Genomic DNA, 576,716 nt, shown 5'->3' with positions numbered 1-576,716 from the left:
CATCTTCTACCATATGCATGAATCACCAACCTGCCCATGGTCATACCAATAATAAATACTTCAAAAAAAATCTAAAATTTTTGAACATTTCCATTCTAGAAATGCCAAGTAAACAACAATACATTTTTAGGTATTACAAGGTTTAAAATGGTTTTTGTACTAAAATCTGAAGAGAAGTAAGTGACAAAATTTCAAAACACTGAGTAGAAGATATGTTCTAGGAAACACAAAATGTAACACTAGAAATGCATTAGAAGGCTGAAAATCCTTGTCTACTCATGAGAAAAGAAGAATTATGCCAAAAGCCTGTATTCATTAAAAGTGTCAGATGATCTGATTTAAGTAAAACTTTTATTATTTTGACCTTACCACTTTCCTTGCATAGTTTTTTTCCCCTTAATGACAAGTTAAATGTGATTTAATAGATTAATTCACTAACATAGTTTTAAAGTATTGTATATTTTATTTGCTTCAAATATTGAAATATCCAATACATCAAAAATTAAACCTATATTTTCTGAAAGGAAACAATGTTAAATTTCTTATTTTATACTTGAGAGTAAAAATTAACTCAAGTTGTTGTCTTCCATTTCATTTAGTCCGCATTTCATTTTGTCAATAACCTGGTCCTACAGCATTTACTTGCATGTACAGTCCCATTGTCCCCCATGGAACAACTCAAGACCAGGCTGTTTGCACGAGAAAGATATTGCAGTATCTATCTGATTTAGGCTTGATTTTGACACACATACTGATGCTGACCAATACCTTATACCACAGGCAGTCTCTCAGATATCAGTGGTACTACTTGTGGGGTATAAGGATAACACAAACTGGACTTTGTGAGTAATCTCCCTGTATTGGAATGAGCTAGAGATGACTGGATCCCAGCATGATACCTTTATTTGCCTAGCTATGACAAATGAAAGCCTTCATTAGTATTCCCTTTCAAGTTTCCCCACTAGAAGAACTGGAATGTTCCACTGTCCCTCTAGCACAAGCAGATCCCTGCTATTGCAGTTTACTGACACAAAAAATGTCACTGCTTAAGAGATGTGAATTTGCTATTTATTTATTTGGATGTGGTGTTTCTACTGCAAGTTTTATTGTCTATAAATAGGTGAGCAGGTAAAAAAATTAAACAAACTCAGAATTGTTTCTTTCTCACAGATGTTTTATAACTCACTTGCACTGTGTCTGCCTTTCCTTCTTTTTCCTGCTCTATTCCCCCACCTCCCATGCCCAGACAGAGAATCGTAGAGGACATATCTGGAGGAGAGAAAGCAAGCCATGCATTTCTAACTCATTTAAGCTCCAGCACTTGCAAACACTCTGAGCAGAACCATGACTTAATTTCTCTTTTGTGATTTCTCGCTTTTCAGTACAATACCTTTATGCCTGAAGTGATATTTGTTCAAGACTAGTAGCTTGTTCAAGACTAGTAGTCTTCACTGTAACAAAGAAACTGTTTTTTATTTTTTATTTTTTTGCAAAATACTAAACAGTTTCCTGTTTTTTTATTATTTTACAAAAAATTTAAAAAGTCTGACTTCCCACTTGAAAAGTTCTATCTTCCCCCATATGAAAGATATCCCTGAGTGCCATGGTGCTCCTCTTAGTCCCACAACAGGAAAGACCAACAACTTTCCAAACATACCATAAGTCTCATGTTTGAAATGTGCTCCAGTGCTAATACATAGTAATGATACCTTGCACTTCTATAGGTCTGAAAGCCGAGTAGAGCCCTGCTCATGGGAGGGCTATCTACATCCAACCCTGCTAAGACACCATGGGATTCATGGTTAGGGCGAGGAGTCTGAGTTTAGGTATCCCTCCTCTGCCACACCTCCCCACAACAGCCTTAGGACTTTAGTGAGTAACTCAGCACTAATTTCAGTCAGGATACTCATGTGAAAAGGAATCAGATACTGTAGTGATGGGGGCCAAATAGATAGGTAGACCCCAAAAAAGAACTGGTCCTTAGTAATCCACACCTCAACATTCTGTAATAGTAATTATAATTTGTATATTTGCTAAAGGTATCATTATATATAATGCATTATTCTTCTGGTAAATCATCATCACTGTGCAGTCATGCATACCTGAGTATTTTACAGACATAAAACATTTCCCTTTAACATACTTAAAAATATTGTTGAGAGATTTCTTGGCCAAAACTAACTTTTAGAAGTTTTTTTTGGCAGTAGCTATTTTTTTTAAAAAGTGAAATTGGGGATTTTATTCTTTACATTTCAGAATAGTTTGGCTGAAGGCACAGTGCTCTTGTACTAATGATTTATGTCCCACCAAGTATCAAGTACATGATGCTGCTCAATCCACAGCCAGAGACAAGTAAAATGAATGTGTGGGCATTTCAGAGAGAAACTAAGGGAAAAAAAAGTTGCTTTCACCATGAGAGTCACCATTTTTGATACACAAGGTGGCTTCTAATGAGATGTGAAGACTTTCTACTTCACTGTCCAGTGTTAGAAATAATACAGCATGACAACTTGAAATGATTCTGAAATCTAGTATATGTAATAGCCTTTGGGGAATAAGAAATCTGGAACTACACCCCTCTGTGATGTATGCAAATTCAGGCTGACTTTCAACCAGGTGGTGTGGAGGGTTGGGGGTGGGAAGGGAGAGAGGAGAGCATGCCTGCCATGATTATGCTAGGCTTGTGGGAACGTAAAGATATCATTTGATAGGAAATAATGAGAAGCCAGAATCAATTTAACCAAGTGCTGTGCTGAATAATGAGAAAGAAATGCTATTAAATCTATCTCTATGAGGTATTATCCCCAACTAGCCTACTCTATTCAGTAAGGTGATTTTTGAGAAGCCCTTTTCTAGTTGTAACAATCCCCTCTTGTTCCTCTCTAGGTTCTAGTTGGAGAAGACAAGATTGAATGACTAATACATTGCACAGAATAAATGTGACATGCACTGAAATGTGAACTTTTCAGGCCTGGTATCTGAGGCCCAATCTTTAATTTCACCCTTTCAATTTTACCCAGATACATAATTGTGGAGGTAATCTCCCCATTATCCTCAGTTATTTTAGGCATGTATAATGACCCCTAGACACCTAACTACTGAATGATATGCATGTGACATCTAGTTAGATGTCTGTGTCAGTTGTACCTACAAATAACAGGTGTGAAACTGCGCTCTCTGTTCTTTACAGCCACAATCTTTTCTCCTCATCTATTCAAAGATATGAAAGCAATACTTGAAATCCTGTAGAATTACTAATTAGAGATCAGAGAGTACTGCCCAGTTATTCATTTGCCCCAAGAACTCATGTGAAATTCCACTGGGTGCCATTTTGTTGTCCCTGTTGAGTCTTGTTCAACATGTATTAGGAGGATTTGGCCTGATCCAACTTTCATTGAAGCCATTGGAAAGACCCCTCCATTGATTTCAGTGGACATTGGACTGGGATGTTAGTGAAAAGGGACTAGCGGCTGTATCTACAATGTGCATATAGCCCTCAGCAATTGAGCAGGTTACACAGTTCCTACCAGACCTGGCATTTGGATGAGTACTATCTTTCTGAGGCTCAGGCCCGGAGCCTCTTGGCAGATCTGGCTACTGAAGGGACCTGCTCAGGTAAACAGGGCTGGCTCCAGGTTTTCTGCCGCCCCAAGTGGCAAAAAAACAAAACAAAAACAAAACAAAAAAAACCATCGGCAGCACTTAAGCGGCAGCTCATTCTTCGGCAGCAATTCGACGGCAGCTCAATCGTGCCACTCGATTTTTCGGCAGCAGTTCAGCGGCAGCTCAAAGTGGAAGAGAGGGACGGAGGGACCTGCTGCCGAATTCCTGCCCAAGACCCGCACAGGCCACCCCAATAGCAGACGGAGTGCCACCCCTTTGTATTGGCTGCCCCAAGCACCTGCTTCCTTAGCTGGTGCCTGGAGCCGGCCCTGCAGGTAAAGGAATCTTTTAGAGGCACAGAGAAGTTGTTTCAGCTTCTGTGGCACCTGCCCTTCTGGACAACAGCTGCAACAGCCATAGGCAGCTAATGGGATTTAAACATTGCTCCAATTGATATTAGGGATGCAGTCCAGCCACTGCATGGTTTCAGGATTCAGAGAGCAAAAGTGGCTAGACTAATAGATTGGTACATCTTTAAAATATCAAGGTAAATAAGACACACATAATACCATCGATAGGCATGGTACTTTAGAAGCCAATGAAAAAACAGGGCCAGCTTTAAAAGGGTATTTAGGTGCCTAACTATCATTGATGTCAATGGGAGTTAGACACCTAAATATATTTAAAAACTGGCCAAAAGTCCCTTTTCTTTAGAGCTTGCAATGTAAATGCTATGATGAATATACACATAAAATATTCAAACATAGCCTAAGATGAGTTATATTGGCAAGAGTTGGGGAAAAGACATCAGTAAACACAAGAGGCAGAAAAGTTAGGAGAGTAAAATTTGTATTTTTCATTTAGAATTCTGCCTTTGGCAGATTAAAGATCAGACTCTCAACTGAATGTGTGTATTTTACAAAATGATTTGAAAGGGAAAAAAATGGGTAGTTGACGGGCAGAAACAAGATGAGACAGGAGATTGTTCCAAGTCCAACGGACTCAATGGAAGAAGACACAAAGGTGAGAAATAAAGAAGGATTCAGAAAGAGTGGAACAGAGGAAGTGCCGGGATTATGGGTGAAAGAAAACACAGGGGAAGAGATATAAAACAGGAGTGGAACTATGCAGAGCCTCAAAAAGAAGACGACAAAAAAAGTATATTAGATGTAAAAGGAAAGCAGAATTCTGACAGTAAACTAATTCAAGTAGGCATACAAATGGTGGAAAAGGAAAAGCTGTGGACCAGAGTCAGAGCTGATGTGGAAAATGGTGTAAATCAGACTCCCTTTCACACCGGTAAAACTCTTAGATCTACTTAGGACTTATTTATTTATTTAACAAGTTCTACAGTTGTAGCTTTTTTGAAGTGGATAACAGAAGAGTCCAATATAAAACGGTTAAGCTAAGCTGAATACATGTTAAGTCATAGGGTCAATTTCTGCCCTCAGCTGTACATGAACATTTGACTTACATTCACCTCCTTTGACCTTCAATAAACAACTATCAAAATGTATAAAGAAATTGAAGTCTCATCCCATGCTTTTTTATTTTGCATAGATCAAATGGAATTCTTAGTAAAGTAAGCCAACATGTTTGTGGCAAGAGTGCTGATAGATAGTGAGAAAAGAAGAAAGTTATGCCTGTCTCAGCCTCACCAGTGGTTGAAATGTATCCAGCCATTTCAGAAGGGAGCTCAGGTTTAAGATGTCACCTTCAAAAAGGGCAATTTTGGACAGTGCTGCACTTATCTCTGGAGCCTTGCATAGCAGCAGTGTGAGTTTTATTTGTGTAATAACATGTCTACAGTGTGAAAGGCTGCATGTGCAAGTTTGGACTTTAGCACTATTTATGTAACAATAAAGTTTGTCTTTAATGTTCTATAGTGTATTGTGCTGTGCAACCAATGTGTCTAAGAAAATACTAGGGTTTCCTGTTGGTGGGTGTGAAAAGGCAATACCTTGAAAAATATTCCTTCTCTTTTCAACTCTCTCTGCTCCATCTTCTGTCCATTACATCTCTTGTATCCTGGCCACAGAAGGCAGAGCCATAATAAAACCCTTCCCTCGTCACATATCAAGATTCCCATTAGAAAGGTTCCTGGGCTGGCCTATTGGACTGCTGTTCAGTCAGGATTCTAGAAAACTGATTGGAATTTAAAAAACCCAACAACGTCAGTCTTTGGTGAGTAGCAAGAGTGAACAGCAGAAGCAGCCAGGGTCTTTTTAATGGGAATAATATGAGTATGCAAAAACTGAGGTTGACAGTCAGGAGGGCTAACCCATCATCCTGGAGCATTATGCTGCACTCATAGAGTAAGCATGAATAAGGACAAGGGTTAATGGAGAGGTTTGAAACATTTCAAAAAAGGGTTTGTTCCTTAATGTTTATGCTTGTTTTGAAGTATAGAGCCAAAACCTGCATGTGAATGAATTTCACAAAGTGGTTTCTATTAGCTGCATTGCGTGGTCACTGTTATGGTAGAGCTGGGAATTTTCCAATTAAGTGGTTTCCACCTTTCCCCACCCGCCACCAGAAAGTGACAATTTGTTGAAACTGAAAGGAAAACATAGCATTTTCGATTAAATTTTCATTGGGAAAGATCTCTCAAAACCAGGATGGAATTTCAGATGTGGGAACACATACATGGGATAGCCAATAGACCGCTGGTTAGGAAACATCTGGGGAAATGGGAGTTTAAGTTCCTGGTATATATATCTGGCAGAGTAGAGACTCAAACCTGGGTCTCCTACATTCCAAGTGACTGCCTGACCATGTGGCTATTCTGGAATGGCGGGGGCTGGGGGAGTTGTCCTATTTTTTTGTGTGTGCTGGGGGGAATCTTTGGATGGTCTCAGTTTTGTTCAAATGTGGAATAGGGACTTTTGAAATCTCAAAAAGTTTCATAGGGTGGGCAAACCATTCCCCACCTACTTCCAACTAACTGCCACATTTTTGGCTTTCTTGGGGGAAAAAAGCCACTAGTGAAAATATACTTTTCCAAAACCCACAGAGAATGTATGTGTTTATTTTCAGATCCTTAGGTGATGAAAAGGAATGTTTTCATGAGTTTTTCAAACAGGCTAAAAATGTACCCTTAAGAGAGAGGTGACTGAGTTATTATTAAACATTTGTACTGCAGTAACATCTAGGAACCACAGTCATGGATTAGGATGCCACTCTGCTAGGTGCAGTACAAATAGTACAATACAACAGTCCCTACCCTGAAGAGTTTACAGTCCAAGGAAATTCATGTATGTTATATTTTCCCCATCAGTCTTACCATTACCTTCAGGGAGGATGGTCATCTAAATTGCGGACTTAGGCCTGGTCTACACTGGGGCGGGGGGGTGTCGAACTAGGTACACAAGTTCAGCTACGCGAATAGCGTAGCTGAACTCGAACTACCTTAGTTCGAACTACTCACCCGTCCAGACGCCGCGGGATCGAAGTTCGCGGCTCCCCCATCGACTCCGCCACCGCCGTTCGCGATGGTGGAGTTCCGGAGTTGACGGGAGCGCGTTCGGAGTTCAAACTATCGCGTCTAGATTAGACGCGATAGTTCGAACTCCGAGAAGTCGAACTCTACGCGTCAACCCGGCAGGTAAGTATAGACCTACCCTTAGTGACATACTTTAGGGTGTAAGCCCTTTGGGGAGTAATTGTCTCTCTCTATAGCCTATACAGCACCAAGCTTATTTTGCTAATACACATGAGTTCAAATCTGCTGTGCCGGAATTTTTCTCTGCACTGAACAGGCTTCCGGTCTTGTAACTATGCTGCTTGTCACTCACATGTTGGTATTTGCAAAGCTGATGCTACATCAATATTCCCAATACATAGCTCCATATAATATGTGGTAACAAAAGGGTCATCCACCAGTCAGCAGTGCCTACTAGTTACCTTTATGGAAGAGTTCTAGGTAATTTAATGGGGAATTAAACCAACTGTGTTCTGTAGAAGTTAAATAGGATATACTGATATTATTCCACAAATCTAATAAGTAGTAACAGCCATTCTATATTAGGTTTAAACCAGCCTGTATCACTGATATGGAATTATACAGAATTTAACAATGGGTCTAGAGAGAAAGAAGCCAGCCAGCCTAGCATGGTAAACAACCACTGAGTGGGGAAAATCCACCACTAGGACTACTTCAGGTAAATATGGGATCCCTAATAAATGGATTGGTCCCCTAGCTACAAGGTCCAATGTTCAGTGTTGGACTTCCCCCCGGCACCTATCACTGTTTTCCAACAGCTGTCCCTCAATTAGATGCTGAGAGAAAGAATGGGCTAGTCTCTCTTGGAGTAGGAGCAAAAAGGCACAACCTTTAGGAGCTGATTCTCTCTCCCTGATTTTCTGCACAGGGATGGGGTTGGCCCAATTTAAATCTCCTGCCAGTGAGGACCCTACACCAATAGAGGAACGCTTTAGCAGATTGCTCCACCCCTACCCTCCATGTAGTGGGCAAGGCAGAGGCATAGAGACCTTCTGCAGCAAAGATGCAATAGTAGGGAATTAGACAATGCCAAGGAAATTTCCTGCTGAGCATTTGCTGCCAAACTACAGCTCTTTTGTGGTACCTAAGTGAACTCAGTAATCTGCCAGAACATCTGGCCCGATATGTCCAGATCTACCATGCACGTTTGTGGAGAGAATGTAATAAACAGGGCTGCCCAGAGGATTCCGGGGGCCTGGGGTCTTCGGCAGCAGGGGGCCCTTCCATTCTGGGACCCGCTGCCAAAGTACCCCAAAGACCCGCAGCGGGTGCCCCCCCCGCCGCCGAATTACTGCCGAAGTGGGACCCACTGACGAAGTGCAGCCCGGTCTTTGGCGGTAATTCAGCGGCGGGCACCCCTGCCGCGGGTCTTTGGGCACTTCGGCGGCGGATCCTGGAACGGAAGGGCCCCCCCGCCACCGAATTACCGCCGAAGACCGAGCTGAACTTCGGCGGCGGGTCCCGCTTTGCCGGTAATTCGCCAGTGGAGGGTCCTTCCGCCCTGGAGCGGAAGGACCCCCCGCCGGCGAAGACCGGGAGTGGAAGAAACTCCTGGGCCCGGCCCCGCAAGAGTTTTCCAGGCCCTCTGGAGCGAGTGAAGGACCCCGCTCCAGGGGTCCCGAAAAACTCTCGTGGGGGCCCTGGCGGGACCTGGGACCTGGGCCAAATTGCTCCTCTTGGCCCCGCCCCAGGCGGCCCTGATAATAAATGGAGGTTTCCAGGTAAGTAGGATGGGGAGACATCCTGATTCCACAGGGGATTAGAGTTATTACTGCTGAGCTCTCAGGCAGCATGAAGCAACTCTTAATCCTCTTCTCAAGATGCTGGAGTGGAAGTGTGCTTTACACTAGAATTTTCCCTTGCTTGTGTGGAGAGCGCCCCCTTGCAGCAGCATTTTCTCAATAGGTCCCATTTACCAGCCCCAGCTATAGTTCTACATAGGGTGAAGGAAGGTAATCTGAGAGTAGGGGAAGGGAGTAAGCAAAGAGAAGCAGGTCTGTGTCTCTTACGTGAAAGGGTAAGTCACACATTGTAAATTGCGGTGATGTTAATTTTGGCTACATTGGTATTTTGAGTTCAACAGGGACTGTGCTGATGAACAACCCAATGAAAGCTGTGCAGCTCTAGAAGACTAAAGCTCTGGTGTGGGAAAACACCCATAAACAGACTCTATCAGGTGGGTCTGGGCAAGAAAGATTTGCTTGTTCAGAACCTTATTAATTTTCTGTAGAACCCTATTGGATTTATCCCTATTATATTTTATAGATTTTTTTCTAAAGGAATAAAGTGTTTGAGAATGATATAGGGATCAAATATTTCAATATTTTTACCTTTGGCAAAACAAACTTAGTTTATATTGGTCTATAAAAAAACCTATTGATATAAACACTCATTCATACCAATTTACAATTTTAAAATACTAAATAGTCAAGGTGGAGCCTATTGGAATGCTATGAAAAATCCATATAATCAAAGATCCAGCCACCTCTTTGAAGACAGTGGAAGTTTGGTCTATTAAACTTCCATATATATAAGTCATTTATTAAGAGTTTTGTAGTTGTATGAAGCCATTTTGTACATAAATAGCAGAAAGCACCAGACAAGATTAATACCGAAGTGCCTGTCAAATTTCTTGTTTAATTAAAAATGCCTTTTTCATACAAAATGGAGGGGAGGTAACCAAAAGTACTGAAGAGCTAGTCTCATGACACCCAAAAAACAAACAATCAAAAATAAACCACAAAAAACAAAAAGCCAACACACACCATCATCAGACTTGACTAATTTGAAATAATAATAATAGAGTTTCATTGTGGTAGGTCTGAACAAGTAGCTTTAATTTTTTTAAATAAAGTCACTCTTAATCCACTTTATACTCCTATCTCTACCTCCATAGAATCATAGGAGAAGAAGGGACTTGGCAGGACTAGGTATTATCTAGACCATTCCTGACAGGTGTTTGTCTAACCTCCACTTAATCTCCAACGATGCAGATTCTACAATTCCCTAGGCAATTTATTCCCTGGGCAATTTATTCCCTAGGCAATTTATTCCAGTGCAGATTCCCTAGGCAATTTATTCCAGTGCTTAACCACCCTCACATTTAGGATGTTTTTTCCAAAAGTCCAACCTAAACCACCCTTGCTGCAATTTAAGCCCATTGCTTCTTGCCCTATCCTCAGAGGTTAAAAAGAACAATTTTTCTCCCTCCTCCTTATAACGACCTTTTACATACTTGAAAACTGTTATGTCCCCTCTCAGTCTTCTCCTTTCCAGACTAAACAAACCCAATATTTTCAATCTTCTCTCATAGGTCATGTTTTCTAGACATTTAATTATTTTTGTTGTTCTTCTCTGGACTTTCTCCAATTTCTCCACATCTTTCCTGAAATGTGGCACCCAGAACTGGACACAATACTCCAGTTGAGGCCTAATCAGCACAGAGTACAGAGGAAGAATTACTTCTTGTGTCTTGCTTATAACACTCCTGCTAATACATCCCAGAATGATGTTCACTTTTTTTGCAACCGTGTTACACTGTTAACTCATATTTAACTTGTGGTCCACTATGACCCCCAGATTCCTTTCTGCAGTGCTCCTTCCTAGGCAGTCATTTCCCATTTTGTATGTGTGCAACTAATTGTTCCTTCCTAAATGGAGAACTTTGCATTTGTCCTTATTGAATTTCATCCTATTTACTTTAGACTATTTCTCCAGTTTGTCCAGATAATTTTGAATTTTAATCCCATCCTGCAAAGCACTTGCAAACCCTCCCGGCTTGGCATTATCTGCAAACTTCATAAGTGTATTCTCTATGCCATTTTCTGTATCACTGATGAAGATATTGAACAGAACCAGACCTAGAACTGATCCCTGCAGGACCCCACTCATTATGCCCTTCCAGCATGACTCTGAACCACACTCTGGAAATGGTTTTCCAACCAGTTCTGCACCTAATTTATAGTAGCTCCATCTATGTTGCATTTCCCTAGTTTGTTCATGAGAAGGTCATGTGAGACAATATCAAAAGCTTTACTAAAGTTAAGATATACCACTTCCCCCCCTATCCACAAGGTTTGTTACTCTGTCAAAGAAAGCTATCAGGTTGGTTTGGCACTATTTGTTCTTGACAAATCCATGCTGACTGTTACCTATCACTATTGTCTTCTAGATGTTTGTAAACTGATTGCTTAATTATTTGCTCCATTATCTTTCTGGTTACAGAAGTTAAGCTGACTAGTCTGTAATTCCTCAGGTAATCCTTATTTCTCTTTTTATAGATGGGCACTATATTTGCCCTTTTCCAGTCTTCTGGAATCTCTCCTGTCTTTCATGACTTTTCAAAATATTGCTAATGGCTCACATATCTCCTCAGTCAGCTCCTTGAGTATTCTAGGATACATTTAATCAGGTCTGTTGACATCTAACTTGTCTAAGTAATTTTTAAACTTGTTCTTTTCCTATTTTAGCCTCTGAGACTACCTCATTATCACTGATATTCACTATGTTAGACGTCCAATCACCACCAAACTTCTTGGTGAAAACCGAAACAAAAAAGTCATTAAGCATAAATCCACTGTCTTTATTTTGCTGTTCTCCCACCTACCATTCCGTAGAATAATGAACTCTATCATTTCATGATCACTTTCATCCAACTGCTTTGCACTTTTAAATTCTCAACCAATTCCTGCACCTTCTGAAATAAAAAATTGTCTCCAATACATTCCAAGAACTTGTTGGATAATCTGTGCCATGCTGTGTTATTTTCCCAACATATATCTGAGTAGTTGAAGTCTCCCATCACCACCAAGTCTTGTGCTTTGGATGATTTTGTTATTAAAAAAAAACGTATTCACTTCTTCTTCCTTCCTCCCTACCATGACATCACCCTTGGTTTTTTTACCCCTTTTATTCTTACTCCGAGACTTTCAACAAGTCTCCTATTTCCATCTCAACCTCAGTCCAAGTGTATACATTTTTAATATATAAGGCAACACTTCCTCTCTTTTTTCCCTGCTTGTCCTTCCTCAGTAAGGTACCCTTCTATACCAATATTCCAGTCATGCGTATTATCCCACCAAGTGTCTGTGATGCCAACTATGTCATAGTTGTGTTTATTTACCAGCATTTCAAGTTCTTCCTGCTTATTCCCCATACTTCTTGCATTAGTATACAGACATCTAAGATACTGATTTGATTGCCCCCACCCCCGTTATGCCTTTCCTTTTCTTTATCCCTGCTATAACAGCCCATGCTCCTCCAAATTCTGACCCTTCTCCCAAGTCTCCATGTTTTTAACTTACCAGTCACCTGCCCCCTTTGAACCTAGTTTAAAGCCCTCCTCACTAGATTAGCCAGTCTGTATCCAAATATGCTCTTCCCCTTCCTAAACAGGTGGACTTTATCTGTGCTGAGCAGTCCTTTTTCCTGGAACAGCATCCCTAAAACCATTTTATTTTTCATTGGCCTAAAACTTGAACACTGGTTTCACACATCTAAAAAAAATTTAAGTTGCATTACAATAACACCTGCAGGGTCTAGCCAAGATCAGGGTCTCAATTTGCTTGAGGCTATACCAACAAAGCAAGACACAGTCCCTGACCTAAAGGTTTTACAATCTAAATAGATAAGACAGATAGAAGGTGTGTGGAAGTAGCATTATCCCCATTTTACAGACAAGGAACAGAGGCACAAACAGGTGGACTCTCAGTCAGATTTGAAGCCATAGACACTGAGTCCCAGTGCAGTGTATTAGCCACCTCCCCAGAGGTTCTGAAACAACATTAAATATATCATAGCATCCTATCTCATGATGGAAAGTGATTCCAAATTTTGGACAACAGAAGGAGTTTTCAGAAGGATTCACCTCCTCAGCCTCAGGAAAAGACTGCCTCTCTTCTTCCTTCCCATCTAACAAAGGGGCTAGAATGTTGGACATAGAAAGGAGAGGAACCGTTTGACGTGGTTTAAGATATGCAAGGCTCTGTTCATGAAACAACCTCTCATTTCTTCCCTGCTCAACTCTTATGCGAGTCTCCAGGGGTTTGAAGGGCTTTGAGCCAGCCCTCAAGACCATGGCTCACTTTCTCTCCCATAGTGGGAATCACTATTTTATCTCAGAAGTTGTTTAAATTTGTTATTATTGAAAATGCCTATAAATGTGCCAAAGGGGGGGGGGAACACATAAGAGGAGCATAAACCACCCACAATGGGTAACAAACTGCCCCCTTTTAACTATGAAGCATATATTCTTATCTGGAAATAGGTGTTTTATACAACTATCATCCTGTGCACCAAAGTGAGAAGATAGCCTATCAACAAAAGGGTACTGTTTATTCCAGTGCAGTGCTTATCACAATGGGACTGACTCTAATACAAATAAGAATGATCCTGAGTATTCTCCTGCCCTCCTGGTGCAGATAGATGTTGAGACACCATTGCAGTAATCCATTTCTCATAGCAACCATATCTCAAATTAGCAAGAGGACTGAGTATGTAATACTGCAGAACTATAACTCTTTCCCACCCTCCTTGTTCCCTCAAATATGCTTTCCAATTTGTATACAGTTCCTCAGTCTTTATTATATGTAAGTGAAACAGTAAAAATAAATTTTACATCTGCTTACCTTTAGGAGAAATACTAATGCTGAATGCCTGATTAGTAAATAGAATCCTGGAACCAGCAGTCAGTTGCTGTAAGCTACTGTTCACTTGGGCCGCTTTGGGACATAAACAAAGTTCAGCGTGATGTTTTCTCCTGTTGGATGGCACATATTAATTTGGGCAGCACAATTCTTTCCTGGCATCCTCTACTATCATTCCCTGTACTTATATTTGTTTTAGTTAGCTGGCATTATTCAAAAAGTCTAAAATAATATATTTCAAAAGGATGTTCCTTCATTTAGAGTGGTTTCATGTCTCTGCTGTTCCAGTGATTTTATTTATATACCAGAACACACTCTCATCCATTATTGATTAAGAGCAACAGACTGTTCCTAGAGAAGACAATTCTAACTGACTATTGCATAAACCAACCACTCTTATTTACCCTTTCCCATAGCGGCAGAAGAGTGGGAGATATTGAAATTAGAAGGCTGTGTCTACAGAGGGACCAGACAATTAATCTTGCATTGCATAGAAGAGTTATATAATTAGCAAGTGTCAATAAAGGATTGTTGTATTAATTTAGATATAGATTATATGGACTTTTGACAAAAAGAGTCAAAGTTGTTAACTTTGTTACTATCCAACATTAAACAGTTTTAGAAAAGGTTTGGTATACAGAGACCTCAGCCAGCTTAGTATCATGACTAACATACCAATAAAAAAATCTTTTAAAGATACAGAAAAAGGGAAAAGACAGTTAAAACATTTGAAATGTAAAATATTAAATACAGATTTAACATCCATTGTTCCCTTTGGCTGTAGAAAGCTTTTAGAAAGACTCTAACCCCTCCTCCATCATCTGACAACCTTAGATGTTATTAAAGATGGAACTGTTCTTTTTGGAAAAAGGAGAGAAAGTTAGTTTAGATGCTACTGTTAGAGTCCAACCCTGTTTTCTAGAAAATAAAAAACAAAACAAACACACGTGGGGGTGGGGTGGGGGAACCACAGGCATGGCAGGCATGTCAGCCACACCAAGAACTGACAAACTTGTACTAATGTTGGGCTGTTAGGGCATTACACTTATCTGCCTCTCTGTCACAGACTGACAATAGAGTTGCAAAATATTCAATCTGGGCTGGCTAAGACAAATGTCGATTAAACAGACTAAAAAAAGGAAAGGGATAGGAAAGAGATGAAATAACATGGGGGAGGAAGAGGACATGGTGGGATGGGGGAGAGATGGGTGACAGACCAACATCACAGGTGATATTTGGGATTTAGCTGGAATCGGTGGAGGTGATGCTGTCATCTGGTTCCCTCTCTCTGGCCTGGATATTTCCCAGGATTAGGATGAAGAAAATCTGGGGTCCCAGGAGGTGATAGGGATGGCAAACATGATGGTGAAGCTTGCTCTTCCTTTCCTCTCATCTTTCGGTCAGCCAGCATTAGAGTAGCCTCTGCCTCATTTCCCCCCCAAAAGTCTTCTCTTTTTGAGGAACACCCCCCACCAAAAAGAGTGATGGGCAAAATAGTCCATTCCCTCATTATTTTCTCCACCAGTTAGGTCTAACTTCCAACACATCCATTTTGATTACCGGGTAATTAGTTTCTGATTCTACTCTTATATTGTTTACCAAACCCTAACACAGCCCTATCAAACAGATATTTTGTTCAGAATAGTTCTCACTGGCTCCCTTTAGCACCTCAACATTTATCATTATAGGTAAATCTGAAGGTCCAATGATCATAATCTGATAAAAACGTTTGTATTCCTAAAAAAGGACTGCTTGTCATTATACTAACTAGGATAAGAATTTTAAGGGCTATCAAACCTCCTGTATTAAGGAATAACATGATCACCTGGGCCAGATTGTGAATCTGTTACTTAGACTGATGGGATATTAGTTATTTACTTAAATTGTCCCATTGAGTCAGTGTAATCCTCCCCAGTGGGATTACATGGCTCACAATCTGGCTTCATGTGAATTAAGGGAGATATCTGCTTCCATATTCAATACTGCATAGTTAGGGACTTCATAAGGGCTTCATGTTTTCCCCTAAACCATTGATATTGGTCACTGCAGGAGATAAAAATATTAGGCTATCTGGAAAAAAAATTCTAATTGTGTGTTTAAAATTGTCTACCTACCTGCAGTTGTGTAGAGCTGTTATGCTATTCTAATTAGTAATACCTGACAATGAAAACTGGCAAGGGCAATCAGTCTATTAATTGCGGTAGTATAGATTGGATATAACTTGAACCAGTCAAGCAAAATATGGGATGTCAACTTTTCTATTGTTCTTTGCTCATTCCAAGTTCCTCTCAAACATATCAGCTAGAAAATGTGGACTGTTAAGCTATTTCACTGAATTTGCAATATTTATATTTTTTGTGGGGGGAGATACACCATCTAGGCTCAGAAGGATAATGACACAGAAAATATCTGTATTTGCATCACTAACAATCCTCTGGTTTGTATGCAGAAGAGATAAAGTAACAGTAAACTATGAGGTTATTAATCAAATCCTCATGAAGCATGACTGGCTAATCCAGGAACAATTTCCTTTCTTCCTATTCTGAAAGGCCATCTACAATGTTAAAGTTAGCATATCCAAGTTCAAGCGATCAACTCTCATAAAATACTGGCCTAACTGCCTCCCCATGCTCAAGGAAAGCCACTTTATGGCATGGTGGGACAGAATCCAACAGCCTTTGCTCAATCCAATTCAGATAGAGACTTCTGCTGAAGTAAAAATACATTGAAGTCCTTTTTCTGAACAAGGATTGCTCCACAATCCTAATTTCTACAAAAGCTCCCATTGTAGGTCGGGGGAAACAGTTAATGGCTCACACAGGGGACAAGAAGATGTGGTAAATACAAGAAACCACTGGAAATTTAGATCTAGCCAAATGCAGGCCTGGGGTGGTGTCAAAGGGCAGCTTCCAAGTACATCCTGACAAATCTCTTTTAAGAAAGATTACTGTCCAAACACAAGCAAGTAAAACAAATAGAAACAGTTTATTACTTCACCCTTTGCCTTTGGGTTTCATGGCCACTCCTGACAGGAATTTCTGGTGATCCTGTTCCTTACAGTTTCCCACTTCTAGCCAGCTCTGCTCCCTTTTTGGAGCACCTGGCTCCTTACTCCAGGGACCCACCACAGGCATTAAATCTATTGCTCGGTGGCTTTTCTCCCCTAGGCAAAGGAATGCAAATTCATGCTTCTTCTGATATTCTGACAGGTCTTTATAGACCCAGGTATAACTCTGCCCCCTTTAATTGGCTCAATTGAGCCCAGCTGCTCTGGCACAAGTGTGCTGGGCCAGGTCTACTCACAGGATCCAGTTTTCTGCTGACAGGTGTGGGCAGGTCAAAGGTACCTTTATGCTACCTTTGTAGAGCAGCCAATTTGGAGAAGCCTTAGCTGTGCTAATAGCCCCAAGGAATCCATTCTAGTGGCTAGGGATTGCTAGAACACCCTGATGCTCTGGATACAAAATCTTCCCTTTGGAATATAGGGCTGGCTGTGCACAACTGAATGATTCCTCCATGAAGGGACCCTCCAGTAGTAAGCCTGATGTAAGACTGCTTTATGCCACTGCAACAGTGTAAAGCAGGCTTAGAGGGGCCAAGGATCAGGGATAACAGATGCAAGTATTATGGAGCTAATACTAGAACTTTAATCTTCCACTCCAAAAACAGAGGCCTCCAGCACTTGAGTAAAGTAGTAGTCGCTTAAAGCTGACAGTAGTCACTGAATCATTGCCATCTTGGTGGACCAGCCCCTAGAGGGGCCCATCACCCAATCATGTTCACAAAACTCAATATATTACCCCAGACCACGGATATGCAGCTTCAGTCTCTACATGAGCCCTCCCCTCCAAGCCACCGCTCCTCATGGTCTTCCTCCCTCACAACTGTACATTAGATACCTGAAGCGCTAGGAGGTTGCAACTTCTCCCACCATCTATCTAGGCAGTTATAACATTGTCATGGTTACAGATGAGCTACACTTTAGACACCTTTTTGTCCCTCAAGTGTACCCCTCATGTGACAGACCTGGATTTTTTCACCTCTCTCAAGGATAGAACCACACAGATTAGATTAGATTAGAGCTCAGCATTACAGCCCAAGGTGAATTTGAGAGGCCCAAATGGGTTTGGCACCTATAAGCCCTTTTTCTCCAGGAGCGTATGAGTAACAAGCTGATTTGAAGTTGCATTTGCTCCATAGCAGAAATGGAGGGAAGGCAGGAAGAAAAAACAATGTCCCCCCGCCCCCACCCACACACACAGAGATCCCAACTATATTTCTGCCCTGCTAGATTTACACATGGAAATCTATGAGATGGCTGCAAGTTATGACACCACAGGGAAGATAGCCTCTCTGTAGCTTTCACCCCTTTCTGCTCCCTGAACTCCATACAGCTCCACCAACATACATCTCCAGCAGAGGGGACTCTGCGCAGGGCAATGAAAGATTGGGGACAGAGCAGTGGAGGTAGCCCTCCCTCTTTCTATATGGAAATATGACAATTTGCTGCACAGAGGCTCCTCCATATGTAAACCGACATGAGACAATTTGGCTTGATATATGACGGGGCTGGCATTTTTCCACATAATACATGCAAATAGAAAGTTGTGGGTTGCTTATACCTCATCTTCTGCTGCTGGCATAAACTCTAAGCATGCCTTCTCAGGAACCAAACCCAACTGTTTTGAGCCCACAAACTAGTGATTTCCTCACATTTCCATGACTAATAAAATCTCTAATTCCTGTCTACTGTCATCTTTTTTTATCATTACTCATGTATGTGGTATATTTTAAGCATTTATATACATTATTAATGATAAGTGGATAAATGGTTTTTAATTACTGATAAAAGCTGAACAAGCTTCCAATGCATGTTTGCTCATTCATACATCTAATAATGAATCAGCACCACTACTGGGCATGTTAATATGTGCAACAAGCAAGATGTAAGAAAATGCACAAAGTATTAGATGATATTTCAGAATAATGCAACCTACGTGCATTTGTTAGTGATGACTTCAGTGAGGTTCTGCCAACTTTCAATTCAGAGGCTCGCCCCTCCCCAATGCCCAGATCCTCCTGAGTCTGTGCTAAGCTCCATTTGACAGGGCTATTTGTGTACCCAGGGTTGAGATGGAAAAGAATAGGGAAATCTAACACTTTGAATTCCTATTTAAATAATATAAAGAACAAAACCTCCCAAACACTCCCTTTCTATATAAATAGTTTTGTACTCTGCAGGAGTTACTATGACAGACTCTTACAATGCTAATACTGCAGATGCTATATTTTGGATACTTGCTGTAGGTTTGTTTGTTTTTTAATAGAAGGTTATGATTAAGTAGGGAAGTACCATCACTTGCTAAGCAAACTTAAATAAGTGTACATATTAACACATCTACACAAATTTAGATTTTGCCTTAAAATTTTGGAAGTACAGCAGGGGTGGGGAAATGGGCTAGGAGAACCTGGGAAACAGACCCAGAAGTATTTTCAGCTGGGCTTCTTCTTAAAAATAATATCTGACCCTTGGTGCAATCTGTTACATTCCAATGCAAACACTGTAGCCTTCAAAGGTATTTTATGTGTCAGACCTAAATATCAACCGAGGCAGGAATGATTTAGCAGTATCAAGGGATGGGGTGAACTCCATCAGAAACATAGAGGTCACCTCAAGTCTCTCTCCAGTTTGATGTTGAGTTTTAAAAATGGGTTTCCATGAGCACATCACTGTATGATTTATTGTGAATAATATACAAGTAAGGGCTAAGCTTTTCCCTAGGTTAAAATATACAAGAACTATATTAGTGCTATATGATTAATAGAGATGGGCTGATATTAGAACACTAGGTTATGTAGAAAAATAAGTGCTTGCTTTAAATTTCACATGAAATGTATATTTTCTTCTCTAATAAATATTCCTCCAAACCGTAAAAGTGTCAAAAAGTGCAAATGTGAACTTGAAGTACGGCTGGAGAATTATCTTGACTGCTCTGTTAAAGTTCTCAATAGCCATACTGAAGAAATCCAGAGTTCTGAAAAGCCCCTGATTAGAAGGACTGAAGACAATGTTTGTCATGGAACATCACAGCTAATACCACTAGATATTGGTCCCATGTAGAACAACCGCAAGCAGTTCCTTCCCTCTACACCCTCACCCCCTCCTGCATATGAAAATTTCCTGTATCAGAAAAAGCTATTTCTGGTTGCTTCAAAAATTTGTTTGCAGTCAGGTACAGATTCCCCTTCCTCACAGCCATCAAAGTGATGGACCAGTACTCATGGCCCATCCAACACTGTCCAGCTTCTCTTAGGGTATGTCTACACTACCAGAGTAGTTCGATTTAACTTAACTCGAATTTGTGGAATCAACCTTACAAAGTCATCATAGAATCATAGAATCCAAGATCAGAAGGGACCATTATGATCATCTAGTCTGACCTCCTGCAAGATGCAGGCCACATAAGCCGATCCACCCACTCCTTAGCAAGCGACCCCTGCCCCATGCTTCGGAGGAAGGCGAAAAACCTCCAGGGCCATTGCCAATCTTCCCTGGAGGAAAACGTGTGTCGAACGTGTGTATCCACACTAAGGACAGTAATTCGACTTTGTGAGTCCACACTAACGGGGCAAGCGTCGACATTGGAAGCGGTGCACTGTGGGCAACTATCCCACAGTTCCCGCAGTCCCCGCTGCCCATTGGAATTCTGGGGCGAGCCCCCAATGCCTGCTGGGGGAAAAATGTGTAGAGGGTGGTTTTGGGTAACTGTTGTCATTCAACCGTCACTCCCGCCCTCCCTCCCTGAAAGCGCTGGCGGGAAATCTGTTCGCGCACTTTTCTGGTCAGTGACAGCGTGGACGCCACAGCACTGCGAGCATGGAGCCCGCTGCGATCATCACTGCACTTATGGCCGTTGTCAACTCCTCGCACCTTATCGTCCACCTCTTCCACAGTCAGATGCTGAGAAATTGGGTGAGGAGACTCCAGCAGCGTGGTGAGGACATGAAGTGTGAGAGTGGCACAGACCTCTCACAAAGCACGGGACCCCGCGCCGTGGACATCATGGTAGCAATGGGTCATGTTCATGCTGTGGGACGGCGATTCTGGGCCCGGGAAACAAGCACGGACTGGTGGGACCGCATAGTGCTGCAGGTCTGGGATGAATCACAGTGGCTGCGAAACTTTCGCATGTGTAAGGGCACTTTCCTTGAACTGTGTGACTTGCTGTCCCCTGCCCTGAAGCGCAAGGACACCTGGATGCGAGCAGCCCTGACTGTGCAGAAGCGAGTGGCCATAGCCCTCTGGAAACTTGCAATGCCAGACAGCTACCGGTCAGTAGCGAACCACTTTGGTGTGGGCAAATCTACCGTGGGGGTTGCTGTGATGCAAGTAGCCCACGCAATCGTTGAGCTACTGCTCTCAAAGGTAGTGACCCTGGGAAATGTCCAGGTCATCATAGATGGCTTCGCCGCGATGGGATTCCCAAACTGCGGTGGGGCTATAGATGGAACTCACATCCCTATCCTGGGACCGGACCAGCAGGCCAACCAGTACATTAACAGAAAGGGCTACTTTTCAATGGTGCTGCAAGCACTGGTGGACCATAGGGGACCCTTTACCAACATCAACGTTGGGTGGCCAGGCAAGGTTCATGACGCACGTGTTTTCAGGAACTCTGGTCTGTTTAGACGCCTGCAGGAAAGTAGTTTCTTCCTGGACCACAAAATAACTGTTGGGGATGTGCAGATGCCTATAATGATCCTCGGGGACCCAGCCTATCCGCTAATGCCCTGGCTCATGAAGCCCTATACAGGCGCCTTGGACAGTGACAAGGAACTCTTCAACTACCGGCTGAGCAAGTGCAGAATGGTGGTGGAGTGTGCTTTCGGGCGTCTCAAGGGGAGATGGAGGAGCTTACTGACTCGCTCGGATCTCAGCGAAACCAATATCCCCATTGTTATTGCAGCTTGCTGTGTGCTCCACAATCTCTGTGAGAGCAAGGGGGAGACCTTTATGGCGGGATGGGAGGTTGAGGCAAATCGCCTGGCTGCTGATTACACTCAGCCAGACAGCTGTGCAATTAGAAGAGCCCAGCGGGAAGCGCTGTGCATCTGGGAGGCTTTGAAAGCTAGGTTCCTCAGCGAGCAGCGTGACCTGTGACTGTTCAGTTTCTTTTCAGAGAAGCTGAACCTGCCCGTTTCTTTACCCAGTTACTGTTGACTATCCTCTGCAGTTACATCCCCCGTTCACCCCGTTTCCCCCCTTCCAACACACGTTTAAAAATAAAATACATGGAACATTGTTAATTAACAACATTTTCTCTATTAATGACTTTGCGTTAAAGGGTTGAAACTGGGGCGCAGACTGTGGTGGGTAGGGTGTGTAGTGATGTAAAGACCGCTTCTAAACTCGAGGAATGACAGGCTCCTGCTCCTAGAGCGGTCTGCAGTGCCGGACTGGTTGTTTCAACGGAGCCTGCCATCCCTCCTTTTCGGGACTCTGTGTGCGGGGGCTATGTGACCTTTTGGCGGGGGAGGATGGTTACAGATTCCCCTGCTGCGTGGCTCTGTGGTCTGGGACAAGGACCGCTGCATAAGATCTTTAACCGCCCTCCCCCGCCACAAAGTCACGTACCCCCCACCCACACAGAACATGAAAACCACCTCCCAGACTGACCAGGGTGCCTACTGACTGCACTGTGTGTGTGACCTGCTGCTGATCCTGCCCCCGTGTCTGTACCTGGTAAAGGTGACTGTCCTATGCAATTACCAACCCCCTTCCCCCCCCCCCTTCAAACACAGTCTTCTATACAAGAACATGACAGAAACAGTAATTAACAGCAAAGTATTTTTAATAATCAACTTTGGGTGAGGGGGGTATGGGACTTTGTGGCGGGGGAGGGCGGTTGCAGATACACTGCAGGGGGGCTCTGTCCTCCTGCCTGCGGTCCTGCAGAACATCCACAAGGTGCTGGAACGTGTCCGTTTTCTCCCTCATTAGTCCAAGCAGCGTTTGAGTCGCCTGCTGGTCCTCTTGACGCCACCTGTCCTCCCGTTCGCTGTGTGAGCGCTGGTACTGAGAGAGGTTCTCCCTCCACTGGCTCTGCTGGGCCGCCTCGGCTCGGGAGCAGCCCATAAGTTCAGCGAACATCTCGTCCCGTGTCCTTTTCTTTCGCCGCCTAATCTGCACCAGCCTCTGTGAGGGGGATGCTGGGGCAGGTCGGGAGACAGTCGCAGCTGTGTGATGGGAAAAAGGGAGTGAATTCCTTACAAAGATACATTTTTGCAAACAATGAACATAGTCTAGTCTGTCTTTGCGAACAAGACCATTCACAGCACCTATCTCGTGCGCACTCAGGACAAGTTCAAATTTTCGGCCTTCGCATTCATTGCCTGGGGTCTTGCCCTGGAGATCAGACAAGCGGGGCAGGACAGCAGAATCCGTGGAGCAGGCAGGCATGGTAAGCCGTAGACTTTTGGCTGCTTAAAACTTAATGTATAGCAGTGCCCTCCTGCTGCAGGCAATCCGGAAAGCATGAACTCTGCCCCTGTTCCACCCCCTCGCTGCTGTCCCCGGGAAAGATCCCTGTATGCTGCCCCTCTGCAGCCTCCACCACGTGGCTGTAAACTGACGCTTATCGTTATGCAAAGGAACAGTGAAGCATTCCCAATACTAACATTACCCTAATTCCCCTAATTCAATGCAGGAGTTGCCGAGCGAGATCACCCTGAGGAGGATCACTGACAGAGATAGAGAGCGCATGCTGTGTGAAAGCCAGCACAAACCAGGGGCCTATGCTGCCATGCTCGTGGAGGCAATGCTCCCAGAGTACCTGATGATAGCCTGGCGCGTAAAAGTGTCCTACCACGGAGCACCCAATAAGGCAGCTCTCCCCAGGAACCTCATGCATAGGCTTTTCGATTACCTCCAGGAGAGCTTCGTGGAGATCTCCCAAGAGGATTTCTGTTCTATCCCCATATATATTGACTTTCTTTTCACATAGTTCAGATTCCTGTTCCATTAAAAATAAATGTTTACATGTTTAAAGCACTTACCGACTGATCCTTCCCCTGATTCAGGGTCCGGGTTAACGGCCGGGGAGGGTTGGTAGGGGATCTCCGTGAGGGTGATGAAGAGATCCTGGCTGTTGGGGAAATCAGCGTTGTAAGCGCTGTTGACTGCCTCGTCCTCCTCATCTCCTTCCTCATCTTCCCCGTCCGCGAACATCGCCGAGGAACCGGCCGTCGACACTATCCCATCGTCAGAGTCCACACACACTGGTGGGGCAGTGGTGGCAGACCCACCGAGAATGGCATGCAGTGCCTCGTAGAAGCGGCATGTCTGGGGCTGGGATCCGGAGCATCCGTTTGCCACTTTGATTTTTTGGTAGCCTTGTCTCAGGTCCTTGATTTTCACGCGGCACTGCGTTGTATCCCGGCTGTATCCTCTCTCTGTCATGGCTTTGGAGACCTTCTCGTAGGTCTTTGCATTCTGTTTTTTGGAGCGCAGCTCCGAAAGCACAGACTCGTCACCCCACACAGCGATCAGATCCAAGACTTCCTGGTCAGTCCATGCTGGGGCCCTCTTTCTATTCTGAGATTGCATGGACTCCTCTGCTGGAGAGCTCTGCATCGCTGCCAGTGCTGCTGAGCTCGCCACGATGTCCAAACAGGAAATGAGATTCAAACTGGCCAGACAGGAAAAGGAATTCAAATTTTCCCAGGGCTTTTCCTGTGTGGCTGGTCAGAGCATCCAAGCTCGGACTGCTGTCCAGAGCGTCGACAGAGTGGTGCACTCCCGGAGCTATTAGCGTCGAATTCCATCCACACCTAGCCTAATTCGACATGGCCATGTCGAATTTAGCGCTACTCCCCTCGTCGGGGAGGAGTACAGAAATTGAACTAAAGAGACCTCTATGTCGAATTAAATAGCTTCGTTGTGTGGACGGGTGCAGAGTTAATTCGAATTAACGCTGCTAATTTCGACATAAACTCCTAGTGTAGACTAGGCCTTAGGCCCCAAATTTAATAGTCAATCTTTACTCACCTTAGTACTTAATTATCATGTGCCTAAATTCCACTGAAGTTCATGACATTAGGCACATGCTTAGATCATCTACTGAACTGTGGTTTTGTCTCTGCAGTACCTCCCTTTCCCTTCCTCTGGTAGCTCACCCTTTGCCCTACTCCCTCCCACAGTCTTACCACCTTTTGATAATTATCGGCCCATTTTGGCCACTGTCCCTCTTTCAGATTGGCTGATTTTATGCACTGGGATCTAACAGGATGAAATTAAACAATGGAAAGTGTAGGGTGAATCTATTAGGGAAGACTTCCTAAAAAGATCTTTAAACTATAGAATAGTCTGTTCTGTATTGGATATGATGCAGTATATTAATCTTTCAGAAATTTGAATTAACCTTTTAAACAAAAGTTTTCAGGACAGAAAAAGAAAGGGGACATAGTCTATTTAATCCAAATGGCATCCTGGATGTAGTTATACTTTTCACAACTAGATAACAGCTTCTATTGAAATAAAAGGAAAAGTGAGAGAGATATTTAATTCCAATGACACCTTAAGTGAAGTAATGTTCTCAGGATTGTCCTACCTAACAGAGATAGATAATGTTATTTTTCCTTTTAATGGAAAAGTGCAGAAAGAAAAGGGAACAGGCAAAAAAGCCCTCTCTTTGCAGGAGGTGATAAATTTAACTTTATTTAAAATACAGGTAATTCTCTTAGTAACTCCTTAAAAGGAATGGACATATTTTCTGCTGTATTGATAGGAAAGGTAATCCTAGGAGATTATATTTTAGCAAATCATTAATCACATAGAGCAATAGCTTAAACCATATGGTAAACACAGAAGATGAGCTAAATCTGTCATTGCTTCACTGCCTTTGAAAGCCAAGGTGTTTTTTCCATGAGAGAGCAATGTTTTTCAGATGTTTATGGTGAAGCTGTGACTACTGAGATTCATAACAAGTGTATAAATTTAGGGGTATCAATAGATTTTCCCCATGTGCATTTCCACCCTCTTCTCCCACCCCGCCCCCCATCCCCGAGGCTGAATCTGCATCAGATATCCTTTTGACAAGAAGTGTGGTACATCAGACAGATAAAAAGGAGTGGGGACATATACACACATATATAGAGTCCATATACACAGTCTCAGTTTTGACAACCTCAAGTGTTTAGAGAGAGGGAGGGAGAGAGAGAAGACAGACAAGTCAGGCCTCAAAGTCATGAGAGCTTTAAAATCCTCTATGTTTTAAGCCAAATAAGTTTGGGATTTACTTTTATTTTCTAGTGGTTGAGAGTCTTTAGAGGTGATGTTTTCAAGCTTCTCTATGAAACAGATGACAGCTAGAACTTACTTTAAAAAAAACTGAACCTCTCACCTGATCCCCTGACTGCCCGACCTGGGACTTTCAGGGAAAAAATAAAGACAAAAATTTAAAAAAAAGTACACCCACACAAACCATATATTGCAAGTCTGGCAACAGGCATTCCTTTCACAGGCAAAATAGACTCCCAATGAAATCAGAGGGAGTCAAGGGACATTTTGGTCTCTCCTCCACTTGCCCTCTTTCAGGAGTGTAGCAGCTATTTCGTTTATTAGCCAGTAGCTAGAGAAGAAGCTGGTTCCTGTGACAAATGGATTAACAAACAAGTACCTCTCACCTAATGTGGAATAAGAGAGAGAAACAGCAGCTCCGGAAGGAGCATGTTCTTTACTTCATCCTAGTCATGTGACATAGATCAGGGTTACAAAAAGTTACATTGCAGGGTTAGGATCAATTAACTCCAGTGGCTTCTAATACAGCTTGGTCTGTCATTTTCAGACATTTATCAGCAAATTGGCCTTCGTCCTCCCTGCGCATTGGGAAAATGTATACTGAGGCTTAGTGGGGGAGCAATGAATCTTCCCTACAGGTTGCAGAGCTACCCTGCAAAGGCAGTTTCAGCCAGTTGCCTCATATTTGTCCACCCTGAAGCTGCAGATCCCAAGGACCTCTGTAGAAGTGACTCTTCAGACTCATAGTAACTTTCCCATGCCAACTCCCACTTATCCATTAAATGGTCTCCTAAATCCTACCTGCTGTTCTAGAGCAGAAACAATACTGCAGACAGGGAAACTGCCAGAACTTTTGCTGAAAGCAAACATATTGTAGTCTTATACATTTGAAGAACAAAAGAGTTTAAACATGCAAGTTCATCTACTGTTAAAAAGAACTCATACACAACATAGAATAGGTATATGAAGAGTCACTAAAAAAAAAGGAGCCACAGAAATCTACCACCACATACTTTCAAAGATGAAATACAAACATACCAAAAGAACTTAGTCTTTTGGTATTACAGCTCCAATGACAAACATCAGACTTTTCAATGGGATACGATGGGCCAGATCCTTAGCTAGTGCAAGTCAATTAGAGCTATGCTGATTTATGGAGGCTGAAAATCTGGCTCATAAGTACTTGGAAAACTTAAATAACTGAGCTATTTTGAAACTTCTCAAAGCACTGAAAGTCAGCAGTTTACACAGAATATGAACTGCCTAGAAAATTCAGTGTTTAAAATTAAGCAACTAAATATGAAGAACTAAAAATAAATGATGTTTTCAAGGTATGTATAATTTATTGTAACAGCAGTGGAAAACAGCTGCAATGAAGTTGTGTGATTAGGAAAACAGTAAGATATGGAGAGAACTGCACAGCTATTTATGGGTTTGCTAAAAAAAAAGACATGGCATGTTCTTGGATGGTTCAGTCTAGGTACAATTTTTCAAGAGAAAAGGGAAAAAAACACATTCCATGAGTAAAAGGAGATGGTAAAAACCTCAAAAGGGCGCTGAGTTTGCTTTAACTTTGCATTTTGGCACTTCTAAATTTTGTTTCCACTGTACCCCTGAAGTCCAGAGGTGCATGTAAATGAAAAATCAGGAAATTATTTCAGTTTTTTGGAACCTCAAATATAGGTTTGGTTCTGTTTCCTTGTATTGAGTGAGAATTTAAGGTAAGGGGACTTAGGAGGGTAACTCCTCTTAAAAGTCAATGAGAATTAGGCATCTAACTTGCTTATGCACTTCTGGAAATCTTTAGGCACCTTTGAAAATCTGGCCCTATGGGTTAAAAGCAAAATAACTGGAGTAAGTTTTGATAAAATCCTTTTCACCTGCCAGAAATAATAAGGGACCAGATTTTTCAGAGAAAATGTTATACAAACTCTCTTGGGAAACTCATTCAAATATGCCTAACTCTAAAGATGACTGTGTGTGATGTGTGGTAAAAGCAGTTGGACTATTTAGTCCAGTTCTTTGTAGTCAGGCACTCATTTCACAGGACTGCCACCACTGAGCACTCACTTCTATCGTGTGGAGCAGCTGCTACTTTTTGGAAGGGCCGAAGAGGGTGGTAGGGTGGGATTTAGGATTGCAACATGCTGCAGTCAACACCAGGTTCTCTTTAATGTTGTGAAAGCTCAGAGACAGTGCCAGCACACAGAGGGGACTGAACTGACAGACCAGCACAGGGAGCAGTTGGCCCAGCGTGCTGCATCTTCGCCCCTCCACCAGCTTTGCACACCAACCTGCATCGTCAGTCACTGGATACACCCCCTACCCCCACTCACTGCTGGTGGGTGGGCGGCTGGCGAGCAGGCATCCAGCCGGCAGCAGGACCTGCCAGTACTTATGGTGGGGAGGGGAGACAGAAAATATGGGACAATTTGCCCATTTTTAAGACAAAGTCAGGACACCTGCAGGAGGGCTTAAATATGGGACTGTCCCTTTAAAAACAGGACATCTGGTCACCCTAAGCATATAGGAGTGGATTCTCTAGTATCTGGCACCTTTGAGTTACTCAGGAGGTAGCAAAGGACTGGAAACTATCCTCAATTAGCGAGCAGAGAATCCCCCTTTTAGGAGAGCAGAGATATCCTAGCCAAAGCCCTGTGCTTTTAAACACACATGATACATATCCCTGAGGTGCAGTAATGATCAAGGAGTGGAGTGGTTGCCACTTGTCCCGGCTTCTGTTTGTCACCATTCCAAGTTTCTCTTACTTGCCATTACATTTTGGCTTAGTTCCTTCACTTTTCTATTTCAGGATGAATTATGCTGGCAATATTATGTAAGTTAACAAAATAATGTATACGGGAATTAGAAGTAAACCATATGCCAAACTCCGGCTATAATTCTTCAGTACTGTGTGTTGGCTTATATGCAGTACCTTTTCCAGCCATTTTATACGGTACAGTACTTGATCTACTTTTGCTCAGTGGGTTTGGGATACAACAGAGGAAGAAGCATTTAACTGAAAATAAAATTATTCCATGTGTTTTTTATAGATATGAAATATTGTTTGATCTCTAACCCTTATGCCATGTGCACTAGAAACATGATGCATTTCAATTTTTGTTCAAACTATTCTTGGTGTATTTCCATGCATAATAACTTTTATTCAAGATGGAATTTGTTAAAGAAACATAAGACAAGAGAGCTGGATAGGGGTTCAAGTCATAAAAAAACAGGTTATTTTAAAACCAGTTATTCTCTGTATAGAAACAGTAGCTAAACTTCAGTGTTGACTCCAACTTCCAGTCTCAACAAAACCAAAACATTTATGTTCACCTAGACCAGGGGTTCTCAAACTGGGGGTTGGGACCTCTCAGGGGGTTGTGAGGTTATTACATGGGGGATCACGAGCTGTCAGCCTCCACCCCAAACCCCACTTTGCAACCAGCATTTATAATGTTGTTAAATATATTAAAAAGTGTTTTTAATGTATGGGGGTGGGGGGTCATACTCAGAGGCTTGCTATGTGAAGGGGGTCACCAGTACAAAAGTTTGAGAACCACTGACTTACACCCTACTGCACTCAGCCAGATGAGTCTAACTTTTACCTTTTTAGACAGGTTTCCCATAATCAGTCTGACAGCTGATAAGCTCAACTCTTGGGAAGATGCAAGAACATAAGACTGAAAGGGACCTCTTGGGCAATAGAGTCCAGTCCCCTGAAACTACAGGCAATCAAGTTGTAATTCCTTTAATAAATTATCAAAAGGGAGCTCCTTTCCTGCCAGCATACACATTCCCTTACTTATCCCATCTTAGTATTTTTCTGCCTCAGGAAATTCTTAAGAATAAAGATGAAGGTTCAAGATTTTTCACGGTGTATTATTTATATCGTGCATAGCACCATGAAGCCAGCAGCTCAGGGTCCCTTTGTGCTAGGCACTGAACAAACATTGAAAATAATATTCCCTGTGCTGAAGGGCTCACAGTCTAAACCACAAGACATAACAGATGGATGAGACAATGAATAAAGTGTAATTCACAATTCCCAGCAGCTATCAGCAACCTGATCAAATAGTTTAACACTCAGACTTCTCACACAGACACTCATATATAAAGTTTAAGATCATCCCCATTTGGAACACTATCCAGTCCAGACCCTACTGAACTTCTGTAAAGTTCAGAATAAGATTTATGCCTATACGTCTCCTGAACTAGAATGAAATAATTATTCAGCCAGCTTTGGCTGCAGTCCTGCAATGATCTCTGCATAGGTGAACACATGCAACTGCATGGAGCTGGACTGATTTACTTCGGGCATCACCAAAGAGCAAGGATCGGCCTTTCTGAGTGACATTTTCCAAAGTGCCTACGTGACTTAAGAACAAAAGTCCCACTGAAAGTCTTTTCTAAAATGTTCAAAAGCACCCAAAGTCACTTAGGAGACAAAAAAAATTCACCCAAGAAGCCTGTGGCAAGTGTGGAGCCCACATCAGGAATTAAATAATACAAATTTTATGAAAGCTAATGAATCTAGTTTTCCCCTGCCAGTTTTACTTGCATTGTCTTCTGAGATATTCAGTGGGAGCAGTCTGAGCTCTTCTATCTTTAGAAAGACTTATTACTTGTCAATATCCCTTTAAATAACTGATAACGGTCATTTATTCTGAAATTCTTTTCAACTTTTTTCCCCGTTTGCTTTGATGATCAAGATATTCTCATGATCGAGGATAAAGTAAAGCTATGTTCTAGCTCCTGCATAACAGTTAAAATAGACAATACTGAATGAGAATACCCCTATGCTGTTAGTATTTTTATTAGCTCTAACTGCATTAAGAAAAGGATGTGAAATTGAAACAGATTAATTCAATTCACTTACTGAACCACGCGCACACACATAAAAGATGTCACAGTGAAGACTACAGTCCTATAGCTCTGATAGTGCATTTCCCATATGTTAAATTGACAGATGCTGAAGGAGTATGGTGAAGAAACTTGTTATCAGGCCAGTCAAGTTCCCGCTCACTTAGCATAATGCAATTGCAGTTACCTTTTCTTATTCTTCTGGTATATGACTGACAAAAGACTTTGATAGCGTGGTGCTATCAAACAAACCTTCCTTGGTATATCACTTCTGACAAATCTGCAATCAATCTATACTTCAAGAATTAATGTTAGCTCTAACAAGAGAGTAAATGAAAATGTGGACAGCTTCCAGCGAAGCTATTTCCTGTTTCCATATATTGGAGGAGATTATTTACAGCTATGACACATTGTACATAGTTATGGTAGTAAATCTGGTTATTCAGAGACTAATGGGAGCTGTGTAAATAGAAATACTTAAGGGTAAGTATTATATGAATGTTGCTTTTGTTCAGGACACTAAGGTGAAATATTAACAAGCATTTATTTCTAATATGCTATGTTGTTGAAAAATTCCCACATCATGAAATGCTAAATCTGGATAAAAAGTTGGTAGTACTTTGAATTCTTGTGTGTCCATGTGAAGAGAATAGTTGAAATATTCTATTTTTAAAATCAGTAATAGCAGCTGCTACTTAGTACTTATCATTCTAGAAAATAAGAGGGTGTGCCTCTTGTTTGCTCTGTAAACAAAACAGACATTTGATCAAGAAAAGATGATAAACACTCAGTGCTCTAATTAATGCAGCACCTATTTTTAACATCCTAGAAAGATGATTCCAGGCTAACACAAGGATATTTTAAACAGGTGCTTCTCTAATAGATATGCTGAGTGAGTGTTTATCCTCTTTTCTTGGCCAAAATGTCCGACTTTTCAGTTAACAGAAGCTGGTGCCCTAGAAACAAGTAGGACATCCTATAAGATTTCCCCAACCTTTCCAGGCAGATGGAACCTTGGTCCACAGTTTGCAGCACTATGTCCTGCACAGTCTGTCTAATATCTGTTGTAATCAGTGGGCAATCCTGTTTAGTGTCCAGACTTTCCACACTTCCAGCACACCAAACCCTCTGTGGCATTCACTAATTCACTCCAGACCCCCATGGGTCCCTAATCAGGGCATTGCCTTGACCAAAAACCTGCATGTCTCAATCTCAACACATAAGAGCCACTTTTGTTGATGTGGAGTTGCCTGCTGTTTGTCCATCTGGGAGCGGTCTGACTTCTCTAGTGTGTATTTCCAACACTTCCTGAAGACTTGATTGTATAATTGACCCCTTCACCCTTACTGCTGAGATCCTGATCTATGTAGCCCTGGATCCTTGGTGCTGCTCCCCCATGCTTTCCTGGCTCATGGATATGCGCCAATTCACTTGCTAGCATGATGGCTTTAATTAAGAGTCTTCAGTTTTGCCTTTCAAAGTTGTATTCATGCATTCCCTTGGCCTGCATTAGCAGTGAAGTGATCTTGCACTTGGCTATCCTGTACTGCTGTGTTCCATCCTGAGTAGATTGCTGTTGCTAGACAGAGTGTTTTCAATCTTCAATGCCAGTATTCATGTGAGGGAAGCTCAGACTGCTGCTCCAGTGCCTCTTTCAGGGGAAGCAAGAGCAGGCATGTGCAAACCTGCCATGCCCAGCCTTTCAATAGCAACAGCAACACAAGCCTACTTTCTTTCCCTCAGACAACTGAGTCACCCTGCAGCCTGTTTAAGGTGTCAGAGAAAAGACATAATAGGTGGGATGAGACAAACAAGTGCCATGACAAATGGAGGACAGGATAACAACAAAAAAAAAGGGTATGCTTTTGTGCAGACCAGCAGTGTGCATAGGGCTTAAATAATTAGTGTCAGTAAGCCAAATTCACCACCTACACACATGTCTTCCTTCATTTGCTATTGTTGCTAGTGATTTTAAAGAAAAATACTGGTATGGTTTTATTGCAGTTCTAGCTATAAGATATTTATCGTCAATCTAGCAAATTAGGCACTTTACAGTCTTAAACATGGGCTATTTTGTTGTAGTCCATTACAATTTCTATAGCACCAGTGGAATGCATGGTGCCTTGCAGATGAGAAACAAGAGAGCGGGCATATATTCTGATCTGTTATACTGGTGTATATCCAGAGTTACTCCACTGACTTCAGTGGAGTCACTTTGGAATTACACTGGAGACAAATACTGATCTCTGTTATCCAAGACCCCTATCCTAACAGTTCCAGGATCTCCCACTGAAGACAATAGGAATTGTGAACACTCTACCCCTCTCAGAATCAAGTCTTTAATTAAATAAATAAGATGAGTGATTATTCTAGCGATACCAGTGTTCCTAACTCAGGTCTAGACTTCTGAATCAACAAACCAATGGGACATTTAGTCTTGGATCATGTTCTACTCCATTTACTATATAGGAAGAAAAATTGCTCCTAGTCTATCTAGTCATTGTATGCTTTGAGCACATGAATTGCTATCCCATGTAATTTTACTCTTTTAGCCAGTGTAACTGTGGATGATATTCTTATTCATGTACATCAAGTTCTTTCTGAAGTCTTGCTAAATTAAGTATCCCGTGGAAGAGAGTTCTACACATCAGATATATATTGCATTAGTAGCATTTCCTTTTATGCTTTTTATATTAGTAGACTTTGAATTTCACTTAATGTCCTCTTTCTTGCATTATGAGACAGAGTAATTAAGACTGGCAAACTGCCTATTAACGCACATTATTTTATATAATGGATCTCTGCCTACCACCAAGCTTTTTTTAAGGGAGAGGTACTTGAAATACAGGTAAAGATATGCCACGGAAGTGTTAGAAATTGCTTCAAGACTTGGGGAGAGGGGTGGAAATCGGTGATTTCACTGAAAACTTGAGGAAAAAGAAAAGGCAAGTGCAGCAGACAATGTGTACCTGTCTTCTAGAGTATACTACAAAGCAATTTGTCCAGTTACAGGAGAAAAACAGAACATTCTAGATTGCCAACTGATGAGAAACTTATTAGAAAACATTAAACTTTGTTTTCAATTCCATTAAATAAACCAATAACAAACTATGCTTTATGTACTATAATGTCAATATCCTTGAACTTTCTCTCCATCCCAATGATGGCAGTGAAGATTGCAAAAAGCTGTTTCTAAATGCATCTATCCACAGCCAACATCCTAGAATCTTCCCAATCAGGTTTCGGGCCAAGTCATGGAACACAAAAAGCTCAGGTGGTGTTGATGGATTATTATTTCTTGTCATCTGTGACTAAAGGACACATCATTTGTCAATCTTGGACATCTGTAGCATTCAGCACAATCGATCAGAACATACTACTGTATGCACCCCAGAGAGAAGACTCAGATCAAGGGAATGACTTTAAAATGGTTTGAATTCTTCCTCAGTGACCACACCCAGAGAGGAACGAGAGTCAACAGCACCTCTGCCACTCTGAATTTGTATACATGCACTAATGACAAAGCCCAATTTTCTCCTGTTCGGTATTTACATGCAGCCACAGAGAGAGAGAGGACTTGATGGGCTCCTATGCCAACAATATACAGATAACACACACCTCTGTCATTCACTGCCTGTGCTCCCACCACTCATAGCCAGCCACCCCAGTGGTTGGTAGAGGCCAGCATGTGGACAGAGAGGAGCTGGCTAAAATTAAATCCTTTTAATACTTTAAAAAGCTTGTTATCTTAGGTGATATCTGTAATAGTCAGATGTATATGCACAAGCTGTCAAGACAGTCTTCAGTCTGGGGCCCCTTCTAGGGCAGTGGTTTTCAAACTGCGGGTTGCGATCCAGTACTGGGTCAAGGAATGTAAGGCACTGGGTCATAGCAGCTCTCGTCAGCACTGCCGACTGGGTCATTAATAGTCCCGTCAGCGGTGCTGCCCAGCTAAGGCAGGCTAGTCCCTACCTGTTCTGACACCGCACTGTGCCCCGGAAGCGGCCAGCAGCAGCTCTGGCTCCTGGGGGGCAGGTGCACAGGGCTCCGCATGCTGCCCTCGCCCAGAGCACTGGCTCCGCATTCCCATTGGCCGGAAACCAGCCAATGGCAGCTGGGGGAGGCAGTGTCTGCAGGTGAGAGCTGCGCGGAGCCACTTGCACACCTTTGCCTAGGAGCCGGACCTGCTGTTGGCCACTTCTGGGGCGCAGCACGTTCTGCAGAGCCAGGACAGGCAGGAAGCCTGCATTAGCACTGCCGCTGTGCCACTGACCAGGAGCCCTGCAGGTAAGCCCGCTCCCCACCCCTGTTCCCTAATACCCTACCCCAGCCCTGAGCTCTCCACAAACCTGGAGCCCCCTTCTGCACCCCCAAGCCCCTCATCCCTGGCCCCACTCCAGAGCCTGCACCCTAGCCAGGGCCGGGTTTAGGCCTATTCCATCAATTCCTCCGAATCGGGCCCCCACCTGAGAGGGCCCTACGCCCAGTGAGAATCCCTTCCCTGGCTAGAGGCACCTTTTTAATTTTTATTCATCTGGCGGCGCTTCGGGTCTTCAGTGGCACTTTGGCGGCAGGTTCTTCAGTGCTGCTGAAGACCTGGAGTGAGTGAAGGACCCACCGCCGAAGTGCTGCCGAAGACTCAGAGCACCGCCCGGTGAGTACAAGCCCCACGTGTTTTTTTACGTGTGGGGTTTTTTTTCTTTTTTTTTGTTTTTTAAGTCATCCCTGCCGGGGCCCTGTCTAAACTGTTCAAACTGGGCCCCACACTTCCTAAAGCCAGCCCTGACTCTAGCCCAGAGCCTTGACCCCCTCCCACATCCCAACCCCCTGCCCCAGCCCGAAGCCCCCTCCCACTCCCTGAACCCCTCATTCCTGGCCCTACCCCACAGCCTCACCCACACCCCAACCCTCTGCCCCAGCCCTGAGCCCTTTCCACACCCCAAACCCCTTCTCCCCAGATCCATTGGGTAGTGGGCATCAACAATTTTCTTCAACTGGGTCACCAGAAAAAAAAATTGAAAAACAATTTTCTAGACTACTTGCTGACACTAGGTTCTCACATCAATAGTGTCAGCAAGAAAGTTATTCTACAGCTCCAGCCAAGTAGGAAACATCCTGTCTGTGTCAAGGATGACTTGGCCTTTGTCATAGCCCCCTGCACTACCTGCGAGTGGATTAAGGGAAATGTCATTTAGGTGAAATTATTATAAGGTTGGTTGCAAGACCATACTCAATGAGTAGCTGTCAATGATTTGCTGTCAAACTGGGAAGACCTATCTAGTGGGATCCTGTAGGAATCTGTCCTGGGTCTGGTACTATTCAACCTTTTCATTACATTATATAACATAAAACTTGCTATTTGCGCCCTGTGTACAAATTCAACACAATTTTACACATATATTTACATACCAAATGTAAGAACCAGATAGGCAGACTAGTTGCCACCAAAACCTACAACACAAACAACCAAATTTAGAGCCAAAATAGTAAAAGGTGCTTGTATACCTCTTTGGACTTTTCCCCATGTGGGCCATAGCTGGTCTGGCTGAATTCACAGAGTAGATTTGTCTGTTCCACATGCTCCTATTGATTTGAATGCTCCATAGACTCCAGGACATGATAGCATCAAAAGAGCTGAAGGTGTCAGCAGAGCCTTCAGTCTTGTAGCCATGAGCATAAGTTATTGATCAAATAGCTCCTTCCGTGCTCTCCTGGTTACGCTCCATGAATCTGTCTGCAAATCTCTCCTTGTGCTGTGCAGCCTCTCTTTCCCTCTTTCCACTCTTGCATCCGTATCCTTCTGGTACTCAGTCTGGGGTTTCTGGAACTGTATCTGCTGATTCATTTTATCTAGAATATCTCCCAACAACTCATTGCTGACACTTTCTCCTAGTGCCATCTATTTGCCCTGCAGATGTGGAAGGGCCTTGAACAGAAAGTGAAAGAACACATTGTCTAACTATGAAGGGAAAAAATATATTTTTCACTTTATGAAAGGGGCTGTTCTAATTCAAGGTCAAAACACGATATTGTATTAGCAATGGTCTTTCTTTTATTCTCTCTCACACTCACACAAACACAAACACATCAACCACTCAAACATTCTTTGGAGCAGCCTTGAAAGCCTTCAAACACTGTGGTAAGAGGCATATAAAAAACTGATTGAAATGATTTCTACATACCCTGGATTGTATCGTGGGGGAAGAGAAGGGGAGAGGTTTGCTGTACTAAAAGGGAATGAGAAGTGAGATTGTAATTTGTGGAACCTCAACATATACTTGTAACAATAACCAATTAACTAGTAAAAGTTTCATAACTACTTGTTTAACTTTCTTCCTTATTTCATGGTGTCCATTTTGAATTGAAAGTAGTGTCAGAGGTTGTGGGGAGGCAGCAGGGGGGATGGTTGTGGGGTTCACTAGAGGAATGGCTTGGGTTCTGCCCTGAATGAAAGCACACCAAAATACAAGTTGTGTACTTGTATTAAATCACTTAATGGATTCATAAGCCAGAAATTCCTCTCATCCATACAACTAGACAGCAGAAACTTATCAAGTGTCAGGACTTGTTCTGATGTTGATTCTGCAGAAGGCTGCTCCCCAGAGCCATCCCCAAACAGCTTCTCTGACTACAGGATTAGGGTGTGCTGTAGCTTCTCTGGAGGGATAGCTTCTCCCATTAGCAACCTCCGCACCAGGATCACTTCTTGCCCTCCATTTGGTGGCTGGCTCTGCTCTGGTGGTGCTTGTGGCTGGGGGATATAAGGGTGCTATCCCTGCTCAGCAGATTGTCATGAATTACTGAGGGTGCAGTGCTCACTACAGTTCCCAACACCCAATCGAATTCCTCATGAGAGGCAAGAAGATAGTACATTCCTAGAAGTACGATTAGAATCTTTGACTTTGAGATACTCAGTCTTTAGCTGCTTGATTTGCTTTCTGCATTGTTTTGCTGTCAGTTGATCCCCAACACCGCAAGACATGGTTTTGTAGATCTGCTCATTTCTTGTGCTTTTGTGAAGTCAGAGATCTTGCTCACCTCACACCACAGGTTAACCAGAATCTGGCTGTGTTCCTCTGGTAAGCTAGCAGAGCTCTTGATACAGGGACTTCTTCTTAGTACTCACTATGAACATAACAGCCATAGTGGGACAGACCAGTGATCCATCTAGCCCAATATTCTGTCTTCTGACAGCAACCAGTGCCAGCTGCTTCAGAGCAAATGAAAAGAACAATTTCCAGAAGTCCAGTCCCTGTTGTCCAGTCTTAGCTTCTAGCATTTGGAGGTTTAGTGAGACCTAGAGCACGGGTTGTGTCCCTGATCATCTTTGCTAATAGTCATTGATCTATCCTCCATGAATGTATCATTTTAAAAAAAAAAAGGTATATTTTTGGCCTTCACAATTTCTCAGGACAAGTTCCACAGGTTGACCATTGCTGTCTCAGTGCTGGACCATACCCCTTCCCGCTGTAGCAGAAGAATTTCACCAACACCTGTTCTCTCACTACTCTGTATATTCTTTGAAAACTAAGTATTTTTCACAGCAAACCTATCTGTCTTGTAATAGATTTCTGTATTGCTATATTAGATCCTTTGAAGAGTGAGTGTGTGATTGCAGATGGTCATTTCCACCACCAGCCCACAACCAGTAAGGACTCAGCAACATTTGCATGAGTCTGTTAGTTGTTGACCCAATTTTTCATTTTCAAAGTGATTGACTGCTGATGGCCCACAATAGTTTCCTATTACATTATACAAAGCATTATATTCAGCCAAATGCAGGCCCAAAGATGTCCAAGTGGGTGTCATTCCTTGGACATATTTCGGCCAAATTAAGTTGTGACATAAATGTTGGCCCAAGTTACATGTTAGGTCTAAATGAGTCAGAGAATGAGTGTAATTATATTTAAGTGGCATAAAGCAGGGTAACTTGTAGCAATTTGACATTCCCTTTGGATGTGAAATTGGTACAACTTACATCTTAAGGAGTTAGGAATAAGTAAGAGCATTTAGGTTTCCTATTCCATCCTCAAAGACGATTTGTATTCTGGTATAAAACTTGCATTGACTTCATTGTGGGTTGGGTCTGCTTTTACTGGGACTGAATTTAGTACCCAGAGAATAAGTCAGGATAAATTATCTATGACTTGATTTAAAACAAAAACAAAGTCTGGGCCAATTTGTTGAATGACTGTAGCTTTTCCATTTATCACCACACACACACACTCCTCTGAGAACAACTCCCATGCTTTGCTACACGTCTCTCCCCTCATCCTCAGAAGGGTAACAGCTTCTGTGTTTTTGTGGAGAATGTCCACAAGTCTCAGGATTTTACTTAGAACTGTTTGCAGGTAACAGATATTCCTCAGTTTCAGTAAGAATTGCCATGGACATAAATGCATTGGATGCCAGTTATTGGCCAACAACTTGAAGCATAAAAATGATTTATGTCCCCCCCACCTCCCCAAGTTTAAACTTTTGAAGAACAAGGAAAACAGTTGTGGAATAAACAACAACTGTTCAGGGCTCAAGCTATTTATTTCCACAATTATCCACTATTCAACAGAGCGATTCTTAAAGTGATTCTGTGGCAATCATGCAATTTTCCAATAGCTTCATCAAATAACCTCCAAGGTGATTTCAGCAACAGCACCTTGTCACTAAAAATGTTTTCCAGGTAATTGATGTTGCAGTTGCTGATGTAAGCCTTTTAGAATGGGAGGCATACTGTTATCCCACACATAGTGGTACACTATAACCCCTGAAGCTCAGTAGAAGTGCACAACCTCCCCCATTATTATTAACCTAATTTTGTACAGTTTTCCCCCCAAAAATAATTATATGTTAGTATAACTAAAGCTGAAAAAAGATCCCCTACAAAAAAAGGAGCTTATCAATAAGGTTGTCGGTTAGTTACACAATGTATTTTTCAGGTGTTTAATTATTCAGTGGCATAACATTTCAAAAACCAATATAGAAAATGAATTGATAGACAGTTATAAGAATAATGGATAAAACACACTAACACATAAATCCCTAGGAGCTATTTTCTACAATGAACACTTTCTGTATCAAAGAGTAAATAGCAAGACCCTGCTAAACATCAAGAAACAAAATCTGGCAGACTTATTTGCATAATTTTCTTAACTGCTTAAAGGTGTTGATTTCATTGTATAGCTCCAAGCCCATGAAACTTTCCCAAATTTTAATAAAACTTTGACTTCTGATATATAGGTTGCAATGTTCAAAACTGGAACATTTTGCAAACACTAGCAAGTGTTTTCATTATAAATTTACATCCTTCTGCTCCCTTCTAAATTGTACTCTGTTTCCAAACTGATATTTAAATGACTGCAGAGATATCATTAATTTTATTCATATGCTAACAAGTCTGTCAATGTGGATTAAAAGTGGTTGCTTTACTGGTCTGAAATGGACAGAAAAACAAAAACACAATATAGGATGTTTAATCTTTTCTATCATTAGTTCCCTACCAGGGCATCAGATTGACTCCTGTAACCTGATCTCATGATATTGATTTGGATCACAGTTAGAGAAGGTGAATCTGTTTCTTATCATTTTGGCTGCCAGTTTGGTCCTTACTGGAATCAACTTTAAATACAAGCACTGACTTGCACTTTCACATACAATCAGGTGTTTTCATGAATGGAAATATTTAATTATAGATAGTTGCAAAAAAACAAAAACAAAACAAAACAAAAAAACCCAATTGTGAATGTTTTGCAACATCAGCAAACTGCATTTCCTGTAAGGAATCTAATTAGAGTGCGCATATAAGTAACTAGCTTCTGAGGAAAAAAAAAAGGCTGTCTATAAAGCAAGATCACACGTGTGATATTATTATTCTCTTTTGTCACCTAATCATACAGAGAGCAGAAAAATAAAGGGTTATATTGTACTAAGTTGCCTTTCAATTCATGTTAATGAAGTGACGCTTAGATTTATCTGCAGTATGCAAAGCCATTGCTTAGATCCTGAACAGAAAAGTAGAAAACTTTTTTTAACCTAGTACCAGTGATGAGCTGCCAAAATCTTAACAACCGGTTCCCTATAAAAAGTTCTGATTTAAGGTCGGGAGTGGGGGAGGGGCCAGGGCGGGGGGAGACATACCCGTTGGGCCGGGGGCCCCTGCAGGGCCTGGGGCAAATTGCCCCACTTGCCCCCTTGGCAACCCTAGAGCTTGCAGCCCCCTCCCCCCTTCCCTTGCCGGCAGCTCAAAGCAGCAGGATGACTCAGGAGCTCAGCTGAGCTGCCCAGCTGCTGGCCATGCTGTGGCTCTTCGGGGTGGGGGAAGCGGATGAAGGCCCGGGGGAGACATCCTTGTGGGCCCAGGGGCCCCTGCAGGGCTCAGGCCAATTTACCCACTTGCCCCCTCCCTTCCAGCCAGTCCTGGAGCTTGCAGCAGGACCCCCGCACAGACACACCTTGCCGGGCCGCTCAAAAAGCAGCAGCAGGACGACTCCTAAGCTCAGCTGAGCTGCCCAGCTGGTGCCAGCGGCTGGCCATGCTGCAGCTGGGGGGAAGCAGGGGAAGGGCCCGAGGAGCCTCAGCCTCCCCAGCTGGGACTCCTGGGAGCAACAGGATGGTCCGGCCCGCAGACCAGATTTCTTTGCCCACCCCCTGGCCCTTTAACAACCGGTTCTCCACGGAGGTCTAATTTTAGCAACTGGTTCTTGGGAACCTGTGGGAACCTGCTCCAGCTCACCAGTGCCTAGTACTCTATACATACTCTAGTCTAGATAGAGACTACATTTAGAACTCTGCTTTCTAACCATTTTATTTATCACAGGTAACATAACTTGGTACATATTTCAGGGAATATCACCCAGCTCTGCTTCAGGGAAAATACAAGGAAGTCAAGATGTCCCAAGGGGGCTGATTGTAATAGATCTACCTGCTCTCAGACAACATAGTTACATCCTGCACTAATACTAAGAGCTTTACACCATCGAGATGAGGAAGAAGTGTAACTTACCAGCTGGGTCACCCCCTTGGGTTGGGTGCAGCACTACAGGACCTCAGATGCTGCCTTCTGAGAACTGTTCAAACTCAGTAGCAGTCTGATTCTTCTAGTGACTCAGCTCCCCTGCCAGGTCAGAAAGAGTCCTACCTCTTTCAATATATGAATGTCCCAGATAAACAGCAACCACCACAATACTAGTCATCCATACATTATTTTCCTCCCCTCCTGGGCGCCCCTTCAAACCCACTCTTCTTTCAGAATGGCAAGTTCCTCCCAGCATTTCTCAGCAGAACCCAAATAAAACCAAACAAAAGACTTAAGCCACTTCTGCCTGCCCCAAGCTTCAGCTTTTAGCCCACCTAGTTTCTCCTCGGCTCCCTGGTCCTCTTCCAGAACACTGATCCCACATAGCTACCTCTCTAGACCCTTACCCCTGTTTCAAGGCCCATCCCAAGACTAGATCTACTCCTGTGTAGTTCTCTTCCCAGAGAGAAGGCATTCCAAATCCCTTCTTTCCAGGTCTCTTTCCTCTGAGCACCTTCCTTTGTAAAGTAATGAAGCTCCTCCCCACAGCTGGGTCTCATAAACTGAGTTTGACATACCCTCCTCCACGTATAAGCAACTCAGCCCTCAGGTTCCCATTAGCCCGTCAGCTACTGGTGTGGGGTTTGTATACCATTTTCCAATGGCAAATATTGGAATATAAATACTGAACCGTTTCATTCTTAGAGCCATGTATTACACTGAATGAGAGATTTGCTGTGAAAGTAGAACCATGATACAATTAGGCCCCAGTTCTGCATTTCTCCTTCGCCTAAAATTCCCACTGAGATCAACGTGAATTTTTGGTAGAGGAGTAATGCAGGTACAAGTCCTTGGTTAGTTTTACTGTAGCACATGATTTCAATAGATGCCCCGTGAAGCATGCATCTATATTTATTCAAATAATGACAGTCTCTGTTCTATTTCCATTAATTTTCCAAAAGGTATACCATTTACTGGATATTAAAGATTTTAAAATCTCTAGTATTCTATAATATAGTATAGTAATTACTACAGTATTCAGAGTACATGTAGACATCAATTACTGTTTCCTATTAAAGTAGGAGTTATGGACTATGAAGCAATGTCTCAAATGAGTTGAGGCTATTACTGAAAAAAATTGAAAACATTCTAATTCAATGTACTCATGAACTCTCATTGCAAAAGCCTTAATAGTCAGTATTTCAAAATGATATAGCATTACTAATCAATACAGAAGTAGGAATGACCACTAGATTTTATCAGGCCACTGTGTAATGAAAACTAATGAAGTTTATGGGGAAGTGACACATGTTCACATGCTTGCATATAGGATAAAATACATTAATTTGATTCACAATATGTAATTAGCTAGTAAACCCCAGACTACATCAGACCTTGACTGCACTGCTCAGCTGCTACTGTAGAATGTGTTTCATGTAGGTCTCTAGTGTTTTTTAACATTGGACAGGGCTTCCAGAAAAATCATAGAAGTTAGAGATGGAGGTGGTCAATTAGCCAATTTTCAATCTACATGACAGTTCCTATGCCATCTAATTTGAAATCATTTTTCAGTTAAGATTTTGAGAGCCATAGTATTAAATGTATTACTGAAAAACAAATGTATTACACATACAGCATTCCCTGCCTTCCATTATTATTTTTTTAAAATAAGGTTTCTCTGTATAAACTTATGCCAATTCTTGCTCAGGGTTTTGTTAACACTGACTGCTAAAGTTATTAATTTAGGGTCCTATCCAAATCATATTGTCTTCAGTGGAGCCAGCTCAGACCCTTAATTCTTGTTTAAATTTCAGTCTTGCCTAAAGAATAATATTAGTCAGATCTCAAGAGGTGTCAAAACAAAACAAAACAATACACTTGTATTACTACAACCCCCTGTCTTTATTACACAATGTATAATGCAGCTTAGTACATAGAATATTTGTAAAAGCTAAAATATGCCAATATAGCAGAACAAAGCACACTACAGTCAGACTTTTAGATGGTAAAAACCAAGTATACTATTCAAATGATTTACTGGGTCTCTGGGAAAAAGGTTGGCTAGCTACACAAGCCACTGACATCTCTTTCCCATTGATCCATGGAGTGGTGTCCAAACTAGTGTTGTGGGAAGCACCTCATCCTCAATCCCAACAGGTACTATAAAGCTAATGTGGTTTTAGTGTGTGAATGAGAGAAAGGAATATATGGTCAGTAGTAAGGAGGAAGAGACCCTTTGAACATGTAAACTGAAATAATTTTAGTAAAAGATAAAGTAAGAGGTAGCTTTGGAGATCCCTACATTAAGATGTTTTTGAGAGATTTGGCATAGCATATTTAAGTTCTACAGTCCAAATTCTCAGTTCAGAGGAGTTCTGTTGTAGCTTGCAGTAGCCACAGCCCTATCTCTACTCCTGTATAGGGTGAATGTGGGGGAGTATTCAGTGATTATACGTCATCATAGATCAGCCAGTGCCTATCATCTCTCAGACCTTTTCCACTCTCTTCCCCCTAACGTTTTTCCATGCTAGGACACTGAAAAGTGTCCCCTACCTCACAGCTGTGCAGTGTCCAAGAGTTCCACACAGGCACCCTGAATCTTGTCAATCCTGAATTAGGGGATCATACCAGTCCCACTATATTAAGGGTACTCTACACCCATGGCTAAGGGAGAAGGGTAGACATGCCCTTTATGTTGGAATTTGCAAAAAGACAAAGTTAGGTACCCCACTCATTGACATTCAATGAGAGGTGGTACCATCCTCTCTCAAAGGTCTACCCCAGAGGTTCTGAAACTGGGAGTCAGGACCTCTCAGGGGGTAATGAAGTTATTACATGGGGAGGTCTCAAGCTGTCAGCCTCCACCCCAAACCCAGCTTTGCTTCCAGCATTTATAATGGTGGTAAATATATTTAAAAAGTGTTTTTCATTTATAAAGGGGGTCATACTCAGAGGCTTGCTATGTGAAAGGGGTCACCAGTACAAAAGTTTGAGAACCACTGGTCTACCCCAAGTGATAGTTCTAAGATTCTTTATAAAGAATCAGCCAAGCTTTTAGTAGATTCCTCCCCACCTTGCTGCAAATCCTACACACTCTCTGTCTCTCTGTTACTTTTACTATCAGTCACTTTATGACTTCATCTTTGTCCCCTTCCTTTGAAGATTGTACCAGAACTTTTGTAAAGCAGCAGGCCCTTGGTTTTTGATTTATTTCATTATGAACATCAGATAATAGCACAATAGCCTTGGGACCCTATTAATAAATAAGAAGTAGCTACTGTGAAAAAGCAATTTCATGTGTTAATAAGGGAAATGTTTTTAGAATTTGCTTCACCAGAGAAGAAATGGCAGCATGTCAGTTATGTGAACAGTATGGGGTGACTCAAGTAGAAAAAAAGAGTTGCTTAGATCATTTTTTAAAAAAGATGGGAAACTAGTGCATGAATTAAACACCAGGAAAACTATGTTTTATCCTTTATTTTTATAGTCATGGCTAATTTTCAGTTGCCTTTCATTTGTTTGTAATAATCAAATATTCAGTATAATTATTTTTCACTTTGGCGTACAGTGGAAAACGTGCTTTCCAGTAGTTAAACTATGGTACAGCCAACAGTAATAAGCTTGCAATTACATAGTGGTTTTCATGCCAAAGGATCCCAAAGTGCTTTAGACATGTTAAGGAAATTATATACTGACTTTATAGATGAACCATATTCCCCCTTGCTGAAATACCAGTTATGGTGCAACACTTTCTGGCCGTTAAAGAGCCAGATTCTGCTTTTGGTTTCACCAGTGTAAATCTGAAGTATTTCCACTGACTTGTGACACTGGTGAGAGTAGATTTTGGCCCAAAGAATTAAGTTTCCTATTATGTTTCAGTTGAACATAACATAAGCCAGATATAATTTCCCAAATGGAATTTTAGCCAGGATATGAGTATTAGCATCTCTGCCCTTGTTTAAACAAAATATATTCCGTGAATCATGATTATGGGTGAGATCTTCAGCTAGTGTGAATCAGCATAATAGTGACAATACATAGTTCTTATATAACACTTTCCTAGGGACAGGTGAGTCCCTGTCTAGCAACCTATCCATTTGGCCACACTGCATAACTCCACTGAAGTCAATCTCTGTTTTATGTCTCATCCAAAATGCAATGGCACATCTAGCAATACAGTGTCCTTCCTGCTGGGGTCAGTTTTCCTTCCTTCTGGCTATACCTGCTGCTAAGTGCTACAAGTTTCCAAGAATGATGTTAGTTCAAGAGCTTTGAATTCAAAGTCAATGGCCAGGACAAATTGTAATATTTCTAATGAGATTCAATTATTTTCTCGAAGATCGTTTGGCAGGATAGGAACCTTAGTGGCCTGAAGAAAGTCTTATGTTCCATTCTGGCCTGCCTATACACAGGTAGGGATATTTAAGGGTCCTTTTCCCACAAATCAACTTTCCAGTTGAGGAGTCAAATTCAGACAGTGTTGACCTTCCAAGATGATGCAAAATAAACCTTTGCATATCTAGGCATCCAGAACCTGCTTCAGCCAACTCTTTATTTAGGACTTGCCATAATGGGTCAGCTCAATGGTCCATCTAGTTGTGTAGCTGATCTCTGAGGGTGACTGCTATCAGCTTCTTCAGAAGAAGAAACCCTGCAGCAGGCAGTTAGGAGATAACTGTCTCTGAGAAGCAGATTATCTCCTAACCTCCACTACTTAGAGGTTAGTTTATTCCTGGAAGTATGAGAGTTTGTAACACTTGTTATAAAAGATTATATTCTTAAACCCTTTTAGGTATGTTAGTCATATACATCTATATTACTTAAAGCTACTACCAATGTTAGAGGACAGCTCATTGCCCCTGCTACTGCTCCCCTTCCTGTGACACAAAACTGGCTTAACTGACATTCTGTTTGGCTTCTACATGGCTGCCAGCACAGCTGTATAAACTCTGCTCCTAATCTTCCCTCCTAAATCAGACCCCCCAACTCTCTAATGATTTTGTTGCTCTCCTCTGAACTTCCTTCAGTTTCTCAATACATTTCTGGGGATGCGGTGTCCTGTGCAATGTTTTGTCCCTGCACGTTTTGCTACTTGTATGGGTTCAACCTATAAACAAGGTCCCTTGCACTGCACATCAAACTTGAACTACATTCTGTACCAAGAGCACTGTGTTCTGCAGCACTCCAGTGCAACAGACAAAATATTTTGTGGCAGCTTCTGATCACCTGAAAACATGCAGTTTTGATTGGATTACACTTGAAAATGGATAATGCAACTCACTACTAGGGCCTTTCAATTCTATTCTAATTCAATTCAATTCTAATTTTTAAAATTATTATGCTGCTGAATTTTTCTTTGAAAATGCACTGCTATTAAGGATATCATGATAAAGCGTAAGGTTTGACAATTGACTAGGAAAGGGAGTTTTTGTTTTTGGCAGGAGTGAGAGGCAGTTTGAGGGATAAGTGCTTTGGCTAGAAGTTAAAATAAACCACTGTGAAATAACTTGTGATATTGAAATTGCATGATAATGTTTCACAATTAACACAGCTCATTGAGTAAAAGGGACAGTTCATACCTCAGAGTTGTTTCAGGCTGTCTGCCAATTCAGGAAAACACCACTGCATCAGTCTATGCTTCTTCAGATAGAAGTGTTATTTAAATAGTTTTGGGTTCTGGAGCATCTGCCAGAAGTGGATTCTACGGTGAGTTCTGTATCCAGGGCTTTGCTTGCAGGCAAAAACTCCACACTATGGTAAGTCGAGGTAGAGAGAGAGTGCTACATTGAGATACTGCAAACTGGACTAGCAATTTGCTTTGGTCAGAGAACAGCATCATAGTTGTCAAGCATTTCTTCCACATTAACTACTTATAGGGTATGTCTACACTACGGGATTATTCCGATTTTACAGAAACCAGTTTTTAAAAACAGATTGTATAAAGTCGAGTGCACGCTGCCACACTAAGCACATTAATTCGGCGGTGTGCGTCCATGTACTGAGGCTAGTGTCGATTTCCGGAGTGTTGCACTGTGGGTAGCTATCCCGTAGCTATCCCATAGTTCCCACAGTCTCCCCCGCCCACTGGAATTCTGGGTTGAGATCCCAATGCATGATGGGGCAAAAACAGTGTCACGGGTGATTCTGGGTAAATGTTGTCACTCAATCCTTCCTCCGTGAAAGCAATGGCAGACAATCATTTCATGCCCTTTTTCCCTGGATTGCCCTGGCAGACGCTATAGCATGGCAACTATGGAGACTGTTTTGCCTTTTGTCACTGTTACCGTATGTGTACTGGATGCTGCTGACAGATGCGAATGCTGCTGTGTAGCACTGCAGTACCACACAGCAGCATTCATTTGCCTTTGCAAGGTAGCAGAGACGTTTACCATCCCTATTGCACCGTCTGCCATTGTAAATTGGAGATGAGATGATGGTTATCAGTCATTTTGCACCATTTGCATTTGGAAATTGGCAATGACGGTTATCAATCCTTTTGTACCATCTGCTGCTGTCATGGGTGCTCCTGGCTGGCCTCGCTGAGGTTGGCCAGGGGGCGCATGGACAAAAATGGGAATGCATCCCCGGGTCATTCGCTTCTTTATGTTTTGTCTAAAAATAAAGTCAGTCCTGCCTAGAATATCGGGCAAGTGTACTAGAGAACCAGAGAGCACAGCTGCTCCGGGTCAGAGCCCCAGAGATCCTGCAGAAATGATGAGCTGCATGCCATTCTAGGGGGTGCCCCTGCAACAACCCCACCCATTGCTTCCCTCCTCCCCCAACCCTCCTGAGCTACCGTGGCAGTGTCCCCCCATTTGTGTGATGAAGTAATAAAGAATGCAGGAATAAGAAACACTGAGTTTTTAGTGAGATAAAATGAGCAGGAGGCAGCAGGGGGGGCTGATGGAGCTCAGCCTCCAGCTGCTATGATGAGGACGGTTACCAAGCCTTCTGTACTGTCTGCCGGGAATGACCGGGAGTCAGTCCCATTTTTACCCAGGTGCCCCCGGCCGACCTCACCGAGGCCAGCCAGGAGCACTCACGGGCTGATGATGACGATGGATACCAGTCATTTTGCACCATCTGCCACCAGGAAGGGGATGCTGGTGTTCAGCGCTGCAGCACCCTGTCTACCAGCAGCATGCAGTAGACATAGGGTGACATTGAAAAAAGGCGAAATACGATTTTTTTCCCTTTTCTTTCGGGGCAGGGGGGAGAAAAGGGTGTAAATTGACGACATACACCCTGAAACACCCGGGAAAATGTTTTTGACCCTTCAGGCATTGGGAGCTCAGCCAAGAATGCAAATGCTTTTCAGAGACTGCGGGGACTGTGGGATAGCTGGAGTCCTCAGTACCCCCTCCCTCCCTCCCTCCATGAGCGTTCATTTGATTCTTTGGCTTTCCATTATGCTTGTCACGCAGCACTGTGCTGAGTCTCTGCTGTGGACTCTGTCTATCGTAGCCTGGAGATTTTTTCAAATACTTTGTCATTTCGTCTTCTGTAATGGAGCTCATATAGAACAGATTTGTCTCCCCATACAGCGATCAGATCCAGTATCTCCCGTATGGTCCATGCTGGAGCTCTTTTTGGATTTGGGACTGCATCGCCACCCGTGCTGATCAGAGCTCCACGCTGGGCAAACAGGAAATGAAATTCAAAAGTTTGTGGGGCTTTTCCGGTCTACCTGGCCAGCGCATCCGAGTTCAGATTGCTTTCCAGAGCAGTCACAATGGTGCATTGTGGGATACCGCCCGGAGGCCAATACCGTCGAATTGCGGCCACACTAACCCTAATCCGACATGGCGATACCGATTTCAGCGCTACTCCCCTCATCGGGGAGGAGTACAGAAATCAGTTTAAAGAGCCCTTTATATCGATATAAAGGGCTTCGTTGTGTGGATGGGTGCAGGGTTAATTCGGTTTAACACTGCTAAATTCGGTTTAAACCCGTAGTGTAGACCAGGCCTATAGATTCAAGTGAGTAGAATTTAAACAACCAGATCATCAGCAGGTGCTTACTGGTGTAATTCTATTGACTTTAGTTTATATTAGCTAAGGATCTCTTTTACAAATGCCATTTGGTTATTTGCAATAATTATTACATGCTGAAGAGAATGTAACATTCCAGGTGTGGTTGTACCAGAGCTGAACTGGCATTACTATTATTGGCCTGTGATAGAATTTTTACATATACAATTCAAAATTATATTGGCATTTTTCCCCTGTCATACTGCATTACCAACTCATAGGCAATAAATTACATATCAGTTCTAAGTTTCTTTCAGCATTAATACTTTTCACATCTCTACCTACCCTCTCCAGCACTGAAAATTTGAGTTTCAAATTATTTTCCCTCAGGTCTATTAGCTTGACATTGTGAAAGTTCATTCTCAATGTGTAACTCCCTTCTCTGGTTTCTAATCTCTTTCTCTAGGTTCCTCCACATTATTGCTCTGCCCCATTGTAGTCTGGCGAGTCGGGGCTCAACCCTCCTGCAGACCGGAGGGGAGCCACACCGACTCGCTCTTCCTGTCCCCCCCCTGGGTGGGGCGCGACAGGAGTCGGGTTAGCTCAACCCTCTCCCCTCTGCCCCTCTGGGCAGGGGGGCCGGGCGTCAATCAGTCACAGGGGGTCAGAGGGGGCAGGCACCAGGCAGGGGCACAGACACACAGCACACAGTCAAGTATCGGTCAGGGCCCAGCAGGTCAGGGGCGGCAGGCCCAGACCCTCCGGCAGGGCCCAGGCCCTAGCAGGGGCTGGGCAGCAGCAGCAGAGCTCAATATAGGCCCAGGCAGAGCAGGGCAGGGCAGCAGGCAGCAGCAAGCCAGCAGGCCTCTCAGGGCTGGGCAAGGGCAGAGCAGCAGGCAGAGCAATGTGAGCTGGCTGGGCTGGGGGGGGGGGCAGGAGCAGTCAATGTGAGCCAGTGAGCCCAGAGCTCTGGGCAGGGGCTGGGCACAACAACAGCAGTCAATGTGAGCCCAGGCCTCTGGGAGGGGGGGGGCAAGCAGAGCAGGTCAAGAGCCCGCAGAGCAGGGAGGGGGCAGGGCTGGAGCAGGAGCAGGGGAGCCCAGGCCAGGGAGCAGGGCAGCAGGGGCAGCAAGCAAGCAAACAGGCCTCCTGGGCAGGCCTGGCTGGGCAGCAACAAGGGTGAGCAGCAGGCAGAGGTGCAGGGGGGGGCCAGGGGGGCAGGCAGCAGCAAAGAGGCTCAGAACAGCAGGCAGGGACCCCTGGCAGGTCAGGCGGGGCCTGGAGGGTGGGGGTGGGAGACTGGCCTGGGGCAGGGGGTGCCAGTGGGGGCCACCGTGAGCCCCACCCTGGTGTGGGTCCTGACCCACTGTGTGCGGGCCCGTCACCTCACCTGGACCTCTGACCGCTCGTCCACACCCGCATCCACACCACAATGTCCGCTCACCTCACAGCGCTACACTATCCTCACCTCCACCCCCCCCCCTCGGCCCCTCTCTGCACACTTGTATCGGTTCAGGCCCAGCAAAGGTCCTCGGCTCCTCCGGGTCTGGGGCGGGGGAAGGTCCGGAAGTGGGAGGGGAAGGCCCGGCCTCCGGGCCGGGGGGCGGGGGGCGGGGGCAGGGGTTCCCGGGCAGGGCGGCGGGGGCGCAGCGGCGAGGGCACGGGAAGGTGAGGCCAGGGGGTCGGAGGCCAGTCTGCGGGCTCTGGCTCTCCTCGAGCTCAGCTCCTGGGAGCCTCGCCGCAGCAGCGGCTGCCCGGCCCTGAGCTGGTCTGGGCGAGCTCTGGCTTCTCCTGGTCTCCGCCTGTCTGCTCCTTGGCTGCCAGGGCTCCTGACTGTCCTCTACTTCATCTCTTCTTTATACTTCCTGGCACCCCTCTGCTTGGGGGGGAGGGGGGGAAGGGGGGGCGGGCTCCAGCCCACTCCTGGGCTGGGCCGGAGCCACCCATCATTTGTGATTTGTACCTATATGTAGGTAGTGATATAAGGACTCAAATTTTCAATAATTGATGTTGAAGGTGCAATTTTTACAGGCACAAGTTTTACCTCCATAGAGGAGGACTGGGCCTCAGTTGTACTGAAAATGTATCTCCTGGAATTAATTGTGAATTTACTGATGCTAATGATATTAAGTACTGTTGCCTTTTAAAACCAGGTTACTCTGATTACTGAGTGAAAATTTCATATGATACCTAGCGGTTTTCCTCTACAATTCACATGATATACTGTTCACCCTCCTGAGTGTTTGGCACATTCCACAACAGTGCATTTTCTCATTGAAAAATAAGTTCTTGTGCTTATAGGCACTTATCCTACAAGCTGGTCCAGGCAGAGGAACTCCTCCCTCCAGTCTAACAGAACCCCTAGTCAGATTGAAACTAAAGAGAATGTCTTTAGATTTCACCATCCCATAGATACTGGAAATAGATGCAGAGGAAAAGTGAATTAAAATAAGATATATTTGTTTAAGTTCTGCCAAGCCAACTGTGTTCTGAAGCCTGTGACAACAGTGACAAAAATACTAAAAGAAAAAAAAAACATCTTGGGTGAGTGACTGCCTATTATTGCAGAGTATGTAGGTGAATTTAACCTGCCAATGAAAAATGAAGCATTTGGTAGTTGCATTTTTAGCAGTGACTCCAGAGAGGTAAGGGATGGAATAGCAGCAGGTGGAGGAATGGACATAAATAAAACAGACCCAGTAGCAAAGGAGAGGTTCAGCAGCTGTAGTTGCATACTTGACACTATCTTCTATGAGATTGCCACTTGCCTGTGGCAAAATTCATTCCACAAGCATCTTATTAAAATCAGTGTAGCTGGTTGGGTTTTCCTATACATTTGTCTAGCAATTTGTTTTCAGTAACAGAAACATATATGTTGTTTAGCATAATGGTATATAGAATTCACTGAAGAGTTTATTATAGGTCTTACAAAACTACCATCAGATGCTCAAGAAGAGCAACATCTTTAAGATAAATTGGATGGGTTGTAGAAAATTAGCCATCTGAGATTATTTTGTCTTCATCTTCTTCCTGTGTTTTCCCTTCTCTCTCATTCCTAGTTTCCTCATGGAAGACTGAAAAACTCTTGCAGATTAGAATCAAAAGCATACTGAGTAATAGGAATAAATATTCTATGTTACTGCTCAAAAGCTACAAGCCTTTGGAGGGCATGTGATGTGATAGACAAAGCTGATCATATTATAAGAGACAGCCTTTCAGTGTTATCAGAGCAATATCTCTTATGTGATGTTTCTGGGCATGAATGTTCTTTAAAGAAATCACTGAGGTTGTTTGTATATTAATAGCAAAGACCATTCTTCTAAGAAAGAGTAAAGCAAACATGAGCCTCTAAAGTACAGGAATAGCTCACAACATTATCAGAAATTGCCTTATACGTCAAAAATACAGTAATTCACAGTATGCAGTATAGTTGTAGCAGTGTCCATCCCAGAATATTAGATATTACCTCACTCACCTTGTCTCTCAAAATAATTCACAGACTGCTGGATGATGGCTGCAAGTTTCAAAGCATCTGGGATGGAGAGGCACATTGTCACAATTTGGCTGTATGTATCCATTTAACCAGTGGCCAAGTGAAGACAAGATAGATCTTTGCCCCCTCAGGGGGAACTCAGAAGGATTGTGCTTCAGTGAGCTCCTTTAAGAGATAATATTCAAGCTTGTACTTTGATATAAAGTCCAGTTCCTTCCTGTGGTAGTTTGGGTCTAAGAGAGGTGTTTCATACTACTGGAGAGTGACTTTCCAAGTTTCCATTCAGGACACCCAGCACATGCTTCTAGTGGTGGGAGGCCTCACCTAGAATTAGTCAAAACTCAGCATTTCCATTTAATGGGAACTTGACATTTAGAATTTGTTCCACTAAGAATGAAAAAAAAAATCAAAATTTCCTGTGTGTGATAGAGTGCCCCACCTACCACTAGGAAGGTGCCTTCTCTTGGTGATTCTGGGGAATAGCATATGAAGTCAACACCCCTTCCCACAGTTTCACACCATCTGTCAAGGTCTGCAGCCCCTCTCTTGCTCCAGGAACCACTGCTGCCTCTTTGTGACTTGCCCCTCTGCCCAGGTCACCAAATGGTTCCTCTTCTAGTGTTGGAAAGTCTTTCCTCACCAGCCATCCTAGGCAGTCTTCCCATTCACTGCCCCATGGGTGACACTTCCCCAATAGCTGGCTAGGGAATCTAGGCCAGCCCTCTACTCCAGGTTCCAGTTCAGGGCCCCTCTAGTCAGCAATCAAAGGTTTGGTTCTACCTTGGACCTTGCTGCATTTTCCCAAGCCCTTTCCTAACCTTTGGGTTCTCCCATCCTTCTCTGAGTCTGCCAGCTTCACCACTCCATCCTCCTAGGGAGCAACTGCAGGCTACCTGTCCTCCCTTCTCACAGGGAGTGATTGCAGTTTTTCCCAGTTATCCCCTTCTGCTACCCATTTCTGCCTCTGTAAATCCAGCCCGGCTCATTCCACCTCAGCTGGGCTCCCTCACTCAGCCAGGGGATTAGGTGGCCATCTAATTTACTTGGGATTCTTTTCTCTCTTTAAATGAAAGAGCACACAGGGTTTAGCAAATATAGACAAGGTAATGCTTAATGAAGTTAAATGGCAACTAATTATTTAATGCCTCTTTTTAAAAACTGTTCCTTTTGTAGGAGTTCAGTTGGAAAACTGCTATAGATCTTCTTGGGCTCCCCTAGATTTGTTCCAGTTGTTTCCTAAGGTCAGCGCATGCATACACAGATGTTTGCACATGCACACAAAATCCAAGCAAATTTTTATTTGATATGACTTTCCAATGTATAACTTAAATACTAGATTCTTGCACCTGACACATTGATTACAGAAAAATAGCAGAGTAATGCTTTACTCACAATAGGTAACATCTGGCAGAATCTAGTCTGAAAGCAGATGGCCATTTCCAGTTTTCAATACATAAGAAGTTGAATATGACTTGACGCTTCTAAATTTTTAAATACAATTTCAGAGTTAATAAGTTACTAGTATTACTTATCAGAGGGGTAGCCGTGTTAGTCTGGTTCTGTAGAAGCAGCAAAGAGTCCTGTGGCACCTTATAGACTAACAGACGTTTTGCAGCATGAGCTTTCGTGGGTGAATACCCACTTCTTCTGCTTGCATCCGAAGAAGTGGGTATTCACCCACGAAAGCTCATGCTGCAAAACGTCTGTTAGTCTATAAGGTGCCACAGGACTCTTTGCTGCTAGTATTACTTACAAGCTTTATTACTCCCATTTATATTGGGTGCTCATCATCAACTCTACAAGTGCCTCATCAAAAAAAAAATCCACAAGCCACTCCCCCCCCCACACACACACTACACTAGGGTGAAATTTACAACAATTTTAAAATTGAAAGGCCTTCTGAAGGCTTGTGCAAAATCTGTGCCAATGTAAGAAGCGTACAGAAAGATAAGATCTACTGCTTTGTTAGAGGATGCTGTTAGATATACTACCATATATTCCCTGTGCATACACAAAAATATTGGTTCATAAATATATGCCACTTGAAGTCTCAGTTAAAAAGCCAACACCATTTCCACTCACATTAGTGGTTGTTGTAGAATGTTATGAAGTACATGAGGGGATTGTAATAGATAATATTTTCAATGTCCTAGTCTGCCTTCATTTACTTCAGTGCTTTGTCATACTTGTTATACTACAAAGATGTTGCAGAGATATTTCTGAAAGCTATTCATGGAGAAAGCAATAAGCACATAGATAGATGGCCTGGCCAATACTTGTGCTTTACCTCTGAAATATTGGAAGTTATTGAAAGTTTTAATATTCGTGTATTAAACTATCAATTTTAATAGGGGCACAAACCTTCCACTAAAATTCTACAATGTCAGGTAAAGTTGCTTATTATATAATAATGCATAATCTTTATTTAGTTCATAATATCAGCCTACAGAGATAGCTCCTGTTATATGGAAATTATTTTACAGAACAGTTTTGCTTGGCAAGAGAAGTGTAAGGTAACTCAGGTCCATTGAGAATCATCTCGGGGTACAAAATATATCGGAAGGACAGAACAGGCCGTGCAGGGGGAGGAGTGGCACTATATGTTAAAGAAAGTGTAGATTCAAATGAAGTAAAAATCTTAAGCGAATCCACAGGTTCCATAGAGTCTCTATGGATAGAAATTTCATGCTCTAGTAAAAATATAACAGTAGGGATCTATTATCGACCACCTGACCAGGACAGTAATAGTGATGATGAAATGCTAAGGGAAATTAGAGAGGCTATCAAAATTAAGAACCCAATAATAGTGGGGGATTTCAATTATCCCCATATTGACTGGGAACATTTCACTTCAGGACAAAATGCAGAGATAAAATTTCTTGATACTTTAAATGACTGCTTCATGGAGCAGCTGGTACGGGAACCCATAAGGGGAGAGGCGACTCTAGATTTAATCCTGAGTGGAGCGCAGGAGCTGGTCCAAGAGGTAACTATAGCAGGACCTCTTGGAAATAGTGACCATAATACAATAGCATTCAACATCCCTGTGGTGGGAAGAACATCTCAACTGCCTAACACTGTGGCCTTTAATTTCAAAAGGGGGAACTATACAAAAATGAGGGGGTTAGTTAGACAAAAGTTAAAAGGTACAGTGACTAAAGTGAAATCCCTGCAAGTTGCGTGGGCCCTTTTTAAAGACACCATAATAGAGGCCCAACTTAATATACCCCAAATTAAGAAAAACAGTAAAAGAACTAAAAAAGAGCCACCGTGGCTTAACAACCATGTAAAAGAAGCAGTGAGAGATAAAAAGACTTCCTTTAAAAAGTGGAAGTCAAATCCTAGTGAGGCAAATAGAAAGGAGCACAAACACTGCCAACTTAAGTGCAAGAGTGTAATAAGAAAAGCCAAAGAGGAGTTTGAAGAACAGCTAGCCAAAAACTCCAAAGGTAATAACAAAATGTTTTTTAAGTACATCAGAAGCAGGAAGCCTGCTAAACAACCAGTGGGGCCCCTTGACTATGAAAATACCAAAGGAGCGCTTAAAGATGATAAAGTCATTGCGGAGAAACTAAATGGATTCTTTGCTTCAGTCTTCACGGCTGAGGATGTTAGGGAGATTCCCAAACCTGAGCTGGCTTTTGTAGGTGACAAATCTGAGGAACTGTCACAGATTGAAGTATCACTAGAGGAGGTTTTGGAATTAATTGATAAACTCAACATTAACAAGTCACTGGACCAGGTGGCAATAACCCAAGAGTTCTGAAAGAACTCAAATGTGAAGTTGCGGAACTATTAACTAAGGTTTGTAACCTGTCCTTTAAATCGGCTTCGGTACCCAATGACTGGAAGTTAGCTAATGTAACGCCAATATTTAAAAAGGGCTCTAGGGGTGATCCCGGCAATTACAGATCGGTAAGTCTAACGTCGGTACCGGGCAAATTAGTTGAAACAATAGTAAAGAATAAAATTGTCAGACACATAGAAAAACATAAACTGTTGAGCAATAGTCAACATGGTTTCTGTAAAGGGAAATCGTGTCTTACTAATCTATTAGAGTTCTTTGAAGGGGTCAACAAACATGTGGACAAGGGGGACCCGGTGGACATAGTGTACTTAGATTTCCAGAAAGCCTTTGACAAGGTCCCTCACCAAAGGCTCTTACGTAAATTAAGCTGTCATGGGATAAAAGGAAAGGTCCTTTCATGGATTGAGAACTGGTTAAAGGACAGGGAACAAAGGGTAGGAATTAATGGTAAATTCTCAGAATGGAGAGGGGTAACTAGTGGTGTTCCCCAAGGGTCAGTCCTAGGACCAATCCTATTCAATTTATTCATAAATGATCTGGAGAAAAAGGTAAACAGTGAGGTGGCAAAGTTTGCAGATGATACTAAACTACTCAAGATAGTTAAGACCAAAGCAGATTGTGAAGAACTTCAAAAAGATCTCACAAAACTAAGTGATTGGGCAACAAAATGGCAAATGAAATTTAATGTGGATAAATGTAAAATAATGCACATTGGAAAAAATAACCCCAACTATACATACAACATGATGGGGGCTAATTTAGCTACAACGAGTCAGGAAAAAGATCTTGGAGTTATCGTGGATAGTTCTCTGAAGATGTCCACGCAGTGTGCAGAGGCGGTCAAAAAAGCAAACAGGATGTTAGGAATCATTAAAAAGGGGATAGAGAATAAGACTGAGAATATATTATTGCCCTTATATAAATCCATGGTACGCCCACATCTCGAATACTGTGTACAGATGTGGTCTCCTCACCTCAAAAAAGATATTCTAGCACTAGAAAAGGTTCAGAAAAGAGCAACTAAAATGATTAGGGGTTTAGAGAGGGTCCCATATGAGGAAAGATTAAAGAGGCTAGGACTCTTCAGTTTGGAAAAGAGAAGACTAAGGGGGGACATGACAGAGGTATATAAAATCATGAGTGATGTTGAGAAAGTGGATAAGGAAAAGTTATTTACTTATTCCCATAATACAAGAACTAGGGATCACCAAATGAAATTAATAGGCAGCAGGTTTAAAACAAATAAAAGGAAGTTCTTCTTCATGCAGCGCACAGTCAACTTGTGGAACTCCTTACCTGAGGAGGTTGTGAAGGCTAGGACTATAACAATGTTGAAAAGGGGACTGGATAAATTCATGGTGGCTAAGTCCATAAATGGCTGTTAGCCAGGATGGGTAAGAATGGTGTCCCTAGCCTCTGTTCGTCAGAGGATGGAGATGGATGGCAGGAGAGAGATCACTTGATCATTGCCTGTTAGGTTCACTCCCTCAGGGGCACCTGGCATTGGCCACTGTCGGTAGACAGATACTGGGCTAGATGGACCTTTGGTCTGACCCGGTACGGCCTTTCTTATGTTCTTATCTTTTCTTCTCCCCCTCCCATTGTGTTAATTTAAAACACAACAGTAAAATTTCCTTGCTTCCTTTCACAACTTCTAGAGATTTATTCTTAAGAATCAATGCAGTCTGCATCAACTGATCTCAACCCCTTATGTAAGAAAATCTCAGCTTTATTTGCAACATTCAGCTACATACAGTGTACCGAGATAATTTCCCTCCAGGGAGAAACCCACAGGAGGAGGGAGAGAAGAGACAAATTTCACAAGGGTAAAACCTGGACTACCTGTGGTTCTAAGTGGGGTGGGGAGAGGCAGCAGGGGCTCCTTCCACCACAAACTATTCTGCTGGAGCTGTGCTGCCAAGGGTAGGGCAGCCAGCAGGAGCCACAGTTTCACTAGTGGCTAAGTCCCACTAGACTGCGATAGCAGCTGTGGAGGTGTCCCCAAGCATTAGTGTTCCTTTTCCCATGGGGGGGTGGAAGAGGCAGAAGCAAGAAAAAACCTGATTCCCAACTTCCCCATCCCATCCACAATTCCCTGATTCATGCCTGTACACACCCTGTTCCCAGCAGCCTCCAATTTTGGAGCTGGAGGAGGGGGCAACAACACAGTGGACCTCCTCTCTCTCTCACCCTCTCACCAAATTATCCACTGGATCTCAACCTTTCTGCTCACAGAAAGGGAAAGAAGATTTGGTCATCATTAATTGTGTGACCTGCACAAGAGCCTGACCTAACCCACATTGAATTTAATGTGGGGGGAGGGGAGTCTCCTGTAGACTTCATTGTGGGTATGTCTATTCTATCAACTGTAGAAGTGTCCACACACAGGCTTGCACTATAATCCTCCTATGGCCCATGTGTATACCCCCCTGAAGCACATGTCTCAAGGAAAGTGGAGGGACAGCAAGTTAGCATGCCTGAGGAGTGTGGGTAAGTACACACATAATCAGGAGCATGGCCAGTTTATAGGGTGCACCGGGTCTCGAGTTTCCACCCTTCCACCCTCATTCCCACAAAGCACAGCACTTTCCTTCCTGACCTTTACGCAATCTATAAAGGTCCTCATGCACCTGTTTTCACCGGTAGTAGCACGTTGCCCTGACAATATCAAAACAGCCTTCCACTGCACTCTTCTCAGATCATTACAGGTGTGAATAATAGACACGGCTCTGAAAGCAGTCACTTGGACCATGGACTATAGCTGGGTGCTGATCAGTATGTGGGTGGAGTACACCATTCTCCATGATTTTGGTTGGAGCAGCAGGAACATTTACTTGTAGTGGGACATTTCACAGAGGCTGCAGCGAGCAGACATCAGACTCCAGCCCAGTACCAGAAATGGATTAAACACTTGAGGCAGTTTTCACAGTACAAGGCTGGGACTAAGAATTTGCAGGTGTCGGCATACATACAGTTCCTAAAGTGTCTGGGAGAGCATTCACGTAACCTTGCTGGCAGAGACTCTACATACTAATGTCTCTGTGTGAGCAGAGCCTGCTTTTCATAACTAGCTAAGCAGTGAAAGAGGCACTCTGGGTGGAAGTATTAAGGGGACACAGCAGTTCAGTGGTTCAGGATGTACCCTGGGGAATGTCACAGTCTCTTTCTTCCTGAGTATGATGAACTGAACCCTAAAAAACACCTTCAGAAATGGGCCCCAACCTTCCTACCTCATGTAATAGAATGGTATGTACAATTTTTGTGCCACGGCAGTGGAAATGTTTGAGGCTTGCCCCAGTTACAAATATTTGAAGTCCTAGGAGAAGTTTTCTGTGCTGTAAACCACCCATCCTCCCCCTGACTAATTTTCAACTAAACAGATGTCTTACACTTAGGCAGTAAAGGGAGAATCAATTTGTTTCTTAATGACATTAGTGAATGTGCTAAAATTTGAAAACCTAAATAAATTTAAAAAAAAAAAGAAAAACACAGCAGTAAACATCCAGCATCTGCTGGTACCCTATACAAACTCCTCCTTGCCCCCCATCCCAAAAAGCCCACAAACCTGTAAGTACTTTGAAGCAAACCAGGGATTAGTGATTTCTACTAGCTGTAAATTGCACTTGGCACTGTTGACAATTCTAAATCACTACGTTAGCAAAGTGGTTTACCTTCCTCCCTCCCCCGGTAATCCCTCAAACATGTTAAAATATTTAAATACTCAATAAGGGGTATTTCAAAAGAGGTGTGAATTGTATCACATAGTTGAGGCATGGAAAAGTTATGGAGGCATGCTAATGATAGCATTTGTTTCCATAATGGAGAAAACCCACACCTTAAATAAATCTCTAAAGGCTAAAATTAAGAGTTTAATGCAATTCATTGCTGAATATTTCAGTTAAGTCAGTAGTGTGCAAATTTTTGAATAATTCCTCCCCTTCCAATTAATGGAAACTGACCACACCCTCTTCCATTATTGCACAGCCAAGGCTCCTCAGCAGGGCTTGGGGTGAAGGCAGAGCTGGTCTGGAAGCATAGTGCTCCCTCCCTGCCCCCCATGAGGGTTGTCTTAGGCCCCATTGTGTGCCACCCCAACTGTTCCTCCATGCTCCCCTGGGGAGCATGCACCCCAGTTTGGGGCTACTAAATTAAATACTTTGCATGCCAGTGTAGACATAGCCTTAGTTTTGAATTGAATGCAAGGTTTTCCTCACCCATCTAGCAGATAACAAGGTGGAAACCTCCTGACAAAATAATATGCAAGAATCTATTGCATTGGAAGCTAGAGACCTTCAGCATGGCTAGGTCTCTAAAAACATTTGAGGGAAGGTGTCTCCCTCATGAGTTTTGTGAAATTATCTGATGAGCTTACCCTTTTTCTTTGTAATGCAGCCTTTGCCAATCTTAAAGTTAGAGAATAAGCTGTTAACAGTTTCTATATCAAAGTTTCACCGGAACACCTAACTTACCACCACAATGTAAACCACCCTCCCACCTCCATTCCATTTGAGAGAGAGTGTGTGAGCACCTTACAGTGATATCTTCCAGATGTCAGTCTTTAAGAACAGGTAGTAACCTTAAACAGATTAGTCCACAGTCGTCATTACTGGTTGCAGTGAAATAACTTCAGGAATGAATTTGGCCTGCATTTACTTCCAATTACCTTTGTCTAATACAATGGGGGACCCAATACCTCTTTGGGGTCTAAAAGTACTACCACACTACCACCATTTAGGTAAGCTATTGGGTTGACTCATTATGACTATGTCTACACCATGAGCTAGGGCTTTAATTCCCAGATCAGACACACATATGCAAGTTCAATGAGAGCTAGCGCAAGTGAGGTACAAATAGCAGTGTAGCCAGGGTAACATGGGTAGTGGCACAGCTGAGCCATACCCAGTACATATCCATTAGTTTCTGGTGGGTTTGTAATCAGCATGACTCAGCTGTGCCTCTGCTGCTGCTACCCTGCACACACTGCTAATTATACTCATATTTATACTAGTTCAGCCTTTGTCAAGTATGTGTACATGAGCTGTGGGAATAAAATCATACTCTTAGTTGGTAGCATAGATATAACTTGGTAAGTCTAAGGCCTTGGCTACACCTGAAAGTTGGAGCGCATTAAATCAGCCCTGGGCACCCTAACTCCTGAGGTGTCCACACTGGCAAGGCACGTAGAGCACCCAGAATCCGCAGCTGGAGTGCCCCTGGTAATCCACCTCCATGAGAAGCATAAAGCTTGCTGTGCCCCAGCTAGAGCACCACGGTGCCAGTGTGGATGCCCTGGTCTATTAATGTGCTCTGATCGTCCTCCATGAAGTCTCTCACAATGCCCATCAGGGCCGGTGCAACCCATTAGGTGACCGAGGTGGTCACCTAGGGCGCTAGCATTTGTGGGGTGGTATTTCGGGTCCTTCAGTGGCAACCGCGTCGGCGGCGGCTTTTAGGCGGGGGGGGCTCAGGGAGGGCAGGGGGGCCTCAGGGAGGGCCTCCTGCAGCAAGTAAGGGAGTGTGTGGCACTCAGGGGAACCGCTCCCTGCCCCAATTCACCTCTGCTCCGCCTCCTCCCCTGAGAATGCTGCCCTGCTCTGCTTCTCTCCCTCCCAGGCTTGCGGCGCCAAACAGCTGATTGGCACCGCAAGCCTGGGAGGTGGGAGAAGTGGAATGGTGACGGCGTGCTTGGGGAGGAGGTGGAGCAGAGGTGAGCTGGGGCGGGGAGCTGCTGCATGGCTCCCCGGGCCAGGGGGAGCACCTCAGGGTGGGGGTTGCCACAGAGGGTGCCTTGGGCGGGGGGAGCTGCTGTGGGAGGGTGCCTCAGGGCAGAGTAGGGGGTGAGGAGCTGCCCTGGGGGGGGCGCCTTAGGGCAGAGCTGCCACAGGGCTCGGGGTGGGGGGGCACAAGGTGGAAGTTTCGCCTAGGGCGCGAAACATCCTTGCACCCGCCTTGATGCCTGTTCATCACTTTGAAATCTACTGCCCTGCCCTCAGGTGACCAACCATAAGACCCGCTCTTTAAATTCTCTGGGAATTTAGAAATTCCCCTTTTTGTTTGCTCAGCAAGGCGTGTAGTGCTCTCAGTGCATCTTTCCAGGTGACCATGCCTCCATGCGCCAGGTGATCCCCAGTATGGAGCAATGGCAAGGTGCTGGACCTCATCAGTGTTTGGGGGAAGGAAACTGTCCAGTCCCAGCTGTAATCCAGCCATAGGAATTATGATACCTATGGGCAGATATCAGGGGCCATGATAGAAAGGGGCCATGACTGGGACGCAGTGCAGTGAAGGGTTAAAGTGAAGGAGCTGTGGAATGCCTACCACAAAGCATGAGAGGCAAATTGCCACTCCGGTGCAGCACCCACAACCTATAGGTTCTACAAAGAGCTGGATGAGATACTTGGCAGTGACCCCACCTCCACTGCGAAGAGCACCATGAACAATTCAAAGACCATGGCAGCCCAGAGTGGAACAAGGCAGGAGGAGGAAAGTGGGAGCGAGGGTGCTGAGGAGGTGGGGGGCCCAGAGCCAGAGCACAGCCCAGCATCCATAGATGCATGCAGCCAGGAGCTGTTTTCAAGCCAGGATGAAGGTAGCCAGTCACAGCGGACAGTGCTTGTGGAAGAACAAACAGCAGAGAAGGTGCCCCCCCCATGCAGCCCATGTGCCAAAACTTTTTCCCTTGTGCCCCCATGTCACCTCCAACCCACTTTCCCCAACATCTGGTTTCTTATCGCCACCAGCTGCCTCCAACACCTGTAGCTTCACCACCCAACCCTGCAAACTATGACCCTTACCCACTGCACTCAACCCCCATCACCATGAATTTTAGGCAGCCTAAAGTGCAGCACTCATTGCATGGCACTCCAGACAGGAAGTGCTGAATATGATAACAGGACACACACAAATCTGTGACTGTCCCATTCCCCACCCCACCCCCTTCCCTCCTCCCACACAGCATAGATGTGTTATCCCAGCAGTTCTGTTTCTTTTCAATAAATGATTTTTTTGGCTTTGCAAACATTCTTTATTGTATTAAGTAAAAGATAGCATAGCCCAGGAAAGCAACAGGCACTGCAATCAGCACATCATATGTAGCAAACACAGATGCCTACTAGCATTGGAACCACTGCACTTCACTCCCATGCAGGGCACCAAACATTACTGGTGGCTTTCGTCATCAAATTGCTCCCTCAAGGTGTCCCTAATCCTTACAGCCCCACGCTGGGCCCCTGTAATAGCCCTGGTATCTGGCTATTCAAATTCAGCCTCCAGGTGTTGAACCTCCATGCCTGAGTGAAGCTTTCACCCTTCCCTTCAAAAATGTCATGGAGGGTACAGCACACAGATATAACTGTGGGGATATTATCATCGGCCAGGTCCAGCTTCCCATAGAGACAGCACCAGCAGCCCTTTAAATGGCCAAAAGCACACTCCACAGTCATTCTGCACTGACTCAGCCTGTTGTTGAACTGCCCCTTGCTGCTGTGGCATTAAAGAGTAGGTGGGGTCTCCAAGTATCACAATGGGCATTTTGACTTCTCCTATGGTGATCTTCTGGTCTGGGAAAAAAGTCCCAACTTGCAGTTTCCTGAACTGGCCTGTGTTCCAAAAGATGTGTGCGTCATGCACCTTTCCGGACCAGCCTGCATTAATGTCCATGAAATGCACATGGTGATCCACAAGCGCTTGGAGAACCATTGAGAAATACCCCTTCTGATTTATGTATTTGGTGGCTAGGTGGTCTGGTGCCAGAATTGGAATATGTGTGCCATCTATCACCCCTCTGCAGTTAGGGAAACCCATTTGTGCAAAGCCAGCCACAATGTCACACACATTTCCCAGAGTCATGGTTCTTCTGGCCAGGATGCGATTAATGGCCCTGCACACGTGCATTAACACAATTCCAACGGTCGACTTTCCCACTCCTAACTTGTTAGCGACTGATCGCTTTCTGGAGTTCCCAGCTTCCAGATTGCAATAGCCATGTGCTTCTTCACTGGCAGGGCAACTCTCAATCTTGTGTCCTTGTGCCGCAGGGTGGGGGCAAGCTCAGCACACAGTCCCATGAAAGTGTCTTTCCTCATCCGAAAGTTCTGCAGCCACTGCTCGTCATCCCAGACTTGCATGATGATGTGATCCCACCACTGAGTGCTTGTTTCCCAAGCCCAAAAGTGGCATTCCACTGTGGTGAGCATGTCCATGAATGCCAAAGCAATCTCTTGTCGTGTGCGTTATGCATGTTGACGTCATCGTCGGACTCCCCACTGTCACTTTGTAGCTTAAAGAGTAAGTCAACTGCAATTCGTGATGTGCTGGCGAGACTTGGATCCATTCCCATAGACCGAAAGGGAAGACAGAACGTGCAGTACAGAAAGATTTGGCGCAGTTGAAAGATGGCGCCAAATGTGGACAGAAGCACTGGGATGCGAAGCTATGCATCACGTGGCATTGAGACAGGACCCAGGATGCCCCATGCCCCGCCTCCCGCTTCCCACAAGCCATAGCAACATAATGGGAAGAGGTGTTCTGTAGGATAGCTGCCCAAAATGCACTGCTCCCAATGCCACTGCAAGTGCCACAAGTGTGGTCGTGCCACTGCGCTTGCAGCTGACAGTATGAACACATGGCAGCGCTTTCCCTGCTGCGGTCTCCGAGGGCTGGTTTAACTCCCGGCGCTCCACATCTGCAAGTGTAGCCATACCCTATATTGCAAAAAACCCATGGCAGCAAGTCTCGGAGCCCAGGTCTACATGCTTGAGTTCCTGCTATGTCACTAAAAATAGCAGTGTAGACGTTCCTGTTTGGGCTCTGAAATGTTACGAGGGGGTTGAGTCTCAGATCCTAAGCAGCAATGTAGATGTTCCTATTTCTAGCACTGTGTGTGAGCCCAAAGTCTTTATTCCTAGGCTCTGGGACTTGCTGCTGCCTGTGTGGTTTTGCAGTATCCTAAGAGACCCAACCCTGCAATTCCTTTCTTGAATAAATAAGACCAAGTCGCATACTAACAACTGCTCAATTTAACAAAACAAGTGTTCAAAGATCTTTTGCCAGTTTTAAATGAGTAAGTGGGGTAGTAGATTCCCCACCCCCCACACACACACTTTGAAAAAAAGTTTTCCCTATGGACAGGTTTATGTCCCAACTTTCTGGTCAGCTCTACTTGCAGTGTAGTCTGAAGAATAGAATCAGGGGACTGTTGTGGAAGCCAATTTTATGGACATCCTCTATAGAGCGCCCACTGCCTTCCATTTCTGTTAGAGCCAACTTCCAGCCTGCTGAATAGGAAATATGGAGCATACAGATGGGGGGGGGGGGGGAGGCAAGGGGGAAGAGACACTGCACAATGACATTTGAATATTGAGAAGTGGCCTCTACCGCTTAGATAGGTCAAGGTTATTTAAGGCTTCTCTCTTTGTAACTTGGAGTTCAGACTCCTATAGATGTTGAAAATTTTTTTACAGGAAAGCAGCATTCTTTTCCCAGCATTTTCATCCACAATAATATTTTCATTTCTTTGCAGCATCTTGACTCCATTATGACTTGATCCTGTACCAGTGGGATTCAGTGGGAGCTGCGCCCTGAGAAGAAAATGAAAGACTCCTGTAGGAACAGCCCATTAACAACAGACGGCATTACCTTTCTTTTGACCAATTAGAAAGGACACCTATGGAAGTATGACCCGTTTTAAAGTGGGAAAGATTATGGCCCTTCTAGGGCAACTTTGCTATATTGGTTCTTGTAACCAGTACCTAGGCACCCTGGTGATTAGCATACTTGCAATATGCCAATTGATAGCTAAATAAGATCTTATTTAAACTACTTTAAGTTTCCTTTATGACTTTGGGGCTCTGCATTCCAATTGTTACATATGGTATTTTTTTCCTTCTAATTATTAATGTTGATCAGTCATTTTCTATTAGAAAATGTAACAATCCATAATCATATAACTAACACCACATGAAAGCAGCATGAATTCCTACATCCTGCTTATACGTGTATAGTCCCTGGAGTCAGATTCCAGTGAGACACTGCAGTTAGATACCTGGTTTTACATTTATATTTCTCAGAGGGTGTAATCATAGGGTATCATTTAAACACCTCAGCTTCTCCTTCTGACTCCCCCACAGATATTAATAGCAAATGTGTAATCACCATGCCTTTGCTATGCTAGGATAATGAAGTTCACCAGGAGTGCTGTTCCTTCTGTGGCTATATTTGCAAAACATAAAATGTTCATCACATAGTTCCAGTATAGAGCCTACTGCTTCCCTTTTTAAGTTCAGATGGGAGCAGGAATAAACTCTAAGCATGACTTCATATGAATTTCTGTGTTCTCAGTGCCTTTTCCACAATGCCTTATCTTCCTTTGTAGAGTATCTTGCAGTTATATGCATGCAAGTAATGAGTTTATGGAAGGCAGAGTGCCAATCTGATGAACAATATGGTACACAGTCACAATACACCACTTTTCATAAAGAGATACATAGCGTGGCAAAGTACCTGCTTCTCCTCAGCTGGCTCAGTCCCTTTTTGCCTCGGAGACACAGGCTTGGGCAAAGCAAAGTCCTTCCAAGTCGCGCAGGGTCTGACTGATCCTTTTCTCAGTCAGTCCCTTGCTCTGTTTTTCTCCCCTTCTGGGGACAGAGTGCAGTCTTCCTTGCTGGAAGAGTTCAGAGTCTTGCTGCACCTACTCGCTGGCAGCCTCTCTGCTTCTCCCACTCGCCCCCTGCTTCCCTGCCAGGGAGGGTTTGAAAAGGTCTCCAGCAATTGGGGCCAGCTGACCCTAATTAGTTCCCTCATAACCCCTGTTCCAGCTGAACCTTATTTCTCCATGAATTCTCTCCTCGATGGATAGGGAGAGGCCTTTTAACCCCTCTAGGACTAATTACTACCCTCCCTTGGTAGCTATTTGTCCTGGGTTTGCCACATATCCCCTCCCCCCCCAACACTATGGAGTTGGGCTACTTGGGTCGGAAAGCAGTGCACCCTCGACAGGACATCCGCATTGCCATGTTGGGTTCCAGACCTATGTCGTACTGTGAAGTGGAAGGGTTGAAGCGACAGAAACCATCTTGTTACTCTCGCATTTTTGTCCTTGTTTTGGTGCATCCACTGCAAAGGGGCATGGTCTGTGACCAGGGTAAACCTCCATCCAAGTAGATAGTAGCGGAGGCTTTCTATGCCCCATTTTACTGCCAGGCATTCCTTCTCCACTATGGCGTATTTCCGTTCCCTAGGTAGGAGCTTCCTACTGAGGAAGAGGACGGGGTGTTCGTCATCTCCGACCATTTATGAAAGCACCGCCCCCAGTCCTACTTCAGAAGCGTTCGTTTGTAGGATAAACTCCTTCCCCCAGTCTGGGGCTACTAGTACGGGGTCCGTGCAGAGGGCCGTCCTCAGATCTGCAAAAGCGGCTTTGGCTACAGCAGACCATTTTACTATGTCTGGGCCCCGAGCTTTGGTTAGGTCTGTTAATGGGCATGCCCTGGTAACAAAGTGGAGAATGAACCGTCTATAGTACCCCTCTAGTACCAGGAATGCTCTGACCTGTTTTTTCCGGAGTGGTCGGGGCCACTTGTGTATAGCTTCTAACGTGTTGAGCTGGGGCTTCACCATGCCCTCCCCACTATATACCCAAGGTACTTGGCCTCAGCTAACCCGATCGAACATTTGGAGGGATTTGCAATCAGTCCTGCCTTCCTCAGGGTGTCTAGGACTGCTTCAACCTTCTCCATGTGTGTGTCCCAGTCAGGGCTATATATGATGACGTCATCGAGATAGGCAGCTGCGTACTTTCCATGGGGTCGTAACAGCTTGTCCATTAGCCATTGGAAAGTAGCGGGGGCTCCATGCAACCCAAAGGGGAGAACAGTGTACTGATATAGCCCTTCTGGAGTTGCAAAGGCCGTCTTCTCCTTGTCGGCCTTAGCCAGGGAAGCCTGAGGAACTTCCCATACGGCAAACAGTACATAAGGCAGCAGGGCATCCCAGTCTTTCCCATCACGACTAATCACCTTCTGTAACATATTTTTCAATGTCCTATTAAAACGTTCGACGAGGCCATTGGTCTGGGGATGGTAGACCGATGTTCTAAGGGTCCGTATGTGGAGCATGGTACATAAGTCCTTCATCGGTTTAGACACAAAGGGGGTCCCTTGGTCCGTCAGGATCTCCTTAGGTATTCCTACTCTGGAAAAAATCTGGACTAATTCTTTGGCTATGGTCTTGGACATGGTATTCAGTAGGGGAATGGCTTTGGGGTATCGGGTGGCATAATCTAGTACTACCAGGATGTACTGATAGCCCCGGGCTGACTTCTCCAATGGCCCTACTATGTCCATAGCTATTCGTTCAAATGGAACCTCAATAATTGGCAGAGGTACCAGAGGGGCCCTTAAGTATGGTCGGGGCCCATGTATTTGGCATTCCGGACAGGAGGTACAATATCGCCGGACGGCCACATAAATCCCAGGCCAAAAAAACCTCTGTAGAATCCAATCCAGGGTCTTATCTACCCCTAGATGGGCCCCGAACAGATGACTGTGGGCCAGATCCATTACCGCTCTCTGATGCTTCCGGGGGACCAAGAGTTGTTCTATGACTTGCTCTTGGACACGGACTTCTCTATATAGCAGATCCTTCTTAATCACATAATATGGCTCTGGGCCCTTAACTCTCCCCTCCACTGGGACCCCATTTACCTCGACTACTTCCTTATGAATATTGTGGTATATGGGATCATTGGCCTGATCCTGACCAAAATTCCCACATGCAGTCCCTATTTGTCCAAATTCGGGGGGGATCTACCTCTGTCTCCCCCTCGGGGAAAGCCCCTGGGGAACCAGGTCCAACGATAGGGTTGTTGGTGGCCGACCCAGTCCCGCTGTCAGCTGAGCCCCTTCTTTCCCCTGCCAGCATAGACTTCAGGTACTGGGTCAGGATCCTCGTCCCCCTCCTTTTATCCACCCTCCGTTCCCTCCGAGTCTTCCTGGACTTCCCCAGCAGGGAGAACAAATTCTGGCTAAACTCATGGAAGGCGGGGGAAGGGTCACCTGTCTGGGCCACACCTTGGGTCCCAGGGTCATTATTTTCGTCTACCTCGTCCCCGGAGAGTAGGCCATCAAACTCCGGGAAGTCTCGTCCAATAAGGACAGGGTATGGGATTTTCGGAACTACTCCCACCATCAACTTAGTGAGGTTTCCAAGAACTTCTATGCTTACGGAGATGGTCGGATAATAGTTGACATCCCCATGCACACAGGATATTCCCGAGCATTTGACCTGGGATAGTTGGCCCGGCCTGACCAGCTTCCCTGAGACTAATGTGATTGCACTTCCCGAGTCTATTAATGCCATGGTCTCTATACCGTTCATCTTAACGGGCTTAGTGTATCTATGAGGGGCCATCGCAACCCCGACTAGACTTATTAGATCGCATGGTCCCCCTATATTTCCCAGTTCACATTGCATAGGATCTCCTAGATTTGGGCATTGGGCAGCAATATGCCCCAGTTTGCCATAGGCATAACATCGGTACCCCGCTTGGGGCAGCCCCCTATTTTTCGGGCTGCTGGGATTTATCCCCTGAGTTTTTCTCCCCCAGTCCTCTAGTGTCTCCGGGACTGCCGGCTGCTCTTCCGCCTCCTTCCTCCCCTCCTTTGTCCGGCCTGGTGCTAGGGCAAACTGGGGCCTTGGTGCAGAGACTGGTCTCCAATTCTGGCGCCTTCCTTCCCCGATGGTCCAAGAAAGTTCTTGGACTGCTAAGTGTCTCTCTATGAGAGCAACTAGTTCATCATAAGAGGAGGGATCATTTTGGTGGACCCACACTCGTATGTCCGGCGGCAACCCCCTCATGTACCTGTCCAATACCAGGATTTCCACTACCTTCTCTGGCCCATGGGTCTCGGGGCGGAGCCACTTCCGAGCGAGGTGTATCAAGTCGAATAGCTGGGACCTTGGTGCTTTGTCATCCCAGTACTTCCACTCGTGGAAGCACTGGGCCCTTATGGCCGGCATCATGCCTGTCCTCGCCAGGATTTCCGCCTTCAGCTGGGGGTAATCCATAGCTGCTTCTGTGGTCATGTCAAAGTAGGCTTTCTGGGCCTCCCCACACAGGAATGGAGCCAGCAGGCCTGCCCATTGGTCTTGGGGCCAGGCCTCCCGCAGTGCCGTCCTCTCGAATGCAAGGAGATATGCCTCTATATCGTCGTCTGTTGTCATTTTCTGTAAATAGTTGCTTGCCCATAGCAGCCGGGTCCCCTGGGTCCCGTGCGTCAGCATGGTCAGGGCTTTCAACTGGTTCACTACTTCATTCAGGGTGGCTCAATCTTGGGCCACCTGGCTCATCAGCAGCTGGTTTGTCTCCTGTTGGACACGTACTGACTCTTGCTGGGCCGCTACCTGTACTCTGGTAGCCTCTTGTTGAGCCGCAATGGCCTGGATCAACGCCTTCACTACGTCCTCCATTTTTTTTGTGTGTGTGTGATTTTACCTTGCCCTGAGATGGCTTGCCACAGAGCCTCACTCACTATGACATCTCACCTCTGACACCACGTGTGGCAAAGTACCTGCTTCTCCTCAGATGGCTCAGTCCCTTTTTGCCTCGGACACACAGGCTTGGGCAAAGCAAAGTCCTTCCAGGTCCGCAGGGTCTGGCTGATCCTTTTCTCAGTCAGTCCCTTGCTCTGTTTTTCTCCCCTTCTGGGGACAGAGTGCAGTCTTCCTTGCTGGAAGAGTTCAGAGTCTTGCTGCACCTACTCGCTGGCAGCCTCTCTGCTTCTCTCTCTTCCCCACTGCTTTCCTGCCAGGGAGGGTTTAAAAAGGACTCCAGCAATTGGGGCCAGCTGACCCTAATTAGTTCCCTCATAACCCCTGTTCCAGCTGAACCTTATTTCTCCATGGCTCTCTCTCCTCAATGGATAGGGAGAGGCCATTTAACCCCTCTGGGACTAATTACTACCCCTCCCTTGGTAGCTATTTGTCCTGGGTTTGCCACAATAGATATAAGTTTCTTTCACTGACCTGAAGGAGGTTTGCCTGAGCATTTTCAAGAGTCAGCCTCCACTATAACTTGTATTTGCAAACTGGTCCTGCCACAAGAGGTGGGGAGCTACAACCTCACAAAAGCTATGCCACAGAGATTACCTCTCCATCTTTGGTTGCACAACCATGTCTATTTCCCTGTTGAAGACAGGTCTCTCTCCAACAGGTTGGTAGCTCAACCCTCCAGCTTTTCCATGATATTAAATGAAAATATTAGGGCTGTCAAGCGATTAAAAAAAATTAATTGTGATTAATCGCACTGTTAAACAATAAGAAAATGCCATTTCTTTAAATATTTTGGATGTTTTCTACATTTTCAAATATATTGATTTCAATTACAACAAAGAATACAAAGTGTACAATGCTCATTTTATATTTATTTTGACTACAAGTGTCTGCACTGTAAAAAACAAAAGAATGGTATTTTTCAATTCACCTAATACAAGTACTGTAGTGCAATCTCTTTATCATGAAAGTTGAACGTACAAATGTAGAATTATGTTAAAAGACGGGGAACAAAGGGTAGGAATTAATGGTAAATTCTCAGAATGGAGAGGGGTAACAAGTGGTGTCCCCCAAGGGTCAGTCCTAGGACCAATCCTATTCAACTTATTCATAAATGATCTGGAGAAAGGGGTAAAAAGTGAGGTGGCAAAGTTTGCAGATGATACTAAACTGCTCAAGATAGCTAAGGCCAAAGCAGACTGTGAAGAGCTTCAAAAAGATCTCACAAAGCTAAGTGATTGGGCAACAAAATGGCAAATGAAATTTAATGTGGATAAATGTAAAGCAATGCACATTGGAAGAAATAACCCCAACTATACATACAATATGATGGGGGCTAATTTAGCTACAATGAATCGGGAAAAAGATCTTGGAGTCATCGTGGATAGTTCTCTGAAGATGTCCACGCAGTGTGCAGTGGCAGTCAAAAAAGCAAACAAGATGTTAGGAATCACTAAAAGGGGGATAGAAAATAAGACAGATAGTATCTTATTGCCCTTATATAAATCCATGGTATGCCCACATCTTGAATACTGTATACAGATGTGGTCTCCTCATCTCAAAAAAGATATACTGGCATTAGAACAGGTTCAGAGAAGGGCAACTAAAATGATTAGGGGTTTGGAACAGGTCCCATATGAGGAGAGATTAAAGAGGCTAGGACTTTTCAGCTTGGAAAAGAGGAGACTAAGGGGGGGGATATGATAGAGGTATATAAAATCATGAGTGATGTAGAGAAAGTAAATAAGGAAAAGTTATTTCCTTGTTCCCATAATACAAGAACTAGAGGCCACCAAATGAAATTAATGGACAGCAGTTTAAAAACAAATGAAAGGAAGTTCTTCTTCACACAGCACACAGTCAACTTGTGGAACTCCTTGTCTATGGAGGTTGTGAAAGCTAGGACTATAACAAAGTTTAAAAGAGAACTGGATAAATTAATGGAGGTTAAGTCTGTTAATGGCTATTAGCCAGGATGGGTAAGGAATAGTGTCCCTAGTCTGTTTGTCAGAGGGTGGAGATGGATGACAGGAGAGAGAGAGATCTCTTGATCATTGCCTGTTGGGTTCACTCCCTTTGGGGCACCTGGCATTGGCCACTGTCAGTAAACAGGGTACTGGGCTAGATGGACCTTTGGTCTGACCCAGTACAGCCATTCTTATGTTCTAAATAGAGTAAAAGTCTTAAATAAACCAAACTGTACAATAGAATCTCTATGGACATAAATTCCATGCTTGAACAAGAAGAATACAGCAATAGCAATATACTACTGACCATGGTGGTGATTGTGAAATGCTGAGGGAGATTAGAGAAGCTATGAGAATAGAAAACTCAATAGGGGATTTCAACTATCCCCCTATTGACTGGGTAAATGTCAACTCAAGATGGAATGCAGAGATACAATTTCTAGATACCATTAACAACTGCTTCTTGGATCAGCTAGTCCTGGAACACACAAAAGAGAGAGGCAACTCTTGATTTAGTCCTAAACTGAGCACAGGATCTAGTCCAAGAGGTGAATATAGCTGCACTACTCAGTAATAGTGGCCATAATGTAATTAAATTTAACATCCTAGTGGGAAAGAAAATACCAAAGAAGCCCACCACAGTAACATTTAACTTCAGAAAGGGGAATGACACTGAAAGTGAGGAAGCAAGTTAGACAAATTAAAAAGAACAGTCACAAGAGTGAAATGCCTGCAAGCTGCATGGAAACTTTTTTAAAAAAACACCATAATAGAGGCTCAAATTAAATGTATAAGAGAATCAAAACAAGTGTCATCATGGATAAACAGAGTAAAAGAATTGGTTAGAGAAAAAAATGCATCCTTTAAAAACTGGAAGGCAAATCCTACTGAGGAAAATAGAAAGGAGCATAACCTCTGGCAATTCCAGTATAAAGGTACAATCAGGCAGGCCAAAAAAGAATTTGAAGAGCAAATGGAAAAAGACAAAAACTAATAGGAAAAAAGGTAAGTGTATCAGGAGGATAATACCTGCCAAACAATCAGTGAGGCCATTGGACCATAAAGGTGCGTAAGGAGCTCTCAAGACAGACAAGGCCGCTGCAGAGAAGCTAAATGAAGTCTTTGCTTTAGTCTTCACTGCAGAGGATGTGAAGGAGATTCTCACACCTGAGCCATTCTTGCTAAGTGACATATCTGCAGAACTGTCCCAGACTGATGTGTCAATAGGGGAGATTTTGGAACAAATTGAACAATTTAACAGTAATCAGCCACCAGGACCAGATGGTATTCACCCAAGAGTTCTGAAAGAACTGAGATATGAAATTGCAGAACTGTCATCTGTGGTATGTGACCTATCACATAAATCAGTTTCTGTACCAGATGAATGGAGGTTAGCTAAAGTGATGCAATTTTTTTTAAAAAAAGAGAAGTTCAAGAGGTGATCCTGGCAATTACAAGCCAGTAAGCCTAATTTCAGTACCAGGCAAGTTGGTTGAAATTATAGTAAAGAACAGAATTATCAGACACATAAACAAACACTATTTGCTGGAGGAATCAACATGGCTTTTGTAAAGGGAAATCAGGCCTCACCTATCTATCAGAATTGTTTGAGGGAGTCAACCAACATGTGAACAAGGGAGATCCAGTGGATATAGTGTACTTGACTTCCAGAAAGTCTTTACTTAAGAGCCTTTGTTGAGGGATCTTGTCAAACTAAGGAGTCATGGGATAAGATGGAAGGTCCTCTCACGGGTCATTACCTGGTTAAAAACCAGGAAACAAAAAAGCTAACAATGTTAGGAACCATAGTAAAGGGATAGATAAGACGACAAAATATCTCAATGCCACTCTAAATCCATGGTACACCTACAACTTGAATACTGTGTGCTGTTCTGATTACCCCATCTCAACAAAATTTAGAATTGGAAAAGGTACAGAGAAAGGCAACAAAAAGGATTAGGGGTATCAAACAGCTTCCATCTGAAGATGGATTACAAAGACTGGGACTCTTCAGCTTTGGAAAGAGGTGATGGGGGGAGGAGGGGTATATGATAGAGGTCTATAAAATCATGAATGGTATGGAGAAAGCGAATAAAGTGTTCTTTACCCCATCAGATAACACAAGAACCAGGGATCACCCAACAAAATTAATAGGCAGCAGGTTTAAAACAAACAAACAAAAGGAAGTACTACTTCACACAATGCTAAGTCTACCTGTGGAACTCATTGCCAAGCGACGTTGAAAGCCAAAAGTATAACTGGGTTCAAAAAAAGAATTAGATAAGTTCATGGAGGATAGGTCCATAATGGCTATTGGCCAAGATTAGAGATGAAACCCCTGTGTTCCAGGTGTCTCTAAACCTCCAACTGCCAGAAGCTGGAAGTGGACGACAGGGGATAGATCATTCAAAAATTGCCCTCTTCTGTTCATTACTTCTAAAGCATCTGGAACTGGCCACTCTCGAAAGACCGGATACTGGACTAGATAGACCATTGGTCTGATCCAGTATGGCTGTTCTTTTGATGCCCATCTTTTCCTAGTCTGGAGGAAGTTCTCTTTAGCCAAGCCCTTTATAGGTGTCCCCCCTCCATAGGGATCTGTCCCAGCCCCTGGAAAGCACTCCCAAACCCCATGTCCTTTCCAGGCACTAGCCATTATTGACAACAGGAAGCTCTTATATCCCAGTTCCCCTTTTCCCAAAATGACTTATTTACTCAGTCCCCTGATTCCTAGATTATAAGTCCCATGACCTGAAGGTCAAGCATCAATCTTTCCTTTTAGGATATTTTAGATCCTACATCTCCCTCAAAGTTTCAGTTTGCCTTGGATCCATTGGCAAAGTCTGCTTAATCTTCCATCATGGTACATTTCCCCTGAAACCTAAACTGTTTTTGTTGAACTTTGCGATGGACTTTGATGTTTCATTCTTCATATAATACACTGACTAGAATTGCACACAACATTCCAAATGAGGCTTCACTAATGTGCCATATGACGGACTAACTTCTGCCAATTTATACACCTCACTCCTACAGATACAGTGTGTGCCAAGACCTTGTTTACCTTTTTGCTGCTATCTGATATTGCTCAAATGGCTAATATATGATCCTGAATCAGCCTCAGGTGTCTCTGCTCTCTTTTGCAAGGTATGTTCTTATTCATGCTGCAGTCACTCTGTTATTGTGCTCTCCACTTTCACATCTCTCTCTCTCTCTCTCTCTCTCTCTCTCACACACACACACACACACACACATGCACACACACACAAATCTTGTCTCCCAAGACAAGTTGGAGTTCAGGAACTTTGAGGGATAACAACCTCCCTGAGGCTGCACAGATAGTTGTAGCAGTTTCTTCTCTGCTTGTACTTTTTCTTCATGTGAGGAAACTATAGTGGATCCATATCGTTGTAGATTTCCCAGCACCTCTGTATGAGCTCAGTCAATGGCGAAACAACATACATGGTGCACATTTCCCTCCTAGGATCCTAGCCTCCTGGCTCAGTACAGCTGTCATAAAACAGTTAGTTAAGGGTTAAGGTCTCTTTTACCTGTAAAGGGTTAACAAGCAGTAACCTGATGAACACCTGACCAGAGGACCAATCAAGGGACAAGATAATTTCAAATCTCTGGGGAGGGAAGGCTTTGTCTGTGTCCTTTGTTTGGATTGCCGTTCTCTCTTTGGATTTAAGAGAGGCCAGACATATTCTTCAAGTTCTCCAAGGTTTCCTGAAGTATTTTCTTCTATTCAGTATAGTGAGTATTAGAAGGCAGTTTAGTCTTATAATTGATTTCTACATTTGCAATTGTGTGTTTGCTGAAGAAATATCTTTATTTCTGTTTGCTGTTACTTTGATTATTCTGAGAAAGGAGAGGGGGGGGAAGCCTCTCCAGGTTTATAAGTTAGACCCTGTATTTTTGCATCCTGGTAATACAGAGATAGTGTACTTTTTTTTCTTTCTTTAATAAAATCTTTTCTTTTTAGAACTTGATTGATTTCTTCCCTTGTTTGGATTTTCAGGGGAAGGGGAGCAGGGAAAAGTGAATCCCTCTTTGTTTTGATTCAAGGAGTTTGAATCTGTGGTGATCTCTCCCACGGCTAGGGGAGGGGGGAAGAAGGTGGGAAGGGAATAGATTATTTCCCTTTGTGTTGAGATTCAAGGAGTTTGGATCTGTGTTCCCCAGGGAAAGTTGGGGGAACAGGGAGTGTGCCAGACACTAAAAACTTGGTTGGTGGCAGCGTTTACCAGATCTAAACTAGGATTTAGTTTAGAGGAGTCCATGCAGATCCCCATCTTGTGAACGCTAAAGTTCAAAGTGGGGAATAAACCTATGACAACAGCCATTTCAATTTCTCTGTGGGCAATGCTGTAGTCACCATAGGACAAGATTTGCCCTATAGAATTTAAGAACCATTTATCTCTGAATCAAAATTATTCATGTTATTTCAAGTTTGTTTGCTGGTCTGTATCACTGGAGCCTCCCTATTTTTGAGGCCAAATATAGCTCAGCTGCCTCCAGGCACAGCAGAAAAGGAAGAGTGAGCCCTGACACTTATATTATACAGCTTATTTATTTACATCTCCTTTTCATAAGCACCAGCAACACCAGAAGAAAGCAGAGATGAGACTTGCTTTTCCAGTTTTGTTCAGAGAGAAAAAACCAAGCCATTTAGGAACAACATGAGAGTTGGCTTAGCTTTTAGGTCACAAAAAGCAGTGTTTACACTAAACACTATTCAGAACCTCATTACTTCAAATGAGCTCCACCTGCATGCTATTATTGGAACTATTACTTTAATATGTTTTAGGAGTAATTTTCTTTCCTTGAGTAAAGCCTGTGAAATTGTGGGCAAGAGCATCTGACATGCACATTTAAATGAAATTTTAGCTTTGTGGATTAGATTAGTACAATTACAAGTAAAAACCTACACACTAAAATATAATATCAAATAATGGCTTCACAGGGATGATTGCTGTCTAAACTCCAGCTTCAGCCCTTGCTTAGCTCTCAGGACAAGACAAAAGAGGTTTAAATCATGTATTTTTCTCAAATTATTCCAGAGAGCTTGTACCAGGATGCAGAGGTACTATCTGGGTTCCTGAGCATCAGACAAGAACTCCACCTTCCCTGTCCCCTCCCCATTGTGAAGGAAACAGGTATAAGAAGGGTTGCTGAAAAGACTGGAAGAGGAGAATGCCTAGGGGAAGAAAAGACTCCCTGTGAGAGTCAGTGAACCTTTTCACAGGAATTTTAAAAAACTCACGTGTTGAAATTTTGCATTGGTTGTATACACTGTAGTTGTAGCCATGTCAGTCCCAGGATACTAGAGACAAGGTGGGTGAGGTAACATCTTTTATTGGATAAACTTCTGGTGGTCCAAGACAAAGATGTTACCTCACCCACCTTGTCTCTCTAATCAAAATGGCTGACAATTTGTGACGTTCATGTCAACCTTCCCCCTCCCCCAGCACACTCCATTTTTCCAAGCAATGTGTACAGCTAGTCAAAATGTGTGGACTTCTGAGATGCTGAAATTATATTGAGAGCATTTTCATTCCTTCTCCACCCCCCAATGGCCAAGCCCCCTTTTTCAGCAGCTCTAGTCCCTACCTGAGTCCCAAGGCCTGTTGATATCCTGCTGGGGAACGCTCTTGTTTGTAATTCTTTGGTTTGTTGCTAGAGGGTCGTTCCTGCTGAACACGCCTTACTGCCTCTTGCTGTGTTCTGATGCTGCTCACTCATTCCACTAGTTTACAAATAAATTATTCATAGCAGCTCCTATGAGCTGAGCAATAGCTCACACGCTCCTGCCGAGAGAAAAAATGTTCCAAGTCCAGCAGTGTTTAAAACAGGACACCAAGATTCTCAGTATTTTCAGAAGGTGCAATGGGATCTTTTACCTTCCTCTTTGAATCACCAGAAGGGACCTTTGTTCACTATCACACATTAAGGTCAACACACCCTTAGGACTGCACTGCATTGCGTGTGATCATCATGCCTCAAGTGATGTGTGACTTGGATCCATGTCAATCTGAAAAAAAGAGAGCAACAAATGGAACCATTTTAATATTGGCTACTTATTATCACTGTGGTTATCAGCAAAGATATGGGGATTGGGCGCCTTGTCCCTTAATCTTGGAGGCACACACTTTAAACTTACAGTGCCTTTTAGTACTGGATAAGTGACTTAAGTTCATCCAAATGTTATTTCCCCTGCACTTTCCTAACAAGTTTTTCTATCTTAGTCTGTCCACGCAATTTATATTACAAGTGCAGAAATTCATTAAAACAGTTTAGCTCCAAATCTGCCAATCAATCCAAATTTCATCAGATGCTATGTGGTGGTTTATATATTTGGATTACTGCCCATTACTGAATGAAAAAAAAAATCTATTCAGAAGCAAAGGTGAGTTGCAGCATAAAATAATAGAGCCAAAAGTTTTATTTAATTTAACACTCACATTTTCCATCAGCTTTATTAAAATAAGAGACTATACTATTGTAGCAGTCCTGGGTACTACAATAGCATTAACACAAGATAGCACTCTCAGCCATTATTGTAAAGCACTGGCTGTGATGAGCAATGACACATCAGTTCTTATTTATTCTGCTATATGATCAAATACCTTTCAGATGTCCCTGCTGAAAAATGCAGGTATGTGAGAATATGAAGTATCACCACAAGTTTGGAAATCTGACTGAATGATTGCTTTACAGATTCATTAAAGACAAACTGGTGCTCATCAACAGTACTGCTGTTGTGGATCTCCTGTATTTAGTATCCAAGATCTTAAACTCAGTTGTTCTGGAGAACAACAAAAAGTCAGACTTTAGGGTTATTTGAAATCTTCAAAAGTATTGAACTCACCACTAATATACCATGGCTATATAAAACGAGCTACTTTACCCAAGTTCTTTGCATGGATACACCAGCTGAAGTAAAGTTCATGTGGTCTGGTGCGTGTCTCTCTCACACACATGTGCAGAGAATCACTTACTGTATTAGAATGAAGCTGTGCAGCTTCAAGCTCCAAAACAGCTCTCCTTCACAGTTTCCACAGTCACTTTCTACTTCTGCCTTCTCTTGTTAGGCCTTTACCACTTTGTCTTGCAGAAATTTTTGGCCATACCCTTCCCATGTTCCACTCCCAGCTCCCTTTTCTCAGAGGACCATCACTGAGGTCACATTAATACCCTGGCTGCTGCTTTTACCAGGTCGCCTCCAAGACCTCCTCAGGCAGCTTCTGTTACAGAGCTCTTCAGCATCATTCCCCTCTGCATGGAACCATATCAGCCCTAACCCAGCTGATGGAGCTTTCCCAGACAGCTGCTACTCTCCTTACACCATCATCTGCTCTTTCTGCAAGCAGAAAGCTCTTTATATCCCGTTTCATAGTTTGCTTGCAGTCACCTGATCAAGTAGGAAAACCAGACAGGTAGTAGGTAGGGCCTCAACTTCTCTTACAGGCCTGCCTTTCCTATGACACCATCCCACTGGTAGTCCTGGGAAGGAACTGTGCTTCAGAGATCCTCCTGAATGGTGGATTGGGTGAAAGTGACAGAGCTCCAGTCATTCCCACCTGTTCCCCACTCACCTTCTCCAAGGCAGAGATGTATACTCACTTACTTTGGCATGCCTGCACTGAAGGTGCAACTTAGGTCAGAGCAAAGGTCTATGAGGGGAGGGAAGGATGGTTTCTAAATCCCTGGTATGGTGATCCTGGAAGTTCACAATCCATTCATGGTTTTGTTCTTTATAAACCTTCACTTTTAGTCACCTCCTCTCCATACTAATGATGGTGAAAAAAGTCTATCAAAATATAAACATGGTAAAAATAAAACACCCCCACCCCTGCATCATTCCCCACTCTATTCTGAGACTTATTCCCCTACTTACAAACACTGGTGAAAAATAGTTTGATCCTGAAATTTCAACAGTAATTTTTTTCCCTTAGAAAGAGAATCTTAATGCTCTTTTGACCTCCTGTGCATTAAATTGGGATTCTGAATATTTTCATGTATTCAATTCTATGCTTTTTTCCCCAAAAACTCTTACTTTTAATCATAGAAACAATGGGCCAGATACTTATCTGCTGTGAATTTATATAGTGGCACACAGTCAGTGAATATGCCTTTACATGGTCGAGGATCTGGCCCAAAATCCTCACTGGAAATCAGCTAAGTATGACTATATCTGCTGAGAGTGGCAATGAGAGAGTCATTGCAGTGTTTATATATTTTTGACTGTGGCCCTCTTATTTTAATTCCTCCTTATGGCTAAAACTAATGAGCCACTGGATCTGTCAGCTGAAGTGACAAATTCCTAAGACAGACGCTGTTAATTTCTTGAGAGAGCTGAATGTATAAAATAAATGCATTTAAGTACCTAAATTACAGATTTAGGGAGTTGATTGCTATGCATTTTCATTTCTAATTTCATTTTATACCATTCCTGTAGCACATATACCATATAGAAACATTTTTGTATCCTTTAATAATTAGTTGCATGACATTAGTTTTGACATCTTAGAAAGACTTCTATTACCTTAGCTCATTCAGAAACTCTTGTTTTTAAATTGACAATTTGCATTCTTCATCAGGTTACAAATAAATTGCATTTTAAGCTAAAAATATAAGCTGTTTAAAGTAGAGAAGGATAAAACCTCTTAAGTGATTTTGTCCATCCCACTATCAATGAAGAATTCTTCCTAATAGTACAACTTGAATCTTTTCTTCCTTCTGCAAGCACTTAAGCATGTGCTTAACTTTGTTACCATGAGTAGTCCTGTGGGTTTCAACTTGACTACCCCTGGAAGTAAAGTTAAGCATACACACATTTGTTTACAGGATTGGTGCCTACTTGTAAATGACTCAAAAAAAGCTTCTATCCAGATAGAGCTACTATTGCTTCCCTTGGAAAGCTATTACATAGATGAAAAGACCACACTTATTATGAAGCAATACTAGTGTCTCCATAGTTAAGCATGAAGCTGATTTCTCATTACTAGCCTCATTTTTATTCCCATTTTACATTTCCCAAAGAAACTAATTCCAATGAAACCGTACATTCTAACCAGAATGGTTAGTAGTGATTGGACATCTAACATAGTGAAGGCCAGTGAAAATGAAGTAGATTCAGAGGTTAAAATAGGGAAAGAATAAGCTAAAATTTATTTAGACAAGTTAGATATCTTCAAGTCACCAGGACCTGATGAAATACATCCTATAATACTCAAGGAGTTTACTAAGGAGGTATCTGAGCCATTAACAATTATCTTCAAGTAGTCATGGAAGATGAGAGCGATTCCAGAGGACAGAAGGAGGACAAATATAGTGCCAATATATAAAAAGTGAAATAAGGACAACCTGGGCTATTACAGAGCAGTCAGCTTAACTTCAGTATCCATAAGATAATGGAGCAAATATTCAAGCAATTTGCAAACACCTATAAGATAATAAGGTGATAAGTAACAGTCAGCAGGGATTATTCAAGAACAAATCATATCAAACCACCCTAATAGCTTTCTTTGACAGGGTAACAACATTGTGGATGGCGGGGAAGCAATAAGTGTAGTATACCTTGACGTTAGTAAGGATTTTCATACTGCCTCACATGACCTTCTCATTAACAAACTAGGGAAATACCTAGATGGAGCTACTATACGGTCGGTGCATAACTGGTTGGAAAACCATTCCCAGAGAGTAATAATCAGTGGTTCACAGTTAAGCTGGAAGGGCATATCTACTGGGGTCCCACAGGGATCAGTTCTGGGTCCAGTTCTGTTCAATATCTTCATCAATGACTTAGATAATGGCATAGATAGTACACTTATAAAGTTTGTGGATGATACCAAGCTGGGAAGGATTGCAAGTGTGTTGGAGGGTAGGACCACAATTTGAAATGATCTGAAGTAAACAGGATGAAAGTCAATAAGGACAAATGCAAAGTACTCCACTTAGGAAGGAACAATCAGTTGTACACATATAAAATGGGAAATAATTGCCTAGTAAGGAGCATTGCAGAAAGGAATTGGGGTCATAGTGGATCACAAGCTAAACATGGGTGAACAGTATAACACTATTGCAAAAAAAGCAAACATTCTTAGATGTATTAGCAGAAGTGAGGTAAGTAAGTAATTCTTCTGCTCCACTCAGCACTGATTAGGCCTCAACTGGAGTACTGTGTCCAGTTCTGGACACCACATTGCAGGAAAGATGTGGACAAATTGGAGAAAGTCCAGAGGAGAGCAACAAAAATGATTAAGTGTCTAGAAAACTTGACCTATGAGGGAAGAGTTAAAAAATTGGATTTGTTTAGGTTGCAGAAGAGAAGACTGAGAGGGGAAATAATAACAGTTTTCAAGTACGTAAAAGGTTGTTACAAGGAGGAGGGAGAAAAATTGTTCTTGTTAACCTCTGAGGATAAGAGAAGCAGCAATGGGCTAAAATTGCAACAAGGGAGGTTTAGGTTGGATATTAGGAAAAAACTTTCTAACTGTCACTGTAGTTAAGCACTGGAATACATTTCCTAGCAAGGTTGTGGAATCTCCATCCTTGGAGATTTTTAAGAGCAAGTTAGACAAACACCTGTCAGGGAGGGTCTAGTCCTGCCATGAGTGCAGGGGACTCGACTATATAACCTCTCGAGGTCCCTTCCAGTCCTAGGATTCTATGTCATTGTCATAAACAGATAGTTAAGGGTTAATGCCTCTTTTACCTGTAAAGGGTTAAGAAGTTCACCTAGCCTAGCTGACACCTGACCAGAGGAACCAATGGGGAACAAGATGTTTCAAAAGGAAGGAGGGAAGTTTTCCTTTGTTTAGAGTTTCAGTTTCAGCCGGAGTGGAAAAGATCAAGGAACCAGCCTCTTATCAGAGTAGTAAGTTTTAGAAAGGAATAAATAGGTTTATGTTTATTTTCTTTGTAACTTGTCTTTGTATCATTAAGGGAATTATCAAAATTGGGTATTTGGGGTATTTTTTTGTGTAACTAAATTTGTGCCCAGGGGAACATCCTCTGTGTTTTGAATCTATCGTCTGTGAGAGTAGCTGGTATGCTAATCTCTCCCAGAGGGTTTTCTTTTACCTTTCTTTTCTTTAATTAAAAGCCTTTTTCTTAATACCTGATTGATTTTTCCTTGTTTTTAGATCCAAGGGGATTGGATCTGGACTCCCCAGGACTTGGTGGGGGAAGGGAGGGGGGATGGTTAAATTCTCCTTGTGTTAAGATCCAAGGGGTTGGATTGGTGTTCACCAGGAACTTGGTGAAAAAGTCTCTCAAGGCTACCCTGGGAGGGGAAGGTTTTGGGGGGAAAGAGGGAGTTCCAGACGGAGGGATCTAAGCTGGTAATTAAGCTTAGAAGTGTCCATGCAGGTCCCCACATCTGTACCCTAAAGTTCAGAGTGGGGAAGGAACCTTGACAGTCATGGAGTACGCTTAGCTTGCAATTTTGAAAAGTCACCTTAAGTCTTGGGAGCAGTAGTTGGATTCCTGCACAGCCACTAATGGCCTATAAGTGTCAAAATCATCATTTAGCAGTACTATAGGGTTAAGCTTCTGTGCAGAAATCAAGGCAAGGTGCATTTGAACTGGGAGGTTCCCCAGTGAGCCTGCACACCTCATCACTAAGGCTGCATGTCTGTCATGGAGGTCACCCTCACTTACTTCGGTGGTGGTGGGGGGGCTACCCAGAAGCGGCTGGCATGTCTCTGCAGTTCCTAGGTGGAGGGCCCAGGGGGCTCTGCACGCTGCCCCTACTTGTGGGCACCACCCCTGCAGCTCCCATTGGCTGCGGTTCCCAACCAATGGGAGCTGTGGAGCAGGAGCTCATGGTGGGGGCAGCACATGGAGCCCCCCTTGCCTTCCCTCCCCCTAGGAGCTGCAGGAACACGTGGAACCGGCTAGGGATCCTGTCAGCCCTGCCAACCCTCCCCCCCCCAGTGCCAACAGGGGTCCCGGCCCACACACCGCCTCCCCAGCCCACTCCTCCAGAGCACCCGTAGGGGTCCCAGACCAAGTTTTAGTTAGGGTCATATAGTACAAGTCATGGACAGGGCACGGGCCATGATTTTTTATTTAATGCCCATGACCTATCCATGACTTTTACTAAAAATACCCATGACTAAAATGTAGCCTTACTCATCACATGCAGTATATCAAATAGGGTTAGTCCCAGAAAACCTATTCTTCATGCAACCCGAAGTGAGAGATTAGAGAGGATGCAAGCTGCTATACAATACAGCCAACTGATAAGGACATGATGATCTCTTGTGAAAAAGCCCACAGCTAAATCAACCACAATCAAGAGGGATAGAAAACTCTGAGTTTTGGTTGTTGGCATTTATTATATTGTTAGATATAAAATAGATCCTAGATACAGTACGAGGTAGAAAATTATATATAAATTCTGATGAACATACATTACTGTTCTGGGGTGAGGGAATAAAGACACAAAAGAGTAGAGACATTCTTGTAAAAATGTGAACTGCAAACCAAGTCAAGGAAAATAACAAAAAGAGATTCGTGGCTAGTTGGGACATCTTTTATGAATTTGTCCAAGTTCTAAAGGTTACATTTCTGATCATTTTATGCTCACTGTACGTAACCAGAAAAGAATTTCTGAATGCAGGGCTTGAGCAAGGTGCCTGAAGTTTGTCTCTCAAAGAATTTCTGCTGGGATCTAGGTACACTGAATAGATGACACTGCTTGCTTTGAATGGAATAATGTACTTATTCTCCCATTGCCAAATTTCAGCAATTCTACTTTGTAGAAAAGTAAACTAGGGGCATCCCCAAAGCCTATGTCATGCACCTACACCTTTGCTCCCTAGATGCAGCTACAGGGAGATGCTATTTTTTAATATGCACTTTACCTTTAAATGGCGAGTCTTCCTTCCTCCTGCAAGGGGAGCTGTGGGGCAGCTACCAGTTTGAATTGCAGGGAGTTGTCCACTAACATCCTCTAATACAGCCAAGAAACATACTGTTGTTGGGGGCTAGAGGGGTACAAAGGTGTCCTTTGTGCTCCTGTGATTCTGGATTAATTATGTTCCAGGTCAGCCTCCCAGCAGCCAGGGATCAGCAGGATATAAGGAAGTCCTTCCTGTGCCACCCTGGACATCCCCTCACAATGGCCTCAGTAAAGAGGGTGGAGGGGCATAGGAGCTGCTATGTTGGTTCTGTAGCACTTGAGTTTTCAGACACAGGGGTGATCCTCCTGCTGCCAATGCACCAATCATTGTGTGACTTTGTACTAAACAGAGCAAAACAAAGCAGCCACACAAAATCCAAGCTATGGAGTTTTTGTCTCTTTCTTAGATTTCATCGCTTTTCTTAATCTGAAGATAAAATCTATACTGAAAAACAACCTGTTCTGCTATTTATGTGTGGGGAAAAATAATTGCTCATGCCAGGCCATGCTGGGAGAGAAGGTTTAAGACTGCTTTACACCCTTTGCTGCTGCAGCACACCCCATTCCTTTGTACAGTACTGACATCACCAATTTAACCATCTTTTAAGTATTTTCCCCTTTTCTTGTTATAATTGGTTTATTTTATTTTATTTTATTTTTCATTTAACTTCATATTTCTGAGTGACAAGGATTACACTGTCCTCTCATACTGATCTCTTTGTCCTGTCTTTGAGGACATCATAAATGAACAAAAAGGGCAAAGGCAGGAGAAATGTTGTTCAGAGGCCGTTATAGTGACAGCTGAAGAGGATGGCATGAAGAGGACCATTGCTCCCTCGAGCTTGTACTTATTTTATTGTATTTTGTTTCCTTGACAATTTACGAAATATGCTTACCATTTTTCAATAACTGTTTATTGATCAAAAATTTATATAAGTAAACTAGAACAGACTCTTGTATAGTTTAGCTTCCATAAAGATTTTGGCCCCGATTCCAGAAAGCACTTAAGCACATGCACAAGTCCATTCTTGTTCAAAACAGCACATAACTATGTGCTTAAAGATAAACACATGCTTAGTGGTGCAAAAAGGGAAGCTTTCCTGAACCCGCATCTCTATTTGTAGATCTATGATATTTTAGGATTACAGGATTAACATTTGCTACAATACTTAGTTTGTAAAAAGGTAAATTTCACTGAGCTAAAATAATCTCTAAGAATATATAGAAAGCAATGTTTGTTATCCCCTTGTATTCCTGATAGCCACAGATTTTATAGTGATAGAAAAGTTACTAAACAGATAATACCATGAACTTCAATACTGACAGAGCCAAGAGACGTACAAACATATCATGCCTGAACATGTCTTTTGAAACAGTATAGCTTAGCCATAAGCATTGAACTTGAATCTCACCATTGTGCAGAATGCTGAAGTAGTTTTCTGGTAGAAATCTCTTTTCACCCAGAAGGAAGGTTAAGAGTTGCATGTACGTGAGTCCGTGCTTCTAGCTCTGGCACTCGAGCCTCACTAGTAATGGTATTGCTATCTCGCCCAACTCCAAGACCCTGTAGTGATAGCTCAGAACTGCCCAGCAAATGAAAATTGAAACCCACATATGAGAGATTTTCATAGGAAGATGCCTCATCTTTAACAGCTGAACATTCCATTTGCACCCCCGTTTGAATTTATGTAGAAATACATTCTTTAATGGTCATGCTATCAGTTAATGCTGAAGGTATAGAAAGAAAAATACTTACGTAATGAACCCATCTGGTTCTCTCATCCTGTTTGTTTTGTCTCTCATTTCTCTTTACTACAATTAACAGATATATTCATTTAGTTCTAAAAACTATTAAAGGCAGAAGAGACTAGCAGGTTGTTTATATTCACAAAGTGTCTTAAAATGTGATTTTTACTTTTATGTACTTCAGAGTGCTAGGATTGTGTCTATACTTGTGAGTATATACATATTTGTAGGCATAAATGATAGACATGATAATTATTAATTTGTGCTGTGATACAGTCCCTGGAGATGCCTACCAAGACTGAATTACCAGTGTGCTATGCACTAACCAAATACATAGTAAGAGACAGAGAGCTTGCAATCTAAATAGATAGCAGGTGAGAGAAAGAAAAGATTATTTAATTGAATAGAAGGGGAACTGCAGCACATTAAAGTTAATTCATTTTCCAAGGTCACATGAACTGTTTGTGGTAGAGGAAGGAAGTAAACCCAGTCTCTCTAATTCCCAGTCCATTTTGCGTGTGTGTGTATATACATATATTACATAACCCTAAACTTTTCCCATCTGACCCGTTGCACTGCATGAAGGTTCCTAATTAAAGAGTCCCTGGAAGCCAGGACCTGCAGAAGTTTAATGCTGGTAGTAAGAAAACACTTCGAAGTCAGTTACTGCAACATGAGAACCATGTTTATTTCAAACATCTTGCAGACCATGAGGGAGATGGGACAACTATGGACTTGTATTAGGGACAGAAGACAGATAGGTATGGATAAGACATCTATTCATGTCAGAGTGACAATATACACTCGGAGTATCACTCATAGAATAGCAGGGTTGGAAGGGACCTCAGGAGGTCATCTAGTCCAACCCCCCGCTCAAAGCAGGACACCACTATTATTTTTTTTTTTGCCCAAGATCTCTAAATGGCTCCCTCAAGGATTGAGCTCACAAGCCTAGGGTTAGCAGGCCAATACTCAAACCACGGAGCTATCCCTCATGAATCACGACAGATTCTTTCAGGAAAAAAATATCACTTACCAATCAACACATCAGATATGCCAGATTCCCAACATGTCAAACATACTGTGCTATGCTCCAACAGAGAAACATAACAACACGTTCAGAGGCAATTATAGAATACCAAAACATGTAGAAATGTGGGGCTGGAAGGGCCCTCAAGGGGTCATCTAGTCCAGCACCCCTTGTTGAGGCAGGACCAAGTATACCTAGACTATCCCTGACAGGTGTTTGCCTAGCCTGTTCTCCAACCTCCCCACCCACAATGATGGGGATTTCACAATCTCTCTTGGAAGACAATTCCAGAGCTTTAACTACCCTTATAGCTAAAAAATGTGTCATAATATCTAAGCTACAATCTCCCAGACTGTAGATTAAGCCCATTACTACTTGTCTTACCTTAAGTGGCCACGGAGAACTGATCACCATGCATTATGTAACATCTCTAAACATATATTTGTAAACTTGTCAGGACTCCCTGCCCTCAGGCTTCTTTTCTCATAACTAAATGACTTTTTTTAAAAAGCCTTTCCTCATAGGTGAGGTAAATCTTTTATCATTTTTCAGAGGCATAGCCATGTTAGTCTGTATCCACAGAAACAATGAGGAGTCTTGTGGTACCTTAAAGACTAACAGCTTTATTTGGGCATAAGTTTTAATGGGTAAAAAACCCACTTATTCAGCTGCATGGTGGGTTTTTTATCCATGAAAGCTTATGCCCAAATAAATCTTAGTCTTTAAGGTGCCACCGGACTCCTCATTGTTTTTATCATTTTTGGTGCTCTCCTCTGGACACTTTCCAATGTAGTCATATCTCTTAAAATGTGGTGCCCAGATCTGGACAATACTCCAGCTGAAGCCTCACTAGTGCTGAGTAGAGTGGGATAATTACCTCCTGAGTCTTACCTACAATATTCCTGTTAATATACACCCAGGTTGATCTTAGGCTTTTTTGCAACTGCATCACATTGACTCATTCAATTTGTGATTCATTATAACCTTTAGTTCATTTTCAGCAGTACAACCACCTAGCCAATTATTCCTCATTTTGTAGTTGTGTGTTTATTTTTTCCTTTCTAAGTGAACTACTTTGCTCATGTTATTGAATTTTATCTTGTTGATTCCAGATGAATTCTCCAATTTGTCAAGGTTGTTTTGAATTCTAATCCTGTCCTTCAAAGTGCTTGCAGCTTCTTCCAGCTTGGTTTCATCTGCAAATTTTATAAGTGGGCTCTCCACTCCATTATCTGAGTTACTAATGAAAGTATTGATAGTCTCAGACCCACAACCAACTCATGTTGGGCCCCAGTAGATAAACCCTACCAGTTGAACAGCAAACTATTAATAACTACTCTGAGTATGGTATTTGTCAGCTTTTCACTCATCTTATAGTAATTTCATCAGACCATATTTCCCTAGTTTACTTATGAGATTTTTATTGGGATTGTGTAAAAAGCCTTACTAGAAATCAAAATATATCATGTCTACAGGTTCCCACCCCCCTCTGGGTCCATTAAAACAGGAACTCATTCAACTAAAAAAATTAGTTTGGTTTGGCGGGATTTCTTCTTGACAAATCCATGTTGACTATTACTTATAAGCCTATTGTCTTCTAGGTGCTTACCAATTGATTGTTTGATCATTTGTTCCAGTATTTTTCCAGGTATTGAAGATATGTTGACTGCTCTATAATTCCCCAGGTCTTCTTTGTTCTCCTGTTAAAAATATATGTACTATGTTTTCCCTTCTCCCATCTTCTGGGACTTCGCCCATCCTCCATGATTTCTCAAAGAAAATTGCTAACAGTTCAGAGATTGCCTCAGGTAGTTCCCTGAGTACCCTATGGTGCATTACTAGTTTTAACTCTAGAGAAGGTTGTGATTACCCAGGAATGGCATGGAAATAGTGGAAAGAATGGAAATAGAAAGAGGAGTGTGGAAGCATGGTTGGGAATCATTAACTTAAAAAAGGCGGGAGAGTCATTGAATTGAGCTTGGTGACTAATCTTGCAAGTACCTGTTCCCTCAAAGACATATATAAAACAGGGAATTCACCAGATGGCAAAAACAAAAAACCCTCAAAATCAATCACATCTGCACTAGCTCAAGACAGTGTTTCTCTCCAAAACTAAAGGCCATATCAAGCAGCAGATTTCAGCAGTGACCAATCTTTGCATTGCCAAGCTGAATTTAAAACTGTGAAAGATCAACTTTAAAACAGAAAATGGCAAAGAAAATCAATAAAACAGAACTGAAAAAAAAGTATCGTAAGAAATTGCAACTTGAACTAAGGAACAGATATGAGGCACTGCCAGAGGCAGAGGAAGGGGAAGGGGAGACTATGCACAGACTAATGTGATTCAAGCTGCAGCAATCCCGGTTGGATATCAGCATAGACAGATCAAGAGTTGGATAAACCAAGAGATGGGGTGTCTTACTGAGGAAAGAAAAATCATGGAAAAGGAAAAAACTTCTGAATGAAAGACCAATGAAATACTGGAAAAACCACAGGAGTACAAGTACAAGAAAGCAGTGAGAAGCAAAGTAAGGAAAGGTAAATGGAGATATGTTGAAAACCTAGCAGCTGAAGCTCGTGCTATAGTAGGAAGCCACAGAATTATTTACCAAGTGACTCAAATCCTGGAAGTGGGCCAATAAAAAGTAAAGCTAGAAAAATGCTTACAACTGATGTAAAAAAAGTACTGGGGGATAGCTCAGAGGTTTGAGCATTAGCCTGCTAAATTCAAAGTTGTGAGTTCAATCCTTGAGGAGCCACTTAGGGATCTGGGGCAAAATAGTCTGTGAGGGACAGTACTTGGTCCTGCTGTAAAGGCAGGGGACTGGAACTGATCACCTTTCAAGGTCCCTTCTAGTTCTACATTTCTATGATTCTAAAAGAGTCCTGAACTAGGGTGACCAGATGACAAACAAGCAAATATCGGGACAGTCCCGATAAAATCGGGACGTCTGGTCACCCTATCCTGAACAGACTCACCCAGAGTTCAATGAAACATGTGAACTTGATCAACATCAGCCCAACAGCGATTTCAGAAGCATAGGCTACAATCAAGAAGTGTCAGATGATCAAATCAAAGCAGAAATGCTAACAGCATTTCACTCTCCCTCCCTAACAAACTAGCAAAGCTGTTCAATGAAATCTGGGAAAGAGACCCTTCCTGACCTGTGAAAACATGGAATAAGTGTCAGAATGGCCACAAGGTGTTCTGACTGCAACAACTGGAGAGTCACATTGATCTGTTGTAGAGAATGTCTTCTGTGATGTGATACAGAAAGAAACAGGCAGTAGATGCAAAGTGTAAGGAAAAACAGCTGAATTCAGACCCAAATGAACCTGTGTAGAGCAGACATTCACACTAAGGATGATCACAGAAGAATGGATGGAATAGTAGGCTCTCCTTATCAATGTCATTGGTTTTCAAAAGGACTTTGACAGCCTGCATAGGCATCTTTTTTCTTTCTTTCTCCCCCTCCACCCTATAGCATGTAGGGCATCCACCAGTTATTTTGGACTTGGGCTGGTCTGTTCAGGCTCTTCTGTGTCACATTGATGGATTTGTAAAAGCAGCAAAGAGTCCTGTGGCACGTTATAGACTAACAGACATATTGGAGCATGAGCTTTTGTGGGTGACTCTTTGCTGCTTTTACAGATCCAGACTAAAACGGCTACCCCTCTGATAATTGATGGATTTGGCTTCTTTCTCTATTGTTCTATGTAACATTTCTCTAGGTTTCCCTCTTTTTACTCAGTGTCCCTACATTATGGCATATATTGTGGTGTGGTGACAATTTGGGGGTTCATCCAGAACAGGAAGGGGTTCTGTCACCACCTGCAACCATGGATGCTTCAGACTGTTCAGCTTTCACTCAGCACCCTGTAACCAGCAGCCTGCTTTACAGCACAATGTACTCATGCTGGCTTCCACAAGCCTAGTTACTTCTTGCAGGGTGATACCAGCAGCACTTCCAGTCCCGAGTCTCCCCCAAACCATCTGCTCCGGAGTGTCCAGCCCCTCTCACTGGACCTTCATAGAAAGGTTCACTGCCTTCAAAGAGACAGAACACACATCGCCTGTTAGTTTGGCTGATGATTTTACCCTTCTGTTTGAAGCTCAGCACTGAGATGGTTTTGTAATAAAACAAGATTAAATTTATACTAGAAGAGAAAAGTGTGGTTACAAGTAAAACAAAACACACTTCTACTACACTTCTAAGCAACTAAAGCTTAATTTCACCAAGTTACAATCCTGGTGTAAGCAGGTTTCTCACCTACAGTCTGTTTTCAAATATCAGGGGGTAGCTGTGTTAGTCTGTATCCACAAAAAACAAGGAGTCCGGTGGCACCTTAAATACTAACAGATTTATTTGGGCATCTGAAGAAGTGATGTTTTTTACCCACGAAAGCTTATGCCCAAATAAATCTGTTAGTCTTTAAGTAGTCTGTTTTCAGCTACTCGTAATTCCCAGAAAAATAGATCCTCTTGTCCCATGAGCTCAGAACATAAGAACAGCCATATTGGCTCAGACCAAAGGTCCATCTAGCCCAGTATCCTGTCTTCTGACAGTGGTCAGTGCCAGGTGCCCCAGAGGGAATGAACAGAACAGGTAATCATCAAGTGATCCATCCTCTGTCGCTCATTCCCAGCTTCTGGCAAACAGAGGTTGGGGACACCATCCCTGCTCATCCTGGCTAATAGCCATTGATAGACCTATTCTCCATGAATTTAGAGGCCTTTTTTGAACCCTGTTATAATCTTGGCCTTCACAGCATCCTCTGGCAAAGAGTTCCAAAGGTTGACTGTATGTTGTGTGAAGAAATACTTCCTTTTGTTTGTTTTAAACCTGAAGACTATTAATTTCATTTAGTGACCCCTAGTTCTTGTGTTATGTGGAGTAAACACTTTATTTACTTTCTCCACACCAGTCATGATTTTATAGACTTCAATCATATTCCCCCCACCCCTTAGTCATCTCTTTTCCAAGCTGAAAAGTCCCAGTCTTATTAATCTCTCCTCATATGGCAGCTGTTCCATACCCCTAATAATTTTTGTTGCCCTTTTCTGAACCTTTTCCAATTCCAATAGATCTTTTCTGAGATGTGATGACCACATCTGCAGGCACATCACTGTTTACCCCCTTTTCCAGATCATTTATGAATATGTTGAATAGGTCTGGTCCAAGTACAGACCCCTGGGGGGGGGGAACCCCTATTTACCTCTTTCCCCATTCTGAAAATGGACCATTTATTCCTACCCTTTATTTCCTAGCTTTTAACCAGTTACCAGTCCATGAGAGAACCTTCCCTCTTATCCCATGACAGCTTACTTTGCTTAAGAGCCTTTGATGAGGGACCTTGTCAAAGATTTTCTAAAAATCTAAGTACACTATATCCACTGGATTCCCCCTTGTCTACATGCTTGTTGGTACTCTCCAAGAATTCTAGTAGAATGGTGAGGCATGATTTCCCCATACAAAAACCATGTTGACTCTTCCCCAACAAATTATGTTCATCTACGTGTCTGACAAATTTGTTCTTTACTATACTTTCAAACAGTTTTCCCAGTACTGAAGTCAGGCTTACTGGCCTGTAATTGCTGGGATCACCTCTGGAGCCATTTGAAAAAATGGCATCACATTAGCTATCCTCCAGTCATTTTAATACAGAAGCTGATTTAAATGATAGCACTACTACCTGTGGTTTGTAACCTACAATTTCACATTTGAGTTCTTTCAGAACTCTTGGGTGAATACCATCGGGTCCTGGTGACTTATTACTATTTAGCTTAACCAATTTGTTCCAAAACTTCCTCTAATGACACCTCAATCTGGGACAGTTCCTCAGATTTCTTACCTAAAAAGAATGGCTGAGGTTTGGGAATTTCCCCTCACATTATCAGCCGTGAAGACCGATGCAAAGAATTAATTTAGTTTCTCTGCAATGGCCTTATCATCCATGAGTGCTCCTTCAGCATTTCGATCATCCAGTGGCTCCACTAGTTGTTGAGCAAGCTTCCTGCTTCTGATGTACTTTAAAGAAAAATGTTGGTATTACTTTGAGTCTTTGGCTAGCTGTTTTTCAAATTCTTGGTTTTTCAAAAGTTATTGCTTCCTCTTTGTCCCCTACATGTTGGATAACAAAAAATGTTTTTTTGCTTCGGCTTATATCTTACCATAGTACAACTATTTCACAAGGCAGGACAGTTTTCTGACGGTGAAGTCTCCATCTCCTGTTGAGACGAAGTAGTCAGTTTCCACGGGCTTTGTTTACCATTCATGTGAGTGTGCTTTTCCTGGTCTTTGGCCACACCTTGCTTAATTTGCATTGGAGACACAGTCAAGCCTGTGAAACACCATTCCTTCATCTAGGAAACGGTGGACTTAGGCACTGACTGCCAAACATGTTGTAGGAATATAGGTCAAGCACACATCTAAAATTTTTTAGACACCACCCATACATACATCACACAATATTAACCAGTGTTGATTTGCATGTGACACCTTTTAGATACAGATTATGACAACTGAGTTGGGTCAATGAGTGTGTCAGCCTGATGAGTTATGATATCGTGTGCCCTTTGCCAGTTGGCATTCAAGGGCTTCCTGGGTCACAGGAATATTCTTCAGGCTAAGTCACTATCATCAAGGCTATATACAGCCATTCAAAATGTGCTGCAAGGATGAACCAGACTAGAGTGGTTCAGTATGTACACTACTGTGAAAACAGGGCTGCATACTATCTTCACTATTTGACATTGCCTTAGACTGGATAGCGAAGTGCAGCAAACACATACACTACCATAGCACAGTTAGATGGCAAATGCCTATAAGACCCAGGTTTTGCCGATATTGCCTTATTGAGCAACACCCCTGAAATACTACTAATATAAATGTAACCCCCAAGGAGATTACATAGATTCCTGGGACTCTGTCTGCAGGCAGCTCAGAGAGGGGGAGCCAAGGGAGACTCAGAGTCTGCCCAGCAACCAATAGGGAGTGACAGGCCCTCCCAGGGAGAAGCTATTTTGAAGTCAGCCTGGAACCAGCCAGGGCAGGGGCAGGATTGGCTGTGTGGGAAGCTAGTGAGTCCCAGGCCTGCATGCGGGTTCCCCTGAGAACAGGCCTCCAGGGACCTGACAGCAGATCCCTCAGCTGGGTTTTTCCTTCCCCAAGGATGATTCCCAATTTGTAGCATTTGCTGGGAAATTTCCCCAGCCAGGCTGAGTTAACCCTCCATCTCCCTAGGTGAGACCAGTCACCACATGTTCAGCTCTGATCTGGCTGCTAGTCTGGAGAAGCTGCCTGCTGAGTGTGTGACTGGAGGCTGGGCCAGGAAGCTACAGTTTGGATGTTAGAGTAGTTGTATAACCTACACCCTGAGCCCTACACCCCTTTGTGGTGAGGGGAAACCCTGGGACCGATGCAGCCTGATTCCTGCCTTAAGGAGGATCCCTGCCAGCAGACAGCTGCCCCTCTGCAGTGATTGAGTCCAGCATCATCTTCGAACCTGAGGATCATTCATGGAGTTTGAGAGTGCACCAGCTTTTAGTTAGTCAGGGAATTTGTTTTAGGGACCCCCTAGATCTTGAACTGTGTCCTCAAGCCAGGGAGCAAGGGTTTGAGGATTTTATAACCTGCTGTATATTACACCTGTGGAGGGATTTACCACCTCCTCCCACTTGTGAGTCCTTTGGGCTGTACTGAACCCAGTCAGCCACACTGCTAAACCAGCAGCAAAGAGTCCTGTGGCACCTTATAGACTAACAGACGTTTTGCAGCATGAGGCTTTGGGTGGGAATACTGCCTTTCGGCAGGGGAGGGGAAATTTCAGGGGGCAGGCATTATATATATAAAGCAGAAGCAAGCAAGCTAGAGATAATAAGGAGTTAGATCAATCCCAGGGACGATGGGGCCTGGTCCAGCAGCTGGTGTGAAAACCGAAGAGGAGAAACTTGTTCTGGTGTGCTTATTCCTCCACAAACACAGTTCTAAACTGAAACAAAACTGATGGTGTTATTCACAAAGATTACAGAACCAGTTTCCTCCTCCCTCCTTTTTTTCTCTCCTCTCACAACAGGGCCCCCATCTCCCTGCCTGATCTGGCCTCTTTATTCTAAGTTTGCTTTGCTTTGCTTTGCTTATATATACATTCAACTGCCTGCCACTGCTTTGCAAAAAAAGATTCTGCTGCAAATTCAAAGCTCAAAGCTCTGCAAGCTGCTACTTCTTTTGCCCTATTCATATAGCCCCTCTGATACTGCTAAACCACTGCAGAGAAGAATGTTATAGGTCATCAAGGGCCCCAGCAAAGTACGTGTACAAACGGGACACTAAGATTACGTTTGCTACATCAAATCACAGGTATTTTCAGTGTGGGCACTAAAAATAGTGTTTCACCCTATTATGTTGTGTTTGTCTCCTGTTTAATATAATTATTGTGTTGAATATATTTTAAGTGTTTGTGTTATTTCTTGGAAGTCTCCAACTATCTGGCAAGTACCTGGGGATTACTCTGTAGTTAGGATTTTCCACCCAAGCTGCCTGGTGACCCTGCCAGGAAGGAGCGAGGGTGGGGGTGGGGGCGGGGTGGAGGCACCGCCAAATAATTTCATAGAAAAAGAAAGAAGATACACCCTGCTGAGTGGGTGGCAGGATCCAGAAGAACCCAGACCTGTCCATCAACACCTGTAAGCGGATTGGTATTAAAGGCGGTAAACAGGTGGAGAGGAGTGCTACATAAATATTGTGGCACAAACAGCAGGCCAGGCAGGACTCAATCAGTTAAGCTAAAACAAACATTCTTGAAACCTAGATATAAGCAGTATCATCATATTAGAAGGCAAAAAAAAACATCAAGGAAGTAGAACATTCTGTTTAGCTGGGCAGCACCATACTAGCCCGTGGAGACCTCTGTAACGCAGTGACAAGGATAGAAATTCACTAAACTCAACAACATATGGAAATCAAAGAAGCAAACCAGTACCAAAACAGAACTGAAGATTTTCAGCTCACCTAATCTCAGTGCTAATATATGGCTGAGAGACCTGAAGACGTATTAAAATATCCAATAGGTACTTATTTTCAAATGCATTTAGTTTTCTTTGAAAAAGTGTCTCCATCCAGTGCCCAGAATCTGTCAAAGAGACCTGAGAAGTTACCAGCCAGGAGCTTGTCTCCACTAGAATTAGAAGGAAGTGTTGGACATTTATGGGACATCTACTCCAGATGCCAAAACTCACCCATCAAGCTGTTAAATATAAGCCAACTGATGTGAGGAAATGAGGGCAATGAAGAGAAATCTTAAAAAGGAACCCTTTTCAGGGAAGGCAGAACAGACAAACTTAACAGCATAGAGCAGATGGAAGCCCAAGCTACTGACAGAAAGCAATGGAAGAGACTAGTTTCTTTGGGCACAAACACTGACATGAGAAGGATGTAATAAAATAATACACTGTAGCATTTCCATACGGTTGCAGAATGCACTCATCTCTAAAAGGCAGAAAGAGACTTACAAAAAAAGTAATTAGAATTGATCATGGAAACTATTTCTCATGAAAAGCAATGTGCGTCCTTTTAAAGACAAAAGGCTTAGATTCATTGGGATGATCAAGTTGTGTTCATGCAGCTCTGGAGGGTGAGAGTTGGTGGCAAAAAGGTAGCGGGGGTTTCTCTATGTTATGCCATCTGCCTGTGTGACTAAGTGATACAGCAGCCTGAGATAAAGTAGGTGTTTTCTTTAAAAAAAAAAAAAGAACAAAAACAAAAACAAAACAAAACGCCACCGACCACACACACCCAACATTTTTAACTGGGCAAAAATGCATCTTTTCGCTCAGAAATGCAAGTTATTTCATAAAGACTAACATTTATGATTTTACAAATTAATACCCCATTTCTGAAATGTCAGATCATCTTTTTTCTAATAGAATAGTTTATAGAAAAGCCCACACTTAAATACAACAAGAGACAGATTTTTCTAAATTAATCACTACTTTCATAAAGGCAAAGCTTTTTTTCTAAAGACCAGAAATATTAAAAACATAAATAAAAAGGATTTAATGTACTCATAAAAACTGACTTTCACTAAAAGAAATTTTTCACAGCAATACTCTTCAAATAAAAATGTTTATAAACTCAAAATATTATAAAAACCAATAAGTTCTTCACAATACTATTTTTACATCTTAAAAATTGCCATTTATCTCTTCATAGGCCAGCTAAAAAAAAAATCATCTTTTTACAGAAGACACATCACACTTGGCAAAGGGGGGCAGGGGAGGGGGGAGCAGCAAAAGAAACATAGCATTGAGTGAGAACAACAAATAACATGTGCTTCTTTATAAAGGCAGAGGAGTTCTAGGGATGGAAAACAAAGGTAGCAGAGTCTCTATCTTGTGCCAGCTGCTTGAAGTCCAAGGGGCCTTTATGGCAATTGGGGATCAGCTGGATTGCAATAAAGCAACTGTATTTCAAAATGGCATTGTTTCCAAATATACAGCAACTACCACTTTTTCCTCTTTACAGTCACATAATTTGTTATTTTAGGGTAATAGGAAATAAGCCCTTCACCTTCCTGTAAGTGCTCTTCAGGGTGTGGTGGAAATGTAGAGGAGATTGTTTCTAGCAGAACAGGTGAAGTGTGTGTTTGGGAAAAGATATCTGTGCCCAGATTCTCAGTCCCCCATCCTGATTTAGATGCAGGAAAAGTGCATCTAGGAGAAAATGTTTCCTCCCACTCTGGCTTCCTCCAAACAAATCTCCATAATGCTGTACAGCTCTACCCCCATCCCTGCTTCAGTGACTCTGTCATTGTTCCAGCCCCACCCTACTGCTCTTGCATTTTCACCTGTTCCTACCTTCTCTGGCGGGAAAGGAGTTTTTTCCTTTGGACTCTTCTCAGCCTGTACTTAAGGGAGTGGAGAGAACGTTGGCCCCAATCTCTCATTTTGGCTGCCAAGATCCCCCTTCAGATGATGCATGCACACATTACTGTCTCTCCATACATTGAGTCCCAGTCTCTTTCCTATTCCCTTCCTAGCAAAGGAAGGGGCGGGGGTGCTCCCATCTTGTGGTAAAGGAGGGAGAGAAGAGGACATAGAGGGGCATAGCCAGAAGAAGCATGGCATATCATAGCACCTGGGCTGAGGCCAAACAGGCAGCATTGTAGAGTGACATCTTCCCAAATGCCATCTCACGGCCTGGGAGGGTCTGCACAACCCTTCCCTGTCAGACTCCCCCTCCTCCAAGCTCCAAAACTACACTCACTGATCAGTCTCACAGGTTCTTCTGGCAGGGTTCTGGTTGTTTAGCAAGAAACAGCCAATCAAAATGAGATCATGATAAGGTAACTACCCTTCATTTTTTCTCCACAGTCTTTTCTCCAAGGCTACTGCCAGGCCTCTTGTCTCTGGCAGCCCCTTTCTTTTTCTACAGTTCCAGCAACTCATCCCATTCCCGTGCCTTCAGCTTCAGGCTGCTCTTTCTAAGGGAGTCAGCTGAGCCCTGCTCAGGTGTGCCTCCTTAGTAAGGAGGGTTGACTGAGCCCCAGGCTGTTAAAGGGACAAGCCACCCTTTACAGGCAGGCAGACAACATTAACTTGATGATGTTGGACACAGCAGCCAGGTCAAGGACTACAAAGTGACTGTCACAGAGTTCACTCACCACTAGGGATGCCTCTTCCTAGCTACTCTAGAGATTAGCTCCTTCCAGGACAGATACCTCCTTCTTCTTCCCATTCACACATCCTGCTGCCTCTCTCTCTGACTCTCTTAACAGCTTGGTCCTCCAGCCAGATCACTGTAGTCCTCTCCTTCCAGCATAGCAAAGTATTATCAAACAACTGTCCCAGACAGTCTTCTGCTCTATTGCCCAATCTGTACCACCTGCCAGTGGCTAGTAGGGGAATCCAGGCCCACCCTCTACATAGGGTTCCAGTCCAGGGACCCTACGTCAAGCAACTGGGAATGTGCTTTCTCCTAGATCCTATTGCTCTTTCCCTAGATTATTTTCTACATGTTCTAGCTCTCTGAATTTACCAGCCCAAATGCCATCCTCCCAGAGAGTAACTGCAGACTGCTTCCCCTATAACCCTTTTCTGCTGCCAGCTTTCTGTTCCTTCTCAGCCAGTGTGCATCTTCAATCAGCCTTTCAATTCCTGGATCTTCCTGAGGTGCAGCCTATCAGGTTAATTGACGTCACTTACCATGCTCTGCCTCATGTGGGATGAACATCCCATCACAGTGTCCTGAGGCTTTCCTATAACTCCATGTTCCCCACCTCTCTACTATAGCAGTTGCTGGAAACAGGGTACCTTGGCAGGCTGTACCCCTGCAGATCTGTACCCCACCCTCAGTGTCACAGATCCATAGGATCTAGTCTATGACCCAGTCTGTAATCAGTCCCTTAGGAGTGACCCCTTTGGTGTGCCAGACCCAAAGACCAACACAGTTCTACAGGGGCATGCCCATGGCCTCCAAAATTTAAAACTGGGTCTTTGGGCACCAGCGATCCCTGTATCACTCTATGGGTCCCCTCTCAATGAGCATTTGCAGTGATAGCAGGCAGCCTCTTCAGAACAAGGTAATATTATTGATTGGTCACTTGACACACAGAATCTGAAAGTCCGTAGGTTAACACAGAGAGGGAAAGATTAAGCCATAGTCCATCCTGGCCAAGCCAGTACAATCAGACAGACAAACCATTGTGGCTCCTGTCATAAACAGATAGTAAAGGGTTAATGCCTCTTTTACCTGTAAAGGGTTAAGAAGTTCACCTAGCCTAGCTGACACCTGACCAGAGGAACCAATGGGGGAACAAGATGTTTCAAAAGGAAGGAGGGAAGTTTTCCTTTGTTTATAGTTTCAGTTTCAGCCAGAGTGAAAAAGATCAAGGAGCCAGCCTCTTATCAGAGTAGTAAGGGATAAATAGGTTTATGTTTATTTTCTTTGTAACTTGTTTTGGTAACATTAAGGGAATTATCAAAATTGGGTATTTGGGTATTTTTTGTGTAACTAAGTTTTTGCCCAGGGGAACATCCTCTGTGTTTGGAATCTGTTGTCTGTGAGAGTAGCTGATATGCTAATCTCTCCCAGAGGGTTTTCTTTTACCTTTCTTTTCTTTAATTAAAAGCCTTTTTCTCCACTCTTTTTAAACTTGTACTCATTTTTACTATAAACATATGTATGTGTTGTATGTTAAGCAAAGCTGTGATCTAAGGTGCAACCAGTAAGCTGGGGTGTCCTGCTTCTTTGGGAGCAGCAGATCTATGAATTCTACAAGTGTCCAATGGAACAGGGGCAGGACACTCAGAGAACTTGGGGGTTGCAGAATGCCTATCATTAACCTGTAGAGAAAGAACAGGGCCTGTGCAGGCCTTGAGGGAAGTGCTTGTGTTACCCATGGCTGGGAGAATTGGAGAGCTGACCCCTTGCAGGCACAGACAAGGCTTCCTCACATTAAGGGCAGGTGCCTCACAACCCTGGGTATCCTCAGGAAGCAACACACATTTATCATGGTACAATTTCGGCTTTCAGGGCTCCTAGGAGTTGGTAGGGGAACCCAGGCCCATTCTCCTCATCCAGTTCCAATACAGGGCCTGGTGTTAAGCAGCTCAGTCCTGCACCCTGCAGCATTATACTGCTGCCTCCCTGGATCACTTCTTACCAGTCCCCTCTTTTCCCAACAGATAAAAACAAAACTTTAAATAACTGGAATCAAGGATAAACTCTCAAACCTTCTGAAAATCACAAGTCTCTTCCCTTTGGGTTTGGCATAGGATTGTCAATCCTCCCCATTTTGCTGGGAGTCTCTCTGAATTGGGTTCTATCTCCCAGAGGCTACTGAAGCCAAACCAGAAGATTTTAGGCTGCTAAAAGTCTGGTGGTGCAGCAGGGCTAAGGCAGGCTCCCTGCCTCCCCTGGCCCTGCACCACTCACAGAAGTGGCCAGCATGTCCTTGCGGCAGGGGCGGCTCCAGGCACCAGCATGCCAAGCGCGTGTCTGGGGTGGCAAGCCATGTGGGGTGCTCTGCCGGTCGCTGCAAGGGCGGCAGGCAGGTTGCCTTTGGCGGCATGACTGCGGAGGGTCCGCTGGTCCCGCGGCTTCCCTCAGGCGTGCCGCCAAATCTGCGGGACCGGGGACCTCCAGCAGGCAAGCTGCCGAAGGCAGCCTGCTTGCCGTGCTTGGGGTGGCAAAATACCTAGAGCCGCCCCTGCCCTATGGCCCTGGGAGGAGGTCAGGGGGTCTCTGTTCACTGCCCCTGCCCCAAGTGCTGACTCCGCAGCTCCCATTGGTCAAGAACTGTGGCCACTGGGAGCTGCAGGGGCAGTGCCTTCAGGCAGGCCTTCAGCACTGGGAGCCCACTGCTCCCGCCACCAGGGACTGCAGAGATGTGCCAGACACTTCCGGGAACAGTGCGGGGCCCGGGGAGGCAGGAAACCTGCCTTAGCCCTACTGTGCCACTGACCAGGAGCCACGTGAGGTAAGCATGAGCAAAGCCTGCACCCCAAACCCCTGCCCTACCCCTGAGCCCCCTCCCAGAGCCAGCACCTCAAACACTGTCTTGTACCCCACCCCCGTGCCCCAGCCCTGAGCCCCCGCCTGCACCCAACCTCCCTCCCAGAGCCCCCACCCCCTCCTGCAATGCACCCCCCTACCCCAACCCAGAGCTTCCTCCCAGATCCTGCACCCCATACACCCTCCCACAGCCCAACCTCCTGCCCCATCCCTGAGCCCCCTCAAACACCCAAACTCCCTCCCAGAGCTTGCACCCTGCACCTTCCCCTGCACTTCAGCTCTCTGCCCCAGGCTCAGCCCAGAGCCTCCTTCCACACGCTGAACCCCTTGGCCCCAGCCCAGAGCACATGTCCCCTCTCATACCCTAACTCTCTGCCCCAGCCCAGTGAAAGTAAGTGGGAGGAGAGAAAGTAATGAGGGGTGATGGAGTGAGCAGGGCAAGGCCTTAGAAAAAGCCTGGGGGCAGGGCGTTGGGGAGGGAACAGGGCAAGGGTATTTGGGTTTGTGTGATTAGACAGTTGGCAAACCTAGTTTGGCAACATTACTATAACCAGCTGTCGGACAGCAGGAGCACAGAACATAGGTCAGTTCATCTCCACTATTTGCTGCCTTAGTTAGCTGGCCGGTTCCTTTTTTAAGCTCCTCCGCAAGCCATGCTTGGTTTGCAGCTGTGTTGAGGCTGCCTGGGCCAGGAATGGCTGCTTAACTCTTTCCTTACTGGTGCATGGTTTGTATGTCCTGTCACAGGGCCCCACAGCTTTGGCATTTGCTCCCCATTCTAGTCTGAAATAGGGAATGTGTGATGACCATCAGGGTATGGTGCTAAACTCATCTTGTTCCCTAGGTATTTGAAAATGAGTTGGGAATGGGATTGTAAATATGGGGAATTGTTGGAGGTGAAGGAAGATTAGAGTTTTTAAATGTTACCTGGCTCATTGGGTAGTGGGTTATATTAAGTTATATTGCTGCATTTACGGATTTATTTGTGATGCATTTTAGAATTTCTGTAAATACAAATAAAAAAATAATCCTGATTTAGAAGGGGTTAGCACTAAGCATCTTATTCAGGTTATTAGGGAAAGCATTCCAAAGAGATGAATATATCAACAGTACCCAATCTGCTTCTGCATTGCTATTGTGATAGTACTAAAAGCCCCAGCCAGAATCAGGGCCTCATTGTGCTAAACTATATGAAAACACATAGGAAGGCACAGTTCCTACCCCAAAGCTTGCAACCTCACTTGTATCAAAGCACAGCTAATAAGTGTAACAGATTGTATGAGGGAAGTAGAAATGAAGGATTAGAATAGGCTAAGGAGGTCTTGTAGTTACATAAATCAGCCGTGTGCATAAATTGATTGTTTGATTTCATTTAAGATTTAAAAAATAAATAAATAAATATTATCAGCCATCCCTGGTTGTGGCTCATCCTAATCATTACTGGGCTGGCTGATTCCTTGTACACCTCACAGCACAACCAAATATCAAGATGAGTATTTTTAGGACACAATGTGAGAACCATGTTTTTGTTGTTTGTTTGTTTGTAGGGATGGCATTTTGTCCCACAAACAGAATAGAAGCAAAAGAAAGAACCAGCTTTATATCTGATGGAAACAAACAAAAAGTAAGACTCTCATTAAGTGGCACAACATAACTAAATAATTTATTTAGAAAATGATTTATTGCACCAAATACAAGCTTGACTTACTACTGTTAGTGTGACAATTGATTCTTACCATATCTAGTAATAGACCCCAGAATACATAATTATTATTCTTACCGTAGTATATAGTGAGACAAGATAAGTGAGGTAATATATTTTATTGGACCAACTTCTGTTGATGGACGGGACAAACTTTCTGTACTACAACTGGTTCTGGTTGTCTGATTTGCAACATCACTCCATGTTATTTCTTAATACCTGTAGAATAGGCAAATCCCCTCTATTCTGAGGGCTTATCTACATGGTGCATTAGTCCACACCCGAAGGGTGTAATTCAAGTGGACACTGTCAAGAACACTAACTGGCCACATGGATCCTGCTGGCATGCAATAAAAGCTCCTTAATGTATGTTAATGTTGTCCTGTTTCGAACAGTACTATATTAGTGCCAAGCTCTGATTGGCTGACAGCTTCACACAAGAGCAATTTGTATAATTATTTTACGGTTATTTCTCAATAATTGTACAATGAATATGCAAATATCTGTATTCTAATTACCTAATTGTGTATTGACCATATTCTGGGTTAATAAACTCGCATTGGCCTCAGAATTTACTTTCAGCATTAAAGTGTATTCAGATATCTGATTTTTGCATCATAAGCAAGAAACAACCTTAAGTTATAATTATATTATATCACTGAATTAGCAGACAAAATCCAATAATTGGCTGAGATGGCCTCAAAAAGTTTCCTACTATTGCCTTCCAAACATTCCAGTAGGTTTTTGTGACCAAACATTGTTGAGTGAGAGTGTCATGTTGTCCTTTTACCTATTCATGTAACTGGCTAGGTTCATTAAAGTTGTTCCATGCGTGTGTGTTTCTACATAGTGTCACTTTTCGTGCCTTCCTGTAAAGTATCAGGAGAAATATATTTTTCACTCTCCTTATACTCAAAAATAGCTTAATGTTTTGGCTCAATCTTTACAAAAATATTCATTTCTGGGAAGATCCCTGATCCAGCAAAGTACTGATTCTGTGTCTAATTCAAATTTAGACACATATGTAAGAATTTAGGTGAATCAGGGCCTAAGTCTAGAAAATTGTAGTGTGAAAGAAAGTTTCAAAAAGCAACTGAAAACAGGGGTTTAGAATGGAAACACATATACAACCTTAAATGGGAGTTTTCTGCTGCTGAGTCATCATTCAACAAAGAACTTAAGTACATGCTTAAATTTGATCATATGCTTAAAACCATCCCTGTTCAGCAAGTCACTTAAGTATGTTGGTGTGCTTTGATAAATGAAGGTCATCATCAGATAGTCCTACTAAGGCACTTATAATTGTGGTGTCTAAATGCCTGCAGTTTGGGATGAAAGATAAATGAGGTAGGAGTCACCTTTTTTTTTCTTCCTCCTTCTCTCTGAAACTGAAGAGGATACCTGGATCTTCCAAACCTCACTATCCCCAAGTTTGGGAGGCTTGGGAATGGTCAGCCTTTAGGGCTGCTGCTGGCAGAAGCACATATGGTGTAATCAGCATCAATAACACAAACTGTTGCAAGACAAGAACTCTAAAAAACATATTCACTGCCTAATTTTTGATCCATTATGTTCAAGTGGGTTCAAAATTAAGCAAATTTAGTTCACTCATCCAAACTCTTAACAGTCTTTCTAGCTCATTAGCCCCATGGCCCTGACAAATGATAAATGCTTGCAATATTGCTTATTTTAAGTGTGAACTAGAGGATGGAATATATTGAACAGATTGCTCAAAAAATGGTATTATATTAATGGTGTAACATTAGCGGCCCATGTATTTTGATTCTTATGGAGTAATGACAAATAACAACAAAGATTGTTTTAAGTTCTGCCACAGATTTTTTGTAATATGACTGTTAGGCTCATTTTTATGAGGGGTAACCACATCTATTGAGATAATGTACCAGGTGTTAGGGAATAATTATTGGTTTGAACTACTGTCAATAAAATATTGTGTTCTTCCAACTGCAAATTGCTTTCCCCACACACTCACGTCTCTCTGGGGCCTGAAACACAAAACCACCCTCCTAAGTCCAGTGTTGTCTTTATGCAGGTTCTTGACACTACAGCAGGTGAATGGAGAGTTTCACAGAAGCCTTCCAGTGATTGGTCCCTTCTTGGGCCTCAATAAACTTCATTTGAACACACTGGCAAAATATATTTTATTGTTGCAAATACCCATGAATTGAAAGGACACAGCTGTGCCACCTTCAATTGTACAGAATGACATTTACTATAACTTATTATATGTGTGTTTAAAGCTGGCTCTTGTGCCAAGCACCAGGCACAATAAACCTTCAGTTGACTGAATCACTCGATCTGAAATTGTGTCTTGTTTTATGACATGAATCACTGATATGTGTTGAAAAGTCCCCCATTTATGTCAACCTCCATTTATCCAAATACATTGCAGATTGTAAGATCTTCAGGACAGGGACTGCTGCTTTCTTGTGTTTGTACAGCACCTAGCACAACAAGGCCTTAGTTCTGACTAGATCATCTGGGAATGACAATAATAATGGGATAGATTTTACCCAACCCTGAGAAAGATCACCAGTGAGGCAGTGGAGGTAGGGGGGATTAGAAGGTACAGGGAGTCTCCAACAACCATAGGCACCGAATTCCCCTCTACCCAGGGGGTGCTCAATCCTGCCCCTCTGCCCAGGGCGTGCCCCCACTCCACCCCTTCCCCCAAAACCCAACCCTGCCTCTTCCCCGCCTCTTTCTGCCCCCTCCTCTGAGTGTGCCCCATCCCCACACCTTCCCCTCCCTCCCAGAGCTGACCTGCGTGAGACGAAACAGCTGTTTGTTGTAAGCGGGAGGCGCTGGGAGGGAGGTGGAGGAGTTGGTCAGATGTGGGAGCTTGGCTGCCTGTGGGTGCAAAACACTCGCTAATTTTTCTCCTTGGGTGCTCCTACTGAGTCGGCCTATGCCTACAACCCCAAACACATTCACAAACAATTCTGTGCAGGAAGGATGTGCAATCCTATTAGGAAGTGGAGGCACTTCAGGCTAGTCACACTGCCCAGGCTAGCTCCCTGAAAGGGAGGGATGGGAAGAGGGCAGGACCAATAACTCTGACTACTACACCACAGCAATCAGTGGAAGCAGTGGATAGCTATGCTGCTGACGTGTGCACTGTTCTAGAGTCCCAGAAGAAATTCTGTCTGAGTCAGTCAGAAGTGTAACCCATAGAATCCCACCCCAAGATGGTGCAAGTGGCCTAAAAGCCAGAATCTCCTGTTCCACCCCTATTCTCTTCAGTTTTGTGAAAATCTCACAATATTTGATGTTGTTCTTAAAGGGTCAGCTGCTGGAGATAAGTAAATGCCAGGGAAATTCTGATTTTATTTTTAAAAGTCACAAACTAGCAGACAAGCCACAAGATATTTATATTTGTTTTTTTTAAATCTCCTGCTTTTTAAGTCAATGTCATTATTTAGATACCTTACCCATAATTTTTTAACATATGGGGTTAGCAATTCATTGCCATTTTACTTTACTTAACCTCAGCCCTCTATCCTGGCTTAACCATCTGACTGTAAAATTATAGTAGTTGCTCTACAATTACATCAGCCATACAAAGAAGATCCATCTATCACATACCAGTCACCACTGTATATAGATGGAAAGGAGAAAGTAATAGCTGATAAACAGTATTTCTGATGGTGCAATCACATCTAACCCCTCTGCTGATGAATACACACACGGTTTCTGGCCCAGTTGTGTTACTAGATTAATTTTCTCTTTGCGGATAGCAGCCAACCTCAGAAGAGTAGGGCAATATACAGCATCCTATGGTGTGAGTTTGGTAACTCATGCAGGTTTCAGGTATGTGTGTGAGTGTATGACTTTGTATTAAACATAGATAAATAACTCATTTTTAATTGTGGGAGAGAGGAAGAAAATATACAGAAACAGCTCGTTCCCCATGAATGAAATGTTGAAAAATACTAAAATAGAGCTCTCCAGAAAAGGCAGGGGAGAAAGTCACTGGAATTCAGTGTAATAGAATGAACCATGTCTCTATTAAAACCAAGATACCAAGGTCAAAAGAGTTCTATAAAATAAAATTCTATCTTATATTCTGTTTGTTTTGTATTGTGCAAACACTCTATTCATCTACTGATTTAGTTTAATCATTGTGGGTGTTAAAAGAACTAGAGACTGAACGAGAAAGATTCAAAATCTGAGAAATGTGTCAAGCCATTTAAAAAGAAAAATATATACAGTATAAATAGATGGCAATTAAATATTCACTGGTGGGTTTTCTTGCAATCTTTTTGACATTTAAATCACGGTCTTTTTAAAAAAAATCTCACTAATGCAAAAACACTGACAACATAAGGAGTCAAGAGATTAAGCCTTTTTGCTTTAACTTTAATTACTTTGTCATAATTTCAGTTAAGGGCAAGGCACTTTAGTAGGTTATCACATTTCTCCTCCCAAGTGTTTCAAAAGTCAAGTACAGTTTCCGCAGACTAAATATGTAGTGTATGAAATAATTAGATGAAAAGTTATAGCAGAATAGGATGCAGAGAATGTATTATAGCTGGTACATAGGCACTTTAAGAAGGTGGCAGTATTGCTCACATAAAATGTTGTCAATACAACTTTTTTTTGCAAGAAACCAATTGCAATATAAGTGTCAGTGCTGTATTTGCCTGGAAAATTACATGCAGCCTCAAAAATCTCAAAATAAACATGTATGGGGTTTTGGAAGAAAGATGAGTGCAAAAAAGACATTGATAATTAAGAAAAACAAAAAACAAAAAAAAATTGCTGTGTGATGTGCTGTTAATGTGTGTATATGCAACTTTCACACTCATGATTAATGTTAATAACACTTTTATTGTACCAGTTTTTTCAGAATTTAAGTAAAATTCAACTGCTTCAAATTTCATTATTCTGGCCCATAATGGATAATATCTGGCGACTTTACATTAGGGCCATTGTAAACATTAATGGTAAATGCACCCCTGACCAAAGTGCCTACACAAGTCCTATGCACCACTGAAGTGCTATTTTGTGGGCTTAAGTGGAACTGCAGCAGTCACTAGGTCTTGAGCTGATCCTCTGCAAAGGGGTGAATTTCACCCCAAGATTGTTTTGCATTTATTTTCCTGAAGCTGTAGAACACATACATGAAGTATAATAATAACAGAATAAACATATTAATTTAAGAAAGATTAGGTGAGGTGTCACTTGCTCAGCAATTAGAGTTGGACTGCTATGAATATTAAAAACATGGATGTGTGTGCAGTGAATACTAGATATCAAATGTAAATCAAATCACACTGTGTCCATTGCATAATGAGATGCCTTCCTATGAAATTAAAATTCCTATAATTATGAAAAAAGATTAAAGAGCCTGATCTGAAGCCCTGTGAAGTCAGTGGAAGTCTTTCCATTAATTATAATGGGTTTTGGATCAGGCCCTAAACAAAACCCTCTTGAACAGCAATCTTCAATCGTAATCTTCTGCAAAACCAATCCCCCACCTGCAAGCTTCCTTTATCAACAAGATGACTTCAGAACAGTTCTGGCCAGGACACCATTAGGACTGGCATAAAACCTAAAGAGAAAAACAGAAAGGCATTAGCATATCAACATGTCTTTATCTAAAAAGTATCCCTCAGAGCTTGCCGATGTTCTTAATAATAAACACACATAAAAAGATATTGCTGCACGTGCACAATCTGGCACTGTTGATTTATCCCATCCATACAACTTTATCTCACTGACTTTTCCTGGGGATTTTGTCCTTTTCAGAAAATGGACAATGTCCTTATTGAGTATCTTGAATCTACAAGTCTATTTGATAGTCACTGCAGGTTTGATGCACAACACTTTTTGTTAAGGAGAACACTGATCTTTACATAAACAAAGTGACCTTTCCTCTCACTAGCATGGGGGGGGGAGAGAGGGAGGGGGAGAGAGCAAGGGGAAAGGAAGGAGGAAGGAATCCTGTACTACTTGTTGCCAGCTTTGACACTCGGGAATCATTTATGCTCTTATAAAAAGACTAATGGAAATGGAATGTAAAACAAAGGTGTTGACCAGTTTACACACACACATCACGGTCGAGTACACGTAAATGACTGTAAGAAAGCCAAACTGAGTTGTCAATGAAATCATCAGAAAAAAACCCATATATTCTTACTGAAAAGCCGACATCGCCTAATGGATCCATACAATACAGCATAGTGACTTGTATTCAGAGTATCAGAGGGGTGTAATCCCTACAATACGACAAAGTGCAATCTGTATGCGGGTTAACATACCAGTCATGTCGCGTATTGATGGGGCTCTCTGATCACTGGAAGCATGGTAGAACATGGCCAAGCTATGTTACGCTTGTAAAAATTCAAGGATTCCATAGCTTCCTGCTGGGTCTGCAAGCTGTTCATGTCGACATATTAAGGCAGGCAATCAGGAATTAGCTTTCATTTCATTGATGTCAAATTGTCAACTCGACTATATGGCTATATATTGAGAGAGACAGTGAGGATATGGAGAAGGGGGAGCCCTGTGGTTACTCCTCTCCCACCCACCCCACTCCCGCACCTTGAAATTCACTACACACTCAAGAGCCACTATTATGGAAAAAAGAAAAGGACATTTTCCACTAACTCAGCTCGTGATTGACATGCAGAGAGCAAGCGAATGAATAGCAGAGAGAAGTGGTGCGCGTCTTTGGCCACAGCAGAAAATCAGATTACTTACTTACTTACTTACCAGGGACCCCTTGCACCGGGGCAAATGTTTATTCCCTCGATCACCCACCTCCTCAAGCTCCGCCGAGAAATCAGTCTCCGGCATTGCCCCCCTCCTTCCCTCCCTCTCCGCCCAAGGAGAGAACAAGATTGAGAGCGAGGGAGGAAAGATAGGAGAGAGGGCAAAAGGCTACCTGGGAGCTCATTGTCTAGCGTCCCTGTGCGGGGATAAATCTCGAAACACAAAATCAGGCACCTAGGATCAGCAGACGGTCCGCTGGGAAGAGAGGCAGCTCCTTGAGGAGGAGGAGCAGGATCCGTACAGAGGGAAGGAGCTGACTTAGAACAATAGGGTCTCAGATAAAAGGCTTGGTTATAAAGTAGCCTTAGGGAATGGAGCGGGAGGGGATACCCTTACCCGATCCACACGGTAGCTATCGCTTGTTCAACTGCAGCCTGCGCCGTACGAGGATACGCGAATGGCACAGTCACGCCGGAGACAGCAGCAGAGCCATTTCTCCCGGCCTTTGCCGAACGCGAAAACCAAACACAGAACATAGCCCCAGCCCACTCCCAGTCCCCCAAAGTGTCATCGCAGCCCCACAGCCATCCCCGGCACGGGGACCCGGCGGAATCAAGCCTTGCGAAGGGGATTCATATGATCATGGGAGGAGCTGGAGCAGCTCCTTCGGCTGCTAGTCACTTTCTCTTTCTCCAAAAGCGCAGTGCTCCCAGCACAGCTGCTTTCAGCTCCTTCTTCCCTGTAGCATCTTCTACGCTACACTGGTTTCTCGCGCCAATCGCGGTAGATTTAGTCCATGGTTTGGTGTGGTTAGTTCCCCCCAGCCCTTCGGTGTCCCCTGTCACACCCCACCCCATGGTGTTGACTCGTGGGGGTTCAGAGGAAAGCCACGGGAAAGGCACTGACTTCATATTAAAGTCCTAGTAATCATGAACCACAGCCCAGGGTATCTCTGGAGAAGTACAGACCAGTGCAGTATCTCTGAGGTTGCCCCCTCTTGAATTCTCATTGGATCCTCCCCAGCTCCCTAAATCATTCCCGCTGCTATATCTATCAGCATGACTACAGCCTCGCTTACTAGTTCTCGCTGTATCTCACTGTCTCCACCACATCCTTGTACTTCTCTGTGCAGATTTCTCTGTGCTCCTTCCTCTCGAGCTGGGTTGGCAGAGCCTCTCGCCTTTTTTAACCTTTAGGAAGTCTCACGATTTGTTATTATTTATCTCTTTTGCCTAAGGATCATCACAGATCCCACACTCCCCCCCCGCACACTTCTCTTGACATATTTGATTCCTCTCTCTCTCTCTCTCTCTCTCTCTCTCTGTCTCACACACACACGCACACACAGTGGTTTATTTTACTTGGTGCTGTGCCACCAGGACCTGCTGATTATTTCTAAAGGGCCACCACCATGCAGATCACTTTTTTAGCTTGAAGCTGAAGATCATGGAATGTCTGCTTGGATTCTGGCTTCGTTTCGCTCACAATCATCTCGCTTCCTGAAATTTCACCTGGTGAGTAAGTTTATTTCCCGCGCATGGCGTTTTTAACAAATTTGACACTAATCTAGAGTAATGTTTAGGTCTCGCCATTTTAATGCTCTATCCTTTTACTTTCCGAACTCGAAGACTTATAAAGCACCAGTCCTACTTGACCACATCCATTAATGTTACTCACAGCCAGAGGCAGTAAGTTATAACCTGCAACACGATTACACTACATTCCGCTGCTTATTCATCACATTTTATTAATGTTTGCATCAGACAATGTACCTGCTACATCCCTTGCTTCATTAACCCGTTCCTCAACTCCACACATATATACTGGCACTCGTAAGTATTTTGAAAGGACGCATTATTTCAATATACTGTAGGAGAATTAGTCCCGTGATAATAGAATCGGGGTGTGGGGGTATGGGTGTGTGTGTGTCTGAGAAAGTTCATTACTCTTGCTGATCCCCACAGAAGAAGGCTGTTCAGGTTGGTGAGGATTTTGCTTTATTTTCAATCAGTTCAAAGAAAGAGAAAGAGAAGGGAAAGCTTTTCAAACCTGATCAAATATACTCGATGGAGCTGCGCGGCAGGTCTTGAAGTTGAAGGAGATGTCTGGAATTTGGGTTCATGGAAAGGAGGCGTAGTTTGAGCAGCCTGTGGACACCTCTCTTTCCCTTCATGGCAGAGGAAGGGAATCCTGGGGAATTATAATAATTCTGGCATACTTCTAATGAGCGAACTTGCTCTCACCTCCTTCCTGCACGTCCATTTCTGATTTCACCTTCTGATTCCACCCCTCCGCCCTAATACCTCTATTTTACTACAGTGCAGACAGCAGCTCAGGAGCCAGCTGGGTTCTTAATAAAACACGCGCACATTTACACGGAGCCCATCTTTTGACCAACTGAGGACTTTTGCTTTCGCTGAACCCCCCCGTTAGTACAGAAATAAAAAATGTCAGATGACTTCATGGAGCCATTTGTAGCAGCGTCTTTTAACATTATTATTTCTTTAATTAGAGATTATCCACATTCAATAGTAGAAGATGGGGAGGGAAATACGTTTCACAGCGAGGTATTAGTTTAGTTCCATTTCGCTGTCGAGTGATTTGGCTTGAGCGGGGTAGGTTACGTGATATGGTCATGCCTATCACATTGCATTCATAGATCACGGAAGGAACTCAGTTTGTGATCCTAACAGGTAGATGGGCCAGTGACAGAGAACGAGGATCTGATTGAATGTATTGGCTGGTGGATGGGAGAGGAGCGAAAAGATCAGTGTTCTCTCAGTACCTGCTCCTGTCCCTGAGAGTCCTTCCTTCTCCTTCAAGTGCTGGATTATCTGGGGAGGGAGGAGTTAAAAAGCCCCTCAGCCCTCGGATCCAGTTGAGAAAGTCCATTTCCCTTTCAGCTCCTTTCCTCTGGGCTGAGCATGGAACTCCTACGCCTCGTCACCTTGCTGTAGCTGTGTGTGACTTCCCGCTTCAGTCTTCCCTCCAGGGGAACCTATCGGGAGCATCATTATTGACAGTTCTCCCTCACCCATTGAGCCAGGGTGTGTGATTAATCAAATCCCAATAGGGGCTAGTGAATTGCGCTTCCCCTGCTGCTGCTGGGATCCTCCACTACCAAACGGGTCAGGGGAAAGAAACTTCCAGTGCAGTCAGATCCTTTTCCCCACCCCAGATGTAGCTGAATGTCTAGGTAAGTGCATTTCAGAGGCTCTGCCTAATTGCTGTTATTAATTTTATTATTATTATTATTATTATTATTATTAATTAAAACTCCCGAAAGGTAAGGTGCAAAATGGGGACAGGGGATTTCATTTGTGCATCATCTACAAGCTGTTAAATGTTTGCACTCTGGAAAGGCAATTTATACGCTATGCCCTCGGAGGGGGGTGGGTACTGGTCAAGAGATAGCATTAGGGAAGCTGACTTGCTTAGAGCACGTTCAGCTGATGGATGGTGGGAATGCATCGGAAATAAGAACTGACATAGGTTGGCCCGTGTGGCTTCTTCATACTTTTCTAGAGGAATAAAAAAAAATCCTTTGCATACAAACACCAAATAAATCAATGCAATTAATGTAGTCTAAATGGGCATTTGCAGCCAGCAAGCATGAGGCATGCTTACTAGAGAAGATTCCCATTAGCCTTAATGCTTCATTTCTAGCGTTCAACAGTTCTAGCCAGAGGAAACCCACTGCTCACCACACCATCAGGATAGATGACTCAGAAAATCTGTAGCCTCATTCAACAGCCTGACACTCCCTCGCCCCCGCCCCCCGTCTTGTTTTGTTTTAAAGGCGTGATAGTGCGTAAATAAAATTAACTCCCTTAGGGGAAAGACCTGCGATAGCCAGCTTGGTTTCCTTTAGGTTTGTATAATAGCCTTCCTAAATTGTCTTCACGGCCAAAGATCACCAGCGCTATCATCAATCATCATCTCCTGCCAGTAGCTTCATGGATCCTGGGCTCAGAGCCTGTTCCAGATCTTAAAATGATTTTGAATCTTTCCATTGTGAGTGATAGACACTAAGGTAGAGGTGTCTTTAGGGGGAGTTAGTTGCCTGTCTCCTTTATAAACACACTTCACAAGCAAGTGGGGCTGATCATTAGTCTGTATTTGAATTCTACTCAACTCTTGAAAGTTTTGCTTTTCGTTTGGGCGGTGGAAGTGGGGGGAGGAGGGAAGTGCAGATTCCTGGTAGTGTCTGTCCTTCACCGGCAGAGGGCGGGGTTCCCAGAGTGGAGTGAGTGAGTTACTTTTGCAGCCAGGCGGTGGCAGACTCTTGTAGTCTCTGACGGCTGGAGTCCTCTTTCTCGGAGTCTCTCACCTTAGAGGTAACTTTGCTTTGCATCAGTTTGAAGAGCACAAAGTGACCTGCCCTTGCACCATCTCGCATTTCTCCCTCCCCAAGAAAAAGCCTGCTTGAGAATTATCCAGGGGATTTGTTGCCTGCTATCTACCCCCAGAAGATGAGGATGTATCAATTTGTGTAAGCTTGCCAAATCTGCGTGCACCTGGGGTTGACCAGAAAGAGTTAATGAAGATTGCAGGCTGCTCCCAGCATGAATCCTATGTGTACCTCATAGCTATACTAGCCAATCATAGGCAACAGAGGTATGAACTATAGGATGGTGTAAAAAGCAAGGTAAAGAAATTTGGATGTAAATTGTCACAGCATATTGGACTACAGGAGTCTGGGCTGTCTTGGCTACTGATCTCTGTGCACTTACAGACCATCATGCATTTTAGTAGGTAAGGGTTTTGTTACCAGCAATCTATACTGTGTCTTATTTCTGCATTCATGTGCATTTTCCATGTACATTTCATTAAGTGTTTAATTGCATCCTGCCCTGAATTACTCCTTCACAAACTATACCATTTCGTTTTGGTTGATTGCACCATAAAATTGTTACTCTTCTAAAAGGGGGACTGGGGAAAACGGTAACATGATATAATTTAGTGTGGGTGAGGCATTTCTTAAGGCTGTATTAGTTTAAAATGTTAATGATTTCCGTTAGAGAAGAAGTAAGCATATGGAAAGTGTATTTGTGCAGTCCAGTAATTCATGACTGGCATAAAAATATAATGCATGTGCTGAGTGAAAAATGTTCTCTGTATAGAATTGATATCTGCCACAGATCCCCACCAAATAAAGGCCACTTTGAGGCAGACATAATAAAAGAAATCTTTTGTGCACCCTCAGTTAATTAGGGACACAGCTGTTTAGCTGGCTCACAAATCTGAGAGAAGAAACCATAATATATTATTTGCTAGAAACTCTCATGTCTAACTCTTCTTTTAAATGTCACACAAGAGAAAGATATTTTGTTTGTTTAAAAATATCTATTTTTAAAGAAGAATGTAACTGGAACACTAAGCATATGTGGATAAATGTATATTAACAGTATAAACAGTAACTTCAACATCACAGCCTGTATAGATACTGGAGTTTAGGTAGTGCTGTCAATGCTCAAACTTCGAAGTGTAGCACACTCCTATTATTTAAAAAAATAGATATGGTAGCATAGCTGTATGGTATGTTATGAAGAGACTTTGCTTTGAAAATACTGTAGAAATGTTTAAATTGTAGTGGAGGAAGCAGTAGTCAGACTCTGTTGCATTGCTGTTTCAGAGATATCACAGTTTCATATACAGATGAGGTGGAAAAAAAAATCTTGCCTTGAATTATTTTCTCTTTAAATCTTGTATATAAGGTTAGGGGGAAAATATTTGGTGTTATTTCCTGTAGCCTTATAACCACCTGCATTGAGGAGAGATAAACCCTACAACATACATTTATCAATACATTATCTGCATTTGGAGTGTTCACTCATGAAATGGTGAAGCATTGAGAATGAAAATGTTAACTAGCAAACATGCAAACAAGCAGCTGAACATTTTACAGATCTCACTGCAAAAGGCAGCATTTGTACAACTAACAATTGCAACAACTTGAGAATCTTCGAGCAATATAATCACTGTCTATTCCTGCCTTATTCTTTCTATTACTAAGTGTCTGAGTTCTACTGTGAAAAATTAATTACATTAGTCCACTAGTTGTTCATACCAACCTGTGTTTGAGAAGTTTTTTTTTTAAGTTTATTTAAATGGTAGTGACTTTCCACTGATCTCAAAATACAGGAGATAAATGTTGACTTATGGGACTAAAATAGTTGATTTCATTTGGATTAGTTTGAAATCAGGTTTTCTTATTTGACTTTGATCAGTCTAGAAAACATCTAATTTTTTAAATTAAATGGAAAGAAGTAATGTCCATCTAAACCTAATACAAGCTTGTTTTCCTTCACCAGTAGTTTTCACAAATCTAAATGGAAAATTGGGAGAAGATCAAGAATTCTATCAATTTATCAGAAATATCTTAGTTTTCATTTAGGAAACAAAGGGCTGGGACTTTCTAAATAGTAGTTTCTGGAAATATTAAATATTTATCAACTGTCATATGTAACCCATGCACCCCTCTTTCTAGACATAGATTTTTCAAAACATTGTTAACTTCTTTTGGGAGTAAAATCACTAGAAGTACAATTTGACAGATGTTTCTGAAATATACTTTCAGGAAGATCATGTTAAGAAGGGCTAGCCCATGTGATTCTTAACATGGGTAACTTCATTTTATGAGACTGATGTTTCACACCTTCCTAATCCCAAACTTTACTATTGGCATGGAATTGTGTGTCTTTGAAATTTTCAACAATAATCCTCCTTTAGACCTTATTGTCTTATTTAGTATGTCTGCTCCTCATGAAAGGCCTGGTGTTGCACCATTAAAAATGATGGGAGTTTTGTTACTGACTTCACTCAGGGCAGGATCAGTCACCAAGAGTATAGGTTGGAATAAGAAGTGGATTTTAATATTTTTTTTAAAAAACAACCTTCTGGGGACACTATTACATTACATGTTGCATACATACTAGTACCAGAGGACTTCATTGGAATGAATACTATTAAAAAAGACTAGAAGTGAAGTGTTATGGAACTGGTCTTATTGTTTTATGTCACACTGTTCAAATGATGTGTGATACACTATCATACTTCCACATATAGCAAAAATGTATGAAGAGCCTCATTTTCAAAAGTGCATACCTCCCACTGAGTTGCAGGTGCCCTCTGAAATATCAGGGCATTACACTGTAAGGGACATTGAAAATAGTGTAAGTAATAAAGTTTTCTAGCCCTGAAATTAATTTAAAAAGCCAGGTAGATATTGTTCTCCAGGCACTTCAGGCAATGGATGCTATATCATGGCATCCATTTTAAGCAGAACCTCCAAGGAAATGATTGGGGAGTTGTACTTAAACCCAGTGGCATCATATAGTCTATTATCAGAAAGAACCAAGGACGTTCACCGGAATGTTGAGACTTTATGAGTTTAACTAATGCACTTTTCACAAAGAACATAGATTTTTTTTCCATCTTCAAAGGAAAATTGACCAGGTGATATATACTGCTAGCTCAATTAAGATTATTAAACCATAGTGGTTTCTCTTATAATGAGGTGAGATCCCATGGCTCTTCAGTCAGGTACCTTTGCTGAAGCAGTCACATTAATGGTGATTAGAAAATGCTGCACATTTGCAGTAACACCTTCATTGCCAGACTTACCAGCCACTTGGTTAATGAGAGAAGCAATTTTGTGACATCATTCATATTTTTACAATATTTATTGTTTGTAGTGAACAAAGGTCTTAAATCCAGCACTATTTAGATTATTATTTAATCATGTTAAGTTCATATTATTCATAATTAAAAAGAACTATTGTAAGTCATATTAATTGAGGCTAATTTATATCCCTTTCTTTAAAACCAGAACTTACAAAGCTATGTTTACTAATTGCACCCAGTACACTGAGCTCGACTGACCGCAAGTAAAGATAATCTCTAAATTCAAACAAGGGAATATTAAAGTGATTCCATTTTTAACATTAGCCAAGTTTTTCATTGCAAATCTCTGTTTTTAAGGATCTTTAAACTCAGATATAAAATATATACAATCGATGCTGAATCCTGGTATTACCATTTGAGGTGTCAAGCTGGGAGTGAATTTTCATACGTTCTTTGGGGAAAAAAATTGATCAGTAGTCACTAGATCTTTTGAGTATATATAAGAAAGAAGTTATAATTCTTTTGATTTTGTATTTTCAAATTAATTTTTTCAAGTCCTTTAGTAAAAAAAAAAGCTAGAGAGATAATTATATATTGGGGGAAAATTATATATGCATTTTATGGTCATGAAAGGGGATGGACAGGCAACCTGCACATCTGTTTATCTGCAGAATAGATACAACAGCAGTGCAAGATTCTGCTCACCCTTCCACCAGTGTGCTTCAACCCTGAACTGTAGGGTTCACTGTAGGGTTAAAGCTCAATACTGAGAGCATATCCTTTTTTCAGTGGGAGACGTAGACACTCAGCACTTCCTAGGATCAGAGCTTACTCCTCAACTCTGTGCTGAGACTTCTAACAAGTTAATGTCAATTGCATCATTGTTAATATGATGAGAGGAAGACCTGTCCATCAGGGAATGGACTAAGACCACCAACTTTTTCACATACAGTCATTGGATGGTAATTACTTTTATCTCTATTGATCTGGGATATGAATTTGAACCATCAGTGGCTTAAAAGGAGAGCGGTTTTGTATCTCATTAGCTACTCTCTGAGGCATCGAAATACATATATTTTAAGAGTTTCCCTCACATTAACTTGAGAGGCAGAAATGGTTCTTTTAATTCATATAGTTATTGATAGGTCAGATAAATGTCTGTAAGCAGGTTTGTCTTGATGAGGCAAAGTCCTTGGAAAAAAATCTCCCTTATTTATTACAGTGTTTCAAATAAATAAAAAGTGGTGATAGTTTATAATTAAGAAAACCCCACAAACAACGGGGAACATTGTTTTTACCTAAACTATAAATCCTTGTATCTTATTTTTTATTAGAAAGATTAGAGCTGAAATGTCAGCTTTCAAGTATTAACTATAAACATCTTTCCATTTGTACTTCTCAATAAAATTGTTTGTTATTTTTACTAGTTACGTCATATTATGGTTGGTAATATTGCTGAACTACAAACTGTTTTAGAACGAACTTATAGATACACTATGCAGTTTAAATCCCACCCTTTCTGCCACTACAGGAAAGATTCTCTTTAATAAGTTTAAATTGTTCAAATACATCAGAAAATACAATTTTTTTCCAGATGAACATGTTTTAGGAACAAGACTGATTTTTTAGGAACAACACACACACACACACAGTAGATTGCCCAATCCACATGACATAATTATTACTTCCAATCAAGCATTGTGTATCATCATCCTGAGATGCAATTAAGTCCAGCTGACTTGCTGAGATTTGAATCTTTGCTCAGTCAGCCATAAAGTTCCTGTGCTTAGACCCATAAAAAATTAATAACTATAATGTGAACATTTAAGAGCATCTGGACGTTACCCATATACTAGCTATAGGCTTATAAAAACCACCTCTTTCTAGCTAGATAGTGTCAATAGTCCTGGAAAAGGAATACAAACAATTTTGGAAAGTAGAACAAACTTTGCAGATTACAAATACCTGTATAACAACACTTCACTCTGATATAGTAGTTTTCACCCATCCATCTCATAACAGTTTACAAAGGAACTAAGTTTCACTGTTTTGTAGATGGGGAAACTGAGGCACAGGAGGTTAAAGTGACTTGCCCAAGACCATAAAACAAACCAGTGGCACAACCAGGCATAGAAGCAGGGGGCTAGAGTTGCTAGCTGCCACTTTAGGCACCAAAGCCCCAGATATAGACGCTACTGCTCCTAGCCCTGCTCAGCTGGTGCCAAACTCTGTAGGCACTTAAACTAAGTTGTTACTGAAGTTTTCACAGTAAAAGTTCCCTACGTGCTAATGTTCCTGCCTCACTCTAGGAATCTGGATGGCTGTCTCTTGCCTAAGACTCAGTGGATTCATGAATCAGGGGAAGACAAGAGTTCCTCTATCTACCTCACCCTCAGGGCCCAATCCACAGGTCCCTTTGTGAATCTAGCCCATGACCTATGCTACATGCTACAAGCTGTCCTTTAAGTGTGAGGACTGGCTAGGAATAATGTGATGCTGTTCATGAAGAAGCAGTAGAAATGTGGCTCTCTGCTTAAGTGATGTATGAACTGTGTGGTCAAATTTTCTGCAGGTATAAATGGCCACAACTCCACTGGCTTGAGTTTTACTCATTTACCCCAGCAGACAACTAGAGCCTGTACAGTCAAGTAGTAAATCTGTTATGGGCTTTGGAGTCCATTTGGATGAAAGGCGCTATAGAATGGAACACATGATCTTTATTATTCTGTTTGATACTGCCATCTTTTACAATTATGTTTCTCGTTTGTTCATAAAATAACAGACTTTTAAAAAATATAGAATGTAATTGGAGTGGGGGGAAATGTGGTGAAAGAAAAATGAGACATCACTGAGACCTGCACTGCGGTAGAGGACTTCTGGCTGACTGTGAATCCTAATGAGAAAGACAGAGTTTGGCCAGCCTCATCTGCAAATGAAACCAGCCAGACTGAAAGTTTGTGCAAGAAAATTCTAGAGCAGGTGACAGCTCTATAAAAGTACAGGAGGATGTCTGTTTCCTGAGCGAAGTCACAAGAATCTCCCAAACAGATGATTAAACTGAACAACTTAGCAAATAAATAAATAAATACAAATACATAATGATAATATTATTAATAATCTAAATTAAATTAATAAAGAGCTAGCTACAAGATATGTTGTGGCAGCATTAGAAACAAGGGGACCAGGATAATGGGAGTAAGTGCAGTAACATTTGAGAGGGTGGACAACAGGAAGAAATTGAAGCCAGCGAGCCTTTGGGCAACCACCACTTAAAGCTTCAATGCAAAAATGATCTTATTATAATTAATAGAGTGCTGTGCTCACTTGGCCCTCTTCCTAAAGCCAGAGAACACCCATATGCAATTATTTTTACTCTCCATTACTTTGGGAAGAATGTTAGCATTTTAGTAGCTACAAGGAAACTTCTATTTTATCTGAAGTGCAGAAGATTTCCTCCCTGCCCCAGGATTTGACTCAGAACCTCCAGAGACAGGAACTATAAATAGAAAGAAACAGTTCCTGGGGGAATATGGTGAACAGCATCATCATCATCATAATCATATGTTGCATTTTTATATGGCTTCTTTCATCTAATGATCTGAAAGCACTTTACAGGCATTAATTAATTAAACCTCACAACGCTCCTGTGAGGAAAGTGTTATCATGATTTTATGTATGGAAAGCTGAGATAAAGAAAGGTTAAAGGAATTGGCAAAAATTACTCAGTGAGTGAACTGGGCTCTAATCCAGAAGCCTCCTGCTCCAACCACTTTCCTTTCCCTAGATGGTACCTACCTTGGAAAGCTGTTGGTCACCAAAGCTTTTTGTTTTAGGGCTTGATCCAACCCCTATTGCAGATAATGGGAGCCTTACCTTTGATTGCAGTGGGATTTAGAGTGAGTCTTCAGAGCAGAAGGTGTGGAGCTAACACTATATATATCTGGTCCCCACGGTGAGATGACAGGAATACTTCCTTCAGTTGAAATTGAGCATTCAGTTTAGAAACTAACGGGTTGAGCAGATGGATGGAAATAAATAGACCAGAATTGTTTTGTTACTTGATGGCATGGCTTCTTACATATGCTCATGCTTATGTTTGTATATGTGTGCTTTTCACAGATATGTGATACTCAGTAGGCATGCTGGGCCAGAAAACTCCTGGCTGGGACTGATTATGAATGAGGTGGATATTAGTCCTCTTTGATTTCTGTGCTCTTCTGCAGTGGAGAATATTTCCCATCTAGTTTTTAGAAGCTTCCAGCTAGCTAAAACTTCCCTGAGTCTGATTTTAAAACAAGTGTCTTACAAAATAAATGAGTGAAAACATCTGTCTACGGATGGCATTTTTTAGAGGAAGGGATAGCTCAGTGGTTTGACTATTGGCCTGCTAAACCCAGGGTTGTGAGTTCAATCCTCAGGGGGGCCACTTAGGGATCTGGGGCAAAAAGTCAGTACTTGGTCTTGCTTGGGGGGCTGGACTCAATGACCTTTCAAGGTCCCTTCCAGTTCTAGGAGATAGGTATAGCTTCTATTATTATATTATAGTGCTCATCCCCATTGTAGCCAAGTGCCAAATGTTATAGATTCAGGGTTAACTGCACGTCTCTTCCCCCACCCCCACACCCCTTTAGACAGAAGGTCTGTCCATTTGTTGGATCAGAAAAAAAAGGTCTGTTTCAGTTCCAGCTCACCTTTTTTATGCCAAAAATCCTTTCATTGAGTCTCTGGAAAACCCAGCCTGAACCAGTATATGCAAACACCCCAGGAGATGGTGCTTTTTTGCAGTTGTTTACAGTCCCAAGAGTAATCACTACCGTCATAAAGTAGAAATAATCCTACATAACCCATGTATAAATTGAATACAATGATCCCCTAAGATACTGCCTGGGGTTGCAATATCTATCACACTAACATTGGCTACATATAAGTCTGCATTTGATGCCATTGGTTTAGTGTGCCTTTTGATCTGATAAAATACTGGGCCTGCTGCTGCTGTCCTGTAGGATAGGTTCTTAGCATTCTCTTTTCCCAAGAGAGATAGTGCCATCTCTATTATAAACACCCCAATATCATTTGAAGTTTTAATTAAATTGTGTGGGCCAGTGTAACAGGGTGCTGGCTAAAAGGCTCTGGCCCAGCCCCTGTTAGCTCAAAGGTGCTGGTTAAGCCACATTGGCTTATTCTGGGGGAAACGATGGCCCTAGAATGTATACATGGGGACAGGAAGTCCTGCCCGGTAGCCCAGGTCCCCCTAGAAGCAAAGGGTTGCTTCAGGTGGAAACGGGTAGGGGTCCTGGAGAAACTACAATGTCTGGTAGTGTTAGGCTGGGACTGGGCCCCACTCTTGGGCATGAAATGGGGTACCCTGAGGGGGGGGTGGATCCCTGGAGAAAGAGAACCCCAGGGTGGGAGGATGTGCCTAGTCCTGGGAACTGAGAAAAAACTTCTAGACAGCAAAGCCCAGAGCGGGGAGACCTGCAGGAAGCATATATGGGGGAGCTGGTCAGTCTGGACCTCCCCCCCGGGGAAGGAAGGGGAGCAGGGGAACACCCCCTGATCCTGCTTTCTGAGGAAGAATCCCCAGATGTACTGGGACGAATGGGGGAAACTGAGGCACAGAAGATTCCCCCCCCCACCCTTCGGTGGGATGAACGCCGACCCCGTCAGTGGGGCAGGAAGGCCCCGAGCCGCAAGGAGAGCTGTGGGAAACTGAGTCATGTGAGGTCCTGTTAGAAGCCAAAATAACCCCCAAACCCCGGCAAGACCCACAGGGGGAGCTGGGGATAGGAGGCCTGCCACACTGTGATTGGTGTAACGACCTGCGAACAGAGATTGGGTGTGGGGGGCACTCCCAGAAAAATGCTCCTTCTGTGGGAAGGGGATGGAGAGACCATCCGAGGTAATGGCTGGGAAGATCCCCGCCCTGAGTAGGGAGGCTTCCCCGGAGAACCCGCCCTCCGGGGGGAGCGGCGGAAGGGCCGAGGGGCCAAGAAGCCGAAGGCGGCCCAGGGGAAGGCCTATAAAGCTAGCAGGAAGGAAGTAGAAGAGGAGGAACAGGAAAGTGGGGGCCTGTTGCTCCCAGCTAGCTGGAAGAGCAAGCTGTTCCCCAAGGGGCTACCTGATTGATACTGAACTGTATATAAGTGGTGGCGGGAAAAGAGAGGGAAAGAAAAGGGCACTGGTGTGATTAAAGAGTGGTCTCCAGCTAATTTGTACGGTGAGCGACGAAGGGCCTGTCTACAGCCAGATTGTAAATGTCCTTGGGCAGGTGCACAGAGTTGCCATGAAGCAGTTTCCTCTGCCCTTCTCTAGCTGCACAAAGAGCTCTGCAGTAGCACTCCTTGTGCTTGTGCAGAGTCAGGCTGGTGCACCACCAGGAGCAATCTTCCTGATTTTAAGGTGTGGCACAGATTACTCTTCCCAGCCCTGTTCACATGGAGAAGCCCGAGGGGAGAGAGCTTGTGATTGCCTCTGTCACAATCTTTGTTGATTCACCTCCTCTTGCAGCATGACTGTATACTGCATGCTATGTGGGGCCATTGCATAAATGTCAGGATCTAGCCCTTTGCAAGTGTTTCTACAAGAGAGTAGGGTGAGAAGGATTTTACGTTAGGGACCAAGCACCAAACTCTGAAGTATGGATATAATTTCATACACCTTACAATGCCTAGTGTACATACACAGTTGAGATGACAATTTCTGTGAGATCCAGTAGACCCACCCCACCTGCATTTGATATCAAAACCTTTTTACTCCATGCAAAGGGGTCAGTAACTTCAGAAAGGTTCTCACATCGCTTAAACACCCGAGGCATAAAGAATTGCTTTTTTACAAGCAACATCCCCGGTGCCCTTGTGAGCATGGAAAGCTAAATAGAGATTTAATCGGGCATGCCTTTTATGCCTCTTGGAATTTGTATAAATACAGATCCACAGGGCTTTCTGACTTGCAGCATGCTGTATGGCTCCAGATCTGATAGTAAGGTATATGCTGGCTCAGTTTCAACACAACACTGGCAAATATGACAAAGACTTTTGGTTAGTATACACATTCCCTTAAATTATGGGAAAACTATATGTCCATATTAAACTGTTCTAGCTATCAGATGCTTAGATAGTCATTACTGTAGTATTTAAGAGCCTCACATCAATAATGGATTTTATTCTCCAACAGCGGTATGAGGTAGGAAAGTATTATCTCCAATGTAAAGATTAAGACCTGAGACACTAGGTTGAATAAGTGAATTTTCCTATATAGCATAGATACCTAATCAGCAGCTATTTCTGTAGTGTCTGAGAGGTTCACAATCCCCCTGGGAGATGGAGAAGTGTTAGTTCCCACCTGTAAAATGGGGACATTAAGGCACAGAGAGTCTCACTTGAGGTCACAGAGGAAGTCTGTAGCAGAACAGGGATTTGAATGCAGTCCCAGGTTATTACCCTACCCAGTGGATCATTCATCCTCCCCTAACTGTGCTCAGGATTTTCTCAATTCTCTCAGGACAAGAGAAATACCTGTCAACTCCATCTACTCCGGACAGATTAGGTGGATTAGATTTCTCCAGCCCACACTTTTCTAAGGCTGACTTACCAATTGCGGACTGTTTCCCTATCTGGAAGACACAAAACACAAGAAGAAACAATCTTGGGCCACCCCCAAGTCTCACTCTTCCCATTCACTTCCAGCATCTCTTCTTTATTTGGAGTATTAACATACAGAAAAGATCAAGCAGGAAACTGATTCCTTTGACACTATACACTCCACAGAGCAACAGCCTCCTCCACTAAAATGGGAAAATAACTAAAATTGTAATTTGGGGACACTGCATCATGTCATCAGCTAAAATACATAAAGACCAACGAGCACAAGAGGATGAACGTAGATTAAAAATGCTAAAAGGTGCTTGTGATTTGGGTTCTACCTTACACATTAAGATGTAGGTGGCAAAAGGTAAATTAGCTCTTTTACAAATATCAGGGATTAAGAGAAAATCAAGTTTGATATACCAGACAGGTATTATATAAGGAGGAGCTAAAGTGATCGGCACTGGTGGTACACAGGTACAATAAAAAAACACACAGATACATTCTATTAAGCACTCCCAGGGGTCCTCTGGAGTTAAATCCTCTATAGGGATAGAAACACTACATATTTTAAGCCACAGTAATAAAATCTTACAATCAGGGCTGCCTCCAGGGTTTTTGCCGCCCCAAGCAGCGGGGAAAAAAAAAATCTGCGATTGCGATCGGCCGCAGCTCCACTGTGCCACTTTCTAATTCGGCGGCAGGTCCTTCCTTCCTTCCTTGCTGCCAAAGAGCCCGACGTGCCACCTCTTCCCCTTGGCCACCCCAAGCACCTGCTTGCTGTGCTGGTGTCTGGAGCCGGCCTTGCTTACAATCCAGACAAACCAGATGATGGCTGCAGCAGTCAGGGTTGTCCCCTGACAGTTTAGATCTGGCTCACGGCTAGAGGCAATGAACAATGGCTAATAGAACAATGGGATCACCTGGTATGGAAAACCCAAAGTTTCTATCAACTCATGTTCTCTGACCTCCTGAATCATAATTTAAAGGGGCCCTACCCTGTTTAGATTTGGCTTTTAGAGCGAAGACAAAGGGAGAATATTGGTCCATTAAGGATGTGCTATAAAAGAAAACACATTAGCTATAAAAAGCATATAATCAGGTACGGCATCAGGACCTGGAGGCAGCCCATGCTATTTTAGAGCCTGCAGCATAAAGCTTTTGCAAAGTCTAGCTGGTCTGATAAGTTTAATCACATTAATTCTTCTTAAAGACTAACAGATTTATTTAGGCATAAGCTTTCGTGGGTAAAAAACCCACTTCTTCAGATGCATGGCATGTATTTTCTGGGGTTTTTACCCACGAAAGCTTATGCTCAAATAAATCTGTTAGGCTTTAAGGTGCCACCAGACTCCTCGTTGCTTTTGTGGATACAGACTGATATGGATACCCCCTGATGATTAATTCTTCTGAAACTCTCCCTCTTTTATGGGTCAGAGACAGACACACTGGAAATAATAATAAAAAAGGACACTGACATCAGAATTCCTAAGAGATATCTGACCATGTCATGCTATCCTGTGGGTCAGACTACAGGCTAACATACTGCTGAGACTCTGCAGGGTCAAAGTGACTGGAGGGAGAGCTTTTCAAAAGTGCTCCCCATTGGCCTACACTCTGCTGCCGTGAAAGTCAATGGTAAAACTCCAATGGTTTCAATGGTAAGACCAATGTTCAATGCTTTTGAAAAAAGGTTTAACGTACTAGACAAAAATCTTTTGACTGCCCAAACCTGCCTGTGGAAAACTTCCTCTGGCAGCCCACTCTCACCCTCAGCAGCCTCTATCCCTTTTAGAAACATCACCAAGAATTTATGTTAGTGTTGCATGGGTAAGATACATTTTCTTTCTTCATGGGTTATAAGTGGTTTTCCCCACACAAAGTCTGTGTCAATCTCAAGAGTCTCATGTAACAGCCGTCCCTAAGCCAGGATTTATTGTAGCTCTGTCCAAATGAAAGAGAATGATTGGCTGCAGCCAGCCCCAGTAAAAACAACTGTCTGGAGTCATGTTTTATCCATCCTAAGTACCTCTTACTTCTGGCCCAGACATACTTAGCCTTGGTCTATGGTGGCGGGGGGAGGGGGGAGATCGATCTAAGATACGCAACTTCAGCTACGAGAATAGCGTAGCTGAAGTTGACGTATCTTAGATCGACTTACCTTGCATCCTCATGGTGCGGGGGCGACTGCCGCTGCTCCCCCGTTGATTCCCCTTCCACCTCTCAGCAGTGGTGGAGTTCCAGGGTCAATGGCTGAGGAATCGGGGATCGATTTATCACGTCTACACTAGACCTGCCCTTAGTGACCTTCAGTGCTCTCAGGCAGAGCTTCCCTTTCCACAGAACCCTGTGCTCTGAAATTATAGCAGAGCTTTCAGGTATCTATCTCCTGCTTCTCCTGGTCCTCATTAACTTCTTCTTTGCCCTCTGAGTGAATAGAGTCTATACCCCACCCCCCTCCAAACACCTGCTTACACAAAGCACAATATCATGCCTTTAACTGTAGCAAGCATAGGCTCCTTTTTGCAGTCCTGCAAAAATTCAGCTTTGGGAATGAGTTTACTACTGCTTTCCTTCAAGCAACAAATAAACATTGAAGTCAATGGCCAAAATTCCCATATTGTTGGATGGTGTATGGTGCATGCTAGGAGTGTATCTTGTCCTATTTGTTACTCATTCATTAATGACCCTTCTTCACAATCCATAAAGAATTCTGACCCAATCCATAAGAACATAAGAATGGCCATACTGGGTCAGACCAAATGTCCATCCAGCCCAGTATCCTGTCTGCTGACAGTGGCCAATGCCAGGTGCCCCAGAGGGAGTGAACCTAACAGGTAATGATCAAGAGATCTCTCTCCTGCCATCCATCTCCACCCTCTGACAAACCGAGGTTAGGGACACCATTCCTTACCCACCCTGGCTAATAGCCATTAATGGACTTAACCTCCATGAATTTATCTATTCTCTTTTAAATCCTGTTATTGTCCTAGCCTTCACAACCTCCTCAGGCAAGGAGTTCCACAGGTTGACTGTGCGCTGTGTGAAGAAGAACTTCCTTTTATTTGTTTTAAACCTGCTGCCTATTAATTTCATTTGGTGTCCCCTAGTTCTTATATTATGGGAACAAGTATATCACTTTTTCTTATTCACTTTCTCCACACCACTCATGATTTTATATACCTCTATCATATAGCCCCTTATTCTCCTCTTTTCCAAGCTGAAAAGTCCTAGCCTCTTTAATCTCTCCTCATATAGGACCTGTTCCAAACCCCTAATCATTTTAGTTGCCCTTCTCTGAACCTTTTCTAATGCCAGTATATCTTTTTTGAGATGATGAGACCACATGTGTATGCAGTATTCAAGATGTGGGCGTACCGTGGATTTATATAAGGGCAATAAAATATTCTCCGTCTTATTCTCTATCCCTTTTTTAATGATTCCTTCAGAGAACTAGCCACAATGACTCCCAAGATCTCTTTCCTGATTAGTTGTAGTTAAATTAGCCCCCATCATATTGTATGTATAGTTGGGGTTATTTTTTCCAGCGTGCATTACTTTACATTTATCCACATTAAATTTCATTTGCCATTTTGTTGCTCAATCACTTAGTTTTGTGAGATCTCTTTGAAGTTCTTCACAGTCTGCTTTGGTCTTAACTATCTTGAGCAGTTTAGTATCATCTGCAAACTTTGCCACCTCACCGTTTACCCCTTTCTCCAGATCATTTATGAATGAGTTGAATAGGATTGGTCCTAGGACTGACCCTCGGGGAACACCATTAGTTACCCCTCTCCATTCTGAAAACTTACCATTTATTTCTACCCTTTGTTCCCTGTCTTTTAACTAGTTCTCAATCCATGAAAGTATCTTCCATTTTATCCCATGACAACTTAATTTACATAAGAGTCTTTGGTGAGGGACCTCGTTTATAATGTTGCAAAGAAATCTCATAGTTCTCTATTCTTTTATTAGGCAATAACTAGTTGAACTCATGGCTCGTGTTTTGCTAATGTTGGACAGTGTGGGACAGATTTTTTTAAAGCTATTTAGGGACATAAAGATGCAGACATGCACATAGTAGCTTTTAAATCATTGACAGCTAGGCACCTAACTTGCTTAGTTACTTTTGAAAATCCCAGTAGGTGCCTAGGTGCATTTTTAGGTGTTTGAATATCTTTGGAGATCTGGCCCTGTGTTACTCTCTCAGCTGAAGTGAGCTTTACTGCTTTGTGTGCAATGACTCTTGAGATTGCTTGTTATTAAGAACATAACAACGGACACTTACCATTGTTCCAAATTTGAAACACATCAAGATCCTGCTCTATTGACGTCAATGGTAAAATTCCCATAGACTTAAATGGGAGTAAAGCCAGAGCCCTAGTGTTATGTGCTTTGGTTATCTTTTGGAAAGATTGCGCCGTATTTATTGTTTCTTTCCTCAACAGTACAAAAATCCACTTTCAGATTTAAGTTAGTTAGAGATGATCCTGACTGGTCAGTGTTTGAACTGTAACCTCTTTGGGAGAGGGGCAGGCTATTTTCATTTCATGTGTATAGGTACATATGAGGCCCTGATCTGTGACTGGGATCTCTAGACGCTAGTGTAATACAAATACATAATGATAATATCTGAAATTGAAAACATGGAGACCTTTGGGCAGCCAGTGGGGTTAACACAATACTTATGGATAAGTTGCTTCACTCTATCTAATTTCCAAAGGGATAATTAGTTGTTTGTTTACCCATCTGACTGTGAATATTCCTGTTTGCGCTATCTTTCTCTTTTGGTTATATCTGAAGGAACTAGGATTCCTCCATTACTGGCTACTGAAGCAGAAACTTGAGCTTGGAAACATTACAATTTTCTAATATTTGTGCAGTGATGGGAATTATATTTCCTGCTAAATTATATATTTGTCCTTTGAAATGCCACATTTATATAAATATATATGAGTAGGACTATGTTTCATTTGCATTTAACCATAGAAGAAACAAAGGGCCAGATCACTTCTACTCCCCCAGCAGAGAAACCTTTTTCCTTTCCCTGCCATTCGTTGGGTCCCTCTTTGGCTGCATAGTAGCAACTGCAGTGTAGATGCAAGGGAGAGTTAAGACAACTCAAAGCTCTGGGAGTATTAACTCTCTCCTGTGTGGAGTTCTGGTGGGTGGGCAGGTGATAGTTCCGTAGATTGCCTGGTCTACTGCTGCTCCTCCTCCTCTTCCCTTCCTGTGAGAGGTGGCACTCCTTTCTGCTCTGGTGACAGGCATGCCACATGTGTTGTTTCATGTTTTCACAGGGAGGGAGCCAAGGATGTAGAGGCTGCTAGATAGATTTATTAGCTAAAAAGAGAGAGGGACAAGGGGGAAAACATAGAGTAACTCCTTTCTTAATGTTGTAGTTTTGTTCCTGAAAAATGCGACTTTATGCGAAACGATGTTAAGCGAATACAATTTCCCCAAAAGAATTAATGTAAATAGGGGGTTCTAGGGGAAACTTTTTTCACCAGACAAAAAAACTATATATATATATTACACACATTCACACACTATAAGTTTTAAACAAACAATTTAATACACAAGCTGCACAATGATGATTGTGAAGCTTGGTTGAGGTGGTGAAGTCAGTGGGTGGAAGAGGGTGGGATATTTCCCAGGGAATGCCTAGCTGCTAAATGATGAGCTAGCATTCGGCTGAGTTCTCAAGGGTTAACACATTGTTGTTAACGTAGCCTCACACTCTACAAGGTGGCACGAATGGAGGGAGGGGAGACAGCATGGCAGACAGAGAGACACACCCTGTGTGTGGGAGAGAAAGAGAGATGCACATTGCCCCTTTAAGTATGCTGACCCCACTCTAAGTACATTGCCTTTAAAAAAATCAGAAAGTTGAGACAGCAGCTGCAGCCAGCAAGCTCTCTCCATCCGGAGCCCCATTCTGTCCCCACCCTGCTGTATATGGAGAAGGGGTAAGCGGGGGGCAGGAATAGGGGGGAGGGAGACACCCTGAGGTTGGCCCCTCTCTTCCCCCTGCACAGCAAGCAGGAGGCTCCCGGGAGCAGCTCCAAGGCAGAGGGCAAGAGCAGCACATAGCAGTGGGGGGAGGCACAGCTGAATTGCCGGCACTTGATAGCCTGCTGGGCAGCTGCCAAACAGGGAACTTAGGGGAGTGGGGAGCTGATACGGGGGCTGCCAGTCCACCCTGGTTCCAAGCCCCCACCACTAGCTCCAACGGGCTGCTCTTCCTGCAAGCTGCGGCTGCCAAACAACGTTATAAGTGAGCATTGTACAACATTAAACAGGCATGTTCCCTAATTGATCAGCAATGAAACAACATTAACCAGGACGACTTTAAGTGAGGAGTTACCGTATGTAGTCTATCATTACATTCCATTTTTCCACAGTTCTAAAAGACATGCTAGTGCAACTCACTAGGACACTTTGCTCCCACTGTTAAGAACTGCATACAGGAAGTCATTTATGGTTAATAAAAAACAACTTTATTGAATGTATTATGTAAGGCTACACATTCTTATTCACTAGTAGATGACAGACTATCTATCTACAGGCATACCTCTTTTATAGAATACTTTTAACACCCACAGCCCACCTTACCAAGAAGTCAAGGATACCATGTTTCATTAAGGATACCATGAATTTTGGCTTAAAGTGACTTTACATTATTTCTTTCTTGTGAGGATTTAAGTTAGTGTAATTTGTTTTTTCTTGAACATGCTGCTTAAGATGTTCCTGCACAAAGCAGTCCTCATCTTAATTACATAGCTGAGATATCTCCATGCTTCTTCTGTATACTCTATCCTCATCACATATGAATTAGCAATTTGTGTTCTGTAAGCAAAAGAGTGCTTTATGGGCCCAAGAAGACACTTCTATTTTATTCTGTCTGGGGTATTATTTAGTTTCCTAGTGGGTTTTCATGATAGTGTGATATAATTATATGAAATCAATACATTTAAAAACAAAATGTTCTTCAGCTGACAAAGGGGAATACCTATGTTATCTATGATAACTGGAACTAATAAAGTTTGTGTTGGTGGCAATACCTGTTCTGCCCGGGTTAGGGCCAGATTCTCAGCTAGTTTAAACTGGCATAGCTCCATATACTTTAAAATCATGGAGCAGGTCCTCAAGGAATCCATTTTGAGGCACTTGGAGGAGAGGAAGGTGATGAGGAACAGTCAACATGGATTCACCAAGGACAAGTCATGCCTGACCAACCTGATTGCCTTCTATGATGAGATAACTGGCTTTGTGGATATGGGGAAAGGGGTAGATGTGATATATCTTGACTTTAGCAAAGCTTTTGATATGGTCTCCCATGGTATTCCACAGGGATGGCTCAGTGGTTTGATCATTGACTTGCTAAATCCAGGATTGTGAGCTCAATCCTTGAGGGGCCATTTAGGGATCTGGGGCAAAAATCTGCCTGGGGATTGTTCCTGCTTTGAGCAGGGGGTTGGATTAGATGACAACCTGCCCTGATATTCTATGAATTTACACAAGCTGAGTATCAAGCTTTGATATTCCAAGAAGATACTGAGTCAAATTCATCCCCAGATAATACCAAGGAGGTCACTGGATTTATACCAGGGAGGAGTTTGGCCTATCGTGTTCCATGAATGATACCTTACCGTACAAAAGCTAGAAGAGAGAAGGATGAGAACTTTTTTTTATGTGCTCGGCGTCTGCAAGAGGTGGAAGAATAGAACCCTTAAGTCATGGATCAAATAATTTTGCAAAAAATATCTGTGCTCATTTCAGTCATCCCATTCTGAGGCAGCACTTTTGAGAGGCAATATTTTGATTCTCGCTTGGTTGCATCAGTGTCTTCCTCTAGTTTAAAATCCACAATCCCTATTTTCCAGCACATGTCCCTGTCTTCACATCCCACACCCCAAGTTAACAGGAGTTCCACATTAAACTTAATGCCTCATGGAAGACTCTGGTGAAGCTCTCTGGCAGGGATTCAAACTGTGGGCTTTGTGTGCTCTATCAGTCCTGTAACAGTCTTTGAATATTTTTTTCTGTGTGCGTGTGTTTTACTTCTAACAGCAACATTTCTCTCCCCCAGTGTCATCCCTTCCTAATAAAAAAAAGATAACTAAAGCAAATGATTATGAGGAATAATGGTCTTGTGGTTAAGGCACTGGATGGAGACTTGGAGATTGGGGTTCACATCACAGACTCACTGCGCAACCTTGGGACAAACACTTAGGCTGAGATTTTCAAAGCTGTCCTAGGGAGTCAACTTTCAATGGAAATTATCCCTAAGATTGCTTTAAAAATCTTACCCTTAGCCTAGGTCTACACTAAGGGGGACAGGGGGATCGATCTAAGTTACACAACTTCAGCTACGTGAATAACATAGCTGAAGTCGACATATTTAAATCTACTCACTGCGGTGTCTTCACTGTGGTAAGTCGACTGCTGCCGCTCCCCCGTCGACTCTGCCTGTGCCTCTTGTGGTGGTGGAGTACAGGAGTCGATGGGAGAGCGCTCAGGGGTCGGTTTATTGTGTCTAGACTAGACGCGATAAATTGACCCCCGTTGGATCGATCACTGCCCGCCCATACGGCGGGTAGTGTAAACATACCCTTAGTCTCTTCATTTTTCAGTTCAGCTGTAAAACGTGGATAGTCCTCTTTTACCTTATAGGGATGTTTTGAAGATAAATATGCTAATGATTTGGATATAGCAAAATACTATGGTTCCTGGACCAGACCATATAAGCTGCTAGATAAATGCAACGTAAGATGTACACAATTTGTAAATGTACAATTTTAAAAACATATATAGTGTACTTAGTAGTTTCTATGAGACTACAGTGTCTGTAAGGAGTAAACACATATTTAAACTCCTGTTTTAGACTAAAATATAGATACCTTTTAAAAAAGTGGACTATTTGCTTCATAGACTATACCAGGCTCTTCAGTACCGTTATGCAGCTCTTTGATTTATAATATTCTATTAGATGTAGCATTGTAGCAAGTTACAGTGGGATCCTTTACTGCACTTATTCAAGAGTATATTAAGGAAATAATATAGGAAAATGCTACAAGTACATAAGTAATCAGTGTTCTAACATTAAATCTACCCTTTTAAACCATAAAGCAACTCAATCAGTCATCATTATAATTTAATGGTCTGAAAGAAGCACCCAGAAGAGTAAACTTCTTGTCTTTCGTTCTTGCAATTTAAAACATTATTTTTCCATAAAAAGGTAATTTAAAAGGACGCAATATCATAACTGTTAGTGGCAAATTGTCATGGGAATTTTGCTGTACAAATCAGAGTTCTCCTACTCCTATTTGCTGCTGTCTATGATGGGAGACTGTCCTAGGCCTCCAGATGAAGGGAACATGGCTGCCTATGCAACATAGTTTTGTTCTTCACTGCCCACTGGGGAGTTTTGTTATAATTCAGCTCTGTGGGGACAGGGAGGCCAGGTTGTCTCTGCTAAAATTACTCTTCTTGGTAGAACATTGCTATCATGGCTTCTTTGCTTAGCCTAAATTGGGACTAAGAGTTAACAGGAAAACATCTAGTAACCAAATGGCCATAGCAGCTTTTGCAGGGTGGGAGGGTCAAGATTGCATTGCTATAAACTTTAGTTTTTCAGTGTCACTTCCGTTTCCTTCTGATTTGTCATGCAATTCGCTGAACATCATGTTTAATAGATTTCAGATTGTGGCAGAGAAAAATCAAATCTGGGGAAAAAACTGCCATATCTTCGTGTTCTGTGCATAAACGTATGTTCAGCACACAGAAACTGGAAGCTTTTGAGTATGTAAATGTCCACGTGAGAAACTAAACAAGCTTCCTGAATTCTAAAGGAAAAAGGATTTATAATGCAGTCTGCATTTGGTGACCACGAATCTTCTGCAGTTGCTTAATTTGAAACATGCAAATAGTCTCATTTACTTCAATGAAATTACTCATGTGATTAAAGTTAAGCATATGTGTGTTTGCAGGATCAGGACCAAAATGGTCAATAGCCATATTCATGCCTTAGAAAAAGATAATAAACCTTAACTGTTCCTCTGGTTACGTGAATAGGATGATGCTTATATCCTCAGACTATAAGGACTCAGATCTACTAGTGCTTCATGCTCGAGCCAGTTGGCTTCCTGCAGCTGATGTGTTTATGATCCATACCCAGGACTTTCTGGAGTAATTAATGTACTGTCTAGAATAAGTGCATGGAGCATCTTTATTCAGCTACAGCACCTCTTTTATAATGGACTAATAATTAGAATATGTTTAACCGCAATACATCTATTTTATATGAAAATAGACTTCATTTAGGAACTGTTTGTAGATAAAGGTGTTGGTGTCAACCATAATACTCCCAGCCAAGATAAAAAGTTCACAGCAGTGGCCTTTGTAAAAATGATTATAACGGCTGCTGTCATATTTAAATACGAATAAAAAGGACATTTTTCTTTGTAAATGCATCTACTAGAAAAAAAAAGATCACAGAACCAGACTCTATCCAATTCCATGCTGATTCAAAATGAACTGAAGGTAACAACTACATTGTTTTAATCAATCTAAGTACCTTTATGGCCCTCAGCACCATAGTATCTATGAGGCCCTCACAAACATGAATAGATTTTTATCCTCACAAAAACCCTGTGAGTAAGGGAGATATTTTCCTGTTTCACAGATGAGGAACTGAGGCACACAAAGATTAAATGACTTTTCCATGGTCACACTGAAAGTCTTTGCTGGAACCAATAATTGAATCCAGGTTTTCTGAATCCCTCCATTGTTCTGTCCACTAAACCAGTCTTCCTATCTTTTATACATATGTGTTATTGGAACGTTGTATGCCAGTGTTAAGAGGTAATAACTCCTCCTTTGCTTGTTTGTAGGGTTTTAGAAAACCGTTAAAGGTTTCCATGCAACAGGGAAATAGCACAGAATACTGAGAAATTAAACTGTGTGCTGTTAACTAGCCTATTGGGTTTATGCTAATATAAAATGTAATAAAAATAGAGGCCACTGTCTCTTTAAGATGAAAGAAAGGAAACTTGTATCTGCTTCCAAGGAATGACTAGCGTGTACTTATCTAATTGACTGTCTATTTTGTCTAGGTGTTGAGGGAAAGCTAAGAGAATGAAGACTCTAAGCCCACAGTGGAAGCATGATATGGCGATGCAGTGCTGGTGCTGAATTGTTCTCTCTGATGGCTCTATGGGAGTGGATAGCACTGAGTCTTCATTGCTGGGTTTTAGCGGTTGCTGCCGTTTCAGATCAGCATGCCACAAGCTCCTTTGACTGGCTCCTCTCTGATAAGGGACCTTTCCATCGCTCACAGGAATACACAGATTTTGTGGACAGAAGTCGACAGGGATTTAGCACAAGATACAAGATTTACAGGTATGAAGCAAAGGGAAGGCAATTACAGAGATTTCATCCTTAGAAGTTATACATACATAATAAGAGTTTGTTTTTTAAGGGAAAGTGTCAGATGTGGGAACAAATTCATAGACGAATTAATTGCTGGAATATATGTAGCGCCATTTTTTCATTATATATTATGGGAATGCTTGCTTATGCTGTTTTTGTCTTGTTATAAGAGATTTTGGTGACTGATAAAGTTGATCTGGAAATAATTGACAGCAGCCATATGTTCCTGAAATTCCTGTGCTCTCTTCTAAAGTAACGTTAACTCCCAATAATATCCTTACACATTAATTTCTCTTCCCTAATTGCTGAGGGACAGATCAGAGCACCCTTGTTCATCCAGAATAGTACCTTGCTTCTCAAGTAGTTCCGCTGATTGAAACCAATGACAAATCATTGACTTCTGTGGGGCCAGGATTTCACCCAGCCTCAGTATTGGTACCTTAAAATGACTCAAAGATTTTAAATATAGGTAGGTCCATGGTTTCAAAAGCAGCTTTTAATTTTGGATTCTTCATTCCTTAGGACCTGACTTTCCACAATGCGGAGCACCCTTAGCTGCTATTGACTGAAGCTGTGGGTGCTCAGCCCTTCTGAATTCAGGCATTTGGTTGGCTTGATAAGGGTTGAATAGACAAAAACAGAGGCACCCAAAATTAGAGGCCTGTTTTTAAAATGCAGGTTTCATTGCAGAATTGATTTTGCTGATTGTCTGCAGCCTGCCAGTCCTCTGTTTTGCTGAGTCAACTAAGAACTACATCCTTCTTGTCACTATGACAAGGTAAACAATTCAAGACGTACATTAACAAATATGTAATCTTTTAAAAAGAAATGGGAAATAGAAGGGAGAATATAATGGGATGGTAGAGAGCCTATGAATAAAGAGAAAGAAGGGGGGGAAAGGGGGCCCATGAAACAAAGGGAAAAGGAGGGAAGTCTGACAGAAGGGACATTTTTCTCTCTTAATGTACTGGATATAGACAAACAGTTTTCCACCAGCCAAGGGAAGGAGGCTTCAACAAATACAGTACAGGCTATCTGTCAGCTTCTCCCATAATGCAGCCCCCCATCTGCACTTAAGCCCATAAAATGGTTTACACAGGTACTTGTTCTGCACAGATTGTTCTGTGGCAGTTTCCAGCTCTTTTGTAAACAGGAAGCAGTGTATTAGAGAAAGGGAAAAGGTTGGTTATTTATTTGCCTGTGTGTTCAGTCAAAATACTGGTAACATGCAATAGGTTTTTTTTAGAATTTTGAAGCTGATACATTTTATATCTTAAAACATCTTCCCTATTTTCCTTTTCTTTGTGCGTGCACCAGAGGGCACTGTGTTGCAGGTCAATTTTGCTGTAGGATCTTCTTCAGCATAAAGAGGAATTAAAAACATTTTGCAATAAAACGTGATTCAGAAATGTGCACTGATAAAGTAGTCCATCTCAACAGAATAGTAGCACTCGATATGTACTGCATTTTAAGAGCCAGCCATCAAAGCCAATAATATAAAATCTGAAAGAATGTATTTTATTTGTATTATTTTCTATTAGTCAACAGTGAACCGACATTATCTTGGTAACAAAATGAAAGAAGTGTATTTTAGTTTAATCCTTTCAGTAAGGTCATGGAGAATGTACTATGTCCAACTACCTTTAGGACTACAAGAAGCTAAGGTTTTTGTGTGTGTGTGTGTGGGGGGGGGGGTTCTTCCCCTCCTCCTCCGAGCCATCATTACAGAAACATTGTCAAGTCTGGCAGATCTGTAATCAGACCTGTCATATTTGTTTAAGTTCGTGGGTGTATTTACATTACTCCATCCCTCAGAAAGCAGGATTCGTGTATATTTCAATACCATGCCTACTCCCCTCCAGAAATGTGCAGGCAGGCAAAACAGAGGGGTAGAACATTAAATTGCTGCTGCTGATCAACAAGAAACAGCGCCCTGTGAATATCAATTCCCCAGATAAGAAACCTAACTGTAAGATTTCCTTATAAGACCACCACCCCCTTAATAAGTTACCCATGTTAAATATGGGGATATACTGTAAAATATTGGAGATTTTTTTTTAAATAAAGGTTGTTTTTAATCCCTATTGATTTTTTATGGACTGTCACAGATAAAGGTATTTGGTGCCTAATTGTTCTCCTCCTGCCTGACAACCGTCTGTATTTCCTGAATGAATGTGACCCTACCATGTCCAGGGTTAAAGGGAGGTGGTGTCAGCTGCCTTCATGTCATCACATCCACATCAGCCCCAAAAGGCTCTCCAGGGGCTTGCTGATGATGGCTGAGGAGGGGATGAAATGGGCTGAGAGAATGAATTATTTTATGTATGATTCCCTTCTATGCTGGAACCTTTCTTATTGAGGAGGTTGTGGGAGCATTGCTGGCTGGCATAGTCCTTATAACACAGCAGTGATGGAATAGGTGGAGTAATTCAGGGCAAATAGTTTGAAGTGTTCCTTGTGAAGTTCATTTCTGGCCAGAGTCCTGCTAGCATATAGGGAGTAGGAGCAGAGACTAAAAGTCAACCTCTATTTTGGAAGGTAGGTTTCTTCACTGCAGGGACAGAACAAGCTGCAGCAGGCAGCAGCTCACTTCCTGTCTCTGCAGTCTAGAGCCCCACCAGCCAATATGGAAAGTGACCCATTTGGTCTCTAGAGCCACATCCCACATCCTTACCCAACAACTGCTCTACTCAGTTATTGTCTAATCAGCACAGAGTGACCAGACGTCCCGATATCGAGCAGTTTGTTCGGTTGGGGGGGTAGTTCTTTCTTTGGCGGCAAGACTTATTACCCTCAGCGACTCAAGACCCTCCGCCGAAGTGCCACTGAAGACCCAGACGGGTGACTGTAACAATTGAAAAGGCGCTCCCCCTGTGGCGGTCCCGATATTTTGGAATTCTCATCTGGTCACCCTAAATCAGCAACAGCCTAAAGCTGACTACATATAAATAAAATAATCATAGTAAAAGTGTTCAGCTGCTAGAAACCTGCATTCTGTGATATATTTGAACTACTGTTCAAAAATGTATTGTTGATGGTGCCCTTTTTTCTTGTGGATAGTGTTTGACCAGGAGGAGAGCACAACATATGATTTTTGTTTTCCAAAATCAGAAAAAATATGCTATGACTAAAATTCTGTTCTCTTTTTCCATGGAATATTTTTGCTTTAGCAGCCTCAGGAGATGCAATGAGAATTTAGAATAAATAAAAACTCAGTTAAATAATTGATTTCCACATTTTTGTATTTCAGGGTAGTATTTTCTATTACAATCATGTTCAGAATAAAAAGAGATCATTCATTTTATCTTGTTGTTGATCTTTAAATAAATCCATTTAATGCATATTTACAGAAACAGTAAAATGCTAGAGAGTAAAGACCTGATCCTGTACCATTAAAACCAATGGAAGTTTTGCCATTGATTTGAATGGGAGCAGGATCATGCCCTAAATGCCCACAAAAATACAGAATTATTAAAAGCAGGACAAAATGATAGACCACTGAAGTGTCGAATACCAAGAAGAATGGAATTTTACTATGACTAGTGCTATAAGCTTGATGACTGTGCTGAATGGGAGAGCTCTGTAGGAGCATTTTGTGGCTGTCTGATAACTATTGCCTGAAAACAGTGTTATACAATTGAACTCAAGAATATTCATTGACTAAGAATCTCCAGTTGTCATTAGACAAGTTTGATGGTTTTCAAACAAATCTTTCTCATGTCAGAGAATAGATCAATTTTAGATGTTTTGTCTAAGCACGTCTGTCTAGATAAGTCTAAGCACACAATATGATCTAACTTCCTTGAGTTTCCATTACTTTAATTTTCATCATCCACCGGGTTCCCAAACTACATAACCTGCCTACATTTTAGAAAGTCATGCTCTGGGCTAAAACACTTATCAAAATCTCCAGACCCATACATTCTAAATTCAATAGGTACAAACACCAAGATTCTATGCTGATATTCCTAATTTTGTTTGTATGTCCATGTAGTAAAGAGAGAATGAATCATGTTGCACAATCACTCTCTTGTCACTATAAATGAGCATTCACCTTGCTATGAAAGTTACTGGCTGGTATAAATCATAGAGATAAAGCCAAAGGTTGGTACTGTGTGAGTGGTGCATATTAACTGAATCCATTTTTTATAGAAGGTTCCTAACCTAAGCAGAACAGGCACATTTCTGAAGGAAAAAGATGTAATTTCTACCAACTCCTTATTTAGCTTTCAGAGAGTATAGCGGCCAGTGAAAATAAAACAGGTACGTAAAGTAGGGAAGAACAGTGTTAGTGCTTGGCTAGTTGTTATATTTTAGTCCATTAACTAAGGATCAGTGTGTGTGTGTGTACCTACATCGGCAAGTGATCTGATTCTGCAAAAGTACAGAGTGCTTTCAACTCCTTCAACAATAGGACAGGGCTGGAATCTAGCACACATGTAATTCTCTGTATTCCCGTTGGTTATGGGAACCAGAGAACAATACAGTATTACAACTAATGTTCTAGACTGTGCCACTAAAAAGTACCCTATATACTTGATCATAAGTTTGTTTATAAGCCAACCCCCCCCAAGATGGATAAGTAAAAATGGAAATTTTTTATGACCCGTTCATAAGCCGACCCTATAATTCAGGGGTCAGCAAACTTTGGCTCCCGGGCCATCAGGATAAGCCGCTGGTGGGCCGAGATGGTTTGTTTACCTCAAGCGTCCGCAGGCACAGAGGTAAACCTAAGTAAACAAGGTGTCCTGGCATGCCAGCTGCTTACCCTGATGGACCAGGACAGCAACTAGTGGGGAAATTTTTTGTGGGGGAGAAACTGGGGGTCAGGGGAGTAACCCCTATGACCACCCCTAGCCCGGGACCCCCACATTCTCCCCATCCCATCCCATCCCTTCCCACCTTATCTGGGAAGGGCAAGGGAAGGATGTCTCTTGCCTGGCTGGTGCTGCTCTGGCAGGCTGGGCAGTGCAGCCGCAGCCTGCTCCGGCGGGCCAGACCAGGTGGTGCAGCTGCAGCATGTTCCAGCGGGCTGGGCTGGGCCGGGCTTCATGGCTGCAGCCTGCTCTGGGGGGCAGGGCCGAGCAGCACAGCTGCAGCCTGCCAGCTGGAGCTGCAGCTGCTCCAGTGGCTGTGGGGAGAGCAGCGTGGCCAGAAGCAGAGAGACTCTGTCCCTGCCTCTTTCCTTCTGGCTGTGCTGCCCCTCCTTGCTCTCTCTGTTGGGGGTGGGGCTGTGTCCCACCTCTCCCTTTCTATACCCGTTCATAAGCCGACCCCCTTCTCTGGTACTTCCCTTTTTTACTAAAAAAATTAGCTTATGAACGAGTATATACGGTAGTCATTTTCTTCACTGCAGAATGATATGCCCTATAATTTCCAATAGGAAGTTCCACACATGCCATGGACAAATTTAACTACTGCAGTCAGAGAATCTTTAGTTTTTTTGTGTCATTTACTACAATTAAGCTACAGACAGAGCTGTGTAGAAAAGCACCTGGACTGATTCTTGAGAAGTGTGCTGGCCTCTAAATTAGCTGGATTGCTGTACTGATATTTTATGGAATATTCTCTCTGTGTTGAATAAAAGTTAAAAATTTTGTTAAGGAATTTCAAGTTTGTGCTTTATTATTGTATACTCACATAATACACAGTGTTACTTATGCAAATCAGCAGGCAGGGAAGAGGGATCTAAAACAAAACAAAAGGAGACTAGAGAAATGCCAGGGATGGAAAGAGTGATTGGGAAATTGGGAAAGCAGGTGTAAAGGTAATTCTTTCTTGTATTGTTTAGAACATTATAACTATGTATTATGGACCTGACTGCACACTTGCCTGTGTGATATAGAGCTCCTTGCTAGATTGAGTAGGAATCTGTGTGATTTTTTTACTGTAATCTGATGGTTTCCTTCCAAAATTTGTGATGTACCGGCAAGGATTATTTCCTCTTTTTCTTTTCTACTTATTGCACAAGGCTTTATTCTGATAATGTAATGACAGATAATTTAGTCAGAAGAATAATAATTTAAAATATGAATTAACTTGTTAAACTGAGCAGTGACTAAAACTGTGTAAACCTATCAAATGAGCAATAGAAATTCACAGACAATTTTGGCCAAAAAAAAAAATACTGAGTTTCTCACAAACCTGTAGAATTCTATGCAACATGAAATAACATCCTATTTTTTAAATGCTCTTTTCTAATGAAGATGTTCTGTTTCTTTGTTTTTGGGTCAGGGACGCAATTAAGGAATAAAAAAATAATGTTTTATACCGAACAAATACTTCCATGGTAAAGAATACTGCTTTATCTGATATACTCTAAATTCATTTCTACCCTACAACTTAAAGTAAACAACATTAAGAGCCCGATTATGCAGTTGTTAGTAATGTTCTTGAGCACTTGCTCATACAGGTAGTCCCCACTGAAGTCAAATGTAGTATTGGGGACTGTGCCTTCAAAAGCTGAGCTTCCCAAACAGAGAGTGTGCAGGGTGCTGTGAAGCTCTTGTTATGCCCAGTGAGTTGGAAAGGGACACAGAATAAAGCAGATGTCTTGAAAGCTCCTTAAACAGTGAGTGATCACTCAACTACACAACTAGCAGCAGCACAAGCTGTCGTCCACTGTCCTATCAATGTAGCTGAACAACGAGCTGGATGGATCACCCCTAGATTAAAGAGGTGGTTCCATCTCTGTGTCTATAACGTCCATAACCACTCTGATGAGAGTGCTAATAATGCTAACTGTTGGTTGGGTTGTGGAAACCTAGTACACTGGGTGCAGTACTAAGATCAATATAGGCTACAATGAACATCAGATAGGAACAGCCTTTAGTTGCTACCAATTTGTGGTTGATCTGAATTGCTGAGGCAGAGATTTTAGGGGGATGAGAGAGATTAATTCCCGTACCTACATTAAATAATGAAGTTTCTGTAATAAAATGTCAGGTGTGTATTGTTTTGGACACATAGCCTATTCCAGTCTGCAGTGAGCATGATGGAAAGTATGGAGAAATTTCTGATAGCATCTCTTTCAAATGACTAAGGTCACTTTACACCTTCCTTGGTGCTATTATTTCAATTTGTCAGGCTGAAGACTTTACAAAGCATTACTACTTCTAGTTAGGCTTTACTGTGACTATTCTCTTTTTAAGCAGAAGGGCCAGAAATGTCCTTTCCTTGAAATAAAAAAAGCTTCTTCAGAATGCACGGGAAAACTCTAATTCCTCCGTTTCTGTGCATTCCCATTGTTCCTTATTTTGTCCTCAACGCTAACACACACACCCTGAACCCCACAATAAATAAAACAGAGTGGTAGTGATAGGCAAGGGGAACATGACCAAAGTGATTGGAAGGAAAACGGGGTAAAATTACACTTTGAAGCTACAGGAAAAATGAACTGTGCTCAGATATTAGTGTACTTTAGGCAGCTTCATGAAAGTAGGGAACCTCTGACTTCATCTCTGCTGAAGCTCTGGCTGCTTGTACATTGCACTGCATGCACGTCATTGCTAGACACTGAGAACCGAGATTATAAATGCACTTCAGGGAAAACATGTTTACTCTCCACAACTGCAGTTTCAAAGGGGAATAATCAGCAGAAACAGTTCAGTCTGCTTTTTCCAGGGAATCTCTGCATTGGTAAATTGCTTTTGGCTTGTATCATAATTGGTCCATTTCCTTTAGGGAATTTCCCATTCAGCCTGATGGAAAAAAGCATACAATATTCAGAGGGGGATCATCATTCTCTGAAGTGTGCCAAGGAATAGTCTACTGAATGCACAAATGCCTCATTCTAAATCCAGTGGCTCACAGATCAGGGAAGGAGCAGAGCAGCTCAAGTTTTTGGAGGAGTGAGACAGGGGGAACACCTAAAGTGACGAATACAACAGAAGTGCCATGTTTCTGCTGCATGCACCAGCCCATGGAGCCAGTTATGGGAAGGATAGGGTACCCTATAAAAAGAGTGTAGTAATGGATTTACTAAACCTGCACACTTGGGAGCTCAGTGGATAAATGCTTCTCAATGCTCCCTCTGGAGCACTGCAGCTCCATGAGGCAATGCCCAGAATGTCCCATCCTCTCAGTCTCATAACTCATTGCCTCTGCTCTAACATTACCCAGATTGGTCTTTGGCAAATCAAAGACAAATTCCAGGCAAATGAGCCAAGTCCAGTGATATTACTTCATGTGTAACTTTAATTCAGTGTGAGTAAGTATTGCAAAGTCAAGCCCAAAAAACTCCATAAGCTAATACTGAATCCAGCTAATAGTTCAGATATTCACCTGTCTTTAACAAGGGAATATTTTATTGACAGTTGTATAGAAAAAGAGAAATTAAATAAAAGACAAGCAAATACAAATATAACTATGGGTCAGAACAGAAATGAATGGAAAGACTCCCATTGTTTCTGAAGGGCCTTGGACTAGCCCCATATGAGTCCTACAGAAAGCCTAGTAAAAGCCACAGTGAGCAGTTACAGAATAATTAAACATTATTTGGACCTTCTATATGGTAGAAAAGTCTCCACATCCAACTCATAGACTTTAAGGTCAGAAGGGACCATTATGATCATCTAGTCTGACCTCCTGCACAATGCAGGCCACAGGATCTCACCCACCCACTCCTGTAACAAACTCCTAACCTATGTCTGAGTTATTGAAGTCCTCAAATTGTGGTTTGAAGACCTCAAGCTGCAGAGAATCCTCCAGCAAGTGACCCGTGCCCCATGCTGCAGAGGAAGGCGAAAAACCTCCAGGGCCTCTGCCAATTTGCCCTGGAGGGAAATTCCTTTCCGACCCCAAATATCGCAATCAGTTAAACCCTGAGCATGTGGGCAAGACTCACCAGCGAGCACCCAGGAAAGAATTCTCTGTAGTAACTCAGATCCCAACCCATCTAACATCCCATCACAGACCACTGGGCATACTTACCTGCTGATAATCAAAGATCAATTGCTAAATTAATTGCCAAAATTAGGCTACCCCATCATACCATCCCCTCTATAAACGTATCAAGCTTAGTTTTAAAGCCAGATATGTATTTTGCGCCCACTACTCCCCTTGGAAGGCTGTTCCAGAACTTCACTCCTCTAAGTGGAGCTTAAGCTGGCTGACGGGTAGGGATAACTGAAAACTCTCTCTCTTTTTTCAGCTCTGTGTGGTTGGTCACACAACCAGTGTAACTGGAAACTGCTGTACATGTAAACCTCAGGTTCTTAGATATCAGAGTGAGAAGCACCTTAGAAAAATCTTGTATAGATAGGTAGACACATAGATTGGTTGGAAGGTAGAAGCCCGAGACCTAAGACTCCAGATAAATCTGGGATTATATCATTCTTTGTCAGTGCACGCATATCCTAAACCTTTCCTTTTACAGATGTATGGCCTGACCCTTCAGCCTTTCTTCACATGAGTAGTCTCGCTGAAATTGTGGGTGCAAGAGCACCACCGGTTAATATAAATAATATATTTAAGGGGCAAAACAGCAGCACTTCTTGTGTTGAAATCTGTAGCTGAAAGAACCCAACAGAAATGGATACTGACAGAGCACATCTTTTGGCCAGGAAGAAATATAATTGTTAATTTCTAGACATTGGGTCTGATTTTCAAAGGTGCTGGTTGCTTCTATTGGTTTTAATGATTTTAAACTGCAGACCATAGGGACCTAATCCAGGACCTTTACTCTCATGAGTAAAACTATTAACTTCATTGTGGCTACTCTTGTGAAGAAGCATAATTTATTTTATTTCCTGATTCTACTTCTGATGACATTTTTAAATGCAGATTCCCCTCACAAGGAAGCATTGCTTTTTTTTTTAACCCTTAAGGATTATGTATGTTAGCCAGTGATGCTTTTATTGCTTTCCATCACCAAATATATATTAGAAGCATTTCTCAACGTAGTTGTGTGGGCAAACCCTTGGAGGGCACAGACCTATAGTAAAAAGGTTAGAAAGATACCAGATGGAAATAGAAACTGAGAATTAAAAATGGACAAGTTGGACACATGTCTCATAGAGAACATTCATTGAATTATAAATGTCTGGCAATACAAACAACCAACAGATTCAAAGGACTCAGTATTGACCTGCGGTATGTATTCACACAGGCACATGGGGGAGTGAGTTGCCCCTGTTATTCCTCTGTATGGAATAACCTGTATGGCAGACGCCACACTCCCACAGTATGTCTACACAGCAAGCAGGATCCTGTGGCAGTGAGTCTCAGAGCCCAGGCCTACAGACTCCGGATCATACTATGGCACTAAAACTAGCTGTGTAGATGTTTGGGTTCAGGCTGGAGTTCAGGCTCTGAAGCCTAGGGAGGGGTGTGTGATTCAGAATCCAAACTCCAGTCTGAACATCCAAACTCCTAGTTTTAGATGATGCTAAAACTAGGCAGCCTGCCTGCCCTGCTTGGGGTGGCAAAATGCCTAGAGCCGCCCCTGCCTACAATGCAGGGAAAGTCCCTGAGTGCAACTGGAAATTTTAATGTTTCGAAGAGTGGTATGCTGAGCTTCTCTCCAGGACTTTCCCTGCACTGTAGCAGTGTCCACACGGGATCTTACTGTGTGGGAAGCTGGTGTGCAGTAGATTCACATCCTGGCTTGCAATGCGGTAACTAGCTGTGTAGACAAGCCCTAAAATTATTGGAGTTGAATGTAGAAGGAAGGTAGATTTTCTCTTTCAATGAGATAAACAACTGTTAATGCTGGATAGGATACACTGGACCATACAGTTGGCTAGGCCAGCAGGATTAGAAGCATTCTCAGGAGTCAGTTTGTTTGAGAAGAGCACAAGTGTGTTTCTGTTTGGCAACAAAACAAAATATCACTGCCAACCTTGCCTTCTGTCTTTTTTTTAATACACAGTAGGATCTGTGTTTTGACAATCCCTCTTTTTATTTCTTCCTATTTGTTTCGACTATTTAACCGAAGGAAAGTTAGTTCTCTCTTAGTTCATAATACTCTTTTTGGACAGGAATTTTCAAGATCACAAGCAAAACTCAGATGAGGGGGAAAAAAATAAATAAACGAATGCCGAACAAAACCCCTACTTTTATAATCACTGGTCTAATCTACTTCCAGAATAGGGTTGTTTTAAAACATCGATGTTTTGAGTAAGGATAATCAGCAAAGAGTCCTGTGGCACCTTAGAGACTAACAGACATATTGGACCACAGGACTGTTTGCTGCTTTTACAGATCCAGACTAACACGGCTACCCCTCTGATACTTGAGTAAGGATAATTTTTACATCCTAGGCTAGGTTTCCCTAGAACAGGGGTGATTTATTTAGAGAATTCTGAGTATCATAATTTCCAGTTAGTGAGTTTATGAAATCATTTAAATTGCCCTAAAAATATAAAGATAAAAGAGGCTTTAACTTAACAGTTCCATGCAGCCACCAGAGTAGCATAAGAGCTATTTAACACTAATAATAGATTCCTTCTCCAGTCAGCGGGCTGGACTGCCAGGATCTTGGAAATGAAATCAGGTCATTATCATTACATCTTTGAAGATTTTGGTTAGTTGCGTCTTTGTTCTCTCATTTGCCATTCATTTTTATTTTCCTTTGAATCCCCTGCCTATACTGTCACTTTTATTCAAGATAAAAGTCGATATAAATGATCAAGTCGATATAAATGATCATTTTAGGAAAATGAAATAACAATTACATGGATTTATCTTGGTATCTGAAACAGGATTTTTATTATATGGTTTCACTCCTCTCTACTTCTGCCTTAGCCAGCCTTTCTCATTCTTTATTGCTATTAGCTCAGTGGTCATCTCCCATATTAAATTGCCATAATTTTCAGGAATTGTTTTCTTTGGTTATATATGATGGTTACATCTGGTTTTTGTACATCTTAAGTGTCAATATTCATACTTTGCTTAAGGACGTATTGTGCAAGGTGTAATTTTTGTTAATAGAGAGAAGAACTAGATAGCAGCAGTAGCCTTGTTTTTATGTTGCCACGGTTATAGCCTTGAAGGTCTGAGTTATTCTTAGTATACTTCCTGTATATGAAAAGGACAAATAGGTACCCAGCATTTTCACTCTGTGTTAGTTATTTATCATTTTCTTCTGATATAATTGGCTTAAGTTGATGGTCAGTGCTCCAGACTTCAAATCTTTGTTATCTTCTTGGCTTTGATTGATTCTATAGAATGTGCTAATCATCATGCTGGTCATGAACTGTGAGCATGCAGCTTCTAATGTACTAGTAAAACTATTAACATTAAGAGACAGACCAAACTCCTTCCAACAGAGGCCTTTGTGAAGTAAAACAATTCTTTAAAAATAATTTCTACTCCCTGATTCCTGGGTTCACAGAAAATTCTCAATATGCCTGTTACAGATAATAATAATTCTCCTGAAGGTTTACCAAAATCAGCATGGGCGCCAAACCAATATTTACCTTCTGATACATATAATTTGTAGTTTATTTAAACAACATTGAAAAAAGATATTTTCAGGGGCCTATATATGTTCATAAAACTGCACATGCAAATCCCACTAACAGTTACGGAAGTTGAGCACATAACTCCCCTGTACATTGAGGACAAAGAATATCTGGCCTTCAGTAATGAATATTAATTTGTCAGAGGGACAAAATTTATACACTTTTGACTCAATAGCGATATAATTTAAGGTCAAAAGCACCAGCCATATTCCAAATATATGAAAGACTGACAGAATCTCAGACTTCAGGAAATACCATAATCAATAAGTTTAAAAGGAGTCTCTCCATTTGAAGTAATTTTGAACAAACTATAGTGCATAAGAAATAAGCCAGGCCTGTAGATTAATAAATTATGTCTGTTTTGACTAATATGTTGCAAATGGGAATAAATCCAGCTAGTACTGATCACAGAAAAAGATTTTCTAATTAGAAAGTCTTGAAGCCCTACACAGCAGCAATACCTATTGAGATCGTTTTCTTTAATGTTTTATTCAAACTACTTATAGGGTGCCTTCCAAAAAGCACCTGCAGTAGATTCTATATGTGTAAAGCTAGAAATGCTGTAGTGAGGTCTCATGATACTAAGGTCTGATTAATTATTATTATTATTATTTTATTTTATTTTAAAAACATACTGCACTTGGACCTATGGAATTCAATAAGAGAGGATGTTGCTTGCAATAGATGGATAATGTACATTCCGTAGTGCGTTACTCTTGCTTTTATTATTGCTAGTTCACTCATTCACCAGTTTCTAAAATTCAAGCATTTCAATGGGTCTCTCAGTCAGTGTGAATTATCATCATTTGAGAGAGTGAGAGAGAGAGAGAGTGTATGCACCTAAGAGAGAATTTCAGTCTATATAGGATCAGGAAGGATACTGGCTGGTTAGGGACAGCAGAAAGTTACTTCTGGAATAGGCCTTCCCCTATCACTGAGGGGCTTTGCCAGTGAGATTTGGGGGTATTTCTGGATCCCTGACAGCTCTTGAAGTTCCTTGCAGTGCTGGTCACAAGAACCTTTTCTTATCTCATTTTGGTGCAAACCTTGTAATTGTTTCTTTCTGAGGTAGACCTCGCTTCAGTTACCCACGTTTTTTGTCATCTCCAGGCTAGATTACTGCAATATGCTGTATGTAGGGCTACAATGGAAGATGTCTAACAATCCATTGCTTGTGCAGAATTCAGCAGCCCATGTACGTAGCAGTGCTAACCGTAGCGACCATATTACACCTATGCTCCAAAGAATATCTTCCTTTTCAACTCTGGGTGTAATTCAGGATTTTGATATGGGTCTTGATGTCATCTTTTTATTAAGCCACTTGGCAGATCTGGGTTTAATTTCTAGCTTTTCGACAGACTGCATGTCTGACCTTGGACAAATCATTTAACCTCTGCATGCCTCACTTTGTCCATCTGTAAAATGAGGATAAACTCAGTTATATCTGTGAGTTATGAACATACCAAGATGATGATCACCACAGAAAAGACTATCAATAAATAAATATCTGTAAAGCACTACTATCTGAGGAACTGCTGCCCTCCTCATGTACTGCCATGACAGTTTAAATTTCTGCTTCTTTAGCATTCTTAGTTTTCAATGTCTGTGTAGTTGGTGGCTAGGGGTTTACAGTGGAGGGCCCTTGTCTCTGGAATGTGTTCCCCTTGGGTAGAATCCTGAATTTGTTGACTTTCAGAACCGAATACAGGCTAGGGTGACCAGATGTCCCAATTTTTATAGGGACAGTTCTGATTTGGGGGTCTTTTTCTTATATAGGCTCCTATTACCCCCCACCTCCATCCCAATTTTTCACACTTGCTGTCTGGTCACCCTAATATAGGCTCATCCATTTACTCAGACTTTTGCCTGAGACAGTCATGGTGATGTGTATGTTTTGTTTCATCCCTGGGATGAAACACAGGAGATCTGTGTTCATTAGCTGGCTCTGCCACAGACATCCTGTATGTCTTTGGGGCAGCCATTTAATCTCTCTGTGTCTCAGTTCCCCGTAGGTAAAACAGGGAAAATAATATTTCCCCACACACACACACTCTTTTCCTGTCTTGCAGTGTTTTGGGGAAGGTGCTGTTTCTTAGTATATGTTTGTAAATTGCTTAGTACATGGGAACCAGTCTCAGTGGGGTACTCTAGGCACTACTGTAATACAAAAATAGTATTTCTACTGTTACTACTACTAAAAGTGGAATTAAGCTTGTCAACACGTATCAATAACTTAAGTAGTGGAAGCGGACTCTCAATAGATTATTATAGTTAAATGATGCACCCAGAAACTTAAGAAATTAAATTAAAATTTAAAAAAAGAAAAAAAGAAAACATTGTCGGCTTTGGAAATGTAGTGGTTTTATGTACTTAGTTTCTTGCAAAACAGAAGCCTGAAGTGTGGTTCTACTCTGAAAAGAGCCCCAGTGAATATAGCATTGTGGGGTTCTAGGTTTGCTGTCACACAAAATTGTATACAGGATTATCTCATTTCATTCTTTTTTTTTCTTAATCCGAAAACTGTGAACATTTAACCTAAGACCTCAAATTCAAGCTCAGGTCTGTGTGACTTGTACATCATCCTAGTAATAAAGATTCTGGGATTTGAGATTTCAGTTAACTATACTGAGTGAGATTTTTAAAAGCCTCTAAGTGACAGAGAAGCACAAGTCCAAGGATTTCTGTTTCTAAGGCACTTTGGCTTCTTTGAAATTCCTACCCACTCTTGGTAATGTATGAGCCAGTATCAAATCCAGCTCATTCTCAGATGCACTAGTTCTGTCACATTAACTGCAATAAAAAGTATGAACAAGGCATATTTTATTTCAGTAAAGTAAGCAGATAGGTTTCAGAATTCATCCTGGGAACATATCTCTTGAAGGAGATGTGTGTACATAGTCACTTTTCAGACTATAAGCACACTTTAACATATCTGTGACAGATAGCTGTGTCTAGAAATACGGTGTACTAAACTTACAAGACAGTTTTATCTTAAACTCTCTATGATTTCCATATGCCAGGGCTGTTGCTGGATAAAAGCACATTTTTTTCTCTGTTCTGCTGAAAGTGAGAACAGTCTGAACCTGCTAACAAAGAGCCCGATCCAAATGGTGTTGTTCTAAGAAATCACATCCCTTAAAGCCAGGCAGTAACTGGGCAAAAGACTAGTGGAGAGATTATCCACAAACCCTGTTTTGGGGGTTCTGGGCAAAGGATAATGTGGGGTATTGCATTGAACTTTTCACTGGGAAGGGTTGATTTAAATGAATTTTACTACTTTTTTTGTTTTAAAAAAAACTTTCAAAATTGTCAAAACATTTCATTTAAAATTTTTGAAAACTAAAAAAATTCTAGTTTTCTAGTTCTAACATGACATTTTGTTTTGAAATTTAAGCTAATTCTATTAAAAATAAAATGGTCAAAATTGAAACAACACATTTGAAAATTATCGAAGAAGAACATTTCAGTGCACTGAAGATGATTTTTTTTCAGGTTTTTGGTTGGTGAAAATTTTCAAGACTTCAACTTTTTGTCCTGATTTGCAATTGGAAAAATATTAGATACCTCAAAAATGTTAGCAGAATGGAAAACCCATTATGAGACTGAGGCTAGTTTGTGTTCAGCTACCTTTTAATTAATTATTTTCACCCCTTTTTCTATAATAAACTTGCTTTTAAATAAGAAAAGGGCAAGTGGATTTAATGCTTACTGTTTATTATTTCTAGTCTATAGATTTCAACTGTGATCAGATTTTAATTGTGCTGGGCACTGCTCTTGGTAAGTGACAGTCCCTGCCTTTAAGAGTTTACACTCTAAAGAGACAAGACAAATGGAGCTGGGTGGAAATAGGGATTATTATCCCTATTTTATAGATAGGTCAACTGAGTCACAGACAGCTTATGTGATTTACCTGAAGTCACATGGGAAGTTTGATGGCAGTTTTGAGAAATAAACCTAGATCTTCCAAGTCCTAGCCTAGTGACTTAAACACAGTATTATACTTCCTCGCCATGGGACAAACTTTAGACACTCCAGAGAAAGAGAACTGATTTCTGACTTTTAGGAAGCAGGAAAAAAAATAATGGGCTAACCTCTCAAGTCTGTTTAGGAAACTGGGGTATGAAAAGTTTCTGCAGAGGATGCTATCTGTGTTCAGATTTACCCTGGGGAATGCCTAATGACCTGTGGAGTGTGAAGCCTAGTTATAGTATTATAGACTGTTATTAATGCATACCATAGAATATACTAGATGTTCAACATGACCTAGACAACCTTGTGTTTTGGAATTTCTTAAGTTTGGGGTGACAATTTCTAAACCTGGAAGTTGTGTTCCCGTTAGCTGGTTGTATATGATAGTGTGCGCCATTACATTACTGCAGGGATATACTATATACATTATACCATTCATTATTCAAGAATACATAAATTGTTGAGCTTAATACAAGAATAAACTGGCTGAAGTTCTATGCTTTGTGTTATAAAGGAATTCAGACTAGTTGATCAAATGGTGCTTTCTCGTCTTAAAATCTCTGAATCTTTAATATAAGGACATTGTTAATTTTGTAATTTCATTAAACAGTTTAAAAACTGGCTAACTGATGCGTCTCAAAATATAACTGTAAATGGGGAATTGTCATTGAGCAGGTCTGTTTCTATTGGGGGCCTACAGGGATTGATCTTTATCAATGACCTTGGAAGAAAACATAAAATTGTCACTCATAAAGTTAGCAGATGACACAAAAATTGGGGGAGTGATAAATAATGAAGAGGACTAGTCATTGATACAGAGTGATCTAGATCACTTGGTAAACTGGGTGCAAGCAAACAATATGCATTTTACTATGGCTAAATGTAAATATATAGATCTAGGAACAATGAATGTAGGTCATGCCTACAGAATGGGGAACTCAATCCTGGGAAGCAATGACTCTGAAAAAGGTTTGTGCAAGGGTGGGAGGTGGTCATAGTGAATAATCAACTGAATATGAGCTCCCAGTGTGTCAATGTGGCCAAAAAAACTGATGCGATGGTAGGACACACAAGCAGGAATCTTGAGTCGGAGTAAAGATGTTTTTTACCTCTATATTTCACGCTGGTGCTAGTGCTGCTGAGATACTGTGTCCTTTCCCATGCCCACAATTCAAAAAGGATTTTGATAAATGGAGAGGATTCAGAGAAGAGCTCTGAGAATCAAAACATGCTTTATAGTAATCGACTCAAGGAGCTCTATCTATTTAGCTTAACAAAGAGAAGATTAAGGGGTAACTTGATTACAGTCAATAAGTACATATATGGGGAACAAATATTTAAGAACAGGCTCTTCAATCTATCGGGAAAATGTATACATGATCCAATGGCTGGAAATGGAAGCTAGGCAAATTGAGACCGGAAATAAGTAATACTTTTTAATGGTCAGAGTAATTAACCATTAGAACAATTTACCAATGGTCATGGTGGATTCTCTATCACTGACAATTTGTAAATCAAAATTGGAGGGTTTTTTCTAAAAAAATATGCTCTGGAATTATTTTTGGGAAGTCCTATGGCCTGTGTTATACAGGAGGTCAGACTGGATAATCACAATGATTTCTTCTAGCCTTAGAATCTATGACTCTGTGAATGAGGTATACCATTAAATGTCTCAATGCAGGGTATGTCTACACTGCCCACATTACAGCGCGGCCGTGGCTGCGGTGTGCTGTGGGCTGTGTAGTCACGCTTTATCGCCGTGGGAGAGCTCTCCCGGCGATAAAAAATAACTACCCCATATGATGGATGGTAGCTTTATCACTGGGAGCCAGGCTCCCAGTGATAAAGCACTGTCTATACTGGTGCTTTTCAGTGCTAAAACTTTTCTCACTCATGGGAGGGAGGTGTTTTTTCACACCCCTGAAAAACTAAAGTTTTAGCCCTGAAAGTGGCAGTCTAGACACAGGCTCACATTTGGGTCTTAGCAAATGTTCAGTGAAACAGTAGTTCACAGCATAAAACTGCTACCCACAAACACAGCCACTAATCTTTCCTGCTTCAATGAGCATGTCACTAAACTATTCTCTTGCCCCAGGAGTAAGTAGTGCCTATTTAATCAAGGCTGAGATCCCATAATGGAACAGTATGAAGGAGCTCACATTACAGATGCCTCTGTTAATCCCCTATAGTGCACTACGTTATCTTCCCTTTGGCTACCGCTGCATCCTGAAAAAAACTATGAACCAAATTAAGTTATAAAAACACTTTTTATTTTATAATGGCAAAGAATCAACAGTAAATTCACCTTTGCAGCTCAGAAACCCAGCAGCTCAGGTGAAGTAAACTCATTTGTAATTAAACAAAAGAGGAAGCAAAGGATCTGAACTGACTTTAACTAAAGAGATTTCTGTTCTTTGACTGTGATGAAATGGTGTGTTGATCTTAATTGTAAATAGACAACCGAACACTGAGGAAAGTATGTAAAGGCATCAGCCTGTCCATTCCAGAATTGATGCTGAAACTAATCCAGGAAAAGGATTAGAATTTTGGATTTATTTGACTCCTACTCACATGAAGAAAAATAGTTTTATCACTGATAACAAATGCTGGAACTTGGAACAGTGGTATGGAGATTTAATCCTCCTGCTGTGAGACTGCAAATGGTCACACTTCTTTTAGGCAGAAGCAAAATGCTGTCTTCCCAACTAATATGCCCAAGGACTCCACATTATTTATTTTTAGGAGATCTCAATTTATAAACATGAATGCAGTACATAAATACTTCAACCCAAGAGTTACCCAGCTGGATAAGGTTAGAGTTGGTCAAAAAATTTCCATGAAAACATTTTCTCAATGGAAAATAGCTTTTCCATGAAATGGACATTTTTTGAAAAAATGTTTGTATCTTCGTCAAAATTTTTAAAGTTTCTTTGAAAACCCCAAACCAAAAAACAAAATGTTTTGGTTTAAAACAAAAAATAAGTCCATTTTAAGGTGCCAGTATATATATTTACAAAGGAACATTTTAACCAAAGGAAAACTAAACCAAACCACCCATTCCTCCCCCCCCCAATAAATAAATGTTTTCCATGATTATTTTTCCCAGGAAAAATAATAGTTTCCTGGCCAGGGCTAATTATGAGCCACTTCCTATATAAACATGCAGAGAGGGGGAAAATTGACTAATGCTTTTAAAATTAATTTGCTGGAAGTCCTCATTTTCCAGCTCTGCAGAATAGCAGCAGTGTGCCTGAGTCAGGGGTGTGGCTTGGGAAAAGGAGAGGAGGCTGGGGATCTGTGAGACACCTGAGTCCCAATTGCATTCATTCCTAGTTGGCATCAAATGAGACCACAGCGCAAATGAGAGGTTAATGCTTTTCAAAGCAGTTGGTTCTTGACACCCACCCCCATCACCTGTGGGGGTATATAGCTATACAACTATGGTGCCTTTTGTTTTCTCTGTTCTGCAACCTTTGTATTTCCAAGCACTCTTTCGGGGCCAGGTTGAGATACCTTTTCTCATGCTGGGTAGTGACTTACTGGTGAGTAGGTGTCACTGAAGTCAATGGTGTGATAAGGTGTTATTAAACAGGAGTAAGGGTATCAAAGTCGCTGTATGCAGACTTCAGCAGCCATTTTGTTCTGTGATCACTGCAGACAGTCTCTCACATACACACAGTTCCCTACTAGAGAATTTATTTTTGTTTTCATTAGTTTGGTTATTCTCATAAGTTAAAACATGGTGAAATATAATTGTTTGCTCTTTGTAGAGGAATAAATGTGACCTCCCCCAGCTTCGTGGCCATGCCTCATTTTCTGTTTGGCAGAAAGATTTTGCCAAGCAGCTGGTGTGGGGAGAAAGAAAAACTTGCACAGCCACTCTTCCATTCTGAGCTGCCACTTCACCTCATTTGTAGGGGACTTCTAGTGTTATTGCCCACCATGTTGCACAGTGGGGAGAACATAGCATCCTAAGAGATCAAGTGCAAGAGTCCCACCCACTGGGAGAAGAAGGTGCCGACTGAAGCTCCCTTTTGTCACGGGGTGCACTTGGGAGGATAACTGGAGTCTAGATTGCTGACCTCCCTGAGGGTTTCCACTGGTGAAGACAATTTCAGTTTCCAGGTTCCATATGAACCCTCGTGGGAGTCTGCAGTGGGCAAGTGATGAATCAGATCATCCCCATATTATTCTGGCTATACCTCTACTCCAGGCATACCATCCACTTTTCAGGCTACTCTGGCCCTCCAGCAGCGACACAGTTGCAGCTGTCTTGCTCCATTTCAGCACTGTCCTGAATAGACTGGCTGCTGCTGGAGGCAGTGTCTCAGACTTTATGCTGCTAAACAAGGGGTTGATCTACTCCTCATTCTCCAAAATGAAAAAACACAAGTCTCCTGTTCTAGACTGATATAGTGGGCTGTCTGTGTTTTGTACCTAGAAATATACTGTGTCAGGTATCTGAGATGGCAGAAAAACTTATGAGTATGTGGCGTAATTTTCCAGCATGTGTTTAGCTGTTGTAGAATATTTGCTGAAAGATGTAGTATAATGTTACAGTATCTCACTCCTGGCAAGGGTTAGGTCATCTGCGTTTTTTTGCTTATCTTTCTCGCACTGGAAAATAATAAACTAGGAAAACTGACTCCCACATTATCCATATATAAATATTGTGCCTAGATAAAGTCTGCTAAATACTAAGCCATCTCCTGCTGTCAATACATACCCAATTTGCAGATTCACAGCAGAAAAGTTTCCTTAATTACATACTTTTGTTATACCTTTTTCTAGGCAAGCATCTCCGATGTATAAAAAACAATTAAAATTTATAACTCAGCTGTCTGGTTACTATGATACTCATTTTAGATGGACTTTTAACAATGTAACTGTACTGTGTTTGTAAAGAAATAGATTAATGCAAATAGCCTGCAGAGAAAGATAAAACCTTCAATCTCAACAATAGGAAAAATGTTGCATTTTGATGCAATCCAATTTCAGTCTACACAAATAAACCTAAAAGGATGAGTAGATTTACTGTATAAAATATACTGCTATCCTAACTATTGTTGTTCATATTCACCAAATTAAACTTGAGCATTCTGCTGAAGTTCTGATTTTTCCTTTTCTTAAGAAAAGCACATTCATTCCTCATGAGCATGGATATGTACTAGCTTTGGCCTTCTCTAAGCATCAGTGAAACCGGTCTAATGTGAGTTCTATCATATATTTGTTTTTTGTCTCCCAGTCAAACTTTGTTGAAACTTAAAATGCAATTTAGCATAATCAGGAGCAGATTTTCAAAAGAGACTCATCATGTTGGGAACTGAAGTCTTTTGAAAATCTGACCCTTATTTAGGTGCCTAAATAAGAGCTGAGTTCTTCTGAAAACTCTAGCCTAACCTGTGAAATGTAGTCCTGGTGTACCTTCATTGCTATCACTGAAGTTACCCCAGGGATTAATTTGCCCCCATATGTTTGATCTGTTGGATGAGACTATTAATGTCTGCAAAATAACTTTCATGCATAATAGCTAGTGGGACTGTGACCTAGTTTTAAATGAGTTGCAACAAGTGAAGGTAATACAGTATAGTGTGAGCGATGACAAGGGATTACTGTGATAAGCGCACTTGGTTAGCTACCTTTAAGGATTTTATTAAATACAGAACTTGTGTGTTCATGCAAATTCAGCTTTGAAAGTGACCTGGCCATTCAGATTTGAATGAGTATTGTGTGGCTTGGCAAATAGCAGTGTGGGTTTGGAAGGAGAGTGCTGGTGTTATTGTTGATATAGGAAAGGCTAGGGCAGGAGGTGAGCCATTTTATCTATAATGTTTTTATCATAGTCTTGATACTCATAAAACTGTGTAATCCTGTCTGGAGTCACATTTAACTCTGTGCCATAAGTTCTGGCTGTGAGTTCCACAAGCTAGTTATGCATCTGCAACTTTAACCCCCACCCCCTTTTATATTTTTTAAACCTTGTTACTTTTCATTGTTTCGTTAGAAGACCCCTTTGTTTTTGTAAAAACAACAAGGAGTCCTTGTGGCACCTTAGAGACTAACAAATTTATTTGGGCCTAAGCTTTCGTGGGCTAGAACCCACTTCATCAGATGCATGGAGTGGAAAGTACAGGAGCAGGTATAAATACAAAACTAAGTGATTGGGCAACAAAATGGCAAATGAAATTTAATGTGGATAAATGTAAAGTAATGCACATTGGAAAAAATAACCCCAACTATACATACAACATGATGGGGGCTAATTTAGCTACAACGAGTCAGGAAAAAGATCTTGGCGTCATCGTGGATAGTTCTCTGAAGATGTCCACGCAGTGTGCAGAGGCAGTCAAAAAAGCAAACAGGATGTTAGGAATCATTAAAAAGGGGATAGAGAATAAGACTGAGAATATATTATTGCCCTTATATAAATCCATGGTACGCCCACATCTCGAATACTGTGTACAGATGTGGTGTCCTCACCTCAAAAAAGATATTCTACCACTAGAAAAGGTTCAGAAAAGGGCAACTAAAATGATTAGGGGTTTAGAGAGGGTCCCATACGAGGAAAGATTAAAGAGGCTAGGACTCTTCAGCTTGGAAAAGAGAAGACTAAGGGGGGACATGATAGAGGTATATAAAATCATGAGTGATGTTGAGAAAGTGGATAAGGAAAAGTTATTTACTTATTCCCATAATACAAGAACTAGGGGTCACCAAATGAAATTAATAGGCAGCAGGTTTAAAACAAATAAAAGGAAGTTCTTCACGCAGCGCACAGTCAACTTGTGGAACTCCTTACCTGAGGAGGTTGTGAAGGCTAGGACTATAACAATGTTTAAAAGGGGACTGGATAAATTCATGGTGGCTAAGTCCATAAATGACTATTAGTCAGGATGGGTAAGAATGGTGTCCCTAGCCTCTGTTCGTCAGAGGGTGGAGATGGATGGCAGGAGAGAGATCACTTGATCATTGCCTGTTAGGTTCACTCCCTCTGGGGCACCTGGCATTGGCCACTGTCGGTAGACAGATACTGGGCTAGATGGACCTTTGGTCTGACCCGGTATGGCCTTTCTTATGTTCTTATGAAAGGATGGGAGTTGCCTTACTAAATATAAGGTCAGTCTAAGGAAAAATAACTTTTGAAGTGGTAATGAGAGTGGCCCATTTCAGACAGTTGACAAGAAGGTGTGAGTAACCTATCCTGAAGGACAATCCCTCACTCTCACAGACTTTGGGAGACAGGCCAGTCCTCGCTTACAGACAGCCCCCCAACCTGAAACAAATACTTACCAGCAACTACACACTGCACAACAAAAACACCAACCCAGGAACCAAATCTTGCAACAACCCCTGGTGCCAACTCTGTCCACATATCTATTCAAGGGACACCATCATAGGAACTAACCACATCAGCCACACCAGTCGGGGCTCGTTCACCCTGCATATCTACCAATGTGATATATGCCATCATGTGCCAGCAATGCCCCTCTGCCATGTACATTGGCCAAACCAGACAGTCTCTACGCAAAAGAATAAATGGATACAAATCTGACATCAGGAATCATAACATTCAAAAACCAGTAGGAGAACACTTCAATCTCTCTGGTCACTCAATAACAGACCTAAAAGTGGCAATTCTTCAACAAAAAAATTCAAAAAAGACTCCAATGTGAAACTCCAGAACTGGAATTAATTTGCAAACTGGCCACCATCAGATTAAGCCTGAATAAAGACTGGGAGTGGTTGGGTCATTACAAAACCTAAGCTTAATTCCCCCAATACTAATTTCCCCCTACTGTTACTCATACCTTCTTGTCAACTGTCTGAAATGGGCCACTCTCATTACCACCTCAAAAGTTATTTTTCCTCCCTTGGTATCCTGCTGTTAATTGAATTGTCTCATTAGACTGAGCTCACACTTGGTAAGGCAATTTCCATCCTTTCATGTATTTATACCTGCTCCTGTATTTTCCACTCCATGCATCCGATGAAGTGGGTTCTAGCCCATGAAAGCTTAGGCCCAAATAAATTTGTTAGTCTCTAAGGTGCCACAAGGACTCCTCATTGTTTTTGTTGATACAGACCACTCTGAAACCTCTATTTTTGTGTTAGAGCAGGGATTGGCAATCTTTGGCATGCAGCTCGCCAGGGTAAGCACCCTGGTAGGCCGGGCCAGTTTGTTTACCTGCCGTGTCTGCAGGTTCGGCCAATCACAGCTCCCACTGCCCGCGGTTCGCCGTCCGAGGCCAATGGAGGCTGCGGGAAGCAGTGCAGGCTGCGGGATATGCTGGCTGCCACTTCCCGCCACCCCCATTGGCCTGGAGCGTGAACTGCAGCCAGTGGAAGCCGTGATCAGCTGAACCTGTGGACGCGACAGGTAAACAAACCGGCCCGGCCACCACAGTGCTTACCCTGGCGGGCCGCATGTCAAAGGTTGCCAATTCAGTGTTAGAGGAAAGGGTAAATAAGAGTCCCCAGTTCACCTTGTCTACACCATTAAATTATTTTAGATGCAGAATTTTAAATCACTCTCTGCATGTATCTTCTCTTCCCCAGAGAGCAGTCTAATGCCTTGTGCATTCCATACTGCTGCTGGTGCTGCTAATACTGGTCTTCACAGGGCACTTACCACAAGTGGGCACTAGATTTCTCACATCTGCCCCCCCACTCCCATGCAAATGGAAGCAGAAAGGTTCCCTTTCACCCTCTTCCCCCAATAACTGAGCCCACCCACAAGCAGTCAGAATGTGTCTTATGGTAGATAGCAAAGGGAAGAACTAAATCAAGCCCTCTCCAAAGATATTATGATACAAAGCCTTGGTTTGTGATGAACTAGTTAGGAAATTACAAACCATGCCTGGCTTATGTACCTTGGAAAAAAATAAAGCAAGCTTGGTTCTGTCGAGCATCAGTATTGACACTGCGGCTGATGCCATTGCATTAACTGAGTCATTGTTGTGTGGCTGTGCAAGTTTCTATGTTCATTTCCTGTTTATTGCTGTTGGCCTTTTGGGAAGAAGATAATGCCCTATGCCAGGCCCCAGGTGCTAATGAACAAGCTCTCTGCCATTCGGACGTGTAGTAAACCATTGAAGAGATACCTCCAGGAAAAAAAAAAAAGAAATTACCCGGTTGTTGCTAAAGGTTCAGTGAGCTTGGCAACTTCGATTATTACAGCTGTTCTTCATTTTACAAGGAAAAAATAAGCTTAACAAGCTGTCCAGTGGGAAACTAGGAGCAGTTGTTGTTTTGTTTTGTTTTCTTTTGTTTTTTGGTTTTGGGGTTTTTTTAGGCCATTTGTCAAATTATTTGGAACACTTTCTTCTTTGAAGAGCATTTCAGAGAAGAGAAAAATACTTTGCCTGAACTTTTATAGCTATCTCCTTATCAATAAGCTCTCCCCTGTTCCTTTTATTTCTCTTGTGTACTTTATAGCTACTGGTGAGTAACACAGGAACAAAATGAAAAGAGTGCTGTGAACTTCAGTAATTTATCTAGACTCAATGCATTAGCACTGCAGGAAAAGCTGAGTGGTAGAAATTCATGGACAATTTTCTCTATAAAATATTGCATAGGAAACTGGCACACAAGCCACAAACACACTAGTGTTTTCTCTTTTGGGGTGTGTGTGGATGTGGGTGATGGTTCAACTTTCAAGAGTTTGTAGGCAATATCCACTTCATTTTTTCCCCCCACAGAACCCACTGCCAAGTCATGAGGTGTTGACTTCACTGTGGGGAAAACTAGAGTTGGCTTCTCTGTGACTTTGCGTGGGCCCTTGCTTGGAAAATTAAATAGGAGGCTTTAATCTTTGTATTATAAGTAATTAACCAAAGAGATTTAAGACAAAATTTTGGGTTGTCTTACCCAGGGGTGCAAGGGCAAATGAGGTAACCCCTGACTCCTCTGCACGGGTGGCTGGCATCATGGGTCAAAGCATGGGGTTCGGGCAACCTCTGCTAGGCTGGAATTCTCTCCCCACCAACCCCCATTGACCCATGCAAGTGGGTGGAAAGTGTCTGGGCAGGAAGTAGATGGAGGTTTGTCTCTGCCCCTCCAACACATCAGCTAGCACAGCTGAGGAGATAGATTACTTCCTGCTCTGTGCTATGCCCAGAAAAGAGCTGGTGCAGATTATTTCCTCTGCAGAGCAAGACAGGAAACCAGAGACTGAACTGTGACTGAGTAACAATTTGATCCCTGGTTTGCTCTTGAGAGAGCACAACTATATGCTATCCCTCAGTCAGGGCACAAATCCGCAATTCTTAGTAAATATAGTCTGATCACCACAGCTATTAAAGTCTTATAAATAACGCCTTTAAGTTTAATATATTAAACTTCTTTATTTATTTTGCAAACCAATTTTCTTGGCAGGAGGGACCCAGACTAGCGAGCCCTTCCATAAAGGAGTCTGAAGGGGAAAAAATGCTATTTTGACCTTCAGTTGCTGATTTGATTTAAAAAACAACAACAAACAACCAAAACATGCACAAAAAATAGGAATACTGGTCAATTCAATCAAACCTCAAAGGCTAATCTACTTCCCAGAAGAATGTTCCTTTACTGTGCATTTTTTTGTATTTGATGGGTTTTTTTCTTTATGAGCAATAGACTTATAGTACCATTGTTTGACCATTATAAACTCTTCAGGCTTGCTTTGAAATTAGTTTGCCGTCATAATTTGACCTTTTAAATGTGTGCAATGCAGTTTTTCATCATCTTGACATAGTAGTATGGTTTACATGGAGTTGGACTGATAGCTTTGTGAGTTCATGGTGATAACTGTAAATATCCTTATTCATGTGAACGCTCTAAATAAAAGAAAAGAAATTGGATGTGTCACTGTGTCTGTATGGTTCTGGTAGTAGCTCATAAAATAATAATGTAACACAATATCTGCATTTTTAGACCTGATTTACAGAGGGACATTACATGGTATCTGGTAGTATAGAATAACGTAATACAGAAGTAGATTGTAAATTCTTTGGGGCAGGGACTGTTTATTTTTTCTGTGTTTGTACAACACTTGGCACAATAGGGTCCTGTGTCCTTGAGTGAGTCTTCTAGGAACTAGTGGAATCCAAATTATTATTATTATTAATAATGAATAATTAATGATGCAAATCCTCTTCCCAATGTTTCTTGAAAACACAATAACTATTTTTTCAGTACAAAACATTTCAGTCTGCCAAGTGGTGCATATGAGGAATAAAAGGCCAGATGAGCCACTACGTTACAGCTCCTTTGTACCTTTTGGGGTGCAAATGGGCTGTAATCTAGCTACTGGTCCCATCTGAGATTTACTTGTCAGATAAGAACTCCCTGCTCCCATAGCTATAACACTGCTGAGACTGTGACTATGGACTCTCCCCTGCCTGCATGACATAGGGAGTAGAGATGATCAGATAAGGGACTGAGTAATCACTGACTGACTTAGGGATCCATTAAGGACCCTATCTTAGTGGCACAACTTTGAGCAGCTCCACAGCTGTGGTAGGTGGACTCAGGGTTCACCCTGAGAATCATAAAGCCATACCCGGCTTCCTAATGCCTCCTGCATTAAGCAGTGCTCTGATGCAGGAGATAATCTAACCCTCAGAGATAAATCCTCAGCGATGACAATTTACATCCACTAAGGATCTGCACTGCCGTCTTTCTGCTCTTTAAAAATAAAGTTATCTAGACAAAAGCCATCTGAAAAGCTCAAATATATGGGAAAATAAAGGCTTACCATTTCTTTATTTCATTGCTTTAATTTCAAACAAGACAACTTGCCCAAAAATGTACAGGCAGAAATACTTGTAAAAAGCCCCAGTGAAACAGAGCTAGATTATCAAATATATTCCACAGTACTGTTCAAGGTGAAAAAAAAAAACAAACACAGGACATTACAACATTGCCCCTTAAAAGAAAGGGGATGGTGACTCACTGTGCTATGGACCACAATCTAGACCAATGTCTCTATACACAAAACATCTGGATACAGGTTACCAGTCATATCCTGCCCTAAAATAGAACTTAGCATCACTGCTGACAAAGTTGCAAGATTAGTCTGAAATGATCAAAATAGGGAGTTTGATTTATGAAGTTTAGAATTCAACTATGGTAAGGGAAAAAAACAACCAAACAAAAAACCCAGAAAACAAACACACACACACACCTCCACACACACCTAACTTAAGGTTAAGCCAAGCTGTAGGGAAGTTACTAGCACATCTGTAGTGTAAACTGTGCAATGTTTTTTCTTCAATGCTTAAGGCCTTCTTTCTCACCTAGCAACATTTCTGAGCTGTTGATCTGTCCGCAGATTGCAATTTGTAATCACCAGATATTGAGATTTAGACTTGGCAGTTTTGAAGAGGTCACAGAGTATTCTTGGAGGGAAACATTATTCACTTCAAGATATCTAGTGTGTTGGCATACATAATTAAAAAGCTGTTCAGACAATTACTCCAATTAGCTAGTATCTCTTTCAGACTGCGAACTTGGATGGAGCTACAGTAACTCTACTAGTGGGAGAACACTGTGCATAAGATTATACATTTCTTGCCCATAAGGCCTTTGCCAGGCATATATGCCACATGTCAACTATCCGTTAGTAACAACTGGTGGATAGCCAGGTCAGCCCCCAGACAGATATCAGTTTTTCATCTACCTCCTTTGCTATGGCAATATCCCTTTCTATCTGCTTCTCATCACTTCTGTTCCTTATACAGATGGGCCTTGAGCAGCAAGAGCTAAAGCAATGGTCTTTACAAAAAAAAAACAAAACGAGGCCACTTGTGTAAGGGTAGGACTTGGTGTTATTCCAAGACATTCATTAACATCTACATTGCTGGATGAATAAAAACCACTTCATATGCAATCACTCAGCTTTATCCCCTGTGTGATGAAAGTTCATAAAATGTCTCTTATCTTCCTAGACCTGCTGTGACTGGTAATTGTCTGCACTGTCCTACCAGATTTAAACTTTGTATACAGTATGTATTTATGGGCCTGATCAATGGAAGTTGAGGCCACTTGGCCTTTGCAGGATCAGGGTCTATACTTCAACTATCGCCCTGAAACCATTACTCTTCTTTCCTAACCTCACGTATGCTTGCCTCCCTTAAAAAAAAATAATGTAATGTTTGTGGAATGTGACAGATTACAGCTGGAGAAATTCCACACCACTAATTTAACCACTTGAACAGGTACAGCTCTGGCAGTGGCAGTGAGTATCCCTAGCCCTCCATCTGCATGCCTCAGGCTTGTCCTGGAAAGGCTTCTTCTAGAGGTTTCCACTGCAACTGCTAGCAAGGGCGCCAATTGTGGTGGTGAAATTGTTATAGCAAAGACCTAAGCTCTAGGCTCATTTATTTTAAGTACCTAAGTGGTTTAGGAGTTTAGGTTCAATTTTCCAAAAAGTCACTTTGGGGCTTAAGAGCCTGGTCTCATTGAAATTAAATGGGACTTGGATTCCTAAGTAATGTAGGTGTATTAAACATTTTACTCTATTTCTCATTCATCATTTCTTGAGTCATCCAGTTTATCATAAAAGCCTCAAAAATATATGCAGTAAATACTGTATCATCAGTTACAAAATTGAATAGGATATTAGAAATGTTTTATTGTCATGTCTGTAGAGATGTAGCTGTCAGGAAGTATGCAATTCTGATCAAAATGTAACTAAACCCTGGCGTTACTGCTAACCACAAGAGAGGTTATTACTTGCCTTTTTCTCATAGAGAGAGGGGAATCATCCTAATGTTTGTTTTAGTTAATATTTCTATTTTCTAAATCTTTGATAGTTTGATTTGTATAAAAAGGGAGAAACTAGCGAATTAGACTAACCAACTAAATCCATAAGTTATTAACTGTAGATAGAAAAGGGGGCATTAAAGCTGATTCTATTGAAGTTTACACCCTTTTCTTTTAGATTTTCTTTACCTTCCTATCACTACCACTGCATACATATACACTGGATCTAACATTCTCAAGAATATTGAAAATCCCCTACATCTTACAATTCAAATAGGACTATCTCTTGCTTTCCGTCTGTTTATATAGGTTCTCATACCATGCTCATTGCCACACTATTGGAGAGCCTTAATCCACACCATCTTGTGCTATAACCTTTCCAGATGTTACAGGCTAGTAAGTAGGGACAATATTGGGAGAAAATCCCAGGTATTACAGGAAATAGAGGTGATGAATTAGTAGGAGTTGTGGTAAGGAACTCATAGTTAGTCATTTGACTTTCTTTTTCTCCTCTCTACCTGAGTGTCGGTTAATTGGACAGAAAACAGACTTTGTTCTAGCTTTTGTCATACCTCACTACTCTGGCTATCTTTTAAAAACTATTTTTAGCTCTGTATCTTTCTGCTTCTGTGCGTAAGGAGCTGTATTTGATTTCTGGTTTGTTTTTTGTTTTGTTTGTTTTTAAGCAGACATTCCATATGCAGAAGACAACTTGTCCATGGTGACCAGCTGTGCTAAGCGCCAACTATCCATCTGTGCCCGTCTTAACACAGTGCAGCTCTTTGTCTTCCTCTGGTGGCTAGACCATTTACAGAGGTTTATGAAGCTGCTACTGTCTCTGTGCGTAAGGAGCTGTTACTTTAGCTCAAGCCATAGAGAGGCATGCTTATAAATCAAGAAGTCCTGGGTTCAGCCCTTTCTGATGAATTGACAAGGAGCATCAAGACATAGCTGTGGTACTGAGCTGCAGTGTAGCTGGGTTAGCACTGGGAGATGGAAGAGAGGAAAAGACTTGGGTTGATTTCTTTTCTGACACTGCTGAAAGCCATTTTTCTTTGCTGATGCAATGTACATGTAAGATATAGTCTGTTTGTCCTTTATTAGTTGTATTCATTGTCCTTGCATACTGCAACCACACGTTGTAATAAAAACTGCCTAAGCACTGCGTGTTGCACCTAATGTACTGATAAAGGACTGCTCATTACCATCCTTCATATTCATTAATACGTGCAGCTGTCCTCTGAGTCAGTTCTGAACCAATTCCCCAGCCTTCTGTTTGGGAGCACTCTGCTGCTGAAGGGGCCATCATTTTGATGAGATGTAAAACTGAGGTCTTGACCACTCCTGTCCATTAAATACTCCATGGCACTTTTTGCAAGAGTAACTCAATGAATTTAGGAAGGCAGAATATAATGGCTCCCTTGGAAGTTAGCCAGGATACAGTGACTAACGTCTCTAAAGAACTACTGCATTCCACCCAGTAGTGAGTGAATGTTCTAGGGCAGACCCTCAGCTGATGGAAAGCAGTGTAATTCCATTGAGCTAAGTGGCGCGACAACAGATGAGGATCTGGCCCAGAGACTAAACAGTTTGAAGAGCTATGGGATGGTCTGGGATTGAAGGGATTATGTAATGTTTGAATGTTAGTATGGTCTTGCCATAGCAAGACTAGTTAACACTGCATCAGACTTTTCTGTTTTATAGGGTCTTTACTTCAGTCTCACCTTATTTCAGAACCCTTTTTGTAAACAATGGAGAATTTGAATTAAATTTCAACCACTAATTAATGTATGTCTGGAATGATCTTCAATGTGTATTTTGTGTTTCTATGTTAGATTTTTAGGAATGTAGCAATAAATGAAGCCAAGTCCGTCAGTCTGTTCCAGTGGAGCGCCCCCGTGGGAGTTTTCCACGTCCTTTTATTGTAAATGGTTACATAAATCATCCTATTATGCGCATGTACTAACTTAATCCAACTTCTCGCCCCCTCTCCTGATTGGTGCTTTATGCACTGCGTGTTCCAGTGGTAGACACCTGGTCGGCGCTTAATCTGTGTGTCTCCTGATCGGATGTTGAGGGGGGGAACCACTTCCGCCGCTCTAAATTCGGGGGCGGTTTTCCAACCCCCTTAGTGCTTAAGAAGTGTAAAGTTCCTACATAGGAATTTTGGGAAAACAGAAACAGTAGAAAAGCCTGCTATTTCCCCCCCACTCAGTGCACAGTTACTTCCCCCTGTGGCTTCCTTAGCAGTAACATTGTGGCATCAGAGATGATTAACCACTCAGAACTCCCTCCAGTTCTTTTGTGTACTTGGGCGGGAGGTTACATTTAGAATAATCACACACTCCATATTGCTGATTTCTCTTCCACTGAGAAATTATCTTTCAAGGCCTTGGACATTTGCTACACCTCAGTAGAGGGGCAACATTGATGTTAGGACAGGACAGCAGTGTCCGAAGATGGGGGAAAATATGTATCTGCAGAATGCATTTCCTTTATCACCCTACATTTTAAAAAGTTCACTGTCAAAGCAGTAACCTCAAGGGAGCATTACAGGGCTGGCCATACCATGAGGCAAACTGAGGTGGTCACCTCAGGTCCCAGAGTGTGGCGGGGGGGGGCACTACTAGGACTCAGAGTGTAGAAAATTGTGTCTGCTGCTGGTCCATATGTATTCTTTCTGCTCTACATGCACAGAGATGGTGGAGTGCTGTGCTGGAGGAAGGAGGGCACAACAGACTTAACAGGCAGGCAGGAGAAAAGGTGAGAGGGAATAACAGAAAGCAGCAGGAGCTGCAGGGAAAGAGAGGAGAAGGAGCCTCTTATGTACCTCTCTAGCACCCCCAGGAGCCTGGACGGATTAACACCAGCTTCTCAGGGAGCTTCCTGTTTCCTGCTGCTTCCCTGAACCCACTCGAGGAGAACAGGCAGTCAACTGAAGTAGTAGGAGCTAGTTAGGCTCTTAAGACACTGATATCTTCCCTCACTCAGGCCCTGCTACCAGCCTGCTTATTTGTCCCCTTCAACTGAGTGTTGAGAGCCACTCTAGCTGGCACAGAACAGCAGTCATGAGTGAAAAAAGAAAACACCCCTTTGGGGAAGCATTCAGAAAAAGAAAGAAATGTTTCCTTTGCTTTCTATCTAAGCAGGAAGGAGCTCTCCTGAGATACATAGACACAAATGTTCATGGTGAGCCTTCTGGCCCTAGTGAGGATGTGAGTGGTGTGGAGATGCCTGATCCTCCAGTTAGTCAGAGTGCAGGTGACCTGGCAGCTACTGCAGCATCCATATCTCCATCTCAAATGGATGTAACCATGCACCTGAAGAAAAGTGTAGATCGGAGAAGAGTAGAGGCGCAAGAAACAGCTGCTGCAGTGTTTAGTTCCTTAAGTCTAGATGATCCAGGACTGTGCACTCACTTGAGCAGTAGCCTGAGGGACTTCCTTGTACTGCGTGGGCCACAGCAAATGAAAAACTTCATTTGGTGATCAGTGATGCAGCATCAGCTTCTAGTGAGGCTGCTGAATTTTTTAATGTAATTCAAAGCATCTATGTATTTTTCTCTGCATCAACGAATTGATGGCAAATTTTGAAGCAACATCTGGGAACATCGTCTCTGACACTGAAACCACTGAATGCCACATGATGGGAAAGTCAAGTGGAGGCGATAAAGCCTATCAAACACTAAATTGGGAAGGTAGTTGCCATTATGGAGAACAATGCTATGACAGGAACTGTTTGTGAGAGAACAGTGGCAGAGGGAAATGGAATCACCAGAAACATAGATAACTTCAAATTTATGTGTGGCTTAGTGTTGTGGCATGACATACTGTTTGAAATAAATGTTGTAAGCAAGAGACTCCAAGGTGTTGACCTTGATATATCTGGAAGAATGGAACAACTGGACAAAGCAAAGTCATACCTACAGTCTTACCAGTCAAATGAGGGATTTCAAAATGTTCTGAAGAGTGCACAGAAGCTGGCAGAGGAATTTCACACTGAAGCTATTTTCCCACACATTCAAGAATACAAGAGTCACCGAAGAAGAAGACATTTTGATTATGAGGCATGGGATAATCCCACAGGAGACCCCAAACAACAATTCAAAGTTGAAATCTTTAACCAGGTGCTAGATGTGCAATACAGTCAGTTGAAGAACGTTTCATGCAGCTCAAGGAACACAGCAGTATATTTAGTATTGTAAGCAGAGTCAGGATGAGGTCTACCCTGACATCTGGTGGTACATTATGAGGAGTGGGCAAAGGAATTTTAGGAATGTGCATTTGCATTGGTAAACCCACTCCACTTAGCATAACACACAGCAGCATGGGATGGTTATTTTCACACTGTGGAATCACACTGTGGAATCGCCAATTTCTTTGTTATTGGGGCAGGAAGGAAAAAAAAGGGCTGTTACCTTAATTATGTGAATGAGGAACTATGAGACTGCTTTATGACAGAAATCACTCAACCTACATTAAATAGTACTTGCTAGACAAGGGACATGGGTTCCAAAACCCAGTGAAGGGAGAGAGGCTGGGGACTGGTGTGTGTACCTGATGGCATGGGCCCCTTTTGAGGGCCTGGAACACCAATTGCACATCCTCCTCTCTCCACTGTTAAAGAGCAGAGCTAATTTTGAATCCTTTAGGAGTCCATCTGGAGGCTGCTGACCTGAATTCACGTTGGCCCAAGGTGGCACTGGGGCTCCTCTACTACAAGCTGAAATCACTAAAAGAGCTAAGCTTACTGAGCTGAGATCACTGAGTGGGGGAGCCTGAAGATCGATCGCTAAGCAGCTGGCAGAGCGGAGCAGTCTGCAGCATGTTGGCGCAGCCCGTGGAACAGTGAGCAGTGTGGAGCGGTTCGCGTGGATGGCTGATGCGGTTCACGGGTTGGCTGGAGGAGCGGCACAGCTGGTGGAGTGGAGCCAGTCGTGGTGAAGGCTACAGCAGAACTCCACGGAGAAGCGGGGCAGTCGGCCCTGGCCCACGTAAGGTGTCCCTTAATACCCTGCGTGTGCCCCCCCATTTCCACCCAGGCTGGGGGGGTAAAACTCTGCAGATAAACTTTTGAACTCTGGGGTGGCACTGACCAGAGACAGAGACTCTTGGGTTGTTGGACTTTGGGGTGATTGGACTTAAGACCCTAAGGGGGAAAGGACAGTGCCAAATGTACTTGGAGGTGGGTTTTTTGCTTATGGTTTGTGTATAGTCCTGTTTGTGGTGTCTCTCCAATGTGATGCCGCATTGTTTCCCTCCTTTATTAAAAGGATTTTGCTACACTCAGACTCTGTGCTTGCGAGTGGGGAAGTATTGCCTCCTCGAGGTGCCCGGGGGGGTGGTAGGTAATTGTCCCAGGTCACTGGGTGGGGGCTCGAGCCGGTTTTGCATTGTGTTATTGAAACGGAACCCCTGGATACTGAACCCGGCCCTTGTTGCTGCCAACTCAGAGGGGCAGAAGGGTTACAGTATGATATTCCAAAACTCCTCACTATACCTGAAGAAGACCTACACCAGCAATGAAGGGCACTAGAGACGGTGTTGACGCATGATGACATGAACAATATTGATGTGAATGATTTAGGTGATGAATTGAAAGCCCTTTCAAGATATATTTCAGCAGGATCAACTCCAAAGGCTGTTTTGGAATATGTGTGCATAAATGAGATGACCACCCCCTTTCCAAAGGCTTTTGTTGCTCTGCACATACTTCTAACACTTCCTGTAAGGGTTGCCAGTGGAGGATGCAGCTTCTCCAAGCTGAAGTTAATAAAAACACAGCTACGCTCCCCAATGACAAAGGAGAGGCTGGTCGGCCTTGCAACCATCTCAATAGAGCATGAGTTGGCCCAGACTGTGGACCTTCAGGAAGCAGTTCAAATCTTTGCAACCAAGAAGGCACGGAAAGTACCACTTTGATTATTCAAACAGATCAAAATGCCAGTGTTTACTATGCAGACAAGAAAAGTTACATTTGCTCTTCAGGCATTTGAAAGTTAAGTGTTACTTCAAATTTTTGAACAAGGCATTTTAAGTTGTTAGTTCTCCTGTATTGGGGTAGGTAGCAGAGCAGTACCATGAGAGGAGTAGAACAGGAAGAAGGCAGAATTGAGACCTTTCAAAGTTTTGGCCCAAGCGAGGGGGCACGTGGGCATCATTTGAGCTCCCCGCCTCAGGTGCCAAAATGTTGTGGGCTGTCCCTGGAGCATCACTACCTATTCTTAAAAATGCCAATGAAGCCTTTGCTGATTGCAAACAAAAACTTGCTGTTGACTTAATGTATTCATTCTGACTCTACATGAAAGCAAGATTTATTGGTCGCATACTAAAGTGGTCACTGTTAGAGAGGAAAGCTTTATTGCAACCATTTTGAGTTCAGTCTTTTTCCTTTCAATAAAATTGCAAATCAACACTGTTTGTGTCTAAAGATTATTGATTTGGAAAAATTCTTAAATAGGGCTGTTTCTTAAAGTCATACAAACACTCCAACCTGGATGTTAAACAAGATTACCAATTGAATTTTCTATATTCTCTGCAGCTTTTTTCGGAGGAGCAGTGTTGCATAGCTTACTGTTAGGGTGTCATATGGAAAGTCTGCACTGGGATTCTGTGCCATGACTTGCAGTTTATTCTTGCATCCAAATGAGTCTTAAAGAAAATGGGGCATTTTCCCTTAAAAAGAGATTCCATAAAATCATTTGCATTGAAGCACACAATTGTACACTTACCATAAAAATATATATTTATTGCTGATTATTTTGTCTCTTGTTGGAAACTGAGTGGAGCACTGAGCAGCCTGGAAAAGAGAGATTAAGTGTTTTGGATGTTCTTTCTAGAGCTTTTTGCTACTCTAGAAGAGATGAGGTATGTACAGATATTAGCCTACATCCTGAGCTGTGGCTGAGGATAACTTGATACAGACGTATCTATTATGCTTCCCTGCTTTAATGAATGACTTTTGTCCAAATATTTGTGATCTCTGCCATATAGTATTTGTAGTCATGGCCTTCCCAATAGTGTAACTGTCACCTCTGAGAATTGGGTGTTTAGTTATTCATGCTTCTTCCAATGTAACTTATTGTGACTTCCACAACTTATGCATCCTAAGATGCTTTATGCATCTATAATACAATATTGTGATATCATTATCTTTAACATCTTCAAAACCGCTCTTTGAGTGGTAAGTTGAAAGTGTTAGGATCATTATTAGCACTCATCAGAAATTCACCCGCTCTCCCAGCCCCAGGTGGAAAATAGTGACTTCAGAAAAAGGAAAAAACAAAATAAACAAAAAACAAAAAGATTCAGATATGCTGGTGCAAAGCCTCTATGGGTCACCATTTAGGTGTCTCATGTTCCCTTTCTTCTCTCTAGACCTGTGTAATGTACTGGCTTGTCCCCAGGCTACAAAGGACCCACTGACACATCCAGAGAGTCTTTCCAGACACAGTTTTATTGTCCAAATATGAGAAAAAAACACAAACAGTTCAGCAGCCCACCCTGGGCTATTGCTCCCAGGGGATTTTCACCTTTGCCTCTATACTGCCTCCTGCAGAATTCTTCCTTGCACTCTTAAATGAGCACTGCTTCCCAGGGCTTTCTCCCTGAAGGCGTCTTCTACCCTAATCTCCCCCACAACATCAGGCAATCAGGGTCTCTTCCAGGGGACTCAGGCAGCCTCTCCCAGAGAACTCACACCTCCTGCTGCTTCATTACCAACAGCCTGGCTTTTGACAGGGAACACCTGTCCCTTCTTCAGAGCCCCTAATTCATAAACAAGGCCGGCTAGCCCCATGCCTCTGGACTTTAAAGTGGCAGACTAGCCTGTTACAACCAGGCTTCCTTGTTGGACTATATCTCCCAAGATACACCACAGTCTCCCCTCTTGGCAAGGCAAGGTGATGTATCATGGGATTCCTATGGCCACAGTGCATCATGGGAGATGACGTCTGACAGGTGAACTGAGCCCATAGAGCAGAATGGAAACAGAAGGCAACTGAATTACAACTCATGAATTTCCAAATTAAAACATTTCACTTTTGGGCTCAAAATATGTTGGCTTTCAGCTGAAAACATGTCAGATTTTGGGTGCTAAGCTTTTGGACAAAAAAAAAATCAAAATTTTCCAGAGAAAGCAGACAGTTTTTTTGGAAATAATTATTTAATCAAAGACCATTTAACTGTTTTTCAGTGGACAAACTGTTTGCTATATACACTGAGAAAACATGAAGGGTTAAGTACATATGAGCCATCTGAAAGACATGATTTATGTGAGATCCAACACTGTGGACTTCTCAGAGTCTGTGATTTCGTCATTAGATCCCAGAGATATTTACAGTGCTGTTTTACTAAATTCTTTAAGAAACTAAGAGTTGGCTTTCACTGAGAAAGTATAAATTATTGTTCTAATAGGCCTTTGAATGGAGTGAAATTATGGTCTAGTGATGAGGGTGCTAGTCTGAATTTGGAAAACCTGTGCTCAGTTCCTTGTTCTGCCACAGATTCCTTGTGTGACCTTGCAGAAGTCATTTAGATGCTCTGTGCCTCAGTTTACCCTCTGCAAAAATGGGGATAATAGCATTTCTCTACCTCACAGGGATTTGTGAGGACACATACATGAAGGTGTGAGGTATTCAGATACTGTGACAATGGTTGGGGCTCTATAATGACACAGGCTGCATTTGCTGAATTTCAACTTGATTGGCCTTTCCCTTTTTGATACAGTATATCAGGGGTCGGCAACCTTTCAGAAGTGGTGTGCCAAATTGTCATTTATTCACTCTAATTTAAGGTTTCGCGTGCCAGTAATATATTTTAACGTTTTTAGAAGGTCTCTTTATATGTCTATAATATATAATTAAACTATTGTTGTATGTAAAGTAAATAAGATTTTTAAAATGTTTAAGAAGCGTCATTTAAAATTAAATTAAAATGCAGAGCCCCTGGACTGGTGGCCAGGACCTGGGCAGTGTGAGTACCACTGAAAAGCAGCTCGCGTGCCACCTTTGGCACCCATGTCATAGGTTGCCTACCCCCGCATTATATCTTACTAAATGGAGGACTCTAGATAGTAATACATAATCTCAGAGTTATTATTAATTATTATTATTATCATCATCAGTAGTATTTTGGTAATGTCTATAATATTATTTTATAATCTTAACTGCATGATCTTTAAACTATTCAGGGACTATGGCTTTTATTTAAGATTTAAATTGCCATGAGAGGGTTTGTTTACCGCCTGCATTTCTATGCGTGTCCCCAGTAGAATTCAGTGGAGATCAAAGTCTTACTAGAAGACAATAATGGCAAATATAAATTGAATTTTATTTTGAAAAGTGTTTATTTATGTTATCTGATGGGGAGAGAGAGGATTGTTGCATTGATACCAGTATTCTGCATTTTGTTATTTGTTTAATAGCATGTCCATCTTTATCCTGGTTTTCAAGAAATCATAATATTGTGGGCTTGATTTTCATTGCAAAATGTTCCACCTTGTTATCTGTATGAGAGAGGCAAGTGAATAAATAGGATTGAAAAACGATTCCAGGACTAATTCCTTTCTTCTGTCACTCTGGAAGGGTGAGACCGTGGCTTTAAGTCCCATGACATATAAAGTAGTGATGGTGAGGAGGGGCTGCACACTTGAGAGCAACTCCAGAGCACGGAGTGATTTGGATCACTTTGTAAACTGGGCTCAGTTAAACATGTATGACTCTGTATTTAGTTGTATGCAAACATTTAGGAACAAAGAATGTAGATCATGATTACTGGATGGGGGACTGTACCCTGTAGGGCAGTGACTCTGAAAGGAACTATGGGTATATCTACACGACAGCTGGGAATGAGCCAGGTAGACAGACTCACTCTATCAGGGCTTGAGCTGGTGCACCAAAAGAGTCATGTAGAATTCACGGCTTGAGCAGCAACTCGGTCTGTCAAGCCCACCCAGCTCCCTGGGTCTGAGCTCGGGGTGCTGGAGCTGCAACGTCCACACAGCAATTTTTAGTGTGCTAGTTTTCACTCCACTAGTGCAAGTCTGTCTACTCGCACGGGAAGTTCACTCCCAGCCTCAGTGTAGATATACATTTAGGGATCTGTGTAGATTACCAACTAAACACAAGTTCCTACTGCTATGCTGGGACAAAACATGATAAATAAATTCACAGTCACTTGAATGGCTTCATTCTCATTTACCCCAAGGCCCCTTTATGTGACCCTGGCAGTATATGGCCTTTAAAGTGGGCTTAAATTATATTTCCATCCCTTTAAGGCCCTCCTGTACTGTACTCCTCTGTACTGCCAGAGGGCTGTAAATAAGGATCAGGCCCAAAGTGTATAAAGCAAAATTGGATGTCTTTCTAAGAGATGTTCTCATTTTGTCATGAGTTACTGGGCTCAATAGTGTTCACTTATGTAGTAGGGAAGAATATTTCTATCCACCGGGGGAATTACTAGGTGGAATTCTATAGCTTGTGTTATGTAGAACGTCAGACTAAATAATTATTGTGTACCCTGGTGGCCCTAAAAATCTATGAATGTATGAATCAAGGACACATCATGCTTATAGCAGATCACCAGGCCTGTGGGAGCACTGGGGGAATGTGGAGTGGTGGCATTTACTACATATTTTTACACAAAGCATTGCTCCCTCACTGCCTGTCTGTCTAAGCATTTATACTGGCTCTGGACTACAAGTACCTGAGCACCTTACAAGGATCATTTGTGGCCCAGTTTCTCCATTCTCACTAGAGACTATTGGGACCTGCCCTCAAGTCTTTTATATCAATGTATAAAAGTATGTGCATCAGTAAATATTTCTATTATGAGCAGGCAACTGCCTGAAGATATTTTTAATATTTTACATCTTCAGATGGCACTCTGCTCAGCCCACCATTAGAACTGTATTTATAATTCTCTACCTGTATGATGGTGATAATAAAAGCCTTCTGTCATTCAGACATTCTCCTCCCCAAAAATGTCCGACTAAAAGTTGAGCCTTCCACTATTACAAGATTAACAAAATGGCTTCTGATGGACTACAGGGCTCAGAGATGAATTTTGGAACAAAGGGACTCTCATTTTCACCCAGTATTCTAGGGGCTGCTAGTGTAGGGAGCAAAGCTTTGGAGTATGTGAAGCTAATGGTGTTAAGGAGATGAGCTGTTGCATTCTGGACAAACTGGTCTTCCAGTACAGAGGGAGTCTATTGGGCAGCAGTAGAGAGTGTACAACGACAGCCCCACTTTTTCTGAGGCTTCTAGTTTTTTGTCAGTATCGCCAGGCAGTGCATTAGGATAACAAGGACCAGTTGTGCCTTGCACCTATGTACAAGCACATAGTGGGGAGGAGGGAGAACTTTTGGTGACCCTTCCCCTCCTTGCACACAGTGCAGGGCTACTCATAATCTGTATTTGTTCAATAAACATAATTTGTATTTGAATAAATGTTCTGTTTATTGAAAGTGGGACCTGCAGATAAAGCAGCAGGCTGTTACCATGCTTCTGGTTTAGAGGAAGCATGAGAAATTTTCAGGCTCCAAAATAAATATCTTGAGAATGTTGTATGCTGATAATAGGGTTTTGTAAGGAATTGCCATCTCAAGCAGAATATTTCTACAACAAAAACACACAAGTATCACAATTAGAACTGGGAAGAAAACAGTTTACCTACCTTGGGGAAACAATGAGATTTCGTTTTTTTCCCCTGTGTTACATTGGATGACAATTAAATCTCAAAAGATTTTGTGAACTGAAAATAAATTCAGCTTGATCAATCAAAATTTTCATTCTGACATTTTTGCATGGGAGGAGAGGACACACAGAACTCTTTACCTCTTGCTTCTCCAGTACTCCCATGCTGTAGGTAACCATAATATGATTGTAAATACTCTGGAGCACAAAGCAGGCAGGTGGCTTACATAGCCAGCAGCATTTACTACTCTGGGGACTCTTTCTGTGCAAAGTGGAAGCACAGTCATTGTCCTCGGCACTGTGTACCAGCGGGGCCACACTGAGCTGCTCATGCCATATACATAGCAAGTACTCCTGCCTCAATGAAGGCATTATGCCTTACATAGGTATAATGCTTCCAAGTATTGCTTCTTAGGGACTGCATCCCTTTCCCCAACCCCCATCAGCATGGCTCAGATTCTGAGCTGAAACAGAGCTCTTTGTTTGCAGAGCCAATGCAACCTAAATTCCCATTTTAGATACTGAATCAAACGGAGAATTCTATGCTAGTTAAACAATCATCTTCATAATCCTCCATGATCAACAGCTTCTCATATAATTTGTAGTTGTATAAGGTTTAAATTGTATAAGGTTTAATTTACAAGTGAAGAACAAGAATTGAATTTAAAAGCTTGTTTTATTATTTAGCAGTAAGCATGCCGGATTGCCTGCAGGCTTTATGCAGATGCATAGCAAAACAACTATCTCCGTAGAGTTCCAGTGTCCATTATGGCACTGAGAAAGCCACTTGACCCTTGCAATGCCATGGGGGGAAAAGAGTATTCACAGTGGATACTCTGGGAACAGGGCGGGTGCAAGGATGTTTCGTGCCCTAGGCGAAACTTCCACCTTGCGCCCCGCCCCCAGCCCTGTGGCAGCTCTCCGCCTCCCCCCTCCACCCTGAGGCGCCCCCTTGCCCCCCGCGGTAGCTCTCCCTGGCGCGGGGAGCCATGCGGCAGCTCCCTGCCCCAGCTCACCTCTGCTCCACCTCCTCCCCGAGCACGCCATTGCCGCTCCACTTCTCCCGCCTCCCAGGCTTGCGGCACCAATCAGCTATTTGGTGCCGCAAGCCTGGGAGGGAGAGAAGCAGAGCGGGGCACCGTGCTCAGGGGAGGAGGTGGAGCAGAGGTGAGCTGGGGCAGGGAGCGGTTCCCCTGCGTGTCGCGCCCCCCCTTTACTTGCTGTAGGTGGCCCTCCCCGCGCCCCCTGCCCCAGGTCCCTCCGCCTAAATGCCAATGACGACCGGGGCGGTCGCCGCCGAAGGACCCGAAATGCTGCCCCCCAAATGCTAGTGCCCTAAGCGACCGCCTAGGTCGCCTAATGGGTTGCACCGGCCCTGTCTGGGAAACAGTGAATCTTTTACCTACTAAATATCTATCTTCTCTTGGGACATTTCCTTCAAATAGGAAACAATCTATTATGGAATGCTTAGCTGAGTGATATTTGACATATTGCTAATATTTCCACGTACCCATATCTGATTGTGGCTAAAAATCTATTTAGGACTTATAGAAAATTGTGATAACAGCATTGTGAGAATTTGACTGTTTACATGGACAGAACTAACTCCACTTTCTATGCTCTGATATTTAAATATCTGCTTTAAAATGAGTCAATAAATCTTAGTTTTGGTGCTAAAATTTTGTTTGAGAACTTCCCCCCCAAAATGAGCCACCTGCTTATTCTCCAATGCTACCACATTATAGTTATTATTTATTGGAGTGCCAAATTGGTAGCTTTTTATATGTTTTTGTAAATCAAAATATTAACAACTATCTATATAAAATCATGGCTGTCTATCGGACTTTACAATACAGATAGTGAATCCCTGCCCTGGAGAGGTTATCATCTAAGGCCCCAGACCTACATAGACAAATATGCTTAACTTTGTGCACTGTGTAGTGCCACTGACATCAAGAGGTTACTCAAAGTGTATACGATGAATCATAGATATTGTAGCCCAATCTATAGATTATGTATTAACTCTATAGATTATTTAAGACTCCCCAGTTGTCACTTTGAGGGTTGACAGGTTCTTGTCCCAAGAAAAGGCCCAATATTATTCAAATTACACTGGTCTACAATTTTTGAGAAGTCATCTGCTTCAGAGATAAAATATGCTATTTATTATGTATTTTGATGTGCTGAATTCAAATATGACAATTAAAACAACTGATTGGCTACTGTTTCTAAGTTATTTAAGTTTTTACATTTTATGTCTATGTATATTGTGTAGATAGTAGAGTTTTAATCATAAATTGTAAACCTAGGTCTTTTCATGTGTTTATGGTTGATTTCCATGATAATATTTCACCTCTCCTGTTTATGTAACACTTTAAAAATCAGCAAAAGGGTTATATAAATACAATTTATTATGAAACAAAAGTCAAAAAACTATTATGTACATAGTTTAGTCCTATTCAGTGTCTACTCGGTGCTTCTTGGCTTGTCTCTTGTATTCATTAAATGGAGCATCTCTTGTCACTGTCCAGCAACAGTCTGCAAGCATTGATGGGCTCCATTTGCCCTGATAGCGTTTCTCCATTGTTGTCAAGTATCAGAGGGGTAGCCGTGTTAGTCTGGATCTGTAAAAGCAACAAAGAATCCGGTAGCACCTTATAGACTAACAGACGTTGCATGCAGCATGCTTGTGTGTGATGACCACTTTCTTCTTCAGAAGGGAAGATGCACCATTGTTGCAATGTCCTGGTGAAATCGCTCATTGCCTGTCGCTCACTGCTCCGCAGTTCGGTGGAAAAAAATCTAGATGAGAGTGCAAAAAATGTATCTTTAGTGACATGTTGCAACCAAGGCTTTTGTATGCCTTGAGGAGGTTTTCCACCAACAACCTGTAGTTGTCTGCCTTGTTGTTTCCGAGAAAATTTATTGCCACTAACTGGAAGGCTTTCCATGCCTCTTTTCCTTGCCACACAGTGCATGGTCAAATGCATCATCTTGAAGAAGTTCACGAATCTGAGGACCAACAAAGACACCTTCCTTTATCTTAGCTTCACTTAACCTTGGAAATTTCCCACGGAGGTACTTGAAAGCTGCTTGTGTTTTGTCAATGGCCTTGACAAAGTTATTCATCAGACCCAGCTTGATGTGTAAGGGTGGTAACAAAATCTTCCTTGATTCAACAAGTGGTGGATGCTGAACAGTTTTCCTCCCAGGCTCCAATGACTGTCGGAGTGGCCAATCTTTCTTGATGTAGTGGGAATCTCTTGCACGACTATCCCATTCGCAGAGAAAACAACAGTAATTTGTGTATCCAGTCTGCAGACCAAGCAAGAGAGCAACAACCTTCAAATCGCCACAAAGCTGCCACTGATGTTGGTCATAGTTTATGCACCTCAAAAGTTGTTTCATGTTGTCATAGGTTTCCTTCATATGGACTGCATGACCAACTGGAATTGATGGCAAAACATTGCCATTATGCAGTAAAACAGCTTTAAGACTTGTCTTCGATGAATCAGTGAACAGTCTCCACTCATCTGGATCGTGAACGATGTTGAGGGCTGCCATCACACCATCGATGTTGTTGCAGGCTACAAGATCACCTTCCATGAAGAAGAATGGGACAAGATCCTTTTGACGGTCACGGAACATGGAAACCCTAACATCACCTGCCAGGAGATTCCACTGCTGTAGTCTGGAGCCCAACAGCTCTGCCTTACTCTTGGGTAGTTCCAAATCCCTGACAAGGTCATTCAGTTCACCTTGTGTTATGAGGTGTAGTTCAGAGGAGGAGGATGGGAGAAAATGTGGGTCCTGTGACATTGATGGTTCAGGACCAGAAGTTTCATTCTCTTCCTCTTCCTCATCTGACTCAAGTGAGAATGATTCTGGTGCATCAGGAACCGGCAGTCCTTCTCCGTGGGGTACTGGGCGTATAGCTGATGGAATGTTTGGATAATGCACAGTCCACTTTTTCTTCTTTGACACACCTTTCCCAACTGGAGGCACCATGCAGAAGTAACAATTGCTGGTATGATCTGTTGGCTCTCTCCAAATCATTAGCACTGCAAAAGGCATAGATTTCCTTTTCCTGTTCAACCACTGGTGAAGATTTGTTGCACAAGTGTTGCAGCATATGTGTGGGGCCCACCTCTTGTCCTGATCTCCAATTTTGCAGCCAAAATAAAGGTGATAGGCTTTCTTAAACATAGTGGTTATACTGTGCTTTTGTGATGCAAAAGTCACTTCACCACAAACATAGCAGAAGTTATCTGCACTGTTCACACAAGTACGAGGCATCTCTGCTCACTTTGGCTAAACAGAAATGTGTCCCTTTGCAAAATCAAACACTGACAAATAAGAGAGCACAACACTGTATGATTTCTAGAGCAGATATAGGGCAATTTGTTCAGCAGAGTGATGTAAGCTTCGTTATGATTGCATCATCCATGACTTCTAGGAATAACATGATGCAATTCATATCATGTATGACGCAATACCAGCTTCAGATTGCATCATTCATTGTTTTGCCTAAAAAGCAAGTACTGTCCAAACCCAGTCATAGATTTATTCATAGATCCAGTCAAAGATGTATTTTAGTCATTTCTGGTTTAAATTGAGATCCCTTCCCTTTATAACTCACTTATCCTCCGCTATTCCCAAGTCAAGGGTCGTATATACTGACCCAATAGCATATCTTGAAAACTAGAGCCAATCAACAATTTTAAGCATCATTTTCGTTTTCTGTGACCCAGAATTAGTAAAGTTTGACTACGTTTATTTCAGAAGCATTTTGGCTGTAGAGCAGTGTTTATATAGTTGGGAACCCAGATGTGAACAGCTGCAACACACACACTATAGGAACTCCTCTATGTTTACAAATAGTTTATTAATACATTTGGCAAAGTCATAACACCCCAACTCAGTAAGGTAAATAGAGATACTGTAAAATGTACATCTGCACATCCATATGCTCACATCATCTCCCGTAGAACAACCTGAAATGTTAGCCATCATGGTTGGGTCATGTTCCTGTGGTCAGATATTCCCCTTAAACATTCTATTTTCAGCTCCCCAATACTTATGGTTTCCATTGGGCTGTTCATCTGTTCAAAGTTCAGAGGCCTCAAGCCTTATGCTAACTTGCTGAAGCTAATGTCTTACAGGATACAGGCCTGTACATTACTTGCATTACTGCTACCCCACTGGTCTACAGATATAAACCTTTGCAGGATCAGGAGTAAGGACCCAAAGGGAAAGAACAATGGAGAGATGGGTAGGAAAAGGCAAGGGCAATATGTTTATGCAGTCACTTGGGAGGCTAGATTGTGAGGTGCTTTGAGATCTACTGATGAAAAACTACTAGATTGGAGCCAGGTATTAATTAATAATTATTAATTATTAAGTATTATTATTATGTAGAGAACCACAACATTGTTTGTTGTTTGTTTTTCTCCATTGAATACAGGTTAGTAAAATGTGGCAGACTGGACCCCACAGCTGCAGAACAGTGACTCTATTGTATTCCCTCCCCAGATTCCTAGCACTATCGAAACCACACTGTGCAGCAGAGTCTGTATTACTCTGAGGCATGGAGCCAAGGGCGGTGATAAGGATGAACCAGGAAACATTTGTTCATGGGCAGGCAGATTTGGGGGTGGAGAATGCTGTATTCCTTACAAAGGTATTAGCAGTGCTCCAGCAGTCATCCTGTCTCCCTACATGCTTCCGGAGCCCCTGCTAGAGAGGTGCAGCTCAAGTCATAGGAGCACTCCAAATATTTATGTAGCCCAAGAACGAAAGAACAGTCAATGAAATTAAAAAGGCAGCACATGTAAAATGAGAGGAAACATTTTGGGCATATATAAACAATATGTTGAACTTGTAGTCACCTGATATCACTAAGGCAAACACTAGCTAGATTCCAAAGAGGAATGAACAAAGTTGATATCTGCAGATCCTCCAGGATAAAAATGACAAGGCTGCCAAAGTTCACAATTAATCATTTAAACTTGTAACCAGCAAGGGAGTGGGAAGAAATTTATTTGGTAAACTATTGCCCAACTAAGGCATGTTTTGTAAAGTGCCAAAGCCCTCAAATCCTTGAAGTTGAGCATCACACATAATTGGGTCTTTAGCCAAATGCTTCATGGGTGTTTAGCCAGCTTCTTATGAAGCACCCAGCAGAAGCCACTCTGCCACAACTGGATACAAGATATTGAAGGAGATGGAACAATGGCAATTCCTATAGAACAAAATTTTGTGGGTGGGTGGAGGGAAATGAACTTAACCTATGAGGACTATTGAAGGAAGAAGAATTACATACAGGGCAACACCTAGTCCCAACCTTGTCCCTCCAGAAATGTACGTCTTTGTACTGCTCAGTACACTTCTGAACAGTACAACCTCATAGAAAGTCCATCATTTCATTAAGGGAAAATGCACCACCTCGTTATTCCAAATGGAGCTTCTCACACACTCTAATCCAAACACGTTAGTTAATATAAAACAATAAGAGAAGTTTCTTAACTACAGAAAGATAGATTTTAAGTGATTTCAAGTGATGATGTGTATAAGTTAGGATTGATTACAAAAGAAAAGGAAAAAAGACCACAAGCTAATACCTAATTTAACAAGCTAAGTGAACTTAAAAACAAAAGGTTTTGTCTCACCATATGCTGCAGTAAATTTCACAGGTTGTGTCTCATTTCAATTTTTGTCTCCTTGTACAAATTTATCACAGTCTTGTAAAAGTAGTGACCATAATAGTATAGACCATCACAAGACACTTCCACAGTTAAATCAATATAAGTTACCTTGTGTCAACTTAACTCTGTAGTGTAGACCAGAGATATCAGGGAATGTTGCCACTATAGCCATATTGTTTGAATATCCTGAACCAGACCATTTTTGAGAGAGGCCAGTTGCTTAAGGAAGTCTACCTGTCACACCCTGTGAGAGGGCAGGAAATGTGAGAGAGGGGCTATAAGAGAAAGAGAAAAAATTGTGCTCTAGCAGGATTTAACCTTGCAAAGTACTGATTACAAAAGTACACTCTGGCTCTGGTTTAGCAAAGCACTTAAGCATGCACTCAGTATTAAGCACATCACTAGTCCCACTGATTCAATGGGCACATGCAGAGGGGGATTAGGAGTTTGTGGGGCCCCGCCCCACCCCTTCCGCCTGCACTCCTTCTGGGAGTGTGGTCAGGGCATGGGGTTGTCCATTTTTCTGGAGTCCCCCCAGTTGGCCAGGGCCCCTGGGCACAAGCCCTATTGGCCCAGTGGCTAATCTGCCACTGGGCACATGCTTAAGTGCTTTGCTGGAATGGGGCCAGAATGCTCAGCCTCTGGCAGGATGAAACCCACAGTTTCTAAAGTTCACCGAGGGAGATGAAATATCCATTTATTCTGTCTCTTCTCCTTCTCAGTGCAACCCCATTTCCAGTGGCGGGGGGAGCATCTTTTTGTTTTCAGGCAAGGCAGAGAGCCTTTGCATAATGGACAGTATTCTGCCAGAGAAATGGAAATAAATATACTGATAAACAAGGACATTTGCAGTTGAGGAAATAGACTGAGCTTTCCATCTCTTTCCCTACTACCAAATCATCATGGTTTTCAGCCCAGCACTATTTCCCTGCCATTCACCAAACATGCATGCATAATTCTTTATCCTACCAGCTTTTCTTGTTCTTTTAATCTCGCTAAATGCAACACTGAAGTAATAAAATCCCATTCCCTTTGTCTTTTATAGGGACATAGCTGTAGCTCACAGCAGCTCCATAGATTTTTCAAGTGAATAAACATGGCATTTATTCTAATCTAATAATCTTAGTAACTGTATTTAAGCAGTTAATGACTCTTGTTATAGTATGTTTTCATTAGCTTGCTTTTTACTTTTATTTTATTTTCAAGTCCTCTCTGTTGTGATGGATTGGGAATAATAAGGTTCTATATCATGATAGAAGTCTTCACTTGTTTGCTTACCGCAGTGGATCTCAAAGTCTTTCATACTGAGATTCCCTGTTCCACCCCAGGATCTCCTAGTGACTCCCATTACACCGAGGTGGAACTCCTACCCATGTGGTAATATGGAAAAGGCAGGGTGTTAATCATGGCACCTTGGGTTGCTAGTCTTAAACTGAGAAACTGTATCTTAGGGTGATCAGACATACTGCTCAAATGTTCCTCATTTTAAAGGGCATCCATTATTTTTGTTTCAGAGTTAGCTACATTCCACACACATTTGATGTTCCACTCCATTGAAAATTATTTCAATTAATGTGCTCCATAGATTTTGTGTGTCCTACATGAATAATAATTTTGGGTCTCTCATTTTGGGTCTTTGTCACACACTTAGCCATGGCAGGTTGAGATTTAGGCATATAATAGCTTATTATTGTAGTTTCTTAAATAATAATTTTAAATGGTTTTTCTTTGGTTGCTTTGAAAGCATGTTTTCCACCACTATATAGGATGTGATTGAAATGGGAACACAGTTATGTACAACTAGGTATGCAGTATAACTATGATGGCAACTTTTTATATGAGATGTTCCAGAGGGCAATACTGGACATTAACTGTTGCTCCAATGGCAATCTCACGCAGGATCCACACGTTCTATCCTGTCCCCTCTCCTGTTTGGTTTGTGATCTCAATGAAGGGGAGGATGAGGCCCATTGAGCTGTGTTTTCTTCCACATATAGAGGACACCATGCTCTTAATCTCAGTGTCATCATATCAAGACAGTGCTCTGTTTCTAGTTGAGATTGTGGCTTGGATGAGAGCTAGCTGGCGGAGATTTAGTCTGGATATAACTGATGTTTGTGAAATGGAAGAAGCAACTGGGAAAATTAGCAGAGATTACATCAGCTCCTGCAACTGAGGGAATGTGGCTGTAATGTGCCCACTACTTGGAAATCAAATAAGATCCTTGACTGTTCATGGAGGTCCAGACAGTAGCTGTGGCCAACAGCTAATTATTTTCATTTCTGCTTGGCAAGAAGATGTCAGTCTTTACTTTCAGAAGAACATCTCAGTACAGGTATCCTTGCCTCTTACCTCTTGAGAATGGATTATAACAATGCACTCTATATAGCCCACCCCGAAACATCATCTACTGTAGAATGCAATTTCTGACTTCATAAGAACGTGTAGTTTAAGATATTAGTTCTGACCTACAAAAGCCCTAACTAGTTTGGAATATGTGTAGCTCAGAGGAGGATTCTGTCCACAACACATCGGTTAAAAAGATTGGGAGCTGGCCATTTTCAGTGAAGAGCCCTTAACTCTGGAACTTTCTCTTGTGGTGCCTTGACTTGGTGTCCTTCAAAGCATGATGCATGACTAATCCACTCTTCCAGGTTTACCCAATAGAGGCTGGGGGCAATTATTATATTTGTGGTGGATCAGGATCTAAGGAGAAATTTAAATGGTCTAGAGTGAGAGATATGAATGTATGTTGGTCAAACAGATATTTTGATATGGTTTTAATATTTGTACAATATCAAAAGATCAAAGCAAGCATTTATGAATTTGAGATAAATAATAAACAGACAGTGCTGTTTCTGTATCTATAAGGAAAACTATAGCTAGGAAGCTTATGCTAATCATTTCAACAAATATAGTGAGGAAGTCAGTGGAAGGCCCTGTTTGCAGCTTCTACCATATTGTTCTCCTCAATTAAAGTAAAGGGTGAGAGGGATGCAGTCAATCAGAAACATACACAGGTTCCAGACCTGTCTGTGGGCACCAGTAATAGTACTGGGTCTTATTAAATGATTGAGTGTCATGTCTCCTGGCATGCCCAGCTGAGCCATTTCATGTAAGACACTCATGCTAAGCTGTCATGGGATAAAAGGGAAGGTCCTTTCATGGACTGAGAACTGGTTAAAAGACAGGGAACAAAGGGTAGGAATTAATGGTAAATTCTCAGAATGGAGAGGGGTAACTAGTGGTGTTCCCCAAGGATCAGTCCTCGGACCAATCCTATTCAATGTATTCATAAATGATCTGGAGAAAGGGGTAAGCAGTGAGGTGGCAAAGTTTGCAGATGATACTAAACTGCTCAAGATAGTTAAGACCAAAGCAGACTGTGAAGAACTTCAAAAAGATCTCACAAAACTAAGTGATTGGGCAACAAAATGGCAAATGAAATTTAATGTGGATAAATGTTAAGTAATGCACATTGGAAAAAATAACCCCAACTATACGTACAATATAATGGGGGCTAATTTAGCTACAACGAGTCAGGAAAAAGATCTTGGAGTCATCGTGGATAGTTCTCTGAAGATGTCCACGCAGTGTGCAGAGGCAGTCAAAAAAGCAAACAGGATATTAGGAATCATTAAAAAGGAGATAGAGAATAAGACTGAGAATATATTATTGCCCTTATATAAATCTATGGTACGCCTACATCTCGAATACTGTGTACAGATGTGGTCTCCTCACCTCAAAAAAGATATTCTAGCACTAGAAAAGGTTCAGAAAAAGGCAACTAAAATGATTAGGGGTTTGGAGAGGGTCCCATATGAGGAAAGATTAAAGAGGCTAGGTCTCTTCAGCTTGGAAAAGAGAAGACTAAGGGGGGATGATATGATAGAGGTATATAAAATCATGAGTGATGTTGAGAAAGTGGATAAGGAAAAGTTATTTACTTATTCCCATAATACAAGAACTAGGGGTCACCAAATGAAATTAATAGGCAGCAGGTTTAAAACAAATAAAAGGAAGTTCTTCTTCACGCAGCACACAGTCAACTTGTGGAACTCCTTACCTGAGGAGGTTGTGAAGGCTAGGACTATAACAATGTTTAAAAGAGAACTGGATAAATTCATGGTGGTGAAGTCCAAAAATGGCTAATAGCCAGGATGGGTAAAGAATGGTGTCCCTAGCCTCTGTTCGTCAGAGGATGGAGATGGATGGCAGGAGAGAGATCACTTGATCATTGCCTGTTAGGTTCACTCCCTTTGGGGCACCTGGCATTGGCCACTGTCGGTAGACAGATACTGGGCTAGATGGACCTTTGGTCTGACCCGGTACGGCCGTTCTTATGTTTTTATGCTATTTTCATCACAGTGATATGCCATATTATGTAGGTTCTCAGACTATGCAGCTGCCACTTCTTTGGTTTGAGAGTGTTTCCATCCAAGGGCACTAAAGGGGTTAAGAAAAGTACATTTAATAATTTTTCTATATGTTCAGATAGAAGACTACAAACCTGACACATAGGGCCAGACTGTGATAAGCCCTTGTTGAGATGTAGGGAATGGATGGTGAAGGAAACCAGGCATGACAAAGGCATGTCAACTGCCATTCTATACTGGGGAGAGTGCAGATACTGCCTCTTCAGTGTACTGTTAGAAAAGTCTGGTCCCCTAAAGAGAATAAGAAAAAAGGGTGAATCATGGCATTTTCCCCTCCCCCTCCTTTCAGCCAACTTACAAAGTAGGCTGTCTGTACTTTTGGGAAGGAAATTGCAGCTTTCCTGTGCACTGGACAACTATACGAGGGACTGTATCTGAGGCACAAGCAGCTCTCGTGAGATGGTGTGATTCTGCACCACCATCTACTTAGGCTAGTGAATAAATACTATAGTTTAGTATCAGAGGGGTAGCCATGTTAGTCTGGTTCTGTAGAAGCAGCAAAGAATCCTGTGGCACCTTAAAGACTAACAGAAGTTTTGCAGCATGAGCTTTCGTGGGTGAATACCCACTTCTTCGGATGCAAGCAGAGAAGTGCATCCAAAGAAGTAGGTATTCACCCACGAAAGCTCATGCTGCAAAACTTCTGTTAGTCTATAAGGTGCCACAGGATTCTTTGCTGCTTCTACTATAGTTTAATCCATGATGAGCTGAATCAAGCCATTTCATCTCATCTAAGCATCAACATGTGGATCCAGTAGCAGACCATCCTTCATTAACAATTTTAGGGGATGTTATCTTTTCACAGTTGAGCAGAACAAGTGTCTATAAAAAGGAAAAGAGCTGAGACCACTCACACACAACTGAGATTGGGACATCCAATTCCTATTACAATAAGAACTGTGTATCCCCACAGACTTTCAAAATCCCACCCCAATGCAAATAGATCAAAGAGTGTTAAATGGCAGAAGATGCGAGCCCCAGTTCTCAGATCACTTTCCATTTCAGATAATACTTTCTATCTTTCAGATGGAGAAATTATTCTTTACTTCCTTGCTTAAGCCATTGCATACTACTGTTTTACACTGTTAAACAGCTGCCATATTTCACACCACATATAGTTCCACTGTAATGATTCATCCATACAGCTTGCATATAACTTTAAATTTCTGTAAGAGCTTAAAGATCATTTGGGCTTAAAAAGGAACTGTATACATTAAAATATTATTCAGTATTAATCAAAGTTAAACTGTTTACTTCTTAGCTAGTGACTTTGTTCTCAATTGTGGAAATGCTAACCAAGTCAAGCAATGGGACCTATTAATGAACGATTGGTTGAGCCAAAACATTGTACTGCTGTGCCAAGAGATTTTTCACCTTTACTACGTATCGTCCTGGTGGATTTAATAACACGACTATCCCTTCTATGGAAATACCCTCGCAGACATTCGATTCAAACATAGACAGTCAGTAAGGATCTTTTTCAGTCAACTGGATTTTTTTTAATTGATAATTGCTGTTTACATTTTTAAAAAGATGTAGCTCATTTAAGATGGCAGTAATGAGTCATTTAAAACCAATAACATTTGCATATGCTGTGTGTTTCAAATGTCCCCAACTTGGCAGAATTATCTAACTCTGAAAGAATTTCCTCTTCATTTTTCAGACTAACAAAGCATGGAGGGCTGTTGAAAATTGGTTCTTTTTTAGAGCAGTACACTGTTTTTATCTGCAACTCAATTATGACACAGAATAGGTATTTAATGAGCTTTGGGAAACAAAAGCCTATTTTTAAGGAGATTATGCTTCCCTTGTATCCATGTATAGATGATATTCATTTCAGCCCTTCATTAGTGGCTCTCTCTGTTCATGCTGCAACAGCCAGTGACTTCAGAGACCATTTGCATGTTATTGTTTCATCTTGGCAGACATGTGATGTCCATCTGATGCTAACCACATTGCAATCTCTCCTCTAGTTAATCATCATGACTAGAACATCAACTCTCCTATACTTTATTGTTTCTGACTCATCATTCTTCATCCAAGAGAAGAGGCATATATATTTAATAATTTATATTTCGTTAGGGTAATTGTAGCGGGGTGGTCACCTGCTCCTGCCCTGAGGGGTTTAAAGACAGCCCTGGGAGAGGGCTGTAGCAGGGGAAAAGCTACTAGGCTGATTGGGAGGCAGCCTCAGCTGTGGCCACTCCCTAATCAGCTGGCCCTATAAAAAGGCTTTGAGCCAGGAGCACAGACAGACTCTTTCTAGCTTCTGAGCGGGAGGGACCTGGCTGCAGGGACCTGAGTGGAGTAGGGCTGGGGAAAGGCAGAGAAGCTGGGGAGCTCCAGGCTGGAAAGCCCCAGGCTGCGGCCTAGCAGAAGGCCAAGGGGTACTGGGTGTTGCAGAGGGCAGCTTGGGGTAGGCAAAGGCAGCAGGTCCAAACCCAACTTTGCCGGTGATGAGTAGGCTGATAGTGTAGTCTGCCCCAGGGTGCAGGGGGCTAGACAATGACTGGCAGTAGCCTTATGCTGAGGTGGGGATAGTGGGTGAGGGCTCCCTGAGGAGGGGAGACCCTGAGACAAGAGGCAGCACCCCAGATAATGGGGCACCGGGTCTGAGAGGGACTTGGGACCCAGTGGGAAGTGGGACACCGGCCTGCAGAGGGAGCTCCTGGGTCGAAGAGCTAATTCCCAGGATGACTGACAGCAGGCACAGCAGGGATGAGTCACTGCACCGTTACAGTAATCCACAAAATCCCTTCAATGCAAACATACAACATGCATCCCATGGGGTACTTGTAAGGGCCAGTGAATATGTGCTGGGTGTCTTGATGCACCATGAAAATCAGTGGGACAAATTCATCCCAGGATAAATGAATGAATAAATAAAGTTATTCCTAGAAATCTATCTAGCAAATTATTCAGATGAGGTTGTTTACAGTGAGTCCCTTTTAATAAACTCATCCAACAGCCCATGTTGAAATTGGGTTGAATATAGTGCTGTAAATGTTTGTGACTTTTTTACAAGTCTCATGATATTTGGTGTTTTTCTTGAAGTCCCAGTAATCCTAGGGTTATATTAGCATGGGAGAATCTCAGCTATCAATAAAAAAAGTATGTTTCTAGTCCGTGTGGTTGAGGAGAAAATTGGAAAACATGATCCACAAAGACTCAAAACCCCAAAAGTAAATTAAAAGACTCCAAATTTATTTTTTTAAACATGATTTGAAAGCCAATGTAATGATTTTGGAGGCCCAAATCATGAATTTTGCATTCTTGGGTTTGGCCTGTTTTTGAAACTGATATTGAAATATGCAAAGGGTTTCTCTGAGATGCAGATGCTGGACCTGATCATGTAGCTTTGCTGGTTGAGGTATTCTGTCTAGCTGCTGAATAAGTTTGCTGCTTTTGCAAATGCAGCCTTGGGCTCCTATGAAGCTTCCCCTACTGCCCTGCATAGGTGAGTCACACAGTCATTAATCCATAGCCTTGGCCTGGTCCCTACTCCAACTTTGTCCCAACTCTTCCCTTCCTGGTGTGATAGTATAACCCACTGGCAAGGGTATTTTACACGGCCCCCTCTGTGTCCAATCCACAGAAGATATGAGTTGTTTCAGCCCTGACCTCCAAAGGCTTGGCTCTTTAGCTCAAAGTGTAGCTGTTCATATGTTTAGCTTTAGAGGTCCGCAGTTCAATCACTACCATGTTGGACAAGAGAGGGCCATCACATAAGCTCACAAGGAGTCCTCATGATAATACACATCTGCAGCATGGGTTTTACAAATTCTGCCCTCGACCTATGCAGTGTAAGCATGCCTGTTCTGTTAGGTGTGGGGGACCATTCTGATGAGGAAAAGATTTCCCCTTATTGTCCAATCAAGAGAGCATATAGCACTGGGGTTCCTTGCTCTAATAAGATTAAAGAGTATAATCCGAGACACAGATATAGATATAGATACACACACACACACACAATAAGCAAGTGGGTTTCTGCTTTGAGACATGAAATAGATAAATTTCAGTTCCCATCAAATGGAGGTGGCAAATGACAGAGGATTTTAGCTGCCTGAAACAGCCTCTCAATAGCTGCTGAAAGCAACCTAGAAGAGCTAATGAGACTCCCATAGGCCACCTGGAGCCACATGCTGTGAGAACCCCCTACATCAAAGCAATCATTAGGAACAGAGGAAACACCTTTTTATTAAAAGGCACATTATTATCCGTCATCCATTATCTATTGCCCGTTAAAACAAAACAAACAAAGGATTTAAGCATTTAGTTAAAATAAGGAAAGGAAATAAGGCACAGACATATCCTTCCGCCAAGAAAATGTACAGAAAGGGGCTAGGGAAACAGAACTTTATGAGGTGCACCTGAGGAGGCAGCACAATGTATTGACTAGTACGGATAGCTGTGATTCAGGACATGTGGATTCTATCCTGGATCTGCCAATAACCTGTTGTGTAATGTTGGGCATGGCTCTGTGCCTGTCTGTCTTGCCTATTCATATCACAAGCTATTTGAGGCTGCTTCTCTGTGTTGTACAATGCCTAGCACAGTGATGTGCCAGTCTTAGTTGGAGTTTCTAGGTGCTATTGTAATACAAATAAATAATATTTCATATATTCTTAGGGCCAAAAGGGACCATTATGATCATTTAATCTGACCACCTGCACAACACAAGCCATAAAACCTTACCTGATAATTTCTGCAACAAGCCCATAAGTCTTTCAAATTCTTTCATTGGTGATCGGGGACAGTAGTAGGCTCATGTCACAGCCCTGGTAAATCTTCTCCATTGGAGACTCACCAGGCTACTGTGTTTGGGTCAAACCACTGTAATATCTATGCTCTTAAGAGTTCTTTAATTGGTGTGGTCTGCATCATTGTCTCTTTCGTTGGCCTCTGTGGCACACTTCCAGGGCACAGTCTCTCTGACCATGTCTACACTTACCTGTAAATCGGTACTGCTTCAATCGATACAGTGAGTGTCAATTTAGTGGGACTGGTGAAGACATGCTAAATCTATGGGAGAGCACTCTCCTGTCGATTTGTGTACTCCATCTCCCCAAGAAAGGTAAGGGAAGTTGGTGGGAGAGCATCTCCCATCAACACAGTGCAGAGTAGTAAGTGGATATAACTACATCAACTTCAGTTACGTTATTCACATAACTGAAGTTGCATAACTTAGATCGATTTACCGCGGTAGTGTAGACCAGGCCTCTGTCTCTTATACCTTTTGTGGGAATGGGATTCCACAACCAACCTGCCCTAAGGCCCCCAAGACCACTGCTGATCCTCACACTCTTCAGTAGTTTAAGCACACCCTTTCCCTAAGTTCCAACCTTTGGGGCACTCTAGGTTTACAATTGGTCTTCAGGGACATGTAAAAATGAAAGCAAACGGGAACACAGACTTTGTAATGGTTCCAAATCCCCATCAAACTTTACTTTAGCTAGCACAAGGCATGTACAAATTTCGAGAACACAGACACCTGTACACATTTCCCTGCCTTCGTTTCCTCATCACACTTGAGTGTTCTCTGGGCTTAGGTCAGAGTCCTCTGAGGAGTCCAGTATCCCTTCTCCCTCACATCTTCTCCTCCAAACCCTGGAGTCATTCTCTCCCCTGCAATAAGTTTCCATTTTCCTTGGCTGGTCTGCAAGTAAAAAGGATGCCATCATATAAAAACATGAGCTTCTGTCCCTTGTTCCTGCCCAATCTTCCTTTGTATCTGTGAGTCCCTCTGAGTTCTCCTTGAGTCTCTCCTTGAGACTCTTTGTTCTCCTGTTTGGACTTTCCACTTTCCAAATTCCAACTCCCTACAGAAAAGTTGGAGAAAAATGGTTTCACCTAGGAAACACTGAAGCATTCAACAGTACAGCAATTTCATAATATCAGCCAGAGATCATAAACAGATTCCCCAATTTGTCACAGAATACTGTGGAGAAACCAGGAGTTTCAGTCCTGAGAGTCCATGGATCCAGTGGAAAGATCTGAAATTTCTAGCCATACAACCCCTGATATTCTGAATATTTTTCATGTCCCTCAAGACTCTGGGATAATTAGGATTTATCTGCATATCAATGAAGCAATCAAATGACCCACCACAATCCATTAGTTGCATAGTACTTCCATTTTCAAACAGCTTCCTTGTTATTATTTGTGTTTTTTCTTAAGAAATATTTATCACCTCTGTCTTACATTGTTTAATAGCTACTCCATTTCATATTGACACCATCTGTTCATGAGAAATAGCAATATTTTCCTCACTTGCTAATACTGGAGGCTCTGTTAGTTTTCTTATATCAGCTTTCTACTGGCAAAGTACTATTAATACAACACTACTGCTGCTAGGAGATGTCTTGCATTCTTTGCTTGAAATATGATGTGCTGGAAGATGAAAGCTACAAATACTATAAGATTCTAGAATTTTAGTTCTTGCCAAAATAAGGGAGATTGCAACAAAAATATTTTCTTTGTCAGAATACTAAATATATTTAATTATAGATTCAAGACCACCATTTTATTTTTAGGAAAAATATTTTGGAAAAAAAATCATTATAGTGGAAAAATCTGAAACCTAGCTTCACTGATATAGATATATTTTCCTTCATGGTTTTGATTTAGATAACTCCATTAAACTAAACAGAAAACACATATTCCTCTTTACAAATGCAGTAAAATCACCACGTATTACACAGGACATCATATTCTGTTGTCTGAAGAGTTATAGCTGTGATGAAAATTTAGAATTTTATGGTACAGGCCAATCTGAAGGATCATGGTGTTGGTTTAAAAATAAGCAGTTTTTTAAATATGCAATGATTTAGGGCTAAATCCACAAATGGTATATTGCATTATAGTTATGCCAATTTATTCCAGCTGTTGCAAGGTGTTTTATTTTTAAAGATATTCTTTATGATAATGGAATGGATATTTTAGATGGAAGAAAGATTATAGACAAAAATGTTATAAAACCACAGGAAAGCATTCAAAATTTATTCACATTTTTTAAAACAAGGAATAGAAATAATGAACATTGGACAAAATTTCTTTCATCTTATCTTTATTTAATTGAATTATATTTCTCAATCTCCTCATTGTCTGTCAGATCTCAGTAATTTTTATGTTTTAATCTCTCTCCTTATAGTAACAAATAGATGATATTACAGAACTAAAGTGTTTACAAAACCAAAAAGGCCCCCAAGGTTACCATTTAACATGCGTTGATAAGAGAAACCAATTTGTTTTGTGACGATATAAATTCAAAGCCTTGTCTGTTTTGGCATATATATATATATACACACACATTCTCCATGGGAAAAAAGATTTAGCAGTTTGAAAAACTGTATAAGGAAACCTTTATCAGCTGAAATTGCTGTTATTGAAAATAATGACATTTTAATTGTACTCGTCTTAATATGCCCATTTTTATTTTAAGAAAAGAAATGACTGTATATTCTGTGGAGAGAATTAATGAAGTACTCAATAATGTTAGTGCTAAATAAACATAAGTTAGGAGTGAAATTTTTGTAATACTGTAAAAAGCCTCACAGCTGCACCTCTGCAGTGTACATAACCTTAAAACTAAACCGATTAATTTCAAATAAATTCTGAGATCTTGAGGAATACCTTTCTATGCACTCCTGTGTGTCAGAGATATCAAACCACCTGCTCCCCAGATAAGTCCCAGTACCGTGTGGACTTGAGGCCAATGGAGCTATACACAGTGATGAGCTGCTAGAATGTTAATAACCGGTTCCCTACCGGGTCTTCAGCGGCGGGTCCTCACTCACTCCGGGTTTTCGGATGCACTTCGGCGGCTGGTCCTTCAGTGCCGCCGAACACCTGGAGTGAGTGAACGACCTGCTGCCGAACTGCTGCCGCCGACCCGGTAGGGAACCGGTTATTAAGTGCCGGTTATTAAGTGCAGTGAGTACAAGCCCGAGACCCCCCTCACCCTAACTGCCCCCCAGGGCACCACCCCCTACCCAATTTGCCCCTCTCCCTGTCCCCTGACTGCCTGACCCCAGGGGTGAAAGTAGAAATAGGGACTTGCCGGTACGGGGCTGGGTTGGGGTCCTTCAGTGCCCCTGAAGACCCGGAGCGAGTGAATCCCAGCTCTGGTCCCCGGATGGGGCGAGGGCTTGGGCGGAAGGGGCGGGGATGGGGGGGTCAGAGCCAGCCCTGGCCTGCCCTGTACCAGTAAGTGCCCTCCCCCTCCCCCTCCAGGGTAGCAGCGGCAGCCGAGGGCTCCGGTAGCAGTTTAAAGGGCCCAGGGCTTGGCCACCGCTACCGCCACGAGCCCTTTAAACTGCTGCAGGATTCCCCAGCTGCCGCTGCTACCCCAGGGCTCTGGCAGCAGGGCTCCAGTGGCTATTTAAAGAGCCGGGGCAAAAGAGGCAGCAGGAGCTGCGGGCCCTTTAAATAGTCCCTGGAGCCGCTACCCCAGGACTCCAGCAGCGGGGCTCCAGCAGCTGCTGGGAGCCCTAGGCCCTTTAAATCGCTGCCTGGTGAAGCCAGGCCACCCCAGAACCTCCGCCCCCTCCAACTGCTCCTTGCCCCTTATCCAACCCCTCCTTCCAGCCCTTTAACAGCCGGTTCTAAACCGGCTTCTAAATTTAATAACTGGTTCCAGCGAACCAGTGCGAACCGGCTCCAGCTCACCACTGCTATACAGTGACACTGCCATTGACTATTCCTCAACTCCTACCTAACATTAGTCCAACCCTCAAAATACCCTCCCATTCATACCACATCCTGCCACCCAAAGTTGTTAGTGTGTGTAGATGAATAAAATACCACATTTGGTCTGAGGGATGTCTATATGACAACACTTTTCCGTTTTAAAAAGCACAAGAACTGAGTTAACTTCCAGAGGTCTACATACTGAAGTAATCATGACATTGGATTCTAAGTAAATGATGGACTATACACAGTAGTGTTGCCACCTGAATTCACAAAAACTAAACAGGTGGTAATGAACTTGTGCAGGAAGGCACATGAGTGCAGTTGCCTCAGATCACTGTGCCAGAGACAGTTCTGACAGCAGCATGTAAAAAAGAGGAAATAAAACTCAAACCTCATCAATTATTTCCCCCTGACCTGAGGCCAGTAACTCAGAGGAGGAAAGTACTTGTTATCAATGCTTTTACTGAGGAAGGCTTCTCTGATTCTATCCTGTTCCCAGCAAAACTCTGTATAATTCACTCAAACAAAGGCCTCCTATTTTGAGATTAGTCACTTTTGCAATGCAGCTCCTGGAAGAGAGTGAGAAGAAGATGATTCCAGTGAGGATTTTCCAGAGAATTTAATTCACCTAATAATATTTTAATATTTATTTACACAAATGTGAGGGGATGTTTGCTGCTACTGAGAATCCACCATGCTATATTTTCACATTTCAGAGAAAGGCAGACCTGATGTCATATTAAGATTTCTGGTCAGTGTAGTTCAGAAATACTATAATTAGAGTGATCATTAGAGGGCATTCAAAACGTTATGCATATATGTAACATTACTCTTCCTTCATAATTAGAAAACTATTTAATGCATGCATATACTATAACATTAACAACAATTTGTTGTTTTTTTGTGTGTGTAGCAATATATATAAGATAAACTTGTAAACACATTACAAGACTTTTCCTGCATGTAGATGGGAATATGTTTTAAGTGTTTATAGGCTGATTGTGCAATAATTCTTGTGGGATGTTTAGGTCTGCACAGGAATCTTTCAATCTCTAATGATTTATTCCCTGTATTGGTTGTGACACTGGCAGATCACATGCTAGCTCATGCCAAAGGCCCGCGACCTCACTGAACACTGACAAATGCATAGCTGGAAACCAGTGTAGCTTAACTGTGGGTTAGTATACATTAGAACCTCAGAGTTATGAACACTAGAGTTATGAACTGACTGGTCAACCACACACCTCCTTTGGAACTGGAAGTAGGCAATCAGGCAGCAGCAGAGACCAAAAAAAGGCAAATACAGTACAGCACTGTGTTAAATGTAAACTACTAAAAAATATAAAGGGAGAGTTTAAAATAAAGATATGACAAGGCAAGGAAACAGTTTCTGTGCCTGTTTCGTTTAAATTAAGATGGTTAAAATCAGCATTGTTCTTCTCCATAGTAAAGTTTCAAAGCTGTGTTAAGTCAATGTTCATTTGTAAGCTTTTGTAAGAACAACCATAACCTTGTGTTCAGAGTTATGAACATTTCAGAGTTACAAACAACTTCCATTCCTGAGGTGTTTGTAACTTGGAGGTTCTACTGCAGTTATAAGAGGTATTAGTGTTATAAGAATGTGGTTAGTGTTTAGACTTGACAAAATGCTTCTACGCTGCTGAATGTATTGATCCTACTTATAACATCTAAGTCATGATATACAGACATTCCCCAACTTTACAAGCGTTCCATTCTGAAATGCCTTGCGTAAGTTGAATTTTGCGTAAGTGGTGAATGTATACCCAACAATTATGGGGGAGGGGGAAAGCTTACATAACTTACGGAATTTTTCCTGTAAATGAGATTTATGTAACCTGGGGAGTGTCTGTAAAGTTATATTGAGAGTTTCCATTGTAAACCTATGTAATTATGTAACTCACCAAACAGGAAAAGAAGTGTTAAGTAAAGTAAAGTGCTCCCTCCTACAAACAATATAGCCTATTGAAGGCAAATGAGTCATTGTGTAGCATCAAAGAATAGAGACCTCTTTGACTGCGTTCCTCACTCCTTTCAGGAAGAGTAGGCCTGCACATGAACTCTCCCATTGGATTCTGGGGTGAAGGGGATTAAAAATCCCAGACAAGGAGAAACTGGGATCTTTTTGCTGTCTGGACTTTGAGGGGCAAAGATTCCTAAACATAAGCAAGAGGTCCCTATGCTGCTTAGTGTAATTGAGGGAATGGTCCCGCCATTGTGGGGAACTTTCCTGGCTTCTGCACTACCCCGGTGAAGTGGGCTAGCGAAAGGATCTGAGTCCTCGCTCCCACTTCCTTTACCCAGAGGCCTCCCTGCCCTTGAGGGCTCCCCTTCCACTTTGGCAGAGTCCTCGTAACCCTGACAAGGCTGGGCCCAGGATTCCTGGGGGGCTTGACTCCCAACCCTGCTGTGGTCACCTAGGACAGGGGCTAGGGTGTCCTGACTCCGGGGTGCTCTCTCCACACTGGACACTTCCCTGACCCACTGATCATTATGTACAATTTAAAGCAAATGCAAGTTATTTAATCAACAATTAATTAAAAAAAAGAATAAGGAAAAATGGGAAAGGTTAAAGGAAAAGACATCACCCCGCTCTGTGGCAGGGAACATTACAAACAGTGTCTCTGGAACGTCAGAGCAATTCACAGTATGTTTCTTGTAGGTCCCATGCATCCTTCTCGGGCCTTTGCTGTGCTGCGGGTTGGACACTTGGTCTGATGGTGGCCACACACCTCCGGGCTTTGGATGGTGGGACACTTCTTCCCAGCGCCAGCCCCCCATCGGGTTAAGATCCCCCTCCCAGTCTGGCCTGCAAGGACCCTTGGCTGGGGGTGTCTTTCCATCCTGGGCCCTTTGCCCAGGGTCCCCCTTTGGCTGGCCCCAGTTGTTCACCACACCTGGCTCCAGCTCTAGCTCCAGCTCCACTCTGCCTCAGCACTGATGCTGCTGCTCTTCCTCCAGCCCCCTGGGCTGCTTCTCTGGCCCCTCTGGCTCTGTGGCTGCTGCTCTGCTCCCAGCACAGGATCTGCTCTCCCTGGGCTGTGTCTCTGGCTCTGTGGCTGCAACTCTGCTCCCTAGCTCAGCTTGGGCCCCAGCTCTCTCCTTAGCTTGGCCCCACTCTGTCTGGCCCAGGCAATTCCAGCTCACATGGAGGATGGGACCCACCCTGGCCTCCTGACTCCCTGATTAGCCTGCCCGCCCTGTCAATCAGGCTGATCTGGAGCATTGGCCTCTCCCCATTGTTCCTGGGGACCGTCAGTCTCTGGGTCCTGATTTCTCATCAACTCTTCCCCTTTTAGTACTGGGAGCTAGCCAACCAAAACACCCCCACTGAATGTCAATAAGGGCACAACTTGCTTATTATTAGGACTAATATTTCCAGCTCCATTAATTGACTTCAGTGAGAGTTATGGATGCTCTCAACTGAGTGAAAAAATATATCAAAACCTTTTTTCTGACAAAAAACGCAGATTTGGTTACAACAAAATGTTTGCACATTTGTATTGATTTTGTTAAATTGTAGTGATAAAACAAAACAAAAAAGATTCCAAACATTTTGTTTTGACATTTTAAAAGCACTCCTAAAGCAGCAGTTAAGATATACTTTAACTGTATCAACTAAGAACAGTTGAAAAAAATCAAGAGAAACAAAAAGAACACTAGGACCAAGCCCATGTTAAACTTTGGGAACCTAATATCAATGAGAAAGTAAGTGAGACTATGATCAATCCAGGACAATGAAAAATGGGAATTTTGAACCATTGTAAAGAGGTTTTATCCTTTTTGTGTATATGGTTCACTTTGTATCTGGGATGTTCATTTTACATAGAATCATAGACTCAGAGGAGTGGAAGGAACCTTGAGAGGTCATTTAATCCAGTCCCGTGCCCTCATGGTAGGACTAAGTATTATCTAGAACATCAGTCTCTTGAGATCTCAAAAGATAAAATTTCCCAGAAGCAGTTAAAAACTCTGAGCAAGATCTAGAATTGTTTTCATGTCCTGAGAATATAGGAATTCATTCACCATGTTCACCTACCACAAAATCAGCTAGTACCTACACAGTGTCAAGGGAAGTGACTAGCCAGTGGTTGAGTTCTATGGTAGTATAGAACACACAGTGCTGACAGCTCTGAATGAACATGAACACTATGTCAGCTTGGAAAAGAGGAGACTAAGGGGGGATATGATAGAGGTATATAAAATCATGAGTGGTGTGGAGAAAGTGAAAAAGGAAAAGTTATTTACTTGTTCCCATAATATAAGAACTAGGGGCCACCAAATGAAATTAATAGGCAGCAGGTTTAAAACAAATAAAAGGAAGTTCTTCTTCACACAGTGCACAGTCAACCTGTGGAACACCTTGCATTAGGAGCTTGTGAAGGCTAGGACTTTAACAGAGTTTAAAAGAGAACTAGATAAATTCATGGAGGTTAAGTCCATTAATGGCTATTAGCCAGGATGGATAAGGAATGGTGTCCCTAGCCTCTGTTTGTTAGAGGGTGGAGATGGATGGCAGGAGAGAGAGATCACTTGATCATTATCTGTTAGGTTCACTCCCTCTGGGGCACCTGGCATTGGCCAGTGTCGGCAGATAGGATACTGGACTGGATGGACCTTTGGTCTGACCCATTATGGTCGTTCTTATGTACTAGGAAGAATGTAACTGAAACCAAAGTCACGCTGTTGGTAGTCTGTATGAGTGCCAACCTCAGGGCAGACTATGAAAAAGCAGGACATAATCTTCAAACTGGTTGTATGTTCTGTAATGAGATTTCACCAATCCAGTGACAAGTATGAACTCCTCGAGCACTATACAAGTTTTACCATGGAGTCCCCTTGGGCATGCCAGTCTGTCTTGCCACCCAGGCAAACTAGACTATGTGAGAGAGAATCATTTTACCCCCAAAATCACAACACTATTCAGGTTACTCTTAGTTCCAAAGGATCAGTCACTTATCCCAGGTCAATTGTATTGATCTCAAATCAAAAGCAATGATTGTAAACAATCCTGTAATAAACTAACAAATGATTTATTAACTAAGAAAAGAAATCAGAGTTATTTACGCAGTTAATATCAGGGCTCCCCGGGGGGGGGTCAAGTGGGGGCAATTTGCCCCAGGCCCCGGGCCCTGCAAGAGCCCACACAACAATATAATATTCTATAGTACTGCAACTTTTTTTTATGGAAGGGGCGCCCGAAACTGCTTTGCCCCAGGCCCCCTGAATCCTCTGGGCAGCCCTGGTTAATACAGGAAACACACACACACACAAATGAGTTAGTCTTAGATTTAAAAAGGTAACATAAACTTCTGTAATAAGCAGCTCTGTGTGTGGTTTAGGACTGACCCTTGCGAATGTAATAAGCAACCGTGTTTAATTGAATGATTTTTTTTTCCTACTACCTAGGCTTGAAAAGCTGCCTCACTGATAAAACTAGGAAAGTAATTGAGTATTGCTACACTTCAGACAGGACTGGGTCTTTCCAAATATTTGTAGGATAAAAGTAATTATCAATATCTGAAAAGGGTGAAAACCTACCACTTTCTACAGAACGCTCTAAAGTTTGCAGTAAATAGTTGGCATTGGTGTATTGATTTTCAATATTCTGTGGTAACTATGATGAATTTCTGACCATGCAGAACTTGGACACAGCAACAATAATAGCTAGCAATACTTTTTCAATTTGTGTGATATCACAGCTTGCACTTTTAAAGATTATGCTAAACTGAGTGGTTTGTTAATGTCAAGATAATAAAAATAAAAATAACCAGTGCATAGTTAAATAATAGCAGATTTTTATAGTAACTGAAAACAGTATTACATACAGCTGTCACCATTTCCAGGCTTTATCCTTCTGTTAACTGTTCAGTTACTTCCCCACCCCCACCCTTCTTGACTGGTACATGACCATGCACTAAAGAAGGGACTTTCAAAAGAACTTGGCATTGGCCTATCTAAATTTGTTACTTCCTCATGCACATGCTTTGTCTGGGCTCCTGACAACAATGTAATCTTCCATGTGAAGTATATTATTTGTTCAAGACCTTCTTTGAATGTTGGACCCTGTAGCAGCCTAACACTTTTTACTTTGTGCAGGGGTATTTCTTTTCTACCCAAACAATAAATACTGGCCCATTTAGCTGAAGATGCTTTAGCCAATATCTGCCTGTTAAAGGTGGGCTTTTGTGTTATGATGTTTTAGAGTTCTTTATATTTGACAAGGATTTCTAGATTTGTACTTGTACAATGGTGCTTTCAAGTTTTAAATATGAAACACCTGCATTTTTTTCTGGCAAAACTGACACTGCTGACAAAGATATACCTTTAAACAATTTTTAGAGGGCCACTCTGTTCTCTCACTTACTGGCTGCATGAACTGTAAATATTCCCAAACTACCATTCAAGATAAAATCCCTGGGTCTTTTCAACATACTGAGTCTCCCTCCCCATTTTTTTTTGTTTGATTGTTTTTACACTAATTGGTCTGATTTTACAGCCTACCGGACACTTCCCATTTTTATATCTGTATTTGCAAGATATTTGGTTTATCCTACATTTGCAACAGTTTTGCTGACTCCTCTCCAAAGCAACTATTTATTCTTTTTCACAGGTTCATTTGGGAGGAAATTCTTAGCACGTTTTTCTGGTCAAAGTTTTCGTCTACATACCATGGAGTCTCAGAACACTTCATTTAGAGCCAGATGCTGATACCCTTACTCACATTGATTAGTGCCTGTTCTGTGAATGGCTATACTGAAATCATTGGACTAGATTGTGACTTCACAATCTGCCCTGTGTAACAAATGGGTGGCGTGTAGCTTTCACAGCCACAGTGGTAGATCAGGGAAATATCAAGACCCACACAATTCTGCACATACTCCTTTTCTGCTCTGAGTGTGAAGTGAGTTACTTCAGCCCTTCCCAAGGTTCAGTGTATTCTTCCCTGTGTGCCTCATCTTTACTCTGGCTAGTGAGCCATAAGGGTGCAGCCAGGGCTCCTGATACACTCTGATTCTTGCTGTCATTTGTTTGAGGGGGAGCATTGGGAAGAGAAAATCTCTTCTCTATGCCAGAGGCAGAATCAGAGTCTGAGGAGGTCCAAGCAGGAGAATAAGGGGAGGGTGTAGAAATTTCGCTTTAAATATACGGTATAATCAGAAACAAATGAAATCTGAAATGCTCTGCAGTAAACAATGCTTCGGTTCTAAAATGGCTTTTCAGTAAATGGATGAGCTCTCCAAATATCTCATTTGGTTTATTTGATGCTTTTAAGTCAGCGATACTCAGACCTCAGTGGTTGAGGAGCCAAATTAGTGATCAACATTACCCAAAAGAGCCACAATAGTGTGAATTCATTGTTTCATTTAGTATACTATAAAAATTTTCACAACAAAATGACTGGTCAAGAATTATTATTTTATCAACTACAATTGGCTAACAACATAGTAAAGGCATCCTGATCGGTTAATAATTTAGATTGGCTAAAATAAATCACACACTGTTTTAATATCTCGTGCTGCAAAGAGCTGCAGGAGACATATTAAAGAGCCACTTGTGCCTTGTGAGCCTCAGTCCAAGTTTCACGGTACTAAGTTCTTTAGTAGCCAATAGGCGATGGGCCTTATTACTGTCAATGTATCTGTTGTTTTTCTTCAGTCATTTTATTATCAATTGTCCACTGTTCCAGCATCTCTAGAAAACAGGCGTAATTTCTTTTAAGTTTAAGTTATACTCTGTTGCTTTGTGTAGGTGAAATATTTTGCTTTTGTCCTTTCTTTCTAGCAGCAGTATTCTTTTCCTTACAAGTTGATCACCGCTTCACCAAATCTGTAGCCTAGTATACACACATGAAATTTCAATGAGGAAAAAAAAAAGAGAGCTTGAGGTCTTCAGTCAGCAAGTCTTCATGTATTTTATTTCCACAATCCAAATTGCAACATACCCAATTTCCTGTACAAAGAACCCGAGTAGCATAAATCCAACAGGCAATGCCTGCACTAAAAAATACTATGATGAGAACTACCACTAGAGGGCATTCAAAACACAATGGGTCCAATTCCCAAGTCATTACCTAGTCTTAATTGAGACTGATGCTGTCCGAAGATAGGACTGAGTGAAAAATGAATAGACTTCAAAATATGGCCTTATTTGCATTTACTACTACATCACATGTAGTAGAGGTTGACTTACTGTGTTACTGCCCTTCTAGGGAATTACTGGCCTGACAGTTACCTTGCAAAAATGGTACATTCATTTGAGGATAAATAGAGGTCTTTATTGCAAGATCTGATAATCCTGTACCCTTCACAAGGACTAAAATCAAGTGTGTATGTGTGTGTGTATGAGTGTTCACACCTGGTTTTATATAACATTTTGGCTTAAGGAGGTACCTCTACATTCTCAGACTGCCATCTTTGGAAGACAGCAGAGCTCCATCCAAGTCAGTTTTTGTTGTTGTCTCCCATCCTTCAAATACAGCTGTTTTAATGAATATGTTGCTAGAAGCAAAATTCCTTCAAAATACTTGGAAGGGGGTACTAGACCCTAGTTCAGAATATGACATGCATCCGACGAAGTGGGTATTCACCCACGAAAGCTCATGCTCCAATACGTCTGTTAGTCTATAAGGTGTCACAGGACTCTTTGCTGCCAGTTCAGAATAGAGGCTTCAAAATAAAAATATGCCAACAGCAGCAAAGGAAAAATATGGAGAAAACATGAAAAATAAAATAAGCTTATCAGAAATAATGACTCATGCTCACTCTATCTCGTTGTAAAATGCAATCTACTTTGCCTAAGCTCTTATGACAGGAATGGTGTTCACGTACATCCCAATCACCATTGTAATAATTAACTGAATCCTAACTTCTTCTTCTGTGTAGAACTAAAGGGCTAATGCACCCATTACTCTCATATACAGTAATTTGGTTCTATACTGGTCTGACTGAATCTAAGGATGGATAGGCCAGATGAAAACCAGAGGAACAGATATCCTGGTGAGAGAGAAATAACATACATGTAAATACAGACCTTGTGTAACCCTTTATTATTTTTTATTGTACACAGTTTTATCCTGATAAGCTTTAAAGTAACGTTTTCTGTTTGGATTGAAATTTCCAAAGGGATAAGCTGTGTGACTTATAACCCAGGTCTTAAAATATAACGATTGCCAAACTGTCTTGTTTGCAAGACAGATGGTGTCATAAGAGTCCACATTTATATTTAATGTTGCTGATAGATGCATGTTTTGTGGCTGGTGGTTTTTATAGCGTCTTTGCAACCAGTTACTTTTATAGAATTTGAGACCTACTTTCTGTAAGTTGGTGCCAGATCTCAGCCCACAGCCTTTTCACTCTGGGAAGGAGTGGTTTACTTCCTTAAAAGTGGTCTTGGGTCTTATTTTTATGTTTTGGGGATATAAGGATTTACAGTGTGTGTGATATGCAGCCCTGAATATTTTTAATAACTGCTGGCTTAAATGGAAATTTCCAAAACTGTCGCTAGCCTAAAAATTACTCACTCCAGCCTGACAGGACCATGGTGTTTGAATCCAAGGCATATGTCATACCAGATTTACCCAAAAGCCTTGGAGGGATGTGCTGCAAGGTGAAATAACCCAGAATCACAAATACTAAAAATCAAGCTCTTTTGTGTCTTGGGGGACAATATGCCACCTGAGAGAAGACTGGCATTCCAGAACTCTGAGACTGGTCAATTCTGGGGAAGGAAGTCTTGACAGAAATAAACAGGCTATGCCAGCCTTTGACCAGTTTCCTTATCCCTGAAAATATTGCTATCATGAAGCACTGTGTCAGCAACATAATTGTCAGGCTTCTTGACTGCAGTTGTAGCATCTTACCAATAAGAGGACAGAAGATTACGAGAACGGAACAGTTTGCAACCCCCTCTGTTATCTTATTTTTCTTTTTCCTTTTTGTCTTTTGCTTGTATTAACTGGGATACAGCCCAGGTTTTTATTTTTTAATTTTAGGGTATGTATCCTAAGAAACATAAAACTATTTTATTTGTGTTGATGGCTGAGGGGTGGGGGAGAAAGGGGAGGAATAAAGGGTTAGCTACCACCACATGACAATTGAAATCTAAGGAGGACTCTTTAATTGACTTCGCGGTTGTTGCTTAGACATTAAACAATCATTTGGTTTCAATATTAAAATATTCAACCAACTTTAATTTCACAGCTGTTTGGTAAAATTCTTTAGCTGGGGTTTATAATCAGACAGCTACATCTCACAGTGGTATAGATAGGTAGAGATATGAAACTCATTGACATGAACTCCAGGACCCACTCTTCCAGCAACTCTCTGCAGATCCTGCCCATTTATCTCCCCTCTGGGGATTACTACAGACCAACTACCATAGAGAGGAGAAGGAGTATTTTTGGGGAGTGGCCAAAGGAGTCTCCTCCATGTCACTTACCCCAAGGTGTGGTCTTTGACTTCAGTGGCCTTATTGTTCCTATCTATCACCGCTGTGTGGGGCTTTCAGATAAGTCTGTTGGTTCTGTACTGGATTGTCAATGATGTTCTCTGTCATTCAGCTGGGGAGGTGCTAAATACATGACAGAAAAAGAATGGAGAGAGTAGGTAACCAAACTCATTGTCTTGGCAGTGCTAGGTAGCTGTGTAACTAATGCTGAGTTCAGCCCTTACGATTTATTTTTTTTATCCATAGCTGTGGACCCCAGATAAACTGTTGGAATCTTGAGAGCTTCACACCAGGGAATTGGTGACATGGGTCAGGATCTAAATGAAAAATGTGTCCAAATACTCATTAAGACTTAATGCTATTCTTCACAGCTTCTGAAACAGACAAGCAACTTTTATATTCTGTTTTGAAATGTACATCACTAATCTTTACCTTGATGCATTCCATTTATTGCATGGCCATTTTAAGTAGTTTAGATATGTAAACATATCAATAAGGGGCCATTTGCAATTTCATAAAAAACAAAATCTGGCTTAGCTTCACCATTCCTGAGCTGGGGGGAGATGAGAAATAATTCTCTATAACAGCTCTCTCTTTTTCCTGTGTGAAACACTGTAGGTATCTAAGGTGTGAGTAGATAATTTAGAACCAAAAGCATTTTCCATTGGAGGGCAACATATGATCCTCAGAATCATTCTGGTTCCAGACACTCTTCTTATGATTTTGTGGTGTTTTTGTGTAACACAATGGCGTAATGTGTCTGTATTCCATTGTCTAGGTACACGACAAGAAGGACAGGAGACACTTGTTATGGATTTTAATCAGGCCGCAACTTTATTATATAGATGTCTGGGACTATGCGGCAGATAAATCGTACAGTACAGGCAAATCCATGTTTATTTAAATCAGTTCTCTGGGGCTTCCACCAGCCCCCCGCCCCGCCTTTGTTTCCACCCAGGTCCCCAGCTGACCCATGGCTTGGACCTTACCATCTACCACCTTCATAAGAGGGTTAAGGTAGGCTATGAGAAACTGCAGGGCGGGGGGGGGGAGAGATGGCTCCCTGCCATACCAATCAAAAGAGTCCCCAACCCCCTCCCCCGTTCTGTTCCTTTATCTAGTACCTCCTTTTAAGTCCTTTACCAGGCCATTTATCTGGTCACTGGCTGCCTTCCCTATAGAGTACCTGAATTGGACATCCGCCCAACCTTACAAAATAAGTTGTGACATATGGCCTACCACCTTTCAAAGAGACTTGCCCCACCAAGGTTTCATACCTTTGTGCCCTTCGGACCTCACATTCCTGGGCGGGGGAAAGGGGTGAGTCATTGCTGCAAAGCTGACCACCGAGCATCTTTTTTACAGCATTTTCCCTCCCTACCCCACCATAAAGCAGAGCCGCTTTTCCTGGGTAAGCCCCAGACAAACTCTGCCACACCTTAGTTGTGGTGCAGTTGTTCTGTGGCTCAGCTAGGAGGAGAGCTACAACCTACTGCTCTAGCTGAAAGAGTTAGTCATTTAGTGCACTTGGGTAAGGCCTATGCTTTAGAGATGCAAGTCCCATATTCAGTCCTAGCTGATGACACAACCAGCAGTTAATACGTTTGTTTTTTTCAAGGTAACATTCCTGTGTCTTCTGTTGCGACTGGGAGGCTTTTGTAAAGAGGCAGATCTTGCAGCATGTTTTGAAGATTGATTAGCTATATCCCCCAATAGCTTGTTCAAAGTCATGCACATTTCACTGAGAAGAGCACCAACATTTTTAGTCACCACCTTTATCTTCTGTAAATTGACTGTTAATACATCATACATTTTATAATGTTTTTTATGCTTGTGCAGTTTTATGCCATCTTAATGGGTTCAGAGTTAATTTTTTATTATAGTAGTTTATCCAGTGTGTTGAATTTGGCCATTGGTGTGCTATGTGTTTATAATAATTTCTGACTCCACACATTATTTTTAAAATCCACAGTGCAATATGCAGTACTCTCCCAATATAAAGGAGTCAAATTACCAGTCTATAGCAGTTCAAATAAAAGACAGACAAAGCTCAGTTTGGTATGTGGATGAGATGAGACTTTAGTGTACCTCATAGAAGAGACTCATCACTCTCTAGAAAAAAGCACAATTATTCAGTCACATTTGGTGAACAGCTGGATACTGTGGTTAGTGAGAAATTCATTTTCCCATTAATATTAGCAGCTCTACAGCATATTATAAAAGGGTACAACCCCATTGGTCAATAGTCTTTTAGACTAGATTGTCCATGCAACTTATTTTTTTTTGGTACCTTTGATTTTGGGATGTGAAATCAATACCGTTTTTAGCACTTTCATATACTGAATGATCAGAAGTGGCTATATAGCAGTTAAGCAAGGCTAGATATAGTATTATAAGAACAACATTTTCAAAACACAAGCTAGAACAATATGGCTAATATATGTAAAATGCTATACAGGTAGTAAAGCTGACTAAGTTTTCACATAACGGAAAGGTGCCAAATAGAGCTGATGTGTTTAAGTTGTGAAAGCTGAAACAGCAACCGTTAGGAGACTTGGCTTGCAGTTTTTAGCTGAGCTCTGCTTCTTAATCTGCTCCTAGCTGTCATAACAGATGCTTTCACTCTTATCCATGGCACTGATACAGCAGGTAAAATCTGCTTTTTACTTCTGAAATTCAAAAAAATTAATGTTTGTATCTGTACTGTACCAAGGCTGCATACTAAGTATTCAGGCTTTTTTCTTTTCCCCTTCAATTTTATAGACTCCTGAATATCTCGGTATTGAATATAATGGGTTTGAGAATCAGTTATTATGAATATAACAAATTACCCACAGGATAATGGACAGAAAGTGATGAATTACCTGAAAATAAATCTATATAATTCTCTCATGTTCAGTAATAACAGGAGAATGGCAAAACTGATTTATTACTTGCTAGTGCATCTATTCCTACTCATGTTTTTTTTAATTATAGTATGCAGAAAGATGTAATTGTTATTACAATAGCAAAACAATTTTCTGTTTTCTACTCTGTAACTTTAAAAGTTTTTAATCAAGTCCAGAGAAGCAGGGCCTTGTGCATAAGCAAAAATTGCATCCAACTGTGAAGTACATGTATTAGCAACATAGTTTGTTCATATTTTAGTCCATGTATTTCAACAGAAAGTGACACTGCACAAGAGAAAGCAAAAATCTGAGCTCCTGCTTTAGCAAATGTACTGTTCATAAAATGCAGCTAAGAAATCCTCTTTCCTTTACTGTACATAAGAATAAACCAGGTATGAAACAGGAAAGTCCATTCCTACTCATTCTGGAGACTGTCCACTCCACTAACTCCACAATTCCCTTGAGATCAATGCAAATCTAGAGTTATCTGTAGGAGGCAAATGGTATCCATGCAGATGCCCATTGCCTGTTCTCAGTTGTCTAGTTTAATCCACATTAAATTTCATTTGCTATTTTGTTTCCCAATCACTTAGTTTTGTAAGATTTTTTTGAAGTTCATCACAGTCTGCTTTGGTCTTAACTATTTTGAGCAGTTTAGTACCATCTGCAAACTTTGCCACCTCACTGTTTACCCCTTTCTCCAGATCATTTATGAATAATCTGAATAGGATTGGTCCGAGGACTGACCCTTGAGGAACACCACTAGTTACCCCTCTCCATTTTGAGAATTTACCATTAATTCCTATCCTTTGTTCCCTGTCTTTTAACCAGTTCTCAGTCCATGACAGGACCTTCCCTTTTATCCCATGACAGCTTAATTTACGTAAGAGCCTTTGGTGAGGGACCTTGTCAACGGCTTTCTGGAAATCTAAGTACACTATATCCACTGGATCTCCCTTGTCCACATGTTTGTTGACCCCTTCAAAGAACTCTAATAGATTAGTAAGACACGATTTCCCTTTACAGAAACCATGTTGACTGTTGCTCAACAGTTTATGTATTTCTATGTGTCTGACAATTTTATTCTTATCTATTGTTTCGACTAATTAGCCTGGTACCGACGTAAGACTTACTGGTCTGTAATTGTCGGGATCACCTCTAGAGCCCTTTTTAAATATTGGCGTTACATTAGCTAACTTCCAGTCATTGGGTACCGAAGCCGATTTAAAGGACAGGTTACAAACCTTAGTTAATAGTTCTGCAACTTCACATTTGAGTTCTTTCAGAACTCTTGGGTGAATGCCATCTGGTCCCAGTGACTTGTTAATGTTAAGTTTATCAATTAATTCCAAAACTTCCTCTAGTGACACTTCAGTCTGTGACAGATCCTCAGATTTGTCACCTACCAAAGCCGGCTCAGGTTTGGGAATCTCCCTAACATCCTCAGCCGTGAAGACTGAAGCTAAGAATCCATTTAGTTTCTCCGCAATGACTTTATCGTCTTTAAGTGCTCCTTTTGTATCTCGATCATCAAGGGGCCCCACTGGTTGTTTAGCAGGCTTCCTGCTTCTGATGTACTTAAAAAACATTTTGTTATTACCTTTGGAGTAAAGTAATGCATATTGGAAAAAAATAACCCCAACTATACATACAATATGATGGTGGCTAATTTAGCTACAACGAGTCAGGAAAAAGATCTTGGAGTCATCGTGGATAGTTCTCTGAAGATGTCCACGCAGTGTGCAGAGGCGGTCAAAAAAAGCAAATAGGATGTTAGGATTCATTAAAAAGGGGATAGAGAATAAGACTGAGAATATATTATTGCCTTTATATAAATTGATGGTACGCCCACATCTCGAATACTGCGCACACATGTGGTCTCCTCATCTCAAAAAAGATATACTGGCACTAGAAAAGGTTCAGAAAAGGGCAACTAAAATGATTAAGGGTTTGGAACAGGTCCCATATGAGGAGAGATTAAAGAGGCTAGGACTCTTTAGCTTGGAAAAGAGGAGACTAAGGGGGGATATGATAGAGGTATATAAGATCATGAGTGATGTGGAGAAAGTGGCTACACTTGCAGCCGTACAGCGCTGCCGCGGGAGCGCTCCTGCGGCAGCGCTTTGAAGTGTGAGTGTGGTCGTGGCACCAGTGCTGGGAGAGAGCTCTCCCAGCACTGCAGGTACTCCACCTCCCCCAGGGGATTAGCTTACAGCACTGGGAGCCGCGCTCCCAGCACTGGGGCAGTGTTTACACTGGCGCTTTGCAGCGCTGTAACTTGCTGCGCTAAGGGGGTGTTTTTTCATACCCCTGAGCGAGGAAGTTGCAGCGCTGTAAAGCGCCAGTGTAGCCAAGGCCATAAAGTGTGATCAACAACCTGAACACTTTCAACTCCAATTTCTACAATCTTACAAAAGTATTTAGTTTTGTTCCATTTTTTAGTAATTTAAAGGGGAACTGCTCAAATTCTGGACAGTTTTGCCTGTTCTGTGTTGCTGAATACTTAGAACTCTGTCCTCTGACATCAATTTTTTTAATTGTTCACCCAGTTGAATATCCTTGCAGCAAGTGAAATACAGTGATTATTAACCCACACCAGCTCTTTCTATTGTGAAACTGGATTTTATAAACAGAATCTGGACTATTCCTTGGTTGTACCTTGACTTGACATTTGGCCATACCTATGAAAGAATTGAAGAAGGAACCTCTGAACACAAGGATATTTGTCTACTCCAGAATAGAAAAAGGAAAGTGGCATATTCATCAGCTGAACAACAGAAGGCTTATTTTTTGCCAGCTGACTACCTGCAATAGGAATTCTGGAAGGTATAATAAAAGCAGCTTTCTGCTAGATTTATGACACTAAACTGCAAATTGACTAAGGGCCCAATCCAAAGACCACTGAATTAAATGGGAATTTTTCCACTGACTTCAATGGGCATTATATCAAATCCTAATTGCAGAGGTCTCTTACTTCATCTGTCAGGCCCATCAGTACCACTAGGAAGACTAGTTATCTTTCAATGCCAGTTGGCCAGTAGCCAGGCTGATTTGGCAAAAGTACTTGAGGAAATTTAGATTCAGTGTGGTGAGGGCAAAGTTGGATGGAAAGATTTGAGAAGCTTTAATTTTTGACACAGAAAGGTGAGCTTGTCAGTTGAGGTGAAGCCTCTGCAAGTGATCAAAGGGCATTTGATGTCACATGTGTAGTAGGAATTTATTTTAGTTCTAATCTCTGCATCTTCCAATTGCAATTTGTCAATTTGCAGGAAAATGAGGAGAGAAGTTCCTGTTGCCTTCTGGCCAACAATGTAAATAAATTGAAAACCTGATACCTGCTGTCTGATCTTCATGTCTAATTTGCAAGTCAGGTTGATCTCCTGAAGCAAATAGGTTAAATATAGCAGAAGGAAATCTGAGTCTAGTAGGTAGTTTAGTGCCCATCCATTTCTATTTTGCCTTGCTTGCTGCTGTCAATCTCATACTGAATAATAAAATCATGCAATGCTTGTAAAAATCTTCTGTACAAAGAAAAAGAATATACCTGATAGAAAGGAAAAGAGTAGTTGCTATAAGGATGTATGTATCAAAGGAAGACTAAAAAGCATTTGTGATGCCAACAATGACTGGATTAAAGTGGAAATTGGGAAAGTGGCTTAATTAGACATAGCACTTCTCTGCTGCCAAACAGCTGCAATTTATAGAAGAGTACAGTCAGTAAAATGATTAGAGATTGTGTAACTGTCTCCTCCCATCCCCCCAATAATGAGTGGGAAATAGAAAAGTGTCCTGGTTTCTTTTTGTTTTTTTATAACCACTAGAGAGTATGTGTGTGATTTATTTGATCCAAAGACTGCTTATGTTACTTATGAGAGATAGGACATAAGGCTCCAATTCTGCAAACACTTAAGCATGTGCTTAACTTTATGCATGTGAGTGGTGCCTGTTGAACTGAAGGCCTCAATCCAATAAAGTTCTAAAAACTGTGCTTCATTTTATTTGTATGAGTAGTTCCTCTGAAAGCATGGGACTTTTTCAAGCCCAGCACAATTTAGAGCAGTCTCCTTGCTGCTGTAAGTAAGTTCCCAGCTGCCCCGGGTCTCAAGGGACCATTCCAATCTCTGGGGTTTGCCAGATCAGAGTAAGAGTTGGCCACTCCCTCTTTCCCTTGAGCCTAACTCCAGAGCTGGGGGCAAACAAAAGGAGTATCACAGAACTGATCATGTCAGCTATATGTCACCTGGGGATTCCTCTTATGCAAGAGGAATCTGTAGGGGGCTATGGAAGCCAGCATTATTATGCCTTATCACCAGTGGAATGGAAGAAAGGTACCATAATCTGGTAATAATTGGAGATATACCAATCTCCTAGAACTGGAAGGGACCTTGAAAGGTCATTGAGTCCAGCCCCCTGCCTTCACTAGCAGGACCAATTTTTGCCCCAGATCCCTAAGTGGCCCCCTCAAGGATTGAACTTACAATCCTTGGTTTAGCAGGCCAATGCTCAAACCACTGAGCTATCCCTCCCCCCAATCTGGTCTGTTGCCTACACCTCTCTCTGTCACTTGTGCCAATTTGGCTTAACTACTTTTACACTACATGCCCATCCGTGGCCCATATTGTCTCTGGCTTAAGTATATTCTGAAAGTAGATCTGTCAAGTTAACAGGACCCTTTTGAAACGTTTAAATAGGCAACACCCACTGGTTATAAATACAAAATACCATGGTTTATTTACAACAGTATTTACATGGAAACCTAAATACTAAACCATACACAAGCATCATTTTGAAGCATTAACAGCAATACATTGTAAATCTAAATATAGTTTGTAATGAAATTTTCAATTATAAATTGAAATATCTCTTGGCTCTTAAGATATATATCTCCAATTGGGATGGATGTAAGTGCATGTTGAGTATTAAACTCTTGTGTAAGTACTTTGCTGAAGCAGGGTCCAACTTGTTAAGGGTGTGTCTGTGCGTGTGTGTGCGTGTGTGTGTGTGTGTGTTTAATGTTCAACATGCACTTACATCCATCCCAGTTGGGCATATGCTTAAGGTATTACTTGGAAAATGGTAACACATTAAAAATAGAAATCAATTAAATTTAAGCACATGTGTGACACTTTGGTCATGCAAGTTATATATTAAGGTTGCCTTGAGAGAAAAGGACTTCTCCAGAGCAGAATCACATACAAATTACACCATAGTAATCTTCCCTGAGTTGAAGACAATCTTCATCTGAGCTGCTACCTGCTGAGAATCTCCCCACTCTTATAGTTTCATATGAGATCCACTTAATTATTTGTGGACGTCAGTATTTTTTAAATGAACTAGTAGTGCTTGTATTCTCAATGGCCCAGTCACTAGAGTGACAGATATTTATACTTGAGAAGGTCAGACATTACAGCCAGTAAACAGCTGTAGTATAAAAACAGGTTAATAAGTACATTACACTGCCCTCAAATCCAAGAAATCATCCTACACTTTTTCAACTTGGGATTCCCATTATTATCTAACCTGAAGGCCCTTCTAAAATGACATTCCTCATTAACACACTGCTGTGCTCTGAGCCTTAAAAAGAGGCTAGATCATTCATAAACTTTTCCCTGAAACACGATACAAGTTATGAGGGAAACTGAATTTGTTATAAAGGTTTTGGATACTAGATTTATAGCTATGTTATAACACTTGATTCAGATTTTTTTTGTTACCATAAGTAACAAGTTGTTCAAGTATTCAAGATGCATTATTACTATTTGTATTATGATGGAACCTAGAGGCTTTAATTGAGATCAGGCTTTCATTGTGCTAAGCTCTGTGCGCACACACAGTCAGTCAGAGAGAGAGAGAGAGAGAGAGAGAGACCCTGCTCAGAAGACCTTACCACCTAAATAGGTAAAACAGACAAAAGTAGGAGAAACCAAGCATCATCACCCCCATTTTACAGATTTGTGAGTGAAGCACAGAGAGATTTGCACCCAAGGTCACATAGGAGGTCTCTGGCAGAATCAGGAATTAAACCTATATTTCCTGCATCCTAGTCTAGTGCTTTTACCATAATACAATTCTTCCCTCTCAATCATATGCTAGAGCAAGGGATTTCTAAGTATGATGACGTTTTTAGCATAAAAGATGCACACTTGTCTGCCATGAGATCATCCATTTTAAAGATGTTCATTTGAAGGATATATAAACAGCTTATGTTTATTTATGAAATGCTAAATGACTCTCCAAGCAATATGAGCAGCGATATATGAAAGACAGTTCTGATCATTATTTTCTAGAAATATTTCTCATCTAAATATTGGTCACCAGTTTGTCTCATCAGTTAGATATTCACAAAAATGGGTAATTTGGACCAATAGATGTAAATTGGCATGTGTAGTAATGCTGACTCTGACTAAGCCTTAGCATAATAAGAGGTGACGAGTAAAACTGCAACACCAGTAGCTGAACAGAAACACTTCATTGTCTGTGCAGAGCTAAAGAAAATCATCTTTCATCACAAATAACAATAGAATTAGCTACCTGTGGTTTCCAGTTATTTTCAATAAAGTGTCACTGCTTCATACAAATCAGCGATTAAAGATAAGATAGAAAGAAAGAAAGCATTCTTCCTGATGTCAGTTCTGATTCATCAGATGTGTCAGTTTCCCAAGGATAATGAGGGATGGATTCGCTCTCCTAATAGACCTGGGTGATACACCTGAAAAAGCAGGTGCAAAATGAGTCATGAAGCTTTGTCAGATAGCTTGAGTTTAGCAGGAATCTAAAAAGGTCAAAACAATCTGTAAAAAATAATTTATAAACTCCTCTTCAGATTGCTGCTTTTCCTCAAAATAAAACCATTGATGCAGCTAATTGCCAACACATTGATGATGTGCTTAAATTCTATACAGGGTGGGAGTAATTTTACAAAAAGCAGCTTAATGTAAATAGATATTATTTTCCTGTTGTCTGCTGCCTTAGGTTTACTGTCAGGCCTTAAAACATCAGTATGCTTTAGCTTTCCAGAAAGCAGTACCTTTTATCCAAGGTGAATGATGGTGTGTGAGAATATATTTAAATCCAAAATATAGCTCAGTGTCCTTACACTCATATTTGTTGATAAACATACATTATATGAACATCCTTCTTGGTGAAATTCAGTTAACTAGGTTGAGCTTTTCCTGCAAATTCTCAGTTCCATTTTCCATTTAGGGCCAAATTCTGACACCCTTATTCATGCTGATTATCACCCTACTCCATGAGTAGTCCCACTGGCTTCAATGGGCTTACTTGCAGAGTAAGGTGCTACTCAGGCTGGGGAAGAGAAGGGTATCAGTATCTGACCCTTAGCCAAAATAAGGAAAAAACATGTTAAAGAATATTTAAATAAGCTACATGTATTCAAGTGAAAAGGGCCTGATGAAATTCATTGTAGAGTACTTAAGGAACTAGCTGAAGCAATCTCAGAACTATTAGCAATTATCTTTGAGAACTCCTGAAGGATGGGTGCAGTCCCAGAAGACTGGAGAAGGACAAACATAGCACCTAGCTTTAAACAGGGAACAAAAAGGAATCTGAGAATTATAGAACAGTCAGCCAAACTTTGACATCTGTTTAATAACTTGTTCCAGTATATTTTCAATCAGTTTATAAGCACCTGGAGGATGAAAGAGTTATAAGGACTGGCCAGCATGTATTTGTTAAGAACAAATCATGCCAAACTAACCTAATTTCCTTCTTTGACAGGGTCACTGGCCTAGTGGAAAAAGGGGAAGGAGTATATGTGATATATCTTCATTTTAGTAAGGCTTTAGGCCCAGTTCCAAATAACATTCTTATATGTGGTCTAGACAAAATTACTATAAGGTGAGTGCACAACTGGTTGAAAGACCAGAGTAGTTATCAATATTCACTGTCAAACTGGGAGGGTATATCTACTCAGGTCCCACACGGGTAAGTCCTGGTTCCAGTACTATTCAATATTTTCATGAATGACTTGGATAATGGAGTGGAGCATATGCTTGAAAGAAATTGAAGGTACCACAAAGCTTGGAGGGTTTGCACACACTTTGGAGGATAGGATTAGAATTAAAAATAACCTTGGCAAATTGGAGAATTGGTCAGAATTCAACAAGGTGAAATTCAGTAAAGATAAATGCAAAATACTTCAATTAGGCTTTGTCTACGGTAGCACTTTTGTTGGCAAAACTTTTGTTGGTTGGGGGTGTGAAAAAACACACTGACATAAGTTTCACTGACCAAAGCACCAATGTGGACAGTGCTATGTTGGTTGGAGAGTGTCTCCCGCTGGCATAAAGCAGCTACACAGGAGACCTTACAGCAGTGCATCTCTTGCGGTACAGTTGTGCTGCTTTAAGGTCTGTAGTGTAGAGATAGCCTTAGAAAGGAAAAATCAAATGCACAGCTACAAAATGGGGAACTACTGCCTAGGTGGTAGTACTGCTGAAAAGACCTGGCGGTTATAGTGGATCACAGATTATGAGTCAATAAAATGATGCAGCTGTGAAAAAGGATAATATCTTCCTGGGATATACTAACAGGAGTGTTGTATGTAAGACAAGGGAAGTAATTATCCCATTCTACTCATCCACTGAAGCTAGGACAAGAAGTTATGCGCTTAAAGTGCAGCATGGGAGATATAGGTTAGATATTAGGAAAAAAAGCTCTCTAACTCTAAGAGACTTAAGCTCTGCAATAGGTTTCCAAAGAAGGTTGTGGAATCCCCATCATTAAAGGTGTTTAAAAACAGGTTGGACAAAAACTTGTCAGGGATGGTCTATGTTTACTTGGTCCTGTCTCAGCAGAGGGGGTAGGATTTGAGGACTTCTTGAAGTCCCTTCCAGCCCTATATTTCTATGGTTCTGTGTGAGTATCTCAAAGTTTTTTTTACAAACATTGATTGAAATTAAGTCTCAGTAGAATCCTGTAGCCTATGTATAATACTTACCTTGCAGAGGAGTAGACTAAGGCACAAAGAGGCAAATGTAATATACATAATCAAACAGTATGTCAGTAAGGAACAGAACCCAGGAGCTTGACTCCCAGCCTCCTACTCCAACCATGAAACAGTCTCCAAAGGCCAGATTTTGATTTGATCTGCCTCTTTTCTGTGGGAACTGTCACAGTGTCAGAATAACTGCATCTTTAATGCCTCTCTAAACCCAGCTCAAAGAATGGCCCTCAGATCTCAGGCCTCTAGCTTTCATCTCACTCTAGACAGGCACCTGCATCCAACTCTCGTCTGAGGAGGGTTTTAGGCAGCAGCCCCTGCACTTTACTGTGAGTGTCCCTAGCAGGTCTGACAAATGTTCCTTAGTTTCTCTCCAAGGGCAATGACACTTCTCTTACCAGTAGCCAGACAGCCTTCGTAAGCAGAGTAAGTATACTTAGAGGCCAAAATTATACAGAGAAAGCATATTAAAAAAAATACAAAGATTTAAGCACACAGTAAAAAACATACAAGAAATCATCCATTTTCCGCAAGGAGAGGTGTGGCAGGCCAAAGTAATTCCAAACCTTTCAGCAGGACTGTCCCCTTCCCTCCTTTTGAAAAAAAAGGGCATGTTCATTTGCTGGATCAGAAAGAGGGCCCTGAATCTATTTAAGCTCAGCAGTCTTATGCAGAAATCCCCTTGTTTATTTCATTGGGCCTCTGATACACATTTGAACCACTATATACAACCCACTCCTGGAGGAGCTGTGGTAGCCCTCCCCTGTGGAGCTGAATACAATTATTTGCCCACAGTGATATGTAGAGCATTCATAAACTTTAATACAATGGTCCCCAGAGATTCTGCTTGTGACTGCACACTCTGGCATAAGTATAATTTGCACTTGCATTGTGGGTGCAAATCTATGTTTTTTTTCCTCTAAGTACTTTATTGCAGATGCATTGTTTCTAGATAAAAATACTTGAACCCCTGTGAGCACACTGGATAACTAATGTTTGGACCTGCCACCTCTGGGAATGGCAGATACCAAAACAATGAACACCCGTCATATCCAAGGGCCTCTGAAAACCCTAAAGGCAGCCTATTGTTTTCTAATGTATTCAGTTCCTGTCTGATAGGGAACTGCTACTGTACTGCATGTGACTGGCAACTTTTAAGATATTAATAGATCTAAAACATTGTGGGGAGTGGGGACCTGATAATTTCATCCAGATTTTATGCTTTTATGTCATCCAGATAAATTGCAAAATATCCTGGATTTCAAACACACACACACAATTCAGAAAAATAGTTTCTCAGTTATATTGGAAAAAATATTTTTCTAGTCATTTTAGGCAATCTCAGTTTCAAATTAACTTCTGTTCAACAATCTGCTTTGCTTGTAAAAGCATAGAAACGACTGTTTTACTGACAATTAGGCTTGGTGTTTAGTGCCTGAAAATAATCTGCACAGAAAGTATGGCATGAAATCTTATTAAAATAATAAAAAAGTACATTAAATCTTTATCTTTTACAAAGGTGAAAAATAGCAATAGCAAACATGGCTACTTTCCTTGAAGCATATTCTCAAAATGCATCCTTGATGGGAACTCTAGCTTTGAAAAAGAATGTCTCATTTAATTATTTTATATAGCAACATCTCTCAGTATAGCAAGCAGAGATGGGAACAAGGGCTTTTGATTCTACAGTACCTCAGTGGTCAAGTTTTGTGTTTGCCAAATTAGGGTGGTAAGGATTTTTATTCCTATGGTATCTTAAGCTTTAAGCTTCAGGAGGTTTAGATAAATGACACCAGTTTTGGTCCATATGTACTTTGAAATAACTGGATCTGAAATAATAACAAATATGCAGGATAACAAAGCAGGCAACAAAAATTGGAAACCTCTGATATTCATTTTCAGGAGCAAGCTCCCTAGTTGTAGTACAGGTTCCAACCTGCTCCTAGTGAATTCAATGAGAGCTTTATTGTTGATTTCACTAGGAACAGTGCCATATTGCAGACCTGTTTATTTTAGCATATAATGAGTTGGCCACACATTTGAATTACATTTACATTCCCACTGCTATCCTGGTCTTTGAAGGTGAGAGTTTTGGAGCAAATCCATTAATACAGCAACAAAATAATTCCAGTATTTTCAGTTATATTCAGTTTTCCAGCATGGGAAGTTCATCTTGCTTAACTGTAATTATTATTCTTACCACAGGCAACTTCCTGACAACGCTCCCTTCCACCCTACTAATCAGGTCACTGAATGAACCTTCAAAGTACAATATTTATCATACATTCTTCAGACTTCAGAAATGAAACCCCAACCATGTCAAACATCTTCAGATATTCACTTGTTTAGTGACCAGTATAAAAGGAATTGATGACCTCATTCCATTCCTAAAGGAGAGGTATCCACAGCATTAAAAAATACCAACTGTAGCCAGAACCAATAGCCATGTTTAGAGTCACATTATAGCAGCCAAAGGCTGAACTTGCATGGAAAATAAACCACTTCCTCCCCTGTACAGGTGGCACCTTCAGGGTAGATTTCACATTCAATGATACACTACATAATGGCTGCAGTCTTTGTTTTTTCAGTACCACCATTTGTCTGGCTCCTGGATTTCTGCATGAAAATATGGATAGCAGGTGTTAGAGCTCAAAGTTATGACACTGGTAGACCAGGTGCTAGCTCATGCCAAGGCCCCTACTCCTCATTGAACACTGGCAAATGCACATTTGGAAACCAGTGTGGCTCACCTGTGTGTTCATATTGTTAAAATAGGTATTTGATTTATAGATATGAGTTTAGAATTTTGACTTTATGAAAGGTTTGTAAGTTGCTGCATCCATTATTCTCACCTAATACAGCTATGTACATCTAATACATCCTCTGTGTTATAAGGTAATATTTAAGTGTTTGCTCCATAACTGTGGAAGTGTTTGCTATGCAACCAGAAGTGCCCACAGTCAGGAGAGAAGCATTACCAGGTGTGAAATACTAGTTTACCAGAAGAGGTGTCCTCTCGTGTCCAACAAATGAAGACACCAGACAAACTATTATGGAACATCAGTGGAGAAAATAATTTGTTGATTGCTTTCCCCACACCTACGAAGAAAGGACATGCACAAACACGTGTCCCATCACAGCTTGAAATCTGAGACACCCCCCCCCCGGCCAACCCTTTTTGTTCTAATCCTGAAGGATGTCCTGACCAGAACATGGTAGAGAAAGGGATCCAGAGGACATTGTCACCCCTGCCAGCTCCAGTTGAATCACAAACACTGCCTGAGATGAAAGGGGATCAGACTTGAACAGCAGCACCTACAACAGTTGCAGCACATTTCAACTTACTTCTCTTTTCTGCAAAAGGGCGGTTATTGCCATAGTTGATACCATTTAAAAAAACCCTGACAGCTAAAGGGAAAGGAAACAAGAAATGATGTTAAAATGAAAGTCATATTTAATACTTTACATTTGAAATGCTAACTGTTTTACTTTTTCTATATCTTAAATAAAAGGTTAAATTATTTTTATTGGTGGTACTAAGCAAGCTAAGGCCTCTGAATACCAAACTCTGAACTTGTTTAACACTGTTTAATATAGGACAGTATTAGTCCATGTAATCCATCTAAATTAATACAGCAGGTTTCCCCAGCCTCCCTGCAGAATACTCCTACACAAGCTAATAGAAAAAGTTTATATATAAACAGTAGAGAATATTTATATACACTTAACAAGAATTTGCCATTTACTCATATCCTCATATGCATACTGCTAATATGGCCCACAAACCTTTGGAGTGGTTGCTATGTCCGGTTTACTCAAACCAATCATTTTATTTCTATTTAAATAACAGAAGCATTAGTCTTCACAATTAAAAGGCATCCCCCCACCATGGCTATCATATTTTATCCTCATTCTAGTTCACATTATATTACATACAATCAGTAGAATAGCAGCTGTTAGATTTAGCTGTATGGAAATGGAAGAGAAAGGGTTCTGTTTTAGTAACAGAAGTAAACAATGACTTCAATACTGAAATTTTTGCTAAATCTAAATACCCAGTGTGGTGCACCAGATAATTTGGACTCAGTTTCCCATGTCTGCACCTCTCCAGTTCCTAGAGTCTGATTCTGCAGGTATGTCTCTACCTGATCTAACACCCATTAAAGTCAATGGGAAGACTTCCACTGACTTCAGTGGTCTTTGGATCAGTCCCCTAAGGAGTCGTAGTATCTTCCCCTAGAAAATTATCTAATTAAAAAAACAAAAAACAGCCAGTGGGTTCTCATGTCCAAATAGGTCATTTTCGTTGCACAGGGGAAAAAAACCCAGGCTAGAAAACTGGTTTTTCAACATTTACAGTAGGTATGTCATTTTATCATCTTGATATTGTAATTCAAATGCTTCTTGCTGTTAAAATGTCATCACAATTACAAATTATTATGGCAAAATGATGTCATTGAAGTCTAGGGAAATTACAATATGATGCCAAGAGAAACAAAGCAATGTCAATGCATGTCTATGGGGACCATGGTGCAATCCAAAAATAACATATTGCAGGTGCAGCCCAAGCTAATGTACACCAGGTGATATCAAAAGAAAGCAGTGTCCAAGCAAGTCACCATTAAATTGGACAAAAGAAACTGCACTAAAACAAGAAATAAACCTACAGAAACAAACAGTGCTTAAGTTTTCAGCAAATTCCATAGGATCTACATCACAATGTGTTGCAAACATGGATGATGCTGTTTATCCTGTGGAAGTAGTTATTTCAGTGACATGGTATATGTTGCTAATTGAATCTTTTTTTTGCAATAATTCTACTAGAGTAGTGATGGAGCCTTGAACAGTGGCAGAGTTATTTAATCATTCAATGAAGTTGCAGAGTACCACCAAATAATCATACTGAGACATTCTGACACTACATTGCCATGTATCCATCCTATCATTGGAAATCAAAGTAAATCATGTAACATCATTGATGAGACATCAGGTCACACCATGATGATTTTGCAGCTCTTTAAGGCTACATCTATACTATGAGCTAGGGTTGTGATTCTCAGGCAGTTACGCATACTCAAGCTAGCTTTCTCTGAGGTAGCACACTAAAATGGTAGTGCAGACATGGTAGCAGAGGCAGCAGTGACTGACAGAAAGGGCTAGTTGCCATGAGTACAAACTCACCTGAACCTCATGGGTACATATTCAGAGCACCTAGTCCACGCTGCCACAAGCATTTCTCATGCTACCATGTCTACACTATTTTTAGCATGCAAGCTCAAGTGAGAGCTAGCAGGAGTGTATGTTTGCAATCTGGGAATCACACCCAGCTTGTAGTGTAGACATACTCTAAACTTCTGTTTGATGCTACTTCTTTTCCCTCATGACCTTTCTGGCATCTCAGAGGGGGGCCAAGAAAAGATTTGAGTGGTTGGTATGCACAATACTGTTCCTCCTGCCTCATATTTGTGAGATTGTAGGGGTTGGCGGGAGTGCTCTGGATGCAAGCATTCCATTTGTTCTGCCTGAGACAACATATTCCCTTTTACAGGTACAGTTTTAAAGTTGCATGATCTTGCAGCTCTCTACGGCTACATACTACGAGCTAGAAGTGTGAATCTGAGCCACTTACACATACTGCAGGCATCCAGAAGGTGAATAAATTTCTGCCCAGTGTGTAGAGCTCAGCACCAAAACACTCCAGATCTGTAGAAAACCTCAGCAAAGTGGGGGGGGGAGAGAATAAGCATTTTAAATGTTGTGATGATTATTTCATAGAGCTCTAGCAGATAAACAGAAAACAAGGGTGAACAAACTTCAATCTGAATCAGCAAACTGTGAGGATGGCTCTTTTAAAATAGCCATTTCTCTTCCCTGTAAAATGTTGGACCATATGCTGGCATCCAGTTCCACTGGCAGAGGGGAACAAAATGCATCAACCAAACATACATTTCACTCCACCCGCCATGAAAGGCCATGCACAGATAAACAGTCTGAAAATTCAACCACCATCTTTTATTTTTTAAAAGGAATAAAATAGTTCCTCAGATGTACTACATTTTCCTGAAGCAACATACACTGTCAAGGGCCATGCACAGTCGATGAAATATACTACAGATTATAAATACCTTTGGATGAACTGACGATTAAACAAAGTATACACACTTAGCTATCTAAAGTATGTATACAGGCTCCATTGGTGTAGTATCTGTGCACCTTACAATCCTTTTATATGTATTTATCCTCACAACACTATTGTGAGGTAGGGAAGTTCCTTCTTTCTCCATTTGGGAATAAAGTCACACAGAGATTAAGTGACCTACTCAAGGTCATACACAATGTCTGTGGCATAGCAGTGAATCATTCCCCGGTCTCCAGAATTCCTAGCCGCTAATCACCGGATCATGCTTTCTCTTCCAGAAAGCTAATATGGTCTGACAGGAAATATTTATTAGTATTCTTTTAGCAGGGAAACTTCTATGGAAAGCATGTTGATGTTACATTAAATATTATTTAAGATTTATAGTGTCACTTTAACACAGTAGAGATCAGTCGGGGCACTTGAATTTGAACCTCCTTGCTATAAAAGAGATGTCAATCGGAAGCATGGGATTGCTGTTGTCAGTAGGATTACTCAGAATATTGAACACTGCACCGAGAATAAATCCTTGCAAGATCGAGCTTGGAATTAGAAAGAAAACAGTGTGGGTTAGTAAATGGTGTGCACAGTGCAGAATACTGTGTGAGAACAGCCTTTTTAGTATATTCCATTTTACTGTCCCTGAGCTGTTGAAATGAACTGTCAGCACTTGCTGTTCTCTTTCCATTACTTTATCTCTTGGTTTAGGTGGCTTCCAGTACTTGGTCAATCTGCAACAGCACACAGCTCCTCTCTTGAGGGTGAAGATTATTTTTTACGAAACTTAATTTGTGCTAGTGTCCCGCTCTCATTGTGAATGTTGGAAGGAACAAATACAAATTTTAATGCTTGAGTTGAATGAAGTACAATGTTCATTCCTGAGAAATCTAAAATTATACCATGCAATATTGCCTCATAGTCAAAGGGAAATGCCATTAGATGTAATGTGTCTCTTATTGCCATTGTTTATTTCCCCATGTGCTGTGCATTAGCATAAGTAGCACAGAATAAACAGAGGACAGATTCTCCTTTCCTTTTGAGCTCTACTCAATGCAGGAATGAGGCATTGGGTTGCTATAAGAGGAAAAAGTTGCTTTAGGACCACCTTTATACCTTCCCTTTTTTCTGGGGCTATTCAGAAGCCTTCCTGGCCTATGACCCAAATTAGAGAAGCCTCTGGGGGGCTCTAATTGAAACTCAGCTGTAATCTCGTATGGATTGTTCTGGCAGTTGAGAAAGGGCAGTGCATTACAGCCCTACCACACTTCTTTCCCAGACATGTCCCCATATGTCCTCCTACACCAGGAATGATACATAGCAGTTCCAGAAGCTTTACATTGCCTGATGAACCCTCCTACTCTGGGGATATTTCTCAAGGACAGCTTCTACTAGTCAAATGGCATCTTTATGTTGCTGGAGTGGAACACAAAATCTGGTCCCAAATATTCTTCTTTGTCTTAATCAGTGAGAGCAATCTCAAAGTAAAATAAACAAACAAAAACTTCAACTGCATCTGAATCATTTTTTTCAAGATAGCTTTATTATTTCAATATGGGTAACTGTAATTTCATGTATCAGAGGGGTAGCCGTGTTAGTCTGGATCTGTAAAAGCAGCAAAGAGTCCTGTGGCACCTTATAGACTAACAGACATATTGGAGCATGAGCTTTCGTGGGTGAATACCCACTTCGTCGGATGTAATTTCATTATTTTACTGGTAAGAGATTTTATTTAAGAGTCTGCAACTTTCAGTGTATCATATTTAATATAATGAGTATATTTAGGACCAAATTCTGTTCTCATTTATCAGTGAAGAAAATCCAGATTACCTACACAGATTTTTGGAGCCATTCCAGATTTACACTTGGAGTAACTGAGAGCACAACCAGCCTCTATTAGTTATGAAATAACTTGGGCAGATTCAAATGTTGTCAGAAACATTTTGTAGGTATGAGTCTGGCAAATCAAAACTGTTGACACCTAAACTATAAAAAAAAAAGTCACAAAGTCCTGTAACTATTTCAGGGTATTTGAAGTACATCTGCATAGTATCTTTTATTTGAAAACCAAAAATGAATGTCTGTAAACGAAGTATGATAACAGAACATCATATTCTTAGTATCAAAAACTAAGTATATTTTTACTGCTTGGATAACGGATTTTTCTCTCTTGCAGTATACGGCATTAGTGAGTCTGCAATTTCCTAGTCTGAAATGTCATGAATGCAGATTGAGCTGACACTTTTGGCAAGATAAGAGAATTTCAGCCCTTTCAGAAATGGTTAGTGCAGATTGGTTGGTGAGGAGACGTGTTTATAATTTGTAATACAAACAGGAAGCATTTGTTCTCCTAAAGAGGGGATTTCTTAAGTTCAGAGGCTCATGCAACTGGCTTATCCAAGAATGGCTTTCAGTTCTTGATCAGTCAGTGCATGTTATCTCCATTCAAGTCACACTTGCACAGAAGTTTCACAGTATTCCCTTATTCTTTGAGATAATTTACTTTTCAGCTTGATCCTGAATAAGTGGTCAGAGCTGGTTTTTGTTCATCTGTGAAACAGTGAATATTAGCTCAATGCTAAAAGTGCCCATGAAATTCAAAATACCAGCATGAAGTGTATATCCATTTGGAGTATTATCATTTTATTTTTGAACTCCTCAAGCAACATCTCCCCTATAGTTTTCCTTACTATCCTGTGAATAGCTGGGTGGAAACAACTAAAGTAGTGATAAGGTGTAATGTAGCAGATATAGTGAGTTGCCATTACAGATCCATGCTCTTTTGATGTGATGAAGAGATCAACAGAAAGATTTCTGTGTTAATATTCTATCATGGTGTTTATATTCTTGTGTCTGAGGTCTCCATTCACTTCTACTGCCCATGAACAAATTAATTATAATTCAAGTATACTCTGCTTGTCAGTCACATGCAGTGCTACTGATTTCTCTGTTTACCTCCCTTCTCTGTACCCTCATTCACTTTTGGTCTCATCAATATATCTTCAACGTGTGTATATCAGCATAGCTCCATGATCTTCAATGTTGCTATGTTGATCTGCATCAGCTGACAATCTGCTCACCATAAAAAGTCTATAGACTTGTCACTGCAATGATTTCTTGGAAAAAAAGAGAAAGTGGCATAGAATTTTTTCATTAAAATAAATTCACAGCCTGGTAGGGTGACCAGACAGCAAATGTGAAAAATTGGGACAGGAGGTGGGGGGTAATAGGAACCTATATAAAAAACAAGACCCAAAAATCAGGACTGTCCTTATAAAATTAGGACATCTGGTCACCCTACAGCCTGGTTTGAAGAGGTTTTGTGCTGCATTACCACCCACACATCCTGTAATTATAAAGAGGACACAGCGTGGAATCCCTGCTCCTGATCTCAGTGGAGATATGCTGGTTGGCTCAGTTTGTATATGCTATAAGCTCCCATCCTCTGGGAATAAGAAAGGCATGCTGTAATCAGGTGGTCGGGGCTCGACCCTCCAGCGGGCAGGAGGGGAGCCACTCTGACTCACTTCTTGTCTCCTGTTAGTCTGCTTGAGTGACAGGGAACAACGTTAGGAGGCCCAGGCCCTCTGGAGCAGGGGCTAGGCAACAGCAGTACAAAGTAGGCCCAGGCCCTCTGGAGCAAAGGCTGGGCAACAGCAGTACAGTTAGGCCCAGGCCCTCTGGAGCAGGGGCTGGGCAACAGCAGTACAGTTAGGCCCAGGCCCTCTGGAGCAGGGGCTGGGCGACAGCAGTACAATTAGGTCCAGGCCCTCTGGAGCAGGGGCTGGGCAACAACAGTACAAAATAGGCCCAGGCCCTCTGGAGCAGAGGCTGGGCGACAACAGTACAGTTAGGCCCAGGCCCTCTGGAGCAGGGGCTGGGCGACAGCAGTACAATTAGGCCCAGACCCTCTGGAGCAGAGGCTGGGCGACAGCAGTACAAAATAGGCCCAGGCCCTCTGGAGCAGGGGCTGGGCGACAACAGCAACACAGGGCTCAGACCCTCAAGCAGGGCTGAGCAGCAGTTCAAGTTCAGGGACTCAGGTCCTCAGTCAGGAGCTGAGCAAACAAACAGTAAGTCCAGACCTTTGGGTCGGGGTGCTGGTGTGAGGGGGGAGACTGCCACCCGTGAGTGGGGTGGCAGGGGGGACACAGGCCCAACCACTCCACTGTGTCCCAGCCCGGGGCCCTAGCAGCGGCATGGATCCGCGGCAGTCGGTGGGGATTCTGGCCGCAACACACTGACATGGGCACGTCGGTGCCCGCAGCCTGACAGGGGTCAGCTACCCCCGGGCTACACTCCATTCCCCCTTCAGGGCCTACCTCGTCGGTCGCACTGGGTTCGGGCCAGTCCGTCTGCATCGGCTCCTCTGGGCCCGGGCTTGGCGGCAGGTCCAGCAGCTCCTCCGGGAAGTTGGGCCAGGACTGTTTGGGCGGCTCCTCCGGGTAACAGCAGGGCCTGGGGGGCTCCTCGTCGTAGTGGGTGCGGGGAAGCTCCGGCCAGGCAGGGCAGTTGCCTCGGGCCGAGGAGGGCTCCCAGCCAGGAGCTCCCGCCGGCACGTCTGCTCGCAGCGGCGGCTGCCGGCTGACTGAGCTTTGGTGCCCTCCTTTTCTACTTCCTGCCCCGCCCCTTGACTTCCGGGGGCAGGGACTGATGGTGGAAGCTCCGCCCACTGGGGGGTTGGCAATGGAGCTCCCTCTGCCGGGCAGGAGGGGAGCCACACCGACTCACTACACACCCCCCACCTCAAGTCTGGCTCCCGCCTCTCGGGGCCAGGCTCGTCCATCTCCCCAATACGAGACAGGAAGTCCGCATTGGCATGGTCTTTGCCAGCCCTGTGCAGGATGGTGAAAGCGTAGGGCTGCAATGCCAAGTACCAACGCATGATGCGTGCGTTGTTATCCTTCATGCGTAGTAGCCATCGAAGGGGGGCGTGGTCTGTGACCAGAGTGAAGGGGGCCCCCATCAGGTAGAAGCGGAGGGCCTCGCAGGCCTACTTGACGGCCAGCGCCTCCTTTTCCACCACGGAGTAGTTCTTTTTGCGAGGAAACAGTTTCCTACTGAGATAGAGTATGGGGTGATCTTGACCCTCCACGTCTTGAGACAAGACCGCGCCCAATCCCACCTTGGAGGCATCCATCTGTAGAATGAACCCCCGGTGGAAGTCCGGGCTGTATAGGACGAGTTCCTGACAGAGGCAGCGCTTCAGTCTTTGGAACGCATCCTCGCACTCCGCGTCCCAGCGCACCTGCCGGGGACTATCCTTGGTTAGGAGCCCCGTTAAGGGCGCGGCTATGGATGCAAACTGGGGAATGAATCGCCGATAATACCCGACAATGCCCAAAAACTGACGAACGTAACGCTTCGTCGTCAGCGTAGGACAGTCCAGCAGGGCCTGTACCTTCCCCACAAGGGGTCTTACCCGACCCCCGCCGACCGTATAGCCCAGATAGTTCGTCTCCTGCCATGCGATACGACACTTTTTGGGGTTAGCGGTCAAACCCGCTTGTCTGAGTGATCTTAGGACTGCCGCGACCCGGGGCAGATGGTCCTCCCACCGACGACTATAAATGACCACGTCGTCTAGGTAGGCGGCGGTGTATTCGTGATGTGTCTGTAACGGGCGGTCCATTAGCCTCTGGAAGGTCGCCGGGGCCCCATGAAGCCCGAAGGGCATCCGTGTAAAATGATAGAGCCCCGACGGGGTGGCAAAGGCGGTTTTTTCTTTTGAGGCCTCGTCGAGGGGGATTTGCCAATACCCCTTACTGAGGTCGAGGGTTGTGATGTATTGAGCCTCGCCCAGTCGATTTAGTAACTCGTCTACCCGGGGCATCGGGTACGCGTCGAAGCGTGAGATGGCGTTCACCCTCCGAAAGTCAATGCAAAACCGGCGGGAGCCATCTGGCTTGGGCACGAGCACCACTGGGCTGCGCCACTCGCTTTGGGACGGTTCAATGACCCCCAACGCTAGCATCGCCTGGACCTCTTCCTCGACGTCGTCTCGCATTCGATAGGGCAAGGGCCGATTCGTTTCCTGGACCACCTTCCCGGGCTCTGTCTGGATCGAATGGCATACCAGGTTGGTATGACCCGGGACGGCAGTGAAGGTCTTCTGAAACGCTTTTAGGAGACAGTTAGCCTGCTTTCGCTGCTCGTCTGTCAACGACCCGCCCAGCGCTGGCGCGAGGGGTTCCTCGGACTGGGGCACGCGAGGTCCCAGCTCTGGTTCGGGCGGGCACGGGTCAATTAGGAGGCCCTCTTGTTCATGCCAGGGCTTCAACAGGTTAACATGGTACCGTTGGGTCGCCTTGCGCTTGCCTGGCTGACGAAACTCATAGGTGACTGGTCCTATCTTTTTAACCACCTCATATGGCCCCTGCCAGCGGGCCAGCAGCTTGGACTCACTGATGGTAGGAGGAGCAAGATGCGGTCCCCCGGCGTAAATTCGCGGACCTGGGCTCCTTGGTTGTAGGTCCGCTCCTGCCGTCTCTGGGCCACTCTCAAATTCTCTCTGGCTAAGGTTCCTGCCTGGGTCAGGTACTCCTGTAGCTGGATGACGTAGTCTAAGAGGCCTTGGGTTGGGGAGGTCGTCTGTTCCCAAGCCTCTCGCACCAGGTCCAGGAGTCCCCGGGAACGGCGACCGTAGAGTAGCTCAAAGGGCGAAAACTGTGTCGACGCCTGGGGAACTTCTCGGATCGCCAACAGCAAGGCAGGCAGGAACTGATCCCAATGACGGAGTTCCCCGGGAGGGAATTTGCGCATCATGCTTTTAAGGGTGCGATTGAAGCGCTCCACTAGTCCGTCGGTTTGCGGGTGGTAGACAGACGTGCGGAGTTGCTTGATCCCTAAGAGGCTGCACACCTGTCGGAGCAGCCGAGAGGTGAAGTTGGTTCCTTGGTCCATCAGGATCTCCCGGGGAAGCCCCACTCGCGCGAAAATCTTCACCAGTTCCCCGGCTATGGTCCGGGCCGTAATACTTCTCAACGGGACGGCTTCTGGAAACTGGGTGGCGTAGTCCACAAGCACGAGAACATGCTGAAACCCGATCGTACTTTTGGGGAGCGGGCCCACGAGATCCATGGCGACCCTCTCGAAGGGTACCTCCATGAGGGGCATGGGGACTAAGGGTACCCGGGGTACTCCCGGCAGGGCCGCGAGCTGGCACTCCGGGCAGGAACGGCAGTACTGCTTTATGTCCTGGTGGATCCCCGGCCAGAAGAACCGCCCTAGGACCCGGGCTAGGGTCTTTTCTTGCCCCAGATGCCTGGCGGCCGGTACGTCATGAGCCAACTTCAGCACAGCCCGCCGGTGGCACTGGGGAACCAGTAGCTGAGTCCGTGGCTCCCGAGTGCACGGATCCTGGTCCATCCGGTACAGGCGGTCCCGACGCAATTCAAAGTGCGGCCACTGGACAGCTCGCTGGGGTTCAATCACGGACCCGTCTATGGCCGCGAGTTGTTCGTAACAAGTGCGGAGGGTAGGGTCCGTCCGCTGGTCCCGGCAGAAATCACTGTCAAAGCGGGGTCCCTCAGGGGACTCCCGGTGTGGTCCCACCTCTCTGGTGGGCTCCGGCTCCTCTTCCGCGGTGCCCGCCAGGTCCTCGGATGAGGGCTCCGGATGATCTGCTTCGAGGACCGTCTTGGCTCGCAAGAGTTCCTCGAAGGCGGGCCAATCCCGCCCCAAGATGACAGAGTAGGCAAGGCCCGGTGCCAGGCCGACTACCAGATTCCGAGTGACCCCTCCGACCGATAGGGAGACTCTGGCACTAGGATAGGGCTTGACATCCCCATGTATACATTGTAGCTGTATCGTCCCTAAGCGGGAGTTAGCCGGGGGTCCCAAGTCCTGGCGCACTAGCGTCTGGCCACACCTGGAGTCAATTAGGGCCTGAGCTGACTTGTGGCCGACAACCACCGAGACAGTGAGCTTGGGGTTCTGGGGCAGTCGCGCCCGGTTGCATCCTGCCCATACCTGGCCAAAGCTGCAGTCGCTGTTGGGGCAGTCTCGCTGCAGGTGTCCCCGTTTCCCACAGCCAAAGCAGGGGCCAAGCTCAGGTCGCCGAGTCCAGGGGGCCGTTTGGCTCGGCCCGCGAGGCAGGCTCCGTCGGGCCCCCGGGGGTCCTTGGCGGACGGGCGTGGCTCCGGTCCAAGGGGTCATCTCCCGGGCCCGGGATTCCTGGTGGGAGCTCGGTCTGTGTCCTACCTGCCGCGCCTCACCGGGGGATTCCCTCTTCTTTTCCACTCGGGAGGTGTCTGCCCTGACCCCGGGAAGGGGACGGGGGGGCCTACCGCCGTTTCAGCGGCGAGGAAGTCTTCCATCAGGGTCACGGCCTTGGCCAGAGTCTCAGGCCTGTGGCGTAGCACCCATGCCCTGCCCCGGGATGGCAGGGTATGAATAAATTGTTCAAGGACGACCTGCTCAGTTACTTCCTCCGCTGTCCGGATGTCCGGTTGGAGCCACCGGCGGCAGGTTTCCTTTAGCGTCTGGGCGACCACCCGTGGCCAAGCGCCCGGGGGGTAGGCCTGGCTCCGGAATCGCTGTCAGTACGTCTCGGGGCTGACGTCCAGCGCATCTAATATTGCGGCCTTCACTCGGCCGTAATCCTGGGCGTCCTCCGTAGCGAGCCCTCGGTAGGCCGTCTGCGCCGCCCCGGTTAAATACGGGGCAAGCAGCGTGGCCCACTGGTCCCGGGCCCAGCCGGCGACCAGGGCCACTCGCTCAAAGGTCACTAGAAAGGCGTCGGGTCATCGTCCGGGCCCATCTTGGTCAAGCGGAGGGGGGCCGCCATCCGGGGTGGTCCTGATCCCTCACCGGCGGGTCCCTCCGTGGGACGAGGGGGAGTGACCAGCAGCTGTTGCAGCTGGGCCCCCAGCTGTTGTAGCAACTGCTTCTGTTGTTCCAGTTGGGCCGTATGCAGGCCCTGTTGCAACTAGAGGTGGGCAGCATCCCTCTGTTGTTGTTCCTCATGCTGGGTCGCCTGCTGCTGCTGCTGATGCTGCAGCTGGATGGCCAGCTGCCGCTCCTGACTCTCTACGAGCAGCTGGATTATACGCTCCATCTCCATTCTGGTCTAGGGGAGGGGTAGGCAGTCACCGCTCCCTCTTCTAGCCCTTTCTCACAGGGCTAGGGTTCAAGAGTCCCTGGTCAGGTGCCAGTGTAATCAGGTGGTCGGGTCTCGACCCTCCAGCGGGCAGGAGGGGAGCCACTCCGACTCACTTCTTGTCTCCTGTTAGTCTGCTTGAGTGACAGGGAACAACGTTAGGAGGCCCAGGCCCTCTGGAGCAGGGGCTAGGCAACAGCAGTACAAAGTAGGCCCAGGCCCTCTGGAGCAGGGGCTGGGCAACAGCAGTACAGTTAGGCCCAGGCCCTCTGGAGCAGGGGCTGAGCGACAACAGTACAAAATAGGCCCAGGCCCTCTGGAGCAGAGGCTGGGCAACAGCAGTACAGTTAGGCCCAGGCCCTCTGGAGCAGAGGCTGGGTGACAACAGTACAAAATAGGCCCAGGCCCTCTGGAGCAGAGGCTGGGCAACAGCAGTACAGTTAGGCCCAGGCCCTCTGGAGCAGAGGCTGGGTGACAACAGTGCAAAATAGGCCCAGGCCCTCTGGAGCAGGGGCTAGGCAACAACAGCAACACAGGGCTCAGACCCTCAAGCAGGGCTGAGCAGCAGTTCAAGTTCAGGGACTCAGGTCCTCAGTCAGGAGCTGAGCAAACAACCGGTAAGTCCAGACCTTTGGGTCGGGGTGCTGGTGTGAGGGGGGAGACTGCCACCCGTGAGTGGGGTGGCAGGGGGGACACAGGCCCACCCACTCCACTGTGTCCCAGCCCGGGGCCCTAGCAGCGGCGTGGATCCACGGCAGTCAGTGGGGATCCTGGCCGCAACACACTGACATGGGCACGTCGGTGCCCGCAGCCTGACAGGGGTTGGCTACCCCCAGGCTACACTCCATTCCCCCTTCAGGGCCTACCTCGTCGGTCGCACTGGGTTCGGGCCAGTCCGTCTGCATCGGCTCCTCTGGGCCCGGGCTTGGCAGCAGGTCCGGCAGCTCCTCCGGGAAGTTGGGCCAGGACTGTTCGGGCGGCTCCTCCGGGTAACAGCAGGGCCTGGGGGGCTCCTCGTCGTAGCGGGTGCTCGACAAGCCTGGGGGCTCCTCGTCGTAGCGGGTGCTAGGCAATCCTGGGGGCTCCTCCCAGTACCGGCTCCGGGGAGGCTCCTCGTCGTAGTGAGCGCGGGGAAGCTCCGGCCAGGCAGGGCAGTTGCCTCGGGCCGAGGAGGGCTCCCAGCTAGGAGCTCCCGCCGGCACGTCTGCTCACGGCGGCGGCTGCCGACTGACTGAGCTTTGGTGCCCTCCTTTTCTACTTCCTGTCCCGCCCCTTGACTTCCGTGGGGCGGGACTGATGGTGGAAGCTCCGCCCACTGGGGGGTTGGCAAAGGAGCTCCCTCTGCCGGGCAGGAGGGGAGCCACACCGACTCACTACACATGCCAATTGATTTGAAGTGGTTACAAGACATACTGTGGTGAGACCTTATCTGAAACTACAAAACTGCCCATGACTCACCCATGAATGACATATTAAAAAAAAAAATCTGGTAAACAACATTTCACCACATTCCACTATGTAGAAAAAGCCTATTACATTTTTCAGAGTGCTAGAATTTTGGACAAGATACTTCATTTCCAAAGAGGTACATTTGGAATCAGATTAATCTGGAAGTAGTGCACCGTCAGACATTGCTTAACTGCCATTATTGATTAGGTACCTAGTTGTACTTTAACACGTTATATCTTATTCATTTCTATGATCTGAATAAATGTACATTCAAGGAGGCATCATGCTGTGTGACACAGATACAACATTTGGGCATCAAATGTTTCCCTAACGTTCCTCCTCTGAAACAAAGCAGATCTTTTCACAAACTATATTATACTAGTTTCAGGGCTGCAAGAGATGAGAGCCCAAAAATAAAACAGACACTTCAGGTTTTATAACTGAATGAATTTTGTGTGATAGACCATGGTTGAAAAATCTTGCCAAAGTAGACATGCAAAATAGACCTCAACTGGGAACTGAACATAATAGCTAAAGCAGTTAGGAACTTAGGGCTAGATTGTCCCCTTGATGGGCCCAGGTATCCTGCGGCAGGTGTGCAGATCAGTCATGTAGCCATCAGAATTCCAGTTGATGCTGTCAGAATTACTTTGGGGTTATAGGGCAGTGCACAGATTTGTCCATTGCTCTACCCTTGGGGATGTTGTAATATTGTCCTCATTTTGTTTGTGTTTGTACACAACCTAGCACAATAGGCTCCTGGTCTTTGGCTGGAGTTCCTAGATATGATTACAATACAAATAAATAATAGTAATTAATTATAACTAATACCATCCTCTGCCATATACAAAAGAGTGTAGGAGACATCCTTATCCAGGCCTTCCTGATTCTTTCAAATAACTTGTGCCTGGAGGGGGTGCAAGAAGGGCGCTCTTTCTGCAGCTGACTTTTCTACAGGGTCACTTATGGTTGGGAAAAGTTCCTTTTCACCTTCTCCCTCACATCACCATGCATCTATATGCAGGTGCTGGCACAATCTGACCTTGAATAGTCTAGAAATATGGCTCTTTCTAGGGAATGCAGTCCCTCAAAAGGACACAAAACCCAGGGCCTCTCATTGGGGTACATCTGTATTATTGGAGTCCAATACATACTCCTCCACAGAAGAATAATCATGCTAATCATCCAAACCGTTTATAGTGTAACAGACTCCAACATGAATCTCATTCGTATTACACTGCATAGCTGTTCTGGTATCAATTTGACCAACAAAAGCACACATGCACACACACTCTCCTTTAGAAAAAGATTCATTCTCAGCCTCCCACCACTTCAGGAACTCTGACTGGAACTCTTTTTCTAATTTTTATTCTCTGATTCATTCATCCTTGAAGCTAAAACACTGATTATTTTTTTATAACTGCAGCCACAAGAACCTCCATCCTCTGCAAAACATTCTCTAAACCAGTGACTCTAAATTTCATATTCTGTAGACAACAGTAGAATATATTAAATTAATATCTCAACTTCAGTAAAGTATCTGAAACAGTAGCTTACAAAATCTTACATGAAAATAATCTATATTGGCTTGGATATGACCCTTTGGAGGCATCTGCACTTAAAAAATACTCAAAAGTAAATGGCTGCAAGAATGTAGTTGATCTAGAGAGCAATCATGTCAAACCCAAACCTCAGAAAGAAAATAAAATTAAAGTCACTTGCATGCTCACTTATCTCACACAAGGGATCAAACACGTCATCTTAGAGTCAAAGCAGTATTTGAAAAGGGCTTTGTTGAAAGTGCTCTGGACATTTCAGCTGACATTCTTTAATAGCAGCAGTTTTTAGCTTACTTGCATATAAATGCTGTCTTTCCCACCTTCCAGGCTCTGGGTACATTTCATCAATTAAAAGCACATTTAAAAACTGTTAACATACACTCTGCCAGTTGTTGGCAGTATTCATTCAAGCTCCAGAATAAATTTAAAGATAACACAACACAACTAGCAAAAAGTAACATCACCCACACCTTTTTACACTATATTCTTTTTTTTTATTAAAATCCCAGAGAAAGGAGGAACAGCAAATACCAGGGTGGTGGGTGCAGTATAAGAGCCTATATAGAATACAAATACAACTGAACTGTAAAGAGGGGGAGAGGATTTGTTATACTCAACTGTTTTAATGCAAATATGTAGAAAGCAAGCCAGGGAGATCAGCTATAAGTGGCCCAGGAACCTAGCATTACTAAAGACAAGCAATTCAGCATGTCACACACAGATTCAGCCCAGAAACTTGTGGACTTGAGCCAATCAGACCTCAAGGGGAAAAGGCCACAGAGTGTAGTAGTTGGCTGACTTTGCCAACCAGACTCAGCAGGAAAAATTCAGCTAGAGGAGGACATGCGACCTGAAAGAGAGAGAAGTCAAGAGAAGGAAACTGCTGTGAGGCTGAGTCTCAGTGCCTGCGTTGCTTTGACTATAGGTGAAAATATGTTCTATTACCCGGTAGGGAAGTCCTTGTGAAGATAATTTGTGGCCTACTATACTGTAGCTTATGGAGCTGAAGGCAGCACTTGGAAAGACCCTCTTGACGTCTCTAAAAGTTATATGAAAGAACCAAGAGAGCTCAATGAGATGAGGGTCTATAAATCTTTCATCTGAATCAGCCAGGACAACTGGGAAAGAACACTATCACACTGTAAGTAGGAGTCCTATGGATTTCCAGGCATTGACTTATTGTTGTGTTGGATCTCAGCGGTAGCATGATTGTGAATACAGGCAAGCTTTTCTAACCTAATCAGATTGGAACTAGAAATGTGTCAGGTGTTGACTAAAGGAACGACCCTATAAGCCAGAAAAACTCAGAGACTAGATATTTCATTTTTGTTGCAAAGGCAGAGGAAATTTCGTACCGATTGAAAGACATTTCTGTTTCATTCTAAATCTGAAGTAGACAACTGGCGAAAAATTAGCTGATGCATGCTAGGAATATATTTATATGTATCTTTGGCTTACACTTCTGCATGTTACTCACAAACCTTCTGATAATTTTAAGAGACTATTTCCAACCTCTCATTGGCTCTAAACTACTGTCAGTGAGAAGTGTGATTTCATAGCATTTCTGAAATTTAGGCCACTTAAACTGAGGCCTAAATATTGGTTTAGTTGCCTAACATTAAGTACCCAAGTTTGGAATTTTTGTCCCAAATATATGCACGAGTAAACTAGATAACTGTGATCCTCACTCTTTGAAAATGATAGGAGGTATTAATAAAACATAGCATTCTCGAGCCTATAAACAAAGTGCCTTGTTTAACATATTTCATGCCATGATCAAAAATAGAATCATGATCATTATAGTGTACTTTATAATTCAGTCAATCACAGAGCATGACACTTCATATTATAAAATACTGTGATAGTTTTGAACACCACAGTAGACACATGGATTTAACCAGTGGTTATACATAGCCATTGTGTTACTGCTTTTTCTATTCCAAAGCAGTCCCATTGTCAGGACACAGAACAAGGTAGTCATACCTAGTGCTCAGAGCCAGGCATGGAGTTGGGTTCATGATCAGGAATCATGCCAAAGATTAAACCTAGAGTTAGAGTCCAAAGCCATTCCAAGGGTCAATCCAGAATCAGAAGTAACCCCATGGATCAGAGCCAGAGTCAGAATCAGAGCCACACTGAGGCCAGAACTGGAATCAGAAGTCACTCCAAAGATAGAATGATCATCAGGGGTCAGGGTGAGGAAGCAAGAACCAGGATTGGTAGCAGCAGCAGGGATGAGGCCTGGTAGCAGGAGCAAGGAGTAAGATCCAAGCAAAGAAGCAAGGACTTAGGGCTTATCTTAACTACCGTGCTAAATTGGCACCACTGAGATCAATGCAGCAGCATCGATTTAGCAGGTCTGGTGAAGACATGATAAGTCAACTGGAGAACACTCTCCTTGTTGATGTAATTAATCTACCTCAATGAGAGGCAGAAGCTATGTTGACAGGAGAGCATCTCCCACCAACATAGCACAATGTAGACATCACGTAGGTTACATCACTCGGGGAGTGGGTTTTTTACACCTCTGAGCGACATAACTTACGTCATCTTAAGTGGTAGCGTGGACAAGGACAGTGTCTCAAGGAGTTCAAGCACCAACAAGCCTAGCAACTAGTCACTCAGACAAGGGTTGGGACAGGAGTTGGAAGCTGATGTCCAATCAATTAGCAGCTGATGTTCAATCAGCTGCTTTTTACCTGACCCTGCTGAGTCAGTGGGCATATGCTCTGATGGTGGAGAATCATGTCATACAGCGGCACAAAAGGTAAAGAGCTTGCTTGGGGAATCCCCCACCCCTCACCATGGCTGGATTCAAAACCTGTAGTGCCTGAGGCAAAGAACAAATTTAATGTCTTATTTTTAATGCTACTAGTAAATATCTCAGCATACTCAAAACTATTTGTTTAGTTTCAGCAATTAAATAAATAGCAAAGTTTGGCTACAGTCTTCACTGGTTCTTGGATGTCATTTGTGTGTATGATGTGTATACATACAGATTTGTTATCAATGCATTTTCTTTATTTTATTCTTCAGAGACGTTATTGTGCCTTACTTCCTTAAAGACTGACATCTCACTGAAAACTTTGTAAAAAAACAAACCCAGTTTCTTTAGAAACTCTTCTGTGTCTATCTCATATATTTATTGTCTTTTTATTCCTACATTTTCTCCCAGTAATGAGATTACCATAAAAATAGCATCCTCATTTCCTAAGAGTTCATCCTTTCCTGCTGTTTACTAATCACCTGAAGATATTGTCCAGAATTTGTGCTGTTATAAATCTTTCCATAAAAGCCATTTGTAATGCCACAGACTGAGTGTTATATCATTTCAAGTAGGGACTAACCTGCAGGGAGCAGACACAAAAGCAGAAGCAAAGATTGTTTATGCAGATACACACATTAATAAAGAATGAGGGAACATAATACACAAGCTGATTTTTTTTCTTAAATAGACTGTTTTGCCAAAGCTGACCAAGACAGGAATCCACAGCTTTTTGAGAAAAATGTTCATTATGTGCTATATTGCATTGCTTACTGTGTCATTTCAAAACAAAAATGAAAAACACTTATAGATTTGACAGGTTGCACTTAAGAGATACTTTATTGACAGTGACCATACTTGGAATTATGCAACCCTGACCATACAGCTAATTAGGATTCATTTTGCAAAATGTTAGCATTGTTTACCCATTGATGTCAGGACAGGCAGTAAATGTTGGAATGAAATATACAGCTGGGAAATTAAATGCATTCACGGGTTTGTTTGTTTAAATGGCAAATTAGTCACCAGTTTCTCAAAGCTAATGCTTTCTGGTGTCCCAATTTAGTTTTTTTCTTATTAACTATTGTGCTACTGTCTAATGATTCCAGTGGAGTCTGGTTGTCTTCTTTTCCCTTTCGTAGGCCTCCTAAATTGAGGCCATGGATTCCCAATGCACAGATTCTTCTTATTCTTCTGTTACTTGACTTCCACAGCTTGCGACTGATCTAGATACTGCAGGTGTGAGTAGGCAGGTGTTACATGGACATGTCTGAGTTTCAGCCAGTGGTGAACAAACTTGCCTGAAGCTAAAATGTTAGGCCAAAGCCGGAAGAACTTATTATTTTGCCTTTCCTCTCTGTACAGTAGTTTCAATGAAGAATTAGGTCTCAGTAGGAATATTTCACTTGAGGCTCATTTCTACAAGGTGCTGATGAACAACCTATTTAGAGAGCTCAACTCTGAATGACTTCACTGGGAATTGAAAGTACTCAGTACCTTGCAGGACTGAGCCTACGTGCACTGCTGTGTGAGAAAAATAGAAGTTACAGGGGGTAAGTGGCAGCATTGGGAGCCAAAAAAAATAGAGAGAGAGAGAGAGAGAGAGTGAGCGTAGGGCCGGCAGGCATTCACTGGGAAATAGGCAACTCAATCAAGGTTACTGAAATACACTGGCTTAAAAACAGACTTTCATAAAATAAAAGAGTTGAAGACAGTTCTGGTGCCAATAGGAAAACCAGGGATGATGAGGAAAGGAAAGAAACACACTGGAAATCTGAGCTCAACTTCAAACTACCATTTTTAAAAATCTTAGTTTATATTTTTTTCCAGGGGTTAAGATGAAGATCTTGGAATGACAGCAAGTGACAGGCAAGATTTTCTTAGTTTGTTTAAAATAAATGTTTAGCGGATGCTCTCTTCAGGAGCAAGAAGTATGATATCACTCTTGACTTCCTATATTATGTTGTGAACAGTATACTGTAAGTCTGGCCTATATCAAATGCTGTTTCCGCATTGAGAACCAAATGATCTCTTTTCACCAGCATGTGGTATTTCAGACCACGAAGATGAATGGGAAAGGAAAGCCTTTCCTCCTCTGCAGTAGGGCTGTACTTTGTTACATCTTATTCCATAATAAGAAAAGAAATATTAGGACAAAATACCTTCATTAGTACACCAGAAGTAACTTTCTTGTGTCTGAGAGTCAGCTCAAGAAATGTGCCCAGAGGCCTTTACTAATAGCACAATAAATTACTTTAGCATAAGGACTACAATTTCTCTCTCCCCAACTCCATCCTTCAAACTCACTCTAGATTTTGCAACAGTGCTTAGTTTTTGTTTTTCAGAGGTTGGCCAGGGCATTTCATTTTGTGAGAACTGACGTTTCCTTCAGTGTCCTCTTAAGCACAAAAAACTAAGACAACTTCGACCGTCTGTCCTATATGAGGTTTGTCAAGCAATTCCGTCTAGACCTTTAGCTTGCAAACACAATTGCCAGAAGTATATTCAAATTCCAAACCTGAATGGGCAGTTCTTTCTGAGCAACCAGAACACATTTCAAAGACTGTGTGTTCAGCTCTATTCCATCTGGCTTCTCCCTCCAAAATAATAATAATAATAAAAAAAATCCATTCAATTTTCTTTCAACCATCACACATTATTCTTTCCTCTGCTTCCAAAAATTAATTTTCTCCATCCTCTAAAAATCCAGTCCCTCCTGTCCCACAAAACAATATCCTTTTGCTGGGCACGGGGAGACAGGAACAACACTGCCAGCTACACAGTAAAGGAAGATTGGTGATGGGTTGTGCTCTCATTGAGCAGAGAATTTTTGTGTCTGGGAGAGGCATAAGTCTGCTCTGAATAGCTGGTAAGCTGTGTATAAGTGAGCTGGCATCAATGTGCACCTGCGGGTCCTGATCTGTGTGGCAGTGGGCGTAGCAGCTAACATATGGTGCTTTAGCATACCTTCTGCTGTAGCAATCCTCAGACCTTGCTGGTTGCGTCAGAGGTGGTAGTTCTGGTTAGCTCTTAGACTGGGGAGACTTTTGGTCCTTTATCTGGTCCAACACTCTAGCATGCTTGTTACACAGTTGCCTATAACAGCCTTTCCTGGTGCTCAAATGTTTACTTAGTTGTTTTTACAATGTATTTAATTTCTATGTGGAATTATGAAATTCTGTTCTTATTTCTTGCTTGGAGGATAAATACTTCTCCTTCAGCACTCTTATTCATTCAACCTTCTACATGAACCTGCTATAAATATTCACCCCTCCCTTCACAAATTCAAAAATGTATCTAAAGGCTTTTTCAGAGGCATGTAATTATGCAGCTGCTTCATGCTCCTGTCTTCCTTGTCATGTTTATGCTTCTTGCTAGTATAATCTCAGTGACAGGAGTTATGATACTGGAGCCACAGAGCCTGTTAAATCAGCAGTCCTAATGCAAACCAGAAAGTGTTCATCCATTTTGGAACCTTCAGCCTCTATTAATGATGCTTACACAGTTTCAGTTACATACAAAGTGAGTGTTCCCACAGCTGCTGCACTATCCTGTCATGTCTTTGGTCTATTTCATTTGCCAAATAATGTATGTGATGGAATATGTATGTAAACTGAAGTATTTTTAAGTGGTATCATAGGTTGCTTGTCGGTTTTCTGGAAGTCTGAGATGTTTGGTAAATGCTGAAGACTTCAATAAAATATTGGTAACACCATTTGGGAGTGCCAGATACATCCTGATAATCTGTGTCAGATAATCTTAAAACATATCAAGTTTGACCTCCAGATTGCCTTTAATTCTCTTTTAGCCATGGACTATTCACAGTGACATCTTCTATCTGAGTTCAGTTGGCTGGAAAAATGAGAATAAGCTTTAAAGGGGGAGGTGCAATATCAGTTCTTGGCTTTTTGGTGTTTTGGGTTTTTTTTACACTAGCTTCTGATCTATCAAGGTTACTGTGTAAAGTGTATAATGCAGTGGTTGGAAATTGTCTAGCAACTCAAACTTTACTTGCATCACACAAATTATTAATTTAGGCTATGGGCTGTGCAGGGCCCTGGCTCCCGATTTCCTGATATAGCAGAAGTAAAAAAATAATATAGTATTTAAGAGTATGAAGCCAGTCAGAGGAAGGCAAAGAGAGGGGAATTGGTAACAGGATAATCTCCTCTGTTTTATTCATGGCATGAACAAAGAGAGAAAGGGCAGTGACTCTCTTTGTTCATGCCATGGTGTGAGGATCACAAACTGATGTAGAGTAAAAGGAGAAGGAACTTAAGGGAAGCCTGATCTGAAAATAAACCCAATATGCACCTCCTTGAGGGGTTTTGGGGAGAGAGATCTTCTGAGCTGAATCTGAAGTTGGCATCAGAGATAAAGGGGTTTCCTGACAATATTAAAGGCCATTATTGTCAGCATTGTCAGAAAGCCTTAGTACCTACAATATGGACCAGGTTTTCAGAAGTGCTCAGAACCCACAACAACAATAGATGCTGTCAGACACTGAGCAGGTTGGTTACATATTTTCTGTTGAAAGTTGGGTTTTCAACTAAATGTGCCTTGTTTCACAGAAAATATCAACTTTTCACTGAAAACCCCAAAATTGAAAACCTTTTTTTTTTTTTTTTTTTAAAGAAACTCAGTTTTCTTTGGGGGAAGATGGCAGGAAGATGCCGAACTCCAACCACTTCTAGTGCTGAGTTAAAAAAGAAAATCTGTCACTATGTAAAATAAAATGTCTGGGATCCTATCCAGCTCTCACTGCTGTAATGAATCTAAGTGCTGCAGTCCATAGACACAGTTATGATGCATCAGCCACACACGTAAGGATATGTGAAGAATTGGTATGGGTGAGTAGGTGCCAGGGGAGGAAGAAAGGAAGGAAGGAAGGAAGAGACTAATTAGAGGCAGGAAGGGTTGGGGTATGGGGGAGAAGCTAATTGGAAAGAAAGTACACTGAAAGTAATACTTACAATAGATATTGAGGAAAAAAAGGGACCAGCAGAAATAGAACAGAACAGAAAACAAGAGAAACATAGAAAGTTACCTTTTATTGTTTTATAGAAAAGTCAGTACCAAAATGTTGTAAATAATTAATATATATGAGTCCATATGTTAGGAAACAGGAGCATGGCACAAATTTTAAAACATCCTTTGATTACTGGATTCATATTTTTTATTACTTTAAAACTGTAACAAATTAAGATATTTACTTAATGGAGTGGTAGTAGAAATTGCCAATGGAGTGGTAACAGAAATTGCCATTGATGCTTCTTTAGCTGCAGATGGAGATGCAGATTCATAATAGCTTGAACATTTCCTGTCCTTTTTACTTGTGGAATTAAAAAAAAAGTCGGGGGAGGGAGCTCTTTGATGCCTGCTTTTAATCTCTCCAGGTACTTTTGGAATGTGCAGACCTGTGTACCTTTCACATTAGGTAATTTTTATTAATTATTACAATTAAGCTCTTGTAAACTCTTCAAAAAGAGTGTAAAATAATTACTTTTGTACATAGGGAGATAAGGGAATAATCACATAAATAATTTAAATTTATAACATACAGTGTGTTTGGGACATAAATGGACTCCCAATGTTTTTACTGCAAGTAACAGTGAAAAGAGATTTTAAGAAGTGATCTCTCTTAGACAGTCTGTAGCATTTTTTTGTGTAATCCTGTTATGATGTTTGAAGTATCTTGGTTGAACTCCTAACCAGAAAAATATCAAATACAAATATTTATTGATATGGTTTTCCTAATATTGCAGCTATGGAGCTTTGGCTACTGGTTTCTTAAAATTTGAGGATGAGGCTTTCAAAGGAGTATAAATCTGTTGAAATTCTATGGGAATTGGGTGCCTAGCTCCCTTAGATTCCTTGGAAAATGCCAGCCTAAAAGATCTATAATGTTAGATGGAAAATAAAGTATCATACTGACTAGTTTTCCCTTAGTCTTTGCTACTGGAGTTTATTTTTTCTGATTATGAATCAGAAACCTTACGACCAATTTTTTGCTGTGTAAAATATGAAATTAGTTAGCACATGTTACTGCTGAGGGTTTTGTTGGCACTATATACAAAAGACAAGGGGAAGCTTTGCAGTCAGATGTTTTCTGATTTTAGACCTAAACATATTTCCTTATAAATTCATTTCTTAAAGCTTCTGTTTTCTTAGGATTGTTCACAGGCTCTTCCACAATCCACCTCCAAGGATTTCCCCCCATCTCACTCACCATGCATTGGTACAAGCATGGGTCCCTTTCTGTGGCCACATACTCAGTTTTGAGTGCACTGTAACAGTCTTTAGGACTCCCAGATTTATGAATGGTTTGATAATCTTGTCTTTCTGAATTATATAAACCAGAAGTTACTGCACATAGCTTTGGAAAATAACTGGATCCATCAGCTAACCAAATGCATATAGTACCTGTTTTCCATCAGTACACAAACAGAACAGATACAACACATTTATTTTAACAATGGAGTGTTTAAAATGCTAAACACTTATCCTATCTTAGTCTAATTTACATTCTGAGCTCACAGAAGTCTAGGCATTGTCATCATCCCAGTAAGCTAGAGCTGATGTTCCACTGACCTGATAGAGGCCAGTACCTTGACAATAGCCCAGGGAACTGGATATGCTGAGGCCAGTTACCTTGATATCATCCCAGCATACTGCAGTTGTTGAGCTAGTGACCTTATAGAGATCTGCACCTTAACATCAAACCATCAAAGCTCAAGCATTCAATCAATTACTTCACAGAGACCTGTTCTTCCACATCAAACCAGCAAATGAGAGGTACAGAACCAAAGACGTCACAGATGTGTATTCCTCCAGATCAGCCAAGCATGCTAGAGGTGCTGAGCCAGCTTTTAACAGCAGACTTGGAAGCTAGATGTCTGAACTAGTGAATTTACAAGGCTTGTGCTTTACCACCATTCCAACAGGCTATAGGTGTTAAGCCTGTAACCCTCATAGAGACCTGTCCATCAGCTCAGTAAATTCAAGATGCTGCTCTAATGATCTGACAGAAGCCTGTGCTAGACATCATCCCAGGAAGGTAGAAGTGCAGAGCCAGGAACTCATAAAGGTTGATGCCTTTATATCAGCCCAGCATGTTACAGCTGCTGAGCTTAGTGACCTCCCAGAGACCTGATCCTGGACATCTACCTGGCATGCCAGAGATGCTGAAACAGTAATTGTCACAGAGTCATGTGCCTGGATATAAATCCACCATGCTAAAGCTGCTGAACTAGTGACCTCACAGAAGTATGTAATGTCATCAAATCAACAGGCTGTAGCTGCTGCTCAGTAACCTCACAAACACGTATGCCTTCATGTGAGCTGCTAAAGCTAGAAATGTTGAACCACCCATGTCTCTAAAGCTTTTTCTTTGAAGTCTGCCCAACAATCTAACCATGCTGGGCTAATGACCTCCCAGCAGCCTGTTCCCTGCAATCAGTCCAGGAAGCATGTATTGTTGAACAAGTGAACTGACAAGACTTTTGCCTTGGTGCCATGTGAGCAAGATAGAGGTGCTTTTTCCAACAATTTCACAGAGGCCTGTATCTTGACATTAACTCCAAAAACCTAGAAAAACCGAGCCAGTAACTTCACAAAGCCCTGTGCTATGACATCATCCCAGCAAGCAAGGTGCTGAACCAGAGAACTCCGATAAGTCTGGCATGTCCAGCAAGCCAAAGGTGCTTTTCCAGTGACCTCATAGTTGCCTGCACCTGGACATAAGCCCAGCAAACATAGAGTACTGAGCCTATAACCTTTATGAATACCTGTTCCTTGATATGAAACCAACACACTAGAGCTACCCAGCTAGTAACATCACTGATATCTGCCCTTTCACAGAAAGATAAATATTCCTCATATAGATTTCAGCGGGATAAGCTTGTTTTATTTTTAGTGTCTGTTTTTAGTGTCTGCTTAATTTTCATATTGTTAAATCAGAAATCCTGCTATATGTCCTTATCCAGAGATCACTGAAGCCAATGGAAAGACTCGCATTGACTTCAGTGTGCCTTGGATCAGGCACATACTTCTAGCACGGGTTTAGACATTAACACCAACCCCCATCTATTTCAGATTTAACCTAGCGTAAACAAAGATACACACTGGTATGGCTGTCTCATCACATATATGACATATGCTTTTTTTCCCATTGTCTCTCCAAGTGTTTGGCTTACTTATATGACTAAACAATCCTAAATATGAGGTACAATTATGGTGTGAAATACTTTGTGTTTGGGTGGGAATAGCATGGTTCAATGAGCTCAGAAGCCAATCAAATTTACAAATTAAAGTTGCTGCAAATGGAAGGCAATCATTTACAGTATTTTTTGTTCTATAGGCAGTACACCAGATCCTCAACTGGGTAAATCAGGAGCCACACTGATATACGCCAGCTGGCTCAGTACTTTTGAAATTGTTGGAATGTAGGTGTTGTTGGTGCCACTAGGCCTGAGTAAACCAAAGTTGTGACTTTGGGCCTGAAGTGAACCAAAGTTCTTACATGCTGTGAACTTTAACCAGCCTGCATGCTAACAGCCTAGAAGCAAAATTTGTGAGAGTCAGCTTTTTAGCAGATAGCTGCAGTTCCGCTTAAACTAGCAATAGTAGTGAGAAGGCGGGAGAAAGAGGGGGAGAAGGCTTCATGCGTCTGTGCTGTTCTGTGAAGGCCAACAGATAAGCTTATGGATAAGAATGTTTTCTAACACGCTGAAATGTAATGTTTTAAGTAACTGCTGCTGGGAAGGGAGGGGTGAGGGGGAAAACCAAACAAAAGGCTTACACAAACAAGGGGGGTATAAATGCTGGGATCCCGCGCCTGCTGGGTGCAGGATTTGAGAATGCTTTTCTCCCTGGCACCATATTTGGGGCCCAAATAAACCTGGTTTTGCTTCTCCACCCTGGTGTAATAATTAGTGCGACGCACACCGGGCAACAAACCCTGCTGTTGCTCCGCCTTGGGCTCTTTGAGCCGGCAACAGTGTCACAGGTCCTAGTGAGGGCACCTTCTTCACCATCCATTGAGACTGCTGTGAGGGAGTCCAAGCCTCTGTGCTCTGGATCCGCAAGATGTCTCAAAGCTCCTGGAATCTGAACAGAATCCAGCCACTGCCCCAATCTCAGGGTCTCTAGGCACACACTCAGAGTGCAGTCCTTCTATCTAGCATCCCTCCGAGTGCTGGAACCCAGTGTCCAGCCACCTAGCCCCTCTGGGTGCAGCACTGACCCATCAGACTCCCCAGTACTTAAACACACCCCTCTCCCAGAACTCCACACCAAAGGTGTGAAGCTTCTGATTTACCCTTTTTCTGTCTGAGGGGCATGCAATATTTGTGACACAATCAATACACGTGCGTACACACACATCCCGTCAAATCTCACATCTTTATGCTCTTTATTTGACAGATAAAATACAGGGAAGTAGAGATGGTATAAATAAATAACACTTCCTAAACACAATGTGTTTTACTAGCTCACCTTTCTTTTGAGAGTCCTTGGGCATCATCTGTGTTCCAGGCAGGCAGGGTTCTGCTTCCCCTTGCCTACACTGCCCTTGAAGCAGCTTCCCTCATCTTAATCTGGTACAAAAGGCCTCTCACTCCCAACAGGCCCCTTTATAAACTCTTGTTGGAGTCACCTGCTTTTTTTGTGCTGCCTTTTGGTAATTTTCTAATACTACCAAATCCCGCTCCCACAAGCCAAGAAGAGGAAGTGTCCTCTCCCAGCTAGAGCAAACCTATCATTTCAACATGTTTTACTTTGAATAGAGGATCACTGAGGGCTGATCACTCACCCTTGTCTAATGAGATAGGACACAGCCCTGTTAATTCATGGGGGATCCAAATAAACATAGGTTTTCCATGACACAGTCATTTCATGATACAATTCCATAAAATCATCCACAATTCAGAAGTGATACAGCCAGAACCCCCAATTTGTCACAATAGGTAGCCATTTTTCCAACAAAAATTATGACAGCTATTGTGGCTTGTAGTGATAATACACTCTAGCACACAAGCAGGAGCAGATGTGTTGTTGTATTGATGCTTGTTATGAGTGACATAGGAGTAGTTGTTTGTAGTGGTGTTGTAGCCCTGATGGTGAAAGAGATAAGCTTTTGAGCTATACAGATCTCTTGGGTATAAATCCATGGTACGCCCACACCTTGAATGCTGCATGCAGATGTGGTTGCCCCATTTCAAAAAAGTTATATTGGAATTGGAAAAGGTTCAGAAAAGGGCAACAAAAATGATTAGAGGTATAGAATGGCTTCCGTATGAGGAGAGATTAATAGGACTGGGATTTTTCAGCTTGGAAAAGAGGCGCCTAAGGGGGGATATGATATAGGTCTATCATCATGAGTGGTATAGAGAAAGCAAATAAGGAAGTGTTATTTACTCCTTCTCATAATACAAGAACAAGAGGCCACCAAATTAAATTAATAGCTAGCAGATTAAAAATGCAAGAAAGCATTTTTTCATGCAACACACTGTCAACCTCTGGAACTCTTTGCCAGAGGGTGTTGTGAAGGCCAATACTATAATGGGGTTCAAAAGGGAGCTAGATATATTCATGGAAGCTAAGTCCATCGATGGCTATTAGCCAGGATGGGCAGAAATGGTGTCCCTAGCCTCTGTTTGCTAGTGACAGGGCATGGATCACTTGATGATAACCTTTGGGGCACCTGCCATTGGCCACTGTCAGAGGACAGGATACTGGGCTTGATGGACCTTTGGTCTGACCCAGTATGGCCGTTCTTATGTTCTTCAGCTCCAGTTCAGGAGAAGTTGCAGATTCAATTGCTGTTGAATAATGATGCTGCAACACAGCAGTAACTATTCCTTTCCCAGAACAAAATTCGGTGCTCATTTACCCTCATGCAGCCCTACAATTACACAGCTGTCCTGGAGGACAGATTTTAGCTTCAATTCTCATGTTCATCTCTTTAAGTCCAATTTCTTCTGTGCTTTCATTCACAACCTATTCCAGTCCCACTCTCTCAATGGACATTAGTCTATTGTGGTGGGATCCAACTGCTGAATGCCATGTTCTGCTAAGCAAATTGGGTCTGGGTAGCAACTGATCACTGTTTCTAGCTCTAGTTCTGGGTCACTTCCCAGGTGCCTTATGCCCTTCTTGATCTATGGGACCCCATAGTCTGGTTGCCTGGACTTGGAAGTAGTGCCTCAGCCTCCTTAGTCCCAAGTTGGTTAGACACATTCCTCCTAGAGACCACCTGGCTCTGGGAGCTCTGGTTTTTGTTGAACCCTGCTCGGACCATGTGGCAGTAAAGCAAGGAAACAGAATCTTAGCAAAGAATTATTACACCCACCCACCCACTCACTTTATTTTTAAAAGATACAAGAGAGTTACAGATCTTTGGAAAACAAACTCCTGAATGCAGCTTCCCTCCCCGCCCCCCCCCCCCCCATGTGATTTCATCCCCTTTTGAGAGTCTCTGTATTTAGTCAAGTCCTTTAAGGGAGACTAAGTCTCTCCTGCTGCCTCTTGCTCTAGCTGTGTCTTCTGTTTCTGATGATAAAATGGCTCCCTTTGCTTAGAGAAGAACCCCCTTTTTCAAACAGAGAACAGAATCTGTCCTTCTGGTCAGATGGTCAAATTTCAGTTCTCCCAGACTTGTGCTTAGACCAGGAGTAGTGACTTATTTTTATCGAGGTCTAAATTTCTTGGTCAAGGTATAGTAAAGGTCCAGACTCCAGAGAAAATAATAACAAAATTGATAACAATAAGTAAATAAAAAGATTTTGGGGTCTGTTGTAAAACATCTGGTGGTCAGGATTTTGACTATCTCAGGTAATTCCAGTCACCTTGACTGCTGCTTACAGAAACTCCATTTTTCAGGCAGGGTTCAATGTTGATAGCTCTCAATTGCTCTGTCACAGCTTTCCAGATAGTGTCCCCAATACATGTCAAATTCCTGCTACAATATGTATGACCTAATCCACAACTGTTCCAATTATAACTAGTGTTCATAAAGCTGAATGGAGTTCAGAACTGGACAGAGACATATCCCCAAAACTCTCACATTCTCTTTCATTCACAGAACAGTTGGGAGAGGAGATATCTGAAAAAAGCAAAGTAAAATTATTGACTTGAATGGTTACACTGAAAATGGTTCATTATTGTTGTGCAGCATAGGTTACTAACTTTCCTCCATTCCATTTGTATCCATTTTTCAGTGAAAGCATGACACAAAACACTGATTAAGGAGACCTAAACAGCTGATATTGAGTGACTCCTTGGGGAGACCTCTCTGTTGAGGCACACTCTACAACACAGAAATCTAAAAATGCCACTAATGTTCATATTGACACGAAAGAGAATGAGAAATTAGCACTGGTGGATTTGGTTCTTTGCTTTTCTTTGTCACGTTGACTGAGCGGTAATGATACTTATTGTGACTGCTTTATAGGGTTTTAGTATCATTACTGCTATTTGTCCTCCCCACTTCTACAAGATATCTGATTTTTGTTAGGAGGATCAATTTCACAACTAATTTATCAATATCAATGTCACTCTATGTGATTTTTTTCCACTCCTAATATTTATGTGAGCACTGGAACAGAGATTATAAGACAATGGATAGAAAACAAGATATGCTCTATGTGTTGGTGTAGCAAGCACTTTTGGTGTTTTGGGGGCTAGAACCAATGACCGTTTAAAACAATCAAACTCTTTCCATTGACTTCAGTGGGATATAATTCTGTCCTTTATCATGTCTGCTGCCATACATGTAAAAAATGTCAAAACTGGGTACCTGACGTTAGAATCACAAATCCATATTAAGGCTCCTAAATTAAAGGTGTCCCAAGTTGGGTGGAGTCACCCAAAATCAATGGCCACTTTAAAAAATGGCCTCAATCACTAATTTGTTTCCAGCTTTTATTTTTCTCATTTTGGTTTAGACCCCTTTTTGCTGTAAAATTGTTCATATTTTTAAGCATTATTTTACCTGAATTTAGCCAAACTGCTTAGTGGAGGGTCAAAGATACGAAATGACACTACTTGACTCCCTTTTACTTACACATGCACACACACAATTATTTCCTTTTTTTTTAAATATTACATTGATTTAGCATGTGGGTGATCATAGCTCAAGGATAATTTGATTTGAATGCGGACTCTAACATTATCTGAACTTTAGGATCCCTGAATGAATGCTAATAAATCTTCATTATGATATGTCACTGTTAAGATTTTTTTCTTATTTAATCGTAACTAAGTTTCTTTGATAAACTGGTTGTATTCAGGAGGAATGGACAAAAGGCTAGGAAATTATTAATATCTTGTTCTAATTCAGACTCCACCACTGGTCCCTTGGGCAAGTCACACGGCCTTTATCTCAGTTTTCTCCATCTGTGAAATGGGAATAATGTTGCTTATTCACCTACTTCAAAAGAGTATTACAAAGATAAATTGGTTAATATCTATTCAGGGGTTTGCACATGTAAAGTGTTATGTAAATATTATGTAGTATTATCAAAGAGTGATGTATATCTAATTATTTTACAAAATAAAATCTATCTAATCCCTGGACTGATCTTCTTGGCAAATCACTTAACCTTTCTTTAGCAGTTTCCCCATTTGAAAAATGTTGATAATATCTCTCTCACTGGGGTAAGATATCTATCTCACAGAGGTATTATGAGGATTAGTTAAGTTAATGCTCATAGTGCTTTGAAGAGCTATTAAAGTGCTATTATTAATTAATAATAATGATATGAATGCACTCACTATTACATCAATGAGATATTTCATACAAGAGAGTGTATTTCTGTTTCTCTTGCACCTGGCCATGTGTTGGAGTGAGAGTATCCAAAATGAAAACAGAAAGAGAATTAACAACGGAGTGAGTTGTTTTACTCAGTGCAGGCATTCTAAAGAGTGATTTCACATGCATCCTATTGTTTTTGTTAACCTGTCCTCTCTCCCCGCACCTTGCCCATTTGTTTCTCATCCTTCTCTCTCATCTCTTCTCTGAGCTTGTCTTCACTACCGGGGTAAGTTGGCCTAAATTATGCCACTCCAGCCACATGAATAACGTAGCTGGGGTTGACATAGCCTAGGTTGACTTACCCGGGTGTCTTCACTGTACTGCATCAATGGGAGATACTCTCTGGGCGACTTATCTTACTCTTCTCAGGGAGCTGGAGTACTGGAGTTGACCAGAGAGCGCTCTGCCGTCAATTTAGTGGGTCTTCACTAGACCCACTAAATCGACACCTGCTGCGCCAACTGCAGCAGCGTGGATCTCCCCGGTAGTGAAGACAAGCCCTATGTTTAGTTTTTAAGCTCTTTGAGGCAGAAGTGGCCATTTACTCTGTTTGTTCCATGTCTAATATAATGGGGTCACAGTCCGCTGGTACCAAAATATACATTTTAAATAATAATTTGGCTAATTACAATAATAATAGAAGGAAGTTTGGACCTCTCTGCTTTTCTAGAATTTTTCTGTAAATACTGGTGTTATTCAGAAAGTTGTGGTTTCTTTCTGACAATTTTGAACACATACATTTCTATTGTTCTTAGGAAAAATTCTTTTTGGACTGTCTGGTCCCTTTTGATGTCTCCATAGCCCTGTTTCTGCGGACACAGCCAGCTCATATGCCTGCTTTCATATGCGCACAACTTCTTGCTTTTTCCTTTCCAGGAACGTCAGACGTGACCTAGACTTATGGAAGAGCAGTGCTGAATGGGATAGGAGATAGAAAGAGAACAACATAAAACAACTGTTTCCATTTGGGTCATGGCCTGAAATAGGAAAGGTCAGCCTGGAAAAGTGAAATCAGGGTCCTGTTCTGCAATGCACTAGGCACTCATAAGGAAAAAAGAAGGCCCCTGCCCCAAGGTGTTTATAATCTATTTGTAAGACAAGAGACAACAACAAACAGATTGGGGGACTAAAGACTATAGTTACCAGAGTCCCAGTTTTGCAGGGACAGTCTCGATATTCAGGACTTTGACTTATATGGGTGCCTATTATCCTCCACCCCCATCCTGACTTTTCACACTTGCTATCCAGTCACTCTATAATAATGAAACAGCTCCGGTTTGCATAGTCAGCAGTGATTATATGACCCCAGTGGCCTAGCCATTGTCAAGCATCATAGAGACACCATAGCAGTCATGAGGTTTAAGGCAAGGGACCTGTTTGAGACATTTGTTAGTTTAGTGAAACATGTTTGCTCATTGTTATTAGTGCTCCCCAACCATTCTCTATTGACAGTCTCTGGATGGAGCAAGGGATTCTCTCTCTTCTGAGCAGTATGGTCTAGTAGAGAGAATACTGGCCTGGTACTCAGGAGACCTGGTTTCTATTCTTGGCTCTGCCATTGGCCTGCTAAGTTACTGTGGGCAACTCATGTCATTTGTCTGTACCTCCGTTTCCCCATCTGTAAAATGGGGATAATGATACTGACAGCCTTTGTAAAGCAGTTTGAGGCCTATTGATGAAAACTGTATGTAAGAGATAGGTATTATGTTTTATTCCTTTTGAGTCACTGAATAGAATTTCTTCAGCAACTTATTTTGAACACTAAGTCCTTTTTAATTAATTTTAATGTAACTAGACACTCTCTAGAATTCTGATTTGATTTTGTGAAGCCAACAAACATACAGCAACTCTAACAAGTAAAAGTCAACCTGCATAATTTCTGTATCATTAAAACACACACCTTTAATCTCCCCCTGAGCTCCCTTCTTTACACTTGCTCCACTTCATTTGTAGTCAGATTCAGCAGCATTGTGGGAATTACTAGATTTTTCATCCCAGATAAAGTACATTTTTAAGAAGATTAAAAACAATTCCCTTTTTGTAAAGTGTTATTAAAATGACACTATTTAAAACAGGGCTGCCCAGAGGATTCAGGGGGCCTGGGGTCTTCAGCGGTGAGGGGCCCCCGCCGCCAAATTGCTGCCGAAGACCCGCCCCAGGACCCACTGCCGAAGTGCCGGAAGGACCTCTCGCCTCGGGTCTTTGGGGCATTTCAGCGGCGGGTCCCGGAGCAGAAGGACCCCCAACTGCTGAATTGCCGACGACGAACCGGAGTGGAAGAAGATCCGGGGGCCTGGGCCCTGTGAGAGTTTTCCGGGCCCCCCAGAGCGAGTGAAGGACCCCGCTCCATGGGCCCCAAAAAACTCTCGTGGGGGCCCCTGCGGGGCCTGGGACAAATTACACCACTTCCCCCTCCCCCCCCCCGGGCAGTCCTGATTTAAAAACATACTAGTAGTTAATTTTTTTTTAAAAAGTTAGTTTCTCAATTACATTGAGACTTCTTTACACCACTCCGGCACTGTGAAAAAGAGTCTTTAAAAGTGTGTTGAAAGAGTGTCATTTACACCCACTATAAGGTTCCTTTGCGCTGCCAGAGTAATGTAAAGGGGCCTTAGTGTAAGTTATACACTAGCTTGTCCAATTTAGGGTTTTTTGTTTAAATAAAGGTGCTATCTTTTCAGATTTTTCTGTTACCATAAAAATTGTATTCCTGTTGATTGTAATTCCTCTAGAACAGGGCTTGTCTCTTACCTATGTTTATACAGCACCAAGCATAAAGGGGCCCTGAAGCACTTGGGCACTATCATCCTATAATTTAACTACTAATTTGGTTTCTGTTTACATACCTACGGTTCTGCCATTTGTCATATTTTACATACGACTATACATTTCCACACAGAAACATTAAAAGTGATAAGGTTTATTTCAATGCCCTCCAGCACACAGTCCCTTGCTCCCAAATGCCTTCATCCTTCTTCATGACCCTCAGTTCTCTGCACCTTCCTGGATTCCAGAAGCGCCGAGGAAGGAGAATCCACATTTTGGGGAAGAAAATGAAATATTTCTCTGCCATGTTTGAAAAAAAAAATACACACACAACCAAAGCAGGTGGTTGAAGCTGCTCAGAGGTTCAGAATGTCAGAATAAATCCTAGGGACTAGGAGCCGCATTAATGAGGGAGTGTGTGTGTGTGTGTGTGTGTGTGTGTGTGTGTGTGTGAGAGAGAGAGAGAGAGAGAGAGAGATTACACATGCACATCCATGTGTAATCTGACAAGGGAAGGATACTTTAAAAATAAGCCTTCAATACAAATGTAATATCCTTTTTAGAAACACGTTTTATATTTTATGACAAGGATGGGTGAACTGTACTCTGTATGGCTCAGAAAACTGGCTACAAAGGCTCTCTTTTGTAGATCACTGTTGTTTTTAGAAGACCAGCTGAAATGAGTCACCACAATGTTCTTTTACATCTTCCTCTAAATTATCCATTGCTGGTCACTGTCAGGTAGAAGATATTGGGCTAGGTATCCCACTGCTGTAATGTGGTAGGACATTCGCTGTGTTGCTACATTACTTTGAGTTGGTTGTCTCACACTGCAACACGTAAGGGGCAGTATCCCCTTATGCATGGCATCCTTGATAGCTGCCTCAATTGGAAGGCCAGTGATTGACGGGTCATGTAAATGGATCATCGAGGTGGCCTGCTAGGGTCAGATGTAAGGCACAATGGTGTGGAGGTGGGTAGAAAATGTCTAGTTTCCAATGTTGTCAGTCTAACAGCTTTTACAAAATAGGGGAGGCAGTGTGGCATAGAGAGGAGAGAGCACTGGAACTAGACACAGGAGACTTTTGTTTTCTTCTCAACTTTGCTGTTGGGTTGCTGGGTGGCCAGGGAAAGTCACTTCATCTATCTCTGCCTCAGTTTTCCCCATACGTAAAATAGGGCAATGATACTAGCCTCCTTTCAAAAGTGCTTTGAGGTCTACTGATTAAAGAGCTATATAGGAGAGAGGTATGATTATACATAGTAGAAATTGACTCCAGAGGTTTGTTTTTGTTTTTAAAAAGCAGGAAGGAAGAAATTATTATGTTTATGGTGATAGTGTGAGCAGCCTTTTAAAAATACACACTGACTTGCTAAGAAATGAAACTGTGAAACATGTTTCTATGTGTGCAATGTAACATTTTCAATAAATACAATAAAGACTATCAGCTTCTCATTGCTGCATAAGGCAAGAGTATCACAGTAATAGGAAGAACATCATTTGTCTCAGAGAACATATCCTGCTTGATTATCTGGAGGTTTCATTTCTACCTTGCCTGGTTCTTATTAAATCCTGTATAATTTCAGTAGCACTGGTTTCACTGCTATAAAGTGTCAGCATTTCCTCTGTAAACTCCATTTTAATGGGAATATAGCTCATCTGCAAAAATTGTGTTCTAAGCAGAAAATTGGCACATACAGGATCACGTTCAGGAGCAATGGCAGTGAAGGAGAAATACTGATTTTTTAAAATCACCTGTCTCTCTTAAAAACACAGATGCCAAGAATATTAGGTCAATGTTTAAAGATTTGTTCAGTATCGTTTGAGGATGACCAGGCCCATAAGAAACGTTTTATAGAGATTATTTAGGGGAAAAAAGCATCTGCTGGATAGAACTGTATAGAACTTCAATACAGGGTGGAAACCAGTAGGAAAGAAGTAATAGACTGTGGAGGAAAAAAAACAAAAAAAACCAACAGCAGCAGGGTGGAAGAAAGGAGAACATTTAACAGCAGAATAAATACAGTGTCCCTGATCCTCAGCTGCAGCAGGGAATCTCACAGCACAACTCAGGGTGAGCAAGCTGGAGGCAGTTGGGGACTCCTCTAATTGGTACAGCAGGGAGCCAACCCCCCATCATTATAGTCCACCTTAACTCCTCCTACCAGCGGGGGTAGTCGGTAAGGTCCCGGCAAGAAAATTGCTGGAGGGATCTGGATGAAAAGTGGGGGAGCTGGTGGAAGTCCTCTCCACCCCCCAGAATTGGCTGGAATTGGAAGGCCTCTGCAGTGGATCTGCAGGAGAGACATAAACGGAAAAGGGGGGGTGGGCTGAAAAAAAGCACTCACCCCCCCAGTGAATTGTGGGGGGTTTCATCTGCACTGCACATTTTATCAACCAGGTTAGTCCCAGACATCTAATAATAAAGTTGCGGCCTGATTAAACCCATACCTAATGTCTCCTGTCATTCTTTCGGCCTAGCCAGACAATGCAGATTCTGGTTTAACAGTCTCACTAAGTATAGCCCTTGGGTTATCTATGGCTAGGTAATGTCAAAGATGTGATGCAAACAAGCAAAAGCAAGAAAGTTAAAAGATAGGGCTGTTGTCACTCAGTCTTTGCATTGCCTCAGTGGGTGCATGTGTTGCCGGTGTCCAATCAGTGCATTGCACTGGGAACATTTTGTCCTCAGAATATTTTGCAACAACCACCTGCTCACAGTTTGTCTTTTACTCATCATTTGTAACTCTTCCAAAATATTTTCTGTGCATAGCCTTAGGCACAAAATCAGCTGCCTGAGAAATAAGTGCCTTGGTTGTAAATTTAGTGGTTTCTTCAGCACAAACTCTTCTTTAAAATGTCACTGTTAAACAGCTTTCCTGTGATTTGTAGATACTGTTGTGTCACCATGCCAACTGATTGGCAAAATGGGGGAAGGGCAAACAAAGTCATTTCTGCACAGTGAAATATCTTATGGAGAAAAGGAATTGACTATTATGGGAAAAATAATTCCCTACCTTGAAAGCTCTCTCCGAGAGTGGGATGGAAGAAAGAAAGACTTTTATTTCAAAAGAAAATCTGATTGTGAATGTCACCAGCATGAAAAAGGTTGAACGGGTCAGAAGTTAGGATTTTTTTTTTCTTTCTGGAAATAGCTTCGGGAGAATAAACCAGTATTGGCTCCTGTGATTATTGTTATTAACTGTGTTTTTACAGCTTGATATTTTGATAAAAATGCATAGAATTACCAAGCAAACACCTGCTTTAGTTTCCAATTTTCTGGACTGGTGGAGACCAGTGTTTTATTTTTGTGGGAGGATGTAGGAGGAATAAAACAAAGATCTTAATGCCACAAACTTTTTTTATATTAGAGTAGTGCTTAGAGGCCCCAATGAGGGTCCCAAAGTGCAAGGCACTGTATCGCATCTCCCTATGGCATATGGCATATTGCCAATATGACTGTGAGACACATTATGTCACACACTATCTTTGGAGACAATACAGTATTACATTGATGAGTGATTTATGCATTATTGTATTCTACGCCACAGGGAGGGTTACGACAGCTTCTACAGGAACTAAAAACAGTGGGAGGTGATTGAGGTGAATCACTGAGATTAAGGAATCTACAGAGGTACAGCCTCCTGGAGTGGTTTGCATAGACTTTTTCAGGATGGGTTTTCTAAAGACTAGGAGACAAAGAAAGGACCATTGCTATAAAAGGATGAGTGGGAACTGACGCAGGGCCTTCCTGCTAACCTAGCAAACGGAGAGGACCTTCTGTCCAATGGGCCCCCCAACCCTTGCAGAAGGGGACTTTGACCTACAAAGACTCCATAAAACTGATAGGTGAGCTGTGGTAAGCTTTTAGCATTCATATAGGAATTTTTATTGCTTTTACTATGCTTTCTTTGGCATTCGTTTACCTTAAGAATAAAGATGCTTGCTTAGTAAGAGTTTTATTGTAATTGCTGGCACTATACTGGTCAGAGACCTCGGAGAGATAGTAAAGCGTAGGCGCTGGCCTTTAAGCAGACTGGATAGCTGGGAATATCACAGTGTAAGGCCGGGACCTGTGCAGCCTTAAAGCAAGTATATAGGGAGAGGACAAAGCTAACAAACACTCCTGGTTAGTATATGTAGAAATGTCAGCACACCACTGCAGCCTAGCCATTTGTCTGAAGCCCCATTGACAATGGCACTAAAGCAAACAGTTTAATGTATTTAGTCCATAATAATAATTAATAAAACAGAAAAATATACAGAGGAGGGAACACATTCCTTCATTAGGAAGGTATTGAACATGGATCATGGAATGAGCTGAAAGTGCTCACCTTCCTCCAAGCAATTAACTGGCTTCTCCTTTACAAATTGGGCACTATGAAAACTGTATCTAGTTCTTCTCTACATTCAAGATAGAACTTCCACTGAAGTGTAATGGAGGTCAACATTTGCTCCACTCTGACAATTGTGATTTAAGGGAGCACAGAGGAATGCACTGAAGGGTTCCTGATTTTAGAATTCTGCTCTGGGCTAATAATATCACGCTGCCTTCTAGTCTGGAGGAAAATCTCAAAATATCTACAGCTGAGGGAAAACACTGATGAGGCAAAAAGAAAAGATAGAGGAAGCAGCTTTCCATCTCATTTCTGCAGCAAACACACCACACTCACATACCTGACTTTTTTTTTTCAATGCTCATCGCAGCTACTGCAGGGTCGTAGGCTGAAAAAAAACTACGTTCATTTAAAATCCTTTAGCCAGGTAAATCAACTGAGATGCAACATCTCATTTACAATGCTGATTTAGGGCAGCAATTCAGCATCAGCATTTAGATTACAATATAATCTGTTATCATTTTTTACAGTTTTATGTTTTGAATGTCTAACAAAGAAATGCACATAAATATAGCAGGTCATAGCAGGTAACACAAACATTCAAATTGCTACTATCTGGTGAAAGAATTGAATACACAGATGGATTTTTGCTACATTAGGCTCATACTGAATTGTATGTTCATTTTGTAAAAGGAATTTAGAGATAATAAGATTATACACATATACACACAGAACATTAAGATTGTACAAATATGGTGTCTGTTGGATACAGTTTGGCAAATTCCACCATTGCCTGGAAATTACATCAACATTATTTAAGGATTCTGATTCTGGCATATGTAGCTGTGCCTTTAATGATTTTTAATCAGTATTTCTATTAATTTTAATGTGCAAATTTTAATATTTTTTTTAACAGGAAAACTAAAAGGTAGGCTTTTATCCAGTCAATCAACTGAATATTTGAATTTTATTTTCTGCATTCAGTGTTAGTTTGTTGGCAAACTTTAAAATACAAAATAATTGCAATCAACACTGGGCAGTTTACCACCACAAAGAAAACCAGGCCTGTTAATCAATTTTATAAATGCACTATATCTCATTCATTACACTAAATGAAATTGGGGAGCACTGTTAGAACTCCCATTCTTGTTTGTTTTTGGGCCAAGTGTGCTTCTATTAAAATTAAAGTACTATTAACTTGCTCACAATCAGAGTGTACTTTTTTTGGCCTAGCTTTCAGAATGGCATGCCATAAATCACAAAAACTTCTTGCCCTTATAAAAATCAGAGATGTTGGGCTGGAAGGGACAAGAGATCATTAAGTCCAGTCCCCTGCTCTGAAGCAGGACCAAGTAAACCTAGACCATCCCTGACAAGTATATATCCAAACTGTTCTTAAAAATCCTCTAATAATGGGGATTCCAGCGCTTCACTACCCGTATAGTCGAGGAGAAAAATTGATCACTGTCCTCTTTATAACAATCATTAACATATCTGAAGACTTATCAGACACCACCCCTCGTTCCCATATTTTTTTCCCAAAACTAATCATGCCTAGGTTTTTTAACTTTTCCTCATAGGTCAGGTTTTCTATTTCTGGTATCATTTTTGTTGCTGTCCTTTGAACTCTATCTGGTTTGTTCACATCTCTCCTAAAGTTTGGAGCTGGAGAACCTTACACAGTACTCCAGCTGAGGCCTCACCAGTGCCAATTAGAGTGGGACAATAAAGTCTTACATATGCCACTGCTGTTAATACACCACTAGTTATTTCATGTAATGTTTATGAAACATGCAACAGAAAATCTTATGGCAAAGCAAGATCTGGGGAAATATGGGACTGGTATTAACCCAATTGTATCACTGGACATTTCTAGCAACAAAAAGAATGTACCAGAGAAACTTAGCAAGATTCTTGAAAAAATTACTCTCTACTCAGAGAAGATGTTATCACATGCACACTCAGTGAGCTTCCAACATTTTCAGTACTGTCTTTTCCACTTGGGACCAGAATATCCATAGAATAAACATGTATATCCATAGAAAGACATACAAGATCCCCATACTCTAAGTCTGTGTGGGTCTCAACCAGGGGTACACATACCCCTGGGGTACACAGAGGTCTTCCAGGGTGTACAGCTAATCTAGATATTTGCCTAGGTTTACAACAGGCTACATAAAAAGCACTAGCAAAGTCAGTACAAACTAAAATTTCATACAGACAGTGACTTGTTTATACTGCTCTATATACTGCGTGCAGATGTAGTCGCCCCATCTCAAGAAAGATATATTAGAATTGGAAAAGGTTCAGAAAAGGGCAACAAAAATTATTAGGGGTATGGAACTGCTTCCATATGAGGAGCAATTAATACGACTGGGACTTTTCAGCTTTGAAGACAACTAAGGGGGGATATGCTAGAGGTCTTTAAAATCATGACTGGTGTGGACAGGGGCGGCTCTAGAAATCAGGCTGCCCCAAGCAGCGCGGAGCGCTGCGCCGCCTTCCCAGTCCCCGGCGGCCCCCTCTTCCCCGCCTCTTCCTTCCTGGGAGCGGCATTTGGCTGCTTGGAGCCCCGCCCGGCGGCATGCGGCGGGGGGTCCAGCCCCGGGGGGCCGGACCTGCCGCACGCGCGCGCGGGAGCTCAAGCCGCGGAGCCGGGCGAAGCCCGGGCCCGCAGCGCCTCGCGCAGCGGCCGGTCCCGTCGTCCGGCCCCTGCCGCGCCGCCGCCGGCCCGCAGGCGGCCCGGCCAGCCCCCCTCCCCGCCTCCCAGCCGCCCGCCCGGCGCCTGCCTGGGTGGCGCTGTGCCCTGCCCCTGGTGTGGAGAAAATAAATAAGGAAGTGTTATTTACTCCTTCTCATAACACAAGAACTAGAGGTCACCAAATGAATTTAATAGGCCCCAGGTTTAAAACAAACAAAAAGAAAGTATTTTTTTCACACAATGCACAGTCAACCTGTGGAACCCCTTGCCAGAGGCTGTTGTGAAGGACAAGACTCTAACAGGGTTCAAAAAAGAACTAGATAAGTACATGGAGGATAGGTCCAGCAATGGCTATTAGCCAGGATGGGCAGGCATTGGTGTCCCTAGCCTCTGTTTGCCAGAAGCTAGGAATGGGTGACTTGATGATTACCTGTTCTGTTCATTCCCTCTGGGGCACCTGACATTGGCCACTGTCGAAAGACAGGATTCTGGGCTAGATGGACCTTTGGTCTGACCCAGTATGGACGTTCCTATGTTCTTATGTACTATACACTGAAATGTAAGTATGATATATATATATCATATATGATTTATTTTATAATGATATGGGCAAAAATTAGAAAGTAAGCAATTTTTCAGTAATAGTTTGCTGTGACACTTTTGTATTTTTATGTCTGATTTTGTAAGCAAGTAGTTTTATGTGAGGTGAAACTTGGGGGTGGTACGCAAGACAAATCAGACTCATGAAAGGGGTACAGTAGTATGGAGAGGTTGACAGCCACTGGTATAAGTATATATTTTGTGCTCCATTGACTACAGAAATTTAGTGAAATTCACTATGAATATTATATATCTGCATACCTTAGTTATCGTTTGACAAGATCTACAGTCAATTCACACTATCTTAGATGAAATTAGAACTGGGACACTTTCAATTAGGCGTCTTTTCAATTCAACATTGGCAAGCTTTATCATTTTAGGCAATGTCCTATCATTTATATATATATATATATATATATATATATATATATATATATATATATATATATATATTAGGTGTGTATTGCATTCATCATATATTAGTGGCATATCATTCATGAGAGAAGACAGAAAAATGTTCTTCCGTCATAAATTCACAGGGTATGGCTATTTCCCAACCTATAACCAGTCTCTCCTTTAATGTGCTGGACCCCAAAGATCCACACAGTTCCACATGGGCAGGCCCGCAACCTCCATGACTTTGAAACTGGGCCTTTGGGTGCTAGCAATCCCTGTCTCTCTCTCCATGGCTGTCTGCAGCAAGTGCTGCCAAACCAGATTCTTGCAGGAGACTTGTTCCTACCCCTTCAGGGTGCAATGCTCCCAGTAAGTAATTGCAGTGACCGCAGATAGCTTTTCAAAAGAAGGTAACTATGTATTAGTCATCTGGAATATAGAATCAAAGTCTTTGGTTTAGAATGAGAAAGAGAGGCTGGCTTAGAATATGGTTCCTGTTGGTGAAAGCCAGAGCATCTCCATGCTTTACTTCACCTGAGCCCATCCTTGCTCTCTCTGTCTGTTTTTCTTCTCAGTTCTAGGAAAGCTCTCTATCTGTGTTCCTTGCTCTTTGTACAGACACCTGACATCTGATGTTTTTATTCTCCAGACAGAGCTGTGCTGTATTCACATGTTCAGCCTGTGAAGCCAGGTGTTAATCTTTGGTTATTGGTTTCCATTGACTCTGTAGTATCTTCTTTTCAAAAGTGTCGACTCCACAACAAAGTTCTAGTGACTGTATATTTCAAATACCTAGCCTGATCTCCCATGTCCTAGGGAGGAAATCAATTCTTTCCCAAAAACAGGTAGCAATGCCAAGGTGATAGGTACAGAGTCAAATAAATAGTTCATAAAAAATCCCACATTTGTCATAACTCTGTTTACTTATTAGTATGTTGATAGAGACTGTACCAAAACTTGGTTGTCATATTCCATAGCTTTTATTTAAGTAACAAACATACAGTCGACCATATGGCTCAGGGCACTGGGTCACCACTGAAATACAAATAATAAGAGTTTATTCACTTAATCCAAAGCCTCTGAGATTAATATATATTGGATTGGAGAAAATGTCATTAGCTATTATGTGAAAATCATCTGAAATTTTGATTGGTAAGGGTAAAAACGGAGGGTTCCATTTTGAAGACATTAACAAGCACAAACAGATTTCATTATGGAATGCAAGCTGTAGGTTAAAAAGTAATTTATTAAATGTTTAAATATTATAATGTTCCTTAATTGTAAAAACAAAATAAAACAAACACACAAGACCCTGAATCACATACCATATTAAGGGTCACAGTTTTAGTAGTTTTCTGGTTTGCCAGAAATTCACATAGATTAATGAATAATTAAATAGATAAGTGAGACAGTGAGCCCAAAACGATGCAGCTAATTTTAGTAGGTTTCAGTGAACACCATCTGGACTGCTGGCTTCACTATCATTTTACTGATCCAATATTTCAGAACCCTTTGATACCAAATATATAAGCTAGTTTTTCAGGCTCATAAGTAATGGGATGACTAATAGGATGACTTGTTTGAAAATCTTAATTTACAATTTCTTCCGAGCTTCCCTCTTGAACTAGTTCAAATACTGTAACTAACAAGTACAGCTCAAAAGTTCTTTTGTGTTAGAGGTGGGTGAATAGTTTCTGTGAATAACATTCTCCTTGAGTATTTGCACTGATTTAAAAAGTTTACATCCATTTTGTGCTCAGTTTCAAACATATGAACAATCAAGTTTTACTCATACAGATGGTCACAGAAATCAAGTCTGAAATCCATGTCCAAGTGTATATTCATGTCAGTTGCCCCTTCTCTTAACCATATGTTATACTCATCCATTCAGAGAACAGGAAACAAACAAAAGTGTGACTTATGTGGACAATCATAACTAACCAGACTTTTGAATATCTTATACTGAGTATCAAATACATACAGCAGACTTTGCAATTCATCCATGGAGTAAGAAAAAAAATGTTCTCAGTACATTCAAATAATGAATGAATTACAGAAAATATCAGTGGGGTAGCCGTGTTAGTCTGGATCTGTAAAAAGCGACAAAGAGTCCTGTGGCACCTTATAGACTAACAGACGTATTGGAGCATAAGCTTTCGTGGGTGAATCCCCACTTCGTCAGACGCATGGACGTCAGAACTCTTTGTCCATTTGAAGATAATTATTTTCTGTAAAAAGTGACATTCTGTGAGCAGAAAGAAGCCAAAATAATCAAACACTCTTTTTTTTTTTAAAATAAATAATGTGCTTAGCTCAAGTTTTACATTTGTTTCAAAACTGGAGAGGTAAAAACACAATTTTGAATGAACAGTGGCTCATGGATTTTGTTTTGCTAGCTTTTAATTGACTTCATTGGGCTTTAGGTCAGGCTCTAATAGAGTAAAAGATCAATACTTTATACTATCCTTTGCAACTGTGATCTTAGAACTTGGTATGAAAATTAATTCATTTCTACTGTGATTGTTTATTCTGTTCAGGCCTCTAATTAGAGTCAATCAGTTTCACTAAACCCATAGGATTGTTGTCTTCTTTCACAGAATTTGATGTTGAGGATTGTTTATTATATAGTTTAATAGTGTAGTATAGTTGCTTTATTATTTGTGATTAATATAGTTATTTTGATTTATGCTTATAAAACTTCTATACTTCATCATCATGAATAGTATTAAGTATACACATATACCTATCTATATACTCCCCACACACAAAGAATAATTATATTTTAATTCTTTCAGTTAATTTTTAATTAAATGTATGTTGTTAAAATTCTCAACTATTGTGCAATCACACACACTGTATACATAAAGATACATCTCAAATTAATCAGAGATTACCATAAAGATTGTATAAAGATCATTGAAGCTCCATTGTCAGTATGTGGGAAAGAACATGTGGCTAAAATAATTAATAATATACAGTATGTTAAATTATATGTCAGAAGATTCCTTTGTAGTTGTACACTGAGATAGATCCTTGTGTTCACTGTTTTGTACTTAAAGACTCAGTTCCTAGCACAGCAGAAGTAGTAATAGTTTACCGTATGGACAGGTTTTCTTTTAAATAGATTAAAATTTTAAAATAATTTTAGACATTTTAACAAAGGATGAAATTTTACCTATACAGAATGCCCAAATGAGCCAGAAAAAGTTAGATTTATTTAATAAGAGAAAAATATAGTGTATTAGTATGGAATTTACATTTTAATTTTACTAACAAATACATTTTATATCTACACTACTTTGGCTCAAAAACATGGATCTTATGAATGTATTACAAATGTAATATCATCTTGATAATTATGTCAGCCTTACCAAATTATAGTTAATTATTCTTAATTTGTTAATACAGTTTTGAGTAAATGGTTTCCTAATCTATCTTGTTTTATTATCTGGTTTCTAAAACACAACATTTTCTTGTCAAAATACACTTAGTCTTTGATCCCATCTTTGTAGGTAAGATTTCTTCCTTCCTTTTTCATTTTATTAATTTGGCCACAGCCATAACACAGTTTTTCTCACATTCCTGAAATTAGTGTTCAGTCACCTGCAACAATTATGGTATTCCACTAATGGTCCCACCACTGCCAAATGCAGAAACAATATAACCTCACCACTCCGAATACAGATTCCCATTTATATATCCAATGATCACGTTAGACCTTTTAGCCACAGAATGGCACTGGGGACTCATGTTCTTCTGATTATCCACCATGACCCTCAAGGCCTTTTCAGAGTCACTGCTTCCCAGGATAGAGTCCCTCAACCTGTAAATATGGCCTGCATTCTTTGCTCCTAGATGTATAACTTAACATTTGTCTGTATCAAAACACATATTGTTTCCTTGCATTTAGCTTATCAAGCAATTCAGGTAGCTCTGTAGTGACCTGTCCTCTTCCTTATTTACCACTCCCCCAATTTTTGTGTCATCTGCAAACTTTAATCAGTATTGATTTTATATTTTCTTCCAGTTCATGGATAAAAATGTTAAATACCATCAGGCTAAAAACTGATCCCTATGGGACCCTACTAGAAACACACTAGCTTGAAGATTATCTCCTGTTTATAATTACATTGAGACACCTGTCAGTTAACCAGTTTTTAATCCATGTAATATGTACCATGTTAATTCTGTGTCATTTTAGTTCCTTAATCAAAGTGTTGTGCAGTGCCAAACCAAATGCCTTACAGAATTTTAAGTATATTACAAACAACCAAACTTGTAATCTCATTTAAGAAGATTATCAAATTAGTTTGACAGGATCTATTTTCCATAAATCCTGTTATGGATTATACTACCCTCCTTTAATTCTTTATTTATCGAGACTGGAATCACACATTCCATTAATTAGCCCTGGATCAATGTCAGACTAACAGGCCTATAATTACTTGGGTCATCCCATTTGCCCTTTTTAAATATCTCTGGAACTTCCTTAGTGTTCCAAAATATATTGAAAAGCAAAATTAAAAGTCTCAGCCAGCTCTTGTAAAATTCTTGGATGCAAGTTATCCAGACTTGCTGAGTTAAAAATGTCTAGCTTCAGAAACTGCTGTTTAGTAGTTGTGGAATGGGAAGAGTTTTGTCATCATTGATGACTACAGCATCTGGCGTCCCCAAATACCAAACAAATATTTATTGAACACTTCTGTCTTTTCTGAATTATTTACAATTCTATCATGTCCATCTAGTATAGACAAATACCAGTGTTAAGATTTTTTTGTTCCAAATATAATAAAAACAAAAAATGAAACAAAAAGCCTATTGCCCTTAACTTTGCTAGCCATAGACTTCTCCTTGTGCCTTTATGCTTCTCTAATCATTTTTCTACAATTCTTAGCTTCTGATTTATATTAATTACTATCAATTTGCCTTTTATTCCATTTGTTTTTCTTATTTTTTTACAGCTGCCTTCACTTCTTCTCTAAGCTTAATGTTTTTTAACCAGTGTAGACTTCTCTCTCAGTTGTGGATTTTGAGACTTATATGCAGTTCCACTCTTCTGCTATTATTGGTATTTGTGTCTGTATTAGCTCATATAGATGTGTAAGTGACAATGGGGAGTGTAAGAGAAACAAGGTGGGTGAGGTAATATCTTTCATTGGACCAATTTCTGGTGGTGAAAGATTCTTTCAGGGACTTTTGCTCTCTTATAAGCTCAAAAGACCACACCAATTCTCCTTCCATTTTGTTTGCTGCGTCTCTGGTAAAGGCCTTTGCTGACTGCGTTTGGGCAGCATGCAAGTTGTTGCAAGAAGGTATGCTTGTAGTATCTCCTGCGCATCACAATAGTGAAGTTCTTAATTCAGCAAAGGGAAAGTAAACTAAAAGACAATGGTACGGAATAACATTGGGTTATATCTCTCTGCTTTGCTCTTCCTATTATTACTGTCTGTTATGAAAGATTTCTTTTGCAATGAAGATTTTACTCTGCATTATACAGGTCAGCTTCAGTAATGCATTGTGAACAATTGTGAAAAGATTAGGATGTCTGTCTCAGCTTTGAGACTGTATGTATAGTGGTCATCACTGATGTGACTGATAGTGCCTATGTAAAACATACAAGTATTTTTAAAAAATACAACAAAACCCCCCCACACACATTTTCATCTTCCTCAAAATAAACAGGTCTTGGCTGGATGGTACATCTTTTCTTACTACACAAGTGCAGGGATATAATGTTTGACTCACACTACAACAGGCTCCCACCCACACTCCGAAAACACATCTCATCCTATTTGGATATTGCCTTCTCAATGACTGGGCTATCGGAGATAATGCCTAAGCTATCCTATCTGGCTCACAGGACTAGCACACTTGACAAATGATGGCTTCTGCTGCATGTATATTGCTTTCTTATACTCATTGAAATGAGTAAATGTAACTAGCCGATTTGGTCCAATAACGCCAAAATTCAGAATAACTGTAACTTGCTTGTCTATATGGCAGGACAGAACATCTGTGGTTAGGAAAGGATTGATCAGCCAGGGTTAGTGAAGCCTAACTGACTGGTAAAAATACATTTAATGGAGCCCATTTAAGAAAAACAAAGCAAACATAAAGCCTTCTTCCTAACTAAGAATTCAAGAGGCTCCCTTCAGCCTAATCACCACATTATTTAAACATAAAGGAGTAACCATAGCTTCAGTCCATTAGCAAAACTTGCACCCTACCCCTCCGGAAGGTCTGCCCTATTCTGCTGTCTAACCAGAAGGCATCAAAGCACATCTCTTTTATAGCTCGGGGAATTACCTAATTCCTCACACTTGGTTCCAGCCCTGCTTCCAACAGATTACCTGCACCAACAGATTACCTGACAATCTCTATGCATAGTGAAATAGTTAACCCTCTCACTGCATCTATTGACATGGGTCTGTCACATCCTACAAATTGAAACTGTATCTTGCAAAATAATACAGGTTTGGTAGAGTGAGACCTCCTCCCATCACCTCCTTGCAATCTAAAGAAGAACCACATCCTTTATATGGAATCATGCCCATACAAAATGAAGAAAGATCCTTCTCCTCCCCTCCGACTACAGACCATGTAAACATATATCACTGGAACCCAGAAAAGGGAAGGAGAAAAACAGATTTGGACTCTTATGTTTCTCTGTAAATGTGTTCAGTCTTCTTATGCATTTGCAGCCCCTTCCAAAATTCTGTTCTCCTTGCACTGCAGACCTGCATTCGTTCGTAGGGCAGAATTTGTGCCTTACATAGAGCTTTAAAATCATAATTTATTAGGCCTCATATCATTATGATAATATTATCCCTATCATTTTCCAAATGGGGAAACTGAGGCTCAAAGAGGTTAATGTCTATATTTTCAAAAGTGTCCAGTACCTTATGTGCCTGACTTAAGACATATGTAGGTCTCAAAGTCTCCTCACTCCACATCCCCATCATCAACTACCAGTGTCTGAAAGCATGTAGGTTTCAAACAGTGGGTCTAAGAAGGCAAACTTCTTTTAAAAAGCCAAATTTCTTCAAATACAGTGTCCTATATACACTTCTAACATCTAGTCATTAAAAATGCTAAAAGCTGAACATTCTCCCAGACTATGCCCCACATATACATCCCTTTTGCATTTCATCTCCCTGAGCTAGCATTCATCTTTTGCAAATGTTTAATGAAGGTGTTTACTCTGTTTTCAGTACAATGGGATCACAATTACCACAGCCAGCTGGAACAATCTAGAACTGGTGTGTTAATTTAAGTGGAAGAGCAGAAGGAATATTCCTTGCACTTGTGTTTTGTAACGACATACTCATATTCCTTCCTCTATCCATTTTGACAGCACATTTCAATTATGTCAGTGTCTCACCTGTGAGAGCTATTTGTCATACTATCTACAGCTGTCAAAACAGCCCATCATCCCTGTGTTACAAGCACATTTGAATTACAGTAGAGAAGGGCAGTCAGGGATTGATTTTGCTGCATAGGTAGTTTGTTAAAGAACTACAGATGTATTATGGATAACTTTGGAAACTTCCTATTAGGAAACTATTCTGTTCCTATGTGTACTGCAAGATATGTTGTTCTTCCTATTCTCCTTCCTATTAAGGTCATTGGCTTGGAAAGAAGCTCTTGTTTTTAAGTGTTCAGCTACCTAAATACTCCACCTGAAGTCTTTAGAATCCTGTTTGTGACTTCATAATAATTACTATAACCCCAGTAATTATTAAGATAACAGTTTTGCCGAGCAATGACCTAGACCTCAACAGTATCGCTATTGCTAGCTGTAGCACTTGGGAGTCACTGTTTTTGCAGAATATGGTAGGATTATAAATGTAGGTGAGGAATCAGCCTCATCCAGGCAGGAAATAGTCCAGGGAGAGAAATCCCATTATGGAAACCAAATCATGGCATTTTCCCCAGGTCATTCAGTCAGGAGTTCGGATTTATCCCCCACAGTAGAACAAACAGGGAGTTTGCTCCTCAGAACACACAGAATGTGCAAGATCAGCTGGAGGACACGCCCAAATGTGTAGAAGGCAATATGCCTTTGTACTGGCTATGGAGAAGATCAGCAGGTCTCTTCCCACATCTCAGAAGAAGAAGCAGTTCCATGGGTTGATGGGAAGGGGCAGGAATCTGTGGATTTCATGTCCCCACAGTACCTAGATCTGTTGATTGTTTTCTTTTTCTTTCTTTCTTTCTTTCTTTCTTTTTTTTTTGCCTCTTTGGCCTGTGGACACTGCACAATATTGTAGTCGGGCTATATATACTCAGATAAAAGTATATATAATATGTTAGTATGAGCTGAACTCTTTATAAATTATATGCTTTTGTTAGTTTTTTTCCATGAGGCATTGGGATTTTTTAATGAACATTTTAGTGATGTCTCTGCACTGAATTCTGTCAGGATTGAAACAAGTTAGTCTTGAGTAAAAATTTATCTTCAGACATTTTGTACTGTCATTGTAGCAAACCATTTTAACTGGGCATAGTAAATCTCCTTAAATGCTGGGCTAGCTAATAAATTTTGCATATTTGACATCTTTATCAGTAAGAAGCAGCATGCTTGAATGGACAGTTCCAGCCTGCCTCCATTTCTACTCTCATTCCAGCCAATATTCCCTCTCACACCGTACATGCCCTCATGTCCTCTATAGGATTAAATCATTTGGGAATATAATTATTATTAATAAACACTGTCTAAACTCCATTTTGCAGCAAACACATCTCCTTACACACCTTTGCCAAGGCTTCATATGTTCTCCTTCACTAATATTTCCACATTCATTTATGTAGGGGCTATTGTACAGGGCATTGTTTTAAATTATTATTAATATTACCAGAGCCCCTGGGAGCCCTAGTCATGGACCAGGACGCCATTGTGCTAGATATTGTACAAAGACAGCACAAGAAGATTGTCCCTGCCCCAGAAAGTTTACAATCTGAGTATAAGACAAGTGACAACAGATGCCTGCAGAGAGACTGGGGAGTACAGGAAAACAATAGTGGCCAGCCAGATAGGTGATACTAATCTGATTTAGGCTGCAGTCCTGCAATCAGACACACAAGTACAGCTCCCCAGCACTTGTTCAAAGACTCATTACCATCTTCTTAACTTTTGGGGGCTCTGCCTAGATACTGGTGATCAAATTGTGGTACTGACTGGGCTTCAAGCTAATCCATAATGTGATGCTTCATTCACTTCTTGGCACTTGCTGGGGAGATGCAGTGGTTCACTGGTGAGGAGCAGATTATAGGACCAAGTCCTTAGATTGTAAAATATTTTAAGCTAAGTCCTCTTCTCTTCATGCATGTTGTGAAAGTGCCATTTATATTTACAGAATTTTACAAAAAATACTACAAAAGTAAATATTCCAACAGCTACAGTTGTATCCCCTATGATTTAAGTTCCAACATCAGCCACAATACTGTAAGCCATTAACCCGAGAGAAAGGAATAAATATTCCTACGTATATGTAAACTGGCTGAGTTACCATCATTGTAGGAACCTTCCATTTTGCATTTTTTGACTTTATTTTATTGAGCAAACCTAAGCTTGCATGGATGTAGGTCCTCCTCCCCCATATAATTTCCTTAGATTTTAGTAAATGTATTGATTTTTACATGATGACACAACCTATATAGATAAATAAATAACAAATTATGATGAAAAAGCAACTAGCATTTTATAAAACATAGTCCTGGACTACTGCACCCCCTCAACTAACTTTCTTTCTTTCTTTCTTTGTGTGTTGGGGGATATAGACACTCATTCTCTAGGAGCTGGACTGAGATATGGTAGTGGATTACCACCAGCTTCTTTCAGATTGCCTCTCTGAACAGCCATCAGATGGTAAAAGCATTTAATCATTGTCAAGCTGAGTTGGATTTAAACTGGCAACCTGAAAGGGAAAGATTTTATAATCCACTACCAGTGTTCTGGGGCCTCCAGGCCTCTAAGAAAGCATATCCAGGCTGTAGCTAAATCTTCCTCCCCCGCCCCCAGTAACATCTCTAAGATGTGGGCTTTTCTGTTCATCCATATAGCTAAAACTCCCATCTCAGCCATCCTTATCTCACATCTTGACTGCTGCAACCTCTTCTTCTCCGGTTTTGGCAAATGTAGCCTTGTTCTGCTCATATCTAGGGTCCTACCAAATTCACGTCCATTTCGGTCAATTTCACATCATAGGAGTTTAAAAATCATAAATTTCATGATTTCAGCTGTTTAAATCTGAAATTTCATGGTGTTGTAACTGTAGGGATCCTGACCCAAAAAGGACTTGTGGGGGGTGACAAGGTTATTGTTGAGGGGCGAGGGGGTTACAGTACTGCTACCTTTACTCCTGGGCTGCTGCTGGTGGTGGTGGCACTGCCTTCAGGCCTGGGTAGCTGAAGAGCAGTGGCTGCTGGCTGCCCCGCTCAGAAGGCAGAGCCGCTGCCAGCAGCAGTGCAGAAGTAAGTGTGGCATGGTATGGTATTGCCACCCTTACTTTTGTGCTGCTGCTGGTGGAGCACTGACTTCAGAGCTGGGCACCTGGCCAACAGCCACTGCTCTCTGACCAATCAGCTCTGAAGGCAGCACAGAAGTAAGGGTAGCAATACCACAACACTCCTAAAATAACCATGCAACTCTCCCTGCAACTCCCTTTTGGGTCACAACCCCCAATTTGAGAAATGCTGGTCTCCCCCATTAAATCTGTATAGTATAGGGTAAAAGCACAACAAAGACCAGATTTCATGGGAGGAGACCAGATTTCATGGTCCATGACATGTTTTTCATGGCTGTGAATTTGTTAGGGCCCTACTCATATCTATTCAGACTGCTGTTGCAAAGATCACTTTCCTAGCTTGTTGCTTTGACCATGTCACCCCTCTCATTACCAGGGCCGCCCAGAGGATTCCGGGGGCCTGCGGTCTTCGGCGGTGTGGGACCCCCGCTTCGGCGGGAATTTGGCGGCGGGGGGTCCTTTCGCTCCGGGACCCGCCGCCGAAGTGCCCCGAAGACCCGCGGTGGGGACCCCCTGCCGCTGAATTGCTGTCGAAGCGGGACCCGCTGCCGAAGTGCAGCCGGGTCTTCGGTGGTAATTCAGCGGCAGGGAGGCCCCGCCGCGGGTCTTCGGGGCACTTTGGTGGCGGGTCCTGGAACGGAAGGGCCCCCCACCGCCGAAGACCCGGCTGCACTTCGGCGGCGGGTCCCGCTTAGGCGGTAATTCGCCAGCGGGGGGTCCTTCCGCCCAGGAGCGGAAGGACCCCCCGCCGGCGAAGACCAGGAGCGGAAGATGCTCCGGGGGCCTGGCCCCGCAAGAGTTTTCCGGGCCCCCCAGAGCGAGTGAAGGACCCCACTCCAGGGGCCCTGAAAAACTCTCGTGGGGGCCCCTGCGGGGCTCAGGGCCTGGGGCAAATTGCCCCTCTTGCCCCCTTCTGAGCGGCCCTGCTCATTACATCTCTCCACTTGCTCCCTTTTCAGCATCACATCAAAAATAAGCAACTTGTCTTCACTTTGAAGGCTCCTCATGGCCTGTCCCCACCATCCCTATCGTCTCTCATTTATTGTCTAGATGTCGACTCCCATGTCTGATCAGCCCATGATGTCAGCCTCCTTTGCCCACTTGTTAAGTTTTCAAATAAGCACCTTCCTACTTTCCTCCATGCTGCCATTCATGCACTGGAGGAACTCCTCATAATTGTCCACAACACTGTTCTTCAAATCTCTCCTTAAACTCTTATACCTGTAAAAAAAAATTAAAATGGTTAGTGTGCTGAGACCACACCTTATCATGACAACCAATATTTTCTCAGTTCACTCGTTGTCTCTTGATATATACTTAGATTGTAAAGATATTTGGGGAAGGGGCCACCTTTCCATTGTGTTTTTGTACAACACCTAGCACAATGGGTTCCTGGTCTATGACTAGGATTCTAAGGCACTGTCACAATGCAAGTAAATAATAACGAACACCTAAGATTAAAATCTGTTTACCAGATATATAATGGCCTATTGTGTCTTATTTTAATGATGATCATTAATTTTTCTTCTTTTTGTATGTATCCTGAATTGTAAAGTGTTGTATCAGGCCAATGGCATATTGGGCTGCATTAGTAGGAACATTGCCAGCAGATCGTGGGAAGTGATTATTTCTCTCTATTCGGCACTGGTGAGGCCACACCTGGAGTATTGCATCCAGTTTCCTTCCCCCCACTATAGAAGGGATGTGGACAAATTGGAGAGAATCCAGTGGAGGGCAACGAAAATGATTAGGGTGCTGGGGCACATGACTTACGAGGAGAGGCTGAGGGAACTGGGGTTATTTAGTCTGCAAAAAAGAAGAGTGAGGAGGGATTTGATAGCAGCCTTCAACTACCTGGGGGCGGGGTGGGGGGGGTTCCAAAGAGGATAGAGGTAGGCTCTTTCTCAGTGGTGGCAGATGCAATGGTCTCAAGTTGCAGTGGGGGAGATCTAGGTTGGATATTAGGAAACACTATTTCACGAGGAGGGTGGTGAAGCACTGGAATGGGTTACGTAGGGAAGTGGTGGGATCTCTATCCTTAGAGGTTTTTAAGGCCTGGCTTGAGAAATCCCTGGCTGGGATGATTTAGTTGGTGTTGGTCCTGCTTTGAGCAGGGAATTGGACTAGATGACCTCCTGAGGTCTCTTCCAACCCTAATATTCTGTGATTCTGTATCATATATGTTGATTATTTATAACACTTTTTCTTCTCTAAAACCATCGTTGAGTGCAATTAAATTGCTGAAAGCCGTGATCTCATTCCCAATCAATTGCAAATTTTGTGGTGGTATAATTTAATTAACCAATTTGGATCTCATTTGAGCATATGCCTGATTTTTTTTTTTATTGTTCTGCTAAAAGAATCTTTTTAAGAAAAAATTGTGTAGTATAAAAAATGAATAAAAACAGGCATAGATTTTACAGCAGTAAAATAGCTAAAGAATGTTTATGTTATTTGATACTTGCCTTAAAAAGAATCTCATAGTTGGACTATGAAGAGAAATTAAGTATCTGATGTAGAATTTTTTTAATGTATTCAGAGCTTTTACAGGCATCTTTGCAGACCCCGCTTCATATAAAATCTCTAATGTGCATGTTATAAGAGGTACTCTAAATTTAGTGCCATGATTATATAGAAGCAAAATCAACCCTTAAGTCCTAAATGCTTTGACGTTAGTGAAAGTGCTGCTTATGAGTTTCACAATTAACCTCTGTACACTTTTCATTCATGGAAGCCAGAAGAAAAGCTAAACGCACCAAATTAACAAAACTTTGTTCCTTCAGTGGATATTTGTTTTTCACATGAGCCTAAGGGAGCTAGGTACTGAACTCCTATTGAAATTCTATGGGATTTGAGTACCTAATTTACCCAGTCTCCTTTGCAAATCTCAACCTAAATGTCTCTTTACCATCTATGTATATATACATTGGGCTCAATGTAATTCCATTAACTTCAGTGGAGTTATTTCTGATTTACACCACCGCAGGTGAAAGGGATACCAATGCCATTGTACTTAGATCAGATTATGTGTTTCTTTTTTAATGCTTTGGAAACAATGATTTCTCTGTATAGTGTCAGGGGGGCAGGAAGCACAATACACGGAAAAGGCAAAAGAAAATTGCTTGATTTTTGTGTGCAGGTAGAGAACATTTAATATCATCATTGTGAACAGTAGAGCATGCCTGTATTGTGGTAAAAAAGCTAAGTGCAAAAAATGGCAGCCATACATTTCCCAAAAGAGCAAAGTACTAAAAAGTGAACATACGCACAAGGAATTTGCAGAAGATGATTTGTTAACCACCACATTATCATTCAATCCATCCTACAAAAGCTATAGCAGAGGGGGATTATGTTATTCCAGAAAGTCAAAACAGAGTGTGAGGGCCAATTTCTGTAAGAGTTACACCCATGGAAATCTGATGTCAATAGATGCACTCCATTTTCAAATGTGAAATTCTAGACAGTGTAAACCCACATCAATAAAAATTGTATCACAGTAAGATAAGCATAAACAATACTTCTGGAATATAGTTCTTCCTTGCCAAGTGTTAGTCATAAAAAAGGATGTTACACAGAATAAGTAATTTGCAAACAATGTAGAATATGGGCTAGATCCTAAGCTGGTATAAATCAACATAGCTACATTAAAATCACTAAAGCTAAGCTGATTAACTACAGCTGAGGATTTGTCCCTATATATTTTAATCACACAAATCTATACACTATACCAGACATAGTATTTAGATATTGTCATGTATCCATCCATTGTTATAAGAAATGGAACGAGCCTCGAGAGGAAGAATAGTGTTATGGATAAGGCATTGGTTTGGGACTCAGATCTGTCTTCAGTTCAATTCGTATGTAACCTTGGACAAGACAGTCAAATTCATTCTCTTGACCATTGTTTATTTGGGGTGCAAACTCTTCTGGACAGGACCTGTTTCTTACTATGTGTCCATACAGAACCTAGCACAATGGGGCCCCCACTATCAGTGGGGTACTAAGTTAATACAAATAATGAGAGATGGGAGAATGTATATAACCAAACACTGTCCCCAGTGCCTTACAGGAATAGTAAAGATAAATTTTACCAGACTGTGCTTCCTCTATGATTTATATGGAAGTGCCTGTCATCATCATCTCCTATGCAGATTTATGTTTTATTTCCTCCAACAGCGTTATTCTGGTCCTTCCTTCCAAATTTGTGTATTTTTTCCCTTGTATCGATTCCTAAACCAGGGTTGTTCTTTGTTGTGGGCCCATTTTCAAGAGATTTCCCAGTCTCTGCTGGAAACTTACATGCTTTTATGTAATAGGTCTGAATCCAGAAAGGAGAAGAATTAGATTTCTACTATACAGAATCTCATGTTTCTTTTGTTCTAACAGATCCTGTAAGTCAGATCCATGAATTTGGATCCATGCAGTGCCCCACAGATTTAAATTAGACTTTGCACAGGCATAAGGTCTGTCCAGGCACACCCAATTGCAGATGTTGCGCCTTAGTAATCTATTGGTTCTGAGCTTTATCTAAAGTGACTATAAAGTTACTGTATTTTTCTTGCTTTATAGTATTTCTCCTTTTTGGTATTGGAAATTATTTTTCTATAGATAAACTTTAAAATGGAGGAGTATAGCACTAGTGCCAGGGATTCAGCTATACCTGCAGAAATGTGCTCATTTCCATTTGCTGGGAACCCAAGTACACGGATATTCAATGTATTGTACAAATGTGGGAAATGATTCAAAAGACTGTTGTATTAGGTTAAGAAAGAAATTCATAGCTTTTCATTGCTTTTGAAGTTTAAGAAGTTACACATCTTTAAAACAAAAACATTTAAAATAGGCAAGATTAAAAAGCATGGGCTCTGCAGATAGTTCCTAACTGAATCTCAGCGATATAGACAGTTTTTGCTTCATGAGTGTTTGCCTTGCAAAAAGTGTTTTTTTTTTCATTTTTCATACATATGATCAATGCTGATATTTCACAATATCAGTTTAAAACAACTTTCATATTTGCGATTGGGCAGTATAGAAACCTGGATAATAGAACCCCTCTTCTAGCAGATGACAGTGGGAAAAAATATTTTTGTAATGTCAAGACTTCACAGAAAAGTTGGATCTGGCTGAGCAATTCTGGTTCAGTGTTGGAACCTCTACCTCAGAAATTAAGATGAACAACCTTTGTATCATGGTGGTTATGTACCACATCTTGAAATCAATATTACACTTCAGACAGTTCAGAATGAACGCATAGACCAGAATCATAACCAAGGCTGACTTGGCTGTTTCAGAATGGATTGGATGGACATCTTCTTGATTATCAGTCCAAACCGCCATTACCTTATCTTACAGAACTTCACCCCATATAGCTATTGTCACTAAAATTGGAAAGAATTCCTATTATTTTATCCATATCTGGGCACAGCCAGCCCCAGCTAAACAACTACCCTGCCAAAAACCAGCTCCAAGGTAAGAATGACTACTCAGAATACCAGCTGGAAACACCAGCTAATTTTCAGAGAAACTCTTTGGAAACATCCAGAATATTCATCATTTCAGATAGAATTCTGATGGGGAGGATAGGAAAACCCAACTGTTGCAAAGTATAGTTGTTTTTAGAGCTGGTTGAATTGTTTATTTGAAATGTAGTCCTTTTTCCTCAGTGAGTTATTTGCAAACTGACATTGAATTTTACAAGTTAGTTCACCATTCATCATTAACTAAATAGTTTAGGGTGAGGCAAACACATTTCAATCCATATGCTGTCTGCAAATGCTTGCTTTAGCTATTTGTAATTCATAGTGTGCAATTGGTAACCTAGGTCGAATTGTATTGTTTCTACGCTCTAACTGGTGACAAACTTTTTTCAACAGAGAATAACAAATAATAAATAATGAATGCTCTTATTTAACTATAAGCCCCTTTGTGAGCACATGGATACAGCTAAATCACCAAACAGCATGTCAACAAAAATCCATTCTTGCCAATATTCACAAATAAATAGTGAATAATAAAAGGCAGAAGCAGGTCAAATCAAAGCTTCGGAATCTGAATTAGTGTTCACAAACACTGTTTTGTAGGATACAACAAACCAGGCACAGACTTTTCCCTAGGACTATAAAGACAAACGACCAACAAGAAAAGGAGTGCCTGCATTTGTCTAAGGGAAGACTTTTCGCTCAACTCTATCACAGACAGTAAATCCCCCTCATACAGGAATGGAAGGAACTGTCTTTCTTCCCCCAAAATAAAGGGAATCCTCCAAAGCTTAGGCAAAATGGCTTTAGGGAAGATTTATGCAGCACAAAGCTGCCTACTCCACCCCTGATCTATTCGATTATGGAGGAGCTCTAGTTTTCTCATAGTTAAGGTTGGGACAAGCATCTATTTCAGCCTATGAGGGGTTCACCCAGGGCCAGCCCACAACATTTTGGCACCTGAGGTGGGGAGCTCAAATGATGCCCACATGCCCCCTCACTTGGGCCAAAACTTTGAAAGATCTCAATTCTGCCTTCTTCCTGTTCTACTCCTCTCATGGTACTGCTCTGCTACCTACCCCAATACAGGAGAACTAACAACTTAAAACGCCTTGTTCAAAAATTTGATGTAACACTTAACTTTCAAATGCCTGAACAGCAAATGTAACTTTTCTTGCCTGCATGGTAAACACTGGCATTTTTTTATCTGTTTGAATAATCAAAGTGGTGCTTTCCGTGCCTTCTTGGTTGCAAAGATTTGAACTGCTTCCTGAAGGTCCATAGTCTGGGCCAGCTCATGCTCTGTTGAGATGGTTGTAAGGCCAACCAGCCTCTCCTGTGTCATTGTGGAGTGTAGATGTGTTTTTATTAACTTCAGCTTGGTGAAGCTGCGTTCTCCACTGGCAACTGTTACAGGAAGTGTTAGAAATATGCACAGAGCAACAAAAGCATTTGGAAAGAGGATGGTCATCTTATTTATGCACATATATTCCAGAACAGCCTTTGGAGTTGATCCTACCGAAATGTATCTTGAAAGGGCTTTCAGTTCATCACCTAAATCACTCACATCGATATTGCACATGTCATCATGTGTCAACATCATGTGTCTAGTGCCCTTCATTGCTGGTGTAGGTCTTCTTCAGGTATAGTGAGGAGTTTTGGAATATCATACAACATCCCAAATATACTGCTGTGTTCCTTGAGCTGCATGAAACATTCTTCAACTGACTGTATTGCACAATTTAGCAGTTGGTTAAAGAATTCAACTTTGAATTGTTGTTTGGGGTCTCTTATGGGATAATCCCATGCCTCGGAATCAAAATGCCTTCTTCTTCGGTGACTCTTGTATTCTTGAATGGGTGGGAAAATAGCTTCACTGTGAAGTTCCGCTGCCAACTTCTGTGCACTCTTCAGAACGTTTTGAAATCCCTCATTTGACCAGTAAGACTGTAGGTATATGTAGCAGTGCTCAGTCTCGGCCCCTCCACAAATGCAGTCAGAGACCAACTGAAGTGCAGCACCTGTGTCCCTTTATTGTTTGTGTCCATTCCCACCACCTATTATTTACAGATATCTACAGATACTACTCTGGGAAACTACTAACTTCCCAGCCAGCAGGGATCTAAAGCCCACGCTCCTCCGTTTCCTGTCTCCCCCTGCTTCCTGTCTCTTAGCCAGCTTTACAGGGCAGGCTGGCTACCCAGGCCTGCAAGTGGATCCACTCTGGTAATTAGGGCATGGCCCCTCAGCCAGCCCAACTAATACCCTTCTTCCTCTGGAACAGGGCTAACAGGGGCCTGGCTTGTTTCTCCTAGCCAGCACCCTGTTACAGTATGAATTTGCTTTGTCCAGTTGTTTCATTGCTCCAGATATATCAAGGTCAACACCTTGGAGTCTCTTGCTTACAACATTTATTTCAAACAGTATGTCATGTCACAACACTAAGCCATACAGAAATTTGAAGTTACGGATGTTTCTGGGGATTCTATTTCCCTCTGCCACTGTTCTCCCATGAACAGTTCCTGTCATAGCATTATCCTCCATAATGGCAACTATGGCATCATCTATCTTCCCAATATGGTGTTTGATAGGCTTTATCGCCTCCACTCAACTTTCCCATCATGTGGCACTCAGAGGTTTCAGTGTCAGAGAGGATGTTCTCAGATGTTGCTTCAAAATTTGCCATCCATGAGTTGATGCAGAGAAAAATACATAGATGCTTTGAATTACATTAAAAAATTCAGCAGCAGCCTCACTAGAAGCTGATGCTGCATCACTGACCACCAAGTTCAATGAATGAGAACTGCATGGGAGAAAAAAAGCTCGAGGGTTTAACTCTCAGATCTGTGTCTGCACTCCTCTGTTCTTTCCTCTCATGTTGGCACCATTATCGTAGCCATGACCTCTCATGTCAGCTATCGCAATTCCTGTATCTTCCAGCTTTTTAAGAAGCAAATTTGTCATACCAGCTCCTGTAGTATCATCAATGTCAATAAATTCTAGAAAATTCTCTCTGACAGTCACCCTGCAGGGACATTTTCACTAGGTTCAGTTGTTGATACATTACACACTATTAAAACTATTTGTTCCATATGGCTGATGTCAGGTGTGCAGTCCAGAATAACAGAGTAATAGCTTGCTGACTTCAGATCTGCCACAAACTTCTGTTTGACTTTTGTTGCCAGTAACTATATGATCTCATTTTGCATTCTTTTTCCAAGGTAGTGGTGTGTGTACATTTCTTGGGTGGTGACTCTTCTTACATGCTCCTGAAGTACAGCATCAAACTCAGCCATCAGCTCCACAGTTTTAAGGAACTTTTCATTGTTTGACACATACAGCTGATTTGAAGTGCCACACAGTGCTAGGTTTTGGGTAGCAAGCATTCTCACAATGGCAATGAGCCTTTTCAGAACATTTTGCCAGTAAAGAGTCTCTTGATATTGATCATTTATGGTGGTCTTTAACCTTAGTCTCATCTCAAGCTCTTTCCACCTATGGAATGCTCTCTGGTGATTTGCTGCCTTCTCATGGCATGCCAGATTTCTAGCCAGATTTTTCCAGTCCTTTGTTTCTGTAGAACCCAATGTGGCTGGAACATTATACTGGAAGAGTTTGCAACAAAAACAGTATGCAGCATTCTGGGTTTTTGAGTACATAAGCCATGGCCTCTCCACTCTGTCATCATTGGGGATTTCAGGCCAGTAATGTGTTGGATGGAAACTTCTATTTTCATTGTCTTTGAGGAACATGAAATTTTTCACTTACTGTGGCCCATGCAGTACAAGGAAGTTCCTCAGGCTACTGCTCAAGTGGGTCTACAGTCCTGGATCATCTAGACTTAAGGAACTAAACTCAGCAGCAGCTGTTTCTTGCACCTCCACCACACTCTTCTCTGATCTACACTTTTCTTCAGGAATGTGCATGGTTACATCCATTTGCGATGGAGATATGGATGCTGCAGTAGCTGCTAGGTCACCTGCACTCTGACTAACTGGAAGGTCAGGCATCTCCTCACCACTCACATCCTCATTGGGACCGGAAGGCTCACCGTGAACATTTGTGTCTATGTATCTCAGGAGAGCGCCTTCCTGCTTAGACAGAAAAGCTTCTTTTGCTTTCTTTCTTTTTCTGAATGCTGCCACAGAGGGACATTTTTTTTCTTTCACTCATGACTGCTGTTCTGTGCCAGCTATAGTGGCTCTCAACACTCAATTGTAGGGGACAAATAAGCAGGCTGGTAGCAAGGCCTGAGTGAGGGAAGCTATCAGCGTCTTAACTGGCTCCTACTACTTCAGTTGACTGCCTGTTCTCCTCAAGTGGGTTCAGGGAAGCAGCAGGAAACAGGAAGCTCCCTGAGAAGCTGATATTAATCAGTCCAGGTTCCTGGGGGTGCTAGAGACGTACATAAGAGGCTCCTCCTCCTCTCTCTCCCTGCAGCTCCTGCTGCTTTCTGTTATTCCCTCTCACCTTTTCTCCTGCCTGCCTGTTATGTCTCTTATGCCCTCCTTCCTCCAGCACAGCACTCCACATCTCTATGCATCTAGAGCAGAGAGAATACATATGCACCAGCAGCAAACACAATTTTCTACACTCTGGGTCCTAGTGTTGCCCCCTTTCCCCACCCCCCTCCAGTCTGGCACCTCAGGCGGCTGCCTCAGTTCACCTCATGGTAAGGCCAGCCCTGCGTTCACCTGAACCAGAAAAGCCATTTCTGAAACAGTCTCCCTTTACTTGAGTAGGTATTCAACTCAAAATAGCTGTCAGAGTCCAGGATGTGGATGCTTGTGCCTAGTGATTGGAGCAGGAGTCAGTAGCCATGAATCAGACCTGAGGGTCAGAACCAGTGTCAGAGGCCAGATGCCAAAGTCAGCAGTCAGGAATCAGAGCCAAGGGTCAGAGCCAACCACAGAAGTAATCAATTAAGGCCAAGGGTCGGAGGCAAGGCAGGACTGAGAACAAGGAGCCATGAGAGCTATTACACCCATAGGCAAATGCCTTGAACAACCACCAAATTGCTGCTGATGGGCTTTAAAGCTGGTCTGCTGACACAGTCAGGTGGTGTAGCCAATCAAGCAGTCTACTGAAGGCCAGCAGCACTCATTAGGTTGCCTGGAGACGGACTCTGCTACAAGTCCTGATTCCTGACAATGTCCACCTGGGCTTTAAATTCCACAGAGTAAAACAAAACAGACTTTCACTGCCTCATTCACAAAGGCATAGTCTGAGTTAGGCTGCTGACCAGGCCAGGCTTATTGGATTTGACAGGAGAGCTCCTTCCTTCTCTGTCTCAGCTAGGGCTGCTTTTTCTGATGTACAAAAACATAGGCCATCCAGGATGAGCCTGAGCCCATAGAACTGGTCAGTAGATGCTGTATACTGAGCACCTTTATGGCTTTCACAGGATAGCTACCACAAAAAAAGGACAATCTTAGGAAAACCTGGACAGGTGGTAACCCTAGTCTCAGCTTCACCCCAGAACTGTCTTCTGAAGGCAGCAGCCAGCCCTTTTGACCTTGGCTATTGGGCCTTTATTGATTTCTGTGGGCTCATGGACCTTGTAGCCACTGAAGAACAAATTCTTATTGGTTCTGCTGGAGGCTGATTCTGGCAGGCCTCTCAGCAGCTCTTGTAGGTCTAAATTCACTACTTCTCCCCTCCCAAAAAAGGATACCTTCATCAGGTGGGGTGCATCCAGGTGGTGGGACCTCCAGAATGGAACATAAGACACCTGGTACACCCATCACACCACCAGTTTTTCAAAGTTCTGTACTGCACTTGCAAAGATTGTGCTCATATTGGGCTTATCTGCGCCTTGAAGCCACAGCCTGCGTTAATAAGCAGAGTAGTGAAATACTGCTGCATTATGATTTTCTAGGCCATTGTACAATGCCTACAGGAATATAGGGTGTTTGTGTCTGTGTGGTATACTGTGCACTCCACCCTGTGCTGGGCCAGCTCCCACCCTCATCTAGAGAATCTAGCACATGATGCAGTGCTAGTCTCACATAGGCCTTGTGCAACCAACTCCCAGCCCAAGGACTATATTTGTACCTAGCTTCTGCACAGAGCAGGATTGAGGAAGTTTAGCAGGTAGCTTCATGAACCCTGTCAGGGCCAGGCATTGTTGAGCCCATCATCATGTTGTCTATCATGTATAATGTGAAGCTGGCATCTTACCATAAGTATGGCTACTTAGCTGTTCATGTTACAAATCTCACACACAAACAGTGAGTCAGGATTTATTGGGCTTTTACTTTCTGAATTTCAGTGCAGTTGACTTTCCATTTTGGACTTATACAAGCATGGCTGCAAGTATTTACAAATCCTGCTGCAGCTAAAGAAAATGGGTGAGTGCACTCCACCCTGTGCTGGGCCAGCTCCCTTCTGACCTTAAAGTCTATGAGAGTTCTGCTGTCACTTCAGTCTATTAGGAACATTCACCTGTTTGACCAGCCAAATGTAGAACGCAGTGTCATTTATGAGCCATGGGAAGGGTAAGTGCAAAGCACAGAATGCCATAGACTTAAAACAGGCTATGAAAGAATTTATCAGAGAATATATTCCAAGTTATACAGTGATACTATTGATTAACATTGATACTTATTAGCTTTAGTATCATTTTATAGACATAATTAGGTTATTATTAATGAAGTTTAGCATTGCTAATTGTAATAATCATGTGCTAAAACCTCTTGTGATGGACAGTTGACTGAACACACTCAATTTACATTATGGGCTAGAGTCCCAGCTGGTGTAAATTGGTGTAACACCATTGAGGACAATAGAGCTCTGCCAATTTACAGTAGCTGAGGCTCTGGCTCCATGTCTGAAGGCAATCTATATTGAGCATTGATGGAATTAATTTTTATGGCAGCTGTAAGGCTAAGAGCCAGTATGATGGTACTTTGTTTATTTCTGTGTTTTTAGGCAAGCAATTCTTATTGACAATCTATAAACCTTGCCATTAAGGTCCATTGAATGAGAAAACTCTTTTTCAGCAGAACAGAAACCTGTTTTGTTACAACCTCCACCCTGCCCTCCTCAGGAAAATATACATCCATTTCCTTACTATGGACCTGAACCTGCAATTGGTAGCATGAAGGTAGGGTGTTCTGCCTGTGGATGTCTGTGGGCCTCTTTGTGGGCTTGTCAGTCATCCTATGCCCTATCAGTTGCAATACTAGGGCCTATATTCCTGGCCCACAGCTTCTACACACTCCAATTTATGACACAACTTCTAAAATAGCATTTTTATTTCATTTGAGTAGATGTTTTATATATAGCTTCTGAAAGAGTGTGTGTGTGTATATACTTCACGCACACATATAGTATAACATCCAATGCTTTTAATTGTATAGATGTTGACATTCTTTAGCTGCCTGGTACCCTAGAATTATGTACAGATTATCAGGTAATCTAAACTTCCTAGTAGCTACAAAATCATGCATCAATGTCTTGTCCACAGACCCAGAAAGGAGAGCCTGGCGTGATAACAGTATTTATTTTTTGAACATCATTATTAATGCCATAGCGTTGTAGCAAAAGAAGCAAATTAAATTACTAAAGGAAATAATGTTGAATTTAAAAAATAGATGACTTTGAATTGTATCATGTACTTTTCTTTTCTCTCTGGCTGATCATCTTTCTTCTAAGCCCACCCTACATTGAATGAATGGCACAGACCTGTTCAGCAGATAGAGAGGCTGTGGCATGCATACAATACTGCTGGGCATATTTGGCACAATTATGATTCAGCCTTTGGGTGTTAGGTAACCGACTAGTAACCAGTTTTTTGGGGGGCGGTAGAAACCTATAGTTACTTTGTACAGAAAAAGGAGTGAACAGTGTTCAAGGACTCTCACAATAGCTTAGCTCGTGTGTTTCCATTATAGGCTCAGTTCTCTGAACCAGAGTTACTAAATCTATTCTTTCCTGCAAGCTAACCAACATAAAGCCATCATCCTTCGCTACAAGAGACTTGGCCCTGAACTTTAGAGAACTCGGTCCAATAGCTGACATATCATTTGGACTGAAAATAGGTGGGCAGTGTAGGTGGTAACACCTGCTACTAATTCTTTACTCCTTGATAGCACCAAAACAAGCTGCTGGTCTTGGCTCTTTAATAGTAGAAGAAGAGGAGTGGATAGGCATCTAATACCTCCAGTGTTTGTATGCAAGGCATAATTGGTTTTCTTGAGTAGGAGCCAGCACTGATGCACTGCTGTTCTGGGGGAAAGTGTTCTTTTGATGAATGGTACCCCCACCGACTTTGGAACACAGGCGTTACCATATTAGGAAGATCATTAAGACTGTCAGGTCTACTGTTAGTGTTCTGCCTCTGGCAGAGGACAAAACCTGATATTTCATATGTCAGAGGAAGAATAATGCAGATGCAGTAGAAAAATGGCTAGAGGGCTGGAGAGATTGTAGTAGAAACAATGATTGTAAGATTATATTATATAGATTTAAGCTTGGCTAAGTAATGTCTAAGCAGGGACATGACAATACTTGCAGGGTGTAAAACACCAGGGAAGAAGAGGAATTATGTGGCATAATAATAAAATTAAGGAGGAGAAAAAAAAGGCATAATTCCAGGAAAAAAGAAGCTTCTTGTGAGTGCTAGCTGGTATCCCGTGGAATGGATCACAGTCAAGTTGGAAGAGCATGTCAAGTGGGTTCCTACAGGAATCGGTCCTGGGTCCAGTTCTCTTCAATATCCTCATAAATGATTTAGATAATGGCATAGAGAGTACAGTTATAAAGTCTGAGAACAGTACCAAGCTTGGAGAGTTGAGAGTACTTTGGAGGATTAAAATGCAAAATGATCTGGACAAACCGGAGAAATGCGATGTAAATAGGATGAAATTCAATGAGGACAAATGCAAAGTACTCCACTTAGGAAGAAGCAATCAATTGTATACATACGAAATGACGGCCTAGACAGTAGTACTGTGGAAAGGGATTTGGGGGTTTTAGTGGATCACATGATATGATTCAACAATGTAACAAAAAGTTGCAAAAAAAGTGAACATCATCCTGGGATGTATTAGCAGGAGTGTTGTAAGCAAGACACAAAAAGTAAATCTTCCACTCTACTCCACGCTGATAAGGCCTCAGCTCAGAGGTGAAAGTAAGCCAGTCCAAGTCCCGCTGCCGGAGCTCCAGTGGTGTTTTAAAGGGACCGGGGCTCCCTGCAGCGGCCAGAGCCTCTGGCCCTTTAAATTGTTGCAGGAGGCCCGGGACTCCTGCAGCCAGGCTCAGGCTGAGATTTAAAGGGCCCAGTGCTCCAGCCCTTGCGGGGAACCTCGCGCCCTTTAAAGCGCTGCGTGAGCTCTGCCACCACTATGTTGCAGTGGCAGGAGCCCCGGGACCTTTACATTTCTGCCCGAGCCCGGCTGCTGGAGCCTCCACTGCAGGGAGTCCTGGGACCTTTAAATCACCACTGGAGCCCTGCTGCCGCTACTCTGGGGCAGTGGCAGAAGGGCTCCAGCGGCAATTGAAAGGGCCCGGGTCTCCGTGGCGGCCGGAGCCCCGAGCCCTTTAATTCACCCCTGAGCCCCGGGGCTGCCAGCCGCCTCTGCAGCTGGTAGCTCCAGGGTGATTTAAAGGCCTCACCTCTTCCGGTTGAGGTCCCACCTCTTCCGGTTGAGGCCACGCCCCCGCTCAGGACTCCAGTGTACCGATAAGTCCTTTAAATTACTTTCACCCCTGCCTCAGCTGGAGCATTTTGTCCAGTTCTGGGTGTCACATTTCAGGAAAGACGTGGACAAATTGGAGAAAGTCCAGAGGAGAGTAAAGAAAATGTTCAAAAGTCTACAAAACATAACCTATGAGGGAAGATTGGAAAAAATGTGTTTGTTTAGTTTGGAGAAGAGAAGACTCACAGGGGACATGCTAACAGTTTTCATGTACATAAAAGGTTTTTACAAGGAGGATGGAGAAAAATTGTTCTTGTTAACCTCTGGGGATAGGACAAGTACAGCAAGGGCAGTTTAGGTTGGACATTAGGAAAAACTTCTTAACTGTCAGGGTAGTTAAGCACTGAAATAAATTGTTAGGGAGGTTGTGGAACCTCCATCATTGGAGGTTTATAAGAGTAGGTTAAATAAACACCTGTGGGATGATCTGGATAATACTTAGTCCTGCCTTGAGGTTCCTCCCAGTCCAACATTTCTATAATTCTATAAGCTCTGAGGTTTGTGGAAGCGCCATCACTTTACACACTAGAAATGAGTTAAGTACAGCCCTTAGTAGATGAAAAATAGGAACAAGCCTTAGTAGTAAGTTGGACAGAATGAACTAATCCATTATATTTTATGATTCAACAGTAGCCATGTGTGTTTTTTGTGTAGAAAGGGTAGGGGATTCTTCCTGAACTTTTTTTCCCCTTAAACATCATATTTGACTGTATCTATCTTAGCATTTATATCTACAAATATTATGGGTTTCTCCTTCTTTGTAGAGAGGGAGTACTTCCTCAGTCCGCTCAAAACCAATCTTGCCCCTGCTGGGTCTGGTTTAATAAAGTCTCAAACAGCGACACCCCTCCTTCTGGGGTCTGGTTTCATATTAACACAAAATATCTCAAACAGGATGTTTGAGATCTCTCAGGATTCCTTCTTGCCAAATCAGTCAATTCCAAATTCTTAAGTCTCACTGCAGGCTTCCCCATCGAGAGGTTCCTAAGCAGCTCCTGTTACTCACTAACTAGGAATCATTGCTGGTCTTCCCTCAGGCCACAAGTCCGGGACAGGACACTCCTGCCTATTGAGAATAGGTTGCCACTGATATCTCCCAGAAGGGCTGGCATTGAGTCAACCAGGTCTGTGCTCTCAGTTCTCCAAATACTACAGTTTAGGAGGGGAACAAGGCAGAGATCAGAGTTGGGTGCTGAACCCCTTAATAGCCAAAGCTCTACCTGTGACAGGGACACAAAACTGTCCAGTCATTTTTAAAATCCAGCGTACAACTTTAGCTCCCTGAGCTTCTATAGCAAATTTACAAATTTACAAAATCCAAGGGCTTGAAGTTCAAACTGTAAATAACATATAAATTAACGCTAAAAGTAATTAATCATTGTAACAGATTACTAAGAGATTTTGTAAATTCTTTATCAGTTGGTGTCTTTAAATCAGGCTTGTCTGTCTTTCTAACCAACAAGCTCTAGTTTAACCACAAGTTGTTGTTATAGATGAAGGAATCATTGGGTGACATTCTATGGACTGTGTTATGAGGGAAGTCATGATAATCAGACTAGATTATCATAATGATCTCTTCCAGCCAAAAAATCTATGACACTGAAAATCCAAGGAGAAGTTGCCAACTATCTCTTATAATGTTTTCCCCTTTTTCATTATTTTCCATGTGTTTGAAACTCAGTTTTGATACAGACCATTAATCAGACAGTAAGTTTGTAAGAAAAGACTCCAGAAAGATATAAAATGTATTTTATATGAATATTTAATTACAAGCTTGCATTGTAATCTTGCTGTCAAAGCAGCTTTATCTTGATGATACGTCCAAGAGCTATAACTGAGGTAGCTTTTCTGATGTGTTGAAATGAAAGCACTCAATATACCGACACATCACAGAAAATGTAATAAGTTTTCTTCCAAATTCTTCTTCATTAAGTTATTGATTAAATCAGGTTAATATATAATCATCTCTGTCCAAGCACAACACAGTGGTATGTAGGATTTGGATATTCAGTTATTCAATAGCTAGGGCTTACTTCTCTAAGACAAAAAAACTGTTTTATTAATTTATTTTGATATTAATTTAAAGGGAACAAATCCATTTCAATAGTGCAGGAGCAGTCGGGATTTGTGATGGTACATGTTGTCACAGCCTCGTGTCTGCTTCAAAAGAGAATACATTTGTGGGAGACAATCTTTTAAAAAAATGAAAAAAATGGTTAAAGTGATTTCTAAACTATGGTCCATGAATCACTGGTGCCGTGCACTCTTTGCTGATGGAGAAGTTTGTGACTCCAAATATTTTGGCAAATAGAAAATAAAGTGCTATTTATCACATGACCTATCCCAACCATTCTAATTAGTTAGCCATTTGCATTGCATTTTGTATTACAGCCCACAATCATTACTGCATTTTGGATTTTTTGTATTATGAAAATATAGGCCATCTCTTTATTTAGCTGGGACCTTCTGTAGGGTTTTTCAAACACTCTGAAATGAATTTTTGCTTTTATATGATATCATTTCAAAAGGGGAGGTGGAACTCATAATTGACATATCCAACCAAGTGAGAATCCTTTTACCCTAAAAAGCAGCTCATATATTATATCACTGTAGTAGCTACAAACCAGACCATGACTTTACTCTGAAGCAAAAAACAAAACAAGACAAAACCAAAACAAAAGCTCTTCATAAAGGCAAAGCTACTGCAGACACTGAGAAATAAAAATAGTCCCTTGATTAGATTTTGAGGACAACATGTCCTTTTGCTAATATCTCTCTGCTGCATCTTAATTGGTAAGTAAATGAATAAAAGATGTGTTTATTACTGCTTAATTGACTTGTTTGCTTTCATTTCTATCACTGATTTATTTTGGAATGGGGGATGGGTGTCTGTTACATATGGTCTTTGAATTTGTTCAGCTTCATCTTTACATAAAAAAAAGTGCATTCTTCTTTCCAAGAATCTGATCTGCTTGAAGAATATGTTTCAAAATCAGGGTCAAAAGTGCCGGAAACTTCAGCAAGATCTCTGCTTGGCCAAATGGAGTTTGACAGTGTCTTTCTAATGCCTTTAAAGTAGTGAGGTAAAGTAGACAGGCGGTTTATTGTGCAAAAGAAATTGTGCTTTTAAAAATGATATTTTTAATTTCCTTTACAAAGGGCTAACAAAAAAAACCCCTGGTTTTATATCGAACCTTGTATAATTCTGAATTTATATTCAGTGCCTAACAAAATCAAGTTGTTCTGGAATTATGGTCACATCACAGGCTGCACAAAAGAAATAGAAACTGGTGCATCCTAAGTGGCTTATTTATTTCTTCTCCATATGACAATTTTGTTATGGAGTATTCCCTCCATTTCTAATAAATAATACTTGTTGCTTGTTCTATGCATATAATCCATGACAGAGTATCACAAGCAAGGCTTGTTGTAATACATTGCCCCCAGCTAGGCAACAGAGTGGTGTACTTTGCAAATGAAAACATTTGTCTGAATGATGCATTTCTGAATGAGAATTGTTTTGTTTTACAGAGAGTTTGGCCGCTGGAAAGTAAACAATCTAGCTGTTGAAAGGAGAAATTTCCTTGGCTCCCCACTGCCTCTTGCACCTGAATTCTTTCGCAACATAAGACTACTAGGACGTCGCCCAACCCTTCAGCAAATCACAGAGAACCTTATCAAGAAATATGGGACACATTTCCTACTGTCAGCTACCTTGGGAGGTATGGTCAGTGATATGAAAAAACGTTTCCATTATGAACATAACCACAGACAGTCAGAGTGGGTATAAATTGCTACTTTTATGTTATCAGTACCATTAATATTAAATCCTTCATTGAACTTTTCTAGCTGAGAACATAGGGCCTGACTGATCCCTGAAGATCTGAGGTCTCTGTCTTGTATGGAAGAGAGGGGCTCAGCTACCTCTGCAACATCACTTTTTCCTTGCCTTGGATTCAGAGTGGGGTCTCACTGGGTTCAAAGACCCATGCAAGGGAGGAATTAGGCAGTACGCTGCCCATAGGAGGAAGAGGTAGGAGAATGGTGAGACCAAGGAGATGTTCATTGTTTCTTCCCTTTCTCTGAGAGATTCTCTGGAAAGATAATACAGCCTATCCTGTATTGCCTTTTCACAGACCCCACTGTGTGGTTGGGAAACTCCCTTCCTTAAAGATAGACATCTTGTGGTGCAGCCACTGACTGCAGAAACCCTTTCTGTACTGTGGATGGTGCACCAGGGACACAGAGCCACTGTAGAAGCACAGGGTCTACAGGCAGATGTATCTGTGGACTGACCTTTATTCTAATAGGGAGGGAGCCTTTCAGTGGAACAATTGGGGAGAAATTATAAAAGGAGAATTTTATGAAGAATTTTCTCTAATCCCCTCCCATCACTTTTCCTGTGGGAGGGTCCAGTTGGACCCATAATTTCTTTCGTGAGGAATGGGAAGTGATGCCTGAACAAAATATTTTTAAAATATTATGAATGCTACAAACCAGTACCCAAGCTTGAATGTAGGGTGCTTCATCTTGGAGTATAATTATAATCTAGTGTTCTCTAGAATTATTATAAATCAAAAGAGACAAATACACTAACCATGGCCCACACTTGAATGGTCAATGCTTAAACATCATTTTGCTTACCTTATGTTCGATCAACTACTACAAAACCATTTTATTTGGACATTTTTAAACATTTTTGCAGAAATTCAAAGGCATGACATTTTAAGTCAAAAATAGTTCTATTTGCAAGTGAATAACATGAACATTTCCAATTTTTCAGTTATGAAATTTGGAAATTGGACAAAAACAATTGGCCTACAAAACAATGAAGTTCATAGGCCCAATTCCTCATTGCATCCATGCTGAGCTCAGTTATGATACTGGCTCGGTTATGATACTTTGATACCTGGCAAGATACTAGACCAAATTATTAAACAATAAATTTGTAAGCACCTAAAGGATACTAGGATTATAAGGAATAGACAAAATAGATTTGTCAAGAACAAATCATGTCAAACCAACCTAATTTCCTTCTTTGACAGGGTAATTGGCCTACTGGCTAGTGGGGAAGTGTTATACTCTGATTTAATAAGGCCTTTGAAAATGGTCCCACATGACAGTCTCATACGCAAATTAGGGAAATGTGGTCTAGATGAAATTACTGTAAGGTGGATGCACAACTGGTTAAAAAATTTTACTCATAATGTAATTATCACTGTTCATTGTCAAACTTGGAGAGTGTATCTAATGGGATTGAACAGGGGACAGTCCTGGGTTTGGTACTACAGTACTCAATATTTTAATTGGTGTCTTGGATAGTGGAGTGGAGAGTATGCTTATAAAATCTGCAGTTAAGGCCAAGGTTGGAGGGTATGCACATCCATTGGAGGACAGGACTAGAGTTTAAAATGACCTTGACTCATTGGAGAATTGGTCTGAATTCAACAAGATGAAACTCAATAAATAGAAGTGCAAAGTACTTCATCTAGGAAGGAAAAATGAAATATACTACTACAAAAATGGGGAATAATTGCTTAGGAGGTAGTACTTCTGGAGGGTACTTCTGTGGGTTATAGTGGATAACAAATTGTTTGAGTCAACAATGTGATGCAGTTGCAAAAAAAAGCTATCATCATTCTGAGTGTATTAACAGAGGTGATGTATATAAGACATGGGAGATAATTGTCCTGCTCTGCTGGCACTAGTGAGGCCTCAGCTAGAGTAGTGTGTCCAGTTCTGGGTGCCGCACTTTAGGAGAGGTGAGGATAGATTGCAGAGTCCAGAGACAAACACCGGAAGTGATAAAAAGGTTTAGAAAACCTGACCTATTTGGAAAGATTAAAAAACCTGAACATGTTTAGTCTTGCAAAAAGGAGCTCGATGGGGGACATGATAAGCATTCATATAGGTTGAAGACTGTGATAAATTGTACACCATGTCCACTGGCAGTAGAACAGGAACTAATGGGTTTAATCTGCAGCAAGGTAGATTTAGGTGAGATATCAGGAAACACTTTAAGGGTATTTAAGCACTGGAATAAGCTTACAACAGAGGCTGCGGAATCCCCATCATTGGAGATTTTTAAGCACACATTGGACAAACAATTGCCAGGGATTGTCTTGGTTTACTTGGTCTTGCCTCAGCTCAGAATGCTGGACTTGATGACCTCTCAAGGTCCTTTCCACACCTTGATTTCTACTATTGTGTTCTGGGACAGGTCTTTGCAAAGAAAAAACATTTGGTATCCAAGGGAGGAGAAAAAGCCATCATGTTGCCCCAACGTATGTTTCATGGGAACCATAATTGACTCTCCATTCACAAGACACTTCTTCTTTCACTGAAGGCAATTGTGGTGATGGGAGAGAACAGATCCCTCAGGCCCACCCTGGCTAAGACACTGGGGGTTCTGCCTAGGATGACCAGATCGCAAGAGTGAAATATCAGGACACATGGGGGGAAGGAGAGAGACAGCCACAGGTGCAGAGCCCTGACTGGAGCCATGAGAAGGGGTGCGCAGCCCTAAGTAGCTGCAAGAGGGGTGTATGGCCCCTGTTGCAGCCCATGCCACAAGCCATGGGGCAAGGTCTCATGGCCCCAGCTCCAGCCCCCAGCAGCAGCCACTGGGACAGGGGCACAGGATCCTGGTTGCAAAGTCAGACCCAGTCACAGGGCAGGGGAGCGAAGTCTCCCAGTTCTAGCCCTGGCTCCAGCTCCAGCCCCAGTCACAGAGGGGAGGCCCGCAGTCCTGCCTTCAGACCCAGCTTCAGCCACTGACATCTGAAGCAAGCTAAGTCACGGAGGTCTGGAATCAGTGAGTGTCGTGGTCCCCCTCACTAAATTATAGACTTAGTTGTAATCCATATTTAAACATACAGATTTATTTGTACACTAAACAAACAACAGGAGTAAAGGGCAGGGTTTTTTATTCTGTCAGTAAATCAACTTCACAATTTGCATACCTCTCAGACGTGCCAGAAGTCTAGCACTTCTTGGATGACTTTGCCACAGTCATGACTTGCTTCTGGGCAATCACAAAGCTGTAGAAGTCCTTACAACTCATCCAGAAATTCATTTTAACAAGGGTTTCACTCCACACCAAGTCTATGCTGCTTCGATTCCGGACATCTGTCCATGCATCTTTCATGATTGAAAATACACACTCTGTGTATGCATTGCTTACTGGTATACTGAGCACGTATGATACCATCTTTGTCATGTTCAGTTGATGTCTTTGATGATTCAGTACTCATCACAGAGCTGATCAAGATCCACTGTTTTCTGGAGGTTTACAGCTGTCACGGCTGCAGACAGATCCTTGTATTCGAATGTCCTATTACTTTGATGTTTGAGCACTGGGTGTTGAACAAGTAGCCAGTTGTTGAAAAATCAAACCATTTCTCCAAATATAGGATTGACACATGGTAAACTTTCATGAAGTCTTTCTGGAGACATGCAGCAGTGACAGGCAGCATCTCAGTTAATGCATTTTCAACTTTAGAGCCAAAGAATTTGTCATTCTTCCGTCGCTGAAGTTTAATTCTCAGAGTATTCATTATGGCATACACTTAACATGCTGTCATACTCTCATTTTCCAAACAGAGCACAGTATCATTGAAGATTTTCAGAACATTCTGGAGGAAAAACAGATGAACCTCAACTTTGCTAGGCCCTTCACCGTTTTCCATGTCCGAGAACAGCATCCATAGAGATTTGGGTACTTGTCACTGCCCAGGAAAACAAAGTAGCACTTAACAGCCTGCCACATATTTACAAGCTGGTTTACAACTGGGAAAAGACTCAACCAGCGTGTCGGAACATGGTGCAGAAAAGCGGCATACTCCATATCCACAAAGTCAAACATATCCTTCAATGCTGCTACTCTCTTAGCAGAATTGATGAAACGATTGAACATCTTAATCACCAGAGTCTCAATGTCAACTTATAGGGTATTGCTCGCATGTTTCACTACATTGTGCACAACATGGGCAGGGCACTTTGTAGGCAAGATATTTTTGTTTTGTTTTTTTAAATTCTGGTATACTGGTTGTCACTTTCCGTAATTCACGTTTGCATTATCAGCACAGTAGGAAGACCTAAACTAGACTTTGTTTAGGTCTAGTTTGTGTCACAAGTTTTTCAAGTAATGTGTTGCTTATTGCCTCTGCAGTCTCTTTCCTTTGCTCATAGAAGTCTAACAGTTTATTGTGGACCCCATGTTCGGGTGTCCAGTATCTCAGCGATAAGGGGAAAGTTTTCACATTGTCCTTGTTAGATGCATCTGTGGCAACTGAGAAATAGGGACTGTCTGGCTTGCTGAGGTCTTTTAAAAATTCTGTTGAGAGCGGTAACAGCGCATTTTTGATCACTGCCTCCGCTTTAGTCTGGCCACAGCTGACATGCTTCGCAATCGTTGAATCTGGAAACAAGGTAGGCGCAAGTTTAAGTTCACAGTCACATGAGCGATAGTTGATGAACTACTGTGTGGTAAACTTGAGTTAGCTCAGCAGTGATAATCTTGTTATTGAAGGATTCATTTGGTCTGCTGAAAAAATGTGAGACCAGGGTATTGCTCTTGTGAGTTTTGGTGTTTTGTTCATGATTTTTTGAATCATCATGATGCTTAACATCAGACTCACTGCCATGGCAAATGCTAAATTCCTTCCCTCATGCTTTACAAAAGGTTTTTGAATCACACTCGTAGGATTTCCGAATCCAGGTATAAGTGGTTTCCCATGCTGTACTCTATCTGCACTGTCTTCTTTGTTTTTTGGTAGTTGGCTCCTCCCTTGCCATTCCCATTTCAGGTGTGGTTTTCAGCTGAAGACCGTTAGCTAGATAGCTAGTCACTGAAAAGAACTGTGTAGTCTCTGTGCTTCTTGCGTGTTATTATGTGCCCACTGTAGTTTTTCCTACGTTATGCACTGTGGTTTAGAATTGTAAACTACATATCCCTACTGTAAATTGTGTTACACCTGAAAAAACAAAATTGCCAGTAGATAACAGCACAGTCGGGTTTAATGGGACATTCCCAATTGACTAATTTTCTATTTCACTACCAAATTTTAAATTTTACCTGACGATCGGGACAAATGGCGTCCCGATTGTACATCAAGCAGATGTATGCTGCCAGGTACAATCCCTGCTTGCCAATGTGGGTAATTGAACTGGGCAGCAGCTTAGCAGTGCTCAGCTCCAGCCTGCCCTGGGTGGAATCAGCATGTGCAGAGGCAGGTGCCTCCTTTCCTTGGTTCTGCCATGAGCTAGGAGGACCAGTCTGCACACACTCTGCTGGGGGGAGGATGCAACTATTACCTCTGTGGGGCACGTACCCCTGCTTCCCCCATGCAAAAACAGGTAGTGAAAGAAAAGCTTTGAAATGGCAACTCTCCAATTTTAGCAGCCTCCCCCATCAAGCACAGAGCCACATCTCATTTCAGAGCTGGCAGTTCTAGCCCTTCCACTGCATCCATGCAGCTGGCTGCAGGAGATTCCCTGCCTAGCTCTGCAAGCCAGGGCTCCCTGCAAGCTGACCTGCCCAGCCCTCCGTAGGGGCAACCCAAGTGCAAAGTGGTTCCACTCCAGGACTGTCACTCAGCTCTGGGTGCTGAGAGTCATTGGAACACTCCAGCCCTGGGGGTGGGCGGAGAGGAGGTCAGCTGCTACCCGGGCTCAATTGGTTGGGGTGGGTTTTCCTCTATTGTCACTGCAGAGTAAGTTTTCCAGATGCCATAGCTTTCTGCGGGTGCTGCCCCTACCCCTTAAAATACATGGGCGACTTCAGTTCACTTTGGATTGGTCGGATCCCAAAGCTCCTTCGCCAACAGCAGGTTTGGATCTGGTGCAGTGCTAAGCCTGGTCACAAAGAGCTGGCAGGTGACAGCTGAATTGAAGTGTGACTTTTGTTCCCAGCCTCAAGGAAAGGCAGTCTTTTCAGTACTGGGTTTACAATGGTGACTCAGTGGCACCAGGCCCACACTCAGAAGGAGCCCTGGCATGGCCTGCTCCATTTGTGCTGTGCCCCCAGATCCCACAAAGCCCACTGGCCCCACACCAAGTCTATGCTGCTTCGATTCCAGAGATCAGTCCATGCATCTTTCATGACTGAAAATACACACTCTGTGTATGCATTGCTTACTGGTATACTGAGCACGTATGACACCAGCTTTGTCATGTTCAGGAATTCACACCGCAGGCTCCTGCCAGTGGCCGCTTCCCTAGTTGGAGGCAGGAGCTGCCCCACGTAAGCACAGCCAGCCCAGGATCCCAGGTATGTGTGGTCCTGGACTGCAAACCAAAATATCGGGACAAAGGGACTGTCCCGATATTATCGGGATGTCTGGTCACCCTAGTTCTGCCTAAGTTCTCTGCTCTTTGCCATCCTTTTATCTCAGGAAGGCTGCTCCACAATATTTAGTCATTAAGCAGAATGACATTTTGCTGTGACTCTTAGAGTCCCTACTACAACTCATTCAAATATTGGGCCCAATTATAGTAGCTGAAAGATGCAGCATCAACAGAAGGCAGTCCATCATCAACAAATGGATTTCCAGCTAGGAAACATTTTTAAGCTACTTTGACTGCTGTATATTCCATGTATTATTGCTCCATCTTCCTGAGAATCAGGCTACAGTTAGCCTGTTAAACTAAAATTTTCAAAACGGGCCAGATATGTACTTAAATGAGATTCCCATTAACAATAATGGAAGCTGTGTACCTACATCTCTATGTCATGTTTTGGAACTGGTGGTTCAGTGTGTAACTAGGATCCAGTTTCACAGTAGATTGAAGAACTCTAGGATAGGGGCTGTTGTGGGGGTGGGGGTTGGTTGGGTCCAGGTCCAGCTGCATTGCTCAGTGGTGAGAGGCTGTGTGGCTAGCGGTAGGGGAACCCAGGACCTCTCTGCTCCACCAGGTTCCAACCCAGGGCCATGTGACTAGCAGGTTGGATGTATGGCCTGCAGGGTGAACGCCACTAAGCCTGCTCCCTGGGTCACCTCGTACCATGGCCTCTACTCCTCCAAAGTCACAAAAGAGGTTGGCTTGCAGACTCTTAGGTTCTCACTGACTGTGGGCTGGAGGCTCTTCTCCTTCGGTCGTGGCCCACCATTCCCGATCTCTATGAGCTTTGGAAGCTCAGCAGCAGGGTCTGGTCCAGGCAGTGAGGAGCTCCTTTGCAGGTGCTAACAGCATAGGACTACGCCCTTGCTTTATCCACTATGACTGAGCAGAGTGGCTCCCTTTTAAGTTCTGCCTCCACTGTGAGTATGCGCAGCAGGTACAGATAGGTAGGGCTGGGGCGGCTCTATGTTTGCCACCCTAAGCACGGCAGTCAGGTGGCCTTCGGTGGCACGCCTGTATACGGTCAGCTGGTCATGCAGATTCAGCGGCATTTCTGCTGGTGATCTGATGGTCCAGCGCCTTCGGCACCCACCGCTGAATTGCCGCTGAAGCTATGGGACCGGCAGACCTCCCACAGGCATGCCGCCACAGGCATTCGCTTGCTGCGCTGGTGCCTGGAGCCGCCCTTGGGTAGGGTCTTCTGGTCCCAAAGCGGCTTGTTAACCCTTGTCTCGCCCATGTGGAGCTTATACACTCCATCATAGAGGCTCAGTGTTAAATACAGAGTATAAATCGTTCTGCATAAAAGAGAATTAGCACACAGGATTACCCGACCAGACATTACAAAATGAAATAACATTTTAGAGATGCAGTTTTATTCCTTGGTGGGTGATTATATTAAAGATAATTCCAGTGACTGAGTATTCTTCTTACAGGGCAATCTTGTCAAAAGCCCTTATTCACCTGAGGAATGGTTTTCTTTAATACATTTCGTAACTGAATTCCAACTATATATTAATAAAATGACAGTAACCCTATTCTCCTTTGGCTGATATCTGAGTTCCATAACAACTGAAATGTGATCTCGGAAAAGAGCATTCCAGAAGTATGTTGAATTTCTGTGCCACCTTAATAATTTAAAACAAAACATTAAATTATATATAATTTTAAGAAATAGCACTTCTGTGGCAAACACATCATAATTTAATTGAAATCTAAGCACATCTTGTACATGTGTTGATCAGCAATCTGCTACGGACACGTCATTTGATACAAGACTTCCAGGATTGCTGGTAATTTCCCATAGCAAAGTCTGAGCTCTCCAGGACAGGGACAGTACTTAAACACTAGAGGTGACATCCTGACTCCATTGAATGCAGTGGTAAAATGTCCATTGATGTAAATGAGGTTAGGAGGACCCTACATATTTGATAATTATTCAAAAAATATTATACAGCACTAAAGTCCATATCCTGTAAATCCTCTTTGTGGGGGACCTTTGTTTCCTTCTATTGGAGTTCTATATCTGGAAGCTTTTCAGATTGGGAAAAAAGACATTTTTATAGTAATGATTGTTCAACATTGGGTTGTGTACCAGAATTCTACTAATACAGAGTAAAAATGATAGGGCTTGATCCATCAGAATTACTGAGCATCTGTATCCATCATGGGCCACAAATAATCTACTGTTGTTCAATGCCTTTTGAGGAGGAGACCTGTAACAGGGTGCTTAGAGGGCCGGTCACCCCTTGACTGCCAGCCCCGTGTTTCCCTGATCAAGGTGCCCCAGTCTTCTAGGCAGTGGGGTCAGGGGATTCGGGCCTTCCCACTCCACTGAGTCCCAGCCCAGTGCCCTGCATGAGTCGAAACCTGAACAAGGGGCCCTCCCAGTCTCAAACTACCACTCTGGGCTACTTCCTATCACTGTCGCTTCAGTTGGGGGCATGTTCCCTATAGTCCCATTTGCTGGGGTAGTTGGGCCACCCATAGTGCCCTCACATGTGTCTGGACAGCATTCTGCCATGGTCCCAAGCTCCTTCAGGCAAGGCAGCCATAAATTTGGTGAGGCTGAACATCACATTGGCTTTGGGCTTCAGTCACCTCATTTGCCTTAGGCTCCTAGGTCTCCTCCGCAGTCTCCTTTGGCTGGGGAGACAGTACATACTCCCTGGTGGCTGCCTTGGCTGTTATGCTAGTGACCCTTCCTCTCAGGGAGAGCAACAGCTAGCACCTGCCTCTTTGCCAGCCAGCCCTGAATTGAGCCAGCCTCTCTCCTTTTCTCTAGAAGCAGCAAAGAATCCTCTGGCACCTTTATAGACTCTCCTTTTCTCCCCACTCTAGGCCTGACATTGATTGCAAGTATAATGGGGAAAGGCTCACTGGGCACAAAGACTCTTTTTAACCCCTGCCGTGCTGGTGGGCAGCTTCATCTTCATCTTAAACCTTGAAGCTATGAGTTTCAAAGGCACTTGAAAATCCCAGCCTAATATGCAAAACACTACCCAAAGGCAAATGAAGACTGTGGGAACCTTTCCATTGACTTTAGGGGACTTGGGCTTAGAGAGACAGCCTCATTTTTCAGAGGTGATGAGTATACCTACATTTCCCATTGGCTTTGGTGCAGCAGGCACTGAGTACGTTTGAAAAATCAAACCATCTAAACTCAATTCAGGAAATTAGTATTTTATAAGATTGTTGTCAAATGACACCTAATATCATACACACAGTCCCCTTTTCTGTTGTTAGAATTCCTTTTGAGGTTAGAGTATATGGGGAATCCTAAAACATGCACTTCCCTGCTTCATTAACTTATAGCTGTAGTAGTCCCCCCACATAATACCACTCTTACCTTTCCTTTAATTATGCCTCTGAAAGGGCTATTGCTTTTATACTCTCTGATAAGAAAAGCCAAAGCCAAATATGCACATTTCTTTTTTTTAATAGTGCTCCTGAACATTTGTATTCATGGGCATAAATGAAAACTTGGCAAATGACTGACCTTGCGGTAAGATTTGTGTGCCTCTGCGACCACTTGGCTTGCATGAATATCCCTTTTTGACCATAAAGGGAACACTTGCACATGGTTGTCTGTGAAATGTTCCCAACTCTTTATTCACAAACATAGAAATATACTCGTCAAGGGCATTCTAAAATGAGACCTCTGTGAAGTTATACAATATTTCATGTTCTTATAACATGGAAGACAGCATTCCTAGTTGCTCTTATTTCTTTTAGAAATTGTTGCTAAGTGGTTAAGGAAAGTCAAATATCTCATAATGGAAAGCAACACGGGCAAGACTGTAATGACTAGAAGGACATTGTGGTATATTACATTAGCCCTCCAGGGATCAGAGACATACAACGGGGTCACTCATGAGATTCCCTGCCTGTCCCTACATGGACCAGCTGAATGTCCGGAACTTGTGAGGTAACATCACACAGGTGTGTGAGTGGAGCCAAATGTCCCCCTCCCCACTGTGCCAGTCTGTGCAGTGGAATCTAGTTGCTACCCAACTCCTGGGGCAACACAGTGCCTCCTTATTCAGGCTGAAGTGTAAGGTTACAGTCCAGCCCCAAATTAGAAAAGTGGCAATGAGTGATTTGCCCCCTCAGTCCCATCAGCATGACAGTCTGCAAGAGGAGTCTAAAAGGATTTTTATTTTTAAATTTAATGTAGGCTTTGCCCTAGAAGCCCTGAAAGGTCCCGGACATGCAAAGATTCTCCTTTGAGCAGCACAAAACACAAAAGGTCACCACTTTTTCCCTCTGAATATTGTAATTTTTTTTGTGCAAAATACAATGAAATACAAATTCAGATTTCCATATTACTCCATATAAGTGCACAGTGGGTCTACCCCCAACTCAATTATCAGACAGGTATATCTGAAATCTTATATATCAGTATGGTCCTGTTTCCTGCATTGTGGAATTGGGAATGACTGTGATATCTCAGGTGCCACAATACAGTCGGTGTAGATGGATGTTGAGCTTTTTTAATGGTGCCCACTTTAGAAGTGTAAGATTTAGCACAGGATCCTTGGAAATGTGTGACATTGGTGACTCAGCAAATGTGTAGGCCTGGAGATGTAGGAGTGTAAAAATAAATATGTTTATTTACAAGTGAAAGGCCTCTTTTTCTGGTCCTGGGGAGATGAAGATCTTATCCTAATGCTATGGGAGATGAAGACAGCAGATACATAGAAGATCCTTTTTTTCTTCAACAGTTTGATAGCAGTTTTAGATAAGTTAACTTGCAGCATGTTTGGTGGAGCCAGGGCTTGTTATGAAATTAAGGCCAGCCAGAAGTGTGTAATAGGCCAAATCAGTAAAGGGGATTGAAATTTCTTTATTTGCTGTAGAGAAGAACTTGTCAGTGTTGCTCCTAATCAGAGAGTAGAATTCTGTAACTGAGAAGCACGATGTTCATATCCCTCTGGCAGAAATCATCTCACTGATGTTGCAGGCCTCAAGAACCAAATGGGAAAGAAATTTCATCTTTATAGCACACAATCTTGATGGACCATAACAGTTTAATCCAAATTTCCTGCCATTTTTCTCTCCATTGAGTATAGCTCCATATGTACAGCTCCATTGACACTCTTACTATGCTAAAAACTGAATAATAAGGACAGAGTTTACCTCATGTTCATGGTGAGCAGTATGTTACTCTGCATGCAAACAACAGGAAAATTCCTTAGCTGGTGTCCATTGACTTCAATGGAGCTACGATAATCTAATCTATAGTGAAGATCTGGCTCTGATTTCAATTAAGCATAATACTAATTTATGAATAAGGGAGGCAGAATCTGGTCCTAAATTATCCATGTGGTATATATGATATGAGACAGGAACTTATGAGTTTCTCATTAGACTCATTTGTTCTGCAGAGACTTTTCACTTTGCAGTATTTAACTCTGGCTGTACAATTCAACAACAGAAAGTCGGCACATGTGGTCTAGGCTTAGTTTACCTACTTTTTGAAACAACTGAACGTAAGTCAGGGGGGAAAGATGGTCCTAACTTGTTAATTTTCATGCCTCATACAATATATAGTTAGTTATCCTGTGATTTCTCTTTAATGAGAACCTTTTAAAAATGTTACAGGTGAACAACCTTTGCACCAAATACGACAGGCACACACGTACAGAGCTCTACCTGATCATTATTGAGGACATGTATAAATAAAAAAATAAATTTTGTCTTGCAAATTTAATTGCTGATCTTCCTGCTTATTGACAGTATCACTTAATTCATACCTACAACATTTCAGTCTTTAACTATAATTTGAAACACAGCTCTATGATCCTTTTATTACCACCAGGAAGAGGGTATAAGAAGATAGTCTTTCAGCTCAAAAATACATCTAAATTACTTGAGGCAGATAATAGTTCTAAGTACTTTAATCATATGAATATTTATTGTTGCACATTGTAAAAATACATTTTCCCCAGCCACAGACATTTATATTTAGTTATAGTTGTTACAGTATTATTATAAGTCTACTTGTATCAATGCTGGCTATTTGCATTTCTTATTTAAATAATTCCTGAAGACGTTCTTAAGACCCAAACAGCTTTAATTCTTTACTTTTGAATGCCATTTATAAGCTATTGTACAGCTTTTTCCCAGTTAAATGGACACAAATTGGTTATATCTCTATGTTAATTTTCAAACACCCACTCTTGTTTTGCAGGCATTTTTTTGAGAGACAGCATGCAGAACATTTTTTTCAGTTGAAGAGTTTAAATTTCAAATATAAATCCTGGAAAATGTTTTATGAATCTAGAAATAATTAAATATATAGACTAAATAAGAGTCTTGTAAATGCCAGGGCTTGAGGGGACATCAGAATATATTGGGCGAAGGTCAATCTATAGTATGAATGTCAGTCACTACCCGTTGACGAATATCTGTTAATGACAGCAGCTCCATGGTAATAAAGCATCAGCATAGAGGGTCTGCTAATCTCTTGAACCAATTATTGGATTATGTGGAGTTATTTTGTGAGCAGGAACAAAATGTATTTTTATGCTACTTCTTTTTTACCCTGGGAAACTGAAGCAATCTGCCTCCTGACTTTTGTAAAGCAGAGAGAAAATACTGCTTTTAGAGATTGCAGGAAGCACAGCTGTGTGGATCTGATGCTGAATAAAAAAAAAGAAAGAAAGAAAGAAAGAAAAAAAATGATTATTCACTGTCATTAATCCTTTTCAGTTCTTAAGACTCATAACCTTGAATAGTTTTCTAAATCACATCTATTTTTTAGCTAATGCTTAGATGTCTTCTTAGCCTATTTCATGGTTGCAGACTACAGCTGGTAAGAAAAATTCATCCATGTTTCAGATATGACAGAGAAGTCTATTCAGACTTGGTTGTGTGTGTGTCTGTTAATTTAAACTGTCTCATAAATTAGATATGATTCACTGAAACTAATTTACAAAGTCTGCAGACATGTTCTGTAGATGGGAGGCGCCTTCTTCCAATTCTGGAACCAAACAGAAGAAAGGTTTTGGGATTTTTTTTTTAATGTAGATCGCCCCATCTCTAGCTAATGACAAATCAGCCTTGCCAGAGTTGCATTCATAAGAATACTTCTGACGAGGAGTTATTTTACCTTTGAAATGTTCCATATTGCACCTTGTGGCAGGTATTTTCCAAAACAAATGCCCTGACACTCATTTACACCAATGGCCCGTTACATCACTTTAACTGGTAAAGGGGCCTAAAATGGACATTTACACACACTCTGAGGCTCCAAGTATATGGGGACCTTAGTGTAAAGAAGAATCAATCCCAAATTTCTTGAGGGAAGATAGTCCTGGATTCTCTTAAAAACTCTTCATCACATCCTAGACATATACATATATGATACTTTGTGCTATCCTATCATTATACACAGCATAGATTTCAGGACCAATTACAAACATTTCCAGAAAAGTACTTGTTTGCCACGCAATGTTTCCTCCTTTCTTAGGACAAATTTCTACCCCACCCCGTCTTTCTCAGGCTGAGTAGCACCTAATTCCTCATGTAGTCACCATATATTTCAAATAGGACTGCCCAATGAACAAGATACTACTCACAGTGAGAAAGGGGGGCAGAATCGAGCACTAAATTATAAGAAACCATTTTTATTTATCCAATGTAAAGCTCATCCAGTCCTTCACTTCTCCTCTCTGTGAGTAGTTCTTTCAGACAGAGCCTATCATTTACTATCTGCCTATACAGTGCTTATGAGAATGGAGCCGCAACTTGGTTGAAGCCTCTAGGTGCTACTGGGATATAAACGTACATAATTATGATAATGGCTGGGCTTTTCAAAAGAGTCTGAGGGAGTAACATGCAAATCCCACTAGAATTCAATGGGAACTGGATGTCTAATTCCTTAAGTTTTCTTTGAAAGTCCCAGGCAGTATTAATACGTTTTAATGTGTATGGTTATATCTGTTTTATCATGAGCTAAGGGAGAAAAATGTTGTTAGATCCTCTTGTCTAAACAGTTGCAGCATGTCTCTGAATCAATATTATTCTAGAATCTTTCATGCCCGAGCTTAACATTGGACAAAATATAGTTTTGTTTGATTTGATTCAGTTAAAATATTCAGCTCTTTTCAAGCTTGTTACAGTGGATCTGAAACAAAGTGTACTTCTCAGGAAGCAGAACACAGAGTAGAGAGACAGGAATGAGCACAATGTTTTGCTTGCCATGATAACCCTCACCTCATCCCTCACACAAGGCAAGAATGGACTCTAACCAGACTATGATAATAGGACAATGTGCTAACTAGAGCCAAGTCCCAAGTATATTTTTTCCTACAGATTTTTTTTTGAAAATAACACTTTCTTTTTGGTCAATATTATCCATAGAAATTTACATATGTTTTTGCTGAAATATTAGAAAATTTAGGATTTTTAATGTATCGAAAGAAGACTGTGAAAAATTCCATTCTGTCATAAATCCAATTTTCCACTGAAAACGTTTTTGATCAGCTCTAGTTATTACTATTGTAGAATAGTTAGGAGGCTTTTAAAATGGATACTGAAAAGAGAAATAATTGCAAAATATGCAGAAAATCAAGGAATTTTGCAAAGATTTTCCTCAAGCTTGAGGGGGTATTGTCATTTATCTTGCAATGGATTGGTAGTTTTGCTGTTGATTTCAAATGGAAGGATGATCAAGCTTATGTGATAGTCACTTTAAAGGAACAACACCTCATTAGGGCTAAGGGAAAACTGCAGGAAAAGTGAAAAATCTGTGAGGAATTTCCCTGATTTCTGCAGGGATTTTTTGTACTTTTTTTTTTTTTTTTGCAATGCATTATTCTGGATACTCCTTTACTCACTGACAGTAACTTATCTCAAACAAGTTGCTGTGTAGTTCCTGTACCTCCCAAATGTCATGAAGAGGTTGTCACATGGAAGACAAAAGGCTCAGCAAATCGCTTGAGTAATTACACAAAGTAAAAGGTTGAGGCTTAGCCTTCAACTCACTCTGTCACTCCATATCTTGTAAAGGGATTTAACATAGTTATAATTTTGTGTCATGATTTGTACAACTATTTCACAGCTATATTTGAACCATGACAATAGCCAAAATCTGTTAAAAATAATTTGGGGCCAAATTCCCATCTCTTTTATATCTCAGGAAGATACAATAGGATCTGTTGACCCTCCCCACAAGCATTTACTACTAATGTACAGCAGTTTGTAACAGCAGTTAAGTAAATTGTAATTCTATGTCCACCCAGTATAACAGAGAGACTGGGGAACTAGAGGGCAACAATCCTAGTATCTATGGAGACTATGACAATTCACATTTCCTTGCAGCTCAAGCTATGTACAAACATCCATCTTACAGGTAATGGCAGGAGGAAGAGCATACATACAATGGGCTGAATTCTGGCAGGTTCTGCCCATTCGATCCACTTCAGAAAATCCATCAGTAAGACTCTGAGGTGACAGTTGTCTGCTCCAGGGTAAAACCAGTATTTTGGGTCAAACATTACTGGTCTTAACTCAGACAAAATTCCCCTTCAATTTGTGGTAGTTTTGGCAGAGTACGGACTGTAGGATTTAGCAGTGCATGTGAATTTCCAGGATGGTGGCCTTCAGGAAAAAATATTATAGAGGCCATTGTTTGTCTTAGATTAACATGAAAATACTTTTCCTTCTCCAAATGAAGAATTAGAAATTAAATTTCCAGTCAAAGGTATTTGCTGATGGTATAATCCTTACTAGTGTCAACAGATGTGATCTCTTGCACTGAAACATGTGTTCTTAATTTGGAATTATTGCCACCAACAGTATATTCTTTTAGAGTTTATGTCAATTGTTGCATCCCACACATTATTGTTCTACAGCTATATTTGTTGGCACATATGCCCACTTGAAATTGGCACACCATCTTGTGAGTGGGCATAGTGCCACCACAACAGATGGGTATGCAATGAAACTAGTACAAGCATCAACTCTGACTATAATGGGAGAGATTCCCTTCTGGGAATGAGGAAACAGTAGTCTGTGTAGATATTTGGCATCTAAAGTTAAGGTGAACTGGTATTACTCATTCAATTCATGGGCAGATTAAACTCTGAAAATCCAAAATTAGCAACCAGAGACTTAAAAGGTGAGTTTTTTATTAACTTGGACTTGTGTGGAACAGGAGGAAATGTTACTACATCACCAGATTCTTACTTTTAAGTTTTATTTTCTGCAGTGGCATTTTATGATTTCATTTAAACCCATCACAAAACAAAGTGTGAAATCTTCATCCCGTAGAAGTCAGCAGAACAAAGATTTTCATTGTAAAGTATCAAAATTTTTTAAAAAAACCTCTTCCATGAGAAGCAATCATTAACCTTATGGAAATTTCCTCTAAAATTTAACAGTAATCTTATAAAAAAGGCTGTATAGAAATTATTTTAAGAGTTTAGTAGAAAATAATATTCAGGGGGAGGCTGTTCTGTTTTTAACAATCTTACACAAATCTACAGCAGGGATATAATCTTCTAAAACCTGTAGGATTTTTTCTATAAGAAAAGGTACTGAAAGAAATAGGAAAACAGGTAAACCTCTTATGTAGCCGTCCTCTTTGATCTTCTCTTTGCATTTGTAAACATAGCTCCACTTTGGAAGTCTTTTTTCCAGTTACAAAAGGTTATGTAAAAGAGGCCTGAGGCAAGATACCTCTTCCACTAGCTTTGCACTATTCAGTGGTGATGATGCAAAGCAGTTGTAAACTTACCTTAACTTGTTGACTAAATTGGGTTTAGCTCAGTTTTGTGTTGCTACAGTGGTGCAAAGGCAGCAAGAGAGAACTAGTCATCCCCGACCCTTGAAAAATGTAATAATCTGATATTACAGATGGTTCCAATACAACAATGTTTACTAGCAAACACTTCAGTACATGTGTATAATAGGGTACTTAGCTTTGAGTCCAGACCAGAAATGTATGAAAAGACATAGGAAAAAACCCCCAAAATATCATAATAAAGTTAGGTCTAAAGTATAATACTGGTATATTTCAGTCGTATAAGCAATTAATACAATAAAAATAAAGGTTTGGAGACAGCCTCTAAATCTAGCTCTCATGCAAACTAAATCTTCAGAAAAATATGTACTGAGGATAAGCAAGTCAGGTTAGATCCCTTGAAGGAAACTCATTCCTGGTGTAACTCGACTGGCAACACTGGAGGTACAAAAGGATTGAATTTGGCCTATTGTGTTTTTATCATTTTATTATACAGTCAATTAAGAACCAGAAATATGAAAATTGTCATTTTCTTCTGATTTCTAACTGGTTTCTAATAAGTGCCAGAAGAATGGCATTACATTTTTAGGCCTAAATTTTCAAACCTGGTTAACTGATGCAACTAGACAAGTGGCCTGATTGTCAAAAGCACTGGACACCCAAAGAGTCCTGTTGACTTCATTTGAAAATGCTTGGTACTCACCATTTTTGGAAATTAGGCTTCTTTCTTGGATGCCTAAATAGGGACTTAAGACGGAGAATGTCAAAGACATAAACAACAGTTAGGCCCTGACCTCCCACGAGCGTTTTCAAGGCACAAATAGTAGTTAGGCCCTTATCTTCCATGGGAATTTGGTGCCTGCCACTTATAAGAACATAAGAACGGCCGTACCGGGTCAGACCAAAGGTCCATCTAGCCCAGTATCTGTCTACCGACAGTGGCCAATGCCAGGTGCCCCAGAGGGAGTGAACCTAACAGGCAACGATCAAGTGATCTCTCTCCTGCCATCCATCTCTGACGAACAGAGGTTAGGGACACCATTCTTACCCATCCTAGCTAATAGCCATTTATGGACTCAGCCACCATGAATTTATCCAGCTCCCTTTTAAACATTGTTATAGTACCAAGCCTTCACAACCTCCTCAGGTAAGCAGTTCCGCAAGTTGACTGTGCGCTGCGTGAAGAAGAACTTCCTTTTATTTGTTTTAAACCTGCTGCCTATTAATTTCATTTGCTGACCCCTAGTTCTTGTATTATGGGAATAAGTAAATAACTTTTCCTTATCCACTTTCTCAACATCACTCATGATTTTATATACCTCTATCATATCACCCCCCCCTTAGTCTTCTCTTTTCCAAGCTGAAGAGACCTAGCCTCTTTAATCTTTCCTCGTATGGGACCCTCTCCAAACCCCTAATCATTTTAGTTGCCCTTTTCTGAACCTTTTCTAGTGCTAGAATATCTTTTTTGAGGTGAGGAGACCACATCTGTACACAATATTCGAGATGTGGGGGTAACGGATTTATATAAAGGTAATAATATATTCTCAGTCTTATTCTCTATCCCCTTTTTAATGATTCCTAACATCCTGTTTGCTTTTTTGACCGCCTCTGCACACTGCGTGGACATTTTCAGAGAACTATCCACGATGACTCCAAGATCTTTTTCCTGACTCGTTGTAGCTAAATTAGCCCCCATCATATTGTATGTATAGTTGGGGTTATTTTTTCCAATGTGCATTACTTTACATTTATCCACATTAAATTTCATTTGCCATTTTGTTGCCTAATCACTTAGTTTTGTGAGATCTTTTTGAAGTTCTTCACAATCTGCTTTGGTCTTAACTATCTTGAGTAGTTTAGTATCATCTGCAAACTTTGCCACCTCACTGTTTACCCCTTTCTCCAGATCATTTATGAATAAATTGAATAGGATTGGTCCTAGGACTGACCCTTGGGGAACACCACTAGTTACCCCTCTCCATTTTGAGAATTTACCATTAATTCCTATCCTTTGTTCCCTGTCCTTTAACCAGTTTTCAATCCATGAAAGGACTTTTCCTTTTATCCCATGACAGCTTAATTTACGTAAGAGCCTTTGGTGAGGGACCTTGTCAAAGGCTTTCTGGAAATCTAAGTACACTATGTCCACCGGATCCCCCTTGTCCACATGTTTGTTGACCCCTTCAAAGAATTCTAATAGATTAGTAAGACACAATTTCCCTTTACAGAAACCATGTTGACTACTGCTCAACAGTTTATGTTTTTCTATGTGTCTGACAATTTTATTTTTAACTATTGTTTCGACTAATTTGCCTGGTACCAACATTAGACTTACTGGTCTGTAATTGCCGGGATCACCTCTAGAGCCCTTTTTAAATATTGGCGTTACATTAGCTAACTTCCAGTCATTGGGTACCGAAGCCGATTTAAAGGACAGGTTACAAACCTTAGTTAATAGTTCCGCAACTTCACATTTGAGTTCTTTCAGAACTCTTGGGTGAATGCCATCTGGTCCCGGTGACTTGTTAATGTTGAGTTTATCAATTAATTCCAAAACCTCCTCTAGTGACACTTCAATCTGTGACAGTTCCTCAGATTTGTCATCTACAAAAGCCAGCTCAGGTTTGGGAATCTCCCTAGCATCCTCAGCCGTGAAGACTGAAGCAAAGAATCCATTTAGTTTCTCCGCAATGACTTTATCGTCTTTAAGTGCTCCTTTTGTATTTCGATCTTCAAGGGTCCCCACTGGTTGTTTAGCAGGCTTCCTGCTTCTGATGTACTTAAAAAACATTTTGTTATTACCTTTGGAGATTTTGGCTAGCCATTCTTCAAACTCCTCTTTGGCTTTTCTTATTTCACTCTTGCACTTAAGTTGGCAGTGTTTGTGCTCCTTTCTATTTGCCTCACTAGGATTTGACTTCCACTTTTTAAAGGAAGTCTTTTTATCTCTTACTTCTTCTTTTACATGGTTGTTAAGCCACGGTGGCTCTTTTTTACTTTTTACTGTTTTTCTTAATTTGGGGTATACATTGAAGTTGGGCCTCTATTATGGTGTCTTTAAAAAGGGCCCATGCAACTTGCAGGGATTTCACTTTAGTCCCTGCACCTTTTAACTTTTGTCTAACTAACCCCCTCATTTTTGTATAGTTCCCCCTTTTGAAATTAAATGCCACAGTGTTGGGCTGTTGAGGTGTTCTTCCCACCACAGGGATGTTGAATGCTATTGTATTATGGTCACTATTTCCAAGCGGTCCTGCTATAGTTACCTCTTGGACCACTCCTGCGCTCCACTCAGGATTAAATCTAGAGTTGCCTCTCCCCTTGTGGGTTCCCGTACCAGCTGCTCCATGAAGCAGTCATTTAAAGTATCGAGAAATTTTATCTCTGCATTTCGTCCTGAAGTGAAATGTTCCCAGTCAATATGGGGATAATTGAAATCCCCCACTATTATTGGGTTCTTAATTTTGATAGCCTCTCTAATTTCCCTTAGCATTTCATCATCACTATTACTGTCCTGGTCAGGTGGTCGATAATAGATCCCTAATGTTATATTTTATGCTTTTAAAACGCTCCTTCTTAGGAGCCTAACTTTACACACTAAATTTTAACACCATTGGCCTTGCAACATATTTCAGGCAAAATAAGAGATATGGAAGATGTAATTGATTGTTTTAATATATTGTTTATACAGGAGAGGAGTCACTCACAATTTTTGTGGACAAGCGGAAGCTGAGTAAGCGATCAGAAGGAAGTGATCCCAGCACCAACAGTTCTTCTGTGACTCTGGAGACTCTGCACCAACTGGCAGCCTCTTATTTCATTGACAGGGACAGTACTCTCCGTAGACTTCACCATATTCAGATTGCCTCCACTGCCATCAAGGTATGAGAAGTTGTTCTGGAGTCTCGCTGCAAACATTTTCACAGATTAAATAGATCCTCCCCTTACCAGACATGCCTGGGATTTCATTGATAAAACAAACTTGTTAGGAAATAAATCTTAGTTAATTTCCATGTCCTGCACTTTAAATTAAGTATTATATACAATTTGTTTGATGCAAGGTCTATAATTTCAGTTACACAGATAGATAGGAAAACAATATGAAGTAAAACTTTCAGACTTTAAAAAAAAAAACATGTGCCTAAGTAACTTGCAAATGCTGTCCATGCAGTTGTGTGTAAAAATACTCTCACACACAATTTGCAATTTCCCAGTGATTATGTATTTATCTATTATCATCATCATCATCCATACATTTGATCGTAGACACCTATTTTTGAAAAATATATTCCTTTCATGTTCTCATTCTACAGAATTTTAGACCCAGCTTAATTAGTCTAAAATATTGTAGGCCACATCCTGTTCTCCATTACACAGGCTTCGCACTAGTATTCCAGCACAAAGCACGTGCCAAGTCTGCTTACTCAACTGCCTTAGGATTTCCCCAGTGATTCTGCATCCCCAAGTAGTTTAGGTATCTGTGTATGTATTGTATGAAGCAATATCTATGCATTTGTACAGCTATCCAGCTGTGCTTTTAAAACAAGTGTAGAAATAATACATATATTTAATGGAAAATGTTAGCGTGAGTTGACTTAGTAGAAATATCTTCTTTCAGGACAGGATTTCATATCAGACATAGAGAAGCAAATTGAACTGTACTTTTAATAGGAAGTGCCTTCATTATAAAGCTTTTACTTCAGAATCTATTGAAGTCAACAGGAATTTTTCCCTTGAATTGAGGGGGCTTTGAATTAGCCTTTAGTTAACAATTTCTGATTTTCAACTATATTAGTTGATTATTTACAGTACATAGTACAAAGTGTCTTATTATTTTTGTCTTGTTATGTAATATGCAGATTTGAAGTAAATTTTAAAATAGACTTCTCTCTGAGGTTTAGAAAGGAGGCCTTTTCTTTATATTGAAAAGACCCACAGAAGAAATCAGCAGATATTTAAACATTGGCAGATGACAACTTGGGTAATGAGTGCTAACTATATAACAAAGTTTTTTAGCAAACAGCACAAAATCACCTCGTTCTCCCCCTACCCCATCACCATTCATGAGATGCATACAAATGGAAACTATAGTCCATCAACACATCTACAAATTACAAAGAAGATATTCAAGATCACACATGTCCAATTTAGGTAATCAACTGCAGCAGGCCTCTAGAAAATGGTACACGTCATATGTGACAATACCAGTGTATGAAATTATTTATGCTATACTATCACTCTGATTGAGGGTCTGTTAGCATTTGCATAACAGATTTCCATTTTCAGAGAATTTTATTCACTAGAAAAACTTAATGCTAACTGAAATTTGGAATGAAAGAGCACTGACGGGAAGGAAAAATGTTTGTTTTTCACAAATTTTCAAAATACTGCATTTGGCTCTTTTAAAGTGGAGGGGTATCAAATAGAGTTGACTGTTGTCACACCCAGGTTGTGATCTTATATCTCAGCCATTTTATTTATACAAATTGCATTGATGTTGCAGTTAGAATAGGGTCCAAATCCTACAAAACCCACCTCTCAGGCAGATCCCTGCGCCTGTGGCAGATCATACAGGATCAGGGCCTAAAATAGCATGGGTGAAATTCTACAGAATTCACAGTTGAGGAGGAGCTGTGGGTTTGTTTGCTTTAAGACATCTTTGTGTACTCCCAATCCTGATGTGTTCCAGATGCTGGATAATTTAGACTTTCTTCCCTGGTCTGTGCTATGGGCCACAGTGTTGCTCGGAATCTCCACTCCCTAGGTCAGTGATAGTAAGTGGGTCCTCTGAAGGCAGCCTTATAACTGTCTTACACAGGGCCTGTGCCAGCAAAATCCTTCCCCGCTAGACACAGAGCATTTAGAGCTCCTTGATGACATTCTGGCACATTTATTTGATGATTAGGTGACAGAGACGGGGTGAAAAATTCACCCCATATTTTTTTAAAAAGTGTCTAAAATCCTTATTTTATGTGATGTGTTGGAAATGGATCAAATAATTAAAATAAACACACAAATAAATAAATGGATTACTGACAAGTTGGAAACTCAAGACTTAGATTTAATGGAAATTGAGCATCCAATATCTGAGATGGCTTTGAAAATCTTAGCCATAGTTTCACAATTTTCAGCTTCATGATTTGTCTGTTAAATGTATAAAGATTTTAAAATGAATATTATATGTGATATTTTCCCCATTTCTTTAAACCAATTTATTGAAACGATAAAAATAAATTCAGGGAAAATGTACATTAAAATAATGTTAAGGTACTAGTGGATATTAAAAATAAAATCAGAACTCTGGATGCAAGTTAAATACTGTAATTCATGCACTTTTACTGCAGTCCACGGCAAGAAAAGCCATCTACTGTTCCAAAACTTCAACAATATTAAAGAATTGCAGAAGACTTAAGAATTTCCAGCTACAATAATTAAAAAAACAAAAACAAGGGCCAAGTTTCTAGAAATCAAAAGGTTACCTTAAAAAAACATGATTTAAAAAAAACAAACACATTGTCCATGTTTGGTTTTGCCTTCTGGTTTTTGAGTATATAGGGATCATGCTTTCAAGCTTTTCTCTGTAATCATCAGGGCTAGAAACTGATGTGTATATATAATATTACAGACACAGCCCCTCAGATGCTTACATAAACAAATGATTCCATGTGCTGGGACTTAAAAAAACCCTCAAAATATTTATAATAAAATGGAAAGAGTTGGCAGCACAGTGACTTTAAGCCTTAAATCTAAATTTCTGAAGTTTATGTAAACTTGAATTACATATTATTATAACATTAAAGACTAATGTTGATTAGGACTCAAATACAAGAACTTTTCTTGCCACAAAGGATAACATCTGGAGTTTAGTAAACTTCAAATTTTTCAGGAGTTACAGGAACATATGTTATTTTTTACAGGCCATGTAATGCATGTTCTGTAGTGTATATATAAATAAATAATAGCAGGAGCTTCAGCAATAATTACACTCATTTGGGCTGTTTGAAATGTTTAGTTTTGATTTTGACCCCTTCTCCTTTTTTAAAAAATATAAATTAAAGTCAATTTTGAAAGGAAGTCATCTGAAATGGGAAAAAAAAATCATAACTTTTTGTTCCAGGACACTTTTTAAATGTTTAGCCAATTTTTCCTAAACAAATTTTCATCAAAATTGATAGAATTTTGAAAAAAAAATCAGTGAGTCAAAATTCAGTTGATCAAAGGGATAGAATGTAAGCCATATGAGCAAAGGCTGAAGGAACTGGGTATGTTTAGTTTGGAAAAGAAGAATTTAAGGGGAGGACATGATAGTCTTCAAATACTTGAAAGGCTGCCGTAAAAAAGATTGAGATGTCCTGCCCTGTGTGGCAAGAAAGGACAAGAGGCAATGGGTTCAAATTACAGCATATCAGATTCAGATTAAATCCCAGGAAAAACTTCCTAGCTATAACAACAGTAGGACAATGGAACAGACTGCCTCGACAGGTAGCGGAAGCTTTTTCATTAGAGATTTTCAAAAGGAGGCTGGATAGCCATCTGTCTTGGATGGTTTAGACTAGGAATAGGCAACCTATGGCATGCATGTCAAAGGCGGCACACGAGCTGATTTTCAGTGGCACTCTTACTGCCCTGGTCCTGGCCACCAGTCTGGCGGGGCTCTGAATTTTAATTTAATTTTAAATGAACCTTCTTAAACATTTTAAAAACCTTATTTACTTTACATACAACAATAGTTTAGTTATATATTATAGACTTCAAGAAAGAGGCCTTCTAAAAACATTAAAATGTATTGCTGGCACGTGAAACCTTAAATTAAAGTGAATAAATGAAGACTCGGTACAGCACTTCTGAAAGGATGCCGACCCCTGGTTTAGACACAACAACTTCTGCATCTTGGCAGGGGGTTAGACTAGATGACCCTTGTGATCTCTTGACAAAAACTTTCCAAACATCTCTAATGGCAAACTTGTTTTGAATAGCTCTACTACCAAACTGGCTGAGGGATAGAAAGCGGCAACTTAGCATAGCAATAAACCTTACTGAAGAAAAGGATCCTTGTATACACAGGTGAAAATTGTGTGTGAGTTATGAGCCTTTGAAAATTTCCTGTGCATACAAAGTAGAATTGACATACATCTTCATTCTCTTACAAAAAGTGAAGTTAATAAAGACCACATAGCTAATGCAAGTGCATTTAGGTTCAATACTGCCACCAAATCAGCTTTTTGCCATCACTTTGACCACACAATCCACACTGAGTCATTTCACTGGTTTTTTAATGCACCATGCATCAAGATCAAATATTTTGTTCTTCTATTTAGGCTCAACATCATAAAGGCCAGGTCTACATATCTGACCTGTCACTGATTCCCCTTATGCTAAGAATGCCTTTTCAAAATCTGTTTATTAGGCCTTCACATTCACCTTATTCAGATCACTCTATAAATCCCATTCCTGCTGAATCACCTACAAAAACTAGTGTTTGTACTTTGAAAAATCATGCACTACAAAACATTTGAACCACCAGGCATTGTTCACTCCTAGATGCATTAGTAAATGCTACAGAATATTAGATGACAACTATAACAACAGCAATGATAATGAGCTGACAGAATGGCTCCTATAAATCCTTGCCTCAGTCTTGTTTAAGGGGTTAAGAAGTAATAAAAAGCTACTACTGACTTTGTAAGGTGTGCAGGAATTAGCCTAGCTCTGATCCACTTTAGGGGTTCCACAGGGAGCATCTTACCCTTACTTATCTCATAATCTGTTCAAGAGTGGGTGTCCCTCCTGCAGAATTCCTAAGCTGCTTCCAGTTCACAGATGGGACATTGCTCTCTAAGCTTCCAAGGGAAAAGAATTTCATCTTATTTGCAGGAAACAGAAAATATTAATTAAGTACCCTTTGTCCTTTCAGATAACATTGTGAAGGTGATATCCATTGCACTCAGAACAATTAACACTTGATGAGTTTGTATATCAACTTTCACATTCCCAACAAAAAAATTATAGTGATAAATCACATTTTCTGTCCATCCCTGATGACTGGAGGAGGAGGACTGCATTTCTGATGCATTAGGCTGCTAATTTATCAGCTATTCTATCCCACATCTAACATATGTCATGAAAGGTGGGGAGAAGTTATCTTTTAAATCTTTATTTTTAATCAGCTGGGGTAAAATACTGTTATCTTAAGCAGAACAATTGTTTTCTCAAGAATGCAAATGTACAGTGCAAGGAAGGGACTGGTGCCAGTATATCTGATGAATGTAATCAGGTTTGTTAATTGTGATATAATTAATCTCGAATACAATATGTGCAGAACTGATGGAGGCCTTGCTATTAAAACTCAACAGTATATTGTCAATGTGATACTCTCCAAGTAAAGATATCAAGCCATAGCATTCTTGATACTATTTGCCAACTGGAAACCAAGTATTTAAGAGTGTTACACAAAACTTTTATCAATATTTACCTTATTTTAAAATATTCCAAAACATACATTATTTCAATAGTATTTTAATACATGCATTTTAGTGTAAGTGGTTAGATTAATGTTCAAAATCAACAGTTTGCAGCCTCAAGGGCTTCAGTGGCAACTTGCCAGAAGCCTGAGAGCTGTATCTAATTTGCATGTACATTTACATAAATGTACATCGTGTCATGTTTGAAGTATTACAGATCCAATATTACTGCACTTGTCTGCTCATTTTAAAAGCTTTTTGCTATGGATGTTATACTAGCTTCTGGGTTAGCTTCTCATTGAATGCTGGGTGGGCTGTTGACTCTCCTTCCCTCTCTTCTGGCAACTGTGAGGGTAGGGCTATCTCCTGTCCTCTCCTAACTGCTTGGTGGAACAGGGATTGTCTTGCTCTCTCACTATGAAACTGGGGGACCAACTCCACAGAAACAAAATATAGCTATAGTCAGTAAATACTTTTTCACAAGGGATAGATTTTATGAGCCAGACCTCCAGTTAATGTAAATTCATATTTTTCTATTGACTTCAATGGAGCTACACTAATTTACACCTGCTGAAGATCTCACCATATAACTGGAAATCAAAGAAAGCTACTGTAAGCAAAAGAGAGTAACAGAGAAGTCCCCTAGTCTCGTATTCAGTCCAGTCCTATGACACTTGACTTTGGAGCCCTCTCTGCCTCTTACTTTATAGGCCCTCTTCTAAGCATCTGCATGGCTATGTCTACACTGAAGTTGGAAGTGTAACTTCCAGACAAACCTGCGCCTGCTGTGACTGAGGTAGAATGCTAAAAATAGAAGTGTAGCCATGGCGGCATGATCAGTGGGAGGGACTAGCTGCCCAAGAACAGACTTTTTCAGCCCCGGTGTAGACATAATCTTGGACTACATAGTGACTCTTCACTTTCTTACAGCCTACTTTTCCATCCTAATTTCTGGATGGCCCACCCAGGCAAGAAGGGCACAAATCGCTCCCCCTGCCTCCAACACCATTGGCTGCTGGCGGCATGACCTGATGTACTACACTGAGGTGGTACATCATACTCCTATTATCTAATTAGGAAACTCTTTCAATTGCATTGGGGGGTGAGGGAGAGTGGTGCTTAAAATATTCAGGCTTTATCTACCATCTTAACAGCTTAATGGGATTGCAAGAAACAGCTCAAAGGCTGTTGTTCAAATAAGCCTCAGTGTCCACTTCACCAGAAGCCATAATTGTACCTCTCACAAAGCTGTGAGTGAATTCAGACCAGTGATGTCCCAGTGCTCAGTATTGCAGATGGACTTCACTTAAGTTCCACACTGAGAAGAACATAAAAATGTTAGGCTGGACCACACAAATCCATTCAGATTTGCTAGTCAGATATTGAGGTCCAAGAACCACTGTGTTGAACAGATAAGAACCATATTCATAACATGGTGTATGAAATATCATTGATGCTCTTTGTTTGTAGAACAAGAGGACAAACACAGTTATGTCAGGCTGTTAAAATGTTACATCATTGCTTGTTTAATAAGAGGAATATATTTTGGTAATACCTAGAAGCAGATGTCATCTTGGCTCAGGAGAGAGGGTGTCAGGGAGCTGATTTTTGTTGGATGCAGAGATACAGTTTTCCCCTAGCTTAGGGTCCCTGGTGAATGCTACCTTAGTAAGGGATTGCCATAATGCAGTAGTGGGTGGTGCAAAGGGAGAAGAATTGGAAGAAGAAAGGATTCATCAGCAGGGAGTTCCCTCGAATCAGTGGAATTTTCAGTTGGCTATTCCAGCTTCTTTATGCCATCTGAGTGGAACAAAAGAGTTAGAACCAACCTCAAGAACCTGGCCCTTAAATTTCAATACCAATTTCATTGTGCAATTTGTTTTCAGAGCTCTAAAACAGTAATTTTGCTGCTATTAGAAATTTGAGCACAATGGCAATATCTGGATATTTTAGAACATATCTAGAAAAATGATGCCCTTATAGTGACAAATATCCTGAGGCTCCATTGAAATATAAATGTGGGCTATTTGTGGGGTTAAAGAGAACACTAATTAGAATTGGGTAAAAGAAAAAATTACCCAAACTTTTGGCCAAAACATAAATTGAACCCAACCCAAACTTTTTCTTTTTAGGTTTGGTTAGTTTATTTCCCTCTATTTATTATTGCTTATTTTGGTATACTGGTGTTTCTGTGATGGGACCAGAAGCAGAACTGTTGAAATACAATGAAAATGATCGCTTTTGTAAGATTTCCAGGCTAACCTGGCAGCCTTACAAACGTGGAGAGTATGCATAATTTGGTATGAACATCTGACCTTTTGGGAGCTCATGGGTTTCAGCTCTCTGGACCTTTTGATAATCAATATTTCTTGCACACACCAGCACTTTCATACGTCATGGTTTATTTGCAAACTGATTTTTTTAGGGATTCATAGCTCAGATTTAAACATTTGTAATAAGCCAAAACTTGGCATACACTATAAAGGTGGAGCCTAAGGGGCACTTTAAGATTTAATGTCACACATGAAAACATTGAATTGGCAAGGAAATGATCATATCAGGTATGTCTGACACCAGTAAACAACAAATATGCCAATTTATATTGTCTGTTATACAGAGCAGGGGAATGGGAGTCAGGAGTTCTTGATTCTAGTCATAGCTTTTCATATGACTCTCTGTGTGAGTATGGGAAAATTTCTTAAGATTTAAACCAGCATTTTCAAACTTGGGTGCCATTGAAGTCAGTGGCAGTTATGGATTGCTCAGCACCTCTGAAAATTAGGCCACTTTTTTATTTGATGCCAAAAGCTGCGATTTTCAAAGGAACCTCAGAAAGTTAAGGTGAGAGTTTCAAAGGCTCCTAAGAGAAAAGCCAGTAAGACTTCTGTTCCTAAATCATGTAGGCAATTTAGAAAATTTACCCTTATGCACCCAACTCCAATTGAATTTCAATGAGATTCAGTACCTAAGTCCAGTAGGCTCCTTTGAAAATCTTAGGCAATATTTCCAAAATAGAAGCCTAAATTTATTCTCTTAAATCCATATTTAGGCACCTAAATAAGTGGTAATTTTTTTTCAAAAGTGCTAAGTGCTCAATAATTTTCATTGACCTCAGTGAGAGCAATTGAATACCTAGCATTTTTGAAAAGATGCTTAAATATGGATTTAGGAGTTTAACATTGGACGCCTATTTTTAAAAATCTTGACCAAAGTGACATGGGCTGGGATTTAACTTACTTCCTAACTTCCTTAGGCTCCTTTGGTAATCCTAGCCTAAATATAGAGTTGAGGAGCTAACTATAGGCATGGGAGATTGAAAATGTTGACATGAACATTTTTGTCCTCCAATTTTCTCATTTGTAAAATAGGGGTGTGTGAGGGTTTGTTCACTAAGGTGTGCAAATCACATTAGATAAAAGTTCCTAAATAAATACCAACTATTGTCTTTGATGTATTTTGGAGCAATTTTAACTGCAGGAATATACAAGAATAAAAGTTATTTTTGACATTTATTCCGGAATCTGAAGTAATGTAAATTAAAAACATCCCCGATCTATTTGGGGGAAAGGGGATCTGATAAAGCTGAGATTTTGTAAGCTATTAACTTAAAAGTTGGCCTAGGGGCCAGGTTCTTCTCTGGTATAAACCAATGTAACTTCATTGAGACTCTGCCCTCTATATTCTAGAGACAAAGCTGTACATAAGCAAGTTAAAGGAATATCATTTTAAATAAATACACTTAGAATGCATGCTCAGCAACTTAATTGACAGAATACATCACAGCAGCTGCAACATGACACTTGCAAAAGGAGTGTATTTGTATACTCTGATTTAGACTGTATTGTATCATTATGTTTTCAGCAATGTGTACTAACAAGTAATAAATGCAGGGGTATATACCATCCCAAACTAGTTGGTAGTACTGCATGAAATTGTTTTGAAGCAACACTAAGGCATAGAATAGAGTCTGGAATATGCATTTTTATACGTTGCTAGATAAATATTGTCCATTCTAAGAAATTCCTACTATCATAAGTATGTGATAAACCATAACAGAGATGAAAGAGTTTCTATGGTCTGTTACATAGATAGTCAGCAAAGAACAGTGCAAAGAATCTGTATGAAAAAAAATGCTAACCAGGCCATAAATATAAATACACATGTACACAAGGAAACTTAACAACTCCCGTACAGCCATTACTGTCACAGTTGTCAAAAATCTACAAATAATTTATACTAGCTAGAGTAGCAAACGTTTCCTTAAATTGTTCAGACTATTTTTTCTCATTTTCTTTTCTCTCATTGCAATTTGGAACCAAACTAAAGCAGCATTAAACAGCGAGAACGAGAATGAAATTGTGTCGAGGGGCCCACAGAGAAAACTTTAGTCCATATGGGTTAATGACAGAGTTTTAATGTTATGAGCCTCTGAATGTCTTCATTTGTATTGATAGGAATCAAGCCCTTACTGTGACTGTACTATGGTTTGTGTATGTAGGTGTTATATATATTAAATGAAGGTAGCCAAGCTCCATCATGGAAGCTCTCCACCAGGCTCCATATAGTTTGAGTGGGTGGGGAGACCAAATTGAATTCTCTGGATTCTCTCTGTTCCAAAACCTCCCCTAAAGAGGTTATCATATTCCCTAACTAGTTGGTAACACAGCATGAAATAGTTTAGAAGTAAGGACAAATGATTTATGGGGAAACTCTGGAAGAATGGATCCTGGAGGAGCTGTGATGTTCAAAGGCTATCAAAGACCAGTGGTCCAGGCAATAGAGAAGTAGTAAGAAGCTTCTACATGGACCTGTTCAAGATTTGGGGCATTTTATCAGGGATTGGAGGATAAGCATCTGCCCTGCACCTAACCTAATGGAACAATTTCCAGGAAACTCTGCAAAGTGGAAAGTGCCAAGTTTCCTCTCTCCCAGATGGTTTATCCTTCAGCTTTAAAACTCCCCATCCTCTGTCTGTTTTCCTCATGATTACACATTCACATTCGGGGGGGGAGGGGTTCCCCCCTTATTCTCTCTCATTTTTCCTCCTCTTCCAGAAGAAGAAAGTGGAGGAAAAAAGCAAATGGGCAAGAGTCATAGACTTTGAGGCCATTGGGGATCATTAGCTCATCTCGTCTAATCTTCTGGATGACACAGGCCATAGATTTCACCCAGTTTCCCCTACTCTAGATAACTGCTGCTCTGCTCAGGATTTACATAAGTGTAGCCAAGTGCAGGATTGGGCCCTGAGTACATAGTACAAGGATAACTTCATCCCAGCTGCCAGCAAAATTGGAGCTCCAGGTTGAATGGAAGAGACCTAATCCTACACCCACAGAAGATGTTAAAAAGTTCCCTTTAACTAATGGTGCATGATAACTGAATTAGCAACACTACACAGCTGTATAATGCCAAAACCAAAATAAATAATAATAGTAATTAATAATAAAATCCATTGGAAGCAGTCGTAAGGGAATTTTAGCTAAGAAGATAATTAAACTTATTGGCAAGTGGTATAAGATATCTTGCCCTTGGAGAGGAAAAACTGTTTTCAGTTTTTTGAAAAACAAAAATATTTTTATTTTCATGATGTTGATAAACTGGGAAATGTTGTGAAAAATATTGAATGCAACTAACATTTTAATATCAGTCAATTTTTCCCCCAGAAAATACAGCATTTTTCGAGGAGGATTATATATCACCCAGCATGACACTCCTCATGTTCTCTTGTTTGAGCCATAGAGCTGGAGTGCATAACTGATTCTGGGCTTTATTTATTTATTTTTTTAATTACATTTTTTTAATAAGAAAGCATATATTGCAAGATATTTTCCACTGCACTGAAACACCCACCAAAAAGAAAAAAAATAGTCACAATACGTGTAATAAACCCAGAATAGCTATGTCACCAAGTATATTCCTGCACATTGTTACTGAATGTTTTATCATTGGAAACAAATTTAATTCCAAAACAGTCACAGCAAAATAATGGGCCAGATAGCACAATGTATGACACACATAAAGTCAACCTCATATATATGAATATTAATAATGTCAAGCACATATACATCTTAGGCTTTTATAGTGCTGCCCTTCACCACAGAATTTGAATACCTTCCATGTAAAATCAATAGCTATAGGGCTTAGCAAAATCCCTCTTGGGCTTCATGGAGTACCTGGCATGTATTAATAAGGGACACTGAGCTTGATTATTGCTGTGAGAGGCATCATTCAACTGGACATTAATAAAATATTACAAATATATCTGTGTGGAACAGGGTTAACCTGGAATCTATGCAGTATCTGTGCATTGAGGATTTCCAGAATGACATGTCTGCATATAACTCAATAACTGACATTCATGTCTTTTAGGGGAATAATATTTACCAAGATAAATATAAAGAAGCAACCAGCCAATGTTAAGGTATTCATTGAAATAAGTGGTATGCTCACTCTCTCTCTTTCTCCTGCTTACATTTCCAAAAAGGATGGGCAGGGGCACTGCTGAGAAATGTACTTCAGAGCTCTTTATCACTTCTACTCTTCTTCTAATTGGTTTCCAGCTGCGGACTGTCAACAGGTCAGAAAATGTCTCAGCAAGGAGTAGAACATTCAGAGAACAGTTCCCATACCTCTGAACTCACTCTAAGAAATAAGGGATAACATTCATAAAAACCAAGGACAATGGACCCTGGTTAGGGAAAAATATCTTGGTTAGGGCAATAGGGATGCAGAGTTAGCAGCTATACACTTTCAGTGGTTTAGAATAATGATAGCGTTTTAAAGCCTTTCATTGCTACTTATAGACTTTAGGACCAGAAGGGAACATCATAATCACCTAATCTGACTGCCTCTGGCCTACCTCCCGATTGGGAAGCCCCAGTGACCTGCACATCACAGGCCACAGAGCCTCACTCACCCACTCCTGATATAGATCCCTAACCTCTGACTGAGTTACTGAAGTCCTCAAATCATGATTTAAAGACTTCAAGTTACAGAGTATCTGTTAGTTTATATCTGTTTGTTCCTGTGTCAGCACTGGCACTAAACTTAAATAACTCCTCACTCTCCCTAGTATTTATCCCTCTGATGTATTTATAGAACGCAGTCATATTTCCCTTCAGCATTAATTTGATTAGGCTAAACAAGCCAAACTCTTTGAGTCTCCATTCCTTTGATCATCTTAGCAGCCCATCCCTGCACCTGTTCCAATTTGAATTCGTCTTTCTTGAACATGAGAGACCAGAATTGCACACAGTATTCCAGATGAAGTCTCAGCTGTGCCTCATATAATAGTACTAATACTTCCTTATCTGGAAATACCTCACCTGATGCATCGTAGGATTGCATTACCCTTTTTCATGGCTGCATCACATTGGTTGCTTAGTCATTCTATGATCAACCAATTAAGACAGGTCTTTCTCCTCATCTGTCACTTCCAATTGATCAGGTCCCAGCTTATAGCTAAAATTCTTGTTATTAGTCCCTAAGTGCATAACCTTGCACTTTGCAATATTAAATTTCATCCCATTTCTATTACTCCAGTTTTCAAGGTCAGCTGGATCTTCTTGTATGATATTTTGCTCCTCCTCCATATTGACAATACCTCCCAACTTTGTGTCAGCAAATTTTATTAGCACACTCACTTTTTCTGCCAAGATCAGAAATAAAAATGCTAAATAAGATTGGTCCCAAGATCAATCCGTAAGGAACTCTACTAGTAACCTTCCTCCAACCTGATAGTTCATATTTCAGTATGACCTATTGAAGTCTCCTCTTTAACCAGTTCCTTATCCATCTTTAACTTCTCATATTAATCCACATCTTCTCCAATTTAACTAATAATTTCCCATGTGTAGAGAGGTTAGCTGGTGCTTGTCTCTCTCTGGGGTGGCAGGGACCCCCACCATCCCACTAAGTTCAGGATGGGGCCTAGCAGGGAATTAGTCTGGCCACAAGAGTCCTCCATAACCTTTGTTAGGGCAGAAATAAGCACAGTTAGTCATAAGCCCAGGCCCTTGGTCAGGTCGGGACAAGGGTGAGTCAGGTGCTCAGGCCCTCAGGCAGGGACTGAGCAATAACAGTATATACAAAGTGAGCCCAGGCCCTAGGTCCGAAGGCCTGGGAGAGGGGGGACTGCCACCCGTGAGTTGGGTGGCGGCGGGGGGACTCAGGCCCTCTCACTTCTTTGCATCCCAGCCCTGGGCTCTAGCAGCAGCAGAGCTTAGTCAGTGGGGATCATGGCTGCAACACACTGACATAGGTTCTGGCAGCGTCACAGCCAGACTAGGGTCAGCTGCCCCTGGGCTACTTCCAGATTCCCCCTCTTCAGGTACCTGGGTCAGGGTGGTGTCCTCAGGGTGGTCCAGCACCATGGGTTCCTCGGGATCACTGGTTGCAGGCAGGCTCAGCAACTCCTCCGGGTAGCTGGCCTGGGGCAGGCTCGGCAACTCCTCCGGGTAGCTGGCCTGGGGCAGGCTCGGCAACTCCTCCGGGTAGCTGGCCTGGGGCAGGCCCTGCCAGCGCTTGGGTCCGCGGCAGGTCACTGGGGCTTCCCAATCAGGAGGTAGGCCAGAGGCATCTGGTCTTCGCAGCGGCTGCCCTCCCAGTGAGCTCTGGGGTCAGGTCTTTATACTTCCTGTGCCACACCTGACCCAGATCTTTCCATCTTTCCATTTAGTTTAAGCTGAATTAGCTCATGATCACTTGTCCTCTACAACCTTTATACTTCTCCTCTATGAGGTCCTCACTACTCACCAATACCAAATCTAAAATGGCATCACCTTTTGTAAGTTCAGCAATTATTTGAGAAGACATCTGGGCCATAGTATTATTAGTAGTACTTGTCCTCCAATTTATATCTGGGAGGTTAAAGTATCCCATATTCACACAATTCCCAGTAGTTTTCATTTCATTAAAAACATTAATATGCAATGTTACTCCACCACCTTTACCACCTTGTGTCTTTCCTGGACAGCACATAGCCTTCAATCCCTATACTCCAGTCATGACTACTATTTCTCCCTACTTAGGTGAGGTCCATCCCATGAGAACAGTCCTCTGCCCATGAATGCCTCCCAGTGTTTGAACATCCCAAAGCCCTCCTTATAGTACCATTGCCTGAGCCATCTGTTAATCATCAAAATCTTGTCTCACCTTTGTTGTCCTCCTCTAGGGACACATAGAATCCACTGAAGATCACCTGAGCCTCCATTTCTTTAAGCCTGGCATAGTCTCCTTTGTTGCATTCCAGCAAGGATCTAGTAGTATCATTTGTCCCTATGTGAAAGACAATCAGTGGATTCTTTCCTGCTTCCACTGGGATCCTCTTCAGCCTCAGGTCCCTATCCCTTATCTTATCTCCTGGCAGACAGCACACCCTTCTATTCTCTGGATCAACTATGGAGACAGATCTGTTCTTTGTAGTAAGGCATTAAACATATAGACCTGCCTTTTCCTGGTGTTGGTGTGATTCTCCAGCCTTCCTCCTATTCTTTCTTGCTGCAAGTCTCTTGTCTTTTGTTCTCTCTTGCAATCTTCTGCAAGTCTTCTTCTGTTCTCCTAGGGCTCCAATACTGGCTATCTCCATTTATTCTTCCCCTCTTCCTGTAGCACTAATCACTCTTCTCTTCTTCCTTGTCTTCCCACCTTCTGTTACTATCAGCTGGGCCCCTTCTTCATTTTTCCAACTCAGCAAACCTGTACCTGAACTCTGTTTCTCCTTCACTAGTTGGTCTTTTCCTCTTTCTGGTTCTTGTAGTCACGTGTTTTCACGGATAGCTTTCCTGTATCTCAGTACTGAATGGTACCTTCATGCATGGAAGAAAATAGCTACACTATCTTCATAGGCCTGGATGTTATAATGATAACTAAGCTTATAATCATCCTATTTTGTTTATTAAATAATGGCACAAAAGAATGACACAACTAAATTCCTGAGTGACCACAATAGTTCACTCTGATTGCCGTTCCCATCTCCACATTGAGGGCCACATGTAGTATTTTGGTAAGATTTATACTTTCTGTAGCATGCAACACACTAACAATGACAATTTGTATGTAGAATGGTAGAAGTTAGAGATGGAAAAAGCCAACTGACTCATCTATTATATCCTTATGTATTATACTTTATATGGTGTTAATTGTCCAGTATATTTTCTAGTCTAGTTTTAAATATCTCCCGTTTTTTCTTGGGAATATATTCCACAGACACAGATCCTTGGGTTATGATTTCCCCCCCTAGTATTGTGAAATACTCTTATCTCAATTACACAAGGAGCCAACCCCAATGAAATTAATGAAGTTTCTCCAGATTGACGTTTATGGAACTAAAATCAGTCTTCTCCATTCAGCCTAAATTGCCATTTTCTTAATTTCAGTCCTTTGTTCTTAGGTATATTCCTTTGGACTACCCTAAATAATACTTCTCATTTGTTGGCACTAACACCCTTCATATTCTTGTAGGTAATTACCATTTCCTTTCTTGTTTTCTACCTGAATAAATAAAGGCACAGCTGCAGTGGCTTAGTTATGTCAGTCTATCATACTCCAGTACTGTAATAATAATGGTAATACCAATAGAGAACATTGGTACACGACTGCCTAGTTAGTATGCAGATTTGTAATGGCACATAATTGTATCTTTTCAAGCAGCACCTAGAGTACTGCAAGAAACATTCCTTGTTTTCCCTCTTGATTTTTTATGGGGCTCTTAATATGTAACAATAAGTGATGACTCAAATGTTGCAGATAAAGGAGAAAATGGTTTGAAGAGTCTCATTCAATTTGTTTTTCCTCCTTCATATTTTGGCCTATTTAAGTGGAATTTATTCTAAATCCAATTCTCCAGCTGAAATATAACATTCAGCGCTACATTGATCCCTGTATACCGAATGTAAGAAATAAATACAGTTCATTAATTCAAGCATCGTAATTTACATCCTCAGTCACTATACAACTGAAACCCTGTGGATCTACAAAAGAAACTAAATACCCTTGTAATAATTGTTGAGGCATTAAAGCTCTTAAAACATGCAAAATCCTATATTGATTTACTTGGTAAATTTAATCTTGAAATTTCCAGTTAGGAAAACTTTTCTAAAAGTTACCTGAAAAGGAAAATATATTGGGTTTCTGACTTTTTAATTTTTTTACTTCTTCGTAATTTATAAAAGAGGCTTATATATTTTGGTTTTTCAATGTGTTTTTACTTTAGCTATATCAGGAAATAATGCGTTGTCTTCACTGTTTTTGCTGGAGGGCTTTACAAAGGAATATAGAACTGGTGCAGGAGCTTTCCCATCCCTCACATTTAAGGAGTTGGGGCTTGAATCTTTCACTAAGAATTTTCTTTTTCTCAATAGTTTGTCAATAATTGGAGTTAATTAAATATTAACAAAGAGCAACAAAAATTTAAAGAGTCTAAAATAATCCTTGTTCTTTCAATTTCACTCATTACGGTTGATGTTATAATACTACTTGTTCTTCAGTTGGCTATGGTGTCTTCCAGGAAATACAGTTTAGACAAGATTTGATTTTCTAATATAATAAAAACAAGCAGCAAGGACAAAAATACATAATGAAAATACACTTTTTCCTATGTATAGATCACTTAATAAAGCAAATGCAATATACACTGGGAGAAACAACAAAATATATTTAGTTAGGAGTCAGGACAAATACTAGGGAAATATGATCCTAGTTCAGCAAAGGACCTAAGCATGTGCTTAACATCCAGCACATACCCATAGCTACCTTCATAGTATGAAATATCTCCCTAATGCTGTCAAAGCTCTTCACAGGCACTCTGCAGAGTTGTAGCTCCACAAGTGAAGTGGGCAAGTCTCAGCTGAATTCTTCTCCATCAAACACATAGGTCAAAGTAACAGCAAAGCAGCACAGCTTACTGCCAGCAGAGTTTACAGTATTTTATGCTGCTTCCTTGTCTGTGCTATAGACCTGCTGCCGAATCTGCATGAGGAGGATTCCAGAGGTATCCCAAGCCACTGTCTGAGAAGCATGGCCCCTTTCAAATGACCAAGCAAATTTATTTAATCTCCATTAAATGTTTTCTTTATCACTATTGTTCATAGATTCCAAGGCGAGAGGGACCATTGTGATCAAGTGTTGCTTAAGCTCATTCTCTCCTGTTACTCAATCCTGCCTCATAATGCTGATTCTATAGTAACATACATTTCCCCCCAAGATAACAGAATGTGATTTTTAATAAAAATCTAATTTTAACTTTACTGCAGACTCAAGTTAGAAAAGACAAGTTCTGAGGGAAAGAAAAACACAGAAGTGGTAAAGAGATAAAATAAAGCTTCTCAAGTTTGCCTCAGTGTAAGAAGTCCTTCATAAATGCAAATCAATGTCCAACATTCAATGCTTTAGTTTAAGAGCTCAAGATCATTCATGGTATTAAAATCCTTTGTAGGAGATTTTTTACCCACATGCAAATCCTCTCTCAGAACCTTCTGCCTAAAGTCCAGCTTTAGCATATATTTAAACTAAATGCTTTCAAGAGCTCTCTGTAGGTCTTTTTATGTCTTACTACATTTCTCCTCCCACATCAGGATAAATTTCTTGTTGCTTTGTAGAGGCAAAGAGCAATTCCCTGAAATCTCTATCATACCTTTTTACTTCCTCAGAGAGCTGTTAGAGCTATTTGCTCTGACTTTGGAAGTTAGTCTTATGCCCCTAACCCCTTGTGAATATTTTATCCTCCAGGATGTTGTAATAATACTTAGTAAAAGAAAGGAATGTGATCCAGTAGGAAGCATATAGTGAAGAGTTCTGGACTCTATTCCTGGCTCATTCTATGACCTTGGGCAAGTCATTTGCACTTCTCTGTGCTTTTCTTTCTCTCATAATTAAAATGGGAAAAATAATATATACTTATCTCACATGGGAGTTGCTTGGCTTATTTCCTTTATGTGTGCAATGCACTTTGCAATCTTCGGAAGAAAGGTGCTTTAGATCAGTAAAGATGAGTAAGTGTAACTGTCCCCATTTTGTAACATCTGATCAATTGTTTGGTTTTTTTTAAATTCTCTTTCATTGTGACAATTCTCTGGATACCCAGGACTGTGAGTCACCTTGTTATCCCCTGCCTCCAGCAAGAGGAAGTCTTGCTTGGGATAGCTAGGTGTTAGGTCCCAAACATCACCCATCTGTCAGCCACTCAAGCACTCCCTTCAGGACTGTGTCAGCCCTGTCTTCACTTGTAGGTTAAGAGGTGCATCCCAGTCTCTGAGTCGCCTGGAAGCATGTCCCTGTTATAAGTTAGCCCAACACAAGCTGCTCACAGAAATCCCAGATCCTCTCCTCCCCAGTTTACCAGTTTTACCTTAAATCACTGTTCTTGTATAATACACAGCACTTGTGAACACTTAAATCAACAACAAAAAAAGGTTTATTTAAGAAAGAATATTGGTTCCTCTAGAAACAAGAAAGTGTGGTAGAAACAAATGGTTACAATACAAAACAAAAGCATAAAATGCTAACTAGGGCCTACACGTATTAATCATAGAAGTTACCTTTCCTACCTTATAAAGTAGGTCTCTCTCTCCCACCTGCCCCCTCCCTCCCTCCCAGCCAAAGTTCAATCTATTGCAGAGGAGACTGGCTTTCCAGGATCCAGGATCCAACCTTTCATAAAACACCCATTCTTAACAAGATGTCTCCTCAGTGAATGAATGAAAAGTGTCTTTCTCCACCCTGTGATATAATGAATCAATCTTTAGTCTTTAGTCACAGTTCAGGCAATTCCCTGTCTGCTATAATGTTCCTTTTTACCTCTAAGTGGTTTTGATTGTTTGCAGTCATCTTTGATAGGTTTCCATTGACTCTTCTGGGATGGGGAAACGGTAGACAATAGATCCTTGCATGAAATCACTGGCTTACAAGGGACAGGTGACAACTCTCTCCCACTTGATTGGGCCATCTCTGAGACAGAGGATCCCCTTTTGCACCATAAGGTGTAGCTTTCAATATAACTATATTATTCCATAATTATTGCCAGTACACACATCTTACAATGCTTATGAGTATTGATAAGTTACAAACTTTCAGTAGATACCTCACATGCAACCATTCACGGATAAATACCATGAAAGTGGTGTATTAGGTGCAGTGAGTTTGTCAAGTCTGAGACAGGAGTTGCTTGTTAAAACCATTTGCTTGTTGGCACTAAGGGACCTCCGTGTCACAGTCATCCCTTGGATTCCATCAAAACTAGAACTGAGCATCACCAGCCTCTCTGATGGAAATAAAGGGTAGTCCATATAAAAGTTATTGTAAAGGGAGTAAGCATATTCTGGTTTGTCAGGAAAAGTATTACATTATATGGGCATTCTGGAGATAATGCTGGCAAAAAAATCAATGTGTGAAGTCCCACCAGTATAAGGGCAGTTTGAGAACTAGACATTTATTCATAACTCTGATGAAACAATATGGAATGTTAATTAAAACACAAAACCAGAATAAAATCCTATGAAATATAAACAGAACAAAATCTTGGACCAAAGACTGTCCTATATCTAACCTATCAGTGGTTCTAAAATGAAAAGCTTCTGAAAGAAAATCATTTGCCAATGCTAAGAGATGTCTCAAGGCAGATATGTAGGTGGAGTGGGTTCCACGTGTTGGGATGCAGTATGTAATGTAATGGATGATTATGGCTAGGGCTTTTAATCTAACACAGTTTGAGAGGAAATAGGTAGTCTTCCTCTGCAACTGCGCTTCACCACAATGTGTTCATCTGAAGAAGTGCATTTTTTACCCACGAAACCTTATGCCCAAATAAATCTGTTAATCTTTAAGGTGCCACCGGACTCCTCGCTGTTCTTCACCACAATGACATTTACTAGGCTCTAGCTTCACAAGTAATTTAGATGGAGACAAAATGTGCTTGTGGAAGGTAGAGTTCCCCCCTGCTGAACACAGGGTAATCCAAATCCTTCCTGAGGTTCGCTTTTATTAGTAGCAGATGGCTACAACAAACTCTGTACTTTGGCTTAGGCTTTCTCTCCTCAAACTGGTCTCTTCCTAGTAGGACTGCCTATGTCCCACTCCTACTTCCCCATACTCAGGGAAACATGCCAACCCCTCTTTTATAGTGGTTAGAGTTAGAAAAAATGAACTTGTCATTATGAAGCAGAAGCAATTACCCTGCACTTATGCAGGGTCTTAGAAAGTGTCTGACTTTTGTTACAGAGTCAAGGAGAGATTAAAAATAAAAATGTTTACATAGAAACCTATATTCTTTGAATACTCTTAAAACATTAATGTAAGATGCACATTACAAAAGATCCATGTAAGGTCTAACAAATAGGCTTTAAAATTTGATAGGCCTGTGGAGCTCCAGGTGTAGGCAAATTAAGAGGATTTGAAGGATTTTCCAGCTGAGCACATACTCTGCCTGGCTAGTGTTGTCTCTTGAGCCTAATACCAAGAGCAGCCTTGTTTATATTAAATATGTTCTTCTTGTCTAGTTCATGAAATAAAGATATCAAGAACCACTACGTTGTTATCTGAAATTCTCCAAAGGGTAGCTATGGTGCTCATTCACTTACCTTTTTAAAGTGGGGATGAATTAGAGGCTGGTGGCTAAGCTAGATCAAGCAGCCTTACCAGTGTGTACTTATAAGATGGTGTTAGGACTGTGGACTCATGGGCTAGTGAACTCACCTGTGGTAAATCAACATAGATTGATTTATTTCCACAAAGCTACTTCAGTTGTTAGTAGGTTAGGATCTGCCTTCCATGAAGGATTTTATACATCACGAAAGACTTCCCTGTGGAAGATATATGGAGTTTGAAGATTTTCAACTCAACTGTTTTTGTTTGTTGAAGTCTTCTTTTGCTTTTCTATTTTATCTAGCTAATCTATTATTTTTCTAAGTTTCACTGTGGTACCTAAATGCCTTTAGAAGTACTCAAAGTTACAAGTACTCTACTTAATTATTCAGTCTGGTAATCCAATTTAGGAAGCTTAGTTAGTCTAATGGAGAAATGTTTATAGTCTTATGACCTGGGCAGAGTCAAGAAACTTGGATTCTATTTCCAGTTCTGGCACAGACCTACCATGTGACTGTAGGCAAATTATTTTACCTCTCTGTGATTCTCTTTCCTTCCCATCCTTTATCTGTCTTGTCCATTTAAACATCTTCTTACCATCACGTCAGATATTTAAATACAGTGTGAGTGTGTATGTGTGTTGGGGGAGGACAAAATCATATTGGACTTCTTTATTTTTTTAAGAATAAAATTACTGAAATGAAGTCCCAATGATCAAATATTTGTAAGAGTCCTTGGGAGGATTAGATCTTTTTTAAGTGGCACATTGTGATTTTAGATCTATCAGGGGCCAGCCTGATCTATCATTGTGATTTTAGATCTATCATGCAGCAAAACTAGTCCCCTGGCAACCTAATAAGTGCAGCTAACCCTGATAGAAACTGTCCAATTGACTGTGCCACGATTGGTTGCAGGAGTCAGCAGGATGATACTTATGCTCAGTAGCAGCATCAGTCCAGCATCCCAATTGGTCACCTTTTATGGGTACATAAGGGCTTTGATAAAGAAAGGGAAAAGGTTTGTGAAATTCTGATTTCTTAATGTAAGCAAATTACATTACACTCCAACCATTAGGCCAGAGTGACAAGAACTCAGTCACTTTGAAGTTTTCTGTTTATTCAAATACAGTGATGGCTGATGATATAAGATGGTAGACGGGAATTTCAGACACGCCACTGTATGCTCAGAGGCACCTTACAGCTGCAGGGAAAGCACATAATACATCTCACTCAAAACAGAGTTAACAACAATGAGCTACCATTGTTAATATCTCTTCAAGATGGGGTAATCATTAACATAAAGTGACATGATGGTTGTACCCCATTAGGACTTGATGTTACAGAGGTTCACATGGGATGGCTTTTGAACCCACCCACCAGCTCATTACAGAATCATGGCCCTAGAGATGAACTCTGCTATTCTGAAGATCCACTTGCACACATGAATGGAAAGTGGTGAGGCACAAAGGCAGTGTAGTTGGTTTGGCATGTGCTAGTAAGTCTGGTATGGGCATAGCTCCTTCTGTCTCTACACATTTTGTTTCTTGAGTTGTTTTTCAACCAACTGCTTTTTCCTATGTACCTTTTCTTCCTTTGCCTTCTCTTAAGTAGGCCTTTCTATCATTATTTATCTGAAATAACACTGATCATCTCACTAATCACAAAGCAGAGAATTCCCTGTGAAAAACATTATCCAATTAATATTTGGCTGAGACTATAGAGGCGCTGCTGGAGTTGTGTGGCTTAGTTGTATCCCACTCAAACTTAGCCTTATGGCAGAGGATCTGAGCAATCACAACCCTCACATCATGCTTCTAGAAGTTCCCTTATCCTTGCACATCTGAGAATCCAAACACCCTGCCTTCTTCCCCAGCTGTTCCTTGTGTAACCCACATGCCTCCTGGGTGTGGTTATCTGTCCCATCTAGTGGCACTGAGACCACTTAGAGAGAGACAGGGAGATTAATGAGTCTGTTTTAGAGCCTTAGCTAACAGCCAGTTGGCTTTTAGCTCATGCAGTAGAGGCTCATGCGCTAAGCTTCAGAGATCCCATGTTTTATCCCACCCACCGACGATGGGGTCTGTCGGTGTTACACTTGCTCCTCCCACAATTGCTTCTCAAGCTAGAGTTGGGGCCAGAAGCTTGTCTGCAGGGATGTGGACTGAAGTCCCTGTTGGGGAAGAAGTGCAGATGGGAGAGGAAGGTGCTTACTGTGAGCTGTTCCCGTGGGAGGATAAAATATAATACATTTGTTCCTCCAAAACCTGAAGCTTTTGTTCATTTCCAACCATCGTAAAATGAGCCCCAAAGGGTTCACAATCACACAGTCCTTGTCCTAACAGCTAAACATAAAGTATAATATCTGATGGATTAATTTGAACATTATTGGTCTGATCCTTTGAAAATCAACAAAAGTTAATGAAGATGCATCAGTTTATACTGGCTGAGAGGATCTGACCTGAGATAAAGGGTAAAATTTTCAAAAAAGCACTTAAGTGACTTAGGAGCCATTTTCAGAAGGAACCTAGGCACCTGGCAGTCCTAGTCTCCCAATGAGATTTAGGATTGTCCTAAATTATGGCATTATTTTGAAATGGGACTTAATGCATCCTAAGTCACTCAGGCACTTTTGAAAATGTTACCGTAATTGTACAGATTTTGAAACAGAGTCTGCATTAAGCATATGTTTACATTAAGCAACATTCTTTAAGATTAACTGGTGAGACCCTTGAGTTTCACTGAACGTTGATAATTCTTTTGCTAATGCTAATAGTCAGCCTTGGTAAGATTACCTGATGTTATTGGAGGCAAGTATTGATGGATATTTTTCCTGAGAAATAACATTTGACAACAAATTAGTGCATTTTTCTGAGACAAATATCAGAGTACAGATTTTTGGTGAGCAAGGGAGCATAAAATGTTAATATGATCCCCCTTCAAACTTTGGACAAAGAAGATATGCATGTATTACAGGTTTTCAAAACCTAATTATTATTTTTGGAATAATAGCAACAATAATCTGTGGCTGTACAATAAACGTGACATTATTTGCAACATTATTAAGAATCAGTTTCCAATCTGATGTATTCTTTCATAGTGTCTTACTAAAAGTTTATGAATAATGGATACTACAGGCTAAAGATTTGGTTTTACTACAGATGAAACTACACAATGTTAACGGAGTTCTAAAGAATTACATCATGACTTATTCAGCAATATAGGTGAGATGTCACTGGACATTGATACATATAGGAAGAACATTGATGGACGGAGAACTTTTAAGGGTAAAGGTTGAGTGTTGTCTAAAATTAATTTAGTCCAACATCTTGGTTAAACATCTGAGGAGATTCAAAAGAGTCAGCTGTTACATTATGGCTCAGCTGAAAAAAATTCTGAAATTGGATCCACATTCTCTTGGGCCTGATGATAAACTCTGAAATGCTTCTTGCACTATCAAAATGGGCAATGGAGACTGGTATCATAGTAGAGCACAAAAGGATAAGGGGTTTCACAGTCAGATCTGAGTGGATAAGTAGGCAGAAATTGAATTATGATGGGCGTTAAAAGTGAGGAAGAGAAACTTGAATTTGACGGAATGGCAGAGAGGGAGTTAATGGAAGGATGCAAATGGGGAGGTGACACAGGAAGATGATTTTACCAGAGATATTCTGAATGGAAGTAAGGGGAGCAAGATGTGTGTCAGGAAGACCAGAGAGGGGGAGGCTGCAGTAATCAAGTTGAGAGATAGTGAGGGCATAGCTAGTAGTTTTAGTGATGTGGGCTGTGCAAAAAAACAGGATTGTAGAGATATTATAGAGGAAGAAGCAGGAAGATTTGGACACAGGTTGGATGTACAGGTCTTCAAGTAGGATATGGTGATGAGAGCCATATACAGACCTACATAGAGAAGTGTTTAAACATATGATTTTCAAAGAGGATGCTCTCTTTGTTCGACTGAAGTATGTTTCCTTCATCAGATGTGTTGCCTAAGAATTCCTGTATAGGAGTTTCTCTTTTTTAAAACTGCTTCTGCTGTAGAAAGGTATGGGAAAATAATAGAATTAAAATAACATGTGAAGTAAGGGGCTGTGTGTGTTTGTCTTTACCCCTTTTTTCATCTCCTGTTTAAATCATAATTATTGGATCTGCTCATGATTTTTTTTTTAATTGACACTTTTCCTGCCCCCTCCGAAAAAGGAAAGCTAAGATCATGGTGCTGTCTCCAGGCCCTGCTCTGCTCTTGTTGGCATGTCAGCAGTGCCCTGCTGCTCCTGCTGCTCCTCCTCTCCCAACAGCCTCAACTCCTGTACTGAGCATCTCCCTGCTCCTGCAGACACAAGGGGTAAAGTGTTCTACCCCATATACCCTCCTGAGGTGATCTGACAGGGAATGGGTTTGAGATGCTCTTCATACACACATGCCTAGGATGAAATCCTGATTCCACTAAGGCCAATGACAGAACTTCCACTGACTTCAGTGGGGCCAAAATGTCACCTCTAGTCTCTGTGGTCTCAGGTAGGTTGCTTCAGCCATAGACTGGATCAATGTAGCTGAACCCATAGAGACTCAGGAACCTCTCATTGCCTGTAGTGACACCATGAGGCCTGAACATTAAAAACAAAAACTCAACGTGTCTTTAAAAAATGGTTTAAGCTAAACATTAACTGTTTTTAATCATAACTGTACGGCTCTTGCAGAGGGCAGAGTAAGGTGGCTTGAATTTATTTCCATATCTTAAAATATTTGGTTCTCTTATAGAGTAATCTTAACTCCGAATTTTCTGGATTTGTAATGCTTGGTTTTGGGATAACCACAGCATCCTTATAATAGTTTTTGCTGCTAAGTTACTAATATATACTCTTAGCTATTTTTTTTTAATTTATATAGTTAAGAGTAGAGAAGGGAGGGAAACATCAAACAAATCTTCTTGGGAAGCTCTATTGATGTGTTCAAATAAAGTCTGTGTCAAAAAGAGAAATAGCTTTTTAAAAGGCCTCATCCTACTTCTATTTAAGTTAATGGCAGTTTTGCAATTGATTTCATGAAGAGAAGAAAGACTCACAATCCTGTTTGTTATGTCTTATAACAGTAGAATCTGTGATATCATAATGAGAAGGATTCTGGCTCTGCTGAGCTAGTGGTCTCCTCAGACAATAATTCCTATGATGTCATTCACGTTACTGCTAGAAAAGACACAGAAGATGTTATATTCTTACAAGCAATATAACAGATACATTACTATAATGTTTTAAAATATTGCATAAAAGACCTCTAACTCTCTGGGTGATGTGGGTTGATATATGCACCCTCCTGATACATCCACATGACTGGTTGTGTGGCAAATGTCAGTGTTTGACAGGTTAGTGAGGTTTGCTTTCTTTTGAGTTATGCAGCCATTAGTGTGATTCAGGTTTCTTTTAATATACATTGTGACATCAAAAAAGGGCAGCAGAGGAGTACCTTTCACATTGTGAAGAGTGTGAAGAAGCAGCTCCTGAAGGCAAGGCTGTCTTGTTAAAATATTGTAGAGCATGGAAGATGAGTTCCCTAGTCTTTTATATACATATGGTTCCTATTCATTTGATTCTCCTTTTTAGGGTGTAATAGATTTTGCCAGGAGTTGCATCTGCACTTTCTGCAATGTGGCTGGAGTGTGGAGTTGTTGGAAGGCGAGGTCCACCCTCTCAAACCATGGCTAGGGAGTGGAGCTGGTGTGAAGACCTCCCTTCCCTCTCATCAGCTGATATTGGCTGAAGTAGCCACTGCAGCCCCTTTCCAATGGCTGTACGGGTTACTGAGGCCCTCACGCAAACATGAATTTGCAGCACCTCTATGAAGCTGCACCAAACCTTTCCCACCCAGCTATAACCCTTTCTGTGACATACTGGATATGCACAGCACCCACGTATGGTCACTCCGTCAGCAGACTCCCAGTGCAGCCCCTATGCAGAGCTTAAGGGGTGGGGAGGCATTTTGCACCTTGGCTGAATTTTGCCCTTTAGTAAACAATGCTTTGTACATATATCAGAGGAACTCAAATCACTATGGGCCACACACTTCCACTCTCACTCATATAGAGTAGCACTTTACTATGTTATTAGTCCCATCGAATGACGTATGGAGTAAAGTACTACTAAGTATGAGGGGCAGTGGCAGAATCTGGCCCTGTCTAAACATTAATTAAGCATCACACCACCATAAAAAAGAAGTATTTTAAACAAGTAAACTGAGGCACCAAATGACTAAGTGTTATAAAATCTTGGAGCACTTATTCCCAGTTTTATTCTCTAATCAAAGCATAACTCTGTTTTGCCGCAACTAGTGCTGAGTTTGTTACCAGGACCACTCCTTTAAAATTTAACATGTTAAAAAGTATTGGTGAACACCAAGTTGGATGTGCACTTAGCTGCTTGTTCATAGATAAATGGTACTGTCTCATTCTCCTCAGGGCTGGCTTAGTTACCTTCTTGGAAGCCATATACCTTTTTAAAGACTCTTCACACAAGATGAGATAGGGACTTGCCATGGGCAAGTAGTTAGGAATATTAGCAGCATGAATTTTAAAAAGAATCAGTAATCTCTGCATACATTTTTTCCCTTTTGGTAGGAAAGCCTTGTTATAGGCTTAATTATCACTGACAAAAAATACACAGTTTCCTAGGGAAATACTACCTACTGATATCACAGAATTCAGTCCTGCTGCAGAGCTAGGAGGTATGTTCTCAGTGCACTTACAATTGGGTCATTATCACCATGGTTCTGAGTCTTAACTGACTGAAAATGGTAGGCAGTTGTCTCATTAATACTAAATGTTATAGTTTATTTCTGGGAATTGAAAACCCTGCTGCCCAGGGAAACCTGTGCCGTGATAATCCTTGGAAACAAGGCACTTGAGAATAACCTGCCTGCCTCACATCAGACTGGTTTATGCAACTTTAGTTCTTGTTTCTTGGGGTTTGGGGTTAATAACCAGCTTTGTTCTGTAATATTTTTATTATGTGAGCTCGTGTTCTTTGTGGACAATAGGTATGGTGTTTATAGAACAGGAGTGAAACCAAGATGCTTTTCTTTCATCTTCCACCACTTATAAATTAGTCTTGCCACTGTAGTGTGTGTTTTGCATTACACTGTATGTATTATCCTCTACTGTTTATAGCTACCTTGTACTGTTTACCTTCAGACTTAACAGTTCCTATGCAGTGTGTACAATCACAATTCTACATCTGAAAGACAATTACATACATTAATTTTCCCCTCCTCCGCCAGCCTTGATGCAATCACTGAAATCATGCTGGCGTCATAGAAGTAAATGGCAACACTCATGCCAGTTTAGGTGGCAGTGGGAGACTCCAATGGATTCAGTTTGGACCATTTGCTATGCTTGTAGTCATCTTTGTCATTAAAATAACATACAAAAAAATGAACCGCTTGCACTTGGAGAAATACAGCAGTAAACAGTGGAAGTGGCTTTTGTAAATGATTATAATTTCATTTCCCTACTATTCCAATTCTTTCTCAGGATACACCCTCTGTTCAGTAGGATATGTATGTTTGTACCAGGAATTTATATAACTACATCAATTTGATCACTGTTAACAAGCACCTCTAGAGAGGTAGAATTTCAGGCAGCTTCATTATTGGCCTTTTTTCCTTATGCACAACAATGCCTGACTTACATTTTTGTTTCACAATAGAAATTGTTCTATGCCATGTGTAGCATGTGGTACCTAAGAATTGCAGGGTGAAGGGGTTTCATCAGAGGAAAGCTCTACTTTTTCAAAAGTCAAAATGACATATATATAATCAATATAATTTTGAGTGAAAGAGTAGATTGTGGGCCAGATCCTCAGCTAGGGTAGAGTGGTATAACTCCGCGGGCATCAATGAAGCTACAGCAACTGAAGGTCTGGTTCTGTGACTTTAGGCACATCCCATAGCAAGGGGTAGGGCATACACTGCACCAACTCAGGCAGCCTGGCAAATACTGTGACATGGAGACACATGTCCAAGTCACTTCCCTGTTTCATCCTTGTTCCAGAGAGGAAAGAGAGTGCTACTAATTGCTGCTGGCCTATACTTGCAGCACATTAAAACACTCCTGGTGGGCCAGCTCACCGGTACTCCCCTTGCACTTATTTGCAGGTACGTAACCCAAATCACAATCTAGCCCTAATTATTTGGACACACACACCGGGTTTGTTTTTGTTTTTTAAGTTTGGTTGAAGTTGTACCTGAAGTTGAAGGTAATTTATGGATAACTATTTTGCCCTTCCCACCCAGACCTCAGCAAAGCAACTTCTGATGCTCCCATAATCAAGTCAGTGGTAATGCCCACCTATATTGAATTGCCTTGAATCATCCATCTGAATGACAAATGAATCTGCAAGCACAAAATGAGAGTCTGTAATGATGCTAATTACTAACCTTCCTTAGTCTGATACCTCAAGAGAGCCAAGCAGTAAATGAGAATGAATAAGCATTATACATTTGGTCACATAAATCCTACTTTTAAAGTTATATTGTAGGGTCACCTTGCCTTAAAGACAAATGGGTTCAAAACCAACAGTCTAAGAATAACACAATGTGGAAAAGGGTCTTTAAAATTATTAACCATGATATTTAAAAAAATAGAATAAATAATACAATAATCACTGTCTCCATTCTTCTAGCAGACACACGCTAGCTCTATTTGAGCTAGCATAACCAGGAGTTAGGTGGTCTTGTACGCTGGTGGCTAGCCTACAACACCCATGCTATTTTTAGCATGCTAACTTGAGCAGGGTAGCATGTGTCTCTGTACCCATGCAGGGAGGCACACTGCCAGCTGCAGTGCAGACATAACTGCAGAAGGTCAATGCTGCATACGTTCCCGGAGTGCTTCTAAAGACATTGAACCTGCCTCCAGACCCAATGGGCCTGAGTCTCCATTGCTCTGAGTATAAAATGGGCATAAGCAGCTAACAAATCAGAATAGCAGTGTTTTTTTATATTCACTTTGCACAGGTTCAGGGCAAAGGATAATCAAGTGCAATGCCTTTCAGAGCTGAGGGGTATGACCCACAGCCATATCTACTTTGCAGGTGGTGGTGGTGGTTCACAGGCTACTACAGAACAATGTGTGTGTGAAGCAGCATGTAAATGTAGGGGACTACATGGTGTTTTTAAGGTTAGCAATAGGAAGATAAAGAGAATCTCCTAATTTTTACAAGAGCTTTTTAAAGTACAATATTTCTCCTGCTTAAAAGACTTCACCTGAACTGACAATATGTAACTGATTTATCTAATGCATTTGCTTATTTTAAGTGTGGATCTTGAAATCAAGTTCCCCAACCTCATAACTTAGGCTCCTTCTCCAAGAGATCCTAAAGTAACATAGCTGGGGGAGATTGCAGGAACAGTGCTTTGTATTACTTTTGTTCTAGCTTCTCCTTTCTCTTTCTGCCTGCTCTCAGATGGAAAGCCAATCAAACTCCAGAGCCTAGTTCAGTACTGCACCTGATATGAGATTGGAGCAGGACTTTGGTAGGGAGAGAAGGTAGCTTTTCACAACTGTCCTGGTCTGAACCCTCACTTGAAACTGGGCGGTTTCAAAGTGAGGACCAGCATGTCTTCCCCCCACCCCAAAATCCTGAACACAGATCAATTCACAGAGGACCCTCTTCCCTCTCTCCAGCCTGCTGAATCTCTACACACAGGAAGCAGCCCACAAAGAAAAGAATTTATTAAGAGAACAAAAGAAAATACAGAATCTCCTCTTTCTCAGTACAACCAGTACAAGCAGAATTAAGAATAATCAATAACAAACACACAGAGTTGCAAACATAGGATTATTAGATAAGGACACAAGTATCTTTCTAATACTCACTATCTTGACTAGAAGAAATTAGTTCAGAAAGGTGGAACTTGTAGGGACTTGCTTAACTCGTCTGGTCTCTTGAACTCCAAAAGACAAAGACCCCCAAACAGAGAGAAAAAGTTCCCTCCTAGGAGTTTCAAAATCTCTTCCTGATTGGTCCTCAGGTCAGGTGCCCACCAGGTACTATGCTTTAACCCTTTACTAACTATTCATGCCCAAATCGTCACAGTGGGATCCTCTGGAGGCGATTTCTTCCTGGAACTGTAAAACAACCAGAGTGATAAAACACATGTACTATTACATCGACTTCTAAGCATGAAAACATATTAAGAACAGTGTTTAACCACTTGATTCTGGGAAACTTTCACGAGAGAGTGCATCAGCAACTTTGTTGGAAGCTCCTGAAATGTGTTGAATGTCAAAGTCAAAGTCTTGGAGAGCTAAGCTCCAGTTTCTTGTTGTTTCCCTTGTTGGTGTGAAGCCACTTTAGCGCAGCATGGTCAGTTTGTAGCTGGAACTGCGCATACACAATGGCGTAACATTCTTTTCACTGATGGACCAGTGGCTTTCCCTCTCAGACAGTTTCTTGCTGAGAAACACGACAGGATGGAAGTTGTGATCCGGTCCTTCCTGCATTAGTACCGCTCCTACCCACGTTCAGATGCATCAGTGGTAACTAGGAAGGGTTTGTCAAAGTCTGGGGCCCTTAATACAGGGTCCGACAAAGGCTTCCTGACACTCATCAGTCCACTTAACTGCATTTGGCTGGGTTTTCTGGTCAGATCAGTTAGTGGAGCAGCGATTTGGCTGTAGTGTGGTACAAATCGCCTGTAATATCCGCCAAACCTAAGAAGGATTGGACCTGCTTCTTTGACCTTGGGACAGGCCACTGTTGGATAGCCTCCACCTTGGCCTGTAGGGGTTGATGGTTCCTTGACCCACCTGGTGCCCTAGGTAAGTCACTCTGTTTTGGCCTATTTGACACTTTCTGGCCTTAACAGTAAGTCCTGCCTGCTTGATGCGCTCAAAACCATTTTCAAATGTTCTAGGTGTTGCCATGAATCAGAAAAAATGGCCACATCATCGAGGTATGCAACTGCACAGTCTCCCAATCCCGCTAGTAGACCATCCACCAGCCTTTGGAAGGTGGCCGAATGGAAGCACATTAAATTCATACACCCCTGCATGGGTGATGAAGGCAGATTTTTCCTTGGCAGGTTCATCCAGTGGTACCTGCCAGTATCCCTTGGTTAAATCAATGGTAGAGATGAACTGGGCACGTCCCAATTTTTCCAATAGCTCATCAGTGCATGGCATTGGATAGTTGTCTGGACGAGTTACAGCATTTAGCCATCTGGCTTGGGAACCAGAACCACTGGAGATGCCCATGCACTGGTAGAAGGGCGGATGATACCCATCTCCAACATGTTGTCAATCTCCTGTTTAATAGCAACTTTGGCATGAGGTGACACCCTGTAGGGTGTGTTCTAATTGGGTGAGCATTACCTGTGTCAATGGAGTGGCAGGTTTGCTCAGTCCGTCCTGGGTTGGCTGAGAACAAGGTGTCGTACAGCTCCTTGATCTGTTGCCGCTGTTGACATTGCAGGGTTGTGGAGAGGGTCACCTCTTCCACACCACCATTTCTAGACACCTGCAGGCCACTCGGTGTCATCTCCTTCCTGAACTGTAAAGTGACAGACCTGTAATTCTCTGGGATAAAGGGCTTTAGAGAGTTAACATGAAACACTTTAGGCTTTAAAGAGGAATCCGGGAATGCTATGGTAGTTAACAGCTCCCAGGCGCTCCTGGACCACGTATGGTCCTTCCCAGGATGCTTCCATCTTATGGGCCTGTTTCAAGACCATGACCTGGTCTCCAACCTTGAAGGAATGCTCTCTAGTGTGTCTATCATACCAGACCTTTTGCTTAAGAACTCTCGAGCAAGGGCCCAAGAGTCTCTGAGGGTGTTTTGAAGGTTGCTTACAAAGTCCAGGATGTTAGTTCCTGGAGGAGGCGTAAACCTCCCATTGCTGTTTCACCAGCTGTAACCTCATGGCCATACACCAGCTCGAATGGTGAGAAACCTAAACTGGGATGTGGAACAGCCCTGTAGGCAAACAGCAACTGCTGTAACACTAGATCCCAATTATTGGAATGTTCATGAGTTCCATTGAACCTTTCCACTAGGCCATTAGTTTGGTGATGGGTGGCAACCAAGTGATGCACCCCATGAGTTTCCCACAGGTCTTTCATGGTCCCTGATAGGAAATTTGTTCCCGAATCTGTAAGAATTTCAGAGGGCCAACCCACCCTGGTAAAAATGTCAGTTAAGGCCTGGCACACAGTGTTAGCCCTGGTGTTGCCTAGAGCTGCTGCTTCCGGCCATCTGGTAGCAAAGTCCACAAAAGTCAGTATGTACTGCTTTCCTCTGGGGTCTTCTTTGGGAAAGGACCCATAATATCCACAGCTACTCGCTGAAATGGGACCTCCATTATGGGAAGTGGTTGGAGAGGGCCTTGACCTGGTCTTGGGGTTTTCCTACCGTTTGGCATACCTTACAAGATGCCCATCCTCCCAGTCAAAGGACCTTCCCAACCTGTCTTTGCTTCGCTCACCCCAGAATGGCCACTAGGGTGATCATGGGCTTTTGAGGATGCCAGCCCTCCTGGTGTCCACCAGAAAGAAATTCCTTGTATAACAGTCCTTGCTCGTAGAGCTGAGAGGCGGTGGGTTGCTGCGTGCCACGCCCATGCTTTCTTGAGGCTGTCATCGGCTTCCTGCTCTGCTTGGAACTGTTCCCTTGAGGCGGGAGACACCAGTTCCTCTGGGAGCGATGTAGGTGATGAGGTTGTTTCCGTTGACTGTGAACCACTCTCCGCTGGTGCACAAGGTGTCATTTCAGGCTCGGCTGAGCCTCTTGGGTAGGGTTGTGTGTTTTCCAGTTCAGGCTCGTTGTCGCCCTCTGGCGGTGGAGTTGTACTAGCTGGCGCCGGTGCTGGCGCTGGGTGCTCTTCCAGTTCCGGTTCTGGGACTGGATGTACTATGGCTGTTGTCGGTGTTGGCCTGGGATCCGGTTCCACCACCTCTGTCTGGGTCTCTGGTAACACAGACGGGGTCCTGGTGGATGGCTCAGGAACAGGGATGGGTGCAGCAGCTCGTCTGGCTTGGCTGCGTGTACCACCCCTCTGTTTCTGGCGGCTCAACGTGATGGGCCAAGTGGTTGCCCAGGATCATGGGGACAGAATAATTGTCATAGACAGCAAAGTCCACGTCCTGACCAGCCCTTGTACTGGACAGGTAAACGCACTGTAGGCAATGTTACAGGTTTTGACATGAAGGGCGGACTGTCACTTTGGTTTTCTGGTTGATGAATTTGGGGTCCACGAAGGTTGGTGGATAGCTGACACATGTGCTGCACTGTCTCTCCATGCGATAACTTCCTTTCCGTCCACTCTCAAAGTTTCCCTAAAGCAGACGGGTATTTGAGAGATATCTAATTCGGGTTCCTTAGTGTGCAGGTGCAAGGAGTTGGACCCGGTTCAGGTTCTTTGGGCATTTGGCTTTGATGTGCCCCAGTTCATTGCATCCAAAACATCGCCCACTTGACGGGTCACGGGTTGTGTTGGTTTACTGGAAACTGGTGAGGTAGAAGAAGAGGTAGGGTGTGACTGTGCTTGGGTTGTAGGTGTGGGCTTGATTGGCCCTCGATGGTAAGGTTTAGTCTCGGTGGGTACCTTGTGTGATTCGCTCCCTTTGGCAGTAGCGATGCCATCCATCTGGCTCCAATCTCTCCTGCCTCAGTGAGAGTTTTGGTTTACCATCTTGGATGTAGCGTCTAATGTTCTCAGGAACACCATCTAGGAACTGTTCCATCAATATCAGGAGGTGTAGGTCGTCTAGCTCCTTAACCATGGATCCTGATATCCAGGAGAAATAGCGTTTTTTCCAGGTAAGGCGTGCTCTGGAAATGACATCTCTGGTTTCCATTTCTGGACTCTGAAGTGATCAGGGTGATGCCCATTCTGAGTCTGGCCTTGGTTAGGAACAGTGGAAAGTCGTCCATCTTGTCTCTAGGCATTTCAGCTGCCACCAGGGATAATTGTCCGCTGAGCTGTGACCTCAGCTCCAGCATGTATTGATCTTCAGGAAGATGGTATCCAATACAGGCCCTCTCAAAGTTTTCTAAGAAGGCCTCAACATCTTCACCTGCCCTGTAGGCGGGAAATTTTCTCGAGCAGGTTGATCAGTAGGTTGAAGAGGAGTGGATTGGTTGGGTGATTCTGCTTAAGCCTTTCTAATTCCAGTTCTTTGTCTTTCAATTCCAGTTGTCTTTTGTGCTCAGCCTCTTTGGCTTGTATTATCTCCATTTCTCTCTTGTGATCAGCCTCTTTGGCTTGTATTTTCTCCATGTCTCTCTTGTGCTCAGCCTCTTTGGCTTGTATTTTCTCCATGTCTCTCTTGTGCTCAGCCTCTTGTTTCTCCAGCTCCCTCTTGTGGTTAGCTTCTTCCCTGGCCCTTTCTGCAATAATTAGTTCCATCTGTCTTTGATGTTCTTTTTGTTTTTCTTCAGCCTGCAGCCTGGCCAGGTCGAGTTTGCTAATTGTTTCACCAGTACTCATGATTGTGTGCCTTCTGGTGCTGGCCACACCCCTCTGCAGTCAGGGTATGTGCTGTTTTGCTTGCTTCAGTTGCTTGGGTTACCGTTTCTAACCCTGCCTATCACTGACTACACAAAGAGAAAACAATCCTTTGTATAGCAAATTGTGGTTTGTGTAATGTTACTGTTTTGTACTGGGAAATAGGGGAAGAGTAAAAAAAAAATTTCTCTGTCTCCCTCTGCTCTGAGTTGCTGTACTCAGCAGCCCAGCTGAAAGGCTGCTGCTAACAATACCCCTGAGAAAAATCTGGTCTATTTCCTCTGTTCTCCTGTCTCCTGATCCTTTCAAAAGACACAAAACCTGGCTGGAGGGTTATCTCCCCCACAAACCTGTTTTTCCTGCTGGATGGGAATGTCCCACCTCAGGAATCCTGAGTGGTATCTCGTCTCACAATGGACAGAAACACCCGCTCCAGGGGGCTTTGTAACAGAAAGCCCTGGAAGAAACTGAAAATCTTCTAACCCTGAAACTGCTACAAAACTGCCTTTTCCTCAAGCTGCCTGTCCAAGCAACAAGAAAGAAAAAGAGAATAGCTCCCTTCAGCGTAGCCCAGCTGAGAAAACTCCTTGTAACAATGGGTTCGAAACTCCGCTGCCACCATGTCCTGGTCTGAACCCTCACTTGAAACTGGGCGGTTTCAAAGTGAGGACCAGCATGTCTTCCCCACCCCAAAATCCTAGGGTAGGTCTGCTGCCACCACCCGGTCAATTCACACAGATCAATTCACAGAGGAGGAACCTTCCCCCTCCCCCCTCTTCCCTCTCTCCAGCCTGCTCCGGAGACAGAGAAGCCTGGATTCAAACGCCTTGAATCTCTACACACAGGGAAGCAGCCCACTTCCCCTCCTGAATTTGAAGGGATTAACCAAGTCCAAAGAAAAGAAAAGAATTTATTAAGAGAACAAAAAGAAAATACAGAATCTCTATGAATCCAAGCTGGGCACTCATAGGGTATAACCTTGCTAAGTTCTGGAGAGAATCCTCTCTCTTTCTCAGTACAACCAGTACAAGCAGAATTAAGAATAATCAATAACAAACACACAGAGTTGCAAACATAGGATTATTAGATAAGGACACAAGTATCTTTCTAATACTCACTATCTTGACTAGAAGAAATTAGTTCAGAAAGGTGGAACTTGTAGGGACTTGCTTAACTCGTCTGGTCTCTTGAACTCCAAACGGCCAAAGACAAAGACCCCCCCAAACAGAGAGAAAAAGTTCCCTCCTAGGAGTTTCAAAATCTCTTCCCTGATTGGTCCTCAGGTCAGGTGCCCACCAGGTACTATGCTTTAACCCTTTACTAACTGTTCATGACAACAACCTTTTCACCTTCTCTGTCTCAAAGGTGTTGGTTGCTTCTTTGGCCTCCCTGTGCAGACTAGAGAAGTTTGAGATGCTGCCCAAATTGCCAGCAGCCCCTCTGGCCTAGTTCAGCATCATAGAATAACTGTAGTACAGCAGCATGATAGCCATGGCCATAACACCAGCACACCTGCTTGCCAGGGAGCTCTTGCAGTGGGGTGGCATAGCGACAACTACACCTACTGAACCTCTAACAGCAATGGAATCCCCAGAAGCTGGGACTGACAGGTTTACACTGGCAGAATTGGTGTAAAGGGGCCTCAGTAATGAATTAGGCTCCATAAGAATCAGTTTATTTTTTGTTGTGTGTTGACTTTCTACTCATAGGTTAGGGATCCAACTTAAATAAAACAATCACCATTGTAAACAAACAAACAAACCTGAATTATACTGTTTTATTTTTGTCTTTCCATGCCTGTCATTAATTAAGAAAAGCAAAGTCCTAATTGCTGGAATTAACTCTACTAACTGCACTAATGTCTAAAGAAAAAGTAGTAGGGATTGAAAATAATTTGGAAACAAAACAACCTGAACTTTTGGTTCAAATGGAAATTGCACTTCAACTTACTTTCGGTTAGAAGGAGAGTTCAACTTACTGAACAAGCTAACAGTTCTTGTGCATCAAGATGTCAGATGGAATTGAAAGTAGAAATACCCAGGGGAACAGTCTCAGCCATACTGGAAACATCACAAGAACAGTTTTCTCACAAGATTCCTATCCTCAGTTATGGATTCAAGGCTCGATTGTCAGTTTACAGTCTATGCCATAGGGAGGGGCAGGAATCATTGTGCTGCCCCTGAAAAAGCTCAGGTAAAAACTAGTGGTAAGTTACCAGCTCCTGTGTGCAAGGAGGAAATGGGGCAAATGTGACTCCTTGCCTCAAAGGGCTGGTGCTGGGTATCTAAATTAGGTACCATCCTTTACACAGAGCTGTGCCTGAAGTCACGATCTAGCCCTTAACATAGTTTTACAAAGCTTAAAAAATATCTTCATGTGACTGCATAAAGTATGCAGAATTACTCACTTTGTCTGAGATTCTTTTCACAGCCATTAATTAAATAAACTTCATGTCCCCAGTCCCATCTCTTTCCTTCCAGTGCCTCAGCCTCACCCCCCATCATACAGCCCCATCTGGAATTATTGTGTTTTGATCAGTTCAGCTGTGATTTGACTCTGTAGTTAGACATCACTGGTGCCTCTGATTACAAACAGCTTGAATTTCTATAGGAGACCGGCCTTATTTTAGATCATCTCCTAATTGAAAGGTATCCAACAAGTTCAGGAGCTTTTGTAAGAACACTTCATAAAAGGTAACACTAGAGTTCAAAAACCTTATTTTCTGCTAAGTTACACTGAAATAAATCAGGAGCCTATCCACTGAAGTCAGTGGAATTAGTCTTGTGTAAGAGTGGAATGAGTAAGATCAGAATCAATCCTCACATCTCTAGTGCAGAGTTTCCTACTGCTTTATGCACTGGTATGAGAATTAACTTTGGTGCAAGCTATAGTCTAACTTATAGTAAACTCACATTAACACTCAGCCATGAAGAAATGTAACATCTCTTAAGTTCTTGGGCTGATAAAGCTTATTTTAAGGAATCCTTTGCTATGGAAATGACACCAAAAAATTTAATAATACCGGTAAAATATTTGTAGTGATACTTTTAGCTGATAAAATGAGAGAATGTTGCATTGTCAGCGTACAAAATATACAACCTGCTGATTTGGATGGGAGTTTCATTAAACAAACTTTTAACGCCTAGCTTGTTTTGTATAATGTAGCAAATGGTTTTCCATTCTCTTGCCATTAGGTAACAGAAACCCGGACTGGTCCTCTTGGCTGCAGTAACTATGACAACCTAGATTCTGTCAGTTCTGTTCTGGTTCAGAGTCCTGAAAATAAGATTCAGTTACAAGGTAAGTAGGTGCAATTTTGTTATTTTTTTATGGAACAGGAGGATATATATTTTTCTCTTTTTTAACCTTTGCTGCCCTCAAAAAAGGTCGTTTCCCTAATTTTTTGTCCAATAAGCACATTGTGGACAAAATGAAGGAAGTGTCAGTAACTCATGTTGTGTTTGAACTAGAAACAATGTCAGTACTGATCAGAAAATAATGTAAGTCTGTTAACATTTTACAGCCTTATTTAGCAATCAACCATGTATGCACTCTTTACCCAGCCAAAACTTCCAAAGTGTACACTGAACAGGAAATGACATTTAGGCCCATTATTACATCCTGGCTCATATTGAGTAGTCCCAATTGAAATTGATGGGACTATTTGAAAAGTAAATTTAGGCCACAGTTTTAAAGGTATATAGGTGCCTAAAGATGCAGATGGGCACCTGGAGCCAGATTTTCAGAAGTATTTAGTTGCCTAGTGAGATTTTCAAAAGAAAATAAACTTGTTAGGCACTTACTTGCAATTAAAATCAATGGGTGTTAGGTACCTATCTGCTTCTTCAGGTGCTTAAATATCTTTGAAAATCTGGGCCATAGAGTCTATGGCAAAAATACCCCCAAAAGGTTATATGCCTAATTCCCATTAAAATCCAGGAAACTGAGGCATCTATCCTGAATAATCACTTTTGAAAATCCCATTAGGTGCTTATATGGATCTTTAGATGCTTAAATGCTTTGAAAAATCTACTCATGCCTAAAACCCTACATCAGCAAAGGTGGCAGAATCTAGCCATTAATCATTGCTTTTATCAGTTACACAAGGGGTACTGTGTATAGATGTTCAGTATTATTGCAGCTAACAGACCCAATTGTAGTTGCTTTACTCATTTGAGTAGGCCCAGTCACGTGAGTGGGATTACTTGGTGTATAAAGGGATCAAGATTTGGCTCATTTTGCAAATTAAGGCTCCAGCCCTGCAAACACTTGCTGCTAATGCAATGTCTACATGTGCAAGTAGCACCCCTAATTTCCACTGAGCTGCTCAATTACTACTTGTATTAAATGTTTGCAGTATGAGGCCATAAATTGGCAAAATATACTATAAAAAAGTGTTCTTCAGTTATCAAGATAGACTATCAGGATTATTTTATCTCCCTGTTGAATATGTCCACATTCTTTTTTCTCCTACATCTGTCTGGCTAGCTGTTTTTGAGGACATTAAGGACAGCATAGATTAAACATCACATGATATTTTTAAGGCATAAAACAATTGGATAGATTATGTTATTTATATGGGGGCTCACCTCTTCCACTGTATCTGCAGAAATAATTTGCCATTTTGGAATGCTCTTTGATCACTCACATTTGTCAATAAAATAGGTAGAAAAGTGGTTATTACGTGAATCAAAGACAGATTTGATACATGCCATTGTATTAGCTTTAAAAATCATAATGTTATTGCTGCTTAAACTATTTTATATTTAATGTAGTCATGTTGAACAAAGGCTTGGGATTGCCTACTGAGATTTTCTTTTCACTTTACAACTTCAAGGCTTTTCAGAAGTATGTTGATATGTTTACAATCATGCCTAAGTAACAATTGGTTTTAGCAATGGCATCAGTGTTCTCAAACCATTGCGATATGGCTTTAAACTTGCAAAATTATATAATATTATTATTTATTAATGTATTAAAAACAAGGAAGATTTTCCTGTGAACTTGAACAAGCTCCTGTGTAGCAGAGGCATATATAACAAATAACCTGTTAATCTATGGACTAGATTATGATACTCTTCTTCACACTGAAAAGCAATTTGCTCTGCAAGTATTCCCATTGATTCCAGTCAGACCGCTTGTGGAGTTAGATACTTAGAGTATCACAATCTGGCCCCAAAGCTTTGGCAAATGATTAATATTAATAGGGTAGCTGGCTGTATTTTATTGTTGCTGTTTAATATTGTAACTAGCATGACTGACAGCCATAACTAAATTAGAATTCAGTAATTACCATATAATCATGCTACTCATTGGCATCATGCAAATAATACTCAGTTATTATAAAAGTAGATCTTAATTTCCGGTTGCAAGAATTCTGGATAATTACATATATTAAAAAAACAAATAAGATGTATTTAACTGTGAAAGTGTGTATTGCACTTTCACTTTTTCAGAACAAGGAGTGGGATTTTCAAAAGCCCCAAATAGGAGCACAGGGAGATTTTTTCAAGGGCAGGGGCACTTAGCCCCAATCCCCACTGACTTTCAGTGAGAGTTTGGGGCCTAACCCTGATTTGTGCCTCTGAAAATTTACCCTACAAGTCTCATTGACCTTCAGCAGGACTTGTGCTCCTAACTCACTTAGACATTTTGAAAATCCCTTCTGAGACATACAAACCAGTTTGATGGTAATCATTTTGGTCCTGATCTAATATCTCCTGAAGTCAACAGGAATCCTGGAATAATGGATCTGGCCCTATGGACCCAATCCTGCAAGGTGCTGAGTGTGCCCCCTTGAGGCACTCCCAGTGAGAACTGGGTTCTCAGCACTTAATAAAAACAGATAGCAAATCTTCAACTGTATTTTGTGCAACATCATAGAAATACAGTTGACTATGAATCATCATACTTATATTTTTGCAGCATACTATTAAGACACTAAACACCTACATTTAAATGATAACAGAATGAAGCATAAGCATATAAATTTAAAAAAGGGTGGTAGTTTTAGCTCATAGTTTCTGTTCTTCCTCATTTGTCTTCACAGCTTTATGAACAGAAAAGGAAAAAACAAAAATGTACTAAGGATAACGTGCGACTACACTTTTTTTTCCCCGTTTGCTTCCCTTTTCCCCCTATCCTTGGTTTCTCTACATCCATTTTTCCAAAGTTTACATTAACTGCTAATATCAAGATTGTAATTTCACTCCATTTTTTTTGCTACAGAAATGCCCTTATGACTCTGGCTATTTATTTATCAATTCTTAACAATGCAAGGTTGATATAATCCATCCCTCGCACTTTTTTTTTTTTACTGACAGTCTCCTCAGAAAGAAAGAACTCCAGTAAACCCTCTGTCTGGAGAGCACAGGTTACTAGGATTGATATTCTGCACTCAGATGGAAATAAGGAATTCATCTGAGGTTAATCCTTGAGAAAGGAAAAATACTATATAGTGGGAATGCTAGACAGATGGGTACATTGACCTAATTAGGCCACATAGTTTCCTTCTGTATCTAAAATGTTACTTTGTCAACATGATATGTAGACTGTTGAATCAGTTTGTGTCAACCCTATCTCACATTTAAATGAGGTTATTCCTATTTTATTTTCTAAAGGTCTTCAGCTCGTCCTGCCTGAATATCTGCAGGAGCGTTTTGTGCAGGCAGCTTTGAGTTATATTGCCTGCAATTCAGAGGGGGAGTTTATCTGCAAAGATAATGATTGCTGGTGTCAGTGTGGCCCCAAATTCCCAGAGTGCAACTGTCCATACATGGACATTCAAGCCATGGAAGAAACCCTGCTTCGCATAAGTGAAACCTGGAATGCTTACAACAGCGAATTTGAAGAGTCAGGTGTGATCTTTTTAAATATTTGTATTTGTGTTACTTAACATCACAGAATTTCCTTAACAATGAGGGGTGAGCAGTTCCTTTGAAGCCCCTGGGACTATGTATGTGCTTAAAGGTAAGCATATGCTTCAATGCTTTGCTGGATCTGTGCCTTACTCATTATAACTACTTGATCCCTATAGGACAAATGCTACCCCCACCTCCAATGGTGGTGAGGGCAGTGGAATTATTTTTGGATTTTGGCAGGCGGCTCAGAGAATACTTATCTCCTGTAAGTGGTGAAGCCAAGCTCCATGAGGGCCCTTTCCATGGCAGCGTGAATGACTATATGGGAAGGGGAGGAGACAGATCAGAAAAGGGTCAGCATTGGCCAATTCACTGTTACATAGATTCTAAGTCTTTCCTTCTGCAGCAGAAATACACTAGAACTGTAGCTGTCACTACAGCCCACCTCTGCTTTGCAGCCTTAAGTGGAAGATTCCTTTCACACTTCCTACCCCCACACTGCTGTTGAGATCTGCCATACCCAGCTGGAATATTTGGGCTGGCCACTGGGGATTGGATTTGCCCCTAAATTAACATGGACTTGTAAGAATTGCTACTCCAAACGCTTCTCTACAATGCCATGGGGACTGTTTAAACTGGACTAGTTCCATTTCATTCCCCTACCACATTCTGTGTCACACTGGCTTTTTTTCTAAACATCAGGGTTTGTTTCACACACCATTTCCCTCCTTCTCATCCCCAGGACTTCCAGTCCCATAGAGAATGGAAACTGCAGGTAAAATTGGCTTCTGAACAACTGTTTTCACAACTCATTCACTCAGTATTATCAGGAACAGCTGTCTAGCCAGCTGGCAGGAAAAGGAAAGAGAGCTCGGGGAAAAAAATATCAGGCAGAAAAATAGAAGTGAAGGGATGTGAGGGAGGAGTAGAGAAAAGTGGAAATTGTAGAATGAAATAAAATGTATGGCAGACAGGAAAGATATAGTCTGGGGGTGACAGGACTGAGAGAACAAAAAGGCAATGTAAGAACTGGAAACTAGGGGAGAAAAAGACTCAACACTAAAATGCTTGAGTATAAATGGAGAGGGGGAAATTTATAAGTACTATGTTTTCTATATTAATTGTTGTAATGAAAAATACCCTAATTTCTCTTTGACCAATCAGAATTAATTGAGGCTGGGGAATTCAAAGAAGCCTAAAGCTGTTAATCAACCAACTCCCACTGACTTTCAATGGGATTTGGATGCCTAATTCTCTTAGTCTCCTTTGAAATTGTCAGCTCAAGGCGCTAGCACTGGTCCTGCTCCTGAAATGAGGATGTGGACCACGGAGTTCTGAGAGGATGCTATGAATCAATCATTATTTAAAATATTCATATATTTGTTTGTTGTTTTTTATAAAGCATCCTTCTTTGAAATTCCTCCATTTTGACATCTTTGTACATTTCTGAACTCACACCTTCACTTAGAACATTATACATCAGTACAATTACATTGTAGGTACTGACAAGCTGTAGTTTTGCCTACCCATATATTGTCCTGTTTGACTGGGAGGTGATATTGGTTAGCAATTCAAGAATGACAGATGAAGCCACCTGGCAACAAGTGCCTTGATGTGTTTCTGTCTGAAAATATTTTCCTTTGAGCTGCATTTTATCTGTAGATGACTGTACTTCTTTGAGTGGCTGCTCTTGGGACATGTGCTGACTTGTGCCAGTGAATGGTGGAGCCTTCTACTAGCAGTGTCTGTTAGAGTTCTTGTTCATCCCATTTTGCCCCTCCCCTCAATGCTCTAGCATGTTAGTTTAGTATTAAGTGTTTGTAGTTAGACAGTTATAGTTACTGTTGATAGCGGATCCAAAAACCAAGAAGTATGGGTTCAAGAGATGCACTCTATGTCCTGTTGCCTTCCCAGCACTGGACACTCCCACTCTCTGTCTGAAGTGCTTTGGAGAAGGGCTTTCTCCTTCTGGCTGCAGAAACTTCACAGCAGAAGCTAGAAACAAGAGGCAAAATAGTCTTCAGTCCCTCCTACTACAGAAAGCCTCATCAGTTAAATCTTCCAGGTCAGAGATTTCTATGGCTCCAGACAAAATGGATAAAAGCCTTGAATCAGCTCCAGTACCCTACAGTTCCAGGAAGCCTTCTATTCTAAACTATCAGGATCTAGCTCTAAAGACTGGGCACTCTCTGATTAAACCCACAGATCTGATTCCTACAGGGTACAAGTCCATGATGGAAACACGTCTGGACAATTACCAATCTGTGACTGAAACTCCAGATCCAAAGATCTGAAGAAGGGGAAAAAAAGTCAAAACAAAACACTTGTCAGTACCTGGGGCCACTCCCTATACTGGGGACTCAGTCTCTTGGACCATGAACATGCAGACCTGAAGAAGGGATTGGAGTCATAAAGATATGGGGTCATCTGACCATCCTTTTATGTCAGTTGTTGGATCTGAATACTACCCCGGCACCAATACTGTCTGTTGTTATAACTGCACAATTTCACTCCAAACTGCACTCCTCAGATTCTGTTGGATCTTTACAGAGACAAGGAAAGAGACGCATGGATAATGAAGCCTGCAGTGTCTCTTCCTGCTCACAAGAAACAAAAGGTAGATAACTTCACCACCTGGATTGTTGCTTATGCTTCCCCTCCACCCTGCCCCGAAGACCTACTTTCTCTCGTAGGAGAGCTGTATCACCTCTTTTGTAGATCCCCACATCAGTAATATCTCCAATTGTCTCCTTGTTGGATCCGGGATATTTAAAACATGTCCCCCTTGCTGAAATTGGTAAAGATTGATGTAGAGATCTATGCATGCTTTTAGTAAGCATTATGTGATAGATATCTAAACCAGATCAGATGCCCATTTTGGCAGATCAGTTCTTCAATCCTTATTTAAATTAAGGCTCTTTATCCCCCCATCCTACTCTGATTACCGTTGACTAAACCTTCCCAAGTGTGGGAATATGCAGAGAACACTCGAAGAAGAAATTAAGGTTATTTACTTGTTATTTACTTGTTCTTTGAGATGGACTCTGCATATCCACCATTCCAACTCTTCTTCCCCTCTAAGGAGCACTAGTGTCATTAATGGTGGAAAGCACTGAGGTGCATTAATGGTGGGAAGAACTGAGATGACAACTGCTACAGTGCTCAGTTTTATAGCCCCATCCTGAGAATGTGCTGGAGTGATAAGGGGAGTCATGAGAGTGGGGTCTCACAAGTGCTTTAACAGTCACTAACAGTAGAAGGCTGGACCATTGAGTACATATTCCAAGTGTGGGAATATGCAGAGTCCATCTCAAAGAACCTCAGTTACAAGTAAGTAACATCCCGTTTTGTTTGTCTCAGAGCGTAATGTATTAAGGTGCTACATATCATATCTCTTATGGTACCATGTTGATTTTGCTGCTGAATATTTAGGTCAATGACAAGTTTCCCAGTAAAAATAATGGTCTTTCCATGGCATCTATGGTATTGCAGATTTTCTTTTGTTGCTGCATCTTACCCAAGCAGTATTATTTATACTGCAATAGCACCTAGAAGCCTCACTCATGGACTGGGACTCCATTGTGCTAGCTTCTGTACAAAGACTGTTCTTGCCCCCAAAAGAGCTTACTATCTAAACACCTCTTCTCCTTTTGTTGAGAAGAATAAAGTGACTTCGTTTAATAAGGCAGAGATGCATCAGTGTGGTTATGAATAGCTACTTTCCCCTGGATATTAACCAACAGGAATGTTTCGGTTAGTTATTTATCAGGAGTCTATTTTAATAAATAATGTCAATGAGAATTACTGAACATCAATGGGCAGTATCCATCTAATAATACATGTGGTATTCTAGGGGGAGGGCAGCCCCTTACACCAGGCCAGAGAAATATTGGATAGAAAGACAGCTAAAACTTAGCTTCAGCTCTACTCCGTGGAGTTTATTGGTGTTACTAGTGAGATAAAGACAGCTTGTTTAAATGAGATCCTTGAGTCACACACAGTTAAGTTTCACTGCAGCAGTAACAGCCTTGGGCAGTCCACCATGAAGGAGAAGATTATTTCCCTAAACAACATGGATGCTTGGGAAGATCTTTGTGCCCCATTGGAGTCTTGATAACTGAGTATAAAACCTGTTTTTTTTCCTATGGATTGAGCAATACACAATTCAAAAATACCCAGACCTCAATAGCACCTTCCCTCCCAACAGATGCAATCAGCGCCATCTCTCAGCTAAGGGAGAGCTTGGTTGAAGTCTGAAAGTAGATGAAGAGCAATTCACTGATGCTACATCCAGGAAATATCGAGTGAGGGGAGAGGGAGGTCATTTTGAACAACCCAACACCTCTATAACCCTTATATCACCACCCATCATTGAGGGAATCTGGCCAGAGATTATTCAAACAGTCTACAGCTTTAGTATTCACCTGGACTTTTCACCACTTATGTATAGTCAAAGCAATGGCTGCAAATATACCCCTTTTTAATCAATATCTGGAAAGCAGGCTACTCCATCCCCATCAAATTCAGACTTAGCCACAAATTTGTGATGTCTAGCTTTATAGTTTTCAGTATCTCGGAAAGAGATTACTAAATGTATGAATAGGACAAGAAAGAAGTGAAACCCACTCACAGTGCACTCTCAGTGTGCAGTGAACATAATGTCAAGGGAAAAATCGCTAATACTGGAGCCCTACATTTATAAAAAATTGGCAGTTCAACTATATTTAAAATTGTGATATTGATCTGCATGTCAGTTTAACATTAACACAGCATGTTGGTAATTATTACTAGGTTTATTCCTTAAACAATATGAGAGTAGATAAATTATTAATAGGAATTCCATTAAACCATTTCCATCGACCCCTCACACACCCTTAACTCTTGAATTTATTTCAATAAATGTAGACAATATAGTGAGATATGAGTGTCTAAATCCCTAAGGCAATCTTTGAAAATCTCGGCCTTACATTTTTGAATATTTTGTATAAAGACATACACTGAAAGCAAGGACAACATAGGTGAAAAATGTTGTCCAGCATTTGGTACTGTTCTGAATCTGGGGGGAGAAGTGACAATGTTTGACAGAAGATAGTGGAGTTTCTGTGGGGAATGACAAAATCTGCATAAATCATATTACTTTTTGAAAAGTCCTTCCAACAGAAATTTCACTTAATGTCAACTTTCTATTAAAACTGATAATTATGAAACATTATGAATGCTTTGGATATTCTGCAGCATAGGAGATATTATTTAATGCATGTTAATAGCATATTTCAGGAAAAACTGTCAAAAATTTCATTTTAAATAGCTCACATTTAATTTCCCAGTAGCAAATAGGGGAAATTCCTGTAGTCCTTCCTCAGGCCAACATCACATTTTAATGGATTTAAGGGCATAAAGGGGGTGCAGAGGCCTTTGATTTTCTTGTCCTAACGAGCCTAGACTCTAAATAGACAAGACAGTGATGATGGGAGGGGAAATAACTTGTCCAAGGTCACACAGCATATTATTATTGAATTAAAGACTAGAACTTGTGCTCCTTTCAGTCACAGCCCAATGCACTACCCCTGTAGTGCACAAAACAGATTTCATCCAGTGTTATTTATGTAATTCAAATCCAGGCAAACATGAATATGTGAGTTTACGAGTTTTCTAACTCTCCTGCTTTCCATTCCACTTTAGTTTAAATATATAACAAGCGTGTCATCAAACAGAGAAACTCTGCCTCTGATAACAGATCTGTAATTGCTGTTGAGTTCAACAGGGGTCACACACATGTATCCATGGCCAGAATTTGTCCTAAAGAATAAGACTGCAAGCATTCTCTTTGAGACTACTTGTCTGCTGTCAGTGTTCTCTCTCCTTTGTCTGTTTCAGATAAAACAATTAAAGGGTAGATTTGTAGATTTTCAAAGGCATAAAATACCAGTTCAGTGCCTAACTACTATTTGTGCCTTTGAAAGTCTCCTTCTGGATCTCTAGTACTAATTAATTTTAAAAAACAAAACAACAACAACAAAAAACCTCAAAATGGTTCTCTTAGCTCCACTGCTCCCTAAGAAAAGTAGAGAGCTTATAAAGTTTTCTCCTAGAATAGAATTTTAAGGCCTAATTTACCAAAATGTATATGCCAGAATTTAAGTACAGTTGAAAGTCAAATTTGTACATACATACTGCAGTGGCACATGCATATAGCCAGTTATTGTGTATATCTAATAAACCTCTTGCAGACACAGATAACAGATTGGTGCATGCAATCATGTTAAATGCACACCAAATTAGGTGAGCAATTAGCATACACATTTTTGGAAAAAATCAGGTGTCTTATGTCAGAAAGGTACCTCTGAGCTATGGATGATTTTTCCATGAACAATTCATAGCTAGTAGCAATTTCTCCATAGGACAATGATGATTAATAAAGATTTGGTAGGCTAACAAAATTCAAATACAAAATGTCCTTTAACACACTCGTTTCTGACATCTTACAAGGACTCAAATCCCATTTTGGGCAAGGAACATTTCCAATAGTGTATTGCTTTTCTCACAATGTCCTTGGCTGGCTTTATCAATGTAGTTTCCCTCCAGAAACTCAAAACACAGTTAGTTTTTTGAGTTTCATGTAACCTCTTAATATCAGAAAACATATTGTGTTTTCACCCAAAGAACTGACAGCTATTTTGAATTGTTTACTCTAAGCCATCTGCTTATTCCTTATCATATCTTATACACACAGTCATATCTTCTGGCCTTCAGACTTCGCTACCACCCTTGCAAGATGAGCAGCTGTTTTCTTATCAAAAATTCATGCTGAAACGGTTCATCCTAAATTCTTAGTACATTTCATTAGTGTCTCAAGGACCTTGGCTGAATTCATGTTTAAGCATGATCCTCCATGAGAAGAATATTCTAAGAAGCTGTATTTTAACAGTGTCATAAAGAGAGTGCTTTTGGTCAAAACAAATCCATTTTTCATTTACCCTATTTTTATGTACAATAAATTGTGCCTATTTTGACATATATAATGCCTCTGAAGTTATGCCAGCTACAAATGGGTTTAAAAATTGTGTAACCTTTCCAGTATTACCTGTACTTATAACAACATTCGGGAAAGCACTTAAGCACACACATAATTTTCAGCACAGAACTTATCCCTTTGAAAGCCTAAACCCATGATCACGGGGGCAGGAGCTATCTATCTATATTTAGAGTACTTAGTGGAAGAAATATCCTTATCAAGATGTATTTTATTAATAACAATAACTTAAGATAGGTTTGAGTGGTGCCCAAGCAGAAATTGTCTATAGTACCACAGAACTGTACAATACCTAGCAACATTTCATATAAATAGTTTCAAATCACTGAGCACTTACATGAAAAAAAAGTGTTACCAAAAGATAGTAACAATTTTCCACAAAATTCACAGAAATAAAAGAAACGTACTGATACTTCTTCTTAGCGTATGCGCAACGTGCGTCAGGTGGCACGTGACCAGATTCATCACTGAATCTGGTCCGCTGATTGGATTGTTAGCTTCCCTGGCCCAGGACCGGTACTGACAAGGAGCACGACATGAATGCTGATGCATGTGGGCTGCTCAGTGGCATCTAAATGTGGTTGCTAGGATAGCAAGGCATTAGACGCAATGACTCATGAGCTCCTTTCCAGTCCTAGCTTCTTAAAAGAAAATTACATTGACTATTGTAAATTAATTGTTGACACTGCACTTCACGTTTTAAAATAATAATAATATAAAGGAAGACTGTTTAAAAAAAGTAAATATGAAGATGTGGATGGCAGGATTATTAAGACTATTTATGAAAATTGTGACATCTCATCAAATATATGCCATTTTCATAATCATGTTTTAAGTTATTTATAACTTCTGAAAACCTGAAAATAAAATCTTTTTCCATCCTGATATTTTATTTTCATCCTGTGCATGTGCACAGAATGCTTACTCCCTATTTATTTTTTCTTTCCTTGAACATGAGGCTGTTGGTGTTGAAATTCCCCCTTAAGAAACAAATGTCATTTGGTGTGTTTGTTTTGAAAAGAATGTGGGGGGAAAGGAAAGGGGAAGAAGCCTACAAAGAATTATAGAGACTTAGCTAAGAGATCAAATGTTAAGAACACATTTTTGAATGCTATCTTTTTCTGTTTCTATGAGTTCATTAGAAATATAGAAACGTTACATTTTACTGTTTATGAAAGATATCACAAGTCATATTTTCAAAGCCACTTTGAAAAAGGCCAGTGCAAAACGTTTCCCATGCAAACATGCTATAACTCTCAAGATACTCTAGACAGAAGTAGCACAGTGCATAGACTTTGGATAGATAGCTTACTACTCAGCTTGGGCTCAAGTGATCAGGCAAAGCCAGTGCTAAAACATGCTTAAATGAGCATGTGGTGAGTAGTCCCACTGAATTAATTGAGATGATGTGTGTGCTACATGTTAAGCATTTGCTTAAATGGATCAGGGCCACAGTATCTTGCAGGTATGAGCTCTTTAAAGCATGTATTGTTTGTCCTCACAAATTTGTGGTTCTGCACAAATTTACAGGCCAGATTGTGGCCTTTTGCTAAATTTGTCCCTTTATACCTTAGAAAGGTGAACCTTTGAAATCTTCTATTGGCATGAACAAAACTGGGAATGAAACTAAAGACAATTCTGTGGACAAGAATATCCCTGAAAGAGCGTGCAAACACTTCAGGAGCAAACACACAACTTTAAAGTTTGTTCTCCGCAAATACTCTTATATTACGCGTGAAAATGTGCTTGGCACAGATGTTTCTGAAAGGAAAACTGAGCATCTGCAGAAAGCAAAACAAAAAGGGCATGAACATTGCTAAAATCAACTGATTTTAAAATTTGAATAAATCTTTGCTGAAAATGTTGTTCATTATGAGCCCAGCCTCCATCACAGCTGTGATTGAAATGTATTATTACAACTGCACTGCTTTTTATGTTATTTCTTTAAATCCCTTGAGTCAGTGGATTTAAGCTGCATAAAGAATATCTGAAACAGTGCATAATTCCTTAATAACTGCTGGATTTCCTGTTGCTGAATAGTTATGTGTTTTGTAAATAGTGATACATAATCATCAGAAGAAATGAAAACATTGAAAGATTTATCTGAAATGGAGGGCTAGATCATTGGTTGATGTAAATCAGCATAACTCCCCTGAAGTCAATGAAGTTATCCTGATTTACCCCAACCAACAATCTACCCTGAAATTATATATATTTTTTCAAATCTTTGTGTAGATTGAATTATTAGCACTCTCTTCCTGAAAGCATCTTGTCTAAAAGAATGGGATTTAAAGGACAAAAGGAAATTCATTAAGAGACTCTAGTAGAAGGGGCAATCTACTTATTAGTGAATTAAATGTCAGTAAAGTTAAAGTTCATGTAATTTTCATTTTTGTAGACAGTGTTTGCATCTTGAACAATCTCACTTCATGAACAATCTACATAAATCAACAGAAGAGAATAGCTCTGATGTGTCTGGTCCTATTTTTCAGAGGACGATTTAAGGAATTATCTATTAATAGTATGGTGAACTTGTCTACTGTATTTTGGGAACAACAAAATTCCACAGTATTTTCAGACATCATCTTGAATGTGCTGTTTCACCTAACATGAACATAAAAGCTTTCAGAGGTTGAGTCTCAAAAGCTCTGGTGGTAGTTAGGGGCTGAGCACTCACTGAAAGTCAATGAAGTTTTGACACCTAATTGACATTTGTGCTTTTGAAAATCTGCTCCTTAAATCCTCTTGTCAATTACAGAAGCCTAAAAATGAACCATAATGTGTACTTCGAAGCAGCATGGTTCACAAAATTATACTATAATATTTTAAAGCACGTATTTCTACAGTCTTGTAGAGATTTGTCATTAAGCCAGTTACAATGATAAAGTAGTTGCTAAAATCAGAGTAATAATAAATGAGTGCTTCAATGTGTAAAAAGCAAATATAGGATCAGCCTTGTTGGTGACCAACAGGAAAGCAGGTGACTCACTCTCTCAAATTGAGACAAAGGTGTTTTGTTGTTGACTCTTATCACAACAAAGGAGGTTCTGGGGGAAATGGTACAATAATAACATGGAGGAAGCTTATGTTTAGTGGAGTGAGATTTGTGCTAAGGCTCACTTTCAATAGGCAAATCCCTGCTTTTTCTACAGAGGTTCTTATCCCACCCTCATCTCTGCAGTATTTCAGCTTCTTCCAGTAGTGCATTTTCAATGTGACTAACATCACCTGTTGTTCTCCCATCCTCTCCATTCAGGAAGCACTTTTAAGTGTGATTACTATGTCAGATGTTTGTTGATGGATGACTCTAGTGACGTTTCAGCAAGGTTAAATTTGGTCCATAATGTTTAGCTGTAACCACTCTTCTATTTAATAGAAAAATCAAGTACAATTTTGTTTTTCTTTTACTTAAAGACTATCCTCACCCTCAATAAGCCATTGATATTTGCTGTTTCCTTGGGTGTAGTTTACTCTGAAAATTATCTCTGTAGAAATGGGCACCAGGGGATTCCATTTGTATTGCCTCAATAGCTCCAAATTCAAATTAGCTCAGTTTATATTTTCTTTTGTTTTCCTCCCAGTTGCCAACCATGCGGAGTCAATGTGGACGCCAGCTTAGGTTTGTTCTTTCTCCCATATCATCACAAGTGATAGAGACCCTACATTCCAAATTATGCCTTCAGTAGCTCACATTCAACCTCGTTCTCTTTAATTTGTAGCAGTCATGCTTAATTTATTTCCAGATTACCTTTAGCTAACAACTAGTTTAAAATTCTCTTGATATTTTCAGTATTTCCTGTGCTTCCCTTAGCAGTGGGAAAGACTATTTAGGATGACATCTGAAGGTAATTGACAAGTTTAAGCTGTGCCATTGTACAGTATGTCCTCATTTGCACTTTTCCCATCTATTAAAAAGTACAGGGGTTGTAGAAGCATTACTGAGGGCATAATTTAGAGACAGTAGGGTTGCACAGATGTTCCTATGGGTACATTTTTATGGACATTCTATTGTGCTGATGCAAAGGAAAGAGAGCGCCCAGCTTGGCTTTCAGATCACAGGCTGTTTGCAGGGCTAGTAGCTAGAACTAAATGTATCTCCTTATACACTGAGCAAATTTGATCTGGAAATAGTAAGACAATGCATTTGGAATCCCACAATACCCTTTGCAAAGAAACACTTTTCTCAGTAGAAGTGCTTTTGTACAGTAACTTGACTATCCATTACTGGTTTTTTCAAGTACTCCATTTTAACTGGGAGAGAAGATGCTGCATAAACTTAATAAATCAAACTTAAAATTAAGACTGGAGTGTGAAGGACTCCTTTAATCTATAAAGAAGACAGATTTAACTTTGTGCCATGATAGGTTATGTTGTTATTGATTCAGAAGGGAGAAAGAATATGTCTATGAAAGATCCATGCAATCTCACAGTATATAGGAGGTGGGATCATTCACTTAGTGCCCACTGCCTCTCCTCTGACCAAAACAGACCCAATTGCTAAATCAGGATTGGAAGCCAATTTCTATGCCAAGTGAGTCTCATTCTAAATCTTAATTGAAAGACTCATTGTGAACAGTCTGAGCTGAATTAGTGGCCGTAGAAGTTCCTTGTTAAACATTGTGAATAAAGACATTAGTCAATATGGTTCAATCCATTTGCCCCAGAGCTGTATAGCAGTGGTTCTTTTAAGATGGGGCTTAGAGCTTCAGGCTCCAGAAAAAAAAAAGCTTCAAGCCTCCTGTATTCTTAATATAATTATTGTTTACTCTATTATCTTGCAAAGGTGTTAATTTGCCTCCCAGTAATTAACTTCCCCATGTGGTTGTCAGGCAATTTAATCAATAGTAAGAACAGATATACCCAGATGTCATTGCTTCTGTGACCAATATTCTCCCCTCACCCCTGTGGAGGTGTCAGTGTTTTAATAAAGTGAACAGGTGCAATGTACAGAATTTCTTCAGAGCCAATTTCTAAATTGTTCATCTCATATTCCAAAAGTGAAAGGACAGCCAATCAGACTCCGACAACATAATTGCCTCATTTTCAACCCTAAAAGCATTATGTGCCTCCTGCTAGTTTAGCACCTGGCAAATCTACTTAAAGTTATGCAAGATGTTGTTTGCTCAGATAAAGCTTAAAGCATGATGACATTGTAATGAAGGAGAAGGAGAAGGTTTCATCTAGTATGAATCTACATTAGTCTTGTACATGATGGACATAAGTAAGTTTTTTTTGAAAGCTGGTAACAAATCTCACTCTTGGGACAATTTTAATCCATTCTGGCAGCCTTGAACTCAATATTACAAGAGATGTCATTCTTGTCTTCTCTTTCCTCTTTATGGAGATTGTCTCTGGTGATTTGTCATTTCTTAATCATTTTTAATGTATATACAATACTTCATCCAAGAAGAACTCTCATTTTTGTTTTTTTTGCTTTTTTCCCCTCAGTAATTTCTCCTTCCTTTTCTAGAACTATAGTTCTGTGACAAGTCTTTCATTTGTTTGCCTTGTCTAATTTAGGCCCAAATCCCAAAATAAAGGCAGCAGAAGTCAGCCCACATGGTGCTCCCTGTAGGATCAGGGCCTTAGGTTTTAATTTTTTGGAAGCAGCAGTGGTTATGCTTATGTTTCTGGTTTTTAAGTACTATGTTAGTCTGCAGCTTTAGGAAAATTATATTTATGATGATAGTAACTAGAGCTGGGCAAAAATAACAACCAGCCCTCCTCCCCCTCTCCCCGAATTTATGTCCCACGATAAATTATGATATTTTCACATTTGTTTTCATTCCAAATTGGGACAAAAAAATCAAGACAGATTTGTCATAGAATGAAGAGTTTAATCATTTTTTGTTGCTCTTCTCGGTACTCTCGCCAATTTGTCCACATCCTTCCTGAAATGTGGTTGCCAGAACTGGACAAAATACTCCAGTTGAGGCCTAATCAGTGTGGAGTAGAGCAGAAAAATACTTCTCGTGTCTTGCTTACAACACTCCTGCTAATACATCCCCGAATGATGTTCACTTTTTTGCAACAGCGTTACACTGTTGACTCGTATTTAGCTTGTGGTCCACTATCACCCCCAGATCCCATTCCGCAGTGCTCTTTCCTAGGCAGTCATTTCCCATTTTGTATGTGTGCAACTAATTGTTCCTTCCCAAATGGAGTACTTTGCATTTGTCCTTATTGAATTTCATCCTATTTACTTTAGACCATTTCTCCAGTTTGTCCAGATCATTTTGAATTTTAATCCTCTCCTTCAAAGTACTTTCAACCCCTCCCAGCTTGGTATCGTCCACAAACTTTATAAGTGTAATCTGTATGCCATTATCTAAATCATTGATGAAGATATTGAACAGAACCGGACACAGAACTGATCTCTGTGGGATCCCACTTGTTATATGCCCTTTCAGCATGACTTTGAACCACTTATAACTACTCTCTGGAAGGTTTTCCAACCAGTTTTGCACCCACTTTATAGTAGCTCCATCTAGTTGCATTTCCCTAGTTTATTTATGAGAAGGTCATGTGAGTCAGTATCAAAAGTTTTACTAAAATCAAGATATACCACGTCTACCGCTTCCCCCCATCCACAAGGCTTGTTACCCTGTCAAAGAAAGCTATCAGGTTGGTTTGACACAATTTGTTTTTGACAAATCCATGCTGACTGTTACTTATTGCCTTATTATCTTCTAAATGTTTGCAAACTGATTGCTTAATTATTTGCTCCATTATCTTTCCAGGTAGGGAAGTTAAACTGACTGTTCTGTAATTCCCTGGGTTGTCCTTATTTCCCTTTTTATAGATGGGCACTATATTTGCCCTTTTCCAGTCTTCTGGAATCTCTCCCATCTTCCATGACTTCAAAAAGATAATTGATAATGGCTCAGTTATCTCCTCAGTCAGCTCCTTGAGTATTCTAGAATGCATTTCATCAGGCCCTGGTGACTTGAAGACATCTGCATTTGTCCAAGTAATTTTTTACATGTTCTTTCTCTATTTTAGCCTCTTCTGATCCTACCTCATTTTCACTGGCATTCACTACATTAGACATCCAATCACCAACAACCTTCCTGGTGAAAACCGAAATGAAGAAATCATTAAGCACCTCTGCCATTTACACATTTTCTGTTATTATTTCCCCGCCCCCCCTTTGAGTAACATGCCTACCCTGTCCTTGGTCTTCCTCTTGCTTCCAATGTATTTGTAAAATGTTTTCTTGTTACTCTTTATGTCTCTAGCTAGTTTGACCTCATTTTGTGCCTTGGCCTTTCTAATTTTGTCCCTACATACTTGGGTTATTTGTTTATATCCTTTGTAATTTGATCTAGTTTCCACTTTTCGTAGGACTCTTTTTTAGATTTTTAGATCACTGAAGATCTCCTGGTTAAGCCAGAGTGGTCTCTTGCCATAGTTACTATCTTTCCTAGGCAGTGAGATTGTTTCCTCTTGTGCCCTTAATAATGTCTCTTTGAAAAACTGCCAACTCTCTTCTATTGTTTTTCCTCTTATACTTGCTTCTCATAGGAGCCTATCTTCGACACTTCAACCTCTCTGGTCACTCAGTAACAGATTTAAAGGTGGTAATGAGAAACTGCTGAACTTGAATTAATGTGCAAACTAGATGCTATCAATTTAGGCTTAAATAGAGACTGGGAATGGCTAAGCCATTACACACATTGAATCTATTTCCCCATGTTATGTATCCTCACACCTTCTTGTCAAACTGTCTTAAATGGGCTATCTTGATTATCACTACAAAGGTTTTTTTTTCTCCTGCTGACAATAGCTCATCTTAATTAATTAGCTTCTTAGAGTTGGTAGGGCAACTCCCACCTTTTCATGTTCTCTGTATGTGTGTGTATATATACACACTATACATATAGTGAGTATATATATATATGGAACATATATATATATATATATACTCACTATATGTTCTATTCTATGCATCTGATGAAGTGGGCCGATGATCACTTTCACCCAAGCTGTCATCCACTTTCAAATTCTTATCCAGTTCCTCCCTATTTGTCAAAATCAAATCTAGAACAGCCTCTCCCCTGCTAGCTGTCTCCACCTTCTGAAATAAAAAAAAATGTCTCCAATACATTCCAAGAACTTGTTGGATAATCTGTGCTCTGCTGTGTTATTTTCCCAACAGATGTCTGAGTAGTTGAAGTCCCACATCACCAAGTCCTGTGCTCTGGATGATTTTGTTAGTTGTTTAAAAAAAGCCTCATCCGCCTCTTCTTCCTGGCTAGGTGGTCTGTAGTAGACCCCTACCATGACATCACCCTTGATTTTACCCCTCTTGTCTTACCCAGAGACTTTCAACAAGTCTGTCTCCTATTTCCATGAGAGCACCTCATGTTACAGGTAGTGCCTTGTATACCTCAGGATTAGTCCCTAATTGGGTTTGGAGACTCTACCCTTACTAGAAGTGCTTAGTTCTCTAACATCTTCCCCTGCATCTCCGGGTACGTCTACACTACGGGACTATTCTGAATTTGCATAAACTGGTTTTGTAAAACAGATTTTATAAAATTGAGTGCGCGTGGCCACACTAAACACATTAAGTCAGTGGTGTGCGTCCATGGTCCGAGGCTAGCATCGATTTCTGGAGCGTTGCACTGTGGGTAGCTATCCCGTAGCTATCCCATAGTTCCCGCAGCCTCCCCCGCCCCTTGGCATTTCCGGGTTGAGATCCCAGTGCCTGATGGGGCAAAAATCATTGTCGCAGGTGGTTCTGGGTACAGCCTCACCCCTCCCTCCCTGAGCAGCAGACAACCGTTTCGCGCCTTTTTTTGCTTGGTGAACTGTGCAGACGCCATAGCACAGCAAGCATGGACCCTGCTCAGCTCCATACCGCAATCGTGAATGTTTTAAACACCTCGCGCACTCTCGTGCAGTCTATGGTGAACCAGGACCTTCAATCCGAGGCGAGGAGGAGGCGGATACGGCAGCGCGGCGATGACAGTGATGAGGACGTAGACACAGAATTCTCTCAAACCGCGGGCCCCTGTGCTTTGGAGATCCTGATGGTAATGGCGCAGATTCTATCCATTGAACGCCGATTTTGGGCCCGGGAAACAAGCACTGACTGGTGGGACCGCATTGTGTTGCAGGTGTGGGACGATTCCCAGTGGCTGCGAAACTTTCGCATGCATAAGGGCACTTTCATGGAACTTTGTGACTTGCTTGCCCCTGCCCTGAAACGCCATAATACCAAGATGAGAGCAGCCCTCACAGTAGAGAAGCGAGTGGCGATAGCCCTGTGGAATCTTGCAACGCCAGACAGCTACCGGTCAGTCGGGAATCAATTTGGAGTTGGAAAATCTACTGTGGGGGCTGCTGTGATGCAAGTAGCCAAAGCAATCACTAAGCTGCTGCTACGAAAGGTTGTGACTCTGGGAAACGTGCAGGCCATAGTGGATGGCTTTGCTGCACTGGGATTCCCTAACTGTGGGGGGGCGATAGATGGAACCCATATCCCTATCTTGGCACCGCAGCGCCAGGGCACCCAGTACGTAAACCGGAAGGGGTACTTTTCAATGGTGCTGCAAGCACTGGTAGATCACAAGGGACGTTTCACAAACATCCACGTGGGATGGCCAGGGAGGGTTCATGACGCTCCCGTCTTCAGAAGCACTACTCTGTTTAAACGGCTGCAGCAAGGGAATTACTTCCCAGACCAGAAAATAACAGTTGGGGATGTTGAAATGCCTGTCGTTATCCTGGGGGACCCAGCCTACCCCTTGATGCCATGGCTTATGAAGCCATACACAGGCAGCCTGGACAGTGGTCAGGATCTGTTCAATTACAGGCTGAGCAAGTGCAGAATGGTGGTGGAATGTGCATTTGGCCGTTTAAAGGTGCGCTGGCGGACATTACTGACTCGCTCAGACCTCAGCCAAACCAATGTCCCCTATGTTATTACTGCTTGCTGTATTCTCCACAATCTCTGTGAGAGTAAGGGGGAGATCTTTATGGCGGGGTGGGAGGCTGAGGCAAATCACCTGGCCACTGATTACGCGCAGCCAGACACCAGGGAGATTAGAAGAGCACACCAGGAAGCGGTGCGCATCAGAGAAGCTTTGAAAACGAGCTTCATCAATGGCCAGGGTACAGTGTGACTGCTGTGTTTGTTGATGAACACCCAACCCCCTTGATTGACTCAGTCCCTGTAAGCAACTCCCCCTCCCCCTTCGAGTACAGCTTACTTATGCAAATAAAGTCACTCTCATTTAAAAAGCATGAATTCTTTATTGATTCATTATAAAAAGAGGGAGAGAAGTAAGGGTGTGGTTTGGGAGGAGGATAGGAGGGATGGCGAAGGCCATTAAAAAAAATTCACAGTAACGACATCCTTCTGGTTGGGCTGTCCACGGGGGTGGAGTGGGCGGGTGCACGGAGCCTCCCCCCACACGTTCTTACACGTCTGGGTGAGGAGGATGTGGAACATGGTGAGGGTTGAGGGTGGTTATACAGGGGCTGCAGCGGCACTCTGTGATCCTGCTGCCGTTCCTGAAGCTCCACAAGACGCCGGAGCATGTCAGTTTGATCACGCAGCAGCCCCAGAGTTGCATCCCACCACCGCTGATCTTCCTGCCGCCACCGCTGATTTTCCTGCCAGTCTTCCTGCCGCCACCTCTCATCTCGGTTGTCCCTCCTGTCCTCACGTTCATCCCTCCTGTCCTCACGTTCACTGGCCTCTTTCCTGTAATTTGAAACCACGTCCTTCCACTCATTCAGATGAGCTCTTTCATTGCGTGTAACTTCCATAATATCCGAGAACATCTCATCTCGCGTCTTCTTTTTCCTCTGCCTTATCTGTGCTAGCCTTTGGGATGGAGGAGGGATGGTTGAAAATTTTGCAGCTGCATGAGGGAGATAAATATTTAGAAAGATACATTTTACAGAACAATGGTTATACTCTTTCACAGTGAACAGCACTATTCACCTAGCACATGTGATTTCCCTACAAGGTCGCATTTTTCATCTTAATAGTGAGTGCTTGCAGCTCTGGAGTTACAGATCTCACAGACACAGGTCCAGGCATCAGAATTCAGCTTGCATGCGGCCATGGTAAGCCACTGTCTTTCGGCTTCTGTAGTGATTTACCCCTCCCCCCCAACGCATGGCTAATACCACGCTAGCTCCCTGCTAATCAACAACCTTCCCCCCCTCACCCCCCCCCACTGCGTGTCTGGTAGCTTGGGGAAGATCGCCGGTGACCAAACACAGAAAAGATCATCGGCATTTCACTCCTCCCTCCCCCCGCTTCGCTACGTGCAGGAAAGTGTTTTTTTTAAGCTGCTGCAGTCCACGAACCCAGTAGAAAAATGGCCACCCCCTTACTTAAATTCCTGATTTTTAACCAGGTTATCCTGAACGATATCACTTTGCTGAGGATAACAGAACAAGATAAAGAGCGGATGCTTCTTGAATGCCAGCAGTCACCGGGACCATACGCTGCTATGCTTTGCCACGCAATGATACCTGATTACTTGCTACATGCATGGCGTGGTAAAGTGTCCTACCATGGTGGGCGGAACAAGGCTGCCTTGCCCAGAAACCTTCTGCAAAGGCTTCTGGAGTACCTCCAGGAGCGCTTCATCGAGATGTCCCTGGAGGATTTCCTCTCAATCCCTGGACATGTTAACAAACTTTTCTAAGTAACTATACTGTCTGCGAATGCATCCCAAGTCCTCAGGGCAAATCAATCATTAAAAAAGGCTTGCTTAAAAAACAATGTTTGCTATTTGCAAAGGTACACTCACCAGAGCTCCCTTCCATGGCGTCATTGTCTGGGATAGTGGCTTGTGAGGGCTGGGAGGATGGTAATTCCGTCAGGGTGATAAAAAGCTCCTGGCTGCTGGGGCTCACGGAGTGCTGTGTGCTCTCTGCTAGGTCTTCCTCCTCTTCTTCATCTTCATCTTCCCCGTCTGCATAATCCTCAGCCATGGCAGAGATTACAACCCCCACCTCGGAATCCACGATCAGGGGTGGGGTACTTGTGGTGCAGCCCCCTAAAATTGCATGCAGCTCAGCATAGAAGCGGCATGTTTTTCGACCTGCCCCGGACCTTCCGTTTGCTTCTTTGGTTTTCTGGTAGGCTTGTCTGAGCTCCTTAACTTTCACTCTGCACTGCACTGAGTCCCTGCTGTGGCCTTTATCCGTCATAGCCTTAGAAATTCTTCAAATACTTTTTCATTTCGTCTTTTGGAACGCAGTTCTGTTAGCACTGAATCCTCTCCCCAGATAGCGATCAGATCCAGTACCTCCCATGCAGTCCATGCTGGGGCTCTTTTACGATTCTCAGGAGACTGCATTGTTAACTGTGCTGGTGAGCTGTGCGTGGTCACCTGTGCTGATGAGATCTCCACGCTGGGGAAGCAGGAAATGAATTTCAAAAGTTCGCGGGGCTTTTCCTGTCTACCTGGCAAGTGCATCCGAGTTCAGAATGCTGTCCAGAGCGGTCACTGGTGCACTGTGGGATACCGCCCGGAGGCCAATACCGTCGATCAGCGGCCACACTAACCCTAATCCGATATGGTAATACCGATACTAAAGTTACTCCTCTCGTTAGGGAGGAGTACAGAAACCGGTTTAAAGAGCCATTAAAATCGATATAAGGTGCCTCCTAGTGTGGACGGTTGTGGCGTTAAATCGGTTTTACGCTCCTAAAACCGATTTAAACGCCTAGTGTAGACCAGGCCTGAGCTCCAGTCAATACAAGGGAGGGTGAAGATCTAAGAGAGCCAGTTACAGCTCCCTGAGTCTGCACCAATTTGAGAGTTAAATCATCCTGGGAGCTACTGTAAATTATACCACCTCCACACAGTCCTAAAGAGATCCTGTACTTGTGGAAGACCAGTGCACTGTACTCCTCCCTACACTCCCCTCCAACTGACACTCTGATATGCACATCCCCTGATATTCTTCCTCCACTAGGGTTGGGGGAGGAAGTCCCAACAGAGCAGTTGCCCCAACAGGCTTATGCTAGTGGAGAGAGTTCCCCACTGGCCATTTCTGGCAAGAATCCAGCTACTTTGCACCCCCTGAGCAGCATAAAGTGACCAGATCATATCAGATAGTTTGATCCTATGATTTTTAACATTTATTCTAAATCCCAGCTTCCTGTCCAGTCCATTCCTTTCACAGTACATGTCTTTGATTCCTGTACTTACACCTTAAGAGAGTAAGAACAGCAAATGACTTCATTCCAGAGGGCTGAATGATTTATATAATCTCATTTAAGTTCTCCTCTGCTACCTTTTTCTGTGGGAAAAACCAGTCATTTCAAGCCAAGGTCATTCATATATGTTTCCCCCCTCCCCACAATATATATTTCTTGTAATATTGCTGCTACTTCTTTAGATGAATTAATGTATATCAAACAACTAAAATTATTTGGAACATAAAAACAAATATATATATTCATTTTACTGCTTTGTTTTTCCTGGGCCCTTGGAACAGAGTGGGTCATTAGAGATTTAAATTAAAAAAAATAGAGTCTGGACAATACAGGAGCAAAATTTTATTGGACATTTACAGTATTTGGCCATTTGAAATATCAGTTCTATTGCAGATAAGTCCCTTATACAAAATGTTGGTAGCTTTGTGGTTTGAGATTTCAATTTGATTCTTCTGTTGGTGTTTCACCAACTATAACATTTATTGCCCTGATTATAATTAAAAGCATTATGATGGGGAAAGTAGTTCTATTACCATGGTCTTCTTGTCAGAAGAGAGTTTTAGCATGAAGTGCTGTTATTTGAAGAGTAGGATGCACTGCTGGGGATTTTGAAATTCTCTATTACAGCTCTTGATCGTGGACTTTGCTGAGGCCATAGTTTCCTGAGGTAGGGCCAGATTTCCTGAAGCTCAGTTCCGTGCTTTAACCTCAACTTTCAGTGCTCAAAATCCTCCGTGTTCTCAAATGTGCTGCTTTAAATAGCTTGGGTGATATCAATTTCAGTTCTTCGTTTGTAATCACAAAATACAACAGTATTGGTAGTCAACGAGACTTTTGTTGACAGCATGGACATAAAAGGTTTAGGACTGAAATGGCCATGGAGGATGAGTGTTCCTGTCAGGTTAGGGTTGAGGCATATTGGCAGAGCAGGGTTGGGGGGGCTGCTTTGCTGCTGCCCATATCCACCACCTCTACTGTGAATAAAAGACTGCAGTTCCCAGAGGTGTTTGCCTAAGTAATAAGGCCTACATTCACAGCAACCAAAAGATGTGGTCTAAAGGTTTCAAGGATATAAGCTGGAGCAAGTTCATTCCTAGACAATTCTGGATTTCATCCCTCTAGAGAGGAGAGAATCCCTGAAATCACATCAGTAGCTCTAAACACCTTCCCCTTTTGTTTTGTTTTTTAATTCCTCATTGGACTTGACTACTGCTCAGTTGCACAGTGTGATCCTATTAATTATTTTTAACTTATTTCAAGGAATTGTCTCTCTCAGATGAACTTAAATAGGATTCACATTAAAATCAGACCTAGACAAATGAAGACTAAACCAGCTGACAGATAGGGCATTCCAGAGGATCCATGGGGAATTGAACATATCACAATTAAAACTTTTATTTTCATATAAAATTGCAAGACCCTTAGCTATTGAAAGCCAGGAATCTTGGGAGATGCATTCAAAGCTATATCTCTGGAACTAAATCACCTCAGTAACCATTCCATGAAGGTAGACAACACTCGGTTTAAGATGGAGCGTGGATGCCTGGTCATGAGTGATCATTCCAGGGTAGATTCTCAGTTTGAGAGACAGCAGGATAGAGAATTGAGTCAGACTGGATAAATATGAGGCTCTAGAAGCCACGGCCATCTGGGCCAGCATGTGGAATCACAGATTCTTTGAATCTTCTGCATCTGCCAGGAATTAACTAGCAGGGGTTTTCATGTGCCCACATATAGACATGCCCTTCCTTGCTGGATAGAAGAGACAACTTTGTAAAAGTGACCTTTCTTTGATGCACTGAGCAGCAGACTGAAAGTCTTCTGGTCAGATCAGAGGGTAGGTTTATTTTTGGAGTCCCATGGTGGTGGAAGACGAGATGTAGCAGTCTGATGAAGGGGCTGTTTGATTTGACAAGAGCATCTGCAATGTATCTTCTCATTTCCCATTAACAAATTGGCAACTAGAATTATATTGTGTGCTGGCATTCATGCCAAGCATTACATGTTTGCAATGCCAGAGAGAAGATACTGGTTTATGTGGTAATACAGAAAACATGGCTGCTGAAATGTCCATTTGAATCAACAGAACCTTTTGCAGTATTACATAACTGATGCATACACAATCCTCTTAATGTCCAGAGGATTGCTTGCATTTGCCATTCAGAGAGAGACCCCATATTTTTGGGTAAGATGCCCCTCTGCACAGGATCTCTATTCAAGGATGAAGTCCACCATGGCCACTACCACATGGCAGGATTGAATTTGGAAGTCCAGTCCTACTTGGAGATTCCTGCTGGAGCACCACCAGGGGCTGATACCAACCAAGAGATGAGTTGCAGATGAATGCTAGTATTCGCATGTGGTAGAGACAGATTTTACTGACAATGTTTAAATTATAATACTGTCAATCAAGTGAAAACAAAGAAAGTACAGAAGTGTACATTCCATCCTTTACACACATTTTTGTACATTTTTATTCACAACTTCTCTACTTATTGAAAGTATTTTTGTTAGAAAAATGTGTCAGTGTTTTGAAAAGTGACAAAACAAACCACTGAAATTGCTGTCAAGAAGCTTTAACATTTTTACTTTAATGAAGTATTGTGTGAAAAATACATTTTTCTACAGAGTTACATTTACTGTGGATTGTTGTTTACAAGCAGCTGCCCTCCAATTCCTTCTTCATTTAAAGAAAAAAATCTAACCAACCTACACCTAAAGCTTATTTATATTACTGTAGCACCTTGGAGTTCTAGACCAGGACCCCATTGTGCTAGGCACTGTAGGGAAAAATAAGCTTGCAATTTAAGTACAAGACAGACAACAGGTGTGTACAGAAAGACAGATGAGGGCACACAGGGAATCAGATAGACAATCAGCATGACAGGCAGTGGTCTCAGCACACCAGAGGCCTAGCCATTGTCAATTTTTTTTGCAGACAACACAGCAGAGGAGAGTTTTAAGGAAAGTTTGTAAGAGGACAATGACTTGTTCTTGCAGATAGGAGGAACTACCTGTAAACAAGCACAAGGGGCTGCATGAGAGAAAGCACAATGGTACTTACTTGAAAATTTAAGTGGTGATGGAGGGTGGCTTCATGGGTCTGATCAGAAGTGGGGAGGGGTAGGGGGTACCTTTCAATACAATTGAGGAATTGTTAAAAGTAGGAATGGTTGCCCTCCAGTTTATGTCATTTCAAGGGGGGAACCCCTAACAAAATGTACACCTCAAACAAACATTTGTTTGATAAAAAATTCTGAAACTGATCAATGAATGCACCTTTTCAGTTTGTGAGAGATTTTTTCAACTCATTGTATGGTTGTTGCTTTGCTTTTTGAGGATTGGTTGTAAGAAATAAAAATTCTACTTAGTTTAGTCTTAGGCCAAGCCTGAACAGAAGCAAGTCTTTATGGTATTGTTACATTATAATTTACAGAAAAGTGGGTTGATGCTGTAAAATGAAACTATTCCAGATTGGATATCAGTGCTACTAAGAATATAATATTAAAACACAAAATGTAAGTTAATGAAGGGCCAGATCCCCAGCTGCACTCATGTATACCACCTGAGGATCTAGACAAAACTTTTTTTCCGGTTTGTTTGTTTGTTTGTTTTTTTGGTAAAGCATGAACCACTACCACCATATTAAACTATCATATTGTACCTACCCATTGTGTTTTACATTCTCTCTCTCTCACACACACACACACACACACTCTCTCTCTCTCTCTCTCAAATTTCTTCCCTGCACCTTCGGATTTTTGCACATCACCTCTGTGGCCCCCTCAAAGTCACAGGACCTCCCTGTCTTCCTAAAACTGTCCAAGATGGTCTAGGAGGAAGAAGCTGGACAGGGAAGTGGGAGGTACTCTGGAACTGTGGGGTCTATTTCATGTCCCTTGTCTGCTCATGTCTCTAGGTAGAGTTCCTCTGGGTAGTGTCCATTGACTCCTCGGATGCCTCTGAGAAGTGGTGGGTGCTATCCAGCGTTCTCTGGTTTATCCTGATTTTCAACCTTTAATCTCACTCCCATTCCTGTTTTCTCCTTTGTTTTCCCCAGCAATCAGTTGTAGCCTGGACTTAGGTTTCCTTCCCCTTAATTGAGGGGATAGTTCTTTAGTTATGGGAGGGCCTAGATCCTCCTGTCTCAATACTGCAAAAAAGTATGTATATTAATTTCAGTTCTAACACAGATCCAAGAAGAATGAAGCTTTAGTCTTTTTTCCAGGGAACACTGAGATAAATCAACACTCAAATAAACGGGAAAGGACAGGTTAAGGACCTGGGGAAAATCTGATCTTCTCTATGGTACTAGGTGCTGAAATACCTAAATGTGAGTTCAGCATCTCACTTTGTTTCTCAGTGGCACTCTTCCCTCTACCTCCATTCATGTTTTATTATATGGGCCTGACCCTGGCTGCAGGACATGGAATTATTACCCTTACATGGGATTGTGAGGGGCCAAGATTCTTGATCCCAACTCAATTACACCCCTGGCCAGTGGGGATGCATGACTATCTATTGAAAGGACATCACTCTGGAATTATACATTAGCTTATAATCTAGTGTCATGTTCTACATATATCTAGGCACTTGTATGGACACCTAATGCTGTAGTGTGGCATATTGTGTTTATTCAGAGATGACTACAGTATTGCACTCTAATGGTTCATGATGTGCAACTGTCTTCATATCTGAAACAGATGATTTTGGGGTGAGGTGATAAGGCACTGTGTAACCATATTACTTTTGTCACTTACCTCTCTCATACAATACAGGGCTCTTTAACATGATAGTAGAGGGTACAGCAACAGAGCAGGGCAGTGATCATTAAGTAAGCAAATGTGTTTTCATATTGGAAATGGTATTGTATTTTGCAGTTTTGTATCGTAAGTTGAGCATAGAACTTTCTTGTTACTTGTAAACAAATTGTAGAACACATTGCTATTGTGCAAAGGACTGCAAATAGACAATGTTTCTTATAGAAGTGATCATAGCAATGTGAAAACTTAAAAGAAATTATGATGATGTTGTCTTCTCTATTTTTCAGCAGTAAGAAACTAAGCTTAAGTAGAAATGCAAATACTTACTAGTAATGAAAGGCAAATTATAGTTCTGTGGTTAAAGCGTAGGACTGGTAGACAGGAGAACTAACTTCTGGGTGAGATCCCAGGGCCGCCCAGAGGATTCAGGGGGCCTGGGGTCTTTGGCGGGCGGGGGCCCACAGCCAAATTGCCGCCGAAGACCCGGCACTTCGGCGGTGGGTCCCGGGGCAGAAGGACACCCCGCCACTGGTCTTTGGGGCACTTTGGCGGTGGGTCCCAGAGTGGAAGGACCCCCTGCCACTGGTCTTTGGGGCACTTCGGCGGTGGGTCCCGGAGCGGAAGGACCCCTCGCCACCAAAGTGCCGCCGAAGACCCGAAGCGGAAGAAGCTCCAAGGACCCGGGGCCCATGAGAGTTTTCTGGGGCCCCTGGAGCAAGTGAAGGACCCCACTCCAGGGGCCCCAAAAAACTCTCATGGGGGCCCCTGTGGGGCCCGGGGCTTGGGGCAAATTGCCCCACTTGCCCCCCCCCCCATCTGGGCAGCCCTGCCAGATCCTTATCTGGTGGAATCACCATAGTTCCATGGAAGTCAGAAGAGTGATGCTGATTTACACTAGCTGAGGTTCAGGGCCTCTGTTCTTTAGTTCTGCCAAAGGGAACATTTTAAAGCAATGCATAGTTAAACTTATTTGCCTGTCACTTGCTTTCCATAATTTATCTTTTTGTGTTCTCTTAAGTTATGAAAATGATGTATTTGCATAAGAAAATCCAGTACTAAAAACTTACTATTTTTAAACCTACATCATGCCAAAATGTTGATGCCCGTTTCCATGCCCTAGATTGTGATCCTATAAATAGAGCTGGTCTGGATTGCTCTCTCTCCTCTCCATCACCCCATGCCACCCCAAAACAAAGTTTGGTAACTAAACAAGCCAAAACATGCAAGAATTTTCTATTAAAGTGTTCAGGTTTTACATCATGAAACTGATTTTTATTTAGCTAAAAACCTGTATAAGCAAGCCCAGATATTTTCCTCAAAACCAAGCCATTTTCTGTCAAAAAATAGGATGGACAGTTTTTACACCAGATGTGGTTGTAACTAAGGTCCCAGCCCTGTACGCTATTCCATGAAGACAGACCACTCTACTCATGCAGACCCATTGAAGTCATGAGGGTTCTGTTCTGGAGCTGTCGTCTACCCAATTTGGTAGGATTAAGGAGTTATGGTGGGATAATTATGACTTTGGTGTAGGACCAATCTGACAAAACATGGATTGTCAAACAGGAGTGGGAAGATGAGGGAACTAGACAACAATATGTGGAATCTAATATGTGGAGGGGAAGCACAAAGTTACATAAGAGTGCAGTATTTAAGATGTTTTCTACCATTAAGGTCCCTTTTTAAAAGGAAATAAAAGGATGGTCTAAATTCTAGAAATAAGCATCTGGGTCACACTACTCATGTGAATAATCCCATTGACTTATTATCTAAGGTACTTGTATGGCCTGCATTATTATAATGTCCGAGTACCTCTCAGTCTTCAATGTATTTATCCTTGTGAGGTATGAAAATCCTGTTCTCCCCGTTTTACAGAAGGGGAACTGAAGTTAAGAGAGACCCAGGGTCAGGTTTTTAAAAGGACATTTAAAGATGCAGATGATCACCTAGTGGGATTTTCAAAAGGTGCTTTTCAACTAGGCACCTATTGCCTCTTTGACTGCCTAAATACCTTTAAAGATCTGGCCCTAAGTGACTTGCCCAAGGTGACACAGAAAGTCTGTGGTGAAACAAGGATTTGAACCCAAATATTCCCTACCTAAAACTAGTGCCTTAATCACTGGACCATCTATTTCTATTCCTTGTCTGAGTAAAACAGTGTGCATTGAAATGTTTGCAAAACCAGGTCCTTTATTTGGATATAAGAGAGCCTGATTCTTATACACTAAGGCATCTTTTTGTTACCAAAGTGGAGAATAAAGCTAATGTGTACTTATTCTTAATTTAAGTTACTATTCGTGTAATTTTCTGTTATTGCATCATTGTCATCTAGTTGTCATTGGTAATGCAATTATGTTTTATTGTAAAATGATACATTTTGCGGCAAAATATAACAAATTGTGTCCAAAAATAACCATAGATATGTAATTACAAAACATTGAATCTTGCCATTTTTCAGATGAATTCAAGTTCTTTATGAAAAGGCTGCCCATGAACTATTTCCTCAACACGTCTACCATAATGCATTTGTGGACAATGGATTCTAATTTTCAGCGTCGTTATGAGCAACTGGAAAACAGCATGAAACAACTTTTCCTTAAGGCACAGAAAATTGTACACAAGCTCTTTAGCCTAAGTAAGAGGTGCCATAAACAGCCACTCATCAGCTTGCCAAGACAGAGGTAAGAAATGCTGTGAAAACCTGACACACTCAGGACATTGTTTTGAGACTGAAGCCTGCTTAAAAGTACAGGTATGCTAATAAACATAGTATCCAGCCTTTAAATCCATAACAGCAAGACAATGCTATTGGGTCTTCTAACCTTTAATGTTCTGGTCAGACCTTCCCAAAGATGATGCCAAAATGAGAACAGTAAAATGCAAACTACAACTGAATATCCTTGTGCATTACTGGAATCAACAAATCAAAGTAACATTTCCCCTCCCTCCCCCCCAAACACACACACACATCCCCACTGAGGTCTAATTCATCCCTCATTTAATCCATTAACTTCAGCAGAGTTATATCTACTCCTAGGCCTCCTATGTAATGCTTGAGGAAGTTAATGGAAGGATTTTCATTGACTTCAACAGGTATTTGATCAGGCCTTTATACCAGGTCTTACACAGGAGCAACTCTACTACTAATCTAGTAGAGAACAAAAAAATAATGCAATGAAGTTACACCAGTAGAAGATTTGGCCTACTCTACTAAAGGGCAGTAGTGGACCTAAAGTGAGTAGATTGTAGTATTATAAAAATATAGATTAAAGATTAGAGTTTGATTGCTCTTGTAGGAAGCTAGGAGGGATGTCCTAAAAATTTAGTATAATTAATTAGCTTTTTCTGTCAGAAAGTATTTTTATAGGGATTTCAATATGCAACGTATAATAAATCCTTGTGCCACAGTTGGAAAAGATAACTACAAATATTTATTGTAACACTTCCTTGTGGAAAAAACAAAACACAAGCCTCTTTCCTTGTCCTCCTACAGCTGGTTTCCTAACATTTTGCTAAGTTTTTAAAACTATGCCCCAGCTGGAAAAAAAAGAAAAAAAAAAAGTTAATTGAAATGGACTGTCTCTCCCCCCCCTTGCTCCCCAGCTCTTGATTGAAGCAAAGAAACAAGCCATTTAAAGTAATTCCATCTCATGATGTTATAGTCTTCAAACACAAGCAACTTTACATATTTTTCCCAACATTGTTAACAGAAATAATTAATTGACTCCTGAGCTATAGAAACCACTTCCTCACAATTCATAGTTTACAATCAACGTAACACAGATAGAACAGATTAGAATGAGACAAAACTAACAATCTTCATACGTTTGTGCCCTGCCACAGTTTTAGCATACATGGGGTGGGGGGGGAACCATTTTCATTTTATTCCTCTCAGTGTCAATTCCTTTCCAATTCTAGATGTTGTTCTTAGATTTTAAGGTCAATTTAATTAAAAAAATGTATTATTTCAATTTCTGATTTAATGATGCAGTAGTTAGAATCACACCAAGATCAACTGCACAAGTCAATGGTAAGTTTTTATGGGCTGTTTAGATGTGATTTATTCTGACATTTAAAATTCCTCTAAGTGAGTAAGGAAGTGTTCTATGTATCAGTGAAGGGGATTTTTTCAGGCTATTTTCAGCAGCAACAGAACTTTTTTGAATAAATAGTGAGAATCAAATAGTAACATAGGAATTGCCAGATTGGATCAGACCTGATGTCCATCTGGTACATCATTCTGTGGCCAGCCTCAAATGCTTCAGAGGAAGGTATAAGAACCATGCGGTAGGCAGGTGTGGGATAATTTACTCCTCCATTCCCAATGCTCCATCTTGGGTTCAACTTCTTGAGATAAAGTGGCAGAATAAAGTTTGTTTTCTGCATACCAGTTGTATCACCTTCTTTTAGTAAACTATTTCAGAGGAGCAAACAACTTACCTAGTTATATAGAATTAGAAAAGTTAAGATAAACAAGAGTATGTGTATCCAGGATCCTGCCTTTGTTGCACACCTAAAACTTCATTTCAGTGAGACATTTGGGTGTACAAGGACTATTGGCTAGAGTCCAGTAGGTTTAACACACCCATGAAAAATGCTTTTGTGGAGCTGACACTAAACAAGTTGTACTGAAATTATTTATATACTGATAAGTAAATGAATTGCTAGAGGCATTCTGTGTCATTCCTTTATTTATCACCACTTTTGTTGGCTACTACTAATTATATCACTAAGTGTAGTTTATTCTAAGAGGGTTGCAGGGAAGGGTTTGTAGGGCTGTGGGGTCTTTCCCCTCCCAGTCATATCATAAACATCCTTTTCAAGAGGATTTTCATCTACTGAGCCATATAGTGAGACTTTATGTTGAGTATGAAAACAATTTGGATTTACTTTTGTGTATGTAATAGGTACAAACCTTTGCAACATGGACATTATCCAAAACACTCCAAGCATGAAAAGAAAAAGTTACAATTTGAAAGAAAATTTCTTAATTTTCTGTGAAATGATGTCACAGAGCGTTCTGCAGGGGCTTCAGGACCTGCTATGTCAAGTGGGTCAAGGATGGTTAATAAAATGTTCTCAGTGAGCTGCTTTGATACATTAACAGTTACATCTGCCTTAAGAATTGTGTGACATCATACACTTACTCACTGTGTTTTCTTTGCTTGACCAGCCTATGTTGCCTGCATTAGTTGGAATTCCACTAGGTGGCCAGCTCTTGCTACAGTTGATATCACAGAAAGATACAGCAATGCTGCAGATGGCAAAATATGTTGTCTCAAAAGACTGGCTGTTGTGGGCAGAGAGCTTCTGTATGAGGATAATCATGTGCAAAGAAGGATTGTGAATTGAGAAAGATATTGAACTGGCATATGTATAGAAGCTTTTGACTTTTATTATATTTATTCGGCTGCAAGGGGTGAGACTGACAGGGTTACTTCATCTTATTAGGTGTAGCAGCATCTTTTGCAAATAAGGTGAAATGTACAGAGGGGCATCAACTGGAGCACAGGTCTAAACCTCCTTAAATTTTAGGAACCTGGTCCAAACTCTACTGTTCTGGATGATCGCTATGGGCTGTAGCTAAACCTGAAAGATGGGATTGATGCAAATTTAACTTTGTAGTAATGTGGGCTGTATTTAATGTTCTTATTTTACAAGGGAAAATGGCCCGTGTTCAACAGGGTCAACTTTTAAATACTCATGATAGGTCACTGTAGTTCACACCTCACTGAGGTGAATAGTCATATTTTTGTCACTGCTCTTCTCTGGCTGGATTTTCATAGCAACAGCACCTCCTTTTATATTGTAATAGCTATATTCTGGGCACCTGAAAATCATAGGAACACGAGCCCCCCATCCAGTTGTTACTTGGAATCAATGGGGCTTTCTGTGCTAGTAACAGTTCGCAAGGTCAGGCACCAAGTCCCTCAAAATTAATGGCCCAAACCTGCTTTCACTGACATCGATGGCAATATTCCTATTAACTTCAATGACATAAAACAAAGATCCGTGTCAAAGAGCATGGTCTCACTGTAGGACGAGCTAAAAGAAAAGGCTATTTTCTATAAACATGACTATATCCACATTAGGGCTGTGTTTCCAAAGATCAGGGATTAGATGCTCAACCCACATTTAACGTTGGGTGCCAAAGTCACATACATCATGGAAATGCAAGCTAATGTACTTACTATCTAGCTTTTTCCATGTCATTTATAGTGATTCCAAGAATAGCATATTATTCATTTGAGTGGATGCATGTGGTAAAAAATATTACAGCATAGACACTAGCTGCACTAGCCTAATTTGTATGCAGTTTATATAACTTTCTAATGAAAACCCAACATTTTGTGCCAAATCTAAATAGCATAATTTGTCATTTAATAAATAGATAAAATATTAAAAAGAGAAACAATTTAAATATAGCAGTAAAACATTAGAATATATTATATCTTTGGTATATAAGCCAAATGGAAATCTATTGCAACTGCTGCAATGCAGAATTGAACTTGAGCAAATATGAATGTTAGCTCAAAAAGTATACATGCAAAATTAGCACACAGAAGCACACTTTTGGTAAAACATCAGTATTTGAATTTTTTTAAGTCACTGTTTAATCTTACTATGTAATTTGTAACAGCAGCTAAACACATTGGGCCTGATCCTCACCTAGTGCAAATTGAATCAGCTTCTTTGAAGTAAGAGGAGCTAGGTCAATTTACACCAGCAGAGGATCTATCCCAGTGTCATGTTATGGGCAAAACTCTGGCCCCTTATCTCAGATGGAGCTTTGAATTTGTCACGTCATTCACTGCAGCTTGAAAGCCATATGTGAAAAACAAGCAAGCCAGTTTACTGTTCTTTTCGAAAGATGTTAAAGATAAATCAGGTTGTTGATCTAGTGTATACACTTAGCCATATATTTGAAGGCCCTGCCCAAGACATGATCATTTACATGAGGGATTCCCTTAACCTGGGGGGAAAAGCTCAGTTATGTCCCTAAGACATAGCTCAGTGTTGGAGACAGCGGACACATGCCTCAAAGCATGATGGGTTCCAGGAAGAATTCTGCCTTTGGGATACAGAATTCTTCCTGGAGCTCTCTAGCATGCAGTGGACTTATGCCACTATTTAATCTTTCTCAGGGTGCACCCAAAAGTTCTACAGACTGCTGTGTAAGGAGGAAGAGCCATACAGCTGTCCTCTCACCATCTCACTCTGCTCTATTTTGGGTGTTTACACCCCAGTATTCTCACAGAAGGAGCAGAGTTTGAGTGCCAGGGAACACAAGGACACCAGTTAAGAACATAAAAACAGCCCTACTGAGTCAGACCAAAGGTCCATCTAGCTCAGTATCCTGTCTTCTGAAAGTGGCCAATACCAGGTACCTCAGAGAGAATGAACGGAACAGATAATCATCAAATGATCCATCCCCTGTACAGAAACTGATTTAAATGATAGGCTACATACCACAGTTAGTAGATCTGCAATTTCATATGTGAGTTCCTTCAGAACTCTTGGGTGAATACCATCTGGTCCTGGTGACTTGTTACTGTTTAGTTTACCAGTTTTTCCAAAACCTCCTCAACTGACACCTCAATCTGGTACAGTTCCTCAGATTTGTCACCTAAAAAGAATGGCTCAGGTTTGGGAATCTCCCTCACATCCTCCGCCATTAAGACCAATGCAAAGAATTCATTTAGTTTCTCCTCATTTGTCTTATTGCCCTTGAGTGCTCCTTTAGCATCTCGATTGTCCAGTGGCCCCACTAGTTGTTTAGCAGGCTTCCTGCTTCTGATGTACTAAAAAAAAAAATTGCTATGACTTTTTGAGTCTTTGATTAGCTGTTCTTCAAATTCTTTTGGGGCCTTCCTAGTTATCTTTTTACACTTGGTTTGTGAGAGTTTATACTCCTATTTTTCCTCAGTAGGATTTAACTTCCACTTTTTAAAGGATGCCTTTTGGCCTCTCACTTCTTCTTTTACTTTGAGGTTTAGCCACAGTGGCACTTTTTTGGTTCTCTGTTTTTTAATTTGGGGTATACATTTAAGTTAAGCCTCTATTATGGTGTCTTTACAATGTTTCCATACAACTTGCAGGGATTTCACTTTTGTCACTGTACCTTTTAATTTCTGTTTAACTAACTTCCTCATTTTTGTGTAGTCCCCCTTTCTGAAATTAAATGCTAGTATTGGGATGCTGTGATGTTTTCCCTGCCACAGGAATGTTAAATTTAATTATATTATCACCACTGTTACAAAGCAGTGTTACCAGCTATATTCACCTCTTGGACCAGATCCTATTCTCCACTTAGGACTACAACAAGAATTGCCACTCCTCTTGTGGGTTCCAGGACTAGCTGCTCCAAGAAGCAGTCATTTAAAATGTCAAGAGACTTTATCTCTGCATCCCATCCTGAGGTGACATGTACCCAGTCAATATGGGGATATTTGAAATTCCCCATTATTATTGTTTTTTATTTTTATAGCCTCTGTAATCTTCCTGAACATTTCATTTCACAGTCACTATCACCATCCCGGTCAAGTGGTGAGTAATATATCTCTACTGCTACATTCTTATTATTAGAGCATGGAATTACTATCCATAGAGATTCTATGGTACAGTTTGGTTCATTTAAGGTTTTTCTTCATTTGATTCTGTGCTTTGTTCACATTATTGCCACTCCTCCACCAGTATGACCTGTTCTGTCTTTCCGATGTATTTTGTACCCTGGTATTACTGTGTTCCATTGATTATCCTTATTCCACGAAGTTTCTGTGATGCCTATTATTATCAATGGCCTCATTTAAAATGAGGCACTCTAGTTCACCCATGTTATTATTTAGACTTCTAGTATTTGTATATAAGCACTAAACAATTGTCACTTCTTATCTGTCTGCCATTACATGATGTGATTGAATGGGCCTCTTTTTCATTTAATTGTTTCTCATCAGATCCTACCCATATTTTATCATCTTCCAACCTCTCCTCCTTATTAGGACATAGAGAATCTCTACTGATAGGTTCTCCCCTAAGGGATGTCTCTGTCTGAACCATGTGCTTTCTGTTGGCTTTCCCCCAGCCCTTAGTTTAAAAACTGCTCTTTGACTTTTTTAAATTTTATATGCCAGAAATCTGGTTGCATTTTCCTGTGTAGGCTCCGCCTTCCCCAAAAGTTTCCCCAGTTCCTAATAAATCTAAACCCCTCTCCCTACACCATTGTCCCATCCACGCATCGAGACCCTGCAGTTCTGCCTGTGTAACTGCCTGAGGATGGAACTGGAAGCATTTCAGAGAAAGCTACCATGGAGGTCCCAGACTTCAATCTCTTATCTGGCAGCCTAAATTTGTGCTTATCTGCTTCAAAGGCACTTAAGAGTGTGGTGTATTAAAAATGTATTGAATTTTTAGTCTGTCACTTTAAATGCTCAGGAGTTTTTCTGGTCCTGCTTGCAGACTAGGGAGCTATGTAGGGAAGCATACAATCTAGGTCTAGCAGTAGCCAGCTTATAGTAAGGTAGGGTGAGTTCTGCCTCTCAATATTAGGAAGCAGCCTGCTCGCTCTCTGTTTTTTGGTTCTTCCATGTAATTGTTCTGAATTTTTCAGACATAAAATAGTGTTACACTGAAATCTTACAACAAGGTTATTTTATATTTTACCTAATATCTCTTTAAGTTTATGATATAAACATAGAGAAGGGGCTTCTTCATTATTGCTGCTCCTCATTGCACACCTGCAGAACAGACATGGGAAATCTGAGCAATGGACTTTGCCATACTGTTTCAGTTGATTGGCAAATAAAGTTTTCTATCCCGCTTTTCTTAATGGGCAATACCTGAATACTTCAAAGTTAGGCTTCAAAGTAATAAGCCTGGGCCACATTGTGATGTTACACAACTTCCTTGAGATTTGATTACTCTAACCCTAGAATGCATTGCTAGAAATATTGTTGATTAGTGCACTGGCCACAAGATGATCAAGGAATAAAGTTCCCCCCGCAGAAAAGAAAAGTAAATCTTAATATGTAGAAAAGGACACTGAATAACTATTGGTGGCTTTTTCTTTGTACAGGATGTTTGCAGAACTGGATGTCTGATAAAACCTAATTACACATTATTCAGCAGATCACTAAGATAAAGGAAAATAGCAACTGAATGTTGCTTTAGACCAAGACAATACAAACAAGCAAGAGCCCCATTCATTGAATTGACTGGGGTGAGCTTCATCTAGTGCTGCCCTAGAAGCAATGTTAAGCAGAGATGTTAAACACTAACATGTTTTTACTGTGTTTTATTAGCAAAGTCCTTTGTTTCTAGAACAGAATACACAAGTTTCTAAATACAAATTGCCCTAGGAACAAAGATAAAATGTACCTAAGTTATATATCACTTTCAGTCACAAACAGTAAAAAGCTTTCTTTGATCCACTTCATTAAGATACTGCATGTGGGAGTTAAAATGGGTTTGCAGGTTTAAACTTCCAATAGAAATCAAAGTCATCTAGCTCACACACCAGGTGCACATCAGAAAGCTGCATGCAATACTAAGATGAAAGAATGCAAGATAAAATGAAGGTCAGTGGCTGAGTGTGGGTTTTTTGAACATAGAAGTCTCCATGGAAGTTTCTCCAGGGAAATAAATTAGTGGACTTTGAGGTGATACTTTAATTAGACTGGAGATTAGAGTTATTTAAATCAGATGTGACACACATACAAACATGATCCATAGGCCTGTGACTAAAAGGTCTGATCACAATCATAAGCAGAAAAAAGTTATATATACAAGCTAATAGGCTGTGTAAAAGTGTGACTCACCAGCAGCACACTTCCTTGTGGCTGGGCATGGTATAGCAAGCACTTATCCTCTGGCACAGACATCTGCTCCAGCCCTGTGGTGATCTATTTCTCATGGCTTGGCCCAGTTGTGTTCAGTCTGACCCTTTCCATGGTAACCAAGTCCACAAATCAGTAGTCCAGGTGACTTAACACCAGGTTTTTGGCTCAACAGTTCTTGCACCCCTTATGTCACAGGGCTTTTAGCCACTTTGCTTGGTGGCTGATGGAGGATCTTGGTTCCCCTTTGTTCTTTGAGTTCTTGAAGTCCTTTTAACCATCCTGTTTCTGGGTTCACTCCTCAGCATATCAATCCCCTTTTCTGGGCTCTGCAGGTTTCACCACTGAGAGACAGGCAGTCTGGCATAGTGGGTAGGACCAGGAGTCAGACATCAAGCCAGTTATCAGAGCCAGGAAATGTGAGCAAGGTCTATTGTAATAACAGACTAGGTACTTCCAGTTTGCATGTATATCTTCCTGGAACTCCCTCTATGCTTAAATAGTGTGCCTGGGCAGACCAATCAATCAAAGGTCAGGCAGGGAGGAAGGGTGTGCTGCTAATCAGGTCTTCCATGGGTAGAACTTCTTATGGTGCTAATTTTGCCCCTAGTTTATAGTTAATGGCTAACACCTCTACCATGGGGTGGAAGCATTGGTCACCTGGAGCCCCTCAGACCCATGTTCTAGATCTCCTGATCCTTACAACAGCATGCATTCTATCTCCTGTACAGAACCACCCAGGTTTTCTCCCCAGAGGCCTGGCTCCTGTTGCTTCAAGCCTCTTTGTGTATTTACATCTCCCTCAGAAACCCAATCCTTGGGTCTTTCCGTTTTGTCAAAGATCACCACAGGAATCTGCTCCACCCCTCTGACTTCCCAGTATAACTCCTAGCCTTTTACAGGAAAGGTTCTCAAAGCCTTCTTCCCTCTCACAAATACCTACCTCTTATCTACTGCCCTGAATTTCTTCCTTTATTAGTCACTCTGCTTCTCTCAGATGGAACTCATTCTTGATTCAGCCATTGAACTACTCCCCAGTTGGGGCTAACTCCCTGGTGCACTAATTGTACTCCGGCTCCAGTTAACTCTTGCTCTTCGAGCATGGGGTATAAATAATAGCTGATTGTGCTATTGACACACTTGCCCTCAACACTGTAATTAAACAATGGACTACTTAAATATTAATTGGGCCAAAGCAAGAGTTAGAATGACTCAATAGCCAAGTGGTTAGGGCACTTATCTAAGAGATGGCAGATCCTTGTTCAAATCCTTTTGTCTCCTCAGGAGAAGGGGTATGTGAACTGGGGGTCTTCCACATCCTTGGTGAGCACCCTCTCCACCAGGTTAAGGATTATAAGGCAGGGCTTTCCCCCTGTCCTGGCTGTTTTGTGTGAACTCATCTGAAGGGCCCAATCCAGTATGCATGCTGAGAGACCCAGTACACATGCTGAGAGACCACATACCAGATCAGGCCCCCACACATGACTTGGGCAGCCAAATACCTGTTGTTCCCAATTTGTGACTCACTCTGGGGCTTAGGCAGGGCATAGCCATCCGGACACCTACGATGAGGCAGTACTGAACATACTCAGGCAGAAGATAGGCATCCAGCTGCACAGAGTGAGGTTGCAGTGTGCAGATCCAAGGAAAAACAGTAGTCAATGAGTTTAAGTGCCTTCAATGTTAGGCAGTGACTGCACGTGTGTTTTGTGAGTCGCAGAGCTGACTAGTCAGATGGAAAGACACAGGAAGGGAGTGTGCAGAACAAATATCATCAGCACCAGGGAGGGAATGTTCATAGTGAAAACTGCAGAACATACTCCTATGACATCATCATTGTCCAGGGTTCCTTGCTTGAACTCTTTCCTGTAGCAGCTCTGCTGGCTTCAGTCTCTGACTGTCTACCTCCTGCAGTTTCTTTCCCAAAGGTAATAAGGCTGTGGTGAAGAGACATGCTGCATGGATCCAAGTGCCCCCAGAGGAGAGGTCTCTTCCTTGCACAGTTCTGGATCTAGGAGGGTAAGGGTGGTCCTTGCTGGGCCCTCAATCCCAGTGCAGCTGTACCTCTTTCAACTGCTTTCTGCAGCTGCTGTGAAGAATATGCTTATTCTACAATCCCAGACTGCTTTCTCTGCTTTCTCAGATGCCAAAAGCCCTGCTTATCACCTACCCTGCTTCCCAAACCTCCACATTTCCTCCTGACAACAGTTACGATCAGTTAGGCATTGACAGTACTGGAATCTATCTGTCTACTGAACACTGAAAATGTGAGGCCAGGGTAAAATAAAAGCAACTTATTAAAAAATTACAATGTTTTATTTAATTAAATAAAAACTTTAATTTTTTTAAACTTAAACTGAAGTGGTGCAGAATTTCCACTAGAACAATGCAAAATACAGGACATTTGCTGAGGTGGTTACAGAGTCTTGCCATTAAGGCCCATGGATTCTCTAATATTGATGTGACACAGAGCTGCGGTTGTGTCTATCTCAAAAGGGTACAAACCCCACAAAATATACCTCAGTGAAACAGGCAGTTCAGCTTATTTGCTGTGTAGGTTACTAAACAAGCCATGACAACAAGAGACCTAAAGAGAAGGATGATGGTCTTGTGATTCAGGCACTAGACTAGGACTCAGGAACTCTCGATTCAGTTCCCAGCTGTGCAACAGGCTTCCTCGCTCTACCTCAGTTTCCCCATGTGACATGGGGATAATGATCTTACCTTTCTTCCTCCCCTTTACATGTTGTATCTATTTAGATTGTAAGATGTTTGTACGCTCCCTAGCATAACAGGGTCCTGATACCAGTTGAGGCTGCTAGGTGTTACTGTAATTCAAATAGTTCTCAGCTGATTCCCCATGTTGTGCTACTTTAAAAAAATCATAAAAATGTTCTTTCTCTATGGGAACAATTGTCTAATGATGAACCAAAGAGCTTTGACATGACTGGAGAATGAAAGAGATGAAGGTCAAAGTTGGGGGACAGGAAGTACTGTCATGCACATCCACAGTTCAGGCACGTTTTATTGCACTGATGCTACACTTTGACAGAGATTTCTGCTTGTCAAATCATGTCTGTTAGAACTCTCAGAACAGGCTTTTCCAGGCTCTGAATCAGAATATTCTCAATTAGATGAGAAGAGGCACTGTGATATATGCATTGATGTAGGTATGGACACACACAAGCAAGCTTCTTTTATTCTTCACCTATCTTATACCACATGCAATTACACCATTTTCGCTCTGAAAAACTAGGGCATTAGCTTTTCAGATGGGACAACTGACACTAAAGTTAAATCTTCTGAGTTGTGTCTTAGGTCACCATAACAATATACTTACTGTACCTTTGTCATGTGATTAATTTGGAGTATGGCTAGATCCACCCCTGCTGATGCTGAATTTTCACTTTTGGGATTTGAAGATTCCTTTGAAAAGTACTGTAAGGTTGCCTTTGAAACTGTTATTCTCTCATTTTTATTCTTTGTTTTCCCCGACAAAAAAGCCTGACCTTCATTCCAACAGATGGAATGAAACAAATCTATTCCATCATATATTCTTCTAATTCTCATAGCTGAGGGAGCAATCATTCCTGTCCAGAAGGTATGAGACAAGTCAAGAAATCAGCTCTGAGGGACTCAGTTTCTTTTATTTCCATTGCATCACATTCAAAGTTTCCCATTCCATCTAATGTATTGGTTATTTTGTCTTACACAAACCAAGAGCATCAAAGAGTTTCTGGTATATAATATATTCTCCAACTTTTCTTATGTCCCCATTATGAGAACAAAGCAGAGTGATGGAAGGAGCATATTACAAGCTGACAAACACACCTCACCTTTTTGAAAGTGATATTTTAGCCAGCAATATGGTGTGCAATCGTAGTGTCATATGGATAATCTCAAGGCTAACTTCATCTGTGGACAGAAATACCAAGAAGAGTCAACTGCTGCAGCTCCATATCTAGAACATGAAAAAGGACTTGGTTTTTTAAAAATAACAATATGACAATGAAAAATATGGATGGAAAAATAGTGTATACTGTACATGCCTAGTGATGGACTAAAACAAATAAATTAGATCCCACTTTCCATAAACAGTACTGAATAGCAGGCTCAACAACTCCACTCTATCAGTGATCACTCAGGAATACAAGTCAGAAAGCTTTTGTTTTTAATCTTTGTTTTGTTGTTGTAGTTTGTTTTTCCTTCTCACCAGTTTCTAAGTGAGTTTAGTCCTCCTATGAGAAGTGTCAGATTGGCAGCTCTGGAATATGCGGTCTTCTGACATATTCACTGAATAGACAGGCACAGGCAGTAGCAGTATAGGCCCATGTTGTCTTGCCAACATGTCTCAGTTCTTACTTGGAGGGACCACCTGTATGGATGGGAAGGCAAGTTGGCCTTTATATCCCTCCACACCTTGGCCTCTTTTCTGAGAATGCTAGAAAGGTGCCAGCTGTGGCAGTGATGTGGGCACATATTAGCTAGGAGGAAAGTTCATTGTTTACTAAAGTAAGTAATTGTTTTGTAACATCTATTGTCAGAGTATATAAATTCCTGATAGAAATAGACTTCCATGTAGCTCCAGGGGTAGACTATGACACACTAATTAACAGAGTAGTACCTTACTCCCTGAGTAATCCCATTGATAGGAAAGGGACTGCTCTAAGGGTAAAAATATTAGTCAGTGAGAATCAGTGTCAGAATATGGCCCTACACTATTGTTTATCATTCATATCTTTCTGTAGCTTGCAAGTAATTCCAAGTATTTATTAAGCACCATATTGTGGAGCTGTTACTCCCCCGTGGAAGTATCTATTCACACATGAAATCTGAATGACTTCAGTAGGGCTATTTGCATTTGTAATTGCTTACCAGGGTGGATAGGATTTCTACAGTCTTGCTCTAATATTGAGCCTTATTCTACTACCCTTACTCAGTATGAATAAGTACCTTGCTTCATGAATAGTACCATTGATTTCACTGATCCTACTTGCAGAGTAAGGTACTACACAACCCGAATAAGGATGGAAGAATTTTCCCCTTTTGTTTCCATGCAGGGTTATAATCCAGTATGAGAAACCATGATCCTACTGTTTTCTCAGCAGTTAAAACTGTATTATCATATGTCGGTTTTGCACAATGCTGGGAAAAAGTCAACTGTCCTTTGGCAGACACTATCTTGACTGAGAAGCCTTTCTCTTCACTACTTTCAGAAGGTTATCAGCAGACAGAATGGAGGCATATCCCTTCTGGTGGGAAGATTATATCTGCATGACTTTCTTCCCAGACATCCATTATCTTGGAAAGGTACAATAGTAATGCCAGGAAGTATGAGAACAAGACGTGTGCTATGCAATGAAGTTCTTCTTAAATCCAGTTTACAGTCTTTGTGGTAGGATGGAAACAGAAAGGTTTCAGAACAATGGAGATGTAAGTGAAGTTCTATTTGCCTTCAATAACTAAATGAAAGGAGGCCAGTGCCTTAAAACCACAGCTGAAATGAAAACAAGATTCCATTTCTGTCATGTTTCCTTTCTCCACAGTTGCAGTTGACCAGTGTCTTGAAGTTCAGAGTGACCTTCACCTCTTCCAGCTCTGAGTACTACCTACAAGTCAAAAGGAGAGAAGAAAATTATCTAAGACATCTATGTATGCCCTCATCCTGGGCTTGGACCCTCTCATCACTGAAGGTGATGGCAACATGGCCTCTTTGCAGAAATCAGTACAGGAAATAACATAGAATTTGTATCCTAGGGCCTCATATCCACACTTTCCCATGATTTAACTGTTTTTTCTAGCTGCCTACTGAGAATGTGAGAGAGCTGACTCAGAATGTGACATCTCTGTCCCTCTGAGTAAATGCTTACCATAAGTCCTAAGACTGGATGTAATCAGCAGACTAGTTTGGTATTGATGTCCAGTCATTAAAGAGAACAGACATAGCAGATGAAACAAAGCAGCTACTGGAGTAAAGAAGACACTTTGTTCTTGTTCATGTGACAGGAGAATGACACAATTGTAGCATCAGTTCTCCGGTGACATACTTAGAAGCAGAGAGGATGAATATTAAGCAGGAGTTATTCATCTGGAGGAGCACGTGCAGCACCAAGTGTTGGCTTGGGGAGTGGTCACCGATTCAGGAAATTCAGTCTTATTTATTATCTTTTATGATTGACTTCTATCAACAACCAAGATACAGTAGTTAAACAAAGAAACAAACATCAAATTTGAAGTTCACCTGGAAGAATCTTCTTGCTCAGTCCACAGCAAGATCATGTATTTGTTCCAGCCTGAGGAGCTCATAACTATATACATAACATTTACAGCTGGAAGAGCAAGAGTAACATACTTAGTCCAAAATTTCTCCCTATAAAGACACTATCCAATTCACCATAAAACATGTTTTCATGTTTTTTTTGTCAAACCCTCCCCCCCCCAAAAAAAAACTTTCATTTTTCACTTTAAAAAAAGAATATTTATTTATTTATGGGCTATCTGGATTTTTAGCCATATATCTTACAAAGAATTTTTTTGATAAATAGCTTCAGGTTGTGTGTCATGGAGGAGACTTCACTGTAGTCATAAACATATCTAGTAACCACAAATGCCCATTTTTTGCACCATTTTAAACTCATACATGCATCCTTGTATTCGCAGAGAGGCTCAATTTTATAATCCATAACCCGTTTATGTAATGACACAGCCAGAAGTATCAAGCATAGCTACTTTGGTGAGCTTCATTTTTTATTCTATATCTAAGGAAAACATCCATAAAATAATGAAAGTCCCAGTACAAACTGATGGCAGGGTCTTCACCTTCATTATTTATTTTTTAAAATCCTTTATTAGTGCCCAAACTAATGAAATAATTCTCAGAGCAATGTGCACAATTAAAAATCTCAGTGTTTCACAGCTGGACCTAAGAAAACAGGATGACCTTGAAAAACAGGATATTATTTTCTACATTCTTTTTGGCATTTTAACCTTAATTTAGAAAAAAAAAACAAATGAGACAATAATTGATATTTTTTTCTAATTTGAGCTGAAAGCTTACAATCGGTGTACATTTGGACTGCTTTCATTATTGTATTATCTGCACAAAACAGCACCAGTTTACATTATTCCTAGAGCAATGACTAAGTTACAGTATAAATATACACCAAAAAGCTGGCACATATGTCTGAGATACTTGTGAAATGGGTAGCTATGTTGTTGACTGTATGATATGTAAGGCTACATTTTCATCATGGGTATTTTTTGTAAAAGTCATGGACAGATCACGAGCAGTAAACAAAAATGCACAGGTGCTGGGAAGGGGTGGCCTGGGACCCCCGCTGATGCTGGGGGCGGGGGGGCGGTGGCATATAGCTGGGACTCCTGCTGGTTCTGGGAAGGAGGCGGCAGGCAGCAGTGTGCAGCCCGGGACCTCTGCTGGTCCTGCGGGGGGAGGGTTGATGGGATCCCTTCCTGGCTCCGACCAGGATGTCCCTGCAGCTCCTAGAGGAGGGGCGGTAGGGGGTTCTGCACTCTGCTCCTGCCACAAGCACTGTCTCTACAGCTCTCATTGGCCGGGAACCACAGCCAATGGGAGCTGTGAAGGTGGCACCAGTAAGAGGGAGCAGTGCACAGAGACCCCCCTGGCCATTCCGCTGAGGACCTGGAGGGACATCCCAGTGAGAGCCGGGGAGCCCCTCAGCCCCGGTAAGCACCATCAAGCACCCCAACCCCCTACCCCAGCCCTGAGGCCCCTCCCACACACCCAAACTGCTTCTGCTGTCTGCTGCAGAAGTCACAGATGTTACAGAAAGTCACGGAATCTGTGACTTCTGTGACCTCCATGACAGACACGTAGCCTTAATGATATATAATGATTCTCTACAAAACTTGTGTCAAAGAAACTGAGAGTAGAGAGAATCTTAATAGGTTCCAAGACAGCATGTAGACTCTTCTTTGTCGTTTCCTTAGATTTCAGTATGTTGCAACATATTTGATTATCGTTTTTGTCTTGCTGAATCCAATCTATGTGATCCAGTGAAGCTTGCAGCCAGTATGGAATTACTCACAATTAGTAGATTTTTTTTCATATAAAGTTCTATCATGTATAGTATATAGGCTACACATGTGTCATGGAGTCCCCGGGCAATGCTCTGGAACTGCTCCCCACAAAGCCAGTCACGACTTTGGGGAGCCTCCTCTCCCTTGGAGCAGACTGCCTTCAGGGCAAGAAGCTCACACGGCTTCACCTCCCTGGGTCTGACCTTGGAGCATTCAGAATTTGCCCCTCTGTGCGCTTCCCACAGTGAGTCCACCCAGGCGGGGTCCTGGGGAAGCCAGAGGGTCCTGCATGCACCCCCACTTCGCAGTCAGATGTGACTCTTAACCAGCCAGTAAAGCAGAGGTTTATTAGAAGACAGGAACATGGTCTAAAACAGAGCTTGTAGGTACAGAGAATGGGACCCCTCAGCCGGGTCCATTCTGGGGCCCAGTGAGCCAGACAACCCTGTCTGCCCTCACTTCCCGTCCCCAGCCAGCTCCCAGCTGAAACCCCCTCCAGCCCCTCTTTCTCTGCTGAGTTCCTTTCTGGGGCCAGGAGGTCACCTGACCTCTTTGTTCTCCCACACCTTTAGCATCCCCTTACAGGGGGGAAGGGCCCAGCCCATTAATTGCCAGGAGACAGAGTGTTGGCCAGAAACTGAGGCACCCACACAGTATTCAGAGAAAACACCAAGAACAGTCCCACTTCATCACAACATGTGCACCACATTTGGATATATTCTCAACCATACTGAGAAAGGCAATATCTTATTTGTTGTAAGGAGATAAGCAAAGGTTCAGAAATGCCAGAGAACCCTTCTCAGCTTTTAAATTTTAGTATTAAGAGGACCAGGTTTCCATCCATTAATATTTAAAAGGAAGTCTATGCACAATTTCTGCATCTGTGCTTAAGAGGATGTATAATTGTTGTTGCAACTTGGAATTGGATTAACGTCAAAAATAAAAATAGACTCTTTCTCTACATAAATCAAGTTTTTATATCTAGTGAATAGAGATTAGTGTCCTGAAAGGGGGGTGGAGGGTTTGCAGAGGAGTATTATAAAGAAGTTCTCTACAAGAGGCACCTGTGAATCTTGGCAAAATATAATTCCTTAGCCTGCTTGGTCTCCTGAATAGCTTACTGTTATCTGAGTATAGAGGTCTACAGATAATTTGAGATGAATAGAGCCATGGAATTCTGACTATAAGTCCTATAAGCCTTTGGAAATGCATAACAGCCTGAGAATTCTTAATGTTTTGTGGTAAAACAGTTTTCACTTATTTCATTAGGTTTGCAAAAATATTGTTGTTTTAAGTTTTCACTTTTTTAAGGATGTGGAGGGACAGAGATTGGAACTGATTTTTTATGTGAAATCCATGTAAAAAGCATTCTTTGTAGCTTTGCCCAACTACACTGCTAGAAAATTATTAGCATAGAATTAATTATAATGACTTTGTAGTGTTTGCATAACATGTTTCTGCTTCCAACATTATAAGGTATGAATTAATGGACTCACTTAGGGCTAGAGAGAGTCAAAAAAAACTATGGGTAAATCATTTTGACAACCTAGTCTGGGTGTCAGATGTACAACTCTGACACAAAGACAAAGATGAACACATACTTTATTTTAATTAGGAATAATCCTAAAAAAAAAAATGTTCCAAGCTCTATGTAACTACACAAATTTGTGCACCTAGGTATTTCCAGAATATTTAGGCCAAATTTTTCAAAACCATGCATAAAATCAGTTAGCCAAATCCCCATGTAGGAATTTCAATAAAACTGCCTTGATTTCTAGAATTGAATCCTCCTTACTCTAACTACTAGTGGTTCATAAGCTACTCTACCCAAGCCTCAGAGGCAATATGTCTCTGACTACACATCTCTGAATCACAATTCCTTCCTTGCGTCCTCCTTGCTCTGGTAGGCTGGTGGGCAGGGCTTATGCCAACATCAAATTACAACACCTTCTCCATTCTGAGCTGCTTCAACTGCATTGGCCAACTAGAAGGGGATGGAGCCATGGCTTTGTCCACTCACACCTCTCCCCACCCCCCTCCAAGGGGAGCCTTGTCTGCCTTCTGCAGATTTGAATTCAGGTATTTTTCTGCATGTTCTCCAGTTGCATTGACTATATTGGGTATAGATATATTGGATGTTGGAAGGTTTAATTAGAGCAGCTTGGCAGACCTGTGACTGATATTCTGAGAGGTGCCCATGTATCTTGAGAAATCAAGTGTGTCTCAGTTGCAGCTCTGATTTTTCTAGGTTGTGGCAGAAGAGGTGCAGAAGAGTGTCATCTTGTATAAATCCCATTGGAACTCAATGGGAGTGAGGTGTTTAGGGGCAGATTTTTAGAAGTATTTAGATGTCTAGCTCATATTGATTTAATTGGGAGTTAGTCACCTAAACACCTTTAAAAATCTGTCCCTTATTTTTCATTTCTGCTTTTGAAAATCTGCCCCACAAAGGGACTTGATCAAAAAGCCCACAAAAATAAATGGAAAGACTCTCATTGAGCTCAATTGGCTTTTGATTAGGTCTTATGATATTTATACAGGGATTGTGTCTCTCAAAGATGAGATCCTTCTTTTGTATGCTTTATACTAATTAGAATTAAAATAGAATTACAGTAGATTCATTATGTGCTCAAAATTAAATGCATATATTATAACATTGATTATATATTATAGAAAGTGTTTCCCAACGGGGACAGTGGGCATAAAACATCCATTTGTACCACTTTGTCATATAATGAATGATTGTTGACAAGAAATATGAATGTAGCAGAAAAGTGTTCTGTGAGTATTTGTGGATGTCAGTTGGTTATCACAATGAAATCATTTTATTCAAAACTGGCATTTTCCTTGATTGGCAGTCTTTCTTTTTGAAGTTTTCACTATATGATCTGTCAAATAACAAGAAAAAAAAGTTCCCTATGGCTCTGAATGCCATTCATTCTTCTCTCTCTTCTCATATTTGCAAAGCTTATAGTATAATTTTATGTTTATGAGAAACTAGCTTTCTTTTCATTCAGTGTAACTGTATAAGTTCATTGTAAAAAGAAATCTGATTGACTTCTGCAGCACCTATCATGGTTATCTGCAATACAATATGCTGTTACATTGTCATCTTCTGCAAAGAATAATTAAAAAAATACACAAAGAAAGATTAAGGGTAGAAAAGAGGATGACATCTTTTCCCACAATATATTTATATTATATAAAATAAACACTTGACTAACAGAATTCTTATTTTTATTCATTGTATACCTTGTTCTTAAAAGGAAAGAATAAGTGTCAAGTAGCTCACATGACTGATATTGTATATTATTTTCTCAAAATGTAGATACGATTAAAAATAACATATTTGTTGTTTTAGATACAACATATGACCTTTATGCAACTATTATTTTTCCATATGCTTATATAGCTAAGGAATTTTATGACTGTTATGGAGATGCCTATAATTTGCTATGTGCTTTCCAAACACTTATAAAGAACAGTCCCTGCTCGGAGGAGCTCATAGTCTAATGAGAAATTGGTAGAGAGGTCAGGGGGAAAATAGAAATAAGTGGTTTGTTATTTTGTATGATTAAAAATTAGGAACACATCAAAAATCTTAAAACTTGGCAGAAACAACTTCATACATGACATACAATCTAAACCCAGATTGATTTATTGTGTTCTCTGGTCAAATAATTACACCTGATTTTATGTGTAAAAAAAATCCCATATGAGATTTTTTTCATCTCCAGTCGCTCTGTTTACAGATATATCTTTTACCGATATTGAGAGCAAGAATGTGCTACTATAAAGGCTCCTTTTCAGTGTAAATGGTATAGGATGTGCCATCTTCCAACTTTTACAGTGAATTTTTATTGTCATCTGTTTGATTAATTTATAATTTTTATTTGATACTGTGTGATAGATATGCACATCACGTGTGTGTTTGCAAACATCATTGCTATTAGCTTCAATGTGTTAAAGAACAGGCAAGCTTTTGACATGAGCTTGGATTATTATTTTCCTATAATCGTTTCCATTTCAGAGAATGACTAAGGGAGAAATGTAGATGTGTCCATGACCTCAAGGAGACTGGTTTTGGCTGACTTAAGGTTTCTAACAGAAGAAATGTTGAAGATGTGACTCTTTTAAAACAAGTTTATTCTTTCCATATTTGACCTTTATGTTTTACATGCCCTTTCTCCTTTGTTTTAATGGGCTATTATTTAAGCACTAATGCCCAAGCCAAGATTTAAAAAAAGGACTAGTGATTTTGGGTGCCTACATTGTTGGATAGGCAACTTGAGACAACAAAAATAGGGGTGCGCTTAAAGGCAGTTGAGTCTCATCATTCTATGAAAATCAAAAATGGAACTATGCTGATTTACAGCAGCTAGAGATCTGGCCTACTGATCACATCTGTGCATGTATATTTAAAATTATTCATCTTTTTTCATTAAAATGGACACACTCTCCATGCCCGTATGTGACCTTGTTCTAATTCTTAAAAACACACACACACACGGGAACTTTTGATTCTGTACTTTCTCTGAGCTGTTTGTTAATTTACAGTCTCAACATCTTGTATTATTTTGTATTATTTTTTCCATATCTAGCGAGAGTGTAAAGGTATTTTCAGTCGGATAGAAAATAGTAGTATAGCCACAGTTAGTGTGGGGAATGGCAAGCAGCAGCACACGCTACCCATGCTGAGTATGTAATTATAGAGTCTGGGAGGGCAGAGGGGAGATTGTTTTTAAGGTGGCTACCCCATGCTATTGCTTGCCACTCCCATGTTACTGTGGTGCACTACTATTTTTAGCATGCTAGCTATGCAAGCTGGAAATCACATTCTTAGCTCCAAATATAGGCACAGACTTAGAGGAGCAGTGAATTGAAAACAAAGGCATAACAGTTAATGACCACATACACTACAACAAGTATTTTCAACCCCCAGAATAAACTAAGGTGTGTGTGTGGGAGAGGGTGAGAGCACTGAGCATCTCAATGGATTGAACTTTAGTGTGGGAATCATTTCATCTGAACCACTCCACCCTCCTGGGATTTAGATAAAGTGGGTTCAGGATCTTAGTCATAGAATTTAAGGCTAGAAGGGACCACCAGATCATCTAGTACATCACAGGCCACCAATACCACTCAGCACACATATACTAACTAAACCCAACAATGAAATTAAACCAAGGTCTTACAACCCTCAAGAGACTACATTATTATGTGCCAAAGACAGAGAATAGGGGCGATGGAGGCACCACAATACCCAAGTTCCATGCAACAGCAAGCAATTAATCTCTGAAAACATCTGCAGGTTTGTTTTCAGTTTTTCAAAACCAAAATCCAACCAATGAGGTTTTGTTAAATCAAAACCAAACTAGTCCCTGCTTTGCCCATCTCCAGTACTTTAGCTAAGATTACAAAAATACAAACAAGTTATAAAAAATAGAGAATAAACTATATACTTGCAATAACTAGCACATTTAGAAACAGATGGCTGAAAACTGAATTTGCTTTCTTGTTAGGGGCAATAAAGAAAACAGTTAGGGTAAACTGGTTGCAAAAGTGAGAGAAAAATGTGTTGTGTTTTCTACTACAAACACCCAAATCATGTTCATAGATTCTATTGAGACCAAACAGTCTGTTTTTAATTGGAAAGTGCTTCATGAGCCTGTAAATGTGGGATATGTGCTCATCTAAAGAGTATTTTGCATATTCTTGTCATGTTGCATACAAGGTACTGCTCAGGCACTAAATTAATTTCCCTGCTTAGAGCCTGCACCGCTTTAATACTTTTTAGTTCTAAAATGGAAGAGTAATGTACTGCTGTTGAAACACTTTCCCAAGTCATATCCATTTTACTGTATCATGTTTAGAGAAGCTGCATGTTTCTAGAACTGAACTCAAAGAGAACATTAAACATTCTGATGCCTTACTTTAACATACCCTCTCCATTTGCTGAAGCCCATCTTTACACTACCAGAATTCTTTCTAGTGCCAGAACCAGTAAGTTTTAAAATACTAAGGACTTGTTTATGGGTTATTATACTAGTGGCATCTCTAGTTAAGGTTGACTGACATTTTCCATTATAAGACCCTATTTTCCATTGCTTATACATTTGCCAAACTAACTATTTGGGCTTAAGTTTTCCATGCCAAATATCTGCCTAAAGCTAAAATGTCTCAGCTGTTTCCAAGAATAAGGCAAGGGAAAAAATATGTTGCTTTGCTCACATTAAAAAATGTCTACAGCTGTGTCATTGAGAAGTTCTAGTGCCTCCATGCTTTGGAACTGGTACTTGGAGCAGAAGGGTGGCCGTTTGCCTAATCAGCCCAAATGTGACCAAATTATAAACCCATGAAAAATCTCAGTTCCCACATACTCAGTAGAGACTTGGTTGAGTTTGGCTGTCTGGCCCCAAGAAAGAGGCTATGTCACAATTTTAATGGGATTTCTCACAGAATAGGGTGTTACTGAACATGACTAAAGTGGCAGAATTGGCCCATTTTGCTGATGAAATGGCCCAAGGACTACCTCACTAATAATTGTGTTAAGTTCAGAAGTTATAAAATTTGGAAAAACAAAATAGACCAAATTGTGTTCTAGAAGGTGTCTAAAGGCACAGTTGTGAGCAATGCAAGGGGTGGTGGTTTGCTCCATCACAGGAGGCAATGTAGCTCAGAGATACTCCTGTGACACACCATTCTCTCCCTGCTTCCTCTTTGCATTGTGTGTAGCACTTTGTTGCAGGCCTACACCAGATGTGCTGACTGAAATATTCTGGAGGGAGTGGCAAGGTTCTACCAGTATCGTGGCCCTTCCCACCCACCTTCTCCGAGGGGAATAAGTGGGCCTACAATATCTGTTAACTCCTACCTGCCTGGGCTCATGAAAGAGTTCAAGGGTGTAACATAAATTGCCCTGCATGGGCAGGTAATCCAAGTCATAATCTAAATCTATATGAAAATGTTAATTGACAGCGTTTCCCTAGAAACTAATAGCAAATGGAAGCCTTTAGCCAAAATGAAATGAATGCAGTCAAGTTACCCTCTGATAATCAAGGACAAACTATAAAGCATTTGTTTTGTGAAAGGAAGCCAGACTTCAAGTATTTTTAAATATAGCCAAGTTGCCCTCTCCAGCATTGTGCGTTGTTAACTGGTTTCTGATCAAGAAGTAATTTTTTTTTTCATGAAGAAATGTTGGAGTTAAAGGGAGTCTTTCCATTTAACTCAGTACTCTTTAGATCAGGTCCACAAGGAAATAGATTGTAACCCAGTTTTGTCAAATACAAACATTATCTGAGTGACTACCTATTACTAATCCAAACTGCAATCATTTACTGTTAAATTTCTGCCATGCATAAAACAAACATGAATGGTAGAATTGGCAAGCTTTACACTTGAATTTGCTTGGGATTTATGTGAGTGGACATTTAGCTTTAAAGGGTTAACTTCAAATCAGTCAAACATGCAATGTTTGAGCAGGATCTTTTTTTTAACCTTCTTGTAATGTCAATCCTAGTTGTATAGCAGTGAAGCCTCCAGCTGCCTTGTGAAAAACATTGGATTATGAGTAGATTTGAGATTTTCAGTCCTTTAGCCAGTAGAGACTGATTTATTTCATAGGCAATGTGATTAGGCATCAAGGTAAAGGTGTTTACATTACCCCCTGATTACCTTACCAGTGACAAAGCTGCTCACCTTTACTGCCAATAAGATGTACCACAAAACAGTACTTGCTTGACATTGGGGAGAAGGGATTACAGCACTGAGAAGAAAATATAAGAAATGGCCTGGAAAGAATCCAAATGAAATATCTGGTTCAGCTATAAATGCTTTCAATATAAATGCAGTACAACCCTTCCCACCAAAAACATGTAAGAGCAATGTCAAAACCATTCTGATAAATTGGGTTTCAGAAAATCAGGAGAGTTAATGGGTAAAGGATTCATGCCTCAGGACATTAAAAAAAAAGTTTATATATACACAAGAATTCATTGTTATTCAGTGGAATTCACTCTGCACATCAGAAAATCCTTTGCAGGAAAAAGCAGGAATATTAAATCTGCAGGAATACACTTTAGCTAGTTATTCAGTAATACACTGCAGTTATCCACCCCCACTCTCCATCATCACCTTTCTAACATTCTTACTCTGTGTGGCTGAGAGAGAGAGGCATCTCTTTTCTCTTCCTTTTGTCTTGTCCATTTAGATGAGAAGATCTTCAAGGCAGAAGTCTGTGTTTGTACGTGACTTAGCACAGTGGGGCTGTGTTCTCACCTGGCCACTACTCTAATAAACATAATTAATAAAATAATAATGTGTGTACACTGCCTAGGACAATAGAGCCCCAATCTCGGTTTGAGCCACTAGGTGTGACTGTTATACAAGTAATTAATAATAATGTAAGAATTATGGGTAATCTTACACAAAGCTGAATAGTAGCCTTAAAGTGTAATAACCTTAAACTCTTCTTGAGCATTATTTGCTTCAGATTTGACATCACTGAAACACATGGACTGTGTTACAATTTTGTATAAGAAAAAAATGTTTTGTATATAGAGTCCCAGATAAATACATGTGACATCTAAATGTATTAAGCAATGAGAAATAACTGCTGTACATGGCATTTCATTTTGGAATAACTGAGGATAGTATTACACTTCTCTGCAGCTCACACATCAGTATCCTTTCAGGTAGCTCCCCAGAAATAAGAAGTCCTATATATATTTCAACACAACTTTCACATTAGAGATCCCATTTAATAAGATAATATAAAATAGACATGTTAACAGCTTGATTTAAACATACTGTACGTATTGTCTCTCTGAAGTTCTGAGCTGTGACTCATGTTTACATTGCAATGATTCAGCAGAGCATTACACCTCATAATTCAGTACTTTTCAAACTACTTGTGTCCAGGAAACCTGGTACCATTTCTCTATCATCACATCCAAATTCATGCTCTTTCCAGCTTATCAATCATTTTCATTAATTGTAATAACTGTGGATTTCACTCCACTTCGACCCATATCCACCTTCAATATTACTGGAACAGCTGCAGGGGTTAGAGTTCTGGCTGTTTTTTAGGGGGATGCAGCTTGTTTTCACAGCTGGAGTAGAAGATTGTCTCCATGTGATACCATCTATTAGATGTTTGAGTTGTTTGCAAGGGAATATACAAATCCTGTGAGGGGATGTCCAGATTATTGTGGATAGGATTTTTTATTGAAGCGTTCATATTCATGACTGCATTTCTCTAAGGTGTTTTATCATCCTACACTGCTTATTAGAGAAACCACAAAGCTATTAAAATAAGTTTGTTGGGACTATTACAAGTGTTAGGTCTTATTACACATGTGGATATGCCATAGTAGGTTCTAAAATGTTATCTGCATATTTTCACTTGTCAGAAAAATATATTCTTTAATGGATTTTTTCTAGCAGCAAATGGTGTCCACTCCAGTCCATCTACAGTTATTAATGTTGGTTTTTAGGAAGTTTCTATTAAAGGCAGGTACATTTGATTCCTCTTTTTCGGGAGTAGAATGTCATTTCCCCTGAGGAGAAATTTAAGGGGGCCTAAAATGCCTTTAATATGACCTTGCTTTAAATGAAGATTACCAAATGGAAGCAGATCTTTAAAAACTACTTCAGGGACAAGTTTTATTTCACCCAATAAATATAAGCAAGCAATAATCAAGAGAAAATATCCTCAGTGGAGTGAGAATGAAACACTAAGACCACTGCAAATAGATGATCAAAGGTAGGCTCCTTCTCAGAACAAAAGGCTTGATTAGGTTTTATGATTACTTTCTAAATTCTTCTTAGGCCACACTCACTTCAGATCCTGTTAACATGATGATGTAAAAAGAAAACTCTGTACTTGACAGACTGCTCACACTATATCTTCAGTGGTTCCAAAGCTATTAAAACTCCCAGCTGTAAATGAAAGATTACAGAAGTTCAGTTAGACTTCAGATAGATATAAGATGGCACCTTTGGTTTTTTAATGGAATTTTAAATTGTTGCACATCAGTTCATCAGTATAAACAAACAGAGCAATGGCACATGCAATAATTAAACAATTACTTAAGATAAATTTGCTCCTGCCACAAGAACTTCTGATGGGTTCCTGAGAGTGCATAATGGCTTCTGGTAGTATGAGCCATCACGTTTTGTGGCTCCATTTGCATCTTTGTAACTGTAGATTGAACTATCTTGATTGAAAAAGTCATGATGCTGCGGGTGGGGGTGAGGGGGTGTTGAAATTCGTTAATAACACGACAATGATAATGATCAGAAGAGTAGTCTTCAGAAACACAGTTGTAATTAATTTAAACAAAAATAATTAAATATTTTGCTTAGGAAAGAATATATCTAGATAAGATAGAGCCATTCTGAAGTCCCTAAATACAATGCCATTCATTTTATGCATATGTATATGTATATGCAATCTACATCACCATGCAAGGTGTCAAAGAGTGATGTAGGCACTTTTTAAGAAGGGACTTAGGCTCTTCAGCCACTTAGGTAATTTGTCAGTTTTACCTATGCTGTATTTCTCTGCATCATAGGCTTTTAGTATTGACTAGATGGTACACTCAGCTCTTAATTTAATATATAATCTACATTTTGGGTTTTGATGCAAGACAAATAAGAGAGTCCAAAGAGACACAACATTTCTTACTGGTTATGCAGCAATAGAGCTCATTGCCATATAATGACTTTCTAAAACTCTACAGGGTTCTGCTTGGCAGCAGATAGATCCAAAATCTGGTCAGTTCATCATATTAATGGGGTTTATTTTTATTTTTATTTTGGGGAATCAAGCAACAGCTTGTTTTAATGAAGTATGACACAATTATTTCAGGAAGCCTCTGCTTTTTACCTAACAAAAGATTTGGGGATCCCTTTCCATTTGTTTGGACACATGTCATGGCAGCTGTGTATAAAGTGCCTGTGTAAAATGTAGCTATGTTAAGTTGGTGCCCAGAATTTAGCTCAAGTTGAATTAAAAGAGAACATTAGGTAATTTTCTGATTAGACCATCATGTCTTGGGTTTTTTTTACATCAAGAAATGCTGACATATGAATGCAGAATTGACATCTGTTTTGTTTAATTGAAACTGACTCTTTACTAGTAAATTCGCTGTTTCAGTTAATTCTAACTCTGTATAAAGGAAAGTAATGATATATTACTTTTATTTGAATTACAGTAACATATAGAGGTGAAAACTGTGGTACAAAAGCTAGTCCCTGAACCAAAGATCTTACAATTTAATGGGCCAAGACTTTCAGAGGGTGAAGAAAGTGAAAGAATATTATCCCCAGTTTATAGATATTAATATGAAGCAAAAAAAGATGAAGTGACTTGCCCAAGATCACATAAAAAAAATCTGTGGTAGAGTCAGAAATTGAACCGCAATCTCTTTAGTCTAAGGTGCCTTAACTACTGGCCTATGAATATAATTCATGTTGTAGGGCTAAGAATGTGTTTTATTTCTTCAGATTATTTTCAAATGAGATGAGAACAGAGTTGCCTTAATAATCATGCTATAAATATAGTGCATGATGCCAGGTTCCTTGAAGTCAATGGGAGTCTTTCAGTTGAACTCTATGTACTTTGTATCAAGCCCATATGTGAAATCCTGAGGTGACAGTTTTTGGGGTACCCAGGACTGAGAGTTACCTTGTTATCCCCTGCCTCCAGCATGAGGAAGCCTGATGCGTGCTTAGCTGGGTATCAGGTCCCTAAAACCACCAAATTTTCAGCCATTCAAACACTCTGGTATGGGCTATGCCAGCTCTTTGCCTTGCAAGTTAACAACAAGTGCACCCGAGACCCAAGTCCCTTTGAAGCATTCCCCTGTGATATCCAGCCCCTGACACTGGCTATTCACAGAGATAACAGATATCCTCTCCAAAGGAACAGTATACACACCAGCTTGTAGGATTCAGCTCAGGCCCAGCTACACATCACAGCACTGAGATATGCGTATAGTGAAAACAAGAATAAGAGTATTTATTATCACAGACTAGACATTCAAGACATAGTGAGTAAGGATATTGGAAACAAATGGTTTCATATAAAACAAAATCATAACATGTTTTCTAGAGACTAAACTTAAGAGGTTAACCTCCTATCTAAAGAAGTTTCTTTCACCCAAAGTCCTCTGCAGTGTTTTCAACCAAAATTGGTGGAGATTTCGTTTTCACAAATGTAAACACTCTGTTTTCTTCCTAGGTCCAGAATGAGGGGGTGTCTTCTTTGCCTCTTAGATATACCCTTAAAGTTCATTGTCTTAGCACACAGCCAGGATAACTCTCCACGCCTTGTTTTTCCTGTGTGTTCCTTTCCTGTTGACTTTGATGTAAATAGACATCCATTGTGTTAGCTTACAATGCTTAATGTACACCCCAACAGAGAGATACACATTTCTTACCTTCTGTCTCAATAAAACCTGTATTTCATCTTCACTGTTAACTACTACCTTGATAGAGACTTCAAAACATTTTTAATATACACCTCTACCCCGATAAACGCAACCCGATATAACATGGGTTCACATACAATACGGTAACCCCGGGGCTCTGGCAGCGGGGCTCAGGTGACGCTTTAAACGACCTGGGGCTTGGCTGCTGCAGGGAGCCCTGGGCCCTTTAAATCACTGCTGGAGCCCTGCCCCCACTACCCCGATATAATGCGGTTTCCCCTATTACGTGGTAGGGATTTTTGGCTCCCAAGGACTGCGTTATATCGGGGTAGAGGTGTACTTAAATGCTGCTTTATCCAGTAGTTTAGCAACCAGAAAGCTCTAGAAACCAGCATTTCTGATAAGGTTGCCAGGTGTCCAGATCCAGGCAGCACTCACCTCAGACAGCTCCCTGCAAGCAGTGACATGTTCCTGCTGCTCCTAGGTGGAGGTGCGGCCAGGAGGCTCTGTGTGCTGCTCCTACCCCAACCCACCCAAGCACTGGCTCTGAAGCTCCCACTGTCCAGGAACCACATCCAATGGGAGCTGCGGGGGCAGCACCTATGGGCGGAGTCAGGGTGCAGAATCGCCTGGTCACGTTTCCATCTAGGAGCAACAGGGATATGTTTCCGCTTGCAGGGAGCCGCTTGAGGTGAGCACTGCCTGGATCCGGCACCCTGAAACCCTTCCCGCACCCTAACCACCTGCCCAACCCCTCTCTCTCACCCAAACTCCCTCCCTCCATTGGTAAGTATAACCCTTACTTAACCGGAATTATTTACTAGCCAGCACCCCTCCATTTTCCCAGATAACAAAACTTTAACTGTACATACATGACTATTTACATTGAACCTGTACATCCATTTCACAACAACATTAAGGAGCAGAGTGACACTGGCTTTCATTTAGGACCTCACGTGACATTCTTTGTTAAACTAGAGTGCACAAACCAGAATCAGGATATTCCAATAGCCCCCTTACCAGCTGGCATAGAAGGGTTCTTGGGTCACACCTGGACCCATTGAAATCAATGGAGTTTTGACATCATCAGTAGGGCCAGGATTTCACCCATAGTACTTAGTCTAAATTCTAGGCAAGCAGGAAATTCAAAGTTAAGATGCTAACACCAACACTAAATCTTTTCCTATATCCACAACCACCCTCCAACCTTGTGTCAGTGATCCTATCACTCTGCTATCTTCATTTCTAGTTCAGAAACCCCATCCCCACTGGTCACCTATTACCTACATACTCTATTATCTCACACAAAATGTTGAAAGCTGTCAACTTCAGGAAATAAGTAGTTTTCAATAACAGTATTCAGGCTGAATCTCTACATTATTTTTGTTTCGGAGTAAAGAACTACTAGCATATGTTTCTGTTCCTATGGTGCAACACAAGCATTTAAGGACATTTTTTTTCCTGCATTTATACATACACTCTGACCATAGAGTTAAATGATTTCTATAATCACAATTCTGTAGGCCAAAGATGGTGCTAGATTTATTGGCTCCTAGATTTGCATTTCCTATTGTTGCTACTTCAGTATACATCTGAGTCTTAGAATATTTGACCTCTCATCCAGATCCCCACTGAACTGTTGGTGATTTAGAGAAGACACGGTCAGTCATCCAGGAAGAATTACACAAATTAGAAATGGAAACAGCCTATGGTATTAGCCCATCTACCTCATATTTTGGCACATACAGAATACTTTCATGCAGTATATTGTCCAATTATTTCTCCATACCATAAAAAGTGACTCAAATAAAAGGACTATCATCATTCTCTTTTGGATCTTTTTTTTCCACACTCCAAAATCTCACTTTTAGGAGATTATTTCCTGTATGTTAAACCAAACGTTTTCATTTGCTTAATTCCATTGTTCTTAGTGTATTCTCTTCAGACCTCCCTAAAATTAGTTTCTCCCTCCTTGCAGTTTTTATCCTTTCAAATACCATATGTACAGACAGTTATCACATTCACAAATGTGTTAGTCATTGTTAAAACCAAGCTATGTTCATTTAGTTTCTTAATTTTTCCTCTTAATCCTTTATTAATCATTTCTGTTGCCTTTCCTTGAATTCCTTCCAATTTCTAGTATTGAGGTGCTCTGAACTGAAGCATTATTCTAAGTACAGTGTTACACTACATAGGAAGGGACTGATGTTGACTTACCAAAGGAACTGGTTAAAAAGTTTGAAGTTTTCCAACCAAAAAGTGGGACACATTTTTGACCAGATAAATAAATGAATGCATAAATCAAATAATAATCACAAAAAAATTCCCATGTTTGACTAACTCTACATACAAACTGGCAGTCACTAGAATTATTTCCCATGTTCTCTTTTTCATTCTTTTTTTTTTATTTGGCCTGTCTTATACCTCCTTATTTCACCACGATTTTTTTTATGAATTGATAAAATTTCAGTCAGCTTGTCAGTTATTTCCCTTATTTCCCTGGGTACCCCAAGAAAGAACCCTAAGGAGACATACCATCCAGACTTGCAATATGTCTTTCAAATGTAACTGAATCCAAATTTCACTTCTCATAATTATTTTAATTGCTTCCCTGCCCCCCCATACCTATAAGGTATGACCAAAAACCCATTAAAGTTAATGAATAGACTTGCAACTAAAATGAACTTTGGCTCAAGCCCATAGAGAGGAAATCTTTATGACTACCAAATTGTTCTCACCTCTCTGTTGTTAGTCCTGTTAGAAAAGGAATTTAAGTAATCCATCAGAGTGGATTTAAGAAGACTTATTTTGTAGTCCTTCTCATTTATTTTTTGTATCACCCTTCTCGTGTATATGTTCTTCCTCTCATATGTGGAAAATGTCCTTCTAAGTCCCCTTGACACCTTTAATTGTTATCTTATTCTGCTTTTGCCAGTCTTAACCCATTCAGCCCTTATTTCCCTGTATAATTACTGTACCACAGACCATTAATAGAGTTTCTGTGACGGCTTTGGAAGAGTGACTCAGATGTAAACCTCTTCAAATAAGTAGATGGCACTACAAAGCAATTTGGTTTTGGCTTAGTAATAATGTGATGGTTTAAATGAAACTTTAGTTTTACTGTAAACTGTTATAACCACATGGACAGGTCCTAAAATTGACTTGGGTGTGACTGTTCCCTGACACAAAACTAGGAACAGGGGAAAATGCCTGGTCATGAAAATAACTGGATACACAAATTACTGTGGTTAAACCCACAAATCTTTAAATGAAATTTTCTGACTAAGGACAATTACAAGGTTTAGCAGAAATCTCAAATATAACGTACTGCATACTGTATCGACTAACCCTACATATTTTGAATATAAAGACATGATGCTGAAGACACATATCAGGATCAAGGTGTGCATCTGGTATATATTTATGCACTTTCAAGTTATACTTTAGCAAAAGAACATATTAAAGGGTGATGTTAAATGCCATGCTCATCAGAAGGGGGAATTCTGAACTTTCTAGGAAGTTTACACATCAGATGCAACTTTGTAGAGTCAATAAGGATTAATAATGGGAATCTGTTGTTAAGAAGATAAGAACATGCCATAATAATTTAACAAGCAGCTTGGTCCTTATCTGACTGATATGATAGTCTGATGAGCTAAATTCAAAATAATGAAAACTAACTTTTTAAGGTTAAAGTTTCAGAGTGGTAGCCATGTTAGTCTGTATCAGCAAAAAGAACAAGGAGTACTTGTGGCACCTTAGAGACTAACAAATTTATTTGAGCATAAGCTTTCGTGGGCTAAAGCCCACTTCTTCAGATGCATGCAGTGGAAAATACAGTAGGAAGATAACTTCTGCAGTGATAATCAGAATGGCCCATTTCAAACAGTTGACAAGAAGGTGTGAGTAACAGCAGGGGGGAAATTAGCATGGGGAAATAGTTTTTAGTTTGTGTAATGACTTATCCACTCCCAGTCTTTATTCAAGCCTAATTTCATGGTGTCCATTTTGCAAATTAATTCCAGTTCTGCAGTTTCTCATTGGAGTCTGTTTCTGAAGTTTTTTTGTTGAATAATTGTGACTTTTAGATCTATAATTGAGTGACCAGGGAGGTTGAAAAAATGGGGGTTGTCATACCAACTCTAATGAGACTCATTGATTAAGGTGGGCTATCATCAGCAGGAGAAAGAAAAACTTCTGCAATGATAATCAGGATGGCCCATTTCAAACAGTTGACAAGAAGGTATGAGTAACAGCAGGGGGAAAATTAGCATGGGGAAATAGTTTTTAGTTTGTGTAATGACTTATTCACTCCCAGTCTTTATTCAAGCCTAATTTCATGGTGCCCATTTTGCAAATTAATTCCAGTTCTGCAGTTTCTCATTGGAGTCTGTTTCTGAAGTTTTTTTGTTGAATAATTGTGACTTTTAGATCTGTAATTGAGTGACCAAGGAGGTTGAAGTGTTCTCTGGCTGTTTTTTGAACGTTATAATTCTTGACGTCTGATTTGTGTCCATTTATTCTTTTGCATAGAGACTGTCCGGTTTGGCCAATGTACATGGCAGAGGGGTATTGCTGGCAAATGATGGCATATATCACATTGGTAGATGTGCAGGTGAATGAGCCTCTGATAGTGTGGCTGATGTGATTAGGTCCTATGATGGTGTCCTCTGAATAGATATGTGGACAGAGTTGGCAATGGGCTTTCTTGCAAGGATATGTTCCTCAGTTAGTGTTTTTGTTGTGTGGTGTGTGGTTGCTGGTGAGTATTTGCTTCAGGTTGGGGGGCTGTCTGTAAGCAAGGACTGGCCTGTCCCCAAGATCTGTGAGAGTGAGGGATCATCCTTCAGGATAGGTTGTAGATCCTTGATGATGTGCTGGAGAGGTTTCAGTTGGTGGCTAAAGGTGACAGCTAGTGGTGTTCTGTAATTTTCTTTGTTGGGTTTGTCCTGTAGTAGGTGACTTCTGGGTACTCTTCTGGCTCTGTCAGTCTGTTTCTTCACTTCAGCAGGTGGGTATTGTAGTTGAAATCTGGAGGCATGTAGGTAAGTATAGGGGTCAGTAGGTTTCCAGTATAGGGTGGTGTTTATGTGACCATCTCTTATTAGCACTGTAGTGTCCAGGAAGTGGATCTCTTACATGGACTGGTCCAGGCTGAGGTTGATGGTAGGATGGAAATTGTTGAAATCATAGTGGAATTCCTCAAGGGCTTCTTTTCCATGGATCCAGGTGATAAAGATGTCATTAATGTAGAGCAAGTAGAGTAGGGGCATTAGGGGACAAGAGCTGAGGAAGCACTGTTCTATGTTGGCATACTGTGGAGCCAGTGCCCCTGACTTGAAGCTATACTTACCTACAGCTTTCATTCAGACCACACCACACGATCCATTGTCTACAGCCAAGCTCTAAGATACAACCGCATTTGCTCCAACTCCTCAGACAGAGACAAACACCTACAAGATCTCAATCAAGCATTCTTACAACTATAGGCCAAAAACCAGTCAGAGAACAATTAAACCTCCCTGGTCACTCAATTACAGACCTAAAAGTCACAATTATTCAACAAGAAAACTTCAAAAACAGACTCCAACTAGAAACTGCAGAACTGGAATTAATTTGCAAAATGGACACCATGAAATTAGGCTTGAATAAAGACTGGGAGTGAATAAGTCATTACACAAACTAAAAACTATTTTCCCCATGCTAATTTTCCCCCTGCTGTTACTCATACCTTCTTGTCAACTGTTTGAAATGGGCCATCCTGATTATCATTACAGTAGTTTTTTTCTTTCTCCTGCTGATGATAGCCCACCTTAATCAATGAGTCTCATTAGAGTTGGTATGGCAACCCCCATTTTTTCATGTTCTCTGTATGTATATAGCTTCCTACTGTATTTTCCACTGCATGCATCTGATGAAGTGGGCTTTAGCCCATGAAAGCTTAAGCTTAAAGTGTCTTTTAATCTGAAACTTTGGGTAACTTGTGGCTGTACCACTCTACTAGATTTGAGATGACCACACCAATCAATAAGAACATAAAAATTCTGTCATACTGGCTCAGTCCAATGCTCCATCTAGCCCAGTATCCTGTCTCCAACAGTGGCCAGTAACAGAGCTTCAGGGTGAGTGTATAGAACAAGGCAGTCAAAGTGATCCACCCTTGTCTTCCTCTCCCAGCTTCTGGCAGTCAGAGATTTAGGACTGCCCTGAGTATAGAGATGGTATTCTTGACCATTTTGTCGAAAAGCCATTGATTGACCTATCTTCCATTAACTTATCGAGAATCATAGAAATGAAGGATTGGAAGGCACCTTTATAGGTCATGTAGTCCAGTTCCCTGCACTGAGGCAGGACTAAGTATTATCTAGACCAGGGGTAGGCAACCTATGGCATGAGTAGGTGGCGAGCTGATTTTCAGTGGCCCCCTCACTGCCCGGGTCCTGGCCACCGGTCAGGGGGGCTCTGCATTTTAATTTAATTTTAAATGAAGCTTCTTAAGCATTTTAAAAACCTTATTTACTTTACATACAACAATTGTTTTGTTATATATTATAGACTTATAGAAGGAGACCTTCTAAAAATGTTAACATGTATTACCGGCACGTGGAACCTTAAATCAGAGTGAATAAATGAAGATTTGGCACAGCACTTCTGAAAGGTTGCTGACCCCTGATATAGACCATTCCTGACAGATGTCTGTCTAACCTGTTCTTAAAAACCTCAGACAAAAACAATGAGAGAAATTCCACAACCTCTCTAGGTAATTTGTTTCAGTGCTTAGCTACCCTTACACTTAGGAAGTTTTTTCTAATGTCTAACCTAAATCTCCCTTGCTGCAATTTAAGCCCATTGCTTCTTCTCCTATCTTCAATGATTAAGAACAATTTATCTCCTCTTTCTAACAACCTTTATGTACTTGAGGACTGTTATGTCCCCTGAGTCTCCTCTTCTTCAGACTAAAAAAATCCATGTTTTTCAATCTTTTCTTATAGGTCATGTTTTCTAGACCTTTAATCATTTTTGTTTCTCTCCGCTGGACTTTCTCCAATTTGTCCACTTCATTATGGAAGTGTAGTACCTAGAACTGGATACAATATTTCAATTAAGGCTATATCATTGCTGAGTAGAATGGAAAAATTAATTCTCCTGTCTTGCTTACAGCATTTCTATTAATACATCCCAGAATTATGTCCACTTTTATTTGCAACAGCGCTACATTTTTCACATATTTACATTGTGATCCAGTATAAAAACTCAGACCATTTTCTGCAGTAATCTTTCCTTGGCAGTCGTTCCCATTTTTGTATTTGTGCAATTGCTTGTTCTTCTTAAGTGTAGTATTTTGCATTTGTCCTTGTTTAATTTCATCCTATTTATTTTAGACCATTTTACCAGTATGCCAAGATCATTTTGAATTTTAATCCTGTCCTCCAAAGTGCTTGTGACTCCTTCCAGTGTGTACCATCTGAAAATTTTATAAGTGTACTCTCTATGACATTATCCAAATGATTTAAGAGAATATTGAAGAGAACCACACCAGGACAGATTCCTGCAGGACCCCACTCGATATGGCCTTCCAGTAGGGTGACCAGATGAGAGGGAGAAAATATCGGGACACATGGGTTTCTGCCAGTAGAGCAAAAAAAAAAAAAAAAAAGCTGAGTGCTACCGGTGGAGCAAAAAAAACAACAACAAAATATCGGGACAAATTGCGTCCCGACCAAAGATTGGTCGGGATGTGGGAGAAACACCTAAATAGCGGTTTTATCAGGACATCTGGTCACCCTACCTTCCAGCTTGATTGTCATCCATTTGTAACTACACTCTGAGTACGTTTTCCAAACAGTTGTGTACCCACCTTATAGTAGGTTAATCTAGGCTGTATTTCTCCAGTTTGTTTATGAGGTCATGCGGGACAGTATCAAACACCTTATTAAAGTTGAGTTATATAATACCTACTACTTCTTCTCCCACCCCTGCATCCCACAAAGTGCATTACCCTGTCAAAGAAGGATATTAGGTTGGTTTGACATGATTTGTTCTCAATTTATCTTATATTCCTGTAGGTGCTTACACATTGATTGAGTGATTTTTGGCTCCATTATCTTTCAGGGTACCCAGACTATAGACTAGTCTATAATTCCCTGGCTTGTCCTTATTCCCCTTTTTATAGATAAGTACTATATTTGCCCTTTTCCAGTCCTCTGGGATCTGTCCCATCATTGATGAAACCTCAAAGATAATCACTAATGACTCAGATATCACTATAGCTAGGCCTTAAGTATTCTGCTGACCTGAAGACACCTAATTTGTCTAAATAATTCTTAACTTGTTCTTTTCCTATTTTAGCCTTAGATCAAATTCTTTTTTTCAGCCCAGTTATACTTTTCACCATCAGACCAGCTCATGACAATGAGTTCCACAGATTAATTGTGAGTTGTATGAAAAAGTACAACTCTTTGTTTGCATTCAACCTGCTGCCTATTAATTTCATCAAATGACCCCTGGTTTTTCTATTGTGGAAAAGGATAAATAAAATGTATTTACTCACTTTTCCAACACCATTCCTGATTTTATAGAAGTCTATCATCTCCACCCTTACTTGTCTCTTTTCTAAGCTGTACAGTCCTAATCTTTTTTAGTTTCTCCTTGTATGAAAGCCATTCTATATCCTTGATAATCTCTGTTGCCATTCTCTGAATCTTTTCCAGTTCCACTAGATCTTTGTGAGATGGGGCAACCACAACTGAATTCAGTATTCAAGGTGTGGGCATATCATGGATTTGTATAGTGGCATTATGATATTTTTGGTCTCATTTTCTATACTTTTCATAATAGAGCCTAACATTCTGTTAGCCTTTTTGACTGTTGCTGTGCACTGAGGTAGAGCTTATAGAGTACTATCCACAGTGGTCCAAGATCTCTTTCTTGAGTGGTAACAGCTAATTTAGAACCCATTGTTTTATATGTGTAGTTGGGATTATTTTTTCCAGTATGTATTTCTTCGCACTTATCAATATAAAGACTTAATTACTGTTTTGTAATACCATTAAGGCCACAGGGAAATTAAAGTGGTCATATGTTATGGGGTGAAGTGTAAAGGATTTCAGCAACACAGAGAAGTTGGGTTGGGGACAGTGGACATAGGGTGGTATGAAGGTTTGGATAAATATGAAGTTTTTTTAAAGGAGCATATGGAAGAAATTTGGAAGCTGGGAGCTTTGTGAGTTTGAAAAAGTTGTGCAGTGACAGTTGGTTCTAGGAAGGGTAGTAGGGACTGCAATAAAGTTGTGGGATAAGGAACTATGGCTGGAGTGAACAGTGGCTGGAATGAAGGCTGGAAGGATTATCTCACATGTCTCCAACTAACCCCGCAACCCCTGTGACCTTCTTCATCTCCAAACCATTTTACCTGTTCTTTTGTAGCATCCCTTCACTGATTTACAAGTTTAAATTGAAGCCCAGCTACATCTTATGCTAAGCCTCAGCTGGTGCTTCCCTTTTGAAAGGCTACATAGTATGAGTTCTGGATGCTTTAAATCTCAAATGAGATCAGGATTCAGAGTGTCCTGGAATATCCAACAGTTCAAAGCAGAAGCACTATGCAGGGGCCCAGCTGGCTACATTTTTACAGTCAAGATTAACATACACCCAAGCACAGCCCCCTCTTCCAAAAAAGCTATTTGGTTATCTCTCAATTAGAAGGACAACAAGAGTGGCTGCTGCTTGTCATCCATACACATTTTGTCACCTTCAGAGGTGAAAGTAAGCTGGTACGCTCCGGTACGGCGTACCAGCAAGAGCCGGTGCACTGTACCGGGGTGGCCCGACTTCCCTAGGTGGCAATTTAAAGGGCCTGGGGCTCCCAGCAGCAGCTGGAGCCCCAGGCCCTTTAAATTGCCGCCCGACCCCCGCGGCTGGAGCCCTGGGGTAGTGGCAGCGGGGCTCCGAGGGTTATTTAAAGTGCCAGGGCTCCCACTGCCTCTACTGTCCTGGGCCCTTTAAATAGCCCCCAGAGCCCCACTGCCGGAGCCCTGGGGTATCAGCAGCAGCCAGGGGCGCAGGCAGCAGTTTAAAGGGCCTGGGGTGGTAGTGGCGGCCGAGCCCTGGGCCCTTTAAATAGCTGCCGGAGCCCCCGGCTGCCAGTGCTACCCGGGCGGGGAGAGGAGGGCACTTACCGGTGTAGGGCAGGCCAAGGCTGGCTCTGACGCCCCATCCCTGCCCCTTCTTCCTGAGGCCCCACCCCTTCCGGGGGCCAGAGCCGACCCCAACCCAGCCCCGTACCTGGTAAGTCCCTATTTCTGCTTTCACCCCTGGTCACCTCTAGTATACAATGAATATTTAGGTATTTTCTATCAGAGGGGTAGCCGTGCTAGTCTGGATCTGTAAAAGCAGCAAAGAATCCTGTGGAACCTTATATTGGACGTATTGGAGCATGAGCATGAGCTTTTGTGGGTGAATACCCACTTGGTCGGATGCAAGGTATTTTCTGATTACATTAGAAGACATTTATCAGATCCAGTAAGTGCCATTAGTACACTGCTGATTAACATGCTAGAATTTTATTTAAATACCTGCATTTCGTCGGTTTTGGTATAAAACTCTGAAGCATGTATCTGCTCCCTTAATTGCCTAGGATGTTGATAATAGCATCCCTAGCCTTGCATCTCTATCCTGCTAATGCAACTTCAACCCAGGTTGTTAATTATCAGTTATTACCACCTGGTGGCTTATTTGGAATGAATTGGTAGTCTCGGTCTAGCTCCTAAAGGACAAACATCCACACCTCCAGACCACCACCTGATTTATCGGCAATTAATCTCCCTATCAGCAGTTTCAGTGCAGAAACAAAGAGCATGGAGACTTCTGTGCTCATCTCTTATAGATGTGGTCCAGGCAGATCAGGTTTAGGACATTTTTAGAGAAGCTTGTGCTGCAATTGCCTTTGCTGTTCCTGTTCTGTGAATTTATACTGGATTTTAGTCTCCCCCATCAAAAAATGTAGTAATGGGTGTTTTACTGCCCACATGTTTCTTGTTAAATTGTCTGTTTTTTACTCAGCATCTGCCTCACTGAGCACTCATCATCTGCTAGTGAACCATCTGATGTACAGCAGATGTTAAGCACTCAGCAAGCCGGAGAGGGAGGCAAAAGTGTCACACCATGATTAAATACTTGCTACTGCTATTACATACTGTGTTCCATTTTTATGGTTAATATTTGTGTGTACTGGGGAAGTATTAAGACCTATTTTGTATTTTACTTAAAATTCTATTGTCCAAATAAATGTATTTTCTGTTTGTATCACTGTCATATAGTTAGAAAATGGTAGCAAGTTGTTGATTTTTTTTAAGACACTGTAGAGAAATAAATAATTAAGGAGACATTTGATTGGTGTGCAATGGAATATGAATTCACATTCAGTCATTTCATTTATTAATCTTTTTGTAGATCACTTATGAGTTTGGCCAGATATACACTGGTATAGATTCACCATGTGGTTTCCCCGATTGAAACCACCATAGCGCATTGCATAGGACCCCTAGCAACAGAAAGTCCATTTGGAAGTTGACTATGGTGGCACACTCCAGCCGAAACAACCTAAAAAAATGGTGACACATTTTGGGGAAGGGTGAAAGGCTGAGGAAAGTACTGATTTAGGGCATCCCTTGCTCATGATTCATCAGCAGGGCTGTTATTGAGTCCTGACTATGATTTGAATATATCGTTCCTGGTGAAACCCTCAAGGGTGAGTGACAGTTCAACTATTCCCTGTTCTTGACCAGCGGTGAATCTTCATTGGGAAGCAGCAATCCTTACTCTATTAGGCAACTGCAGTTTGTACCTTTTTGGACCACTGTAGCCCAGCATCTTTTTGAAATAGTGTATAAAATGGAAGGTAAAACCGTACTGTTGTTACTTTCATTGAACACCTACATACAGAAAAAAATGCATATACATGGACTTTTATATCTACATCATTAGTTTTGTAATTCTGTGCACACCAACAAACAGACACATATACACAGAAATTTTTTTTGAATATTTTAGAGGCTCTTACTGCTTACCCACTTCTACCTGATTATCCACCCAGCTGTCCTAAGGTTTACAATTCAAAATTCATCATCTGCCTCAAGAAAATCTATTCCAATTGGAAACATGTAAGAAAGATCATCAGATTTCAGAACAGGTTTGTTTTTCAGTTCCCTCTGCTGCAATAATCAAACAAGAGTTACAGTAAATCAAATACACCGCTACTTGTGGGATGAAAATCAGGAAAAACTAAGCAGAATTTTCCAAAATATTCTAACTGCTAAACAAAACCACAAAATGTGTTTAGAATGTTTGGTTTGTAATCATACCCTAGGTTCAAAACAGAATTAGATAAGTTCCAGGAGGATAGGTCCATCAATGGCTATAGCCAAGATGGACAGGGATGCAACATTATGCTCTGGGTGTTCTTAAAACTCCAATTGCCAGAACATGGGACTGGATGACAGGGGATGGATCACTCAAAAGTCCCCTGTTATGTTTATACCCTGTGAAGCACTAGCACTGGCCACTGTTTGAAGACAGGACTAGATGGACCATTGGTTGGGCCAGTATGGCTGTTCTTATGTTCGTAATCATTCTGGGGAGACCATCTCCCCAGTACCAATATACTGGAGGTCTCCTCCATAGACAGATGTCAGCTATCTCCATAGCAACTTTCCCCTTGTCCAGGACTCTGTGGCAGATGCTACACAGGGATCTGCACTGCAGAGGTGTGGCAAGGAATAGATCTGGGGGAAAGGCATATTGTCCCTTCTCCTCCAGCAATGGTAAATCAGCCCAAAAGTTTAAGGCAGACTGAAACCCCTTGTGTACTGTAGGACTCCTCTTTCCTTTTAATTTGTCATCATTCTGGGGGGCAGCAGGACATCCTTAGCAGTGCAGTTCAAGTGCATGGAAACCAGGACCCAGTGCAGAGTCACAGGGACTCAGGGCAGATGGCCCTGTGCCTCCTGCTGATACACGCAGAATCACACTCATATTGCGGGGACCCAACACATTTGGTAGCCAACACCTGGCTTCTACCAAAGGCTCCCTGTCTTGAAGGAACTTTTGTTGAGTGTTTCTCCTTCCAGGAAACCTTACATGTATGTGCACTGACTCCAAGTTCTTGTTATCCGTAGAAGTGTTTATTGCAGGGCAGTGCTGAAGCACAGTGCAGGAACAACTTAAGGAAGCACTGTGCGGCCCACGCTATACTTTCCCCACAAAGAGCAGAATGCACAAGGCTGAGAATTCTCTAAAGCTATTCAAAGAAATATAAAGTTTATTTTTATAAAAGTGAAGAATTCAGAAGTTGTGTAACAGAAGTAAGTCATTTCTCACAGACTAATAGTTCAGACACTTCCTTTCCATAAGGAAATGCCAAAAATACAATTTGTCACAAGCAAATTTAACATTTGAAAGGATTTGTAAACAATATCATATATGGCAAAGCAAGACTGTATCAGTGTTTCTGGATAAAATAAATGAGTAGTCTAGGCAGGACAGAATGTCGTTTGTATAAAAAATGCTCAATCTAATTTAAAACATTTTAATAAAGTGAACTTGGGATTTTTTTTTAAGTAGGATTCAGTAAATAATAGTTCTTGATAAAGTTTTATGGCAAACTACCATTTACTCAGGAATGGTCAAATTGGGGAGCCTATGCATTTGAAGCTTGATCTGAAGTCCATTGAAGTCAATGGAAAGGTAAGCACTGATTTCAGTAGACTTTGGTCACATCCTATATTGAAGTAGTATTACCTCATCACCTGACTTTCACACTTGAAAACCAAACACACATTACTTCTAAAGTGGGTCTCCAGGTTGAAATAATAATGACAGCCTGTCATAAAATGTAGTGCAGTATATTGTAAAGCACTTCCAGTGCCGTCTAATGCACCAGTTATTTTTATAATTATAGCTGTTAAGCACTGACAGCATGCCTGGGACAGTACAAGACACAAAGGACCAGTAAGTGGTACTCCTATTCAGTAAGTAAGATATGTTGGTGAGGGTTCAGACAAGAGCCATCAGAATGATTAAAGGATTATAAATCATGCTTTATATTACACTCAAGAAGCTAAATATTTTAGTTTAATTAGGGGACAATTAAGGAGTGACTTAATCAGAGTATCTATATAAGTACCTACATAGGAAACAAATATTTGATAATGGGCTCTTCTATATATCAAAGGTGTAACACAATCAAATGACTGGCAGTTGAAACTAAATAAATTCAGACTGTAAATAAGCCATACATTTCACTGTGAGGGTAATTAACAATTGCAACAATTTACCAAGGGTCATGGTGGATTCTTCTCACTGGCCATTTTTAAAGTCAATCATTTTTTCCCCTAAAAGATATATTCTAGGAATTATTTTGGGGAAATTCTATTGCCTGTGCTATACAGGAGATCAGTCTACATGATCACTATGGTCCCTTCTAGTTTTGGAATCTAGGAATAAGTAGGTCCTCACTTATTGACTAGTCCCATTTTAACCAGTGAGAATGACGCTCCCTCAGTGATGTGGTCACAGGTTTAAAAAAAAAAGTGGATGGAAAGCAGTAGTGGGAATGCATTAGTCTTGAGCAGAACAGTAAGAGCCTAGTAAACAAAAAAGACAGGTGTGATGTATAGTGTTACCCAAAGAGTTTACAATCTAAGGGTAAATGGGTCAGTTCTCATTGATGTGAATGTGAGTTCTGCTACTGGCATAAGTTGGGCCAGATTTCACACCAAAAGATGAATAAAATGGGATATGCTCTGAAGCCACAAGGAACTTTGAATGGTAAGTTTTCCCCATTTCTGGTGGGCATGGCTGAAGTTGCAAGTCTGGAATGTGGAGAGATGTGAGTCTTGAATATTGAAAGGGTAATGTTTTGGTGAACTAGTCCTGGGAGGACATTCCATGAGGAGTTAGCATCAGTAAATGATGAGTGGGAGAAGAGGAGGAATGGTGCATTGAGGCTGGTATCACTGGCATTGACATTTTTACTAAATAACAATGTAACTTTTGTTACCTTAAGATGTTTGAATTCTTCGGAAAGCTTTTCCCTTTATTTATCAAAGCCCCATACAAGGTGATCAATTATATCTTCCACTTTTTAGACTATACATTGTCCATCGTGGTGTCTGTTTATTCAAAAAAGATTTTTGTTTAAGGCACAATGGCTAGTTAGTACTCGAAACAAAATCTCCACATTTTTTCAAACCAGTCCCTGAAATATATTGTTCTCTTCAACTCTAGGGCACAATTAAAAAAAAATCTTCCTTTTTTCATTAGTCCATTTTTTTTTCTGTTACTTTTTAAACATTTCTCTGTACTGGGCTTTTGAATTCCTGTCTACTTAAGGGTATTTCCATGTTAGTGTTTCAATTTCTTGAAGTATTTTTAGCTGCTTTGTCCACCATTTCATCCTCTGCTATTCTAATATGCACAAGGGTCCAAACTAAAGCTACAGGTAATCCCATCTGTTATTAGAAATATAATTTAATTGATTAAATCACAACATACTGAGATACACTCTTTTATCACTGTAAGGCCTAAGACTGAATAAAAAAAATAGCCACCTATACTTGGTGTACATTCCTGATCTAATTTAATGCTAGTGTATTGCTACTAGTTCGTCTGTTGGTATTATTTTAGATGTACTTATTCCACATTTTGATACACTCTTCTGGTTTTCTCTCATTTGGACCCATCTGTATATAGTTGACACAATTGACTCCACTTTTCATCTGTAGACTGGTACATTTCAGTTTTAATACCTACTGTCTCTTTTTTACCTTTAAGTTTATAAATAAATCTAAATCCATGTTTGGACATATGATTTTCCATCTACATCTAATTTTCCCATGACTAAAAGTTTTTATGCCATTTGGCTCTCCCTTGTCTTTTAACATCTGCATCCACATTTAACTTGAATGGCATGTGGAGTTCTAATATCATGTATTATAGTTTGCCTATCAAATTCCCAACAATCCTCATATGTTTGTTTGGTGCTTTCATTATTACAATTCCCATGAATTTTGGACAAGAAAGTTGGATCCGGTGATTTCAAATTCTGATTTTGATGTTGACCCAAAAGCTTGGCTGCCATAGCCAATTACCAGCCGGATTATGGCTCTGTATATCTACAGCAATGCTTTCATCTCCATTATCCATTTAGTCCAGCAAAACTTTTATGTGGTTTAATCCTTCCTTTATATATATCTTTAACATAGTCTATATTATCTTTCCAAAATAATTTAGCATCAAATATTACCTCTAGGAATTTAAACCTTCTAACTTTATCTAATTGTTCTCCATACAGAGACCGTTTAAATTCCTTTGTAACTTTCCTTTTTGTAAAGATCAGTCATTTGGTTTTGGCAATGGAGAAATTGGTACCTTATGCAGTTCCCTAATCAGAGGTCTCTTATAATGTTTTATTGAGTCTCCTTTCTGCCACCTCAATATTCCTTCTACTCATCCACAAACCACAATTATCTGAGAATAGACTGACCCCAGCACTTATTTGTTTTGGGAGATCATTTATCATATTAAATAAGGTCAGGCTGATAATACTTCCCTGTGGTGTACCATTTTTAATATTACCTATAGTCAACATAACTTTCCCAACTCTGATCTCCATAGTCCTATTACTGAAAAAGTCCCTAATTCACCCATATATTCTTCCCCTTATTCCTAAATTCATTTACTTTGTACAAAAACCTTCCCTCCATAGCATGTCATATGCCTTTTCAATATCTAGAAAGACAGCTATCATGAAACCTTTGTGCCTCATTTTTTTTGTATTTCAATTTCTAATTTATCAATGTGATCAATGGGTGCATTTTATGCTCCTAAAACCATGTCATTTCTATAATGTCATTGTTTTCCAAATAGACAATGAATCTTGCATTCACCATTCTCTCCATAATTTTACCCAGACAAGACATAAGGTCAATAGATCTGTAAGCATCCACTTGTGCAGATAATTTGCCTGGTTTTCATATTGGAATTAAGTATCAGAGGGGTAGCCATGTTAGTCTGGATCTGTAAAAGTGGCAAAGAGTTCTGTGGCACCTTATAGACTAACAAACGTATTGAGCATGAGCTTTCGTGGGTGAATACCCACTTCAGCATCCGACGAAGTGGATATTCACCCACGAAAGCTCATGCTCCAATACATTTGTTAGTCTATAAGGTGCCACAGAACTCTCTGCCACATATTGGAATTACTACATGTTTGCACCCTAGTGGTATCACTCCTCCCCCCTCCTATATAGTTTGTTATATAATTCCAAGTGAACCTTCAAACTGCTTTCAGATAGATATTAAAAATGTTGAATATATTATTTTTAGCTGGGGCTGTATTCTTGCAGTTAGCAATAGCTTTCTCAAGCTCCCATTTACAAAACCATTCATTCAGTATAGTAGCTTCATGTTTACCCCACCAGTATAGTAGATCACGATTCTCTTAAATGAATTATCTTTTAATCTGGTGACAAACTGCCCTTTGATTTCATCATTACTCACCCCTCAGAAAGTTTCTGCTAAACTTATGCTGTTTTGTTATCAGAACTTCTAACTATTGTGTCAGTCCCAAGAAAATGTGGGAAGTTACTATTCTTTGTCTTAATTGTATGCATTCTTCTAATTTGCCTGTATATTTATCATGTCTTGGTATCTTTATTTGTCCACCCACAGTACTTCCTCCACCTGTCTTTCTTTTCTTTTTTTTTAAATAATTCTTTCGGCTATTGTCTTATGTCTTCTATACTTCATTAGATCTTTACTATTCATTTTCTGTTTTTCTTTTTATAGGCTTTGTTCCTATCCTTAATTGCCATTTTGCAGTCCTCATTCCACTATGGAACTGAGGTTTTAGTTTTGGGATACTTCGGTATCTTAGGTATGGCTAACATAGCTGCTGTTATTAATCCCTTTATTACATTGGCATTGAATTTCTCTACGTCATCATCATTCACACAATGAACATTCAGTACACTTAGTTGTAAATAGCTCTGAGATAGCTTTTTTTTTAAATACCAGGTGGGTAATATTCCATTACATTTCAAGGGCAAGGTAAGGTTGGCGGTATGGAGAAATGATCACTCCCCATTCCCACTTCCCTATTTATTTCCCAGTTGCATCTACTTGCAGGATCTGCTGTTATAATTCCCAGATCTAAGCAAGAAAAACTATCATCTGCTGCTTTAAATCTCTTTTGGGGTGTTGGTGTGCCATTGTTTAAAATCACTAGTTTGTTTTCAATGAACTTTTCTAACCATATGCCATTCTTATCAGTTGTCTTACTGTCCCACAAATTATTATGACTATTTAGGTCACTGCATAAAATATATTGTCTTTCTAGTAAGTCTGAGGAGTCTAATTTCCTACACAGGTTATCGATATTATAAATCTTTAAAGAAAAAATTCTCGTCTGAATTGGGATCTCCACAGCATTACTTCTTCGTTCTCTATGGCTTTGTAGTTTAGTGTGTCCTTTATGAAAGTGCAAATGACTCCTTCTCTTCCTAGTTTTCAGTCTTGTCTAAGTAACCTGTAAATTTAAAGGGAAGCTTTTTAACCAACCATGTTTCTTGGAGACATAGGACAGCTGGTTTATTTTTCATTTCCAGGATATTTTCATTTAATTCTTGCATGTGCTGTAAAACTGCACATTCCAACAAAAGACTGTGATCTCAATAGTAGTAGTATTGCACTCTTAACCTTATTTAAAATCACATGAATTTGATCTATTGACAGATTGTTAGCATACACTTTCTCTTCTCCTATACTTTTGGTATTTCATCACTGATCAGTTCTAATGGCACTCCATATATCACCCCCTTTTTGCAGGGAATACTTTGGTAGCTGGCAATTTATTTTAATGTTCCCTAGCATTTTAGTTTTTAAGCAGTTTAGCAGCCTGCTCTTTGTCTGTACAGTCAACTAAAAAATCCCCATCTTACAACCTCCTGGCTGTTACTATATCCCCTATGCCAGGGGTTCTCAAATTGGGGGTCAGGATACCTCAGGGAGTTGTGAGATTATTACATAGGGGGTTGTGATCTGTCAACCTCCACCCCAAACCCCGCTTTGCCTCCAGCATTTACAATGGTGTTAAATATATATAAAAAGTGTTTTTAATTTATAAGCGGGGTCGCACTCAGAGGCTTGCTATGTGAAGGGGTCACCAGTAAAAAAAGTTTGAGAGCCACTGCCCTATGCTTTTTTGGATCTAGTTAGCTGCTTTCGCATACTGAATGGCACCTAATCTTATTGCTTTGGCTAGGGAACTTGCAATTATAACATTTTGGTTTATTTCTTTCCCAAGCTTTGCTTTATTGCTGATATCATCATGCTCTGATTCTACTCTTTTCTTTTTTTCCCTACTTTGTATCCATTTTCCCTCTCTAACAGAATCTTCTTCAGTTTCTAAAGTGACTTCATTTGGGGTCAGAAAATCTCCATCTCAATCCTGCCAAAAGCCAGCTCACCCTCCACACCCCAGCAGCCAGCCCCATTCTACTCTCAAGTTCCTTAGTTTATAATCCTCTCCCATGTCCCCTCCCCAGCCAGGCTTCATCCTCAGTTAAGCCTGGCCCACTCTCCAGGTGCAGCCCGGTATGTTAGTTGCTCTCTCAGGCCCATTTGAAGTCTTTGTGGGATATACACCTCATCACAGGCCTCATCCTGTAAAGTGCGGATTCCCCTCATTACTGCTTTCAGTAGGAGGAGTTGAGGGATCTCAGGAATCAGTACAATGCATATAACCAGCCCCTTCAAACTCAAAGGTTCACAAAGCATACAGACATGAAAATCTGTTAGGGAATACTATCATGGATCTGAAACTGTTTGTATGGTGTTTTTTTCCCTAAAAACATAATTTGTTACACATTTTAAAAAATTCCTAATTATGACTAGAATCTGAATCAATTTTTTTCCAGATGAGTTATTTAAATGACCATCTCTACTCCTAGAATAAGGAGAACAAATTCAGAATAATTCTTTAAAATGAGTGTAAATTTATCTATTAAGGACTAGTAGGATAAATAAAGTATGGTTACCTACCTTTCATGTAGATTTTTTTTTCACTTAATTTACTTCAGTAAAAGTAACATGACAAAGGTGAACTAGGAAGTATATTATTACTGCTTAATGCCAACTTTAAAGAGATAAAGTAATACAAAGCAGTTGGTTTCATTCATGCAAATAACAAAGGAATCATAATAGTAAATATTCTTGGACTATTTGGGAAGTGAGTGGAAACAAGTCTGAGTGCTTGTCTACAGCAGTAGTGCTGCAGCTCCATTGCTGCAGTGCTTCAGTGTGGACACTACCTATGCCAACAGGAGGGAATGTCCCATCAGTGTAGTTAATCCAGTTCCGTGAGAGGCAGTGGATAGATCAACAGAAGAATTGTTTCTGTCGACCTAGGGTTGTCTATACTATGAGTTAGGTCTGCTTAACTATATCACTTAACTATATTAACTATATCCACGAGGTGTGGATTCCAGAGTGATGTAGCTGGGTTTTTAATGTGGACTAGACTTCAGTTTAAGAAAAACTAAGGAAGTCTAGATGGAGTCTAAGTTAGAAGTTTCATCTTTCAACCCTCCCAAAGTGCGTTTATATCCTCGTAGATATCCTTAGATTTACCCACATTCTCTAAGGGCATGTTTATACAGCTGACGTTAAAGTGCTGCCATGGCAGTGCTTTAACATGGCTGTGTAGTCACGGCTCCAGTGCTGGGAGAGAGCTCTCCCGGAGCTCTATTAACACCACCTCTGCATGGGGAATAGCTACTATCTATAGCTGTAGCACTATCTACCCTGCCACTTTACAGCTCTGAAACTTGCATTACTCAGGGGTGTTTTTTCACACCCCTGAGCAAAGAAAGTTCCAGCGCTGTAAGTGGCAGTGTACACAAGGCCTTTGTCTTATTTAGACGTTGTAGAAATCTTTAGACTCATACTCACCAAAGAGAAATGTGAAGGTCACCCTGGGGCAGGTCATTTCTGAATTTGGCCCACTGAGTTTACATTAAAGGTAGTCAACTGGTTTTACTGATAAGCCCAGGGACAGAAGAGAGAAGTTCATGCAGGAAAGTAACTAACAGGTGAGTGTAAGAGTGTCTGTTAAAAGTAGGCCATGCCCATACTTTGAGCTTCTTTATGTGTGTGTTTGTTATGACAACATAGACTCCTTTCCAGTCACTCACACATTTGTTGGTGAGTGCCAATAGCAGTAAAGGTGTCTGACTATAATGGAATCTAAGTTAGCATAACTAATGTATTGCCCCTGAATTTGGCCTACCCACTTTAGAAGGATGAAGACCTAAGTGCTGATGTTTGTTGTTTGGGCTGCATGTTAATGTGTAGATAATTCTTTGAAATAGCAAAGAAACAAAATATTAAAGTGCTATAACTGTATCGTAAGGTGTTAAAGGAATGCTATCAGGTACAATTATTTTTTTAAATCAAATTCCATTAGATTATTAACAACGATATCACTTTTGAAATCTTCACCTAACATTATTTATTATGTTAGCTTGCCTTTTGCTTTTTTCTTATTGTGGACAATGAAAACGGTAGTGATTTCCCTTTTGTTTATTGTCAATGAGAAAATTCCTGCTCATCTCATTGACACAAGCAGTCTCGTTCACTGTGTAATTACTTCTATTAGGAAGGTAAACAGGAGATGACCCACCATCTATTCCATTAGAAGTATTACGTTGATCACACAGGTGCAAATCTTCACAGTACAGATAAGCACATAAGACAAACAAATGCTAAACAGAAAGGTTTGGTTGTTAAAAGAAAATATATTGTTTGTTGTATAGATAGTTTCATACAAGCACATCTCTTGGTCATCACATATTTTGTAAAATACCCTTTTAAAATTTCAGATCAATTCTGAGCCACCAATTTTTGTTTGTTTGTTTTTTTGTTGACAGCATGAGGAATGCAGAAATGATAGATGATGTACATAAAATGATCGCTAACTCTGAGGTGATTTTAAATTAATATTAGCTCTCTGGAATTAGGATTCCACTCTGTTTTGCATGCATTTATTTTAAGAAAATAGGTGATTAAAGGAAACAGAAGAGGAAAAGATAAAAGATTAATGAGAATTTTCTGACACACATACACATGACTCAAAGCTCCATCATTTCTTCCTTTTTTCGATAAAAGAATATTCAAAGTTTCAGTTTCAATTTTTTTATTAACATAGATTACTGCTCCAATTATCAGAAACTGGTGCCTGAAATTAGGCTTCTAAATCAATACTTAGATGTCCAAAATAATTGAACAGCATGATGATTTATGTGAATAAAATAAGCCAAATTTGGCCTCTATTGCTGATACCCTAAAACAGAAAAAGGAATTTTTACAATAATTCTGCAAATAACTATCCTGCCACTGTGCTTCAAATCCATGTCTGGATAATGGAGTTTCTCTTGTACAAGAAGCAGCTTTGTGTTCACATATTCTTATTTATGAACAAAACTTTTAAAAGAAACTGAACTTTCGTGGAGAACTCATAATGAGGGATGTGCTCCTAGGATTCACATTTGTAGATCAGATCAGCTTCCATCAGGGTAAGTTCTTAAACGTGATACTGTAATTATATAGGTCCAACTGTTACCAACAGGGCAGGCCTAATTTTTAAAGACTAATTAAAAGTAAATGGCATAGTCCAAAAATTTAAAGGGGTGAAAAAAGCTCTGGAGTGCCATGTCCTCTATCTTGTACCTTTTGGAAATCTGATTGTGATATATCTCAGACAGGCCCAAGCCATAAAGCTCTAGGAATAGGCAGTAGTGAGCAACCTTTGAGATGGGACTTTCAATCCTTCAGACAAGGACAAAATTTTATTAAGAAGATTTATTTCAGTAATGTGGCATCATTAATATAAATTACTATGTATATTCGTACACCATTGTTTCCAGTGTAGTTACGTATCGTAGCAATGCAAGCAACAATTTTAGCTTTCATTAAAGATACATAGAGGAAGTGCCTTCCAAAGATAGGAACAACATAGGCATTGGAGCACTATGTATTCTGTGATTCCATATCCATGGAATTTTCCACAGGAAATTTGCTCTCATCCCACATCTCCCTTTGGTGAAGAATAGTAGTTCCAAATCTTGGCTTTCATTTAAACAAATGTTGTTAGCCTTCTGCTGCAGGACAAAATCCTGCACTACATGATTTGTCCAATCTAACACATAAATGTAGTTGAGGTGTGAATTGAAGCCAGAAGTTGAGATTGGAATTGAAGTCCCTGTCTGTTGCCTTAACAAGACCATCCTTTCTTTCTACTATAGGACCTCTCTTTAATTTGGGATACTTGACAAAATGTATGCTAATTTATCTCCAGTTTTAAATGTTATATGGCCCAAATATTTAAAATAGGCTCATTTGTGCCTATCAGTATAATGTTGACATGATATCTTAGTAGTTCTGTTCCAGCAGAAACTGGAGACAATAATTGAGAAGTTATAACTAGAACTAGCAGGGAATTTTTGACAGAATTTTTTTTTTTTTGGTAGAAAATACTGATTCATCTTAATTGAAACTTAGCAGGAAACTGTCAGTTTTGACCAATTTCTAGTTTTAAAAAAATGGAAAAAAAGTTTCAAAATTGTCCAGATGTTGAAATTTAAACTAACTATAGTAAAAAGTTCAACATTGTTCCATTCTATGCATCCGAAGTAGTGAACTGTAGCTCATGAAAGCTCGTGCTGAAATAAATTTGTTAGTCTCTAAGATGCCACAAGTACTCCTGTTCTTTTTGCGGATTCAGACTAACATGGCTGCTACTCTGAAACCTAACATTGAAGCAAAACATTTTGAAATTATCAAAATAAAATATTTTGATTGATCCTTAACCAAATTATTTATGGATTGTCAGTTTCTGAAAATTGTTGAGATTTATATTGTTTGTCTTAATTTGGGACAGGAGGTTTAAAAAACCCAATTGTTTCCCAATACAAGAAACCCATGTCCCACCCAGCTCTACTTCTAAATATGTCACAAAGCTACTCAAGGCTTTTGTAATGTTTACTTTTGAAACAATAAGATAATACATACTATGAAACAGTAATAATTAGAGCTGGTTAGCAATTTTCCATTAAAGTATATCTGTGTGAAAATTTCAATTTTGCCTTTTTTTCCCACTTTTCAGGTAAATCTAAACAAAATATTTAATTTCATATTTGGTTGAGCCAAATCAGAACATTTTGGTTTGTTAAATCAAATCAAAATATTTAATTTTGGGTCAATTTGACAATAATCTCTGTCCACCTGAGCTGCCACAATGTCTTATGGGAGCTGTAGTTTAGATGTTTTATTCTCCCATTTTTCTCTACAGATTGAGCTCCTTGGTTGGACTACATCTCCCGTGGTGCACACAGTCTTACCTCTGATTGGACAGCCACAGTGTTTCATGATGATGCATTATGAGAGATTTTTTTTGGCTGTGTACCCAGCTCATAGGGTAGAATGGGGATAAAAGGAACCTTAAATATAATTTTCATGAGGCACCATAGCAAAACAGGCAGACACAGAGTAATGGTGAACTTACCCAAAACCTGAACATTTTGATTTGGTTCAATAAACCAAAATGTTTTGATTCAGGTTAACCAAAACTATAGCTTCCCTGTGGCACCACTGCAGTCCACATAGACACAGTTCAATTTTGAACTAAGCCAAACAAAACGTTTTGCATTTCCAAATTAAATTATTTTGTAACTTTCCATTCCATGCAAAGTTTAATATTTTTACTTTTTGTTGATTTGGACAATAAAAATGCCATAATATTTGACATTTTCTGCAAGATGGAAATTCCAGATTTGAACAGCTCTAGTAATAACATTCTTACTTAATGTCTGCTTTCAACTAGATACAAAGCACAGTGAATGCATTCTAGGCAACCATGCTTCTATTTAAAAAAAAATGTTGCACAAGGGTTGTTATTCATGTAAAATATTGATATGCAATAAATGACACACAAAAAGAAAAAAAGATCAAATAACAAGGGTACAGGTTAACTTGTTTTTACTGTGTTTCAGACTGACACTTTTGCAAAGCCAAATTTTGATATCATACAGGTTTACAGTGTTAATGTTTATTTTATAGTTGGGGGGGAAACAAATTGTACAACATCTTTATCAACATTAGAAAAATGGAATTTGACATAGCAGAAACTAAAATGTGTCCTTCAAGCAATGCATCAATAAAACTAGCATGCCACAAAAGCTGAAAAATATAAAAGCAATCCAGGTTATTTTTGCTCTGAGCCATTTCCAGAGTCTGTTTGGTCATATTGTCTTTCTCTTTGCAACTGTGCCTTACCAGTCCAGTCAGGGAAAAATGAAAGACATATTCACCCATGCTTAACAGTAGGAGTATAGTGCTAGAAGTGACTCAGATAATAAAGTCTGAATCTATTTTAATGTTTTCTCTTACCTGGTATTCCAGCTAAATGCTTGGTCTCTAAATTTCACTATCTGTAAATCACAGCAGTTCCAACCCAGAACAAGAACGTTCAGAATATCATGTAAACCTCCAAAGACTATGTAACAAAGATGAAAGATGGTACACATCCACCCACACAGATAACAACTTAACTAGCAAAATAGCACCAAAAAAACCCAAATCCACCCTGTATAGAGTACTAAAGTGAAGTCAGATGCAGAAAATTAGCTATTTACTTGACAGGGTTTCTTAGTAATGATGTGCAGTGAATAGAAAATATAAACCAATTGTCTTGTTATGCCACTGAGTTTATAAGGTAACATTCCTTTGTGATTTTTCATCATACTGGAAATGTATATATCCATTGATATCACTCCAGATGTCATCATCTGACATGTTAGAGACGTTTATAGTGTCTGAATTTGCTGCCACTATCAGTTTTCTTTGTCTCTTTCAAAGTGAAAAAATACAAGGTTGTAGTGATTGGGTTCTGATTCCTTCTTTGTGTTATTAATTATTGTTATCATTTTTAACTTTTACAGATCATCAATCTATTGGCTAAACCGCATCCAGTCCTTTCTGTACTGCAATGAAAATGGTCTTCTGGGAAGCTTTTCTGAAGAGACTCATTCGTGCACCTGCCCTAATGATCAGGTTGCCTGCAATGGGTTCCTTCCCTGCATTGTGGGAGATGGCTCTGCATGTTTAACATGTGCACCTGACAACCGCACCCGCTGTGGGAACTGTAATACTGGATACATGCTGAGCCAAGGGCTTTGCAAGCCTGAAGTGGCAGACTCCACAGAGCACTACATTGGGTTTGAGACAGATCTTCAGGATCTGGAGATGAAGTATTTATTGCAAAAAACAGACCGGAGGATTGAAGTCCATGCCATTTTCATCAGCAATGATATGCGCCTCAATAGCTGGTTCGATCCCTCCTGGCGCAAACGGATGCTCCTTACCCTTAAGAGTAACAAATACAAGTCTAGCTTGGTCCATATGATACTGGGTATCTCTCTTCAAATTTGCCTAACAAAAAACAGCACCTTGGAACCTGTTCTAGCAGTTTACGTCAACCCTTTTGGAGGCAGCCACTCTGAAAGCTGGTTCATGCCTGTGAATGAAAACAGTTTCCCAGACTGGGAGCGGACTAAGCTGGACTTACCTCTTCAGTGTTATAACTGGACGCTGACTCTAGGCAACAAGTGGAAGACATTTTTTGAAACAGTACATATCTACTTGAGGAGTCGAATTAAGTCAAATGGTCCAAATGGCAATGAAAGCATCTACTACGAACCCCTGGAATTTATCGATCCTTCACGTAACCTAGGCTACATGAAAATCAACAACATCCAAGTGTTTGGCTACAGCATGCACTTTGACCCAGAAGCAATTCGGGACTTAATTTTGCAGCTGGACTACCCCTATACTCAGGGATCACAGGACTCAGCACTTTTGCAGCTATTAGAGATACGGGACCGTGTAAATAAACTCTCCCCGCCTGGCCAGCGTCGTCTAGACCTGTTCTCTTGCTTGCTACGACATAGACTCAAACTATCTACCAGTGAGGTGGTGAGGATTCAATCCGCTTTGCAGGCCTTTAATGCCAAATTACCAAACACAGTGGATTATGACACAACCAAATTATGTAGTTAACCATCAATGTGAAGCACAACACAAAACCTTGAAGGAGTTTTTACAGTGCTTTTGTGGAACAGTTTATGTTTGGAAGAGTAAATTTAAATTGTCTTTTCAATATCTGTCTTATATCAGTCAATACCATTGGATGGCAATTTACACACATGAACTTGCTGACAATGAATATATTATACCTGCAGTTTTGGTTTATGAATGAAATAAATACTGACACCAGTCTAGAAGACATTCTACTTTTTACAATAAATTTCATTTGTAATTTTATATGTTCCGTGGCAATGCTTTTGTGCATTACATCCTCTAGAGGGAACATAAAAGGATACCAATAAAATTTTGTAGCTGAACAGTTATTAAAAACAAATGCTGTGGGATTCTTTTTTTTTTCCTTCACAAAATAAGTAATATCTCTGATATACTTTTGTGTGTGCAGTATATTAGAAGCGTGGGTGTGGAGAGGGTAGTCACAAATTATTTTTATATAAATCCTAGAAAAGCCAACAACAATAGGAATCTTATATTATTCGTATGAGACACAAATTCAAATGTTCATGTCAAGGAAAACTGACAGCTGTTGTTGATAGCTCACTTGTCCTGCACCTGGGAGACTTGCTAATGGCATGACTTTTTCAAGATACTGTACCATGGCATACAGATTCCCAGAGCTGTAGTACTGTGCATTTTAGGATGGACAGGATGCTAGTACTGGTGTCCTGTGGGATACAAAGTAATGAAAGGTTGCCTTGGTTACAGTATATGAGCAAATGAAAGGCTAGCTATCTTACTAATATCCAGTAGTTTGCAGCAGAGAAATCCCTTTCCACTGAGAACAGGTTTAGTCTCCATAATTATTTGATTTACATGATTGCTTGCATATTTATTGAAGACTATGTAGAGAAAGCCCACGAAAATAAATATCATATATCAAATAAATAAATATCATATTGCACGCCCCACCCCTTGCATATTATATATATACACACACACACTATCTGTATTCTCTGTATGTGTGTATGTATGTGTCTGTGTATATATATATATGTAGATGTAGATAAATACAGAATATATATATATACATATATTCTGTATTTATCTACATCTGTCTATCTGCACAGAGGGTATCATGCATATGGACAGTTCCCACGAGTGCCTAAATAACTTCCTTGAGAATGCCTACTACATAGCTTCAACATAGGTGATTTTTTTCCAAGAAACCAAAAAGATGTTTGCCTGTGATAGAATCATGCCTCCTACTTCATAGCTGTGCAGGGTTCTCTTGTAGTGCAGGGATTTGGAACCAAATAAGCATGTTTTTTCTGTAAATGTATCTAACCACCAGCCTGAAATCTAGTTTAGTTAGGAGAAAGTATATTTCATTACCCTGTTACTTTGCAAATTACTGTCACAGGTGTGTGTGCATTCGGTGAGGGTCAGAATCAGAACCTTGGGCTGTTTTACACCTTCTTTGGGGGGGGGAAATTGTAAAATGGCAAAGGAGCATTAGGTCTTTTTAGTTAAACCTCAAAGCAAGGAATTTTAGAATGAAGGAAAAGATAGTCCATTATCAGAGGGCTTTCAAATTCAACTCTGATGTAACCACGATGATATCACTGGAGTTACAGTAGGGTTGCAGTTAGACAAGCAAACCTAAGAAATTACAAAAACTTGAGCACATTGCCAACCAGTAAGGAAAATGACATTAATAAAACGTGGACAAGCTGCCATCTTTCAAACCCATATAACCCAGCTGTCTCAAAAAGGGTATCCCGAAATACAGGGGCGGCTCTACCTTTTTGGCCGCCCCAAGCAGTCATGCGCGGGAGGCGCCCCGGAGCCGGGGGAGCAGCGGACCTCCTGCGGGCATGACTGCAGAGGGACCGCTGGTCCCGCGTGGCTCGGCTGGACCTCCCCCGGCTGCGGACGGTTTGCGGGTCCGGCGGCTCCGCTTGAGCTGCCGCAGTCATGCCTGCGGGAGGTCCAGCCGAGCCGCAGGACGAGCGCCCCCTCCGCAGTCATGCCTGCGGCAGGTCCAGTCATCCCGGGGCTCCGGTGGACCTCCCGCAGGCATGACTGCGGCAGGTCCGCCGGCCCAGCCTGCCGCCCCCCCCCGGAAGCAGGGGACGGGCCGCTCCTCGGCTCACAGCGGCAGGATGAGCTGGGACCCCAGCCTTTTGCCGCCCCCTAGATTTCGCCGCCCTAGGCACCAGCTTGTTTTGCTGGTGCCTAGAGCCGCCCCTGCCGAAATAATAAAAAGGGCTTAATTTCACCATTGATAGTGATTAAAAATGTATCTTTTATCTGGCAACAATGAAGAATGATTTGTGTTCAACAAGAAAGCTTTACTATATCCTGCAGCAATGTAATAAGAATGTTGTGTGGGGTTGTGGCCTGTCAGAGGGAATTTGTTTATTAATAAGTTATGTACCCCACAATACATCAATTAATTAGCCTCAAGTGATCATACACAGTATGCAGTGGTGCAAGTGGATTTAACCCTATTGATTTTAAATGAGTTGCACTCACTTTTGCTATCACCAAATTTGTCTCATTGGTGTTAGGTAGAAATATTGAGAGGGACTTTGGAATGAAAACATAATTACATAAGAAAAATACTGGTGTACATGCAAGTACAGAAAGGAAAAAAATGACCGATTGACATATACTAGAAATATCCTGATGCACCAGTTCATTTACATAGCAGTTTCATTCAGAATCACTAGGCTGTGGTCCTGGGTTAGTTTCTAGCTGAGGCAGAGTAGCACAAACTTCTCAATGTTTTGTTAAACATGAACAAAGAAAAGATACGTCTCAGTCATTGGCTCACTCTTGGTATTGGTAAGACATTTCTCATTCTGGACTCCCCTTCCTCAGATTTTCTCAACCTTTCCTCCTATTTTTCCATGGCAAGTGTCATAAAGAAAGGGGTTTGGCCAATTTGATCCCGATTTTATTGTAATTACACCATAAGTTCATTCTGTGTCCCTTTTATACAGGGTAAGAAAAATCACTTAAAAGCAAACATCCCTTTTATGATGTATTAAGTACACAAAAGGCTAAAATGCATGAAAATTAGAAATCATAGGAACCATTCACTATTAAAGATCCCTCTCTCTAAGGAAAAGTCCTCTATTCCATTCTAAATGTTCTGAGTGTGATTTCCCCCCCGACATAGCAATGCTTGCTTAAAAAACAAACAAACAACCCCCTAATTTTCTCATTATTTCACGTTTCTATAGTGCTGACAGCAACTTTTGATTGACTTAACCCAGAGAAAAGGGGGTTGTACTATTCAATAACAATTTTAACTGATTTTTATTCAAGCTATGATTTAATACTACCCCCAGACCAGCTGGATCTGGATTCTTCAGGCCTTAAAGTGAAACCTAGTCACTAAGGCCTGGTCTACACTAAGGGGGGGGGGGGGTCGAACTAGGGTACGCAAGTTCAGCTACGCGAATAGCGTAGCTGAACTCGAAGTACCCTAGTTCGACTGACTTACCCGTCCAGACGCGGCGGGGTCGAACTCCGCGGCTCCAAGGTCGACTCCGCCACCGCTGTTCGCGGTGGTGGAGTTCCGGAGTCGACCGGAGCACGCGGTGAGTTCGAACTATCGCGTCTTGATTAGATGCAATAGTTCGAACTCCGAGAAGTCAAACTCACCGCGTCGACCCGGACGGTGAGTATAGACCTACCCTTAGTAAAACACTTTTCTTGATTATAGGCAAAATCCTTCCTTTCAGGGACTAACCTCTTGGCAATCTGATCCCCAGAGCATTAAACTAGTAATTTAAAAGTGATTCACTCTAAAGTTTCTCTTCTCACCGACTGCCATGTTAAAACCTAAGAACATCTATTTTGATTATGTATAAATTTGCAAAGCAAATGTATAATGAATGTGTAGTTTGAATAAAATGAAACAGATCAGTGAAAAGCAAGCGAATGAAGAATGCAAAGAAAATGGAACGTTCCTTATCAAATCAGGAAGTAGCATCTTTGGATGGTGTCCTTTCACAATCAGTAATTAAATCTGTTAGTGTCTTGCATATGCAAAAGTGTTTAATTCCTACAGGAAGATGCACAAATAATTTCCTAATATTACTTTTCTAGGGAAGCAGTTCCCAGATTTGCCACAGGGAACTTTTGGGAATGGGAAGCAGGTGGTCTCTGAAGTAAAAAAAATTAACAGGGAGGTGGTTCACAAGACAATATTATTATTAAGAGATGGACCTCTCTGTGAAAAGATTTGGGAACCACTGTCACACATAATCTCAGCAATCCCATGAATATACCAGTAACTGTTTTTGAAATACCAATGAAGTCCTTTAAAAAAAACAAAAACAATTTTTTTTTAGTTCCATTATAATATAGAAATCAATTCTGGTAGAAACTCTCTATTGTGTGGGGATAGACTGCTTTCATGTTTTGGCAGTTTCGTGTAAGTACAACCTAAAGGGAAATTCCTTTTGTTGAATGTCACATTGGGAGTATGTGGGGGTAGGGGAGGAAGGAGCCATATCTTACTTTTGATGTACCTGTTTGCAATTCTGGTCCCTCAAGGCATAGCTGACACCATTAAATATGTTTTTAAAGTCACATTTGAAAGAGAGACAGATCACCTAGTGTAAAAAGCCAGGCATAGTTCATTTTTCTGCTTTTTATACTGTACACCATCACCTGATGTTGCCAAAGGGAGGCTGCCAATGAAAATAAATGAGAGTGCAACTCTTATTTACAAAACTAAGGAGAGACATTTTTAAATCCCAAGCAACAAGTGCAGGTGGGAAGCCCCTAGCAAATCATTTTCTAACTTTTCTAAACTGACTGAGGTGCTGAAGCTCCACCATGGGATATAGGGATGGCTAGACTCTCAGATAAAATATAACCTTACAGAGATCCTATGTTCAAACAAAAAAAAGGGAGGAATAACAATTTAGATTCCCAATCCAATAGGAAATATTGTCACAGGACACAACCCTATGTAACAGCAGCACAGCATGTTCTTATAGAAGAAATGGGCCATCATTATAGATGTACACAAACACTTCTACTCAGTCCTTGTGGATTCTCTTCCCCCTAATGTTGCAGCTGAGGCAGAGCTTTCAAAAACTAATGTCCCTGACTCTTTGCTGTAATGCCCTGCACTCCTCAGCTCACCTGCCTCTGTTGTTATATTTGCCGTTATAAAAAAATAGAGAAAGACAAGGACACAATAGTAGCACATGCAACAGATCCATGCCAACAGAGGCAAACCTACAAGTGACTATAGATGTAAAAATCAAACTGATAATGGTAACATATGACTCTTTCGACAGATACAGGAAGCTGCTAACTCCCATAGAGTTCCTATAAGACCTCCTTTCCAAGTTAGGAGAGGCATTCTCAGACATTAGTCCAACCAAGAGGAGCCCAATTAAAGTCCAGAATGTTCTGTTGTGAGAGTAGAATGCCACACTGACTTGAGGCGTGCAGGGTGGGAGCAAATTGCAGCAGCCAGTCTGGGAATGCTAACTAGGCTTGCCAATACAAACCATCATTAGATGGAAGTTAGCCAAACAGTTCGAGAGTGTTCTTTTGATTCTGTTCGATAAACACGAGTGGACCCTGTACCCAGATAACATGGTGATGGTCAAGGTTTAAATGCCTGGAATGGAATAGAACGGACCACTACTAGTGCTGTGTGTTTCAGATCATATTGTCATTACTGACACAGAGATCAGACTTGAGATTAGGAACAACTTCATAAATGCCTTTTCCAGTAATATTTTTAGAAGATTTAAGTACGATTTTGCAAAAGGAAAAAAGGTAACATGAATTGCTATTTTTCTTTCTTAACAATATAGTTCCCACTCTTTTCCCTTTTAATCTTTTTATTGCATGTTTTATTTTTAAATTGGATTTTGTAGGGTTATATGTGACTTCAGAAAGCAGTTGAATAATGGTTTAAAAACTCTGGTGCTGAAGTAAGGTGGAGTACAGTGTTTTAAATACCAATCCAACAAGCTCTGTCGAGTTATGTTAGGTCTTTGAAATCTTATTGGGTTATGAACAATATTTTTTTAATGCTTTTGAAACATTCGTTATGTGACTGGATTTTCTCAGCTAGTGATGAATGAATTTGGGGAAAAATATTCACAACCATATTCACAATTTGTAATGGGATTTGATCCAATTATGTTCAGGGCTCTTTTTATTTCATTTAACACAAACAATCATGTAATTGGACTGTGTTTGCATAAATGTTTCGGGGAGTGTGATGGGGTGTACATACCCCACACTGGGCAACAAGGATTTAAGGATTTATTTTGGTCAGCCAGTTCGGCTCTGCCACACCTGCAGCAAATGCTCCATCTGCTGGTGGAATTAAAAGGCAGGTAAGTAGACCCGCAGCTCCAGCAGCACAGTGAGAAGTCAAAAGGCTCTGACATAGCTGCCCAAACGGGCTCTGCCTGAAGGAAGGGAGGACCCACCCCAGAGACGGAAGTATCCTGTGGACCCTGAATGTTGGTAACCCTCTCTTACTTATTTTGGTGTGGACTTCCCCAACAGGGGTAGGCTGTGGACTAAATTGACCCAGGGGGGTGAGAGGAAAAGGCCCAAGGAGGACAGCCTTAAGCAGCCTTGGTTGCCAGATCACTGGTAGCCCAAAGGGCCCTGGGTTAGAGCCTGGTGAAATGGGAGGGCCCGGAATCCCCTTTCCACAACCCCTTTGGCAGTTGGGGTTGTGGTCATGACCACTAGGCCATGCTCCCCAACCAGATGCAGAGTGAGGACCATTCTGGAGGAGCTTTTACCACTATAGATAGGAGCATTTATATATAAAAGGCATATCTATGTGTGAATACACATACTTTATTCATCGTTGAAATGCTGACCCAGCCACCCAGCCGCCCAGCATACAGTGGCTGGGAGTGTGTCAGGAGGCAGGGAAGGATGAGAGGAATGGGAAGGCCATTGTTTCCAAGCAAACTGAGTGATCATGCAGCTGTAGCAGGAGAGAAGGGGTGTGGCAGGGAAAGTGCTAGAGCGGCAAAATGGTCTCTTGCATGTGACGCTGCACATGTTCTAATCTCACAGCATGGAGCAGCTCCCTTTAGGAAGTAAGGATGACAGCCACAGAAGCAGTAAAGTAGGTAAATGTAGGCAGCTGCAATATGGCAATGGAGAGATCCTTTCTGCAGTTTCATTTGACAAGCAGATGGCAGAAACCAGGATTGTGGCTCATGATGGGGAAATCACTCTGATGAATGGGGCTGTGCCCTGGATAGTGTGATAGAGGGCTCCTGCCAAGAGACTGAGAGGTTCTTCAGGGGCAACAGGAACACAGCAGGAGACACTTGTGCAAGGCTTTAAGCAACTGTAAGAGGGCCAGCACCTATTTTTCTAGCTGCAGCAGGGAACCAAGTGCATCAATAAAAAGTAATAAATTATAATACCTAGCTTTCCTACAGTGCGTTTGATAAGTATCTTTCCAAGCGCTTTACAAAGGAGAGCAGCATGATTATCCCCATTTTACTGATGGGGAAACTAAGGCATGAAGTGGACAATTGAGTCACGCAGCAGGCCTATGGCAAAGCCACTTATAGAACCAAGTTCCCTGAATCATAGTCTAGTGCTCTATCTACTCAACTATGCTGCCTCCCCTTTAACAGTCTGTTATCATTTCTGGCTGGACTGAATGATACCACAGAGATGAAGAATACTCTGAATCCACATGCAGCTGAGGTGGGACATACTGATACAGCTGCTCTCTGGGAAGTTGGATTGAATACAGTCGCTTCTTCAATGAAAATTAGCAACAGGATACATCCCTCGCTGCTGGGGCTGGGACAGGTTACTGCTACTTCTCCTGCTCTCAATTGCTTGTATGTGTGTCTGTGTTTTACTGCACCAAATTGATGCAAAACAGAGCTGACTGACAGTTATGATCCTCACAAAGGCCGTCATAGATGACTAAATCTTTATACACACACTGAGACCCATAAATTAAATTAGAGATCTCTGCCAGCAGCAGAATTTCCTTGAGGCCTTTCCTTGAGGGTGTCACTCAAACATTAGCACACAAACACAGGGCTAGATTGTGCCTAGTCCTAACATAGCTATAGGGAAGAGAGAAAATAAGCTATTGTGTGGCTTCATGAGGGTTTCCAGGACAATGTCTTCTGGCACCTGGAGGAACACAGTATTGATGCTCTTCACTCTGGGAGCAAGGGGGTAGGAGGAGCCATGCTTCTATTCCCTCCCTTCCTCATGATACCTGATTGCAGTTGGTTGGATATGTGGTGGAAGGATGTTGTACCTCATAAAGGATATTGCCTACTGTTCCTCCTTCAATGCAACATTATCCCTGGAAAGACCTGTGCCTGTTAGGAGTGTTTCTGAGACCATGGCCTACAAGGCTTTCCCTGGAAGTGTCTCCATCCATTGCACATTGCTTCATGGCACAACTTAACCCAAACTGCCAATGTGCTAAATGGAAATAGTGCTAAATAAAGTTGGTGATACTAGTGGAGGATGAGGTGGTGACAACGATGCTGTTAATCCCTGAGACCCAGCTACACTAATGCTTACATCTCTAGCCATGATATGCCAACAGAGACAACCTCTTCTTCATAAAGCCCAGGACAAAATATTAGAGAGCCAGAGCTAAAATGGTTATGGTCATGGGGTTTAGCTATGGACAGAGCTTCCTCAAATGAGATCAGACTAATCCAAAGGACTGTATGACTGCTTTGCTGCAAGAACCTCCTTTTTAAGAAAGTCTGTGCATCACAACCAGATTGATGTGAGAAGGGGAAGGGAAGAGGAGAAGAAGAAATATAAAACTGTAGATGCATATTCCTATACCAGGGAAGGGAGTAGAGCACAAGAGTCTGAGGTCCAACAGTGACCTTAACATGCATATCTAACTAACTTTGGAAGCATATCTACACGTATGGCAGCATGCAGAGTTCAAGCCCTACATGTGCAGTGACTCACTGCAGTGAAAGGCAGGCTGTGTCCACACTTGTCTCAGAAGTATGTAGCTATATGCCTCAGCGAAAGGCTTTGGAAGCAGGGAGGCAGTGGGAAAAGGCTCTAGCAGCTCCCCACAGCCAGAACCTTTCACTGTGAAAGAAAATGCTCTGGCGGGAGGGGGCAGAGGGGAAAGGCTGTGGCAGAAGGTAGCTGCAGGAGCCTTTCTCTACCGCCTCTCACCCTTGCTAGAGCTTTCCTTTCACTGGGGTGAGGAAAGGCTCTGGCAGCAGGGAGGCAAAGGGACACTACAGTGCTAAAAATAGCAGTGTAGATGTGGGAGGTATGGCTTGGGCATGTAGAGAGCTGTGTAGGGTTGGTACTTTGGTGCTTCAGGTGTATAGGGCACTCTCCTCGACTATAGTCATCTAAGCCACTGTCTCACCATCTACACTGCTAGTTATACCTGTGCTAGCCAGACAGGCACTGTCTGTCCTCTAGGCACTGCCATAAGAGTAGACATAACCTTACATATTAGAGTGATTGGTGCTATAGCACACCCTAAAATAAACAGATTACAAGCAATTACTCAGTATGACAAAAAAATTAAATGTAAAGTCTACTGATCATCCAATAATTCTGGCTTACATCTTTCTCCCTCAGTCAGGATATTACCCAATTTAAAAAAAAAAATCTGCCAAACACACAGAAAAATATAATAATCTTTCTTGTACAAAAGAGGACGAGAAATTATTTAAATGTCTTAAGCCTGCTGATTTCCTGCTATGTATGTCTCTCTAAAGTGCTCCCTGTCTTCTTCTTCAGAGATTCAGCATTCCAATGATTTCTTCAGGCACTGCAGCTGAAGTTAAGACATCCAGTCAGGGAACAGAAGCCATGCCATATGATTTAGTTGACCAGTCAAACAGCTGAATATTGAATTCAGAATATCAAACACACTGAATCTTATTTTAAATTTCCAAGCAATCCACAGGCCCAAATGTGTATAAAACCTATTCATTAAAAAAAAATACAAATACTGAATAAGTTTGAGATGGTGATGATGATTCCCAAAAAAAGGTAAAGGAACAAATCTGATGAATAAATTGTTTGCACTGAATAAAATCATTGAACTAATCCTGTTTGACACCTTGCAATTAAAATTATTATTATGATAAGCAATGTGATTGTTTTTTTTTCTTTTTCTTTTTAATATTACTCTGAAACTTTACCATAGAATGTTTTTCCTCTTCCTAGTATGCAGGTTTTTTGATATATGTGACAGTGTGCTTTTTTGAGTAATGTCAAACTCTAGCATCTAAATCTGTGTTGTCAGTTACTGTTATGAAAGCAGACTGCTTGTTTGTGTTCTTTTTTAACTTGATTTACAGATCCTTGTTCTGTTGTAGTTCAAGTTCGCTCATTGCATTTCTGTTTGGTGTTTGAGATTTTGAAGTAAAGCCAGTACTTCTGGAAGACACTAATTGATAGTGCAGTTTTATATCCACTGCTACTTAGCCACAGAGCAGATACGTAAAGGGCAATGCAAGCAGGTGAGTTGCTACTGGCTATATTTGAATCCCAAAAGGTAAAAGAAGAGTTGAGTATCCAGGCCCATTCAGTTCTTGACGTGTTACAAGGACTCTAGGTGGGATCATGTTGTTTTTGTTTTGTTTTTTTATTTGGAAATTGGATCTGGATCACCAATTAAATCTCATTCACCAAATAGCCACCAGATGGTAATATGCTGTATTTGCAACAGGACATAAGATCTGTGCCTAGTGTTCCTATGATGGAAAAGAAAGTTAGAAACATTTGTACTTTACTTGTAGTGATTCATTAACTTGGGGAAGAAAGGTTGTTTTGCAGTTAAAAGAATGGACTGGTACTCAGCAAATTTGGGTTCAATTCTTGGCTCTACCAGAGTCCCTGTCTGACTTCAGGAACATCATTGACTCTCTCTATTTCCCCACCTGTTAAATGGAGATAATGATTCTGCTTTACCTATGTAGCTTGTAAGAGTTTTGAGGCAGGGGCTGACTGTTATGATGTGATTATACAAGGGCTTGAATAATGGTGTCCCAATCGAGCCCCAGTTGGGGCCTGAATCACACTGTAATATTCAGAAATAAATAAATCATAGGTGTTTGTTACCTGGGATTTAGTAAACTGTGTGCATGTTTCTTCTGAATATAAAGACCATTAACATTTGAGAATTAATGATGGAAAAAATGGGGGAGGGAGAAAAACTTGGAGGAATGTGTGATACAATCTGTTTTTAAACCCTGTATTTCCCAAGCTCCTAGTTCACATCTAGCCTCTCAAGGTAACAATCTACAAATGTATATAAAATATGTTCTTTGTGTTTATGTATATATTATACACCCAACCTACACCCATATACTGAGTCAAATTCAGCAACGCTGTTATAGGAAGAAGTAGCATGTATACTCCTGCACTAGCTATGCCCATTGTAGCTTAAGATATTCATCCATATGGATAATAGACACAGTTGATGCCTAAGCATAATTGGGATTCTGCCATGGAGTGGGTGAACAATTTAAATCCTGCGTGGGCTCCACAGGAACTCCAGCAGAGGGAGTCATGGAGAGGAGATACTGTACAAATAGATTCCCTATCTGCTAACCATGTCCACTTTTGGTGCAATAATGTCACTCCACATTCACAGGCAGTTACAGTCCTGGAGAACTTTGAAATCAACAAGTTCAAATTTAATAAACAAGTGCAAAGTACTACGCTTAGGAAGAAAAAAGCAAATATCCAGCTACAAAATGGGGAATAACTGGCTAGGTGTTAATACTGTGAAAAGGATCTGGGAGCTATAACTGATCATAAATTGAATATGAGTCAGCAATGTGATGCAGCTACGAAAAAGGCTAATGTGTATTAGGTGTATTAATTGGAGTGTTGGTTGTAAGATATGGGAGGTAATTATCCTGCTCTACCCAGTACTGGTGAGGCCTCAGCTGGAGTATTATGTCCAGTTTGTCTACCAAATATGTGGACAAGCTGGAGTAAGTCCAGATAAGAGTAACAAAAATGATAAAAGCTTTAGAAAACTGGACCTCTGAGGAAAGGTTAAAAAACTTGGGCATGTTTATTCTTGAGAATAGAAGTCCAAGGGGAAACCTGAGAACAGTCTTCAAATATGTTAAGGGCTGTAAAAAAGAGGATGGTAATATCTTGTTCTCCACATCCATTGAAAGTAAGACAAGAAGGATTTGACATAATCTGCAGCAAAGGAGATGTAGGTTAGCTACTAGACCAAAATCTTTTTAATTATAAGAATAGTTATGCACTGTAATAGGCTTCCCAGGGAGACTGTCACCTGTCAGGAATGGTCAAGGTATACTTGATCCTGCTTCGACAAAGGGAGGTGGACTAGATGATCTCAAGGTCACTTCCAGCCCTGTATTTCTGTTCCTATGATTTTACATATCATATGCATATCATATTCCTAGAGGCTCTCTAGCTTATGACAAGTGCTGGTTCAGCTCTTCAGTCAGCACAGAATCATGCCCATAGAATCTATGTATCCTAAACAAATAATTAGAAAACAACATCTTACTCTTCAGAGATATTATCTATACATCATCTACTTATTAAAGGCCAGATTTGGCCACCCTTGAGTGATTGAATTTCAGTGGGATTAGTAGTTGAGCAAAATACAGCTCAGTGTAATCGCTGCAGAATCAAATCCTAAAGGAATATTGAAAACATTAGAAGAAAATGTTAAAGCCTCGTATGAAATATCCAGTGTTTTGATTTATAACAGTTTCTCTTGATAAATGTTGGGAAATTTCCTCAAATCAAATTAAGCTCAGTGAGATCATTGTGTGTCTCATAAATCATTTGTCTGAATCTTCAAATGATCCAAATCCCAGTTATGAACAAAGGGCACAAATTTGGTATCATAAACTCAGCCATTTAACACTGGATAAAACTACGAATAGGCATATTATAATCCTTGTTGTGCCAACTGTAAATGAGGAATATTCATGTAGAAGTATGAAATGACGTGCCTTTACATGGGAAGGCACATTCCCACACCACAGTGATCACGCCAAAGAGTCTGATTGGTTGCACATGCATCCAGGACCTGAAGTTTGAGAAAGAATTATACTTAAGCACGCATTTGGGCTTCCTGGTGCTTGAGTCTGGTGCGCTCAGGTAAGTAGGTGCTGCATGCCTGCTAACCCTACCCTTATACAAAGGGTCATCAGATGGACAGAGAATTAGGAAGAACATCAGCTCTAACCCCAACATGATTAATGGAGCCAGCATGAATGAGGAAATAATTTGCTGGTGGTATAGAATAAATTTGTCTGGGAAAAGGAGAGGATCAAGGAGGGACTTCCACACACAGGGCTTGTGACAAATCTGCAGTCTAACCCCACAACATTTGATCAATATGTAAGAATTCTTATGAAAGAGTGCAGAATATGAGTTATTTTTACCCCCTCATCCCCAGGTGCATGCCTCTGACAGTCAATGTTGCATTTCAGACCATATCTACCATTTGGCAATATAAATGGGTTCACTATTATGCTTGTTCAAAAATTTTCAGTGGAAACTTGTTTTTCAACAGAAAATAGGATTTTTGTCTAAATGTCATTTTTGCAAAAGGTGCTTTCTCTGGAAACTTTTGACTTTTATTTGACAAACCAAACCAGCTGAAAACCAAAAAAAGATCTTGGTTTGGTGGCTGAGAGCTAAAATCCTTCAATCGGTCTTCAAATCAGAAATGCCTCTGTGTGTCTAGTGGGCGTTGTCATTCAGATGCATTGTGTCCCTATTTTTCTCTCTGTGCCAAGCTCCCCAGATGGACTACATCTCCCATGCTGCCCCAAGGCCAGGGGACTTCCATATAGAATCATAGAATATCAGAGTTGGAAGGGATCTCAGGAGGTCATCTAGTGCAACCCCCTGCTCAACACAAGACTTAATCCCTAACTAAATCATCCCAGCCAGGGATTTCTCAAGGCTGACCTTAAAAACCTCTAAGGAAGAGGATTCCACCACCTCCCTAAGTAACCCATTCTAGTGCTTCACCATCCTCCTAGTGAAAAAGTTTTTTCCTAATATCCAACCTAAACCTCCCCCACTGCAACTCGAGACCATTACTCCTTGTTCTATCATCTGCCACTACTGAAAACAGTCTAGATCCATCCTCTTTGGAACCCCCTTTCAGGTAGTTGAAAGCAGCTATCAAATCCCTCCTCATTCTTCTCCTCTGCAGACTAAATAATCCCAGTTCCTTCAGCCTCTTCTCGTAAGTCATGTGCTCCAGCCCCCTAATCATTTTTGTTGCCCTCTGCTGGACTCTTTCCAATTTTTCCATATCCTTCTTGTAGTGTGGGGACAAAATTGGACTCAGGTATTTTCGGAACTGCTTAATTTTTTAAATATAGTCCCTGAGCATGAGGTGGCGCATAAGCTGCACCACTGCACAAGTCGCACCATGAGTCACTGTGACACATCTCTCAGCCATATCTCCTCCTCTGCTTCCTTCTTACTCCATGATGGTAGTAATTTCCATGTGGCCTGTGGCAAATTACAACACCGCCTGCAAGCAGGAGGGGTGGTGCCAAGGAACTGACCACTCCTCACCCCTCTCTTTCCACTCGCACCAATTTAAGGGGTGGCTGGAGTGGCCTCCTTCATGACCAGACCTAAAGTCTGGGCTGTCCATGGAAAGGCATAAGAGAAGTTTTTACTGCTCCTTCCTTCTTTGTATGGGCCTGTAGTCCAGTCTCAATCTAGTCACTGGCTTTGTGGATCCTTGTGATGTCATCTCCTTGTGTTAATCTTGATTTAAGAATGTATTAAGCAAAACACCTTTAGAGTTTCTAAGGATGTCAATATTGCAAAGGAAAAAGTGTAGAGATTAGGAAGAGACCTTTGTGAGGGTTGGGTTCTGCCACGTCTGCCTATGGTGGGGTTTTTTGCACCTTCAACTGCAGCCTCTGGTAATGGCCACTGAAAGAAGCAGGATATTGAACTAGATGGAACATAGGCATGATAAAGTCTGACAATTCCTGTTTGATAAAATTATGATTTTGCTTTGTTTACAGTAACAAGATTTTCCAGGGTACACATTTTTTTTCCCATTGAAAATAAACACATTAACTTCAGGGACACATTAAAAATTTATCAGGACCTCAGCTACTCTTGTGCTTCCAGTCTAATGTCCCAATTCCCTATTAGGAGGAGTTGGATTTCCTTTGTTTTTCATTTTCAAAGTGCTCCATTAAGTTTAAAAATGTTCCATTAAGTTTTATTAAACTCATTAGATTGAGAGAGGGAGAAGTTTCATTTTACACACTATGCGAGAGCTACTGCACTGAGAGAGCCATTGAGAGATTAGGTTTATTGTTGGTGGGTGTGTTAAACAAAGAATGGGAAATCAGACACTGATATTTTGTCAAAGGCACAATCAGAAAAAAACCACAACATCATAGTTTTATGTGGATTTTTTCAGGTTTTGCATTTGTATTTTCCCATAGTAATGTATATTCTCCTTTCCAAAAGCATAAGGCTGTTTTGGTTCATTTGGGAAGAATTGACACTGTTGCCAATTTTCATGATTTTACCACAAGTCTAATGATCTTTGGTGTGTTTCTGAAAGCCACAGCTCCTGAAGGTGTGTGATTAAGTGAGAATTTCAGCTTTCATTGATAAAATAAAATAGTAAGTTTTTAGCCCTCATGGTTATGAAGAAGTTGAAAATGGGACAAATGCATCTTAAAGGCTCAAAATCCAGAAGATAATTAAAAAAACAACACCACCACATTTATGTTTGTTTTTTTAAAAAGATTATGATTTTTAAGTCAATCGAATAATTTGAAGGGGTGGGGGATGACTTGTCATTTTTAAATGTTTGGGGGTTAGCGATGCTGGGCTGAAGATATGCCACTCTCATTGACAAATCTTTCTCTTTTTTTTCCTGCTTTGCTTGGAAGCTACTCTCTAGTTAACAGATGTTAGTCCCTTCTACGCCTTATGTTCAGTTGTGGTTGTAATTTTTATGTCTAAATTGTGTGTGGTAGTATACTGTAATGCTCTTTCCCTTGAGAGGGAAAACATTGTTTGGCAGAAAATGACCTCATTCAACCTGTATTTGTCCTAGTTCATATTTATTTCACATAATATTAGGGCAGATCATCAAGAGGCATGAACTGGCATAACTCCATGGACATTAATGGAGCTATCCTAATTTACACTACAATCCCTTTGGTACAGTAAATATTCCTTTTTAATGAAAAAAATATGATTTTTAAAAATCTATAAAAGAGATAAATAAAACCATCCAAATGAATATGGATTATACAAAGTGTATTTTATAATTGCAATGGTATTATAATAAAATGGAAGTGTCACTGCAGGGTGAAGGAGAAAGGTGAAAACAAAGTAAAGTAAAAGAAGTAAAACAAAAAAGTTATACTTCCAAAGTCTTTCAGTCATGATTTCTGATATGAGACTAATTAATATTATCTCCCAAGAATGATAATTGAGATTGCAGGGTTTTCCTTTTGTCTGGCTATGCTGAAAGAAGGGCAGGAGACATTTGACATAGGTTTAATTAGGCCACAACTTTATTATTAGATGTCTGGGACTACCTGGCAGATAGAACTGTATAGTGCAGGTAACCCCATGTTTATTCCATAGTTACCAGCTCCCCCTCTTTTTCCATCTATGTCCCTCCGGCAAATCCATTGCCAGGACCTTACCATCCACCCCCCATCTCCTAGGAGGGTTAAGGTGGGCTATAAAAATGGGGGGTTGGCTCCCTGCTGTACCAATCATAGGAGTCTCCAACTGCCCCCCATTCACTCCTTTAATGAACCCCTCTTTTTAAGTTCTTTCCCAAGCCATTGATCTGGTCACTGTATACCTTTCCTATGGAGTACCTGCACTGCACATCCACCTGACACTTAAATAATGAGTTGCAACATAGGGCCTACCGCCCATCATGTCATGAACAAACAAAGCCCTTCCCAAAATTCGCTGTGGGCAAGGTGAAAAAAACCGCAACTGCACCCAAGCCAATATGGTGGTAAGGGAAAAATTCCTTCCCAGCCCCCACTGAAAAAGAGGCAGCTAGCATAATGCTCACAGCAGGTGTTGACCAAACCTGGTATTTTACCACCTAAAAGGGAAGGAGGGTGGGTCCTGCCTCAGCCTTGGTCTGTGTAAAAAGGAAGGCTCCAGACATCTTGTTGCTACTTTTCAAATCCTGCATTCCCAGGGAATGAGTCAGCGACCACTCTGCCCCTTTTACAGCAGTTTTCATCACACACACCCCCACCACCATAAAGCACTGTTCCCTTCACTTGGCCAGACCAGCAAAAAACTCCCCTGCTTAAAGCTGCAGGATGATCATTTGCAGAATTAAGAGAATGACACACATTTAATTTCAAAATGGATTAATGGATGTAGAGATTTGGAAGAACGTGTAGGTTTTTTAAATGCATTATGGTAATAATATTACATTTATATATCACCTTTATTCAAATGTCTCCCAAAAGCCACTTGTCAAATTTTAGCTCTGTCTCTAAAGCCCCTCCTGTGCACAGGCCACAGATATGAGATTAGGATTATATACAGACTCCAGACATATTAGTTAATATGTTAGCATGTCAGAAAACACAACACTTGTAAAATCTGTCCTCATTTCTCATGTCCTGTTTATTACTAGAATAATTCTAAATTACATCTTACCCAGCAATATTACATACCTGGCTAATATTTAATTATAACAGGTTGCAGTTAGGAGTTGAGGCACTCTTGGCAGGGGGCATGCCTCTCAGCCAAGTGAAAGGCATATCACATGTTGGCTCTTTAGCTGTGCATACATCCATGGAAAAGGCATAGTGTGACATTCATTTCCCTGAAACACTTGCCCCTGGTCACAGAATACTGACGTAAGCTCTCAAATTTTGCCTAAACTTTTCATCCAACTACATTTCCCCTACATGGTGTGTTGAAACAATACACGGATATTATTTTAACTCATATTAGTAACTGGACTGGAGTTATGTGAATTAAATATAGCATGGCAAATATTAACATAATGATATCACTTCAGGATTTAAGTAAAAGAATGGGATAGAGCCTCAGCTAGTGTAAATTGGCATAGCTCCATTGGCTTCAGTGTAGATACGCTGATTAACACCAGTTGAGGAAATGACCCTGGGGATGAGTTAAATATGTTCATTATTTTATGACACTAGTTGGATTGCCCTGTTAGCAGCAAAGTGTGTGAAGTCTATTGTTGGTAAAGCGTTCCCTAATGATTACTCATCTGAAGAATCTCTTGTGTGTATTGTATATTCCAAAGTACAGGGAATATATTGCCTTATGCAGTGACACTATTTCAACGTGCAATAGCATGTAAATCTAAAACAAATGCTTCAGTAAGGTGATGACAAGTACATTGCCTCTCCAAGGGACTCTCCCATAAAACATGTTATAGATATAGATATTACAATATACAAAATCTGCCTCTATATTTAAATCGAGAGAGAAGATTTAAATAAGTCAGAATTGCATCATTTATTAAATATTATTTTTCAGAGTATGACAAATTAATTAAATATAATGGGCCAGATGCTCAGCTGATGTATATCTGCATGGCTTCACTCACGCAATGGAGCTATGGTAACTTACACCAGCTGTAGCTCTGCTGTAACTCAAATTTTCCTTGAAACACCTATTTAAATAACTTTATTTACCAAGTTAATCTATAGCTTGAGCTGTAGGGACAGGTTTAGTTAATGTTCATCTCTATTGTAACTGAGTTTTCAGTCACTCATAATAGACTCTGGAACAGTTATAGTTGCAAGTAAAACCTGAACCTTCATTTGCAGCTTTTGAATACAGCTAAGTGAGGGGCCTGAACTATACAGTTTCTAGAAGGAGCAAACTTTCCCAGGCACTGGGGGTGCTGAGATACAAAGAGCTGATTCAGACCCATCTCTAATGACAGTAAATATTTTTGCCTTTAAGGCCTATTGTTTCAGTTGAGTGAGGATTCAAAGTCACTGCTGGATTGCTGCTGAAGACTATTGAGTCTGTGCAACCTTATTGTCAGACCATCTCATCATAAAAATGTGTGTGTGCCTTTCCTTTATGTATCACTGGTCTCTGAGTTTGAAGCAGGCCTTGCTTCAATGAACCCACATTAATTACTGCTCATCAGCATTAATCATGGTGACAGCTTCTGTTAGCAGCACCGTTTAGTTTGTGTCCACCTTTTCAGCTCTGCTGTCAAATGGAGAATGTTCATTGTTCCCAAGGGAGTGATACTTCTCTATGACTAACTGCTGAGAGAACAACTCCCCCACGCCCTATCTTCTACTGTCTCAAACTTGCTTTCTCCCTTTCCTTGCAAATTAAATGATACAAATACTGTCTTTATAAGCATGGATATGTTTATCATAAATAGATTTTTTAAAAGCCTGCTTAAAACAGTGGCTCCCGATACTGATCTCAGTTATGCTGGTGTAAATCCATAGTGATTTCATTGGAATGGATAGAGGCACAGTGCTGAAAAAACAGTATAAGTGAGAATAAGAAACCAACCAGTCTACCCTAGAGCTCCCAGCTCAACTGTGATTTTGATTTATAATTACCTATGCTAGATAAATACAGCTGTGACTAGGAAAGAAGCTGTTTAATTGTCCTGTATAAATACCTAGATGCTTTTAACCATTATTAAATTTGTTGAAAACATTAACACAATGGTCTGATTGCCATTGCATAGCCATTTACACTTGTGGAGTCATTTGCATCACACAAAGTACATGTAAAACCTTGCACAGGTGTTAATGACCACAAAAAGTTCAGTGGTGAACCAGACCCATCTTGTCTGTGGGCTGGAGAGGCACCTTGCAATCCAGTTCAAAGAAAGGGCCCCACAGGGACTGACAAGTGACTTTGACTCTAGAGGGAAGCATACTGCACCAGCCATTTTCCAGGAACAGTTTACTTCCCCATCTATATTGGCTCATCTGTGCTGGCTAGTGTGTTGAGGGGACATAGTCATGACTCTGGCTACTCCCTGTCAGGCTACCCACACAGAAGGGGGATAATGAGCCCTTGGGTGCTCTGAGGCACCCAGTAAGGGGGCATAAGGAGCTGGGCTAATGACTGAGCTCTCTGTTATTTTAACAATTTAAAAACTATCCTGGTTAAAAAAAAAGTCAGTATTTATACAAGACAATTAAACAACTGGTCTTCAAGTGACAAATAAATCTAGCTGCCATAGGTTAATATAATCCAAACAGCATATGATCCAGGATCTCTAGATATGCTCTGTATTTATGCTTAACCTCTGTATTTTCTCTGAGAAACTTGTTTCATGGCATCAGATTTATAGCAGATGTCTAACAAATATGCACATGGAAGGTTGGAGATATGCTACAGCTCACCAACTCCTGTTGCATAGAACACCTTTGAAAAAAAAATAATTTGTGTCCACTAGCTCGCCTACCACAGGCATATTGTCACCATTGTTATTTCACTGCCTGCTCAGATACCTTAACATATAATTGACTAAAAGTTATGTAAATGCTCAACCAGTGTCATGCTCCAACTATTTTAAAGTTCTTTAATGACAGCCTGTAATTTCAGTGGGATCACTGCCTAGAAGAAAGATTTCCTGTCATGTAGGCTCCTTTGTGACTCTCTGCAGGATCCTACACAATGTGAAAGTCTATCTCTGTGGGAAATCCTATTTATCAATCTTTTCCACTATACTTCAAGGAAGCAAACTGTCTTAGGTATCTCACTGGCAAGCTATAAACACAACCATAATCACCTCTGTTTTCTTTTCTTTTTTCCACTATACTGCACTGTACATATCTGAATTTCCCCTCCACTTTCAACCACTGGATTTAAAACAAAAACAACTGACTATCAATTTTTTAAGAAAGACAAAGGCGGGGTGGAATCACAAATGTGAGGAGGCAGACAAAGAAACAAACATTGTCTAAGACTGAGCTCTTTTGAGAATTTCCAAGTGTACTACATCACACTATTTAGAACAAACATTCCTTGGCATTGTTTCCTTGTATAGTGCCAATTACAGTGTTTAACAAATGATAAACCATTTAAAAATACCAACAACTGGGAAAGATGATTGTAGCCATTCCAATGCTTGTCATCCTTGCAAGTTTGGCATGGTCATTTGGTTCACCCAGTAAACAAGAGTCAAAGTAACTGGAGTTTAACCTCTGCTGCTCCTACCCTGGTCCCAGGGGTGACAACCATGAAAAATAATACCTCCTGTGATATAACATAGTTTCAATGTGGTCTAGTCACCAAAAGAAACCAATCATATTATTTAGCAGCACTAGTGGTGATGGTGATATTTGCCGATTACTATTGCTCCATCGAATAAAAGTACAATGACCAACGTTTTTTCAGGTAAATAACAAAAGACTTTCAGAAAGTGTAGAGCATATGGTAGCAGTATCTGCAAACATAGGCCTGCTCTACATCTGAAACTTAGGTCAACCTAGCTATATCGATCAGGGTTGTGAAAAACTTCACCCTCTGAGTGATGTAGTTGGGTCGATCTAACTCCCACTGTGCATGCAGCTAGGTCAGCCTTGCTACTGCCTTTCTGAGAGGAGGATTACCAATATCAACAGGAAAAAAAAAAGAAACCTTTTGTCAATGTAGGAAGTGTCTACACTACAGTAAAAGCCTTATGTAAGTCTTTTAGCCTCCATAACACATCAAGACTGCAAAATGGGAAAAGATGACAATATAGGAAGGAAGAACATGCTGCTGCACAGACATGGCAGAGGTTAAAAATATGAACAATCCTGTTAAGTAAGAGAAGGGTATGCTACTTATTTATAGCAAGAGATCCACCTCACTGCAAAATACCATCATGTTTTCATTTTACACTCTGAGGTCACTGTGGGAAAGTGTTGGTTTTGATGAATCTCTTGATTAAAAAATGTTGAAAAAACAAACAAATGTTTTTTAATTGTCAAAATGTCCTGCTTGGACATTTTCAAAATAAAAATTTTCATTTTCCAGCTCTAAACAACTTAGAAAATTGTAAATGTAAGAAAATTTAAAATGTAAGTTATTTAGTTTTTTTTAAAAGCTTGAAATTTAAATGAAATGTTTCAAACTTTATCAAAATGAAACATTTCTATTGCCCTGATCTGATTTTTTTCTTGATTATCAGTTCATGACATTTTTTGAGAATTTTCAAGATTTTGCTTTTTCATCCCTATTGGTGATGGGGAAAAATTTGAAATTTCAAAAACTTTTGTGGAACAGCCATTTTTTTATTGCCCACCTTTATTTGCGGCTTCATTTTCAACAGTAGCATAGCCATATGTAGTATTCATTTCACTTATCTGTTTGTATGAGAGATAAAAAGTACTCTTTCTACTTATCTGCATGCTCATATTCTACTCTACTGCAAAGTGATTTGCAGTACTTTTGTATGAATTTGAGTATACATGACAAATTCATTACTGGCGTGAGTGCATTGATTTCAGTGGAGTTTTACTTACTTACCTCAGCAGTATATTTGTCATTACAGAAATAATTTGTATTATCTCTATGATACTTTAGGCTGGAGCATAATAAAGTTTGAAAAGTCTATACAATGAGTTAGTATTTAATCTATCAAAACAAAATTAAATCATAACTTTTAATGAGTGATTTGTTACAAATACAAAATTTAGTTAGATACTCCATTTATGCATGAAATCATTGGTGATGTAAGAGAATTTTTTCTTCAAGATATGTTCTGTACTTAGAATATTTATTTCCTCGTCTCCCCATATTTTTCTTCATAAGGTGCAAGATGGGATTTATTGTTCTGTCTTCATGATTTGTTTGAGATCACTCTGCTGTCTTGAGGCAGAATGTTACTGAAGAATCTATGATGAAATGCCTGAGGCATAACAATAATCTTGTATTTTTGGATAACCTGGGATGTGAGTGCCATAAATATATTAACGTTACTCAAATCAGTTGAGGTTTTACTAAGCCTGTGTTTTAAAGCTTTTGGAAATTTCCATTTCTTAATGATCGTTTCTTTCATGAAGGAAGGAGTTTAAAAGATTGACTGGGGCACCACTTAGCAGAGAAACATTAATGCTGCAGACTGTAAGCATCTCTTCTTATAAGGAGATCACAAATTCTTGTCTTGAAGTTGATTTCTTATCTGGATATTGCTGGCAGTTTGATGGTAAAGTCAACAGATTGCATGAAATAGCATGGAGAAAGTGCAGCAATCCTTTAGTTTTTTTTCCAAATACCTTTGGTAAATACAATCGTCCCTAACTCAGGTGGGTCAAAGAAAAGACAATATATCTTCACACAGCACATGCACCTAAAGCAGACTCATCAAAAATGCAGACTTGAAAGATGGTGAGTAAACAGGTAATACAGAAGCAGGAATCAGAAGCCTTCATATTTAGGGGTCATATGGGTCTAGGTTTTGTGTTCATGCTCAGGGAGTGCTTGCCATGTTCTGTTAAAGTTAAGATTGCATTAAAGTTTCTATTCTAATCCCCTGTTTTCAAACACTCACAACTTTCTGAAAATTCCGCATTTCAAACTGAATTGTTCTGTGTTTGATTTTTGCCCATAGGTGAATTCTATTTTTAAACAGAAGCAGAAACAAAATATATTTTAATCTCTGGGAAAAAAAAATGCTTGAAAACTTTTTGGAAGCATTTTGAAGATCTCTTCTAGCAAACCAGATGAGTCTTGAAAGTTCAAATATATTATAGAAAGATACCCCACTGAGAAGCAACACAAGGCCTTATTGTGAAGCTATTTAGAGACACACTCAGAGACGTCCCTCTGAGACACAATTCCTCCTCTCCTTCAGTGGTAAGCATTTAGGGACTGATCCACCTTTCACTATAGCATTGAGTCACCAATTCTCAGCATCTCCTAAATAGATTTGGGGAAGAACTTTTCTATTTCCCATCCTAGATTTTAAACCTGGATGATGATTGTCTGTTACAGCTGTCCCCCTGCTGCATTCCTTTTGCCCCCTCTCCTTTCTGTTTGTCCTGTGTGGCCGCCCCTCCCGGCCATTGTGCTAACTAAAGTCACAGCCCTATTCATAGGAATGGCTTGTACAGACTAAGGGTACGTCTACACTACGGGATTATTCCGAATTTACATAAACCGGTTTAGTAAAACAGATTGTATTAAATCGATTGTGCGCGGCCACACTAAACACATTAAATCGGTGCTGTGCGTCCACGGTCCGAGGCTAGCGTCGATTTCGGAAGCGTTGCACTGTTGGTAGCTATCCCATAGCTATCCCATAGTTCCCGCAGCCTCCCCCGCCCCTTGGCATTTCCGGGTTGAGATCCCAGTGCCTGATGGGGCAAAAATCATTTTCGCGGGTGGTTCTGGGTACAGCCTCACCCCTCCCTCCCTGAAAGCGGCAGACAACCGTTTCGCGCCTTTTTTGCTTGGTGAACTGTGCAGACGCCATAACACACCAAGCATGGACCCTGCTCAGCTCAATACCGCAATCGTGGATGTTTTAAACACCTCGCGCACTCTCGTGCAGTATATGCTGAACCAGGACCTTCGAACCGAGGCTAGGAGGAGGCGGATACGGCAGCGCGGCGATGACAGTGATGAGGACGTAGACACAGAATTCTCTCAAACCGCGGGCCCCGGCGCTTTGGAGATCCTGATGGTAATGGGGCAGATTCTATCCATTGAACGCCGATTTTGGGCCCGGGAAACAAGCATTGACTGGTGGGACCGCATTGTGTTGCAGGTGGGGGACAATTCCCAGTGGCTGCGAAACTTTCGCATGCGTAAGGGCACTTTCATAGAACTTTGTGACTTGCTTGCCCCTGCCCTGAAACGCCATAATACCAAGATGAGAGCAGCCCTCACAGTAGAGAAGCGAGTGGCGATAGCCAGTGATGAGCTGCCAAAATCTTAACAACGGGTTCCCTATAAAAAGTTCTGATTTAACAACGGGTTCCCTATAAAAAGTTCTGATTTAAGGGATGTGCGACAGCATGTATTTTTTTGTACCAATAGGGTTACCATACATCCATATTTTCCGAGGAGGTGATTAAGAACCGAAAAGCCTGACATGTCCAGGAAAATACAGATGTATTTTAACCCTACCTAAAGTTCTTTTTTAAAAAGATGGGGCTGAACTAGAAATGAGCTCCGTTTCACATGTGTGGGTGGTGATCAGGGACAGTCTCAATTTTTGGGTCTTTTTCTTATATAGGCTCCTATTACCCCTCACCCCCGTCCCGATTTTTCACACTTGCTGTCTGGTCACTCTAGGGTGTGCACATGTGTGGGTCCCAGCTGCTCCCTGCCCCCCCCCTCATTGAAGCAGGTGTGCAGGGTTACTGCCCTGGGAACTGCAGGGCACCAGTGAATGTGGGGCTGGCTGCAGATAGGGGCGTGGGGCAGGGCTAGCTGGAGGCAGGGAGTGACACGGGCTGGCTGTGGGCAGGTGATGCAGACGGGCGGGCTGTGGGTGGCTGTGGGCAGGGGGTGGCTGTGGCAGGGGCTGCAGGCAGAGGCTGGCTGCGGGCAGAGGGTGGCTGCGGGCAGGGGCTGGCTGCGGGCAGAGGGCGGCTGTGGGCAGGGGCTGGCTGCGGGTGGCTGTGGGCAGGGGGTGGGGCAGGGGGTGGCTGCGGGCAGGGGGGTGGCTGGGGGCAGGGAAGGTGGGGGAGGGGCGCAGACACTCACACGGGGGGGGGGGCTGGGAGCAGCAGGAGGCAGCCGGGGACTCACCAGGCAGCAGCAGGAGCCCCAGGGCCAGAGGTCCAAAGAGCAGGAGCAGCAACAGGGCCAGGAGGCAGCTCTCATGGCTCTCGCAGCACAGCGCAGCGCCCCCCGGCGTCCGGGAGGAGGAATTACAGGCCTCCCAGGCAGAGCCCATCAAAGCTTTCCTCACAGGGAAGCTAGTTAACAAGCGGTTCTAAAACCGCTTCTAAATTTAACAACGGGTTCGCGCGAACCGGTGCGAACCGGCTCCAGCTCACCCCTGGCGATAGCCCTGTGGAAGCTTGCAACGCCAGACAGCTACCGGTCAGTCAGGAATCAATTTGGAGTTGGAAAATCTACTGTGGGGGCTGCTGTGATGCAAGTAGCCAAAGCCATCACTAAGCTGCTGCTACGAAAGGTTGTGACTCTGGGAAACGTACAGGCCATAGTGGATGGCTTTGCTGCACTGGGATTCCCTAACTGTGGGGGGGCGATAGATGGAACCCATATCCCTATCTTGGCACCGCAGCGCCAGGGCACCCAGTACGTAAACCGGAAGGGGTACTTTTCAATGGTGCTGCAAGCACTGGTGGATCACAAGGGACGTTTCACAAACATCCACGTGGGATGGCCAGGGAGGGTTCATGACGCTCGCGTATTCAGAAGCACTACTCTGTTTAAACGGCTGCAGCAAGGGAATTACTTCCCAGACCAGAAAATAACCGTTGGGGATGTTGAAATGCCTGTCGTTATCCTGGGGGACCCAGCCTACCCCTTGATGCCATGGCTCATGAAGCCATGCACAGGCAGCCTGGACAGTGGTCAGGGTCTGTTCAATTACAGGCTGAGCAAGTGCAGAATGGTGGTGGAATGTGCATTTGGCCATTTAAAGGCGCGCTGGCGCACATTACTGACTCGCTCAGACCTCAGCCAAACCAATGTCCCCTATGTTATTGCTGCTTGCTGTATTCTCCACAATCTCTGTGAGAGTAAGGGGGAGACCTTTATGGCGGGCTGGGAGGCTGAGGCAAATCACCTGGCCGCTGATTACGCGCAGCCAGACACCAGGGAGATTAGAAGAGCACACCAGGAAGCGGTGCGCATCAGAGAAGCTTTGAAAAGGAGCTTCATCAATGGCCAGGGTACAGTGTGACTGCTGTGTTTGTTGATAACACCCCCCCCCTTGATTGACTCATTCCCTGAAAGCAACTCTCCCTCCCCCTTCGAGTACAGCTTACTTATGCAAATAAAGTCACTCTCGTTTAAAAATCATGAATTCTTTATTAATTCATTATAAAAAGAGGGAGAGAAGTAAGGGTGTGGTTTGGGAGGAGGATAGGAAGGATGGAGAAGGCCATTAAAAAATTTCACATTAACAACAGCCTTCTGGTTGGGCTGTCCACGGGGGTGGAGTGGGCGGGTGCACGGAGCCTCCCCCCACGCGTTCTTACACGTCTGGGTGAGGAGGATATGGAACATGGTGAGGGTTGAGGGTGGTTACACAGGGGCTGCAGTGGCACTCTGTGATCCTGCTGCCGTTCCTGAAGCTCCACCAGATGCTGGAGCACGTCAGTTTGATCACGCAGCAGCCCCAGAGTTGCATTCCGCCACCGCTGATCTTCCTGCCGCCACCTCTCATCTCGGTTGTCCCTCCTGTCCTCACGTTCATCCCTCCTGTCCTCACGTTCATCCCTCCTGTCCTCACGTTCACTGGCCTCTTTCCTGTAATTTGATACCACGTCCTTCAACTCATTCAGATGAGCTCTTTCATTGCGTGTAACTTCCATAGTTTATTTGAAGGTATGGCTAGAGCACTTTACCTCCTCTCATATTCTCACTCACAGCTTCTACTTCCTTTTCTTCCTGACAGAGAGAGTCTGCTTCTGTTCCTTCTCTTCTTCCTGACTTCTTCTCTTTTTTTAACCTTTCTGAAGGCTGGTCTTCACTACAGGGAGATTGACATTGCTGCAATCGATGCAGCAGGGGTCAATTTGGCATCTTTAGTGAAGACCCACTAAATCGACGGCAGAGCGCTCTCCTGTCAACCCTGGTACTCCACTTCTCCAAGGAGAGTAAGGGAAGTTGACCGAGAGCATCTCCCATCGATGCAGCACAGTGAAGACACTGGTGTAAGTCAACCTAAGCTACATTGATTCCAGCTACATTATTCACGTAGCTGGAGTAGCATAACTTAAGTCGACTTATCCCAGTAGTGATGACAAGTCCTGAGAATCCTCTTAAACCTCTGCTCTGAAACCCACTGTCTTCTTGCTACAAGGTAAGAATTAGCAAATAAATCCAGGAAGACATTATCAAAGTCTATGTGAGTGATAAAGCTACTAACAATTACATTTTACAAATACGTTCAGCTTTTTAAAATCTGTTTTCATTCTGCATTGTAACAAAACTAAACTTCAAAGATGTAATGAAATGGAATTTTATCAGAATGTTCCTTTTCGGATCAAAAAAGTCAGGGTTCAGTTCAACTCCTTCTCGACCAGAGTCCAACCTGGTCCTCAGAAACCTTTCTGTCAAAAATGTCTTCAAAATCTATGTATCTCCATGCAGGGGCGGCTTTAGCTCTTTTGCCACCCTAAGCATGGCAGTCAGGCAGCCTTCAGCAGCTTGCCTGCGGGAGGTCCCCGGTCCTGCGGATTCAGCGGCTTGCCTGTGGGAGGTCTACCGAATTGCTGCTGAATCCACAGGACTGGCGGACCTCCTGCAGGCAAGCCACCGAAGGCTGTCTGACTGCCACCCTTGCAGGGACCGGCAGGGTGCCCCCCGCGTCTTGCTGCCCCAGGCATACACTTGGAGCGCTGGTGCTTGGAGCCGCCGCCGTCTCCATGATTCATTTTGGTTTTGACAAAAATGGCATTTGCCAACCAACAGAAGTTTAGTTGAAAATATTCTGGCCACTTCTAGTGAATCATAAGGACTCTAATAGGACTCTCTTATGTGGGAAGATTTGACAAATGGTACTATTATATCTAAAAGTTTTCACCTCAGTAACCCCTTGTTCTTGTAGAAACACTTGTATTTACTCTCTCCGAAGGCTGTGATTCATCCCTTTCAGGTCAATAATGAACTAAAGTAGCTGTAATAGTGCCAAAATGAAAGTTTGAACAAATCATGCCAAATGCATCCCTGCTGTCATTTTCATTCAGTTACTCAAGGGATGAATGTGGCCTGTAGTTTTCAGAAACCAGGAAAGAAGACTGAGGGCTTGACTGTTACTTGAACTATGCACCCACACAAGGAATTAAGTAGAAACAAGAATACCCTCTTATACCCCTGCATAGGCTATCTGGACTTTGGATACAGATACATAAGAGTAAGTAGGTGCTTTGTGCTTGTTTATTCCTGCTCCCTTCCAGTAGGTGGGTGGGGAGTGGGAGAGAGGCAGGATAGTTTGGGTTCCACACCAGCTTCCTCACTTGCCAGTGCTACTGACCCAGTGCAGGTGTGTTGTAATTTGCTGCCAGGATGTGCTAGAAGTAAATTACTACCCTGGAGCAAGATGGAAGCAGAGGAGGAATTATGCCTCAGAGACAGAAGTCCTTTTGGGATAATGCAGTTTACATCCCAACCCTTGCCAGGGCTGCACCTAAACTATCTACCTACTACCAAATTAATAAAAGAAAAGATAGAATGTGTCCTAGAGCTCCTGGACACACACAGTCTTTAAGGGGCTGGTGCACAGGGGTTGGAGCCAGAGCTTAACTCTTCCTCATAAACTTTCCCTGTACCCCAGTGGGAGTAGGAATTGAGCAGTCCTTACTCTTCTTTGAAGGCAGACACTGGAATTCTGTGTTGTTCCTTGTGCCATCTTGCACTCACACCACAGCCAGGATAAATCTGGCCATATATATTTGTGATGAGGCTTTTTAATACTGTTGTTGATTCTGATGTTATTGCTAGTATTTTTTTTCCAGCGTGAATACAGGAGTGCAATGATTATTTGCCTGTTCTTTGATTGTGACTGAATCAATTCTCAGTTGCCAGCCAGAAACCAGGAAAGTATCTGATTAACTATTTACTTCATACAACTAAAACAGAGAGCATGCTTTAGTTTTTCCTTTTTGCTTTTGGGCCCACATGAAACTACCAGGAGGGCTTCTTGTTACTCCGTTCATTGTTTAGTACTAAAACAGATTTCAAATGATGGTTGAGTGGCAGAATGACTTGTCAAGTTGTTTCAGTTTAAAGAGTAGTCCCCTTGCACTCCAGTGCACCTTGTCATCATAAAACATGCATTCAAACTGCCTACAAGGGAATTACTAAGATTATCACCTCGTTTTTAAATCCTGTTGCTGCCAGAGCTCAATAGCACAGCACACAGTTTAGTGCAACCTTCTCAGCAAGGGTAACAAACAGAATTTATATTTAAAAATTCCATTGCAATTATCATTAATAATCCTAATCAAAACCATTTACTGATGCTACTTCTTTAATACTAAAGGACCCAAATCACTTTATAAACTAAGGGCCTGATTCGGTGATACAAAGAATTCTGCATATGTGCTAATAAGTGCTCTCAATTTTCAGTGAAGTCAATGAGAGTTGAGGGTGCTTGGTCTGTCATTCTGGGTCACCAATTTCTTCTTCAACAGTAAACTGACTAACAAAGCCCAGGAATCTACTGCTATTTTGCAAAGGGCAACAGTACTTAAATAAGAAACAATTCCAATTTACTGTTGAACCAAATTAAACAGTATGTCATTCTAAGGCTAACATACAAGGCCATGTCTGGGTTATTTTTAATAGGGGTAGAATATACATTCAGCAAAGAAAATATGAATGAAAACTTATTTTATTTTGTGTGTACGTATATATATATACATACACATATAGACACTTTTTTTAAAGAACCTACAAATAGTTCCATTCATAGTTTCCTTTTGTGTTTCCATTCATATATATAATTGTGGGCCAAATGCTGCAATCTTTAATTAGTCATTTTATTTAGTAAGGTAAAACTCCCACTGGACTGCTATAGTCAGAGGCATCAGTGCAAACCATTAGGTTGGTCCCTCTTCGTGCTCAAGCAACTCATTACGTTCAGAAGCCATGCAGACATATGTTGAGTTCCCCTGAGACTACACAGAAGCAGCCTTAGAGGGGCCAAGCAGGAGTTAATGCTGCTTCTAATGAGGCGCACCAACTCATGGACTGCCCGCCATCGTGCCCCTGGCCATGCCCACAACATCATGCAGAGTTAGACTTTTTCAGAGCTCCAACAATGGAACTTCCATGAGGTTGAAGGGAGAAAGGGACAATGCAATGAAATTACCCCATGATTTGTTTTCCAAAAGAGAGCTACTCAGACTTAATCCTGCCCTCTTACAGATGCTGTTGGAACTACTTAATTAAAAAAAATGCAATATTATCCTAATGCACATGTAATTTTGCAAGTTGATTGACATTTGGCAGAATCTCACTTATATCATACAATTATGTGGTTTTTCAGGCCATTTAATGTCTTTTACTGAATATCACAAACATTTTATCACCAGTGCATGTACAAAATTATGAAATAATTTTTGGATGTACGTATGAGATTAAACTTGTTTTTGCCTAGACAATGGGAACCCAACCCAAAGTATGAAATCTTGGTCCCACTGAAGTTTCCTATAGACTCCAGTAAAGCCAGGATTTCACCTCAAGGGTCTTAATAGTTTCAGCTACTGTATGCCAGCCTAGATCCACTGAAGTAAGTCTGAGAATCTGGCTCTTAGCCTTGGTTGGTAATACTGAGCTTTCAGGAATGTTTATTCAATATGGAACATGCTCAGTGTTTAACCCACTGAAAGGAAGTAAGTATTTTTTTTTCTTTAATGAACAAACAAATCAAAGCCTCAAACCTTGTGGCAAGATATATCTACGTAGAAAAACATTCTCTCCCTTGTTACCATAAATAATGAATGATGTCAAATTCTAAGGGACTGTTTTCTGTGACTCAGTACAATGTACTATTTTTACACCCTTTGTTTTTGTATGTAAATATCTATGGAATCATTTATTAAATAGTTTATTTAAAAAAAAAAGATCAACTAGAATATAAAATGAACAATGAAGACTCAGAGGCTCAATGTTTTACATTTCAATGTGTGATGGGAGGAATAGAGAAAATGTGTGTTTTGAAAAGAGTTATGTAAACAATCCACATTCAGTTTAATACTAAAGTCAGATTCTAATCCCATTGTCAGCATTGTAAACGCAGCATAACAGCATTAAGGCCAAATTAATTTCTCTGGGTTTACACCTGTCACTGAGATCAGAATCTGGCCCTGAGTGTCCATAAAAATCCTGGTGCGATGTTATCTGATTAAAATATGACCATATAGATCATTGTTGCAACCACTATTCTATATTTGCAATTAATATTGTACAAAGGTTGTTGAGGTGTCTATGAAAAGGTTATGATTTGCTGGTTATGATTATGCTATCTGTATGCATGTATCATTTTTGTATTTGAAATTATAAACATTGGCTCTATACCTGGATTTCAAATGTGGCTCCTAGAGTACAGCCCACAAAGTAGCTAGCCAGCACATCTTGGAGGGACTACTCACGTTAAATAAATCATCAAGAAACACTTGGTTGACAGTGGACCATGGGAAACTCCCATCTGCACTGAGAGGACTGTCATGTAAACGTGCTGTCTGGAGTGTAGGTAATGGCTTCCTGCAATGACTGAGGGAAATTGGGCATGAACAGGTGACTTGTCCATGTGACTCCAAACTCCATCTCGTTACTGTAATTTTCCACAGTATGAACAATGGGATGCCCGCCACATGGCAAAAGCTATAAAAGGCCCTAGAAATATCTCCATTTTGTCTTCAGTCCTGCTTCTTACCTCTGGAGGAACTTTACTACAAACTGAAGCTCTGAACAAAGGACTGAATGACCCACCCACGCTGTGGATGTATTCCAGAGATTTTACTTAAACCAGCAGTTTATTCCATCTCTGCTACAAGCCTGAACCAAGAACTTTGCCATTACTGTATGTAACTGATTCCTTTAACCAGTTTTAACTTTCAACTTTCTTTCTTTCTTTTTATAAATAAACATTTAGATTTTAGATACTAAAGGATTGGTATCAGTGTGATTTTTGGGTCAGATCTAAGTTATATATTGACTTGTGTGGCTGGTCCTTTGGGATCAGAAGAACCTATTATTTGATGAGACTGGTTGTAAAGAACCACTCACCTCTGAATCCAGTGTTTTTGGTGGTGATATAAGAACTGGACTGCCTGAGGAAACTGCCTTTATATTTTCTTGTTAGCCAGTGTGGTGAAACAGGAGTTTACTTTTGTGGCTGGTTTGGTATATCTTATAAAAGAATAACCACAGTTTTGGGTTGTGTTTGCCCTAATTCTCAGCAGTTTGTCCTGAATTTGGCATCCTCAGTTGTGACCCAGTAAGGCATGGTTACACCTGGCAAACCATAAATCTATTGTTTGCAGTGTATAAAACAATTAGAGTTCATGCGTGTCTTTACTCTCCTAAGTAATGCTTCACCATCTACATTTATACCTGTGTTGGGGGGCATGAAATGTATGTACTCTATGTGTTACCGTAAGGAGCATGCAGTGTAAACATGCCCTCAGTACCTCCTATAGAGCAGTTAATTCTAACTCCCATTGGTAAACTCCACATTCTATACTTCAGATGGAAGACTGATTGGTTTTAACAATAACAAAAAAAAACAGTATAAAGCCAGAAACTTTAATAGTATACACAGGCTGTATATTTTTTTCTCTCTCTTTCCTGGAATTTTAATAAATTGTTTAGATGTAAATAATGACAGTTTTCAGATAATGACAACCTCTTGCTTTCTGATTAAAGTGTGCATAGGAATCCATGGGCTCCATATTCTCCCTGTTCCTAGGCTGACACTCCCGACTGACAGTTGAAGTTTAAAAAGAAATTATTCAAAATAATAGTAAGTATAATCCCAATGCAATATATACTATGATCCAACAGCCACCAGGAGATTTGGGATCACATCTTTCTTCAGAGCAGATGACCTCTGGGGACCTTGCAGCTTTTCAGCTGACTCCTGTCCTGTCCCCAGTGTGACTCCCTTGGCTCCCTCCACTCGCACACATATGGAACAGCACACAGGGAACCCCTTCAAATCCAAGGAGCAGGGGCAGGATTTGCTAGTAAATGTCTAAGAGCCCCAAGTCATGATGTCAGGTATATCTGAAAGAGAATCCCATCCAAACATTGCGGAAAAATATGTTTCCTTTTATTAATTTTAATAATTCAAAAAGGGGGCATTTAGATGGACTCTACGTTCCGTTAATAAGCTGTCAGCAGGCTGGAACAGCTGTCTAAATCTTCCTTGTTATGTATGGCTGAACTGTGTCTGTGCATTACTGACCAAACAGTCACGTTTCTGATTATTCCACCCTGTGATCAAGTCTCCTTATAGTACAGTATTTGGTTTGAGTTCCTCTTATTTATTGCCTCTCTCAACAAAGCTGTATTTCATAAACTTAATAGCATAAATATGCATACTTGATCACAAATATTAATGTTCTGTTTTCATTTTTGTCACTAAAGTAAAATAAATCAACAAGAACAAAATCCTTTTCTTTCCCTAACAGAATAGCCATTGGGGTAAAACTTGTCATTAAAGTTTACAATAGTTTGCCCAAAGCAGTATCACTTATAGTCGACATCCCTTTTACAGATATAATTTCATTTAATCACAATATTTGAGGCAAACTGGATTCCCACTACTATATCTAACAATAGAATAGAATATGGTAATATCTATTTTTTTAAAAATCATTCAGTCACAGACAGGGATTTTTCAGATTCCCTTGTTGGTATTGGAGATGCTGGCATGGACATCTCAGACGTTGACCCACACTCCTTCCAAAGATTCAAAATGTCCAACCAAAGTGAAAGTTGCCCTCTGTCACCATCAAATCAGGGAATGAGGCTTCACCGTTCAGTTCTTGCTACTGGGATTGTGATTTTCAAATGTCTTTGTGCAACACATCGTGTCATACTAGCTTGCTTAAGATAACTTAGGCCATACCCGTTGGTACAGCCATTTGGGACTAATATAATTAGTCGGGAAGTAGTATAAAAGGGTTGACTACAGTGGATGGTTTGGGAAGGAGACCTGGGTGAATAGGCATGTAAGTAATTGTCCAGATTTTTTATGCTTTTTGGATTGTTTTTTCCTCTGTTGGATTAGCAACACCAGAGTTAATAACCAGTTGGCACAAGTTAGGCCTTACTATTAGTCAAAATCTAAACAAAGTCACCTTTTCAGAATAGTGATTAAGTGTTATTTTCTATTGTGGTTATGTTAAAACCTGGATAGTTACTGTATTGACCAATTTTCCAGTTTATCTTAGCAAAATCATAGCCCAATACTATTTTCACCTTCTTATATTCTATATTATTAGTTGCTGTTGATAAGGATAGTAAAATTCTATATAAATTAAATTTAACTCTCAAATCCTATTTCTTTCATCAATCAAAATTCAAGGAACTCTAAGAAATGTGGTATGGGTAATCAGTTAAGCAGTTTGTTTAATTAAAATTTGCTTTATACCCTATCTCTCTTAGAAGGTATAGCTGTATGCCAGGTGTTCTATAATACCTAAGCATACCAAGTTATAGGTAAAGGACTGAATTTTAAATTACAATCCCTGCCCCAGTGTAGCAATAGATATGTACCTTGTAAGCATTAAGAACAAATTATTTTCTAAATACTGAATAATTAGTATATATATGAATTTCTTGTGGCTGTCTACAGAATTCAACATAAAGACTCTTTCCATCAGTTGTCAGTAACTGGTTTGGAAACAGAAAAGGAGCTGTAAAGTAAAGGAAATGTCAAGGAGCACATTAAACTAGCCCTAAAGTAAGCATTCAAAATACACTAATAAGTAGAAATACTAAATTAAAAACATCACAATGACAAATTGCAACCCTCTCTGCCCCCCTCCCCTGAATTACTCTGTAAGACACCACTAAACTGGTAGTGTGGGATTTTCAGAAGCCTAACTCTGCTTTGTTGAAGTCAGTGGAAAAAACTCTTATTGGCATCAACAGAAGCCAAATTGTGTCTGCGCAAAGCACTTCAGAAAATCCCACAGATAATGTTTAATGCCCTTTGATGACCAGGAGACATTGTACCTTAAAGCCTTTGGGTGCTCCCACTGGAACAGTGTGGCTGCATACTGCTCCCTAGTCAGTGTGGCGCCCCAGCTGTCAGCACCCAATACTGCCCCTCTTCAAACAGTGGTAGCGCTCCTCGAGAGGACACACACCACTGACAGAAGGAGGGTAATGTGGACATAGCTTGACTTAAAATTGTAGTGTAAACATGCCCATTGTCTTGGATTCATGGTGACATAATGCTTCTTGGGTCTCAGTGGTATGCAGAGAAGAGCTGGGGCTGCCATTGTGGGCAGCCACAGTGCTCAAGACACTAGAATCTGAAATTTAAATGAAGAATGTGACAAATTAAGTCTGGAAACATGTCTATCTCATAGTAATGGGTAAACAGCAACAACTGAAGTTCAGATAAACCGCTAGAAGTTCACATGCTCATCTGATCAGGTTAGGCCTGCATGGGAAATCTCTCAAGTATAAGCTCTTCCAGAATTTCTGGAACTTTCTGCAGTTAGACAATGTGCCTCAGGCTGCATAAGCAATAATGCAGTAGCCAGTGGAGAGGTAAGTCTAACTGATGGGTGAGATAGAAATTTTAAAACTGCAACTTTTTGGACTGAGTGAAGTGGGAGTGAGACAGAAGCTGAGAAGCCAGAGGAAAAGAGGCTGAAGTAGTGAAAACTGGTGACAACCAAAGAATGGGCAAAAAGTAAGAGTCAGCATTTTGTAGAGAAAACAACTGGAAAATAGCCTGGATATCTGGGGAGAAAGGGGAAAGCATGATTGATTGGACACACAATTCTGGATAATAGGTAGGCTTGATTTATATACTTGACCGTTCTACTTTTATGTTTGTGTTTACATTTATTAATAAACAAAGATTGACTTTGAATGGAGATTGGGATTTCCCATCCACAGGTCACAAAAACATGTTTTCAGGTTGATGTGACAACAAAACTTCATCTGTCTAATACACAGAAGCATTTATTCAAGAACAACTGATCTATACGTAAAGATTGTCCCCAGTTGTACCATGTTTAAGGGCATTCTGGGTTACCAGGTCTACCAGTGTCAGTGTCCAATTTTAAAGCTGATTAAAGCTGAACCATTGGAATTTATTTGTGCCACTTAACCCCTCTACTATAGCACAGTGTCTTATTACAGAGCAAAAACCAGCCACAGTGTTAAAGAATGACATTTTCCCATCAATTCAATGGGGGAATCATTCACCTTCAGGATGTGTAAGGATTACAGCTATCAGCGAAAACTAATAATGAAACCGAGTATTTTAGGAAGTTATAATGCATTAAAGTGGCCAAAACAAACACAGAAAATTAGTAAAAGAAAACTAGAATCCCCACAAGTGTTAATTGAGCTTACCCAGGGAGTAATTTCTCTTGGAAGAGGGTTGTAAAGGTGCTGAAAAAGTTCAGTGGTTTTATTCCTAAGCATTACCATTAGCACTGGGAGTCAGCAGCAATCTGTTCAGAATAGCACTCTAACCTTTCTCTGTCTACAGCAAATGGAAATTCCAGGCAGCAGCAGTTTCAATGTACTGTATACATCATTCTTTTGGTTTATTACCCATATCTTCAAGAGAAAATGACCAAAAAACTATGCACATCAGAAATCCCTTCTTTTATATTATAATCCATTTAGTCTCCCTTGGGGAGAGGCTGTAACTTGTGAACATGTTTGCCAGGTCTACTAAAGACATGAAGTACAGTCACAGTTTAGATACTCGTGAGCAATGTCCTGACTGAATAAATCATTATTTAGGTTTATTACCAATATCATCTAGAGAAAACCTTTTTCTGTGAATCAATACTGCTTTACAAGAGCTCTCTCAACACAAGCTGAGCTCTTCCTCCTGTCCCATCTGGCTGATGTAATTTATTTTCCCCAAAGAGAAACTTCACTTCCTCCATGCAAATTCACTAATTCACTATCAACTGCCAGTCTCGTCCAGAAAATGCTCATACAGTGTTTTTTTTTCTTTCATAAACTTTACATACATATATATTTTAGGTTGAGTTGTTAGTGTTTCAGCTTAAAGCATACAGTACAATAATGGGTCAAATCCAGCCCTTTGAAGACAATTTCATAATGGGAATAGGCAGGAAAGCATTGAGAGGCTATTACTTCTAGACCACTGGTTCAAATCCTGCTCACATCACTAATGTCTAACACTCATTATCATCTGACTGATATTGACTGGAGACATATTTAAAATGAGTTAATGAACTCATGACAGTATCTCACAGACAGCTTACCAATGATCACATTCACAAATATTAGTGAGATTTGTGGTTTTGGTCTGGGTGATTCGTTGTCTGAAATCTTTATTGTCCAATATACTTGGGTTATGTAAAAAAATCAAGTCCACAGATAATCCCTCCCCCCAAAAAACAAACAAACAAACAAACAAAAACCCTAAAAATCAAACCAACTGGGCATGTAAAAATTATCTTTCGCCTTCCAAAACAAATAAAAAGAAAAGATATATAAAAGGCCTTTGACATAGTGCTAAACTCTTTCAGGGTTTTCCTTATCCCTGCCAGAAAAAAATCACAATTTCTTTTTAGCTCCTTCCTTTGTCTATCAAGATACTGGCGAACAAACTTCTGTTCTGTTCCACTGTTCTGTCTTTCCCTTTAAGTGATTCTGCAGAGAGGAAAGAAAAATAGTGCACATCCTTTAAGAGCAATACGTTTGGTGTGCCTTTTTCCCAATGATGACATTTTATGATGGGAAATTATTAAATACTTGGATGAATTGTTATTGCACTCTTCCCGATAATTAATGTCCTATGATTTATGGGTAAGTTGGGGGGAAAAATCTATAAACGAAAGGGGGAAATTCAACTTTTATAAAAACTTTGCATTACTGACTTTGATGTACTAGACATAATGATAAGTATATCAATGGACATAATGATAAGTATATCAATGGATGCCATATAGCAGAGGTTTGTTGTATACGTGTATGTTTAGAAGGTCACTGTCACCAACCTGATCCCAACCTACAAGCACTCTGATATGAACTTGTCTGGGAGATGAAGAAGCTGAATTGGAAAAAAAACAAACTATCTGATGATGCCATTAGCTACACTGAAAAATACTTCAAGCACCTCAGTAGGAAATAAATGTCAGTGTCTTTGACTGTACTCTTTCGCTCATGATAGATGCAGAGACTTATGCAGCACTTGGAAATGATAAAATTTTACAGCTCATTAGCCACTTTGGGTGAATTTTAAGTGATGAGGAAAAATGTGTTCAGAGCGAGTGGTTTACTCTGAAATTAACAGTAAATAAGATGAAGGAGAATGCTTACAATCTGCTTCAGTTTAGAGATACAAGCCAAAAATGATTCAAAATGTTCTGTGGTTAATTGAGACCATTCCCTGTCTCCAAGCGCTTCAGTCTGCACAATAGGATTTAGTTTAATGAACAGATTAAAAATTCCACCTTGTTCTTATCTCGCTACAGACACCACAAATGGCCTCACTGGAATATGCATAGAAGATAAAATTCCATGCACACGTGTTAATGGAACATCAAGGTGGGGGTGGAGGGGGTGATTTCCAAAAGTGCACAGGCAAGCATGCAACAAATTTGCATGTGCAATGCCTGTGACTCATTTTGTAAATTAGGTATTTGCAGAAACAAATGATCAGTTAGACATATCGTATACTTGACTATTTGCATGCACAAATACTCTATTTGCGTATAGACTCACAGTTGTTGTAAGTGAAAACTAGATATGCAATTACTCAAGCATTTTCTCAAAAATCGGGCCCTTGGATGTATGCGTTTTTTGCACGAGACACATAGTAGAAGTTGAATATGGAGAATTCATCTTCTTTATATTACAGCATGGTATAGTCAGACCTAAAGGCCAGAGACAAGGGAGAGCAGCAGTGGGTATCATTAAAGGATTTTTTTTGTAATTGTCCCAGTTTTTAAAACATATATAGTATATGAGGGCGCACATATACAAGTGGTGAAAAAGCCAGCAGGCTCTTCATAGTTACTGAGCATGTTCAGTAGCTGCTTGAAATCAATGTCGAAACTATGATCCTTGTGAGCATATTGCCCTTTGGGGCCTTTTATCAGTTATCGTAACTGTGGAGCTGACGTAATGGGGGGTCTAGTCCCAGTTTTCAGGGAGATGTATAAGAGTGAGTGTGTATGATTTATCTACTAATTTTGACCACTGTCTATAGCACACAGGTTTCTTACAACCCCCAACCCAGAACTACATGGAGTCAAGCCAATAAGAGGTCATAGGATAGCCATTCCGATTCAGCTGCAAGATTCAGGAAGGCAGGTGGGCTGGGGGAGAGAGAACATGCAGTTTAGTTGCATCTCTTTCTGTGTTGCTTAAGTGTATTCTAGCTATTGTCCAATCTCTAAGAGAGTCAGTCATTTTTCTTAACTTTCCATACCAAAAAAAAAGAGAGAAGAAAACAATTTTTAATTTTGTTTACAATTTTTGCACTTTTATTTCTTAATGAAAAATTAGAAATGTTTTTTGAACAAAATGAAACAAACTTTTTTTTCATTTAGAAAAAAAATTGAGTGTTTTCCCTTCTTTCACTTTTCTACTTTCCTCTCCTTTTTCTCTACTGGAAAATAATGGTTGTGGGCATGTTACAAAGAAAGAAAAAAAAGAGAGATAATGGATTTCCACCCCTTTTCTCTAACTTTTAAAACCCCTTTTCCAACTTCTTTGAATACGGAAAAAGTAAATAAGTGAGAAAAAAGTGTTTTTTGCTTTGTGTATGTATGTGTTTCATTTTTTGCCTACCTTTTCTACTTTCCCCTTCTTGGAGGAGTACATATTTGAAAATGGGAATTGTCCCAGTGTTTGGTAAAAATGAAAAAAAATTCAAAAATATTTTCTAAGTTTTTCTTTTGTGTTGACTTTAAAAAAAATAATAATATGAAAATGTTCATTTTCAGTGAAACCCTTAAAAACCTCTGTTGAAAAAAACCTTTGATCCAAAAGCCTAATTTTTATATACATGTGATGTCCTTGTAAATATAAGGCATAAAGATGGACCCCGGGACGGGAGGGCTTGTCACTGGGGTATGCACTGGATATTTTTGATTGTGACCCTCTCTGTTAGTTACTGAAGGAAACAATAGCTGCAGAGCTCTATGAGATAAGGATCTCCAAATCTTTTTTTTCTGATTCAGCCTCATTAGGAAAGGATAGTGCCAGATAAGAGTGGCAAGCCCGTGGAAACCTCATGGAAACCCACAGGATTGATTATTTTATGTGTTGGAGTTCAGACCTTGTATCACTAACTTCAGGCAGCATGGAAGTAGGAACATGTCAGTTATTGACATGAGAACTGACTATGACACAGAGCTGATGTTTTTTTATTGTTGTAGAAACTTTTGGGGATGGACCGAGACACATGACAGTTTTCATTCCATTCATTCATTCATGATACATAATATATTTAGGCCACACAAGAGAGTGGAATCTCTGAAGATGACAGAAGAGGTATGAATATTGCGTTGAATAGTGTGATATAGCTTTTAGGAATTATAGGACTGATTTTCTTTTCTGTTGCATTAGCTTTTTATTGGTGTAACTCAGCTGAAGTCACTGGAAGTCAATAGAATTATCCCAGTCTGCAATGCTGTAAAGGAGTTGCGAATCAGACCCCCATACTTTATTCCATGAGTGTGTGTTCATAGGCAGCAAGAAGAGCCTCCGTGCAAGTCTATGCAGAAAGGATATACTGCTTATATGCTTTTAGCATTTGTTTAAAAAGACTAGTTTGAATGTTATGTTGCATTTGTATAAAGTAATTCAATTATATTGATTATGTTAAATACTACACACAAAATGTATTAAAATGCTATGAAAGTTACAAAGTCAAGCATTTGAAAGTTAAGAACTGACAAGATTAAGGTTGCAAACTTAATTTTGCCTTCTTGTGGGGATGCAGTTGAGAGAAACCTTATTTACATGATTACATATTATTTTTCAGTGGGATCCCTGCCTCATTCAGTGCAAAGGCAGTCTCTTTCTTTTCCCACCTTAGTATCTTTAACAGTTCTACAAATGGAAATATACTAAAGATAACACACCTGGCATCAAACTACTAAACTACATGACATAGAAGGAATAAAAATACCAAATGGTTTTGTTTCCCATACTATTGGTGAACAACGATTGTGCCTTATTCCACTTTGACATGTATGGACAATTGAACCGTCTAATGCAAGAGCCAGCAAATATTGATTTCTCAAACTAAACATTAAATGTAATGTAGTTTTCACTGATCATAACATATGGACACTTAGGTAATAATAATTAGGCCCTGAGCATCACTAGGGTACTCATGAGAAAAAAGAGATAAGAGCCAGCCAATTCTAGACTCCACCCTCACTGAACCCTTTGGATGCAGATAATGTCACCAGCGTCACTGGTACCCACACAATGCATGACCCCCTTATCTGCCCTATTTCATTTTGTCTTGCCCTCAAGCTTCTATGGGTATGTCTACACTTTAATTAAAAAGCCATGGTTGACCCATGCCAGCTGACTCAAGCTCGTGAGGCTTTGGCTGTAGGGGAGTGTAATTGCTGTGTAGACTTCTGGGCTCGGGCTCTAGGATCCTGCAAGGTGGTGGAGTCCCAGAGCTCGACCTGCAGCCTGAATTGGAATATCTACACCACAATTTAACAGCCCTGAGCCCAAGTTCCATGAGCCTGACTCATCTGGCATGATCCAGCTGCGGGTGTCTAACTGCAGCATAGACAGGGGTGTATGGTGGGAGTGCTTAGAGCCATTGAACCAAACTGTAAACCCTGTAGCTGATAGAAACCACTTCAGGGTGTGGCCGCATGCTTAGGTTCTAGCGGCAGCATGCTTAGGTTCTAGCACCTGTGAGTGTAAACATACCCTATATGGCCCTTACCACTATAATATCTGAAGGTTTCACAATCACTAATGGATTTCAGCCCAGTGAGGTAAAGCAGCCCAGTGAGGTAAAGAAGTATTATCCTCATTTTACATATGGGGAAATGAGTCTCCGGGTAGATTAAGTGACTTGCCCAAAAATCACACAGGAAGTCTGTGGCTGAACCAGCTAATTAGCACAGCTCTCTTGAATTACCATTCCAGTGCCCTAATCCACCAGACCATACTTTTGCTTCGTCTTCTTTGCCCTCCCTTCCTCCATCAACTTACTCTCTCCCCTCCTTTTGCATCCTTGAATCCTCACCCTCCCATCCATTTCACCAACCCTTCTGACGTGATCTCAAACATGTATCCTTTATTCCAGGCACAGCTCAAAACTAAACAAAGAACAGTGAATTTATTGTTGTAACCTTTTTCCTCGCTTCCACCCTAAACTGTTTATTGTCATTGCTTGTCGTGTTATGTCTATGCTTAGATTATAAATACCTTAAGGCATTTAGGCATGCCTTTTATTTGTCTATAAAATACTGTGAGCATATATGGACCGTATTAAAATATAAAAAATATTAATAGTTAATAATTGGTTGGGAAATCTGGCAGGTGCAGAAATGAGATAGAAGAGCTCTAGAGATTTTTCCTCATCCAGCATAACTGACTAGAAGGTTAGCAATCCTTCTTTAGTTAAATTCAGCAGAAGACAACAATTTCATATTTCTCAGTAGAATAGTCACAATAACAACTGAGTGTTTTCTGGCTATTCCAAGGCCTTAAAATAGCTAGCTGATTTACTCTTCAGTGAAAACTACCATCAGCAACTCACTGCCTTTAAAAGATATCTCATCTGCCCTTATGCAAACATGAAATTCACCAACGGCATAGATTGGTCATTCTTGTTCAGTCAAAACTCCTAGTGACTTGAATGAGATTTTTGTCTGATTAAGGAATAAAAGCTCTGGCCCTATATTTAGTATCAGAAACAGTAATATTTCACATGGTTTGTTGGTATAGCTACTAGCTACACTACAATATACACTTGGATGCATGCACTATTCCTGTGTGTTGCATCCATTTGCACTCTAACTCCCTGTCACGGAGTGAAGAACTCACTGATTTTGCACAGTTCATATGGCAAACAAATATGCACATGATCAGCTTTCAAGAGGAGAAAATAATAATAAATTCCATGCTGTAGAGCATAACCCTCTCTCCCCCCCCAAAAAAATCTATACACATTTTAATGAAAAGGTCTATGATGTGTTGGACAGATAAAAGAGCATTCTTGGTTTTGTTTTTGACTTTGTTTTTGAAATGATATTCTGAGAATACACTGGCAGCAGGAGGATCCCACACGGATTTCCAAAGAACACAGATCGGTGAACAATAATACCTTTTTTAAAGCTTCATGACTTCTCCCATTGGAAAAATAGGCAGCATGCAGACAGGATGGCTTTCTGGTTAATCATCATTATTTCAGTAGCACCTAAGAGTATCAGTGACAGACAAGGACTCCATTGTGCTAGGCACTGTATATGTACGTGTATGTTCACACACACGCGCGCGCAAAGCTTACAATCTAAGTATACAACAAGAGGCAATAGAGGAATACAGAAAGACAAACAGGAGAGTATAAGGAAATAATCAGGCAATAGCCTAGGACTCTGGCTTCAATTACATGCTTTGCCAGTCACTTAACTAGTCTGTGCTTCACTTCTGCATCTGTAAAATGGTGTTTATGCTTGTTCCTCTTCCCTACCCTTTGCCTATCTTGTCTATTTAGATTCTAAGCTCTTCAGAGCAGTGACTGTCTCTTACTATGTGTCCTTACCTAAGGCTAGCACAATGGGGTCCCTATCTCAGTTGGGTCTTTTAAGCATAACTGCAATATTGAAGAGCATTGTATAAGCTCAAAAGCTTGTCTCACTAAGAGAAGTTGGTTCAGTAAAACACATTACTGCGCCGACCTTGTCTCGCTAATATCCTGGGACCAATACAGTTACATTTCTGCAAAGATACAAATAATAAACCAGTCTATTCCTGTAATCAGCATATGCTATGCTATTTTTAATAGTTTTGAATTAATGCACACAAGAATGTTTACAGAAAAACTACTGGCCTAGGTAAGCCTGCTTCTGCAAAAGTTTCTATATCATTAGCTCATAGCTCCAAGTACCTTACTTTCCACCTTTTTTCTTTCCAACATATAAGGATACAGGCAGTCACCTGTCTGGTCCATCTGCCGAGGTCTGACTTACGCAGCACCACTCACACATGTGCATGAGGCCCTTGACTTTTATCTGGCCCCTTACCCAGTCATTTGTTTCAGCAGTATCAGTCACTTCATGCTTCTCTGCACTACCTGTAACTTCTGCTTGGTGCACTTGGTTAGCATCCATGTGTACACTATGTAGGTGATGGATAGGAAAACACCTTGATTAAATTATTTTTGGACAAATCAGATGCTTACTTCTTATACATCTCTACCCCGCTATAACGTGGTCCTCGGGAGCCAAAAAATCTCACCACCTTATAGGTGAGACCGCGTTATATCGGGTTTGATCCAGTACGCCATGCCGGACTGTACCGGCTTCCCCGGTGGTGATTTAAATCACCGCTGGAGCACCGGCAGCGGGGCTCGGGCAAGGATTTAAAAGGCCTGGGGCTCCTCGCACTGGCTGGAGCCTCTGGCCCTTTAAATCACCACCTGAGCCCGGCTGTCAGAGCCCTTGCGGAGATTTAAATGGTCCGGTGCTCCAGCCACTGCGGGGAGCCCCGGTGTCTTTAAATCACCGCTGGAGCTCTGGCAGTGGGGCTCAGGCGGGGATTTAAATGGCCCGGGGCTCCCCGCAGTGGCCAGAGCCTTGGGCCCTTTAAATCACCGCCTGAGCCTGGCTGTCAGAGCCTGGCCAGAACCTCAGGCCCTTTAAATCACCGCCGGAGCTCTGGCAGCAGGGCTCGGGTGGGGATTTAAAGGACCCAGGGCTCCCTGCAGTGGCCAGAGCCCCGGGCCCTTTAAATCACCGCCAGAGCTCTGGCAGCAGGGCTCGGGCAGTGATTTAAAGGGCCCGGGGCTCCACACAAATTCACATATAACACGGTAAAGCAGTGGGGATTGGGTGGCGCTCATGCTTAGCCATTGTTCCAGGTATATAAAGCCACTGATTCTCTTCAGGAGGGATTTTTCAGTAATCATTTCCCTTGATTTGCAAGATAGTTAGTCATGATCTTGGCTTTATACACATTCATTTTTAGATTAAAAACAGAAATCCACTGAGTTGTAATTTTGACAAACCCAGAGAAATACAACATATATATTCTTGATTTGTTGTTGTTGTTGTTGTTATTCCAGATAATTTACTATCTGGACAGAATGAGTGGAATTAAAGGGAGCATTCAGGGTGAAATGAAAAGTATAACATCTGAGTAGTAATTTAGGAAGGGGAGTTGCTTTTAGTGTTATGGCCACAGACTCTCAGTGTGGCAGGATCCTGTGCAGTTGGTGAGAGAGAAAGGGAAATGTTGCTTTAAACCTCACTGACCTTCAGGATGGAAAACAAGAGAGAAAAAGGAAAACTGCTGTTAGATTAACTAAGAGGCAGGGAAAATCTAAGCAGCATCTAGGAACAGTCAACCAACAGGCCCCATGAGTTTACTAGCCTGAATGCAGGAAGTAGAAACCCAGCCAGCCAGCTATCTGTGAAGGGAATGAGTGAATCAGTTAATCACCCATTCAGATGACAGAAGGGTAGCAGTGGTACAAAAGGCAGCACACTAACCGATAAGGGAGTGAGCCCTCTAACTAACCTAACCACTGTACGTAGCAGTTAGCTATCCACAGAGCATAAGGAGTTCAGGATGTTAAAGGACACCAAGTTCCACAAAGACAACTGGTGTCTCACAATGATATTCAAGAATAGACATAGCATTTTTTATTTATTTATTTTGTGGGTCTCATGCAAATCTCTGTTTGATGTATCTTTTATAGTTTATATTACTTATTTATATAATGGATTAATATGAAAGAGATGAGTATTTGATCTCTACTGTTGCAGGAAAATGAATCAATAAATTATATCCCTCCTAACTTGAAATCTTATATCTCCTATCCAATTTGTAATGGACTTATCCCGCCTCCCAACTGCCTAATGAATTTTTTAAAATATATATCAAAATATTTGTAGTTTTCTTGCAAAGAAAGTTACACTTGATTGACCAAGGGAAACCATGAAACTATGGCATCTGTATAACCTCATTGTCCTAATGTGTTTTCTGAATGCAAACTCTTAACACTAGTATCCATTCAAATGTTAGAATTTTTTAAGTATGCATGAATTTGACAGTCCTTGCAAAGTGCAGACATATGCATAGGCACATGAAATGTTGCATGCTCATGAAAAGCACTGAAATTCTGCATTCTTGGGGAAGGTCTTAAAATTCTTCCACTGAGACCCTGTTATCTGGCTCTATGTGAACTGAAGTCTGAGAAATTCCAGGGTACTATGGTCAAGGTTACAGTTTTGTCACAGGGGTCCTGGAAGTCACAGAATCCATGACTTCCAAAGACCTCCGTGACTTCAGCTCTCATGGCTGGGAGCTGCAGGGTCCTGTGCCTTCCGCAGCAGCAGGGAGCTGTGAGGTATCCCCTCTGCCTGAGACAGCGGGCCCCCCAGCTCTCAGCCACCATGGGCAGCTGGGTACCCCACAGCTCCCAGCCACCGCAGGCAGGGTGGGTACCCCACAGCTCCTGCCACTGTGGGGAACAGGAGGATCCCAGCAGCTACCTGGCAGTCGCAGTGGCAGGGGGACCCTGGCAGCTCCCCAGCTGCCGCCATGGTGCTTGTGAACCCTGGAAGCTTGCCACCACCACGGGGCTAGTGGACCCTGGCAGCTGCCCACTGCCACTGGGAGACCCCAGCAGCTCCCCAGCCACCGCCATGGGGCAGGGGCACCCCGGTAGCTCCCCGCTGCTACCACTGTGACAGTGAGGCAGGGGGACTCCCCGCATGCCCCGGCTGCCACAGCGGGGTAGGGGATGCCCGCAGCTCCCCACTTCGATGGTGGCAGCGGGACCCTGCAACTCCCCTCTGCTGCTTGGGGCTGGGGGACTCTGGAGCTCTGAGCCTCACAGGTGGTGGTGGCCCGAGCTCCCAGCCACCCTGCAGCTGTCCAGTGCCTTCCAATTTTATCATAGTTATTTTTAGTAAAAGTCAGGGACAGGTCATGGGCTTCTGTGAATTTTTCTTTATTGCCCATGACCCGTCTTTGATTTTACTGAAAATATCCATGACAAAATCTTAGCCTTAACTGTGGTTATAGTATTGTGATTGTTTTGCATGTAGAGCTGGTTGAAACCTAGACTTAACGTTTGTGAAAATTTTCTTTGATATTGAAATATTGATGAAAAACTTTAATCCAAAGGACCACATTGCCCTTTCCTTTCACAGACTTCTTTGGCTAGGTGAGAGTAAGGCGGTGATCCAGGGTGAAAGCAGAAATAGGGACTTACTGGTACGGGGCTGGGTTGGGGTCGGCTCTGGCCCCCGGAAGGGGCGTGGCCTCAGGCGGAAGGGGCGGGGATGGGGGGTCAGTGCCAACCCCAGCCTGCCCTGTACCAGTAAGTGCCCTCCCCTCCCCGCCCGGGGTAGCAGGGCTGGGCTGCCACTACCACCCCAGGCCCTTTAAACCGCTGCCGGAGCCCCCGGCTGCTGCTGATACCCCAGAGCTCCGGCAGTGGGGCTCCGGGGGCTATTTAAAGGGCCCAAGACTCCTCTGTTTCTACTGCCTCGGCCCTTTAAATAGCCCCCAGAGCCCTGGGGTAGTGGTGGCAGGGCGCCGGCGACTATTTAAAGGGCCCAGGGCAGTAGAGGCAGCAGGAGCCCCAGCCCTTTAAATAACCCCTGGAGCCCTGCCGCTACTCCAGGACTCCAGCAGCCGGGCTCTGGCAGCAATTTAAAGGGCCTGGGACTCCAGCCCTTAAAATTGCCACCCTGGTACAGTGCACCAGCTCTTTCTGGTATGCTGTACTGGCGCGTACCAGCTTACTTTCACCTCTGGAGGTAACTCCACAAGTGACCCTTACCTGGGTTTTACTGCTAGAGGGGATGATTAGGCCCTGTGTGTTGGCCTTAAAAATGATGCTTTAGGATATCAGAATAGGAATAACTTACTGCATACATCTCGTTTTTTCTATCTGCTTCTTTTCACAGTGCACTCATCTACTGTAGCAGCTGTGAATTCTAGAGAGGCGGTGATTTTGAGGTCTAGGGGAGATGTGCTGGTTTAATTTAAATTGAGAAAAACTGGTTACATAGTTCTCTTGTTCAACTACAAAGGAAGCAGAGATAGGGATGTGTACCACATATTGCCCCTGCCATATGTTCACTTCTCGCTGCATTTCCTTTGCTAGTCTCTTTGCCTCTTTGCTTACTTCTGTGATAACAATGCAGATGGAAGAAAGAGATATTGCTATTGCCATATTCATCATTATCTTGCTCTTTTCAGTTCATAAAGGTATTTCAGTATTTGGAAGTTTGTTTCTGCAGTTCTCTTCTTCCCCTGAAATTATTTTTCAGCCTTGGCTACTTTCTAATTCATGGATTATTATTGCTGTATTTTTTACATTCTGATAATTGTAGTTTCACCCTCCTCTCAAAAATACAGTTGCGCAAATAAAATTATTTCCCTTTATGCCTTTAAGAAGTTGCATTTGAGAAGTTCATTATGAACTTACCTAAGAGCAGACAATAAAACATTCAAAGAATAACTAACTTCAATACTACCCCCTGATGTTCCATGAAAGGAACCATTTGAACGCATTGCTAATACAGAGGTCATTAATTATGACAAAGGAAGCATAAATAACTTATTTGTACACAATTTGCCATTACTTTTAACAATAACATAGAAGAAAAACAAGCAATCAAATCTGCATCTTTGACATGCGTGTTGTAATAGGTTAATAACCCATCTATTTTGATAATTTCCACCTGATAGGTATTGACATTACCTCTCTCAAGTCATAAAATAACATGGCAGATTATATGCTATATTTGAACATACAGTCACTCCCAGCACTCAGTGTCTTTAAGGGAAATGTGCTATTTATGAACCAATAGAATGATTTCACTAGGGACATAGAAATTTTAAACATACAGCATTAGGGTAACATTTCAGAACCACAATGTCCCATCCATGAGCTATTCCTGTGTAGGGTCTATGAACTCTGTGAGTTGGAAAACTCAAAAGTTTCTGCCTGATCATTTCCTTGAGGATAAGAAGGGCTTGCTCCCTTTTCCCCCATCACTGCCATGAAACTAGAAAAAATGAGACCTAGGGGTTCTGTGCTGATCCCTGGGAATCCAAATGTGGTGATATAGTAGAGATCTCTGCAAGGGGATCTTATCAGAAATTTCCTCTCCAAAGCACTGTGTATGGGGGCAGATGATCTAGTGCAACAGCAACAGTAATCATCTACTGATCATTCTTTTGGGAATCCTTTCTTGCAGATGACAAAACTTCTCATGAACAAGATGTCTGTATATGCTTCTTTCGTGTGCAATTCCATGTTTTACAAGGCAACAGAAATCAGAAATGGCCCCCATGGTACATTAATGCATTTGCAAAGACACACATTGTGCCACGAGCAAAGAATGAGTTTATAGACTGAGAAATAATAATACAACTTTTTAACCAAAATCAACTTCTTGGCTAAGTACAAACATATAAATTAAACTATTCATTTCATTTTATTTATTAATATATCATTATAGTAGTGCACAGGGTCTCCACTGTGCAGGGCATTCTGCATATACATACTAAAAAACAGTGCCTACCTTGACAAGTTTACAGTGTAAAGCACCAATCCTGAGGACACTTATGCATGATTGACTTTATGCAAATAGTTAGTCCCACTGACTTCAATGAACTACTCACATATGTAAATGTTTGCAAGATCAGTGGTTTATTAAGACAAGATGCAACAAGGGGACTTGCAAACACTTACAAAGAATGGGAGAGGGAGGCAATAGTGTAAAAGTGGTTAGATAGACTAAATATGGGTAAACTAGATATAATTGAAACCTGTTGAAGTCAATGAAAGCTTTTCAGTTGACTTCATTGGTCTTTAGATCAGATCCTGTGGCCACAGTATAGTGGTTTAGACTCAATGACTTTTTTTCCCCTCAATAAGTTATTAGATGTAAACTAACAAATAAAATAAAAGTTCTGGCAGGAATCTCTCATTCATTATACACTCATTTTAATAGGAAAATAATTCAAATTAATCTGGCCTAATTAAAATCTATAGAACTATTATTTTTACACATTCAGATAAAGATCTCTCAGTTATGAACAAGGCTCGCAATACTGTTAGATGAGTGAGCTCTGAGAGCCAAATGTTCTAATGAAGCCTACCTACAGTGTATACTATTTAGAGTTGTGTTGCTTCAGTTCAGTTACACTTAAAATAAATTAGCTTCTAATTACTGGGTTACACCACATTTACAACAGAGGGATATTCATTTAACATACATACTTCAATATACATATCTTAAGTTGTAAGTGCCACCCAGGGAGCCCAGATCACTGTGGGAAGCCCTGAAGTTCCGGACCCTCCACCTGCCTTTGGCAGCATGCCCGAGGGGGCAGGGAGGGAGACAGATCAGGGGCTGCTTGTGGGCACCATGGCCCCCCATCCAAGGCAGGTGGAAGTTCAAGGAATCCCCCTGGTGGTCCAGGCTTCTTGGGCGGCTCTTACTGCTGCCTGGCTCAGGCTTCCGGCCTGGTCAAAGGGCAGGGCCTCAGCAGGAGGAGGAAGAGCAGGGGTGGGGCCACAGAGGAGGCGGGGCTCCTGCATTTTTGCACCTTGAAAAAGTGGTCACCCTATAAATCAAGCCAGTATAAGAAACAAAGGTCATTTGCATAGTGGAGCTGACTGGAGTGAGAAGGCACTATCATATCATCAATGATAGCAGAGAATGACTGGTTGGCTTAGGGGCCAGCAGGAGGGAGTGTAGGGTTGGAGAGAGAGAAAACAAAGGGTCAGGTCAGAGTGTGGGGAGGATATGGTTGCATTGACAAAAAAAAAGAAAAAGACAAGAGTTGGAGAAGGATTAGGAATGAAGACAGGAGATCTCATATGATTCAGATTCTGCATCCTTTGGATAAGCACGTAGGTTGAGATTTTCAAACCTAAGAGATTTGCATAGTTGCCTTTAACATTCATGGAACTGGGCGTCCAAGTCCTCCAAGTGTCTTTGAAAATCCCACCCCTGAACAATTGTGGGCTTATGTGAACCAAAGCTATGACCCTAAAGAAGTTTGCCCATCTTTTAGTATGATGCAATAATCCCATTCCAAATATGGCCTTTTGTTTCAGTAATCTATTTGCACCATAAATTGCGGGGAGGGAAGAAATGCCCTTCCAGAATAGTGAACTGAAGCATTTCTTCCTTGTGGAGTTGTCTTTCCTTCTGAGCGTTATGGCCTTTTTCATTTTCAAGTGTGTGTGATCACTTCCAAGTGCTTGCTGGCAAAATGGACATTTCACTTAACTTCTGCTAATTGCATTGACTATCTCAGTAGTTTCTGTAATTCTCTGTCTGTTTTTCATTATAATACTAATCAGAATATTATTTTCATTTTTGATGTTCCCCTTTGTTCTAGGAATATATTGCCTACATCAACTATTACAAGTTTTATTATTATCATCATCATTAAACATTCCTATTATGGTAGCGCCTGAAGGCCTCAAATTAGGATTTGGTACTCTTTGTACTGGGCCCTTTAAAAACATAGAAAAGAGATAACTTCTGGGTAAGTTTCTGCTGCAATTAGTAGCCTCGATTTGTATGCTCATGTATAGTCAAAAACAATATTGCTGTTTCACTGCTTGTAATGGAAGCTGATTACTAAAGCAAGGATATCCTAGCTGAAATATCTTCAAAGGCTTTCTGTAATAGTTATTGTACATTTATTATAATTTGTCACATGCAGAATTTCATATATCCTATCTAACAGCACAAACATAATTTCGCTGAAAGGATCCTAACAAAGTAACTTTTATTGAAGATATAGGCAGTGTAGTTGATGTTGTTATCTGGATAAAGTCTAATGTATCTGAATCAGGGGAACATGCTTTTAGCATTATTTTTTTAGCCTTTCAAACAGCACATTTATATATTCAGTAGCAAATACTTATTATATTTTGCTGTTTCTTGCTCTTTCGAAATAGGAAGGCAAATCTTTCTGATGCCATGATGAATGTTAAAGCTGAGTAGAAGCTTTTCTCTTTGATAATTTAAATATTATCAGCCCCATTCTTCATGATGTTTGGGGCAACTCTGCAGTACAAAGCTGCCCTGTAGACAGCTGAGCTACCCAGTGGAAGATCTCCCAGAGTAGGATGGATCTTTGGGTGGTGTAGAGCTTTTGAAGCAGCTGTCCGTGGCCAGAAAATGGGACATGGTGGACATCTGTTTGATCCCTAGCTGTTGGTGCACTCACAAAAGCTCTTGGCAGCTAGCATCATTTAGGGCAGTCCTCAGTTTGCTCTAATTGATGCCAAAGATTGCCCCATTCCAGGATCATGTTGATTTAAAAGTCACCATTGCCTCCCCCTCATTGGCCATAGCACAGGCTCTGACCCAAAAGGGGTTTTATTTGTTTTTAAATAAAAGATAAAGATGGCCAAGGACCTAGCTATTTTCATAATGAAATGTAAAACCCATTTCTGACATAGCTTTCTCTCAGTAATTTCTTCATACACAACCACAAATCCATATGCACACACAGGCATAACCAAGCAAACAACATTCCCCTTCTGCTTAAATTATTAAAACTATTTTTCCTAGAGGCTAGAGAAGGAGAAAGTGAGTTCTATTTTTAATTTTTTTGGTGTGGGGCATAGAGGCACCAAGATAGATAAGATTGCAAGTATAGATAGAAGCACTTTCCTGGGAATTATCTTAGTTATTCTCTAGTTGTTTGGCTACTGTACTGAAGCCAATGATAACATCATAGAATTATAAACATCATTGTAACAGTACAGTAATAGAGCAACATATCATTTCTGTTTGCATTTCATGCTGATCTCCAGTATCATATTATTTCTTCAGATATGAGATCTGTAATGAAATAAGAGAATAAATATGTTACACATAATTCTACTGCTTTCATTTGAATAGAAAACAAATGCTGCAATCTTCTTGTAGCGGAACAGATTATCAGCTGTTATGCAAATGCCACTTGGGGAAAGGCAGTTGGAGCTCAGACCACCCTTAGGCCCTCAACTTTAAGTATAACCTGTCATTTCAAATTGCTCTTTGGGGATTCAGTGAAATTATATACTTTGCTTATTATTATGTAGCAATGATCAAAGAGTGAAAAATGTTCACTTCCCACATATTTCTTATAACACCTGGTCCATCTATTGCAAATACTGTATGTAAAACATATTAATAATAGTCATGTGTATTATAGGAGCACCTAGGGACCAAATGAAAAAGGGGCACCATTGCTCTAGACACTATACAAACACAGTGTATGAGACAGTCTCTGCTCCAAACAGCTTACAATCTAATTGACAACAGAGATAAAGGGTAGGGGGAAGAGACAGAAAATATAAACTGAACATATAATTATTATTATTATCTTTAAAGATACACCTCAAAAACCACTATACACCTTTATTTATATCACAAGTTAGAAAGCAGTATACACATCACCCAAGACTAACATTCACCTGTCATCTTTTTACCCTGGTTTTAGGTATCATTGTGTACCTTCCTTATATTTGTTAGGATACTGCTTTCCGAACCAGTTGGGAACAGCAGTACATCCCAACCTGTGCTAGGACACACCAATCACGCATTTTGTCTTTGACAGGTTTCCTATTTTCTAATGCCAAAGCTGACTTCAGCTTTGCAAAGTGTGGTGGGACACTTAGCGGAGGTGAACAGAATTGTGGGAAGAGCATAATACATTCAGTTATCCTTGTCCAAGTTAAGGTCAACTGCACCTGTACTCCCCCTCTATGGATCAGCAAAGGGCACATACTCTTAGGCTTCTAGCTCACCTGCCACCACTTCTCTCTGGCAGAGATAAGTGTCTTGTTCCCTCCTGACTGGAGTATTTCCAGGGTTCACAGATCCCTGGATACACTGTAAATTTCCCAGCAAACTGACTGCTGATGCAGGCCTGCTTTACTTTTCTCCTCAGAGACAGTAAACAGTGTAATTGCCACAGTTAAGTTACCACACAGCTCTTTCTAAACAAGCTCATTTATTCTTAGGGTAAAACAGCATTACAAAGTAAACACACTAAAACAATAAAAGGACCTACAAGCATGCTAATAAGCTTACCAGAGACCACCCCAACTCCAGCAAGGTCTCTGGCTGGTGAACAGTCCTTCAAACCCCACCAAGAGGGTTTTCTGTGGTTACTAGTTCATAAGTGCTTTGGCTCAGAACAAGCACGCTCATGAATCTGAGTCACTCCTTTATCCAAGTTGGGTCTTTGAAGAGACCATGATTAGGTAAACAGCCAGACAATGGGTTTTCTTCGGTTTCAAAAGGATGGGTGTAGTAGTGGTTAATTTGCATTCTCCTCCTCCCAAGTATTTTCTAGGAATCCCACTTAACTTCATTTGTCTAGCACAATGTTCCAAAGAGTACTTTGAAATTCATAAGTGTTCATATTAGCCATGTCTCCTCCTCAAAAATATTACATATCATTCCACAATAATACATAACCATTTCCATTCTTAATACAATGAACTGCTAAAATACTTAAATTTATTGGAGAAAATTACGATCTTGGTCACAAACATAACTTTCCAATACATATATAGTATATCAGATTAACACCATGTACCCAACACCTATGAATGTGGTATATACTTCGCCTAACACACATATATAGTGGATAACATCAATATGTTCAAGAAAAACTGACCATGGAAAATACATGGAAGTTAAAAGGAGTCAACATTTGTCAAATAATTTCTTCATTAAGAAATGTCCCCAGCTCTATTTATTCACTACTACTGGTAGCACTGGAGATTATAGCATGCCTTTTGATGAAGTCTGTAAGTAATTTACACTCTCATAAGCATTATTATTTTAAGTCAATGGGTCATTCCAAGTACTTGCCTCAGTGTTATCTGGATTGGAGTCAGAGTGTTTGACTGTCAATATCTTTCAGGATTGAGTCCATAATGCTTTGAACAGTCAGACAGGAGTGCTACCAAATGAGTGCTTTGAGGCTTTTACACTCACAAGAATATGTTGCAGTCTTCTCTAATAGATTGCAATGGGCTTTTTTATGATACGTTGTTCTTGGTTCACTTGTTGCAAGTAGAAGGCAAAACACATAGATTTTAATCTCACAATTGGTTGTTTTAATTATATTGTACATATTTTATTATTCCCTTGTATGAAAAGAGAATTTTGGATTCTTGGCACTTTGTTAAATAGATTGGTCCTGAAATCTGAAAATGTGGCCCTTTATGTTTTTCATCAACCTTTCAGAAATGAAAAGTACCAAGTATTATTTAAATAACAAATTATTTCTGGGAAAGGCTAAGAAGCTGATTTGTTATTCAGAATGACTGACCTGCTGCACCTATTCAAACTGAGTATGGAAAAAAAAATAACTGAGTTTCCTAACAATGGAATTTAAACATCTGTTTACAGTTAGAATTGAAATGCTTTTAGATGTAATAGAACTGACACTTTTAACATTGCTTTAGTACTTTATTACTTTTCTAACACCGTGCTTATTGTTTTGGGAGTTTAACTGCAAAATAACAAAATAATTTAGGTTATTGAAAATCCATTAAGAAGTGAAGGTGTCTTAACAAAAGGTGCTATTCAGGACAATGAAAAGAAATTCTTGTATTCTTTATTCAGATCTCAGGACTTAGTTCTAGTGCCACTATCCCACTACATGGTATCCTAGCCTTTAACCTTGCAGACACCAAAGAGATTTGCCTCTTTTATGTCCTTGATATGCAGGCTGCTCAACACTGAGGAACTCAAACTAATATGCCTTGGTTCAAACTGCTTATGTGGACCTTATTTTTTAAGGGAATAAGTAACTGATGGTTTTAGCTTTTAACCTCATTCATAAAATATACAGGCCTTAATATATCCTGCAATTTTTGCAAAAAATCATTAAACAAAACTGATCTTGAGGGCTTCTGTGTAAAGAATGATATATGGAAAAGAACTGTTTAAGTAGCACTGGGAAGCAACTCTGATTTCTTTTCCACATCAATTATCTCTGCACAAGGATGAACAATTAAAATAGTTCAGGGCTGTAGGGTTTATAACAATCCAAGTTCATCATTTAAATGCCTATGATATCACTTTAGGGTGCAGGAAGCAGATAGAAAGCATAAATGTTAATTATGAACTTGTAAAGGGAATGAAAATCCTTACCCTCCAGTTTGCTTGCAAGCAGTTTACAAGTTCAAAAAGCCCAGTAAATCTTACCTAGCTACACAAACATAGACACATATTGGAATTTTATTGTACGGAAGCTATTCCCCATTACATAAAATCACTAAGCAGACACGTGGTCAGATTCACTCTGCTTACTGCAAGGAGAAGCAAACTGTATTTCTCTGCATCTTGCTGGTGTAGGGAGGGATTGCAGGCAGTGGAATTCCTATTCTGGAGAAGGCATCCAGAGTTTGCAGCTTGGATTCCCCTCTGGAGGGTAATTTAATTTCTGCCAGCAGCTCCATAGGAGCCCTACTGGGTGAGACTGCTAGTCATGTGATGAAACAGACCCTTTTTGGGATGCATTTGATCATTTTGCCCAGTCCAAGAGGGACTGTAGCTACTTTGTGCCATCAAAATCTTCCTCCTGGGTGCATTTTCTTCTTGCACAAGCCCTGCACTTGGATTAATAGTGGCACATCCCAAAGGTGATCCTGTCCCCTTTGCTTCAATTAAGATTGTAATTCTGCAATGCATGTAAATGGCGCTGCACTGTCCTTTTATTTTGCTATAAAAAAAAACCAGTTTTCACTATTTCAGAGTATTGTATGAACAGGTTCTACTGAATATCATAAATTGTTTGAATGGACTGTCTTTACTTGTAGTGTAGAAAGGAATTGTAATATTGTAGGAGAGTCTGGCTTCAACAGAGGTTCTGCTGACTTACATCATCTAGTGTTATATTCCTCTCTTATTCACTCTTTGATATCAGGTCTACTGCATTTGCATCCAACCAAAACGTCTCGTAAGATGATGCCGAGACTCTTTCACTCTAAATCTTGGTCTTTTTACTTTATTATTTCACCATCTTTGCATGAAAGTTGAGCTTACTTATATGTAACTGGAGGTTCTTCGAGATGTGTGGTATGCTGTTTGGAGGGTAACATGTTGGGGAGACACTAGTTCCAGAAGTGGATGGACTCTGAGCAGAGCAACAGGGACTTGGTGCCCCTCTATTGTTGATGTAGGCGAATTCTGTCATGTTGTCAAAGAGGAGCTGAACATGATGGGCACAGATGAGCGGCAGGAATGCATGGCAGGCCAAACAAACCATCCTCAGCTCTAGGACATTGATGTTCATGACAGCTTTGCATTGTGTCCAAACCCCCTGGTGGTGTGCTCATGCAGATGGCTGCCCCAACAGGAGAGGGAGGCATCCAGGATAGGGAGGAGAAGGGGGTGCCAATGAGCACCTTGGAAGGATTGGTCCACCAGGTGAAGGAGGCCAGAGCTGACCATGGGATGAGCACTGTGGCATTAAGGTGATCCTGGTGGGGTCCGAAGACTGACAGGAGCCACATATGTAGGCTATGCGTGTGCAAGCAGGAATGTGGTATCATGTAGGTGAAGTCCACCATGTGCTGAGGAGGCAGAGGCAATACCGTGATGCCTGGTTTATGGCTTAAGACCTCCACGACAACAGTGAGGACCGTGAAGCAGTCTGCATGGAAAATGGCACATGCCACCATGGAATCCAAGTGCGCACCAATGAAATTGATACAGACACCAAATGTGGTGAGGAGAGAGTGGAGAGTGCAAACTGCGGATGCAATCTCAGTGTGGGAGAGTGTGACCAGAAGCCAGTAGTCCAGGTAAAGGTACATGAAGTACTCCAGATGTCTCATCTGGACCACTACAACTATGAATACCTTCATGAAAACCTATGGGGCAATCGCAATGCCGAAGGGGAGAACCTAGAACTGGTCACCCACATGAAAGCAGAGAAATTTGTGGTGACCCAAATGGATGTCAATATGAAAGTATGCATCCTGCATGTCAAGAACTGCAAACCATGCTCCCTGAATAAGGGATAGGATGACCGATGTGAGTGTCACCATATGGAACTTGATCTTCATGATGAAGGTGTTGAGGAGGGGAAGATTGAGTATAGGGTGTAGAAAAAACACACACACACACCGGACGATGTGCTGTAGGAGGTCATGATGGGAGAGATCCCCAGCAGGCATTTGTGGAGGTCCCTGATGCAGGGGAAAGGAGAGAAATTCTATAGAGTAATTATGCTGCATGACCTCTAGTACCCAATGATCCATGATCCTGCTCCAGCTGTGGGCCCCGTTATTGAGGATCGGAGGCCTGATAGGTCATGTCTGAGTGGGGATGGAAGGGTTGGCGCTGCTGTTTATCATAGGGTGCCAGTGTAGATACTGAAGGACCTGTGACCTGGGGTTATCTGAACCCAAGGCAATGGTAATTAGTCTCTGTTTTCCAGGTGGTGTCAGGAAATAAATCTGTGGGGGACATAGCACCTCCACACTAGAAGGAGTACTCATCACCGGTGAAAAGCACTACACCAAAGGTTCCGACGGTCCAGGATCAGACTGCACACACAGATGGAAGGCTTTCTCCATAAGGAATTTGTGGAAGCGAAGTTGGCACCCTTCCCGAGTCCATGAAGGGAAGGAGCAAGAAATCTCACAGAAAGATGAGTCTCCTCGAGACAGTGCAGAAATCACTGGTGCTCACTGCTCACTGAGAACAAGTGAGGGCACAACACACAGTTTTGGAACCCCAGGAAATGGGGCATAGTTCCTAGGGTGCGACACAGAGAACTGACTATGCTACACTAAGAACTATGTACAGTTAACTAAGGAGAAAAACAAAAGAAAGCTAGCTATGAACAAATGTAAGGGCTTTGCTAGGCAAAGCCACAATCACAGAGAAAGAGAGATTCTGACTCCAGTCATGCAGCGGTCAGAGGGAGCTGAGAGGGTGTTGCCCTGCACAGCCTAATATAACCTTGCATGAACCACATGGCTACATACAATGCTCATGTGGGTCAATGCACACTGCTACAGAAATCTTCCAGCTCTGGTGCATGGTGTATATGTGCACCCACATTTGCTACTGCCACCTTTCTTCCTTCACATACATCACCTTCATTTTTAAATCTCTCTTCTGCATTACCCTTGGTTCACATATAACTGGTTGTTCCATCAAGCCAGGCATCACCTGGCATTCAAGCATTAACATTCCTGTACGAAGAACCCAATCATATGGATTATCTGTGAAACTCCGCATTTTGTGCCATAATGAAATATGAAACTATTTTACATCTTTCTTCTGTAGCAGTAGGAGATTGTAGAAGAATTTTTCAAAAATAGGCAAGAATATGGAACAACATTTTGTAATATATCAGTATCTTGAGATAATATAAAAGGGAGATGAGAGCTTAAAACATAATAGACAACAGACATTTTCCAGCTTTGTTCTCTAAAACATTTTTGGTCAACAAGAAAACAAAAAGAGTACAAAAGATGGATACAACAAATCTGATATTGAAGTGTGAGCCGGTGCTGAAACTTAAAACAGACCAAAGAAAGGTTTAAGGCTTGCCTAGGAGCAAGACTCCCATGATGCTTTGAAGTTAAAGTAAAGCTTTAGTAAAGTGAAGTTAAGCTAACCTTAGAGAGTGGAATTTTACTGAGCAGTGACCTTTAACATATATTGAAGTTGTTGTAACAGATACTGTAATGTATAACAAATGAAACTGTGCAAAAAAGGGTATGAACAATGACTAACTAGCAAGTGTTGAGACAGTTGGAAAGTTACAAGGGAACAGAGAACTTAGCAAATAACCTGAGATAAGGAGACATATGTATCAAAAGGGGGAAATAGATAATGGTTGGAATGATAAACAATGAAGGGTACAAGGATATAATTACTCAAAGAAAACATGAGTAAGTAAGATCATTGGCAGACTAGACACAGGCTGTCAGGTGCTACAGAGAAGGTCTTCTGCAGTTGTTGGTAATTGTATGCCTCTCTGCATATGTGCTATCTTTACTAATTGCTTGATCAATCCAATGAGCGCTGATTTAACCAAGGTCTCTTATTATTAAACAAATCAATTTGTAAACATCTAGAAGATAAAAAGGTGCTAAGTAACAGTCAGCATTGATTTGTCCAGAACAAAATCAAGTCAGACCAACCTAATAGCTTTTTTTGATAAGGTAACAAGCCTAGTGGATGGGGTGGGGGAGTGGTAGATGTGGTATATCTATACTTTAGTAAAGCTTTTTATGCTGTCTTGCATGAGCTTCTTATAAAAAAATAGGGAAATACAATCTAGATGGAACAACTATAAGGTGGGTGCATAACTGGTTGGAAAACCATTCCCAGAGAGTAGTTACCTGTGGTTCACAGTCAAGCTGGAAGGCAATATCAAGTGGGATACTGCTGGGATTACTTCTGAGTCTTGTTCTGTTCAATATCTTAATCAATTATTTAAATAATGGCATAGAGTACAAACTGTCTTCATCCCATACAACCTACCTCAGAAAAATCCTCCAAATCTTTTGGCCCAGAACAAGATCTATTGACACAGTGCAGCCAAGAAGATATGAGCACCATCATTGCCAGGAGGCGTTGGAGATGGATTGGCCATGTGCTTCGGATGGAAACTGATTCCATCACCAGAGTAGCAATAAGATGACACCTGAAGGCAAGCGAAAATGCAGCCACACAAAAATAACATGGTAAAGAGCTGCGGAAGCCAAGCTGAAAAACCTGGGGCACAGCTGGGTAACCATTGAAAGACTTTCTAGAAACAGACAGGAGTTGGGGAGCTTTGTTGCTGCCCTAAACACCAGAGGTGTAATGGTTACATGATGATGATGATAGAGTATACGTATAATGTTTGTGGACGATACCAAACTATGAAGGGTTGTAAATGCTTTGGAGGATAGGCTTACAATTCAAAATGATCTAGACAAACTGGAGAAATAGTCTGAAGTAAATTGGATGAAATTCATTAAGAACAAATGCAAAGTACTCCACTTAGGAAGGAATAATCAATTGCACACATGCAAAATAGGAAATGACTGCCTAGGAAGGAGTACTGCAGGATCATAGTTGATCACAAGCTAAATATAAGTTAACAGTGTACACTGTTGCAAAAAAAGCAAACATCATTCTGGGATGTATTAGCAGGAGTGTTTTCAGCAAGACGCAAGAAGTAATTCTTCTGCTCTACTCTGCTCTGATAAGAACTCAACTGGAGGATTGTGTCCAGTTCTGGGTGCCACATTTTAGGAAAGATGTAGACTAATTGAAGAAAGCCCAGAGAGGAGCAACAAAAATGATTAAAGGTCTAGAAAACATGACCTATAAGGAAAGATTGAAAAAAATGGGTTTCTTTAGTCTGGAGAAGAGAAGACTGAGAAGGGACATGAAAACAGTTTTCAAATACATAAAAGGCTGTTACAAGGTGGAGAGAGAAAAACTGTTCTTGTTAACCTTTGAGGATAGGACAAGAAGCAATGGGCTTAAGTTGCAGCAAGTGAGCTTTCAGTTGAACATTAGGGAAAACTTCATGTCAGGGTAGTTAAGCACTTGAGATTCTTAAGAGCAGTTTAGATAAACGCTTGTCAGGGATGGTCGATAGTGCTGAGTCCTGAGTGCAGGGGACTGGACTAGAAGACCTCTTGAGGTCCCTTCATGTCCTGTGATTCTATGAAATCTGAATTAAAAGAATGCTACCTACTAAATGTATGATCATACTCAAGAAGTCTCATACATTTTTGATTACTGACAAATTATTAATTTTTGATTCTTAATTATCAATGCCAGTTTGTTCCTAAGACATTTCAGAAAAACTTCATCCTTAATTTAAGGTTATTTCTTTATTTTGAGTTTCATTATTCTTATTCGGAAACATATTTCAAATTCAAGTTATCTTTTTGATGCTTCCATGGTCGGTTACAGAAAATTCCTGATTTATAAACTTGATTTTTTAAGCAAACATAAAAGGAGAGCAGCCTCAGTCTCTATGTTGTCATATTTCTGTCTCTTTTATTTACCCATTCACCTCTTCAAGCATAATGTGGCCTAACAGTCTATTGAAATAAATGGAGGTCTTTTTATTGACTTCCCCCACTGTTCCCCCTCGCCTGCAGCCTCAGCTCATCCCACCACTGGCACAATGCTCTGGGTGCCGGGGCTGTGAGCTCCTGGGACAGCACAGCTGCAGAACCTGGCCTGACCCGGTCTCTGTGCTGCGTGGTGGTGGCAGTGGTGGCAGCATGGCCCGGCTCCAGGCGGGTGGCGCGGCTGTAGCACCGCCAGCTACCGGTGCTCCAGGCAGCATGGTAAAGGGGCAGGGAGCAGGGTTCGATAGAGGACAGGGGAGTTTGGGGTGGTGGTCAGGTGGCAGGGGTGTCTATGGTGGTTGGGGGGGAAACAGGGTGTTGAATGGGGGCAGGGGTCCCGGGGGCAGTCAGGGGACAAGGAGAAGGGGTGGTTAGATGAAGCAAGGGTCCTGGGGGGGGACATCAGGAATGAGAGGAGGGGTTGGATGGGGCAGCGAGGGTCCGGGAGCAGTCAGGGGACAGGGAGCACGGGTGTGTGGATGGGGCAGGGGGTCCAGAGGGGCCGTCCGGGAACAGGGGAGGTTGGTTGGGGCAGGAGTCCCATGGGGGAAGATAGGAGTTGGGGTCCAGGTCACAACCCCCTCCCCTAATCATCCCTCCATACAATTTACGAAAACTGATGTGGCCCTCGGGCCAAAAAGTTTGCTCGCTCCTGATGTATACTCTTGATTTGAACAAATCTAACATTTTGTGTATCAAATCAGAGTGAGAGAGGATTCCCCTGAAGGTCAGCATCAGTCTTAAAACCATCATCAGTGAAACATTCTGTAAACAAATTTTGTCTCAAAAATTAAAAAAAAATCAATTTAGTTATTTTCTGCAAGTCTTATCTTCTTCCATTTCTTCTTGTCTGCTGCAGGAGATGTCTTTTCAGTCATGATCTTCTAATTCCTTCTACATTCAGATTCTGAAAACGGTGATTGCACAAATATTCCCTCCTTTTTCTTCTTGGAAATTTGAACATAAATGTCAGAATATGTTAGAGAATCTCACTAAACAATGATAACTATCAACTCAGGTTTTCTGAATGGACCACCTGGGTAATGAAAAGAGGTGAAGAATCAGAAAAAGAGCATCAGACACAAGGCACAGCTCTGTGTTTAGATATGTAGCAGACCCAGCTGTAACCAAGTCACAGTCAATTACATGTATAGGACAGCAAAAGAGAGCCAAACAAAAAGGAACAGTATATAATAATTAATAATGCCTAGTTCTTATGAAGCACTTTTTATCAGCAGATCTCAAATCACTTTACAAAAAGCCAAAAAGGTCTGATCCAAAGTTTGTGGAAAGACTTGACTTAGTGGGCTGTCAGTCAGGTCCTATGTACACTCAAGTGTAATAATGTCACTTTAGATGAATACATTCATTTGAGACTATGGTTAAATACGTTATACATTATTATCTTGGCTTTACAGTAAATTACTTTGGATTTCAATGCAAATTTCCTTTGGATAAACATTTACAGTAAGCCCAAGTATACTTGTTGGTCTGCAATATTGTTGGGTGGTAGAAGGTGGGGTTAACAAACTGCTGGCAATATTTGCATTCATAAGAGTTATTAAAAAGCAATGAAAAATGAATGATTTGCTTATGTCAGCATGTGTGTCTGGAGAAGGGCAGGAAGTGCTGGACGAGGAATATTTTTACTTGAGTATCCATTTCTGATTATCATAAAATGTCATTCCCACTGTTACATTAAGTCAATGATAAAGTAGACAAATTCACAAAAAATGACTAAAATATATTAAATCAATAGCTACATCAATTATTTACAGACTAGTGGGGAAAAATTCTCTTTATACTTAGAAGAATCCATTGAATGAATAAGAAATCAGTATGCTGTAGTCATGAGGGAGAGTCACTGCCTGTAGTATGCTGAATGTATATGAGGCCGCCAGAATAAATGAATGCTATAAACAATACCCTTTATCCATCAGGGATCCTCTGATTTGCGTATTACAAATATGATGTTTAAACATGAAATTATGTGCCATTGTTCAAATGCCCAAAAAACAGCTGTGATCATTCACTGCTCATCAAAACTTGACAAAAAGCAAGAACCACCTTCAAAAAGCTATTTTTCTCCACTCTAATTTTTTGACGGAAGCTTCCCTTCCCAAAATGGCTTTTTGCCCTGTTATTGCATATGAGTCAATATAATACAGGCATGGAGAGAATGGCTACATGGCCTTTTATTCCACTCTTAGGCTACATGGGAGCTTCCTGTAAGAAAATAAGAAGCTATTGAACAGTTTTTCCCCCCTTCGGCTAGCAAAATACATTTACCTGGGATATGTATGTCTTCTCTTGATCTTAGGGCATCTGCACAGATAATCTCTTCATCATTCTTCTCAGACTTCCTCTTCAATGCGGATATCTCATTTTACTCAGCTGCTGTGCTGCTGTTGGTTCCCTCTCTCATTTTTGTTTGCCAAACCCTTAACCAATAAACGTATGAAGACCTGTGTCTTGGCATCATCTTACCAACCTGGACTCATGCAGTTAATGACATTAAGATACCTGCCTTTTTTTATTAGGTCATCATTTTGGAAGTGCCAAGCTAGTGACAGAGGCATTTGATATGGCAAAATCTCAGCAAGGTAGAAGTGCTGAGCCAGTGACACCACTTATGTATATTTTTTAACATCAAACCAGCATGATAGATGTGCTGAGCCAGTGAACTCACCAAGACATGATTTTGCTTCATCCTAGCAAATTAGGGTCGTTGAACCAGAGGCCTCACAGAAGATTAGGCCTTCACATAAGGCCAGCAAGTTAGAAGTGCTGATCCAGTGACCTGACTGAGACCAAGTGTTGATATAAGCCAGGCAAACTAGAGGTGTTCAGTCAATGACCTTACATTAGACATGAGCCCAGAAATTTAGAAGTGTTGAGTAGTGGCATCACGGAGGTCTATCCTCTGATATCAGTGCACCAAGCTAATGATGCTGAACTGGAAACTCTGCTGAAAACTGTGACTTAAAATCAGCCCATGAAGCTAACAGTGCTCAGTCAACCTCACAAAAGTCTGTCTGAAAGTCCACTCACAGCCTTAGGCTGAGCCTAAACTAACTAGCTTTCATGCAGGTCCCTATTTCAGCCCAGTATGAGCACCCAGATCCTCAAAGATATTTATGGGAGTTAGTGCATTAGCTTAAGGTGCTGAACTAGTGATCTTATAGAGGCCTGTGTTTGGCATTTGAACAGTAAGCTAGAAATGGTTGAGCCGAAGTTAAAGGGAGAACCATGTGGGAACATGGCCAAAAAGAGGTAAAGTTCCCCATCCTCTCACTGTAGTGGACTTGAAGAAACTGAACTCCTCTTCCCTTTTTCTCTTCTCTGACTGGTAAAATGAAGACTCTGCAGACAGGAGAATATAAAACCAGTTGATACCTGGCTGAGGAGTTTATTGGGTGCCAAGATTTCCCAGCGTCTGATAGGAAAATAACTGTCCAAGCTTAGAGTCTCCTATTTGCTTCCTTTTTTCTACAGGAAGATCAATTATTCCTTCCTGGTTCCTCTTCATACCCAGGATAACATAACATCACGTAAAAATGGTGAGCAGGTACAAAATGCAGTACGCAGTTAACACTTTTGAAAGCAACAGGGTCTTTCACTTTTTTTCTGGCAGTATTTCTTCCTGGTTAGCAGGACACTTCCACTCCCAAAACCTGTAGAACTGAACCAAGTACTATTCCAAAAGATGACCTACTGTGGATTGGGAGGTTGGGGAATAGGGATTACTCCACCCAGCCTTCTCTTCCCTGCTTCAATTAGTTTTGAGTAGAGATGGTTGGGAGGGGGGCGGGGGGAATCTCCCTTTCAGGAAAAATATTTGATGAACACATTTTTCATTTTCATCTATTTTTTTTTCTTCCAAATGTTTTGGATGCTGGTCAGAAAAACAAACACTGATCACATTTCTTTTCTATTTTACTTTTGGTGAAAAGCCAAAAAATCTTTTAATGAAAACTGAAATTTGTTTTTGAAAATTTCAGTTTTGTCAAAAAGCTGTTTTTGGTAAAAATTAAAGTTTCAATTAAAATTGTTCAACCACCTCTAATTTTAAGGCCTCGCTTATTTGCTACAAGCTTCATGTTGTATAATAAAATAATAATAATAATACCAAACTCTTATATAGAACTTTTCATCAGTACATCTCAAAGCATTTTACAAAGGAGGTAAGTGTAAAGAGTTGGGCATTCCTCCCTAAGAGATCAAGTACACTTTTAATCAGTTTAACCATATTGGAAACTTGCTTTCTTCCTTTCTCCATTACTTTCCCTATTCTTTGTTGTAATATGGGACATATTTCCTCCTTAATTATTGTTTTTAATTTAATGTTTATTGAATTTTATTAGAAAAAACAGGCTTACAATATAACACAAATTATGTATGGTGTATGATGGGGTGGACTAGGCCCAGAGGCACCCTGCTGTAAGCCTCAGGGTCCTGCCACACTTGTCCCAGGTAAGGAGCAGTAGAGAGGTCCTCCAAGCAGGCTAGAGTGGCTCCAGGGGAAGCAGCCAGTCAGGGCCCAGGAGGGCCCTATAAAAAGGAGCTACAGTGTCAGAGAAAGGGCAGTTCCTTGCTAGGGCTGGAGGAGTGTGGCTGGTATGGCTTGCTGAGGGAACTGCAGTACAATGGACAGCTCTGTGCTAGTAGGGACCAGGGGAGCAAGGAAGAGCTCCTGGCTGACTACTGGACCTGAGCTTAGATGAGCCCTGAGCTAAGGGTAAGGCAGTGGTGAAGGCTGGGTTCAGGAGTAGTGGGCGGGCCCAGGTTCCCCCAAATAGGCCCCTGGGGAAAGGCCTACAATTGGACATCAGTAAACCTCCAGAAGAGGCCTGAATTGTCAGGTGACTCAGTTGAAAACTGTAGCCAAAAGAGACTAAAAAGGCAAAACCATTACTTCAAGGGAGGAAGCCCTGGGGGTGTGGCCCAATGGCAGGGCTGCGACTGGTTTAAAGACTGTGGACACACCAACCAGAGGGGGCAGTCATGAGAGGTGGGTGCTGACCCTGTTACAGGGTTCATTCCATTCATGAATGACAGATCTATAAAATATGGACCATAATGCATCAAGATATGAAAGTCCTCCATTAACTATTAAGTCAATATTACATAAATCATGGGTAACTATATGCTATGGCGAATCATGTTCAGTCACAAAAGAGGCTTAGTGAATATGTGGAATAAGAAAACAAAGCATACAGACAAGAGAAGCAAGCTATTGAGGCAGATTATTTCCTATGCCAGAACTCTGCTCAGCTAGCCCTGGTCTGATGTCGCTTACAGCTGTTGCTAGGCAACTCTAAGTCCTACCCCTGGTTTAGGAGTCCTTAATGGACCCCAGTGTCTGTGGAGCATAGGTTTAGTGAAACTCTATTGCTTCTCCCACCCCCTACCTGTACCTGAAATCATGCCCCTTACCATTTCCCAAAACATCTCAAGTGCCAAGATGGTATGGAAGTGGTAGATACAGGACCCAGAAACTTACACCAGGGAAAATGTTTACTGGCTATTTACAGCTGTTCTGGGCCCTTTTGCACCTCTTGAGTAGCAGAAAGGGTGCATAACTGAATAATTAATCCAGCTCCTATATCGCAAAATACAGATCATGCCACAAAAGATTACATTTTCTATTGTATGTGGTGTTTCTTCTGATGAATAATGTCTTTGGAATGACTCTCAAGTACTTTTATAACAACATTAATGGCAATCCCATTAAGCAAATGAACATTATCAAGTAGATTCAAAGTCAAAGTTTGTTAGATAAGGGGGCATTTAGAGCATTATTCAGTGCAAGATATTTCAAGCTTACAGAGCTGAAATATTTCTAAGGCTTTAGTGCGTTGGAGTAAATGACTGTAAAATTAAATAAAAAAAGTAAATGGCTTCTTCTGTAAAGATTCAAACCCTGCATGGGTGTAGTGGGAGATTTTCCTTAGTAGATGTAAGAAAATGTCTTTTTGTTTGGTAGCAGATTCTTCTCTGAAGAGAGAGAAATTCATTTTTAAAATTACTTTGTTATCTAATATACAGAAGACTATAATTAATGTATATGAATTTTCTTTCTTTGTGGGAGTGGTTATTTTCTGCCACCCTTCCCAGAAATACCTACTTTTTTTTTTTAAGTTTTCAGTTAGGACACCCTATGCATACTAGGATTTACCATAAGAAGACCATTATAGGACTTTATAAAAGAGATCTTTGATTACACCAATCCCTAGCCAATCAGCTGGCACACAATACAATTGAGCTTATTTTATTTTATTTTTGTCAGAAGAGGAATAATTTAAATGTTTAGTGACACAGTATTGACCCTTTTTGAATGTGCTTTAAGGGTCATCTTCTTGCATCCCACTTGGATCATTGACCAGTGTACTTCAAAGGTGGTTGCTTTAGAATCTGACCCTTCCTTTACTATATTATTTTAGTTATTTATTCAGTCTTCAAAAGCTAAGAGAAATGCATATTATCCATCTCATGCTGCACCTTCTGCAGTAGTTAGTTTCACAGAGTTTTACACCCAGGGGAAGTCCCTGGTAGCATAGCTTCACAGGATCTGCACTGCCAGGGTTAGGGGATATAAGAGACATAGGCTCAGATCCACAAAGATATTTAGGCTGAAATCAATGGAAGTTAGGAGCATAAATACCTTTGTGGATTTGGGCCACTGGCCAGAACCTGAACTAGAACCTAATTATAAATGATCCTGACACTGAACAGTCAAAATCCAATGGATTTTGGGATCAGGCTTCAGGATTCAATCACTGAGCAGGGAAAACCATACCACCTTCTACACAATCATTGGGGATTTTTGAGATTTTTACCTTCAGAGGGATAGTCTGGTCAAAAGTGACTTAAGTATAGAAAGTACAGGCAGTGAGAGTCCCTGAAACATAACTTTTGGATGCTTCCATCTAAGAAGTTTGCTTTCTGGTAAAAAGCAGCATAATTTAATTTTTTGAAAGAGCAGGTACATTTTCTCCTCTCCTCTACTAGTAATAGATGGTAAACAATTAAAAGGTGAATATAATATATTTTTGATTACTAACAATGAATTTTAGTTGCCACTAATTAAATAAACAAATCAAACAACTCCTGCTCCCTGGACTCATGGTTTAAAAAATATGTATACACATGGGGGGAAAAAGCATGAGGCTAAAATAAATAACTTACAAAACATATATTTATACTTGGCTGCCTTTCATTTCATATACTGAGAAGACTTTTGGACTGAGAAACAATCACTTTAGCTTTTCTCCTTAAGTTTGATATCAATACATTGGACTTTTATATAACTAGAAAGTATTTGGGAATATACTTAATTGGAACTATTATCTTGATATTTTTGCTCTATTAGTGTTGGATAGCCTGGTGACATCTAGCTGGATCTAAACTTACGTATATAGTACTGGACAGGACTGAAAATTATTTACAAATAAATAAAATTGGCCACTGGTGTATTCTATGTGTGTGTTTTTTGCAGGAGCTAATCCATCTGAAGTAATTACCTGATTTAGAGTAAGTTTGGAATCCTTAAAAATTATGCATTAAATCCTGCTTTTGTTTTGTTTAAAAAAACAACACCAAGAACAAGATCTCAGGGACCTATTGTTCCCATAATATTTTATGTCCTTCATGGATACTCTAGGCATTCAATATAGTCTGTATCATTTATATGAATTATAATGATCCTTGTAAAATTAATTTCAGAAATATAAGTAAACATGTATTCAATCCAATAAAGGGGTTGGGCTCAGTACAAGAACTTGCATTCTCTTTTTCTTATTATCTTTATAGTTTTGATATTTTTCTCTTCCTGATCTAAAGGCAAATAAGTAAATGGAAATTTTTCATTGACTTCAGTGGACGTTGGATCAAGCCCTAAGAGTAGTGCTGAATGCTGATAATGCAATACTTGTTTTAATTCAGACTAGTTGCCAACAGGGATTTTATTGCAGTACTAAAAAGCTAACCACTTTCCAATTCTTTGTTTTTTCTACTAGCTCATGTTCTGGAATATGAGTTAGCAACTATTAGAGAATCAATTGGATAAATAAGTAGAATGGAGGGAAGAGCATTAAGAAAACTTAATTCCATCTGTTACAGTATAGGCTTACAAGGAAATAATTGCATAACTCCAGACCACACATTCTTTCCTCTTGGGCAAAAGAGTCTTATAGAGTCCTATTGAACCAGAGTCTGTTTCACCCTTAAAAACATAGAGATTCAAAGTTAAGGCAGTGATGACACATACTTGTTTGCTTTATTTATTTATTTATTTTGGTATCTGAAAAGCTTAGGTTCGGCACTGCATATAGTCATAGCTCACTAGGGTTTATTACTGTGTGAGTGTGTATACCTGGCTCTTCGATTAACTCAAATAAGCATACTGCTACTCCCAGGGCCTCAAAGAACACCCACAGATCTTCCTTCTTTTCAGTCCAAAGCCAAGCTATTAATGCATCGGGGCCAATCTTATTTAACCTTTTTATTACTGACTTGGCACAAAAAGCGGGAATGTGCTAATAAAGTTTGCGGATGACACAAAGCTGAGAGGTATTGCAAACACAGAGAAGGACTGGGATATCATACAGGAAGATCTGGATGACCTTGTAAACTGGAGTAATAGTAATAGATGAAATTTAATAGTGAAAAGTGCAAGGTCATGCATTTAGGGATTAATAACAAGAATTTTAGTTATAAATTGGGGACACATCAGTTGGAAGTAACAGAGGAGGAGAAGGACCTCGGAGTATTGGTTGATCACAGGATGACTATGAGCCGCCAATGTGATATGGCCGTTAAAAAAGCTAATGCAGTTTTAGGATGCATCAGGCGAGGTATTTCCAGTAAAGCTAAGGAGGTGTTAGTATGATTAGACAAGGCACTGGTGAGACCTCATCTGGAATATTGTGTGCAGTTCTGGTCTCCCATGTTTAAGAAGGATGAATTCAAACTGGAACAAGTTCAGAGACAGGCTACTAGGATGATCCGAGGAATGGAAAACCTGTCTTATGAAAGGAGACTCAAAGAGCTTGGCTTGTTTAGCCTAACCAAAAGAAGGTTGAGGGGGGATATGATTGCTCTCTATAAATATATCAGAGGGATTAATATTAGGGAGGGAGAGGAATTATTTAAGTTTAGTCACTTGCTGGAGGATTCTCTGCAGCTTGAGGTCTTCAAACCACAATTTGAGGACTTCAATGACTCAGCCATAGGTTAGGGGTTTGTTATACAAGTGGATGGGTGAGATTCTGTGGCCTGCATTGTGCAGGAAGTCAGACTAGATGATCATAATGGTCCCTTCTGACCTTAAAGTCTATGAGTCTATCCCTTAATAAGTTATCAAGATGATCATGTTCATCTGTTCTGACTAGGAAAGTCAATCAGCACAGCTGCTTTCCATCAGCCCAAGCCTGCTAGAGAAAGAGGAACTCTTAGCTATCCACTCTACAAGAGTTTTGCTCCCTGGGACACTCAAGACCCAACCAAGATGTGGATTGGAATGTAGACTAATTCCACAGATTATTTCTAGGAGCAGCAGGTGGCCTCTTACTGTAGATAACAGCTGGAGACCTGCATATATCCATGCTCTTTTGGCATTTCCCCAGTGGGAAATATCTAGCCTAACAGTGTTCTTGAGAAACTGGTGCACCATCACACACATAACACAGAATACACTGATACCCACTAAAACTAATCTTAAGCAGTCAGTATCACATCTTCAACTGGTGTAAATCAGTGTGCCCAAGTTGATGATCTGGTCTGCGGAGCTTACAGCCATTGAAAATAGCTAAATTAGTTTACACTTTATGTTGTTGACTGATTGCTCCTTTCTCCTGCTGCATTCAGTTATAAGACTTCTAGGTGAATACTTACTTTCCTGCACCTATTGATAGTGCACTGACAAAGAGTTGCAAAGACCAGCCAGGTTCTTTTGAGGTTTAGGGTACACGAAAGAAGTGTGAGATATCCAGCTTCTTGGTTATTTTACATTCTAGACTCAGTTTTTAATACATCTTTTCCTTTATGGATAGATAATACAGAAGGAGCAATCCTGTTACTCCTTTCTCTGTTCCCTTTGGAAGGGTCATATTTAAGTTATCTTCTACCATTTTGTATTAGTTTCAGGCAGGGCCGGCTCCAGACCCCAGCGCGCCAAGCGCACGCTTGGGGCGGCATTTTGCCGGCAGGGCGGCAGCCGGCTCCGGCGGACCTTCCGCAGTCATGCCTGCGGGAGGTGCACTGGAGCCGCGGGACCAGCGGACCTCCCACAGGCATGACTGCAGAGGGTCCGCTGGTCCTGCAGCTCCAGTCGACCTCCCGCAGGCATGACTGTGGACGGATCGCTGGTCCCGCGGCTTGGGTGGACCTCCCGCAGGCATGAGTGCGGATGCTCCACCAGAGCTGCAGACCATCGAACCCTCCGCAGCTGCGGGAGGTCCACTGGAGCCGCGGGACCCGCGGACCCTCCGCAGTCATGCCTGCGGCAGGTCCGCTGGTCCCGCGGCTCCAGTGCACCTCCCGCAGGCATGACTGCTTGGGGCGGCCAAATTCCTAGAGCCGCCCCTGGTTTCAGGCTTTCCATTAGTTTCAGATTTCTGCTTGCTTACCTGTGTTACTGCTATTACAGTATGCTGTTTTAAAAATGAGGTTCAGTGTGGGCATCTGGTATAGGTATGCTAATCGATGCTTTTGGATCCTAGCATGGAACAACAGCTAGGACAGTAAACAGGTGCTCAGGAAGGCTGAGAGCTAATCTAGACTAGGCACACTTCATATCTGGTGAAGATGCTTTATGCCAACAGGAGAGAGTTCTCCCGTCAGCAAACCACCTCTGTGAGAAGCGGTAGCTGTGTCAGTGGGAGAAGCTCTCCTGCCAGCTTAGCACTGTCTACACTGGCATTTAGATCGGCATAACTTACGTTGCACAAGGTGGGGGCTTACTAACACCCTGGAGCGACATAAATTATGCCAACCTATCCTGTAGTGTAAACAAGCCCTAAGTTCTAACCCTCTCTCTACTAGTGGCCTGGTATGTGACATTGGACAAATAATTTTACTCTTCTGTGCCTCAGTTTTCCCAAACTTCAAAATGAGGATGAAACTTACCTCCTCTATAATGAGCTTTGAAATCTAGATGTGAAAAAATACTATATGGGACATATGAGAGACACCAGTGGGTGAGGTAGTATCTTTTATTGGACCAACTTCCATTGGTGAGAGAGACAAGCTGCTGAGCTCCACAGAGTTTTTCTTCAGGTCTGGGAAGAAAACTGGAAGAAGAGCACTGTGGAGTTCAAAAGCTTGCCTCTCTACCTTACCCACTTTTTCTCTCTCAAATTGTGGGACCAACACAGCTACAACAACAATGTAAATTATATATATGGGCAACAGTTATTATTGTTATTAAAGGTACTAGGACAGAAATCTCTGCTAGGAATGGTTCTTGCATTTGTTCACTGGCTGGCAGATTGTAGTATTTGTGAGGCGCAGGACCCCTTCAAAAGTGGGGCAATTTATGAGGCTGTATAGATTGCATTCACCTAAGGCTGTATCTGCTTGAAACAAGAGCAGAAAATGCACATAAGTCCTGAAAATGGATAAAGGTCACTTTCTGCTAATTTAGGGCTCTTTCTCATACAATGAGATCAGAATCATAATTGCCAATTAATCAATATATGACATATTAAACCTTGAAAATGTACAATGTAATGTAATGATTTACAGCGCAGATTAAATTGAAATTCTGGAGCCATACTTTTATGACAAAATATTTGGATATTTTATTGCTATGGCAAAATCTGTAATGGTTACAGGATAGAGTGCAATATAACTTTGTTATTCTGACAAGGCGTGTTCAATAGCAAAAATAAGAGGTGACACTAACAATTGATTCTCATTACATTATTCAAAATGTAGTTCTCTGGGCCTCAGGATCCATACTCTGGTTTGCTGTTACTCCACATAAAATGTTAATTCATCTGTATTGAATATGTCTACTTGAGAATCTAAATTACACATGTATAATATATATGCTGCATTACTCCAAAAGCAGATTTATTGTTAGCATTATATAAGTGACATGAGGTTCATGGACTATGTGTATTAGAACTGTAACAGGTAATGCTATGCTTCATGTCAGCTAACATAATATCAGATCTCAACACAGAGGAAGGATGTTTTTGTAGCGAAGGCACTGAACTAGGGTTCATGAGACCTAGGTTCAGTTTCTGTTTCTGCCACAGATTGTGTGTGCAACCACAGAAAGTTACTTAGGCTTCATTGACAACTTGAAATCCATCTGTGCTGCCCCCAGAACTAGCCTAGAACCACATTCTGAGTCACAATCTATGGCCTGCCTTTACAAGGTCTGGTAATGCAGATGACCCCCAGAGAAGAATAGGGGGCTTTTTATATCCCCACACCCTCATGCATCAGTGCATAGCCAGACTGAGAACTGAACCCTTAATCTGTAACTCAATTCCCTATTTATAAACATTGGGATAATAAGCCTTCCTTTCTCTTGTAGTTAGATGTAAACAATTTGGGGCAGGGATTATCGCTTTTTATGCTCAGTGCCTAGCACAATGGGTCCCCATCTCAATTGAGGCCTCTGCCACAATATAAATAAGTAATAATACTTGTAGTATTAGGTCTATTTAATATTGGAGTTGACTGTACAATCTATACAAATAAGTATACATTTATCAACTAATTTGTTTTCCTCTTAAGTCATAAGGATTAATAGGATGCATCCTAAAAGGAAAATAGCAAGGAGAAAAAAAACAGAAAAATCATCATTTAAAAATCTGGACAAGTCTATAAGAAAAAAATGAACACCTTGAACTCTTCCCATATACCAAAAGTAAGAGCAGTGTTGGACATGACAAATAATATAGCTACAGTTTTAGAATGCAGTTTGTTCCAGACAATTCATTGGCAGTCTGAGCAAATTATTGCTTACATTAACTAGATAAGGTATTTCTATACAGTTGGAACAATTAAAATACTTACAGTTAAGATGATTGGGGAAAAGTCCTGTAACAGCTACTTGCATGGATAGCCCTGCTTTCAGAACAAAGTGAAATGTATGCTATCATGTTGAGTTTGGGTTTTGAATTCAACTGAGTTCCAATTGAGTCCCTAAAAGAATATTGATCATGTAATTTTGCAGAATGTACCACTGAAATGCAGTATAATACATAATTTTAGGGAATAATATCTTAACTTTCTGTATGAGCTCTAAGTCCATTTTTGCTTTTTGTTTGCCAGTGAGATTATTTCAGCATGAGACTTCTATCAGGAATCCCAGTAACCATGAAGTAAAGTAGCAGCCTAGCTGAGTTTTACATACTATGTCTGCATTACATAATGTAGTTAATATAGAATGTGAAAAATGTTGAATATCCTGTTCAAGCCCCAAATATTGGCAATTTACTCAACTTTATATTGGCATGTATTGCGATTTTAAAGTGTTTTTAATATATTAACTCAATGTGGTTTATTGGGTAATTAGTAATGGGCAAAAATAGGAAAAGGTTCATGGATTTAATCAAATCCCTAAAAGTCTGGATGATCGACCAAAGCCTTTTAAATTACTATCTCCCCCTATTCTATATATCTTTCTTCTTCTCTAATCCAAACCTAGCCAGCTCTCACTCTCACATTCTCTGTCATCAGAGTGAATTTCAGCCTTAGTGTAGAATAAGTTCATTGTTGGTTTTGTTTGTTTTTATTTGCATTTGTACAAGATGAGTGCATACGATTTTCCTTGGGAAGCAGTGAATAAAATAGAATTCATACATTACGAAGAATGAAAAACAGCATGGTAGAATGAACACTTTTATGCAACCTTAACTAAAGCAGTTATCGTCCTGCTATAATACAAAGACAGATGTTGGCTACATATAGGGACAGTGTTGTGCACTCACCTTCATTAAAAGTGCTGAGCTTTGGACAGGATTTATAATTAGGAACCCATTCAAAAAGCTCTCACACTCCTGCCATTTAATGGAAATTGACATAAAATATGGTCACATTACTTCTTGCAAGATATTTATTTCCAATATAGTAAACACTCAACCTTTTAAAAATATCAAATGGCTGATGTAAATTGAATATATTTGTCTGATGGCAATTAGAATGCTTACTGTAGCAGTACTGAACATTTATCCAATGGATATATTCAGAATTAAGACCTGGGTAGATGAGATCAGAATCTGGTCCTGAAATATAGTCTAGAAAATAGTTTAGTTTGTCAGGGTGATATTTCATTAGAGCTTGCAGCAACTCTTTCCATACTGAGCATATTAATTATCCTGTACAATTTACTTCGAGTAAAAATTGGCCTGTGTCAGTGAGAACATATTGTTGTACTTATTTATAGAACTAAATCATGTTTTACAGACAAAATGTTTTAAAATATGAAGTCCTTGATAAATACAGCCTGCATAGATTTATTTTTTTTAAATATCAGTGCTTTAACAAAATTTCAGTATTTACTTTCCCAGCTGACATTCAAGTTAGTTCGGGGTTAGATTGTGAATTTAGGCATGTGTGATGAGGCGATCATCCCACACAAGCAAGGAATGGGTTAAAAGCCGCCTAGGTAAGCTGCACAGGGAGTATCCAACCAGAGAGAGGCTGCATGCAGCAACCAATCAGGGCCCACCGGGCTCACATAAAAGAGAGCAGCAGGGCAGAGCAGTGTGAGTTGCTATAGGGAGCCCAAGGAGGGAGGGCAATATTCCTAGTGGGCTGCAGAAAGGTAGCACCTTGACAGAGCAGTTGCAGGCAGGAATTGAGAGAGCAGGGGTGAGCTTCTGGCTGGCTGTTGGGATTTGCAGGCTGGAGGCCCTGGGAAGAGGGCAAAGAAAGTGCTGGAGCTGATAGGAAGTGGCCCAGGGAATTGAAGCAGCACTAATGGAGAAGTTAAGGAGAGGCAGCAGGAGGCTGCCAGCTATGGAGTCCCTGGGCTGGAACCTGAAGAAGTGGGTTGGCCCTGGTCCCCCCACTCACCACTGGGGAAGTGGCTGGACCCTAGAACTGTGGTATACTTCTCCTCCTCCTCCCTCCTGAAGGAGAAAAACATGCATGATGGTATGTCTGGAGGGCTGAATCATGAAAAGGATGCTTTAGGTCCTGGTCTCAACATAAGAGCACAGCAAAAAGCGATAGCAGATGCTTTTCCAAATATTAACAAATCCTCTAAACAGAAACTCCCCTAATGGTTTATTATTAAGAACATGCCAATTGCTTAATAAGTCTGATATTACTAAACTCTCAAACTCAGGCAGAAAAACCAACTTTCCCATGTAGAGTTGGAGGAAGCAAAAATAGTAATTGGGTCATTTACCAGAAATACATTTCTGAGTCCAGATGGTTACAGGGCAGATTTTACAACTTTGATAATGTTCAATTACATTAATTAAGCACATTTAATATCCACAGAATAATACTCTGCTACCTATTCTTGGCAAACAACTGACAAATATATTTCCTAAAGCCAAAGAACACTCCCTCCTTCACTTTGTCTCTCATGTTGGCCAATATCCTTACCAGATGTTGAATGTAAAATAGTAGCCAGAATAACAGCATATATATTAACTCCCCATATGCAATGCTTGTTCTATATGGATAAATCAGGAATGCTTGCCAGTAGACAAGTAGGGTGACCAGATGTCCCGATTTTATAGGGACAGTCCCGATGTTTGGGTCTTTTTCTTATATAGGGTCTTATTACCACCCACCTTCTGTCCTGATTTTTCACACTTGCTGTCTGGTCACCCTATAGACAAGGTTCAGATGGCTTCTTAATTCTATCATTAGATGCTAAAAAAAACAACAACTTGACAGTGCAAGGTTGAGATATCACTTCCCAATTCTCCAAAACACAGGTTTATATGACAAGATTATTGATTGAATATGATACCTCTTTACAGTTTTGGTGGCTGGAATTAGAATCAATAGATTATAATTTTAGAGGAATAACCTTTAAAATTACATAAAAATCCCAATATACGCAACTGTCTGCTGTTCTTTCTTGATTTTCCCCTAGCAAATGAGGCCACTGAATGTAAAAAAACCTGACAATTCAGACATATGGGATATTCCAGTGGTAATAGTATATGTTATTATGGTTTATACCACAAAATCAAGGATTAATTTAGTCCTCCATGTATTCAGTCCAGTAAAAGAGTAAAACAGGATTCGTTTCAAACATCTTCAGCAAAAATTGCTGTAAGCATTTATCCTCACCTAAAATTTGGGATGGGTTTTGAGTAGCCCAACTATTAAGTATTTTCCTAAGCAGACAATAAATCTCCTGCTAATTGCATCTGCCAGATAAAACAACAGATCCTATCAGGTGGAGTACATTATATAATTCAGGTTCTGGAGCAAACCTGTAGGAGCTCATTTATATTCAAGTACCATTTACCTGAACTCCTGCCCCATCTGTATGCCAAGCATGGCTCTCGCTGGCCCAAGAGAGATTGAGAAATTTTTAAAAAAGCATATAGTACTAACTGAACATTGGTTTCAGTTAAGGTTTTATGTCAATGTCAAGTTTTTCTTCCCTTGAGATGGGTATACAGAAGACTACACTCAGCTGATTGAATGACAAAAAATGACCAAACAATAAAAGGCCTGAACCTGTGTGGTGATGAATACCTGTCATATGGTTCTGAGAACTCTTAGTTCACTGGGAACTGAAGGTGCTAAAGAATTCAAAAAACACTGAAAAAAAATTCTTATGCCAAAATACCCCAGTAAGTAGAAATGACATCAATACTGCAATTGGCCTGAAGTTTTTTCTGTCGATTACCAGATTTTAGTCAATTTTTATAACTGAGTTATACTGATGATGTAACAACACTACTGACCTCATTGGCTGAGGTTATTTAGTGTTGCAGTACAGCATACTGTTCAGGACTCAGAGTTAGTGGAGAAGGAGGAGTCTGTGGGCCATGATATGAGGTTCACCAATGGGACCTGCTTTGATATTTGAATGGGGAGTAAGAAAGGAGGTGATTTATTGATGTGCACATGGAACTTACGTATATCACTAGTAATAATAAAACTAGTAAGAAAATTGTGAACTTGTTACTCTACTTTTTGGAAAGTTACTTTTTTATTGAGTCTGAATATCCTTCTATTGGCTGCAAATAAACATAGTAATAATCAGCTGCAGTAAACATACTATCAGGATATTAAAAATCCAGCATGAGAAATGTAGCAGATGCTATGATGAACAACAGGATTTAGATTTGGTCTCAGAACAAATCAAAAGTTAATTTCTAAGCCAAACTTATCCTAAAGGGAAACTGATAAAGTTGATCTGATCTTGCTCATGATTTTAAAAAGAAATATTCACTTTGGCAAAGACCATCTGATGTTTGAGTGCAAATTTAGTATTTATGAGACTTACAAGCAACTGAAAGTAGAGGTTTCGCTCTAGAAGAAAAGGATACTATGCAATTTCATTATTTTAAGGTCAGGTACCTATGTATTCAAAACATACTGGGATATAATGTAGCTAAAGTTCATTCAAATGGAGTGCCCTACATGTTAAAGAACATGTGTGTGCCTGATTTTTATGTTCCCAATATAACAGGAGTCAAAATGATTTCATTATATTCAGAGATAATGTCTCTCTATTTCAATATACTCATACATAGCATTCCTTGAATAATCACTGACCCACTCAAAAACTTCACTAAAGAGAAGTTAAAGATTCAGGAACATACCATTATTTGGAGTTCAGCAGAATAAAACACAACTGGTCTGAATTCTATTAACAGATTTCAAAGGCTTCTTGATTTGACCAATAATCCTCATTAGGGTGTTAGTGTGCTTTCCTCCAACTAAGCATCCTTATATAGTTACTATTTGTATTCAAAACTAAAGATTCTGATACTCCAGAACAGAGGACAATTCTAATAAGCATTCTGAGTAGTCATCAAATATCAGTGTTTATTTGCTCATATATAAAACAACAACAACAACAACCACAACCACTCTTTTATGACGTTAGGAATTCATGTATGCAGTTAAGAATTTTCTCTCCAGTGCTAATTAGCACCTCTATCTCTTCCCAAAGGATAACTGTTCTCTGTTATAGCCTGAACATGCATCTTTTAGACTAATGTGTAAACATTTCAGTACTTTCTCCCTCTCAGGAAGTTTCTTTGAAGAACTGACTGATGTCATTTTTGGCTTCCAAGATGGAAAAATTCCAAAAACACTATTAAACAATAGTATTATTGCTCCAATTTCATTAAAATGTCCTAAACAATGATTTAAAAGATCAAAAGATATTACAGAGAAAACTATGATAAAGACCTTGTAGCATTTAACTATTGTATCATGACTGCTCTTAGCCTATGGGATATGTTCTAACCATTGGTTTACAATCTGTTAGCATGAAAGGCCATATTTTACCTTCTTTGTATTGTATGTATGCACAGGAAAGAGCTACATGATCATAGGTAAGAACCCCATCACATTCAATAACTTATTTAGCTCTGAGTTCTTAATAAAGATGTAATATGTTTTGTATCTGTACTTGACAGAATAAACACAGCAATAATGTACTATTAACATCATAATATTGTTTTTGCTCTTTGCAACCACCTAATTCTTTATATCCAACAGCTGTTCATATACAGCAGAGATACTGTCAGACATGAAATAGTCTTTTATTCAGAAACCTGAGAAGTGTGCATCAAGGATGTTAGATTACCTGTAAGTAACTAGAATACAACAGGTTCCAGTTATGTTTTAAATACAACACTTTTTTTCCTGAGGATCCCAGTAAATCAAGCATTTCTTACAACATTTCAAGATTATGGGTATTGCATACTTTGACATGTTCTAGGAACACTGCACAAATCAAAATAACCTATTGTTCCTAGACAAGATAGCTGTGGCCACTTTGATGGAATACATTTTACAATATTCTTCTAGAAGAAGGAATAAGTTTTCATTAAACATTTTCTTAAGAAATAGTTTAGAGGAAAATAAGAAGGGTCTTTTTGTGTCCTCTAAGTTGTTATAGTTAACTTTGTGTTCTTATTTTTTAGTGTCAAAGCAGAGATTTTTTTTGAAGTGGCCCATATATGTTAGGAACCTCAGTCCAATTGACATTCCATTTTCAAAAACTCCTATGGGATTTAGGAGCGGAAGTCCATTTTGAAAATCCCAGCTAAAAGGTCTATTTTCACCTAAAGAAATTTAGGCAATTTAGAATCTATTTTTAATCTGCTCTACCACTAGTGAAACACTACCAACGTACTAATAGCCATTGATTAAAATTGTTATACATTTTCAAACAGACACAAACACTTACAGAGATTGCCTTAACTGGTTAATATTAAATGTGGGCATCACTCAGCAGGTCAATAATATATCATTTTTGTTTTCAGATTACTATTTTATCTGCCTTATATGTAGTGGGGGTAGAAATAGCATACACAACTCTTTCATCATGGAGTATTTCTCAGCATTATGCTATATTTTATAAACTTTGTTCATGTTACCTCAATGTAGTACATCCTTCCACATGGTGAAATACACATCCACAAGGTACATTCAGGTTATCTCTCTGCTAGAAATGAAAATAAGTACCAGGGGTACTGGGCAGGCTTGTATAGCCTGCACAAAAGCCTGCACTGCCTCATCTTCACTGTTATTTTTAGTGAGCTGGCTAGATTACAGTTAGTGCAGTTATGCCTACCCAAGCAGCCAATCACATCTTTGATTGCCACATAGACACCACCTCCGAGATGATATACTGATATGGTTTTAAATAATCATATTTAAGGATGAATAAGGAACAGGATATACAATAGTTAACATCTATATAATTATTAAATATTCAGCAAAAAGCAGTTGCTGACAGATACCAGACCCTAGCCCTCCATTCCTCCTGCTTTGTGCTTCTCTGGTGACACAAAGCAAATGGAAAAGTGGCTTTAGTAGTTAGTTGGGGATTCCGCTGGTGTACAGGTGACACAGAGCCATTGGGCAGAAGATCACTGTGGACATTCCTGCTGGATGCAAGTTAAAGTATCTCAGCTCCCAACCAGTCCCAGGATCCAAGCAGTAAAACCACCTCTGCATCCTACCCTTTGGGTCCTGTGCTGAACAGTTTTGTCTCGTCTTGCCCAGTGGTCTTGCCTTGTATCTTTTACAGGGTATGTCTTGTGTAAATACCGAATGCAGCAAATTACTTCTTATGTAGCTTCTTTTCTTTACTCCAATATGTTTAAGCAATTAACACATTTTATTACAAGTGGGGGATGTATATATTACCATGGATGTAGAAAGCATTTTATTACAATGAACCCAACAACTAGCTTGAAGCCAACATTAAAAGTGAATTTTTCTTTTAATCAGGGCCACAGACAAAAATTACAGAAATCAGGATGTCAAAAGTGGGCCCTCGTCCCACAGTGGGTGCCACTATCTTCATCACTTATACCCAGTTTTATACTATCACAGGATTCAACATCCTCTTGTTTCTACTCTGCCATCCCAGGTAGACTGAATTTAGTAACTTAGAATTGTCAAGGGCTCCAGTATTAACAGTCCTACCCTATCAAAATGTGTTATGGGAAAAATGGCCTTGGTTTTATGTCTTACACCAAGAAAACACTTCTAGTAACATCATAGAATAGAGCTGGTATATTGAGCAATGGCTCAGTATGGAATCAGAAAGTGAGTAAAACCTACTCACCAAAGCTGCTTCTTACAATACCAGTATCTGGGTTTCTCCTTTAGAGCTCACATCTAAGAACTGATTTTTAAGGATCACTCTTTCCTTCTGAGATCTGGCAAGACTACAACTGGAGATGACAAGATGCATGATCAGTAGACCTACAACAAAAGTAAACTCATATTGGAACAGCAAAACTTTTTTTGAAAAACAAAAACACAATTTAACATGAATTAAAGTAAAAAGACAGTTAAAGGCATTTATTCCTTCTATGAGGTATGTGTAGCTATAGCTGTCGTGACTTATTACACTTTAATTTCTGGAATGTTGTCTTTGTCATTTAATTTTGTAGTATGACCTTCTCCAGACTTTTATATTTATGAATTCCCTGATAAATCCAGTTCAGTTTTAAATAAATATTGTGACTGTGATAAAAAATCTAACTGGAGGAATTAGAACCTGTGTGTGAAATTTGATGGCTGTCATGCTACGCAGAATAAACTATAATTTGAATAGCATTTCTGTGACTGATACATACATACAGGAGATAAAATAATGAACATTCATGATGAAAATGTCTGCAGAGCAGTAGTAAAAGTAAAAACAAACAAACAGAACCCAACACCCAGACCAAACATCTATAACATTGTCCAGATAAAACTTAAAAAAAAAAATCAAAGACAAAATACGTCTTTTAAAGATTGTACTGTGAGTGATGAATGCATGAAATACTTGATTATACTTTCCAGAAATAAAATGATATTCATGAAAAGTTAATATTTCTCTAGTTGAGTCTTTTGTTTTAGTTGTTTGTTTAGTCCTTCTTATTTTTCTCTTCTCTCTTGCATACAATTCCCAATGCACTTAATTAAAATAATGTAAATTCTGTCAAACCAAGAAAAAACTGCATTTAACAAAAGCAGTAGCACAGGGCCAGGGCAGGCAGGGAGCCTGCCTTAGCCACATGGCATCATGGGGGTGGCAATCCCGTGGGTCTGTATCCAAAGCCCTGATGGGCCAGATCTGGCCCATGGGCTGCAGTTTGCCCACCCCTGGTGTAAAGGAACAAAGCTATGGTGTGTGCACAAACACAACTTTGGCTAGGACACACAGCATACAAAAGACAGACACAAGGATAGATTTAAACTGCAACTATATTAACTTAACTTTGGGTTGCGACCCTATCCACCACCCTTTCCTCCCTCATACCAGGCATTGAATTGGATTCAGTGTGCACAAAGAGAGGCTTGGCTCCAGCATGTCTGGGCATGAACACTCCCTTCCTCGCTCAGAGGCTGGCCATCCCCCTAGTTTAGTGAGTAACGTCTACCCTGTTGAAATGGCAGGGAGGGGCATTATCGATATCAGTAGAGAGAGGAGGATTCATATAGTAAACTAACACTTGACACCATCCATTTTATGAGACAATTGGTCATAAGAACATAAGAATGGCCGTACCGGGTCAGACCAAAGGTCCATCTAGCCCAGTATCTGTCTACCGACAGTGGCCAACGCCAGGTGCCCCAGAGGGAGTGAAACTAACAGGCAATGATCAAGTGATCTCTCTCCTGCCATCCATCTCCATCCTCTGACGAACAGAGGCTAGGGACACCATTCTTACCCATCCTAGCTAATAGCCATTTATGGACTTAGCCACCATGAATTTATCCAGTCCCCTTTTAAACATTGTTATAGTCCTAGCCTTCACAACCTCCTCAGGTAAGGAATTCCACAAGTTGACTGTGCGCTGCTTGAAGAAGAACTTCCTTTTATTTGTTTTAGACCTGCTGCCTATTAATTTCATTTGGTGACCCCTAGTTCTTGTATTATGGGAATAAGTAAATAACTTTTCCTTATCCACTTTCTCAACATCACTCATGATTTTATATACCTCTATCATATCCCCCCTTAGTTGTCTCTTTTCCAAGCTGAAGAGTCCTAGCCTCTTTAATCTTTCCTCGTATGGGACCCTCTCCAAACCCCTAATCATTTTAGTTGCCCTTTTCTGAACCATTTCTAGTGCTAGAATATCTTTTTTGAGGTGAGGAGACCACATCTGTACACAGTGTTCAAGATGTGGGCGTACCATGGATTTATATAAGGGCAATAATATATTCTCAGTCTTATTTTCTATCCCTTTTTTAATGATTCCTAACATCCTGTTTGCTTTTTTGACCGCCTCTGCACACTGCGTGGACATCTTGAGAGAACTATCCACGATGACTCCAAGATCTTTTTCCTGACTTGTTGTAGCTAAATTAGCCCCCATCATGTTGTATGTATAGTTGGGGTTATTTTTTCCAATGTGCATTACTTTACATTTATCCACATTAAATTTCATTTGCCATTTTGTTGCCCAATCACTTAGTTTTGTGAGATCTTTTTGAAGTTCTTCACAATCTGCTTTGGTCTTAACTATCTTGAGCAGTTTAGTATCATCTGCAAACTTTGCCACCTCACTGTTTACCCCTTTCTCCAGATCATTTATGAATAAATTGAATAGGATTGGTCCTAGGACTGACCCTTGGGGAACACCACTAGTTACCCCTCTCCATTCTGAGAATTTACCATTAATTCCTACCCTTTGTTCCCTGTCCTTTAACCAGTTCTCAATCCATGAAAGGACCTCCCCTTTTATCCCATGACAGATTAATTTACTTAAGAGCCTTTGGTGAGGGACCTTGTCAAAGGCTTTCTGGAAATCTAAGTACACTATGTCCACCAGATTCCCCTTGTCCACATGTTTGTTGACCCCCTTCAAAGAACTCTAATAGATTAGTAAGACACGATTTCCCTTTACAGAAACCATGTTGACTATTGCTCAACAGTTTATGTTTTTCTATGTGTCTGACAATTTTATTCTTAACTATTGTTTCAACTAATTTGCCCAGTACCGACGTTAGACGTACCAGTCTGTAATTGCCGGGATCACCTTTTTTAAATATCAATCCCGGAATGATTGTGTCCCGTTGATTGCTCTCAGTCCACCCTTTTTAAATATTGGTGTTACGTTAGCTAACGTCCAGTCATTGGGTACTGAAGCCGATTTAAAGGACAGGTTACAAACCTTAGTTAATAGTTCCGCAACTTCACATTTGAGTTCTTTCAGAACTCTTGGGTGAATGCCATCTGGTCCCGGTGACTTGTTAATGTTGAGTTTATCAATTAATTCCAAAACCTCCTCTAGTGACACTTCAATCTGTGACAGTTCCTCAGATTTGTCACCTACAAAAGCCAGCTCAGGTTTGGGAATCTCCCTAACATCCTCAGCCATGAAGACTGAAGCAAAGAATCCATTTAGTTTCTCCGCAATGACTTTATCGTCTTTAAGCGCTCCTTTTGTATTTTGATCGTCAAGGGGCCCCACTGTTTAGCTGGCTTCCTGGTCTTTCATCATTTAAAAAACATTTTGTTATTACCTTTGGAGTTTTTGGCTAGTCGTTCTTCAAACTCCTCTTTGGCTTTTCTTATTACACTCTTGCACTTAAGTTGGCAGCGTTTGTGTTCCTTTCTATTTGCCTCACTAGGATTTGACTTCCACCTTTTAAAGGAAGTCTTTTTATCTCTCACTGCTTCTTTTACATGGTTGTTAAGCTACGGTGGCTCTTTTTTAGTTCTTTTACTGTGTTTCTTAATTTGGGGTATACATTGAAGTTGGGCCTCTATTATGGTGTCTTTAAAAATGGCCCATGCAACTTGCAGGGATTTCACTTTAGTCACTGTACCTTTTAACTTTTGTCTAACTACCCCCCTCATTTTTGTATAGTTCCCCCTTTTGAAATTAAATTTCTCAGTGTTGGGCAGTTGAGGTGTTCTTCCCACCACAGGGATGTTGAATGTTATTGTATTATGGTCACTATTTCCAAGAGGTCCTGCTATAGTTACCTCTTGGACGAGCTCCTGCGCTCCACTCAAGATTAAATCTAGAGTTGCCTCTCCCCTTGTGGGTTCCCGTATCAGCTGCTCCATGAAGCAGTCATTTAAAGTATCGAGAAATTTTATCTCTGCATTTCGTCCTGAAGTGAAATGTTCCCAGTCAATATGGGGATAATTGAAATCCCCCACTATTATTGGGTTCTTAATTTTGATAGCCTCTCTAATTTCCCTTAGCATTTCATGATCACTATTATTGTCCTGGTCAGGTGGTCAATAATAGATCCCTAATGTTATATTTTTACTAGAGCATGAAATTTCTATCCATAGAGATTCTATGGAACATGTGGATTCGCTTAAGATTTTTACTTCATTTGAATCTACACTTTCTTTCACATATAGTGCCACTCCTCCCCCTGCACGACCTGTTCTGTCCTTCCGATATATTTTGTACCCCGGAATGATTGTGTCCCGTTGATTGCTCTCAGTCCACCAGGTTTCTGTGATGCCTATTATATCAATATCCTCCTTTATCACAAGGCACTCTAGTTCACCCATCTTATTATTTAGACTTCTGGCATTTGTGTACAAGCACTTTAAAAACTTGTCCCTGTTTATTAGCCTGCCTTTTTCTGATGTGCCAGATTCTTTTTCATGTGACTGTTTATCATCTGATCCGGCCCTTACATTATACTCTTCAGTCCTCTGCTCCTGACTATAACCTGGAGATTCTCTATCATCAGACTCTCCCCTAAGAAAAGTCTTTGTCCGATCCACACGCTCCTCTGCAGTGGTCGGCTTTCCCCCATCTCCTAGTTTAAAAACTGCTCTACAACCTTTTTAATGTTTAGTGCCAGCAGTCTGGTTCCACTTTGGTTTAGGTGGAGCCCATCTCTCCTGTATAGGCTCCTCCCATCCCAGAAGTTTCCCCAGTTCCTAATGAACGTGAACCTCTCCTCTCTACATCATCGTCTCATCCACGCATTGAGACTCTGAAGCTCCGCCTGCCTACCTGGCACTGCGTGTGGAACTGGGAGCATTTCTGAGAATGCCACCATAGAGGTCCTGGATTTCAGTCTCTTCCCTAGCAGCCTAAATTTGGCTTCCAGGACATCTCTCCTACCCTTCCCTATGTCATTGGTACCTACATGTGTCACAACCACCGGCTCCTCCCCAGCACTACACATAAGTCTGTCTAGATTCCTCGAGAGATCTGAAACCTTCGCACCAGGCAGGCAAGTCACCATACGGTTCTCCCGGTCATCACAAACCCAGCTATCTATGTTTCTAATAATCAAATCTCCCATTACTAACACCTGCCTTTTCCTAGAAACTGGAGTTCCCTCCCCCGGAGAGGCAACCTCAGTGCGAGAGGCAACCCCAGCACCATCTGGAAGGAGGGTCCCAACTACGGGAAGGTTTCCCTCTGCTCCCATTGACTGCTCTGCTTCCCTGGGCCTTTCATCCTCCTCAACAGCGCAGGGACTGTCTGACTGGAGGTGGGACAATTCTACACTGTCCCGGAAAGCCTCATCAACATACCTCTCTGCCTCTCTTAGCTCCTCCAGTTCCGCCACCCTGGCCTCCAAAGTCCGTACATGGTCTCTGAGGGCCAGGAGCTCCTTGCACCGACTGTACACATACGCCACCCGCCCACAGGGCAGGTAATCATACATGCAACACTCAGCACAATAAACTGGATAGCCCACACTCTGCTGCTGGGCTTCTGCCTGCATTGTCTCCTGTTTAATGGTAGGGTGGTTTACGGAAAGGGGTTTTGAAATGTGGTTCGGTTTATAGGTTTTAGGGGGACCACAGGGAAGGCGTTAGGGCTGGCGAGGGACTCCCCACTCCCTTCCCACTCCCCTTCTAAACTCCCTTGCGAAACTCCCTGTTAGCAGCCCCTGGTCGCAAAGCTCCTTGGTCGCTTGTGCGCGGCTTTATAAAGCCCTGGCCTGAGTGAATGTCCCGCCCACTGATTGAGGCTCAGCCAATTACCAGAGGCTTGGAGCTTTCAAACCTGCCTCCAACTGCCAGCCAGAGCACATGGTCCCTCAAACAACCAATCAAACAAACAGACTGACAAACACAAGCTCAGCACACAGCAAGTAACCCCCAAACACAAACAAACACACACTACAGACAGTCACTTACCCCTCAGAGAGAGGAGATGATGCAATATGTAATTCAAAGGTGAAAAATCAATAAGTCCTTTACACAGGCTAAGTATATGAGATATTTGTTTGTGTATTTGTATACATATCCACACTCTCCACCCAGCCTGCACATACACCTCAACACTAATCTCTGAAAGGATTGAAAAAAATATTATTTATGAATCAAGAAAAGAAAATCAAACATTTTATAACTTTTTCCCCCTGGGTTTTTTTTTTCCATTGAAAAACTGAATTTTGGAACATTAAAGGGACGTGATTTCTAAAGTTTGCCATCATGTGCCATCAATGCCGCTCTGCCAAGTACATTGGCCAAACCGGACAGTCGCTACACAAAAGAATAAATGGACACAAATCTGACATTAGGAATCATAACATTAAAAAACCAGTAGGAGTCACTTCAATCTCTCTGGCCACTCAATTACAGACCTCAAAGTGGCAATTCTTCCAAAAAAACCTTCAAAAACAGACTCCGACGTGAAGCTGCAGAACTAGAATTAATTTGTAAACTAGATACCATCAGATTAGGCCTGAATAAAGACTGGGAGATGTTGGGTCATTACAAAACCTAAACTTAATTTCCCCAATACTAATTTCCCCCTACTGTTACTCACACCTTCTTGTCAACTGTCTGTCATGCGGCACTCTCTTACAACGTCAAAAGTTATTTCTCCTCCCTTGGTATCCTGCTGTTAATTGATTTATCTTGTTAGACTGACTTAACACTTGGTAAAACACCCCACATCCTTTCATGTATTTATACCTGCTCCTGTATCTTTTACTTCATACACCTGAAGCCCACCAAAGCTTATGTTCAAATAAATTTGTTAGTCTCTAAGGTGCCACAAGGACTCCTCATTATTTTTGCTGATACAGACTAACACAGTTACCGCTGAAACCTACATTTTTAGTGTTTGTGTTATTAAGCAATAGAGATCGACAACCTGCACTCAGTGTTAATGTAGTATTTCTTTAATGTTGGAACTTCCCTTATTTTCTGTAATGCAAATGAAGAATTATTAACATAGTAAACACATGGATACAGCTTCAATGAGACTGATACAAGATTTTTATTAAATAAACACTGTCAAATTTTAATAAAATCATCTTTAAATGGTAGGGAGGGAAACAATTTCTACTAAACACTGAGAAGCTCAAGCTTTCCTTGGACTCCTTTAGTGAGAAAAAATAGCAAGAAAATTTCCTTTAAGAGACAACTCCAGTCTAGTCCATTACCCAAGTCTATTGAAAGTATCCTCAAAATCATGCCTCTTGTTGGCTATAAATGACTTAGTACAGTAAGTAATTAGAGAGACAAGCTAGGTGAGACAATATATTTTATTGGACCAACTTCTGTTGGTGAAAAGGACAAGCTTTCCAGCTACAGAGAGCTCTTCTTAAGGTCTGGGAAAGGTAATCACAATGTCACAGCTAATAAAAGGTGGAACAGATTATTAAGCATAAGGAGTTAACATGTTGCAACAGCCTGTTACATGCTTAAAGTTAAATATGTGCTTAAATGTTTTGTTGTGGGATCAGAAGCCTGAAATTATGGATGATAGCATCATCATGATCATGACTAATCCCAAAAGGACATGGTCTCTTTGCAAAGCAAGCCCCACCTGGATCAATCTCTGACAAGGTAGCAGTCTGATTGTATGTTCAGTTTATGTCCATCATTGGCAATCTTATCCTGCCACCTAAACTTTTGGTGCCCATGTGATTGCTGGCCATTTAGTGGCATTTCTTTGTACACATACTTTGGAATTTATTGGTCTTTCATTCTTATAACACATATGTCCAAACCAAGAAAGCTGCAGGAACTGAGCAGTTGCTGGGTTTGGCTATGAATATTTTAATTTCTGCTCTTCTCCTGCCACTTGAGAAACTGATGAGAATTAAAAATGTCAATCTGGTGCTCTTCAACCTTCCTTGGTGCCCATATTTCACTTCCATACAATAGAATTGGTATAACTGTAGTTCCTTAGATCCAGAGCTTTGTAGCAAGCTTGATGTTACAAGATCCCCATAGAGGATGCCAAAGAGTCTGAAGCATGGCTGCAACTGCTGCTTTATGAACATCCATGTCCTTCAAGATCCTCCCGCACTGCCTATGATGCTACACAAATATTTGACAGCTGCCATTGCTAAATGGCCCATCCAGACAGGTTAATATTGATCCGTATGAAATCTGGAACTGGAGGCTGTTTGATGGTAATCACCAGGGACTTAGTTTTACAGAGATCAATAACCAGACCAATGCATGTTGCTTTTTGCCTGATCAGACCAGGTAAATTACATCTTCAAAAAGAAAAAAAAATGGCCTACATCAGCTTCCTTGAGAATCGTTGTTTCTTCTGATCTGCAGTTTGTCTTGAATAGCCTACATTTCAAAGTACTGTATGCTTTCTCAGTAAATTATATTAAAATAGGGTGATTGAGAGATGAAAGCTTTCTTGATTTTTAATACAGAAGCATATTTAAATTCATAATGAAAATCAGACTTATAATGAGGAAAACTCCCACACAAAAAATGAAAATTAGCTTTACTATTCAACAATGTTGAAAATATAAAATATTTCTTAAAATACACAACTGTAAAAGACAAATACTTTCCAGATTTACCAATCCAACTCCCAGTAATTTCTTTTTGTTCAAATTTAAGTGAACATTTAATTAGAAAAAAAAAAGATGGAATTCTCCCTCAAGAAACTGAATTTTATAACCAAAATTGCCTTTCTTACTGTACAAGGAATATTCATATTCTAGGTGACCACATTGATTAGCCTATTCAAATATAAACACTCCCAGTGGGTAGCTCAGAATGTCCATTAATGTCCATATTTATAAATATTCATGAGAGAAGGCAATTGTCTCCTTGCTGTTTATGATTTTGTTATTGTCAATGTTTCACCAATTTTATGGCCCTTCCTTTGAGGCTTTGTCTACACTGGCAAGTTTCTGCACAGTAAAGCAGCTTTCTGTGTTGTAACTCCCGAGGTGTACACACTGCCAAGCCACTTAGTGCGTGGAAACTGCGCAGTTGCAATGCTGTAAAAAAACCACCCCAAGAGGTGTGCAGCTTGTTGCACTGGGGGTACAGTGCTGCAGTGCCAGTGTAGACACCCTGGTCGATTACAGCACTGCGACTGGCCTCCAGGAGGTGTCCCACAATGCCTGTTCTCACCTCTCTGGTCATCAGTTTGAACTCTAATGCCCTGCCCTCAGGTGACCAATTGTCATCCCCACCCCTTAAATACCTTGGGAATTTTGAAAGTCCCCTTCCTGTTTGCTTGGTGATGCATGCAGTGGTCTCAGCTCATCTTTCCAGGTGACTATGCCTGCTCCATGCACCAGGCGATCCCCCGCTTGGAGCAATGCTGAGCTCCTGGACCTCATCAGCATTTGGGGAGAGGAGGCTATTCAGTCCCAGCTGCGATCCAGCCATAAGAATTATGATACCTATGGACAGATTTCATGATGCATGACAGAAAGGATCCATGACCAGGACACACTGCAGTGCAGGACCAAATGAAGGAGCTGCGGAACGCCTACTACAAGGCATGGGAGGTAAACTGTCGCTCCAGTGCTGCGCCCATGAGCTGCTGGTTCTACAAAGAGCTGTACATGATACTCGGTAGTGATACCATATCCACTGCAAAGGCCACTGTGGATAATTTGGTGGCTTGTGTGCCAGTCGAGAGTGGACCGAGCCAAGAGGAGGCAATATTGGATGAGGATGTGGTGTGGGGGCGGGGGGAGAGCCCAGAGGCAGAGGATGACTCAGAGGTCAGAGATGCATGCAGCCCAGAGCTCTTCTCTACCCTGGAGGCTAGCCAGTCACAGCTGTCAGGTCTTGGTGAAGCACAAACAGGAGAGTAGGCCCTGGTAAATGGCTTTGATTTTGCGAATTGCTGAAGCAAGTTGCTGGGGGCAGGAGGGATGTAGAAAGCAGGCCTGTGTTTGTATGATGTGCGTACCACCACATGCCTAGTCTGAGTGGTGGAACAAGGTGTTGATTGACTCCCTCACTTCACGGGGATCTGCCTCAGAGATCTCCAGGAAACTCTCATGGAGATACTGAGCAATCTGCTGCCGCAGGTTCTTTGGCACAGCTGCTTTGTTTCTTGCCCCATTGAGGGTAACTTTCCTGCACCACTCTGCTGTCACTGCAGGGGGACCATTGCTGCACACAGGCGATCCACATAAGGCCCAGAGCGGAAGCTGCAGTCTTTGAGAAGACTCTCCTTTGATTCCCTGCTCACCCTCAGCAGTGAGATATCTTCCATAATGAAGGGAGGAGGGATAGCTCAGCAGTTTGAGCATTGGCCTGCTAAACCCAGGCCTGTGAGTTTAATCCTTGAGGGGGCCATCTAGGGATCTGAGATAAAAATCTGTCTAGGGATTGGTCCTGCTTTCAGCAGCAGGTTGGACTAGATGACCTTCTTAAGTCCCTTCCAACCCTGATATTCAATTAACAGAGTCTATGGAAAATTTGGGGACAGCAATGATCATAAATCTTCCCTTCCTACAGTGCTGGCTCTCCCCAAATACTGCTGCAAGTGTGAACATGCTATTGCACAGGCAGCTGACAGTGTGAACACACAACAGTGGTTTCCCTTCAGTGCTCTCTGAGCAGTGCTGTAACTGCTGGTGCTGTAACTCTCTCAGTGTAGACAGGCCCTTAGAGTCAACCAGTCTGAGGTGAGTGGGGAGATCAGATAAGGTAACAATCTATGTTAGGCTCTAAGTTATTCTGGCATTTTATCAAGTAGACAGCAATCTGCTTTCTGCTGTAATTGAGTATCAGATGGACCCTTTCCCTGAGGAAAACTGATAGCATTTTTATATTCTGAATCACTGCAGAATATTTCAACTATATCAAAGATATGTGGTCCTTAGCCAAATCATGAATTTTATGAATACCAGAAATTGTCATCCTATTCATTCCACTTATTGAATGGCTGTAATATCAAAGCCAATTCCAAGGTATCAGAATGATACAGCAGGGAGAAAGGAGTAAATTCAGTTGAATTATTTAATTTTTCTCTTTTGCATCTACCTCTTTGTCTGAAAAGAAGAATCATTGATTGTGCAGTAGATTTCAGTGTAGAACAATTTAGAATTGTGAAGGAATGTTTTTTTTTCTTCAGAATAATGGGGTTGAGATCCCCCTATGGGTTACTGACACTTCCATTTCCAGTAAAACCAGACTGGTGTGTTATACAATGTAGTCTTCTGGTATGTCTCAGCCACCGCTAGTATTCTATAGGAGTGACAAGTGTATTCCCAGAGAATCTTGCTGCACTCCCCCCTAACTTGTGTGCAGGTTCAAGGCAGAGGTGTCATCCTAAATACATAAGGAAGATAAATTCTGTAATGTAACTTGTACCCACTCTAAAGCTCCTCTGCATTGTCAGAATGGTGTAAAGTGGTCTTAGAAAAAATGAAAAATTGCCCATGTGTGTCAGTAAAGGTTGGCAGGATTGAACCTTTAGGTTTGGCCACTGGAAGTTAGTCACCTACAATCTCAAAAATGCTGATATGGCACATATCAGCCCAAAGGGTGGCATTTCCAAAAGAACGTAAGTGACTTTGAAGTTTCAGTCCATTTTCAAAGGTAACAGGCATTTAGCTAGATTTTTAGATGTATTTAGGTGCCTAAATATTCAGATAGGCACCTAATGGGATTTTCGAAAGTGCATTGATGTCTAACTCCCATTGAAATCAGTGGGACTTAGGCTCCTAAGAGCCAGATTTTAAAAGGTATTTAGGGTCCTAAAGATGCAGATAGGAACCTAATGGAATAATTAAAAATTCTTAGGCACTTAAGCCGCACTGATTTTTAATGAGATTAAAGATCTTAAGTGCCTGAGTCACTTTAATTTTTTTGTTTTTTTATCCTAATGATTTCCTTAAGCTTTTGTTTGGTAATTTCTTCAACTGAGTTCTGTTATTTCACGGTATTCTTATAAAATAATTTGTGATGTTTGTCTAGAAATTTCCTGAGGAGACCACAGTGAATTTGCACTCTGCAGTCTCTCTTTATTGTCAGCCTTTTGACTTCAAATTAATTTTGCCACAAAGCTTATTATACCTGTTCTTCTTAGGGACTTTAAAAAAAAAATCTACCTAATTAATTCATTGCTGAGTTTATCAGTGCAAGTTATAAATGACAAATCCTGTTTTCCATGTAAAGAATATTGTTATATGTAATTTGCCTTCAAAACAGATAGATTCAGGCTCATTGAAATAATCCCTAGGGTTCTTGTTAGATTTGCATTTCATTTCATAGGCAGATCTCATAACTTCTGAATTGTTGCAGTGTAAGTAATTTTCCGCTTATATTCAGATGAGCAGCAAAAACACTTTTATTAGTGTCTGAGAGCAACTCATCACCACACTGTCCATGGACAGAGAGTTAAGATGATCCCATCAGAAACTATCCCAAGGAGCTCAACATACTTTTTATTGTTGTAGATATTGCATTACAGATTTTAACTATTCTTTAGTGGGAAGACTGTTTTCCTATTAAACCTGTGATACTATACCATCTGGTTCCCATTTTCTGTTGTATATGCCTTTGAGGCTTTGGCCATTGAATACAAATGGAAGCGTTTTTTTCTTCTAATTTTACACGGACATTTGCGTGGTTGATTAGGAGTACCTTTTTTCAGTTCTTTTAACTGTTTATTTTTTGCTTTTTAGTGAACCTATCACAGTAATGGATTAAGAATGTGTTTTGTACTGACTAATAAATGAAATGTTTAATTTTAAGTGGCTTTTTTTGCTCATGAAAAGCGGTGGATTAATGGGACTGAAGAATAGAGTTGATGGTCTTAGTCCAGTTCATCATGGACAATCAGGAGTCTCTGAAGCAAGGCTAAGAAATGAATGGACAAAGAAACGTAACTACCTTCTCACCACTAGAGGTGGCCATTACAGAACACAGGGTGGAGGCACTTTGGCAAGGCAGTGAGGGGAAGTTTTTTTCCACACTCAGTATCATGTTCCAAAGAGTTATAAGATACAATCTGCTTTACAATATATTGTAAAGAGAAAAAAAACATGCACTAAAAAGGAAAGATGGTAAAGTGCTTAAAGAACTTGGCTGGGACTCAGGAGATCTAAGTTCAATTTCTGGCTCAGCCACAGACTCTTTATGGGATCTTGGACTAGTCCCATCTGTAAAATGGGGATCATAATAGTTACACTTCCTCATATACTTTATCTTAAAAAAGTTAATACAAAATTAGGAGTTCAGAAACAAACAAGGAGAATGACTGGGGCATAGAAAAACCCTTATGAAGAGAGATTGTTTACATAAAGGAGAAATGAATAAAGGGAGACATATAAAAGTATACAAAACAATTAATGTTATAGAGGAGGTAGATCATGAACTTATTCCTGTCTCATAGTACAAGATCAAGTGGGAAATTACAAGAAATCGAAAGTCAGCAAATTCAAAACTGATAGAAGTAAATACTTTCCCCACACAATGCATATATTAGACTGTGGAAGTTATTGCCCCAGGATGTCAGTGAGGCCAAGAACTCAGCAAGGTTCAAAAAGGAATTAGCCATTCATATGGATGTCAAGAATATCCTGAGTTATAATAGTTAATACAAAAAATGGAGAGGATATAAAACCTCATACTTAGTGGCTTAGATCAATAGTCAGCAGGTGAACAAGAGTGGTGAATGACAGTTATGGAGGGCATAACTGTGGGTCCTGTGCTTGGAAGTAGAGCAGGGGTTCTCAAACTGGGGTCCGGACCCCTCAGGGGGTCACGAGGTTATTACATGGGGTGTCGCGAGCTGTCAACCTCTACCTCAACCGTGCTTTACCTCCAGCATTTATAATGGTGTTAAATATATAAAGAAGTGTTTTTAATTTATTAAGGGGGGGGGGTTGCACTCAGAGGCTTGCTATGTGAAAGGGGTCACCAGTACAAAAGTTTAAGAACCACTGAAGTAGAGGGACTTGGTGAGTGGAAGGTTTGTTCTGTTTTTTTGTTTGTTCTCCATGAGGGTTGCACAGCTGTGAGCAGGTCAGGTGAGACAGTCTGTTTGTCTGTATCTTAGTGAGGACCATGTAGCTGGGACTGTTGGGTCTGTGATCATCCCAGTGTTTGATGTCTTTGAGTAGTTAGTCTCTCCCTGGCAGCAGCAAGCCTTAGTATATGAGTCAATTGCCGTGTGGACTCCTGAGTGGCAAACAAGGGAGTTTACACGAGAGACTGTGTGAGGCTTTCTTTCTTGGTACAGTGCTCCCCTCAATACTGCTATGGCCTGTAATAAAACAGTGGTTGTAACCTGCAGTGGCTGTGGCATGTTTTATTTCCTGTCTAAAGCCAGAAGATACTTCATCTGTATTAAGTGCAAGTTGGTGGCTGTGCTGGAAGAAAAGATTTGTGCTTTGGAAGGACAAATACCGACACTACAGAACATGAGAGATTTAAAAAACTACTTGGACAACCAGAATCTGAAATTTGCATCACCCAAGATTCAAGAAAGAAAGGTGTAGCGGGGTGGTCACCCGCTCCTGCCCTAATGGGCTAAAAGACAGCCCTAGAGAGGGTTGGGGCTGGGAGCCTTAGGCTGGGCTGATTGGGAGGCAGCAGGGGCGGCTCTAGGCACCAGCGGGCCAAGCGCCCGCTTGGGGCGGCATCCTGGGAGGGGGGGGCTTGCTGGGGCCTCTCGCGCTCGCGCCCCGCGCGGCGGTCACGCGGAGCCGAGCGGCGGGACGCGCGGGTGCCGCCCTCGGCGGGTCGCGGGGGTCCCGGGTTCCGGCGGCTCTGCTGAGGCGCGGGCGCAGGCGCGCCCAGGCCCCGCCGGCCCGGGCCGGGGCCTGCGGCGGAGGCGCCACCGGGGAGCTCCACCACTCCCCCGCCCCCCGCCCAGGATGGAGGAGGGGGAAGGGGGGAGAGGGGGGGCTGGCGGGAGGGAGCGGCGCAGCGCAGCGCTGCTGGCAGGCAGCAGCCTAGAGCCGCCGCCGCCTGGGAGCCAGCCCTCTCAGACAGACTGCCTCACAGCTGGAGGGAAGCCAGGGCAGACCACATACTCTCTCTCCTTTTACAGGAAGGGCCTGGCTGCTAGGGAGCGGGGGTACCTAAGGTGCTGGAGGGCTGAGGGGGAAGGCAGGAGGGAGGGGCTCTGGGCCTGGCTGGCCCCCTGCCCAGGCTGCAGGCCTAGGGCCCTGGGTACTGGGGGTGGGGGGGACAGACAGATGGGGGGGTAGAGGCAGAGGGGCAGCAGCCGCTTCCGCTGGCTGTGGCTGATACACTGCAGTCTGCCCCAGTGAACGGGGGCTAAGTGATGACTGGCAGTAGCCAAGACTGAGGCGAAGTGGGGATAGTGGGTGGGGGTTCCCCTGGGAGGGGGAGACCCTGAGACAGGGGTTCTGCAAGGGGTGGCAGAAACCCGGTGAAGGGGCACCGGGTCCTGGGAGGGACACGGGGGCCAGAGTGAGGTAAGGCGGATCACCGGCCTGCAGAGGGTGCTCTGGAGCTGGGATGAGCTAATTCCCACAGATAACCAGCAGGGGGCGCCATAGGGGTGAGTCCAACCATTTACAAAAAGACTGATCCAGAGAGTGTGAAAACCAAAGAAGGCTTGGCAATTTATAACCACCAGAGGCAAGAGTACCAGGCTACATTCCCAAATGCCTACTGTGGGTTTCTTGCACTTTCTGTAATGCACAGAGAGAGACAGGATACTCAGCTAGATTGACCAGAGGTCTCATCCATTATGGGAATTCCTATGTTCCCATGTAAGCTCTTTACGGCTGGCTGTCTTTTACTATGTGTTCATACAGTGTCGAGCCCAATGAGGCCATGGTAGCAGCTAGAGATTCTTTAATACAAGAGCTACTTTAATACAAGTAATAAATAATTATAACACTACAAAAAATACCTAAAGTTTCTCATCTCCTTGCAGCTGTGCCTAACTCTGCTGTCATTGGGAAATTTACCACGGATTACAGTGGGAGCTGGATTTGTCCCTTTATTTTGTGCAAACAAACTAAACCATTGTTAACAGATAGCAAAATAAGTACATTGACAAGTATTTGACTTAATTCTCTACACATTGGGGCAGGGAGCAAGATAACAGTGAGAAGCAGATCTGTTTTTCCATATCACACTTTTATTTAAATTGAACCCAATCCAACTAAATACAACCATTGTTACTTTTGCTCAGTTTGGAACACACTAGTAATAGCTTTCTATTCACAGGAGCTGAGTATTTTATTGATAGGTCTTGTAAAGCAGGACAATCGTATTTAGCATATCCAGTACATGATCCTATTGGGACATTTATTCAGTAAGAAAGGCCTTAGTTGCCATCTGTATGCTGACAACATCCAAATATAACAGGTATATCAAATGGTTCATGATGACCTAGACAGAACTGTCTCTAGTCTGGAAAAATACTTACTAAATGTTTAGTGTCGGATGTCTGCTAACATTTGTTGCTTAATTCATTTAAGATGTGTGCTAGGTGGCACTTCTTCATTTATGGCACCATTTGTTGGAAATATTAAATAGTCTTCTCCTTAAATAATTTTGGTGTCATATTTGACCCTGAGTTTTGTTTTGAAGGACATAGTGTTAAGTCTTCATGTTTCCCTGTCAGGATTTTAGCGACTTTAGAAAAAATGCTGTTTTAAGCAGGGTCTACGGCTCTTGATTTATGTCTGATCACATCAAGGTTGTAATAGTGTAATTCCTTGTTTGCAGACTTTCTGAACTGTTTTTGTAGAAGCTTCTGCTTGTATAGAATTTAACAGCTAGAGAGCTCACTAAGATTCAGCTGTATCAGCATATCATTGAAGACAATACCTTGGCCTGCTACCAACTCGGTTTAAAATATTTGTCTTTGCTTAGATATTATGCCACCTAAGATACTACAATGCCTGGAAGCTACAAGTAATTTATGTCCTATTGATACCTAAAATAGATGGATTATAGAACTGTGGATCAATTTCTGGGTTAGTCTTTATGAATGAGTATCTTATGCCTTGTGACTTTCCCTATCATTTGGGTGTTTGAACATCTCTAGACTGGGATTTAAGTTAGGGGAGCTACTGGTTTATTCTCTTTGCTAAGAAACATTTCACACAGTAGTGATTAAGGATTCCATATCACCTGAACTACTATATGTCAACTTTCCCTGAAAATGTATTTAATCTGCCTTATCAGGCTAATATTTGATATATTTGAATTTAATTTAGTTTTTGTAAAACTAGCTTAAAAATGCACAAATGCAAAATAATCAATTGATCTCCAACCTTGATATACCTGAGAGGTGGTGTAGTGCTCCTCAGTGTCACTGTTATATTGATCACAATACCATTATCACAACATGTCTTATAATACCTAACACAAAGTGCCAAATGTTACTGCCCGATGTAGAATACTTTCTTTTAGTGGAATATTTGGTTTCTACAAGACTAATTGGGTGAAATTTTGTTCTTATTACACCCTTTGGGACCCATGTTAGTTTTAAATTGTCTGAAACTATAGGCAATCTTTTGATTCTTCCATATTCAGTTCTACTCTAAACACTGATGACAACTGATATTTGACAAAAGTGACGATAGTTAATAACTTTGGGGCTGATTGTCACTAGCCCTACGGTAGCTGTGCAGGGGAGTCACACCACCATTTCCCTTCCATTCTCTGTGCAGGGACACCTGGACACCTGGACCCTGACTCTAGGTCATTGCACTGCCCGTCTCCTTTCAGGCAGCATTCTCAGAGAAGGGAAGAAAAGGGATGGAGCCAAGGCTCTGCCTCAACAGCATACTGGCCAGTGAACTGGCTAGGCAGCAGGGGAAAGAAAGTTGTGTCCTTTTCAGTGTTGCAGTAAACTTTTCCCAAAATTCTCAGCACAAGAATGGAGCAGGAAAGGCAATGTGACTTAGTCACAATATTTTCTAGTACTCTCCTTGGGATGACACAAAGACATGTCAATGCCATGCTCTCAATAATCAGAGCTGAGCCTTATGGCTCAGTCTAGCTTCTATGTGGGTGTGGGTGATCTCTCTCTCTCTCTCTCTCTCACTCACACACACACACACACAAGAAAAACCTGTAAATTTGAATGAGACCTTATGAAAATAAACTTGACGTATTTTAATAGTGTCATGTGAATACTTCTTGATAAATTTATTTTCATTAACTAAATTTTCTAAAGACTAGGAGGGAGAGAAAGCAATGATTAAAGCTTATTGATTTGTTATCCAAGTATAAGAAATCTTATTGAACTTAATTTACATAATTGGAATTGTCTTCAACTCTTGACTGATTATATTCAAATTCTTTCTTAAATAGTATTTGCAAGAACTTCCTGCATTCAATTCCATTCCAGACTGGAAACTTATTAAATTAACCCTAAACAAACAAAACCAAACCCATGTTAATATTAGCAGGAACTGATTCAGCTGAAGAAACTCTTCTTTCTTTTCTTCTATTGTGTAAATTATTTTAAAAAGCTGTGGAGCTTCCTGCAGCTGGGGGAGGTTCCCAGAGATGAGTCTGGCCTAGCCCTGGGACTGCCCTGTGCAATAGAAGAGGAAATCCTCTCTCCCTCCCACCCCCAGTTCAGCCAGGACTAGCAGCTGGAGCCTGGCACATGGCAGGAGCCTCTGGCTTGGGCGTACCCTGAAGCACGAAGGAGATCAGATTTGCTTCTGGGAACCTCCCCCAGCTGCAGTATTCCTCATATTTATGCATGAACTAAAGACCACAGTCAACGTCTTGTATAGATTTCCTGGAGAGGTGTAAAGGGATTTTGAGTGTGTAGAAACCTTACAATCCAACACTAAAAAAGCTCACACATTCAGTGGAGAAAATGTGAGGATAGCCTCTGATAAAATAGAAATGATATAAGGTCTTATGGGGAAACCTTTAAGAGAGGGAAGTTGGTCTGGTTCCATAATCCTAGGAGAAGGAAGGACAGAAACCTTAAACTGGATAAACCATAGGAGAGACCCTACACAATACAGACCCAAATACATGAAGTGGTGTATAGGATACAGTTGGGTCCTGGACTCAAAGATATCCACAAAGTATCACACAAACAGAATTTCAGCTTGGCTGCCCTCTAAAACTGAGATTGTAGCTGTGGAAGCTGAGGCTGAAAAGTCACAGAAATTAATTCATCATTAGACCAACACGAGCAGTGTCTATCTCAGAATTTCCACTGAACCAGTAACCTTCACCAGGGCTCCACCAAAAAAGGCCACTCCCTAGTGCTTGAAAGAAATAGAGCAGGGAGCAAAAAATCCCACAGATTTCAGTGGGAGTAAAATATTGTTTTGCGTTGGTCGTGTGAAAATATCCTGATGGAAAGACACCGTCAATATTGAAATAGGCTTGAACTATTTGCAATTTGTTAAACACTTTCTTTTCTTTCTGATTGGGATGGATCATGCACCATTTTAGGCTCCATTGGGATGAGGGGTGAAATTAAGGTGGGTGGAGTTACTGTGGGTTGGGTTTATGGATGGGCATAACAATTTAAAGAAGTGACTGAAATAATAGTCTCCAAACCCCACATTGGCACATATCTCTACTCAAAACAAAGGCCAGTGTAACACTACCCAGAAATGTGAATGACTTGAGTGGAGGTGTTTGCTGTGTATTGTTTGAGGAGGTGGGTGGGTGGGTGTGTAAGAGAAGTAGGAGAAAGTACATAAGGAGAGAAGAGAGACAGCCTGGACAAAAATGGTGTGTGATACTGAGAGAAACCTAGAGATGGGGTTCCTGGGTCTGGTTCTGGCAAAAGAGAGTTAGGGCCAAAAGCAAAGAAACTGCCTCCTGTATTTTTATTTTCCCTGTGTTTGGGGAAACAGGACTTTCTTTGTAAATAAACAAAATTGCATTGAAGGAAATGTGATCACACATTTCTCCTCCCAATTGACACAACCTGAAACACCCTGAACTTGGCTAACCACTTGGATCAAAAGAGTAACAATATATTTAACATTGCACAAATATCCTGATGAAAATTGCATCCTTTTTTTCTTTCAAAGAGGCCAGTGATGCCTTAAAATATTTTTTTTCTGACAATCTTCCCCATTTCATAGGAGAAATGAAGCACACAAAAAGTACGCACTCCATTTAAAAAATGGAACATGGGCAATGTGTTAATCAGCAATTGGATGAGTGTACTGTCTGGCAGTAGAGAGACATCTGTTCTTAGCATTTCAGTAATTCACCTACCCAGCATTAAACAGAAGATTAATTTTATTGGTACCACATTCCATACTCGTTATAACATCCCTGGGAGCCAAAAATCAAAAATATTGTACAATCACATTATTAAAATAAAGGTGAATATGATAAATTTAAGTGCAGCAGATTATTATGGAGCTTTACGCCAAGAATACCATACCAGTGAGCTTTACAAAGAGGGCATGGTATACTATTAAAGATAATTCTTTAGAAATTAAATATGTATTAAGTTATAAAAGTCTTTATTGTGGCTGATAGGGCAAAATAAAAAAAAGAAAATCCTATAGAATTATAGAATTTAGAATATCAGGGTTGGAAGGGACCTCAGGAGGTCATCTAGTGCAACCCCCTGCTCAAAGCAGAACCAATCCCCAACTAAATCATCCTAGCCAGGGCTTTGTCAAGCCTGACCTTAAAAACTTCTAAGGATGGAGTTCCACCACCTCCCTAGATAACCCATTCCAGTGCTTCACCATCCTCCTAGTGAAAAAGTTTTTCCTAATATCCAACCTAAACCTCCCCCACTGCAACTTGAGACCATTACTCCTTGTTCTGTCATCTGCCACCACTGAGAACAGTCTAGATCCATCATCTTTGGAACCCCCTTTCAGGTAGTTTAAAGCAGCTATCAAATCTCTCTCCTCATAAGTCATGAGCTCCAGCCCTCTAATAATTTTTTCTGCCCTTCGCTGGACTCTTTCCAATTTTTCCACATCCTTCTTGTAGTGTGGGGCCCAAAACTGGACACAGTACTCCAGATGAGGCCTCACCAATGCTGAATAGAGGGGAATTATCACGTCTCTCAATCTGCTGGCAATGCTCCTACTTTTACAGCCCAAAATGCCATTAGCCTTCTTGGCAACAAGGGCACACTGTTGACTCATATCCAGCTTCTCATCCACTGTAACCCCTAGGTCCTTTTCTGCAGAACTGCTGCCTTGCCACTTGGTCCCTAGTATGTAGCAATGCATGGGAATCTTCCATCCTAAGTGCAGGACTCTGCACTTGTCTTTGTTGAACCTCATCAGATTTCTTTTGGCCCAATCCTCTAATTTGTCTAGGTCCCTCTGTATCCTGTCCCTACCCTCCAGCATATCTACCACTCCTCCCACTTTAGTGTCATCTGCAAAGTTGCTGAGGGTGCAATCCACACCATCCTCCAGATCATTAATGAAGATATTGAACAAAAACGGCCCCAGGACTGACCCTTGGGGCACTCTGCTTGCTACCGGCTGCCAACTACCCATTGACCCTGATGATCTAGCTAGTTTTCTCTCCACCTTATAGTCCATTCATCCAGCCCATACTTCTTTAACTTGCTGGCAAGAATACTGTGGGATACCGTATCAAAAGCTTTGCTAAAGTCAAGGAATAACATACCTGCTTTCCCCTCATCCATAGAGCCAATTATTTCATCATAGAAGGCAATTAGGTTAGTCAGGCATGACTTGCCCTTGGTGAATCCATGCTGACTTTTCCTGATCACTTTCCTCTCCTCTAAGTGCTTCAAAATTGATTCATTGAGGAACTGCTCCATGATTTTTCCAGGGACTGAAGTGAGGCTGACTGGCCTGTAGTTCCCCGGATCCTCCTCCTTCCCTTTTTTAAAGATGGGCAATACATTAGACTTTTTCCAGTCATCCAGGACCTCACCCAATCACCATGAGTTTCCAAAGATAATGGCCAATGGCTCTGCAATCACATCTACCAACTCCTTTAGCACCTTCGGATGCCGTGCATCCATCCCAATGGACTTGTGCTCATCCAGCTTTTCTAAATAGGCCTGAACCACTTCTTTCTCCATAGGGGGCTGGTCACCTCCTCCCCATACTGTGCTGCCCAGGGCAATAGTCTGGGAGCTGACGTTGTTCGTGAAGAGAGAGGCAAAAAAAGCATTGAGTACATTAGCTTTTTTCACATTCTCTGTCACTAGGTTGCCTCCCCCATTCACTAAGGGACCCACACTTTCCCTGACCTTCTTCTTGTTGCTAACATACCTGTAGAAACCCTTCTTGTTACTCTTAACATCCCTTGATAGCTGCAACTCTAATTGTGATTTGGCCTTCCTGATTTCACTCCTGCATGCCTGAGCAATATTTTTATACTCCTCCCTGGTCATTTGTCCGAGCTTCCACTTCTTGTAAGCTTCTTTTTTGTGTTTAAGATCAGCAAGAATTTCACTGTTAAGCTAAGATGGTTGCCTGCCATATTTACTATTCTTTCTACACATCAGGATGGTTTGTTCCTGCAACCTCAATAAGGATTCTTTAAAATACAGCCAGATCTCCTAGACTCCTTTGCCCCTCATGTTATTCTCCCAGGGGATCCTGCCCATCAGTTCTACAGCTGTCACATTCATTGGGTTCCTTCTGTTTTGAAATAGAGAGCTACACTAGAAATAGATCCTCTCGACAAACAAGAGAATTGTTCACCATGACACTGAAGTCACTGTTAGAAAAATTCTTTGAGAGGTTCCTGACAGCTTGAAGGATTGTCCAAACTCAAAGATATGAACTAGAGGGTCTGACTGTGCTTGAATTCTGAGTGGTAGTGTAAGAGGGTAGACAGGGAAACTTTGGCCTTACACCCCTGCCTCACTCAGGGATAGGTCATCAGAACAGCCCTTTAGTTCAGCTGAAAGCACGCGGTGTAGAAGATTAGCAGCTGTAGCCACCCCAAATGGATCTGGGATGAGAGATTGATGATCATAGCAACCCCTACATGCCAGGCACCTCCAAAAGATATTGTGCCAAATGGCCCTGTGCTTATAAGGCCACAAAAGAAAAATTACTTGGGTCTAAGTTAGCCCAGGGATCGGCAACCTTTGACATGCGGTCAACCAGGGTAAGCACCCTGGCGGGCCGGGCCGGTTTGTTTACCTGCTGCATCTGCAGGTTCAGCCGATCGTGGCTCCCACTTGGCGTGGGTTGCCACTCCAGGCCAATGGGGGCTGCAGGAATTGGCACAGACCGAGGGATGTGCTGGCCACGGCTTCCCGCAGCCCCCATTGGCCTGGAGCAATGAACTGCAGCCAGTGGGAGCCGCGATCAGCCAAACCTGCGGATGCAGCAGGTAAACAAACCGGCCTGGCCCACCAGGGTACTTACCCTGGAGGGCCGTGTGCCAAAGGTTGCTGATCCCTGAGTTAGCCCTTCACAGCTCTGGGTCTTTCTAAAATTGGGTCAGGTTTACCATAGTCCATAAAGATTTCAGATAACCTGAGCTAGGGTTTCAGCAAAGCTGCTTTTAAGTGAAATTGGGCTGATACGTGGTTTTTGATAGAAGCCCAGCAAAAACAAGCTTTTCATGGTTTCACCCCACTCCTCCCCCAATAGGCACAGTGGCTGGTTTAAAGCATAATTTAAACCAGTTGTAATCAATTATTTATTGACAAGGTCAATTGCTTTGTTCAACATCTTTATCAATGATCTGGATGATGGGATTAATTGCACCCTCAGCAAGTTCGCAGAGTACACTAAACTGGGGGGAGAGGTAGATATGCTGAAGGGCAGGGATATGGTCCAGAGGGACCTAGATAAATTAGAGGATTGGGCCAAAAGAAATCTGATGAGGTTCAACAAGAACAAATGCAGAGTCCTGCACTTAGGAAGGAAGAATCCGATGTACTGCTACAGGTTGGGGACTGACTGGCTAAGCAGCAGTTCTGCAGAAAAGGACCTGGGGATTACAGTGGTTGAGAAGCTGGATATGAATCAACAGTATGCCTTCGTTGCCAAGAAGGCCTATGGCATATTGGGCTGTATTAGTAGGAGTGTTGCCAGCAGATCAAGGAAAGTGATTATTCCCCTCTACTTGGCACTGGTGAGGCCACACCTGGAGTATTGCCAGTTTGGGGCCCCACACTACAAGAAGGGATGTGGACAAATTGGAAAGAGTCCAAGGAGGGCAACGAAAATTATTAGGGCCTGGGGCACATGATTTGTGAGGACAGGCTGAGTAAATTGGGATTATTTAGTCTGCAGAAGAGAAGAGTAAGGGGGGATTTGATAGCAGCCTTTAACTACCTGAAGGGGGGTTCCAAAGAGGATGAAGCTAGGCTGTTCTCAGTGGTGGCAGATGACAGAACAAGAAGCAATGGTCTCAAGTTCCAGGTGGGGAGGTCTAGGTTGGATATTAGGAAATGCTATTTCACTAGGAGGGTGGTGAAACACTGGAATGGGTTACCTAGGGAGGTGATGGAATCTCCATCCTTAGAAGCTTTTAAGGCCTGGCTTGACAAAGCCTTGGCTGGGATGATTGAGTTTGTGTTGGTCCTGCTCTGAGCAGGGGATTCGACTAGATGACCTCCTGAGGACTCTTCCAACCCTAATATATATTCTAAGGTACAAATTTCTTGGTCAAGGTACAGTCAAGGTCCAGACTCCAGAGAAAATAATGCAAAAATAACAACAATGATAATAAGAAGTAAATAAACATATTTTGTGGTCTGTTTAAAAGAATTTGGCAGTCCAAATTTGGTCCACGGTCCACCTATTGACTACCCCTGACTTAAATCCAAATCTCAAAACAAAACTTGAGTGCCACTAACCTATGTGAACAGAAACCAAAAAGGTCACACATACCTCATGTGGAACTGCTGAATTTCATGAAACTAAGGTTAGTCTCTCCAGCTTTGACTTTTCCTGGTGTGAGGTGTGGGGTTTTTTTTGTTTGTTTATTTGTTTTTTTTGTTTGTTTTGTTTTGTTTCTTTGCTTTTTGTGGGGGTTTTCAGAAATATGAACAATTTTTGGGATTTGGTAAGAATAGAAACTTTCCATGGTAGCTCATAGAAACCAAAGGAATGTTTTATCTAAAGAAACCAATGCACTTTTTGCTTGTATTTTTATGTACTTTAGTTAATTAGCCATAGCAAACTCATTATCAGTGCACAATGTTTGGACACTGCACACTGGAACACAGTGTCAATTCACTCAAAATAGTTTGAAATTACATTAATTAATCTAGACACTCCCTAGAAGAAAATGTAATTTAACCAGATTTAAAATTAAGAATGATTGCTTCATTTATCTTAAATTTAACAACTGAGAACACTATTAATGTTGGATAGACTAATGGTATTATAGAGAACACACAATAGCATACATAGAACTGCATTTAGCTCTATTTGTCCTATAAGGAAATTGAGAAGGAAAAATATTCAGTCAACATGAGAAGCAAAGATAAAACAACATATTAAGAAATAATATTGATCATACACATACGGATTATTGTGGATTTCTAATAGTTCATCACTAGGGATAAGCAAGGTATTTTGAGTAAAATAAGAACTGACTGTAACATTTTGGGCTTTGAAAATGTTCCAGATTTTGGAAAATTCAATTTTTCAAAGGCATAAAATTGTCTTGGGAACCAAAATTCCTTTGACTTTAATGGGATGTAAACACCTGTTGGGACATCTACACGGTATACTCCTTAGGCCTGGTCTACACTAGGGGGAGGGGTTTGATCTAAGGTACGCAACTTCAGCTACGCGAATAGCGTAGCTGAAGTCGAAGTACCTTAGTTCGAATTACTTACCCGTCCTCACGGTGCGGGATCGACGTCCGCTGCTCCCCCGTTGACTCTGCCACCGCCGTTCGCGGTGGTGGCGTTCCGGAGTCGACGGGAGCGCGTTCGGAGTTCAATATATCGCGTCTAGATGAGACGCGATATATCAAACTCCGAGAAATCGATTGCTACCCACCAATATGGCGGGTAGTGAAGACGTACCCTTAGACTAGCATGTAGAGTACATCCACCAGACAACTCCCAACTCAGATATAAATCACCATGTATGTGGTGAGGCACTGATTATGCAAGTAAAGACACCCTGAACCCTGAGAGAACATATCTTGCACAGCTTTTTCAACAACTAAGCAGTGCCTCCCTCATCTAGTACTTTTAACAGCATAGTGTCCTGCTACCTCTCCACAGCTACCTCCCCACTGCCATAGGGAAAGACTCCGGCACCTGGGAGACAGTAAGCAAAGAGTCCAGCAGCTAGGAGGCGGGAAAGAAAGGCTCCTGCAGCTCCACACTGCTGGAAACTTTCCCCAGCACAGACAGCTGCAGGAGTCTTTCCCTCCACAGCAAAAGACTCTGACAGTGGGGAAAGAAGAAAACAGAAATTGTGTTGGAGTAAGATTTGGCTAGCAACCTAAAAAATTGATTGCTCTAGTCTAACCATTTAACTTTTCAGAATCAAATAACACAACTACTATAGAAAATAACACTCATTCAATTACTGTCTTGGGAAGGTGACTTTGTTTAGATTTTTGACTAAGAGTCCCTCAGAATAGGACCTTACTTGTGCCAATTGGTTATCAATTCTGGTGTTGCAAACACAACAGAGGAAAAACCATGCAAAGCCAAAGCGTAAGAAATCTGGTCAATTTCTTACATTCCAATTCATCCAGCTCTCTTTCCCAATGGATCTACAGTAGTCAATCCTTCTAATCTACTTTCTCACAAATTATATTAGCCCAGGATCTGATTAACACCCCTAGCTATGTAGCACAAACCACTACATTATGACAAACTGTATAGATTGAGTTCAGTTTAAAAGGATTGTACATTTGGTCTCTTTTATTTCTGTATGCACCCAGAAATTTAACGGCAAAATGTAACGATTAACTATGGTAGTCACATATGAGGTGTTCTGCAATCTTAGTTAACAAAAATAACTTCTTTAGTTTCAAAGCACATTAAAACAATCTTGACTGGAACATGTTACAAAACAAGGAGACCCAGTATAATGTTGGGACAATAGGGTGACCAGACAGCAAGTGTGAAAAATCGGGACGGGGTGGCGGATAATAGGAGCCTATATAAGAAAAAGACCCCAAAATCAGGATTGTCCCTATAAAATTAGGACACTATGGGACAAGCATACTTTATTAATTAGGAACCCAGTTTCATAATCCAAGAGAAAGTCTGGGCGTTACTTATCACCAGATCTTTGTTCAACCATCTCCTTTCAGCTCAGATATTCTTCACAGCAGGAGTTAACATTGAAAAACAGGAGGAGCAAAGGACAGACACAACTATAGTCTTTCCCAGTATGCTAGAGGGGAACCCAAATTAAAGAGAGATATTTAAAGGTCCCTATCTGAGATAGGTAGTTGATATCACCAGGAGGAATCTGAAATGGCCACTCTAAGACCACAGTCTTCTCCCTTGCAGATGTCTTTGGCTTTCAGGAAGTGAAGTGCTACAGGTCAGAGGCCCATTTTATCCCATTTCTGTGGTCCAACTTTGTTCCCCTTTTTGGAGATGCTGGCAGGGACCAATTAGATGGTAACCCATACTACTTCTGAAGGTTTGAAAATGCCCATCCAAAATGAGAGTTGCCCTCTCTCACTGTCCAATCAAGGAACAAGGCACCATGTTTGTGTTCTTGCAACTGAGACTGGACTTTTCCAGTCTTTTTGTGCAACATATTTTGTCATACCAGCTTGTATTAGACAAGTTAGTCACAGCTATTGGCACAACCATCTTCGGGCATACATTTAACACTGCCAATAGTCAACAACTTAACTCCGTAAGTCATTTTCCATAGCCCACTCTGCAGAGCAGCCCTGGGCCAACTTTGAGGTGATGCTTGCTCAAGTTGCAGTTTCTCCATCAACACTTTTCTAGCTGCTCAAATGTCCAGTTTAAAGCTCAAAATAGTTTATAGAACATCCCTGTTATATGATGTTCTTTAAATTTGTTTTAATAGTCCATTATATAATGCAAAGTCACTTCAAGAACTGTTGTTCTCCAACAGGCTGGAACAGCTGTATAAATCTTCCATCCCTGTACTCCTTGTTAAACAATGGTGAGCCTTTGGTATGTATGGCTGAGTGAGTCTGGGCATTATGAATCAAAGAGTTTAATCTATCAAAAATTAATCATCTCTGATTATTCCACTCTGTGATCAAGTGTCACTATTTGCTTTCAGTTCCTTTTATTTACTGCCTCTTTCAGCACAGATGTATTTCACTAATTTGATAGCATACACATGCTTGATTGCAGATATTAACCTTACTTCTTCATTTTGTCGCTAAAGTAAAAGAAATCAATATGAACAAACCCCCTTTCTTTCCTAACAGGATTGATTAGCCATAAAGTAAACCCTGTAATTAAAGTTTCCAATATTTTGCCCAAAGCTGCATCACTTATAGTCAACGTCCCTCTTATACATGTAACTTCATTTAATCAGAATATTCGATGCCATCAAATTCCCTATTTTTCATTACTGTATCCGGCACTTCATATAATAACTTTATGGTATATATGTATACATCATAAAGTTATATATATTTAATTTCATTCATTCACAGACAGGGTATAAAAATGGAGGTTTCTTTGGTTGATCAACAGCAAATTCTTGAGAAAGGCTGCAGAGATTCTAAGTTTTCTCACACAGTCTGGAGAAATTTTGCCCTTAGACCTTGAAGGTTGTATCCCCCCGCTCTCTCCACCCACTGTCCTGTCTTCTCTAAACAACCCTGATGCCTGAACAATCCTTAAATAGTAATAACTTATAATTTTGGGTCCTTAGTTACTTAGTACAGTCCTGCCTGAGACCCTAGGTACTTACTCGGGCAACTATTCCATTCTACTGCCACACCACCACCACAGCTATACTGCCATTTTTAGTGCAATAGGTTGATCAAAGCTAGCATCTGTATATTTAACCATGCTGGACATTCCACCTCCATCTTGAAGTGTAGCTGTACCCTCAGTCACATTTGAAAATGAGACTTAGGTGCTTTTTACTCCAAGTGAAACTCCCCCTCATTTTGCATGCATCACTGTGCTTCCTGGGTGCAGTCATGAATGTGATAAGCAGCAGAATAATCTTAATCTTAATGATATGAAGGATGATCTCATAATTTTTTTTTTACACTAGTGTAGTGGGGTGGTGGTGTGGGTGTGTCAAATATTATATCAATTAAATATCTGGGCTTTCTTCCCTTCTTTCCATGAACCCATTATCATTTTTTATTTTTGTCATCATCCCATGCTGAGAAAGTGAATTTTTTTTTTTTTTTTTTATTTTAGATTTACAGAGTTAAATTCAAGAACTAGTGTCTTCTGTCCTATGCATGAGCTGAGCTAGGTAGGGATCAAGGTATCCATCAAAAAAAAAAAAAAAAAAAAAAAAATTTTCCTGTTCTAAATCCAGATGAACCCCAAACCTTTTGAAGTTTTTCACAAAAACCAGAGCAAGCCCATACCCCAAAATAACCAGTAGCCTGATGGCTAGGGCACTCATCTGGAGCAGAAGCATGAACCCTGGGCGTACTACATGAGTGCTATAAGTATTGGGCTATAGAGTCCCTCTTGCTGGCCTAAAGAAATGTAATTATTTATACGAAGTGGAATACTCCAACAGGAGAGACTGAGAGAAACCCCACTGTGGAATAATTAATAGTCCAGAGCAGTGACTGACACTCAGGTCTCCACATCCCAGGGGAGTGCGCGCACCAGCAGGCTAGTTTGGTGTACCTCTTGATCTCTCACCAGAAATTTGACCATGACAAAAGTTTCATCAAAACCCACTTTTTCCCACAAAAAGTTTGTTTTTTACATGTTGAAATTTTCTGATGAAAAACCATTTTGTTGAAAAATTCCTGACCAGCTTTATCTATGAACACTTGAGACATATGTAAAATATATCAATATATTCATGACTGTGACAGACCTATCTAGTACTTTAAAAGGCCATAAAAATCTTAAGTAAATAAAGGATTTGATATGATTCTAGAAAGAATAAACTTTGTTGTAGCACCTCAGAAAATGACAGCAGGATGTTGCAACCTGCAAGTCACCAAGTCTCATGAGACTTCAGCTAGAGAAGAACTAGATGTGCCTGAATTGTCTTTTCCATTAATAGAACTTAATTAGGTTGTCTTTGTGAAGTGCTTTAATAAAAGGAAAGGTTGGAGTAGTTACACTTCCAATGACATATTTTCAAAAGGGGAATTGTCTGAATTAACCTGCCAACAGTGCCTCTTTCAGTATATACTGATATAAGGCATTCCAACAGGGATGCTATTTATTAATTCTGATCAGTGGACATTTTGGTATTTCTTTTTCATGTCCACATCAATGTGAACATTTGCAAAGAGAAAGCATATTGTTTGATTCGATAAGAATAAACATCCATGAAATTTCTTTTCTCATGTTGCTCATAGTACTATCATTCTGAGGATTCTTTCTTTACCTCTTGGAGCTTGAATATCTGGTAAACAAATCATATTCAAAATAACTGTCATGAATATTCAGAGATGGAGTTTGTTTCTGCTCATCATTTGCTGATTGCCATGTTTCAATAAGCATCATAATGTTTCCATTAACAAATCACAATACATTTCTCCATTTGCTTAAATGAAAATGAGAATAAAATTATGTATATTTATAGCTATATACATTTATCTAGTAATCATGCGATAAGTAAAAACTATCTTTGGCTTCTAGTGTTCTCTATTCATGACGATGAAAATATTAGTAATAAAATTCAATTTGAGATATTTCTAGGTATAGATACTAATATACAATGATAGGAAATTATAGAATAGAATCATTAGTACAGCTCAAATAGTATTTGACAAATTTAGTCTCTTTTTTTAGTTATGGAATAATTTTATAAACCATTTCTGATTTTTACAAGTACATCTACTTACAAATATTAACCTGCTAGTTTGGATAAACAAGTTTCTGGTGTTTGTGACCTGTTCACTTTGACTATCCCAATTTGTTATTCATAGGGTGTGCATTTCACATTTTTTTCTCCCTGATTTGTTCTTTGAAATTTTTTCATAGGTGAATTATGAATGATTACTGCTAAATAGAAATAATAACCAAGAAATGTTTAAAAAATCATGTGGTACAAATCAGAGACACTTTGGAATTTCACAATAAAACCAATATGGATTAGCAACAAACTGTATAACACAATGAATTATAATATATTCACCAATATATTAACTTATTTTTCCATTATTCCAACATTTTGTAATAAATTATCTTACTTCTCTTATACCATACAGAGATATCTGTCTTCTGAGTACCCACTCTCATTTACCTATGATGTCACAATCCCTCTACTCACCAGTGAGGGTTAGGGAGGAGGGGGATAAAAGAAGGAAGAGAGTTAGTGATGAGAGGAAAAGAGTGGGAACAGGAGAAGAAGGAACTACTCTAATGTAATAATACAACCACTCAACAATGAGCTGCTCATAGGGCAGAACAAGACAGAAGGGCATGAGGAGAAGGCAGAGGAGAAGAGAAGAGAAAGAAAGAAGAAAGGAAGAAAATGGAGAGTGAAAAAAGGGACTGGGATGGTAACTCATTGTTTCTGGGATTTCAGTTACATGCTTTTTTACTGAAAATTGAAAATGTTCCCATCAGTAATTTAATTTCATTTCCCTTTCATTCAACAAATAATGGACAACCTGCAAGTCCTGGATGGTCAGAGGCACATGATTCCTTTTCAAAACTAAATACAAACTCTGTCCAGTCTGTTCTCTGATACCAAAGAGACTTTTCAACCTCATTAACAGAAATATGGGAATCCTGGATCCACTGTTTTTAAGATAGAAAAGCATAAAGCAGTGTAGACTAAATTAAATATGTCTTGCCCAGACACAGGATATGGACAATATTCACACTGATACGGATAAATAGCTTATGGCTGCATTTAAAAAAAAATGTAACAATCATCAACATAGAAAAACAGAGATTGGGTGGACAAACCTTTCGAGCAAAAAAACAATCTCATGATCACATACCAAATTTTAAGCAGGAAAGCCCTACACTGGCCTACATACTGACAAGATGTGGGTATTCCCACATCTTGAATACTGAGTGCAGATGTTGTCGCCTCATCTCAAAAAAAGATGCATTGGAATTGGAAAAGGTTCAGAAAAGGGCAATAAAAAGGATTGGGGGTATGGAATGGCTGCCATATGAGGAGAGCTAAATAAGACTGGGAGCTTGGAAGAGATGACTAAGAGGGGATAGATATGTTAGCAGTCTATAAAATCATGACTGGTGTGGATAAGTAAATAAGGAAGTGCTATTTACTCCTTTTCATAACACAAGAACTAGGGGTCACCAAATGAAATTAATAGGCATCAGATTTAAAACAAACAAAAGGAATTATTTCTTCATACAATGCACAGTTAACCTGTGGAACTCCTTGCCAGGGGATGTTTTGAAGGCCAAGACTATAACAGGGTTCAAAAAAGACCTAGATAAATTCATGGAGGATAGGTCCATCAGTGGCTATTAGCTAGGTGGGACAGAGATGGTGTCCCTAGCCTCTGTTTACCAGAAGCTGGGAATGGGCAACGGTATCACTTGATGATTACCTGTTCTATTCTTTCCCTGTGGGGCACCTGACATTGGCACTGTCAGAAGACAAGACTCTGGGCTAGATGGACCTTTGGTCTGACCCAGTATGGCTGTTCTTATATCATGTGCAATTACTCTGTAAAAAGGTGGCTAGTGTTTAACCAGACCAATCCTAAAAATATCACTTTCCTGCAATGTCTGAACCCCATCTCCTTCAATGGGACCTATTAGGTGCTCAGAACTTTTGAATATCAGGTCATTCATTTAGGGGGGGCTAAATGTGGAATTAAAAGCCTAATTTTATGCAATTATTTTTGCAAAAAGTGTTACCTTTTTCCCTAAATCCCATAAATGCATCAAATCCAATCTGAGTTTTAGTGTAAGGTTTGGGAAGAGGCTGGGGACATTTCTTATCTGAACTGGGTCACCGCTCTCGACTCATGAGATGGTGAGATAGTTCTACATATCTACAGCCACCAGCTACAGATGAGTTCAGATTAATGTCTTGCATAATGCCACAAAAAGTCACCTGTTTAGCAGGATGCTTCTATTCTAGAACATCAGCACTACAAAAAATATCATATACTGAACAGGTTTCAGGTATCAGTACTTATTTAAAAGGCATCTGCTGCATTTGCTTGGTATCCTTTAACTGAAAATTCATAAAAAGTGCAGGTTTTATTTGCATGTGTCTCCTGTTAACAATTGGGTCACATGAAACTGTCTGCAGAGAAGAGGAAATGAAGAGAAGAAGAGGACTCCAGACTGCAGAGAAACTTAGGTTATATTTAAATTGAAACACTGATCAAATTGGATTAAATGGAAATCAGCTGATCCAAATCTCAGATAATGAATCAGAATTTGATTAAATGTGTCTTTTTCATATTTGGATGAATATTTGCAAATTTTCCCCCAAATTGTGCTCATCTAACTGCATAACTTGCATTATTGTCACCATTAAAGACTTGTATTTGGGACATATCCAGAATTCCACCGCTTTGTGCTGGGAGGTTTGAGGGGAGCTCTAAAAGCTTAAGACCTCCTTTGAGAGTTATGAGAGAGAACCTGGCTCAAAGATACTTTTGAAGAGTAGTGTTTCTAATTTCCTTCCTTCCTTCCTTTTTTTCTGGTTAGGCAGCGTAGCAGAAGGTCAGATGTTTGGCCTTGGGAATGGACCAAAAACGTATGAAAAATAAATCCAGGAGGGGCAATGACATAAAGGAGCCATATTTTTTCCTTCTTGCTAAGACCTCAGGACCTCCCTCAACCAGTTTTATCTTCTCTACCCCAATTCTACAAATTACTCACAATTGTAGGTGGTCTGCTCTAGTCTAAAGCCATTATTATAGCTACTCTGAACATGGCAGTGAGACTCTGATAAATACTTCCATGATAACCTGCATGACACCCTGGTATTCGCTCTCTCCACCATCATAATCTTAAGATAGTTAAGACCAAAGCAGACTGTGAAGAACTTCAAAAAGATCTCACAAAACTATGTGATTGGGCAACAAAATGGCAAATGAAATTTAATGTGGATAAATGTAAAGTAATGCACATTGGAAAAAATAACCTCAACTATACAGACAATATGATGGGGGCTAATTTAGCTACAACTAATCAGGAAAGATATCTTGGAGTCATCGTGGATAGTTCTCTGAAGACATCCACGCAGTGTGCAGCGGCAGTCAAAAAAAGCAAACAGGATGTTAGGAATCATTAAAAAAGGAATAGAGAATAAGACGGAGAATATCTTATTGCTCTTATATAAATCCATGGTACATCCACATCTTGAATACTGTATACCAGGGGTAGGCAACCTATGGCACGTGTGCCGAAGGTGACACGCAAGCTGATTTTCAGTGACACTCACTGCCTGGTCCTGGCCACTGGTCCAGGGGGCTCTGCATTTTAATTTAGTTTTAAATGAATCTTCTTAAACATTTTAAAAATCTTATTTACTTTACATACAACAATAGTTTAGTTATATATTATAGACTTATAGAAAGAGACCTTCTAAAAACGTTAAAATGTATTACTGGCACGTGAAACCTTAAATTAGAGTGAGTAAATGAAGACTCAGCACACCATCTCTAAAAGGTTGCCGACCCCTGCTGTATACAGATGTGATCGCCTCAACTCAAAAAAAAAAATATATATATATACTGGCATTAGAAAAGGTTCAGAGAAGGGCAACTAAAATAATTAGGGGTTTGGAACGGGTCCCATATGAGGAGAGATTAAAGAGGCTAGGACTTTTCAGCTTGGAAAAGAGGAGACTAAGGGGGGATATGATAGAAGTATATAAAATCATGAGTGGTGTGGAGAAAGTGAATAAGGAAAAGTTATTTACTTGTTTCCATAATATAAGAACTAGGGGCCACCAAATGAAATTAATGGGCAGCAGGTTTAAAACAAATAAAGGGAAGTTCTTCTTCACACAGCACACTGTCAACCTGTCGAACTCCTTGTCTGAAGAGGTTGTGAAGGCTAAGACTATAACAGGGTTTAAAAGAGAACTAGATAAATTCATGGAGGTTAAGTCCATTAATGGCTATTAGCCAGGGTGGGTAAGGAATGGTGTCCCTAGCCTCTGTTTGTCAGAGGGTGGAGATGGATGGCAGGAGAGTGATCACTTGATCATTACCTGTTAGGTTCACTCACTCTGGCGCACCTGGCTTTGGCCACTGTCAGCAGACAGGATACTGGGCTGGATGGACCTTTAGTCTGACCCAGTAGAGCCATTCTTATGTTCCCTCTTGCCTCCCATACTTGCAACTTTTGTGCATATGGCCCTTTTTCGTTTGCTACATGTAAATTTTTCTTTCACTTTGTTTTTATCCGTTTTAATTATTTACTTTTTTAAACCATTTGTATTACTTTAAAAAAATCCCGCTGATACAGTGACCCACAATATTTCAATGCCACTTTATCAATTATGCATCCCCACAGTTATTCTGCTCTTCCATTTCTCTTTAAGTATGCAACAGTTCTTGCCATATAGAGCTACATGATTTCAAATTATATATTTGAAAGATGAAATACCAGGCATAATTTCACACACTGTTTCATTATTGTGTTCATTTTCATTACTGTTTTTACTGGCAAATAGGCACACAATTTCCAATTAGAGTCTTTCTTTCAGTAACCATTTGCAAAATTGCAGATAATAAAGTTCGATGTATGAGTTATTCTTAGTTTCTGTTAGTGAGCTTTATTACATGCGAACTTGCTTTTCAAAGAGACAAATATCAAGTAATAAAAATATTGCCACATGCATTATAATATAAGTTACAGATATGATGGACAAAGATGATATGTTCCTGCATTAATTTAAGCCACATTTTCAAAAAGCAGTTCATTTGCCCATGAAATTAAATATCATACAAGTGTACAAAAGTATTAAAAAGCAGACTGGCCAAAGTATATAAATCACATATTTTATAGAGACTCTTCAGCTTTCAATCAATTAAACATATGCTCTGTTAGGATGTAAAAATGGTAGTGTCTCAGATTTGCAGCCAATGGAGCTTTAATTCATTCTAATTACTGCAATTCCCTACCTCACCCCACCCCCACCCCTCTGAAAATCTCTTTTATGCTCAGTGTTCACATGTGGCACTTGTCAAGTGTCATGTTTTCCATTTAAATATAGAGTACTATAAGAATTGTGGGCCAAATCATCACAGGGAGTAAATTGATGTATCTCCTTTGCATCCAGTAGAGCTATGCCGATTTACACCTGTTGGGGATCTGGCCTTGTGTCTTCAGAGCTACTACTTTCATTCACATAGTGTCATCCAGCTTTCACCTCGCTGTTAGACATTCAAAAGGTCTAATCCACTAACTCATACAAAGCTCACACTAACTTATTATCACATATTGGTACGTTATATGGACTGACTTTGGGTGACTTTAACTATTATTAGCCATGCAATATGTCTTTCCAAAATTCAGACTATGCATTTATTTTAATGTCTTTTTTTTCATAATGTTTCAGAGAACTTAACTGTTCTTATGAATTTACCTGGTATTCATTCTCATAATGTTGAGCATAATAAATTCATTAGGTATTAATGTGTGTATGAGAAGTACATCAATAGGATCTCCATTTTGGTTCAGCCATAAGTAAAGCACTATTACTTTACAGGGTTTCCTCAAACAGAAATGTTTATGTTAAAGTGGCATTTGAAATCCTACTCAAAATACTACTGCAGTGTAGCTACCATGTTGTCTAGTTACAGTGGATCAGATAAATAGCCTCTAATAAATCATCTATGTATGGATTTCCATTAAGATGTTAGCATAAAATGAAGCAAATTAGTTGTCTATCAAAAAGGGATTAATTAGTTTTAACTTTGTAGTACAACAAGAAAAAGAAATCAAAGAAATATCAATGATACACTAATGCACCATCTGCTTAAAAGTGAGACGGGATTTAAGAGTTAACATGAGTTCTGTGCTTCAAAATATTTGAGCTGGGTGGAATCTTATTTGTTTCTCTCTGTACTGATGAATTTTCATTTCTCACTTTGTTCCCTTAAATATGTATGTATGAAGGAGGGTCCTGAAAAAAAATTATGCTGGGACCTCTGCAATTCTAAAATTCTTCAGAGGACCGCTACAGTTACATCCATTTTACAGGTAGCATATGTGTGGTGCTGCCAATATTGCTGAGGTTGGAGACAGATTAACTTTATGCTCCCAGATCATAATTTCTTTTCTACAGCCAGTTGCCACTGGCACAGAAATGAAGAAATGGATAAGTGCTGTGAGGAGAAAAGGATAGCAGAAAGTGGTCAGGAGAGAAGACAGATAAGAGGGAAACAAAAATAAGAGAACAGATAAATAGTGATAAAAATGTTTATATTTCTCTCCCACCTTTTATAACATATTCTGTCTGGGCTCAAGAAGTGATGTTTGAATTCAGACCCAGAGTCCAGAGGTACATTATAGATTGCAAAAAGTTCAGAGGTGTTCAGCTCTGGAGATCTAATTCAGAGCTACATATACCAAAATGCAGTAGAAAAGTGAGCTAATTTGGCACAATACTCTCTAAATATAAATGAATAGCTTGGTACTTGAGCTTGTTTTATTTGGTGTATTGACTTTCAATAAAGAGTATATTTTTTTCAGGGCCTGATCCAATGCCCATTGAAGTCAATGGAAAGACACAGTGATTGCAACAGACTTTCATTCAGGTCTTTTTTTGTATCGTGTAACACAATTTCAGTAAGAAATTTAATTTAGAACTGGCTTGAACAAAATGCAAGATGACTTATTTTGACTTAGAGGTTGATACAGTTCAAACTAGAATAATGATTAAAAGTGTATTGGCAACTGGGTTACACTTTTACTAAACATAGTAAATGGATGACACACTAGAATTTTTTAGTCCTCCATGAGAGCAGTGTCAATGTCATATCTATTGCAAAATTCATTACATTCTCCTTTTCAGTACCTCCACAAGACAGAGGAAAAAATGCCTTTGACTTCCAGAAACAGCAGCCTTAGTATCACATTGGACACAGAGTTAAAAGTTAAATATGAAATAAAGTACAACCTGCTTTGTCACTAGGTTTTAGACTGACAGGTCTGATACTAGTAAGGATGGTAAAATTGTTAATCATGATATAGAAATGCAGAAAAATTCTCTTGGAAAGAAATTTGGAAAGAAGCAGGATAATGTATTAACATATTACAGTGATAAGTAAAAATGTTGTATTCTATCAAAAACTAGAGAGGATGTAAAACCCCAAGCAGTAAAGTTAAGCATTTTTAAATCTGAGGGACTAGATAATTTGCACCAAAGAATATTAAAATAATTGGCCAAGGAGCAATCTGAACCATTAAAGTTGTTTTTGATGAAATCTTGAAACACTGGGAAAATTGCAGGGTACTCAGGAAAAAGCTAATGTCATGCCGATATTTTAAAAAAGGGAAGCAGGATCATGCTGGTAGGCCAGTTATCTTGACATTGATCCCAGGCAAAATCCTGGAAAGGCTGATAAGGGATGCAATCAGTAAAGAATGGTATTAATTAGGCTATCAATCAGCATGGGTTTATGGTCAATAGATCTTGTCAAACAAAATTCTTGTTGTTTTTGATGGGTTCAAAAGTGTGGTTGACAAAGGTAACTGTGTTGACACAATATATTTAAAATTGTATAGGGAACTTCACCTAATCCCATCTTATCCTAAAAAATGGCATACAAAAATCATTGTAGCCTATATTAAATAGATGACAACTGGTTGTCTAACAGATCTCAAAAAATAATTGTAAGTGATGAATCATCATCCCATACAGATGTTTCTAGTGGATTTGAATGTGTGCATGGCCCAGTGCTATTAAATATCATTATCAATGATCTTGAAGAAAACAGATTACTAAAACTGGTAAGATTTGCAAATAACCCAGAAAAATAATGGAGTGGTAAATAATGATGAGGACAAGTCAGTTATACAGGGAGACCTAACACTTCGTAAAGTGGGCTCATGTGAACAATATGCATTTTAATATAACCAAATGCAACATCTAGGAACAGATATTGTAAGCCACAGAACGTGAGGGAAATTATCCTGAAAAGTAGCAGCACTGAAAAGTACTTAGGTGTCATAGTGGATAACCAACTGAACATGAACTCCCAGTTCATAGCTGCAGATAAGAGGACTAATGTGATCCTTGGCTATATAAGCAGGGAGGTATCAAGTAGGAAGAGGAATGTGGTATCATCATTATATACAGCACTAGTGAGACAGTTATTGGAATACTGTGTCCAGTTCAGCTCTCCACATTTCTGAAATGATGTTGAATAATTAGAAATGAATAAGGAACGAGCTAAACGAATGGTCCAAGGCCTGAAAGACATAACTTATAGTGAAAGACTTAAGACGCTCAATCTATTTAGTTTATCTAAAAAAATGTTAAGAGGTGATTTGACCCCGGTCTATACCTATATAGAGAGGACGAGATTTCTGACAATAGATGTCTCTTTAAGTTAACAGAAAAAAAAAAAGACATCAAAGGATCTAGTGTTTGGAAATTGAAACTAGACCAACTCAAAGTATATTTTTTTACCTAGGGATAGGGTGGATTCTTCACCACATGAAGTAAGTCAAGAATGGGTATCTTTCTAAAATATATGCTATGGTTCATACACAAATAATAGTCTTGATGAAGAGTTTCTTGGGTGAGATTATCTGTCTATATTATGAGGAGGTCAAAGCAGATTATCACAATGGTTAGAGCTGATGAAACTTCTGAATTTCTGTTCTATGGGAAATTCCAAAATTTCAAATTTTGTTTTTCATAATTGGAAACAAAAACACAAACAAAAAATGAAGTTGATTTTTTTCTTCTCAGTCAAAATGTTTTGTTCTGATTTTGACTTTAATATAAAATGAAATGTGAAACCAAAAGACATTTTGAAAGAAAACATCCAAAAGTCCCACTATGAAAATCTCAAATATTTCAACATTATTGAAATGCTTCACCACTTTCATTTTGATTTCAAAATGATTTTTTTTGTTATATAGATATCTCTGTGAAATGTTTCGATTTTGAGAAACCAGCATTTTTCAATGGAAAAATGTTTTATGAAAAAATGTCCAGCCACCTCTAATAATGATTCCTTCTGGCCTTAAAGGGTATGAATCTATTATTATTTAAACATAACTCTTTGTAACCTAGGAAGGGATTTGTATTTGGTTTCAATTTTAGATTAAAGTTCAGATTGCTTTTTATTTTATATGAATCTGTTTTAATCATTCCTTTTTAAAATGCTATTCTATATGAGAATGAAAGAAGCTGTGGATAGAAGTTAAATACTATTTCATTAAGAACAATACCAGCTTTACAAAAGCTCAATGTGCAATTGTTTCAATATATACACAATGTTTACTTTATGTATTTCTTTGGGAATCAGTATGTACCTGCCTAGGTTATTTCTAATATTCTTATTATTTTAGATTCTTGGTATGAGTTTGAGAGCTATCCTCACATTATTTGCCTTTGTACTAGATTTTAAAGGAATGACATGTGTACCGAAAATAAAGGACTGTACTTCTGTTTTTGATAGTTCTCATACACTGGACAATTTTGTTGCTTCTGGAAGAAAATGGTGGCTTTATTAGATACAATTGTAAATTCCCATTTAGCTAACAATCTCTTCTATTTTGTCATAGAAAAGATGCAAGTCTTAACTTTCATCACGGTAGACTTGTAGTCTGCAACGTATCTGCCTATATCCCCCTCCCCCCTCCAGAATTATAATTAGCAAGAGCACGATGAACGTTTGAGGAGGCAATAAGCCAGGGCATAAGCTCTATTTATTTCATTGAACCAATTTATATTAGGTAAGTATCCAGCTGGATTGGGTCTAATATTTATAAGGCAAACTCTAAAGGTCTGAAGTTCTGGACTTTTTTTTTTTTTTTTTTAGTTTCTTTCAAATTTTGGAATCTCCATATCCACTCATGCATAAAAACTGCAAAAACAACCGTGCAGGATCCCATGTGTCTTTCCCATTATCATAATCTCAGAACAAAGTAAGTATCATTAATTAATCTTTCAGCCTCCTAGTGTCCTACAAGTTCTGGTATCCTGAACTTCTCTCCTGCATTGAGAACTTTCCAGTTGAAATGGCTTGTTGCTTCCAAAACATTATCCCCATTTAGAGACACGATGTGCTATTGGTAGCATCTAAGCATTAATTATATATCCATTAAATCTGACAGGATTCATTATTATCAAATGGCATATCATTAAAATGGCCTACAAATGCTAGCAAAGTGGTAATTTCACACTTAGAGACTAACGCATAGAATTTTTTTTAAAAAGGCTTTCTAGATGTTATACCAATTCACACTGCATCTGTATTTAATTATTTGGTGATGTACTATAAGGTTAAATCACCTATACCTTTCTCATTTTAAAGGATGTCTAGGAGAGGAGGTATTATTTGGGGGGAGATGAGAAGAGAGTCTTGGAAGCAGAACAGATTTTTTTTCTTAAACAGAAGAACTGTAAGTGATGATAATTTAACTTGACAAAACAGTGTTTGATACTAATTTTAATTAAAGAGTAATTATTTGTGATGTATGTTTATTTCATCCATTTTGAAACAATGTCAGTGCCATTTCATCAGTCTTAATTGGCTCATGTAAAAACCTAAGGGCATGCAAATTGTTTGGGAAAACTTGGCAGGCAACTGTGGCCTATTTCAATATACAATTTTCTCTTAACTAATTTCACCAAAGGATCCCCACGTTTCAGCTGTAAGAAGTGGTCTTACTAATACCATGGTATAGTAGATTGTGTTATTGCTATATGGGCTACAAACTCTAAATTAGAATGGCATTATCTATGCGACTAAAGATTCTATACACCTCAGACTGCACTGGAATGTAATTTTTATCAAGTTGTTTTCTAAGCAGTATATATCCACTGTAGGTACTTTAGTTTATTCTTTAGCTAGCATTTGTTCATCATTACATAGCAATGAACATGAATTATTTCAGACCCTTGACTATCAGAGCTCAGGATCAATTTGCAAAGCAAATACATTTTTTACTTGCAAATTAACAACATACATTGCATCATTGTAAGAAAATACATATAGACCACACTATCCCATTTTTAAAGTTAGACATTAGAGTAAATTAAATTAAAAAATCAATGTAAGTGATGTGTGAGTTATCAAACATATTATGGCAGGTTATGCCAGCTTTTGAGATAGTATGTTACATAACCTGTTGTCACCTATACACTAAAATGGAAAAGGGCACATTGAAGAAACGAAACAACAACAAATGTTAAGGGAACTGAGCGGAGAATTTTATTCAAGGAAAAAAAACTAGTATTTGACACTAGACACAAGAAGAAGAGGTCAGAGGATTTACAAACCCAGCATGCCTATACATGTTTAGATGACTTTCAGTTTTCGTAGTCTGATACACTTAATTCATTTTCTATTTGTTATTCTATTGGCAACCTGGCTTCTACACTATCATTTGTCAACACTGAATTGTATTTGCTTCATGTCAGAAAACTGTATATAAAGCCTTCTGCTATTCTTTGTTGTCACTGTTTGCTTACCACAGGGTTGATCCTAATAGTTTCTAGTGTGTAAGGAATATGGGATCAGGCTGCATATGTTTAAGCTTTCTGCAAAGTGAAGAATATTACTTTTTAACTGATTAATGGGTGATCTCTCTGGGGGACTGCTGAAAGTATGTTGGTTTTTATGAGATTCTGCTCCTTGATATTGCTATAAGATTCTCTCCCCGGGGAAGAACAGACTTATTGTAAAGCAGATGCCCTTGATTTCTCTGAAGAGTTTTGGTGTCGCACAAAGCCCTCCCTGCAGGGAATATCATTTGTCAGTGGTGCCATCTTCCTGACACTCTGATAGAGAATACATTTTGAACCATACTTGAAAAACAGCATGAAATGCCTGATTTCAAAGAGAGTAAAGCCAATAAATATCTTCTTCTGTGAAAGAGATTTTGCAAGAATGGCTAATAGCAATTTGGCCTACTACAGACCAGCATCAAAAAACACAAATCTTGGCCAAGCTGAAGTCGATGGGAGTTTTCTCACTGACTGGAGTGGCACTAGGATTTCATCTAATGATTCTGGTATCAGGAAGGAAAAAGAGTACATTTTTCATTACTGACATGTCATGATGGTGACTGGAAGCCAAGTTTGATAATGTATAGAATTCCTTTTGAGGTGCAAAGGGAATTGGCGTGTGTAGAAACCATATAATCCAAAACTGAAAAAGCTCACACATTTGCTGGAGAAAATGTGAGGATCGCGTCTGATAAAATAAAAAAGGATATAAGAGGAAACTTTAAAAGAAGGGAGCTGGTCTGGTTCCATAATCTTAGGAAAATGAAGGTCAGGAGCCTTAAACTGGATAAACCTTGGAAGAGACCCTAGACAATACAGATCCAAATAAATAAAATGGTGTACAGGATACAGTTGGGTCCCAGACTCAAAGATATTCATAAGGTATCTGAAAAATTTTGATCAGAAATGCTGTGGAAATATTTGTGAAAAACAAAACTTTCCATATAAGTGTGTTTTCACTAAAGTTTTTATGTCAGTTAAAAGGCCATGCTTTCAATTTAAAAAACTTTGTCTGAAAAATTCCAATCAGTGTACTTAGAGGAAACAGGGATGTTAACAAAATAAAGCTTCCAACTAAAAGGTGACTGGAAATTCCTAGTTCTTTTTTTCATGGTTGGACAGAAACATTTCTAGCATCTTATACCACATTATTTGGTTGATACTAGCCATCCGAATCTCTCTTATGAAATAGCATAGCCTATTTTAAAAACAAAAGTATTTTCTTATATTACAAGAAATACTAGCAATATTCTAACATTATTTGTTTGAAAAATCAGCACTGGTGTTGGCTATAGCAAAAACTATTCTCAATTACATCCATGTAAATCTGGAGTGACTACATATATAGTCTGTTCTCTGTTCAGAAAGAGACTTTACCATGATATTCCATGCCTATTAGCCTGTAATGTGCCCTACCTATGGATGAAATTGGAAGTGACACAAAGTTTGGATGGTCGAATCTTCTGATTTGAACATGTAAAGAACATATTATAGCAGTCCTCCATATGTTCCAAGGGTTTCCATCCAATAGTGGCTCCAGGCTCACATCTACAAAGCTCTCAATGGGCTAGGATATGATCTCAGAGACTACTTCTCTTCATGTAAAATACTAAAAACACTTCAATCCACTGGGATCCTAAGGCTGATGGAGACCATGATGAAACCGTTAAGCAAGATCATTAATCAACCAGAGTCTGCCTTCCAGAAGATCCACAGAAATATGATAAAACTATGGGAGACAAAGATAAAATAATGTGCTCTGGAATTCAACTGACTCCTTTAATTTAAATTACAGCCCCTAGTTATGTCAGTGATAGGTGCACTAGAAATACCTAAGCAGCAGATGGACAGAGTATATACATTAGTCTGGTGTAACTGACAAAATAATTTGATCCTTTCTATCAACCCTTGGGCCTTGTTTATGTTGTCTCTTCATAGAATCATATGGTTAGAAGGGATTACAAGAGTGATCTAGTCTAACCCCTTGCCAAGATGCAGGATTTGTTGTGTCTAAAACCATTTCAGAGAGATGGCTATCCAGCCTCCTTTGGAAAACCTTCAATGAAGTCATCTTTAATCTTAATTTTGGCACTGCATTAAAGAACAATGATTCACACCACCAGAATGTGTGGAAAACTAGTAATTATTGTAACAGCCATAGGGCTAAAAATTATATCCAAACTTCATCTTACTAAACTCAGAAATATTTGCAGGCAAATCTGGTATAAAAAGTAGAATTTCAGGCTGTATATTTATTTATATACTGTATTGTAGAGGGCTCTTCAGTCTAGCAGATAAAGGTATAGCAAAATCCAGTGGCTGGAAATTGAAATTAGACAAATACAGATTAGAAATAAAGTGCATTTTTTTAACAGTATGGGTAATTAACCATTAGAACTAGTTACTAAGGGTGATGACGGATTCTCCACCACTGGAAATTTTAAAACCAAGATTGGATGTTTGCTTTTGCTTTTTGTTTTCTAAAATATATATGTTCCAGTTCAACCACAGCTATTGAACTTGAGGATGGAATTAATTTAAGAAAGTCCTGTGGCTTGTGTTATGTAGGTCAGACTAGATTATCACAATTGTCCCTTCCAGCCTTAAAAGAAAATAAATCTATGATTCTTGTCTATTCAACTCATGTTACATGATAATTGTTTTGTGCACTTCAAAACAACAACATGTGCATGTACATTTACTTCAAAATACGTTATCTACACAGATTTCTTCATTGGTTTTTAATTTGGAAAGTACGTGTCTGTCAGTATCTCCTGGACATGTTTATAATAGAGGGGAGAAAAAACCCAACAACAAAGGCCAATAAAGGTAACAAAATGCAACAAAGGTAAACTGAAAAAAAAAGACTTGTCAGCCAATAAAAGAAGCTCACCCCCTTCTCTTTTAATAAATCAAAATGAAAATGCTGCTCTATTTGCACTGTTTGCCATTAGAATATGAAAGCAGAAATATTAGAAGGATTTAGGGTTCATTTGCATTATATACCTCTGCTGTGATGGTACTACTGCCATGTGTAGCAAAAAGAAACTTACATGGCACCTGTGATAAGAACTAATTGTATTCAGTCTTTAGCCAAAATGTCAAAAATAGATATTATAGGAAAGACTTAGCTCAACATAGCACATCTATATTAATTCCTATGGTATTTATTGTGATAACATTAACCACAATATACTCATTCGGGTTTAATATGGATATAAAAGTTTTGGGTTTTTTTTGGTAACTATGCATATAAAAAGCTCCACTTGAAGTAAATATTTGCTTCACCAAAGCAGCGTCATAATGGGAAATATGCCCAATACCTGGGGAAGGGATAGCCTCACGGATAACTGGGTTGTATTTATGTTTCTATGAAAGGAAAGAACTGAGATATCTTATTAACTACAACATATGTAATAACTTTTGGTTCTAACAGAAAACTTTACTTTGTCTCATAAATTGTTATGTACATAATATTTAGTTATTTCTATTAAAAGGTCTGTGTGAAATTTAGCTATTTCTTGAAATAAGGGTGACATATGTGGTAAGTAGGTGTCTCATATTGAAAGTGACATTTTACAGAAGCTCAAAAAACCTCCCATCCATAATAATAAAAATATTTCCCCATCTGTCACTTTCTTTCCCCACATCTTTCTTTTTATTGTCTGGGGTCATGCTATTTACATAGAACAAGCATAGTGACTACAGATTCCACTGTAACAGCAAGTTGTCTCCATATTTTTTCTCCTCTCTCATTAAGGTGCTGCACTGGATGAAATCTCTGGTAACACCCTTCTGTGTTGGGGTGTAGGGCATCAATAATGAAATAGACTAAAAAAGTAGATTCAATAGATATGCAATATATGCATAAGATCTCATATAATAGCAAATTTTATCAATTAACATCATGTAAAGTGTCTGAATCTTGACCCTTTCAATTGCAAGTGGGTACAATATAAAATTGGGGTTTCTTAAATTTCTTCATAGTCCATATCTTAATAAAGAAATTATCTCAAGACCATGTCTCCTATTCACAACTGTGTGGGTAAACTCCCTTCCTACTGATTCTTTAATAATATCCCTTTGACAACTACAGCAATTTCTTACATGAAAAAAATACCATTTATAACGTATTGGATATATTTTTAAGTTCTTTTAATGAGATTAAGCTGCTAGAAACGAGGAGGAGCCAGCAGCATGTGATCTGCCATCTCTCTGTTGACCACCAGTAAGTACTCAATAGACCATGGTTTGGGAACCACTGATATTTATTATTAATACAAACTATGTATATTACTGTAGCACCCAGGAGCCCTAGTCATGGACAAGAACCCAGTTGTGCTGGGCTCTGTACAAACACGGTCCCTGTACAAAGAGCTATGATTGAAAGATAAGACAAGAGTCAATGGAAGGAGTACAGAGAAGGGAGTACAAATCAATGAGGCAAAGCTGGTCAGCATGATAGGCAGTGGTCTCAGCCCTTCGACAGAATAACTGTTGTCAATTTTTTGTTTTGTTTTGTTTTTTTATAGGCATCACAGTAAAGTATGTTGTGTTACATACTGACTAAGTAAAAATACTATAAGAAGTTACATGTGCATGTAGAAATATACAATGGAAACAAACAATGTAATTTCTTTGCGGGTAGCATGTGTGACATTATTGACATGAACTGTGACCATATAGATCATTGTTGCATCCAGGGTCCTATGGTTGCATCTGGTCT

The 576,716-nt window shown here is 41.1% G+C and overlaps 1 protein-coding gene and 1 long non-coding RNA gene across 7 annotated transcripts; both read left to right on the top strand.

The window, feature by feature from the left end:
- Window positions 1–104,628: 104,628 nt before the first annotated feature.
- LOC120370016 lies at window positions 104,629–107,805 on the top strand. Its single transcript, XR_005583565.1, has 3 exons — window positions 104,629–104,750; window positions 105,454–105,530; window positions 107,662–107,805. It is a non-coding gene; the product is annotated as an uncharacterized LOC120370016 (long non-coding RNA).
- Window positions 107,806–113,787: 5,982 nt separating this feature from the next.
- Window positions 113,788–445,639, top strand: BRINP3 (BMP/retinoic acid inducible neural specific 3). Of its 6 annotated transcripts, XM_039486611.1 has the most exons (9): window positions 115,333–115,542; window positions 138,039–138,100; window positions 138,673–138,958; window positions 297,859–298,049; window positions 319,113–319,303; window positions 358,145–358,250; window positions 361,571–361,807; window positions 389,260–389,482; window positions 444,183–445,639. In XM_039486611.1, exons 3-9 carry the CDS (start codon window positions 138,723–138,725, stop codon window positions 445,297–445,299), a joined length of 2,301 nt encoding a protein of 766 aa, XP_039342545.1. In that variant the 5' UTR covers window positions 115,333–115,542; window positions 138,039–138,100; window positions 138,673–138,722; the 3' UTR covers window positions 445,300–445,639. The 6 variants fall into 6 exon arrangements, with proteins under 6 accessions (XP_039342547.1, XP_039342545.1, XP_039342544.1 ...); XM_039486613.1 differs by lacking the exons at window positions 115,333–115,542; window positions 138,039–138,100 and adding an exon at window positions 113,788–113,860; XM_039486610.1 differs by lacking the exon at window positions 138,039–138,100.
- The last annotated feature ends 131,077 nt before the right edge of the window (window positions 445,640–576,716 follow it).

Source organism: Mauremys reevesii, linkage group 8 (genome assembly GCF_016161935.1).
Source record: "Mauremys reevesii isolate NIE-2019 linkage group 8, ASM1616193v1, whole genome shotgun sequence".
Taxonomy (NCBI): Eukaryota; Metazoa; Chordata; order Testudines; family Geoemydidae; genus Mauremys; species Mauremys reevesii.
This window is presented reverse-complemented; position numbering and strand designations above follow the sequence as displayed.

Bases quoted from the DNA above. Each gene is read 5' to 3' on its own strand.
- BRINP3 (XM_039486613.1), top strand. From the start codon at position 138,723: ATGATATGGCGATGCAGTGCTGGTGCTGAATTGTTCTCTCTGATGGCT. The intron at 298,050-319,112 runs GTATGGTCAGTG...TTGTTTATACAG, and splicing joins ACTGTCAGCTACCTTGGGAG to GAGAGGAGTCACTCACAATT. The intron at 361,808-389,259 runs GTGTGATCTTTT...GCCATTTTTCAG, and splicing joins CAGCGAATTTGAAGAGTCAG to ATGAATTCAAGTTCTTTATG.